The 504,923-nt window shown below is 38.7% G+C and overlaps 26 protein-coding genes, 7 non-coding genes and 3 pseudogenes across 55 annotated transcripts; 18 read left to right on the top strand and 18 right to left on the bottom strand.

Moving 5' to 3' along the window:
* Nucleotides 1–6,715: 6,715 nt before the first annotated feature.
* On the bottom strand, nt 6,716–11,069 carry LOC149026476 (uncharacterized). 4 transcript variants are annotated; one of them, XM_089146777.1, is made up of 8 exons: nt 10,557–11,069; nt 9,469–9,541; nt 9,264–9,341; nt 8,346–8,492; nt 8,079–8,222; nt 7,867–7,957; nt 7,599–7,741; nt 6,716–7,465 (listed from the first exon to the last, which is right to left on the bottom strand). In XM_089146777.1, the coding sequence occupies exons 1-7, from the start codon at nt 10,586–10,588 to the stop codon at nt 7,632–7,634; spliced, it is 675 nt and encodes a 224-aa protein (XP_089002903.1). In that variant the 5' UTR covers nt 10,589–11,069; the 3' UTR covers nt 6,716–7,465; nt 7,599–7,631. The 4 variants fall into 4 exon arrangements, with proteins under 4 accessions (XP_089002903.1, XP_089002901.1, XP_089002900.1 ...); XM_089146775.1 differs by having other exon boundaries at nt 6,729–7,465; nt 8,596–9,341; nt 9,469–9,554; nt 10,557–11,067; XM_089146774.1 differs by having other exon boundaries at nt 6,730–7,465; nt 8,596–9,341; nt 10,557–11,067.
* Nucleotides 11,070–19,283: 8,214 nt separating this feature from the next.
* On the top strand, nt 19,284–57,671 carry LOC149026475 (WAT1-related protein At5g40240-like; annotated as a pseudogene). The gene is made up of 7 exons (XR_016171845.1): nt 19,284–19,559; nt 19,678–19,740; nt 19,880–19,993; nt 43,185–43,408; nt 43,500–43,658; nt 54,497–54,648; nt 56,636–57,671. The product of XR_016171845.1 is annotated as a WAT1-related protein At5g40240-like (transcript).
* A 625-nt stretch (nt 57,672–58,296) lies between these two features.
* Nucleotides 58,297–86,227, top strand: LOC149026474 (2-carboxy-1,4-naphthoquinone phytyltransferase, chloroplastic-like). The gene is made up of 10 exons (XM_089146773.1): nt 58,297–58,756; nt 60,007–60,110; nt 82,208–82,279; nt 82,400–82,538; nt 84,361–84,467; nt 84,557–84,656; nt 84,752–84,790; nt 84,868–84,978; nt 85,134–85,199; nt 85,322–86,227. Exons 1-10 carry the CDS (start codon nt 58,454–58,456, stop codon nt 85,520–85,522), a joined length of 1,242 nt encoding a protein of 413 aa, XP_089002899.1. The 5' UTR covers nt 58,297–58,453; the 3' UTR covers nt 85,523–86,227.
* A 2,025-nt stretch (nt 86,228–88,252) lies between these two features.
* On the bottom strand, nt 88,253–89,823 carry LOC149026473 (chitinase-like protein 1). The gene is made up of 2 exons (XM_089146772.1): nt 89,302–89,823; nt 88,253–89,124 (listed from the first exon to the last, which is right to left on the bottom strand). The coding sequence occupies exons 1-2, from the start codon at nt 89,756–89,758 to the stop codon at nt 88,553–88,555; spliced, it is 1,029 nt and encodes a 342-aa protein (XP_089002898.1). The 5' UTR covers nt 89,759–89,823; the 3' UTR covers nt 88,253–88,552.
* Nucleotides 89,824–93,517: 3,694 nt separating this feature from the next.
* On the top strand, nt 93,518–97,219 carry LOC149026472 (putative Peroxidase 48). Of its 2 annotated transcripts, XM_089146770.1 has the most exons (4): nt 93,518–93,595; nt 93,758–93,949; nt 96,211–96,376; nt 96,475–97,219. In XM_089146770.1, exons 1-4 carry the CDS (start codon nt 93,518–93,520, stop codon nt 96,918–96,920), a joined length of 882 nt encoding a protein of 293 aa, XP_089002896.1. In that variant the 3' UTR covers nt 96,921–97,219. The 2 variants fall into 2 exon arrangements, with proteins under 2 accessions (XP_089002896.1, XP_089002897.1); XM_089146771.1 differs by lacking the exons at nt 93,518–93,595; nt 93,758–93,949 and adding an exon at nt 94,471–95,883 and having other exon boundaries at nt 96,475–97,215.
* A 16,255-nt stretch (nt 97,220–113,474) lies between these two features.
* On the top strand, nt 113,475–141,581 carry CPN60ALPHA2 (TCP-1/cpn60 chaperonin family protein). 2 transcript variants are annotated; one of them, XM_089146767.1, is made up of 9 exons: nt 113,475–113,582; nt 113,666–113,879; nt 123,172–123,293; nt 123,397–123,604; nt 123,722–123,867; nt 124,334–124,640; nt 124,916–125,166; nt 128,750–128,950; nt 140,562–141,581. In XM_089146767.1, the coding sequence occupies exons 1-9, from the start codon at nt 113,523–113,525 to the stop codon at nt 140,847–140,849; spliced, it is 1,797 nt and encodes a 598-aa protein (XP_089002893.1). In that variant the 5' UTR covers nt 113,475–113,522; the 3' UTR covers nt 140,850–141,581. The 2 variants fall into 2 exon arrangements, with proteins under 2 accessions (XP_089002893.1, XP_089002894.1); XM_089146768.1 differs by having other exon boundaries at nt 113,705–113,879; nt 140,562–141,574.
* Nucleotides 141,582–141,825: 244 nt separating this feature from the next.
* LOC149026470 (Tetratricopeptide repeat (TPR)-like superfamily protein) lies at nt 141,826–146,846 on the top strand. The gene is made up of 2 exons (XM_089146769.1): nt 141,826–143,766; nt 144,390–146,846. The coding sequence occupies exon 1, from the start codon at nt 141,947–141,949 to the stop codon at nt 143,462–143,464; it is 1,518 nt and encodes a 505-aa protein (XP_089002895.1). The 5' UTR covers nt 141,826–141,946; the 3' UTR covers nt 143,465–143,766; nt 144,390–146,846.
* A 1,074-nt stretch (nt 146,847–147,920) lies between these two features.
* Nucleotides 147,921–152,623, top strand: LOC149026469 (phosphoglycerate kinase, chloroplastic). 2 transcript variants are annotated; one of them, XM_089146766.1, is made up of 7 exons: nt 147,921–148,610; nt 149,277–149,354; nt 149,453–149,713; nt 149,950–150,267; nt 150,464–150,622; nt 150,855–151,065; nt 152,342–152,623. In XM_089146766.1, exons 1-6 carry the CDS (start codon nt 148,158–148,160, stop codon nt 151,062–151,064), a joined length of 1,479 nt encoding a protein of 492 aa, XP_089002892.1. In that variant the 5' UTR covers nt 147,921–148,157; the 3' UTR covers nt 151,065; nt 152,342–152,623. The 2 variants fall into 2 exon arrangements, with proteins under 2 accessions (XP_089002892.1, XP_089002891.1); XM_089146765.1 differs by lacking the exon at nt 152,342–152,623 and having other exon boundaries at nt 150,855–151,220.
* Nucleotides 152,624–164,614: 11,991 nt separating this feature from the next.
* Nucleotides 164,615–168,116, top strand: LOC149026468 (phosphoglycerate kinase, cytosolic). Of its 2 annotated transcripts, none has more exons than XM_089146763.1 (7): nt 164,615–164,722; nt 164,827–165,028; nt 165,700–165,777; nt 165,865–166,125; nt 166,551–166,868; nt 166,956–167,114; nt 167,605–168,116. In XM_089146763.1, exons 2-7 carry the CDS (start codon nt 164,834–164,836, stop codon nt 167,797–167,799), a joined length of 1,206 nt encoding a protein of 401 aa, XP_089002889.1. In that variant the 5' UTR covers nt 164,615–164,722; nt 164,827–164,833; the 3' UTR covers nt 167,800–168,116. The 2 variants fall into 2 exon arrangements, with proteins under 2 accessions (XP_089002889.1, XP_089002890.1); XM_089146764.1 differs by having other exon boundaries at nt 164,637–164,758; nt 167,605–168,114.
* A 3,997-nt stretch (nt 168,117–172,113) lies between these two features.
* Nucleotides 172,114–289,083, top strand: LOC149026466 (protein NAP1-like). 4 transcript variants are annotated; one of them, XM_089146759.1, is made up of 24 exons: nt 172,114–172,349; nt 172,789–173,189; nt 173,269–173,343; nt 183,888–183,968; nt 184,083–184,163; nt 184,239–184,321; nt 186,506–186,590; nt 189,248–189,373; nt 189,523–189,630; nt 207,525–207,569; nt 207,697–207,839; nt 237,783–237,915; nt 246,942–247,052; nt 247,201–247,279; nt 253,407–253,600; nt 273,405–273,550; nt 281,249–281,330; nt 281,471–281,581; nt 283,424–283,549; nt 283,626–283,765; nt 283,867–283,963; nt 284,943–285,934; nt 287,046–287,255; nt 287,672–289,079. In XM_089146759.1, the coding sequence occupies exons 2-24, from the start codon at nt 172,809–172,811 to the stop codon at nt 288,159–288,161; spliced, it is 4,119 nt and encodes a 1,372-aa protein (XP_089002885.1). In that variant the 5' UTR covers nt 172,114–172,349; nt 172,789–172,808; the 3' UTR covers nt 288,162–289,079. The 4 variants fall into 4 exon arrangements, with proteins under 4 accessions (XP_089002885.1, XP_089002884.1, XP_089002887.1 ...); XM_089146758.1 differs by having other exon boundaries at nt 172,114–172,362; XM_089146760.1 differs by lacking the exon at nt 172,114–172,349 and adding an exon at nt 172,376–172,508.
* Nucleotides 213,641–213,747, top strand: LOC149026467 (small nucleolar RNA R71). The gene has a single exon (XR_016171911.1). It is a non-coding gene; the product is annotated as a small nucleolar RNA R71 (small nucleolar RNA).
* A 3,014-nt stretch (nt 289,084–292,097) lies between the features above and the next one.
* Nucleotides 292,098–306,492, top strand: LOC149026465 (14 kDa zinc-binding protein-like). Of its 3 annotated transcripts, none has more exons than XM_089146754.1 (6): nt 292,103–292,372; nt 292,457–292,561; nt 304,202–304,288; nt 304,422–304,569; nt 305,716–305,833; nt 305,893–306,476. In XM_089146754.1, the coding sequence occupies exons 1-6, from the start codon at nt 292,305–292,307 to the stop codon at nt 305,988–305,990; spliced, it is 624 nt and encodes a 207-aa protein (XP_089002880.1). In that variant the 5' UTR covers nt 292,103–292,304; the 3' UTR covers nt 305,991–306,476. The 3 variants fall into 3 exon arrangements, with proteins under 3 accessions (XP_089002882.1, XP_089002880.1, XP_089002881.1); XM_089146755.1 differs by having other exon boundaries at nt 292,107–292,372; nt 305,915–306,470; XM_089146756.1 differs by lacking the exon at nt 304,202–304,288 and having other exon boundaries at nt 292,098–292,372; nt 305,893–306,492.
* Nucleotides 306,493–307,525: 1,033 nt separating this feature from the next.
* Nucleotides 307,526–310,072, bottom strand: LOC149026464 (L-type lectin-domain containing receptor kinase IX.1 pseudogene; annotated as a pseudogene).
* Nucleotides 310,073–311,661: 1,589 nt separating this feature from the next.
* Nucleotides 311,662–319,586, bottom strand: LOC149026463 (putative protein S-acyltransferase 19). The gene is made up of 9 exons (XM_089146753.1): nt 318,771–319,586; nt 316,898–317,011; nt 316,372–316,785; nt 314,567–314,635; nt 314,391–314,462; nt 314,176–314,304; nt 313,902–313,982; nt 313,608–313,808; nt 311,662–313,106 (listed from the first exon to the last, which is right to left on the bottom strand). Exons 1-9 carry the CDS (start codon nt 318,813–318,815, stop codon nt 312,000–312,002), a joined length of 2,232 nt encoding a protein of 743 aa, XP_089002879.1. The 5' UTR covers nt 318,816–319,586; the 3' UTR covers nt 311,662–311,999.
* A 3,017-nt stretch (nt 319,587–322,603) lies between these two features.
* LOC149026462 (uncharacterized) lies at nt 322,604–335,403 on the top strand. Its single transcript, XM_089143651.1, has 11 exons — nt 322,604–322,673; nt 322,788–322,840; nt 328,198–328,329; nt 328,405–328,487; nt 329,037–330,297; nt 330,559–330,677; nt 331,490–332,458; nt 332,921–333,284; nt 333,381–333,534; nt 334,422–334,521; nt 334,620–335,403. The coding sequence occupies exons 1-11, from the start codon at nt 322,604–322,606 to the stop codon at nt 334,735–334,737; spliced, it is 3,423 nt and encodes a 1,140-aa protein (XP_088999777.1). The 3' UTR covers nt 334,738–335,403.
* A 1,644-nt stretch (nt 335,404–337,047) lies between these two features.
* On the top strand, nt 337,048–338,247 carry LOC149026461 (thiosulfate/3-mercaptopyruvate sulfurtransferase 1, mitochondrial pseudogene; annotated as a pseudogene).
* A 5,075-nt stretch (nt 338,248–343,322) lies between these two features.
* On the bottom strand, nt 343,323–343,971 carry LOC149026460 (17.8 kDa class I heat shock protein-like). The gene has a single exon (XM_089146752.1). The coding sequence runs from the start codon at nt 343,961–343,963 to the stop codon at nt 343,421–343,423; it is 543 nt and encodes a 180-aa protein (XP_089002878.1). The 5' UTR covers nt 343,964–343,971; the 3' UTR covers nt 343,323–343,420.
* Nucleotides 343,972–349,299: 5,328 nt separating this feature from the next.
* On the top strand, nt 349,300–353,756 carry LOC149026459 (uncharacterized). The gene is made up of 5 exons (XM_089146751.1): nt 349,300–350,354; nt 350,507–350,564; nt 350,653–350,736; nt 350,869–351,004; nt 351,611–353,756. Exons 1-5 carry the CDS (start codon nt 349,493–349,495, stop codon nt 351,902–351,904), a joined length of 1,434 nt encoding a protein of 477 aa, XP_089002877.1. The 5' UTR covers nt 349,300–349,492; the 3' UTR covers nt 351,905–353,756.
* A 5,742-nt stretch (nt 353,757–359,498) lies between these two features.
* EMB2786 (COMPLEX 1 LYR-like protein) lies at nt 359,499–368,875 on the bottom strand. Of its 4 annotated transcripts, none has more exons than XM_089146748.1 (6): nt 368,727–368,875; nt 368,562–368,642; nt 361,005–361,070; nt 360,782–360,826; nt 360,086–360,183; nt 359,499–359,778 (listed from the first exon to the last, which is right to left on the bottom strand). In XM_089146748.1, exons 3-6 carry the CDS (start codon nt 361,056–361,058, stop codon nt 359,700–359,702), a joined length of 276 nt encoding a protein of 91 aa, XP_089002874.1. In that variant the 5' UTR covers nt 361,059–361,070; nt 368,562–368,642; nt 368,727–368,875; the 3' UTR covers nt 359,499–359,699. The 4 variants fall into 4 exon arrangements, with proteins under 4 accessions (XP_089002874.1, XP_089002873.1, XP_089002876.1 ...); XM_089146747.1 differs by having other exon boundaries at nt 361,005–361,091; nt 368,727–368,874; XM_089146750.1 differs by adding an exon at nt 363,664–363,727 and having other exon boundaries at nt 368,562–368,812.
* Nucleotides 368,876–375,758: 6,883 nt separating this feature from the next.
* LOC149026457 (galactan beta-1,4-galactosyltransferase GALS3-like) lies at nt 375,759–378,641 on the top strand. Of its 2 annotated transcripts, XM_089146746.1 has the most exons (3): nt 375,759–376,597; nt 376,629–377,586; nt 377,731–378,641. In XM_089146746.1, exons 1-3 carry the CDS (start codon nt 376,366–376,368, stop codon nt 378,074–378,076), a joined length of 1,536 nt encoding a protein of 511 aa, XP_089002872.1. In that variant the 5' UTR covers nt 375,759–376,365; the 3' UTR covers nt 378,077–378,641. The 2 variants fall into 2 exon arrangements, with proteins under 2 accessions (XP_089002872.1, XP_089002871.1); XM_089146745.1 differs by having other exon boundaries at nt 375,761–377,586.
* Nucleotides 378,642–381,385: 2,744 nt separating this feature from the next.
* On the bottom strand, nt 381,386–386,861 carry CYCA1;1 (Cyclin A1;1). The gene is made up of 11 exons (XM_089146744.1): nt 386,241–386,861; nt 384,885–385,272; nt 384,629–384,765; nt 383,911–384,003; nt 383,698–383,831; nt 383,532–383,607; nt 383,350–383,426; nt 383,226–383,259; nt 382,888–383,037; nt 382,078–382,212; nt 381,386–381,966 (listed from the first exon to the last, which is right to left on the bottom strand). The coding sequence occupies exons 1-11, from the start codon at nt 386,445–386,447 to the stop codon at nt 381,895–381,897; spliced, it is 1,503 nt and encodes a 500-aa protein (XP_089002870.1). The 5' UTR covers nt 386,448–386,861; the 3' UTR covers nt 381,386–381,894.
* A 652-nt stretch (nt 386,862–387,513) lies between these two features.
* Nucleotides 387,514–393,563, bottom strand: AGC1.7 (AGC kinase 1.7). 2 transcript variants are annotated; one of them, XM_089146743.1, is made up of 3 exons: nt 393,079–393,563; nt 391,419–392,230; nt 387,514–388,742 (listed from the first exon to the last, which is right to left on the bottom strand). In XM_089146743.1, exons 2-3 carry the CDS (start codon nt 392,228–392,230, stop codon nt 387,899–387,901), a joined length of 1,656 nt encoding a protein of 551 aa, XP_089002869.1. In that variant the 5' UTR covers nt 393,079–393,563; the 3' UTR covers nt 387,514–387,898. The 2 variants fall into 2 exon arrangements, with proteins under 2 accessions (XP_089002869.1, XP_089002868.1); XM_089146742.1 differs by having other exon boundaries at nt 393,083–393,563.
* A 4,652-nt stretch (nt 393,564–398,215) lies between these two features.
* BAM3 (Leucine-rich receptor-like protein kinase family protein) lies at nt 398,216–403,205 on the top strand. 2 transcript variants are annotated; one of them, XM_089146741.1, is made up of 3 exons: nt 398,216–401,105; nt 401,923–401,989; nt 402,420–402,505. In XM_089146741.1, exons 1-2 carry the CDS (start codon nt 398,396–398,398, stop codon nt 401,946–401,948), a joined length of 2,736 nt encoding a protein of 911 aa, XP_089002867.1. In that variant the 5' UTR covers nt 398,216–398,395; the 3' UTR covers nt 401,949–401,989; nt 402,420–402,505. The 2 variants fall into 2 exon arrangements, with proteins under 2 accessions (XP_089002867.1, XP_089002866.1); XM_089146740.1 differs by lacking the exon at nt 401,923–401,989 and having other exon boundaries at nt 398,217–401,105; nt 402,420–403,205.
* A 556-nt stretch (nt 403,206–403,761) lies between these two features.
* On the top strand, nt 403,762–409,638 carry LOC149026453 (nitrobindin heme-binding domain protein). Its single transcript, XM_089146739.1, has 4 exons — nt 403,762–404,193; nt 404,300–404,440; nt 407,775–407,843; nt 408,892–409,638. The coding sequence occupies exons 1-4, from the start codon at nt 404,026–404,028 to the stop codon at nt 409,009–409,011; spliced, it is 498 nt and encodes a 165-aa protein (XP_089002865.1). The 5' UTR covers nt 403,762–404,025; the 3' UTR covers nt 409,012–409,638.
* A 1,351-nt stretch (nt 409,639–410,989) lies between these two features.
* On the top strand, nt 410,990–441,467 carry LOC149026452 (methionine aminopeptidase 2B-like). Of its 3 annotated transcripts, none has more exons than XM_089146735.1 (13): nt 410,990–411,209; nt 415,638–415,747; nt 417,091–417,112; nt 422,319–422,355; nt 422,458–422,565; nt 427,400–427,499; nt 428,610–428,755; nt 428,844–428,935; nt 429,073–429,167; nt 431,026–431,122; nt 435,813–435,956; nt 436,097–436,314; nt 440,852–441,467. In XM_089146735.1, the coding sequence occupies exons 2-13, from the start codon at nt 415,652–415,654 to the stop codon at nt 440,960–440,962; spliced, it is 1,266 nt and encodes a 421-aa protein (XP_089002861.1). In that variant the 5' UTR covers nt 410,990–411,209; nt 415,638–415,651; the 3' UTR covers nt 440,963–441,467. The 3 variants fall into 3 exon arrangements, with proteins under 3 accessions (XP_089002861.1, XP_089002862.1, XP_089002860.1); XM_089146736.1 differs by having other exon boundaries at nt 410,993–411,209; nt 417,091–417,133; nt 440,852–441,465; XM_089146734.1 differs by lacking the exon at nt 410,990–411,209 and adding an exon at nt 411,222–411,345 and having other exon boundaries at nt 417,091–417,133; nt 440,852–441,466.
* Nucleotides 441,468–441,876: 409 nt separating this feature from the next.
* Nucleotides 441,877–445,576, bottom strand: LOC149026448 (large ribosomal subunit protein eL43z-like). Its single transcript, XM_089146738.1, has 5 exons — nt 445,334–445,576; nt 444,470–444,509; nt 444,281–444,369; nt 443,202–443,284; nt 441,877–443,087 (listed from the first exon to the last, which is right to left on the bottom strand). Exons 1-5 carry the CDS (start codon nt 445,334–445,336, stop codon nt 443,024–443,026), a joined length of 279 nt encoding a protein of 92 aa, XP_089002864.1. The 5' UTR covers nt 445,337–445,576; the 3' UTR covers nt 441,877–443,023.
* Nucleotides 443,515–443,600, bottom strand: LOC149026451 (small nucleolar RNA snoR27). The gene has a single exon (XR_016171957.1). It is a non-coding gene; the product is annotated as a small nucleolar RNA snoR27 (small nucleolar RNA).
* LOC149026450 (small nucleolar RNA snoR26) lies at nt 443,632–443,720 on the bottom strand. The gene has a single exon (XR_016171958.1). It is a non-coding gene; the product is annotated as a small nucleolar RNA snoR26 (small nucleolar RNA).
* LOC149026449 (small nucleolar RNA snoR27) lies at nt 444,065–444,145 on the bottom strand. The gene has a single exon (XR_016171956.1). It is a non-coding gene; the product is annotated as a small nucleolar RNA snoR27 (small nucleolar RNA).
* A 159-nt stretch (nt 445,577–445,735) lies between the features above and the next one.
* On the bottom strand, nt 445,736–457,167 carry LOC149026444 (aspartic proteinase NANA, chloroplast-like). Its single transcript, XM_089143650.1, has 5 exons — nt 457,133–457,167; nt 456,207–456,218; nt 451,891–451,950; nt 446,718–447,348; nt 445,736–446,641 (listed from the first exon to the last, which is right to left on the bottom strand). The coding sequence occupies exons 1-5, from the start codon at nt 457,165–457,167 to the stop codon at nt 445,736–445,738; spliced, it is 1,644 nt and encodes a 547-aa protein (XP_088999776.1).
* Nucleotides 450,373–450,463, bottom strand: LOC149026447 (small nucleolar RNA snoR27). The gene has a single exon (XR_016171954.1). It is a non-coding gene; the product is annotated as a small nucleolar RNA snoR27 (small nucleolar RNA).
* Nucleotides 450,509–450,597, bottom strand: LOC149026446 (small nucleolar RNA snoR26). The gene has a single exon (XR_016171959.1). It is a non-coding gene; the product is annotated as a small nucleolar RNA snoR26 (small nucleolar RNA).
* LOC149026445 (small nucleolar RNA snoR27) lies at nt 450,958–451,046 on the bottom strand. Its single transcript, XR_016171955.1, has one exon. It is a non-coding gene; the product is annotated as a small nucleolar RNA snoR27 (small nucleolar RNA).
* A 1,756-nt stretch (nt 457,168–458,923) lies between the features above and the next one.
* Nucleotides 458,924–468,309, top strand: LOC149026443 (26S proteasome regulatory subunit S10B homolog B). Its single transcript, XM_089146733.1, has 11 exons — nt 458,924–459,065; nt 460,244–460,363; nt 461,837–461,956; nt 465,241–465,377; nt 465,520–465,681; nt 465,857–465,943; nt 466,055–466,141; nt 466,224–466,361; nt 467,027–467,218; nt 467,302–467,400; nt 467,967–468,309. The coding sequence occupies exons 2-11, from the start codon at nt 460,270–460,272 to the stop codon at nt 468,039–468,041; spliced, it is 1,191 nt and encodes a 396-aa protein (XP_089002859.1). The 5' UTR covers nt 458,924–459,065; nt 460,244–460,269; the 3' UTR covers nt 468,042–468,309.
* Nucleotides 468,310–470,687: 2,378 nt separating this feature from the next.
* PCAP1 (plasma-membrane associated cation-binding protein 1) lies at nt 470,688–472,676 on the bottom strand. The gene is made up of 5 exons (XM_089146732.1): nt 472,338–472,676; nt 472,037–472,190; nt 471,830–471,919; nt 471,640–471,724; nt 470,688–471,539 (listed from the first exon to the last, which is right to left on the bottom strand). Exons 2-5 carry the CDS (start codon nt 472,148–472,150, stop codon nt 471,076–471,078), a joined length of 753 nt encoding a protein of 250 aa, XP_089002858.1. The 5' UTR covers nt 472,151–472,190; nt 472,338–472,676; the 3' UTR covers nt 470,688–471,075.
* Nucleotides 472,677–474,498: 1,822 nt separating this feature from the next.
* On the bottom strand, nt 474,499–503,474 carry TTN1 (ARM repeat superfamily protein). Of its 2 annotated transcripts, XM_089146731.1 has the most exons (18): nt 503,052–503,474; nt 500,799–501,346; nt 497,149–497,251; nt 495,409–495,585; nt 493,749–493,940; nt 489,813–489,929; nt 489,534–489,638; nt 488,048–488,218; nt 487,702–487,917; nt 486,445–486,643; nt 485,329–485,534; nt 485,012–485,236; nt 484,356–484,919; nt 484,009–484,275; nt 479,809–479,853; nt 476,358–476,543; nt 475,395–475,721; nt 474,499–475,300 (listed from the first exon to the last, which is right to left on the bottom strand). In XM_089146731.1, exons 1-17 carry the CDS (start codon nt 503,253–503,255, stop codon nt 475,437–475,439), a joined length of 3,810 nt encoding a protein of 1,269 aa, XP_089002857.1. In that variant the 5' UTR covers nt 503,256–503,474; the 3' UTR covers nt 474,499–475,300; nt 475,395–475,436. The 2 variants fall into 2 exon arrangements, with proteins under 2 accessions (XP_089002857.1, XP_089002856.1); XM_089146730.1 differs by having other exon boundaries at nt 474,499–475,721.
* Nucleotides 503,475–504,923: the final 1,449 nt, after the last annotated feature.

Here is a 504,923-nt window from a genome sequence, read left to right as displayed (position 1 = left end):
CTTTTGGTATGAACAAACCCATGCCACTTTTATTATTAGTTCATTAAGATCCTAATGAAATCGCAACCAAACACTCAATAGAATTTGATATTAACAAAATCAAAGCAAGTAAATCTAATTAATAGAGATAAAGACAAGTAAATCTAAGAAGATGAGTGAAGGAGAAACGAAAAACTAAAATAGGGAATTATGGATAAGGTAAAGGTAAAATGTTTTCATTGTAAAATTACATTTATATCTCTTAATTTGGTACGGTACCAATTCGGTACAGTTTCGGTACATTATCACGGGGGAGCTTTGTCATCCGCAAGGATCGAACACGTAACCTCTCCACTGAGAATTATGGATCTTACCCTCTACCAACCCTGTATTGACCAAAAATGATTTTTTTGCTTATAAATGATTTTAACAACTTTAAACTACAAGCCATATATAGGACTTCGAATACGACATGGAAAGATAGTCAAGTCACTGACCTTAGTACGTGTCATTAAGTAATCAAATGCTCGTGAGTGTCCTTTTACCCCAATGGTGCCAGCTTCTTACGTAGAGGTAGTAAGTCCAAGAAAGCCATGGGTATGAACATTTGCCCTTACCACACCTACCCTCCTCCCCCTAGGCCTATGGGCTCTAGTCGCTATGACTAGTTGATGATGACAAAAAAATAAAAAAACTACATTATGTTCAAGCATCTTCTCAACTATCTTTGATGGTATATGCAAAGTTCGAAATATTGGTTGATGTCACCATGTCAGTGGCTGGCAACACCACCGGCACTACGACACCAGCCAATATTTCGGGCAACTCTTTGAAGGGGTTCGATGAAAAATCGACTCCTTGTCTCGAGGGGCATTTGGGGTCATTTTTGCCTAAATTATGACATTAGCCTAATTTAATTCCAATAAACACATTGGGAGTGTTATTTTGACTTAAAACACCACATAAACTAATGTTCTTAATCAACACATATTCAACTGTATGTTGGCGAAATCCTTCTTGATCGACAGAAACAATGTGATATCCGGCAGTAACGAAGCAAGATGTACTTATAGACGTCGAAGATCGGACCAAAATATGGTAAAAAATGCAAGAAATAAGACAGAGAGAGGCTCAGGAGAGTTTGGAGAGGAGAGAGAAATTTTAAAAAAATGAGTTCTATTTAATCGTTGACACTAGACCATATATTGTCAACGATCGAAAAATCGATCATCAACGACATATTGACAATATATTGTAGATATTTTGAAAAAATCCTGTCGCTGGGGAGAATTGTGTCACCCCCTAGTGACAAGGCGATATATAGCCCTATATCGCCAACACATTGTACAGAGGGTATATGTAACAGTACCATCAAAGAATTCCAAGAAACTACATTATGCTCGGCATCTTCCTGAAAACCCTGTGGGCATTACAAGTAAAGTATGTAACATACAAGACAAGTTCATAAGTGATCAAACAGAAATTTCTGAGAAACTCTTGTGGGGAAAACAGAAATACAAGAATGCAGATTTGGAGAACTTGATGTAGTAACAAAGCAAACCACGAACATAAGAGGTTGAGTCACACCTTGCATGTTGCCTTGAAGGTAATTGATGCACTTTATTGCCAAGAAGCCAAAAGTTACAACACAACAAACAAAATAAACTCAAAAGAGAAAAGAGATTTCATGAGAAAGTAAGTAATTAAGAATGCAATGTCTGTGTGTAAAATATGAATTACATTATACTAATACAAATTTATTTATTTTTCCAAAAGTAAAATTATATTAAGCTTTCCATGGAAAGATACCTGGAGGCTAAAAAGTTGTTGTTTAAGACAAAATGGGGTGGTATCTGCCACCAAAACCTATGCAAACAAAATTTAAGAGTTCCACGAGCTATAACATTCACTATGAAATCCTAACCTTAAAATCATATTGCAAGTTCGAGAACCCGAGGTGCGAGTAGAAGGCAGTAGTGGGCCATCCATATAGATACCCTTGGATTAGGACCAAAATCCATGAATGTGAATGTTGTACATGAAGGATCTGACACTTTGCTGAATTTTGGAAGAAAATCTGACACGAACCTGATGGACTGGGAAGGTAGATCAATAGCTCATGGAGGATGGAGTTGGAAGGTCCCTTAGCCTATATAAGAGCCCCTAAAATGGTGTATGAGCTTGTTTTAGTATCACAGACAAATTAGCCCAAGAGACCCGCCTTTGTGAAAAATTGAGGGGTGGAGGTTGATAGGAGGTAGGTGCCTAGGGCAACTCCCTTAGGTGACCACCACCTGGAGCCCATGAATGCCAAAGGGCAAATTTGGGTTTTTGGTTATAGACACTCTATTTAAAGGCGTTTTCAACCTAAATTGTTTATCCATCGAAGAACCCTAGCACGTGTCAGAGAGTTCGTGTTGGAGAAGAAGGAAGTTACATTTCCGTTACGATTCACGATTCAGATTCAGTTCTGAGAAATTGAAGGTAAGAATTCATCCCCAGCCTCCAACTTCTATTTTCTTCTTACGTTAGATGAAGGAGATGTCAAGTGATGAATTCAATCAAGGAAACCCCATTCTTGATTGGATCAAATGATATGAATGATTCTCCAATCATTCTAGTTGTTGAATTTCATCACGGGAAGATCTTAGAGAAAACATAAATCCTTGTTTTGTTAGATCTAAGTTGTTATTTTGATCCAGGGTTGTTAGAGATGTTGATGCATGTTTTCTCAAATGACCTGGAACTTGTTGAAAGCGAATGAGTAAAGATGATGCAATTCACAATGAGGTATTGTTTCCACACCCATGGAGATCGCAGTTTACTCGACCCCCTCATAGACCTCCACCCTGCTGCCTCTATTTTGATGTGTTTTAAGCCCAATTGATTGATGATGTTAATATAACTTAAATCATGTTAAATTTAGGGTATTTTGAGGTGTTCTAAATTGTTCTTTGCATTCCTTGAGAAGATTACTGTCATTGATCAAGTGAGGGATTCAACCCTATGTGAATATATATTTGAATCATGTTTTCCTAAGTTATATCCATGATGCCTATTTTATTGTTGTTAACATGTTCTTGTGAATAAATATATGAATTATGGATTACATGGAATCAAGTTACATATTGTTTATTGCCTTTGCTATTGAATCAAGTTAATGCTATGATGTTGGTTGTTGGGTTTGTTGGTGCAACTTAAAGGGGAGTGAATTGGTTACAACTAATAGATTGTCCCAATTTTTTCGATTTGATTGCAATTTCAAGACAAATTGAAAATTCAAACGAAATTAAACAATAATGAACAACCACAACACAAGAATTTATAGTGGTTCGACTTTACAAGTCTACGTACACTCCTCTCTTGACCTCAAGAGAGATTTCCACTAATGATTATCTTTCAATACAATGGGTAAATATCAAACCCTTTACAATCTTTGTTACGGAGCAAGAGTACTCTTCACAATCTTTGTTTATCCTAGGATAAATGCACCATCTTCAATCTTTGTTCATAGGCAAGAATACCCAAACAATCTTTGTTCACAGGCAAGAACACCCAAAATCAATTCTAATCTGCCGCATTGAAAAATTACAAGAGAATGATGTTACTTAACAAGAGGTGTGACACTTTACCACTTATGTGAGTGTGATTCAATGAAAGTGTATGCTCCATTGAAAAATGAATGCACCACCAACGCCTTCAATCACCTCAAGCTTCGCTTCCACAAGCTTGCTTAACACCTTGGTATGTTCTTCAAGGTTGATTGAGGATGAGAGGCAAAATACAATGATTTCTTGTAATTTGAGAGCTTGGGAGTTGTAGAGTGGTAATCACTCAATGGGCAATTTTACAGTTCTCAAATGGGGTGAATTTGGCTTATATAGATGGTTTTTAAGTGCCTTAGCCCAACCCCCAACGGATAATAAATGGGCAAATTTTAGCCCAGACAAACTGCTATCTAACTTAGACGGATGTCCGTCTCATTTGAAAAGTAGTTGTTAAAATTTTAGCCGTTGTGGGAGATGTTAAACCCTAGGTCAATATCCATGTTAAGCACAATGAACCCTGTTGGAAAATGCCATGTTAACATTACCACATCAGCCTCCATTAGTTTTGATGATAACAAACATAAATTAATAATGGCTATATTGAGTTGCATTTGTCTAGTTCAATATGAGAGCAAGTGGACCAAATCCAACTCAATGGCAAATGCCTAGGCCCAAGACCACACTTATAGCCTTGAGTCACTCATGGTAATGAGTTGAGCCATTCCAATTGTACTAACCCCTTGCCCCACAAAGTGAATAATCAATTCCCTATTGATGGAGAACCAACAAACTTGTCTCTTCTCCACTTATGAAATGAAAAATAAATCATCTTGACCCAACCTTCTCTACTAAGTGGAGAATCAATTCTCTCGCATTCACCTTTGGCCATGAATTGAAATGAATCCATTGAATTGCCTTAACCCCCATTCATGGCCAGGTCATGAAGATGCAATAAGAACTTTAGGTCAATGGTGACCTAAACTTGAATTTGAATTAATTATATCCAATAAACATGGCCAACTCTCATTCATGATCAAGGTTTTTATGACTCTTATATCAATTTCAATTAATATTCACAAGCATCTCTCTATCCATAATTAAAATCATGAAGAGCCGTCATGAAGAACCCAATTACTAACTTTTAAGTTGTAGATCCCACATAAACCAAACCAAATCAATCAAAATAATGTACTATCCAAAAAAAAACTAAATTAATAAAAATGAAACTTAATATAATAAAATTAGATTTTAATAAAGTAAATCTAAGAATGCCAAAGGAGAGAGTGGAAAAAGCAACCCGAATTTCAAAACAGGAAGTTTCTTGCTACACATAATCTATTATGGTCAATACTACAGATAGTAAGATTGCGCTGGTTTTATGAAGTCTTCAAGCGCATTGAGCCAACCTCCATTTACCAAAAAAAAAAACCCTCCATTTACCAAAGTCCAAACTACTCTAAATTATCTGATTTCCGAATTGGCCACCAAAGGAAACGAGCTGGTTTTCGATGACAGATTGACAGGAAACAATCAGGATTGATATTTCGTTGAAGAGTGAATTACATATATATTCCTTGAAATTAATTATATTACAAACACTTGCTTATGTCTAACATCATTAATATTAAAATAGAAAAAAAAATCAAATTTATCCTAACTAAATCTTGAGACAAATTTGAAAAGAAAAGAAAAAAAAAAACACATAAAAGTGGGTCATACTTGGTCTTCAGTTTCTCCTCTTATGTTTTTAATCTTTTCCCTTGGAAGTTGAAGCGAGTTTGAAGATAAAGGAGGACAATTTGGGATATGGTTGATATATAATTTAAAACATGATGCAATCTAACAGAATCTAGAGTAAATTGTCGTAATACTCTTATACACCAACAAAAACAAAAGGTTCTTAAACACTAACACCCAAAAACAAAAGGTTCTTAAACACTAACACCCACTTTTAAGTCTAAAAATAGACAGTTTCAGCTCTGTTAGATTCACTAATATTAAAGATAAACAGACCAATATACCCTTGAAAATAATAAGTCTTCAAAATTAAAGCGGACAAATTAGTTTACCCTGGATTCTTCCACTATCGTCCTACCTCCCGATCATAATAGCTATGTTGCCTTCTACATCCAAAGTTTGCAAGATCTCCTAAAGCACCGCGTTCAGACTTGGAACAATGGGAAATCATCATATTCACCCAAATCGCCAATCGCCTGCTCGATGTCTTTCATTTGAAATGAATCTAAAGCCAGGTTAAATCTCTTTTCTGCCAAGGGTGGCAATTGATCATCGATCAGAATATCCAGAGAAGGGAGTTCTTGATTCTGTTGTTGCTGTTTGATTTGGTGATAGACGTGTGGCACAGTAGGTTTGCTTCGACAGTCAACCATATTAATAGCAGCCTAATAGATATATCAAACACAGAAGATTGAGGCAAATAAGAAAATACTCTCCGTTTCTTTTGATTGAGAAATATAAACCACTAGAGGAGAGGAAGAAGAGACGTCTATCTTCTCAGTTCTTTTCATAACTGAAGCATTCTTGCTGTTCTTTCTCGAGACTCATACTCCGCAACTAAAACCTCATTGCAGCTTCTTCTACAGAAAGATACTCTAATAGCATTAGAAATCCCAGCCATTATTTACCAATGCCCCTGTCATACGCCTTTATACTTAGAGCTAGGTCTACTAATGGGGCCAAACAACAATTTCATGTACTATTAGTTGGATTTCCGCCCCCCCCCCCCCCCCAAAAAAAAAAGTAATAATAATAATATCAGTTGTATAAGGTAAATGTAGCAAGGCACAGACAGGGCCGAGGAACTTAACCATCCACTTTGGCATGCTTAGATTCCCAAAGCAGCATTACCCTAAATTGACTTGCATTCAAGGACAATTTACAATTTACAATGCAAGTCAATTTACAATAGCTTAACCAACCATTTCAGCAAGCTTAGATACCCAAAGCAGCATTTAGAGGCTATAAAATATCAACTGTTACCACCGCATAATATTGTGTTTGATGAGCTATCAACATCTGTAGCCTATACAACACAAAAGATTATATAACACCAAAAGGGTGCACTATCTTAGTTGGAAAAACCAGTAACAGGCAATTCGACAATCACCTGAACCAAAAAAAAAAAAAAAAAGACAATCACCTGAACCAAGTTTTTGCCTGCAAAACACATGAAAATTTGATCTTCGTGTCTGAACATCAATAGTAATAATGATCAACAAATACCTAAGAGCCAACACTCTACAGCATCTAATTTATGAAACAACAAGACCACAAAATATCCAAAATCATACTAGTATACTAGAGCATTCCAAAAACTTGGAGATCCAACTACAAGGAGACAAGCAATCTGATATGGCATTGCTCTAGTATCTTTGTTTGATTTTTGTGATTTTAAGATGGGGTACCAGAAAAATCTTGATTTGAATCATCATAATTCTACTGCTTGATGCATCTAATTTAAGAAACAGCAAGACCACAGAATATCCAAAATCATACTACATAATTCTACTGCGTCCTTTCATCAAGCGTTGACGATATGACAAAGTGACTAGTGCTTGCACGGATATATAGGAGGTTGAAAAATCACAAGTAAAACCATAGCTCTGTTAATTCTTAAATTCAACACTGAATTCAACTGCACAACCGAATAATACAGGCAGTTCAACGACAGCGAACTGTATAAGATCAAGCAAGTCTGAGACCCAGTCGAACAACTGAAAATATGACACACCCTCGACTCAACTCATTGACCAACTTGGAAGAAGCAAAACCAACAAACAATCAAGTTAAAACTGAGTTTAACTGACAACGAAGTTATCCTCTTTTTGTTCTCTGGTGAACCAACAAGGCAACCAGCTATGTGAAATGATTACTTCATTGGCACTTAGCCTCCCCCTTCTTTCTGAACTTTGTGTCACCTGAAAAGCCGTTACAAACTAATTGATTGGTAATGTTGTACCGCAAAATGGAGATACCCCAGTCTAAATTCAAGACACTCGGTAGATAACAATGTCCATAAATATCATGAAAGTACATGCTCATGTACATTACCAATTGAGTGTGTGCAGCCACAAGGACTAGCTTTTAGTTGTTCCCAGGGTGGCAAACTGTTACCGAGGAAGCTTGCAATGTGGCATGCGTTGCCAAGACCCCAACTCCCCGAGAATCAATCCCAAATTCATTTCTTAAGTCTCCTGCATAATTAAAGCATGGTGAAAGCATTCGACAAATATTTGAGCATTTGGAGCTACCACAGAAAAAATACAAAACATAAGCATATCAGCAATTTATTTGTATTTCACAGCAACTATTCTGATACCTTGGCGATGGCTTGTAGAAGTGCCCTGCATATTTGAGGGAGATTGGGTCGCATGCCGTTTCTGGGACTTGCTACGTTCTGGGTTAAGAGGCTGCAAGGAACACAGAAGAAAATTTGATCAGGATCATATATGATACAAAGAAGTTGGTACACATAAAACTTAAAAGAGTAGGTCAAAAAGTTGCTGATGGAAAGTACTCAATATCACAGACCATGGGACACGTCCTCAGGTTATGACCAAGAGCATCACAGTTCCCACACTTGTTGTGGTTTTCGACTTGGTCATACCATGCTTTGGGTTTTGAGGTGGCTTGTGTTATGGCCTTGCCAGACTTGTCACGTTGTGGGTTTGGAGGCTGCAACAAAAAAAAAAAAGGAAGAAGAAGAAGAAGGAATATTAGGATCATGTATGACACAATGTTTATGACACCCATACCAGGTAAGACAATACAGATGTAAAAGCACCCAAATCCACAAACCAAGGGACAAGTCCTCATGTTATGACCAAGTCCGTCACAGTTCCCACACTTGTTTCGGTTCTTCACTTGGTCATACCAGGCGTTGGGTGTTGAGTTGGCCGGCCATGTTGCAGGTTTCCAAGACTTCAAACGTTGTGGGTTTAGAGGCTGCAAAATATCCAAACAAAAAAATAATAAATTGGACTGTTCGGTTTTCAATGATATACACAAACATATGAACAAACATTATGAACTAGCCAAAACCACAGACCAAAGGACATGTCCTCAAGTTATGACCAAGTTCATCACAGTTTCGGCACTTATTGCGGTTCTTAGATGCATGTCGGTAATACCATGCTTTAGGTTTGGAGGAGGTTGGCCAGCCTTTTGTCTTTGCTGGATCAGAGAAGCTGGTATAATCAAAATTTATAAATCTAATACTCTCTTGCTGGCTATTTGGTCCACCTCCTTGATTTGCATCAAGGTCAGCATTGGACCTTACTTCAATACGAGAACATTTCTGAATGGCTTCTTTTAGGCAATCCACTGCAACATTGCATCTCTCTTTTGACTCTTTAGCAATATGAACGAGTATGCCAAAAGTACGCTGCAAGTACCATAGACTTGGAACAAGTTCATGATTATGCTCCTCAACAAACTTTGTGACAACCCAGCCACTAGGGCATTTTTTAATCTGCATGGCTGCTTTGCAGTCTATCCTTGTTGTATCCTGATAGTGGACCTCCTTATCTCGGTAACCCTTGTAATTATCATCTCTCATCCTCTTCTTATCACAAGTAAATACTCGATTAACGGCCTCCCCCTGGATGCCATCCTTACGAGCACGGTCCACTTGCAACTTCTTCACGCCAAAGCCTTTTGTCCTTGCATATGCATTATAAAATTTGTAAGCCTCATTCTCACTCTTGAATGACATACCAACAACAGGTACCTGGCTGGATCTCTCACTCGGTCCATTATCCGTACCATCAGAACCATCTTCAAATCCCGAAAGATCTGCATCAATAATAAGTTAATAACACATCTGGATGAACACACTTGCAATTTTTTGTCACATCCACCAGAAGAGTAGTCAGGAAATAAGACTAATTCTAATGAAGACAACTGCAACAGCAATGCTTACCCAACATGTCCATTCACATGGGGTAGAATCAAAAGTATCACAGATGAATTTGTCACCAGCACCTATGACAACCCTGCAATTGAAGTCTTGGCGTTGGTTAGCCAATTACAATTTTTAGTTGCAAGAACCAATAAAATCTTTGTTGGTACAAATCCTTACATATATATCCATCTTACAATTCAACTGGTCGTGAAAGTTATGTATATGCTTATCTATTTATAGAATTAAAATAGCCACTCACATGTATCGACTCCTAATATAACTGAGAAAGTAAATGGATAACATGAATTGCACTTCTTTGAAATATTGGTTATAAGCTCAGTAGTCTTGTGTTCTATTGCTTAAGATAAGGGTCATAGATTAAGCATTCTCGCCTTGAAGTGGCATTAATAGTTTCATAATCAACATTAACAAAAGGATCTTTGCTCGCCATATTGCATGGCAGAGCCATAACTAATACTTGAGCAACAAAAATCAGCACCCAGACTGTTCTGACAAAGACCGACATCAGGAATATGCTGAGCCCAATACCAACAACGAAGAGGGGTTTTGAAGAGGGGAAGATACCGTCTGGAAGGAAACAAAAAATATGACCAAACTTTAGATATGGAGACATGTGCCCCGGGGGAATCCAGGACTCGGAGCTCCGAGCTTTTGGGTAAACAAAAAACACCCAAATCAGTGTCATACACAAAATCACAAACTATTAAGCTCCCCGATGGGGGTGGGGGTGTGGAAATCATGTCAACACAAAGTGGCATAAAAACATTACACTACGACAGTCATAATCATGCACAAATTCCTCAGAAGAAGAACAAGAGCGAAAAAAACACAATCCTCCTCAATTTAAGTTCTACTATTCTAAAACAATGTTTTTCTAGCTAGTAAACAAAGCACAATGGAATAAGAAAGAAGATAATAAACTTAGGCTGCAAAAAATTTTAAAAAAGAAAAAAAAAATTTGGTCGCAGAAATGCACAAAGATGGCACTCCCTACGCCATTTTGAGAGAGGTAAGATTTAGTGCATAAACCTTAGTGAACTAGAAAAAAGAATCCAGGGAAGAGAGGTTGAAACGAGGGCTATCACCTATTAAGCTTCCTATCTCGACTTATGATCATGGACCACTGCTACAGCTCCTATCAACAATGTAAGCACTTTGAATAAACTCTGTACTTGTACATTCACTTCACATAACAGCTTCAGACAGAGAAAGCTGGAGAGACCAAAAGAAACAGGCAAAGAGATGAGGCAAATGGTCGCCGGCCGGAGAAGGGTTAGGGCTAGGAGTCGGCGACGGAGAAATGGGTTTCACTGTCGCGATCAGAGAAGAAAGGAAGTGAAGAAAGCGCAGATGAGACTATACTCCCCACTGGCATCGTAAGATTCTAAAAGCCATTACTTTATTGGTGGTCGTAAAGAATAAAGAATTAAATTAGCAACGGTAAGGATTGCATGAGCTTGACAACGGACGGCTGATACCTCTCCGTGCCGGTAAGGTTTCCGGGATTTATGCTACCTTTTTAACACTTTAAAAATAAACGGAATGCGATGGGGAAGTAGTGTTTCTTTTTCCCCTGAAGAGGAAAATAGGAGATGAGAAAGTAGTTTCGGAAGAAGACAATCGGAGGGCGTGAGTAGGGCGGGGGTCGGGGACGGTGTGACGTACCACATACGGATGTTCCGGTTGGTTATCCAATTAATCGTAAAAATAAAAAATAAAAAAAGGTTGATTATCCGATGAGTTTGTGTCCTTTCTTCTCTGGGTTTCCGTGGTGCCCAAATTGGGCTGACCCTATATTGAGATTGAGATGGCTCTACCGAAAAATAAAATATTAATGGCCCTAAAACGAGGTATGAAAGAATTGAAATGGTGATAATCTTTTATCTGAAGGCTTTAAGACCTGACGGGTTTCAGGTTCAGCATTCATATACGTCTTCCCCTTCTTAGCGCCTATTGACTCCTATTCATTCCATTCCATGTTGCCTTTTTTAATACTGGAAATGCTTTTTTAATACTGAAAATTAAACGTAACCGCTCGATCATTTACAATGATTGGTTACTTTTTTTTTTTGGTACTGGTGCTTGAAAATGTAATGCCATCCGCAAGGTCGAACCCAAGACCCCTCCACTGAGAAGCATGGATCTTTACCACTCAACCAACCTTGCATTGGAAACCATCATTACTTTTACTTATTAGTAATATTGGGAGCACCCTCCAAGAAGAAAATGATTAAAGTGATGTTTACCTAGTTTGATTATTCCATTCCACTCTTAATAGGATATTCCTGGTAAATGTATAAAATAATATGAAATTATAGATTGTTTTTTGTTTTTTGATTAGGATTTCAAAGTTCGTCTAATTCAAGATTAGGTCCGGTTCAGGTCTAGAACCAACCTAAGAAATATTTGCTTTAACCCAACCATATTGCAGCCTGGTATATGTTATGTTATCCTTTTGCTCAAAACCCTTATATGTCATGGTATTGTTGGAGGATCTATTCCATATTAAAATATTCCGCTCAATCTTGGATTTTTTTTCCCCTTTTCGGTTGTCTTGCAGTCGTGCTACCGTCAAGATTACGTCATGTCCATAAATAGATCCAACGATTATATTGTTATACTTTGATTCGTGGCAAATATTCATTAAACAAAAGTGTCATATTTCTCTTTTACAATGATTTCTCATATAGTTATTTGAAATTGCATAGTTTGATTGTTCTCTAGGATAAAATTGACCATTAATTTTTTTGATAAAATTTTAATTTTAATTAGTCCATATTGTCATACTTCTCAAAATCATACTATTATATTATATAAAAGTACGCACTTCGATTCATGGCAAATTTTTCATTGAACAAAATTGTCATATTTTTCTTTTATAATGACTTCTTATACAATTTTTTGGAATTACGTATTATGATTGTTCCTTAGGATAAAATTGTCCTTTTAAGTGTCTAATAAATTTTTAACTAGTCTGCATTGTCCTACTTTGCAATGATAACGTCTTATAAAAAAAAAATTAGGAATAGGTATTCAAAATTTTTCAAGGATAGAAATATCCATAAAATTTGACATGATCTTCGCCTATCCACCACGGCAAAGCATGAAGGCCATGGATTGCACAAGGATTGGTGTTGTTTCTTGGGTGTTTTTACCAACGGCCCTAACAACCTAAGCGCCTCTCACCCCAAAATCCCGTATAAATCAGGCATTCCATCCAAATCTGGTGGTAGGTCGTTACTTTCTCCTCAGAGCAGCAAAAATGATAATGGCTAGGAGCATAGACTTGAAGATCTAAAGCTCTTTTATCCGAGAGAGAGAGAGAGAGAGAGAGAGAGAGAGGGCGGTGGTGATTGCCAGCAAGGTAAGGGAAGAAGATCTTCCTTCACCCATATAGCGTTGGGTTTAGAGGGCAATTTTACAGATGGACATTTAGATCTTTACGCAAAAAGAGGGGTAATTTCATCTTTTTCGATCTTCACTTGACAGTCAAAAGGTTTAATCATCAAGAGGGATAACATCTGATTTTACAAGAGGGACATGCTTGATATTTTGCTTTATAACATGGGGGGCATTGTGATATTAATTGCGCACATAAAGGGTAGTCAAGAATTCAGCTCCACTTAAGAGCCCTTCTGAAAATGACTTTTCATTTTTTTTTTTTCTTTTTCAAGTGGAGTCTATAGCATTGAACAATTCTGCTTTTTAACATGTACATGCTTTGGGGGAATCATCTCTTTACATTGCAATTTTTGTTTGGGGAAAGAGGGACTTTTGCTAGGGTTTTTTCCACGTGAAAGCATCCTTGGTCAAGTCGTAATGTGGTTTCCAATTATAAGTTTAAAAAATCAAAGCTACTAGGATATATAAATTAGAAAATTGCTATTTACAATTAGATACCGTTTTGTTTGTTAGATTTGAAGTGGGGTGAGAAAAAAAATTAGAAAAAAGTTTGAAAAAAAATATACTTTTCCATTAAATTCTAATGTGTGATTTGTTTGGTTTACTGGGGTGAAAAAGTTGGCGAACAAAGTTTCTTAATTTAAGAAAACTTATCTGTTAAAGTGACATTCTAACTTTTTCAACCCATTTCTTATTAAAATCCTATAAATAAGTGAAATTATGTAAAAAAATGTGAGAAACAACAAAGTGAGGCCCACTTTTAAAATTTTTATTATATTTTTGTTCCTCCACCCCATTATGTATAGGGATCACATGTTTATTTTTTTCACCCCACTTTTACAAACAAATAGTACCTTTGACATGGTTGACTGATCAACTTTTGCTTTTCTTGGGTAATTCACGCCATCTTGCTCATTGTGATGAAAATGATTATTATTATTATTATTATTATTATTATTTTGGTAAAAGGTGAAAATGGTCATCGCATAAACTATATTGTGTATGTTATGGGTAGATGTGTGAGCATGGATCCTAATCTCAAATGACTATAGAAGATAGTCTGAACTCTGATGGGTACCAACGTGCCAACTCTTGAGCTTGTCATGTAGTCCTAACACTTTTTTTTTGAGTTTTTTTATGGCGCCCCTTAAGTGGGTCTGAAATTAGTGATTATCCCTTTACGTGATATAAATTACAGGGTGCCTTTTTGCTTAAATTTAAATATTCCAAGTTGTCCCATTTAACAGTAAAGCCTTTCGACTTTTAAGTGATGGTTGTAAAATATCTAATATATCCCTAATACTGTGTACGAAAGTACCCCTCAATTAATTTTCTTTCATTTTGCTTCTTGATGGGTGACATCATCTTCCTTCATCTCGCCAAAAACCCCACCACTACCCTTCCCCTGCCGTTGACCACTGCCCCCCCCCCCCTCTAAAACTGTTGCTCTCAAATCTTTGTTTTCTAAACAGGGTAATGAGTGTTAGTTTATTGAATTTGTCTCATTGTTATACTCTATCTATTATCTAGCTTGAAAAAATTGTGCATGTCTGTGGTTTTGGGAACTCATTCATTGATTTTGATTGCAGGTGAATAATGACTAAATAAGAGATGGCTTTGGTCACTGGGCAAGTGCATAGAGGGGTTTTTGGTTGCTATTTCGTATTTCGTCAGGGAGAGTTCCAGTTAGTGGTTTGATGAACAGTTAGGGGTGTCAACGGTGCGGTTTCGTGTTGGACCTATCGCTTTCGAGCTGAAAAATACCTAGCCAAATACAGCCCATTAGCAAAATAACAGTTTCGGGCTGGTTTCGGTTTGGTGCGGTGCGGTTTGGGTTCGGGCTAACTAACGGTTTGGGCTAATAGTTTAGATTCGGGTTGACTAACGGTTTATGGTGTGTAAGAAAAAAAAGCATGAAGAAACAATTAAGCATCCTACAACAAAAACGAAAATTATATGGAAAGCAAAGTTGCTATTGGTCAATTTCCATTTAAAAAAAAACCCACCAATTCTATAGAAATCAATAACCTATATATTAAGTAATAAAATGACTATTCGATCTTTGAATTCATGCTTAATTTTTTTAATTGTCTATACCAACTAACTAATGGTAATATAATGATTCAAATATCATTTAATGTAAAATTACAAAACGGGTTATAACGGGTTGCGGTTCAGTTTCGGGTTTGTGTGGGCTCCACAACCCTCAGCCCAATTACAGCCCATTAAGGTTCGGTTCGGGCTATAACGGACCAGTGCGGTTCGGTTTTAACGGTTTGGGCTATAAATTGACACCCCTAGGAACGTTTAATGGGAAATTGGAAAAGTAAGCTTTGAATCTGCTAATCTGTTGGTTGAGAATTTCAGATTGAGGGCTCCGATTGTTGTAACTGGCAGAGAAAAAATGAGAACCAACAAAAGAAACGAAAATCCCAACCAATTTAAGGTTCTGCAGATGACATCAGAAACCTAACTAGACTAAGCTTTTTCTCAGTTTGATTCCAAATTCAACTTGCAAAGCTCAAGTTTACCGATGAGCTCCCTCCTAAAAAGTATTATTTCTTTAGCCAGAAAAGCAAAATTTCAAGGTTTGACGACTAATTAACGTAGAAAAAACGACAATAAGTAGTGAGATTCATGGAATTGAAAGCCAAATTTTTGAGACAAATATTAAGAAACAACTTCAATGAGAGAAATGGTTGAATGCTTTCATATGAGAGAACTTAAAATGTATAGGCAGCATACATCCCATATTGTTAGGTAACTATGAACAATAAAAAAAGATATAAAACATGAAAATACAATACATGTAAATGATTTAATAAAGAAACCAATCAAGCCAAATTAGGATATTGATGAAATGGAAGGATGAGATGGTATGGAAAGAATTCAAATGAGAGGAATGATGAATGGAAAGATTCAAATGAGAGGAGGAAATGATATAGAAATAATTCAAATGAGAAGAGCAAATAATATGGAAATAATTCAGATGAGAGGAGGAAAGAATTTTAAATTAGAGACAATTAAAGAAATGATGAAAAATCATCCTTATCACGCCTAGTACTCCCCCTAAGTTGGAGAGTGAATGTCAATAACTCCCAACTTGCCTCTATGATTGAGAAATAAATATTTTTCAAGTGCCTTGGTGAAAATGTCAGCAACTTGAACAACACTAGTGGTGGAGGTGGGTTGAATAAGACAATGTCAAACCTAATCGTGAACCACATTACAATCAATCTCGATGTGTTTACTGCACTCGTGAAAGACTGGATTTGCAGCAATATGTAAAGCAGCCTGATTGTCACAAAAATAAAGGTATTGGTCGAGGGACCATGACACAAAGATCTTTGAGCAATATAACTAACCACATGAGTTCACAAGTAGTGACAGCCATAGTACTATATTCAGCCTCAGCAGATGAGCGGGACACAGTAGCTTGTTTTTCAGATTTCCAAGATAAATGGTTGAAACCAATGAATACACAATATCCAGTGGTAGATTTTCGAGTCATAGGGCAACTTGCCCAATTTGAGTCACAATAAGCACTAAGAGATAACTCACTATCAGCAGATAAAATAATCCCTTGTTATGGAGTGCCATGGAGATAATGTAGTAAACGATTAGCAACATCCATATGAGGTTTACGAGGCTCATGCATGAATTGACTAAGAACATTCATAGTGTGATCAATATCTAGAAGAGTAATTGTGAGATAAATAAGTTGGCTCAATAACCGACGATATGGTGTTGGATCAGGCAAGGGACCATTAGAAGTAGTTAACTTGAGGTGTTGTTCCATTAGAATTTGAGTCGGATTAGCACATGTGAAACCAAAATTAGTTAAGATGTCCAATGTGTATTTTCGTTGATTGACGAAAATACCTTTCTTGGAACGTGTCACTTCAAGACCAATGAAATATGTAAGCAAACCAAGATCTTTAATTTGGAAACGTTGCTGAATAAGTGATTTTAAGTTGGAAATCACAGTTGTGTCAAACACACTGATATGAGGAAAATTGCACCGAACCCGTGGACAAGGTTCATAACCCTCAGCCAGGTTGGACCGTAACCAGGGACCCACCAGGCCCTAATTTAATGATCATAAAGGCGCCGCATTTTGGTTAGCTATCCGGTAAGATCTCCCGAACGTTGCAGTAGATGAAGCTAACTTGTAGGAAGCAACTACCGGTAAAACAACGAGGGAATCATGCCACGATTGATAACTACTAGCGGTCTCGAATATCTAAGAGGAAACCAACAATCGGACGGCCACTAACAGAGATCGAAACTTCACTCAACGGTCGAGAATCGGAGGTAAAATCTATATAAATGAGTGATCCACTCACTCCAGAGGTATGTGAATCGTTTTCAATTTACGCATTCATTATTTAGCTCTGCAACTTATCAGAGCTCTGGTGATTAGTTCAGGAATTGACTTAAGCTTCGGAGGTGGCCTCCCGACCCCCACGGTCGGGCCACATCTAACTCTCTTTTGCAGGCAATCATTGAGGAATCGAAGGCTTGACAATTTCTTGGACGCATCACACACCAATTAAAATTTCATAAACATAAACAATTACAAAGGTAGATGAAGACTCTGTAAGTAGAGAAAATAGAGAGTAATTTGCCTTAGATTGTGTATATCCAATATCAATAAGGGCACCAGAAAGCTTGGAAAACCAATTATAAGATGATTGTTTAAGCCCATATAATGATTTGTGCAAGCGACAGACCAATTTCTCCCCCATATTAAGAAACAACTTCAATGGGAAAAATGGTTGAATGATTTCATATGAGATGACTTAAAATATATAGGCATCATACATCCCATGTTGTTAGGTAACTATGAACAATAAAATAAAGATATAAAAGATAGAGATACAATACATGGAAAAATTTGTTTGGAAATACAATACATGAAAATGATTTAATAGATAAACCAATCAAGCTAGAGTAGGATACTGATGAAATGGAAGGATGAGATGGTATGTAAAGAATTCAAATGAGAGGAATGATGAATGATAATAATTCAAACGAGAGGAGGAAATGATATGTAAAGAATTCAAATGAGAAGAGCGAATAATATGGAAAGAATTCAAATGAGAGGATGAAAGAATTTTAAATTAGAGACAATTAGGGAAATGATGAAAAATCATCCTTATCATGCCTAATAACAAACAATGAATGAGCTCATGCTACTTGAATTTCGATCAGTGTTGGTTATCTTATCTTAAAATTAAAAGAAAATAAAGCACATAAATCACCGAATCCTAGATCTCAAACGAAATGTGAAAATTAATCAGGATCACTGCTAGTTTGACTAATGATTTCTATAGGTTGGATTAACTGAACGATTTCATCTTCACACTTTATTTTCCCCGTTAACCACGGTGTTGTTGTTCTGGGAATATTCAGAGCTTCCATGCCCATCTCTAAATCTCTACTCCTACTATTACTATTGATCTTAGAGAGAGAGTGAGAGAGAGAGGGAAGGGCAGTGGTGGAATTTTCAGCCAGATGAAAGAAGATGATGGGTGAAGCTAATGAGCAAAATGAAGTAAAATTGATTGAGGGGTATTTTTGTCCTTACACAGTACTGGTAGTATATTCATGGTACAACCTTTCGCGAATTTCGACCGTTTCGGTGAAAGACTAACCAAAATTCGAACTTTAATCATTTTTGAAAATAATTATAATTAGGAAGACTTGAAAAATTTTATGGAAACAATTTAAATTTAAAAATTTAAGAAAATTGGGTCTTTAACCGCTTTACTAACCCACCATTATATATTTTACAACCCAAACTTAATGACCAAAGATTTGATTGTTAATGGGGTAACTTAAAATATTTGAATTCACATAAGGTGCGCTGTATAATTTATCCTACTTAAGAGGACAATGTCTGATTATCTTTCATTTGGCCTCGCCTGAGGCGCTCATTTGGTTTTGCTAGTGATTGGTCTTGAATTCTTAGAAAATTTTCAGGTTCTACCATTTGTAATCGTATTGTAAGCTTGTGTTTTGTGCCATTGTTCATCATCTTTGGTGGAAGCGTAATCTTCGTAGATAGACTTCCAAATTCCGCTCAAAAAATATTATTTGGAATGCTATCTTCTTAGATGTTCATTTAAGTCTTGTAACTTTTTGCATACCTTTAATTAATGTTGTCCTAAGGATAGACTTATTGTTGTCTCCTGAGGTCTCATCTATTATTTTTTGTCTTTGGGACCTAATGTGTTCTATTATGTCCTCATCTTATAGGTGGCTTTGTTCCCCTTGTGGTGATTTAAAATTTTTATTCATTAAAAAAAAAAAAAAAAAATACGCAATGCAAGAAACTTCTTTTTTTTACCCTTCTTTTGGTAATGTCATGCGTCCTACTTCATCTTCACATACGTGAATGATTTGAATCTCCATAGTCCCGAAAAAAAAAAAGAAGAGAAAAAATCTCAATGAAATCTCCAGAAGTGCCAATTGTCCTGACGAGAGAGAAAGATGAGGGTGAGCTCTCCTTTATGGAACGTACTGGTATTTGCGGCGATGGTGATGGCGGAGTGTGCCAAGATAGGTTTAACCACACTTAGCAAAGCAGCCATGTCTAGGGGGATGAACAATTTCATTTTCATCATGTAATCCTATGCTTTTGTTGCCCTCGGCCTCCTCCCCTTTTCGGCCTTCTTCCACAGGTCAACTCTCTTTTACTCACGCACTCCTTATGGATGGAAGCCCAATTTGGGCAAAAATTTTCGTGTTTTTCCTATTGCGAATTTTAACGTCTCCTTTTGTTCGTCTTCTCATTTGCAGGGCAACTCATCGTCCAATAACCTTTTCCCTTCTCTGTAAAATGTTCCTTCTTGGCCTAATTGGGTACCTTAAGACATGCTTGCACGATTAACTCTATTTACTTATTTTTGGTGTATGCCTAATGGGTTTTTTCTGTTCGAACAGGTAATTGAAACAAAGCCATTAACACCTGAACGAATCTCTTTGCTTTTATCTTTTGCAGTTATTTGGTGCAAATTTTCGCATATACTGGCATTAATTACAGTTCTCCTACTCTTTCCGCGGCTATCAGCAACCTTACACCTGCTTTTACCTTCATACTTGCCGTCGTTTTCAGGTTCTGCATTTCTGCTTCGATAGGGATCATGGCTTTCCGTATCTGTCTATAAAGGACTCGTGGCAACTAGGTTTTTTTGTCTGGAAGATTTTGATTCTGCATATCGGTCTTCCTTTGTGTGTATAAGATATTGAAAAAATCATCTAAATATTGAAAATATTTTCCTTTATTTAGTATCTATACTAGGGGTAAAATTCATCTGATGATGTTGGTTTTCTGTAAAAATTTGCTTCGGCAGAAGTTTCTTTGCTTTTATATTGGGTGGCTGTCTTGTGATCATCTCAACGAAGTAATATACTTTATCTAGAAGTGATCATTCAGCTCATTACAAAATGAATGCTTCTACAATTGGCATGGTCGGTGTGATTCATCATATTGTCTATATTGACTTACTCCCTAATTTAGCTTTGCTCCTAATTGTTGTAGGGAGTTTAAGTATGTTAGAAAACAAGCATTAAATAATCAAAACAGCAGCTGAACTTGAACAAAGAAAAGAAAGAAGAAGAAGAAGAAAAGAGAGATGAAGAACTAGTAGAAGAGGCTCGTGATTCTTGCTTAAGAGTCTAGAATCACAAAGCACTTTTATTTATATCTTCTAATGAATCTAATACAACTTGAGAGACAAGTAATTGTCCTCTAGAAAAAGGAAACAAAACATTACAGCTTTAGTAACTTCCTAACTCCTAAAATAGAAAGTTCTGAAAATAGAAACTACCACCAAAATAGAAACTATGTTTTCTAAAAACTCCCAAAACTTATGTAGCAAGACTCCCACATTAGAAATAGAAAATATAATAAAAAAAATAGCATAATACTGTTCACATGAACAGTAAAATTCTCAAATTTACGTATACTTCAACACTCCCCCTCAAACTGGAGTGTACACAAAGAAAACTTCAGCTTGCACAATAAGAATAAACTTGAAAAGTAGCACCAATCTTGAATCGTGTAGCAATGGCAGATGTCGATAAACACTGAGAAAACTTCACCCAGGAGATAATCAACACCAACTTAAAAAAAAACTTTAATTCTTCATTGCAATAGAACCATCCAATATTGAGAACAATCGACAATGTTGAAGACGAACAAAGTCCATAAGTATAGCAGGATTAAAGACACTATCCATATAGTGCTAGTAGTAGGGAGAAATATCCACACTAAATCTTCAAAATTGTAACTCCAAAGTCCATATAAATGCTTCACAAGAATGCAAGTAGTAGGTAGGCAAAAAACATTATCCACGTAATGCCGGTAGCAGGGAGAAATATCCACACTAAATCTTCAAAATTGCAACTCCAATGTCCATATAAATGCTTCACAAGAATGCAAGTAACAGGTAAAGTATGGGTAGGTAAAAGACAATATTGATTACTGTGGACCAAGTTGGTAACGTAGTATGGGATACTACGAACCAAGTAGGTAGGTAAAAGACAGTGTGAGTTACTGTGACCAAGTAGGTAAGGTAAAGGACAGTATGGGTTATTGCGGACCAAGTAGGTAAGGTAGAAAACAGTATGGGTTACTGCGGACCAAGTAGGTAAGGTAAAAGACAGTATGGGTTACTGCGGACCAAGTAGGTAAGGTAGTATGGGTTACTACGGACCAAGTAGTTAGGTAAAGGACAATATAGGTAAAGACATGTAATGATATCGTTGTAGAATGCCATAAGTTGAGGACAAAGATCTTCACAAATAATATCCATCAGCACATCTTGAGTAGATATAGAATACGGTACCATTCTCCCCCTCACGTGTAGCATTACACGTGGACAATTAATGATGACCAGTGACAAGCATCTTAAAGTATGAACACAAAAGAAACCCAAGAAGGAAAAGTAGCAGCCATAGAGTAGTGTATTATTCACCAATAAAGTTGATCAAGCAGCAGAAAATCGTCTCACATGACAAAGTCTTGTGCACCAAGGGGGAAAAAAAAATTCTGGACCACCGCTAACCCTTAGGCAAGAGCAAATTAGATTAGGAAAAAAAATATACTGAACCAGCTTGGAATCTCAAAATTGCAGTAGTCGCTGCAGCAATCCACTCAAAAGAAGTGCAATAACAGTAGTTGCAGTAGCAAATAATATCAGATCTCGGACAATAGCAACAAACTTCTGCTAGATTTGAAACTCTAACAGATCTTGATATGAAGGAAAAGTAGTCCTCTAGGTCTTTGTAGAAGTTTTAGATAAAAAGAAGGCTAAACTTGATTCTGAAATAAACAACGGAAGCAGTAGTAAAGCAAGAAGGTAGTAGTAGAATTTTTCAGAAGAGAGAAATTCAATGAAACAAGGGTACTAGTTTACGACTTGCAACTAAACTTATAGCACAAACAATGGAAGACACTACTTAGGTCTTGCAATCCGAATTATGGGCATATCTTTGCAAGAATCAAGAGGAATCCCAAGACATCAGTATAGTGCAGATTGAACTTTAGATTTGCACACAAAAAAGGGTAGTAGCAGCCTCAGTTGAATCAAATAGGTAGACATATCCCCAGAAAGCTTAGGGCCTTTTTGTAGTATTAATACATAGATACTTGGTGCTTCAAAAGTTAAAGGAGGACAGCCATGCACAATTACTGCAGCGAAGGTTGGGCTGCCCTAGATATGAAAAAGGAAGAAAAAAACTGGGCAGCCAAGAGAGAGAAAACGGTCCCTAAGTTGATTAAACTTGCTCTGATGCCATGTTAGAGAACAAGCATTAAATAATCAAAACAGCAGCTGAACTTGAACAAAGAAAAGAGAGAAGAAGAAGAAGAGAAGAGAGATGAAGAACTAGTAGAAGAGGCTCGTGATTCTTGCTTAAGAGTCTAGAATCACAGAGCACTTTTATTTATAGCTTCTAATGAATCTAATACAACTTGAGAGACAAGTAATTGTCCTCTAGAAAAAGGAAACAAAATATTACAGCTTTAATAACTTCCTAACTCCTAAAATAGAAAGTTCTGAAAATAGAAACTACCACCAAAATAGAAACTATGCTTTCTAAAAACTCCCAAAACTTATGTAGCAAGACTCCCACATTAGAAATAGAAAATATAATAAAAACAATAGCATAATACTGTTCATGTGAACAGTAAAACTCCCAAATTTACGTATACTTCAACAAAGTAAGAAGGGTAGTTTTGTCTGTTAGGAGATTTATTATCTTAGTCCCACATTAAGTATTCTTTTACTCTCTCTTTCATTCTATTATTATAAATAAAGGCCTGCAGTGTCACACACACTGACCTAGGGCTCCACCATCCCAGAGATTTATTATTTTAGTCCCACATTGAGTATTCTTTTACTCTCTCTTTCATTCTATTATTATAACTAAAGGCCTGTAGTGTCACACACACACTGACCTATGGCACCACCATCCCATCGGAAGTCATGACAGCTATCAACAATCACCATCATAGGCCTCAAAGAGACCAGAACAACCTCCGCTACCACCATTCACCTTTGCAATTCCCAACAGATCTTAATCCTCCATATTCTTCATCCCCTAACCTTGCAAAATATCCCAGATAGAAACACCAATAATTGTTTTTACCTCCAGCGATAGGTCCTAGAAGAGCTGTTGTAATTTTTTGACTTTTATAGGACCATCGATTTCCTCTCCTGAAAATCACCTGCGATCATTCTTAGGAGTGTCTTGTGGCCTCTGCAACTCTCTTAGGATGATTGGAATCCCTCATTAAACCCAATTCTTATTCAATTGTCCTCTTTTCCCTTTTTTTCCTTTGTTGTAATGACTAGAAGAACTTGAATCATATAATAGTCCATCTAGTTTCTATCGCCTTGCCTATTTAGACCTTGTGGATGTTCCTAGAGCCATCAATGTCGCTTGTTTCTAGGTTCATTGCAAATAGCCTTCCATGATCAGATCCCCCCCCTTCTTAAGATTTTTTTAACTAGTAAAAATTATTTGCTTCATCCTTAAGTAATCCCTTGTTTCTGCGATGGTTGATCCCCCTACACCTAATTCTTTTGGTATGTCTAAGGATATTCCCATTTCCTTTATTCCTTGGGAGTGAGTTTTCTCTGCTTCAGATGACTACTGTGAAACTTAATGGGATCAATTATCTTTGATGGTCATGTTCTGTTTCTATGCTGTTGGTGTTTGTGGTCTTACTGGCCATCTAGATGAGACTTTTGCCAAACCTTTTGCCCTTGGTCTGCAATATATAAAGTGGTATACAGATGAATGTTTGGTTATGGGATTTCTTTTTAAAAGCGGCGTATTCCCTTTGGCTATATAATCGTGCAGTTTCTGGAAATTTAAAACCCGATTTCCTCCATAAATTCTCCGATCCAAATGGCATTCTATTAAACCAAGCATATTGAGAGCTAAGTTTTTCTTCTTGATGTTGCCATTCTTTGGAAAGTTGCTTAAGACACATATTCCATAGTAGGTAATGATGCACAATATTTTGAAATCAGAGGGAAGGTTCATCCAGCTGCAACAGAAGGAACTCACTCTATAACAGTATTACAACACACTCAGAGGGTACTATTAGACGATAGACTTTTATGGAAAATTTACCCCAACCAATGCTGTGGACGCTATTGCATATCAGAAGTGGGAAGACAAGCTTTGAGTTTATCATTTTCTGGTAGGCTTAAACATAAAGTATGATCAGATTTGGGCTCACTTTCTTTCCCGGGAGCCTTTTCCCTCTCTAGAGCAAGCCTAGATCCATAAATGGATAGCTGAAATCCGCCTCCGAATTCGCATTCATATTCGTTTAAGGGTATTCGTATCCGAAATTTTTTTTACCGGAAAATATTCGTATCTATCCGCTAAGCAACCGGATTCGGATTCGGATAATTGCTTATCGGATTGGATAATATCCGGATAAAAATTTATCCGGATGGAGTAAAGTATTTAACATTTTTTTCTTTAAAAATAAATGATAATCAGATTCGGATACCGATAATCGGATTTGGATAGCGGTATTCGGTAATCGGAAATTAGAAATGTATAATAAAAAATATAAAAAAGTGACAATTATCAATCAATAATCGGATAGTTTATCGGATTGGACTATTATCGGATATCTGATAAAGTTTCGGATTCGAATTCGGATGCCTTCTCTAAATTTTTTCCGGATTCGGATTTGGATTCGGATAGCGGATTTGCTAATTGGATTCGGATTCGGATACTGGTGTATCCGCGCCGAATAAGATCCGTTTTACAGTCTAAGCAAGCCTATACTGTGAAATCCAGCCCTAACCTTAGCTTGGACACCCAGTCTGCTTTGGATGAAGAAGTGACTTGAATGGTGTTTGACCTTGAAGGTGGACCTTCAGTTCAGTGTGGATAGCTTTAAAAGGTCCTAGGAAGTTAGGTCAGACCTTTCCTTAAGTTGGTTGAAGGCCTAAGAGTCGGATTTGACCATGGAGATCCAAAATTCAGCAAGTTGACAAAGGGAGACCCTTTGGTCGATCCCATCGACCAAGCAGCATCGACCAAAGCAACTCCGAAAACAGAATTTGTTATTTTTGGAAGTTTTGGATTTTGGATCCTCTATATATTGCAACCTCGTTCTAAACCTAATTGTTTGGCCTCTAAACTACTGGAGAACGTGGGAAGAACCCTAAAGCCTCCTCCTCAAGCCAAGGAAGATCCCCAAACATTCGACCAAGTTTCTACTTTGATTTCTCTCATTCAAGGTTAGTAATCTATCTCCTATTGTTGTAATCTCTTCTCTCTACTGTTGTTTCTTATTGTTTTGATTATAAAGAAGCTATTACACTATTGTAATGACCCAACTCTGATCTCCTTTGTCTTAGAGTGAATCCCCATCCACTCTATGCTTTCCTTGAAGCCATATGGTGATTCTCGTTGATTTTGATTTAGTTTTGATAGCATGATCTATTCTTACTGTAGTTTTCTATTCTAATCAGTGTTAGACTTATTTCTCATTATTTTTCTATGAGTGATCTACTGTCTTCTACCTTTTTGAATGAATCCCCATTCATTTTATCCTTTCTGTTCCATGGTTTTAGTATAATAGGGGTTTTGTTAGAATTCTATTCTATTGATCTTATTAGATGTTTAAACCTTCATAGATAATCTTAGTATGTTGTTGTGGGACTCCCCTTCGAATTTCGGAGTAATTGGACTTCAAACGAAGAAGTTATGACCAATTTAGTGTATTTTGTCCGTACTGTATCTGCTTGGTTGATGCTTTGGTCAATCCCATCAACCGAGGACCATCGACCAAAGGGTTGCTGATAGCAGATTCCCCCTTGTTTTGTCTCTGGTTTCGACTCGATATTTTGGAATTACTTCTTATGGCCTATACATGTTTTCTTAAGCTTGTTTAGGTGATTTTGGAATTGTTCTCTGATCTCTTACTTGAAGATTATAATTTTGGAATACGAGGTGAGTATTCCACTCACAGTTTGCATATTTACGTACCTTGTTATGATATGATTTGAATGCATGAGTTAGCTACTGTTGTTTTACTTTCTTAGCATTATATTACTTCTGTAATTGCAGTAGCATGTTCATATTGAGATTTATATATTAGAATTGAGGGTTTAATGTTGTGAATATGATTTGGACTATGATGTGAATGTGATATGTATGGAACTATGATATGATGTGAATGCCTAGGTTGTAGTTGTGGAATGAGGGAATGCCCTTTTAACATTTCTGTCTTTGGACACCAGTGGAAGTGGTATGAGACACTTTCCTATGGTGCCCTTTGTCACTTTCCTTGACTACTAGTTGACATACCTAGATTGGTCTAAAAGTGTTTGGCTAGGAAACCTTTGTCATATTTGACCCCATTGGAAGGGGAATTAAGACCGAGTGACCCGTGGCAGCAATGGGGATTTATAGGCGCTCAAGACCGGTAACCAACCCGTGAGAGGACATGAATCACATTGGGGGCCATTCATTAGTAGGGTTGCAGTAGTAGACTTGAGCTCATGGGCGCTTAAGATTGGTAGCCAACCCATGAGAGGACATGAGAGTTTCCCGTTTACTATTTGTGGATGACCAATAGGGTTAAGAGTCTACGTAGCCGGGAAGGAGACGGTGATTCTAGAGGGAAAGGTACCGGAAAGGATCGCAAGAAGCGAGGAATGGATGTATCTAACACTAAGTAGATATGACTCAGTAGATGACTTGCATTGGGCTAAGATTAACCCTGTACACGCACCAATACTCAGGCTAAATGGTGATGTGAGAGAGTGGTGACCTAAACCCCAGCCAAGGGATGTCCGGGAAGGTTTTAGGACCCAATTACCAAACGGAGAACCAAAGATGCTGGGAAGGTTGAGGGAGAATGATTTGAGACCCACCCAGAGGAGTATGGTGCTATGACTTAAAGTGTGTTTGCCAATAGAGACCAGCATACATATATAGAGTTAGAAGCATACTTGCATTTATTGTTTTATATCATTGCATTTATGTTTGCCTTGGAATGTGTGTGAAGATGTTTATGGTGATTGGATACTTGCTAAGTTCTTGTTGAGCTTACCCTTTGGGGGATTTGTTTTTAGATGACTTTGCAGGTTCGGAAGAGAACCGGTGCTACGGTATGGAGGACCCTTCCTCATATGGTGCAGCTCTGAAAGTCTTTGGAGAAGGTTATGACCAGTGGGGTAGCCAGCTCACAGGTTTGGACTGCTCTGATGGTTCCTATTGAAGGCAGATGGCATTGTCTTGTCCGCCTAGGGGATCGTGAGCTAGATGCTGACCTGAAGCTACAAGAGCACAACCCTAAGGTAAAGAAGACGAAGATCGAAGAAGAAGAAGAGCCGATGGAAGATGTTGATTAGTTGACTTCCTTTTCTTCTAGACTTTTACTTTTATTTGTAATAGCTTAGACCTTGTTTTAGATTTCGATCTACCTTCCGTATTGTTGTGGGGTATATTTCCGCTATACTCTACAGTTTCTTTTGATTGGTATCTTGTTATTTCCGCACTCTGATATTCTTTTGTGATCCTTCTGAGATCCTTTCTTGATTTTTATTATAAAATTACTTGAATACAATGATTTGTTCTTGCTTTTGATTATATTATTGTGCTAAGTGGATATGATTGTTCCTAAACTTGATTTTTGGGGTTGTGGATCACACACTTGGGTATTCTGGATAGGGTACCGGCTAGGTGGATGTGACATATACAATGAATGATATAGAAGATAGTTGGCAGATAGCTATAGTGCATACACAGACTCCTGAGAGGTCAGCTTTAGTTGCTGAAATTGGCAATAACAAGGCTGGTTCTGGTGATTCTTGGCCACCAGTGAAGTGTGAATATTCTGGGAAGGAATGCCATACAAAGGAGAAGCGTTGGAAGTTGTATGGACGTCCAACAAATTCCCGTAAAGGAGGTAAAAGTGGTAATAGGGGCAGCAATCAAGCATCTACCAATTAGGCTATGTCAAACATCGAGAGTACTCCGACATCTCTTTCCTCAGACGAGATCCAAAATCTCTTTCGTCAGTTGATGACCAAGCTTAATGTATCCTTTCAAGACTGACTACTAGTGCAAGTGTAGCCTTTGCCGTTACTTCCACTACTAACTCTCAGCATTTCTTAGGTATTTTTGGTTGTCACAGTGTAACTTTTTTAACTCTCTTGGATAATTGACTTTGGGGTATTGAACTGCATGACATACTCATCTATATTCCTTTTGGTCAGGATGTTAGAATAGGTGATGGACTCATCAATCTTTGGAAAGGGTTCAATTATCTGTTCCCCTAGACTTACCCTTTCCTCTGTTTTGCACGTACCAAAATTTTTAGCTAACCTTTTGTCTATTAGTAGCCTTACCCGTGATATAAGCTGTAAAATAATATTCTTTCCCACTTATTGTGTTTTTCAAGATTTGGAAATGAGGCGTATGATTGGCAGTGGTTGACAGAAGCGGGGGCTTTACTTATTGGACAGATCCCCATAAGTTTTTTCTACGGCCTTTATGTCATCCTCTCCTACACCTCGTCTTTATTACAATAGCATAATCGTCTTGGCCACATTCCTTTATTAGTTTTGTTTAGATTATTTCTAGACTTAGTTAAAAGATGTAAGTTGAATGACTTTCGTTGTGATGCTTGCATTTTGGCCAAGCAAACTAGAAATGTTTATCAAATTTTTGGTAATCGTAGTAAAGTTCCTTTTCTATTATTGTTGCTTGTATCTCAAGATATTACGTAAATATACGTATCGCAATCAAGTAATAAATGATAAGTAAAGTATCGATCCCACGGAGAATTATATCATTAACTTTCAATATAAAAGTAAAATTGATTTAAATGAAATTAACAAGGTTAATTGGTGATTGACTAACTAAATAACCAAATGACAGGTAAAGAAAACTAAGGAATTAAAATGTAGATTAAGCAATGGAAGAAACTTAGTGAGTGACAAGTGTGTTGGGAATCAAGTTTCCCTTCCCCTGAATTTTATAATGCAAATACTAAAGCAATACTACAACCCCCAAGATAATTCAAGAACTTGGAATGAATGGCAATATGGAATTTTCCAATACACATAAGCTAGCATCCTAAATCAACATCTGCATATTCCTATGAAGAATTGAATTAAGAATGCAATTTAAACCCAATCCAATCAATGGTAATGTGAGGTAATTGGGTATTCCTACCCAACCTACTAATTAACACAACCTAATTAAAGATGATGCTAACTCACACAATTCAACAAACACCTAGACTTCATTAATTTTCCAATTAATGAAATCATAACATTCATTCAAGAAAAATCATTCAAGAACTGAAATTAGTCAATATAACATGCTGAATTCATTAACAATAAAGTGGATTGCAATAAAACTAAAGAACACATGATTAGTTACATATCAAAATCCAGGTTTAGGTACTACTATCATCCCAACACAGCTAAGATTTAGCCCATAACAGAATTCAAATGCATAAAACCAAGTATAGTTGATATGAGACTAGAAAGTAAGAAGATAGAGTTATAAAAACAAGAATAAACTAAGGCTTCAATGCTTCCACATGAGCTCCAGCTTTCTTCTCCATCAAATCAGCAACTCCAGCAGCTCCTTGCTTCCACAAGAGCTCCAGCATTCGTTCTCTACCTCCTTCCTCTCAGCCGAGTCTCCCTTCCCCCTTGGTCGAATCTCTCTCCTTCTTCTCCTTGCCTCTTTTCTCTTTCTTCCATAAATGTCTTCAATCATTAGGTTAGATTCTGGCCATAGGATTAGAACTTTCCTCCTGAGATCAAGGGCTGAAAACCATCATGTATTTACAAGAATTTAGTCCACTTAAGTTAGCCCTTTTTGGTCAATTCCATTTGAATTGGATCTGAGAATATTCTGCTCCGTTGTTGTAGCAATGCAGCAACAACTCTACAACAAAGTTAGAGGACATGTTCTTCTATTATGAATCTTCACCTACATGTTCAAGAGAAAGAGAAACAGTCAAATTCATCCATAAAAAGAAGGAAAATTCATGCAATGGTGACAAAAATGAACTAAACAAAATGCAACATGTTAAGACTAAATAAGACAGCACCTAATGAATACTATCACTAAAACAAAGACAAAATACTCCTAAATCAAGCCATCTCAAGTATAAAAGTTATAAATCTTAACTCTATTTCATAGAGTTATCAATTATTCATTCTGATGTATGGGTTCTTCTTAGATTGTGTTTATTTTTGGTCATCGTTGGTTTGTTTTTTTTATTGATTGTTGCATTAGTACATTGATATATCTTCTTCACATAAAAAGTGATGTGTTTTCCTGCTTTTAGAATTTTCATAATATGATTAAGGCCTAGTTTGGGTTTATTGTGAAAATTCTTCAGACCAATAATGGCTTTGAATACTTGGGTGGGCCTTTTTCCTTTTATCTTGTTGCTCATAGGATTATCTATGAAACTAGTTGTGTGGATACTCCTCCTTAAAATGGGGTGGATGAGCGCAAAGATATACATCTCCTTGAGCTGGCATGGTCCCTGATGTTCCCATGCATTTGCCTCCCCGATTTTGGGGTGATGCAATTCAAACCACCACTTATCTGATTAACAGGATGCCTTCTTGATTCTTAGATCAACGTTGTCCTCTTGAGGTTCTTTTAGGGACAACCAACTTTACAGTTCCTCTAGAGGTGTTTGGGTGGGTTGCTTTTGTTCGCAATCATCATAGTCGTGGTAACCTAGATCCTTGTGGGTTACGGTATATATTTTGGATTATCCTCCTACACAAAAGGGGTATAAATATTATCATCTTAGATCTCGTAGGTTTCTTGTATCTATAGATTTTTTTTTTTGGATGAATAAATAATTTAATTAACAAAAGAGGAACAAACAAAGACGGTCTTTAAGAGGAAGACTGGAAAGAAGAGTTAAGGCCCTAGGAGACAACATTAGCCTGTTCCTTGGGGTATCATCAATCAAGGGGTGGGGAGAAGCTACAAGTCTAGAAGAAACATATAAATAGATGGCATTCCAAATCATATCTTTAAAGCGGGATTTGGAAGTCCATCTTCGAAGATTACGCTCCCACCATAGATGATGGATAGCGGCGTAGAACATGGTGTTTTTCAAGAACAAGTTCCTTTTTTCCCCCTACTCTTTTTCAAGGGGAGAGTGTTAGTAAAGAAGCTTTGGTGTTTCTTGAGATTCATCCTGAGGTTCTTACTATTAAGTCTCCTTTGCAGATTCTCCTTTGGAGGATGGAGTGACCAGACAAGAACAACTAGTGGATGATGTGCAGGAGGAGACTAAACTTCTGAAGACTTACCAAAGGAAGCAGAAATTACCCCCTTCCAAACCACGCTAGTTGGAAGCACTGGCTCCTAAACCTGAAGAAGCCATTCCCTTGGTGAATCTGGCTCCGGTGTTTTTTGAGATTCCTCTTGAGGTTCCTACTGTTGAGTTTGGCAGATTCTACTTTGGAAGATGGAGCGGCCGGACAGGAACAATAGATGGATAATGTATAGGGGGAGACTAAACCTTTGAAGACCTACTAAAGGAAGCAGGAATTATTCCCTTCTGAACTATGCCAATTGAAAGCACCAACTCCTAGTCCTAAAGAAGTCGTTCATGTTGGTGAGTTTGTCTTTGACCTAGATCTACGTATTGTTTTTAGAAAATTACGTTTTTGCACTAAAACCCTATTTTTAATCATGTTTCATATCAGTCCCTATGCCTAGAATTTCAAAGCTTTATTTCCTATTTGTCTTCCACTTTTATCATTGACTCATGGTAGGAGATGGTGTCTCACTCAAATTGGAAGAAGGCTATGGATGAGGAAGTGTAAGCCCTGGAAAAAAACAAAATGTGGGAATTGGCGTCTTTGTGCAACTGGGTGTTTGTAATAAAGCATAAAGAAAATGGATCCATTGAGATATATAAGGCAAGAGTGGTAGCCAAAGGCTTCACTCAGACTTATGGCCTCGACTATTAGGAGACATTTGCTCCTGTTGCCAATATGAATACAGTTTGGGCTGTTCTTTTATGTGTTGTGAATCAAGGGTAGAATCTTCAACAATTGGATGTTAAGAATGCTTTTTTGAATGAAGAGCTTCTGGAAGAAGTATATATGGATGTGCCCCCAAGTTATTATAATCCCGGAACTCATGGGAAAGTGTGCAAATTAAGGAGAGCCTTGTATGGACTAAAGCAGTCCCCTAGGGCTTGGTTTGGAAGATTTCATAAGGTTATGGTCTCCTATGGCTACAAGTATAGTAATATAGACCCATACCTTATTTGTTAAACGGGGTGGTTCTCATATTATAGTACTTCTGGTGGAAGTGGATGATATAGTTATCAAAGGAAGTAGTGATGAAGAAATTACAACCTTGAAGACCTTATTGGGGACAGAGTTTGAGATACAAGACATGGGCAAGCTTAGATACTTTCTTGGGCTAGAACTAGCATACTTAGCTAATGGTGTTTCTCTATCTCAGAGAAAGTACACTTTGAACATACTAGAAGAGGTTGGGATGTTAGGGTGTAGACTTGCCAGACCCCAGTGGAGCCCTATCAACACTCGAAGGTAAAGGAAGGAGAATCGGTTGATAATACCAGTTGTCAAAAGCTTATTGGGAAGTTGATTTATCTGTCACACACTAGGCCATATATTACTTTTGTAGTCAATCTTGTTGGTCACATGCATGATCCTTACTCTTCACATCTTGATGCAATGTGTTGCATCTTGAGATACTTAAAGGCATCTCCTGGAAAAGGCATTTTAATTTCTTTTCATGGGCATCTTATAGTTGAAGTATATACAGATGCAGATTGGGCATGAACTGCATGATGTTTAGATGATAGGAGATGTACGTCTTTTTATTGTGCTTATGTGGTGTCACATCCCCCCCGGCTGGTATCGGATCCACCTAAATACCTGTGAGAGTGATCCACAATCACAAGATCAAGTGTACATAATCAATGAGCAAAGAATATTATAAAGGAATCTTAAGGAATCTCAAACTGGACGTAAAGTCAAAATGAAACTGATTACATCTTCTGTTTGTTTTTAATTAAATAATAAACAATAAAATCAAAAGTCTCGGTGTCTCTAAAGGTAACGCTCTTCCTAAGCGAAGGGCTGAGTGTCGTATAAACATTCCAAACATGCACACAAGTCACTGTGTAGATCGATATCCTTGTAATCTGATAACTTGTTAGAATCTATAGGTGTCTCATACTCCTATATCGTTGAGTCATCGTAACCTGCAACACAATCTGAAACAATATATCCATAAGGGGTGAGTTCCACAGAACTCAACGAGATCATTAACATATGTCCACATCAAGGAAATTTTTTTGGCCGAAACATGAAGTTCGACCTGAAAAAGGCCGCAATTTCCAAGTTTCGACCGAAATTTTGGTCGGATTTTTTGAATTTTTTTTTCTTTTGAAAATTTGAACTTCAATTTCAGGCTTCATATGTGTTGGAGTCTATTAGGAGTCCAACTCTATTAGAGTTTGTATTCATGTAGTTTTCTATTTTATTGTTACCCAAGTAAGGGTATTTATGTAATAGTATAATTTCCACTTTATTTTGAGACATTGATAACATCAAGCCATTCTACCACAATCGGCTTTTTCAACATGCCATTAGAGTCTAAGTTTGATTAGGAAAAAGGAAAAAAAAAAAAAAAAAAACGAAGACCTACATCCTTCTTCCTGATTTTTTTCAAACCCATCGCAAACCATCGCAATTCTCTGATTTTGTTTCAATCCCATCGCAGTTCTTCATACCAATCACAATTTTCTGATTCTTTCCACAAAACCCATCGCAAACCCTGCACTATCGTTCTGCAATTCCGCCCGAAATCTGCTGCTGCACTATCGTTCTTCAGTTCCGGCTGAAATCGGCTGCTGCTACTGCCGCTGCTTCCTGCGCCATCGAGAGAAAAAAATAGGAAGAGAAAGCAGAAGAAAAGCCGCTGCTACCGCTGCTGCTACCGCTGCTGCTACCGCTGCTGCTACCACCGCTGCTTCCTGTGCCTTAACTCTTAACACAGTGAGTAAGTTTAACTCTGGTTTTTCTCTCAATTTCTGGTGTTTAAGTCTCCCTCAATTGCGAAGTCCTTGCGATCGCAATTCTGTAGAGTTCCATAGCCTTGGGGCCTTTTCTATGGATCAAACTTTACCATAGACCAGAAAAACATAATAACGATGATTTAGGGGTTTAGTTTGTACATTTGAATTCTTTCAAGGACCTACTAGTAAATTAACATAATTTTATGGACGTATGCATAATTTCATATTTTAAGGGACCTATTTGCAAATTTTCATAATTCTAGGGGCTTATGTGTAATTTTGCATATTTTAGGGACCTTATTTTCATTTCGTAGTTTTTAGGGACTTATTTGTAATTTCCCAGTTTTTAGGGGCTTATTTGTAATTTCCCGTAGTTGAAAAAAAGAGGGAAAGAAAAGAAAGAAAAGAAAAGAAATGAAGAAGAAGAGAAAGAAAGGAAAGAAGAAAGAGAAGAAGGAGAAAAAATGGTATTCTTTATAAGCATTTTTTGAATTCCTATTTTTTGGGTGGTTTGGCTATTGCATTCTGCGACATTTCAGTTATTTTGAAGGGGTGAAGACTGAAGAACTGCAGACAATTTTTTCAAAATGGCAACCATCGATGGTACTACTCCTCCCACTAGATCCGAACATAACCCCACTCTTCATCATCTTTCAGTAAGATTTGATGGCACAAATTATTTGATCTAGTCTCGATTTGCTTACCTGACTATTGCCGGAAGAAGATTAGTTGGACACATTACGGGCACTACTATCAAACTTACTACCACGGTGTTTCACAAGGATAAATGAATATCAAATGATTCTCTTATTATGTCATTTTTTTTGAATTCCATGCATTCAAATATTGCCCGGGGATACCTATTACTTGATACTGCAGCCCAAATCTGGAATGCTACTACTGAAACATATGAACAGTTGGGGAATGATGCACAGGTTTATGAGCTACGAAAGAAGCTTCATGAGACTCCCCAAAAGGAATTGACTGTGGCCCAATATTATGCCGAGTTGCGATCTCTCTGGCAAGAGTTGGATCATTATGGGGATTATCACCCCACTAATCCAGATGATGTGACTACTTATAGGAAGCACGTTGATAAGATTTGGGTATATGACTTCTTGGCAAGTTTGAATGTAGAGTATGATTAGATCATAGTGCAAGTATTAAGTCGTTCTCTCTTTCCTACACTTGAACAGTGTTATGCCCTTGTTCAGTGCGAGGAAAGCCGTCGGTTAGCTATGCTTCATGCTCCTATTGTGGAGAAATCAGCCTTACAGTCTGTTAGCATTAAATCTGCTTCGGCTAAGGAGAATGTCAAGTGTGAGCACTATCACAAACCATATCATACTAAGGCCAATTGTTGGAAGCTCCATGGGAAGCCTGTTGATTTGAGCAAAAAAGAGCACAAAGAAGGGGCAAACCAAAAGCTAATATTTCTGAGACAGTTTCCACAACATCCTCTGCAGACATTAGTTTTTCACAAGAGTTAGCTACTCTACGACGTATACTGCAGTCTTTTACTGCCGGTATAGCCTCTACTAGTGCTTCCACCACTACCCATACCAACTCCTATCTTGCTACTTAAGGTAAAACTTTTGTAGGCTACCATGTTTATTCAGTTTCTACTCTATGGATCATTGATACAGGAGCCACAGATCATATGACTGGTTCCTCTTTTTTTCACATTATGCTTCGACTTCGGAAAAGAGAAAGTTCGAATTGCTGATGGCTCCTATTCTTCCATTGCTGGAAAAGGGACCATTCAACATTCTCCATCACTTTCTTTGTCTAAAGTTTTACACGTTCCCTCTTTCTCTACTAACTTGCTCTCTATCAGTAGTCTTACACATGACTTGAATTGTAAAGTGACTTTTTTCCCATCTTACTGTGTCTTCTAGGATTTGGTAACGGAGAAGGAGATTGGACGTGGGAAACTAGACAGTGGACTTTATCTGTTGGAGCCAATTGGAGGATCTACTTTTTCTCTGATTGCATCTCCTAATCAGGTCCATTCGGTAATATTAGACCTTCAGCAGTGGCACTGTAGGCTAGGTCACCCTTCTCTAGGAACTCTTAAGAAAGTATCCCCCGATTTAGTTTATTCTTGTAAAAATGATGAATTTTTTTGTGAAGCCTGCATTTTTGTGAAGTAGACTCGTTCTACTTATTTACCTTCTCTTCACAATAAAAAATCTATTCCTTTTGAACTAATTCATACTAATGTGTGGGGCTCTTGTCGACGTTTGTCTATTACTAGCCATAGGTAATTTGTTTATTGAGTGTCACACTCGTTCTACTTGGATTTATCTTTTAAAACAAAAAAATGAGGTTTTTCGATGTTTTCGTGATTTTGATAATATGATTAAAACTCAGTTCAATGCCACTATAAAGTTCCTTCATAGCAACAATGGCACAGGGTATATTGATGGTGAATTTCAGAGATATCTCTCTGACTTTGGCATAATACACCAGACCAGTTATGTTGATACAGCTGCCCAAAATGGGGTTGCTGAACGAAAGAATCGGCATCTTTTAGAGATAGTCTGTTCACTTATGATTGCTATGAATGTCCCTAACCAATACTGGAGTGATGCTATACTCATTGCCTTTTACCTTATGAATAGGATGCCCAATAGGATACTTGATTTTAAGTGTTCTAATGAGCTTCTATAGGGAACCACTTCTTTTGTCATTCCCCTAAAGGTTTTTGGGTGTGTATGTTATGCTAGAATCATAGTCCATCAAAGTAAGTTGGCTCCCCGCGGCCTACGCTGCATATTTCTCGGTTATTTTGCTACTTAGAAAGGGTATAAATGTTATCATCCTCTTTCTAGGAAAACCATTGTCTCCATAGATGTAATTTTTAATGAGTCTTGCGCTTGCTATACACCTCTCTAGGGGGAGAGACCTAGAGGAGAGGTGCTTTTTCCAACTTTAGACCTCTCTATCACACCACCACAACACAACTTAGGAGTTCAAGAAGTGTTTCTTGACTAGGGGGAAACTTCAACCAATTTACCTGAGGACTCTAATTCTCCCCCTCTGTTTTTTGAACCATGTGAAGAATCTGGTCAGGGGGAAACCACACTCCTGTGAGACACTATTGAGGTCTTTTAAAATATGATTGACCAGAATAAGGAGGTGCAGACTTATTAAAGGAAGAATTACAACCGGCTAAAGAAGGTGGAGAAAGTTTACATGTTACCACTTCAGTCTTTTGCTCTAGAATCTGATTCTGCTGTTCCCCTTGAGGCATCTTCTTCTGATCTTCCTATTGTTGTCAGAAAATGAGTCAAATCCTATACTCAGCATCCCATAGCTAAATACGTTTCTTATGACTCTTTGTCTAACTCTTACCGTGCTTTTATATCCTCTCTATCTGTTCCTAAAAGTTGGCAGGAAGCCTATGCTAATAAGAAATGGAAGGCAACTATGGTAGAGGAAATGCACGCAATGAAGAAAAATGATACTTGGGAGTTGGCTACACTTCCTCCAGGAAAAAAACCCGTGTGCTGCAAATGGGTGTTTGTGGTTAAACAAAATATGGATGGATCGGTCAATAGGTTGAAGGCTAAACTAGTTGCAAAGGGGTTTACTCAGACCTATGTGATTGATTATCAGGAGACTTTTGCCCCTGTTGCAAAACTGAACACTGTCAGAGTTCTGTTGTCTATAGTTGTGAACAAAGATTAGAACTTACACCAACTAGACGTAAAGAATGCCTTCTTACATGGGGAGTTAGAGGAAGAAGTCTATATGGAAATCCCACATGGTTTCTCTGATGACAACACTGCATGGAAAGTATGTTAGTTGAAGAGGTCAATTTAAGGGTTAAAACAATCTTCTAGATGCTGGTTTGGACGCCTCCTAAAGGCAATGACTTCTATTGGGTACAAGCAAAGCAATGCTGATCATACACTATTTGTCAAGAAGTCAGGTACTAACATCACACTTCTCATTGTTTATGTAGACGATATTGTCATCACAGGGAATGATGGTGAAGAAATTCAAAGTTTAAAGGACTTTCTTGGCTGAGAGTTAGAGATTAAAGATCTAGGGAAGTTACAGTACTTCTTAGGGATTGAGGTGCCTCGATCAAAGAAGGGTATATTCCTATCCCAAAGAAAGTATGTTCTAGATTTATTATCAAAAGTGGGAATGTTGGGGTGTAAAGCAGTTGATACCCTTTTTGAAGCTGGAGCTAAACTTAAGGAAAAAGAGGGAGAACCAGTGGGCAAAGGAAGATACCAAAGGCTGGTAGGGAAGCTTATTTACTTGTCCCACACTAGACCAAGCATCACTTATGCTGTGGGGTTAGTAAGCCAATTCATACATGATCCATATTTAGCTCATATGAAGGTTGTTACCAAAATTTTGCAATATTTGAAGGGAACTCTTGGAAAAGGAATACTTTTGTCATCCAGTGATAATCTAAGAATAGAAACATTTGGGGTGGATCTCCTGAGAGGAAGTCAATTCAGGTTACTGTACCTTTGTTGGAGGTAATCTAGTTATTTGGAGAAGTAAAAAACAGAATGTGATAGCTTTATCCAGTATTGAAGCTGAATATAGAACAATGGTTTGTAGAGTTTGTGAGTTACTATGGTTGAAAGGCTTGCTAGAAGATATTGGAGTCTAAGTTCCAAACCCTATGATGTTATATTGTGACAACAAGGCTGTCATTAATATTGCCAATAATCCTATACAACATGATCGAACTAAGCACATTGAAATTGACAGGTTTCTTGTCAAAGGAAAGCTGGAACAAGGGCTCATCTGCATGCCTTTTGTGAGGTCTAGAGACCAAGTGGCAGATATTTTCACTAAGGGTTTAAAAGAAGGAGATTTCTTTCCTATTGTAGGCAAGTTGGGCATGACTAACATCTATGCCTCAACTTAAGAGGGAGTATTGGAGTCTACTAGGAGTCCACTTGAGGGGGAGTGTTGGAGTCTACTAGGAGTCCAACTTTATTAGAGTTTGTATTCATGTAATTTTCTATTTTATTGTTACCCAATTAAGGGTATTTATGTAATAGTGTTATTTTCATTTTATTATAAATAAAGGGCTTGAGATCACATTGATAACATCAACTCATTCTACCACAATCGGATTTTTCAACAATATGGACTCAAAATGATTTGGATTCTTGCATACTACCTATTTCAAACATAATAAACATTATGGAACTACTATTTTACCAAAAAAACATTGAAAAGGTAACATTCAAGTATATAGTATATATGAGAAGAAGTGAGAACGTTACCAATTACAAGTCAACTTTATTCCATGTCTCCATCTTCCTTTTGCACCCCATACAAATGACAATACAAGTCCAATGATGTTTGCCCTATATAGTTGTCGACGTAGTCGGCAACTGCAGCTTTGTACGTGGCCTCATCCACATGCCTAAGATTTCCTGATGGTGGAAGTTGTGAATCTCCAGATAAGGAACTTGCTTAATGCATATGGAAAGGTTGATGGTGGCTGTGGTATAGAGTGTAAGATCTGTTCACAAATTAAGGAACACCCTGGTTGTCAGCATAAGGTCCATACTAACAATAAGGTTCAAGTGGGTGACTCCGATAGGTGACAATGGGAGGGACACCATAAGCTCCATAACCATAAGGCTCCAGTGGTGGCTGACCCCGAGTCTGATAGCCAGGAGGGACACCATGAGGTCCATAACCATAAGCTCCATAAGTCGACCCCACAGTCTCTCACCATGACCATTAGTATGAGAACTGGCGCGTGTTAAGGAAATACTTAGCTCAATGCATAAGTCATATACTTCAATGCATTACTTAAGGTCTAGATACCTTTCCTCATGCATCTCACACTCTTGGTCCAATATCCTTCCAAGATTAGGAATGTCAATTCCTCACTAGATGGCTACCTGTTGTTGGATATGCATCTGTAACCCTATTAGTCATCTACATGTAATAGGGCGTGGGAATTATGAATCGAAGAAGGGGCAAATCTGAATATGGTGCAGAAAAACCCAAATCGATATGAATGGAAGATGTCTCTGCAACTTCTTTTTCAAGGGAAGAAGAGATATGAAGTCACTTGACTGAAAGGAAAGGGAACTACCACAACATTATGCCCTAAAATAGAACTACACTATGCCCTTCCAAATGACTATAGTCTACTACATGAGCCAAAAAGAGTGTAGTAGACTCCATTTGCCTGTCGCTCTCGTGTCCCCTCATATAGTCTCACAAGTCTTGGGCGCCTATGAGCCCTACACCTACCATATGCAACCCTACCAATGAATAGCCCCGACGGTACGACTGTGTCCCCTCACGGAGTCTCACCGGTCTTGGGTGCCTTCCAATCCAATATTGCTGCCATGGGTCACTTGGCTTTAATCTCCATGCTGATAGTGTCGTAATATGTTAGGGTGTATTCCTAACCAAATGCAACTAGACATCCTACATATGCAGTAAAGTCTATATGACCATTCTAAGGTTCCGAGGGCAATGGTTAGTGCCACAACCCAGGTCAATATCCATGTTAACAACAAACAATCCAGTACCTAATTATGCATTTTCATGATTCTGTAAAAAAGGAAATAAATAATAAACATATTATGATTCCATATAATCCAAAATCTACCCATTCGTATATGCTCAAGAGAAATATGTTCACAACAATAAAATAGGCATCAAAGAGATAATTTAAGAAATCATGATTCAATTGCGTTACACGTGAGGTTGAATCCCTCACCTGATCAGTGACAGTAACCTTCTTAAAGAATGTAAGGAACAATTTAAAACACCTTAAATTACCCTAAACATTTTTAAGTTAGAGTAACTTTGGAGTCAAATGGGCTTCAGAATAGACTAAAAACATAGGTAGCAAGGTGGAGGTCTATGAGGGGGTCGAATGTCAGGCAACCTCCTCGGGGGGCCACGATTGAGTCAGTGGGGGTGGGGGTCGATTGAGTCAGTGAGGGTGGGGGTCGATTGAGGGGGTCTCCCGCTAGGCGACCTCCACAGGCGTGCAAATTGCACCTCGCTGCGAACTGCGTCGTCTTTGCTTCTTTGCTTCTGACGAGTTCCAGGTCATTTAAGGGTCCTAAAACCTTCCCAAAAACATGCCTAAACATCCCTAACAACTTTAAATCAAAATACCAACCTAGATCTAACGTAACAAAGATCTACGTTTTCTTTGAGATCTTCCGGTGGTGAAATTCAACAACTAGAATGATTGGAGAATCATTCATGTGGCTTGATCCAATAAAGAATAGGGTTTCCTTGATCGAATTCATCAGTTGATAATGATGTCCTTCATCCAAAGTAAGAAGAAAATAGAGATTGGAGGTTGGGAATGAATTCTTACCTTCAATTTCTCAGAACTGGATCCAAACCGCAAGTCGTAACGGAAACGCAACTTCCTTCCTTCTCCAACATGAACTCTTTGACATGTGCTAGGGCTCTTTGACGGCTAAGCAATAGAATAATACGTTTTAGGGTGAAAACGCCTTTAAATAGGGTGTTTAGAAGCCAAAAACTTAATTTTACTTCTTCACCATTTGCGGGCTCTAGGGGGTTGTTGCCCAAGGTGGTCGCCTAAGGGGTCGCCCCGGGCACCTACCGGCTATTGACCTCCACCCCCCCTGCCCCCCCAAATTTTTTTTCTTTCATGGAGGTGGGATCTCTTGGGCCAGTTTGTCCACGATACTAACACAAGCTTATACACCATTTAGGGGTTCTTACCTGGGTTAGGGGACCTTCCAACTCCAACTTTCGTGAACTATTAATCCATCTTCCTAGTCCATTCGGGTTTGTGTCAGATCTTCTTCTAAAATTCAGCAAAGTGTTGAATCTTTCATCTACACCATCCACATCAATGGATTCCGGTCCTAATCTAGTGGTTTCTATAGATGGCCCACAACTGCCTTCTACTAGCACTTTGGGTTCTCGAACTTGCAATTATGGTTTTCAGGTTAGGATCCTGGGGGATTTTACATGTGGGGGGTAACTTGGTGTCAAGGAAGAGCAAGAAACAGGCTGTAGTTGCTTGATCTAGTGCTGAAGTGGAATTTAGAGCTTTGGCTCAAGGCATTTGTGAGGTACTTTGGTTGAAAGGCCTTCTTTAGGAACTTGGGGCAGATCTAGAAGAACATATAAGGTTGTTTTCTGACAGCAAGCCAGCCGTTAGTATAGCCCAAAATCCAGTTCAGCATGACAAAACCAAACAAGTAGAGATTGACAGACATTTTATGAAGAAGATGGCTGAGTCTGGGCTGGTTTAGATTTCTTTTGTCACATCTGATAATCAGCAGGCTGATGTGTTCACAAAGAGTTTGAGTGTCAAGTTATTCAATAACATTATTAGCAAGTTGGGTATGATAGACAAGGATGCACCAACTTGAGGGGGAGTGTTGTAAGTCAAGAGTTTAAGTAAGAAGGGGTAGTTTTGTCTGTTAGGAGTTCTATTCTTTTAGTCTCACATTGGGTATTCTTGTACTCTCTTTCATTCTATTATTATAAATAAAAGCCTGAAGTGTCACACTGACATATGCAAGGATTAATTCAACATTCCAACACTAATAAAGTATATTTCTTGTGTTTATGATTTCTTCTCTGAGTTTGAGGTTCTTTCCTCTCATCTTTCTCTGTGTGTTTATGTTTGTAGCACTACATGGATGAGTTCATAGCTGAGTGGCTATCTGTGTTAAATCCAGTCATTTATTTGTAGGATGGAGAAGTTGGATTTGAAAAGCTCAAGCAGTCAAGCTAAATCAATTGGAACTATTATATCAATCTCAGGGGCATTTGTTGTGACTCTCTATAGAGGCCCGCCAGTCATGATGAATCCATTATCTCCTAGTCCATCGGATCAGCTTCATCTCTCTTCGGGTTGTTGGGGGTATTTTCTTTGCTGGTGATTGTCTGTTGTCTGCAATATGGTATACCTTCCAGGTACGGTCCCACTGAGGACCTCCTTGAAACTACTTAACATTAACAAATGAAACAAACTACAATAACTAACATGTTTGTGATATATTTTTAGGCAGCTATTGTTAAGGAGTATCCAGAAGAACTGACCCTCATCTTTCTTTATTCCTTCTTTGGCACCTTGCATTCTGCAATAGGATCTCTGGTTGCTGTACGACACCGAAGTGCGTGGAGATTAAAGCCTGATTTGGCACTGCTTACTAGTATCTACTCAGTAACTATTTAACAAATTCATAACAACTTCTGATTTTGAAGCACAATATAATTATTTTAGAGGCCATAGGATCCTCAAATGTTGATCAAGACTGTGCATCTCAATTGTTATCCATACAACAGCTGACTCATTTAGTTATGTTGTGAGAGGACTCTCAAGGAGAGTCCTAATTGAAATAGGACTCCCCTCCCCTTATGACTTTGTCTTTTTTATTTCTTATTGCTTTCATTTGTTTCATCATCTATTAAATCTAGTCTAAGATTTGTAAATCTATAAATACCCTATTAGGGTGACTGAATGAGATCATATTCGGAGTTCAATTTCCTCTCAATTTACCACAAGGTATGAGTCCTAGGGCTCGAAATTTGTTCTCTCCTCTATTGTTGAGCAAAAACAATGAATGGAGCTTCCCAAATCTCAATTGTGGCAAGGGATTTCACTCCAATTCGTAGCTGACTTGTTCCTGCTCCCATCGCTTGCCATTCATGGAGATTCCTGCTCCCACCGCAAGCCATTCATTGCAAGATTCTCTCCATTAAAGAATCTCCATTGCGAGGTCTAAAACCAGGTTAGCTGCCCTTTGTTTTGGAACCAAACCTAGCTGTAGTTATTTTTTTATGTTTCGAGGGCAATAGAGTGGTTGATGTTAAGTCGGTTGTTGTCCTTCACTCTACCCCTTATCACCTTAAAAAAAGGAACCTATCTCAGACCTGCGCAGAACCTGATCTCTATTATACCTGAAGTCTTGCCCCTCCCTTTGGCAATCTTCCCCTTTCGAGACCTAATCTTGCTGCAGAGCTGAAGTTTTATTTTTGCTGTACCATAGCGGTTATTATTCCATTACAATTTGTTTCAGGTTGTATTCTGAATTGAAGTTTGTAGACAGTTCAAAGTTGTAATGTTTTTCCCTTCCTGCACTTGGTTACCTACCTTAAATTAATTGTAATTCTACCCTAACTGTTATCCGAATAGCTTAGTGGGCTTTGATAGCCTAATTGTTACCTAAATAGCTCAGTAGGGCTTGTGACCCTTAAGTTGGGAAGAAGATGACTACATCAGAATCAATTAGTCACAGGACCTATATCTACTGCAACAAAAATCCCTGATAAGACTGATTACAAGCCCTATGGTTCTCCACTTAGAATCCTGGATGGTTCAAATAATTTATGTGGTCAAGGTCTACTTACAATACTATCATTAACTGAGGACTGCTAGGACATTTCACTGGAACTACTTCAAAACCAAAAAATCCTTGTATCAGCACAAAAATCGATGGCTTGCACATGATTCTTTGGTAATAGCATTCTTAATTAGATCCATGAAACCAGAGTTACACCGAACCTTCTTTTTATTGGTCCCTGTTGCTAGTATTTGGACTGCTGCACAGAAGACTTTTGGTAAAGTTGAAAATTGGGCCAGGTGTATGAGCTTTGTAAACAAGTTCATAAGACCAAACAGAAGAATATGACAATCTCTTAGTACTATAACACCCTTATTGCACAATGGCAGAGGATTAGTCAATAATCATTACAACACATTCTAGCCAAATAATGTGGATGGTATTGCAGCCTAATGCAAGCAATTTGATGAGACCTGAGGGTATGATTTCTCAGCTGGACATAGTTTGAACATGACTGATCTGAACCGCAATTCGAGGGTTTGTCTTCAGGATTGATTCAAGTGAAGCAGCAGTAAATCTAGGGCTTTAATACCCTGCGGTTGTAGGATTTTGGCTGAATATGGTGGTTCTAGGGTTGGGAATTGAGTAAGGCTAGGTTCAATTATGGTTTGGAGCTAGGGTTGATTGAATTTCAACCCTGAACCTTGCTGTAATTTTAAATTCAAAACTGAAGCTTCAGATTTTAGGGTTTTGGAATTAACGGTTTTTAAGAACTAGTGTTTCTTGGGGGTAGCGAGGGCTAAGTTTGAGGTCTAAGGTAAGAAGGGGGGGGTGTTGGGGAAGATGATTCTAAAAGGAAATAGGGTTTTGGTGAGGGCTTTGAAAAATATGGTTGAAAGAGGGTCAGGGCTTCTAGGGTTTGGTGAAGAGAGGAAAAGAAGAAGAAGACAGAAAAGAGGGGGGAAAGTGGGCTGTAACAAGGGAGAAGGGCTGGTGAATGGGAGGGGATTGAGGGAGTTCTTTTTTTTTTTTTTGGGGGGGGGGGGGGAGGCATGGGGATGCTGCTGCAGGGATTGAGAAGGGGGTAGGGAGGTATGTGATAGGAGTGGGGGTTGGGTGTTGCAGCAGGCAAGGGGGAAGGGAAAAGGACGGGCTGTGAATGGGATGGAATTAAAGAATGGGGGTATGGGCTGGGGGTTTAATTATACTTACTTGCAGGGGAGAATGGAGGTTGAAGAACTTGTAAACTTGTAGAAATTTAAAATACTGCAGCAGCCACAAATTGCCCCCTCTTAAGTAAAACCATGGTCCAACTTGGCACCTTAAATTCTCAAATTTTCATTCATCAAATCTGTCATCTTTACAAGCTAGGGGCTATATATATAGCTTTACATGAATATACTCATACTAGGATTCAACATTAGATGATGATTCCATTTGGCCCCGCTCTCATCGTTTATTTGGGTTTGATCGTGATTGCTCTTGGGTTTTGAGTAACTTTTCAGGTACCTTTATTTGTGACCTGATCGGTAGATTTGTTTTTTGTGCCATGATCCACCATCTGTGGTGGGAGCGTAATCTCAGGGTTGGTCGTCCAAATCCCATTCTATTGACTTGATTTGGAATGCTATCCACTTTGATGTTTCTGCTAGGATTACCTCTATTCCCCATCCCCCGGTTGTTGATTCCCCAAGGAACATGCTCATTGTTGTCTCTTGTCAACTCCCAATTCCATCCCTCTCTCTGATCCTCCCTTTTGGATCCTTCTTGTATTTTAGTGTTTCGTTTAATTTGATTATTTATTCATCCAAAAAATACACTAGATGATGATTCAAACTAGTACTCTTATAGGACTTAGGACTCATATCCTAAGTAGGATTTTGACTTAGCTCATCCTAAGATGAATCAAATTACAAAAAATGAATGGGACAACTAAGGGAATCCCTCTTTAATTGAGACCCTATTTGGCTTCAGATCTCAGTTGAGATCCATTTCCCACCTTAGATGAATCACATGCTTTTTTTCATACTTAAGACTGTTGTCGTGTTGCAATGTGTCCTTCTTTTGCACCTAATAGGTCAGCATGTCAGATTCAAACTGGAAATAGTAAAGAGGCACTGAAAGAAGTTAGCAATTGTGAACATCATGGTAAACCATGTCACAGAAAAGAAAAAGTTTTAAAATCTGCATCAGAAGCTTGTAGATGTTGAAGTGAAAAGAAAAGCTGGTCGTGGAAAGAACAATGGAAAGACTCGGGCCAATCGAAGCTGAGGCTGACTCCACATCTTCCACTGAAGCTGACATGTTGTTTGTTACTACAAGCTGCCCCTTTTACCCCTACATCTACATCTACCTCTGCTACATGCCCAAGTTTTCAGGGTTCGAACCCAGTTCATGTTTTCACAGAGCCGAGAGTGAATCCTTTCTTTCCCCCTGGTTTTAAAGCACACTTTACCGTTAGTTGTGTCAAATTCCTAGCCGTAATGGTTCGAAATCCCTATATGATGCATGAATTTGACATGGTAATCATCAAGTCCACTCAGGTATTTTTCACCTACTCTTTTGTATTTCGACGATATCTATCTCCTGGATTATAGACTCTAGGGTTATTGATTGCATGACTGATTCATCCACTCAATTCCATCAGTACACCCTTTTGTCAGGACGAGACACAGTCCATGGGACAAACAGATCCCTCGCCCACCTCTGGGAAAGGCACCATTAGCTGCCCTTCCACCTTAACCTTGTCTTCTGTTTTGCATATTCCCTCGTTTCTACTCTCCTATCTATTAGTAGTCTTACTAAAGATTTAAGACTACAAAGTTACTTTTTTCCCCCCTTCTTATTGTGTTGTATAGGATCTGGTGACAGAGAGAATGATTGGACATGGTAAGGTGCAGAATGGCCTCTACTTGCTCAACAATTTGGCTCCCCTACTGCTGTAACTTCTTCACCAACACCACAGATTCACTCTGTCTCCTCAGATATATGCCTTCTCCATTAGAGGCTTGGCCATCCTCCAGTTAAAACCTATTGTCCCTTTTTCCAAATTTAGTTAAACATTGCTATAATATGCTGAAGAAACACACTTATATTTATTCCCAATCTGATAAGAAAAGTCATCATCCCTTTGATTTAGTTCACTTTGATATGTATGGGGTCTTTACGCATTGTAACTCTATTTCTGATCACTATTGGTTTGTAACCTTCATTGACTGTCATACTCATGTCATTTGGGTGTATTTAATGCGATAAAAGAGTGAAGTCTTTCAATGCTTTCAAGTATTCCACAAGATGATACAGACTTAGTTCAACGGCAAGGTCATAGCACTTTGCACTGACAATCGCAGAGAATATGAAATTGGTAGAATGGCTTATTGATCAATGATCTCAAGCCCTCTATTTATAATTAAGTGGAAAGTATACTATTATAAGGAATATAATTTTATATGAATACAAACTCTAATTTAACTCCTATACAAACTTTTATTAGGCTCCTAATAGAATCCAACACTCCCCCTCAAGTTGAGGCATAGATATTAGTCATGCCCAACTTGCCTACAATAGGAAAGAAATCTTTTTCTTTCAAACCCTTAGTGAAAACATCTGCTACTTGGTCTCCAGATCTTACAAAAGGCATGCAGATAAGCCCTTGTTCCAAATTTCCTTTGACAAAAAACCTGTCAATTTCAATGTGCTTAGTTCGATCATGTTGCACCGAATTATTAGCAATACTAATAGCAGCCTTGTTGTCACCATATAACATCATAGGGTTTGGAACTTGTACTCCAATATCTTGCAGCAAGCCTTTCAACCATAGTAGCTCACAAACTCCACGAACCATAGCTCTATATTCAACTTCAGTACTAGATTAAGCTACCACATTTTGTTTCTTACTTCTCCAAGTAACTAGATTACCTCCAATAAAGGTACAGTAACCTGAAGTTGACTTCCTGTCTGGAGATCCAGCTCAATCTGCATCAGTGTATGCTTCTACTTTTAGATTATCTGTGGGTGACAAAAGTATTCCTTTTCCAGGAGTTCCCTTCAAATACTGTAGTATTCTGATAGCAGCCTTCATATGAGCTAAATATGGATCATGCATGAATTGACTCACTATACCTACAGCATAAGCGATGTCTGGCCTGGTGTGGGACAAGTAAATAAGCTTCCCTACCAGCCTTTGGTATCTTCGTTTGTCCACTGGTTCTCTCTCTTTTTCTTTAAGTTTAGCTCCAGCTTCAATAGGGGTATCAACTACTTTACACCCCAACATTCCCACTTCTGATAATAGATCTAGGACATACTTTCTTTGGGATAGGAATATACATTTATTTGATCGAGCCACCTCAATCCCTAAGAAATACTGTAACTTCCCAAGATCTTTAATTTCAAACTCTCTGCCAAGAAAGTCCTTCAACTTTTGAATTTCTTCACCATCATTCCCTGTGATGACAATATCGTCTACATAGACAATGAGAAGTGTGATGTTAGTACTTGACTTCTTGACAAATAGTGTATGATCAGTATTGCTTTGCTTGTACCCAATAAAAGTCATTGCCTTCAGGAGGCGTCCAAACCTGCATCTAGGAGACTGTTTTAACCCATAAAGTGACCTCTTCAATCGACAAACTTTCCCTGCAGTATTGTTATCGGAGAAACCATATGGGATTTCCATATAGACCTCTTCTGCTAACTCCCCATGTAAGAAGGCATTCTTTAGTCTAGTTGGTGCAAGTTCCAGTGTTTGTTCACAGCTACAGACAACAGATCTGACAGTATTTAGTTTTGCAACAGGGGCAAAAGTCTCCTGATAATCAATCCCATAGGTCTGGGTAAACCCCTTTGCAACTAGTCTAGCTTTCAACTTGTTGACTGATCCATCCATATTTTGTTTAACCACAAATACCCATTTGCGGCCCACTGGTTTTTTTTCCTGGAGGAAGTGTAACCAAGCTCCCAAGTGTCATTTTTCTTCATTGCCTGCATTTCCTCTACCATAGCTTCCTTCCATCTCTTATCAGCATAGGCTTTTTGCCAACTTTTAGGAACAGATATAGATGATAGAGAGGATATAAAAGCACGGTAGGAGTCAGGCAAAGAGTTATAAGAAACATATTTAGCTATGGGATGTTGAGTACAAGATCTGACACCTTTTCTAACAGCAATAGGAAGATCAGAAGAAGATACCTCAGTAGAATTTGATTCTGGAGCAGGAGACTGAAGTGGTAACGTATCACCTTTCTCCACCTGCTTTAGCCGGTTGTATTTCTTCCTCTGATAAGTCTGCACCTCTTTATTCTGGTCAATCTGGTTTTGAAAGACCCCAACAGTGTGTCTCACAGGAGTGGTCTTCCCTTGGCTAGGTTCTTCACATGGTTCAGAAATCGAAGGGGGAGGATTAGAGTCCTCAGTATACTGGCCGAAGTCTCCCCCTGGTCAGGAAACTCTTCTGGGACTCTTAAGTTGTGTTGGTGTGTGAAAGGAAGATCTAGAGTCGGAAAGAACACCTTTCCTCTAGGACTCTCCCCCTGGAGAGGTGTATAGTAAGGGCAAAACTCATGAAAAAGTACATCCATGGATACAATGGTTTTCCTGGAGGGAGGATGATAACATTTGTACCCTTTCTGAGTAGCAGAATACTCCAAAAATTTGCAGCGTAGGCCGCGGGGAGCCAACTTACCTTGGTGGGCTATGATTCTGGCATAACACACGCATCCAAAAACCTTTGGGGAAATAACAAAAGAAGAGGCTCCCTGAAGAATCTCATTAGGACCTTTAAAACCAAGTATCCTACTGGGCATCCTATTCAAGGTAAGAATCAGTGAGTATAGCATCACTCCAGTACTGGTCAGGTACATTCATGGCAATCATAATAGAACGGGCTATCTCTAAGAGATGCCGATTCTTCCTTTCGGCCACCCCATTTTGGGCAGCCGTATCAACGTAACTGATCTGATGTATTATGCCAGAGTCGGAGAGATATCTTTGAAATTCACCATCAATATACTCTGTGCCATTGTCACTGCGAAGGATCTTCACAGTGGCATTGAACTGAGTTTTAATCATATTATGAAAATCATGAAAACATTGGAAAACTTCAGTTTTTTGTTTTAAAAGATAAATCCATGTAGAACGAGAGTGATAATCAATAAAAGTAACAAAGTACCTATGGCCAGTGATAGACACACGTCGGTAGGGACCCCACAATCAGTATGAATTAACATAAAAGGAATAGTTTTTCTATTATGAAGAGAAGGTAAATAAGTAGAACGAGTCTGCTTCGCAAAAATGCAGGCTTCACAAAAAAAATCATCCTCATTACAAGAAGGAACTAAATCAGGAAATATTTTCTTAAGAGTTCTTAGAGGGGGGGTGACCTAGCCTACGGTGCCACTGATGAAGGTTTGATATTACCGAATGGACTTGATTAGCAGATGTAGTTAGAGTAGAAGTAGATCCTTCAATCGGCTCGAGCAAATAAAGTCCATTGTCTAGTTTACCACGTCCAATCTCCTTCCCCGTTACCAGATCCAGAAAGACACATTAAGATGGGAAAAATGTCACTTTACAATTCAAGTCATGTGTAAGACTGCTGATAGAGAGCAAGTTAGTAGAGAAAGAGGGAACATGTAAAAACTTTAGACAAAGAATGGGATGGAGAATGTTGAATGGTCCCTTTTCCAGCAATGGAAGAATAGGAGCCATCAGTAATTTGAACTTTATCCTTTCCAGAAGTTGGAAAATATTGTAAGAAAAAAGAGGATAAACCTGTCATATGATCTGTGGCTCCTGGATCAATAATCCAAGGAGTAGAAACTGAAGAAACCTGGAAGCTTGTAAAAGTTTTACCTGAAGTAACAAGGTAGGAGTTGGTTTGATTAGTAGAGGAAGCAGTGGTAGAGGCTGTACCGGCAGTAGAAGATTGCAGAATACGTCGCAGAGTAGCTAACTCCTCCTGTGAGAGACCAACATCTGCAGAGGGTGTTGTGGAAATTGTCTCAGAAATATGAGCTTTCGATTTTCCTGTTTTTTGTGCCTTTTTTGCTCAAAATTAGCAGGCTTCCCATGGAGTTTCCAACAATTGGCCTTGGTATGATATGGTTTATGACAGTGCTTACACTTGACAATCTCCTTAGCCGGATCAGATTTAGTGTGAACAGATTGTAAGGCTGATTTTTCCACAATAGGAGTATGAAGCATGGCTAATTGACGACTTTCCTCACATTGAACAAGAGCATAAGACTGTTCTAGTGTAGGAAAGGGAGAACGACTTAAGACTTGCACTCTAATCTGATCGTACTCCACGTTCAAACCTGCCAAGAAGTCATATACCCGAATCTTATCAATGTGCTTCTTATACGTTGCCACATCATCTGGATTAGTGGGGTGATAATCCCCATAATGATCCAACTTTTGCCAAAGAGATCGCAACTCAGCATAATAGTGGGCCACAGTCAGTTCCTTTTGGGTAGTCTCATGAAGCTTCTTTCGTACCTCATAAACCTGTGCATCATTCTTCAACTGTCCATATGTTTCAGTAGTAGCCTTCCATATTTGGGCTGCAGTATCAAGTAATACGTAACCCCGGGTAATATTTGGATGCATGGAATTCAAAAGGAATGACATAATAAGAGAGTCATTTGATATCCATTTATCTTGTAAAGCACCTGCGGTAGTAGGTTTGATAGTGGTGCCAGTAATGTATCCAACTAGTCCTCTTCCAGCAATAGTTAGGTAAGCAGATCGAGACCAGATCAAATAATTTGTGCCATCAAATCTTACCGAAAGAGGATGAAGAGTGGGATAATGTTCGGATCCAGTGGGAGTAGTAGTACCATCAGTGGTTGCCATGTTGACAGAATTGTCTGCAGTTCTTCAGTCTTCACCCCTTCAAAGTAATTGAAATGTTGCAGAATGCAATAGTCAAACAAAAAAAAAATTATAAATACCCCTATCCTTTTTTTCCCTTTTTGTAATGACAATTATGTCCTTGAAAAATCTGAATTTGCAAATAAATCTCAGAACTTATACAAATTTACATATAAGTCCCTGCAATGCAAATTTACCAAAATAACCCTCAAACATCTATTTTGTTTGGGCTAATCGAAGTGATTCAGATGAAGAATCGATCCTCAATCGTAGGCTTAAGAAGAACAACCCCAATCGAAGAACCTCAATCGCAGAATCCCAATCGAAGAACCTCAATCGCAGGCTTCAGATGAAGAACCAGGCTTCAGAATCGCAGGCTTCAGGTGAAGAATAAGAGAAATCAGAGAAATCAGGGAAAAAAAGTTGCAGGAGCAGCGGTAGTGCAGGCTTCTTCTTCTCTTCTTCTTTCCCTTTTTTCTGTTCTTGGTGTTGTCGATTTGAATGCAGCGGTACTGAATATCAGCCAGAGAGGGCGATGAGTTTCGATGGTTACTTGATTGGTTTGAAGAACTGCTAGACAAAAACGATGGGTTTCGATCCTTTTCTACGACAGAGATTGGTTTGAAGAATCGATTGGTTTGAAGAACTGCTAGAAAAAAAACGATGGGTTTTGATCATTTTCTACGACAGAGACAGCAAGAGAGGTGAGGAGGTAAGTTCGACACTCTTCTCTTTTTTTCTTAATTCCCTAATCGAGATTAGGCTCTGATGCCATGTTGAGAAATATGAAATTAGAAGAATGGATTATTGATCAATGATCTCAAGCCCTCTATTTATAATTAAGTGGAAAGTATACTATTACAAGGAATAGAATTTTATATGAATACAAAAATTTAACTCCTATACAAACTCTTATTAGACTCCTAATAGAATCCAACAGGGGCATACTTTTCACGCATGCTTATAAGATCATGGTATTCTCCATCAGGCTGGTTGTGTTGATACCCCGGCTTAGAATGGCTTAGTGGAAAGAAAAAAATCGGCATCTGTTGGAAGTTGCTTGTGCTTTGATGTTTGCACATAATGTTCCATCGCAGTATTGGAGATATGCTATTCTGACAGCTGTGTATCTGATCAACTGTATGCCCTCTTGCATTCTTGATTTCCAATCTCTTGTAGCTTTACTACTTAGAACCTTTATGTAGAACCTACCTATTTTGTTCTGGTCTTCACCGCTGCCTGTCTTATCAGCTGTATGCCCTCTTGCATTCTTGATTTCCAATCCCTTATTTTGACCAAGTTGAGTATATGTGATATCTATGCCCCAACTTGAGGGGGGAGTGTTGTGAGAGGACTCTCAAAATAGCACTAATACAAGTCTTGAGGAGAGTCCTAATTGAAATAGGACTCCCCTCTCCTTATGATTTTAGGTCTTTTTTATTTTTCACTCCTTTCCTTATCTGTTAGTGCTCCTATTCCCTCTCTAAGTTAGTTCTGGTCTATGATTTGTAAATCTATAAATACCCTAGTAGGGTGAATAAATCAAATCATCTTTGGAATGTAATTTCTTCAGAGTTTACCACAAGTTGGTACTAGGCTGAGTTGTTGTTGTTGTTGTTGCAATGTGATGGATCTGATGGTCAGAAATAGAAATCATTTTTCCTTTTCTCTGAAGATCTGAAGATTTGGTGGATGCAGTGTGTTAGTCCTATTCTGGATAGTGTTTGGATTCAATTTCGAATATGACCATTTCACATTGAACTTTCCTTTGGGTCCGTAACTTTTTCTAATGTGCATCCCATGTGGATTCCTTAACTTGACCTACACAACATGTGCTTCACTGCAGGCAATTTTTGGGTTTGGATTTTGTGTTGGTACTATAACATGGGCCTTGCATCAGAAGGGCCCTCTTTATGTTGCCATGTTCAGGCCTTTGGGGATTGTCATTGCAGTTGCCATGGGGGTCCTTTTCCTTGGGGACACCTTCCATCTGGGAAGGTATTTATTTCTCTACTTCCTCTTTTTATGCTGCATTTATTTCACTTTAAAATATTTCCAGAAAATTCATTTATAAAATTTAGTTTCATTTGGCATTTTTTTGGTTGCACTTGCCCAAGAAGCACATTTGGAAATCAACTTTTGGTGGAATGGGTGGGGAATAAATCCAGCTAAATAGGGTTGGAGGAGTCCATGAATTCCAAAAAGTACCAATGAGCAAGATACCTTCACTATTTCAGGGAAAAAGTATCCAAATTTGGAAATAGATTTTATTTTCCAACATTTTATGTGATTGTATTTCAGTAAAATATTTTTCCAATTCCCAGTCTTTATACATTTTTGTATTGGTTCTCAGAAAATCTCATCAAATGTTCTACAGAAAAAGAAATTCAGCCTCAGTGAAATTTTATTGGTTTGATAGGAAACCATGACATCATCTTTGCCTTTTCTGTTTTGGCCTTCAATCGGGTAGGAAAGTAACTTGTTGATCCATACTTTGGGAAAAAATGTCACAAAGAATGTCAATGAATGGACAACTTCTCTGAAGGACTGCAATCTGGCCTCACTGCATATACTGGTGGTTTAGGTCAAACCTGCTCGGTGGACAAAGGGATGATGTTTAATCCAGTTCATGCCTCCTTCGATGTTTTCATAAGATGCATTTACGAGCATCTGTTTCAACCACAACTTCTTCTGGACCAAACGCTTCGGTAATCATATGCCTTCATTCCTTTGTTCCTTACATGTGATAAAATTCCTATCTGGTCTTGAATGGTAATAACAAAACTTTCTGTCTTTTGGTGATTGACAACCCCATTTAGCCTAATCATTTATTAGCTTATCACTCTGCCTTTGTATACGTAGTTTGAGCCACTGAGAAGAGAGTGCCAACAGTTAGGGCCTTTCAGACATCTGTTATGGGTTGGATATTTGATCTTGTCACTGAATACAGCTTCTTTACATTCCTCTGTATGTTCCATACTAACATTATGACCTCCTGCTTTAGCTGAATATCCGACAAGATCTGTGATTTACGACCTTCTATATGTGCCAAACTGGGAAAGCACTTCTCTTCATCTGATGTTGTGTCATTTATTGATAAGATCTTCTATGTAGCACTTGTAACAAGAAGAAAGGACCTTTATACAGGCCGCATGACAGCAAAACAAAGAAAGATTTTACTGCCTTTTAAGAGTTATCAGATGTAGACACTGTTCACCCTGCCTTAAAAGTGCCATTTTCAACCACTTCGTGAGCTGAAAGAGATTTTGCTACCTTTTATGAGTTATCAGATTTAGATACTGTCCACCCTTTGATAAAGTGCCATTTTCAACGAGTCCATGAGCTGATCTGAGCTGCTTTGAAAATAAACAGAAAAAGAAAACATTTCTATTTTGTGGGTGGGACTGGCTTTTCATATTAGGTATGTGTATCTCCAAAGACCCTTCATTTGGTTGGAGTCAAACCACTTCATTATGAACTGTCCTCAGCTAATTTTGCTAATCCCCGTTCATGGTCCCAAACCTGTTCCAAAGAATGCTTTATATAGTTGATTGTGTGAATGACAGAGTAGAAAGTTGGAAAGAGAAAAAAAAATGGAACAGATATTTTATTTTCTCCTAGAGTACAAGGCTCTGTTTTCACTTTCAATTAGGGCTTTGTTGTCTGTACTGCCTCATGGTTGGAGGAAAGTTGAGATCTTTTGTTTCAGTACTCGGCAACAGAATGAATGTAAAAGAAGCTCTGAGCAAAATCATCAAAATAATGAAGTGCTGCATTCACTCTGTTCGTTTGCTAGTCTTTTTATGGGACACACTGGGTTGGTCTGCCCTTTCATATCAGTTTTGAGTTGGTACTCTGACATAAATGTTTTATTTCAATTTGAAGGTTTTCAATCTCTCACTCTCTCTGCCCCTCAGCCCCCATCTCCCTTTTAGTATGAGGGAAAATAATAATTAAAAGTTCACTACTATTATTTTTTTGGCAGCATGGTTGGCTCAATTACCATCACTGTTGGATTTTATGCTGTGATATGGGGAAAGTCCCAAGAAGAGAAATTGGATAAAGGTATCGGGTTTACAAGCTTGGAGTCTGCAGCTGAAAGGGACCCTCTTTTGCAAGGCAATTGAGACACAACTTGGAATAAGTGTGATAGTTGAAAGGGGAAAAAAGAATGTAAGTTAGTCAAAGAATGCATGGATCTTTCTGTAACCAAGAATTGAAATATATAGTTGCATTTAAGCTGTCTAGCTCAGTTTGGTAACATGGAAGACATAACTGCATCATGGTTGATTGCATGATTGGAATGTTGGTAAATATGAGCATACATTCACAATCTTGCGCAGCCTGGTAAAATGAAGAATTAAGTATTCCATACTGGACGCAACTCGTCATTCTGGTTGGATGATGATTAGAGATCTGACAGTAGGGAAGTTGTTCTAAACGAGAATCACTTGCTTTTTTCACTTTCTAGTGTGATTTAAAACAATTAAAGAGGCACTTGTACGATCATGGCCTTGTGATAATTGATGATCAAACTCATGTTTGTGTGGTCTTGCAATTCCTAGCATTTCCAACTTTACAAAGCTTCAGAGCTAATGTGATTTTGGATGGGGCAGAGAAGTCCTCGTCTTAGCTTTGGTTGATGAAGAAACAAAGGTTTACAAAGTAGATAATCATTTGGGATCTCTATTCGATCCTGTTGCTGCGATGTTCATATTTTGCAAAGTCCAGCTTCCCCAGTAGTGTTGGTGAGCTCAAATTAAGGTGACTTAGCCTGGGCACTGTGCCAGGTAAGGATCCTCTGGACAAAGACCGCCAATAGATTGACGATGGAGCTGCTAATCTGCTATGCAACTTCACTCTTGTCCCTCTCTCTATACCTGAAAGTTGAGACTCTACCCTTCAGTCTTCACTCTATTTAAATTGGAATATTGGATGGGGATTCTTGTTTTGGATCTTTGGCCTTTGCGTTTCATGTATTCTATTTATCTGGGTCTGGGACTCCGGGTGGGGGACAGGGCACTTTCCTCTGATACTGCCTCACAAGTGATAGACATAAGATATAGTTGCAGGCTTGCAGCACATCCAGATCCCTCCTACGACGTAAGACACTTTAACCAACCGTTTCAAATTCTCTCTCTCTTGTTCTTTTCGTTTCTTCTTTATTTAGTACTATTATTATTTTTATCTATTTTCTGCCTTCCTTTCTCCCTTACACCCAACTTCTATTCTCTTAAGCCAGATGGTGAATTTGGATTTTCCTTTACCAAAAAAAAAAAAAAAAAGAATTTGGATTTTCTGCTCTCACTGCTCTCTTTTATCCAACTTTATTGTCTCACAAGTCCGTCACAACTCATTAGACATAAGTGGGTCCATCCATTATTTACCCAAAAAACAAAAAGTGGGTCCATCCATTATGGTGGGTAGTGAAAGTGTGAAACAATTTACCAAAAAAAAAAAAAAAAAAAAGTGTGAAACAATAGAAGAGTGCAGTGGATCTGGACTAATTTAATAATGTTTTTGACCCAGTCAACGTGCCACGTCAAAATTTACATTTACAATTTCTTCATACAAAGAAAACGACAAACCCAAAAGGGGCGGGAGAGGGGAAGAGGGGAAGAGGGAGAGACACAACTGCTAAGTGATTTTGGGATTTTGGATGGAGTGCAGTGCAGTGGATAACGTTTCCGCCATCTGTGATATAAACGGGCACCGCTGATTGGCTACATTTCTCATTTGCGGCTCCACACAGCTTGTGTTGGGGATAAATTCATTTTCCGCCGCTTCTAGAGTTGGAGATGATATGGTCGTGGTTTCCACTTCTTCCTTCCCTCTGGCGACCCTGTTTCTGCTTTCCTATCCCAACGCCGTCAGACCCAACTTACAGTTCCATTACTCTTTACAAACGCCATCTGATAGAAGAAGAGTTAAAGGAAGGTGGACCACCGTAAGCAAACGCGATTACCCAAGGTGGGCAACTTCCACCGACCACGTAGAACAGCTATCCGACGCTACTCCTGAAGAACAAGAGAACGTTTCAAGGGCAACTTTGATATGGAGAGCTATCAAGTTTCCTATTTACTCTGTTGCTTTTGTTCCCCTCACTGTAACTTCTATACTTTATTATTTTGTTTTGTCTTCTTCTTTTTCAGCCCTCTCAGGATTCTACTTGACAGTACTACTGGTCTTGTTGTTTCCCTTTGTGAAACTGAATACATTTTTTGATCTTGTCTTTTGTATCTCCTATTCTTACCAATTAGCAAGCTTGTCAACCGATTAATTTCCTGTTTTGATTGGATATATCTGGTATATCTGCTGTGTAGTGGACACAGTTTTGACTTTTGAGCTCAGTAGCTACGAGTCTTTCTTGTGTTAATTTGTTCCTTTTCTGTTGATGGGATCATTTTGAAGCTCTGAATCCAAAGAATTGATTTCATGGCGCCTGAGGATTTTTCTAATCCAAAACCACACCATTCAAATATCAAAAGTATCCCTTTATACTGAAATATGGAATTTGATTCTCTCATCCGAAAGAACTTTATGTAATGGAACAAATTAAGGCATAACTGAGCTCATTAGTGTAGTTTCAAGTTTTTAGGGACTAGGAAACGAGAAAACCTCTATCTCTCTCTTCACGGCCACCCACCTCCAACCTTTTACGCAGACACCATAATGGATTAAGAAGACTTTCTATTCTGCGGAGACCTGGGATACATTTTTGGGGAAGTAAATGATCAAACTGAGTGTATAAAAATATGTGGGAGGAGTTTGTGACTGTTCACTTTCTTATAATGTTTTTTTAATTCTTATACATGAACTGAAACTAGTGAATATAATTTGAATCTTCATTATCTTGGTTGCTGTAATTCCACCTTTATGGGTTAATGGAGTTTTTGTATGATTTAGGTCGATTTATTTTGGTCTTCACCAAGCTCCCCCCCCCCCCCCCCCCCAAAAAAAAAAAAAAAAAAAAAAAAAAAAAAAGAAAAAGAAAAAGAAAGAACTTTTTTCTCTTTTTATAACAGCATCATTATGGCTGATCCTTGCTTCTTCTTGATTGCTACTTATGCTTTCTATGTACATCATCAGGTTACTGTTGGTCTTTACTTTTTAACTTTGAAGATACTCTATTTCTTAGTTCCGTCACTAAGGGATATTATAGTCAGGTTTTAAACTGGGTATTCTCATTAAAAGAACCCACAATTGTGAAGTAGATTTCTCGGATCAGAAATCTATAAGCACTCTGTATTCACCGCTCCCAAATGTTATGCTTCTCTTGTTATTAGCTAAGGAACCACCTTTTTCAGTTACTGCACATGGAGTGACTTTATTGACTTCTTTACTTTCTGGTGACAGGTGGGTACTGCAGCTGCATATTTGCAAGCAGGTCATGTTTCTGCCAGACGCTATGTTGTACTCCTGTTTTCATCCGTTCTTATCATCACTTGGCTCAACTTGAGGTCAGATGTGATGCTATACTTTAGGATGTGAATTAAATGCAGTAGGTATTGTATCAAGCTGACGGTGTACATAAAATGAGAATTGTGTATGCTTGGTACCAGACACAGTTATCAAGAAACGTAAGGTGCAAGGTTCAACTGAGTTTTGAGGCTGGTTTCGACCATCCTCAAAACCGAGATGGTTACCAAAATTTCAGTCGAAACTTGGGAATTTTCCTAGGTATTTTGCGGCACCATGTTTCGGAGATTTTTACAAGGTTTTTTTGTCGATTTCTTGGATATTACCTATTTAAAGCATAAAAAACACAATGAAACATGCATTTTGCTAAAAAAAGCCTAGGAAAAGTTATTAGTCAAGTGTTAATATACATTAAAGGTTTCAAGATTTACAAACTTTGTAAAATTGAACAAATAGTACTGCGTACATTAGATGTTTGATACAAAATGACAATTACAATAACGAAAAAGAAACTCCTAGGCTTCAGTTCCAAGTTGAGTGCATGGGTGGATCCATCGCTTAAGATGCGTAGTACTCTGGATACTGGACAAAACCAGGCCATCTCATGGTATGCCTATTCTTTTCCAAGAACTTTGTCACTACCCTTCCATAGGTGGCCTCATCAACATAAGCTATTTATCCCAGACTATGCAATGTGTCATCAAGCCATGGACTATAACTTGATAATGATAACTAAATTGGCATAATTGGGAATGATGTTCCTGATGAATATAAAAAAAAATAAGGACTATAGCCATGGTGCAAACAACAAACAAGGTGAAGGAAGGCAAAGGAGTGGTATTTTTGAGTGAAAAAGAGGTTGAAGGAGGCAAAAGGGCAAAATTGGGGGAAATCCTTGAAATTTCAACCAGCTTCATCGAACTTGACTGAGATTTGGGACTTTTAAGCAAGGTTTCGTGGTTGAAATTTTGACCATCTAGGTCGAAACCAGGGAAAAAATAAAAATAAAAAAATCTCCCCTTGGTTTCATTGCAACTAGGCAAAAAACCAATTTTGGTGGTTTCAACCGAAATTTGGACTATGGTAAGGTGTGAACAGAAATACAGCTTTCAGAAGTATAAAAACTGATATCACTATATGTTTGTAATTAACTAGCTGAAGTACGGAAAATTCCCAATTATGCATTTAAAATCCATATTGGACTCCACTGCCCTTGATAGGAAACTGTTAATTCATAACTTTAGATTTTTTGGGAATACTCTATATAGAAATGTTCTGGAAACAGTGGAAAGGCTGGATACACTTTTCCTCCCCATGCCCAACAGTGGTGGGGCACTTGCGCACTAGGTTTTTTCCTCCCCCCAACCCAAAAAAAAAAAAAAACTCTGTAGAGAAATGTCTTGATTTAGTAATGATGATGGGTAGATTCTAATCATGAGGGTAAGGACTGAAGAGTGCAATTTTCCAGAAAAAACTTCGTTAGTTAGTTGCCCTGAGGTTTATCATTAAAGGTTTCATGGCTTTTCTTTTCTTTTTTTGTGGATTTAGGAAAAATATTTGAGGGGGTGAGGGCAGGCTCAAGAAACATCCTTAACATGGATTTATGGCTGATTAGGGCACAAAAAAGCTAAGATTTTAGCCATTTTTCTTAGGGTATGTTTGGCTTTGAGGAAATTATGGAAATGGGAAACCTGGATAGGAAAAAAGGTAGAAATGATGGTTTTTATGGATATCAAGTGGATTCAAGATTTGAGATTGTTGGATTAGTGGGTAACTAGGAAACAGAAAATTAGGAGTGACGTAGTGAACTAATTAGAGCTAATTAGAGTAGTTTCAATACATAACAGGTTTCAGGAAAGTTGTTCTAAGTGGTATGGAGATGTACAATGGAAGCCTTGGAATGGTCGAGTACAGAAGGTTTATTTGATTCAGCTTGAAGTAGTTGGAAAGACCAAGAGGATAGGCCTAAAATGATCCCATGTTCAGTGGTGAGGAAAATCATGCATAGCTTAGGAGTAGTAAAAAGTATAGCTCTAACTCTAAGCATAGTTGATTGGGGGGGGGGGGGGGGAAGATCCATGTAACAAACAATATTTAGTCAGGATCAAATGGCTCCATTCCTTCTTTAGTCAGCTTGGGGATTCCAATTCTGCTTTTTTCCACCGTTCCCTCAAAGCCAGAAACAATCTGAACTCCATTCCTGCTCTCCTCTCTAGGAATGGCTCTTGGATCCTTGATCCTCCGGGAATCAAAGCTGAGATTGTTTCCTTCTTCTCTGATCTTCTCTCTCCCCCCCTTTCTCTCTTCCGCCGCGCCCCCCATTCCCCCCTGATTTAATCAATAGATTTGTGAACCCTCAATCCCTCCCCTCTCTCACTTCCATTCCTTCCCATGACGAGATCATTCAGGCCATTCGCTCCCACAAGCCAAATTGTTCTCCAGGCCCTGATGGTTTTAGTATGGGCTTCTTCTCTGGTGCTTGGGATATCATTGAGCATGATCTTATTAGAGCTATCCGTAGCTTCTTTCTCAATCCTTCCCAGCTCTCATCAATCAACCAAACTTTTCTCTGTCTTATTCCCAAAAAGGCTGGTGCATCCTCCCTTTCCGATTTTCGCCCCATATCCCTATGCAACCTCCTCTACAAGTTCATCTCCAAAATTCTAGCGAATCGGCTCAAAAAGATTATGCCTAACCTGGTTAGTGCAAACCAATTTGCTTTCATCTCAGGTTGCGTTATTGCGGATAATATTCTCCTTTGTGCAGAGATTGTTAGGGGATTTGAGAGATCTTCTCATTCCCCTACAGCTCTCCTCAAAGTTGATCTCCACAAGGCTTTCAATTCCATCCGCTAGGATTTCATTAGTGATGTTCTTTCTGCCATGAGATTCCCTCCTTCATTTATCCATTGGATCGAAGTCTGCATCTCCACCCTTCTTTTCCGTTATTACCAATGGATCGCCGGCGGGATTCTTTCCCTCTAGGGTTGGCATTCGCCAAGGTTGCCCTCTCTCCCCCTACCTTTTCTCCTTGGCTTTGGAAGTTCTTTCTCGGCTCCTCCAAGCTAAGACGGATCAGCTCCTGATTTCTCCCATTCCCAAATGTAAATCCCTCAACCTCACCGATCTCGCCTTTGCTGATGATCTTATGATCTTCTCCAAAGCTAATCATGCCTCCACTTCCTCCATCCTCTCTGCCCTCTCCTTCTTTGGATCCATCTCCGGCCTCAAGGTCAATCTTGACAAATCTTCCCTTTTCCTTTCTGGAGTGTCTGAGCCCCTTCGATCCAATCTTCTAAATCTTTCGGGGTTCAAGTCTGGCTCCTTCCCCGTTGTCTATCTCGGTCTTCCCTTATCCCAGGTAGACTCTCTCGCCATCACTGCCCCTATGTTGGATCATATCCGTAAGAGTCTCCAACTCTGGAAAAGTCGACTCCTTTCTTTCGCCGGTAGGGTTGAACTCATTCGATCTGTTCTCCAATCCTCCTACCTTTATTGGAGTGGCATTTTCCTGATCCCCAAGGCCATCTCGTCTGCTGTGGAATCTCTCTTCTGTGCCTTTCTTTGGAAGGGCCAGGAATCCAAACATTTCCTTCGCCCCGTCAGTTGGTCCAATGTTTGCCAGCCCAAATCTGAAGGGGGCTTAGGAATTCGTCGGATCCAAGAAGTTAATTCCGATGCTCTTCTCAAGCTCATTTGGAAAATAGTCACTAAGCACGACTCTATCTGGGTCAATTGGGTGCACTCCTATCTTCTCAAATCTAACTCGTTCTGGTCTGTCTCTATTCCCTCTAATCCTTTATGGACCTGAAGGAAGCTTCTTCTCTGTCCCAAAGCTCTCCCTGCCATTTCCACCCATATCTCTACTGGTTCCACTACTTCTTTTTGGCTAGATCCGTGGCATCCGATGGGAATCCTCATCTCGCTATTCCCTCCCCGCACTGTCTATGAAACCCGCATACCCAAATCAACCCTTCTCTCGGAGTTTATCTCTAGAGGTTCCTGGGTCCCATCCCCTCACCATAGTCTCACGCTTGTCTGGAACTCCCTCCCCCCCATTTTCCCCAATCTCCATGATATTGTTATTTGGAACCCCTCCATTACCAAATCATTCACTACCTCCTCTGCTTGGAACCTTATCCGCCTGGCCTCACCATCTCCCCCTTGGCCCCCTCTGGTTTGGTTTAAAGATCACATTCCTCGACACTCCCTTACCCTCTGGAGAGCCCTAAACACTGCCCTTCCTACCTAGTCCTTCCTCTCCCGCCACATTCCCGTGAGCCAAAATTGTATCCTGTGCTTGAATGGTACTGAGGACATTGAGCATTTGTTCTTCTTTTTCCCTCTATCTAGTGCTCTTTGGAGAAAAGCCCTTAGCTACATTTGGCCCCGGTCCCGCCGCTCATTTGGGTTTGTCCGTGACTGGTCTTGGATTTTGAGTAAATTTTCAGGTACCTCTATTTGTGATCGGATTGGCAAGCTTGTATTTGGGGCAACAGTCCACCATTTGTGGTGGGAGCGAAATCTCAGGCGCTGGACCTCCAAATCCCGCTCTATAGACTCGATTTGGAATGCTATTTATTTTGAGGTTTCTTCTAGGATCTCATTCGCTCCCCATCCCTCAGTTGTTGATTCCCCAAGGAACAGGCTCATTGTTGTAGCCTGGGGTCTCAACTCCCAACTCCATTCTCCTGTTTGATCCTGTTTTTTGGATCCTTTGTTGTTTGCTTTTTCGTCTTTAATTGATTATTTATTCATCCAAAAAAAACTAATAAGGCTGAGGTGATCCTAAACATATAGGGTTGTTGAATGGTTTGAGAAATCCTGACTTATGTCAGAGTGACATAGCCAGCTTTAATTTATAATAATAATATGACATACAAAAGGGAGAGATTCCCAATGTGTGATTATTACAGAAAATATCCCAGAGACGATTCTACCCTTATGAATATAACTGTATTACAACACTCCCCCTCAAGTTGGTGCATACATGTTTATCATGCCCAACTTGCTAGTAATATTACTAAAAGCTTTAGTACTCAATACTTATTGTAACCACATCAGCCCTCTGGTTGTCAAATGACACAAAGGAAATATGAATCAATCCATACTTAAGCTTCTCCTTGATGAAGTGTCTATTAATCTCCACATGCTTGGTTTATCATGCTGAATTAGATTATGAGCTATACTGATTGATGACTTGTTGTCCAAATGCAATTGTATAGATGTCTCAGAATCTGGTCCAAGGTCTTGAAGTAGTCCTTTTAGCCATAACGCCTCACAAATTCCTTGTGCCATTGCTCTAACTTTGCTTCAGCAGTGGACCTAGCAAGTAGCAACCATTGCTTGTTTTTTTACCCCTCCAAGTCACTAGGTTTCCTCCCGCATAAGTGCGATACCCAGTGGTAGATCTTCTATCATTTGGACATTTTGCCTAATTTGCATTTGTACATGCCTCATCTTCATGTGCCCATGAAGGGAAATCATTATTCCTTTTATTGGAGTAGCTTTCATGTACCTCAAGATTTGGTAGACAACATCTAGGTGTGAAGAATGGGGATCATGTATTATTGGCTCACCAGACAAACTACAAAGGTGATATCTGGTCTAGTGTGAGACAAGCAAATCAATCTCAACTGACTTTTGATAGCTGGTCTTGTGCACTGGTTCTCCTTCTTTAGCCTTTAAGTGCAAATTGGGCTCAATGGGAGTCTCAGCTGGTTTGCACCCTAACATTCCAGTCTCTGTCGACAAGTCCAGAGTGTACTTCCTTTGAGAGAGAGGGAATACCACTAATCGAGTTGCCAATTCAAGACCTAGGAAATGTCTAAGTTTTCCCATATCTTTGTGTTGAAGAATGCGCAAAAGCACCACGGCATCAGCCTTGGTGCGCAAGCTTATCATTTGGATATTTCCTTTTTGGATATGTTGCATTACCTTTTATTTTTGGTGTAGGAACCTTCGTGAACAAGGTTTAGGAGTTTTAGAAAGCATACTTTCTAGTTTTCTGTTAGTTACTAGTTTTAGGACTTTCCTTTTCTATAGTTTCTATTTTGGACAGATCTTAGTAGTTAGAATACTAGAAATTTCGTTCCATAGATTGTAGTTTTTATTTCATTTTTTTGAAGAACATGTTTCTTGTCTCTTAAGTTGTAGTTTCAGCATTGAAAGTTATAAATAGAGGAAGCTTGCAATTCTACTTCTCCTTGCTAGAATTGCAGGCCTTTAATGTGATTCTTCTCTCATCTTCTCTTTTGTTGTTCTTCTTCTTCATCCGGCACTGATTTGATTCTTTACAGCTTATTTTCTAACATGGCATCAAAGCTTTATTAAATGAAAAATAGTACAGTTCCTCCTGTTGATATTGGCGACTTTCCTGTAATGGAGATTGAGGCCAGTCCTATAGAAGTTCCCTCTTCATCCTCTCAACCGGCAGATTCTTCTAGTGGAGATCCTACACCTATTTCAGATGACTTACACATTGCCTTGAGAAAAGGTACTCATACTTGCACTTACATTCTAATATTGTTTATCCTATTTCTAATTATGTATTTGTATCATCTATCTCCCAACTTTCGTTGTCTTGCCCTTTCTCTATTTGCCACTTGTATTCCAACCCATTATAATAATGAGGCCCTTAAAAACCCTAGCTTGAAAGTTGCTATGGATGTGGAAATGGATGCTTTACGGTCTCATCATATATAGTCTTTGGTAGACTTGCCCCTGGAAAAAATGTGTTTCATTGCCCGTGGGTTATATTATTATCATTTTGATGTTATGGTTGAACAACTCAAGGTTCGCTTGGTGGCTAAGGGCTACGCACAAACGTATGGTGTGGACTACTTTGAGACTTTTTCTCTAGTACTAGACTTAATTATGTCCGTGTGTTGATGTCTTTCGCTTTTAATTATGATTGACCTCTCTTTCAGCTTAACATAAGAATGCCTTATTGTATGGTGACCTGAATGAAGGAGTTTTATGGAGCAATCTCCAGGGTATGTTGGTTAGGGGGAGGATAGTACTCGTGTTTGTAGGCTTCATAAAGCCATTTATGGGCTCAAACAGTATCCATGGGCTTGGTTTGAGAAATTAGCAAAGACAATGGAATTTTATGGATTTTTCCAATGTTATTTTGATGTTATTCTGATCACTCTATTTTTGTTAGACGATAAGATGGTGGTGTTGTCATTATGACAATTTATGTTGATGACATTGTTCTTTCAGACAGTGACATTGGGGCTAGGAATACAGTTAAGGCACAGTTACAGAAGTACCTCCAGACCAAAGAGTTGGGTAATTTACAGTATATCCTGGGAATTAAGGTAGTTCGCAGTAAATGAGGAGTTAGTTTATCAAAAAGAAAGTATGTGTTGGATCTTTTGACAGAAAATGATATACTTGCATCTAAACCTACTGACATTCTTACAGATCCTCAGTTAAAGTTAGGACTAGATGATGACGACTTCTTGGATGGTCCATTGTTACAGGAGTCTTATTGGGAAGCTTATTTATCTCCATTGTTACTCGTCCGATATTTTTTATTCGGTTGGTGTGTTGAGTCAATTTATAAAGTCTCCCAGGACGGCCCATTGGGATGCAACAATGAGAATACTTCGGTATATCAAGAGTGCGTCTGGGAAAGGGCTCATCTGCAACCAAATCGGAGTATGGATTTGGTCGCCTTTTCAGATGTAGATTGGGCAAGATCTTTAGCTGATCGCTGATCTACTACTGGTTATTGTACATTTCTTGGTGGAAATTTTGTGATTTAGAGGGGGTAAGAAATAGTCCATTATTGCTTGATCTAGTGCTGAAGTAGAATATAGAGCCATGACCCACACAACTGCCAAGTTACTGTGGCTTCGCTCCTTGTTGGAGGAAATGGGATTTCCAATTTCGCCCCTATGAGGATGTTCTGTGATAATCAAGTTGCTACTTATATGGCTAGTAAGCCAATGTTCTATGAAAGGACGAAGTATATAGAGGTAGATTATCATCAAGAATAAACTGATCAGGACTCCCTTTGTAGGTTCTGCTGATCAGCTAGCTGACTTATATACTAAAGCCCTATTCAGACCTGGTTTTTAGTCTATTTGTTGCAAGCTGGGCATAAGAGACTTGTATTCTCTAACTTGAGAAGGGGTGTTAAAGCATGCGTAGAAGAACCAAGGCTGCTGCCTTGGTGTGCAAGCTTACCATTGTGGATATTTCCTTTTTGGATATGTTTGATTACTTTCTATTTTTGGTGTAGGAACCTTGATGAACAAGGTTTGGGAGTTTTAGAAAGCATACTTTCTAATTTTTTTTAGCTACTAATTTCAGAACTTTCATTTTCTATAGTTTCTATTTTGGATAGATCTTAGGAGTTAGAATACTACAAATTTCTGTCCACAGATTGTATTTTTTTAATTTCTTTCTTTTGGAGGACTAGTTTCTTGTCTCTCAAGTTGTAGTTTCAGCATTGAAAACTATAAATAAAGGAAGCCTATGATTCTAGTTCTCCTTGGTAGAAGTACAAGCCTTTGCCATGATTCCTCTCTCATCATCTTCTTCTTCTTCCAGCATTGATTTGATTCTTTAAAGCTTATTTTCTAACTCCTTGATTTCAAATTTGGCTCCCAAAAAAGTCTTTAGGGCCAAAATTTCTTCTTTACTATTCCTTGTGATAGCAATATCATCTATGTACACCAATAGTACAATTGTGTGAGAGTCATTCTTCTTGATGAACAAAGTATGATCAACATTACTTTGTTTATAGCCAATAGACACCATGGCTGTATGGAACCTCCCAAACCTGGTCCTCGGGGATTGCTTCAACCCATACAAGGCTCTCTTCCACTAGCACACTTTTTCATGAGTTTCAATAGAGGTGTACCCTAGAAGTACATCCATGTATACCACTTCTTGAATTCCTTCGTAAAGGAGTGCATTTTTTGCATCAAGTTCTTGGGGACCCATCCTAGATTTACTGCATATAAGAGTAGCATGACTGCACATGAGAGCACAACATGTACTGTATTCATCTTTGCAATTGGATTGAAGGACTCTTGATAGTCAACCCTATAAGTTTGAGTGAACCCCTTGGCTACCAATCTTGTTTTATATCTCTCCCCACTTCGATTTGCTCTGTGCTTAATGACAAAACACCCACTTGCATCCAATGGTTCTGTTCCCTGTAGGTAAGTTCACTAGATCCTACATCTTGTTTCTTTTCCAAAGCTTTTATTTCTTCATCCATTTCTTCCTTTCAATTCGAGTGAGTCATTGCTTTCTGCCATGTGTTAGGAATAGAAGCAGAGGACAAAGAAGAAACAAAGTTCTAAAAGTCTGGGGATAGGGAATGATATGAAACAAAATTAGAAATTGGGTGCTTGGTGCATGCTTGTGGCTGTTTTCGCAATGCAATTAGTAAGTCTAAGGAAGGGTCAGAAACAGGGTCAAGATTTAACTTACTAGGAGTAGTCTCTTCAAGATTAGGAGGTGGAGGCTTCAAATTGGTTAGTCACATTAGGGGGACCTTGTTTTGCTGATTTTCTTTGATAAGTATTCAGAGGTGATTGCAGGGTAATTGTGCTTCCCGTGCACATCACTTCCTGGTCCATCATCAGTTGTTCCTGTCCGGTAACTCCATCTTCCGAGTGAGGATCTTCGACAAGAATATCAGCGGGAATGTCCATTGGAGGGACAAGATCGGAACCTCTTCACTAACACTCTCCCCCTAAAGAGGTGCAAGAAAAATAAGGAATTTGTTCTTGGAATACAATGTTTGGAAATAAACATTTGGCGAGAGGGAGGATGATAACATTTATAGTCTTTTTGGGTAGAAGAATAACCAAGAAATATGCACCGTAACCTAAACTTACTATAAAAATGATGATTTCGGCCAAGGCAACACATCCAAATACTTTAGGTGGAATAGTAGAAGTTGTTGTACTAATACAACTTCAAGGGGATAGCAGTGTTGTAAAACCTAGGATGGCTTCATAGAAGAAAATTCGATCGAAATTTCGGTCGAAATGTCTGCATTTTTAAAAAACGAAACGAAATTCCAATTATTTCGAAAAAGTGTCAAATTTCAACAGAAATTTCGGAGATTTCGACCATTTCGACCGAAATTCCGACCAAAATTTCGACATTTCAGCATTCCAACTTGTTTTTCCTTAGTTTTTGTTGATTTCTATCCCATTTTCACCTTATTTTCACTACTCCTTTGCCTTCAAACACCACTTTTGCTCATTTTTTTGCCTCCAAACACCTCCTAAGCCACAACAACTACAAAAGAAACTCCAGCAACAATAAAATGTGAAGCATGAGCCACACCCAACAGTTCCAAACTTCCCCTTTTTTTATTTTTGTTTTGTTCATCCCTTAAATGATCTTGTATTGCCTTGAAATTAATATATGTTTAGCCTAGGACTATAATCTATGGTTGTGTTTTGTTAAACTTATCTTTTTATTATTTGCTACCATTTTTTCATTTTTTTATTTTAATAATTATTTTCTAAAATTATGTATTTTTATTTTATGTATATATGATATATAGGCTTCAGCTTAATATATTTGAGACACCATCACTTGATCTAGTTGGTCATTTTATTTTGTTGATTTGTTGTATATGTAACCATTCTACCAAACAATTAATGTATGTTGTTGATTCTATGCATGTATGCAATACAATTTGCACTTGTTGGAACTAGTCATTTGTTAGTATACTTGAATGATAAATTTTCAATGGTTTTTTTTTTACAAAATACTAGTTCCATTGTGTTTATTATGCTTGAAATAAGTAATATACAAGAATCCAAATCATTTTGAGTCCATATGAGGCCCGAAATTGAAGATCCAATTTTCAGAAAAAGTGTCCAGTTTCGATCGAAGTTTCGACCGAAACGTCGAAATTTCGGCCTTTTGCAAGGTTGAAATTCCTGTTTCGGTGGAATTTTCTTCCTTGCTTCCTATTAATGAGATAGGCTGCAGTAAGAATGACATCACCCAAAAATGATGTGGAACGTGCATGATGAACATTAGGATCCTGCATTTTGAGGTGGGGTGTCAACACAACTAGTCTCTTGAATAATCCCATGATTGACCAAATAAGGTGGAAATTCCCAACTCATATATTTAGTCCCATTATCAGTATGAAGTATTTTCACAATGGCCTTAAACGGAGTACTAACCATTTTATGAAATATTTTAAAACAAGAAAAAACATCACTTTTCTTGGTGAAGCAAATAAACTCATGTGGTTCTAGTGCAACAATCGAAGAAAGTGACAAACCAACGATAACAATAAGACTAAGAAGTAGAAACAATACGAGGAGGACCCCAAGCATCTGAATGAATAATAGAAAATGGAATATTTATACGGTTATTAGAAATAGGGTAAACATGTCTAGTTTGCTTTGTCAAAATGCAAGCATCAGAATGAAAATCGTTTAAATTACAATACTTAATCAAATTGGGATAAAGTTTAACTAAAGTAGGTAAGGGAATGTAGCTTAAACAACTTTGTTGCTGGAATAAAGTAAATAAAATAGGAGAATTGGATCTGGAGACAGTAATCAATGCTGGTGGAGAACTGTCTAGCGTAAAGAGCCCCCTTGCCGTTTACCACTCCCAATTGTATGCCTTGTTTCCAAGTCCTAAATACACAATAAAAGGGATAAAAAGTTATTTTGCAGTTCAAATCTTGAGTTATACTACTAATGGATAAGAGATTAATAAAAGTATTAGGAATATGCAGAACTGAAGATTAACTATAAAGAAGGTGAACAAATGATTAAACCCCTCCCAAAGACAGGGGAAAGAGAGCTGTTTGCAAATTAAAATAACCGTAAGCGCACAGTATCGTGTAGCTAACGGGTCGATCTCAGGGAGATATGCCACCTAGAATTCAACTTCTTAATAGTAATGCGAGAGTGGAATGATTCAATTTTTGTTAACTAATTACTTAAACTAAACCAACGATCCTAATCCATACATCTAATGCAATCGAATTGAAACAAAAAAATAAACCAAACATAACTAATGCATAAATAAAAGACAGGAAAAATAATGTGAGCAATAAAAATAAAAGGGAATTGATCTGAGTGTCAGCTCTGGATCGAGGGAAGGGGAATATAATAATAATGACTTTGACCGTGGACCCTTTGCCGTAGCTTACAGTCCACCGATCGGGGGAAAGGATATTAAAGAAAAAGAAATTGTAGAAAGGAAATAACAGAATGTAAATAACAAAGCAATAAACAAAGCAATAATAGCAAAAGGGAAAGCTTAACCAAAGAGAGGCACGACTGTAGGCATCTTTGATCAAGGACCCAGGGGGAAGGGAGAACAGTAAGTAAATGCTGAAATTTAAATCCTAAATTAAGAATATGGAGGGGTAGTTAGAAGCGGGAATGGAGGGGGGAGAGAAGACTATTGAAGAATCTTACTTACTTGCATCTTCCAAATAAAACTTGAATAAACGATTCGAATCTCAACCAACCCTAACAACCAGATCTAGAATAAACTAGATCTGCAATTGCTAGACCCAGAGAGAAAGCGAATCCTCTTGAAACTTGAACTTGAATTTGAACTTGAAATTGCATTGATGAAACTAAAGGAATTACACTTGCATAAAGTTAAAATTACACAACTTCAATATTCCTAAACATTCAATCTAAAAAAAAAATAGAACCCACAAATTAATCAAAGAACTAGAGCAAACTAAAGAGAATAGAAAGTGCAAGACTAAAGTAAAACTAAAGAGAAAATCAAGTGTCCACTAGACCTAAGAGGGAGGTAATATTTATAGAAGAATGAGAATAATTTACAAACAAGGAAAAATAATAATAATAATAATAATAATAATAATAACTGGAGAAATTAAATAAATAAATAAAAACTTGATTTTGAAGTTCACGTGGAGACAAAGTGGAAGAAAGAAAGAAAAGTGGAAAGAAGGAAAGAGAAAGAAAATAAAATAAAAAATATTTTGTTAACAAAAATATAGGTGGGTTGGTTATATTAAGGAAATAAGAAAGTAAATAAAATAGAAAGTGGGGGAGAGAGAGAAAAAAACTAATTAGAGAAATAAATAAAATCTAACAAAATAAAATATTTTAAAAAAATAGAAAATCCTAGTCTTTGACTACTTGTGGGCCCCATACAATTCTCAATTACAATAAAGAAAAAATAAAATAAAAATCCTAATCTAATTTTACAAGATATTCTGGAGTTGGCCCATAATTGCATCTCTAGCCCATCATGCTCCAAATTAGGCCCACTTTCGCACTTGAGAATTTGAACGGACCTCTTGACATGTAAAAATCGCATGTTTAATACCCAAAACTCCAGATATTCGCTTAAGTCCTAAAAATTCATAAAATCTGCAAAAACAACATAAAACCCAAGGTAGCTCCACTCATTTTTTGTAAAATGCATGCTTTATGCCCTAAGGTTTCACACATAAATGTGCTCATCAGATTCCCCCGCACTTAAACTAAGCTTGTCTTCAAGCAAGAATAAAGAAAAATACAAATGCAGGTAAGAAACTAATGCAACAAAATAAACCCTAACTCACTTTCGTAGGAATCACGGTTACACTTAGCATGTGCAACAAGCCTTTAAACCATTAGGTTACCCCTAGAGGACGAGTTTTGTCTCGTGGATGTTTGCAAAGAATATACATCCAAAATTCCAATTTAGCTCAAAATAAAATATTGCAAATTTCTACTCTTAACAATTGGTAAGTACTTATACAGAATCAATAGCTATGACAACTTTCCTCACCATTGATTTAAGATCCCCCACAATTGAACTTTATTACCCCATATTGATTCTTGAGACTAAGCATATATTTCAATCAAAGACTCACCTTATATCTTTCAAGTACACCTCTCCTTTAAGCAAAACCACTAATAGAGTAAGAGGACCAAAGACTAAGGTTTTGAAGTATTTTTGACCAAACATTTCTACCAAGGCATTGATGACACTTGCATTTATTTCTCTTTTCTTTTTTTCTTCTTTCTTCTTTCTTTTGAGTAGTGAACTCTACTTTACTCCACTACGGTTGGCTTGAATAACATGGTGGAGCAAACACCATAAACCCAAGTTACTTTGTAGCTTTGCTTTGCATATGCCCACATAGACAGTGATACGAGAGTTCTTTTCAATAATATCATTCTTAAGAGTTTCGATCAAGTCACCTCGATTCCTGAGTCGGAGTGCCCTGTCTAGTTCAGACAAAGAAACAAAGACCCAAAAAACCCATAGATGGTCCAACGCCTCAAGTTAAGGGCCTCTTATTTTTCTAAGGAAATTCTCATCTCAACATACATACAAGTTACCTTCCTCTCAACAGGGTTTTTATGTGTTCACGATGGGTACCAAAATCATTCTCATTTCACACATCATAGCAATTGAAATAGTATGTACACTAACTAAAAGTCAAAGTTAAAATTCACAAAGAAGCCAAAGGTATTCCCCCCACACTTAAGTAATGCAAAGTCCTCAATGCATGCATGAAAAGATAAACAAGGAAGACAAATGAGGGGTATACCTTTCAGTCAAGATGTACTTGATCATATGAAGCTTTAGTCTTATCTTCAATATCAATGTATGATGGGGAAGACACTCCAAATAAGAAAAACCATGAATAGAAAAGTCATCCTTAAAGACTTTAAAAAAAACCTTCACAATGTCAAAGAAAATACTCATCATACGTTGAGGTTTTCTAAAATATTTGGCATCCTTCATAAGATGAATATGAGCTTGTACAATGGAAGAGCTTACACATTTGATATTAGTCATAGACCAATCCAATGCTTCTTTATTATCATTCAACAGTGTGATAAACTCTTCTGTTTTGTTAGAAGTTAAATCAGAGACAATAATGACAGGAAGAGAATTATCTTGTCCTAAGAAAGCAAACTGCGAATTAGAAAGCAACTCTTTCAATTCTAGCTTGGGAGGTTCAATTATTGAGGGTTTAGGAATGGAGATGGAGATGGATAGGGGTTTAATAGGCTCCAAAGGTATGTGAAAACTTGAGACTTCAGAAAAGAAGGTTTCACTATCATCATCCAACATATTCAAACATTCTTGAAATTCATGATCAAAATCAATCTCAAAGTTGGTAATCAAATCATTAGGAAAATCCAAAGACTCCTCAAGCATATTGATTTCTTCCTCAAATTGTGGTTGTTTTCCTATCCTGAACATATTAAACTCCACAGTTCGATTTCCAAAAGACAACCGTAAGAGGCCATTTCGACAATTGATTAATGCATTACTAGTAGCCAAAAATGGTCTTCCTAGAATTATTGGGATTTCATCTTTGATTGAAAAAGGTTTAGTATCTAACACAATGAAATCAACTGGAAAAATAAATTCTCCTACCTTCAATAAAACATCTTCAACCATCCCTTTAGGAATCTTAATTGACCTATCCGCCAACTGAAGAGTAGTTTTAGTTGCTTTCAATTCTCCCAATCCTAGTTGCTTATAAACATGGTAAGGCAAAAGATTCACACTTGCACCAAGATCAAGTAAAGCATGTTCAATGTGTGTATTGCCTATGACACAAGCTATGGTGGGGCTCCTTGGATCCTTATACTTGGCTGCTACAGGTTGAGTAATTATGGAACTGATGTTACTTGCCAAGAATGCCTTTTTGGGAACTCTAGTGATTCTTTTATGAGTGCATAGATCTTTCAACACTTTTGCATAGGTGGGGATTTGGGATATGGCATCTAAAAGAGGGATATTCACTTCTACCTTTTTGAAGACATCAAAAATTTTCTCCATAGTTGCAGTCTTCTTCTTATTAACTAGACGGCTGGGAAAAGGGGCCTTAGGAACATAAGGACTCTCAGTTGAAATTTGCTCTTTTCTCATTGTTTCAGCTAATGGTTCAACAAACTTAGGTACTGCTACAGTAGTTGACTCATCTTCAACTTCTTTGGGTTTCTCAGACAAACCCTCTTTAGGAGATACTTGAGCATTCTCCACATCACAGTGGTCACTAATCTTGCTCTTTTCATTAATATGTGACTCACCTGTTAAATACCCTTTCCCACTTCGCAATGCAGACACAGAATTTATTGAAGCTAAAGAAGAAGGGGAGGATTCAACTTGGTTGACTTGATTTGGTAAATTTGATGGTCTTTGTTGAATTTGAATCCTAGAATTTAACTCAGGTTGGCTAGGCATTTTACCCTTTTCTCACTCAGACAAAGCACTTGCAAGAGTGGAAATTTGTCTTTCCATATTATGCATATAAGTCATGAAGGTGCTAGAAAGTACTTTCATATTCTTCTTTAAGGTAGAGAGACGATAAAACTCTGGATTATTACCTCTGTTGAAACCAAGTGTTGATTGATTTTGTGCAGTGAGAGGCATATGAGGCACAACAGGTGGATTGACAGGCCTAGCTAAATTGGCATTTTGAAAATTTGGACCTTGAGGGAACTGGACATTTTGATTATGAAAAAAAATGTGCACTTTGTTTTTGAGGAGCACCAAATTGATTTTGTGTGGAATAATTGCTTAATCCATTTTGGTTTTGCCCTTGAGACCATGAAAAGTTAGGATGGCTCTTCCACCCAGGATTGTACGTGTTACTGTACGGGTTTGGGAACATCGCACTGACATTTTCATGTTGGCCTCCAGAATAGATAGGGCATTCCTCAATTACATGTGTAGGAGACTGACACCATGCACATATAGCAACGGATTTGTCAACAAAAAGTGATTGATTTGGTTGTGGTGGTGCAGCTTTTACTACCAAAGTCTCTAGCTTTTTCAAAAGACTATCTATTTGTGCATCCTTATGAACTTGGCTATCAACAAAATATCCTCTACTAGTCCTTTCAGATTCTTGAGTTGACTCCCATTCTCTAGTTCTATCTGCTAGGTCTAAAAGAAATTCCCAAGCTTTGGAATCATCAGTGAACAATGTAAATCCTGTGGGGCACATAGATTCCAAAAGTTGCTTAGTTTGATAATCAATACCCTCATAAATTATTTGGCATAAATGCCACAATTCTAAACCATGGTGGGCATTCTTGGAGGAGGCTTTGGAACCTCTCCAGTACCTTAGCAAAAGACTCATTGGGTTTTTGACGAAATTGAAGAAAGTCATTTCTTATCTTATTCGTCTTTGAGAAAGGAAAGAATTTCTTCAAGAATAGGACAGTGAATTGTTCCCATGTGGTAATGCTATCCAAAGGTAGGCTATAAAGCCACTTTTTTGCTTGGTCCTTTAATGCAAAGGTAATAAATCGTAGTCTTACGGCATCATCAGTGAGTTGTTGTACTTGTATAAGAACACAAACCTCCTCAAACTCCCTAAGAAACAAATATGCATCTTGATCAGGCAACCCATGAAATTGGGGTAACATAGACAAATAATTAGGTTTAAGTTCAAAGTTGTTACCCCTTACGTCAGGTAAACGTATACATGAGGGTTGTGCAAATCAAGTTGGGTAAAATCTATCCCTAAGACTCTTAGGTGGAGGTATGTCGCCCATGGTCAAGGTAGATACTCGAACAAGTCGATTGGTGGAATCACGAGTCCAAACACACATGCACTAACCTCCTAATGCAATTAAAGGCTCTTACGGAAGATGAGCCTTTTTTTTTTAATACAAAGCCGTAAGGTTGCCGTATAGCTGAGCGCTGTATAGGTTTGACAGCAAGGGAATCCGTATAGTCTTCGGAGCCACCTACAATCGAATCCTGGGGATTCTGCAGTAGAGTGGGGACTACTATACGTTTTTGTTTATACTCAAGTTAAGAGTAATATATTTGAAATTTTATTTTATTTTTAATTATTTTTATTTTTTAAAACACTTCGATTTACCTAAGAATGAGAAAAATAAGATGAACAAATATCTCCCCGGCAACGGCGCCAAAAACTTGTTTGCAAAATAAAATAATCGCAAGCGCATAGTATCGTGTAGCTAACGGGTCGATCGCAGGGAGATATGCCACCTAGAATTCAACTTCTTAATAGTAATGCGAGAGTGGAATGATTCAATTTTTGTTAACTAATTACTTAAACTAAACCAACGATCCTAATCCATACATCTAATGCAATCGAATGGAAACGAAAAAATAAACCAAACATAACTAATGCATAAATAAAAGACAGGAAAAATAATGTGAATAATAAAAATAAAAGGGAATTGATCTGAGTGTCAGCTCTGGATCGAGGGAAGGGGATTATAATAATAATGACTTTGACCGTGGACCCTTTTCCGTAGCTTACAGTCCACCAATCGGGGGAAAGGATATTAAAGAAAAAGAAATTGCAGAAAGGAAATAACAGAATGTAAATAACAAAGCAATAAACAAAACAATAATAGCAAAAGGGAAACCTTAACCAAAGAGAGGCACGACTGTAGGCATCTTTGATCAAGGACCCAAGGGTAAGGGAGAACAGTAAGTAAATGCTGAAATTTAAATCCTAAATTAAGAATATGGAGGGGTAGATAGAAGCGGGAATGGAGGGGGGAGAGAAGACTATTAAAGAATCTTACTTACTTGCATCTTCCAAATAAAACTTGAATAAACAATTCGAATCTCAACCAACCCTAACAACCAGATCTAGAATAAACTAGATATGCAATTGCTAGACCCAGAGAGAAAGCGAATCCTCTTGAAACTTGAACTTGAATTTGAACTTGAAATTGCATTGATAAAACTAAAGGAATTACACTTGCATAAAGTTAAAATTACACAACTTCAATATTCCTAAACATTCAATCTAAAAAAAAAACTAGAACCCACAAATTAATCAAAGAACTAGAGCAAACTAAAGAGAATAGAAAGTGCAAGACTAAAGTAAAACTAAAGAGAACATCAAGTGTCCACTAGACCTAAGAGGGAGGTAATATTTATAGAAGAATGAGAATAATTTACAAACAAGGAAAGAAAAAACAAATAAAGAAGGAGCAAAAATTCGTTAGAAAGAAAGAGAGAAAGAAAGAGAGAGAGAGAGAGAGAGAGAGAGAGAGAGAGAGAGAGAGAATAAGTGGAGAAATAAAATAAATAAATAAAAACTTGATTTTGAAGTTCACGTGGAGACAAAGTGGAAGAAAGAAAGAAAAGTGGAAGAAGGAAAGAGAAAGAAAATAAAATAAAAAATATTTTGTTAACAAAAATATAGGTGGGTTGGTTATATTAAGGAAATAAGAAAGTAAATAAAATAGAAAGTGGGGGAGAGAGAGAAAAAAACTAATTAGAGAAATAAATAAAATCTAACAAAATAAAATATTTTAAAAAAATAGAAAATCCTAGTCTTTGACTACTTGTGGGCCCCATACAATTCTCAATTACAATAAAGAAAAAATAAAATAAAAATCCTAATCTAATTTTACAAGATATTCTGGAGTTGGCCCATAATTGCATCTCTAGCCCATCATGCTCCAAATTAGGCCCACTTTCGCACTTGAGAATTTGAACGGACCTCTTGACATGTAAAAATTGCATGTTTAATACCCAAAACTCCAGATATTCGCTTAAGTCCTAAAAATTCATAAAATCTGCAAAAACAACATAAAACCCAAGGTAGCTCCACTCATTTTTTGTAAAATGCATGCTTTATGCCCTAAGATTTCACACATAAATGTGCTCATCAAGAGCCATTGTCAATACGAACATTATAGTTAAGGGAAACAAAAGAATGGGAGTGAAACAAAGTAGAAGAATTAGTTATATAATTGGTTGCCTTGGAGTTAATTATCCATGAGGAATTACTCGAGGACGCACTGTGACAGCCGAAGGTACTTGAGGTGGGATGAGACCTCAGAGGAGGGAACCATGGCAAAAGGCAGCACTGGCACTGGAGGTTAGCGTGGAAGATGATTCTTCGAGTCTGTCTGCCAACTGGTGAAGATGCTGGAGCTCATCTGAGGTGAGAGGTGTTGGAATCATTAGGATCTTCTAGATTGGCTTGATTTGCAGGTGCTTGAGGATTTTTGCTTAGGTTAGAGTTCTGTCCCCCTCCATGGGAAGTAGCTACTTTACCATGTAACTTGCAGCGTTTTTCTTTTGTATGACACTCACAGCCATTGTAGTCACACTTAACTGGAGAATAAGAATAATCACCAATATGTGTGAGAGCCTCCTGTACCAGCAACTAAAGCATATCTCTCTGGAATCTGACAGTGGATCATTGCTATTCGGTGGTTGTCTTCAGTGTCAACCATGGCATAGGCTTGCTCCATAGATTAAAATGTTCCCGTGAGAGGATGTGAGCTTGTATCTGATCATACTTAATATTAAATCCTGCCAAAAAAATCATAGACGCAGTTAATCCTCCCACTTTTGATAGGCAGCAACATCAGTAGCGCAGGTTGGAGTGAAGCGACCGTAGAAGTCAAGTGTCTGATAATCCCCACATAGTGTATTGTAGTACTGGGCAAGAGTAAGCTCCTGCTAAAACTTGAATTTTTAGTTGGATTTCAAAACAATGAGCTTCATTCCCAACTTTAGAATAAGTCTCCTCGACAACTTTCCATATGGTGGCAGCACTGGGAAGGAGGAGATAAATTTTGGTACTGGGTTCAGTGGAATTGAGTAAGAAACCCATAGCCAAGCACTCATCGATTTCCCACTTGTGTTGTGTTGTATCTGGATTGGAGGGTTTCGTAGAGGTATTGTGAAGATGACTTGTAAGGCCACGAGCACCCACTGCAAGAGCAACTGATTGAGACCATTAGAGACCGTAGGGGTGGGGTGAAGCGATTCCCTAGGATCCTTCTAAAGGGTGGAAGGGTGTCCGATGATGGAAGTCGTAGGGCCTAGTGGCCTCATGGTGATGATGCGATGGCCATAGGGCCTTGCGACAATGGTGGCAGTGGTTTGAGGCCACTGTATGGGGTGGGCGATGGGTTTGGACGGGGGGGGGGGAGAGAGGTGTGGCAGAAATTCTAGGGTTTTTCTAGAGATTTCTTAGATCCGTGGGTCAGATCTGTGGCTTTGATACCATGTTGAATGGTCTGAAAAATCTTGACTTATATTAGAGTGACATGGCCAGCCTTAATTTGTAATAATAATATAACATACCAAAAAGAGAGATTCCCGGTGTAGGTTATTATAGAAAATATCCTAGAGACAATTCTATCCTTAATTCCTTATGAATATTAACCTTATTACAACAAGGATTGACTCTCATAACTAGAAAGTCAAGCCATAGCAATTAAGCCCTTAAAATGGAGCTTTAGAAGAAACTGGCTGCTATTGTACGTTCTTTTCCCAGCAATTACTTTTCTTAGGTACTTTGTGATACTGAAAAATTTTCATCCTAGGTGTGTTAACCTATTTGACATTGTGATTGACCTTAACCATGGAATGAGGTTTATTAAAGACACATTAATTTTTGTATATCTTTGCACACATTATATCATGGTTACTTGACTTACTTCCCCTTGTTTTATTTTATTATTTTTTTTGGGGGGGGGGGGGGGGAGTGGTGTTTGGGGGAAATATAGCAGGGTACAGATCTCTCACAGTCTTCTAGGAGTGGTGATAACTATTTTTCTGTAGGTTTTTTGGATATTTGTCTTAATTTTCTGGCTATTCGGTTGGTAAATGGATTGGTTTATGGGGCTGGTTTGCAACTGAGTTGCAGCTTTTGAGAAAGGCTTCTTTCCTCTTGATGCTTTTTATGGTGAAAAGTTGAAGACCTAACTAACTCAACCCATAGATCATCGAAATGCATTTTGTCAAAACTCAATAGATACGTTTTTGTTTGGCCAAAAAAAGTAAAAATAAAAATAGATATGTTTGTAGCCTTGGGCACACCATGATTATTATTTTCTTGTCATTTGTTCTTTTCTTTTGGGTGGTGGAACAGTGGGGGAGGGGATATTCGGCAGTCTACAGATCTGATTTCTACCAGGATGTCGTCATAGCGGCATGTTTCTTAGGCATTGTTGGACAATCATATTAATATTTTTACTTCCTCACATTGAGATGAGGTGATAAATCAATGGTTTGGGGATGGCAAGATGTTCAGGAATCCAGTATTCTGATCTTCAACTTTAAGTTGCTTATTTTCAGTAATTGCTAACCAATGTCAGAAGTGTTATTAACTATAATTCCATCAGAGACATTTTTTTTGGAAAGTCCTGACTCTGATTCATGGGCAGCAATGATGTTTATGACTTTGACACTGGGGCAGATAAGAACAAGAAAGAATCTGTTGTGAACATGGTCGGCAGGTAAATTTTTCACACATCTTGTTCTCATTTCATATCTCTTTAGACTTAAATGCTATCTTTTTATTTTGGTAGCGAGAAATGATATCCAACTAATGATTTTTTGTCATGGCATTTCAAAAGTCGTACAAGGATACTGGTCACTGCTTATGCATTACTTTTCTTTGGCTTCATGGGACTTGTTTGTGCATCTGCTGAAGCTGGAAATGTCGAATCCATATTACTGTTGGCTTGTGCTATTATTTGTGGCTACATTTATCAGGTGGTGACTGAATTTTTATGTTTTGATTTTTCTTTGAAGTTATTCTTGAAACTGAAAGTAATGAAACATTGCATCTCCAATGTGGCTATTATGGTTCTTTTAATATCAGAAAAACTTGAGTATTAGAGCCAAAAAAGGCCTCCCAATGACATGCTGGTGGAATTGCCACCTATGGGGGTTCTTGCTCATTAGCTTTGGCTTTTCAACTTTATATGATGTGAACACAAAGGCCCCCCTAGCTGTAATCCTAAGTGGACCCCCCAGGATGGATCTAGGAATCCTCCATAAGCTGGCTAAAACTTTTATAAGAGGTATTTTGGCCAATTTAGCCCTCAATTTACCTCTAAATTTGATTTAGGATTTATTTGAAAAATTCACTAAGTTAGTTTGAGTTTGGTTAGGATTTGTTTGAGTATTTTATTTAAAAGTAAAGTGGCTTTGAATAGACAAGATTCCTTATATTATCTGTTAGAAGTTTTGGATAAAAGTCTAGTTCTATATGTATTGGGACTCTATCAATAAGGAGATCCTAGTTTGAGTCAGGGTCTTTATTTTCAAGCTATAAATAGCTTTTTCATGTTAGTTATTTTGAGATTTGATGAATTGAAGATTTGAATATTTAATTGCCTAAATGGTTGACAGGGTTTCTAAGGGGGGACCTTGCGGTTGTCATTGTGAGAGCTTCTAAATTAATCCCAGCATTCAAGCAAGCCAGCATTCAAATTCTAAAGCTTCAATCAATTAGTCCAGTAACCTTCTTCAAATTCCCAGCAACCACGAAGTCATGGCCCCTCCCCCACCCATTCCCCTTTCCTGCGCTACCCTAGAAGACCTTCCCCCTTCCACCGTAGCCTTCCCTCCCCCTCCCCCTCTTGGTTGACCTAGAAAACCCTCCCCATCCCATCGCAAATCACCCCTGCCCTTCCCCGTTATTTTCCTGCAACTTCAGCCCCATTTACAAGCCATCATGATCATTCTCCTTTACCCGTCTTCCTCATGTCAGTATATCCCAGTCACGTTAGGAAATCCCAAATCCCAGCCCTAAATCCCTCCTTTATCCCAGCACTAGAATCGCAGGAACCTTTAGGCCCCATCCCTACTCTTAGTTTCTTCAAAAAGCCCTATTTACTGGAGTTCAGAATTTCCTGCACTTCATCTTCTTTATGTGATTTGCAGAATATTGATAAATTTCAGAAAACCCTAATGCTTAAATCTTAGTCTCTCCTTCTCTGAAACAACTTCTGACTTGTAGATCAACCATATACTCAAGTCTGATCTGCAGGCAGCAAGCTTAGCCCCTCTCCCAACCTTAGCCAAAACCCTAATTGCCCTAAAATTCAAATTTCAAATCTGAATTTTGACATCCAATAGAATTCAGATCTGAATTAATGTCCCAACAGGCTTGAATTGTTTTTAAAACCCTAACAAACCCCTCTACCTGTTGCTGGAATTTCCCTGGCAGCCACAAGTCTAGGGAAATTACAGCTTTACTCTTTACCTTAGATCTATGGTCACATCATTATATCTTCATTATTGAGTGAAGGGGGTGGAAAGCGCTGGGTAGTAAAATTAACGTTAACGTTAACTGAGTAAACTTGATCGTTGATCGAACCTCTTAATATTGAAAACTTGCCCTTATTCTATGAAAGCCAAAGAAGAGCTTTTACGGAATTTGTTTCTTTTTGTTTTGTGTACCCATTGTTTGGGATTATCCTGCTTCTAGATGGTGCAAATTCAGTCAGCAAATGTTTCCACTCTAGTCCATTTAATTCTCAGAATTACCAGATGGAGATTCACAATTTGCTGAAACTGCTTTCTGCAGTGCCCACCATTTCGGTTGAGTTACCAGGGATTGGGAGAGCCCTTGTGCTTTTCAGCCTTTGGTCCGTTTGCAACTTCTGCTTTCTACTTGATGCAGAGTAGGAGAAGGTTAGTTGGGCCTTTTAGTTCACTGCATACACTTAAGTTTGAATCACATGTTTCCTGAAATATCTAGGTCTTTTTTATTTTTTTGTTAGTGAGATGCGCATTCTTCCCCTAACTGGCACAGTTCTATCTGCATCTCTCCTTGTTGGATTCACCACATCTTTGATCCTTTTCTGCAGTCATTTTCACCAGGTGGGTCTATTTATATCTCTTTTCTATTTATCATCTGGATTTTGTATCAATTTTTCAATGTAGGGCTTCAGCTGATACAATTATTTTGGACTCAGGTTGCTGGAGATTTATCTGTGGGAAAGATGTCTCCTTTGGTAATAAAACATGATGATGCCTGTCAAACTTTTAGACAAATAAGCCATTTGACTTATTTTAAGTTTTGTGATTGCAGGTTAGGATTGGCAACAGAACAGGTTCGAGGGTGGTGAAAGTTGCAATTGGAACTCTCTATTTGCTGCTCTTTGTGCTCTGTCTGAGCAAAGCCCTTCCTTTGGCATGCCTCGTAAGTTGGTGGTTAATGTAGTCACTTGGGACTCTACATTCTGATTTAACATAGGCAGAATCTGATGTTTTTTCTGGACCCAAATTCTGTTGTTGGTCTTCATATGTTTTCCCACATTCTGTTACTCTCTAATTGAATGACATTTTATTCTCCAGTTTCTCTGTGCGCTCACCCTTCCCATTGGGAAACTTCTTGTTCACTTTGTCGAAGAGAACTACAATGTGTGTAACAAAAAACTCCAGCCACGTCCCTAATCCATCTTTTTCTCTTTCAGTTGCATCTCTTCAACATGCTGTTATTAACTTATGGTTTGGGATTTCTTTGTCCACCTTAATATATACAGGATAACGCCAAGATCTTCATGGCCAAATATTATTGTGTTAGACTGCATGCTTTATTTGGAGTTGCATTGGCTGCTGGGTTGGTGGGTGCTAGAACTGTGACTGACAGATATGTGCAAAAGTCAATTGTTTCCTTGACATTGTCCTGCAACTTGGTCTTCAAAGCGGGAATCTGTGATGGACCTGATTTCTTAGGGTCATAAATGTCGAGGATGAGAAGGATCAGTGTCGTACTTATTCAAAGATCCATTTATTGAATGAGTGTTGGACAATATACTGATAGAAGATGGGAGAGAGGAGTGATTTGCTGCTACATCCTCTTGTGAAGTAACCTGGTGCCCTCAGATAATCCTTTGGAAGCCGGATTATGATTAGTACTGTTTTTGGAGCATCTACATAGGGAAGCCTCTGTTGTGTTTTATGACCACTCAATTTATTGTAAAATGACTTCAATTATAATCAATATGCAATGGTTGGAGTGCTGGGGACACGAACTCTCTTTTTTTCTTGGTTATTTTTTTATCTGAAATCTATATTGAAGACATTTCCTTTCCAATCCATCAATAAGTTTTGTGGGGGCTTTTTGGTTGAAGTAACTAATTCATCTGGCGGGACATCTCTACTTGGATCCTTTTGAAGCCTTGATTGCATGTCTTTTAGGTATACAGTCATCTCAGGTCTTGTAGTTGAGTATGCAACTTTATTACCCTTATATCATGCATACAGGTTTAATATTATACTCCATCAATTGAGGTGTGTATAATTTTAAGATTTTGGTCATGATTTCAGATTAGCCAGATGGCTACATTTTTAACCTTTGAACTCTGTCCTGAAGCTTTACGACATCAAGATGAAATTGATTCTAGATGGCTGTCAAACTCGTGTAACGGTAATGTTAGTTTGCTGATCTTTAACAAGTTCATCAACAATAGGGTATTCTGCAGATTCCATTTTCCGTTCATGCTTTTGTTAACGTATTACAAACTTGTCTAAATGAAAATTTCAAGACTTGTGTTCCTAAATGAAGCGTTGCATGTCTGCACCCTCGGTTCCACCTTGTCTATTTGTCAAAGGATCTTCCTATCTGCAACTGCGAGGAACTGAAATCTGTAAGTATGCATTTGGTAACGTTTCTTTTCTGAGAAATCAGTTCTTATGCAAAACCGTTTTTTAATGTTTCTGTGCTAAAAGACCGTTCTTTACTTGAAAATGGGTGTTCGATAAATCCGTTCTGAAAATATTTTTAAAACACTAGATAGAATATATTAGTGTTCTTTTTTATATATATTTTTTTGGGTTGAAAAATAAGTTGGTGTTTGATAAACTTGTTCTAAGGCATCAATTTGAACCAATTTTATCACTTCCGTTCTTTGGTAAAAACATATTTTTTATGTTCTGTAAAAAGCGTTCTTTAGAACACTTTTCTGATTGGTCCGTTTTTAAAAAACAGAAGAACAAACAATTTTATCAAACGCCTCTAACCCGTTCTTCCGTTTCCAAAGAACAAAAAAATGCCAGAAACGTTTTTTAAAGAGTGTTATCAAACGAGCCCTAATATTCTAAAAAAAGCTGAAGTACGCTCAATTTTTATACACCCATTTTGGCTTGACAAAGGAAGGTTAGATTGATTTAGTCAGGGCTACTTGTTGTCCATAATCATCCAATCCCAGGCAATCTGCAGTGTTCCAGAGAAGCAACACTGCAGGTGTGAATCAAGCTCAACACCAAACTTCAACTTCAGCCATGGGGCATGGAAAAGTATTTGGAGGATGGAGGCTCTACCCGAGATTCCTTTATCTTGCGAGCTTGTTGAAATGCTATCGCAACGGGGGAGCATCTAAGGGCTAATTACCCATGCCAAGGGTGCGGATGGGAGGTTGAGACCATAGAACATATGTTACTTCATTGTCCGTCAAGATCAACTTGGTTTAGTTCCCCTTTAGCACTGCTCCCTAGATGGGAAGTCCTCAATATTGAGCTAATATACAGATGAAAGGAACTCAAACTGAATGATAAGTGGGATAATAAGGATTTCTAGGCCTTCCTTTGCCATGGCCGTTGGCATATATTTATATGGAGGTCGCCTAATAATTTTCTATTTGGGAACAGGAATTGGTCTCAAGGGGACATTCATGAGGTGGCTCATAGAGCTTGGTTAGACTTCAAATCAGCTCAGGAACAAAGAGGAACTCCAAGGCAATTGGGGACACATCAAGGACCTCTCCAAGTCTCGGAATGGATACGTACCTCCCCTAGTAGGGTCTTGGAAGTCACACTGTGATGCTTCTTGCAACCGGAATCAAGCAAGTGTGCTATTTGGGTGGTCTTAGGGATAAAACAGGAGAGATTTTGCTACCAAAGTTAATTCAGCCAAACTTCAATGTAATATTCAGCCTAACTGTAGTGTAACAGAAGCGAGCGAGGCAATTGCAGTCTGTCGTGCTCTTTTGGAGGGGTTGCCATTGGAAGGTACACATCTCATCATAGAATCGGATTGCCTTTGGGTGGTCTCTTGTATCACAAAGAGCAGCAAGGCTATCCCTATCTACTTGCAGCCAGGTATGGAGGCTTTCGTTGCTAGTAATTTTTCTTACATGGTTAGAGTTGTGGTTAACTCTCAGGCTTCCAGAGTTGGACAGTTGACATAGATTGGTATTTGTGATCGAATGCATACAGGAACAAGTCTTTTTAATTTCCTTATCCCCCTCCCACGCACCCTTTGAATTCACATCCTCTCTAATTCCTTTCCCTACAATTTCCTCTTAGAATTGTGCTATGTGGTTACCCAGTTCAAACTAAATTTTAATTTTATTTAAACCTACCCATAAATTTGAATTTTTTTAAACCTTAGTTTGAATTGGGTGACTGTTGAATTAATTAATGGCACATGGCACAATCCTAGGAGGAAATTGTAAGGATGTGGATCCAAAAAAAAAAGAAAAAAAGGACCAAGTCTTTTTAATTTCATTACCCAAAAAAAAGAAGAAAAAAAAAAAAACACAACCACCACCTCGTAGGCATTTTGTAGATAATGCTTTGGTCTCTTTTACACAAGAGGTTGCTAACAGAGGGCAACAATAGCTATAAACAAAGCAATGACATCACCAATTGGATACTTGCAAAGAAAAGCAAAAATACATTATATATACCGCAATTAATTCGATTATTAAGGAATGATGGATGGAGCTAGCCTGGAGGTGCTCAAATTGGAACCATATATCTGTATCTCATGTTTAGGATGAGGTAGTAGATGTAGACGAAGGATTGAAAGGCTCTTGCTCCTCACAAGTCAAGACATCATGGGGTCCTGCCTGCTCCCTGCCGACGCCCATCAGGTCTAGGTAATACAGATAATGAGAAACGATGTTGTTCATGGATTCATTTTCACGCTGACCGCATACCTGATCTCCGTAGAGAACATTCATTGTGGTTCCAAAGCCAGGAACTCGCTTTGCCAAGGTGTCATTCTTTGTAGGCTTCCAGTTGCCAACAAAGACATCGTGGGCGGAGGGCTGGTGCTTTTTTACAGGGTTCATCCATCTCCACATGGAAGCTTGGAAGGCAAGGGTGGCATTCTGTTCCAGGTACTCAGGATGGTTCAACAGATCAACCTTGAGGCCTTGTCCGATGGTTCCATAATTATAGTTCCAGTAGACAGGCAGGGCACCTCGACCGTAGTACTCGGCACCAGGCGAGCAGGGGTGAACGTAGTCAGTGGAATCACAGTATGAGTGGCTTGGGCTCATCTCATGGCTGTAGCAGAGTCCCCAGGCATATGGACCCCCAGTGGCAACACCATAACCACCTGATCATCAATATGTGCCAGCAAAAGACCACAGATCGAAGTCACACACAAAGAGAAGGAACAGAAAAGAAGAGGGAGGGGGGAGGGGGCGTGGAATGTTTGAGAATTCTCTTCTTTTTCTGAAAAAAGAAAAAGAAGAACCTTAGTGGCTTTTTTGAGTGCTAGAAATATACTTACAGGAAGTCTTACTGCCGACATGCCCGAGGAACGCAGCCACCTCCTTCATCTGCATCAGCTTGCCGCCGGTGGTGCCGAAGCCGTGTGGTTGGTAATCTGCCGATGCTGTAATGAAAGAATGGTAATCCCAGTAGCCAACAGCGTGAGCAACAGGGGAATTTCTTTTGGAGAAGAGATCCTCAAATTGGTAGGTCTGGAAAAAATCAGTTATGGTATGGTTACAGCAGTAGCTCGACCCTTTGCACTCCCATCCCTTGTCACACACCTTCTTCTTTTCCTTCTTTAATGCTGCATTTGCGCTTCCAGACATTGAAACTAACAGCAAGGCTGTGATGGCCATGATGGACACTACACATTTGGTTTCCATTGGATCTCCCCCAGATATTGAGATGATAATCGCGAGAGGACAGACGAATAGGAATGGGATGAGCTGTGTTGTTTGAAGGCAATGTGGCATAGAAGAAGTAACAGATATATGAAGCAAAGGCCAAAAGGTAGAGAGAGAGAGAGAGGTGGGTGGGAGAAAGCTAAGTAGTAACTTACTGCAACTGAAGACACAAACGTTTTCCGAAATGATGAATGATTAGAATGAGACCCCGGACCCTTCTTGCTTTGGATTGCAGTTTGGTTGGTGGAAAGATTTCTTCATTAATTAGAAATGTTTACTCCTCACGTCCTTGCGTTACCTACAAGATAAGGAGCCTCAATCCTGAGTTTCACCTCTCAATTATTATTATTATAAGGTAAATATCACTTACCTTCTCTCCTCTTTTGCTGGACAAATAGCACTTACACCCCCTCTTACTTTGGATAATATCACTTACCTCCCTTCTTATCTAGCAAATATATCAAACACCTTCATTTGGTTAACTTTCTCGATTAAATTTAACTTTTACCGTTAAATATTTTTCTAAAATCCCAAACTATCATTGGCTAAAATATTTTTTAGGTAAATATCACTTACCTCCCTTCTTAGCTGGACAAATAACATTTACACCCCCTTTTACTTGGATAATATCACTTATCTCCCCCTCTTATCTTAGCAAATATATCAAACACCTTCTTTCTGTTAACTTTCTTGATTAAATTTAACTTGTACAGTTAAATATTTTTTTAAAATCCCAAACTATCTTTGGCTAAAAATATTTTTTGGATAAATATCACTTACCTCCCTTCTTAGCTGAACAAATAACACTTACACTCCCTCTTACATAGATAATATCACTTACCTCCGCTCTTATCTAGCAAGTATATCAAACACCTCCCCTTTGTTAATTTTCTCGATTAAATTTAACTCTTACCGTTAATTTTTCTAAAATCCCAAATTACCTTGGCTAAAAATATTTAACATAGAGTTTGATATCAAGTAGTTCGTGTTTTTTTAGTTGTTTGATAAAAATAAAAAAAAAAAAAAAAAAAAAAAAAAAGAAAGAACAAATTGCACTGGCACCCCAAAATGGAGGCCTTAAAGCATTGACATTCCACTTTATGTTTAAAAAACACATAGACCCCAAAATTGAATTTTTATCGGATATATTTGTTCAATTTATCATTGAAAAGAATTAAATCACCGTTTATTTGCTTTCAATTCCAAAAGTATCCTTATAGAGTTTTGGTTTTCTACGATGCTCGGGATGAAGATTTTGAGCAAAGCTGGGGCCAAATGGCCAATGACAAACTAAAGATGAGGCTTTTCGCCAATTCACTCTCGGACTCGACGTTCGAATGGTATATTAATTGGTGCCCTCAAGGGGTCATGGTCTCAATCTCTAGGCACAAGTCTAGTGCCCTTATGGGAAACAAAAATAAAAACATTTAACATTTTTCCTCACCTTACTGTCATGCTTCCAGTCCTCCCATTCAAGTACCAAATACCAGGCTGACAGGCTCATGAAAGTTTTGCACAACACTACATTTTTCACGTTCCTCGTCTCCTCTAATCATAGCTTTTACCGTTACTATTTCATTCTATTCATATGAAGGTAACGCACTTGAAAATAAAATTGAGAAATACTTGTTTAAAATGAAAATAGACATGCCAATCCCACTTATACGAAAGTGTTTCATTACAAAAAGATTCAAATTTAACAATACATATTTATATCGAACATAAATACATGCCCATTTCCATTCATATGAAGATGGTTCACTAAAAACAAATCAAGTTCAACAATACTTGATTTGTATTATATATATACACATGCCAATCCCATTCCCATGAAAGGCATCTCACCAAAAATAAATTCAGCATTATTTGCTTATATTGTCATAGACGCATATTTTAACGCATCCAAAAGGTATTCTAAAGAAATCAAGCATGATTATTTGAGAAAAGAATTGCACCAATCAACTCACATAAATTTATAACCATAATCCCATATAATTTGTCATTCACTAAATGACAGAAAATATAAAAGCAAACATCCAACATGTTTTCAAAACATTTTCTATCATGGGATCTTGATTAATCAGACAATTCCTCTCACAATTTTCTTGTAACCAGGCCACTTATTTGAGAAAATAAAATTCAGCAAAGCGCACTTCCACTCCTTCGCTTAATCCTGTTCTTTTGTTCTCCTATTTCTTCAAAATCCAAGTTTAAAACTCATCTATTCAGCCTAGATTCTCAAAAAAGTCCAGCAACTCCACAAATCAGCTACTTTCAGTCAAATCGAAACAAAATCAGATCTACAACTCCTTCAAATCGGATTTCTTGCATGCAACTTCAGCTCCTTGTTCTCAGCTACAATAGCCCGTTGAAAGTCCAATTCTTCCCCATTCTTCCATCATTTTTTTTAAGTAAACAAAAAAGATGAGGAAACAACCCCATTTGTTTCATTTCTTCTTGGTTGATGGTATGAACCAAACCAAAAAGAACTTTAATTAAACCATGGACCACATTACTTAAACCAACTAAAAGTCCAACCATTCTAAGCCCATTACTATAAATGAAGTAGAAAGAAAGGCCATTAACCAGCCTATACTCTTTAACGTCATCCAAAATCATAGAACCAAAATAATGAAACCAGGAGACCTTTCTTTTCTCTCTCTCTCTCTCTCTCTCTGTATATATATTATATCATTTGCATATATTTCTTAGGTAAAATGACCAAACACTATCTTAGAAAAAATCATGCACAGTTTGCTTCATGTCTGCCACCTCTCTTCTTGGTCCTGACAGTTCTAAAGTATTAATAAATAAATTCATATACAATGTGGGGAATTACAAGGTATGTTGGGCATCGGGGAATTTGTAGGCATAATAGTTGGCATTGCAAAGAAGCCCAATGGTGTTCTAGTCCTTGGCTTATGCGGCTGTCATACTCTCTGGCTGAAAGACCAAATCCATTCCACCAAACAACGAGGTGATGTGGTTGGGGAGGAGTTTTTGGAGGTAAATTGTACAGATAAAGTTTGAAATATGAAGAAAAAACTTGTTAAATTAAAATATTAAACGTGAGTACCTTAAGCATGCATGGTTGAGTAACAAATTACACAATTACTAGTGTTATTTGGGTTTGCTGGTGAAGGGTAGTTCTATCATCTTAAGTTGAAGGCTGCAAAAGCAAAATAGAATCTTTTTCTTAATTTGCAGGTGAACAGTTGTTTGATCATCTTTAAGAGGCGAACCACAAATTAACTACTGATGACCGGCTGAGGCTTTGACTTGCCGACCTAATATGAAATGTCAACCTCAGTGCGTTTAGAGTTTTTAATAAACAGATATTATTCTATAACAAATTAAACACAAAACAGCAAACACTTTATATTGGAAATTTAATTCGCTTATGGGTTCCAATCCTAAATTTCCACTTCAGATGCAAGTAAATGATCGAGTCTCTGTTATTCTTGAAGTTTTTTCAGCTAATTTTTCTTGTGTTTGGGCTTAATTTTATCGTTCACACTATCTTCATGCATGGCTTCAACCCATGTAGCTAGCATATTTAAATATCGTGACACTTCATTTCTGATTTCCGCGTCGAAGCTCAAGAAGGATTGTCGACGTAATCACAATTCTGCGACATAAATGTGTTCGCAACTTCCCTTTCCGGATACAGAAATGTGGCATTTGAGCAAGACGTTTGCCTTTGCTGTGCTCATGGTTGCGGTGTTGTGTGTGAGCAAGACAACGGATCAACCACGGTCACTCCCCACACTTCGATACGGGTTCTATCGGGAGAAGTGTGAGCAAGCAGAGCACATCGTCCTTTCAACCATGAGACAACTCACTGCAGAAAACAGTGATACTCCAGCAGCATTTCTTCGTCTCGTCTTCCATGATTGCTTCATTCAGGTTCTAATTGTTCTTCGTTCTCTTCCACGTCCACGTGTTTGTTCCTTCTTATTAGCTAGACAATAAGAAATCCTATGCAAATTTAATTTTAATTTTAATTTTAATTTTAATTTTAATCGGCAAGAACGTGTATGCATGATACATGATGTATCTTTCTTACAGGGATGCGACGCTTCTATTCTTTTAAAAGACCATGCCACTGCAGGTCGTAGTGAGACAGAGGCTGGGCCGAATCTTACCCTCAAAGGCTTTGAAATGGTTGATATAATAAAGCGCAGACTTGAAAACGTATGTCCGGGAACTGTTTCTTGTGCGGATATTCTCGTTCTTGCTGCTAGGGATGGGATTACTCTTGTACGTTCTTCACTTCCTCCTCCTCCTCCTCCTCAATTAACTTGGTAATTCCTACCATGCCAATTGAACGGGAATGAATAAATCGTAACATGTAGTACCTAGTTTATGACATTTTATCAAACTCTAGAGGGAGAGATGGCAGAGGTTGAGATTTGAGAGAACATTACCAGCGGGTAGGGTTAACCCTGTTGTTGCCCATATATAGGTGTAATCATCATATCTTTCTCCCTCAACATCTGGTAGTCTCTGGACCAATCTTCCTTTTGTCAACTCCATGCAATACTACTTACAGTAGCCACAGATGTGGCCTGTTCAGTTGAGGATAAGTTCTGGTTCTGCTGGTGGGCTTTTCTTGCTGAATTCAGATCTACTCCACCTGGGTAGTAGGCCATTTCCCCATGCTCCCATCCTTCCAGTAGGGCTGACACAGGCCTCCCCCTGTACCACGGCAAGCCATGAGCGAGCGAGCGAGTGGTACCGTACCGGATTTTTATCAGCTCCAGCAGTACTGACTGACAAGTTAAAGTTTCCTCCTATCCTCCGTTAAATAATTGACATGTGTAATTTTAAAATCCAACGATCAGTAATTACGATCCACTCACCGACCTTAACCATGGTTTCTTTCTACTCGTCTCTCTCTTCCTTAAGTCACATTCCTGCCCACTGCCTAGTGCCCATCACCGCTGTTGTCCTCATCTCCTTCACAATTGAACACTGATTTTTATTGATATCTAAAACAGAGCTCATTAAAAATTCAAGCGAAAGAATTGAGCTAACCCGACTGAAATTTACAGTCTCTCAGACCTACATCCAACTTTTTTTAGTGGCCCAGTTTCTATGGCCTTAGTTAAAGCAGCCATACAACTAATTGTTTTCTCGTTTCTCCTTTTCAAATCCGATACTAAGCAAAACTTGAGCTGCAACGTATTGAAAGATGATGTTCATTAAAGATCTGATCAAAATTTCCCCTCAAATGGGCAATGGTAATGGGACTCATCTAATGTCTTCATTGTTTGGGGATTTTTTTTTATTCAAAGCAGAGAGAAAATTTTGAGAATAGAACGCTCGAAGTGGCATTTGCTGAAGAAGGATTCAATTAATGGATCTCTCTCTCTCTCTTCCTTTTCTTCCTTTGATGCTTCCAGATCAAGCTGAAGGCACAACTGTCCAGCTTGCCCTCTGTCCCTTCTTAACTCTTTCTTCAAAACCTTTTTCTTCATCTAGACTGGGCATGGAGGAAAAGGTCAGTGACGACTGATTGGGGCTGGATTTCTCTCAGGCCTAACCTAACTGGAGAATGATTTTTAAAAAATAGGGCGGAAATAGCTGGACGATTACAGTTTTTGCTTGATTTGGAAGCATCAAAGGAAGAAAACCAAGAGACATCGAGAGGAGGTTTTAGAAAAAGATAATAACGAGAAAAGGAGTTGCAGATTTCTCATTCCTCCTTTTCTTCTTCTTTCTCCCATCCATAAATGGATGGATTTGCAGATTTTATTTTCAAGAATGCTTCAGGTCATGAGTTTGTTAAATATTAGATGGATTTGCAGATTTTATTTTCAAGAATGCTTCAGGTCATGAGTTTGTTAAATATTAGCAACTATCAATGCCGGAGTCCAAGACGGAGAAAGCACAAGAAGATACTCAAATGAAAACAATGGCGACAAAGAGAGAGAGAGAGAGAGGAAGGAGAAGACTAACATTAGTTAGGAGATGTGAGTCGGATTAAACCATAGTTAAGCATTGGGGATGGATAACCGTAGGATTGCTATATGACAGATGTTCATCATCCAATGGCAAACATGAGGAAACTGGAGCGTCTCCAAACTGGAGCTGATAAAAATCCCACCCGGCGGGTGGGTGATGAAGATCTGAACTTCCTTGTGATTTTCTGCAGATTGCAGATGTTGACACTTGGTTGGCAGCTCAGTTGGGTGAGAGTTTTTCCATTTCTTGCAAGCTTTCATGGTGCTTAGGAGCTCTCACATTTACAAATCTCTTTTAATTTGATTGGCTCTGATCAGCTTATGATTTTTGCTTCATGATTGGTTTCATCTTCTCCTAGGCCCCTAATTATCTTGTAGTCCTTTTAGTTGAAGAATCGATATCCATATATTCTTTCTTTTTAAGTATTTCAATCTTTCTTATATATATTGTTTGATAGTTTTCTAACTTTTCTCTTAACGGTACTTTGTGGGTTGATTGTTCTGCTTCCGTCTTTCTTGTTTACATATCTGTACCCAATGAACCTGAAACAACAGATGGGTGGCCCTTTTTATCCTCTTCTTACTGGAAGAAGAGACAGTACCGAGTCCTTCTATGCAGATTCCTTTCAAGATATTCCATCACCTGAAGATAGGATTGGCAAAATATTGGGAACATTCAAGAGAAAGGGATTTAGCGAAAGAGAGACTGTTACACTTCTAGGTAATTTCCATCCTCAATCTCATAGCATTGTTAAACTAAGGTATCTTAGAGTTTATGGACAATAGTTTCTGACTAACCTAATTAAATTTGCTGTTAAGGTGCTCACAATATTGGAAGCATCAACTGCTTCGTCATTCAGCATCGTGTTGCAAACTTCACAGGAACAGGAAAGCCAGATGATACATTAGATGCTGATTTTCTCAATCACTTGACCTCCCAGTGCACCAACAAACAGCATGACAGCTACCCGTTGAATAATAGAAAAACAATCTCCAACCAACAACTCTCATCATCCATCACAATGGGGAGCATATTTGACCTTCATTATTACCAGGATTTGCTAAGAGATAGAGGACTTCTTTATTCTGACCAAGAGTTGATGAGAGACCCAGCAGCAGCTGATGTTGTGAGGACCTATGCGTCTGGTGATGGGACAGATTTCCGGATTGATTTTATGCAGGTGATGACCAAATTGTCAAACCTGGGTGTCCTCACCGGTTCCCAAGGTCAAATCCGGAGCAACTGCTCTATGGTTGTCAAATAGTTGACAGAATAATTAGCAAGCATATGTAGCATAGACTGTTGATCTGAGTTGCAATTCAATGTATTTTTTTGTACATCCATTTCTTCATTAATTCCTTTCGATAAGATGGTGCATTTGCCAGAAAACTCTTTTGGTCTTGTTGCTCCAGAAGTCTCTTGGGATTAAATTTGTTTTAATTTTGTTGTTGTTCTTTTGTTTTTGAACAAATAAATGAATTCATTAACCAACGGAGAGAAAGGGGAACGGGAAAGAATACAAATGTAAACCAAGGAAAAGAAAATGGAGCTCAACAACTGCAAATTGGACTTGCAGGAAAGCTAAAAGTGCAACACTATCACAGCATTAAGCCAGAATGGACACCCCCCCCCCCCAACCCCACCCCAAAAAAATAAAATAAAAGAAGGCCAGTAGGCCAAGATAGACCACAACACACTATCCTTTCTGTCAAAGGAGGCCTTCATTGCAACAATTGCAGCACGGATCAATGTAGCATCACAGAGGGCATCAGGGTTGCAGCATTGCAGGATATACTGAAGTTGCAGCAACAGCAGGGACGAGTGGACGACAATGCGAATCAGTGACAGAGCAGCTGAATCCTGAGCAGGCGACGCAGCAAGCAGAGGCCATACCCAACAAATGGCGGGGAGTAGGTTTCCTTATTAGTGTAAAGATCCTTCTCCTTGCAGACCAAAAGATGGAGGGAGGTGCCAATCTTGCTTCAGATGAGATGGTCACAGTAGACAAGAGTAGCAGGAAAAATGCTGCAGGTAGGTCCTGATCTGAAGAGGAACCACAAGGGGAAGGAAGAGAACCAGAGGTGGTGGGAAGAGAAAGAGAGGAGGAAGAAGAAATCAAGAGAATGAGAGCAAGAAGGAAAGAGAATGATAAGGAGCTTCTTTTGTAGCTATACCTATTGTTACCCGATTAGTATTGGTCAATACTAGAACTGGGTCACATAAATTAACTGGTGCATTGCTATAAGCAATGGTGTTCTTAAATGACACACAACTAATCATTCCTTGCACAATTGTTATACACTTCACTCTCACCATCGAGGTGTTTTATATAATCTCCGTTTTGCACCTCCAGGCAAACGTTTTCCCTGCAGGGGTAAGCATAGTGCAAGCACCTCCAGTTCAAGATTTCCCACAATGAACCAGTGGATTTTAAGTATTATCAAAGAAACTGAATATGAATGTCTGATTAGATGTCTTGATCATATGGAAGAAATTAGAGTTAGTGCTGGAAATCAATAAATGAATAGACCAAGAGCAAGCTGTTAAGACACCAACATCGAGGGGAATAATATCAAGAGGTATATTATAAAGGGATAAAGAGACTATAAGATATCAAACCCAAATGACCATGTCAGGGGTAAGGACAAGTGGCAATTTCATGTTGGCACCTTTTAGAGGGTTTGGCTTAGGTGGAAAGTAGAGGTTATGATTTTGGTTATATTATAGGGAAGGTCTGGGGTTGGAGGGGAGGCAAGAAGTGAGTAAAAGGAGTGAGCCAAGCTTGTAGGGGAGAGGAAGACTCACAGGTTTGCGGTATAAGAGTACAGGGTATTCAAATCTTGGGGTGGGGAGTGTGCCGGAGCTATTTGTAATCACTGGATTAAGTGCAGCAGTTCATTGCAGTTGCTCAATCAGTGTAGTCTGTTGATTTAATTTGAAGATTCCAAGCGTTGTCTATGCTATTCGGTTGTGCTGCATGCGTGTTTTTAAGCTAAAGTTGCATGTTTGAATGATGAAGAGGAGATTGGTTCTTATCAACCGGTACCAGAGCATGTTGATCCAGGGAATGGCCAGCAGTCGAAGGGAGTCTAGGGTTGAAGACCTTGAATCACTGGTGCAAAAATTGCAGCATCAGGGGTCGGCGATGGGATCCAAACTTGAATCCCTAACACAACGTATGCAGGAGGAAGAAAAGAAGAACCAAGAGTTTACTTGATGAAGGGGAAAATACAGGAGGTTGAATTGCAGGTTCTTGAAGTTACGGTGGAGGGAGTAATGGCTTTGCCTCAAGCCCAGAGGGAACACAATATTCCAAGGCTCTTCGCTGGATCTGTAGGAGTGACTGGAGGATGATGTGAGTTCTATCCTCGACATTTGGAGATGCCGGAATTCACAGAGAAGACAACATCCAGGATTTGAACTTGTTGAGTAACGGGGACTAGGTTGAAGGAGGTTACAGTTCAAAGGTTCTTCTCGTCACCAAAGAAGACGCCTTCGGAGGTGGTGATAGTTTACGAAGAATCACACAGCCTCCAATTACAGTGGGGTTTGGGACGCTTGCGGCGACGGTCGACGTTGGGGATGAATGAAGGCGAAGTGGGATGTCTAGTATGCCTTTGGTAATGGTCTTTCTTAAGAATGGCATTCTAATCAAAGAATGATGGTCTGAGCACAGTTTGACCACTTGAAAAAACCTATACTTAGAACATTTGAGAAAGACTGGAACAAATCGGCATTTGGTAACTTTTGTTCTTAAGAAAGTTTTTTTATGAAAAAAATGCCATTGATACATATTTGAATTTAACCACAATTAATATGGAGACAAAAACCTACAATTTAATCAACACAATCCCCTGCAACGAATTCAACCCCAATCCTACATTAATCTGTAACCTTTCCGATGGTCAGATGTGCAAAATATACAAAGCTGTGGTTCTTGTCCAAAAGAAGCCATTATTAAATTTCCAGAACTTAACAGAAGCAATAGTAAACAAATACATAAGCTGAAATTTCCCAAACTCACCTACCCAGTGGGAAAACTTGAAATTTGTCTAGAAATTTAACTCAAATGCCTTGGTTTGGAATAGGGCAAACAAAAGACGTCTAAGATCTGCAAATTTGTAGTTTAACAGATGGGATCCCGGAAACCAACATTAAATAATATTTTTAAGAACCAAAAACTTTAGATTGGATAGTCTGAGCATGAAATCAACCATCAATGAGTGAAAACTAGATAAATTCTACTAAAAAGCTAATGAGGTTTAATAAGGGCTTAGGTCTCTCTACCTGTGCAGTTTGACGATGATGTACCCCACCCTACTAAGGGGTGAGTGAGAGAGATTTGCTAGAGCAGAGAGCCACTAACATCCTCGGTCCTCAGAACCTCCAGCTCGAAGCTGCAATAAAAGACAGAAATTTACCTCAACAGGGGTACTCGGGAAGAAAACTTGAATTACGTGCGGGTCGGGAGAAGGAGATGATGTGAACTAGGATCTAAGGTTTGATTTATTGAGAAAAAGCCCTAGATCCAGGTCCACCCCCATGACTCTTCAATATAATCAGTAATCTATGAGGGTTTAGAAAACCCTATGGTTCAAGGGAACAGGTTGGTTATGGGGTTTGGTTGAAGGGAATAGGTTGGTTATGGGGTCAGGAAAGGGGTAGGGTTAGGTTCAGCTAGGGTTTTGAATTCCAACATAACTCTTCTGCTGTAATTATTTTCAGATTGGGTTTTGGGAATTAGTAAGACCCTAGGGTTTCTAGCATTTGGATTGGAGCTACAGCTAGATTGAGTGTTATAGGAGTGATAGGGATGCCAATCCTAAAAGGGTACAAGGTTTGGTTGATGGTTAAGGAATTTTAGGGTTTAGGTTTCCTAATGAAAAGGATAAGTTGCAGAAAATTCTAGGGTTTAGAGGGGAAGGGAGAGGCTGAAACCTAGGGTTGAAGGTAAGGGATGGGGAGGGGTGTCTAAATCCAAGGGGAAGTCTAGGTCAAGGGACTAGGGCTATCTTAGTTTTAGAATGCTGCAACAATTCTGGTTTTGAATTTCCGGAAATTCCAGAAGTTGCTACAAGCTTTAGAAGGAAAAGAAGAAGGAAAGAGAGGGCGAAGGGCTGGGTATTTATCCTAGGGCAGGGGAGTGGAGGGAATTAGAAAACTAGGGCTGGGGGTGGGGTTAAAGGGCTGCCGGAGGGTTTGGGAAGAGGAAGGGGTGGTCTGCAATGGGAGTCGTGGCTGTGATGGTAGAATTAGCATTAGGGGGATGGGGTAGGACCTGCGGATGAGAGAGGAAGAAGCGAAAAACGTAGGCTAGGGGCTGGAGGTGTCTTTTACTTAATTGGAGATGGAAGAATTATTTGATCAAAGGGGGGGGGGGGGTGGAGAAGAAAACTGGAGTTTCAAAATTTCTGCAAAATCCTTCATCAATGGCTGCCGCAAGTTCCCTCCATGGGAACCCACGACTTCTAACCTTGTTCCTTCAATGTCAATCTATTTTATTAAACATAAACTCTAAAGATTACATTATGGTGAGGCTTATTTATAGCTTTTGAAAGTAACTCGCACCAATACTCTAATTTGATAAACAATTCAACTGAAACTCCTATTTGACTAAGGACTCTTGCTTACAGAAGGATTCTTTCATATCTCATTGTAGAAGAGTAAAAATTGTAATCTACGAGTGGACATGGAATCTTTGCAAGAACAAAACTAGAGGATTCCTTTATAACGTAGGAATCCTAACCTAACAAGGACTCTTCAAAAATTCAACCAATAATGACTCAAACTCTAAAATAAAAGCAGATCTAAGGTCCACCAAACATATTGGACCCAACTAAACCCTAAGGGAACTAAACAAAAAAACAACAAAATTATACCCATGTTGATATTAGAGGGGTGTAGGGTGAGATCTAGAAGCCGAGCCATTGAAAAGTCTAAGGAACTAAACTGGTCTCAACCCATTTCGTCCACTCAAGGGCTAGCCAAACACTTTATTAACCTGGGCCCAACTAATACAAATTGACCTAGATCCAATTGGGGAACCAATACGACCCATGTACTCAACCCCATAACGGTTCAGTTGAATTGACGCCCAAATAGTCTATTGTCTTCAACCTCCCAAACTCAAGCAAGGATTATTGCAGCGATGGAAGCCCCTACTAGATTGGTGAACAGGGGGCCATCTGGAGCTGTTGGTGGTGGCGAGTGTCGGGTTATGAAGAACCCACCGAATAGAACAATTAGCAAATAAGATAAAAGAATAACACAATAATAACAACTAAGAGAAAAGAAAGACACAATAATATATGGGCAAGAGAGAAAACTCCACTATAAATAAAGAAATATCCAAGAGAGAAGATATTTGGGATGATTAAAGAAGAAGGAAGAGGCATTCTTTTATAGCCTCTTCCTCTCCACATATTCCCACATCAGTCGATGTGGGACTAATATTACAACATGGAGATTAGATTGAGAACCAATCAATCTCCACACCAGTCTCTATCTTGCCACCACCATGCTGTCTATGTCTCTATCAAGCCATACAAGGATCTGCACCAAATGAACTTGTCAGTATTGATTGCTTTTGTCAATGCATCTGCTAGGTTCTCTTTCGTGTGGATTTTCTGCATATCCACCCTTCCGTCTTCCACCACTTCACGAACAAAATGATATTGTACTTCTATGTGTTTTGTCCTGGAATGAAAAGCTGGATTCCTTGCAATGTGCAAGGCACTCGATCGTCACAATACAAGAGAATCTTCTCGTGTTTGTGCCCAAGTTCTTCCATGAATCTTCTTATCCAGATTGCTTCTTTACAAGCTTGTGTAGCTGCCATATACTCAACACGTTGTAGACAAGTGCTACAACCGTCTCGTAGTTTAGATACCCACTCACAGCCTCTCTTCCGCAATTGTAAACACATAGCCGTAGTGGATTTCCTTTTATCAAGATCCCCCGCAAAATCGGAATCAATATATCCTCCGACAGGTAAATTCAGATCCTCCATAACATAGAGCAGCATCCAAGGTTCCTTTAATGTATCTTAGGATCCTCTTCACTATAATCCAATGCTCTTGTCCTGGATTCGCCATATGCCGACTAATCACTCCCACCGCATGTGCAATGTCCGGTCTTGTACATATCATAGCGAACATCGGACTTCCCACCGTTGATGCATACGGTACTCGAGACATCTCCATCCTCTCTCGCTTCATTGCTAGGACACATACTTGAAGATAACTTGAAATTAACGAGGAAGAGGAGTAGAAATTGGCTTACGGTCTTGCATATTGAAGCGGCGCAAGACTTTCCTTAAGTAACTCTTCCGAGATAGCCAAATCTTCCTGTTATTTTCGTCTCGGTGAATTTGCATCCCTAGAATCTTGTTTGCGGGTCCCGGATCCTTCATTTCAAATTCCCTAGCCAATCGAGCCTTTAATTCTACGATCCGATCTTTGTTGGGGCCTCGACACCAACATATCATCGACATACAACAATAAAATGATGAAATCATCATTACCAAACCTCTTGTAATACGCACAAGGGTCTCAAGCAAGTCGTTGTATCCAAGGCTCAATATGAAGGAATCAAATCTCTTATACCAACATCTTGGCGCCTGTTTTAAGCCGTATAAAGATTTGTTCAACTCCGCAAACCAAGTTCCCCTTTTCTCGGTTCTTCAAAAACTTCTCGGTTGGAGCATATAGATTTCTTCTTCAAGATCTCCATGAAGAAATGCGCTTTTACATCTAATCGCTCAAGATGTAGATCAAACGTAGCACAAAGTGCCGTAACTATCCGGACAGTAGTAAGTCGAACCATCGGAGAAAAGATTTTCGTGAAATCAACACCTTCTTTTTCGGAGCATATCCTTTGATCACCATTCTTGCACGATACCGCTCTACTTGATCATCACCTGTTTCGTTTGATCTTGTAAACCCATTTGTTACCAATGGGCTTCCTTCCGTGCGGTAAAGGTACAAGCTCCCACGTCTTATTCTTATGAAGAGCTTCTAGTTCTTCCCGCATAGCCGCCATCCAAAGTGATGCTTCCGAGCTATCAATCGCTTCTCTCCGAATGTTGATGGCTCACCATCTTCTCGTTAGAAGACAATATGCAATGTTGCTCTCCATAATATAATCGATCGCCAAAGTTGGTGTATGTCTTTCACGAGGTGACCGTCGAACTTCTACGGTTGTAGACTCAATCGGTACTTGTTCCTCATTTTCTCGATTCTCGCTCCGGAAGAATTTTCTACCCTCGGAAGAATTTTCTGGATTGGACTTCTCTTCCTCCTGAACTGTTGTACTCTCCGGAATTTCTATTGAAATGCTACTCACATCTTCCTTTTGCAGCTTATCTTCTCGCAAAAATGACATCTCTCGCCGATGACGACCTTGTGGGCAAGTGGGATCCCACAATCGATACCCCTTGACTCCATCGAGCATTTCCCAAGAATCGCATTTTCTGGATTTTGGATCCAACTTCGAAATTTCTTGGGGATGATACATCACGTACACAGGACTCCCAAATGTGTGCAGGCGTGAATAATCAACTGGCTTGCCAGTCCACATCTCCATCGGTGTCTTCAAATCAATCGATCTTGTTGGTGATCGATTAATCACATAGCAGGCAGTATTTACGGCTTCTGCCCAAAAGGACTTAGCCATACTTGCAGTTCTCAACATGGCTCTCGTTCTTTCGAGTAGAGTTCTATTCAACCGCTCTGCTACTCCATTCGTTGAGGAGTGTAAGCCACCGTGAGTTGTCTCTTGATGCCTTCTTGATTACAAAACTCAAAGAAGTCATCCCCGTATATTCACCGCCATTGTCCGTCCTGAGGCACTTGATTTTCTTCTCAATTTCTCGTTCAACTTGCGCTTTGAATGTTTTGAAAACTGAAAACACATCTGACTTCTTCTTGATAGGAAACACCCAACATCTTCTAGAATAATCATCAATGAAAGATACATAGTACCTTGCTCCTCCCAGAGATGTAACCGGTGCTTGCCATACATCAGAGTGAACTAATTCCAGAACACTTTTACTCCTGGAATCAGATGCATTGAACTTCAATCTATGCTGCTTGCTTGTAACACAGTGCTCACAAAAGGGTAATGAAACCTTTGTGAGACCCGGGAGTAATTTCTGTTCTGCGAGAACCTTCAACCCTTGCTCTGACATGTGGGCCAATTTTCGATGCCACACTTTTGTCATCTCTTCAGCATGCCGGTTGATGCAACCGATGCTTCGCCTCCGGACATGTTTCTCCCATTACTTCGTACAAATTTGCAGCACCCCTTTCAGCTTTCATTACAACTAGCGCTCCTTTGACGATCCTCATCATTCCATTTTGGATGCGTGTCTTGCACCCAATTTCATCTAATTGCCCCAAAGACAATAGATTCTTCTTTAAGCCCTTCACATGCCGCACATTTTGAATAGTGCGTACCATACCATCGTACATCTTCAACTTGATGGTGCCAACTCCAACAATCTCCAAGGCATGATCATTTCCCATGTACACAGACGCACGGTAGAGATAGGTTCATAAGTTTGAAACCAATCTCTGCGAGAGGTCATGTGCCATGTTGCTCCCGAATCCAAGATCCAAGCATCACTATGTTCCAATCTATCCTTGGTCGCCATTGCTGATTTCTTTGTAAAGAATCTCTCCTTCAAAGAACGCACCCTTGAGATGTTTCTACCTTATCTACAATTTGATGAGGTGAAGTGATTTTGGCTTCATACAATTTGATGAGGTGATCCCAAACCTCCTTTGCAGTTTTCTTCTCTTCTATGTCCCCTAAAATATCATCTGATAATGCTATATGCAAATCAGAAAGAGCAATCGCATCTATTCTGTTCCACTTTTCGTTGTCTGTGAACTCCGCCGGCCGAACACCGATGGCTTCCAGTGCTTATCTTTTATCAATAATGCCTTCATCTTCATTTTCCATAATGAGAATTTCGTGCCGTCAAACTTGCCGATGTCGATTTTTGCTGCCATTGCTTCTATCACGAATCGTTGTTGGTCTGCAGAATAACTCCCACTATTTCACGTGAAACTTGTCTTCTTAGGTTATCTCCACCGGTATATGGTTGAACCAAAATGCACCAGGAAAATTTCCGAGGAAAGACCGGAGGGACACAAGCGGTCCGCTTAAAAACCAGACTCCTTAGACAAAATTTTCCTAGACATGCACTTAATCACCCAATACACCTTTCTAGGATACCCGAAAAGAACCACGTGAAATTGCGACTTCTGCAGCACCTCCGTAGGATGAAAAACAATATCTTACTTATTTTTCTGATGTGAAGGATCCACCTAAGTGGCAATCACAGAGCATACTATAAGTAGATACTCACACCCTAAACCAAACAAACAAACCCCCCAAGGAATTTTCCTTTTCTGATGTGGAAGCTCAGACTATGCTGCAACCACAGAACATACTTCAGAAAAACCTCGCTCTGATACCACTGTCGGGTTATGAAGAACCCACCGAATAGAACAATCAGCAAATAAGAGAAAAGAATAACACAATAATAACAACTAAGAGAAAAGAAAGACACAATAATATATGGGCAAGAGAGAAAACTCCACTATAAATAAAGAAATATCCAAGAGAGAAGATATTTGGGATGATTAGAGAAGAAGGAAGAGGCATTCTTTTATAGCCTCTTCCTCTCCACATATTCCCACATCAGTCGATGTGGGACTAATAAAAGGGGGGGGGGATTACAACAAAGGGGGGGGGGGGGGGGGCGGCGAGGGGGGAGGGGGGGATCTGCAGCAATGCTGCATTTTGCGGTTGAGGATGACCTCGAAGGAATAATTTGGGATGGTGAAATCCCCAAGGACTCTGTTCACTAGAAAGTTTTGAAAACTCTTCTCGATGCCAGGACTTGGGCGGAGTTCGTCTGAGAAGTTTCTTTCTTTTCACTCGCATCGAGGTCGGTTTAAGCTTCCCTATCGTGAAATCTTTGGTGCTTTGTGAAAAGGACGAGAAATCAAGCTCTCAGTATGCCGAAGATGAAATTCTGCCATTGATCCATTTTGTATTCAACATAGATGGTCAGGTCCCCAACGAAAAGGATGCATCTGATGCAACATTGACTACAACATCATCTTGGCCAAGCGATGTTCATGCAGCTCCTCCAAAAGGTTCTGTTGTTAGGCTCTCCAAAATGATTGAAGCCATCAAGGCCATTTTCGAAAATTCTCACTATTTTGGTGCACAGTAGCTGATGAATTGAGAAGACGTTGGTCCGAACGATAGTCAATTCCTGGGATATATCAAATGCTTTTTCTCACTCAGGTTCTATTAGCTACAATGTTTCTATCTCCTGTCATCCCTTATTTCGGGTAGTGTTATCAAGACTGATTACGGGTACCTTCAAAGTATCTCAATTTGTTGAATTCTTAACTATCATTAACTTAGTTAGGGTGCTTGGCTTAGAAATAAGCTTTGTTGTGGAGCTACTAGTTGGCAGTAGAGACTAGGCGATTAATCTGAGTTCAAACAGGGGAAGTAGTGCAGCCCTCCCATATGTTTCTGTCCCTGCTTGTTTGCCACTTCATATGATGCTTGGGCTGGCAGCAGCACCACTAAAATCTGCTACTTTCAAATTCAATTTATGGTTATGGAGCTCAGGTATACAAGAGACAAACTGCAACAATCAATGAAGGGGGAGGAAAACAATTCAATTGCGGAGACACATCAAGAGGAACCTGCAGGGGCTATTTTTCAGGTCCCAAACGTTGTAAGGTGGGATCTTAAGGCAGCTACAGTTGTTATTGTTGAGAGAATGGTCAATGGTACAGGAAAGTTCAATTTCACCTAGAAGGCAAAGTGAAACTGAAGGGGGGGGGGAAGTGTCGTTAAGACACCAAAATTGAGCTGAATATTATTCAGAGATACATTACAAAGGGATAAAGGGACTGTAGGGTATCAAACCCAAATGACCACGTAGGGGATAGACAAGTGGTAGGGGTTCATTGCCAAGCAGCCACATTTCATGCTGGCATCCTTTTAGATCTCAGTCAAGATGTATGATTTTTTTGGGGTCAACTTGGTGGCCCATCTCGGTAGGTTTTAGGGTCTCAGTTGGGCTTAAACTTGGCATTTAGCCTATTTAAGGCCTTTTGAACACACTGGTGGCCTTGGGTTTGTGAGAAAACAACCTTAAGTATGACTTATAAATCTACCCATAGTGTGAAACCAAAATGTTGTAGGATTAGGGAATGCAAGTTTATACAACATGCAATATAGAACCTTTAAGGCATATAAATGAAAAGCAAGTGTATCAAATATATCAAATAACTTAAATGTCATCAAAATTCCATCCATATGAGTATCACAATCTTGACTTTCGAGAATACAATAATAAAATTATACAACCGTTAGAAGTTCTATATAAGTCAGTACCTCATAAGTTTATAAGCAAGCAAAGAATGATTGATCTTCCTTTGATGTTGTAGATGTGCTAAGAGTAGTTGCAAGTGAAAATCCAGTTGAAATTCGCAAAAAATCCTGCAAAAATTGAGAGTTCCAACAAGATATGCTGAGATCTGGGGTGAGATATAGCGAGATCTGGCAAGATCTCGAGCGAGATGTCCCATTTCACAGTACTCAATCTCATTTCGGTTTATGAAAAAACCGAGATATCTCATGAGATCTCCCATCATGAGTAAGCTCACAGGGGAGAGGAAGACTCTTCGATTTGGGGCATAAAGTATAGGATATTCGAGTATTGGGGTAGGATGTTGTATGTGCCGGAGCTATTTGTAATCACTGGATTAAGTGCAGCAGCTGATGTAAACTAGATCCAGGACACCTAATGAGGGCTCCAAGGGCTTACCAGTATCCTACGGCCCTACCAGCAATCCAGGCAAATCCATCCTAGTATAGAGGGTATTTTGGTAATTTTGCACTTTTCAGCTGAGTCAACTAACGGTTTCATTAGGTCCATTATGTTTTGGGACTTTAGATCTACTTTAATTTTGAAATTGAGTCCTTATTTTGGAAGTTATTAAAGCATCCTAATGAAACTTTCTAGACTAAGTTATGAAGGCTCCTTATGTGAGCCAAAGTAGGAGTTTAAATTAGAATCAAATTGCAAGTTAGAATCCAAGCTGGTTTCTTAAGTTGAGTCCAATTGTGTTTCCTTTTTAGAGGCTATAAATAAGTCTTCATACTCAGTAATCAGGAAGTTGAATTGATGAATAAAATTATGATTTGAGTGTTGGAGGTAACCCAAGGAAGTCGTGGGTCCTTTGAGGAGTCTGCAGCTATTTCAGAGAGTGATCTTGTACAGATTTATGAAATTACGACAACCTTCTTTATGTCCAGATTCTATCCTCAAGTACGTGCAAGCCATCCCCAAACCCATCTTAGCCCTTTGCATCCTCTTCACTACCACCCACAGCCTTCTCCCATCCCTCTAAACCCTAGTTTTAGAACCTTAGCCCTCCCCCTCCATCATGTTTACATCCAGCCCCTCCACAACCCTTGGCAGCTTCAGTACCCCTCCCCTTGATAATTAGTTAACCCCCTACCCTTCCCCATGATGTATCCAGCCCCAGCCAGCCCCAAAGAGGGCCCAAGCCCACTCGTGAGCTAGGTCCCAATTAAGAGGGGTCAAATCCATCCAAGGGGTAGATTGGTTATTTCCTACTCCTAGATCGAGTATTAATAGTGACCAAGTCCAGTATAATTAGTTAAGTCAATTTTACTTCCTAAATTAGAGTCTTAATGGTTGAGTAATTGTGGTATTTGTTTGTTTCCTTTTTGGTTTGAAATTCCAGATTGGCAAGAGTCTTGTTGGGTTGTTTTAAATTAGGAAAGAGTTATTTCCCTAAAGGAGTCTTATCTTGAATTTGTTATTTCCTTTTAAGGAGTCTTATCTTGAGTTGTTTTCAATTAGGAAAGAGTTGTTTCCTTTAAAGAAACTTATTTGAAGTGTGTTTCAAATTAGGAAAGAGTAGTTGAATCTAGTTGCGTATTGAGTGGCCATAAATAGCCTTGTCCTCTATGTATTTTGGCAGTCTTGAATATGGAATAAAGTTGAGTTTTGAGAATTGAGAAGTCGTGGGATAATTCTAAGGGACACCCTGCGGCTGGGGTATTGACAACTATTCTTCAACCTTCAAAGCTTCATTCACTGATTCAAACATTCAACACAGAATTTTCAGCAAGTCTGCAATCTCAAGTAAGTAAGAGACCACATCCCTAACCTAATCTTCTCATAGCTCTGTCCACAGCCTTCCCATCCCTTCCCCCTCATTTTCAGACCTTGTAAACACCCAAGCCCCATCGCAAATCATTCCTGCCCCTCCCCCTCACTTTCCCTGCACCCTAGACCTTCTCCTTAGTGTCCACAAGCTTCCTCTTCATCTTCTTCTTCCCAAGCCTCCCAGTCCTAACCTGAGTAGGAATTCCTAATTCCCAGCCCTAAACCCCACACTTCCACCATTACTGGAATCGCAGAAATCCCTAGTCTTCATTCCTAACTTCAGTTTCCCCAAAGCAGCTTTTTTTTCTGAGTTTGAAATTTTCTGCACTTCATCCTCTTCGTTGAGAAGTTGCAGAAATTTTGAAATTTCCATAAAATTCTGAAACTTCCCAATTCCCATCCTTCTCTACTTAGTTCAGTTGCAGACTACAGAAAACCAACAACAGCACCCTAAGGCCACAGAACCAGCAGCCCCAGTCCTAATTTCAACCCTAGCCGAAACCCTAAGTTTATGCTAAAACCCTAATTAGTTGTTGTAACCCCATTGCAGGTCCTGGAAACAAACCCTAGACCTGGGTTTGCATCACGGCAACCCGGAACTACCATCCCAGTCCCCACCTTCTATTTTCCCTCCTTTTCCCCCAATACAGCTTGCGGCGACCTCTGGAATTTCTAGAACTTAAAGCCAGAAGTGCAGCAAGTATTTTAGACCTTGGATTATCGTATTCCCTTGACCTAAACCCCTCCCATTTAGGAATTAGACACCATTCACAGTCCCCTCCCTCCAACCTAAAGTTCAGCCCCTTCCCTTCCCCCTAAGCCCTAGACAGTCCAGCAATTCATCATCTTCATTAGAAAACCCTAAACGCTAGAAACTTCAAAAACCTAAAACTACTAAACCAATCAACCAAATCTTAAACCCCTTGAGGATTAGCATACCCATCCTTCCTAGAACACTTGACCTAACCCAACCCTGGAAACCCTAGAATCGCAAAATCCCAATTCTCAAAACCCTAGCCGAACCTAATCCTAGACTTTTTGAAACCCAAGAACCCTGTAACCAACCCATTCCCTTCAACCATAAAGTATTCTAAACCCTAGAAGACTGCTGGTCCTATTAAAAAGGATCCTGGAGTGAGCCTATATCTAGGGCATTACATCATTCAAAGAACCCCAGGTCTTGGTTCACATCAGTAGTTCACAGTAATTGCTCCGTCAATGTAATCAACTGATTTAATTTGAAGATTCCATTACAGCTTCCATCCAAACCTTGTGTATGCTATTTGATTGTGCTGTGTATGTGTTTTTAAGCTGATTTTGCAGGTGTAGATCAAGGAAAAGGAGGTCGGGTCTTATCACTAACAGTTTCACAAACATACAAAATTGCAAATAAGCATGGAGCCCTTTTATGAGAACCAAAAAGCTTTTATGGGAAAAGACAAATAGGTTACCTTGAACTGAATTCAGTCAGTAAAAGTAATAACATCTATATGTAGCTTATAACGAATATAAAGGATGTAGTCATGCACAAGAGTTCAAATTTGAGTTTGAACTCTAACGTGATCACTAAGACCTAGGTTGAACGAGTCTCAAAGGAAGACCCTGACTAACTCAGTCTTTATCCATTCTTCCTGTGTACTTAAAGCTGTAAATAGTAATCTAGTATAACTCAGACTCTTGCAGGTGACCCCATCCTTTCCAAGGATGGAAAAAATAAATACAAGAAGAATTTGAAGATATAGACTTGTTTAGTAGGGCATAGTTGAATTATTGTTCAATTTTGATATTTCAGGTGGGTTAACTTGGAGGGATGACTTGATTCATTTTTTTTCGAGAAACTTTCCAGAAGAAGCAAGAAACATATCTATGACATACATCACCGCAAATAAGACAATCACCTACTCACACTCTTCACTTCCTCTCTATTGCTGGCTGTTTCCACATTCTGAGCCTCATATTCAACCAGAAAGAAGGGAAAGAAAGCTAGCATTAGAATTTTTTTTGTTTCTTACCTGGATTCCAAGTCAAATTGCACTCTGAATGTGTTCAAAGGATAATTCTAAAACAATTCACCTAATGGAAATTTTAGGGTGTCAAAAGCATACACAACATGGATTGAAATGGTGATATAAAGCCGGATGTCATCAAGTATCTGAAAATGATTACCACTTCCAACACAAAAGTATAAGGCAGTCCAACAAAAAGCTATTTAAGTGCTATAGAGTGAAGAATTTTGGCAAATATCACAGAAATAAAATAATTAAATAGTTGATTCATGACCCTAGAAGTAACAAAGTTTGGAAAGTAAATAAATTAATGATTTGGTCACCCTAAAGCTAATTTACAAAGTACATATCAGTTCATGTTTCCTCCAACCAACCATTTCAGGGCACTCTTCTTCTCAAGGGGCTGCATTTGGCAGTTCAGATGATCTATGGCTTCAATGGGGGTCCTTGATTTTTCCACTTGGGAATCCACACAGTGGTGTAATCTGTTTCTTGTCTACATTTGCTAGATGACGTCTTTTAACTATGGGGTTGGCTATATGATGTCTTTTGACTTCCCTCCATGCCATAACAACTTGTAAACTTTCGGTAACTTGTCCTATATTAAGCATAAAGGACCCCATTAGGGAATACAAATCGAACAGAAGCTCCAGCAGTTAAGATAAGCCAGTTAAGAGATTAGGAATTCTGTAAGGCAATTAAAATCCTTGCATACAAAATCATATAACAACCTGCAGTCTTCACCTTACTACTGTCAGAAACAAGGAAACTTCATCATTATCTTGCATACATTTGACTGCTGGTTTATCGCTTCCTCAATACTCCTGAGAACCCCACTAAGACTGCAGCCCCTTTTTAGGACTTTCACAGCAGCACGATGAACTATTAACCAAAGATAAATTGTTTGTTTTCTTCGCTGTTATCCTTAAATTTTTTTTTTCAAACAGTTCATGTCCTACCATGCTATCGCTATCAACACTCGAATTCCCACCCAATGTATCTGAATTTAAACAATTAATACGAAGTGGCGGCGTTGAAAAATATAAGTACCTAATTCCTGTCATTAAGAAACACATAAGCACTTCCCACAAGCCTCATGTCGCCGGTATTCAAGCACGTATCCAAAATAAAAGCACGGCGTAGGAGAAGCAGCGGATTGAATTGGGAGACCCTCCAGAGATTTCAAGAATATAAGAGCTCAGCCAACGTCCTCCTTTATCGCGTCTTCAAATTCCTTCCATCTCCTCTCAAAGCTCTAGGCTTGAGGTTTCTCCCGAAAATCGCTTTCTCGTCAACGAACTAGTCGAGAGCAAAGGAAAAAGAGATGTTCTTGGTTGAAACAGAAAATGAAAGAGCGCCAAGTTCGTGGGCCATGTTTATTTTCTCCCTCGCCACTCACAACGGCACCAAACCAAGGAAAATATTAAAATGACAAATTGGTTGGACCGTATGATCAAACGACCCGAGCGGTGATCCGCAACCTTGAACGGTTCTGATCAAAGGATAAAGATAAACGTGCGACTTAAAATTGCAGACTCCTTAAGAATTAGGCTCTGCCTGCTTCACACCCTCTTTTCTTCCGGTTCAAGTATTTTTTACTCGAACAAGGCAGCGACTGAAAATGTCTCTCACATTTTCTTCTTTCTCGTGTTTCTTCCCTCTAGGAGCTTCTTTCGTTACTGTAAGTTAAACTCTTCAGTCTCTTTCCATGGAGATCTTCTTGTTTTTATCCTGTGACAAATCAATGACATTTTCTTACTTCAGAGTTCAGAGTATGCTTTCAAACCATGTTTGCTGCTGCAGAAACTTAGTGGAACGGAAAGGGTCAACTGGTTTTCGAGAAATACTCAAATAGGAAGGACATTTTCTATAAGAGCTGGACCAAAGAGGATATCTGTTGGTAGAGATTGCAGAGAGGCTTTGCTAGTTGGGGTGAATAAGCTAGCTGATGCTGTTTCGGTTACGCTGGGACCGAAAGGTATGCCGCTTCTCTTTCTCTGTGGATGTAGTGTTCTAGGTAAAGCTTGTGAATTCTTCAGTCATCTGAATGGAATTTGATTAGCAGGAAGATAAATTTACCTCCAATCTAGGGTTCATTTGTGTACAATAGCAATTATATTGAGGATTCAAGGCCAGCTTACCCATCATCAATCAACAAAACAACATAACTGCTTTTGTTTTTATTATTTTTTGGTTAGATCCCCCCTGAAGGGGTGGGGGTGGGGTTTTGTATTGTAAACATTTATGGCTTCTCTGGTTATTAGTTAGACTAGTAAAGCGTTTGCGGCCATGCTGATAGAGTATCGGATACTCTTGCTTTTCTGCCTCAAGTGAATGTTTGGTAAGATGTGAGATTCCTTCATATTCCTTGAAGGGTCATAAAAAAAATGGAGTCATAGATAAGCCTACAACCTATAGAATGTAGTCCATCGTATTGGAAGGTAGACTGGAAAATGGCCACGTTCAGTGCTCCAAAAGCTTGAATTATCTAAACCCTTTGAGGACATTACCAGAGGTTATTATACATGTACCTGTCACTGATTTTATTCAAAGGAAAGTGAAAACATTTTGTAACAAGAATGCAATGCAACAAGAAGTCTTTTATGTAGGGAATCTAGTAATGTGCCCAGAGTGGTGAATTTTAGATATCTGACTTTCTCATTCCCAATTTTAAAATATTTTTAAGAGCGGAGTCTTTTAGATGTTATGAAAGTTTGTTTTATGTGGTTTGCCTTTTCCACTTCACAAAAATGGTGGGTGTAGGCTTTTGGGTATTCTGTGAATATTGGATTAAACCCAATAAAAACTTAGAAATCATACATGTCTGGCTGAATTACATGTGAACTTGATAAAGCTATCCGGGGGCTAAATTTCTTCAGTATTAAGGAATGACCATGTTTTATATGACCCTAATAGAAGCTGGGGCTTGTAAGTGTACTATATTGCTTGACGATATCAATTTAAACTAAAAAGCTAGAAGCCTAGAAGTGATCCAAATCTAATTTAAACATGATGAAAAAGGGTGACATAGACACTCTTCTTCTTCTTCTCCAACATAATAGGTGACTTGGCATGGATTTGATAGAATCAGTGGCAGTCTGGGCCCAAATTGAGTTTCTACTTCTCAGTGATATTGGGTTAAAACCCATCCAAATTGGCTGGGCATTTAAGAAGAAACCTACACATGATTTTTCCCCTCTTAAACCTTCAAGCAATTAGTGAAATGTTTGAACAGAAAACCTTTTCCTTTGAGAAACGTCATTATTTATATGAAAACCTTGGATTGAAGTACTGAATCTAACACGGTGTCCAACTGTTCTCATAGCTTTCCAACCAAACTTTCAAACATTGCTTAAATCTGATTCATATTGAAGGATCCATGTCCAGTCATACTTTATTTGGTATGCAACGATTCAGTTAAAATAGGTCTGTTAGAAAGTATTTTTTAGGCTTTAAAATAAGGAGTTCTCATGCACCCCCTTGAAAAACAAGCCCCCCATGAGGCATCCCCTTAAAAAATCACACCTTAAATTTAGGTCCTCAAAACTGATGCTGTTAAACATCTTTTAGGGGTCATCATGAAATGGCCATTTAACCCTTACTCTTACTAGTAAAGGTTAGTAATCAGATGACATTGCTACCCTTACAATCATCTTCTTCCTTCATTCGTTCCAGCTTGTGAAACCCTAGAAATTCCTTTTGGCTCAGACAGTGCTCCGTCTTCCTCTTCCATCCGGCCATATTACAGCTGTCAAAGATGGATATGAGAATTAGGGGAGAAATCGGTCAGATAATTTTGTGAACCTTTACATGGATGATGAACTTTGCTTCATTTATGAAACTACGACAACTAAAACGGCTTTGGAGTGATAAAGTTTATTCAAATCACATGCAACTCCTAGAAACAGATTTGCCATAGATAATCAACTTTGCTTCATTAAACTAAAACAGCTTCAGCAGCCTTGGAGAGGGAAGCAAATTCATATCTTGTTGTGTGACCATGGTGGGAGACCTCGGTGAGATCTCGCGAGATATCTCGCTTTTTCAAATAAGAGAGATGAGATGGAAATCAAGAGCAAAGAGCAAAGAGTTGGGATATCTCTCTTGAGATCTCGCCATATCTCGCTGGAACTCTCAATTATTGCCCTTTTTTTGTGAATTTCTGTTGGATTTTCACTTGCAACTACTCTTAGCACGTCTACAACATCAAAGGAAGATTAATCATTCTCTGCTTGTCTTATGAACTTATGATTTAATGACTTATATAGAACTTTTAATGGTTATATAATTTTATTATTCTATTCTTGAAAATTGAGATTTTGATACTCATATGAATGAAATTTTGATGACATTTAGGTTATTTGATGCATTCGATACACTTTCTTTTCATTTATATGTCTTAAAGGTTCTATATTATATGTTGTATAACCTTGCATTCCCTAATCCTACTATATTTCGGTTTTACACTATGGGTAGACTTAGAAATCATACTTGGGGTTGTTTTCTGACAAATGCAAGACCAAAAATGTGTTCAAAAGGCCTTAATAGGCTAATACCGAGTTTCAACCCAATTGGGACCCAAAAACCCACCGAGTTGATGCCAAAAATCTCATATCTCGACTGAGGTCTAGCTGAGATGGTCGAGATCTCAATTTTTTAAGGTGGCGAGCGAGATCTTCTACCATGCTTGTGTAGAGGACACCTTCTGTCTAAACCACATAAGTGGCATCAGTCGCAGTCTTAGGGGTTCGCACTTGGAGATCCCCTTTTCAATCTTGGCACAAGACTAGGTATCTTCCATAGGCAGCTAATATTGGTCTAGTCTTTATCTTTTCATTTTTCAGTCTCGCTTCAAGCCTTCCCATTTGGGTACAACAAATATGAGGTTTTATAGAAGTTGTGCTTTTTAGCACTATAACATTTTTAGCTTTTTCCCCCTTTTACGTTCATTTCCATTCCTATACTATTTTGACCCTTTCTATTCTGCTATTACTCAGCCTTGTTCAAAGTTCAGCACAATTGACACAATGACAAATACAAGTTCCACATTTAGATAAAGAAAAATCTATAAATTTTAAATTCAGTAAGTATAGGTTTTGGGCATTGTTTTCTTCTTCTTTTTTCCAATCTAACAATGCCAGAATATAAACAACAGTTCCATTTAGATATTCTAATCACTGAACAGCAGATTATTTAGTCTCATGCCATTTTCTTTTCGGTTCAAGGAACATGATACATCTTAACTATTTGCACAACAAAAGAAAATAGGATATCATATTCCACCTATTTATTGAATTGTAGCACTCATATGCATCAATTATGGGTCAGACTATATCACTTGCCTGTTTTTGTTCCGACTTCCGGGCACATCTTTTTTTATCCAAAAGCAAGCAAACCCCCACACTTTCTCTTATTTAAGCTCTCAACGTACAAAACATTTAGTCCTATTTATAAGGCCCAATTTGTTAATGTAGATTGGTTCTGTTATAATAGTATTAGTCTGGTCTATTCCTTTGTTTATTATTATTTCTTGTTTCCCAAGTAAGGGCATTCTTGTAATATTTTATTTTTCATAACATTATAAATAAAGGGCTTGCGTATTACATTGATTCCACAAGCCATTCTACAACAATCGATTTTCTCAACATGATATTAGAGCTAAAAGTCGATTAGGGAAGAAAAGAAAAGAGAGAGAAATAAGAAAATCAAAGAAAACACCATCACTGCAATAGAACCCTCTGCCACTGCAACTCTTGTCTCTCCTTCACCATTGCCTAAAGCACCATCGCTTACAACTTTCCACTAAACTATAACCATCTTCCGCCTGCAACTAGACCCATCGCCTGCAACTTTCCAAAAAACCATAACTAGAACCATCGTTCGCCTTTAACCAATTCTTCATCACCTGCAACCAATCGCCTCCGCCACCTAAAACCTGAAGAAACCATCGCCATCGCCTTCTTTGTTTTTCCTCTCAAAAGAAACCATCACTGCAACCAAAGAAAAGGAATAAAAATCTTGTTCCACGATCGACACTTCTGCCATCATCTTCTTCCACTTCCACCATCATCTTCTTCATCGAACCTCAAAACTATGTATTGCTCCTTTTCTGAATCAACCATATAAAACCCTCGTAACAGCCATTGAACCCGTCAACCCAACTAGATCTACTCCGAAACGCATTGAACCCGAAACCATGCATCCTATTGAGATAATTCATAAATAAATAAATAAATAAATAAAAAGAACAACAAATTGATGTTGTTCCTTATCCTATGAATCCCTAGATTTATTTGTGTGGTTAGGCTTTTCAATTTTGCAATGTTTCAGTTGTTTTGAAAGGGAGAAGACTGAAGAACAACTAGAAGTTTTTTGAAAATATCACAACCACCGATGGTACTACTCCTCCCGCTAGCTTCGAACATTACCCTACTCTTCCTCCTTCAATACGGTTTGATGGGACAAATTATTTGGTTTGGTCTCCTTTATACCTGACTATTATTGGAAGAGGCCTTGTTGGACGTATTACGGGCACTACAGGCAAGCCTACGACTGCAAGCACTTCTCAGGATAAATGGATTTCAAATGACTCTCGCATCATGTCGTTCCGTCTAAATTCCATGCATTCAAGCCTTACCTGTGGATATTTGTTGCTTGACACTGCTGCCTAGATCTAGAAGGCTATTGTAGAGACATATGGGCAATTGGGTAATGATGCACAAGTCTATTTGCTCCAAAAGAAACTTCATACGACTACTTAGAAGGAGTTGATTGTGGCTCTCAATAATATGTTGAATTGCGATCTCTCTGGCAAGAGTTAGATCATTATGGGGATTATCACCCCAAGGATCTTGAATCCTTGATGAAGTGGTTGTCTATAAGAAGCATGTTGACAAGATTAGGTCTGTGATTTCCTAGCTGGTTATACTATGGAATATGATCAAATTAGGGTGTAAGTGACGAGTTGTTCTCCCGTTCCTACACTGGAATAATTCTATGCTCTTGTTCAGTGTTAGAAAAGTCATCGTCTTGCACTCTTGCAATACTTCATTCTCCTATTGTGGAGAAATTTGTTCTTCAATCTGTGTGCACCAAATCTTACTAGGCTAAAGAGGTTGTTAAGTGTGAGCACTGCCACAAGCCTTATCATACCAAAGCTAATTGTTGGAAGCGTCATGAGAAGCCTGTTGATTTTGAAGAAAAAGGGGCTCAACAAAGGGGCAAACCAAAGGCCAACCTTTCAGAGACTGTTCCTCCAACACCTACTACAAGCATTGGCCTCTCCCAGGAGGAATTAGCTTACTCTGCGATGTATTATATAGTCTTCTACTGCTGGTGCAACCTCTATTGCTGCTGGTCCTTCCAATATCCATACCAATTCCTATCTTGCTACATTAAGTAAACCTTTTACGAACTTCCATGTTTCATATTTATGCTCGATGGATCATTGACATTGGGGCTATTGATCATATAACAGGTTCTTCCTTTTTTTTCTTGCATTATTTCCCTACCTCAGAAGGATAAAGTTCGTATTGCTAATTGCTCTTATTCTTGCATTGCTGGAAAAGGGTCCATTTAGCATTCAACTTCTCTTACTTTGTCCTAAGTTTTGCATGTTCCATCCTTCTCCACTAACTTGCTTTCCATCAATAGTCTTGCAAATGACTTGAATTGCAACGTGACATCTTTTCCTTCATATTGTGTTTTCTAGAATCTGGTAATGAGGAAGGAAATTGGACGTGGTAAGCTGGATAATGGACTATATTATGACTGCCAAAAGCGGGTGGAGGATCTACTTCTATTATGACTGCTTCTCCTCATCGGGTTCATTCGATTTTGTTTGACATTCACCAGTGGCACTAGGTCAACCCCCCGGAACTCTTAAAAAGGTTATTCCAGATTTGGTTTCTTCTTGTAATAAGGGTGAATTTTTATGAGGCTTGCATTATTGCTAAGCAGACTTGTTCTACCTATTTACATTCCATTTATACTAGAAAATATGTTCCTTTTGTGTTAATTCATAATGATGTGTGTGCGCCTTGGCCACGTGTGTCTGTTACTAGCCATAGATACTTCATTACTTATATTGAATGTCATTCTCGTTCCACTTGAATTTATCTTTTAAAATAGAAAAATGAAGTTTTTTATGTTTTCGAGATCTTCATAATGTGATTAAAACTCAATTCAATGGTAATGAAGATCCTTCGCAGTGACAATAGCACTGAGTATATTGATGGTGAGTTTCAGAGATACTTGTCTAACTTTAGCATAATACACCAGACCAGTTGTAATGATATTGCTGCCTAGAATGGGGTCACTGAGAGAAAGAACATGTGTCTATTAGAGATAGTTCATTCTATTATGATTGCCATAAATGTCCCATACCAATACTGGAGTTATGCTTTCCTCGCTGCCTCTTTCCTTATGAACAAGATGCCTAGTAGGATACTTGGGTTTAAGTGCTCTAATGAAATTCTTCTAGGAGATTCTTCGTTTATTATTCCCCCAAAGGTCTTTGGTTGTATGTGTTGTGCTAGGAATATAACCCAAATGAGTAAGCTGGCACCTCAAGGTCTATGTTGCATTTTTCTGGGGTACTCTACTACTCAAAAGGGGTACAAATGTTATCATCCTCCTTCCTGGAGGACCATAATGTTTATGGATGTAATTTTTAATGAATCTTGTCCCTATTATACACCTCGCTAGGGGGAGGGTCCTTGAGGAGGGGTGTTCTTTCCAACTCTGGACCCTCCTATCACATATGTAAACTCTCAACCACCATCACAACATGACTTAGAAGGTTTGGAAGAGATTTTTGTCAAGGGGGAGACATTGGTCAGCATACCGGAGGCCTCTAGTTCCTCCCCTCTTCTGCCTGAACCTTGGAGAACCCTAATCAGGGGGAAACTACTCCTATAAGAAACACTATTGAGGTCTTCCAAAACAAAATTGACCAAAATAAGGAGGTGTAGACTTTTCAGAGGAAGGTTCCCATTCGGCAAAAGCAGGTAAACAAAATTAACATATTACCACTATGGTCTCTTGCTCCAAATCCAGATCCTACTACAACACCTGACGTATCCTCTTCTGATCTCCCTATTGCTATTAGAATAGGAGTTGGATCTTGTATTCAACATCCCATAGCTAAGTATGTTTCTTATGATTATTTGTCTGACTCTTACCGTGTCTTTATATCATCTTTTTCATCTGTCTTTGTCCTAAAAGTTGGTAGGAAGCCTATGCTAATAAAAAGTAGAAGGCAACAATAGTAGAGGAAATGCAAGCAATGGAAAAAAATAATACTTGGGAGCTAGTTACTCTTCCTCCAAGGAAAAAACCAGTGGGTTGTAAGTGGGAGTTTGTGGCCAAACAGAATATGGATGGTTCAGTCAATGGGTTGAAGGCTAGACTTGTTGCACAGGGGTTTAACCAGACATATGGGATTGACTATCAAGAGACCTTTGCCCCTGTTGCTAAACACAAAACTGTTAGAGTTCTTTTGTCTGTAGCTGTGAACAAAGATTGGAACCTTCGTCAAGGATGTGAAGAATGCCTTTTTACATGGAGAATTGGAGGAGGAAGTCTACATGGAAATTCCACATGTTTCTTTGACAACAGTACAACAGGGAAAGTGTGTTGGTTGAATAGCTCTATTTATGAGCTGAAGCAATCTCTTAGGTGCTAGTTTGGATGTCTCCAGAAGGCAGTAACATCTATTGGCTACTTGCAAAGCAATGTAAAATCTTCTTAGGATAGTTTCCTTTTTAGTAGATTTGGGAGATTCTATGTGATATGTGATTTTCCTTTTTGCTGTAACTCAGTTTAGTAACTTTTTTAAACTGATTTTACATTATAAATAAAGTACAAGGGGAGAGCCAAAGCACATACATACAAGATGTCTCCCTCTTCTCTCCGTTTTTGAGAACCATTTGAATTGCTACTTGATTCAAATGGTTCTCAAAAACATTAATGGTTATCCAATTACAATTCCAATTCACTTCGTTTCTTTACCTCAAAAAAGAAAAAGTTTTCCTTCTTCTTTTTTCTTTCTTTTTTTTTAATATTCCTCTTTTACTCCTTTTGTCTTCTATACTTCTTTTTCTTTCTGAATTTCCTTCTAGTCCCTAAGCTGATTATACATGCTAAAATTCTTGCAGTTGAAATTTTCAGCTACAACCGAAAATCTATTTTGGGGTTTGCTCGTTTACAGTCGGTGTGTAAATAACCTTTGGCATGAATAAGGTGCTTCAACCAGTTTTGGTTCCAAACTCCCAGGTTTTGCCAAGTTTTGATGGGAATAAGTGTATATATATGGCATGGTTTATCAGATTGGGACTACCGATATATGGTTGATTTCTATTGAAACCACATACTAGTCGGCAACATATATCAGTTTCCTCAGTTTTTGGCAAAACTGAGATTTATAATCATGCCACTTTTGCCTTACGGAAAGTTGTTGTTGCTATTCTGACCATATGACCTGTTTGGGTTAGCCACTTCTTAAATTTCATAGTGAAATTTAATTAAATACCCCCCCCCCAATTTATTCCCCCAAAAAAAAAAAAACCCTCCAAAAATTTATCCCACGCATGCCTACAATACTCCAATTCTTGTGCACTTGGATTTTCATAGCTCTATTTCACTATGCAGCAAACTTCGGTAAGGCTGAGACTTGACATGTAAACGGGAATGTAGATGAACACTGTGTTCACCATCTGCCATGTGGCAGCTGTTAGCATTTTAAGTGGGCATGGTGGGATAAGGTTCCTACCATGGGAATGTAGGAACATGGGTCCCCATAAATTCAAACAACATTGTTGTACATACATCATTCTTTTAAACTGTGTTTGGTTGTAGTTTTAGCTTTATGTAGCTTCCATTGCACTCTAGCTTACTGTACTCACTGGATTACTTGTTGGATTTTTGTCTTGTTATTTACTTGATGTTGTTCTAAATGGTTCTGATTATAATTTCTCATGCCACCTTATACTTTTACTTGCACAACATTGTAATACTTGTGGCAAATAGGTAGGTTTCTGTTTTTAGGTGTAAGGGGTCAAGATTTGTCTGATTGGAATTTTTAGCTTTTAGACATGGGTCTTTAAATGAAGTTTTGGCAAAGAACGGTACTTGTTTATTTTTTCCAAGGTAAATGGATTCTACATTATCTGTTCTTTTAGCATGCTGCTGTATCTGGATTCACTAGTACTCTCTGAGCGCCACTTCCAGAAATAACTAATTTGGTTTGCCATGTATGATGTAACTGTCAGGACGGAATGTTGTTCTAGATGAGCCTGGATCTGTAAAAGTAGTTAATGATGGAGTAACAGTTGCTCAGAGTATTGAGCTTCTGGATGCAATTGAGAATATAGGAGCAATTCTTATTCGTGAGGTTATGTGTGTCTACCTTGCAGTTAGTTTCCATGTTTTCTGTGTCTATACTCTTTCCATTGTACATAAAATAATGTTTTACGTATAAATTGACATAATTACAGGTTGCACAAAAGACAAATGATACAGCAGGCGATGGTACTACAACTGCAATCATTTTGGCTCGAGCAATGATTATGTCTGGTGCATTGGCTGTTGCTGCTGGGGCTAGTCCTGTTTCTCTGAAGAAAGGAATTGATAAAACTGTAAAGGAACTGGTCAAGGTCCTGAAGACCAAATGCATCCCTATAAAGGGAAGGGAAGATATCAAAGGTTATGCTTATCCTTATATAGTATCCCCCCACCCTTTTCCATTTTTTCCCCTCCTTTCCTGATTGGCATCTTTTAGGTTGAAGAAAGTATTGATTGTCATTTTTTCCTTTTTCTCAGCTGTGGCCTCAATTTCTTCTGGAAATGATGACTTCATTGGGAACTTAATTGCTGATGTTATAGACAAGATTGGCCCTGATGGAGTAATATCCATTGAATCCTCTTCAACTTGTGAAACTACTGTTGTTGTTGAAGAAGGAATGAAAGTAAGTGTATGTAAAACTTTATCGACGTTATAACTGAAAAAGATTTCCAAGAAACGGTTGATAAACATTTTATGGGTGCTGGTGGGGACATACAGACATACAGTGTTGTGTGACTCTTTTTTCTTTCTTTTTTTCTTTTTTTCCACCTCTTCAGCTAGAGCATTTCTAGTGAGCTGATAGTCCATTGAATAATTTTTCAATCATCGATTCTGTTTTCTGGTTAACATCCGAAGGAATCTATAGCTTGATTTTTCAGTATCCATCGCCGCATTGATGTTCTGTTTTTGAGACACATTAATTTGTCGGTTTCACTTAAATGTATGTACTTCATATAAAATCGTGTTGTTTGTAGACCATCCTTGTCATACCTGTGGGTCTGCTGGCAATGATTCACAGTAGCCAATGTGTGGGTTCTCTTTTTCTCCCTTGCCTCTTCAAATTTGTTTATGCCATCCTTGCTTTACAGATTGACAAGGGTTACATGTCTCCCGACTTCATCTCAGACAAGGATAAATCAATTCTTGAGTTTGAGAATGCTAAAGTTCTGGTAACTGACCAAAAGATTTCAAGAGTCGAGGAGATAATTCCTTTACTGGAGAAGACAATTCAGCTCAGTGTTCCACTGTTAATTATCACCGAAGATATCTCAATGGATGTTTTAAAAACGCTGATCATGAACAAGTTGCAAGGTACAATCAATGTTGCTGCTGTTAAATGTCCAGGATTTGGAGAAGGAAAGAAAGCTCTTCTGCTAGATATTGCTGTTATTACTGGTAAATTCTACATGATTCCATCATTCTAGTTGGCAAGATAACTAGGATTTTGTTTTTATTTTGCTTAGGAATCCAATGAGATTTACTGATTCCTATTGCCATCATCATCGAACTGAGTCAATTTTTGTCAAACATATCTTATGGTCCTATCAATTTTGCATGTGAGAAAATGTGGAATGGATGCTACCCCATGTATGTATATATCGTAGGATATGTTTGAACAACTTCGCTACTAAATCAATAAAATCATGCTTGTTTTCTGCACTAACAAACAGGGGCTGACTTTCTTGATGGAGACTTGGGCTTGACTCTTGAATCAGCAACATCTGATCAGCTTGGTGTTGCACAAAAGATAACTATTACAAGTAGTTCAACAACTATAGTTGCTCACGCTAGTACTAAAGCTGAAATTCAGGCACGAATCTCGCAGATAAAGAAGGATCGTGCTAACACCGATAGTGGATACCTGTCAAGGAAGCTCTCTGAAAGAATTGCAAAACTCTCCGGTGGAGTGGCTGTAATCAAGGTCTGAAATTCTTCTTCAACATTAAAATTTTTCTCTGGTTGCAAGTGTTGTCAAGGAAATTAAGCTCAATAATTTAGCTGCAGTGGATACACCTTATGCAGCCATCCTGAGGTTGCTTGTAACTACATTAGAACTGTTATCAGATGCAATCGGTTCAAACCACATAAGAACTGTTTCTGATGCAATCAGATGAAACCTGGAAGAAAAAAGTTGTCTAAAAAGTGACAAATCTGCCGTGTCGGTTCTTTTAGAGGACGTAAACCACCTAGTTTTCACTTGTCCTCCATTCCCTTTGGGGAAAGCCGCTTCCATTTGGTCCCTCTCTAGATGGCCTTCTGGATTTGATTGGGAGTGGTTGTCAGTTCTGAGATCCTTTTCTGGCTCTACTATTTGTGACCATGTGGTAGGTTTTTGAAGCTACTGTCCATATCCTCTGCTGGAAATGTAACTTTAGGAGGTGGACTTCCAACTCTAGGTCTTTGGACTCGATTTGGAAAGTCATCTGCTTTGATGAAGAAGGAAAAAAACCTCCTGCTCTCTCCCCTCTTTGTACATTCTTCCCCGTCTACTTTTGGGCTTTTTGATAATGAAATTTATTGATCATAGAAGTGGTGAGGGACATGTGTACTAAAGATCTTGGACCAAGTATGACTTTAGATAGAGCCTATTGGAAGGCAAGGATCCATATAGAGAGACTATTTAGCTGAGATTCTGCTAATGGGTTGAGTTGTGCCCTCGTTTCACTTACGTTTTTTTTCCCCATCTTTTATCCTTCTATTTATTTCCACTTTTGAGTTTGCATGTTTTGTTTCTTCCCCATCCCTATTTTCCAAATCCCTTTTTCATTCTTCTAATTTTGCTTTACCATTGCTTTTTTGGATCCATTAAGAATAAGAAAGCTAGTTTTAAGACATGGCAAAGGACTAGGGATGTAGAGATCTACAAATGTATAAGTTGTCTAGAAATGAAGCTAAGGAAATTGTAGGGAATGCCAGAGAGAAGAAGTATGAAGATTTATATAATAAGCTAGGCACGAAGGAAGAGGGGAAAATCTATTTAATAAGATAGCTAAAACAAGAGACAGGAAGAGTAGAGATCCAAAGCATGTTAGATGTATTAAAAGTGAAGATAGTAAAGGACTAGTACATGATGAGGACGTTAAGAAGAGATGGGAAATCTATTTCTTTAGTCTACTAACATACCTCAGATATATGTGATCCCGATGATTGCACCATTGGCCATGGCACCAATTCTCAAACATATATACGGACAATTTCAATGTCTAAAGTAAAAGAAAGCTCTAAAGAGGATGAAAGTAGGCAAAGCACAAGGTCCCAATGAAACAAAGCTCTAGAGCCTATGGGCTGGCTTGTTAATAAGATTTGAGTACAAGGAAAATGCCAAAAGAATGGAAGAGAAGAATCATGGTTCCAATTTACAAAAATAAAGGAGATATTCAAAGTTGTAATAACTATAGAGGCATCAATTGATGAGTCATGCTGTGAAATTATGGGAGAGTAATTGAAAGTTGTTTGAGACAAGTAACCACAATTATAGAGAACCAATTTAGCATTATGCCGGGAAGATCTACAATGGAAGTTATTTAACTTATTAGGAGACTTATTGAAAGGTACAGAGTATAGGAAAGATCTTTGTATGGTCTTATAGAATACCTAGAGGATTAATTTGGCAAGTACTAGAGAAAATAAATGTTGCAAGCAATTATGTGGACATAGTTAAGGATATGTATGATGGTTCAGTGACAAGTGTAAGAATGGTTGGGGGGGACAAGGTAGTGAATTCCGCATAACAGTTGGGCTACATAAAGGATTAGCTTTATGCCCATATCTATTTGCACTTATAATGAATGAATTAACCAAAGACACTCAAGACGAGGTTCCTTGATGCATACTCTTTTTTTTTTTTTTTTTTTTTCTCTTTTTTGACCAGTATTGTGTTGATAGGTGAGACACAACCAAGGGTTAATACCAAGTTAGAATCATAGAGAGCAACTTTGGAATCAAAATGCTTGAAACTAAGTAGAACGAAAACAGGATATTAATTTTGCAACTTTCATCATGATCAGGCGGATGATGAGGTAATGAAACTTGATGACGAGGAGATTCCTCAAAGCGATTGTTTTAGGTACCTTGGTTCAATCATAAATAAAAAAAGTGATATAGAAGATGATGTTTCTCAAAGAATTGAAGGGTGGATGGAGAGGTTCATCTGGGGTTTTGTTTGGTTGACTTATTCCTTTTAAAGCACTAGGAAAATTTTGTAGGACTGCTATTCGACCAATTGTGATTTATGATGTGAAGTGTTGGGCTGTTAAAAAGCATATAAAGAAACTTAGTGTAGCAGAAATGAGGATGTTCAGATGGATGAGTGGCAAAACTAGAAAGGATAAGATAAGAAATGATCATATTAGAACTGGTTTGGGAGTAGCTCAGATAAGTGATAAACTACGATAAGTTGTTTGAAGTGCCTTGTACGGGGAAGTGATATAATCTATATTGAACGAACTGGAAGAGCTAGGGGCAAACCTAAGATAACCTTAAGAGAAGTGGTGAGAAAGGAAATGCATAGCTTAGGCCTTGTATCTAGCGTGGTCTCAAACAAATCTGATTGGAAGGCAAGAATCCATGTAGCCAACCTCGTTTAGTTGGGACAAGACTTATTGTTGTTGTTGTTGTTGCTATGTTTGACTTTGGATACGTGTAGCTGATCCCATTAATTTGGGATAAGGCTGAGTTTATTGTTGAAATTGTTAAAGTGAGCAAATTATATTACCAAAAGAGTAAGAAGAGAACTACTTATTCATGTTTAAGTAGTAAACTTAGAAGTGTTTATACAAGATCTTCAAAGTATCGGTCGAATTTTTTGTAGATGACAGAGTTAATAAACATGGTCAAAGAAGATCAAATTTTAAAAAGTAAATCAAATTACGATAAAATTTTAGTTTCAGTATTGTTTTATGCTTAAAAATAAGGTTTCCGTTGTCTCCACAAAAAAAGCTGGAAAAGGAATATATGGTATTTTGCTAATTGCTTTTTCTTTTTTCTTCTTTTTTCTTTTTTTCCTTTTTTTTTGGGGGGGGGGGGGGTTGTAAAAATGAAAAAAAATGATGAAAGTGTGAAAAAAACTTTACATGTTGTAAAATGTTCACATCTAAAACATCATCTGCAGGAGAATATTTTCTAGAGGGAATTTTGGGAAAAAGGGTCTAAACCATACAGTGTTTTCTATGCTGTCACATGGTTTTATTAATTGTTTTTTCTCCTGCAAAAAAAAATGCATAAAAAAACCTAATGTAAGAGGAACAAGAACTTCTGTTGGTGCAGAGAACCCCTTTTTCTTGGATTTTATGTTCCATTGTCTGCTCTTCTCCTAATCCACAGATAAAGGAAAGATGTATTTACTCATTTGAACTGTTTTTTGCCTCATTAAATATAAGGATGTAACTGTTTCATTCTATATTGTCAATGTTACACCCTTGCGATGATGAAAAAATCACCTACCAAACTCCTTTGTTCTCCTTGAGATATTGATGTTGATTCTAAAGAAATATGTGTGGAGTCAGGTGGGAGCACATACTGATACTGAACTTGAAGATCGGAAGTTAAGAATTGAGGATGCAAAGAATGCCACATTTGCAGCCATGGATGAAGGTATAGCACCTGGAGGTGGAGCAACATACATACATCTCTCAAAGCAAATTTGTGTCATAAAAGATTTGATTGAAGATCAAGAAGAGAAGATGGGTGCTGACATTGTCGCAAAGGTATCTCCAGTTCTATCGCTTTGTTCTTGAAATATATGTCGTATAGCCTTTTTCTTTCTTTTTTTTTTTCCTTTTTTGGTTTTTTATTACTTTTTTCAGGCATGAGGAACTAGTGGGAACAGATTTGTAGGTCTTTTATCTAAGAAAGAAGCAAATATATGGATTAAATCATTAGTCAAACTAGGAACCTTGGAGGCATGGACCCTAGGAAATTTCCTTCTTTTTTTTTTTTAGGGTTTAGGGTTTAGGGGAAGTGGAAAAATGGTCAGAGGATACTTGGTTAAAAGAAAAAGGGTGAACTTCAGGGACACTCCAATATATATAAGTGAAAAGCAGACACATCCCACAAGTATGTAAAATTGGCAAACGTCCCCTTTTTTGTTAGAACCGTTAAGTTTTAATTTGGAAGGATGTTTCTATCCTTTTTATCTGCATAAGTGAAAAGCAGACACGTCCCACAAGTATGTAAAATTGACAAACGTCCCCTTTTTTTTAGAACCATTAAGTTTAAATTTGAAAGGATGTTTCTATCCTTTTTATCTGCATTATTTTACGTATTCCCTTTTCCAAGTCACATTCAAGTAGCAAAAAAAAAAGGTCTCAATCATTTTAGGGGTTATGAAGGGTACCTTTTTTACATTGCTAATGGAGTTGTAAGGAACTGATGTCTTAGAGAGACAAAGGAGGGGATGTGAAAAGATCTCATGAACACCTTCGCTTTTAGGGCTTGTAAAAACCTAAAATCTGGCATCTCAATTAGCAACTTCCAGAGCTTTTGTCCATTCCATATGAATTTCGTTTCTACACAGAGATTTACGAAGAGGAGAAAGAACAGGAGGGAGCACCATACCTTTTAGGGCTTGAAGAAACCAACATCTGAATGGTAGTAGGCAGTTTCAAATCTTGAAATATTTTAGAAAACCCATCAATACTATTGAGAAAGTCGATTGTGGTAGAATGGCTTATTGATCAATGTGATCTCAAACCCTCTATTTATAATTAAGTGAAAAGTACACTATTACATAAATACCCTTACTTGGGTAGCAAGAAATTTGCATGAATAAAAACTCTAATAGAATTGGACTCCTAGTAGAACTCAACCAACACTCCCCCTCAAGTTGAGGCATAGATATTAGTCATGCCCAACTTACCTACAATAAGAAGGAAATCTCCTTCTTTCAAACCCTTAGTGAAAACATCTGCCACTTAGTCTCCGGACCTCACAAAAGGCATGCAAATAAGCCTTTGTTCCTACTTTCCTTTGACAAAAACCTATCAATATCAATGTGCTTAGTTCGATCATGTTGTACAAGATTATTAGCAATACTAATAGCAACCTTGTTGTCACAATATAGCATCATAGGGTTTGGAACTTGGACTCCAATATCTTGTAGCAAGCCTTTCAACCATAGTAGCTCACAAACTCCACGAACCATAGCTCTATATTCAGCTTCAGTACTGGATAAAGCTACCACATTCTATTTCTTACTTCTCCAAGTAACTAGATTACCTCCAACAAAGATACAGTAAACTGAAATTGACTTTCTGTCTGGAGATCCTGCCCAGTCCGCATTAGTGTATGCTTCTACTCTTAGATTATCTGACAAAAGTATTCCTTTTCGAGGAGTTCCCTTCAAATATTGTAGTATTCAGTAACAGCCTTCATATGAGATGAATATGGATTATGCATGAATTGGCTCACTATCCCCACTGCATAGGCGATGTCTGGCCTGGTGTGGGACAAGTAAATAAGCTTCCCTACTAACCTTTGGTATCTTCCTTTGTCCACTGATTCTCCCTCTTTTTCTTTAAGTTTAGCTCCAGCTTCAATAGGGGTATCAACTGCTTTACACCCCAACATTCCCACTTCTGGTAATAAGTCTAGGACATACTTTCTTTGGGATAGGAATATACTCTTCTTTGATCGAGCCACCTCAATCCCTAAGAAGTATTGTAACTTCCCTAGATCTTTAATCTCAAACTCTCTACCAAAAAAAGTTCTTCAACCTTTAAATTTCTTCACCATCATTCCCTGTGATGACAATATCGTCCACATAAACAATGAGAAATGTGATGTTAGTAACTAACTTCTTGACAAATAGTGTATGATCAGCATTGTTTTGCTTGTACCCAATAGAAGTCATTGCCTTCAGCATCTAGGAGACTATTTTAACCCATAAATTGATCTCTTCAACCGATAAACTTTTCCTACAGTATTGTCATCAGAGAAACCATGTGGGATTTCCATATAGACTTCTTCCGCTAACTCCCCATGTAAGAAGACATTCTTTACGTCTAGTTGGTTCAGATTCTAGTCTTTGTTCACAGCTACAGACAATAGGACTCTAACAGTGTTCAGTTTCTCAACAGGGGCAAAAGTCTCCTAATAATCAATCACATAGGTCTTCGTAAACCCCTTTGCAACTAGTCTTGCCTTAAACCAATTGACCGATCCATCCATATTTTGTTTAATCACAAACACCCATTTGCAGCCCACTGGTTTTTTTCCTAGAAGAAGTGTAACAAGCTCCCAAGTATCATTTTTCTTCATTGCCTGCATTTCCTCTACTATAGCTACCTTCCATCTCTTATTAACATAGGCTTCCTGCCAACTTTTAGGAACAGATATAGATGATAGAGAGGATATAAAAGCACGGTAAGAGTCAGATAAAGAGTCATATACGACATATTTAGCTATGGAATACTGAGTACAAGATCTAACTCCTTTTCTCACAGCAATAGGAAGATCAGAAAAGATAACTCAAGGGGAACAGTAGAATTTGATTCTGGAGTAGGCGACTGAAATGGTAACGTGTCACCTTTCTCCACCTGCTTTAGCCGGTTGTAATTCTTCCTCTGATAAGTCTGCACCTCCTTATTCTGGTCAATCTGGTTTTGAAAGACCTCAACAGTGTATTTCACAGCTCCCCCAGGCTAGGTTCTTCACATGGTTCAGAACGAAGGGGGAGGATTATAGTCCTCAGGTATACTGGCTGAAGTCTCCCCCTGGTTAAGAAACTCTTCTTGAACTCTTAAGTTGTGTTGGTGTGTGATAGGAAGATCTAGAGTTAGAAAGAACACCTCTCCTCTAGGACTCTCCCCTTGAAGAGGTATATAGTAAGAGGCAAGACTCATTAAAAATTACATCCATGGATACAATGGTTTTCCTGGAAGGAGGATGATAACATTTGTACCCTTTCTGAGTGGCTGAATACCCCAAAAATATGCAGCGTAGGCCGCGAGGAGCCAGCTTACTCTGGTGGGCTGTGATTCTTGCATAACACACACATCAAAAAATCTTTGGGGGAATAATAAAAAAAGAGGCTCCCTAAAGAACCCCATTAGGACATTTAAAACCAAGTATCCTACTGGGCATCCTATTCATAAGGTAAGAAGCAGTGAGTATAGCATCACTCCAGGTATTGGTCGGTACATTCATAGCAATCATAATTGAACTGGCTATCTCTAAAATATGCCGATTCTTCCTTTCGGCAACCCCATTTTATGCAACCATATCAACACAACTGGTCTTGTGTATTATGTTAGAGTCAGAGATATCTCTGAAATTCACCATCAATATACTTTGTGCCATTATCACTGCGAAGGATCTTCACAGTGGTATTGAACTGAGTTTTAATCATATTATGAAAATTACGAAAACATAGGAAAACCTCTTTTTGCTTGTTTTAAAAGATAAATCCATGTAGAACGAGAGTACAATCAATAAAAGTAACAAAGTACTTATGGCCAGTAATAGACACACGGCGGCAAGGGCCCCACACATCAGTATGAATTAGCCAAAAGGAATAGATTTTCTATTATGAAGGGAAGGTAAATAAGTTGAATGAGTTTGCTTCGCAAAAATGCAGGCTTCACAAAAAAAATCATCCTCGTTACAAGAAGAAACCAAATCAAGAAATATTTTCTTAAGAGTTCCTAGAGGGGGGTGACCTAGCCTACAATGCCACTGATGAAGGTCTGATATTCCGAATGGACCTGATTAGAAGATGTAGTCAGAGTAGAAGTAGATCCTCCAATCGGCTCGAGCAAATAAAGTCCATTGTCTAGTTTACCACGTCCAGTCTCCTTCCCCGTGACTAGATCCTGGAAGACACAATAAGATGGGAAAAAAGTCACTTTACAATTCAAGTCATGTGTAAGATTACTGATAGAGAGCAAGTTAGTAGAGAAAAAGGGAACATGTAAAACTGTAGACAAAGAAAATGATGGAAAATGTTGAATGGTCCCTTTTCCAGCAATGGAAGAATAGGAGCCATCAACAATTCGAACTTTATCCTTTCCAGAAGTTGGAGAATATTGTAAGAAAAAGGAGGATAAACTTGTCATATGATCTGTGGCTCCTGTATCAATGATCTAAGGAGTAGAAACTGAAGAAACTTGGAAGCCTGTAAAAGTTTTACCTAAAGTAGCAAGGTAGGAGTTGGTATGGGTAGTAGAGGAAGCAGTGGTAGAGGTTGTACCGGCAGTAGAAAACTGCAAAATACGTCACAAAGTAGCTAACTCCTAATGTGAAAAACCAATGTTTGTAGAGGGTTTTGTGGAAATTGTCTCAGAAATATAAGCTTTCAGTTTTCCTCTTCTTTGTGTTCTTTTTTGCTCAAAATCAGCAGGCTTCCCACGGAGCTTCCAACAATTGGTCTTAGTATGATATGGTTTGTAACAGTGCTTACACTTGACAATCTCCTGATTCTCCTTATCTGAATCAGATTTAGTGCTAATAGAGTGTAAGGCCGATTTCTCCACAATAGGAGCATGAAGCATGGTTAATTGACGGCTTTCCTCACACGGAACAAGGGCATAAGACTGTTCTAATGTAGGAAAGGGAAAACGACTTAATACTTGCACTCTGATCTGATCATACTTCACATTCAAACCTGCCAAGAAGTCATATACCCGAATCTTATCAACGTGCTTCCTATAAGTAGCCACATCATCTGGATTAGTGGGGTGATAATCCCCATAATGATCCAACTCTTGCCAAAGAGATCGCAACTCAGCATAATATTGGGCCACAGTCAATTCCTTTTGGGTAGTCTCATGAAGCTTCTTTTGTAGCTCATAAACCTATGCATCATTCCCTAACTGTCTATATGTTTCAGTAGTAGCCTTCCAAATTTGGGTTGCAGTATCAAGCAATAGGTATCCATGGGCAATATTTGGATTCATGAAATTCAAAAGGAATGACATAATAAGAGAGTCATGAGATCCATTTATCATGTGAAACGCCTGTGTTAGTAGGTTTGATAGTGGTGCCCATAATGTGTCCAGCAAGTCCTCTTCCGACAATAGTCAAGTAAGCAGATCGAGACGAAATCAAATAATTTGTTCCATCAAATCTTACCGAAAGAGGATGAAGAGTGGGGTAATGTTTGGAGCCAGTGGGAGCAATAGTACCATCGGTAGTTGCCATGTTGAAAAGATTGTTTGTAGTTCTTCAGTCTTCACCCTTTCAAAAATAATTGCCACAATTCAAAAGGTGCATATAAGGAACACCATGTATCTCTCTTCTTTTCTTTTTTTCTTTTCTTTTTTGGGAAATTACAAATAAGTCCCTAGAAAAGCTGAAATTACAAATAGGTCCTTGAAATTATGCAAATTTACAATTAGATCCTGGGAAAATGCAAATTTACAAAGACACCCCTGAAATATCAGTATTGTTTTTCTTTCTATTTTTGGGTTAATAGAACCATAGGTAAAGGGGAAAAAAGTTAAAGATGGTTGGACTTAATTCTAGGGTCAAAAGAAGAGATTCAGACACAAGGATTCAGACCGAGACAAAGACGAAAAAAGACAGAGGTAGGCGGTGGTGGAGACTTACTGTTTGAGATAGAAACCATGCGATTCAGACAAAAGAACCATACGATTTGTTTGAGAAGACAGCAGGAACCATGTGTTTGTAATCTGCGATTGTAACTGTGATTCTAATCTGTGATTCTTGTCGCAATAAGCAGCAGCAGCAGGAACCATGTGATTCTGTTCTTGTCACGATAAGCAGCAGGAATCGCCGTCATTAGTCTGCGATTCTGTTCTTGTCACAAGAAGCAGCAGGAAGCAGCGGCGGTAGCAGCGGGAAGGAGCGGCGGTGATGGTTCTTCTTCTCTTCTTCTTTCTTTTCCCCCCCCCTATTTTTTTTTCCTTTCCCCCCTTCTTCTTTTCTTCCCCCCTTCCTCTTGTTTTAATAAATTTTTTTATTTTTGTTTTTTTTTTATAATCAAATCCCCCCCTTTTTTTTTTTTTATTATAAAAAAAAAAAAAAAACACCAACAACAACAATAAGCCTTGTCCCAACTAAATGGGGTCGGCTACATGGATTCTTGCCCTCCAATCATTTCTGTTCGAGGCCATGCTAGATACAAGGCCTAAGCTATACATATCCTTTCTCACCACTTCTCCTAAGGTTATCTTAGGTCTACCCCTAGCTCTTCTAGTTCCTTCAATATGGATTATATCACTTCTCCGTACAGGAGCATTTATAGGTCTCCGTTGAACGTGGCCGTGCCACCTCAAACGACTTTCTCTAAGCTTATCACTTATGGGAGCAACTCCTAGACCAACTCTAATATGATCGTTTCTTATCTTATCCATCCTAGTTTTGCCACTCATCCATCTTAGCATCCTCATTTCTGCTACACTGAGTTTATCTATATGATTCTTTTTAACAGCCCAACACTCTGCACCATACATCATAGCTGGTCGAACAACGGTCCTATAAAATTTTCCTTTAAGCTTTAATGGAATACGCCGATCACATAAAACCCCGGACGCACCTCTCCACTTCATCCACCCTATTTTAATTCTTTGGGAAACCTCATCTTTTAAATCACCTCTTTTACTTATGATTGAACCTAGGTACCTAAAACAATCACTCTGAGGAATCTCTTTATCGTCAAGTATCACCACCTCATCATCTGCCCGATCATGACTAAAGTTACAAACTAAATATTCTGTCTTCGATCTACTAAGTTTAAAGCCTTTTGATTCCAAAGCTAATCTCCATGATTCTAATTTGGTATTAATCCCCACTTGGGTCTCATCAATCAACACAATATCATCCGCAAAAAGCATACACCGGGGGACCTCATCTTGAATGTCTTTGGTTAATTCATCCATTACCAGTGCAAATAGATATGGGCTTAAAGTTGACCCTTGATGTAGCCCAACTGTTATCGGGAATTCATTACTTTGTCCCCCCACTGTTCTAACACTAGTCACCGAACCATCATACATATCCTTAACTATATCTATATATTTACTTGCAACACTTCTTTTCTCTAGTACTTGCCAAATTAACGCTCTAGGGACTCTATCATAAGCTTTTTCTAGGTCAATAAATACCATATGAAGATCTTTCCTACATTCTCTATACCTTTCCATAAGTCTCCTAATTAAGTAAATAGCCTCCGTTGTAGATCTTCCCGGCATAAACCCAAATTGGTTCTCCGTAATCGTAGTTAAGTATCTCAAACGGGTTTCAATTATTCTCTCCCATAATTTCATCGTATGGCTCATCAATTTAATGCCTCTATAGTTATTACAACTTTGAATATCTCCTTTATTTTTGTAAATTGGAACCACAACACTTCTCCTCCAATCATCGGCATTTTCCCGTGCTCATAATCTTATTAAACAACTTAGTCAACCAAACTAGTCCATGGGTTCCTAAGCTCTTCCATACTTCAATTGGGATTCCATCAGGACCTTGTGTCTTGCCGAGTTTCATCCTCCTTAAAGCTTCTTTTACTTCGGACATCGAAATTCTACGTATATAAGTTCGGACATTGGTGCCTTGGTGAAAAGTGTAATCGTCCGAAACATAAGTGCTTGAAGAATGCTCATTTAGTAAACTAGAGAAATAGGTTTCCCATCTTTTCTTAATATCCTCCTCACAAACTAAAACTTTACCATCTCCATTTTTAATACATCTAACATGGTCAAGATCTCTACTCTTCCTATCCCTCATCTTAGCTATCTTATAAATAGATTTTTCCCCTTCCTTTGTGCCCAACTTATTGTATAACTCCTCATACTTCCTTTCCTTTGCTTTTCCCGCAATTTTCTTAGCTTCGTTTCTATCCAACCTATACCTTTGAAGATCCTCAACATCCTTAGTTCTTTGCCATGTCTTAAAACTAGCTTTTTTATTCCTAATGGCAGCTTGAACCTCACTATCCCACCACCACGTCTCTCTATAAGAATGGATCTTTCCTTTTGATTCACCTAGAACATCTTTAGCCACCTTCTTAATACACATAGCCATCTCATTCCACATTGCATTGGTATCCCCTTTAAAATCCCATTTTCCTTGTTTGACTACTTCATTAACGAAGGATTTAGAGTACTCTCCTTTCAAATTCCACCATCTTATCCTGGGATAGTTTACCTTGGACCTTTTATGTGTTCTTGGGACTAAGCACATATCCAAGACCACAAGTCTATGTTGTGCAGTTAAGCTTTCCCCCGGTATCACCTTGCAATCCTTGCACAACAATCTATCAGTCCTTCTAGTTAGGAAGAAATCTATTTGGCTTCTATGCTGTCCACTTTTGAAAGTAATTAAATGTTCATCTCTCTTTTTGAAGTAAGTATTTATAATAGATAGATCAAAAGCAATAGCAAAATCCAAAATTGAAATCCCCTCCTCATTCCTTTCTCCAAAACCATATCCTCCATGAACACTCTCATATCCCCTTTGATCTTTTCCAATATGTCCATTTAAATCACCTCCTATGATAATCTTTTCTCCTTGACGAATTCCTTGCATTAATCCATCCATATTTTCCCAAAATTCTAGCTTTAGACTTTCATCTAATCCTACTTGAGGTGCATATGCACAAATTATATTTATGAACTCTTTCTCCATTACAAGCTTGATAGCAATAATCCTATCACCCACTCTTTTAACATCCACCACATCATTTTTTAAATCTTTATCCACTATTATACCCACTCCATTTTTATTTGTTTTATCCCCAGTATACCAAAGTTTAAAGTCATCCAACTCTTTGGCTTTTTTACCCCTCCATCTAGTCTCTTGGATGCAAGCTACATTAATCCTTCTTCTCCTCATAACATCTATCAATTCTAAGCTCTTACCAGTTAAAGATCCTATGTTCCAAGATGCCAATCTAATCCTACGCTTATGGACTAGCTTCTTTACCCACACTCGTCCACGGCGCGGGAACCCTTGCCTACTTATCACCGCATCCGGGCGCCGATGCGACGCGTCGCTTACAGGGGACGCCCTAGCTAACCCTTGCCCACTTATCACTACACCCGGGCCATAGTGTAGCGCGTCGCTTCTTTTGTCGGGGAACGCCCTAGCATAGCTTTTATCATATAAGGTCAAATCCATGAAAAAAAGGTTTGGCTAGATTTTTTCCGGTGCCGGCTGCCGACCTGACGCACCAACCCTCCTCCTTTACCCGGGCTTGGGACCGGCAGCAAAACACGGGGGGGGAAAAAAAAAAAAAAAAAAACCCAAAAAAAAACGGGGCCCCGGAAAAACCAACCCAAAAAAAAGAAGGGGGGGGGAAACCAAAAACCAAAAAAAACCCAAAAGAGAAGGAGGAGAAAAAAGAAAAGGAGGGGGAAGAGGAACACGCAAAACACAAAAAAAACCCAAAAAAAAAAAAGAAAAAAGGGGGAGGGTGGAAGTGATGATCTTGATGCTAAAGCATTGTCTAATTTCAAGGAGAAAATATATTCATCCATGAATGTTTCTTTACTAAGGTTAGGAAGGTAAACTCACATAAGAATAAGGATAATTTTGGAATAACGATTATCCAATCATGACTTAACGGAAAATGCTAATGGAGTGTACTATTGTACAATTTTATGTGACATTTTGGGTTGTCTATGTCAACTTGATATACTTTTGGGGTGTCCATGCTTTTTGTCATATATCTTGGGGTATCTCTGAAATTTACCCACAAGGAAGAAGGAAGAAGGGAAGAAAAAAGAAAAAAAAAAGAGAGGGAGGAGGGCTATATGTCGATCAAGCCTTTAGAAGACAGCTGTTAGAGTGCAAAGGAGAGAAACATCAAGACCCAAGATACGGCAATATCTGTTCCTTGGGGCCCATTGAAGCTTGGAGCCAGCACTAGGTGAGATGGCTTTCCAACTCAAGTCAATAGAGTGAGAATTGCAGGTCTTTCTATGGACCATTCAGCTTCATCCATATTCCAGCTATGAGATATGACTGCCCCAAACACAAGCATACTGGCTGTATTGCACATCCAACCACCCAGAAAAAAGCCAGTCCCTGGCAAAAAGAGGCTTTTTTTCCTGAAAGAGAAGGAAATATTCATCTATCCTGGTTATCCCAAGAAGTTGAGTAAAACTAATGTTGTAATCCAGGGTTCCAAACCTCCACACAGAGAACCCTGGACAAAATTCGATTCAAATTGTGAACAGGCTCTCAGCGAGGGAGAAAGCTCTTGTCTGTCATTGAAGGTGATAGCTCCTATGGCTCCCCGGACCACCTCTGATAGGGGAAAAGAATCCAGTTGCTTATTCAACCCTATCTCATCTTGAAGCTCCGTACTCTAGAGCCTTTTTAAAGGCGGCTATGCTACTAGCGCGCTATTTGATACAGATGCATATGGATTTGTAAATGATTTGTCAAATGACAGCAACAACTTTTATTTTTCCCCCTCAATATATGTTCACTGCATGAGTCTCCACTGGATGCATCGTTTAAAATCAGGGATTTTGGGATTGAACCTGTCTCCTAGCCATGTGCGACTTCACTGCTCCAAGAATCAATTGTATTGTGTCTACCCTCAATACCTTGTAGAGAGGGAGATTTAAGTGTTGGAGTTGGAAAGCATATGAGAGAAGAACTACAATCATCAAAAGCTTGATGTAATAGATTTTGCTTTTCTGAAGCATCACAGTGCATGTATATCTACCCAGTCTCCCACACATTGAAACCTGCCGAATTGAGCTGATGGTTTGAATATTGGTATCACTTTAAATGTAGGAGGTTCCTCAATACAGAAACATCTGACCCATCTCTTGAGCATGTTATAACCACCTATTGTTGCGTTTTGGCACTTTTCTTGTATATTGTTATGCTATAGATAGTAATATCTTGCTTCAAGAAAGATCTTTAGAAGGGGTTTAAAGTTCTTCAGGGAAGGCATATCATATGACCGCAGAGACAAAGATATGGTAGGATTGCGTAAGGACTACTGCATGTCCTACTATCGAACAAGCCTAGAAAAGATTGTTCTTTTCTGTTTACCACTTTTTATTTTGTTATAGTTTATATTTCTCCCTTTGTGGATTATATTTTGCGAAGCCTTCCAAGAACTGCTCTGAGCCAGTGTAGATAGGTATTCCCCCCTCCCGGCCCCCACTTGTCCTATTGAAGCGTGAAGCGTTTTGAAAGAAATGTACTTCTGTTTTTTCTTTTTCCTTATTTTCTTCTTTGTTTTAGGGTTTCAAATTTCTAGTTGGGGCATTGGTCCTCCATCCTCCCTCCCAATATTTTGTTGTACTCAAGTTATTGCACTCATCTAACCAATATTTATTGAAGATAGCTTGTTTTGAATCCCGTCTTATTATTCTTGTAAATGATAATTCTCAGGCACTTCTTGTCCCAGCATCTACAATTGCTAGAAATTCTGGAGTTGAAGGATCAGTGGTTGTAGAGAATCTTCAAGCTTCTAACTGGAACATAGGGTACAATGCAATGACTGACAGATATGAAAATCTTCTTGATGCGGGTGTGGTTGATCCATGTCGAGTTTTAAGATGTGCCCTTCAAAATGCAGCGTCAGTTGCAGGGAGGGTCCTTCTGACCCAAGCTGTATTGGTTGAGAAAACAAGAACGCCTAAGCCACCTGTTCCTCATGTCCCTGGAATAACTCCATAGCAACGTAAGTTGATGGAAACGGTGAGGAAGTAGCTGATATGCTACTAGTTCCCATGGTACCATGTCTTCAGATTTGGCGACCCAAGTTGGTGGCTGTTAGGTAGCTCAGGAAGAGGATTGGCTACTTGTGTCTTGAGATGGGGAACTAGAAGCAAGGCATAGCCTACACTGGAGGGAGTTCAGCTCTATTCTGGTTACATTGGACCTGATTCTGGAAAGCTGATGTATGCGAACTGCTACTTTTGGTGAAAGGGTACTTAGCAGTCCTGGACTCGTGTTTAATGCAAAAAATGGCATAGTATGTTCACGAGACTGACCACTGTGGAGTCTGGGAAGGGGCAGATATGTTCAGTCTTATGCTTATCCCTCTCCAACCTGCTTTTGGAGGAGGGCTGTTTCCCAATTCAAACCGGCAAGTTACCATGGTTGCGATGGAGCGATGCATTTAATCTCTTTTTTTTTTTGGAGAATATTTAGTATTACTTTATTCAAGTTGTTTAATAATTGAAACCGTGGACTCTCTTTTCTCCCTTCTGCAAAACTTGATAAGTTCCCTCCCAATAGAAGGAATGAAGGAATGAATAAGCATAACCAAGAAGTAAAAGCTGCTTCCTGCTGAAGCACTGCAGTGTGTTTCAGTCACCCGATTCATACAGAAACATAATCCATCTTGTATTCTTGCTTCAAAATGAACAGGGCAGTTCCATGTTGCATCTGAACTTTTTCTTCTTCCTCTCTTGTTACTGGTACATCCTTGACCAATAATTGTAATCATAATTATTTTTATTTTTATTATGGTTACCAAAAAAAAAAAAAAATTTTATTATATTAGCAAGTGAGAGGCTTATAGCTAATGGATTATATGAACCAACTCACTCACCCATAGAATGAAAAAAATCAATAAATATGAAAGAAAGAAAAAAAAAAAAAAAAAAAACTAACAAAGGAGAAGCTGAATGCTCTAATATCCATCTTACCGAAAAATGAACGCTCTAATATCCATAGGTGGAGAGAGTATTCAATTAAAATGAATACCTCTGATTTAAAACCATCAAAGTCTGAACCGTGAAAACGCGACAAAACAGACTGAAAGTTCAATGAAACAGCTGTTCTTCCCATGTCAGTTTCTCTCGTCTACTCACTCGTTATTCCTCCCAATGAACTTGTTTCAACATTTCTTGCGTTGGGCATCCGTTACCAAGATGACCAAACCTGTTTGTACTTCCTGTCATCTCAATCGCAACCTTACTGGTGGCACATGTATTCAACCTCAAGTCAATGTTCAATCTTCAGCACACCGTATGGTACAGAATTCTAATCTAGACCCACTCGAAGTTGTTGCGAACCAATTGCAAAAGTGCCCTAATTTGCAGCTACTGAATCAAATACATGCCAAAATCATCCGAATTCACTTGTTAGAATTGAACCCCCACCCATTTCATTGGAACAACATCATGAGATGTTATGTTAGGCTCGAAATCCATTACATGGCCCTCCGGGTTTTCATTGCCATGTCACGAGCGGGTATCTGCCCTGATTCTTATACGATTCCTATTGCCTTGAAGGCTGCCTGCAATGCTTTCGCCGTCGACACCGGTCGTCAGCTTCATTCGGTTGCTATTGTTCATGGGCTTGAGTTGAACGAGTTCTGCGAGAGTGGTTTGATCAGTTTATATTGCAAAGCTGGGGATCTTATGCATGCACAAAGAGTATTCGAACAAAATCCTGAGAGGAAGTTAGGTTCTTGGAATGCCATTATTGGCGGTCTTGCTCAAGGTGGTCATGCTAGGGAAGCCATAGATAAGTTCATGGAGTTAATGAACTGTGGGGTTCGTCCAGATGATGTGACCATGGTAAGCGTGACATCTGCCTGCGGAAGTATAGGGGACTTGTACTTGGCTCTTCAGCTACATAAATGTGTTCTCCAAGCTAAAACCATTGGGAAACCTGAAATTCTGATGCTGAATTCACTAATTGATGTGTATGGAAAATGTGGCCGAATGGACCTTGCTTACAAGGTCTTTGCAGGCATGGCACAACGTAATGTATCTACCTGGACATCTATGATAATGGGTTATGCAATGCATGGTCATGCCTATGATGCGCTGGAGTGCTTCAATTACATGAGAGAAGCAGGGGTGATTCCTAACCATGTGACATTTGTTGGGGTCCTGAGTGCCTGTGTGCATGGTGGAATGGTAGAAAATGGGAGACATTACTTTGATATGATGAGAACATTTGGCCTCATGCCCATGCTGCAACATTATGGGTGCATGGTGGATCTACTTGGACGTGCAGGATTTCTTGAAGAGGCTAGGAAGATGGTGGAAGAGATGCCTATAAGGGCTAACTCTGTCATCTGGGGAGCTTTAATGGGAGCTTGTGAGAAACATCGAAATGTAGAGATGGCAGAGTGGGTAGCCAGACATCTAGTGGAACTAGAGCCCTGGAATGATGGGGTTTATGTGGTTTTATCCAACATCTATGCTAGTGCTGGTATGTGGGAAGATGTACGGAGGGTCAGAGGGGTGATGAAGAAGAGGAAGGTTGCAAAAATTCCTGGTTATAGCTTAGCAAACAATTTGATCCAACATGGGTTTACAGAGGGCATATAATTGGTTTAGCTTTTATGCATTTTCTTCATTAGTTGAAGTCAGGTATAGCCTAACCACCAATCCATATCTACCCAAAATGGGTTTTACAGAGAAGAGACGACACAAAGCTAATAAATCCTTTCTGCACATCCTTGATGAGTTGAAGTGATCAATCTTCTACTTCATTAAATGAGTCTCTTAAAAAGAGTTCCTTGGATTTTCCCCAAAATGCATCTCAGATTTTTCTCATCATCTTGGGAGAGCTAAACCCTATGAAGTTTCTATTGCATCGTTCTAAACTCCGTTACAACATTGTTGATCAGGTATATTCTGACCTCACCAATTCTTTCATTGTAGTAATTTATCCTTTATGCTTGAAGTTAAGGGTGTTTTTTTTTTTTTTTTTTTTTTTTTTTTTGCCCCAAAAGGTGGAAAAGCAAATGTTTCCTGTAAAACATGATTTTCCCCTAATTGTTTTGATGTCAAATACACAAAATAACACTAGAAATTATAGCATAAATTGTTCATTATATCACCATCTGTAGGGAAAACTTTGGAACTAAACAAACAGGGCCTAATGGAACTTTGGGAAATGTATGTCTGAACCAAATAGCATATTCTAAGTCCCCCTCGCATGAGGCGTTTCATTAATTTTTTTCCCTCAAAAAATGAATAAAAAACCAAAATTTTCTGTTGCTTCACTGTGCTCTTCTCCTTGGACTTTATATTATCATTTATATTTCTATTGGCTGATCTTCTCCCAGTCCTTGGATTTATGAAAGATGCATTAGTCATTTGAATTGTTTTTTCACCAAATTATTTGTATTTGTTGAGATTATAAGTGTGTCATTTTATGACACCCTAGAAAAGATTAAAAGAATCATCCTCCCAACTCCATTATTCTTTTGAGTTATCGATGTTGATTTTAAAGAAATGTGTGATTTAGGTCAGAGCACATACTGGCAGCACCTCCTGGTAGAGCAACCTATATAAATCATAAAAGATTTGATTGAAGATTCAGAGGAGAAGATTCATGTAAATTGTTTCCAAGGTACCTTTTGTTCTTTTGCTTTCTGAATGGGAAATAGTTCATTGATGTTGGCTTTTTTCATTGGTTCTTTAGTTGTTTTCAGGCATAACAGTATACTGGGAACAGATTAGGGGTGTCTTAACTTCTATATGCCCCATTTGAAAAAGATGAAAACATATGGGTTCAATCAGTAGTCTAGCCAGGGTCCTTCAACTCTGGGAAATATCCTGGTTATTTGATACAGATGGGCATGAATTCGTTGCAGGTTTATGTTTTACATGGGATCCTCACTGGATATGTTGTAAAAGCAGGGACTTCTGAACTAATCCTATCAACAAGCCATATTGTCTGATTTCCCAGTTCCTAAAATCAACTGTATAGTGAAGAATTCTGAATACCTTGTACAGAGGGAGATTTAAGGATTGGAGTTGGAAAGCATGAGAGATGAGCTACAATCCTCAATAACTAGACATATAGAAAACAAACTTGGTTTTTCTGAAGCATCATACTCATGTATATCAACTACCCACCATCCCATATTTTGTCTAATGGTTAATTATTCAGTCTGGGTCATTTTGAGTGTAGGAGATGGCCCAATTTGAAACATCCAACCCATTTTTGAATGTGTTGTTGCCTGTTGTTCCCTTTTACCATTTTTCTGCATGTGGAGCTATGCTATAGACAGTGTCTCTTGTTTCAGTAAAAATCTTCCAACAGGGTTTAGAGTCAGTGTAAGGGACGCATACCATATGACCACATAGACAAGGGCTTGGAAGTATTGCTTTAAGGGGCTTCTGCATATCCTAGGCAGCAGACAAGCCACTGGAAAATTGTTCTTCTTTTCCTGTTTATTACTTCTAGTTTTGTTTCTATTTCCTCCAACTGTAGATTATATTTTCTGAAGCCTTTCAAAGAACTGCATAGAAGCTACTGTAAATAGGTTCCACCCTCACCCCCAACCCAGACCACCCTCTTCTCCCACCACCGTTTGTTTCTATTGATGAGTGAAGCTTCCTGAAATATTTGTGCTTACTTTTGGACGGTCAAAATTTTTCATTAGCAAACAAACTAAGAAAAAGGAGGGAGGGGGTTGGTGAGCGAGCTTACAACCTCAAACTGATTACCCTAGGAATGCCAGCAAAGGAGAAGAGGAAGTGCCCCAACCAGCAAAGCACCCAAAAAGGAAATCCTGGCCCATAACAAGGCTACCAGATCCAAACAGACGAGAATGCCCTACCCTAGGTGAATCCAAGGTGCCTGACGGAGGGCATGACCTCTGATTGCCTTCCTTAGGGGGAAAATCTTGTCATTCCTTTCGAGTAGTAGACTGTGTAGGGCTGCTTTTCTGGATAAAGAGGGGTGGTAATTCTTCTTTGTTCTTTGTCTTGGGTTTCAAATTTCTTGTGGTAGCATTGGTCCTCCCTCTGTAAAATTTTCATTTTACTAAATAATTGTACCTAGTCAATGTATACTATATTTTTTTTTTCGTAAACAGTCAATGTATACTATAGAAAGTTTGTTAAAGGCCGCATCTCATTATGGGAGCTGAAATCTTTGTATGTGATAGAGAATTCTTCAGGCTTCTGTCTGGAACATTGGGTACAGTGCAATGACAGTCAAATGGAAAGACTTCTTGCTTTGGGCTTCATTGATCGATGTCAAGTTTTAATGGTTAGCACTTAGCAGGCTCCCTCTCGAAATTGCTGCCTACAGTCCTACAGAACTTGAAGGAGATCAGTTGTCTCTTCTGGGTAGAAACTAGAAAGTGGCATCTAAGTCACCAGTTCTGGACTTGCATGATCTGGGAAGGGGTGGATATACGTGCAGCCTTACCCCAGCAATCATTTCCTGATTCGGACCAGTGACCATCAGCAGTAATGGGGCAGCGCAGATTCAATTTGCGTCAATTATAATTATCGAACTCAAGAGGCTTTATTTTCTTAATTAATTCAGCAACCATGAGAAAATAACTTATAACAGAAGCAATGAGAAAGCTAGTCAAATAGTATAAAAGTTCCTTTGAGGATGTAATCATGGTGCGCGTAAGCTAGTCAAATAGTATAAAAGTTTCCTTGAGGATGTAATCATGATGATCTTCATATTCATAAAATAAAAAAAATAAAAAAAAAAAACCCTGCATTTAAAAGACATACAAAAAAACATCTTAAACTTAGGATGAAAGGATAATTTCCAAAAAAAATTACACCATCCTTTGAGGTTACTAGATGTTGATGTATCTCTTGTTTGTGATAGATTTCTCCTTTTCAATTTGACAGAAAAATTTCCATTACTAGAAATAAGAGACATCCAGACATCAATAGTACCACTCTTCTTGTATGCGTTCTTCAGTAAACAGTACTAGCAGTAGCATTGAGCTTTTCCCTTTTCTTTATTTTTCTTTCTTTTCTTTCTTTTCTTTCTTTTTTTTTTTTCTTTTTTTTTTTTTTTTTGAGGGGGGGGACAGGTATTAATAATGTAAGGCAAAGTTTCACCTATAGTCCAAGCCCCTCTTTAGAAGGAACCGTCCATTGGAATTTGTATTAATGTTGTTATTGGGGAAGACTTGCCCTTTGTATGAGTACCAATGTTTCTCTTGCCTGTGTTGGTCATAACATTGATGATCTAGACTCATAAAACCCCAAATCAGGCATCCTCCATTGTAAGTACAAATCTCTTCCCAACTTCGTAAAGAAGGTGGTGGTGAAGCTTATGTGGAAGGAAGGGAACGGATTCTTGATGGATGGTTATCAACCGATTACTAAAAAGGTGGAGTCTAATGATGGGTTTGGGCTCGACTTTAGTGTTGTGCAATTAATGCACAGTGCGTATGGTCGAGAGATTTCGATCATTCACCATAAATGTTGCACATTAATGATGCAATACCTTAGCAAAATCTGAGGATATGATTCCTGAGTGGTAAGCAACGTAGAGGTCTTTTTTATTTTGGCCAAAAAAAAAAACAACATAGAGGTCATAGCCTCTCTCGCATGGATAGTTCTCGATGGGCACGGGTTCAACCTTCATAAAAGCTTATCATACACACAAGCCGCTAAATCAAAATTTCCACCGACGGTAGGTCTTCCTAAGCTGACAAAATTTAAAAGCACAGGTATGATGCTGGTGATCCTTCCTTGGCTATGAAATTTTACAGAATGAATCCATATATGGAGGTTTCTACCCAAAAAAAAAAGAGTCCATATATGGAGGTCAATATGAGTCAATCACTTGACTTGCTATAGTACGGCAAATCCTTTACCTCTAATACACATTCAATTTCAATGAGGTCCCATTTGAATAGGGAATTTCATTTTAACGGAAGAGAGAGAAAGGAGTTTTCAAGCATGGATAATATCGAAAATTTGGACCTCTTCTAAACGATAAGAGAATACTCCTCCATCTATGAATCCAATCAATGCTCTTCCTCCACACAAATGACAAACCAATCCAACCTTCTCTCTCCACCCCTGCGTCACTGGCACTCTCTCTCACACTCCCTCTCAAGGAAAAACAAGGGCATAAGCCGCATAACGCCCTAACCCACTAGAGAAGAGGGTGAGTCGGAAGAAACAGAACCGCGGTATTCTTTTACGCGCTGCTGGTCCGTCAGTCTCTGAAAATTCTCCACTCGTTTACGCGCTGCTGGTCCTTCCTTCCGCAGTTCCGTCTGATCTCTAACGAGTAACGATGGCTTCTGCAACATCATCACCCACCTCGCTCTCTCTTCTCTCCTCTTCGACCTCCTCCTCCTCCACCTCTCGCACCCGCTCATCACTCCAAGTTGCAGCATCTCTGTCCTCTCCTTGCCTTCAGAGTCTTTGCCTCCGAGCCCCCCTTCGCAGACTCGGATTCTCTGGTTCCGCTGTTGAGCCTCTACTTACCCTCCACGTTGCAGCCAAAATACGAGCTGTCTCAACCAACGGGAAGGGCCTTAGAAGTGTTGTCTCGATGGCGAAGAAAAGCGTTGCAGATCTCACTGCTGCCGATTTGAAAGGGAAGAAGGTTTTTGTGAGGGCTGACTTGAATGTCCCTTTGGATGATAACCAGAACATTACCGACGATACCAGGATTCGGGCTGCTGTCCCGACAATTAAGTATTTAATTGCAAATGGGGCTAAGGTCATTCTTTCCAGTCATCTGGTGAGCAGCTCTTTGTTTCTTGTCATTCTATATTTGATGTTCGACCTTCATTCTCCTTGTCTGATTTGGTTTCTGACTATGTCTTTTTGGCTGTTACCTTCACTAATTTCTCTGAATTGGGTTTTTTTGTCGAATACTATTTTTGATTTTTAGTTCGTCTATGTTACTTGTAGCCGCTGCTTCTTCTTTCTTTTTTTTTTTGGTCAAGAGCCGCTGCTTCTTCTACTTTACATGTACTGGGTTCGCGATAATATTTTTCTACATTTAAGTGGGTCTATTAATTCTACCATTTTTCCTTTTTCATTCTTTTCTGTTGAGCTTCTGCTCTGATCCAACTTCGTATGTTCTTTCTTCGGATACTGCGTTTGGCCTTGTGGTTTTCAAAGTGTCTCAGTCTTTTTTTTTAGAGAATATAAATTGAAACTATATGTTGTAATTTAACCGTTGTGGCTGCAACCAGATTACCAAATTTGCGTATCTCATCTCTGTTTTCCTCTTTCTCCGCTAATTTTAAGAGAACTGGATAAGTTGGAGCTAAGAATCAAAGTTAGGAATTTGTAACGTTTAGATGCTGACGAGTTTGACCTTTTAACCTTGTCTTGGTACACAGGTTTATTTATGTCACTGCTGTGTCTAATTTCTTGATTGTTTTCTCTTGAATATCAGGGGAGACCAAAGGGTGTAACCCCGAAATTCAGCTTGAGTCCTATTGTGCCTAGGCTTTCTGAGCTCCTTGGTATCAAAGTATGATTGATTCTCCTCTTTAAGTGTCTGAATTTTATTGTGTGTGGAATCTGAGATATGGTGCTTCTACCTTCACTTTTTGTATGGAAACTGAACAGGTTGAGAAGGCTGATGATTGTATTGGTCCAGAGGTTGAGAAGATAGTGGCTACACTTCCTGAAGGTAGCGTTCTACTTCTTGAGAACGTGAGGTTTTACAAGGAGGAGGAGAAAAATGAGCCAGAATTTGCAAAGAAGCTTGCATCACTTGCAGACCTCTATGTGAATGATGCATTCGGGACTGCTCATAGAGCTCATGCATCAACTGAGGGAGTTACCAAATTCTTAAAGCCTTCTGTTGCTGGCTTTCTCTTGCAGAAGGTGAGGATTTGGGTGTTTTTCAATTGAAATTTCACACAGTTACAATGTAGTTCCTGAATTGAGATTGGAGGATGGATAAGTTAACTTCCCTTCCTGTGCCACATATATCATGTAGTCAGGTTGTTCGGACCTGCCATTCAAGGGGTTCAGGAATAGAACTATTAGCATTATGATCACTTCATGATTATTCTTGCAAATTTGATATTCCTAAACAGTTTATCTCATTCCTGTTTTAGGAACTTGACTACCTTGTTGGAGCAGTTTCAAACCCAAAAAGACCCTTTGCTGCCATTGTTGGAGGTTCGAAGGTCTCATCAAAAATTGGGGTGATTGAATCACTACTAGATAAGTGTGATATTCTCCTTCTTGGGGGAGGAATGATCTTTACTTTCTACAAGGCACAAGGTCTTTCTGTGGGAGCATCTCTTGTGGAGGAAGACAAGCTAGACCTTGCAACGTCACTTCTCCAGAAGGCCAAGTCAAAGGGGGTTTCTCTATTGTTACCAAGTGACGTAGTTATTGCGGACAAGTTTGCTCCTGATGCAAATAGCAAGGTTTGCTCCTCAATCCCCCAGAAATGTGATGCAGCTTTGTGTGAACGAAGTGTATAGTTGACTCTTAAACAGTGTGGTGTGAAACCAGATCAATTAATATTTGATACAGGGAAACCTATCCCAAGTATCTAACTAATTAAAATATATCCTACTAGGTCCTCGGGGCAAGTAACTGAGCTCTTATTGAATTGTGCAGGTTGTTCCAGCATCTGGGATTCCTGATGGTTGGATGGGATTGGATATTGGACCTGATTCAGTCAAGACATTCAATGAAGCCTTAGATACCACCAAGACCATTATCTGGAACGGACCTATGGGAGTGTTTGAGTTTGACAAGTTTGCAGTTGGAACAGTGGTATGCAACAATTGCTCTTTTAATTTCGTTGATGGGAACCATATGCATGTAAAATGTTTCTATTTGTACATTGATTTGCAATATGTTGCTATTTGAATATAGATTTGCAATTTCATTTCAATAGTGAATACTCTTATAAGATCCCCCCCCCCCCCACCTTCCTCAAACCTCCACAGCACGTTGTTTCTGTAATTGATAAATGAATGGATTGATATGGCACTTCTGGTCACAGGCAGTTGCAAAGAAACTGGCAGAGCTTAGTGGAAAGGGAGTGACTACAATCATAGGAGGTGGAGATTCTGTTGCAGCAGTTGAGAAAGTGGGAGTTGCAAATGTTATGAGCCACATCTCCACAGGTGGTGGGGCTAGTTTGGAATTGCTGGAAGGAAAAGAGCTTCCTGGAGTTCTTGCTCTTGATGAAGCCACACCTGTTGCTGTCTGAGGCAAGTCTTAGTTATTGTTTCTCCATTGACATGTTTTTTGCTTTGATTTGCACCTGTGTATGACAGAAGTGGGATGTCATTGGAACATATGAGCTAATGTTGTAGATTGTTTGCCATTGCTTTTAATAAAAGGTCTCTCTGAGCTTTTGTTTTTCCATGTTGATTCTTTCAGTCTTACCACTAAAATTCAACCTCTTATTTCTTTCCCTTCTTACTAAATATCATGATTCTGTGGTTTCAAGTGATACCCGTGTATCTGAATAGGAGTTGAACTTTGTGCTTCCAAGTTGAAATGATCAGTTTTATAGTAGAACACACCATTTGTTATCAGAGTAGGACTTTAGATCGATGTTTCATAATAGTTTGCTGGATGGAAATTTATTTATTTTAGTCTGCTTAAGCCTCTGGATGCATGCGGTTGCCATCCAATACATGCACTATTAGAAGAAATCTCATATAGTCATATTTCTCTGTTTTGATTGACAAAGTATGCCCCAGCACGCTGATGAATCCATTCCACAGCATCAACTATTTGTTCAAATTCTGAGTTCTGCAGGTTGCTGCATATAAGGTTTCAGATTGTTGTATGTCTTGTATACCATCATGAACTGAAAATTTTCATGAGACCTTGGAACCGTTGCAATTTATTAGTTATCTATATGGCTAATGTTTATATTCCTAAAAAGTTTTACATACTTCTCTTTTTAGCTTGGATGGGCTCCATGGTTGATATTGTTACTTGCCCTGGTACTAGAAAAAAGAATGTCAAATTAATATCTTTGATCCATAAGAGACATTCTTGTTGTAATTTTAAATTGTTTTTAAAAAAAGTAAGATTCAAATATTTTGTGTATCACAAGGAAGTGTTAGAGATGAGGATTTTTTTTTTCTTCAGTTGGGATGGTTTTTTTCCTTTTTCGGTTGGGATGGTTAAAGGTGATGTCATTCCCTAATAGACCTTTGTGGGTTTTGGAAGACTTGTTTGAATAGCTAACAAACAAGCCTTGAGGGAAAAGACATGGTTTGGGACGTATTTTTCAAAGATATCCGTATGTAGGTGTTGTCTCTTCCTCTTCTATATAAAGAAAGGAGTTGGTTCCTAATTGCTCTAACAACAATTTTAGTTATACCGATCTTAGTCTCTTGGTTCTCTATCGAATCGTTTGTTTAGTTGATGAATTTTTGAGTACTATCTTCTGACATTCTTTGCAAGTAGATTTTTGTTTTGGGTAAACTTTGCAGTAGATTCATTTGTAGTGCATGTCATTCGGACTAGGGAGTTATTTTATCTTGGAGGCGAGGACACCATGGTCAACCCAGTCTGTACAATAAGGCAGCGTTCAAATACCTTAAGGAGAATATGTTTTCATATGATTCAACTCAAGTACGTGTTTATTTCAGAGGATGCATAGTAGTATTGCCAATCTCTTTTCCAATTTCTTCAAGAATATGTGTTGCAATGATCAGATAAGTTTTATTTTACTAATTATGTAGTCTTATACTTGCGGCCCATATATTATTTCCAACAATCTTAAGGTATTTGAAGTATGGTATAAGATGCGAATTTGAATTTGCATTGACCAATGCAACGTGTTTGGGTTCCATGACGCTGAATTAGATTAACAATCAGTGATTGCTGCAATAAGGAAAATACAATTACTATAAAGAGTAGGTCATCTTTTTGTATGAACATACATGATTTTTAAAATTCCCGCTCTGAGCATGCTCTGCTATTCCGCCATGAGCATGTCAAACCTGCTATGGTTCTCTAAACCTCCTTTCAACCCTCCCATGGGTGAAGTTCTCACCATGTCTTTCTTAGAAAGCTCTTCCATTAACCTGCAAGAACTAGTTCCTTTCTCCAACAATGGGAACCAGAACGTGAACCCCCCTCCGTTCCCCTACCCCATCTGTTCCTGATTCCCTATAGGAAGGTAGTGGAAATGATACTTCAGATGACGACTTTGAACTTGAGGTGGCAGATGTTCGAGTAAACAAGCTTTGGGAAAATACTCTGGTGGGACTGGTCATGGAAGGCTGGAAGTTCCATAGACAGGCAGTCTCAGTAGGATTAATCTCAGCGTGGAACCCATGCCATAAAGTGGAGGTTGCGTTGGTTGAGGAACGGAGATACTATTTCCATTTTCAACATAAAATGGATAGGGATAATGTCTTGGAGGATGGTCCTTGGTCATTACAGGTAACCTGCTTATTCTTCAACCCTGGAACAGTAGGCATGCATGGGACTTCTCTTCTTGTGATTTCTATGTGCAACTGCATCAAATACCAACAGAGCTGCTAGTTCCAACCATTGTACTCAAGCTGGTGAAGAAATGGTAACCCGAGCTAGGTTTTGATGATTGAAGGGTGGCAGTTTGGGAGCAGAATAAGCTATGCCAGGGCTAGAGTTAAGCTGAATTTGTGGAAAGCACTGAGGGTTGTGATTAATATCCAGGGCCAACTGGGTGAGCAGGATAAGGTGGTTGTGAATTACGAGAAGTTACCTTTATTTTGTTGTTTCTGTGGTTTACTAGGGCATGAAGACAAGATATGTAGCACTCACTTTGAGGAGTAGACAAAGCATCATCATGCACACAGCTACAGTGAAGTGAGCAAGTGTGTTAATTGACCATCTCCCAAATGTCGTCCGGAAATTAGAAGCTCTCCTCCAGATGAGAGGCTCTTGAGGAATGCAATGGTGATATTTGAGGAAATAGCTATGGTTGAGCCATCGGAAGTGTCAAAAGCAGGTAGTTATAGGCTGGAAGCTGTTGCCCCAGAAGTTTGGAAGAAGAATGGACCGTTGAAAGGGGATAAACTCCTGTCAAATATTCAGGTGGTAACGGCTCTGAGTGTCAGATTTCTCAGAAGGCAAAAGGTAACGTCAAAAACCAAACATCATCTAAGGAGGATCCCTTATGCAGCTAATTCCTCGTCTCACATGCAAGAGGTTTCCATTTCTAATACTTTGGCGGTTCAGACTTCTGAGAACCTACAAAGGACTGATACATGGCCCTAGACCTCATTTAATACGCCTCCCACTTTATCTGCCATGTATAATTGCCCATCAAATCCCATGCAACCAACTACCTCTCCACTACTCCGAAGTCCGAATACCACCTCCCTTGAACCTGTAACCAAGGAACGATATTTCGTTCGTTTCGCTCGCCACTCGGCGAACCGAGCGAAATATCGCCGAGATCTCGGCGAGAAGCTTGTTCAGTTCGTTCGGTGACCGCTGCTGCTGCTCCACCTCTTCCTCCCAGACCCTTTAGCCTCAAGTCTTCGTTGCCAGGTAGCAGAACATCGGAGTCGTTGCAAGGGAGCAGAAGATCTGCCGGAACAAGGCAGTCTTCTTCTCGTCCTTCTGTTTGAAAATAGCAGCGGCTACTCAGATCAGTCTCTTTCTCTTTCTCTCTTTCTCTCTTTCTCTCTTTCTTCTTCTTCTTCTTCTCCGGCAAAAATAGCAGCGACTGCTACCCACCTCAGACTCAAACAGCAGATCGGTCTCTTTCTCTTTTTCTCTTTCTTCTTCTTCTTCTTCTCCGGCTTAAATAGCAGCGGCTGGTACCCACCTCAGACTCAAAGAGCAGTAGAAAAAAAGAAAAAAAAAGGTTTTGAAGTTTGGCCGGTAAATCGTCAATTTTCCGGCGAAATAATGAAATATCGGTTTCGACCTCATATTTATTTCGCCCTTTGGCGAAACCAGCGAATTTCGGCGATATTTCGTCAAAAAAAAGTTCTATGCCTATAACCATTGATGTATCTGCAGGTCCTGCACACATGACAACAAATTTACCCTCCCCTATGCAAGAATTCCTAAGGATGCAACCTGATCACTTGAATGAGTGCTCTCCCTCCTTCAGCACATGGCTGCCTTCTGATAGTCATTCTGTTGAAAGACGCACGCTTGACTCCTCCACAAGAGAGAAAGTACCTCTGCAATAATCAACAAGAGAGTCTTCAAAAGACTCCCAGCCAAGGTTAAGCAAACGAGTCGGGATCATCTCCCCGTTTGTGCTCCCCGACAGCTTCCCAACCAACCACAAAAACACAATAGGGCCCACAGGTGACAATTTTCACCTGTGGGCCCCCATTGTTTTTGTGGTCGGGAAGCCGTCGAGTGCTCCCCCAACGGAGAGATGATCCCGACTGACTCTAAGCAAACCACTTCCCTTCCTATAGAAAACCAAAAGGCACCTACAGACCTAAATCACTTGATCACTTAAACTAATCATCAAATATCACCATCTGTAGATATTTCTACGATCCTGCTCCAGCCTACACACCCTTGAATCATGTGGACAACATCCCTTTGAATAATTGATCCCCATTACCTGTCAACCAATCCATTGGCCCCATCTTAACCTAGTTGTCCACTTGCACCGTTTTTGTTCCTAGCCTACCTGGACTTGGACCTGAAACAACCATCTTTCCCTGTGAATCATCTAGAGAGGGTTGTTTTACTATAGGGCAGCGTGGCAAAAATAAACCTCGAACCAGGAATGCCTTACATATTTCAAAGCCACTAAGGAAAGCTCCCAAGGCAAGGAAGACAATGTTGGGAAAGAAAGGGGTAGATCAGCAAGTGGTTTTGGAGGATTTGGCAAATAATTTTTTATCATCTGGACTTGTGGAGACTAGGGTTTATCAATCCCACAGGGAATCGTGAGAATGTTTAGCTAGAATTGTCGGGTTTGGGTTTGGAGAAGTCCATGTGCAATTTGTGCTCTAGAAAACTTCTCTAGGGTGGAGAAACCATATATATTATATTCTTGATTGAAACTAAAAGCTAGTCAACAAGAATGGAAGATGAGAAGAAGGCTGAATTTTGATAATGCATTTACAGTGGATGCATTAGGGACTGCAGTCGGGTTATCACTTCTGTGGAGAGGATCAGTTCAGACACAAATTCTAAAATACAGCAACGGAATTATTGATTCTCTTGTATCCTTCCCCCAAGGTTCCTTTAATCTATCATGCATTTATGGTGATCTAGTAAGGGGTCAGAGGCAATGTGTGTGGAATCAGTTGATAGATATTGGTGAAAATAGATCTTCCCCTTCGCTCTGTGTTGGTGACTAAAATTCCTACCTTGGATGGCACAAAAAGGAAGGAGTGTGAAACTAGGAGAGAGAGAGATGTTAAGCAGTTTAGAGACATGTTATTCATATGCAGTTCTATGCAGTTCGATGGAGTTAGAGAAGAAAGGTGCTCAATTCACGTGGTACAATCGCAAATCTAGTACTACAAACATTAGAATTAAACTATTTAGTATTGTTGCTACTCTAGAGTGGAGAACTTTGTTTGAGAATATCTTGGTGACGATATAACCTGCGGTGTGTTCAGACCATATTCCAGTTATGGTAGATACACATGGAAAAGTTCCAAGTGGAAGGCGGCACCCATTTAGATTTGAAGTTGTGTGGTTGAGATACCTGGACTGCCCGAAAGTAATTGAAAATTCGTGGAAGTTGCCTAGTGATTGGTTGGAATCGCAAAACCTTCATCCTATTGATCAAAAAGTTGTGACAGTAAGGAGGCTTTAAAGTTGTGGAATAAAAATGTTTTTGGAAGAATCCAAGACAATATCCATAAGTTAAAAAGAAATGAACTGGAGTAACAGAATAAAGATTTGACCTATGTGGTTGAAGAGGAGAAGCAGCTGCTGTCCCAACTCTCGAGTGCAATGGATCAGAGTGGGGACAAGAATCCAAAATTTTTTCATGCAACCACTCTCAACCGAAGACTCCACAATAGAATTTGGAAGATTAAAGGGGGAAATGGTACTTGGATTTCTGATGAATTTCGGTTGAGGGACACTCTAGTTAGTCATTTTAAAGGGTCTCACTTCACAAGGCACATGTGAGGCAAAAATTCAGCAAGCACTCCAACCTGTAATTGAGTGAATGATGAAGTGAATGAGCTTCTTTGTATGACAACCACAGTGGATGAAATTAATCCATAGAGCACTTAAGGATATGGGCCCATTAAAATATCTGGGATTGGAAGGGTTTCCTCCAATTTTCTTTCAAAAGTTGTGGGAGGTTACAAAAGATGATATCACTAGGTTGGTGATACAATTTTTTGAGAAAAGGGTAGTTCCTAAGGAGCTTAATCGGACTTACGTTTGCTTGATTCCAAAGGTCGAGGTGCCAAAGCTATCGGAACAATTCAGGCTGTTCCTATCAGCCTTTGTAGCATGTCTATGAAGATCATTTCAAAAGTGTTGGCGGAGAAATTGAAATGTCATTTACAACGTATTATTTGTCTCAAACAATCAACTTTTGTTTTGGATCATTTAATATCTTATAATATTTTTATTGCTCATGAGCTATTTCATATATACGGCATCAAAAGAAAAGCAAAAAGAAATTGGTGGGTTTGAAACTTGATATGAAAAGGCATATGACCGGCTTAAGTGGGACTTCACTGAGGCTAGACTTCGCAAGCTAGGGTTTTGTGTGAAGTGGGTAGGCCTTGCGATGAGTTTGATTAAGTCAGTCTCCTATACCTTGTTGGTATACGGGATTGAGGGGAAGTAAATGGAAGGATTGGTTTGGAAGTTTGGAAAATTGGTGAGGGTCAAAAGGTGGACATCTGGGGTTCCAAGTGGGTTGGTAGCATGGTATTGCCTTTCGGCAAAATTCGTCAAATATTGCACGGTTCGGTGAAAAGTGAAATAAAAATGTCAGCGAAAACGATACATGATAAATATTGCCCGAAATCGGTGATTTTCCGGCAAAAGGGTGAAATCTGAGATCACTCTCATGTTCGCCGGAGATATTTGCCGCGGCATTCGCACTTGGATGCACCATTGATGCTGTTGTGGGATCACTCTCTATTCGCCGGAGATGTCAAGGATGCTTCTCAAATGGAGGTAAGAAGGAACAAAAGGAAACCCTCCCTTCGGCGACCCCAGCTAACTTCGCAGAAGGGATGGAAGATGAGAAAGGGGAACAGATATGGACAACGATGGTGGGAATCAATTAGAGCCAGAGGTTCTGCAAGTATTGGAGGCTTGCAGCTTTAGAAGAAGAAGAAGAAGAAGTAGTGAAGAACAACATTTGGCTAACGTTTCAATCTCTAGGCTAAAAAGATTGACAATTGTTTAGAGTGGGCCCAAGGATTTATGACTAATTGGACGACTTGACTTCCCATTTTCATCAATTAAAATTAATAAGGTTTAAGTCCCTCCCAAAATTGTTAATGTTTTTGTGGAAGGCATGTGCGCAAGGAGTTGCATCTGGAGAGAATTTAAAGAAGAGGAATATGCCAATCTATCCCAGCTGCAGGAGGTGTGGAGTAGTGATTGAAACAGTGTACCATGCCTTCTTTGAATGCCAGTTCTCCAAGGCTTAGCTAGCTGCGTGGTTTAGGAGTAATCCGTCATTCCTCCTTGTCCTTGATCAAGGGGATGGGGATCAACCAAAACTTGCTCGCATCTTGGAACTTTGGAAGCAGATGGAGTTTAGCTCTAAACAAATTCAGAATGGTGTGCTCTCCGTATTTGCCTTCCATCTATTGGTCGCTCTGGTTGGCAAGTAATGGGGTTTGTTTCAAAGGGGTTAGTAGCTAGGTCTCCATATGCATGTTTATTTAAAGTAAAATGTGGATTAGTTGTTGAAGACATCAGAATTCTTCAGTGGATTCTTTTGTTTCTTGTTCTTTTGGTTGTATTTCTAGAGTTGTGAATGTTGTTGCTGTCCTTGCGGATACTCTAGCGAGGAGAGCCTTGTCCCTTGGCAAGTAATAAATGTTGGCCTACTTCCACTCATTGGCTCGTGCACTTGTGCAACCAAGATGCCTTGTGTTCTTCTTGCCTTTCCGTTGAATGACATTGCTTTCTACCCCAAAAAATATATAATTATTATATCTAATGCATATCGTGCTACTGGTGTGCCCTCCTTGAGTGCACTTCTTCTTTTTTATTGATTACTCAGAGCTTTGGGTATTTTTCATTATTATTTTTTATTGATTACTCAGAGTATGTTTTTCCATCAATGACTGGACATGAAAAAAAATTATAATCATAATTATTTACTACAATGATAAAATGCTTTTTACAAACACTTTAGAAAACAATTATCGGGCTTTGCATTTTGATTGGTTATACGCAATTGTAATTTAGATGTTTTCCTGTGGGGATGTAAACGGATTGAATTTGGCTTGAATATGGTAATATCCAAATCCAAATCCGAATCCGATTATTAAATACATTATATGAATTCGAATCCAATGTTCTTTGGATGTGTAAATTTGTAACTAAAGTTGAATTTGTTTAGTTAACCGGATTTTGGATAATATCTTATCCGAATTTAAAGTAATCGGATGGATAAAATATTCAAAAATAGTTCGAATATCCAACATATTGGTAGTTTAATGTAATTAGTTATTATTAATGAATGTTAATGAGGGGATAACAATGTATTCCCCAAAATTGAACTTTAGTCAAATATGGATATAAAATACGAATAGATATTTGTTGAATATCTAATCGAATTGGAATATCGAACTTAAAATTGGCATATCCAAATTCGAATCCGAATATTAATATTAATCAGATCATCCAAGTTAGAATTCAAATTCGAAAAAATCTAACTCGGATGCTCTTAAATGAATACGAATACAAATCGAATTCGAATTTTCGCCTATCTGTTAACATCCATATTTTCCTATTCTCCTTAGAAAGACATGGAAAATAGTAAACCTTTATCACCATGTATATTGTATACATTGAACAATTAAACAGTTTTTTTTTTTTTTCTTTTCTTTTCTTTTCTTTTTTTGTAAAACAGTTGCCAGTTGGTGTCTACAAAAAGTAAAAAATTTAATCAGTAACATTTCCATGGATATAGAAAACACAATAATAAATATTTTTTATTTTTTTTTTATTTTTTTCCCTTATATTAGGCTCTTTGGGACTAAATTTCTAAAGGCAACCAAAAAAACATATGCAAGGAAAGAGGTGGAGACTGCCACATACATGATTTAGAGAAAACTTCAAAGCTCACTTAGCACGAAAATCAGCATAATATTCGAAGACCTGTTAATAAAGCAGATCTGAATGAAATCAAAAGCAGCAGCAAGACAAGTTTTAACATCATCAGATACTGCAACTAGCCCGATCAAGACTATTGGACTGTCCATTAAGGGGGTGAAACTGCAGATTGACAATCTGATATAATCCTAACCTTATATAGACCAAGCTGAATAGGCCCATAAGATTGCATCTCATATGGCTTCCATCTCTAACATGGCCGCTGACTTGAGTTTTTGCTGCAAACAACTGTTCTCCCGAGTCCCATAGTATACAACTCCGAGCCCCATTAAGAGAAGCCAAACTCCAGACTTATATATCAATCTCTACTACTAACTGAGATTACTAAGACATGGATTTGATTATGGAAGGGAAAATGCCCTTGAATAAAAAGTCATTCATATTCCCCCTCAAAATCTAGTACAAGGAACTCCAAATGGAGTGAACCAACTCTATATTAGAAGAAATTTTTAAGCTGATTCTCAACAAATTCCATCCGATCCAACAAAAACAAACTTGTGAAATCTGCAACATTACATTTATACTCAAAGGGGATCAGATGCATGTTCATAAAAGAGAAAAGTACAATAGATTCATCTTGAAATAGGCAAACTAAACACAAAGATGTTGGGGATCGATCCATTCCTATCAAACAATTGCTTCCTCATAGGAATAATGCCTCGTGCTACCTTCTAAATAAAGGTCCGGATCTTTGGGGAAACTTCCAAATTTTGGATCAATGGGATTGCAAAGAAGAAGCCTGTGAAGAGCTACTAGCTTAAGAAATATTTACCAAGGGAAAATATGCTGATTTAACACTAATTACGCCATTTTTTTTGTACATTGCCACACCCATTTATCATGGGAAGATTAAGAGAGGATGGGGAGTGAAGTAAGACATCTCCCTACATCTCCCTAGCCGAGAGGAAAGAGCCTAATAAGTTCAGAAGTTCCTGTGGGCCAAATATAAGCTCATGAACGATAGTAAGTACCTTCTAAAGATGAGAAAATGTAACCATTAGAATTTTTAATTACCAAAAGCTTTTTTTTTTTCTTTTTTTTTTTCTTTTTTGGGTAAAGACCAAAAGCAACTTAACCATTCAAGAAATTTCATGGACCATACTCAACACATTTTAGGCGATTGTTTATATTTGAACCAACCCAGCATACAAAAACAACAACAACTTTAGGCTAGAGTGTCTATCATCAACTACAACAAAGGAAAAAATAACATAAAGAATCAACATCCATACGAAGCATAACAACTAGTACAAATATGCAACGAAAATATAATTAATTTGTTATAAAATGGAGAAATTTATTCAAGACAATATGAGTTAAAACTTTTCTATTGAGTTATGTGCATTACATAATTATAGTAGAAGTAACATCTTCTCTAATATGGAAATATCAAAGTTCACAAAGAAATCCAATATATGATTCTCGCACATAATAAGATGATCTTGATATGGAATGATAGATTGTTAAGATCTTTAGTTAATATGGGAATGCAGATTACAAAGATTCATATGGCTAAGACCTTCATTTATAAATTACATATTTTTGTATGATCTCTTTGGGGGTGATGGACATCCACAATCCATTTTATTTATAACATAACTAATTATTCTAATCAAAATCTACACAAATATTAAAATATTTGACAAGCAAAGATTTACTTATCTCTCTAAATGCCATTATGCAACGAAAATATAATAATAATTATTTTAATCAAAATGTATGCAAATATTAAAATATGTGTGCAAATATTAAAATATTCGACAAGCAAAGATTTACTCACCTCTCTTAATGTGTGCAGGGGTACTTAATTAACATCTCAAATGTGTAGCATAAAGTGTGAGACTATTTTGGGATGAGAAAATATGACACATTAGTACAAGAATATTAGATTCTAGGAATGTTATTGAGGCTTTGATATAGGGAATCACCATCGGCATAGATCAAGTTCGCGCTCATGCAATGCAATTAATAGAATTTAGTGTAATGAAGAAGAAATCGTTGATCTACTATAAAGATCGGAAAGCACAACTTGGCATCTAAAATTAATCCCCTTTCGGTAGATGCAACTATAAGTACTTGTTGTGGAGGGTAGTCAACCGAAGAGCCCCCTCAGGATAATGGAGAGCCCTTCGAGGAGAACCACTTACACCCCCTCAGGTTAATGGAGAGCCCTTTGGGGAGAATCACTTACACTCCCTCAGAGTAATGGAGAGCCCCTCGGGAAGAACCACTTAATGGAGAGCCGTTCGAGGAGAACCACTTACACCCCCTCGGGTAATAGAGAACCCTTGTGGAAGAATCACTTACACCCCCCCCCCCTCAAAGTAATGGAGAGCCCCTTAGGAAGAATCACCTGCATCCCCTCAGGAAGTTGAAGGAACCCCCTCCTCGGGTGAAAGCATGGAGAACCATCCCCTCAGGAAATGTATAGAAAACCCCCCTCAGGAAACATGCAAAGTACTCCCTAGAGAATCCCTTGAGAATCACTCGGGATACGCTCAGGCAATGAGAGAATGCATAATACTAAGTCTGAAGAAGAACGTTAAAGATGACTAAGTTAAAAGGGTCAATTAGAGATAACCACCCATTATGCCCACTCCGAAACATGGGGAAGTGGATGATGGAGTAAAGGCTCCATTCGTTCCACTAAGAAAATAAACGTGCTTCCTAAGGCTCTCCCCACTCTTCAATTAGTGGGGGAAACGGATGAAGGGGCCACCCCTAGGTAACCATTATATAAACTCCATCATAAGATGGAGAAGGTATGAGACTCTACTCACCATCATTCTCTACACTTTGAGAACCCTCTTAGAGCCTTATATTGTTGCCTAGACTAACTTGGACGTCAACACAAAGTCATGCCACTCTAATTTTCTTTGTGAACCTACTCAAATCACTTTAGAGAAGCTCTTAAGAGGTCATCCAACTACTCGGCTGACGTGAAGAAGGTTTAGACGCTACAATACTAAAGACATTACCTTATGATGTTTTAAATCCCTCACTATGAAACAATGGATTTTAAATCTAGCTCTAACCATAGCCCGATAGGGTATTAGTATGACTACGTATGATATTAGATGTAAGTGCACTCTATAATGCAATATAAGCTTACTGTCTTTCATATGAAAAAAATTAAGATAAGAAATCATTATCGTAGAAGAGAGAAGTCCATTTAAATCTTAAATCCAAAAATAATGATAAAAAATTCAATTAGCTCCTGGCAGCTAAGGGTGCCAATTTGTACCGCATACCATTCACCAAAATTGAAACAAAGCTGTTCATATTGTACGGTATCGATATGATATGGTTATATTTTTTAATAAATGGTATGGTAATGGGATGTACACAATGATATAGATAAATCTTATTGCACCGATATCGTATCAAAATGTCAAAATAATTTTGTGCCAAATAAATATGATGTGATAATGGTATGACATATTTGTGCCATTTGATATTTGGTACAATAATAATATAAGACTAATTTATTTAATATCATAACAAATACCGATTTTGTACTGAATTGACACCCTTACCACCAACATATGTAGGTTCTTGTAGATTGTCTATAAAATGGCAATTGTCTTTAGTATGATATGGTCATGCAACTACCACTCCTTCCCATCATACCCTACCTCAGGAAAAGCTTTTGAATATTAATTTCTAACACTATGTGGGTGCACTTCTAGCACATTGGGAGGAGCCTCTTTTAAGAGGCCTAAAGTCCTAAGAAGTCAGTGGTTCAATCCTCCACTACTTCCACATCTCCCCCTAGCCCCCCCCCCCCCCCCAAGTCCCATCCCATCCCATCCCCTCCCCTCCCCAAAGGGCCTGTGAGCCTCCAATCATGACTGAGTGGTATCCACTACCAAAAATATCCCATTCCATCCCCAAAAAAAATTACTTTCTCACAAAACAAAAACTCAATTTAAAGACAATCAATCATAATACAAGATGGAATTTAAAAGGTTTTTAATTTAAGGATTGTTTCTAGAGAATTATCTGATGGAGCATAAAGAATGAGCTTTCATTCTCGATGTTTTATAGGATGGGTAGGTTTTCTACAATGTGGAATGACTTTCAAATTTTTAATGAAAATTGACTGATAGAAATTTTGCTTTGCATAGTTGCATAGAACTTTTGCTTTCCTTGTAGGATGCTCAACTTCTTTTTCTTGCATACCATCAACCGTTAGTCAACCTGAGTCTAAACTATTAGCTTAACTCGTTCATCAGTTCGAACTCAAACTACACCAAACCATAATCAGTCTAAAACCGTTATTTTGCTGACGGGCTTGCTTGAACTGGTGTTTCTCAGCTGAAACCACACCGTTGACACCCTTAATCGGTCCTCCCCCCAATGAATAGTGGAACTGGATTCTGGATTCTAACAAAGGTATATTCGTATTTTTTCTTGAGAAGGAAAAACTCAAAAAAAGTATTTGCGAAATTTCTAACTACGCAATACGCGTATCCTAGCATCGGAGCATCGGCATTCGCCCTTCTCTTTATTTGTAGTGTCATCTGTTGACTGCCATTCCCTGTCAGCGGTTCGCACGTTTCACTCTGGGGAAGCTATCAAAAAAAATTCCCGGCCGTACCTCGTCTTCTCTCGTTTACATATTTCTGAATTGTGAGTTTTAGCCTCTCTTCAATGGTATATCTTCTTCTGTTTTGATCCAATAATCATCTGTTTTTCAGATTTCCAATGGCGTCCAAGAAGAGTGTGGGTTCTCTCAAGGAGGCCGATTTGAAGGGAAAGAAGGTCTTCGTTAGGGTGGATCTGAATGTCCCTTTGGATGATAACTTGAATATAACCGATGATACTAGGGTTAGGGCTGCTGTTCCCACGATCAAGTACTTGATGGGTAATGGAGCCAAGGTTATCCTTTCAAGCCATCTGGTAAGCAAGCTCGTTATTTATTTATTCTTGTTTTCGATTTGTTTGAGTTCATATATTTTAGGGATCTATTTCTGGACTTGTGCTTATTTTTGTGTCTATTGGCTGCCATGCATCAAGTCTGGATGTGATCAAATCGGTTACTAATCATACATTTGCAATATCTTGGTTTGTTCATGTTTGATGTTCTTTTGGTTGAGGCTAGTTATGTTTGATAGTTTTGATATTTGCCTGTGATTCACAGAATAGATCAATTCAAAATGAAGATTTTTACTCCTTCTGCCTTCTATTGGAGTCTTGAAGACTATAGTCTGAAATATTTCATCTTGATTCCTCTTTATGTGATCGTTTGATATTTAATTGCTTTTTTGTTTCCTTTCAACTTTTTACAGAACTCTTTTCTGTTTAGCTTTGTGACGAGAGTTTTGAAAGAAGGGTTGTGGATCAGCATATATTTCTGCCCATGTTATGGTTATATAACTTTTATAGTGCCTGGTTAGTTTCATCGTATTTTTTTATTATTCTCTGCTGCTCTTGACAAGCCTGATTGATCGACCAATATCTGGGATGCAAGTTTCTGTTGGTAAATTCTGTGGGCTTTGGACATGCTCATTCTGAACTAGTTTTCTGCTGTACTTGGAGCCTGAGTAACTTATCTGAATGATGGTTTTCAGGGACGTCCCAAGGGTGTCACGCCAAAATACAGCTTGAAGCCTCTCGTTCCTAGACTCTCTGAGCTCTTGGGTGTCAAGGTTTGATTCAGTTTCACTTTTGCTATCTTCCATATTCTGTATGAGACAAGTTTCCATTTTCTTACTTGTTCCACTTCTTCTGGTTAGGTGGAGATGGCTAGTGACTGTATTGGTGAGGAAGTTGAGAAGATGGTCGCTACCATCCCAGATAGTGGTGTTCTTCTCCTGGAGAATGTTAGGTTTTACAAGGAGGAAGAGAAGAATGATCCTGAGTTTGCAAAGAAGCTTGCCTCTCTTGCAGACCTCTATGTGAATGATGCATTTGGCACTGCTCACAGAGCCCATGCTTCTACGGAGGGAGTTGCTAAGTACTTGAAGCCTGCTGTTGCTGGATTCCTTATGCAGAAGGTATGGTGATATACTTTTGCCGGTGCTTCCAATCATCTTTCTCCAAGGATGACTCAATTTAAGTAATTCTGAGTTTTATGTATGTGCACATGTATTATCTGTGTATGCACATTATCGGGGTTAGGGATTGTAACTCTTGATTTATAACAGGTGGTTATCACCTTTCATGTGTTTACATAATTACATGTCCCTATTCTCTTCGCTATGGGTCACCTCTTTCCCCAGAAATGTTGCTTGGAAAGTAGTCTAGGCTTCATCATGTTGGTCCAGCGGGCTGGGCTGTGTCCAGTGTTCAATGAATTGGCTATCTGCTTTTGCAGCTTCAATAGAAAATGATATTCTTCATATGCTAAACTGATGTGGTTGCTGATGCATAGCTTTCTGTGATTGTTCATAAAAATGATATTCTGATCTGTGGATTTTAGGAACTTGATTATCTTGTTGGAGCTGTTGCCAATCCCAAGAGGCCGTTTGCTGCTATTGTAGGTGGCTCAAAAGTATCATCCAAGATTGGGGTAATTGAGTCATTGTTTGAGAAGGTTAACATCCTGGTGCTGGGTGGAGGAATGATCTTCACATTCTACAAAGCCCAAGGATACTCTGTTGGATCCTCCCTCGTGGAGGAAGACAAGCTTGATCTTGCAACATCACTTCTTGAGAAGGCCAAGTCCAAAGGTGTATCTGTTTTGCTACCCACTGATGTGGTTGTTGCGGACAAGTTTGCTGCAGATGCTAATAGCAAGGTTTGTTACTTCACTGGTAACGTCTGTTCAAGGTTTTCATGCTTAAGAGGATATAGGATCCTAATATATTGTTAAATGTTCTTGCAGATTGTACCGGCAACTGGCATTCCTGATGGTTGGATGGGTTTGGACATTGGACCTGATTCCATTAAGTCATTTAGTGAGGCTTTGGATACTACCCAAACGGTCATCTGGAACGGACCAATGGGGGTGTTTGAATTTGAGAAGTTTGCAACTGGAACAGAGGTATGTGATGGCAACTTACATGTGGAATGAGATTTTACATAATCTTTTTTATGGTTTACGTGTAAGTTCTTTCTCACTTACCTTCTAATATTTTGGCTTATTCAAGGTTTAAAAAAGCAATTGCACCATTTGAGGAAGTCTATCATAAATAAATTTTTTTACTGAGAAAAAATACTAATGAGGATATTTGTGTATCCCGAATGACTAAAGTACACTAATGTTTGCCTAGATGACAGACAGAGATGTTTACAAAACTCCAAAAATCATCAGTATAAATGAAAATTCTTGGTAAGACATATCCTAACGATCATCCCAGGATATGTTTCAAAGTGTTTCATGAATGTCTACTTAACAATGTTCTGGGTCAGACCCCATTTATTACTACATGGATATGTGGTGCAAACCTGCTTGTACCTTAAGACTCACTCATGGTAAATCCTGTAATTTGTGTGTGGCCTACACCAGTTAACACCTATCCTTCTCTTGCCAGACAATTGCTAAGAAGCTAGCAGAGCTCAGTGGAAAGGAAGTGACAACAATCATTGGAGGTGGTGATTCAGTTGCTGCTGTAGAGCAAGCAGGACTTGCTGACAAGATGAGCCACATCTCGACTGGAGGAGGTGCCAGCTTGGAGCTGCTTGAGGGAAAGCCCCTTCCTGGAGTTCTTGCACTTGATGATGCCTGAGACAATTACTGTGGTGGGAGTTTTCTTCTTGAGTTCGTCCCTTCTGGTGATGTGATTTTCCGATCATTTTGTTCAAAATGTTTTAATAGGATCAAAATAGAACTGATGATGTAGAGGCTGCGGGTAGAGTTTGAATAAGATGATCTTTTTAGGCTTGAATTATGTAGTGGCCTGAGGACTGAACTTCTATTGAACCATTTTCAATTTCTCTTTGTTCTTGTGTTTGGACAGATGAGATGAAAGAACAGAGTTGCTGTGAATTTTCATATTAAATGAATTTATTCTTGGTCTTGATTTCTTTTGTTAATTTGAATTAGAAGGTTTTTACTCATTTTATACCTGTTTGCTTTGAAGGCCCAGGATAATGTAAGGATTATAAACTCAGGATTGGATATTGAGGATAAAAAGTGATCTCTAAACTTTGAATCGGCCACTTCAGCCTGAAACATGACCATTTGTGGCTCATTCGAATGATCTGAGTTATTTTTGGGAAAATTATGATTAGCTGCTTTTTGGTTTTTCCTTACAAAAATAGCCCCTTAATGTTTCATTTTACAAACTTAGTCAAATGAGTTTACAATTACAAAACTAGCCAAATTATTGAATTTTTATATTTTTGGACATTTTTTACCCCTAAAATTGATCACATCGAGCGAAAAATCATTATTTTGTTCAAAAGTGTAAAGTCATTATTTTTTCATACCCTTTGGACATTTCACCCCGATGCAAGTATGGTCAATTTTAGTGGTAAAATGTTCAAAGAGGTGAAAAAACACTATTTTGACTACTTTTGTAAATACAAATTCAGTTTTAGTTAGTTTTGTAAAACGAAACATTGAGTGACTATTTTTGTAAAGAAAAACTTAAAAGTCATAATTTTTCCTTTTTATTTTTTCTTTGAAATCAAAATGATGTCCTCTGGATGATAAATTTGCAAGCAAGTCCAATGCAATTGTAAAACTGATATAAAATGTGTGGTTTTGACCAGAGGTTCCTTTCGTTTGAGTTGAAACTATTTTTTGAAAAATATATTTCTAGATAAGTGCCTTTTTGGCATCTATTTTCATTTTCATTTTTGGTATTTTTTGTTATTTTAAAGTTTTCGACATCTATTCTCATTTTTTATTTTATTTGAAATTATAGAAAAATCTTTGAAGTCCAGAATAGTTGCTCTCTGATTTCCACAACTCTTTCTCAGTTTTCACAATGGAGATTTTTTCAAATCGATTCGTCATCTTATAGAGTCGTCTTATCCCCTAGCTGGCTGGTCAAAATTTTGCAAATCAAAGAACATGTCTTCGAGTGATGGCAAATCGTGCATTCTTAGCAAATCCAGACCGGTTGTGCAAACGGACACCCCAAAACTCAAAATGATGGTGATGGAGCTATCGTTACAAGAAGAGCATTAGATCGTTTGGTTTTTTCCTCCCTTCTGTGTATCCTTTGATTCATGAATTGTTTACTTTAGTTTTTTGGTTTTAGTTTGATAGTTTTCTGATTCTATAGACATAAATTGTTAGTACTGTTTCAATGGGTTTCTGGTTTTCAGTATGGAGTTGAGGCGGTTAGATCGACTCCTTATGTTGGATGAGTATGTAGTTACTGTGCTGGAATCTCTTCAATTTTTTGAAAATATTTGTTTTTGTGGAGTTTTTGAGGTTTGACAAACTGAAACTATGGTGGTTTGTGATTGCATGAAGTTTTCTCATCAACTATTAACGGGCCAGTTTGCGTACACATAGACTACATCCTTAAGTTAGACTTAATAGAATTAATAATGCCATTACAATGGTCTAACCCTCAACCTTTTTATTGAGAAATATGAAACTTATCACTCTACCAACCCTGCTTTGGTCATAATAAATTATTGTGTTCAAAATATACTATCATGTTTCATCCATTCCTTTTATTTGTTCTTACACGTGTACTCCACCAAAAATAAATAAATAAAAACATAAAAAGTGGTAAAATGATGTTGGCTTATTGTCAAAGACAAGTATGTCTAACATTAGTGTGTGTGTGTGTGTTTTTTTTTGTCCAAGCAAAATCTTTGTTTTTTTTTTGTACAAAGGGGCTTTATTAAGCCGGGGATGGGGATATTAAAATCCTTGTTGAAACGCCTTACTATGTTGCTCTTGAGGTTATTTTCAGGAGGGATAACGGTGATAAAGTGGATATTGGGGTGCGATGTTATTATGCAAATTTAAAATATAAGAAACCTCTAAATGTAAAAATAACAAGTTATAAGTGTAAGTATACCTCAGTATTTTTATTGGGGTCGTCGGATCAAAGTTTATATGTGCGATGCTAATTTGATGGCCAATTGTATGATTGTAAAAATAAAATTTTAGAATTTTTTATGTGTGAGTCCCTTTAGTGGACCATAACCTAATGTTGGGTCTCCTTAATGCAATATATTACGTGTGGGTACCAAACAAACTAACATTATTAGTCACTGTTAAGTAGATTAAATTTCAAACTTGAATAGATCAAAGTGCCCTTAAGATTATCTAATACATTATGTTAACATATGATTCTAAAAATAGATAATTAGTCATTAAGTGTTAATATATATATAAATAAATAAATAAATAAATAAAAATATATATATATATATTATATATATATATATATATATATATATATATATATATATATATATATTTATTTATTTATATATTCACAACAAGAAAAAAATATAATAATATAATGTGTTAAATAACCCGAGGGTCATTTTGGTCCCTCCACATTTGAAATTTGAAAATACTTAAGGGTGACTAACAATGTTAATTTGAGTAGAGCCCATATTTAATATATTACACTAAGACTCTAAGAGTACCTAACATTAGTTTATTATTTAATGGCGTGTTTGGTTACTTGAGTTTGGAGATTTCAAAAACCTATAAATTTCAAATTTATGGAGTCATGATTCATAAAATTAATTGTTTGGTTAGCCTATATATTTTTGAATTAAATCTGTAGATTCATTATGAAAAAAACATATATAGAGTTATTGTTCAAATGTTTAGCACTTTTATAGTTGGGGTGGAATTTATGGAATTCACCTCATACCCATTAATCTACAAATTCATGTTTTTAGTGTAAAAAGATAAATCCTTAGATTTCATGAATCCAGATTCACACAACCAAACGGGTATAAATTTTTCATCTGAGAATCCAAAGATTTCAAATATCTAGATTTATATAACCAAACAGGCCCTTAAAGGAATCTACACATAATAAATTCAAAATTTTATACATGAGCCCCATCCGTTCCCATTGGAAACTCAGTGTACCCCTCTCAAAATTGAAGTCTTACAAAGCCCCCTCCATATTTGACACCGTTAGGTTTTCGCTGATTTTAACTTTAAATTGACAATTTTACCCTCATTTGAATAAAGTTATATTAAAATTCTAAATTTTTTTTTTATACGAGCCCTCTCCATTTCAATTGGAAACACACAATACCTCCCAAAAATAAAAATTTTATAAAGGCTCTGTCCACATTTCACACTATCTATTTTCTTTTAACCGTGAAATGATTTTACTTTTTCATCCACACTTAATAAATTCATATCAAATCATAAATAATACTTTTAATATTCATTTTAGAATCCTAAAAAATATTTTGATGTCACCATAATACTCTAAATACCATAATACCCTAAATTATATGATCGAAAAATTTCTCAAATTAAAAAAAAAAAAATCTTGCATGATCATTTTATCACTCTATGGCTAATGTGATTATATAAACAAATTAATTTGACTTTAATTAGTTTACTGTGTACCTTCACTAGTGGTGGGAAGGTGCCTTATAAGGTTTTGATTTTGGAGGGGGTGCGAAATGTTTCCAATAAAAATGAAGGGGGTTCATGTAAAAAATTTATTAAAAATATATTTAGGATTTCAAATAAATTTATATAAAGTGAGGGTAAAATTGTAAAGAAAATTTGAAAAAAAATAAACTTGATGGTGTTAAAGGTGGAGGAAGGATTTGTAAGGTTTCAATTTTGAAGGGTGTGTGCTGAATTTTCAATTGAAATGAAGGGAGGTCATATAAAAAAACTCAATATATAAAGGGTCTGTAGTTATAAAGTGTTCCTTTTAAATGCAACATGTGAGAACAAATGTAAAACATAATCTTTTGTTGTGTTAAAAGTATTATGAGTCAAATCCGTGTCACGGTTTCAAATGAAAATTATAAAAATAAAAATAAAAAATCCTGCAGACGAATAAAAAATAGATGTTTGTGAAATTGCGTATTTATACCAATGTGCACATTTTAGACGGATCATGTTAGAATATGCACAGAGGAAAAAGAAATCAAAAGAAAATCAATGCCTCTTCAGCACTAAAAAATTTCTGTCGTAATGGTGATGGAAACCGAGTCCAGCTAATTTAACTAAACCAAACCCACTCTTGTCTCTTCCTCGTTGTTTTCTTCCCACTGTCTTTACACCCGAACTGCCTTTTATTTGTTTCACCGATCTCTGGTATTTTAATGACGACGAAGCTTTTCATTTGATGGGTTGAACAGCACCGTTCTGGTACTCTCTCTGTGTATGTGGTTTGGTGTCTCCATTTCTACTTTTTTTGTTTGTTTGTTGTTGTTGTTGTTGTTGTTTCACCGATTTCTGGCATTTTAATGACGACGAAGCTTTTCATTTGATGGTTTGAAGTCGAGCCACTTACTGTTCTGCTACTGTGTGTGTGGTTTGGTGTCTCCGTTTATGCCTTTGTTCTTTCGTTCACTAGTTTGATTCTTCGCTCCATAGGAGTACCATTTTTCTTTTCTCTTGAGTTTACAATCAATGATTCTGGAATTAATTCGTGTTCGACAAAAAGGAAATTAAAATCTTACAGATTACTTGATGTTGTTTTTCTCTTTGAACGAGTAGGAGAGTTTTCGGAATGACATTGTAGGGACTGTCTTTTATTTCTTCGCGGTCTTCTAAACTATTAACCTAGTTACATTTACATTTGCAGAAACTTTGAAGGGATCACTCATGGCAAAGTCGAGACAACATTTTTCAGCTCAAGATGGGTCGCCTAGTTCGAGGGAGCGGGATGACCTTTATGATGAATACTTTAATTCCGAAATGCCGTCTACAAGCTGGAAGTCTGCTGGTTCTGATTGTCAACCACAGAACTCCCCAGCTGCTTACAAGGGTTTGAACATGCAATGGGTGTTACAGCTCACTGACGTCGCTGAAGGTTTACTGGCGAAGATGTATAGATTGAACCAAATTTTGGATTATCCAGATTCAGTATCGCATATGTTTTCAGATGCATTTTGGAAGGCTGGTGTGTTCCCAAATTACCCCAGAATCTGCGTGCTGGTTTCGAAGAAATTCCCTGACCATCCTAATAAATTACTAGAAGAGCGAGTACGCATAACTCCGCCATTTCTGGTTGATGGTTTATTGGAGTGAAAACGGTTGTTAACTTAGGAAAATATTCCTGCAGGTTGATAAGATTGCTCTGGATGCTTTGCATGATAATGCTGAAGTGTATTTACAAAATTTGGAACCGTGGGTACTGGTAATTCAATTTTCCCCTCGTCAAGTTCTATTGCTTGCGTACTTTGGTTACTGGTGCGTGAATATCTATGATATACGTAATTAAGTATAACGGGACCTCCCTATATATGGAGAAACGTATCATGTGTCCATCTTGATCAGTTGAAGATTAATTTTTGACTGTTGTTTGCCAAGTGTTTTTTAATTGTGTAGGAGACTTTACCAAATGTTGATTGAATTGGTAATAGCAAACTATCCCCAACTTCTGTTGAAAATAGTAGTACGTGCTCTTATAGCCTTATTATAGAAAAAATTCTATTGCAATATGGTTTTTCCAGAAGATGCACCACAATGGTGGGAATCCAGTGTCCAAATACTGTATTCCACTTATGCTTTGTCTCTGGTATTTAGTAACTTCTAAAGGCATCTATATAAACTCCATTGCCTACTGATTATTCATGCCTTCTCATAAACGCCATTCAGCGACTTGCTGGTTATGTCTATATGGACGTACTATTCTTCTTTGCTTCAAACATGTAGTCTTATGAACTTTATTTAACTTATGCATGGGGGAATGAACAAAGACTTCAAAGGAGCAGGATGGATGTCATGATTCTAAAGTACAAAATTTGTATTGGAAAAGAAATAGGAAAGGTGGTAATTGATGATGGGAAAGTGCAGACTTGAAGCTTAGTGGAGAAAAAATTATGGAGGAAGTTAAAGAAGTAAGCTAGGGTGATCAAGCACATATGGTATTATCGATGGCAGAAAAGGAATTCACAAGCTGGTCATCTCTTTGGTGGCCCGCTTATGTGGATGTAATGCAACAAATCAAGAAGTATCATCATGCAAAGAGATTCTAGTATTTATTAGAAAATAAAGCTTTCTGGTGTTTCCAAATGCAATGAACAGTCAACCTAGAAGGCATGTGGATATGGATAAACTGCATAAAATGCGTGCATCAGTCCCATATAATTGTAGTCTGAATTGGCTGTAACTTTACGATATAAGCCTGTACAAAGGTGTAGCATCATGGTGCCAGTCCATGCCGATCCTTTGCTTGCTTAATTTGTATGTGGTGTGTTGAAAATGCTTTCAAGAATGATATAAAATTTCAGCAACTAGATCTGAGAAACAAATTTACTTGTAGGATGAAGTAGCACATTATTTATGGAGCTAGAAAATCTGCATTAAGGCAGCAGTAGTGATGAAGAAAAAACCCAAGGAATTTTTCTTGTTCTTAAACAAACAGGAATAAGCCCTCTAGTCTATGTTTTTTGGAGTCTCCAGGTCCTACATCCTTTTTATACTTGCACTGTTTTAAAATAAGTTACAGACTACATGACTAAAATGAAAAACTTGGATCAAGAGCAAAGTAGCCAACCATAGTATATAAAACTCCATTTTGTAGCACATAGAATAGCCACAAGTATTAGGAAATCAAAAGAAGGGGAAAAGATCTACACAGTGTCTATGTACAGATTCCTTCCCATGCTCTCTTTCAAAAAGGGAGCCCCCCACAGATGTACTGTATTTTATTTAATGTTTATCTGTTTTGAGAATAACAGGGCTTAGGCATTGTGATTCCCTAAATATTTTGCACACACTTAATACTAGTAAAACTTCTGCAATATTTCACTATATCTGATTAGGGAACAATGTTTTCTTGAGCAAAGCCTTCTAGAATTAGAACCTTATGAGAAACTACAATAAGATCTTCTGATTATGGCCATATCAATCAATATCATCTCCAAGGCAAAGAGAAAACCAGCAACATCTTGTCAAAAGGACTTAAGGGGAGAAATCACCTGTGCAGGGAGAGAGAGCCAACTGGACAGGAGAACATAGGGTCTTGCATGGAGAAGGTATGCACAGGCAGTCAGAGCCATCAAGCTTTGGCAGGATCAACAGTGTGCGTATTCAAGCACACTTCAGTGCAAACCAGAAGGAATGGAGCTGTTGGATGTTGTTCAGTGCTGCTATAACTTGACAATTAAAAAGCCCTGCATCGAACTTTAGCCCTTCAAGTTGGCCACTGGGTGACAACCTCTGCTGATCTACACCATTGACAGGAGGGGGCTCGCCCATCAGTTTACTTTTCCAGGAGGTGGCAGGAGTGCAATAACCTACCCCAAACCTACTTAGATGAAGCATGTTAAGGAAGTGATGATCCTTGCATATATGAGAAAATCTACTTCATATAACTTTAACTAAGGTTTCAACTCATGCAGGACAATGGTTGCTGCGAACCACAAAAGAAAGAAAAGCTGAAAGAACCTTCAGAACCCTGGAGAGGAAAGGACAAACCTTAATTCTGTTCTTATACCATGTAATTGATCAGGATCCGAAACCAGTACATGCTAATGTAGAAGAGAGGAGAACCCTCAAGGGATTAAACAGATTCATGATTTGGTCAAATTCCAATCATGAGCCCAACCCAATGTAGATTATAACATTCAAGAATATGAAGAAAAAGTAAGGACAGAAATTAAGAAATACAAAATGACCAGTTCGACTGATGTGAACATGGTGACCCCCTGGCCGAAACTCTAAGTGGGGTCCACTACATGGGTCCAAGAAGTCCCCTTGAGCTGGCCAAACCCCCTAGGAGGCGTATTTAGGGCATTTGCAGCCCTCTATTATTGTTGGAATTATTTCAAGATTTATTACTAGAGTTCTATTTGGGTTTTACTTAGTTTGAGTTGGTTAAGTTGTGGACAAGATAAGACTCTTTAACAAAGAGGGTTCCTATCTTTTAGGGGGATACTTATCTTTTAGGAGTTTTTTTTTGATTAGAGTTTGTTTTGAGTTAGTTATTGAGTCCTTGGTTATTTTAAACTTTAGCACGTGTGCCATTAAAGTTTTAATTAAAAGAGAATTCAAGCATATGCTTATTAGAGTTTGAGATAAAGTTTTATTTTCAGCATGTGTCTTTTTTTCAGACTCCAGTTCAAAAGTCCAGATCATGTGGCGGGATTGTTGTCTGTTAAGGAATCCCACTTAGTATTAGAGTCCTTTAATAGGCTATAAATAAGCCTGTTGTTCTTTGTAAGTCTGATTATTGAATAAAATTGTTGAGTTGAGGATCATGGTTTTCTAGTTGGGGGGCCATGGTTGAGAATTAAGAGTGTTCAAGGATCAGCATCTCCAGCATTATTTACTGCAATCTCAAGGCATTCAAAGGCATCTTCTTCAGGTCCAGCAAGCATTCAAGTAAGTACAAATGTACAATAACTCCAGCTCATTCCCCTCTCTTCCCTACCCATTGTCAGCCCTAGGATACACCTCCAGCCCCATTCGCAGCACCATTTCCCTCGTTCCCCAGCATTCACAGCCCCCTACCCTTTCCCCAGGGCCACGCAAGGCTCCTCTACCCTCTTCCCTGTTCTGCGCAAGAACCCCATCCCATTCCCCTGCTGCAGCAGCTTGCAGCAAGCATCCCTGCCCCCCATGATAGCCCCAGCCCCTCTCCCACCCCCTGCGAGTCTTCTAAAAGCCCTCCCCCACCCCTGTGATTCTTGTATGACCCTCCTTCCCCCTTTCTGACTTGTGGTAACCTGAAAGAGCAGAAAAAAACAGAGAAGCAGAGGGGGGAAAAAAAAAGAGGAAAAGAAAGAAAGAAAGAAAGGGAAAGGAAAAGGAAAAAAATTCAAGAAGTTGCCAAAGATCTTCAGTTCCTAGAATTACTTTCCTTTCAAAGTTTTCCTAATTTTCCCTTTCAACCCGTATCCATCTTTTCCACAATCCAACCATTGTTTAGCTTTCTTTGTACCAATCTTAGGCATTCCATAATGTTTTTACCTTATTTGCTGGAAGATTCTGGGTAAATCCTAAATTTAAGGTAATCTTCTTAAATTTAGGGTGATCATCTCAAGAAACCCTAACCATTGAATTGGACTTACAGCATTGAGCCAACACGCATGTGCTTTAACATTTTGTCATTTGTTAGCTCCAAGGAACAAATTTCGGTCGAAATGGGAATTTCAACCATGCAAAAGGCCAAAATTCCCATGTTTCGGTCAAAATTTCGACCGAAATTGGACACTTTTTTCTGCACACTTGTAACCTCAATTTCGGGCCTCATATGGGCTCAAATTGATTTGGATTCTTGCATACTACCTATTTCAAGCGTAATAAACACTATAGAACTACTAGTTTACTAAAAAAACCATTGAAAATGTAACATCCAAGTATACACTACATATGAGAAGAAGCGAGAATCTTAGTAACTTAGTATGTTACTAATTACAAGTCTATTCTATTCAATGTCTCCCTCTTCCGTTTGCACCCCATGTAAATGACAATACAAGTCCCATGATGTTCGCCCCATATAGTTCTCGACGTAGTTAGCAATTGCAGCTCTGTACGTGGCCTCCTCCACATGCATAAGATTTCTTAACGGTGGAAGATTTGCTCAACAAATCAAGGAGCACCCTGGCTGTCAGCAGAAGGATCAGATTCATACTGACAATAAGGTCCCAGAGGCTAACTCCGATAGGTGACAGTGGGAGGGACACCATAAGTTCCATAAGCTGCTCCATAACCATAAGGCTCCACTAGTGGCTGATTGGCCTGACCCTGAATCTGATAGCCAGGAGGACACCATATGGTCCATAACAATAAGTCGACCCAGTAAAACCATTACTCTTCACAACAGTATCATATGAGGACTCTATAGGCCTATGCCATCCGGATCCTCTGGAGGTGGAGTCTCTAGAATCATCAATGCTCATCGATCTCATAAATCCCACTAAGCTCTTGGCATCAGCTAGATGGTAGGACCCATATGATGGCGTGTCCTCTGTGCTATAGCCGTGCTGTCTCCCCTTCCCCTTCCCCTTCCCCTTCCTTAAATATGTAGAGGAAACATTTTGGCATTGAGATGCAGTTCCAGTATAGTCTGAATCTTGTGTCGCGTGGGTGAACTGACTCTCGCCTGTGAATCTCTGTGGTCGTCCTCCCCACCCTTGATTCTCACGTATTGCTGGTAGTGGTCTGTCCTTAGGATCAGCTGAATCCTGATCACGAGGTCCAACACCCTCCATCATCACCGCCATCGACATCATCACCACCATCGTCGTCATTGCTGGAGGCCTGAGTCACCTTATCCTTTGTGTCGAACCAGACAAGCAAATCCTCACTCTGGGTGGATGCACTAGGGTGTGGCACGAAGGGACGTGCGGGCGCTGCATGTGCACTCCCCTCTTGGGCCATGAAGTCCGCCACATCAGCCCCCATCTCCTCTGCAATCTGTCTACTGGGACAACCTCCCTCCTCATCCAGCAATGGCTCTCCACTGTCCCTGATTCAGTCAATTACTGGGTTATCGTCTTCATCCATCTCAAATATATCAGCCAACTCGATATTTTTACTCTCTCTGTCCATCCCCTGTCTAATATGATCCTCTCAGAGTCTTATATTATAGTGTATGTAGACAAGGTCCTCTAGACGCTTCACACCTAATCGGTTGCGCCTCTTCGAGTGAATGAGGTTGAAGGTGCTCCAGTTTCACTCACAACCTAGTGGCAGAACATGTTTGGCAGAACACTTTGCTTGCAATCACACTCAAGTGGGGTGAGTCACGTTCAAATTGCAACCACCACTCAGCTGCAACAAACATAGACTCCAAGTCATTTTAATACTTAAATAACTAAATTAAAGATAAAATATAATAATTAAATATATAGTGAAATAAATGAATGAACTTAACCCCAGGGGCGGATTCCCGTCCCGATACGGCCACAAAATACTGAACCTCCTAGTGGCATCCCTAAATGCCTTTATCTAATATATAAAGAGAAAAAACAATAATAAATGATACTAGGTTAATGACTTAGTATAAAACTATGAATTGTGAATATCAAATGATTCAAATCACTATCTCACCTCCATAAGGATGATTGCTTGTTTAGATGGATCCGGTTCCAACTTCTCCATTACAGTTTGGACGGCATCCATCAAATCTTGCCTCATCCCAAGATTGTCCTTGTAATAGTACTTAGGATTTAAATAGTATGTTGTGTAAGAAAAAGTATGTCATAAAAGGGAATGGTTAATGCTTAATAGTGTGATAACATAATGAAAATTAAATTAAATACTAGACTTAACAACTCACCAAGCCTTATGTAGTGGATGCTACAACATAGATTGCCATCTAAGTTCGATGATTTTGAGGACTCTTTTGTTGCCGTGTGGGTGGACCTGAGCAACTTGCTGCTTCATCCTCTCTACTGCAGCAAATATGTGTGGTAGAGTAGGTTTTCTCTGCTGATCTATTATCCTCAACAAATGCACCACAGACTCAAGCATCTTTACCACTATCCTCACATTATGCTAGAAAGTCTCATCGAGTACGGTCAACTGTGCTCTCCTTCCTCCCATGGATGAAGAACCCTCCCAGCTAAACCACTCCTCTAATGCAAACATGCTCCTAAGGCCAATCTTCCTACTCTCAAAGCTCTGCAGTGCTATCCAATTAGTAGCAAATCTGGTTATGCTTGGCCTCACTAACTCACCCTGACACTTGTCCCTCATCATCCTTAATGCATATGTGTGGTTATAGATGAAGGTGCTAACTTGTCGGGCTTGCTCCACGGTCTTTTTCACAAGCTTGACCTTTTTTATGTCCTTCAACTTTAAGTCAATGTAGTGAGCAGCACATGGAGTCCAAAAGAGCTTATATCTGTCCATCCATCAAGGCATCAATACAAAGTTATAAAGTGTACATGTAATGTAAATATATGTATTTAAAAATAAAAATTAATACTATATGTTTAGATACCTGGATTTTTCCTGCATCTTCAACCCAACTTTCTTGTAGTTGGAGCCATTATCAGGCACAATTTGGACCACATTTTCCACTCCAACCTCCTTCACCACTTGCTTTAATAATTTATAATTATATTTTGCATCCTTCTTATCACCGGATGCATCTACTGACTTGAGGAACACTGTCCTCCCATCACAATTCAACATGAAATTGATGATGGACTGTCTAGTGGGACCAGTCCAACCTTCAGCCATCGTAGTCACTCCATAATGAGCCCACATGGGCTTTAATCCCTTAATATACTCATTTAAGTCCTCTTTTATGCTTAGGTAAATAGACATTATATATCTTATATGGAGTGGGGCCCTGTACACCACTCCCAGCTTTTCCTATCTCCTCAATCATATCTCTATAGTAGGGCCCCTGGGTTGTATGTGTTGGAATACTATGGTAATAAGCCCATTTGGAGAAAGCCATCCCCACTTTTTCCTTCACACTCCCCCATAAGTGCTTCAACTTTCTCGGTTTATGCTCAGGCCTAGCAAATAGGGCCGGATCATTGCGAAGAATCTCAAGATCCGGATCTGTAGGATGTGCTGATGAAGCTTGACCCCTTGTAGGGGCCCGTGGGATAGGAACGTCCTGCCTCACACTCTGAGTCCTCCTCATAGGGACTTGGGAGCCGCTTGTGCCTCCCATACCCTACGGCTCTCTAGAGGACCCACAACCCAGACCCCTCTGTTGTCTCCTCATGTCATCAACCCTCTGTTGCTCCCTACTCATCATCATCGCCCTCCTGATCTGATCGGCCTTTGGATCAAGGTCACATCCATACTCTCCTGGCTCATCTAGACCATAATCCTTGGGATATGGAAGGTCATCTAAGCATGCATTCTCGAACTCCTCCCTCTGTGTTCTCTTATCTTTCCTCTTTTGCTTTCCCACACTAACATATGAGGCCATTGCCCTCTTGACCTCTACGGGCACCTTTGGGCACCCTACTACATCCTTGTTTCCACCAGCTAGATGCACCTTCAGTCTAGTGGCTCCACCTCTTCCTATTTGTTCTTTGCAATAATTACACTCGCTCTTCCTTCTATCAGTTGTCAGTGGCCTCCCGTGTTGCCAAACTATGTCTGACATCTTTGAAAGAGAGTGCCTGATACAAGAAATATACACTAAGTATCTTGAAAAGCTCCACAATATGCTCAAAAAATGACATATATGCTTCTAATAATAACCTCCTATTAAATATAAAAAAATAAAAATAACTATATAAGTATTTTATTAATATATAAATAAGAAATAATTTAAAAATATTTAAAGTACACACTAACTATCTTAAAAATATCCACAACATGCTCCAAAAATTGCATACATGCTTCCACTAATACTCTCCTATTTTTAAATTTAAAACAGAAATTAATTAGTTTTTTTAATATTTAATTAAAATTTTTAATTATTTAAATATATATTAACAACAACTACAATAAGCCTTGTCCCAACTAAATGGGGTCGGCTACATGGATTCTTGCCCTCCAATCAGTTCTGTTCGAGGCCATGCTAGATACAAAGCCTAAGCTATACATATCCTTTCTCACCACTTCTCCTAAGGTTATCTTAGGTCTACCCCTAGCTCTTTTAGTTCCTTCAATATGGATTATATCATTTCTTCGTACATGGGCATTTATAGATCTCCGTTGAACGTGGCCGTGCCACCTCAAACGACTTTCTCGAAGCTTATCACTTATGGGAGCAACTCCTAAACCAACTCTAATATGATTTCTTATCTTATCCATCTTAGTTTTGCCACTCATCCATCTTAGCATCCTCATTTCTGCTACACTGAGTTTATTTATATGATTCTTTTTAACAGCCCAACACTCTGCACCGTACATCATAGCTGGTCGAACAACGGTCCTATAAAATTTTCCTTTAAGCTTTAATGGAATACGCCGATCACATAAGACCCCAGACGCACCTCTCCACTTCATCCACCTTATTTTAATTCTTTGGGAAACCTCATCCTCTAAATTATTAACAGAAAAAAAAAACAATTCAACACCATCACAACAATATGGTGTCTCAACTCTCACATACATTAATTTAAAGCTCATACATATACTATACATATACATTTTTAGCAATATACATAATTTACTAAATAATTTTTAATAAAAGAAAAATAAAAAATAGTAGGAAGAATAAAAAATTAATTTTGACACTACAAATTCACAGATCAATACTCTAAAGTAAACATACTTAAATTTGGAAGCAATCTAAGATGATTTAAGGCACAAACAGAACAAAAAATTAAAAAATGAGGAAGTTGGTTACTCACCTTGCAAGATTTGAGAAAATGCACAAATGGAGGAGCAAATCTAGTGTTTGAATGAAATGGAGTTGTAGACATTAGGTGAAAAGAGGGATGAAAGCAAGAGAAATCACAAAAAAATCAAACTAGGGTCGAAATGTCTGAGGTGATATAGCTCTATGGTCGAAAATGACGATAAGTCGAAAACTGGGTTGAAAATGGACAGTTTATAACTTAAGATTGTGTCGTTTCGGCTCGATATGGTATCGGGCCGAAATATCGTATCGTATATCGGTCGATACGATATGATACAAGACACTTTTCGTGCCTGTACATGTATTTCGTTTTGATTTCAAATTTTGCAGACATTTCGGTCAATATTTCGACCATATCGATCGAATTTGGTTCCATGGTTAGCTCAAGCAGAACATGTGACTGTGTCCAATAACTGCTACTTCATGAGAATTTGGGTGTTCTCTTGTTGCATTTTGAGATGGTCTAATGGACAATTTTATGAGACTTCAGGCTGATATTCACATTCCAAACATATGAATCGTGGTTCATTGGTTGTCTAAAGAATAAAGATTACATGTAGAGTCTATTTGCAACATTTTTTTAACTAGATATTGTAGTTTTGTGCTTATGGTTATATTAATTTGTTTTTCTGCATCTGTCCTTCAATTAGGATCAGTTATTTTTTACTTGTAGTTTCTCCTTGCTCAATCTCATTTCGTTGAATGGATGTTAATCTAAGATCAAAGTTGTCAAGAACTCAAGATGTCCTGGTTACTGGGCATCCAGCATCCAGGCATATAGGGCACCTTGTTTGCCGATGCACACGTGTCGGTCACCTTGGTCGATGGGATGTTGCAGATGAAGAAGAAGAAGTTCGGTTGCAGCGGTGATGGTTCTTCTTCTCTTCTTTTTTTTCTTCTTTTTGGTCTTTGAGGTTTGCAACAGAAAAGATAGTGCAGCGGTAGTAACTGAAGAACGATGGTGACCCAATTGTGATGGTTTGCAATTTTGAAAGAGAGAAAAAAATAAAGAGAAGAAAAAAATCCTAATCAAATTTAGGCTCTGATGCCATGTTGAAAGAAACGATTGTGGTGAATGGCTTATGGATCAATGATCTCAAGCCCTCTATTTATAGTTAAGTGGAAAGTACACTATTACAAGGAATAGAATTTTACATGAATACAAACTCTAATTTAACTCCTATACAAACTCTAATTGAACTTCTAATAGAATCCAACAAGGTCCCTTCAATGCCTTGGGCCTTCTAGATGCAGTGACAACTATGTATGAATTGATATCATGTTTTTAAACATCTTTCTTATGCAAACTGATGCCTGATTTGTGTACCACAACATGCATATACGAGGAAGCTTTCATGTATTGATATTGGTTAGTATTTCATGTGGAAGTTGAAGAGGTGCTTCAATTATCTATGAATTCTAGTTTTTGTTTTTTGGTTATGTGTCAGCTCCTCCTTGATTTGATGGCATTTCGAGAACAGTCTTTGCGGCTTATATTGGATCTAAGTAGTACAGTTATTACGCTAGCGGTGAGTTGTTGGATTGTTCTTTCCTATCGTGCCAAATGTTTGTATTGTGGATTGAAATACTATTACTTAAATTCGTCACCTCATCATTTGTAAATTGGAGCTGATATTTTGCAGCCTCATCAAAATTCGCTGATTTTGCATGCATTTATGGATCTCTTCTGTGCATTTGTTCGTGTTAACCTCTTTTCTGGGAAGGCAAGTTTACTTTACTTCTCTTCTTCTTGGGTATGTATATATATGATAGTTTGACATTTCAACGATTTCGTGAAGATTCCCAGGAAAATGATGGTGCAAATGTACAACCTTTTGCATGCTTTGTTAAGAAATGGCCGAGACTGTGAATTTTATCATCGGTATGAATCTGTTCTTTTTTTTTCCCCCTTTATCTTATCTCTTTTATATTACTTTCCTAGTTAAATTAGTCAGGTATTTTTGATTCTAGGAATAACTGCTTTTCCTCTCTCCCTGATGATACGTGATAGTATTCAACCTTGTCAATGCTTTGCTGATATAGCATAAATTGTTCACTTCAACCATGGTTGAGGATATATTTATTGGGGCTTAGAATACATGAGAGAAACTAATCTTGATCAATTTTGGTGGTATATGCAATAAATCTGCTTCTGAGCTTGCATGAATCTCGTCAAAACTGTAAATAACTTGCGTAAAAAAAAATGAACCAAATTGCTTATCCAAAATTGACAATCATATAATTCAAACTAGAGAAGAACCTATAAAATTATGATGTGAGGTTTGGTTTTGCCTAGTTTTTGTTTGCTTGATTCAGATTTTTCATTCTCAATTGTGGTGGACCAAAGATATAGGTGGGTATATCACCTGAGATGGTTGGGAATGCCTTTTATAGTATCAGGATATTGGAGATTGGTAGATGTCCATCAAGTATTATTTAGACGTCAGCTTCCAGATCCATTTAATGAGAGGCACATATAATGATCTCTTATCTAACTGCAGATCCTTTTGTGCGATGAATAATGAACAGGGATGTTATTGATGTAAGATCCTGGAATGCCTGGAAGCCTTTACCAGTCAATGGGAAGCTGTTGAAGAGTATGAGTATGGTATATGTAGTTTCTGCAGATACTGTCACTGTGAGCAGTACATCTTTCCCTATTCTTTTAACACCCTTTCTTCAAACTGGTGGAGGCTTGGAAGAAGAAAAATGAGAATTGGCCTTGGGAGTTTTCCACTTATTGTTGGATCTCCTCTTCCATTTAATATATATATGATGACTAAAATGACACACTAGGGAAATAAGAAGCAAACAAACAAACAACCTAAACTACCATTGACTAGAACGAAAACATTAAACCATGTACCCGATGAGTTATATATACCAACTTATCTTTTAGTGGCTTTTGATAGCCACACTTTTAAAGCTGCCCAACAAACACCCCCACCCCCACCCCCAACAACATACCCAAAAAAAAAAAAAAAAAAAAAAAAAAGAGGAAGAAAAAGAAGAAGAAATCAACTCAGTTCTTTTCTTCCTAGGAATTTAAATATCGTCACATCATTCTGGCAGGTTGCCCTTACCTGCCTAGCTCACCTTGACCTCGACGTGGCCTGGCTGAATTTTTCAACCCCAAGGGTGGGTTAAGGTTGAAATTTTCAGACCCAGGGTTAGGGTTTGGCTGGACAAGGAGATGAGGCCTTGAGCCCCATCCAACCCAACCCGGCCCTATGTTAGGTAATGCTTTACAGTTTACCGTTTACATTTTGCAAGTTTTGTTTAGTATCCTATTAAATTTTAAGATTAAGCTATGTTTTCTAACTGAAAGAAAGTCTAATGCTCAACTGAGTGTGAAATAAACCAACCTGTCATCCCATGATTCTCAGTTTTCTTAACGCATATGTAAATGGGTAAAAGCTGGCTGATCAGGGTCAATCAGGGCCAACCTGGCTCAGTCCAGCCCATCAGTGTCAATCGCACTGGGCTGGGCTGGGTTAAGCATGACAGGGTTGTGCCTGAGCCTGAGTACAGCAAAGGAGACTCAAGATTGGGATAAAACCTGGTGCTGTTTCATTTCGTCGTTCACTTACCAACACAAACAGCTTCTTAGTAATGGGGTGATCCAGGTGGGTCCACACTCCACCTGCTCAAGAGTTGATTGGGCCGATTGATGCGCAGATTCCAATTGGTGCCTCAAATGTTAGGAGATCTTGGTGGCTTTTGTGTACTTCTTGCCTTTTGGATTGTGCTTAAGGTTTATAGATTTTGGTTTTGACTGGGGTTTTGTCGATGATCAATATCGAAATATACTATTGAAATGTCCAAAATTACACTGAAATGGCAATGATATTTGCCACCAAAATTACTGAATTGGTCAAAATGGTGGTATTACACCACCAAAATTGCATTAAACTGTTAACCATTTTGGTGAAAAAATTTCAAATATCAAAGACCCCATCATTTAGCATGTCAATTTGCTGTTCGAATTTGAACTATGAGTGTTGCCATTATCCTTCGTTGTCATCATTATTTTCATTTACTGTTTAACTGATTCTGTGAATGGCAGGTTAGTTCAGTTTATAGACTCTTATGATCCGCCATTGAAAGGGTTGCAAGAGGACCTTAGTTTTGTCAGCCCCCATATTGGAGAGGTATTTGTCTTGTCCTTAGGTTGCTGATTCTATCGGGATAGCATAAACTGTTTCATCATGATATGTTCAGCCATTGAATTGCTACTTGTGTATATCTGGTCTGTTATTATCCCACCCACTTTGATTTTCTTATTTGGAGCCTTTGAAGTGGTTGTAGTTTTGCCATGCATAGGTCCTCTACCTTTTACAGCATTTTCGTACCTTATGATGAGTAAATCTGGAATGATTTTTCTAAACTGAAGGTCTAGGAGTATGCCTAGGGCAGTCCCAACTGCAGCCATGTGGAAGGATACTGTGGCAATTTCACCATATCAATATCTAGGATATGGTCTGGATTGGGTGTATGCCACAGAATCAGATTTAACCACATACTCTACCATGTATTGGTATGTACACTTGAATTTTCAGTGATCTATTTCTTTTTCAAATTTTGAGTTTTTTACGTGTAACTCACTTAAGTTGGGGTGAAACTCTTGTCGCCTCACTTAAAGTGGGTTATATACTTATATTACATGTAACTCAATCCAATATTACATGTAGGATAGACTAACAGTCTTAGTCTTGAAATGGAATTACCAAAATACCCTCCTAATTTTCAATTTTCTAAACTACCCTTGTGTCTCATCCCATACCCAACCCTTAGGTGGGTGAAGGGATTTTATCTTCTTCGTGCACCTTAAAAATAAGCCCATTTAAGCCCCCTTTTTTTTCTATTTTTGGGGCTTTTGGCCCTCTTTTAGTGTGAAATTTCAGCACTCGGCCTCCCCCCTATTGGAAATTTATAAGGATAATTACAGTGGGTAGAAATGTCATTATGGCCCCCATTATTGACCCCAATATATTTGAAACCCCCTCCCCCCGTGGTTCATCCTTATTTGAGACTTCCCCTCCCCCAATTCCCACCCAAACTTTTCCTCATTAGTCGTCATATCCTTACAAATCCCAATTGCATGCTTTGCTGGAATGGTTCGGAGGACATTGACCACCTCTTCTTCACTTGTCCCTTCGCTTGCTCCCTTTGGTCTAAAGCTACCGCCTCCATATGGCCTCACTCAAGACATTCACATGGTTTGGCCTGTGATTGGTCTTGGATTTTGAGAACCTATGCAGGGTCTTCCATCTGCGATCGAGTTGGTAAGCTAGTCTTTTGTGCCACCATCCACCATTTGTGGTGGGAGTGGAACGACTTCCAAATTACACTTGCTTGACTCAATTTGGAAAGCCATCTGCTTTGATATCTCTTCCAGGCTACAATCATTGCCCCATCCCCCTGTTGTTGATACCCTAAGGAATAGGTTTATTGTTGTTACTTGGGGTCTCTCGTCTCCCCTCCAGCCTTCTTCTTGAAGTCTGGTTGGCCCTTTGTACTTTCTTCTTTGTTTTATATAATTATTTATTCACCAAAAAAAAAAATGAGTACCACAAACTAAATAAGCAAAAAGAAATTTGTGTCGAGAATCGTCTCCACTTAATAACTACATACCATACTTATACTAATATTCCGCTATTTTTAAGTATAAAACAAAAAATAATCTGTATTTCTATTAATTTTAAATAATTACAAGTATTTAATAATTGTCAAGTAATTTGAATTAATAATTAACTACAGAAAAATAAATTTGACACCATCACAGCGTAGATCGAGGGATGGTGTCTCACATATATTAGACTCAATATCATCTATCATGTATAGATACTAATTCTTTTCAAGATACAATATATGGAAGTTAATTTTTTAAAACCAGAAATTAATGAACTACTAGCTCTGCTAAAAAAAAAAAACAAAGAAGAGAACTTAACAACATACATTCTTAGATCATGCTCCTGAACTTTTTAGCATTCTTTTAATTTGAAAAGAAACGAACATGTTTTGATGCATCAATTGTCAAAAAATATACAATTTGGGATAAGACATACCTAACTTCAATGTGTGTTTAATCCCCAACAGTCCAACAAAGTAGATGTTTGTTGACAAAGGAGACTAGGGATTTGAGGGAGAATTAAGGAGTTGAAGCCGAAAAGTTGGATCTTCGGTCAAAATGGTTGAAGTTTACCAGTTTGAAACTGAGACGAGATCTGTGAAATGTACAGATCCATCGAAATTGGGTATTTCGGTCCATCCCAGTCAAAACATGCGAGACAGACCGAGATGGACCAGGATTTGGTACTTTATTTTCCTGTCAGTCCATCTTGTCTCAGTTTGCTAGGAAACCAAAATTTTGGCAAGATTTCAACCATGTTCGTCAGTGTTTCTAGTTTCATTCTTACAATGTTATTTAAGATGTACTAATTTGAAACCACAAATAACAAGAGAAGAAGATGATAAATGAAAGAGAGAGGTGAAGCCTTGGGAGTTTCGACGTTCCATTGAAACTCTCATACCTTTAAATTTATATATAAACATAACTGGGTCACTACTAGAAATAAAAGACAACCAATTATAAAACCTACAGGCACCAAATTCATTTTGTTTTGATTAACAGAAACAATTGGTTTATTGTATGGTCTCATTATGTGTGACTGTTTATCAGGAAAATTTTCTTGGCAGAAGCACAATATTCAGTTGCACCAGTTATTTAGATAGATAAATCGTGGCTTTGTACTTTTGTAACATTTGCAATCTACGTTATGGTTGTTTCGTCTTTATACTTTTCCAGGTTTTGGAGGCTGTGGGTCCTGTTATTTTTTTATCTACTGATACAAAGAAGCTGAGAAATGAGGGATTTTTAAGTCCATTTCATCCTCGATATCCGGACATACTTACGAATTCTGCTCACCCAATGGTATCTCTTATCTTTTCTCTTTGAGTTCCAAAAAAAATTATTTTCATTTGCTCAAACAACTGCCATCCCTTTTCCATTAAATTTTAACCTTTTCCAAGTGCGCATGTTGTTGTACTCAAAACCATTTTTTGCTCTTATGTTTGCTGCAGAGAGCTCAAGATCTAGCAAATGCTAATTCTTATCGGGAATGGGTTCTCCTTGGATATCTTGTTTGTCCTGATGAATTGCTTCGTATCAATAGCATTGACATTGCTTTGGTATTATCCTTTTATTTTTTTATTTTTAAATTTGACTCGTCAATTGAAAATAACATCATAATGAAGCTGAATCCAGCATTTTATGTAGCACTACATGTCATGAGAAATCCTTTAAAATTATTGGTGAGCTAAAATAGATCCCATGGATTCCAATGATCTGATCTGCTAATGAATATTCTAAAATGTTCCAATTGTAAATAAGAGAATCAGACGTGCGTGTGTGTGTATAGTTGCATGTTAAACTGCATGTTTTAATGGGTATCCAATATGAATAACTGAAATGAGTTCCTAATAATAGGTGGATGGATCATATGGGACCTTGTAATAAGGTGTGTTTGCTTGTTTCACTCTGTTTATGCCCCTGTAATGAATTACTTTGACTTGTAATATGGTTACTTCGTTTAAGAAAGACAAATTCTATTGGGAAGTTGAGCAGGGAGATAGGAGAGGGGAATAGAGTATGGGAGGGAATGGGGTTTATGCTTAATTGTTTATTCACTGCTGGAGCTGTGAAATTGATAAAGAAAATCACCTTTCTTACTTCTAAGGAGCCGCAGGGTCTCCTCAAGCTTGGAAACCTTGAAGCACTTCCATGCAAGTCATGGCTGCAACTATCATTCAGAAATTATTATTAATCAATCAGCTGATTGAGTTACAAGCCTAGATCTGTATTTATAATCTACTACAAGTGAATTCTACTTGGACTCAACAAACATAAGAGTCCCAAAAGTAACAACTAAAGGACTGCTACCTAGACTTGGCAAACTTGAAGAGTCCCCAACTAACAACTAAGGGACTTCTAGTTGGATTGAAACTCTTTTATAAGTTTATAACTTGACCAATAAGACTCCAACTAACAAAACAAAAACAAATATGGACTCTCCAAAATATTCTAGACTTGGCAAGCTGACTGGGACTCTAACTAGGGGGAGGAAATCAGGAAAGACCAAATTACCCCTGGTATTATTCAGCCACCCTGGATAATGCTGCAAGATGGCTGCTGTCCTAGGCTTTCTTTTGAGCCTTCCTGGAATGCCCCTGGCTGGTTACCTCAGCTCTCTGAAATCATTCATTACTGATGAATGGGTGAATGTCATATATTTCTCATACAAGTCTGGGTCCATCCTCTTGAAGTCATCAGCACGTATCCAAGTACTTTCACTTCTAGGCTTGCCGTTTCAGTTTACAAGGAAATTATGGTAACCAGGTTCCTTTCGAGTGGTCTTATGCATGTCATCCAATATTTCTTCAATGGAGTCTTTTCAGGGGGCGTAAGTTGCGGTCGAATGCAGTTCATCTGAATGGTGCCCTGGGATATGGATACAGGTCGGCTACATTGAAGGTGTTGTTGATGCCCGTGTGGTGGTAGCTCCAATAAGTAGGTGTTAGGACTACTTAGCTTGAGAACTTATAGGGTCCCATCTCTTTGGAGTGAAGCTTGGCATTGACACCTGGCTGGAGTTGCTCTTGATGCACTTTGACCATGATCATGTCTCCTGGACTGAATTCAATTGGTCACTATGCTTGTTGGTGTTGGCCTCGTAGATCTTTTTGTTGAGGGCTATCGTCCTCACAATCTATATGGAGTATGGACTTCCGTGATATGCCTAAAAAATTCATCAGCCTTAATGCTGACTCTGGCTTTTGCTGGCAATGAGCTAGGTCAATGTGTTTCAGGGGTTGGATGCCAAGTAAGGCCTCAAAGGAAGTCCTTCCTGTGGTCCTGTTTACAGTACTGTTTTATGTGAACTCTGCTAAGTCGAGTAAGGTTGGCCAGGTCTTCTCATGATCCTGTACTAGGCTCCACAATAGGTTTCCCGGTGATCTGTTGACTACTTCCATTTGCCCATCTGTCTGTGGATGAAAGTCTGATTGGAATAGCAATTTGGTGTTGGTAAGTAGCCAAAGAGTCTTCTAGAAGTAGCTAATGAATTTGACATACCGATCTGATATTATAGTGCTTGGTAGTCCATGAGTCTGTACAATTTCCTTGAAGAAAATCCTAGCAATATGTTTAACATCATATGTTTTCTGACGGGATAAAATGGGCCATCTTAGTGAATCAACTATAAACTACCGCAAAAATAGAATCAGATTTTGTCTGGGGAAGGGGAAGTCCTAGAACAAAATTGATACTTAAATCTTTCCAGGGCAGTGGTACCTATCCATTACTTGTGCTGTGGTTTTATTTACTCCGATGTGTCCTCCTAGGCCTCCTTCATGTAGTTCTCTGATGATGTGCTGTCGTAGAGAAGAATTTGGAATACATACTTGGGTTCTGTTAGGAAAGGGCAATTTGGGAAAGGACAGATCCATCGAGAGTTAGTGCCTTGCGCTAACTCTTGATAGGAAAAAGAGGCGGTAATTAAGTGTTTTATACCAATCGAAATTGGTTGATGCTTTCCTATATAGAATAGACTTGTAAATTAGCCTATATATAGTGAAGTTATTTTGAGGAGTGCTTACAAGTTCTATACGAGCCTCCACAACAAAGTCGCTACTTTCATCTTCTCCTCTCTCTCATTATTCACCTTATTCTTTCTCAAACTAACATGGTATCAGAGCTGTAGGTCCTCTTATTCCTTTCGATTCTAAGAGTTAGTAGCACAAACAGTAGATTCTATAGAAGGAAAGAAAGTGTACCTGGTGTGAGAGTCGTTTCCAAAAATTAAAGGGGATGCAGCACCTTACGCTGCACTTGTTGGTGTTGTTTGTTTGAAGATTGATGCAGCTCCATACGCTGCTACTATTTGGGTGTCTCTGTTAAAGATTGATGTAGATTGAGCTTTCTTTTCAAGGAGAGAGCTGTCCGATGACCTCTTCTCAAGATCGTTGCCTAGATTGATGCTTGATTTGTGCCGGAATTTGCCATTCTCAGGTCCGATAAATCTCCGATTGATGAAGAAAATTTCTTTGCTGCGATTTGGGGCTGAGAAGAGTGACTGTTGTTGTCTTCCTCACGATCTGTTTAGGACTGAGAGAATCTTGTTTTTGGGCTGGTATCAGTTTTGAAACTGGTTTTGAGTTGGTTTGCTGGTTTTGAGTTGGTTCGGTTTGCTCTATTGGTTCAAGTGGTTCAATATCTGGTGGTTCGTTTCTGGAATTAATTCTGATTCTGGAATTATTCTGGAATTAATTCTGATTCTGGGATTATTCTGTTTCTGATTTCTGGTTTCTGGTTTCTGATTTCTGATTTCTGGGATTAATCAGATTCTGATTTCTGAAACTAATCTGGATCTGATTTCTGAGATTAATCTGATTTGGTTTTAATTGTGTTTGGATATGGGAGAAACTTCAAGTAAAAATACCATGACTGAAATTATTTCTTCATCCTCTCATCGGTTAACTGAGAAGAAATTGGAGGGTGTATCAAATTTCCACCAGTGGAGGGCTATAGTTAGAATTGTTCTTACTAGACGGGGACAGATAGATCATTTGACTAAGACTGTACCTAAAGAGGATGATACTTGGGCAATTGTTGATGCTCGAATACTTGGGCAGATGTTTAATTCCTTGGCCGATAATATTATAGATTTGGTTACTCACTTACAAACTGTGAAGGAATTATGGGAGTATTTGAATGTGTTGTATTCTAGTCAGAATAATTTGGCTAGAATCTATGAATTGTCCCAGGAATTTTATCGAGTAGATAGGAAAGGTAGACATATTACCCAATATTTTGTAGATTTTAAACAGAATTTATGAAGAACTAAACTCTCTTCTACCTATCTCCTCTGATGTCAAAACTATACAAAATCAAAGAGAGCAAATTAGCTGTTATGGGTTTCTTGGGAGGTCTTGGAAAGGAGTTTGAGGCAGTTAGAGCACAGATTCTTGGTAGTGATCATGTACCCACGTTAGTTGACACATTTTCAAGAGTTCTTCGTGTTGCAAGGGAGAGTACCGATAACTCTACAGAAAATTCAGCTTTGGCAACAATTTCCCGAGGCACTTCTGGAGGATAGGCCCTTGGTAGACAGAATATAGGACGAACTCGAGGAAATAATACTGGAAAATATCCAGGGTCACACAACTCTATTGACAGTACAGGACAAGTTAAGACTTGTCATCATTGTGGTCGTTCAGGACATATTCAACGATATTGTTGGAAGCTTCATGGGAAACCCCCACACATGGCGAATGCAATCATCACATCTGAATCAACGTCTACAACTACTAAAGTTCATCCTGAGGGTAAGACTGTACAGATGACTGAGGAAGATTATATTCGTTTCACTCGGTTTCAGGCCACTCAACCACAATCTGCCACTGCCACCCTCGTTCAGACAGGTAATGCTACTGCTTGCCTTTCAACCACATCTCGCCCATGGATCATTGATTCAGGAGCTTTTGATCATATGATCGGGGCTATAGGTTTATTTTCCTCTTTTGTTCCATCATCCTCTTTGGTTACACTTGCTGATGGCTCTCATATCAATGTTAAACGAGTGAGTACAGTTCAACTCACTCCATCCATTGCCCTACCCTCAGTTCTTTACGTACCTAATTTGCCTTTTAATTTATTATATGTTCATAAATTTACTTCCACTAATAACTGTTTGGTGAAACTCTTTCCTAGATATTGTTTATTTCAGGATCTTACGATGAAGAAGATGTTTGGTAGAGGCCGTATGTCTCGGGGGTTGTATCCATTCGAGGAGATATCCTCTCCTGCTTTTTCTAATATTTCCATCCCCCATCAAATACATTGTCGGTTGGGGCATCCCTCTTTGGAAAACCTAAAATTGGTAGATAAAAGTTTTCATTCTCTTTCTAAGTTGGACTGTGAGTCTTGTCAATTTGGAAAACTTCATCGTGTGAGTTTTCCCCCTAGTATAAATAACAGATCAAACCACCCTTTTTCTTTAGTTCATTTTGATGTGTGGGGACCCTGTCTTGTTACTTCTACTTCAGGTTACAGATACTTTATTACATTTGTGGATGACTTTTCAAAAGTCACTTGGCTTTATTTAATGAAAAATCGTTCAGAATTATTTGATATATTTTGCAATTTTGTTATTGAAATTCGTACTTTTCATAGTGATAATGTCAAAGAATATTTCTCTGATCCTTTTTGTAAATTTATGGCTTCTAATGGGATTCTTCACCAATCCTCCTGTGTCGATACTCCTCAACAAAATGGGGTTGCAGAAAGAAAAAATAGACACTTATTGGAGGTCACCCGTTCTCTTTTATTTGAGATGAAGGTTCCTAAATCTTTTTTGACTGATGTAGTTTCAACTGCTTGTTATCTTATTAACAGGATGCCTTCGTCTATCCTAAAAGGCGGCATTCCTCATTCTCTCTTATTTCCTTCATCTCCCTTATTTACCTTGCCTCCCCGTGTATTTGGTTGTGTATGTTACATTTGTAATCATCGCCCAGGGATCTCTAAACTTGATCCTCGTGCACTAAAGTGTATGTTTGTGGGGTACTCTCGCACTCAAAAGGGATATCGTTGTTATTCTTCCAACTTACGAAGAAATTTTGTTACTGCAGATGTGTCATTTTTTGAGTCCACTCATTTTTCTACTGAATCTCATAGTTTAACTGACCTAAATGATGATCTATGTATTCTTCAAAGTGTGTTTCCACAAGGTACAGTTCCTTCACCTCCACCTCTGCTAGACATCACCAAAGTGTACACACGCCGTCCGAAACCACCGGCTCCCCCCTCTGCACCTACGGTCTCTACCTCTGTGCCGACTTTGTCTACCGATCCTGTAGATGTCCCTGCCAAATCTTACCTTGATATTCCCGTTGCTCTTCGGAAAGGTATTCGTTCTTGTGTTCAGTATCCCATCTCTAACTTTATTTCATATTCTACTTTATCACCTGGGTTCTCTTCTGCTTTATCTACTATAGAGACTTATCCTATTCCTAAGAATGTTCTTGAAGCCTTGTCTAATCCTGGGTGGGCCAGTGCAATGAACGAAGAATTACAAGCCTTAGAAAACAATCAGACTTGCGATCTTGTGCCTTTACCTTCGGGAAAGACAACTATTGGTTGTAGGTGGATATTCACTGTGAAAGTTAATCCTGATGGTTCTTTAGCTCCCCTGAAAGCTCGTCTCGTTGCAAAGGGCTATGCTCAAGTTTATGGTGTAGATTATGTTGATATTTTTTTGCCTGTTGCCAAGCTTACTTCCATCCGCATTTTAATCTCTCTTGCCGCTACCTACCAGTGGCCCTTGTTTTAGTTGGATGTGAAGAATGCCTTCCTTCATGGAGATCTGCATGAGGAAGTGTATATGGAGCAAGTGAGCAGCCACCTGGGTTTGTTGCTCAGGGGGAGAAGAATAAGGTTTGTCGCCTTCGCAAATCATTATATGGTCTCAAGCAGTCACCTCGAGCATGGTTTGGACGATTCACTATTGTTGTAATAGAATTTGGGATGACTCGTTGTGAAAGTGATCACTCTGTATTCTTTAAAAACTTTGATGCAGGCAAAATCTTTCTTGTAGTTTATGTTGATGATATTGTCATTACAGGAGATGACACTTCAGGAATTGATAGGTTAAAAACCTATTTACAAGAGAAATTTCAGACCAAAGACTTGGGCAAGTTAAAGTATTTTCTAGGAGTTGAAGTTGCCCAATCAACAAAGGGCATCTTCTTATCTCAACGGAAGTATGTACTGGATTTGCTTTCTGAAACAAGAATGTTGGGATCAAAACCCATAGACACTCCCATGGATTGTAACTTTAAGTTATTGCCAGAAGATGGAACCATTCTTGATGATCCAGAGAAGTACGGAAGGCTTGTTGGGAAGCTGAATTATCTGACTGTGACTAGACCTGACATTGCCTTTCCTGGCAGTGTTGTGAGTCAATTTTTGTCTGCCCCACGAACATCACACTGGGATGCAATTATATGAATTCTGAGGTATCTTAAGAAAGCGCCAGGACGCGGACTTCTTTACACTAATCATGGACATAGAAATGTTGAAGGATTCTCTGATGCTGATTGGGCTGGATCACCTATTGATAGAAGATCGACTACATGCTACTGCACATTCGTTGGAGGAAATCTTGTCTCATGGAAGAGTAAGAAACAAACTGTGGTAGCAAGATCAAGCGCATAATTTGAGTATTGTGCTATGGCACAGGTAACATGCGAGATGGTATGGATAAAACAATTACTCCAGGAATTAGGAATTATTGATGACACACTAATGAAGTTATGGTGTGATAATCAAGATGCGGTTCATATAGCATCAAATCCTGTTTTTCATGAACGTGCTAAGCATATTGAAGTTGATTGCCAATTTGTTCGTGAGAAGTTACTACAAGGCATAATATCCCCCAAGCATGGGAGGACTGGAGAACAACTCGCGGATTTGTTCGCCAAAGCTCTAGCGAATACAAGGGTTACTGTTAGGACCCTAGGGATGAGGCCTTGTGGAATGAGGGTTAGTTAGGGTTATTTGAGATAATAAATAGAGGGAAAGAGGGAAGAGAGGGAAAAGGGAAAATTTTGGAGAGTCTTGTGGGCACTTGTAGGCTGAGGGAACACCGTAAGGTGTGGGGGGTGACTGGCACCATAGAAACCAGTGTTATCTTGTTATTTCTTGCATTCTTATATGAATTTTTGGGAAATATTATTAGGGTTTCACAATTGGCATCGAGCGAACGATCTAAGGAGTTGATGGCACCGCCTCGTTTTCGTGAAGGAGGAGTTCGGAGATGGATTTTAGTGGTTTTCTCTTCGTTGGGAGAACCGGGACGAGGAAGAGCAAGTGGTTGGGGGTAGCGATTCAACATCTGGAAGGAGAGGCACTTGAGTGGATCTATCACAAGAATTGGATCGCATTTTCTTGGACGGGATTCAAAGAAGCTCTGAGATGTGAGTTTAGCGACTGGAGACAACCGACATAAAATTTGGAGATAGACAACAACTAGGTTGAGAAGTATCAAATGAAGGATGAAGTACTGCCGGCTACGGAAGTCACGCATCACCAAATGTGGAGCAAAAAGATGAAGATAGGATTGAGTGAAGATACCTACCGGACCGAGTGAAGGAGCAATATTCGTTATAAAATCGAGATGCGGTGAAGTGAAGAAGCATGAAGGAGGCCAGGTACAATCGACGGGCAAGTTACAGGAGGCCAAAAATTCTATTCGCAGGAAAGGAAGAAGACGGTGGAGTTTTAGGGTTTTTGAGGTTGGTTCGGCTCAACCCAAACCGGTCAATCGGTTTGGTTCAAACATTAAGGGCCAAGGAGCTTCTAATTCGGGCCCAATCGGTATGCTAGAATCGATTTAGAGCCCAAGAGATCCAAGTTCAAAGATTGGGCCATACGTTTTTCTAAGAAACCCCTTGGGCCCACCCATTCCATTAATCCCCGACCCATCGTATTTCATTAACTCAATATCCAACCCATATTTGTTAACCCATGATTTTAAGTGTTCATGTCTAGCCCATTTAATAGAATTATTTTGGGCCCATTAGGCTTCATAACCCAAAACCTAATCCCTACAATCAAACCAACGATCAGCCCATTACTCTTCACCCATGGGTTTAAGTATTTGGACCTTACTCCTTTTCATCATCACTCATGGGCCTGGCCCATTTCGTATATCCAAAATCCAAGCCTTTTCAGCATTACTTTAAACCCAAATAACTCAAACGGGTCAAAACCCAAACCCAAACCAAGCCTGAACCAAGAACTTGCCAGAAAATGGTCCAACCGAACCAACAAGTTGGGGAACCATCGTCTTCAACCTCTGATCTTTAGAATAGAAAGGGAGGCGGCAAGGTTGGGGCTGCAGCTACTGAGGAAAATCCACCGTCTTCCAACAGCTGCACGCAAGCTCCTTGAGATGCAGCGGTGCGATGAGGATTAATTTCGTTGCAGGCAAAAAAAAAAAAAAAAAATGCTCCAAGTCTGATTTTGAGCAGTGGGTGTGTTATTCAGCCTGGGAGGACGATATTGAATTACTACGGTTATGCGGCACCATCATACGACTGAACTTCAACAATTCCATCACCTTAGGGACAAGGTGATTTTCGAAGGGTCGGTAGTGTTAGGACCCTAGGGTTGAGGCCTTGTGGTATGGCTAGTAATCGACAGGGACCCAACACATAAGTATGAATTAGCGTAAAAGGAATAGTTTTTCTATTATGAAGAGAAGGTAAATAAGTAGAATGAGTCTGCTTCGCAAAAATGCAGGCTTCACAAAAAAAATCATCCTCATTACAAGAAGAAACTAAATTAGCAAATATTTTCTTAAAAGTTCCTAGAGGGGGGTGACCTAGCCTACGGTGCCACTGATGAAGGTTTGATATTACCGAATGGACTTGATTAGAAGATGTAGTCAGGGCAGAAGTAGATCCTTCAATCGGCTCGAGCAAATAAAGTCCATTGTCTAATTTACCACGTCCAATCTCCTTCCCTGTGACCAGATCTTGGAAGACACAGTAAGATGGGAAAAATGTCACTTTACAATTCAAGTCATGTGTAAGACTACTAATAGAGAGCAAGTTATTAGAGAAAGAGGGAACATGTAAAACTTTAGACAAAGAAAGTGATGGAGAATGGTGAATGGTCCCTTTTCTAGCAATGAAAGAATAGGAGCCATCAACAAGAAACCAGTGGAGAATATGTAAGAAAAAGGAGGAAAAGAGAGGGGAAAGAAAGGAGAAAGAAGAAACGGAAGCGAAAGACAAAGTAGAAGTGGAAGGGGAGTAGAGGAAGGGAGAGGGAGGAGAAGGGGAAAGGAGTGGAAGAAAGAAAGAGAGGGGGGGAAGGCGAAAAGAGCGGTGGCTTGCAAAAAGAGTAGGAGCCAACAAGCCGGATGAATGGTGGAGGAAGAAACCAGCAAAGATTAGTGTAGAGTGAGGCGATCAAAAGGAGAGAAGAGGAAGAAGGAAGAAAAGAAAGAGTAAGTGTAGGAAAGGGAGAAGAAAAGAGAGAGAAAGAAGAAAAGAAACCCAAACTACAAGGCAAAGAGCAACAGGATAGTGGGATAACCGAAACAAGAGGGAAGGAAAAGGAAGAGTGGAAAGAAGCGGGCAAAAGGCACAAAGAAGAGAGTAGCCAGATTGGGCGAAAGAATAGGACAGGGAAATTGGATCAGAAGTTGAAGGAATGACATAATAAGAGAGCATCGAGATAATTATCGAAAAGGGAGTAGGTTGGATAGTGGGTGAAGTGAAAAGCTCTTGGAATAGTCAAGAAGGACGAGAAAAAAAAGAAAACTACAAAATGGATGAAGAGTGGAAAAGGGGAGGTGGGAGAAAAAAGGGGAGTGAAAAATGCGAGAGGACCAAGAAAGGAGAAGAAAGCAAACGAAAAAAAAGGGGAAAGAAAAGGATAAAGGAGAGCACACGGTGACAAAGGGAGAGAGGGCAGGGCGAAGAGGCAGAGAGGGGGAAGTTGAAGTGTGTTGCCTGGCTTGAACCAGGGAGGAACGAAGAACAGAGAAAAAAAACGAGAGAATAAAAAAGGGAAGGAGGGAGGAACGAAGAACAGAAAAAGGAGAGAAAAGAAAAAAAAAAGGAGCTGATGGGGGATGGGTTTGGATGGGTGAAAGGAACTGAAGAACAGAAAAAAAAAAAAGAAAAAAGAAAAAAGAAAAGGGAATGAGAAAAAGAAGAATAAAAGGAATGGTTTTTTTGAAAAAATTCAGGGAAACGATGGGTTTGAAAAAATAGAAGGAGAGAGAGATTTGCAGTTCTGTCCAAGAACAGGGATGCATGTTGGTAGAATGGCTATGATCTCAAGCCATTTATAATTAAGTGGAAAGTACATTATTACAAGGAATTGAATTACAGAATACAAACTCTAATGAACTCCTAGTAGAATCCAAAAAAGGCTTAAAAGAATGGTGAAGAAAAGTTTAGATGGGTAAGTCCGCTCCAAAGGACCAGAGTTTTGTTGCTTTCTCCTAAAAAGAATAAAAGTTTGGATGGAAGTCCTCAAAGGACCAGAGTTTTCAGGCTCTCCAAAAAGGAGATAAAGTCGACAGAGCATGGGAGAACAACACGTTGGGAGTCAGAGAAAGGTAACCGAGTCCTGGGAGAGGAGGGAAAATGGACCATACTATGGGAAAAGAGGACCGAGTTTTTCTGGATCGCTCTACCGTCTGATGAGATGATAAACAAGAAGATCACCAACAAGAAGGGACCTTAGGTTTAGGAATAACCTTGTAGTCCCCACACGACGTGCCAAGTGTTCTTCTGGTTCTACTGTATGTAATATATCTTCAAAACACAGGAAAATCCGAAAATTTTTGCGACCGTAAACCCCATCAAAGTGTAGGACAGGTCAGGCCAAAGGGAAGCCCCAAAAGCCCCCAGGTTTGATGGTGTCTCCACCATCTCTAGGTCTGATTCTAATCTGGTGGTACCCACTTTTGAGGTCTACTTTGGAAAAGATGTTGGATCCTGTAAGCAAGTCCAACAAAAAGAAGGGATAGAAACTATTATGTGATTTGTGATGCTCTGTCCAAAAGGCAGAACGCTTAGGGGTCAACAGCTGGTATGGCACATGGGGAGGTCAGTGGAAGCAGTAGATCTTCCACCTGTCTCTGTAACTCTTCATGCTCTGTTGGACTCATCCAGTATGCTGGCAAGTAGGGAAGAGGTGCTCCTGGTGGTAGGTCTGTGGCTGCTGAATGTTTCTCAGTGAGGGTAGCCCACCAGGAAGGTCTGCTTGTACTAGATCTGAATACCTCTGAAGAAGTTCTTGGATTGGTGGGGTTCTTCTAGTTGGAGAGACACTTCTTTTGGAACTAGGGCCATGATAATGTTGTTCTCTTTCTGGACTTAAACCCTTTGTGGTACAACAAAAGGGGTGGAAGTGATTTATCCTGAGGGCCTTTTTTATTTAATTTCTCCTGGTAGGTTCAAGGGCAAGAGTACTATTTTTTGACCGTTGTGTATGAACCTAACAGGGCAAGAGTACAATTTTTTGACCGTTGTGTATGAACTTACATGTAGTTTCCGTACCCATGGTTGCAACATCATTAACATACAACTAGGGTCTCCCTAAGATGATATCAGACAATCCCATGGGTACTACATCAGATTTCCTCAAAGTAGGCATGGAGACTGATGGGAACTAGACACTTCTAACCTATCACTGTTGAGAAGGGAAACTCTATAGGATTGGGAGTGCTTCTTAGTCTTAAGGTCGGCCCTTTTTACAAATCCCTCAGACACTACGTTGACACTACTCCCGCTATCAACTATTAGTTTAGCTGTATGTTTGCCTGATTTGAGTCGGGTGTAGGATGTGTAGCTTCTTCTCCAGTATTCTTCCTCTGTTTCAGCCTCCAAAATTTTTTCCATTACATTCACTGAAAAGTTAGTTCAAAATATGCATCTTCTGCAGGGGGTTCAAATCCTTCTCTGTAGTTGCCTGTGATTTCCTCCAAGGTGCTGATTACCGCTGTATTGTCCTTAGCTCTGATACCATTAATGTGACCTAGGAATACTTTGCCAACCTTCAGGATATTCATTTAGGTTTCAGCAATAGTTTAGGCCTCTTAGGATTCTGCAATTAGGGTTTTGGGTGGATTTACAACAAGGCAGCTGCTGAATAAGGGCTTTAGAGGTCTGTGGCAAGGGGAGATAGACCCTGCAGTTGAGTAACCCGGACTTGGGGATGATGTAGGGTTGCTGGGAGCTATGAAGTTCTGCTAAGGCTTTTTTTGAAGTGGTTTTAATTCTGTTTTTGCTGTTTAAATTGCAGAATTGAACCCCAGGGTTTTAGGGTTTGTAATTTCAGGTGAGGATTAAAACTAGGGTTTAGGTCTATAAGATATCAGGACGCTTAGCTTACACACATGAGAAGGATATTGAGGATCAACATAGCCTGGAGGTTGACTCATATAAACTTCCTCAGTAAGAGCCCCATGGAGGAAAGCATTATTTACATCAAGTTGACGAACAACCCATTGTGAAGAAACAGCCAAGGATAGAATGATACGAATCGTGGTAGACTTTACCACCGGACTAAAAGTTTCTTCATAATCAAGCCCATATTCTTGAGTATACCCTTTTGCCACAAGGCAGGCCTTATAACGCTCAATAGTCCCATCAGATTTGCGTTTGATACGAAACAACCACTTACAGCCAATAATATGCCGATCAGGAGGAGGCGTAGTAAGTTCCTTAGTGTTATTAGATAAAAGGGCATTAAATTCGGCATCCATGGCGTGGCGCCAAACAACATTTTTACTAGCTTGACCGAAACAAGAGGGCTCAAGATCAGTAGGGCCAAGAACTTGTAATGCCAAAGGTAAGGGGTATCTAGTGGCAAAATTGCTTTTAGGTAGCTTAGGCACCCGAGTGCCATCAAGGGAACGGGTGACCATCTGATGGAGACGGGAACAAGTGGAGTCGGGTACAATAGAATTGGAGTGCAAATGAGTATCATCCAAAGCAGCCAATGGAGCATGACAAGTGGCTGTAGGAGATAAAGAGGCACTAGTCACAACCATGGGTTGAGGCAAAATAGTGGATGTAGACACCGGAGTGGGCTCAGGAAAACAAGAAACATGCCCATTTGGGTCCAAAGGAGCAGGTGGGCTAGCAGAATGAGTAGAAAAATCAAAATTATTTTCTAGTGATCTAACATGATTTGAAGGCCCAACAGAGGAAATATTCACATGAATTAAAATGGGCCCAACATTTTCTGAAGGAGTTTCAGATTGTAAGGGAGTAATATAAGCCTGAAATGGGAAGACCGACTCATTGAACACAACATGCCGAGACACAACAGTCTTGCCAGTGAGCAAATCAAGACAATTATAACCATGGTGCCACAGACTATAGCCAGTAAAAACACATGGAACCGATCGATAATCTAGCTTGTGAAGATTAAATGGTCGTAAGAAAGGATAGCAACAACATCCAAAAGTTCTCAAAAACCGGTAATCTGGAACCCGTCCAAACAAGCGATAGTATGGATGTGAAAATTTAGAGCAGCCAACGGTAATCGATTCATAACAAACATAGCAGTAGAAAAAGCATTAGTCCAATATTTCAAAGGCATATGTGCCTGGGAAAGCATAGCACAACCCATTTCTACCATTTGACGATGACGTCGTTCAACACGACCATTCTGTTCAGAAGTTTTGGGGCATGTGAAGCGATGGAGAATGCCATTTTCCTGAAGAAATTTGGAAAAACCACCACAAAATTCACCACCATCATCGGTTTGAAGACACTTAATCTTCACAGAAAGCTGATTCTCAGCCATAGTTTTAAAAAGCTGAAAAACCTTAAAAACATCTGATCGTTAAGCAACAGTATAGAGCCAGGTGAAACGTGTGAAATCATGAACGAACGAGACGTAATATCTATGACCCTCAGTAGAAGTCTTAAAAGCTGGACCCCAAACATCAGAGAAAACAAGTTGCAGGGGTGCAGAAGTGCGTGTTGTGTAGGCATCAAAAGGAATTTTATGAGCCTTAGCTCTTATACAATGTCCACATATAGTCCCTGTTTTGAATTTACAGAGGGTAATCCAAATGTAAACAAAACACGACTAACAGTACCAAAATTTATGTGCCCAAAACGAGAATGCCACACTTCAGATGTAACTCGAACAACAGAGTAGGTAGTAACAAAGGGAAATCCAGTAGGCATCGGCGGCATTTTATAGACACCATCTTCAAGAACTCTGGTAGGAAGGACCTGGCCCGAGGATCGATCCTTGACATAAAAATATCGATCATGAAATTCTAACAAAACATTGTTATCATGAGTGAACTTACTAACTGATAACAGATTAGAAGAGGCATGTGGAACATGAAGAATATTTTTCAACTGAAACTGTGAACCAGCAAAATTAACAATGGAATGTCCAGTCTGGGAGATCAACAAACCTGATCCATCACCAATTGTTACTGTTTTCGAACCAAGGTACTCTGCTGGAGAACTAATGGCAGCAGGATTGAAGGTTATGTGATGTGAAGCACCAGAATCGGAGATCCAAGTACGATTAGATCCGAAATTTGTTCCAGCAAACTGAGCCTGAGGATGTTTAGAGAAGGCATCATTCCTCTGATGGCAGAATTTAGGAGAATGTCCCTGATGATTGCAAATGTTACAAAAGAGGATTGAGTGACTTGTGACCACCACGACCACCTGAGCGACCACCATAACTCCGTGAACCACCACGGTAACCATAGGTAGAACGACCCCGAGAAGGACGAACAGAAGATGAAGGACCTCTAGAGGTTGCAAATTGTGAGGAAAGAGAAGAGATGCCAGTTGTGCTGAGATGTTAGTAATATCTTGAAACACAGATTGTGCACGAATTTCCTCACATAATAGCAAGCCATGAAGGTCAACAAAACGAATCGGAGTATCCCGTGTTGTCATAGGGGTGATAAAGGCTTGATAATCTGTTCCTAATCCGACAAGAACAAACAACACCAAATCGGCATCTGAGATTGGAGAAGCGGCAAGAGCGAGAGCATCACCAATACGTTTCACTCGCAGAAGATATTCTTGCATAGACTCATTTCCTTTTCGACTGGAGCTGCATCCGGAGTTGCATGATTCGAGCTTGAGAAGGAGAGGCATAGGTAGTAGAGAGAGAATTCTTGACTTCTGCAGAGGTCTCCAGGCCAACCACCTCTGAATGAACTGACTCAGTGAGAGAGGAAAGGATCCAACTCATAAGAAGCTGATCTTGCTTCTGCTAGATGAAGGACGCAGGATTTGGTACGGGATTACTTGAATCCGAATCAAGAAATGGTGAAGGACGCGGAAGCGAGGCATCGATCAAAGCAAGAAGACCGGAGGGCCGAAGCAAAGGCATAAATTGACTACGCCAAACCAGATAGTTTGTAGATGAAAGCTTCACCGACAGATAGTGATGAGCATTTGAAAAAGATAGAGAAAGAGTTCAGTTCAGCAAGATGAACAGCAGAGGTTGAAGTCTCCGAAGCCTTTGATGCATAAAGAAAGCTGAGTATCTCACCGAAAAACTACTATAAAAGAAAACTGAGAACAGTGACTACAAGAAGCTTCAAGAACTTCAAGAAGCTTCATGAAAGGTGTTTCAAGAAAGATCGTTTGAGAAAAAGTGGTTTTGAGAAAAAGGTGTTTTCAAGAGATAAAGGTATGCACGGATGTCAAGAAAGCACTTGAAGACAAAAGAACACACATGTGAGGACTGCACCTAGCTGGTACCATATAAGATATCAGGAAATGTGAAATCAAAACTTGTGATCTCATAAATGAGATCATACCTTTATATAGACACAAGGGATGAAAATACATCAATAATAAATCTTATCCTAGTCTTTATTCTCTAACAAGGTCTTATGGTTGGGGTCCGAATTAAGCTCGAAGGCTTGGGAGAGGGTTGCAATGGTACTTCTAAATGGAGAAATGGTTTGGTTGATGGAATAGGGAATAATGGATTTCTAGGGTTTGGAGAAAAATTTCCAGGTGCCAAAAGCTTCAAGGAGAGAAGAGGATGGGAGGGAATAGGGTTTTTGTTTACTTGTTTATTCACTGCTGGATCTGAGATTTGATGAAGAAACTGCCTTTTTAATTTCTAAGGTGATGCAGGGTTTTCTCAAGCTTGGAAACTCTGAAGCACTTCCGCACAAGTCATGGCTTGAAATTTTATTAATCAATCAACTTATTTGAGTTGCAAGCCTAGATCTGTATTTATAATCTACTACAAGTGAATTCTACTTGTACTGCTACTTAGACTGGACAAACTTCAAGAGTCCCCATCTAACAACTAAGGAACTTCTACTTGGATTGAAACTCTATTATAACTTGACTAATAAGACTCCAACCAACAAAACAAAAACAAATATGATCTCCAAAACATTCTAGATTTCACAAGCTTACTAGACTCAAACTAGGAAGGGTTGGGATGGGCCGTCCAAATTACCCCTGGTATCATTTGGCACCCCGCTGAGTAATGTGGCAAGATGGCTGCTGTCCTAGGCTCTCTATCAAGCCTTCCTGGAATGCCCCCCTCTCTCAAAAACAAGCATGCACACACACAATACCATCATCACCACCTTTCAAGTATGTGCATCTCCCCCCCCCCCCCCTTTCCCTAGAACAGATGAGTCTCTTGGTTTCCTTCCTCAAAAGGAGTTTTTAGCACTTCCTCTGCTTGGGATATTGTTAGACACTCTGTCCCTCAATCCGTTTGTCCAATATCTTGTGGATTGAAGGTGTTACTGTTTGAAGATCCCCTATGGTTAGCCTGAATAATCAATTTGTCCTTCTTAACTGGCGTATCCTTGTTTCCCTCTACTGTACCCTTGTTGGAATGGTATAGAAGATTCCAAATACCTCCTATACCTTGACCTTGTTGGCCCCATAATATGGAGCACTTTTGCAAGGGAATTCGATTTGTGATATTGCAGATCTGTTTGCTTCTGCTATTTCTCACAACTGGACGGAGCCAAATCTGTGAGATGGACCTGTCTCATTTTCCCTGTTTTTGGGCTACTGTTATAAGTTATTAATGATTTTATTCACAACCCCCCCCCCCCAGAAAAAAAAAAAAAAAAAAAAGGAGAAAGAAAAGAATTTCTTGATTACTCTGTTGGGTAGAATGTGGTTGTATCCTCTCTCCTGCAACTCTAAACCCTTCTCAAATTTCTTCCCTTCCTATCTGGCCCCCCACCATGAAGTGGGGAGACAATGGGAGAAATTGAGGTATTGTTTTGTTTCTTGTTCATATGTGATCAAATCTATCTAATCTATTGTCTAGATGTTCAATAGCAGGAGAGGCTTTTAATTTGGGTAGCGTCTCCTAGAAGTATTAGTGTTTCACTCTTCTGTTGTGCCTGTTTCTTGGTCTTTTACTGAAGAATATTTGAGAATTATGTTTCCCTTTCTTAATACCTTTGAGATCATTCAAGAGTTAGCTTTTTCCTTGTGATGTCTCTTGTTTTCAGGTTGCACTGAAAGAAAACTTAATTCTAACATTGTTCAGAGATGAGGTGGAGTTCTCTTTAATTTCCTGCTAAATAGTATTATAATTATCGGTTTTTTGAAAAAAAAGAAGAAGAAATTATGGTTGTCCTATTTTGCTTTTTGGCTGGCTGATCAGTAATCTTAACTATGCAGTGTGTGCTATTGCATGAAGACTATCAGAGGTATGTTCTGCCACGTGTACTAGAATCAAAGCAAATAGCTAAATCTGGACGTGCAAAGCAGAAAGAAGCTGATCTGGAGTATAATGTTGCAAAGCAGGCTAAGAAAATGCTTAGGTATGACCATTTAACTTTTATATCATTAGAAATAGATTCTTTAGTTGCTTGAGCAAACTGTGAGAGGAAAAAGAGATTTTTTCCTGTCTGGAGTATAGTGTTGCAAAGTAGGTTGAAAAAATGCTAAGGTATGACCTTTGAACTTCTACATCGCTAGGAATTAATTCTTTTAGTAGTTCCTAAGCAGAACTATGGGAGAAGTGATAAATTCTTGTCATAATTTTGGCTTGAAAAATAGTTTATTTCACTACTTTGTTAGCCAAAATTAGATATTACCTTTTCTGTGTGTGTATATATACACAAAATTATTGTTGAAGAATGCGCAAAAAGGCACTATGCCGTGGAGTGCAATTTTCTAATAGAGGGTCTTTCCTCTTTTAGATTATGTGCATTACTTTCTAATTTTGGTGTAGGAGTCTTGGTGAACAAGGTTTGGGATTTTGGAGTCTACTTTCTATTTTTCTGTTAGTTACTAATTCTAGAACTTTCCTTTTCTGTAGTTTCTATTTTGGACGAATCTGAGGAGTTAGAATGCCAATATTTTTTGTCCACAGATTGTAATTTCTTATTACATTTTTGGAGGACAAGTTACGTGTCTCAAGTTATACAGTTAAAGCTATAAATAAAGGCTGCTTGCGATTCTAGTGCCTCTTGCTAGAATCACAGACTTGTGTGGTTTCTCTCAATTTTTCTTCTCTCTTCTTCTCTTTTCTTCTTCTTTTTTCTTCTTCTTAGTTCTTCTTGTTGCTGCACTGTTTTGGCTCATTAAGGTTTATTTTCTGACATGGCATCAGAGCTTTATTGACTCAAAACAGTGTAGTACCTTTCCTTCTTCTGAAGTTCACATCTGTATTCAATTTTCCTTCGTGCATAACCGCCTAATACTGTACCTAATGTATAGTTAGATCATGTAATTATATGAACTGATCTATTCTACCTATTATCCTACTTTTAAAGGTCTTAGAACATAGATCATATTCTGTTTTTCTACCTCTTTAGTCAGTTTCTAATTCTGCACTTTGCAGAAAATTTTCTTTCTCCATTTGGCTACAGTATGCAGAATTTTTTGTTGTTTTTTTCTTCTTCTAGTTCTTGAATATTGGTTCGAACTTCTACTCTATTGATTGTGATATTTACTACAAGTTATAATGTCTTCAATTACTGGTGATTTGACTACAAGTACTGCTGGATCCAAAGGATCACAAGTTGATCTTGTGAATGTCCAGATTACCTCCATCAAACTCAAAGGTGTTTCTTATTATTTGCTTTGGTCACAAGCCAATCGTGTTTGCATACTTGTAATAGGTAAACTTAAATTCATTTAGTCTGAACCTCCAGTTGAGACTGATAAATCCTATCCTAGTTTGACTCAAGATGATGCAATCATAAAAAATTGGATGTGGAATAGCATGAAACCTAATATTGTAGTTAATGTTATGTTTCACAAGACTGCCAAGGGAATATGAATAATTTGCAAGAAACCTATTCCCAGGCTAAAAATATGACTTGGATTTATGGAATCTATGAAGAGTTATTTCAATTTTAGCAAATTGACGAGTCTCTGTAGGATTATTACAACTCTTTTAAAGGCATGATGGAGGAATTGAATTTTTTTCAACCTCTCACTGTAGACATAGAGAAACTTAAGGCACAACAAAATGAATTTTTTGTATATAAGTTTCTTGTTGGATTGAACCTTGGACTGAACCTATGAAATGACATCTTCTTGCTGGAAAACATGCCCCCAACATTAGTGAAGCATATGCTAGACTTCAACGAATTGCCTTGCTTGAAGGTGACCTTCTGGAAGTAGCTCTAAAGGAGAGAGTACTACATTTATTACATCTTGTGGAAGAGGATTTGGTCATGGTTTAGGTGGAGTTAATCGACCTCCTAGATACTGTGGTGTTCAGCAGTTTGATAAGGCATCTAGGCTTTGTACTCTCTGTGGTAAATGTTAGTTGAGTACTATTAGGAGTACAACTTTATTAGAGTTTTTATTCATGTAATTTTCTATTTTCTTGTTACCCAAGTAAGGGTATTTATGTAATAGTGTTCTTTCCACTTTATTATAAATAGAGGGCTTGAGATCACATTGATTAAATAAGCCATTCTACCAACATTGTGTTTCTCAACATGGCATTAGATCCTAAGTTCGATTAGGGGAAGAAAAAAAAAAAAAAGAAGAGAGATCGTTGATGAAGACCTACCTCCTTGTTCTAATTTTTTTTCAAACCCATCGCAAACCATCGCAATTCTCTGATTTTTTTCAAACCCATTGAAATTCTTCAAACCAATCGTAATTTTCTGATTCTTTCCAAAAAACCCATCGCAAACCTTGCACTATCGTTCTTTAGTTTTGCTTGCAATCTGCCGCTGCACTATTGTTCTTCAGTTCTGATAAACATGCATTTATCATTATTTATTTGATTTAATTTCCCATACTTAGTTAACTAAAAGAGAGCTAATTGATTATTTTTGTGTGTTTTTCAGGAAAAAGGTGATTTTGGTTATTAGAGATAATATGGAGTAAAGTTTGCAAATATATTAGATGTTGGTGGATTTTAAATCATGGCATTCAATCTTGCTACCCAAGAAATCATGAAAAGTGAGATCTTAGCCAAATTGGAAACAGGTGGAGGTCTAAGGAACAAAATTGGTAATAAATCTGAAAATCGGGTAAACAGACCTACCTTCAGTATTTTGGGCATATCTCTCTTGTATGAGTTCGGATTGCAGTGATTCAAGATGCTATGGAACGATATTGAAATTATCTACAACTTTCTAGGTTTGAGTTTTTCCAAAATCCAAACGAATAAAGGTCGAATCGACGGGTAAAGAGGGAGGGTTCATTATGTGTGGGAGACATAAAAGAGAAGCCAACCACGGAGAAGAGAAGAAGACGGTGAACACTGATCTTGGCTCTCAACTCTCTCATTGCTTAAGAAGAAGACCACATCTCTTCTCTCTCTCTCTCTCTATGTTTCATCTTTATTTGTCTTATGAACTTTTTGATAATGAGTAGCTAGTTCCTTTTCTTTGGGATGTAGATGACACATAGAGGGGGATCCACATCCCTTTTTTTTCTTCTTCACATTATACTTCAATTCACTTCACATTTAAATAGTCTAAAATCGGTCTCAACTTGTCACCATAAGCAAAAGGCAATACAAGACAACTAGATGGTCAGACCTTTCGGACTACCTGGAGTTCCTATTTTCTGATTCAACCTTAAGTCTCAAAATGTAAAACCCATTACTATTCTCTTAAAAGGGTGCTCATCACATCAGAAGGAATTTCTAAAACCCTTAAATTCTCATTTTGTATCTAAGCAAGGAATTAAAACATTTATCTTACCAAAGCCAGAAAAAATTGGGCACTTTTTATCTTTGTGACAATGCTTTACCAACTATTAACAATTCTTACTCGAGTTGACACCCCCCCACAGTTAATTTATGCATTGACCTCAGTGCATGCAAGATATAAACAAAATGATAGAAGCAAATAGAGGAAAGAGTGTACCCGATGTTTGAAATTGTGATAGAGCACGCAATAGTAAAACCTAACAACAAACAAAGAAAAGAAAAGAAAAAGAACAAGAAATAATGTCTAAACAAATGGGTTGCCTCCCATAAAGCTCTAAGTTCAGAGTCTTCAACCAGACTCAGTGAGATGCAGCCAATGGAGGTGGAGGCCCAAATCTAAATGTGAATGGCGATTGCTCCAAAGAAGTGGAAGAGTCCATCAATATGTTGACTTCCTCAATATTTAGGTCAGATTCCCCCAATGGCAAGTAATACTGCATGGGATCATCAATAAACATGTTTGGAGTATAATCAGCCACTACCTCATCAATAAAGTTAATCGCAAAGCACTCTTCATCCCTATTTGGGTTTAAGGATGCATTGAAGATGTTGACTCTAAGTTTCTTATTGCCAAATGATATGTCCATGACACCTGATCTACAATTGATGCAAGCATCGGCAATGGTTAAAAAGGGCCGTCGAAGAATGACTGGTGGTAACTTATTGGTAGTTGTATTGTCCATATCTAGGATAAAAAAATCAATAGGAAAATATAGATCCTTAACCTTTACTAAAACGTTTTCAAGTAGCCCACGGGCGGGAGGGGGGGGGGGGGGGGCCCCCCCCCCCCTTTTTTTTTTTTTTCCCCCCCCCCCCCCCCCCTTTTCTTTTCCTTTCTCCCCTCCCCCCCCCCCCCCCCCCCCCCCCCCACCCCCCCCCCCCCCCCCCCCCCCCCCCCCCCCCCCCCCCCCCCCCCCCCCCCTTGTTTGATTGATTGTTCTTCTCTTTTTTATTTGTTTTTTCATGTTTCTTTCTTTTTTTTTTTTCAATTGTAGAATCACATCAGTGGATTTCAAATCTCCTAGACCAAACCTATCATAAACTAAACCAGGTAAAATATTCACACTGGCTCCCAAATCAAGCAAAACTTTGCTTATGGATAGATCTCCAATGACATATGAAATTAAAGGTGTACCTGGATCTTTTAAGTGTAGGGGGCAGTTGGTTGGAAATTACCGAGCTGACTTGAACAATTAGGTGCACATTTTTAGACGTTTGAGTCTTCAACTTACGCTTTTAGGTGCATAAATCTTTTAGAAACTTAGCATAAGCTGGGACTTGCTTGATAGCATCTAATAGTGGGAGATTGATACAAACTTGTTGGAATAAATCAATCATCTCTTGCATCTTAGCATTCTTTTTAGAATTTGGAATTGAGGACTCAAGAGCTTCAGGGAAGGGGGCTTTGGGAGTGTAAGACTTCGGAGTAGGACCCTCTACAATCGGAATATGCAACCCCTTACGAGGAAATTGATGGGGAATACTCACAGGTGGTGTCTCTTTACTAGGCTTGTGTGCATCATCCCCAGTTTTATGGGTCAAATCAACCTCTTCTCAACTCTTAAGATCAATGGGCAATGGCTTAGGAGTAGGCAAAGGTGCATAATATTCCTTCCCATTACATGTCACAACAGAGACTGCTTGGACTTGTTCTTTCCTAGACCCAATTTGATGATTAGGGTTAGCTATTGGTTGACTAGGTAACTGGCCAACCTCCCTCCTATTGATGGCATCAGCTAGTTGACCAAGTTGGGTTTCCAATTTGTTAATGGACTGAGAATGGGAATGCAACAATTAAGTGTTTTGCTCTAGTCCACTAAGCGCCTTTAGTACCTTACCCTCAAATGATGAATTATGTGAGGGTTGTGGAGATGATGGTTGCTCATTCCTGTAGGCATTTTGTTGCATATTAAATGGAGGTGCCTATAAGGTATTTGATTGGAGGGATTCGGCATTGAGTTTCGCCATGAAAAATTGGGGTGGGTTCTCCATCCTGGGTTGTAGGCATTGGAATATGAATCATTGCCTAATTTAGAGACTCCTATAGCAATCACTGACATGATGGGATAGGCTAGAACATAAAGCACATGCTTCAATCTGATTAGGTGGAGAGGAACTTGTAGGAAGTGGAGATGTGGTTTGTTGTCCTAATGACAAGAGATAATCCAATTTCTTAGATAGCAAGTCAACCTTAGCACTCATCTCAACGGTAGGATTGATCTCATATAGAACGCTCCTCTTTGGTTGCCCAATGGATGGAATCTCAGTCTTAGTTGCTGAAGCATGGTGTTGGGAGTTTCACTAAGGGTCTCAAAAAGTTCCCATGCCTCATTCTCATTCTTGTGCATGAAAGTCTCACCATAAGAAGAATCAACCATTTGCTTATGTCGGTCTCTAAGGCCATCATAAAAGCATTGAACCAATTGCCATTTAGTAATAGCATGGTGGGGGCACTTTCTAAGTAATTCTTTTAGTCTTTCCTAGGCCTCATGAAATTGTTCTTCTTCTTGTTGGTAGAAACTGGTTATCGCTCTCCTAATGCTATTGGTACGGCCTATGGGGAAGAACTTTTTAAGGAATTTCTGTTGCATTTCTGCCCAAGTAAAAATTTTAACATTGTCCAAAAAATGAAGCCAATGCTTAGCTTTATCTTTAAGGGAGAATGGGAAAAGAAGTAACCTTAAAGCATCAACTGAGAGGTTTTGAATTTTAACTGTGGAGGACACCTCTAAAAACTCATCTAAGTGCTTATAAGGCTCTTCATTGGCAAGTCCATAAAAAGATGGTAGCATTTGAATCACACTAGATTTGATCTCATATTAAGCCGCCTCTATGTCAGGCAACTTAATAAAAGAAATTGGAGTATATGTTGTAGGAATGAAATGCTCACTCAAGGGCCTCATTGGAGGCTCATAGTTTGCCATGGTTCTTTGCCTTCTAAGGTTGGCCAAGGTCTCTTCTAACTTTAAGTCAAGTGGGGTCAACTCAGGGTTTAGGGATCGACGACCATGCATACACATAAAAAAAAAGCTAAATAAGTAAAATTAAAAGAAAATAACTACAGCAAAAGAGAGAGTTTAGGATGTACCTGAAGCGCAATCCACGTGATCTTTCAAACAAAAATTACACATATGGGATCGAAGGGATGGGGATTTTAAAAAAGTTAACCTAAACAACCCAATCTAATGCAAATATTACAATTAAAATGTCCTAAACACAATTATATCTAAGAAATAAAAGATAACAACCTAAACTAATTATCTAATCACTACTCTTGTAGTTACCTACAAAACAAAAGAAAAAGAGATTAGTCAAATAAGCAAAGAAAAAATAAAAAATAAAAAACACTAAAATTACTCAAAAAATTATGCCTAATTGACAAAAATAATCCTAGCAACCGTGCTTTGGCTCCCCAGCAACGGTGCCAAAATTTAATCATGTCACTAACCAATAAAAAATAAAATCCTATCCTAATCTAGCTAGCAGAAAGTACGGGGTCGAAATATGGGGAACTAAAAGGCTAAGTTACTGAGATTGAATTCAACAAAAGTAAATTTAAACTAAAACTATTAATTAATGCAAAAACTTTGACTATGAATGCGTGAAGATCTTTGGGATTTCGAATCCCCAATGCTTTTCCCTAATCGATATAACTCTACACTTCAAACAAATTAAGGATGGTCTTCCTAGATATGCCCTATCTTTGCAAGACTATCGTCCTTCACCGAAGCTTGGCCCACTTAGTTTGCTTAGCTATAGAACATCTTTGGCCAAACTCAAACACAATCAACTAGAAGATATATAACAATCAAATTAATAAAATAAGCATGGTTCATCTACATCCCAAAGAAAAGGAACTAGCTACTCATTAAGACAAATAAAGATGAGAGTGAGAGAGAGAGAGAGAGAGAGAGAGAGAGAGAGAGAGAGAGAGAGAGAGAGAGAGAGAGAGAGAGTTGATAGCCAAGATCAGTGTTCGCCGTCTTCTTCTCTTCTCTGTGGTTGGCTTTTCTTTTATGTCTCCCGCACACAATGAATCCCCCCTCTTTACCCATCGATTCGACCTTTATTCGTTTGGATTTTGGAAAAACTCAAAACTAGAAAGTTGTAGATAATCTCAATATCGTTCCATAGCATCTTGAATCACTGCAATCCGAGATCATACGAGAGAGATATGCCCAAAATAATGAAGGTAGGTCTGTTTACCCGATTTTCAGATTTATTTCCAATTTTGTTCCTTAGACCTCCACTTGTTTCCAATTTGGCTAAGATCTCACTTTTCATGATTTCTTGGGTAGCAAGATTGAATGCCATGATTTAAAATCCACCAATATATAATATATTTGCCAACTTTACTCCATATTATCTCTAATAACCAAAATCACATTTTTCTTGAAAAACACATAAAAATAATCAATTAGCTCTCTTTTAATTAACCAAGTATGGGAAATTAAATCAAATAAATAATGATAAATGCATGCTTATCAAGTTTTGACTGCAATCTGCCGCTACACTATCGTTCTTTAGTTCCGCCTCAGGATGATTAGGGAAGAACAAGAACAAGAACAACAAAAAAGAAAAAGGAAAGCTTCTTAAGTGAGTTATCCTTTGTTTTTTTTCTCGTTCTTCGTCTGAAATGAGAAGCTTCTTTAGTGCATACTCTTTACCCTTTAATCAAACCATATTTTTTTCCTCCTCCTTGCGATTCGATTAGCAAACAAACAAACATTATGTTTGAAGGGTTTAATTTGTAAATTTACATTCTTTCAGGGACTTATTGGCAAATTTGCATTTTTTGGGGACTGTATGTAAATTTACATATTCTCAGGGACCTATATGTAAATTTGCATATTTTCAAGGACTTTATTTGTAAATTTGCATATTTTTAGGGACTTATGTGTAAACGTGCATATTTTTAGGAATCTATTTGCAAATTCAAATTTTCTAGGGGCTTATTTGTAATTTTCCATAGTTTCAAAAGGAAAAAAAGAAAAAAGAAAAAGAAAGATAGAACATGGTATTTTTTATAAGCATTTTTTGATTCCTATCATGTGTTTGGGTGGTTTGGCTTTTACATTTTGTGACATTTCAGTTTCTTTAAAAGGGTGAAGATCGAAGAACTGCAAACATTTTTTCCAACATGGCAACTACCAATGCTACTACTGCTCCCATTGGATCCGACCCCCACTCTTCATCCTCTTTCGGTAAGATTTGATGGAACGTGGTCTTGATCTGCTTACCTTACTATTGCCGGAAGAGGACTAGTTGGACACATTACGGGCACCACTATCCAACCTACTACCACAGGTGTTTCACAGAATAAATGGATTTCCAATGACTCTCTTATTATGTCATTCCTTTTGAATTCCATGCATCCAAATCTTGCTTGGGGATACCTATTAATTGCTACTGTAGCCCAAATTTGGAAGGCTACTACTGAAACATATGGATAGTTGGGGAATGATGCACAAATTTATGAGCTACGAAATAAGCTTTATGAGCCTACCCAAAAGATACTGACTGCAGCCCAATATTATGCTGAGTTGCAATCTCTTTGGTAGGAGTTGGATCATTATGAGGATTATCACCCCACTAATCTAGATGATGTGACTACTTATAGGAAGCACGTTGATATGGTTCGTGGAATTTGTGAGCTACTATGGTTGAAAGGCTTGCTAGAAGATATTGGAGTCTAAGTTCCAAACCCTATGATGTTATATTGTGACAACGAGGTTGCCATTAGTATTGCCAATAATCTTGTACAACATGATCGAACTAAGCACATTGAAATTGACAGGTTTTTTGTCAAAGGAAAGCTAGAACAAGGGCTCATCTGCATGCCTTTTCTGAGGTCTAGAGACTAAGTGGTAGATATTTTCACTAAGGGTTTGAAAGAAGGAGATTTCCTTCCTTTTGTAGGCAAGTTGGGCATGACTAACATCTATGCCTCAACTTGAGGGGGACTGTTAGTTGAGTACTGTTAGAAGTACAACTTTATTAGAGTTTTTATTCATGTAATTTTCTATTTTCTTGTTACCCAAGTAAGGGTATTAATGTACTAGTGTTCTTTCAACTTTATTATAAATAGAGGGCTTGAGATCCCATTGATCAAATAAGCCATTCTACCAACATTGTGTTTCTCAACAGTAAAATTGGGCATGTGGTAAAAGCTTGTTGGGCCAAACATGGAATACTAGAATGGGCCACAGAACTTGCCAATCATGTCGTATCTGATGGTAGTACTGATATAGTAGCAAACAAGGATAATGGTTTTGGATCTTCTTCTGGGGACTTGTCTAAGACTCTTCAAGATGATGTAAGCTAAATCCTTCGCCGTCTATAGACTATTGAGACAACTGTTTCCACATCCACTAGTACTTCTGCTGCCACTCTCTCTCATGCAGGTAACACAACCCTTCACACCTCTACATCCATCGCTTGGACCATTGATTTAGGGGCTTTTTCCTATAGGACTGGTAAGTCACCACTTTTTAGTTTTTTTTTCTAAATCTACTCCTAATAATTTTGTTGTTATAGCTAATGGTACTTCCACACCTATTATAGGCTTTGGAAGAGTTTCCCCCACACCTTCCCTTACTTTGTCTTCCGTACTTCATGTCGCTAATTTTCCTTTTAATTTGTTACCTGTTAGCAGTTAACTAAAGCTTTGAATTGCTCCTTAATTTTTACTCCTAATTTTTGTGGTTTCCAAGACCTTCACACGAGGAAGATGATTGGTGGAGGGTGTGAAAGGAACGGCCTCTACTATCTGGACTATACTGCGCCTATTGCGGCTCTTTTTGATGATGTGTATATGCCCTCGAGTGGCACTGTCATTTATGACATCTTTCCTTAGCTAGATTAAAAGTTTGTTTCCTTTTTTGCAATCTGTGTCTAGGTTAAATTATGAAGCGTGCAAGTTGGGAAGCATCACTGTGCCATCTATCCTTCCCATTCTGTCCCTTGTAGTGAATCTTTGTTTTCTTTAGTTCATTAAGATATTTAGGGTCCTTGTAGAGTTAGTAATAGGCATGTGTTTAGGTATTTTGTTACTTTGTATTTTTCACAACTTACGTTGTTATATCTTTTAAAGACCAGACTGCATTCTTGCCTATATTTTAAAATTTTATTCATGGAATAAAGACTCAATTTTCCCTTCTTGTTAAAGATTTTTGGATCCGATAATGCCTTGGAATATGTACAAAATGAGATATGAAATTTTTATGACTCTTGGAATGATTCATCAAACTAGTAGTTCATTTATTAAAAATGGAGTGGTTGAATGCAAGAATCGCCACCTCTTGGAGGTTGCAAGTGTTCTATTAATTCAGATGAATGTTCCTAAAAGTTAACTGCTGATCATTTAATTAAGTGAATGCCTATGACTTTATTTTCTGACAAATCTCCGTTTTCTGTTGTTTTTCTGAATAGTGAACATTTTTTAGTTCCACCCAAAATTTTTGGTTGTGTTTGTTTTATTCACATAGCATGTACTGTGCATAAACTTTCTCCTAGATATATTAAATGTATTTTCCTTGTGTAATGTCATACTCAGATAGGTTTTCGGTGTTATGACCATGTTCATCGGAAACTTTGTAAGTGTTGATGTGACCTTTTTTGAGGACACCCCATATTACACTATTTCATCTCTATCTAATGAAACCCATGTTTTGAATGATGCTCCTCCCATTCCCTATCTTGTTCCTTCGACCGGCAATTGCAGTGTTCCTCTATAGGTTTATTAGCAGCGATGTAAGTTAGCGGAGCGTATTGTGGATAGTATAGTTCCTTTTGTTGATGCTGGCAGCTCTCCCTTAATGGAGGTTGACGCTAGTCTTACGGAAGTTCCCTCTTCACCCTCTTTGCCAGTGAATTCTTCTAGTGGAGATCCTATTTCTACTTTAGATGACGTGCCAATTGCTTTGAGAAAAGGTACCCGTACTTGCACTTTACGTTCTAACATTGTTTATCTTGTTTCTCATTGTGTTTGTTTCACATTTACCTCCCAAATTTCGTTGTCTTGCCCTTTCTCTATTTGCTATTTATATTCCAAACTATCATAATAGGCCCTTAAAAACCCTGGCTAGAAAGCTATCATGGATGTGGAAATGGAAGTTTTACAATCTCGTTATACATGGTCTTTGGTAGACTTGCCTCCTGGAAAAGATGTGGTCCGTTGTTGGTGGTTGTATACTGTTGAATATCATTCTGATGGTATGGTTGAACGACTCAAGGCTCGCTTGGTAGCTAAGGGCTATACACAAACATATGGTGTCCACTATTTTGAGACTTCCTCTCTTGTGGCTAGACTTAATTCTTTTCAGGTGTTGCTTTCTTTAGCTATTAATTATGATTGGCCTTTGTAATGCCTTCTTGTATGGTGACCTCAATTAAGATGTTTATATGGAGCAACCTCCAGGTTATGTTACTCAGGTGGAGAACACTACTTGCGTTTGTAGGCTTCATAAAGCTATCTATGGGCTCAAACAATCTCCATGGGCTTGGTTTGAGAAATTTAGCAAGACTGTGGAGTCCTTTGGCTTTTTTCAATGTTATTTTGGTCACTCTATATTTGTATGAAGACAGGATGGTGGTGTTGCCATTATGTTGATGATATTGTTCTTTTAGGCAATGACATTGGGGCTATCAATATAGTCAAGGCATACTTATAGAAGTGTTTGCAGACCAAAGACTTGGGTGATCTACAATATTTCTTGGGAATTGAGGTAGTTCATAGTAAACAAGGAGTTAGTTTGTCACAAAGAAAGTATGTATATCTTTTGATAGATACTTGTATACTTGCATCTAAACCTATTGATATTCCCATCGACCATTAGTTTAAATTAAGAGTGGATGATGGTGACTTGCTAGAGGATGTCCATCGTTACAGGAGTCTTATTGGAAAACTTATTTATCTCACGGTTACTCGCCGATATTTCGTTTTCTGTTGGTGTGTTAAGCCAATTTATGGAGTCTCTTAGAAAGGCCTATTGAGATGTTGCAATGAGAGTACTTCGATATCTCAAGAGTACGCCTAGTAAGGGACTGATTTATCGGTCAAATCAGAGTAAGGATTTGGTGGCTTTTTCTGATGTTGATTGGAGGGTTTGCAGCTAATCGCTGGTCTACAATGGGTTATTGTACTTTTTCTTGGTGGAAATCTTGTAACTTAGAGGAGTAAGAAGCAGTCTCCAGTTGCTCAATTTAGTGCTGAAGCAGATTATAGAGCCATGGCTCACACGGCTACCGAGTTGATGTGGCTTCATTCCTTGTTGGGGTAAATGGGATTGCCTATTGCTGTGCCTATGAAAATGTTTTGTGATAATTAGGCTGCTACCTATATTGCCAGTAAACCAGTGTTCGTGATGACAAAGCATATAGAGGTTGACTGTCACTTTGTTCGTGATGCAGTCAAAAAGAAAATTACTGAGACTCCCTTTGTGAGTTCAACTGGCCAGCTAGTGGATTTGTTCACTAAAGCTCTGTTCAAACCAAGTTTTCAGACTATTTGTTGCAAGCTGAGCATGGGAGACTTGTATGCTCTAGCTTGAGGGGGAGTGTTGAAGAATGCACAGAAATACACTATGCCTTGGTGCGTGAGTTTCTAAAAGAGGGTCTTTCCTCTTTTAGGTATGTGCATCACTTTCTAATTTTGGTGTAGGAGTTTTGGTGAACAAGGTTTGGGATTTTTGGAAGTCTTACTTTCTATTTTTCTGTTAGTTACTAATTCTAGAACTTTCCTTTTCTGTAGTTTCTATTTTGGACAGTTTTGGAGTTAGAATGCTAGTATTTTCTATCCACATATTTTAATTTCTTATTTCCTTTTTGGAGGACAAGTTACTCGTCTCTCATGTTTTAAAGTTAAAGCTATAAATAAAGGCTGCCTGTGATTCTAGTGCCTCTTGCTAGAATCACAGACTTGTGTGGTTTCTCTCAGTTCTTCTCTCTTCTTCTCTTTTCTTCTTCTTTTTTCTTCTTCTCAGTTCTTGTCGCTGCACTGTTTTGGCTTATTAAAGTTTATTTTCTGACAATTATCTGACTAATTACAATGCTTCCACAAATAGATATGTTTGCTCAAAAAGGAAGACTGGAGCCCTTGGGTAATGGATCCATATGAAGGCCTTTAGCACCCATGTGATGTCTCTCATTTCATATATGTTAGAGTAAGTTCCATTAATATGTTCTAGGCCAACTAAAAGGGATTGGCTTCTTGGATCATTGCCCTCCAGTTAACTTAGTTGAAGTCATCATTCTTGATACAAGGCCTAGATTGTGTCTTTCCTCACCACTTATCCTAAGGTATTTTAGATTTGCCCCTTGGTTCTTTTAGTTCCTTCATTCTAAATTAAATCATTCCTCCATTTTGGAGCACATAAAGGCCTCCATTTAGGTCATGCCACCTCAAATGACTTAATCGTAGCTTATCATATATCCAAGATAGTCACAAACTGACTCTAATATGATCATTCCTTACTTTGTGTTCCTAGTTTTGCTAGCCATCTCAAGATTCTCAACATCCTCATCTCCTCTACATTGGGTTTATCTACAAACTGCTTCTTAACTACCCAACCTTCTACACCATATATCATGATTCATGAGCTATCGTGTTGACTCTAAATTTTCCTTTTAAAGTTTAATATGTCGATCACAATTCATGAACATCCTTCATATTTTAGTTTTGTGTGAAACATCACCTTCTTTAGTTACGATTGAGCTCAAGTACCTAAAATAATCACAATGGGGAATCTTTATGGTCAATTTTCACCACCTTATGATCCATACTAGTTTAACTAAACTTCGACACTGTCTACTTATCTTAAAGCCGTTGATTCCAAGGTTGATCTCCGATTCTCCAGAACTCCAACTTGGTGTTAATTCCTACTTTTTGTCTCATCCGACAAAACAATATCATTAGCAAAAAGCATACATGAAGTGATACAATCAGGATTGGAAATCATAGGGCAGCCCATAATTTGGTCCCACATCAGCCCACAAGACATGCAGCACCAAGGGCTGGCTGAACCACTTGAAGGGTATTTTGGTCATTTTACCACCCCCTTGAGGCCAAGGTGGTCTAATTAGTTTCCCCATGCTGTTTAGGATTTAGAATCTATTGTTATTTTCTCAATTGAATTAGTAGTTAGAGTTCTGATGTAATCAGGTGTCCAATTAGGACTTTTATTCCCAATTTGATTCCTTGTTTAAGTGGGAAGTTCACTTGCTTAAGCCTCTTGTCAGGAGCTCTAAGTAGAACTCTTCTTCTAGTTGCTAAGTAGAATTTTAGTCTTAGAAGGAATTCTATTTCAAATCGAATTCCTAATTGAGTCCTAATTAGTCTTCTATTAGTTTATGGAGTCCTATTTTAAGTTGTCTTCGTGTAAGGCTATAAATAAGCCATCTCAGTTGTAAGTTGTAACAAGGCTGATTCAATGAAATTGAATAAAAGTTGAGTTTTGGAGACAAGAAGTGTTGTGGAATCCAAAGAGGACCCCCACGATTGCCTTTCAATTCTGCGATTTTCACTTTAGTTCTATTCTTCTACAAGCCTGCGGCAACCCTAGGAGCTTCATCAAACCTGCAAGTATACTCAATAGTCTGCTACTTCCTTCAAGTAAGTGTCACCCAGCTGCTTCCCCTGGCTACCTTCCCTAATCCTTGTGCAAAACACCCCTACACTCCGTTTTCTGGCACAACAGTACTCCTCCCCTCCATTAAACCCCTATTTCCTACTCCCTTTCACCCTCTCAGACCACCAGTAGGATCGCATGCCCTCCCCTAGTCTCATCCTACTTCTATCTTCATCAGTAAACCGTCATTCTATTAGTTTAAAATCTTCTGCAATTCCTCTTCTTCCTTTAGAAATCCTGAACCCTAATTCATTCAAACCCTATGTCTGCCTAACCTTTTACCCGAAGACTAAGCCTTTTTAGAATTATTACATCCCACTTCTGCTCTAACTTCAACTTCAATCCCAACCCTAACCCTAGAAACCCTAGAATTGTAGGACTTGAAATTCCTATCTTGGCTTGGAGAATAAAATTCTGCAATTAGAATATTGTTAAAACAGGATAATTTCTTTAATTCCAGGCCTAAGCTTAACCTGACTGAACCATAAAACCCCTTCCTAGTTAGCCCCAGACTTTCCTAATCATAGCCCTATAGTTTGGAACTCGATTCAGCCTAACCACAGGGTGTTCAAATCTATTATTAGCTGCTGTCCACCGAGTTTTCACCCTAAAACAGCGAGGTAATGAAGTCTAGATTGTCTGCTGGTTCTTAGAAAAGATCCTACTATGGCGCTGCATACCAGGTTTACATCATGAAGGAGCCTCATCTTGAATGTTTCTTGTTTCATCATTGTTGAGAAAGTTGATTGTGGTATAGTGGCTTATTGATCAATGTGATCTCAAGCCCTCTATTTATAGTAAAGTGGAAACAACACTATTACATAAATACCCTTATTTGGTTAACAAGAAATAGAAATTTACATGAACACAAACTCTAATTGAACTCCTAGTAGAATCCAACACTCCCTCTCAAGTTGAGGCATAAATATTAGTCATGCCCAACTTGCCCAAAATAGGAAGGAAATCTCTTTCTTTCAAACCCTTGGTGAAAACATCTGCCACTTGGTCTCTAGACCTCACAAAAGGCATGTAGATAAGCCCTTGTTCCAGCTTTCTTTTGACAAAAAACTTGTCAATTTCAATGTGTTTAGTTTGATGATGTTGTACCGGATTATTAGCAATACTAATAGCAGCCTTGTTGTCACAGTATAACATCATAGGGTTTGGAACTTGAACTCCAATATCTTGTAGCAAGCCTTTCAACCATAGTAGCTCACAAACTCCACGAACCATAGTTGTATATTCAGCTTTGGTACTGGATAAAACTACCACATCCTGTTTCTTACTTCTCCAAGTAACTAGATTACCTCCAACAAAGGTACAATAACCTGAAATTGATTTCCTGTTTAGAGATCCAGCCTAGTCTACATCGGTGTATGCTTCTACTCTTAGATTATCAGTGGGTGACAAAAGTATTCATTTTCCAGGAGTTCCCTTCAAATACTGTAGTATTCTGGTAAACAACCTTCATATGAGCTAAATATGGATCATGCATGAATTGGCTCACTATCCTCATAGCATAAACGATGTCCGGCTTGGTGTGGGACAAGTAAATAAACTTTCTTACCAGCCTTTGGTATCTTCCTTTGTCCACTGGTTCTCCCTTTTTTTCTTTAAGTTTACCTCCAGCTTCATTAGGGGTATCAATTGCTTTACACCCCAACATTCCCACTTTTGATAATAAACTAGGACATACTTTCTTTGGGATAGGAATATACCTTTCTTTGATCGAGCCACCTCAATCCCTAAGAAATACTGTAATTTCCCTAGATCTTTAATCTTAAACTCTTTGCCAAAAAAGTCCTTCAACTTTTGAATTTCTTCACCATCATTCCTTGTGATGACAATATCGTCTACATAGACAATGAGAAGTGTGATTTAGTACCTGACTTCTTGACAAATAGTGTATGATCAACATTGCTTTGCTTGTACCCAATAGAAGTCATTGCCTTCAGGAGGCGTCCAACTAGCATCTAGGAGATTTTTTTAACCCATAAATTTACCTCTTCAACCGACAAACTTTCCCTGCAGTATTGTCATCAGAGAAACCATGTGGGATTTCCATATAGACTTCTTCTGCTAACTCCTCATGTAAGAAGGCATTCTTTATGTCTAGTTGGTGCAAGTTCTAGTCTTTGTTCACAGCTATAGACAGCGGAACTCTGACAGTGTTTAGTTTTGCAATAGGGGCAAAAGTCTCTTGATAATCAATCCCATGGGTCTTGGTAAACCCCTTTGCAACTAGTCCAACCTTCAACTTGTTAACTGATCCATCCATATTTTGTTTAACCACAAACACCCATTTGTAGCCCACTGGTTTTTTTCCTGGAGGAAATGTAACCAACTCTCAAGTATCATTTTTCTTCATTGCTTGCATTTCCTCTACCATAATTGCCTTCCATCTCTTATTAGCATAGGCTTCCTGCCAACTTTTAGGAACATATATAGAGGATAAAGAGGATATAAAAGCACGGTAAGAGTCAGACAAAGAGTCATGAGAGACTTATTTAACTATGGGATGCTGAGTACAAGCAAGGTTTAAAGTATCCCACGATACCATGCGATACTAGCCGATACGTATCCATATTTGACCCAACCGATACGATACATCTCGATACGTCTCTCCATTGAATTACACTAAAATACATTAGCTAGAGCGATACAATACTCGATATAGGACGATACGTCTCTTAAAATCACATAACCGATACGATACTCGATACCGATACTTTAAACCTTGAGTACAAGATCCTGACTCTTTTTCTCACAGCAATATGAAGATCAAAAGAAGATACCTCAAGGGGAACAATAGAATCTGATTCTGGAGCAGGAGACTGAAGTGCTAATGTGTCACCTTTTCCACCTGCCTTAGTTGGTTGTAATTCTTCATTTGATAAGTCTGCACCTCCTTATTTTGGTCATTCTGGTTTTGAAAGACCCCAACAGTGTGCCTCATAGGAGTGGTCTCTCCTTGGCTAGGTTCTTCACATGGTTCAGAAAACGGAGGGGGGAGGATTAGAGTCCTCAGGTATATTGGCCGAAGTCTCCCCCTTGTCTGGAAACTCTTCTTGAACTCTTAAGTTGTGATGGTGTGTGATAGGAAGATCTAGAGTTGAAAAGAACACCTCTCCTCTAGGACTCTCCCCCTGGAGAGGTGTATAGTAAGGGCAAGACTCATTAAAAATTACATCCATGGATACAATGGTTTTCTTGGAAGGAGGATGATAACATTTGTACCATTTTTGAGTAGCAGAATACCCAAAAAATATGCAGCGTAGGGTGCGGGGAGCCAGCTTACTCCGTCGGGCTGTAATTCTGGCATAACACACATCCAAAAATCTTTGGGAGAATAATAAAAAAAGAGGCTCCCTGGAGAATCTCATTAGGACATTTAAAACCAAGTATCCTATTGGGCATTCTATTCATAATGTAAGAAGCAGTGAGCATAGCATCACTCCAGTATTGGTCAGGTACATTCATAGCAATCATAATTGATCGGGCTATCTCTAAAAGATGTCGATTCTTCCTTTCGGCAACCCCATTTTGGACAACCGTATCAACACAACTGGTTTGGTGTATTATGCTAGAGTCAGATAGATATCTCTGAAATTCACCACCAATATACTCTGTGCCATTGTCACTGCGAAGATCAACTGAGTTTTAATCATATTATGAAAATCACGAAAAATCAAAAAACCTCATTTTTTTTGTTTTAAAAGATAAATCCATGTAGAATGAGAGTGACAATCAGTAAAAGCAACAAAGTACCTATGACCAGTAATAGACACACGTCGGCAGGGGCCCCACACATCAGTATGAATTAGCACAAAAGGAATATATTTTCTATTATGAAGAGAAGGTAAATAAGTAGAACGAGTCTGCTTCGCAAAAATGTAGGCTTCATAAAAAAAATCATCATCGTTACAAGAAGAAACCCAATCAGGAAATGCTTTTTTAAGAGTTCCTGGAGGGGGGTGACCTAGCCTACGGTGCCACTGATGAAGGTCTGATATTACCGAATGGACCTGATTAGAAGATGTAGTAAGAGCAGAAGTAGATCCTTCAATCGGTTCAATCAAATAAAGTCCTTTGTCTAGTTTACCACGTCCAATCTCCTTCCCTGTGACTAGATCTTGGAAGACATAGTAAGATGGGAAAAAAAAATCACTTTACAATTTAAGTCATGTGTAAGACTACTGATAGAGAGCAAGTTAGTAGCGAAAGATGGAACATGTAAAACTTTAGACATAGAAAGTGATGGAGAATGGTGAATGGTCCATTTTTTAGCAATGGAAGAATAGGAGCCATCAACAATTCGAACTTTATCCTTTCCAAAAGTTGGAGAATATTGTTAGAAAAAGGAGGATAAACCTATCATATGATCTGTGGCTCCTGTATCAATGATCCAAGGAGTAGAAACTGAAGAAACTTGGAAGCCTGTAAAAGTTTTATTTGAAGTAGCAAGGTGGGAGTTGGTATGGGTAATAGAGGAAGAAGTGGTAGAGGTGTGTCTTGCCAGTAGAAGCTTGCAGAATACGTCGTCGAGTAGCTAACTCCTCCTGTGAAAAACCAATGTCTATAGAGGGTGTTGTGGAAACTATCTTAGATATATGAGCTTTCGGTTTTCCTCTTTTTTGTGCTCTTTTTTGCTCAAAATCAGCAGGCTTCCCATGGACCTTTCAACAATTGGCCTCGGTATGATATGGTTTGTGACAGTGTTCACACTTGACAATCTCCTTAACTGAATCAGATTTGGTGCTAATAGACTGTAAAGCTGATTTCTCCACAGTAGGAGCATGAAGCATGGTTAGTCGATGGCTTTCCTCACACTGAACAAGGGCATAAGACTGTTATAGTGTAAAAAAAGGATAACGACTTAATACTTGCAGTCTTATCTGATCATACTCTACATTCAAACTTGCCTAGAAGTCATATACCCGAATCTTATCAATGTGCTTCCTGTAAGTAGTCACATCATCTAGATTAGTGGGGTGATAATCCCCATAATGATCCAACTTTTGCCAAAGAGATCACAACTCAGCATAATATTGGGCCACAGTCAGTTCCTTTTGCGTAGTCTTATGAAGCTTCTTTTGTAGTTCATAAACCTGTGCATCATTTCCCAACTATCCATATATTTTAGTAATAGCCTTCCAAATTTGGGCTTCAGTATCAAGTAATAGGTATCCACGGGCAATATTTGGATTCATGTAATTAAAAAAAATGACATAATAAGAGAGTCATTTGAGATCCATTTATCCTGTGAAACGCCTGTGGTAGTAGGTTTGATAGTGGTGCCTGTAATGTGTTCAACAAGTCCTCTTCCGGCAATAATCAGGTAAGCAGATCGGGACCAAATCAAATAATTTGTTCTAGCAAATCTTACCGAAAGAGGATGAAAAGTGGGGTAATATTCGGAGCCAATGGGAGCAATAGTACCATCGTTAGTTGCCATGTTGAAAAGATTGTTTGCAGTTCTTCAGTTTTCACCCTTTCAAAAATAACTGAAACATCGCAGAATGCACTAGGCAGACTATGATTCAAATGGTGCATATAAGGAACACCATGTATCTCTTCTTCTTCCCCTTTTTTTGGAAATTACAAATAAGTCCCTAGAAAAGCTAAAATTACAAAAGGTCCTTGAAATTATGTAAATTTACACATAGGTCCTTGAAACTATTTGAATTTACAAATAATTCCCTACAACTATGCAAATTTACAACCAAGTCCCAGAAATTATGCAAATTTGCAATTAGGTCCTGGGGAAATGCAAATTTACCAAAGACACCCCTGAAATATCCGTATTGTTTTTCTTTCTGTTTTTGGGTTAATAGAACCGTAGGTAGAGGAAAGAAACTTAAAGATGGTTGGACTTAATTCTAGGGTCGAAAGAAGAGATTTAGACACACGGATTCAGACCGAGACGAAGATGAAAAAAGACAGAGGTAGGCGGTGGTGGAGACTTACTGTTTGAGATAGAAACCATGCGATTCAGACGAAAGAACCATACGATTTGTTTGAGAAGACAGCAGGAACCATGTGTTTGTAATTTGCGATTGTAACTGCGATTCTTGTCGCAAGAAGCAGCAGCAGCAGGAACCATGCGATTTGTTTGTTATTCTTGTGGCAAGAAGCAGCAGCAGCAGTTATTCTTGTCGCGAGAAGCAGCAGGAAGCGTGGTTCTTCTCTTCTTCCTTTATTTTTTCTGGTCTTTGAGGTGGAACTGAAACGTTAGTGCAGCAGCAGGAACTGAAGATCAATTTTCGTGTTTTTTTTCTTTTTCTTTTTCTTTTTCTGGTCTTCAAGGCGGAACTGAAACGATAGTGCAGCGGCAGGAACTGAAGAACGATAGTAAACCCAATTGCAATGGTTTGCGATGGGTTTGAAAAGGGGGGAAAAATTCAGAAGAAGGTCCTGTCGGAACTGAAGAACGATGGTAAACCCAATTGCGATGGGTTTGAAAAACAATTAAGAAGAATATCCTAATTGAACTTAGTCTTTGATACCATGTTGAGAAAGTCGATTGTGGTAGAATGGCTTATTGATCAATGTGATCTCAAGCCCTCTATTTATAATAAAGTGGAAACAATGCTATTACATAAATACCCTTACTTGGGTAACAAGAAATAGAAATTTACATGAACACAAACTCTAATTTAACTCCTAGTAGAATCCAACAATCATCCATGTTAAATGCAAACTATTGTCAGGGGTATTTTAGGGAGAAAAATCCCTCTCAGGTTATTTGAAAGAGAAAAGCCCCTCTTGGGTTTTCGCTAGTGTAAGCCTCGAGAGAGAGATTTTACCTCTCTTTTTCTCTTTTGCCTTTGTGGTTGAATCCTACTTCGGTTCAACCTATTCTATTCTATTTGATGCTGATTAGTTTCTTCTCAGATGTAACTTTATAAAGACCCCTATTGGGTTGTGAGCAAAGCATTACATGGTTTGGAAGGTTCCATAAGGCTTTGGTTTTCGTAGGATACAGACAGGTAATGCCGACCATACCCTCTTCATTAAAAGGTCAGGTGCCAAGATAACCATCTTAATTGTCTATATTGATGGTATAGTGGTTACGGGCAGTGATAGTGGTGACAATACAATAAATTTCTGAGTCCTGACTTTGAAATAAATGATCTAGGGAAACTACGATACTTTCTTGGGATGAAGTTACTTGTTCTGCTAAGGGTATATTTCTGTCTTAAAGGAAGTATGTCCTAAACTTACTATCTGAAATGGTTACTAGGTTATCATCCATGCGATACCCCTTTGGAAGCTACCATTTGAGAATGAGAACCTGTTGATAAGGGTCATTATCAGAGACTTTTGGGGAAATTTATTTAGCTATCCCACACACGAGCAGTTATTGCTACTGCACTTCTATTGTCAGTCAATTAATGCGTGATCCACTCTCCACTCATGCAGCTATTGTTCTTTGTGTTCTTTATTACTTGAAGCGGCCGTGGTAAAGGAGTCCTGTTATCCCGGAATGATCATCTTTGTATTGAGGACTACCACAGATGCTGACTAGCGAGGCTCACATGACTGAAAGCTCACCTGAGGGTACTGTACTTTTATTGTGGAAACTAGTCACTTGGCATAGCAAGAAGCTGGATGTGGTTTTAAGATCTAATGCAGAAGCAGAGTTTCAAGCTATGTCTTAAGGGATATGTGAGTTGTTATTGCTGCATAGCCTAGTTGATGACCTAGGTGTCCCAATTCCTCTTCCTATGATGCTGTATTATGAGTTATGACATCAAAGCAGCTATAAGCATTTCCCATAATCTGGTACAACATGCTAGGACAAAAGATGTGGGAGATTGATTGGCACTTCATTAAGGAAAAGTTGGAAAATGAGGTAATTTGTATGCCCTTTGTGAAGTCTGGAGACCAACTGGCTGATGTCCTTACTAACGGATCACCTAAATGTATATTTCATCCTATTCTGGCCAAGTTTGGCATTTTTTATATGTATGCACCAACTTGAAGGGGAGGGTTGTCAAGGGGTATTTTAGGGAGAAAAACCCTCTTGGGATTGCTCTAACTAGCTCAAACATTGTTAGTTTTTGTGCTTGAACAACATAATGACAATAATTCAAGCATTGTCGGTCAAAAAACAGATTTGATGTAAAAGGCCCAGCTCCGGCGATGTCTCCTTCCCTGCCTCCGGTGTCCCTCTCTCCCTCCCTTCCGCCTATCTCTTCCCCCTCATTCGAAGACCCTTTACCACCTGCTAAGCCTTGGAACTCATTTTTCTTAAAACCTTCTCTCCCTATTGACAATCTAAACTTCTCCTTCCTTCCCCCTTCCACCACCAATCAGACCCCTCTTGCTCACTGCCCTTCCTCCTCCACTGCATCTGGTGTCTCCCGCTGGAAATCGGCCATTATTGGCCAATTTCTTGGTCCTGTTCCCCCTTTCAACATCCTCAAAGCTTCCCTTGCCAAAGAATGGATGGCTTTGGGCCTCATGGATACTATCCTGTTAGATTCTGGTATTTTCCTTTTCAAATTTTCTTCCATTGACTGTCAAGACCGTGCTTTGGTTGGCTCTCCTTGGTCTGTAGGAAAATCTCAACTTTTTGTGAAACCTTGGTCTCCTTCCTCACCTCTCCGCAGGGTCGACTTCAACTCTCTTCCCTTGTGGATCGATCTTCCTGGTTTTGCCACTTGAATTCTAGAGCTGTGATTGCCTTAGTAGAATCGGCTCTGCAATTGGAACTCCCCTGCGCACTGATGTCAAGACCCTCAAGATGGAGAAGCTCTCGTATGCCAGATTATGTGTGGATTTCCTTGCTGCTAAGCCTCTCCTTGCCTCGGTCTCCATCTCTGATGATAATGGCTTGCTTTATGATCAAGTTATTGTTTATGATTGGATTCCCTTACGTTGTGATAAGAGCCTCTCTTTCGGTCACGATGATGCTTTCTGCTGCTCATCTAGCCTATCTCGGAAGAAAGACCTTGCTGTTCAAGAAGCCGCTGCAGTTCATGTTCATGAGGAGATGCCTCCCATAGATCCTCTGAGAACCATCGGCATTTTGGAAAAGATCTTTACTCCGGTTATTTCGAACCATCCTCTTGCCGTTGAAGACGCCGGAAATAATGCTGATCCAAACCCCTTCATAGTCAAAACTTATCGGAGACTCAGAAGAGGAACCAAGAAAGCCTCCGCCGGGGTCCGCGCTGCTCCCAAGGCTATGAAAAGTTCTGCTACAACCTGCAATACCCAGATCCCTGCAAATCTGCTTCTCACGTCAGGGCCTGCTGCTGCTGCCGCTACTGCTGAAGCCTCTCCTAGCTTCTGCACCTCGAAGACAGTTCCCATGGTTTCGAAAGTCAAGCTCCGACCTGGTCGATCAACGACTGGTATGTCCAGTCCTGGAAATGTTTCTCATCCTCCCTCCTTTCACGAAAATGGCTTCCTGTCAAGCACCGCCTCTACCCAGAAATTTGGTAACCCTATTTTATCTCCTACTATCCCCTGTTAGACCAACGGCCCAACCTTTCTAGTTCATCGCTATCCAAAGCCACCACTTCAAATACTTCTAACCCGAAAAAGCCCAATACCCTTTTCCATAAATCCAAACCTCGTTCCGGCCCATCTCGAGGCCCATCTTCTCCCAATTCCCCTTTGCCTCCCATTTTACTTGGGCCTCCCCTCTTGACTTTGCCTGGCCCATCAAAAGCCCCCAATGTTATTATCCCTAAGCCCATTTTACCCTTATAACCCACCACCACATCCATCTTACTTACCAAAACAAGCACCTCCCAACAGCCCACCACCGCCATCTCTCCTCTTAACCGACTACCCACCACCATCAAAAGACAGCCCAAAGTTCGACCATCCCCTGGCCCCTCTTTGCCTACCCACCCCGTAGCCTCTAAACCATACCATTTACTCACCCCTTTGAATAGCTTTGTCAACCCTGAGCCTTCATCTCCAAATTCCAATTCCTCCATTGACCCGGACCTCTTTGAAACCCCATCTCCCCTCAGCTCCCCCTTGTGTGAGTTTCCAGCCTTCAACTCCTTTTCTTTGATTGCCACTGACTCCCCTTTGTGCTCTTCCCCCAATAACAACTTTGATGCCCCCTCCCCTTTTAATCCCTATGTCTGAGTTCTTTATCTGGAATGTTAGGGGTCTCAATACCCTGGCTAAGCAAGCTGAGGTTAAAAATACAATTAAGACCTCAAAAGTCTCTTTGTGTGCCCTTCTCGAAACCCATGTCCAAGTGGACAATGCTCATCGGATTGCTCAATCTATAGCCCCTTCTTGGTCTCTCATCTCCTACTACCCCGAGTCTCTTAATGGTCGCATCTGGATCCTTTGGGACTCCGCCCTTTTCCAAATCTCTCTTCGTAGATCATCCCCTCAATTCATACATCTCAGCATCCTCTCAAATAACTTGCCCCCTTTTCTCCTCACCATCGTTTATGGTTTTAATCAAGTTGCTGAGCACTCTCCCCTTTGGGAGGATATCCGCTCTATCTCCTCCTCCTCTCCGGACCTCCCATGGGGCATCGGTGGGGATTTCAACATCATCCGCTTTTCTTATGAGCTCATTGGAGGCTCCTCCCTGGATCCTGCCGCGATGGGAGACTTTAATGCCTGCTTAGATGATTCTGGTATTTCTGACCTTCGATGGTCCGGTCACCCCCGTACTTGGCATAATTGTCGTTCCGGTCCCGCCAAAATTGCCTTGAAGCTTGATTGTTTACTTTGTAATGCCTCTTGGTTCTCTTCTTTCCCCGCCTTTAATGCCTACTTCTCCAATCCCAATCTCTCTGACCATTCCCCCTATTTTGTCCAACTCACTCCCCCCTGCTCGTTTGGCCCCAAGCCCTTCAAATTCTTCGACATGTGGACCTCGAGTCCTTCTTTGCTTCCCATTGTCATGGAAGCATGTTCAAAGCTTGTCCATTGCTTCTCCTTCCCCTCATTGCCTTCGCTTGCAGGCTTCGCAACACTTAGGAAGCCCTCCGCTTTTGGAACTCTTCCACCTTTGGTAATATTTCCTCTAACCTCTCCTGTCGCTCTAATCTCCTTCGGGTCCAATCTCTTCTTCAAGATGATCCCTTCAATCCCTCTCTTGCTGAAAATGAAAAGACCCTCTCCTCTGAGCTCTCTTCCCTCCTTGCCCACGAGGAAAGCTTTCTCCGCCAGAAAGCTAGAATCAAATGGCTTGAGCTTGGGGACTCAAGTTTTGCATATTTTCATCGGTCCCTGAAAGCTCGAAATAATCTCAATTCCTTACCCTCCTCATCACTAGTAACTGCTCCCGGATCTTCGATCCTGCTAGTATCAAGGAGGAGATTGTCTCCTACTTTTCAAATCTCCTGTCTCCCCCTCCATCTCTTCCCGCCCCCCCTCTCCCCCCTAATCTCGTCAACAAATTCATTGATCCTTCCATCATCCCCTCTCTTTATGCTATCCCTTCCTTTGAGGAGATTCTTCTTGGCATCCGGTCCCATAAGTCCAATAAAGCTCCTGGGCCTGACGGATTTAGTATGGGTTTCTTTCTTGCCTCTTGGGATTTCATTGAGAATGACCTTGTTCAAGCCATTCACAGCTTTTTCTTTAACCCTTCTCAGCTCTCCTCCATCAATCAAATTTTTCTTTGCCTCATTCCCAAGAAGCAAGGAGCCTCCTCCCTTTCCGACTTCCGCCCTATCTCCCTTTGTAACCTCATCTACAAATTCATCTCTAAGGTCCTAGCGAATAGGCTAAAAAAGACTCTCCCCTCCCTTTTTAGCTCGAATCAGTCTGCTTTTATCTCGAGGCGTAGTATTGCAGACAACATCCTCCTCTGTGCGGAAATTGTCCGTGGCTTTGAAAGATCCGCTCACTCTTCGGCTGCTCTTTTGAAGGTTGATCTTCTTAAAGCCTTTGATTCTATTCGTTGGGACTTCATTAGTGATGTTCTTTCTTCCATGGGCTTCCCTCCTCCCTTCATTCACTGGATTGAAATTTGTATCTCTTCGCCCGGTTCTCCATCATCACCAATGGCTCGCCTGCTGGATTCTTCTCGTCCCGCGTTGGCATTCGCCAAGGCTGCCCCCTCTCCCCTTACCTCTTCTCCTTAGCTTTAGAAGTCCTCTCCCATATCCTTCAATCCAAAACTGACCAACTCCTCATCTCTCCCATCCCCAAGTGTAAGTCCCTCAATCTTACCCATCTCGCCTTTGTTGATGATCTTATGATCTTTTAGCGGAGCATCAATCCATCTCTTCCATTCTCTCTGCCCTCTCTGGCCTCTGTGTCAACCTTGATAAATCCACTCTCTTCATCTTTAGAGTCTCTGATCAGCTTCGCTCCTCTCTCCTTCTGCTCTCGGGTTTTAAGCCTGGCTCCTTCCCCATCGTCTACCTTGGCCTCCCTCTCATCCCTGTTAGGCTCACTTGCCACCACTGCCTCCCAATGATTGATCATATCCGGAAGAAGCTCCAACTTTGAAAGGGTAACCTTCTGTCCTTTGCCGGTAGAGTAGTTCTCATTCGCTCTATGCTCTAATCCTCCTATCTCTACTGGTGTGGGATCTTCTCCATTCCCAAGTCTACCATCCATTATATGGAATCCTTATTCTGCACCTTCCTTTGGAAAGGGAGGGAGGCCTCCCGTTTCATCCATCCTGTTTGTTGGTCGACAATTTGCCGCCCAACCTCTGAGGGAGGCCTTGGCATCCGTAGGATCTCTGATGTCAACCTCGCCTGCCTTCTCAAACTCATTTGGAAAATTGCCTCTAAGCAAGATTCCATTTTGGTTAATTGGGTTCATTCTCACCTCCTTCACTTTGACTCCTTCTGGACTTCTCCCATTCCCTCCAATCCTTCTTGGGTCTGGAGGAAGCTCCTCTCCCTTGTCCCCTCGTTCTCACTGCTATTTCTACCATTATCTCCTCTAGCTCTTCCACCTCCTTTTGGCTCGACCCGTGGCATCTGATGGGCATTCTCTACACACTCTTTGGTCCCCGAATTGTGTATGACTCCCGAATTCCCAAAGACACCCCACTGTCTGCTTTCATCACTGATGGCTCCTGGAACCCCACTCCCCTCCCCCTTCTCACACAGGTTTGGGATTCTCTTCCCCCTCTCACTAGCTCTGTTGACGATCTCACTGTTTGGCTCCCTTCCCCCTCCAAAAACTTTTCCACCTCCTCTGCCTGGAACCACTTTCGTGCCCAAAACCCTAAACCCCCCTGGGTTCCCTTGGTCTGGTTCAAAGGTTCCATCCCTCGCCACTCCCTTACCCTTTGGAGAGCTCTCAACCAAGCTCTTCCCACCCAATCTTTCCTCATTAGCCGCTATAACCCAGTCAATCCCAACTGCATCCTTTGCTGGAACGACTTGGAAAACCCCGAACACCTCTTCTTCTCTTGCCCTTTCTCCAGATCTATTTGGAGAAAAAACCCTTGCTTCCATTTGGCCTCGTTCGAGGCGCTCCTATGGGTTTGCGCGTGATTGGTCTTGGATGGTGAGAAACTTTTCAGGCTCTTCCATTTGTGATCGAATCGGTAAGATTGTTTTATGTGCGTCTATTCACCACATTTGGTGGGAGCGCAATCTCAGAAGATGGACGTCCAAATCTCGCTCTATTGACTTGATTTGGAATGCCATCTATTTTGATGTTTCCTCTAGACTGTTAGCTTCCCCTCATCCCTCTGTTGATGATTCCCCAAGGAACAGGCTCATTGTTGTCTCCTGGGGTCTCAGCTCTTCTTTTTGGTCTTCCTCTTAAAGACCTTGTTTCTTTGTTTTCGCTCTTTTAATATAGTTATTTATTCATCCAAAAAAAAAAAAAAACTAGCTCAAACTTTGAGAGGGATATTTTCCCTCTCTTTTTTCTTTCTTCTTGGTGGTTGTTCAACCTCTTCTGTTCTAATTCGATTATGATTAGTTTCTCCTCAGATATAAATATGTAACTCTATAAAACCCCCCTACTAGGCTGTGAAAAAAGCATTACATTTTCTAAGAACTCTTTTCTTAAGAACCAAGACAAACAAATATTGGCTTAAAGCCATCTATTTTGATGTTTCTACTAGACTTGTAGCTACTCCCCATCCCCTGATTAATGATACCCCAAGGAACAAGCTTATTGTTGTCTCCTGGGGCCTTAACCTTTCTTTCCGGTCTTCTGCTTAAAGACCTTTCTTGTTTGTTCCGTTCTCTTTAATATATTATTTATTCATCCAAAAAAAAAAAAAATGGCTTAAAGCCGATTCTTGGTGTAACCCAACTGTAAATGGGAATTCACTACTTTGACCCTTATAGTTCCTACACTAGTCACCGCATGAATCCTAATGTTGTATCTTATCAATTATACTTTTGATTTAGAAATTTAGAATGCATAGCATGAACTTATAGAAAATGAAGTCCAAAAGGAGTTCCAACATAAGTGATAATATCAATATTCTATGTTTATAAATAATAATGCATAACTAGAAATATGAAAAGTTTAATAGAACTCCAAACAAGTGATAATGAAGCATAATTATGCAATATTCGAAAATCCTTGGTTCACATAGGCAGGAAAGAGCTCACTAGTGCACAAGCTCCTGCAATTGCACGGTCTGGGATGGCCAAATGTACACAGCCTTACCCCCTGCTTCACAGGAATGACTGTGTCCAAGTTTTGAACCCTCAGTCAAGAGTTGCAAAGTTGCAACTTTACTTTTGCACCAAGACTTGCCTACTCTGGGAGGAATTCGTTGTCCTCCAAAGATGGCAAAGTGTGGATGTGGAGTTGTTCTATTGTTTTGATGAAGTATCCAAGCCAAAAAATTTCATATAAAGTTGAGTAGTTCATGTATTGGGACAAATCAGTGACTGTCAAAAGCAAAAGCAGAAGACGTGACAGATCGGGATAAAAGGCAGAATAGTTTTTTTTTTTATTTAATGCCTTATCTACAACTTAGTGATTGGCTATATTATATACTGATGAGTAGTTGAAAATTGCAGTGAGGTGCATGAACAAGCATTAATGTCTTGTGATGCTATACATCAAGAGAGGAGAATACTATTGAAGCAAGAAATTGAAAGAATACTTCTATTTTTCACCGATCAGCCAAGTTTATTGGCTCCCAACATTCAGGTATTCCTTAGTCGCCAAAAAAGTGTTCTGTCTAAATTGCGGGCTTCCTCAAAAGTGCTTTGTGATACCTGTCAGTTCATTTGAATCTTTGAATGATAGACGTGAAAAATCTAATCTTGTTTTTATGGTATGTAAGGTGCAGCAGCAGTAAACTTTGCAATTCTAGGCATCTCTCAAGCCTGTATGATCTATTTTTCTTTCTTTTTGAGATACGAAAGCTTGACTTGGGCATGAAATAATGGATTTTTCTTGTGACAAAGTTGACTGCAGACTTATTTTTCTATCTTGACCTTTGAAATTTCCTAAAGAGGGGGGTGGGGGGGTGGTGAGGGGGGAAGAGGGTTATAAGGGCTTAAAATGCGTCCTGTTGTTTCGTGTCCTTTTCCACATTGGGCATGTTGGTCAAGCCATTATCTGATTATATCCTTGAGAAAATGAAAGAAATTTTCTCTTGGGTTGTGCATGAAACTGAGAATCCAAACAGTATTGTTTTTAACAACAATAAGAGTTCCAGAATCTGGTTATGTGTTGGGAGGTCTTTCATATGCTGACCTGAAGTCGGTCATACTTTTATATATTTACTTTAATTGATGTAAAATCTAAAATGGTTTGAACTTTTTGTTGGATACTTTGTGATCTTTTGTGATCTTTTTGGAGGATGTAATGCTTTGGGGTTTACGGTGTAATAGAGATTTAAAAAAAGAAAAGAAAAGAAAATCTTGGATTCAGAACTCAAACATGAATCATCAAAGCAGAAGCTACAAAGAACATTTTGAAAATAGATGAAAAAAGGAAAAGAAACAAAAAACTAGAGATATAAAATCAAAATATATGAAGGAAACCAGAGATTAAATCTAGGAAATGAAGAAATAAAGAAAGAAACATCAGTTATTGATACAGCCGTTTCATTCAATGGATTAACTGCAGTCCCTTCTTCTTGATCCTGTATCGATCTGTATCCATTTTGGATACTCAAATAGGGTTGGCTTGGGCATAAGCTCAACTTCTTTGCCCGTTCACAAGTCTCCTTTAGTCTTAGAGAAGAAAAGACGATTATTTGTCCCTAGTTTTTAATGATTTAAATTAAATAATTTAAAGTCCCTTATCCAAATTGTAAGAGGGAGTGAGGTATTGGATAAATCATGGAAAAGACATAATGTATTAACTTTATTCAATCATAAATGCATCCATTAGCATGATTAACAGATTATTTTTGGGGGAATCAGAAAGCAAACTACAGGCCATAAGGTAGGTCAGGTAGCATGAAGGTCGGTGGGCCCCTAATTCTGCAGTAGGTAGAATTTGAGCTTCTTCTTTTTGCCATATTTGAGCCTCAACAATTTTCACCACATTTCAAATTGAAATGGAGAAAAATGTTGGGACACAAATAATTAGAAAAGTTTGAACCATTGAAGTTAAGTAGCAGCTGAGTTATACAAGTACAAAGTAAGCCATATAATATCAAGTAGGGCTCAAATTATCAATATTGACGTGTGACTTATTCATGAGTCCTTTTCCTATTCTGGTCCATATTTACCCAATTGGCATGCCATCAGGGGCGGACCGGTAGAGGGGGCGAGGGAGGCCATGCCCCCCCCTCGGATTTTCAGAAAATAGTACTAATTCCTTTATTTTTTATAGTTTTTATACAAATTTCCTTAATTTTTCCGGTTTTTTGTCTACCCACATGTGAAATGTCACTATTTGCCCCCCCCCCAAATATTGAGAACTGTTAGAAAAGGGCAATTTAGGAAGGGATTGATCCATCGAGAGTTAGTACTTTGCGCTAACTCTCGATAGGAAAGAGTGTTAGGAATTAAGAGTTTTATACCAATTGAAATAGGTTTATGCTTTCCTATATAGAATAGACTTGTAAATTAGCCTATAAATAAAAAAGTTACTTTGAGGAGTGCTCATAAGAAAGATGAGCCTCCACAACTAAATCGTGGCTTCCATCCTCTCCTCTCCCTCATTCCTCACCTTATTCTTTCTCAAAATAACATGGTATCAGGGCTGTAGGTCCTCTTATTCCTTTCGATTCTATAAAAAGGAAAGAAACTGTACCTGGAGAAGAAGCAATTGAGAAGCACAATCGTTTCTGGTTTTTTTTTATTCAGTTTTGAATCTGTTTGGTGTGGCTGCTATCGGTTCTGCTTCATAGGAGAAGAAGCAATCGATTGTGAAGAAGCAGCAATCGTTTCTGGTTTTTTTTTTTTTTTTGATTCAGTTTTGAATCTGGCTGGTGTGGCTGCTATCGGTTCTGCTGCATAGGAGAAGAAGCAATCGATGGTGTTGAGACTTCGAGACTTCGAGAAAGAGTGAGAGAGATCGATCGTGGTTCCTTTCAGTTCTGCTTCTTAGGAGAAGACCTACGATCCACTTTCAGGTTTGGTCTTGAGTTTCGGTGGTTTTAAGGAGAGATCGATCGTTGAAAGACCTGAGATAAGTTTTCTGCTTTGGTTTGGTTTTAAGTTGGACCAAGTTGGTTTATTTATGTTTATAAGATTAATCTGAATCTGGGATTAATCTGGGAATAATTTTGATTTTGATTTCTGATTTCTGATTTCTGGGATTTGATTTTAAAATTGTTTGATATGGGAGAAACTTCAAGTAAAAATACTATGACTGAAATTATTTCTTCATCCTCTCATTGGTTAACTAAGAAGAAATTGGAGGGTGGATCAAATTTCCACCAATGGAGGGCTATAGTTAAAATTGTTCTTACTGGACGGGGACAGATAGATCATTTGACTAAGACTGTACCCATAGATGATGATACTTGGGCAATTGTTGATGCACGAATACTTGGGCAGATGTTTAATTCCTTGGCCGATAATATTATAGATTTGGTGACTCACTTACAAACTGTGAAGGAATTATGGGAGTATTTGAATGTGTTGTATTATGGTCAAAATAATCTGGCTAGAATCTACGAATTGTCCCAGGAATTTTATCGAGTAGATAGAAAAGGTAGAGATATTACCCAATATTTTGCAGATTTTAAAAGAATGTATGAAGAACTTAACTCTATTCTGCCTATCTCCTCTGATGTCAAAACTATGCAAAATCAAAGAGAGCAATTAGTTGTTATGGGTTTCTTGGGAGGTCTTGGAAAGGAGTTTGAGGCAGTTAGAGCACAGATTCTTGGTAGTGATCATGTACACACGTTAGCTGACACATTTTCAAGAGTTCTTCGTGTTGTAAGGGAGAGTACCAATAATTCTACAGAAAATTCAGCTTTCGCAACAGTTTCTCGAGGCACTTATGGTGGACAGAATATAGGACGAACTCGAGGAAATAATACTGGAAAATATCCAGGGTCACACAACTCTACTAACAGTCCAGGACAAGTTAAGACTTGTCATCATTGTGGTCGTCCAGGACATATTCAACGATACTGTTGGAAGCTTCATGGAAAGCCCCCACACATGGCGAATGCAATTATCACTTCTGAATTAGCGTCTACAACTACTAAAGTTCATCCTGAGGGTAAGACTGTAAAGATGACTGAGGAAGATTATATTCGTTTCACTCAATTTCAGGCCACTCAACCACAATCAGCTACTGCCACCCTTGTTCAAACAAGTAATGCTACTGCTTGCCTTTCAACCACATCTCGCCCATGGATTATTGATTCAGGAGCTTTTGATCATATTACCGGGGCTACAGGTATATTTTCCTCTTTTGTTCCATCATCCTCTTTGGTTACACTTGCTGATGGCTCTCATATCAATGTTAAAGGAGTGGGTACAATTCGACTCACTCCATCCATTACCCTACCCTCAGTTCTTTACGTACCTAATTTGCCATTTAACCTATTATGTGTTCATAAATTTACTTCTACTAATAACTGTTTGGTGAAATTCTTTCCTGGATATTGTTTATTTCAGGATCTTACGACGAAGAAGATGCTTGGTAGAGGCCGTATGTCTGGGGGGTTGTATCTATTCGAGGAGATATCCTCTACTGCTTGTTCTAGTATTTCCATCCCCCATCAAATACATTGTCGGTTGGGGCATCCCTCTCTGGAAACCCTAAAATTGGTAGATAAAAGTTTTCATTCTCTTTCAAAGTTGGATTGTGAGTCTTGTAAATTTGGAAAACTTCATCGTGTGAGTTTTCCTCCTCGTATAAACACTAGATCAGACCACCCTTTCTCTCTAGTTCATTCTGATGTGTGGGGACCTTGTCCTATTAGTTCTACTTCAGGTTACAGATACTTTGTTACATTTGTGGATGATTTTTCGAGAGTCACTTGGTTTTATTTAATGAAAAATCATTCAGAATTATTTGACATATTTTGCAATTTTGTTATTGAAATTCGTACTCAATTTGGTGTTCCTATTCGTACTTTTCGTAGTGATAATGCCAAAGAATATTTCTCTGATCCGTTTTGTAAATTTATGGCTTCTAATGGGATTCTTCACCAATCCTCCTGTGTCGATACTCCTCAACAAAATGGGGTTGCAGAAAGAAAAAATAGACACTTATTGGAGGTCACCCGTTCTGTCTTATTTGAGATGAAGGTTCTTAAATCCTTTTGGGCTGATGCAGTTTCAACTGCTTGTTATCTTATTAACAGGATGCCTTCATCTGTCTTAAAAGGTGGCATTCCTCATTCTCTCTTATTTCCTTCATCTCCCTTATTTACTTTGCCTCCTCGCGTATTTGGTTGTGTGTGTTACATTCGTAATCATCGCCCAGGGATTTCTAAACTTGATCCTCGTGCACTTAAGTGTATTTTTATGGGGTACTCTTGCACTCAAAAGGGATATCGTTGTTATTCTTCTGACTTACGAAGATATTTTGTTACTGCAGATGTGTCATTTTTTGAGTCAACTCCTTTTTCCACTGAATCCCATAGTTTAACTGACCTAAATGATGATCTATGTATTTTTCAAAGTGTTTCTCCACAGGGTACAGTTCCTTCCCCTCTACGCTAGACATCACCAAAGTGTACATGCGCCGGCAAAAACCATCAGCTCCCCCCTCTGCACCTACGGTCTCTACCTCTGTGCCGACTTCGTCTGTTGATCCTGCGGACGTTCCTGCCAAATCTGACCTTGATATTCCCATTGCTCTTCGGAAGGGTACTCGTTCTTGTGTTCAGTATCCCATCTCTAACTTTATTTCATATTCTAATTTATCACCTGGGTTCTCTCTTTGCTTTATCTACTAGCGAGAATTATCCTATTCCTAAGAATGTTCTTGAAGCCTTGTCTAATCCTAAGTGGGTCAGTGCAATGAACGAAGAATTACAAGCCTTAGAAGACAATCAAACTTGAGATATTGTGCCTTTACCCTCAGGAAGATAGCTATTGGTTCTAGGTGGATATTCACGGTGAAAGTTAATCTTGATGGTTCGTTAGCTCGCCTGAAAGCTCGTCTCGTTGCCAAGGGCTATGCCCAAGTTTATGGCATAGATTATGCTGATACTTTTTCACCTGTTGCCAAGCTTACTTCCATCCGTATTTTAATCTCTTTTGCCGCTACATACAAGTGGCCTTTGTTTCAGTTGGATGTGAAGAATGCCTTCCTTCATGGAGATCTACATGAAGAAGTGTATATGGAGCAACCACCTGGGTTTGTTGCTCAGGGGGAGAAGAATAAGGTTTGTCGCCTCCACAAATCATTATATGGTCTTAAGCAGTCACCTCGAGCATGGTTTGGACGATTCACTACTGTTGTAATAGAATTTGGGATGACTCGTTGTGAAAGTGATTACTCTGTATTCTTTAAAAACTCTGATGCAGGCAAGATCTTTCTTGTAGTTTATGTTGATGATATTATCATTACAGGAGATGACACTTCAAGAATTGATAGGTTAAAGACCTACTTACAAGAGAAATTTCAGACCTAAGACTTGGGCAAGTTAAAGTATTTTCTAGGAGTTGAAGTTGCCCAATCAACAAAGGGCATCTTCTTATCTCAACGAAAGTATGTATTGGATTTGCTTTCTGAAACAAGAATGTTGGGATCAAAACCCATAGACACTCCCAATGGAATGTAACTTAAAGTTAATGCCAGAAGATGGAACCATTCTTGATGGTCCAGAGGAGTACAGAAGGCTTGTTGGGAAGCTGAATTATCTGACTGTGACTAGACCTGACATTGCCTTTCCTGTCAGTGTTGTGAGTTAATTTTTGTTCTCCCCACGAACATCACACTGGGATGTAGTTATATGAATTCTGAGGTATCTTAAGAAAGCACCAGGACACGGGCTTCTTTACACTAATCATGGACATAGAAATGTAGAAGGATTCTCTGATGCTGATTGGGCTGGATCACCTATTGATAGAAGATCGACTACAGGGCTACGCTCATTCATTGGAGGAAATCTTGTATCATGGAAGAGTAAGAAATAAACTGTGGTAACAAGATCAAGCGCAGAATCTGAGTATCGTGCTATGGCACAGGTAACATGCGAGATGGTATGGATAAAACAATTACTCCAGGAATTAGGAATTGTTAGAAAACAAGCATTAAATACTCAAAACAGCAGCTGAACTTGAACAAAGAAAAGAGATAAGAAGAAGAAGAGAAGAGAGATGAAGAACTAGTAGAAAAGACCTGTGATTCTTGCTTAAGCGTCTAGAACCACAAAACCCTTTTATTTATAGCTTCTAATGAATCTAATACAACTGGAGAGACAAGTAATTGTCCTCTAGAAAAATGAAACAAAAAATTACAACTTTAGTAACTTCCTAGCTCCTAAAATAGAAAATTCTGAAAATAGAAACTACCACCAAAATAGAAACTATGCTTTCTAAAAACTCCCAAACTTTTGTAGCAAGACTCCTACATTAGAAATAGAAAGTACGGTAGCATCACTAGCATTATACTGTTCACATGAACATTACAAACAGATTTTACTGTTCACGTGAACAGTAAATATCTCAAAGTGTGTATACTTCAACAGGAATTATTGATGACACACCAATGAAGTTATGGTGTGATAATCAAGTTGCGGTTCATATAGCATCAAATCCAATCTTTCATGAACGTACCAAGCATATTGAAGTAGATTGCCACTTTGTTCGTGAGAAGTTACTGCAAGGCATAATATCCCCCAAGCATGTGAGGACTGGAAAACAACTTGCAGAATTGTTCACCAAAGCTCTAGGGAATACAAGGGTTACCTATATTTGTAACAAGCTGGGCATGAGTAATATATATGCTCCAGCTTGAGGGGGAGTGTTAGAAAAGGGCAATTTAGGAAGGGATTGATCCATCGAGAATTAGTACTTTGCGCTAACTCTCGATAGGAAAGAGTGTTAGGAATTAAGAGTTTTATACCAATTGAAATAGGTTTATGCTTTCCTATATAGAATAGACTTGTAAATTAGCCTATAAATAGAAAAGTTACTTTGAGGAGTGCTCATAAGAAAGATGAGCCTCCACAACTAAATCGTGGCTTCCACCCTCTCCTCTCCCTCATTCCTCACCTTATTCTTTCTCAAAATAACAAAAACAATTTTCAAAGGTAAAATAATAGGTATAAACATCATTCCTAATTAAAAACTAACTCCTCAATCCCTATTTATTCTCTCCTCTCTTCTCTCTCATCTTTTTCTTCCTATTTATTCTCTTCTCTTTCTATAAACGTGAGCTAAGGAAAATTTTGAAAAAAAAATCTTGTTAGGTATTCAAAATTTCATTCCTAATTAAAAACTAACTCCTCAATCCCTATTTATTCTCTCCTCTCTTCTCTCTCATCTTTTCTTTCTAATTATTCTCTTCTCTTTCTATAAACGTGGGTTAAGGAGATTTTCGAAAAAAAAAATCTTATTAGGTATTCAAAATTTCATTCCTAACTAAAAACTAACTCCTCAATCCCTATTTATTCTCCTATCTCCTCTCTCCTTCCTTTCTTCCTATTTATTCTCTTCCCTTTCTATAAGCGTGGATTAAGAAAATTTGGAAAAAAAATATACTACACAATTAGGTACTCTTTCTCTCTCTCAATTTATTTATCGTTTCTCTTTTTCTCTTTTTTTTTTGTTATTCTTTTTATTTGATTTATATTCTATGTTTCTTTATTTCTTCTGCAATTTTTGTTATGTGATTTTGTATTCTGATTTGTGAATAAAATATCTATAGTTAGTAAGGTAACTACCATTGGTTTGCATCTCTTACCCTAAAAAAAATTTGGTTTACATCTCCTACCAAAATAAAATTTTGGCTTGCATCTAACTTTTTAGGGTTGAAGTCATGTGTGTGTATATATGTATACATATTTTTTTGTATTGTTGTTTTAATTTACCTATATTTTGTGGGGGGGAAAATATCATTATCAATAATTTGTCTTTTTTTTCAAATATGTGTGGGGCCCACAAAATATATGTGGGTTATTCCCTAATATAATAAAATAATTTAGAGGTGGAATCTTCAATAGGTCTTATAAGGGCCACACAATATGTGTAGCAAAAAAGCATTAGTGCTTCCCCAACGGGAAGGTTATCTGGCTTTCATTCTTCGCCCGCCCCCCACCCCAGTATTGAATCCTTGGTCCACCCCTGCATGACATATTGTATGAACGTAACCAACTAAGCTACCTACTTCCATTTTGTATTTTTTACCATTTTTCGTTTGATACTTTTCCCTCGTCAAACCAGGTAACAACTTTAATCTGAGATAGTTCTGGATAGTTTTTATGGAAAAGAAAAAGAAAAAGAGTTAAGCTGGAATAAAATTCAAAACAACACGAAAAGTTTTCCAAAATATTGGTGAACTGCTGGTTGATCTACAATCTGGATTATTAGAGCTTTTGATCTATCCTAGAGTAGACTTGCTTATGTGGTTTGATATACTACCGCATTGTGCATTAACTTCCTGTACTCATCTTTCCCCACTGGTTACAGTTGTGGAGTGTGGAGTATCAGTTTTCTATTAACGGATACAGTATCTATATTTTCCACAGATTTGGAAGTGAAGCTTCGGATTCCCATGAAGTTATTAGAGCAATTCTTAACAATGTTTTCCTGCCATATTCATATGTGGGTTGTTTTTCTTTCTGAATTATACAGATGGTATTTTCTGCATTGGCCTTAGCTCAATCTGAGGTTATTTGGTACTTTCAACATGTTGGAGTTGGATCACCTAAATCTAAATCTGCCAGGATGTTACCAGTTGAGATAGTAAGTCATGTTCCTTTCTATGTGTCAGTTACTTATGAAACCGCATAGTTTTCTTGAGACTTTTAACACACCTTTTTTTTGAGAATGCTTTCTGTGTCAAGCAGCTTGGCAACTGCTTGAACTTAACAAAGTCTGGTTTTCATTGCAGGATCCGAATGATCCTACAATAGGTTTTTTGTTGGATGGGATTGACCGTCTTTGCTGTTTGGTGCGCAAGTACATCTCAGGTTAGTTGGGTTTAACAATATATTATCATCATTATGGAATAGGATGTCCTTTACATGGCTTGTGAAGGATAATGATTAGTATTGAACCATGTGGAGGGTTCACTGTGATCAAACTGACTGTTGGTTGGACACTCGGACTGTCCTACGCTCCTTTGGTGTTGGGTCAACTGCAGGTCAAGTTTGGAGTCCCATATACGGTGTAATGCCCTACACATACTGCACTTTCAGTCCTGTATTTTTAGGGGTGTAAGTTGAATTAACAAAGTTCAATCTTCAACTAAATTATTGAGCTTAAGGGAAATGGGATAGGACTGCCTAATCAATTTTTGTGTCAGCATGTCGTCAAATAGAAAAATATCTGGTTGTTTTTTATGCGGTGTCTAAGAAACCTTATGTTTGTACTTTATTGTTGTTATAATTATTAGTAGTTTATATTGTTATTGTTATTACCTAAGATAACTGTAAGAGAAGTAGTGAGAAATGCAATGCATAGGTTAGGCCTTGTATCTAGTATGGCCTCAAATAGAGGTGATTGGAAAGCAATGATCAATGTAGCCGATCCCATTTAGTTGGAAAAGGATTGTTGTTGTCAGCAAACTTACAAAAAAATTCATGTGCTGTCTAAAATTACTATTGCCCCCCTCATACCTAATGGTTTTAATTCTTAGGTTTTAATGTAAATATCCATTATACCCTTTATTCTAATAACTAAAATTCCAAATTTCGAATCCTTTAAATTGAAAAAACTTCAAATATAACAACCCTTGTGGTTTCAATAGATGGGTGAGGACCTACCATTCACCCATCTTCTTCAGTTTCCATAACAAAAGAAACATCCCCATAACAACTCTAGGATTCTAAAGCTAATGTCTGCAGGAAGAGTTTGGTGGAAGAGAGGTAGAAAGAGGTGGAAGTGGACTGTGGTTGATGTGGGGTGTGTGTTTATTCCGAAAAGCAGGGAAAGTAAACCAGAATAGTTGTTTGCTTTTTGTTTTTTGTTTGTTGTTTTGTTCAGTATATAAGTATGTATGCAAAACACACATGGAGGCTACAACTAACCACTTCATCTTGAGTTTTGGTCAACATCATGAGTTACAACTAAAGCTACTGTCAAAAGTCCAACTTAAGGGCCCCAGTGGGCAAAAGCGATAGGACAAAGAAAGGGAATACTGAATTGAAATGTTTAGACAACGAAAGATTTATATTTATTGGAAAACGAATCAGACAATGTTCAGGAAAAATCTTCCAGCTCTAAATTCTACTTGCAGTCAAGAGAGTCTCAAGCAGATCTTTGGGAGTCTATTGAATCCATGGAACTGTTACCATTGCACTGCACATAACAAAAAACCAGTTCATCCATCTTCAGAGATCCAATCATAGGTCTTCCAAGGGACTGAACGCATAGAAATCATCAACCATGAGGCGATCACCATTTGATATAGAAACTGTGATTCCACAGAGCAGCTCATCTGAATGGGAGACCTGAAGATATGATGAGATAGAGGTGTCTACTTGGAGTAGCTAAAGGGAGAGCGAGTGGCTTTGGCTTCTGTTTTTGCAATTTTGACTGCTGCACTGCAGACAGTGGTACAAAACTCCATTTCCTTTGATTGAAACATCCGAAATTTCAATGAAACATGGTATAGGTCTGTTCCATGTTTTGATACCTTGTTTCGGTGTTTTTTTTGGCCTGGTTTCTATGTACAGCTTAATTTGGGGCCATCAAGCACAATGAAAGTGTTATTTTTACCTAAAACCTAACTCAAAGTGGTGTTCTTGATCATGCCTAGTTGTATGCAAGTGAAATTGGAAGTCTAGAAACAATAAATGCGTGAATTACAATGAATGAATGAATAAGATATCATACAAAAGTATGACTGCTGTTGATGGCCTTACTGAGGATTGATTACATTCTCCTGTTGCCCAAATCAATGGTGTTCCTTGATGTACAATTGATCCCCTGGAAAAAATCACATTTTTCGACCCAGATTTTGTAGCGGTTAGTTCATTTGCCTTTTCTCCGGTGCCTGCAAATCCTCTGGCGATCGTAAACACGTACGGTCGAAGAAAAAGCAAGCCAAAAAATCTGCTGCCGGTGATTTGTGACTCTTCTCCGGAGGTTCAGATCCGTACCTGCTACAAAAGTCTGAACTCTACAGACCCGTAGCCTTGCCGAAGACTACCTCTGCAACTCAAAGACTAGTCGATACTCCGCCTGCTTCCATCTCCGAAGGCCTGCTGCACACTGCTCTAGCTTCGCCTGAACCTTCTGAAACAGGAGCAGTACCTCTAAACCTTGACGATCACGTTACCGATAGCCTATCGATGCCATCCTCCGCAAATCCTGCCTTGGTTCACGCTGAAACCACCCTACAAATTACCGCTGGTTCTCTCATGTATCCTAAAGATAAAGCTCCCCTCTCTCATCCCCTTTGTTTGCCAACCCTTAAATCCAATTTGATCTCTGCGATGGCGGCCCACCGCAAACCCTGGCCCAAGCCAATTTCCCTTGGCCTTTCTTCCATTTTAGGCCCTTTCGGGTACTTACCCCAAGCCCTACCAGTTTGGCCTATGACTCTCTTCAAAACTTGGGCCCCTAACTAATCCTCTCACGAGGCCTCTTCTTACACTTTAGAAACCCAGCCCACAGCCCAAACCCTACTCAAACTTCCCAACTCCATTAGCCCTATTTTCCATGCTTTATCCCACCATTACACCCACCCAACCCAACCCAACAACCTCTCTCTATTATCCATGAGTACCCGTATCACTCTCTCCCCTGAATTCTCTCCCTTTGCCCATCCCCCTTAAGCCGCTAACCATTCCAGATCCTATTTCCCCTTCCTCTAGCTCAACCATTGACCCTGACCTTTTTGAAACCCCTTCCCCTCTCAGCTCCCCTTTGTGTGAGTCTCCCTAATCCAACCCCCTCTACCCTCTCCCTAGCAGCAATATGGATGCCCCCTTACTTTAGTCTAAATGTCGGACTTTGTTATTTGGAATGTTAGGGGGCTCAATTCCCCTTCTCGTCTAGCCTATCATCCCCTTACCCTTTAGAGGGCCCTTAATCTTGCCCTCCTCTCCCGATCCTACCTTAGCGACCGCTATATCCCTGTAATCCCAAGTTTTTCCATTAGTTGGAATGGTTCGGAGGCCCTTGACCCACCTCTTCTTTTTTTGCCCTTTTCCCATATCTATCTAGGAAAAAGCCCTATCTTTCATTTGGCCCCGCTCGTGATGCTCCTTCGGGTTTGCTAGTGATTGGCCTTGGATTCTAAGAAAATTTTCAGGTTCTACCATTTGTGATCGGGTTGGTAAGCTCGTGTTTTGTGCCACTGTCCATCATCTTTGGTGGAAGCACAATCTTCGTAGATGGACTTCCAAATCCCGCTCCAAAGATATGATTTGGAAATGTTATCTTCTTTGTTGTCTCTTTAAGGCTTGTAACTTCTTCCCTCCCCTTTATTGATGATACCCCAAGGATCAAGCTTATTGTTGTCTCCTGGGGCCTCATCTCTTCTCTCCGGTCTCCCTCTTAAAGGCCGCTTTGTTTCCCCTTTAGTAATTTATATATTTATTCATCCAAAAGAAAAAGAAGAAGATATATCATACAAGATATTAGTGTTTTGGCTACATTGGCTGCAACGTTGTTGTAGAGCATAAATTTGTTGATTGCCAACCTAGCTTCCTCCTCCCTACTACCTTCTTTACCTCTAGCAAACATATATGGAATGCTTCTTTGATAGGTGTTTTGATGCTTGAAGAGGGAGGGGTCTTGGTCAAATGTGGCATCATAATGTCTAGTCTTCCTCCTCCTTTCGGTCCTCTCACTTCCATGAAAACTATGTCTAGGTGGCATGGATGTCCTTGACCTCAAACCACCTACTCCTCTTATCTGTTCATATTGCCTCACATTCTCAAAATGTAAGGATTGTCTGCTAGCTTCCATTGTAGCCTTCATCTGTCTCCACTCGGCCTGTCACTCAATACCCATAACCCTCCTCCTCTCTTCATCGTCGTTTGACTCCTCATCAACATCAACAAAAGGTCTAGCCAGCATGGTATCCTCAAATTCCCTTTGCTTTTGTGCCATCTCCTCCTTTCTTCGTCTCCCTCCCTTTAAAGTTGTTGCAATTGCTTTTTGCACTTCATAAGGAACCTTGGGACACTTGAAAACGCCTTTATAGCCACCAGCCAAATGTTGCTTAATCTAGTTAAACCACCAGAATTCAAGGTCTTGAGGCAATACTTGCATCAGGATTTTTCTTGTCGGCAGTCAGTGGATCCCCATGTTGCCAAGCAATGTCCTGAGTCCCACTGTCAGTGCCACCACTCCCACTAGTTGTCATTTAAGATACAAGTCTACAACACTGAAATACATACATGAATGTTCCCAAATATTCATTAGAAAAATTTTTAGATAAATAAAAACATGTAAAAACAATTTATACACAACAAAACACACACTTTGTTCTAAGATAACATATATACAATGCTTATTTTAAAAATAAACTATATAATATGAGCATATTTAAAAAATATATATTATTTTTTATAATTATTTTATGTAAAAACAATTTATAAAACAACAAAACACACACTTTGTTCTAAGATAACATATATATAATGCTCAAACAGACATGTTTGTATTTTTAAAATAAACTACATAATATGAGCATCATTTAAAAAAAATTTAATAAAATATTATTTTTCATAATTATTTTATTTAATTATTTAAAAATAGAAATAAATACAACAAGCATGATGATCAAAATATGAATACACGGGATTGTAGCCCTCTCAATGAAGTTTAACTTAAGTGATAATCACATTCATATCATAAGTATTTTTTTATATTTTTTAATTTTAATTTTTTAGATAATATATTTTTCAAATACGAAAATTCAAAAGATAAATTAATAACAGAAAATTAAACTTGTTTCTATGAAAGTTTAGATCAACAACACACCCATTGTAGAACATTCTATTTGAAAAAATTCAAATTTGGGGGAAAATTTTACCTTTGTTGAAGATCTAGTTGAAATAGGCTTGAATGATGATAATCTATTGTTGTAGATGTGTTAATGATGTTTAGAAGTTGAATCCCCAACAAATTCTGGCAAAAAACTCAACTTTCCGGCCAATTTTGCATTTTGCAGCGAGAGAGAGGCTTGAGAGAGGCGAGATATGCCTCTCTTGAGCGAGACAGGGGGTTTTAAAACCCCCTAAACAGATGGTTGGACCACCTTTGGCGAGATCTCCCATCTCTCCCCTCTCGACTCTCATCTCGTCTCGCTATCTTCAGATAGCGAGCGGAGGTCTCGTGAGATCTCCCACCATGGTCAGCAGTTAACAAATGTATGTTATCGGGGGGGGGGGTAATAGTGAACCTATGCAAACTACAGGGTCGATTAGTAACTTGCGTAAGTGGTGGAACTGTGGGAGTCAAGCAGTAGTTCTACAGAAGTTCAGGTAGGTTACAGTAATTTACCCTTATTATAATCATTATTCTGTTTGTCATTGTCGTTATTGTTACTAATTTCATTTCATTGCCGCCTGCTGTGAAACTAGAATAAAAGATTGTGCAACGTGCACTGCCATAACTTGCTACTTGGCCTGTGGTCAATGGTTTGGGGGCCTTCATTGGATAGGCTCATCTAAGAGATAAAATGCTTGAATAAATGATCATGGCCATGAATCTTTTTTTGACTTGAAAAGTTTTTTGGGCTATTGGGACACCTTTCTCTGTGCCACCTACTAACCTTCTTGGTAATTAGTTTGTCATGACATTGATCCATAGTATGAAATTGACATGTATTTTCAGTAGGCATAATTGATGACAGATTCTCACACATTGATTTTCAACCATATTGTTTTTGACTTGCAGATCTACCAGTATTTGTTTATGTACTGAAGCTTAATAGCATTTGTGAATTTGGTTTTGATAGAATTGTTATCACTTATGATGTATTCCTGTTATGAACGGTTAAGGTCCCATCCCAAAGATTACTGCCTAGTTTGATGCAGATTTGCCTTGTGATCTAGTGACGCTAGCGTAATTTTTTCATTGTGAGAATAGCAGCTTTTCCTCTTGTGCTCTGGTAGTGACTAACTTTCTTTTCTGCAGCAATTAGAGGCTATGCTTTATCCTACTTGTCATCCTGTGCTGGTAGAATCCGATTTTTACTGGGTACTCCAGGCATGGTGGCTCTTCACCTTGACACTACACTAAAAGGGCTTTTTCTGCAGATTGTTCATCATCTTGAGAACATACCAAAACCACAGGGAGAAAATATTTCTGTCAATACATGCGATCTCTCTGTAAGAATTCTGTTCTGCTTTTTTCTGTTACAAGCGATACAACTACTAATATTCCTAAGAGCAATGCTTTTGAACTGCATGCTTCATGACAGCATTTATGTCTATAGATATTATGTGTCACTATATTGTCTTGTAGCCTAAGTTGAAGTGCATGATTTTATCTAGCATTGGGGGGGGGGGGGGGAAGGATATGGATAAAAAGAAGGAAAGTTTTCTGTGCTACACTTTCCTGCTTGGTCTACTTAGGAAGGCATTCCTAGCCACAATTTCTGCTATGTGGTGGTTTAGGACTTAAGGTGGGGCCAAAAGGATCACAGTTCATATTTCAATTTCTGCTGAAGAAGAATTATGCACACTGAGATAAAGCTCTAAAGATATCTATAGTTGAAAATACTTTGTTACAGTGGCTTGTTGGTGATTTGAGAGCAAGTCGTGGTTTCTTGGTGCACAAGTTATCTCAGAAATAGAAAATTCTGTTTTGGAAGAAAAGTAGTTACAGATTTAGAAAGTATTGTGTGCTTTGTAGAATTAGAAAGTTACTAATTCTCTAATAGCATTAGTTTATATTTTCTTTTCTTTTTGAGAGTATTGTTGGTGGCTTCGCCAGTGTTTTGCTGCTGGTCCCAAGCCCGGGTAAAAGAGGAGGGTTGGTGCGTCAGGTCGGCAGCCGGCACCGAAAAAAATCTAGCCAAATCTTTTTCATGGATTCGACCTTATATGACAAAAGCTATGCTAGGGAGTTCCCCGACAAAAGAAGTGACTCGCTACACTATGGCCCGTGTGTAGTGATAAGTGGGCAAGGGTTAGATAGGGCGTCCCCTATAAGCGACTCGTCGCATCGGCGCCCGGATGCGATGATAAATAGGCAAGGGTTCCCGCCCCGTGGACGAGTGCGGGTAAAGAAGCTAGTCCAAAAACGTAGGATTAGATTTGCATCTTGGAACATAGGTTCTTTAATTGGTAAGAGCTTAGAATTGATAGATGTTCTAAGGAAAAGAAGGATTAATGTAGCTTGCATTCAAGAGATTAGATGGAAGGGTAAAAAAGCCAAAGAGTTGGATGACTTTAAAATTTGGTATACTAGGGATAAAACAAATAAAATTGGAGTTGGTATAATAGTGGATAAGGATTTAAAAAATGATTTGGTGGATGTTAAAAGAGTGGGTGATAGAATTATTGCTATCAAGCTTGTAATGGAGAAAGAATTCATAAATATAATTTATGCATATGCACCTCAGGTAGGATTGGATGAAAGTCTAAAGCTAGAATTTTGGGGAAATATGGATGGATTAATGCAAGGTATTCGTCAAGGAGAAAAGATTATCATAGGAGGTGATCTAAATGGACATATTGGAAAAGATCCAAGAGGCTATGAGAGTGTACATGGAGGATATGATTTTGGAGAGAGGAATAAGGGATTTCAATTTTAGATTTTTCTATTATTTTTTATCTATCTATTATAAACATTTACTTCAATAAGATAGATGAGCATTTAATTACCTTCAAAAGTGGACAAAGCCAAATAGATTTTTGCCTAACTAGAAGGATTGATAGATTGTTATCCAAGAATTGCAAGGTGATACCGGGAGAAAGCTTAACTGCACAACATAGACTTGTGGTTTTGGATATGTGCTTAACCTCAAAAACACATAAAAGGTCCAAGGTTAACTATCCCAGGATAAGATGGTGGAACTTGAAAGGAGAGTGCTCGAAATCCTTCATTAATGAATTAGTCAAACAAGGAAAGTGGGATTTTAAGGGGAATACCAATGCGATGTGGAATGAGATGGCTATGTGTATCGAGAAGGTGGCTAAAGATGTCCTAGGTGAATCGAAAGGAAAGCTCCATTCTTATAGAGAGACTTGGTGGTGTGATAGTTAGGTTCAAGCTACCATTAGGAATAAGAAAGCTAGTTTTAAGACATGGCAAAGAACTAAGGATGCTGAGGATCTTCAATGGTATGGGTTGGATAGAAATGAAGCGAAGAAAATTGCGGGAAAAACAAGGGAAAAGAAGAATGAAGAATTATACAATAAGTTGGGCACGAAGGAAGGGGAAAAATCTATTTATAAGATAGCTAAGATGAGGGATAGGAAGAGTAGAGATCTTGACCATGTTAGATGTATTAAAAATGGAGATGGTAAAGTATTAGTATGTGATGAGGACATTAAGAAAGTATGGGAAATCTATTTCTCTAGTCTACTAAATGAGTATACTTAAAGCACTTATGATTCAAAAGATTACACCTCTCACCAAGGCACCAATTTTCAAACTTATATACGTAGAATTTCGATGTCCAAAGTAAAAGAACCATTAAGGAGGATGAAACTCAGCAAAACACAAGGTCCTAATGAAATCCCAATAGAAGTATGGAAGTGTTTGGGAACCCATGGACTAGTTTGGTTGACTAAGTTGTTTAATAAGATAATGAGCACAGGAAAAATGCCAGATGAATGGAGGAGAAGCGTCATGGTTCCAATTTACAAAATAAAGGAAATATTCAAAGCTGTAATAACTATAAGGGCATTAAATTGATGAGCCATACTATGAAATTATGGGAGAGAATAATTGAAACCCGTTTGAGACACTTAAGTTCAATTACGGAGAACCAATTTGGGTTTATGCCGGGAAGATCTACAACGGAGGCTATTTACCTAATTAGGAGACTTATGAAAATGTATAAAGAATGTAGGAAAGACCTTCATATGGTATTTATTGACCTAGAAAAAGCTTATGATAGAGTCCCTAGAGCGTTAATTTGGCAAGTACTAGAGAAAAGAAGTATTGCAAGTAAATATGTAGTTATAGTTAAGGACATGTATGATGGTTTAGTGACAAGTGTAAGAACAATAGGGGGACAAAGTAATGAATTCCAATTACAGTTGAGCTACATCAAGGATCAACTTTAAGCCCATATCTATTTGCACTTGTAATTGATGAATTAACCAAAGACATTCAAAATGAGGTCCCCTGGTGTATGCTTTTTGTTGATGATATTGTGTTGATTGATGAGACTTTAGTGGGGATTAATACCAAATTAGAATCATGGAGAGTAGCTTTGAAATCAAAAGGCTTTAAACTAAATAGATCGAAGACAGAATATCTAGTTTGTAACTTTAATCATGATCGGACAGACGATGAGGTGGTGATACTTGACGATAAAGAGATTCCTCAGAGTGATTGTTTTAGGTACCTAGGTTCAAACATAAGTAAAAGAGGTGATTTAGAGGATGAGGTTTCCCAAAGAATTAGGGTGGATGAAGTGGAGAGGTGTGTCCGGGGTCTTGTGTGATCAGCATATTCCATTAAAGCTTAAAGAAAAATTGTATAGGACCGTTGTTTGACCAGCTATAATGTACGGTGCAGAGTGTTGGGCTATTAAAAAGAATCATATAGATAAACTCAATGTAGTAGAAATGAGGATGCTAAAATGGATGAGTGGCAAAATTAGGATGGATAAGATAAGAAATGATTATATTAAAGTTGGTTTGGGAGTTGCTCCCATAAGTGATAAGTTTCGTGAAAGTCGTTTGAGGTGGCACGACCACATTCAATGGAGACCTATAAATGCCCCTGTACGGAAAAGTGATATAATCCAGATTGAAGGAACTAGAAGAGCTAGGGGTAGATCTAAGATAACCTTAAGAGAAGTGGTGAGAAAAGATATGTATAGTTTAGGTCTTGTATCTAGCATGGCCTCGAACAAAGCTAATTGGAAGGCAAGAATCCATGTAGCCGACCCCATTTAGTTGGGACAAGGCTTGTTGTTGTTGTTGTTGTTGTTGTTGTTGTTGTTGTTGTTGTTGTTTTGAGAGTTGTTTCTAGAAACTTAGAGAGGCAGTATTTTATTTTTGAAATGTACTCAAATTAGTAACTGATTAGAGCTGTAATTCTCATCTATAAATAAAGCTCTTGGCTCTTGGGATAGAGACGCAGACAATTGAAGTAGTCTCTACCCGTTGCATTTTCTCTTCTTTTCTCCTCATTCTCTTCTCTTTTCTTCTCTAATTTTCTGGTTTTACTTTCTCACCTATGACTACACCTTAATAGGAGATTATGATTTATTTTGTGGCATCAGAGCCTACCTACTGAGGTCGTGCTTAATTCACCTTCCATCTCTTGGTGTTCTTTTTGTGGTTCGTGTGTGGCAGCAGCTGCCTTACGCTGCAACCGTGTGATCTTACAAGAATGAAAATCTAAGAAGATAATTACATCTTCTATGCTTGTAGTTGTTCGTACTATCAGTAGTTAGAGCGTAAGCTTTCGTCATGGCTAATCCTTTAAAGATTCTGAGCAAGAAAGGTATGCTCTTCCAAATTACAAGTAAGTTGAAAGGAACCCAAAAAAAAATTCTTTGGGCGAAGGTGATGTATGCATTTATTCATGCCCAAGGAAAATCAAAGTACTTAAAGGAAGACTGTCCCGAAGTTGATTCCCCACTGTTTCTGCACATGAAACATGGACTCGTGAAGATGCTATAGTCAAGATATAGATTTAGAATAGCTTTGATTCTCCTACTGCAAATAACATTATGTTTTATGACACATCTAAGCAGATATGGGAGGATTTGCGGGATTACTTTGGTCAAGAAATAAAATATTTTGCGAGTTTATGATCTATATGCTCGGATGTTCAATTACTCTTAGAATGATTGTTCGTTGATGGAATATCATAGTAGATTTAAAGGACTAGTTGAAGAATTGCAACAACATCAGCCTCTTACTGCTAATTTGGAACTTTAAAGATACAACGGGCTGAATTCTATGTTTCCAAATTCTTGGCCGGTTTGGATCAAGAATTTTTTATAGGTAAAAGTCAAATTTTAACATCTGAAACTATACGAGTGATGCTCTCTACAGGTTGTTACGTAAAGTACACAAGACAGCAATGAGAATTCATTAATGGTTGCAGGCCGTGGTCATGGCTCTTATCCCTTAAGGGGAGGAGGCATTGGTCGAGGTGAGGAAGGGGAGGAGGTCAAACTCCCCCTCCAGATTTATCCAGGGAAAATCGAGTGTGCTCTTGTTGTGGCAAGGAAAATCATACAGAAGAAAATTGTTCGAACAAACATGGTTGGTTAGAGTGGGCAGAAAACTATGTTAATATAACATCCAAGGTTCAATGTGTCGGCGATATATTGCCATGTTGTTGGGGGGCGACACGACTCCCCCTGGTGAAACAACTTATTCCAAAAATCGCCCAAAAGTCGATTTTTCGGTGATATATCGCCAAATTCACCATATTTAACAGAATTTCATTTGGTTTTCCACCGATTTTTCATTCGATTTTTGCCAAAGTGACGTAGGACCTCTACAGGCTCCAGGGGCGTTGCCCCCACACCCTTGCCAAGGCAGCCTCCTCAAACGCCTATGTCCATCGACAACAAAATGTGAAGCATGAGCCATACTCAACATAATTGTGTAATGAATTGTAGACTTTAATACTTTTCTTCACTAGTTATGTATTTTTGTTCACTTTGCATGTTTACATTAGTTTATATGAGTTTTCCAAACTTCCCGTTTTGCCCGCATATAGCCGGGCATGTGCCAATCAAAAACTTTAGATCAAATGATGTTTTAGGCCAAAATAATGCTCCTAGTGTGTTTATTAGGCTACACAACAAAATTCAAGCCAAAACGACTCTAAATACCCTCTAAAACTAGGGGTAGAATTTTCATTGACACCCTGCCAATAGTCAGCGAAATGTCGCCGTGTCGCTGGTGTTGACAACCAACAACACACGACTTTTCGCCGACATGTCGAACCTTGATAACATCATCTACTGGAAGGAATACCAATGAGAACACATTTATATTCTCTCCGGTGGCATCCAAGTTCCTTATCTGCTAGTGTTGACCTCAATCAAGTGCTAAAGCGCCTACAACAATTATAGCCGAGTCAAAAACACATCCACCATCGATCTTTCCCAAACAGGTATGTTGTAGCATGGACCAAATTCAATCGATATGGTCGAAATATTGATAGAAATGTCTGCAAAATCTGAAATCAAAACGAAATACATGTACAGGCACGAAAAAGTGTCTTGATTTTTTGGCCCGATACCATATCGAGCCGAAACGACACAATCTTAAGTTATAAAATGTCCATTTTCGACCCAGTTTTCGACTTACCATCATTTTCGACCATACCGAGCAATATCGCCTCAGACATTTCGACCCTATTTTGATTTTTTTTGTGATCTCTCTTGCTTTCATCCCTCTTTTCACTACAACTCCATTTCATTCAAACACTAGATTTGCTCCTCTATTTGTGCATTTTCTTAAATCTTGCAAGGTTAGTAACCAATTTCCTCATTTTTTTATTTTTGTTTTGTTTGTTCCTTAAATCATCTTAGATTGCTTCCAAATTTAAGTATGTTTACTTTAGAGTGTTGATCTATGAATTTGTAGTGTCAAAATTAATTTTTTATTCTTCCTACTATTTTTTAATTTTTCTGTTATTAAAAATTATTTAGTGAATTATGTATATTGCTAAAAATGTATATGTATAGTACATGTATGAGCTTCAAATTAATGTATGTGAGAGTTGAGACACCATATTGCTGTGATGGTGTTGAATTAATTTTTTTCTTTGTTAATTATGTAATTTTACTACATTTAATATATATTTAAATAATTAAAAAAATTTAAATATTAAAAAAGCTAATTAATTTCTGTTTTAAATTTAAAAATAGGAGAGTATTAGTGGAAGCATGTATGCAATTTTGGAGCATGTTGTGGATATTTTTAAGATAGTGTGTGTATTTTATATATTTTTAAATTATTTATATATTTAAAAATAGGAGATTATTATTAGAAGAATGTATGTCATTTTTGGAGCATATTGTGGAGCTTTTCAAGATACTTAGTGTGTATTTCTTGTATCAGGCACTCTCTTTCAAAGATGTCAGATATAGCTTGGCAACACGGGAGGCCACTGACAGCTGATAGAAGGAAGAGCAAGTGTAATTACTGCAAGAAACAAATAGGAGGAGGTGGGGCCACTAGACTGAAGGTGCATCTAGCTGGTGGAAACAGGGATGTAGTAGGGTGCCCGTTGAGGTCAAGAGGGCAATGGCCTCATATATTAGTGGGGGAAAGCAAAAGAGGAAAGATAAGAGAACACAGAGGGAGGAGTTCGAGGATGCATGCTTAGATGACCTTCTAGATCCCGAGGATTATGGTCTAGATGAGCCAGGAGAGTATGGATGTGACCCTGATCCAAAGCCCGATCAGATCAGGAGGGCGATGATGATGAGTAGGGAGCAACAGAGGGATTTGGGTTGTGTGCGCTCTAGAGAGCCAATAGGTATGGGAGGCACAGACGGCTCCCAAGTCCCTATGAAGAGGACTCAGAGTGTGAGGCAGGAGGTTCCTATCCCACGGGCTCCCACAAGGGGTCGAGCTTCGTCAACACATCCTATAGATCCGGATTTTGAGATTCTTCGCAATGATCCGGCCCTATTTGCAAGGCCTTAGCATAAGCAAAGAAAGTTGAAGCACTTATGGGGGAGTGTGAAGGAAAAAGTGGGGATGGCTTTCTCCAAATGGGCTTATTACCATAGGATTCCAAGTACATACAACCCGGGGCCCTACTATAGAGATATGATTGAGGAGATAGGCAAGGCTGCGAGTGGTGTGCAGGGCCCCACTCCATATGAGATATATAATGTCTATTTGTTTAAGCATAAAGAGAACTTAAATGAGTATATTAAGGGATTAAAGCCCATGTGGGCTCATTATGGAGTGATTGTGATGGCTAATGGTTGGACTGGTCCCACTAGACAGTCCATCATCAATTTCATGTTGAATTGTGATGGGAGGACAATGTTCCTCAAGTCAGTAGATGCATCCGGTGATAAGAAGGATGCAAAATATATTTATAAATTATTAAAGCAAGTGGTGAAGGAGGTTGGAGTGGAAAATGTGGTCCAAATTGTGCCTGATAATGGCTCCAACTACAAGAAAGTTGGGTTGAAGATGCAAGAAAATCCAGGTATCTAAACATATAGTATTAATTTTTATTTTTAAATACATATATTTACATTACATGTACACTTTATAACTTTGTATTGATGCCTTGATGGATGGACAGATATAAGCTCTTTTGGACTCCATGTGCTACTCACTACATTGACTTAAAGTTGAAGGACATAAAAAAGGTCAAGCTTGTGAAAAAGACCGTGGAGCAAGCTCGACAAGTTAGCACCTTCATCTATAACCACACATATGCATTAAGGATGATGAGGGACAAGTGTCAAGGTGAGTTAGTGAGGCCAAGCATAACCAGATTTGCTACTAATTGGATAGCACTGCAGAGCTTTGAGAGTGGGAAGATTGGCCTTAGGAGCATGTTTGCATTAGAGGAGTGGTTTAGCTGGGAGGGTTCTTCATCCATGGGAGGAAGGAGAGCACAGTTGACCATACTCGATGAGACTTTCTAGCATAATGTGAGGATAGTGGTAAAGATGCTTGAGCATGTGGTGCATTTGTTGAGGATAATAGATCAGCAGAGAAAACCTACTCTACCACACATATTTGCTGCAGTAGAGAGGATGAAGCAGCAAGTTGCTCAGGTCCACCCACACGGCAACAAAAGAGTCCTCAAAATCATCGAACTTAGATGGCAGTCTATGTTGCAACATCCACTGCATAAGGCTGGTGGTTGTTAAGTCTAGTATTTAATTTAATTTTCATTATGTTATCATGCTATTAAGCATTAAGTATTCCCTTTTATGACATACTTTTTCTTACACAGCATACTATTTAAATCCCAAGTACCATTACAAGGACAATCTTAGGATGAGGCAAGATTTGATGGATGTTGTCCAAACTGTAGTGGAGAAGTTGGAACCGGATCCATCTAAACAAGCAATCATCCTTATGGAGGTGAGATAGTGATTTAAATCATTTGATATTCACAATTCATAGTTTTATACTAAGTCATTAACCTAGTCACTAGTTATTGTTTTTGTTCTTTATAAAGGCATTTAGGGATGCCACTAGGAGCTTCGGTCGTTCCCTGGCCATATCGGGACGGGAATCCGCCCCTGGTGGTAAGTTCATTCATTTATTTCATTATATATTTAATTAGTATATTTTATCTTTAATTTAGTTATTTAAGTATTAAAATGACTTGGAGTCTATGTTTGTTGCAACTGAGTGGTGGTTGCAATTTGGACGTGACTCACCTCACTTGAGTGTGATTGCAAGCAAAGTGCTCTCCTAGACATGTTATGCCACTGGTTGTGAGCGAAACTGGAGCACCTTCAGCGTCATTCACTCAAAGAGGCACAACCGATTGGGTGTGCAGCATCTAAAGGACCTTGTCTACATGCACTATAATATTAGACTGAGAGAGGATCATATTAGACAGCGGATGGACGGAGAGAGTAACAATATCGAGTTGGCCGACATATCTGAGATGGATGATGACGATAACCTAGTAGTTGACTGGATCAGGGATAGTGGAGAGCCATTGCTGGATGAGGAGGGAGGTCGTCCCAGTAGACAGATTGTAGAGGAGATGGGGACTGATGTGGAGGACTTCATGGCCTAGGAGGGAGTGCACATGCAGCGCCCGCCCGTCCCTTCTTGCCACACCCTAGTGCATCCACCCAGAGTGAGGATTTGATTGTCTGGTCCCACACTAAGGATGAGGTGACTCAGGCCTTCGGCGATGACGACGATCAGAGATGCTAGATTGGGAGAAGGAAGCATGGGAGGAAGGGAACGAGGAGAGCCAAGAGGCATTCACAAGAAAACGATCAAGTTTAGAGGCAATCTGGGAAGAACCAACTTGACAATTATGCTAGGTGAGGGGAAGACCAGACCAGCGAAGGTCCGAGATGCCAAAGTCTTCAATGCAGTCATTGAAGTTTTCCATCGCAACCAGGTCAGGCGAGGAACTACCAACACACTCATGAGAGAACCTGATAATGTTGAAGTCCCCACCCACCCCCAGGGCAAATTAGAGCAGGAAGAGGAGATAGCTCGAATGTCCTCCCGAGGGGGGATCCGGTTAGAGGGACTATTGAACCCATAGATGATGGAGAGGAGAAACGGGGTGGATAGATTGGGCTGAACATTGAGATGCATTAGTTGGGGGGAGGATCTAAGGAGGAAATCTGGAATCTAATGGGGTCCCAAAGAATCCAGATGCGACCTTTGGATAAGGGAGAATAGTTCGAGAGGAAGGACCAAGTGGGGGCTATATTCTGGGCAATCCGATGGGAATTATCTAAATGGACATGGGTTTCGAGGATGGCACAGAACGAGACTTTAGCATTCTTGATTGTATTCTTAACCTCAGCTTGTTTAGCAAGGGAGTTGAGACCCCCGACATTTCAAATAACAAAATTAGACATAGGGAACAAAGGGGGTGGGGGCATCAATATAGTAGTTGGGGGAGGTGCAAGGGGGAGAGATGGCAAGGGGGTTCAAGGGAAATGAAGGGGATTGCTCGCACAAGGGGGGGGGGAGATGGGAGATGGGGCTTTAAAAATGTTTGGATCGATAGAGGAGCTAGGAGAAGGAGATAAAGCATCAGTGGGATTTCTGGGGTTCAAGGATGAGGAGAGGAGTTGAGATTCGGGAGTGGGGAGGATAGAGGATGAAGGGTTCTGGGCTTTGGGGGCATTGGGCCGAGGGAGGAGGTGTAACGAGCGGCAATTTGAGGGAGGGAGTGGGAGATGGGCTTCTAGCGATGGGAAGCATCGGTGGTATTAAGATGAGTAGGGGAAGTGGGCTTCTGGGGGTGGATACTAGTTTTGGATTTAATATGGGCAGAGGATTTGGGCTTAGCGAGCTTGGGAGGACATGGGCTGGGGCTAGACCCGAGGGAGTTGCGTCTAGACAGGTTAAAGGGGATAATGGGCTTGGGTTTGGGCCGACGGGCTAACGATAGACAGGATAAATTAATGGGCGATCGTATTAAGGTGGCAGGGGGTAAATAAGGGAATTCCAATGAGGGGGTATGGGATAAAGGGGCTATTTTGGTTGAGCAGCAGGTCAAAGGAGAAAAGGTAGTCAGAGGCGGTGATTTTGGGGTACTGATTACCTTCATAGAGACTATGTCCAGCTTTCTGTTTGTGTCGGGAACGGAAAGGATGCAGAGCTCCTTTCCAGGCAATTGCTTTTCAGGCAATCGAACATGGGTCTGCAGCAACGGAATCAGCAAACCAATCGGGGAAAAAGCTGCAGCGGAGGTAGCTTCCTGAGAAACAAGGACTTGACCAATGCTGAGCAATTTGCAGGAGATTGCAATAGCAACAGTAGCAGAGGTATGGATGAGAGGAGCCTTGGGAGCAGAAAAGGCCGACGATGACAATCTTAGTCGTCTTCTTCTTCGCTGGTAGTAATCTTCGGGGAACAATGCAAGGCTTTGAACTCTTTCTTGGCACCAACAAGGGTAGTAGCAGACAAGCGCTTGTCAACGGTGGTTTTTTCCAGAATATCAATCATCTTTAGAGGGGCTTGAGGAGGCATGACCATCTTCTTGACCGTGGAGCTTGCTTTGAGAGGCAGGAAACCAGAAGAATTTCGAACATCTGAGACATGCTTATGAGATGTAAAGGTGACAGAGGACGACCCAAAAGAAGAGCAGGTGGCATCAACGTGACCGAAAGAGGAGCAAAGGCCGCATCGTAGGGGCACCCAATCATAAACAATGGTTGGTTCATACATCAATCCATGGTCACCAGTGATAGAAACAGTCGCTAGGAAGGGCTTGGCAACGGCATACGAAAGCCTATCCATCAAGAGAGTTTTGGCGTCAGTGCGCAAGGGCTTTCCCACATCAGAGCCAATGCGGCTAAGACAATCAGTATTCCAATGTTCCAGAGGCAAACTAGGGAGGTTAATCCACAGGGGAAGGGAGTTGAAGTCGACCTTGCAGAGGGGAGATGAAGGGGTCCAAGGCTTGATGAAGATCTGAGATTTTCCAACAAGCAAAGGGGAGCCCTCCAATGCACGAGCAAGACAGTCAAGGGACGAGAAATTGAAGAGATAGATGCCATAATCAATCAGATAAGTATTCATAAGACCTAAAGATTTCCATTGTTTAGCAAAGGAGGCCTTAACGACGTTGAGGGGGAATAGGACCTAAGAATTGGCCAATGATGGCAGATTTTCAACGGTTAATACCAGGAGCAGTGGAGGAGGTAGGGCAATGAGCGAGAGGGGATAGGTTGTTCATGGTAGGAGGATGAACGAAAGGTTGAGATTTTCAGCTGGGGGGATTTGCTTTGAGAACAGGGAGTTCCAAGGTTTGGGAGTAGGAGGTGGGGGGCCAGAAGTGGGCCAGGATGGGAGGAGGGGGCCGGCGCTGGAGAAGACAAGGGCTGTTATTCTCACGTCTTAACCAAACTTTTTCATTATTAGACTCAGGTAATTTGTAGCCAAATACATATGGGTTCAAACCATTATATTAATTGGTACTTCACAGTTATTGCTGATGCGAAGTTCTCCACGAATGGCCTCAGCACTCGCATTATAGTTACAAGGTATTGCCATTCTCATTGTGTCCATGTTTTGCAGTTAGTCTTGTTAACTAGTATAAGCATGATCCCTGCTCCTCAGACATGGATGCAATATATTGTATCTTGAGGCATTTGAAGGCCACTACAGGGAAAGGAATCTTGATTTCAGCTCATGGACACTTGAAGATTGAGGCATATACGGATTCAAATTGCGCATGATGTCCATATGATAGGAGGCTACCTCTGGGCATTGCATGCATGTGGGAGGTAACTTGGTGACTTGGAGAAGCAAGAAACAAGCTATAGTTGTGAGGTCTAGTGCCAAGTTTGAGTTTAGGGCGATTGCTCGGGCATTTGTGAGGTACTATGGCTGAGAGGGCTGCTTCAAGAGATTAGGTTAGATTCAAAGGTTCTTATACAGTTGTACTCATATGGTAAGTCAACAATCAACATCGCTCACAATCCAGTACAGGATGATAGGACCAAGCATGTGGAGATTGATAGATATTTCATCGAAGAGAAAACTAAGGCTGGGTTAATCCGTATCAGTATTGTTACTTCAAACAATCAACAGGCTAATGTGCTTACAAAGAGCCTAAGCACCAAGGTGTTCAACAATATTGTCGGCAAGTTGGGCATGATAAATATATATATGCTCAAACTTGAGGGGAAGTGTTGTAAGACAAAATCAATTAAGGAAATCTGCGTGATTTGGTTGGGTAGATTTGCTTTATGTACTTTCCTTTTTATTCTTTCCATATTGAGGGTAGATTTACTAGGATCTTTAGGTTCTCTTATAATCTTATATTTTTCTTGTAAGATTCCCACATTGGGAAAATTTTATTTGTTCTATATTTGGTTAGTTTTAAGTATAAATAAAGCTCATGCTATGTCCCTTAGACACAAGTCAAGATTCTTTCATTTTATATTTGGAAACAAAAAAATTTCCTTCTTGGTTTTCCTGTCTCTAAATGAGGAATTGCTTTGTTAGGCCACTTTAATGGGAGTAGACTTCCTTTTGGTACAGTAAAGATATCCTTGAATAAGCATTGGAGTACTCAAGGGACCATAGAAACTTCTTAGGCCATGGAGTTTTCGTATTCGAATTTCTCAAGAAGATGAGTAATGAAAGCCCTTTAGGTCAGCCTTTGGCAAGTGAATAGAATTCTTATTTTCCTCCACCAATGGAACAAATATCTACAAATCAACAAGGCAAGGGCGAAGCCAAGATTCAACAAGGGACCCAAGGGGGGCATGGCCCTTTGGAAGCTCTGTCCACATCGACAACGCCACAAAGCTAATATACAAAAGGGAAAATTTCCTTGATGTAGTATATTTAAAAAAGATTTACTTGATAAAGTTGTTTAAGAAAGTTTTACCTGGATTTTTTCATAATGACTTTCCTTTGGCTAAACCAATTTCGCAATATCTTTGTTATACATTATATCTTAATTGTTATGGGAATAAAAAAACTAAACATTCGGAATAATCTATAGGCAGAGATGTGAAGAGAAGGCGTGCTGCCCAACCTAATAAAGGGGGCAAGCACTTGGTTGGACTAAAAGCTGCCTTGAATCTGTTAGGGTCTTTTTGTTTTTAGAGTATATTATTAAGAACATTCTAAAATTTACAATAATATTTTTTAAATGTAATTTGAATTTTGATAGCAACTTTTGCTATCAATAATCTTTTATTTTTCTTTTAAGGAATAAATTATCAAAAAATAAAAGGATTGGTAACGAAATTGAGTAAATTATTAAAAATATATTGAAATACAGCATGAGGACTAAAATTGTAGGAGTGGATTCATTAGAATTTAAAACCTTTAAAAAAAAATCATAAATTCTGGTTACCGAAATTTAAGACTAAATAATTGAGATTTAAAAAAAACTTTAAACGAATATTTAGGTAGTTAAGATTGAAATCTAAATCTAATTGCCTAAACCTAAATCAGAATCACTAGTGAGATTAAAAAAGAACCCAATAGATAACAAAAATCTGAATTTCTTATTAAAACACACTAAAGAAATACTTAAAAGTAAAAGTAGTGGGGGCTGAACTGTGAGAAGAAATAACTTGAACAAAAATTCCACACTACAAAACACCCAACCCCCCCCAAAAAAAAAAAAAAAAGAAGGAAAGAAATGAAAAGAAAAGAAAGGAAAAGCAAGCATACTAATCATGGTAATTAGTTAACCTACAAATTACAGATATTCCCATTCACAATATAAAAATCAAAATAAAAAGCATGCAAACAAAAGTTGAGAAAAAGAGTCAGAAAATATGATGAGGACATCAGTGGACATTTCTGAGTTAACCAGCAATGCCGGCGTAGAGATCATTCCACGACAGCATATATGTGGATGGATGATGAGTTTGGAGGCTATTAGATTGCTATGGTCCTATAGTTCGATGAGGAGCACTTTTTTATTTTATTTTGTTGAGTTTTAGTGGGTTGGGTGTTGGTTTGCTATTAATTTTTTTTTATTGTTATGTTTGAGTCCTTGTGGGCTAGGCCTAAAGTATTTTTAGCCCAATTTTTTATTACTTTGGGTTTGAGATAGAATTTGCTATTTTATTTGGGGTTATTTTGGGAATTCAGCATGTAGGGTTGGGAGGGATTAGTTTCTATTATTTAAAGCTTGTATGAGAATTGATTGGTAGCATGAATGAATGGGAAAAAAAAGAAAAAAAAAAAGGATTTCTCTCTCTTGCGCTAATCTCCTTTGGCATGAATTTCTTCCTTTCTCAGGTAAGTCTTCTTCTCTTCTCCTCCTACCTTCTCTCTTGTGTGAATCAGGCTCCTCTCCTTTTCTTTTCTTCTCTGTTCAGCATATTTGCTTTCTTCTCTCTTCTTTCTTTCTATCGTCTCTTTCAATTCTTCTCTCAGTTCTTTTTTTGTTTTACTTTTTCCTCCTCTTTCCCTGCTATTCTGTCCCCTTTTTTTATTTCTCTGTCGTATCCTTTCTTTACTTCTTCCTTTCTTTTCTTTTTTCTTCTTCTCTATTCTCACTTCTTGCACAGCAGCCTTGCTGTATTTCTCTTTTCTAACCCTATTGTCCATTCTTGTGTTTCATCATTGCCCAGAAATTCTTTGTTTGTATTATTTCTGTTCCTTGGTATTTTCTAACCCCTGTTTTGCAGCCAGAACCATTAGGTAACTTTATTGAGTCTCTCCTTAAATATCTCTTGTTTTATATTTCTTCCTTCTGCAGTAGTTTCTCTAAAACAAAACTTCCAAGGTTTCCTTAGCTGAGTTTATTGTTAGAAATCTGATATTGTCTAGGACAGCACTATTTTTCTTTAGGTTTCTTGATACTCTTGCATTCAACTTAGGGTTACGGTGCTAAGATCCCCATCCCCTTGTTTCCCTATTGATTCTTGTTTAGTTGTGTTCATTAGTTAGGACTTATTGTTTATTCCTCTGCTTTAACTTTCTTTATATGCATGCTTAATCAGATTTCAGGTGCTGCAAGTTCTTTTTTGATGTCTCCCTCTAAGAGTCTAGTAGCTCACTTGTAGGTCCCCCTAGTTTCTAGGGTTTCTCCTGCATCAAAATACCTATGATTGAGCATGGAGAAGATTTTGGAATAAGATGAGAATTGATCTCGCCTAAGGAAGCTGCTAGCGTTTGGCTTTTCCCTAACCCACATGTGTGGAAAGAGGAAAGAAGAAATAGGGAGAAATTTTAGGGATTCATGAGTTAGTTTCTAATTGGGTTTTAATTAGTCTTCAAAGTGATTTCTATGGGTTATTTTTCTCCTAAATAGGGTTTTAATGGCCCATACACCCAATTTTTTTGGGGGGGGGGGGGGGTTGGGGAAGTAATGATATTTCACACATGAAAAGAGGAAAAAATAAAGTGATCAAGGGAAATTATTAGAAAGTGGGCCTCTTGGAAGCTCTACCGATGCAGCCAGATGGATCTGCACTCCATCCCACTTTGGATCACACTTCTAGGCCTTCCTCTCCATTGCTAGTATGAAAAGGGGTTTAGTATTGTTGGGTCCTTAATCAGCTACCCCCATACTGTAGTAAGAGAATTGAAATGATTTCTCTCGTGCAGATTTGTGTTCAAGTCTGTCACCATTTGTAGATGTAAAAGGCTTATCCTTTCAACTAAAGGTGCATCTTGAAGTTTGAACGTCTCCCTCCCTAGTGTCTTATATGCTATGCTCTTGGCCATGGTTTAAGATCTCACTCGCGCGAGATCTCGCCCCTTCCAAATACCAAGATCTCGATGGAGTTGGTGAGATCTCGAACAAGATATGGTCTTTTTTTTTTTTTTTTGGCCAACTCAATGGTCCAACTCGGTGGGTTTTAGGGTCCAAGTTGGGCTCAAACTTGGTAGTTACCTTGATTTAGGCCTTTTGAACACACATGTGGCCTTGGATTTGTGAGAAAACAACCCTAACTATGAGTTCTATGTCAACCCTGAGTGTGACACAGAAATGTTGCAGGATTGGAGAATGCAAGGTTATACAACATGTAATATAGAACTTTTAAGGCTTATAAATGAAAAGTAAGTGTATCAAATACATTAAATGACTTAAATGTCATTGAAATTCCATCCAAATGAGTGTCACAGTTTTGAATCTCGATAATAGAATAATAAAATTATATAACCATTAGAAGTTCTATATAAATCATAACTCATAAGTTCATAAGACAATCCTAGAATGATTGATCTTCCTTTTCTGTTGTAAATGTGCTAAGAGTAGTTGTAAGTGAAAATCCAGCTGAAATCCGCAAAAAATGGGGCAAAAATTGAGAGTTCTAGTGAGATTTGGGGCGAGATATGGCGAGATGTGGGAATCTTGACCTTTATCTCGTCTCGCCACTCATCTTGTCTCACCTTCTTAAAAAAAGCAAGATATCTCACGAGACCTTGCCCCTTCCTACTATCGTGCACAAAATCAGCCTCTTGTGGAAAGTCGTAGCATCCCAATCTCCCTATCTTTGCCTTTCATCCTTGGAACCTCGGGTTCCTTAAGTGCTAGTCGCGATCAAAGAAAAATTAGGCATCACAAGCATTGTTGCAAGGCGATTCTACCTTTGGGTGATCTCTGAAGCCACGACGTTGATCTTCCCTCTAGACCACTACTACCACAAGTCCAAACGGCTTCAAAGTTCTTCGAACCTTTGGTCCCATGGTACAAGATCTCACTCTCCAGCGAGATCTCGCCACCTTGAAAAATCGAGATCTCGACCATCTCGGTCGAGATATGTAATTTTTTGGCATCAACTAGGTGGCCCATCTCGGTGGGTTTTAGGGTCTCAATTGGGCTAAAACTTGGTATTTAGCCTATTTAAGGCCTTTTGAACACATTGGTGGCCTTGGATTTGTTAGAAATTAAGTAGAATGTTTGGCAGAATGGCTTATTGATCTATGATCTCAAGCCCTCTATTTATAATTAAGTGGAAAGTAAACTATTACAAGGAATAGAATTTTACATGAATGCAAACTCTAATTTAACTCCTATACAAACTCTTATTAGACTCCTAATGGAATCCAACAGTATGATTTCTAAGCCTACCCATAGTGAAAAACCAAAATGTTGTAGGATTAGCCGATTAGGGAATGCAAGGTTATATAACATGTAATATAGAATCTTTAAAGCATATAAATGAAAAGCAAGTATATTAAATGCATCAAATAACCTAAATGTCTTTAAAATTCCATCCATATGAGTATCACAATCTCAATTTTCAAGAATAGAATAATAAAATTATACAACCATTAGAAGTTCTATATAAGTCATTAAATCATAAGTTCATAAGACAAGTAGAAAATGATTGATTTTCCTTCGATGTTGTAGATGTGCTAAGAGTAGTTGCAAGTGAAAATCCTGCCAAAATCCGCAAAAAAATTGGCAAAAATTGAGAGTGTCAACAAGATATGGCGAGATTTAGGGCAAGATATAACGAGATCTCGAACGAGATATTCCAACTCTCTGCTCTCGATCTCCATCTCGGCTTGCTTTTTTGAAAAATTGAGATATCTTGCGAGATCTCCCACCATGTTTTGTCCCCAAATGATGGAGATGCCAGCATTGATCTCCCCTACGCAACGTTGGCAACCCATCTTGTCAGCATCCTTCCACCTACTGGTTGGTTGTCTTGTCAACCCCACTGCTGTCCATCCCTGCTATCCTCCTATTACCTCTACAATTTCTGCTTCGGATTATAATCCCCAATATAGAAAGTAAATTTCTCTTGTTTGTGCCCTCCCCACTTTCCTACCCTTTATCCTATTCATCATTAGTGGGGCCAACAGCTCTTTTCTTTACTTAGTCCCCTCCTTGGGCTCACCCTTTCCTGCCCCCTCATCCACCTGGTCCTAATCTTTTGGCTTCTGCCGCATGTCCCCCTGGATTCTGTCACCCTCCCTTTTTACCCAACTCTTATGGGCCTAGCGCCTTTCACAAGCCACTCCTTCCCACCCTCCCAGATCCAACCCAGATTTTATTCCTTTCCCCTCCCACATCCCCCATCTCTTCTCCCTTCCTTGATAAGTTCTCCTCCTCTCTGTTCAACTACTCATCTGACAAGGAGAAACCTCTGCCCCTAATTAGGGATTTTGATGCAAGTGTATTGTGGGAGTAATAATTTGTGTCTTAAGACCACATAGCTATGGTCCATTTAGTAATAAGAGACAGACGGTAATTACAAGGAGATCCTCTGAACAATACGAAATTATGATTATACACAAAAGTACCCTCAAAGCTCACATTACAGCATTCTTTCCTCAAGTTTGTGGATAGATGTGGTGCACACTCTTCCTCATTTCTCAAGTTAGTGCTTAGGTGTCCACAATTTAATGCTATATTTCTATCTCGACACACAATGGGCACTCCTCTTTCTGAACAGAAGTAGGGAGGTAGGAATCATCAAATGACTAGTTGAGTAGGATCAGAGGTCAGTTTGGATAATTTATATGTACCATGTGAAGAGAGGGTTTCCCCACAGAAGCTGCTGGTCCAGTCTTCATATACTTAAGGCTCCCAAACTTTGTCCTGAAGCAACTAGTTGTGTCAAATTTGTCCTGAAATGATTTCTAACAAACCCTGAGAAATTTTCTTTTCCTGGAAAGGGAACTGCTCAAAAGGTCTTATCACTATCATGATCCTCATCGTCAGCATCATTGCTTTTTGAGTCACAACATCCAATACCTTGGGGCATACTAAAAGTAGTACCTAAAAGGGCTTGCCATGCATTGTTGCTACTTTTTGCTGCTTGTTATAAAATTTTCAATTCTAGTGATGCTACCTTTTCAGGTAGTTCTTATATTTCCCTTCCTTGACAAACTATGATTTGTGTTCTAGGATTTTCGGAAGGCTTGGTTGTCAATATTAGTGGTCGTCACATCTTCTCGGTCATCGATAAACATTAGACATTTGGAGAAAGCTACCATTTCCACTGGGAAAGAAGGATTGTTATCAGAAGTAAATGCTGCTTTCAATTGGTCCAGGTGCTCCCTTTTCATTGATTTACTGTTTATCACAGACTAATTTTGTTGCCTTATTTGTTACAAATTTGGACTGGAGAAGGTTCTGTTATTCATTATATTCAGGGTTTCAAATTGGTATAATATGCTTTAGATGAATGAAATTTTGTCATTGACTCTATCAATTGCTGGGAAACAAAGCATGGAACTGAATTTTAGGGTTTTGAAAAGTTAAAATCTTAAAATCCATCAACTCTCTAAGTGGGAAACATTGCTTCCTTTCTCAAACAACTGAGGTTGTCAAGATACTAAGGTTCTTCATAACTGATTGAGGATGCAAAAAGGTTTGGAGTTCCAAATTGATTAATTTAACCATTACTGATAATAACACAAATTAAAAGGCAATTGGGTTGGTGTTTGCCTCACCAGCTCCACTCCTCCCCCCCCCCCCTGGGATGCACGGTGGGTGGTGGCATCTCAGGTTTTGGTAATGATGTTGTTATTCACCGACAAAAATTTTGAAGTAAAATTCAACAGGGATTAAAAAAACTCTGTTCATCTTTACTTCATAGGTATGGCAGATGAAGACCTGATGGACCGTCCAAAATAATCTTTTTCAGAAAAATGTTTAGCCTGTGTTGACATCTTGCTTAACCTAATCTCTACACACGCTTGTGAACGGCAATTCACACTCCAACACAGCACAAGAAAGCACACAAAAGAAGAATAGATATTAGAATAAAGGATTATGTTTGTCTCATTCAATTTCAGCAACATACAACCGAGTGACAGCATCAACAATCCCCTGCTATTCCCTTTTATCTTCTACCCGAGAGCTTGGCTCTCCTACTGCAAGCATAGATGCCCCTTTACTCATTAATTGCCTGTCCTCTCTTCTCTATATATATCGTAATCCTAGCTAACTGTTGCTTTCCACGTAGGCTATAATTTCTGTATTTCTCCAGCAAGTGTGTGGTTGCTCCCCAATGACCTCTTGCCAGTTGTCCCTGCCTTTTTAGTTGATTCTGTCCCCCACATGTTTAGTTGAGGATGATTCCCTGTGGTGCCTGCCTTTCTTGCGTGTGTACACCTCAGACATGAGGTGCTTATCAGCCTGTCAGCACTAGCTACTTGAATATTTCAGGAAATATAACAATACTAAAATGTAGTTATTTTTCGTGTCTATCTATTACTCTTTTATAGTTGTATGTATTTTGTTGCTGGGAAACTACTGACAGCAGATTCATCCATCATCTTTTTATATTGTTTTAACAGTAAAGAAACATTACGATTAAAAAATAATCAGAATTATATGCTGATGGTGTTTAAGCTCCATGAAGGCCACAAAACATAAAATATGACAAGAAAAGAATTTGGCGAACCATACACAAGGATTTACTGTGTTGCTTCTTGACATTACTAGTCAAGTTCTAGGTGGTTGGTGGGAAACCTAGTTGTTGTTGTTGTTCTTCTTCTTCTTCTTCTTCATCTTCTTCTTCTTCTTCTTCTTTGTATGTTCATTCTAATTTTCCTTCTTCCATTGAAGATTAGAATCTTGTTGTAAGTCTTTCAGATACCTGTTTCTTCTTCATTTTGCTTTCTCGAGTACTATTCTGTCCACTAACTGTTATTTTAGCAGCTTCTTAATTTTGAGCAGATCCTTGGCTGTAGTAGACACCAAAGACAGTCCCATGAATCCTACTAATTGGAGGTTGTTACAAACTGCCTTCTAGAAGACCTGCGGCAGCACCTTATTGACTTGGGTTTTTATCCTGTCCTGCTAATTTGTATTTTTACACACTATTTTGTTGCATCAGTAACCAATTACATCCCTCACTTCTATCCCACACTCTCCATTTTATTTTGCTTTGACTTGTCAATCCTTCACTACATGTGCTGTTTTTTGCTGTCTCTGACCTTGAGTTTCTCCGTTTTAGCCACCTTCTATTTTCACAACTCATTGATATCTTGATGTCTTCCAATCTAATTGTCGAATCACATCTATTTTTGGCAACCCTTCCATACATCTTAAAGGCCTTGTGATCAGCGTTGCATTGAGACCCGATCATGTTGGATTCTACTAAGAGTTCAATTAGAGTTTGTGTTCATGTAAATTTCTAATTCTTGTTACCCATGTAAGGGTATTTATGTAATAGTGTTCTCTCTACTTTATTATAAATAGAGGGCTTGAGATCACACTGATCACAATAAGCCATTCTACAACATAATGTTTTCTCAACATGGCACCACAGCCTAAGTTCGATTAGGGAAGAGAGACCTACCTTCTTCTTCTGATTTTTTTTAAACCCGTCGCAAAACCATCGCAATTCTTCATTCTACCGTTTTTTTTCTGGCTGTTCATCAGTTCAGTCTCGGTAGACGAGAAGAAGAAATTTGATTCAGTTCTCGGTTCGAATAGGGTATTCGGTTCGCCACTACCACTGCTCCTGCAATCACTGCTTCTGCTGCCGCTGCTTCTGCATCTGCAACTTCCACTGCCGCTGCTCCGCTGATCCTGAACCTACCGGAGCTTCTGCAACTTCCGCTGAAAGAGACTCCTGAAGACCAGCTGTTTCAGGAACCTACATTGAAGGGTGACGACTAAAGAACTGCAGCCAATTTTTTCAACATGGCACCGATGGTACTACTGCTCCCACTAGCTCCAAACATTACCCTATTCTTCATCCTCTTTCGATACGATTTGATGAAACAAATTATTTGATCTGGTCTCGATCTGCTTATCTGACTATTGTCGGAAGAGGACTTGTTGGACACATTACAAACACCACTATCAAACCTACTACCACAAGTGTTTCACAGGATAAATGGATCTTGAATGACTCTCTTATTATGTCATTCCTTTTGAGTTCCATGAGTCCAAATATTGCCCGTGGATACCTATTACTTGATACTGAAGGGCGGGCCTGGCGCAATGGTGGAGTCTCTCCATTGTGTGCTAGAGGTCGCGGGTTCGAATCAACCTCTCTACAAAGCAGGGGTAAGGCTGCCTAGAAAGTCCCTTCCCCAAACCTCACAGTGTAGGAGCTTCGGCACTGGATATGCCCTTTTTTATACCTATTACTTGATATTGCAGCCCAAATTTGGATGGCTACTACTGAAACATATGGACAGTTGGGGAATGATGCACAGGTTTATAAGCTACGAAAGAAGCTTCATGAGACTACCCAAAAGGAACTGAGTGTGGCCTAATATTATGCAGAGTTGCGATCTCTTTGGCAGGAGTTGGATCATTATGGGGATTATCACCCCACTAATCCAGATGATGTGACTACTTATAAGAAGCACGTTGATACGATTCGGGTATATGACTTCTTAGTAGGTTTGAATGTGAAGTATGATCAAATCAGAGTGCAAGTATTAAGTCGTTCTCCCTTTCCTACACTCAAACAGTCTTATTCCCTTGTTCATTGTGAGGAAAGCCATCGATTAGCCATGCTTCATACTCCTATTGTGGAAAAATCAGCCATACAGTCTGTTAGCACTAAAATTGATTTAGTAAAGGAGATTGTCAAGTGTGAGCACTGTCACAAACCATATCATACCAAGGCAAATTGTTGGAAGCTCCATGGAAAGCCTGTTGATTTTGAGCAAAAAAGAGTACAAAAAAGGGAAAATCGAAAGCTAATCTTTCTGAGACAGTTTCCACAACACCCTCTGCAGACATTGGTTTTTCACAGGAGGAGTTAGCTACTCTACGACGTATTCTGCAGTCTTCTACTGCCAGTACAACCTCTAATACTGCTTCCTCCACTTCACATACCAACTCCTAACTTGCTACATTAAGCAAAACTTTTCCAGGCTACCATGTTTCTTCAGTTTCTGCTCCCTGGATCATTGATACAGGAGCCACCGATCATATGACAGGTTCATACACTTTTTTCTTATATTATGCTCCAACTTCCGTTAAAGATAAAGTTCGTATTGCTAATGACTCTTATTCTTCCATTGCTGGAAAAGGGACCATTCAGCATTCTCCATCACTTTATCTGTCTAAAGTTTTACACGTTCCCTCTTTCTCTATTAACTTGCTCTCTATCTGTAGTCTTATACATGCCTTGAATTGTAAAGTGACTTTTTTCCCATTTTATTGTGTCTTCCAGGATCTGGTAACGGGGAAGGAGATTGGACGTGGTAAACTAGACAATGGACTTTATCTGTTGGAGCCAATTAAAGGATCTACTTCTACTTACTGCATCTTCTAATCAGGTTTATTTAGTAATGTCAGACCTTCAGCAGTGGCACCGTAGGCTAGGTCACCTCCCTTTAAGAACTCTTAAAAAAGCATTTCCTGATTGGGTTTCTTCTTATAACGATGATGATTTTTTTTGTGAAGCCTGCATTTTTGCGAAGCTGACTCGTTCTACTTATTTACCTTCTTTTCATAATAGAAAATATATTCCTTTTGTGCTAATTCATACTGATGTGTGGGGCCCTTGCCGACGTGTGTCTATTACTGGTCATAGGTACTTTGTTGCTTTTACTGATTGTCACTCTCATTCTATATGGATTTATCTTTTAAAACAATAAAATAAGGTTTTTCAAATTTTTTTTTGTGATTTTTCATAATATGATTAAGACTCAGATCAATGCCACTGTGAAGATCCTTCGCAGTGACAATGGCACAGAGTATATTAATGGTGAATTTCAGCGATATCTTTCTGATTCTGGCGTAATACACCAGACCTGTTGTGTTGATACCGCTGCTCAAAATGGGGTTGCTGAAAGGAAGAATCGGTATCTTTTAGAGATAGCCCATTCACTTATGATTGCTATGAATGTCTCTAACCAATACTGAGGTGATGCTAGACTCACTGCATCCTACCTTATGAATAGGATGCCCAGTAGGATACTTAGTTTTAAATGTCCTAATGAGCTTCTTCAGGGGACCTCTTCTTTTATTATTCCCCCAAAGGTTTTTGGATGTGTCTGTTATGCCAGAATCATAGCCCATCAAAGTAAGCTGGCTCCCCGTGGCATACGCTGCATTTTTCTAAGATATTCTGCTACTCGAAAAGGGTACAAATGCTATCATCCTCTTTCCAGGAAAACCATTGTCTCCATGGATGTCATTTTTAATGAATCTTGCCCTTAATATACACCTCTCCAGGGGGAGAATCCTAGAGGAGAGGTGTTATTTCCGACTCTAGACCTTTCTATCACACCACCACAACACAACTTAGGAGTTCAAGAAGTGTTTCTTGACCAGGGGGAGACTTAAACCAGTATACCTGAGGACTCTAATTCCCCCCCCCTCCATTTTTGAACCATGTGAAGAACCTAGTCACGAGGAGACCACTCCTGTGAGGCACACTATTGAGGTATTTCAAAACAAGATTGACCAGAATAAGGAGGTGCAGACTTATTAGAGGAAGAATTACAACCGGCTAAAGCAAATGGAGAAAGGTGATACGTTACCACGTCAATCTCTTGCTTCAGAATCAGATTCTACTGTTCCCATTGAGGTATCTTCTTCTGATATTCCTATTGCTGTTAGAAAAGGAGTCAGATCTTGTACTCAGCATCCCATAGCTAAATATGTCTCTTATGAATCTTTGTCTGACTCTTACCGTGCTTTTATATCCTCTCTATCATTTATATCTGTTCCTAAAAGTTGGCAGGAAGCCTATGCTAATAAGAGATGGAAGGCAACTATAGTAGAGGAAATGCAAGCAATGAAGAAAAATGATACTTGGGAGCTGATTATACTTCCTTTAGGGAAAAAAACCAGTAGGTTGCAAATGGGTGTTTGTGGTTAAACAAAATATGGATGGATCAGTCAACAAGTTGAAGGCTAGACTAGTTGCAAAGGGATTTACCCAAACCTATGGGATTGATTATCAAGAGACTTTTGCCCCTATTGCGAAACTGAACACTGTCAGAGTCCTGTTGTCTATAGCTGTGAACAAAGGTTGGAACTTGCACCAACTAGACGTAAAGAATGCCTTCTTACATGGGGAGTGGGAGGAAGAAGTTTATATGGAAATCCCACATGGTTTCTCCAATGACAATACTACAGGGAAAGTTTATCGGTTGAAGAGGTCAATTTATAGGTTAAAACAGTCTCCTAAATGTTGGTTTGGACGTCTCCTGAAGGCAATGACTTCTATTGGGTACAAGCAAAGCAATGCTGATCATACACTATTTGTCAAGAAGTTTATTACTAACATCACACTTCTCATTGTTTATGTAGACAATATTGTCATCACAGGAAATGATGGTGAAGAAATTCAAAGGTTGAAGGACTTTCTTGGGAAAGAGTTTGAGATTAAAGATCTAGGGAAATTACAGTATTTCTTAGGGATTGAGATGGCTCGATCAAAGAAAGGTATATACCTATCCCAAAGAAAGTATGTCCTAGATTTATTATCAGGAGTGGGAATGTTGGGGTGTAAAGCAGTTGATACCCTATTGAAGCTGGAGCTAAACTTAAAGAAAAAGAGGGAGAACCAATGGACAAAGGAAGATACCCAAAGGCTAGTAGGGAAGTTTATTTACTTGTCCCACACCAAGCCAAACATCGTTTATGCTATGAGGATAGTGAGCCAATTCATGCATGATCCATATTTAGCTCATATGAATGCTGTTTATCAGAATACTATAGTATTTGAAGGGAACACCTGGAAAAGGAATACTTTTGTCACCAATGATTATCTAAGAGTATAAGCATACACTGATGCAAACTGGGCTGGATCCCCAGATAGGAAGTCAATTTCAGGTTACTGTACCTTTGTTGGAGGTAATCTAGTTACTTGGAGAAGTAAAAAACAGAATGTGGTAGCTTTATCTAGTAGCGAAGCTGAATATAGAGCCATGGTTTATGGAGTTTGTGAGCTGCTATGTTTGAAAGGCTTGCTGCAAGATATTGGAGTCCAAGTTCTAAACCCTATGATGTTATATTGTGACAACAAGGCTGTTATTAGTATTGCTAATAATCCGGTACAACATGATCGAACTAAGTACATTGAAATTGACAAGTGTTTTGTCAAAGGAAAGCTGGAACAAGGGCTTATCTGCATGCCTTTTGTGAGGTCTGGAGACCAAGTGGCAGATGTTTTCACTTAGGGTTTGAAAGAAAAAGATTTCCTTCCTATTGTAGGCTAGTTGGGCATGATTAATATCTATGCCTCAACTTGAGGGGGAGTGTTGGATTCTACTAGGACTTCAATTAGAGTTTGTGTTCATGTAAATTTCTAATTCTTGTTACCCAAGTAAGGGTATTTATGTAATAGTGTTCTTTCCACTTTATTATAAATAGAGGGCTTGAGATCACACTGATCACAATAAGCCATTCTACAACATAGTGTTTTTTCAACAGATCTCCCTAAACTAGGAGTTGGTTTGTTGTTAATGGTTATTAGTTGACTGCCATTCTAGATCTTTTTGCGCTACTGCTTCCCCGCCATGGGTAATTTGATAGCCATTACATGTTTATGTGGCAATTTGTCCACAAATTCGCACTCCAACTAATTTTCCAGGTGGCAGAAAGGTGGCCCAAGGCACCAACTAGAGAAACTTAACCATTTTCTCTTTATTCTAGGCTTTGAAAAATTCTATGGTTTATTGTCCGTAACATCCAGTGCATGCATTCAGAAGCACCTATCAAAATATTTAATGAGCAATTAAGTAAATATTATATGAATTGACCAGCTCCATTTAGTTTGGATATGGCTATGATGATGATAAGGAGATGTGATATTGTAGATGTGTCGATGAACTTGAGTCTCAGCTGTCAAAACATGGAAGTCTTAAAAAGCTGTACTTCTATCACCACCATCTTACAACAGTAAGTATTTCCTTTCTGGTTTCTTTGGGGTTTTAAGTCCCATTACTCCCACTTATTTTTTTCCACATTCGATTACATTTTCAATTTTCTCTATGACAATGTAGTTTATTTGTTATCTGATGGTAAAAGTGTGGAATCAGGTGTTCAGGAATACCATGTTTGGTCCGGAAGGGCGCCCACAACATTGCTGTGCATGGCTTGGAGTTGCTAGTAGTTTTCCAGAATGTGCCTCTGCAGTAGTTCCAGAAGAGGTACTAGAAGTGTATATATTTTAATGTTTGGTTGTCTTACCATTAAGCTCCATAAGAGTATAACAAAATCTAGTCCATTTACCACTTACTTTTGACCATAGTTAGAAATTTCGGTTCAAGGGCGAGATGGCCGAAACACCAAAATTTTGGCACAAATTTAGTATGGTAGATTTTGATGAGTTTTTGATTAGATGTTGCTTTGAGCTTGCCGGTGTCTATGACTTCTTCTTGTGTTCAAGACCGATGCTGCCTTTTGTATCTGTTCCCATTTGAGGGGGAGTTTTAGGGCCACAGGATCATGTCATGTGGAGGAGAGAGAGACAGAGAAAGAGAGGGTTAGGGTGATTAGGGATTATAAATAAGGGGGAATTGAGAGGAGAGGGAATGGAATGTATATGTGAGTGGTTTTTGGGCAGCCTATGGCTAAGGGGCAGCATTTAAAACTAGATTATTTTGTTAATTTCTTGGCTTCGATATTAAATTCCTATTTGATTAGAGGGTTCTTATTAACTGGTATCAAAGCAGTCACAATCGCAGGGAGGCAACACGGCACTGTCTTCTTTTTCCGGTGAAAGAGAAGTGCTGAATGGCTATTGGAGGCCTTATTTATTTGCTGGAAGCACCACATCAAGGATGACCAACTGTTCAGAGTAGCTCTCCAATGCTTGGAAGGAGATGCGTAGATTGGGTCCACAGGAGCTGTTGGCCAAAGTTGGATTGGGCGAGCTTCATGGAGGCCTTAAAAATTGATTTCAGTGTTAAGGCCCCAGGATCATGCCATGTGGAAGAGAGAGAGAGAGAGAGAGAGAGAGAGAGAGAGAGAGAGAGAGAGGAGAGAGAGAGAGGTTTAGGGTGATTAGGGATTATAAATAATGGGGATTTGAGAGGAGAGGGTATGGAATGTATATGTGAGTGGTTTTTGGGCAGCAATGAATGCTGTGGGGGTGACTGGCACCATTAAAACCAGATTATCTTGTTAATTTCTTAGTTTGATATCAAATTTCCTCTTTGATTTGAGGGTTCTTATCAAGGGGGGAGTGTTAAACTTAATGCATAGTCCCCCTGTTGTGGTTTGTGTTATTGCTTTATGCCTTTAGATAATTTCCTAGTCAAAGCCAGTTTCCTATTTAGTCTTCAGAGTTAGTTAATTAAGACTTATGTTCCTTTTTATTTTGTGTTTTGACTTAAAATAAATAGACTTTATCTGTTAAGTTGACTTGGTATGGTGATATGTTCCAGCACACAGCCCTTTTCTCCCATTGTTCTCTGTTCTTTTCCCATAACTTTTGTGAATCTCTCTCTCTCTCTCTCTCTCAGGCAATAGTTAAATGCTAACTTACATGGTCTGGGATTGTTTAGTAGGTGTGTCTTTTCTTGAGAACTTGAAAATTAATATTTAGCATGCCAGTGTAATAGAAGATGGATGAACATTACTTAAGAAGCAAAAAGTTACATGGATCATCACTAGAAGGAATGCCCTTCTTGGATAGGTCTCCAACCTGCCTTGGGGGGGGGGGGGGGGGGGGTTCTAGAAGACTGTTTATTATGTACTGCCATTTGCTCTAATACAAAAAATTAGATGGATCATTGCCCATCAAGGGAGGTCTCAGAATATTTTTATGCTAGTTGTCAGGGCTCTTATGCTCATTTCTGTAGGCATATACATCAAACAATATTACAAAATGATTATTTTCTGTGTGTGTTTGAAAATTTAACACCCTTTCTCCTAATTGACTTGCGATTGTATTCATGACAAGAATAATTCATGAGAAAGTTCTTCCTGATGATAGAAATCTTCAATATATAATGGAATTACAGTTATCCTGTTATGTGTCAGTGCAGTTAACCAAATTTGGCCGAGATGCAGTTCTATATGTTGAATCTCTGATTGAGTCCATCATGGGTGGATTGGAAGGACTAATCAATATTCTCGATTCTGAAGGAGGTTTTGGCTGTCTTGAGATTCAGGTCATTAACTTTCAGTTTATGCAGGGGCTAATTCAACATAATTAAGTTCTAACGACTAATTATATGCACATCTCAGCTTCTTCCAGAGCAAGCAGCAATTTTCATGAATTATGCAACAAAAGCCTCAAACCCTAGCATGAAATATCCAAAAAGCATCTCCGGTTTGCCATTGCCTGGCCATGAGAGCTTCCCCGAATGCAATGGTTCTATCAAAATGTAAGCATGAAGAGTGAACTAAAACTAGATTCTTTTGCAAAAAAAATTCAATGGTTAGAAGACAAAAAACTGATTGATGTACTGGTTTGAATGACTTACAGGCTGGAGGCTGCAATGCAGAGGTTGACAAATCTATGCTCAGTATTGAATGATATGGAACCCATATGTGTGCAAAACCATGTCTTTGTTTTAAGGGAGGTGGGAAGTTTCTCTCTTTTATTTTTTCTTCTCCTTTTGATACTTCCAGCTGGGTTTGTAGTATAGTTTTAATTTTAACCTGCTTCGTAGTATATTTTCAATTTTAACCTGCTTCGTAGTATATTTTCAACTTTAATCCTGCTTTCATCAAAATTGGAACTATTTACCACATTAGGCTGTGTCTGTAGATACATGAAATGACTTAAACTGGTATACTAACATCTGTAGAGATTATTCACCCAAAAATATTTGTGCGGAAGATATGTGCACGTTTACATTTTCCTAGTCTCCTTCCAATGTAATCTCTCCATTCATGCATTACAGATAGAGATTATTCACCCAAAAAATATTTGTGCGGAAGATATGTGCACGTTTACATTTTCCTAATCTCCTTTCAATGTAATCTCTCCATTCATGCATTACAGAATTTCAGCGTGAGTTGACTGTTCTGACAAGCAAAACTTTCTCCTGTGAGGGACTTGTCTGGTGTATTTATGGCTTAGAGATCCTTATAATCAGCTGTAAAGCAGATCTTAGAGAGTTTTAGAGGACCTGGATATGGTAGATTCCAATTTGTTAAACTTCACATCTCAAATAGCATATAATGGCTGAAGCACACGATGCTGATTTATATTTGAAAGTATTTCAGTAATATTATTTTTTGCATCAACGAAAGCAAATAAAAGTCCACTAGTGTCACTTCTAGTTCTATCAGTGTTATGACATTATATCATTTTGGATCCAGTCCTTTTCAAGCCAAAACCAAAAGAAAAGAAAATTTTGCATGTAAATTCAATTACAAATAAATAAATAAAAAAGAGAATTCTACTTGGAAATTTTCCTTGATAGTTTTTACTGAATGTAACAGAGCCTTTTGAATCTGGTTCCAATGTATCATTGTTTTGTACCTTTACTTTTGGATAAGCCTGCCTCCACTTGTTCATACTTCAAGCATAACATGCAGCTTGTTACTCTGCAGTACATGAGAGAATGCATGCTAGGAAACTTCAGGAGGAGACTTCTGGCTGTCTTAAAAACTGATAATGATCTTCAGCGGCCATCCATTCTGGAGTCACTGATCTGCAGACATATGAGTATAGTTCATTTAGCAGAGCATCACATTAGCATGGACCTGACCCAGGGCATCCGTGAAGTCTTACTCACTGAGGCCTTCTCTGGACCAGTTTCATCCCTTCAATTGTTTGCAAAACCGGCAGACCAAAGCACTGGAACTGCTGTTGAAGCCATCTGCAACTGGTATATTGAAAACATTGTGAAGGATGTGTCAGGTGGAGGGATTTTGTTTGCACCAATGCATAATTGTTTCAAAAGCACACGGCCTGTTGGTGGATATTTTGCTGACTCGGTTGCCGATTTAAGGGAGTTGAAATCCTTTATTCGCATTTTTGGTGGCTATGGAGTAGACAGACTGGACAGAATGACGAAGGAACACACAGCTGCACTCCTAAATTGTATTGACACATCATTGCGCTTGAACCGTGAGACACTTGAGGTATTTGCTGGAAGCATGCATTCTGATGACCTGGTAGAAAGAGAGGTATATTTGAAGCAGATAGTGGACATAGATACAGTGATTATATTCTGCATTCAGGCTGGCCAAGCTCTAGCTTTTAATCAGCTTTTGGCAGTGGCTGCAGCTTCTGTGTTGGATGATGGTGCACCTCTAATATTTAATTTGCTAGCTGATGTTGCTAAGCATTTACCTGGTGAGATTCCTGACAGGAAAGAAATTAAGAGGTTGAGAGAGGTGACAAATAATGTTGGTGTGGTTCAAGATCATGATTCAGAATGGGTGAGGTCAATTCTGGGAGAGTTAGGTGGTGCCAATGACAGTTCGTGGAGTCTACTGCCATATTTCTTTGCTGCGTTCATGACATCCAGTGTCTGGAACACAACTGCTTTCAATGTTGGCATTGGGGGCTTCAACAACAATATCCACTGCTTGGCTAGGTGGGCATTATTTTATGGTTACATAATTCTATTAAAGAATGGGTGAGCCTTAATCCAATTGTTTAGTTGTACTAAGGGGTTCGAAACATGGAAGTAGCCTTTTCACAAAGGTTATTTTTTCCTCCTTTTTTTTTTTTCGGGGGGGGGGGGGGGGAGTTGTAATGGGAGAGAATCCGTACATTCCCCTTTCCTAGATGTCCTTTTTTTTTCATTTTAAATCTATTAGGGCCTGTTTGGTTACTTGAGTCTGGAAATTTCAAAAATCTAGAGATTTCAAATCTATGGAGTCATGCTCCATAAAATTAACTGTTTGGTTAGCCTGAATCTTTGGAATGAAATCTATAAACTTATCCTAAAAAAACATTTATGGAGTCATGGTCCAAATATTTAACGCTTTTATAGTAGGTAGGCATGAAATCCAGGGATTTCACCTCATACCCATAAATCTACAGATTCACATTTTTAGTGTAAAAAGGTGAATCTCTAGATTTCATGAATCTAGGGATTCACACAACCAAACGGGTATAAATCTCCCATTTGTGAATCCAGAGATTTCAAATCTCTGGATTCATGTAATCAAACAGGCCCTTATAAGTAACCAAGTGTGAATACAACAATTCTCGATCAAAAGGTAAAAAGCAAAACATGAATTTCCTATTTGGGAACAGTGGCATATGGAACCCTTCAAGTTATGGTAATTTAGTTTCATATCGGATTTGAGCAACAATATCAGCTGACTGATGATCTCAGCTGTAGAACTATCTTCAAGATCATTTATTGGATAATCTATGTATATATTGATATACCAGTGATTGTTGTGCAGAGCAATTCAATGACATCCAATGGATGACATGTCCAAATTTTGGCCCAAACAACAAGATGGATGATTATAACTATCTGATGTGCTGCTCTACTGGCTTAGCCATGTCATTATTGGATGCTCTGAGCAGAACTGAGTCGGAGATAGTTATAATTATCTCACTGGAAAAATATTCACAAACCTTGTGGTTACATACTAAACAAGACTTTTACTACGAGATTTTGATTTCTCTTGTAATGCTTCATTTGCTCAAAGCACCTTACTCATTCAGGCTAAATGTTGTTCTTGCAGGTGCATCAGTGCTGTGATTGCAGGCAGTGAGTTTGTTAGGATGGAAAGGGAACAACAGAAGCAATCCCTCTCTAATGAGCATGTTGCTGAGGTTATGGAGCCTGAAATCCATAGCCATTTCTCTGTTGAGGCAAATATAAAGTCTATGATGCAACTTTTCATTAAATGTGCTTCAGAAATTATACTAAATTCTTGGAGTGAGGGTAACAGGTACTTCTCCTCTTGGTTTAGTAGTAGCTGCAGTTGTTTATCCTTGGAAGGATTGCTTGATTAGTCTTACACGTCTATTATCCTTATGTGTTCATCTCTCGGTACAAAAATCATGATTTCCACAGCCATACTGGCTGAGTCTTGCTTAAAGAGTTACCAAGTTAATGCTGGTCGCATGTGTAATTTTTCTGTTTATTCATGATGGATTATACATGATGTAGCACCCGAGAAATTCTTCCTCCTTTTCTTTCATTGGGGGGGAAAAACTCCAGTGGCATCAGTGTATTCTCTCTCTGTGGCCGCCTGGTTGGTTAGGAGTAGGAGATTTTCCTCGCATTGGCATATTGTGGAACCCTGTTTCTTTACGTTATATTTAATTACTAGTGTCTTAACCTGATTTAATCTTTCTCGAACAGGTCCCATCTAATAGCAAAGCTGATCTTCCTAGACCAGCTTTGTGATTTGTCCCCTCATCTTCCGAGAAGCACTCTTGAGCTCCATGTTCCTTTTGCCATTTGCCGTTCTCTATATAGTCAGTACTATTCCAGTTCTCCTCCATCCATCTCGCTTGCGTCGCCAAGTCCATCGCCTCGACAATCACCTGCCTTATCTGTTCTCCATGCATCTCCAACATTCATGCAGAACCGTGGTGATTCGACACGTCAAGCAAGCACTTATGATTCAGGTTATGTAAAGATGACAGCTGCCCGTGGACAGGAGGATGTCGCAAGCCTTCGTAACCCTGACAACAACAGGCTGAGGAACATTCGTCGTTCTGGACCCTTGGAATACAGTACAACGGGAAGAGGGAAGTTTGTTGATGGCTCAACTTCGGCTACCACAACAGGGCCAAGTCTATTGCCCAGGTTTGCTGTATCAAGGTCTGGTCCATTATTATACAAGTAGAAAATGATCAAATTTGACAAGGTTCTAGATTATTATTGTCTTCTGATTGATGAGGAGGTATTCAGCGATTCGGTTACTTTTTAGAGTATAAACAAATATAAATTAGGAGTACCTAAAATCATATGATGATGTATTATCATCCTTCCTTCTCGCTAGTCTTACTACTTGGTTCTTTCTTTCCTTAATAATAAAGAACAGGGTTTAGTCGGAAGATTTGTCAAGAAAATGGAAGACAGGTCCTGAAATTATATTTTTGAGCTTCCATGTATACTACCGGTCTAGTTGAAAACTACTTATGTGAATGCTTTGACACTACGTACGAATGGGTGGTTCTTGACCACATGCGTTGGCTTGGAAATCACCATGAAAAAGTACTGCAAGATTGGCTGCCTGCTGAGGAAATTTCTCTGGTGGCGAAGCATTGAAGTGAAAATGGTTGTGCAAGTGTTTGCTTCAACTCGGTACAAGTTAAACCAGCACCCAGAATCTCATGGTGATCGGTGCTAACTCCTCCACCATTGAAAGCACTGGACCAGGCACACTAAATTGCTAAAAGAGATTTAATATCTCATAGCTTATTATTATTACCTCTGCCCATTTGTTTGGCATGTGTTTGCCATGAGGTCCTTCACTGTTTGGTCAAGCACTTTGGTACGCATCACATGATATGGGAGGGGCACATTCAGTATAGTGAAAGATTAAACAACTCAAATGACTTGGAAGCTTTGTTTTTTGGGATGAAACCAAACGCCAATTGACCTACTGGAAATTCAGGGCAACCAATTATTGGAGATTTAGTGCAACACCGACAGAAACAAGCGTGGCCATTGGTGCCAATATCGGTTTTGATAAATAAGAGTAACAGACACTAAAGAAGCCTTATTTTGTAATTTCAAGTCACCCACGTTCAAACTTCAAAGGCTGTTTTCGTAATTTTGGCAAGTATAACGGCTACTAGTAGAGAAGAAAAATCATTTGTTGTGCACAATAGCACACTTTTATACCAAATAGAAGGCTAAGATTAAAAGTTTAATTTTAAAATCCTTATTGTATTTGCTTTGTTTTCTCAGCCAACCATTTGGTACAGGAGTGCAAAAGGAATGTGCACAATCAAGGATGTTTTCCCGCTACTAATATGGGTACTGACTGCTAGCCATGTATGCTGTGAAAACACTGTAATTGTAGTCAAGTAATACTATTCTCTACTTTTTCACTAAAAAAAACAAAAATTGCAGTTATTATATATATACTATATATTAACACAATGTATTAAATAACTGAGAGCATTTTTTTAGTCATTCTATGTTTGAAATTTAAATATACTTAATGGCAACTAATGGTGTTAATCAATGTATCTAAATAACATTTAGAGATCGAGCATTTGTAGTCATTCTATGTTTGAAATTTAAATGTCACTAATTTTAAATAGGATATGAGGTATTATTTGGGATTTTGTCTATTTCTTTACTTTTAATAAAATAAAATAATACTTAAAAAAGAACAAAAAAAAAAAAAAAAAAAAAAAAAAAAAAAAAAAAAAAAAAAAAAAAAAAAAAAAAAAAAAAAAAAAAAAAAAAAAAAAGGCAGAACTAATGGTAGTTAATCTTTTTTCAAAATAAATGAAGTTTAGTGAGGGTGAGAAATCCAAATTAATACAAAATAAAGAAAAGTAAGGTGGGAAAATCGATTACACAACAAAATAGATGAAGTTAAAGAAACCAATATTTCCCATCATAATTCAAAATAATTGAAGTTTAGGGTAAAATTGACATTTAATCTGGTTTTATAAATGGGGTACATCGTTGATTCTTAATTTTAACGAGGGCAAATTAGACATTACAAAAATTCAAACTTAAAACATAAAAAAAAAAAAATTTAAAAAAATTTTAAGAATAAGGAAACTAGGGGGTATATCTTAATAATTTTATTTTTATTAATGTAATAAAATAATATTTGGGTCACCTCTGAACCTAGACATAACTTAAGCCCTTGGAGGAAGGGGAAAAAAGGGGGGAGAGAGAGACATAACGTAGGCCATAAAAAAGACCCAATCAGATTTTAACCTTTCATTAAAAGGACTCTTATAGTGAAAAATCATCCTCAAACTTAGTACAAAGAGAGTGATTAAGAAAAGGAATCAACCATTGGGAAAATAGAATTTTTCTAGGACTTCGGTGCACATGGATGGATCTGAGTGAATCAAATTCTATGAAATCAAGAGTTATTTGCATGGCAACCCTTTAGCAAGGTCGAAATTCGTGATTGTCCCCTTAAGGGCAATATATTCTACAACACTCCCTCTTCATAAAGGTGAAAATTTTCAAGTTGTCCCCCTTAATAATAACCATTTTGACTATTAAGTTATGGTTGTAAAATGATGATTATAATGCGTAAGGATCAAAATATCCCTCGTCAATTCTTTTTTCACTTCTTTCCATTTACTCTTTTTCCTCCCCCTCGGGCAAACCCTAGAAGAGTACGTAAAAATCAGATTCCCTCCAATATATTTTTTTGTAGTTAGAAGGACATGAAGTAGAAGAAGAGAACTTGAAGGGTTCATTGTCCGTTTGGAAGCTGATACTTGGAACATACTCAACCAGACAGCGAACCCACTTACATAGAGGCACAAGTGAAAAGATAAAATAAAAACCCATCTCATCTATAGCATTACTTCTCAAAAGAAAGGTAACAACATGAAAAATGGATATTCGCATCAAGTTAGTCACTCAGTAGAAGAAGTAGAGAAAACTAGGAGATCTGGGGCGGCAAGGCGGGTACCCAAAATTCCATTCTCCACAAATCTAAAGGCTAATTCGAAGATGAACATAAAGTCTTGCTCGCTGCACTGTCTTTATGAATCGAACCAGATCATATCTGTCTTCAAAATTGTACTGAAATCCCAACAGCCCATTGCATTAAGCATGAACAATGTAAGATAAGAAGAAGAAAAAGAAAGAAAAGAAAAAGAAGAAGAAGAAGCAAGCAAGCAATGAGAGATTAGGGTTAAGTAACCGTGAAGAATCACAGCTTAGGTGTCACCTTGATCTGCCAAAATTGCTTCCTCCGCTGCTGTTGTTCTGGTCCGATAGCAACAAAGAAAACAGGTCCACTCGATTCTTGCGGCAGCGAAACCGATTTGACCCATCAAGACGCTAGTAGTCTCTTCTCTTCCAGCTTTCTCTCAGTCACTTATACAAGCTTGCTGATGTTCCTCCCATTTTTCTAATTTTGTTGACTCTTTGTATTAATGGATTTTCTTCCTTTTCTTTCTTGTTTGCTTCCTCCGAACTCCCTGGATTTGCAAATTGAGAGAGAGAGAAAAGTGGGGTTTGGTGTAACTGTGACGGTGGTGGGTGTGGTTGCAAATTGCAATCTCGCGTTAATAGGCACCAAATTTCTTTACACGATTTTTCGTTCGCCGGAGTTGGAGGCGGAGGAGAAACAGTAAATAGAAAGGGAGTGAAAAAAGAATTATCGAAGGGTATTTTAGTCCTTACACATTAACAAATCTTTAATAATCATTTTATAACCCTAACTTCAGGGTTAAAATGCTTCACCACCAATGGCGCCGGTAACTTGAAAGTTTTCACGAGTAAAATTAAAAATTTTCATTTTAAGCAAAGGGGGTGTCATAGAATATATCGCTCTTTAAGGGGCCAATTACGAATTTAGACCCATGTAAGAGACGCCATCCAAAAAAATTTGAAATCAAACACTTTAAAACATGTCAATGCAAGGTTGGTAAAGTAGTAAGATCCATACTTCTTAATGGATAAGTCATGGGTTCAAGATGAGAAAGCTCCTTCTGAGAATATAATCAAAGCGTGTTCAAGTCGACTTAGATGAACCTCAGAAAAAAATAATAAAAAAAATAAAATAAAATAAAAATTTGTAAATAAAAAACACTCGAAACATGTCTTAATTTTCTTCGATGCACAAGGAGCGCAAGCTAGACAAGTTAGGATTCATTTGCTCGTTCGATAAAGGCTATTGTAGTCAATTTATAGGCTCCTCCAGCGCCAATGCCATCACGATGAAACCACCATAGCCGCAAGGCCCGCAAAGCTTCTACTGTTTTGGGCACCTCTTCAATGGTTGTAGACTGAAAATGATGGAGGTTCACAGTTAGGGCTTCCAGAAATCATGAGTTCATTTCCACTTGTTGCTTCGAGTAGAGCCATGTCTGCCGCAAGTTCCTTCTGTCTTCTGCGGTGATCTGTCAATTTCCCTCTCTGGTTTGCTGAATTTCCTTGTTTTTCTCAATGGCTTCTTCTGATTTCTGTTTATTCTTCCAGGAATTCCCTGACACTGCGAGCTTTCCAGAATGCCAAAATCTCATCTGTGTTTTCCAGCAATCTCGCCCGCCAAACTCTTGTTGTTCTTCCTCTTCTCCCCCGAAGGTATTCCATATTCAATTGTCTCTTTTTTTCAGTTTTTTATTTTGGATTTGTAAAATATATGATTGTAGTCAAAGTGTCCTCCTAGTTCAGGAGTTTCACCCTATTTGGGTTCTTTTTTCTAGAATTATAAAGATATGGTTATGGACACATTTATCTGAAGTATATATGTTGTGAGCCCAATTTTTGGGAACCTAGAGCAGAGGAATTTTAGAGGGGTGGGGAGTAGAACTCAGAAGATTGGGGATCTGGGAAGGAGAAGAAGCGCAGAGAATAAAGAGACTTAGAAGTTGGGGAAGAATATTCTTCATTCCCTTCAACTGCCTTACTCTATTACATTTATAGTCCAGGTTTCCCACCCTATTTTCATGACTGTTCTACCCTTAATACGCCCAAATAGGACATTCACTTGACATGACATTCTACCAATTATTCCCTTACAATTTAACCCTCCTTATTTCCGGTACCTATAGACTCGATTCAGATGCCACTCCCACTAATTCACGATAACAAAAACTTCCTGGAACATTGCTGATAAATCATTCCAACAACTCGTCAAGGCTTCAAACATGCAAGTCACAATCTGGACCACTGCCTCGGAAGTTACATGACTGCCAAGAGCGAATTTGGCCATAAGAAACACTATCATTACCAGGGCCGACTGCAGAAGTGGCTAAGCATCATGTGAGTGCTTCCCTCGCCCATTACGCCTTCCATACGCCCAATACCCACTGGAGCAGTCCCTTAAGATGGGCTCAAGAAATTTTCCTCTCTCTTGAGTTCCCACTTGTTGCTTCTCCATCCTCGATTCTCTAATCTTTTCGCTTTCCTGATAACTTGGGAGCCATATCAGAGTTCCATAACTGCCCAGCAGCCTTCCATGGTCCTTGCCATAATATATTGAATGTTCAAGCTTTGCTGCAATCTCTGCACCAATTACAAACTCACTGCCCCAACAAAGTTCTGCTTTCTCTAAAAATGGATAAATGTGCATGCATAGCTCTCCATCTAAAATGTGCTGCAAGTCTTGATCTTCATTGAAAACTTTTTCAGATACTTTGGAAACTTTCAAATCATTCAATTCTGAAACAATCAAGGCTGAAACTTTGCATACATCTGCAAGTGCCTTGATTAAAAGGTGACTTGAGGAAGGATTAACCTGAACATTGGTTGCATGTCTCTCATGCCTCTCCTTTATCACAGCCTTCAATTGGTGAGATGCTTCCACTACAATCTGCATGGCCCATGTACTTCCACGACCTTCTCCTACAAAAATATGTTGGACATAAACTCCACCCACTCCATGAAGTGCCTCTAAACAGAATGTAAATGTTGGAGACGTAAATAACTTCTGGGTTGACTCAAAATCAAAAAGCGACTCCATCAATCTAACACAAGCATTGGTTGAATATGAAAACTCGATGTCAATAGTAGAATGACCCCCCATCTGATAGAGATTCTTTGTAAGCTGCAACGAACTCCATTGCTAACAAATAACACAGTTCCAGATTTACCTGGCATTCCTGCAGGGCTTTTAAATCATTCGACCCTCAAGAGAGTGAATGAAAAACCTTGGGAATTCAACAATATCCTACAATGGCCTACTCACAATTTTCCTCAAGGAACTACATTTGGGTAGGAAAACCTCCGAATTGTATCTTAGCAACCTCGGAAGATCAACAGCCATCACACCAAGTAAATGACGAGGAATTCCCGATGTAAGAAGACCGCACTCTTTGAAAATACATGTTGTGCTAAGCATATAAGTACCCAAGAAGACTGCACTCAAGAAATTCAAAAGATCTCCAACATTTGGAGTAGAGCTATTGGACTCTAGCATTGTGAATTCCACGGTAGTCAAAAGAGCCCCAAGCCAGGTACGTAGAGGCACTAAACCAAAAAATTGTCCTTCATCCCAAACATCAATCTGTCATAGTGCGATGTTCCTCCCAAATTTACCTCCATTCGCAATCTCATCATTAAGCGCATCTAGGAAATAAAGATTTGAAGACACAAGAGACGTGGGCACATGGGGTTGGAATTCATCTTCAATTGGAAACTTCTCATACCACTCTAGCTTGTTGGCAACCATGAGTAAATCCAGCGACCTTGACAACAAGGCATTCCACCTCTTCCATATGTAATCAATCATTAGGGACACCCATTTATCCTTGAATGCAAGACAATTCTCCCTTACAACCACCTTCTCACCTACCAATATGTTCATCCTCTTTGAACTGAGCTCTTGAAGGATCCCCTTGACCTCATCTAAAGTAATTGACGAGACTACATAAGATAGAACGAGCATGTTCTGATTAGTCCATCTCCACCAATTTGAGACCCATCAAGTAAACGCTCATTGTGCTCACATAGAGTGACGAGAGCATCCGCTATCATGTATTCTACTAGGTCAATAACTAACGTCAAGCCAAACTCAAACCCAAGCTGTTGGATAACCTGCTTGTACACCGTAGGAGTTTCGTTGCTAGAGAAAAGGTGCCGCCACACTGTCACAAGGGTTAAGGTCTCCATATGTGCCATCACTCGCGGCTCTGTTTAGATCGGCTGAAATTCCTTGCTCAAAACGATGGAGGAAGAAGAAGATAGTCCTGTATTTCCAAAAATGCCCCTGTTGATGAGATGTAGTGAATGGATCATTTATTATTTGGGCCCATTTACCTGTTTTAGTGAACCAAACCAATTCTGCCGAGCAGCCCAAGTTCATTTGTCCAGTCACCAATCAGTTCAAGCAGGTCTTCTTCTTCTCTTGCACCTCATCTTCGATGAAAACCCTAAGGTTCTCTTCAACCGCCGCCATGCCTAAATCCATCCCCGCTATAACAAATGACGGAAATAGATTGTGGATGAGCAAGGTGCCAAACCCCATCGCCTCCGCTGCATCTTACAATGAGGCCACCGTCTGTCTCTCCTTGTTGTGATACCATATTTCAGCCAAGGAGGTTTCGCTGCTGCCCGCAGTTGGTGCAGTGTGTCGCCATGTCAAATCGGTGCCTTTGTTGTCGTTTGCACGAGAACCAACACCCGATTGAAATTTTAGTTTGGGACGTACCTTGGTAAACACTTCATTCAAACTCTTTGACTTCAATCTTATGATAGTGAAATCTCTCCGAGGATTGCTAGCTTCCACGGGATCAAATTTTTCCGCACTTCCTTTACTCTGAATATGTAGAGCATTTTTCAGGCCTATCAGATGTGATTTATTCTCTTCCGTCACGGCTTCCATCATCACTACATCGTATTTCACACCTTCGATTGGGGTTGCCTTTCTGTTCTCAAGCTACACTATTTGAACCACTATTGTAAAACTGCTCGAATCCCCTTGTACCCCCCTTTGAAACAAGGTCGATATCCTGGGATTGTTCCTTGAGTTGCTCCACCGCCACTGCCAATGTATTTACCTCCACGGCTCTTCCCTGTAAAGTTGTTTGTATGCCAGTGGACTGTGATTGATGGTGTTGATTGGTTGAAGATGGCTCTATTGAGGATAATGGCATGAGAGATGAACTTGGCGGAAGGTACTGATCGAGTCGCTTGTTCATTGATGAGAGATGTGCATGGATCTCTGCCAGGAAAGCCCTCTGCTCCACCATTGCTACTTGGAAGGAATTAAGTTCCATTTCGCTGTTCTCGGAATGCGGCAGGTTGGACCAATGTTGTGAACCCAATTTTTGGGAACCTAGAGCAGAGGAATTTTAAAGGGGTTAGGAGTAGAACTCAGAAGATTGGGGATTTGGGAAGGAGAAGAAGCACAGAGAATAAATAGACTTAGAAGTTTGGGGAATAATATTCTTCATTCCCCTCAACTACCTTACTTTATTACATTTATAGTCCAAGTTTCCCACCCTATTTTCATGACTGTTCTACCCTTAATATGCCCAAACAGGACCTACACTTCACATGACATTTTACCAATTATTCCCTTACAATTTAACCCTCCTTATTTCCCATACCTATAGACTAGGTTCGTAACAATATATCAATAATGCAACTGAACATGTGGGATGGCCTTTTTCTATTATTGACTAGAGTCTTGGGGGGTTTCGTCTCTATATTCTGCTTGAGTTAAAATTGTGCATTTTAAATACTCATGTTATTTATGTTCCTCTGTCTTGTAGATAAGAAGTTTCGCCCTCCTCCAGTACAATGAGATAACGGAATTTTGAAGATTGCATGTTTATTTTGAAACCCATTTGGGACAAAATTTTGTAAAATCTGCAATATTTTTATGAAACGTTAATTAAACAAATAAGGATCAAGATCCACATTTTCTGAGTTAATCTACTTACTCTAGCCACCACCCCACTTGTGAGTGTTATATGTTATCTTTCTTTGCTTTTCAAAGATACCAATATCGTCAAAAGACTTTACTACTGCAAGTATTCAGGAATAATAGGCAAAAGAAAACCCATGATTATCTCATAGCTTCCTTGCATTTACCATGTTACAATTTCTTGGCTTCATGCTGCATTATATAGTTTGGTCTATGTATTAAAGCTTGATCCATCAATGTTATTGCTTACATTGATTCTTGATCTAATCTTGTTGAGAAAACTGATTGTGGTAGAATGGCTTGATCTATCAGTGTGATCCCAAGCCCCCTATTTATAATAAAGTAGAAAGAACACTTTTACATAAACTCTTTTACTTGGTTAACAAAAAATAGAAAATTACATAAACTAAAACTCGTAGAATTGAACTCCTAATAGAACTCAACCAACACTTCCCCTCAAGTTGAGGCATAGATGTTAGTCATGCTCAATTTGCCTACAATAAGTAGGAAATCTCTTTCCTTTAAATCCTTAGTGAAAATATCTGCCACTTGGTCTTCAGATATCACAAAAGGCATGCAGATCAACCCTTGTTCCAGCTTTCCTTTCACAAAAAAAAAAATCTGTTAATTTCATTGTGCTTGGTTCAATCATGTTGCACAGGATTATTGGCAATGGCCACCTTGTTGTCATAATACAACATCATAGGGTTTGCAACTTGATTTCCAATATCTTCTAGTAGACCTTTCAACTATAGCAGCTCAAAAACTCCACTAACCATAGCTCTATATTCAACTTTTGTACTGGATAAAGCTATCACATTCTGTTTCTTACTCCTCCAAGTAACTATGTTACCTCCACAAAGGTACAGTAACCTGAAATTGACTTCCTGTCAAGAGACTCAGCCTAGTCTGTATCCGTGTAAGCTTCTACCCTTAGATTATTAGTGGGTGACAAAAGTATTCATTTTCCAAGAGTCCGATCTAAATATTGTAGTATTCTGGCAACAGCCTTCGTATGAGTTCAATGCGGATTATGCATGAACTGGCTTACTATTCCTATGACATAAGCAATGTTTGGCTTGGTGTGGGACAAGTAAATAAGTTTCCCTGCTAGCCTTTGATATCTTCTTTTGTCTATTGATTCTCCCTCTTTCTCCTTAAGTTTAGTTCCAGCCTCAATAGAGGTGTTAACTACTTTACGCCCCAACATTGCCACTTCTAATGATAAATATAAAACATACTTTCTTTGGGATAGATATATATATATATATATATATATATATATATATATATATATATATATATATATATATATATATATATCTTTCTTTGATCGAGCCACCTTAATTCCTAAGAAGTACTGTAACTTTCCTAGATCTTTAATCTCAAATTATTTGCTAAGAAAGTCCTTCAATCTTTGTATTTTTTCACCATTATTCCATGTGATGATAATTTTTTCACATAAACAATAAGTGTGATATTGGTACTTGACTTCTTAACAAACAGTGTATGATCAACATTGCTTTATTTATACCTAATAGAGGTCATTGCCTTTTGACGACATCCAAACCAACATCTAGGAGATCGTTTCAAGTTTCAACCCATAAATTGACCTTTTCGACCAATAAACTTTCCCTACAGTATTGTCATCCAAAAATCTATGTGGGTTCTTCATATAAACTTCCTCCTCCAACTCTCCATGCAAGAAGGCATTCTTTACATCTAGTTGGTACAGATTCCAGTCTTTGTTCACGCCAACAGATAGCAAAACTCTGACAATGTTCAATTTTGCAATAGGAGCAAAAGTCCCTTGATAATCAATTTCATAAGTCTAGGTAAACCCCTTTGCAACTAATTTAGCCTTTAACCTGGTTATCGATCCATCTATATTTCGTTTACCACAAACACCCATTTACAACTTACGAGTTTTTTTCTTGAAGGAAGTGTAACCAGCTTCCAAGTATCTTTTTCTTTATTACCTACATTTCCTTTACCATAGTTGCCTTCCATTTGTTATCAACATAGGCAACCTACCAAAATTTTTGAACAAAACAAATGATACAGAAGATATAAAAGCACGATAAGAGTCAGACAAATAGTCATTAGAAATATATAGCTATGGATGCTGAGTACAAAATCTAACTCTTTTCTAACAACAATGGGAAGATCAAAAGAAGATACCTCAAAGGGAATAATAGAATTTGATTTTTGAGCAAGAGATTAAAGTGATAACATGTCATATTTTTTCACCTGCTTTGGCCGATTGTAATTCTTCCTCTGATAAGTCTATACTTCCTTATTCTTGTCAATCTTATTTTGAAAAACTTCAGTAGTGTGCCTCACAGGAGTGATCTTCCCCTGACTAAGTTCTTCACATAGTTTAGAAAACGGAGGGGGAGAATTAGAGTCCTCCGGTATACTAACCGAAGTCTCCCCATGGTCAGGAAACTCTTCTTGAACTCCTAAGCTTTGTTGTGGTGGTGTTTGGGAGTATATGTGTGTGATAGGAAAGTCTAGAGTTGGAAAGAACACCTCTCCTCTAGGATTCTCCCCCCTGGAGAGGTATATCGTAAGGGCAAGACTTATTAAAAGTTACATCCATAGACACAATGGTTTTCCTGGAAGAAGAATGATAGCATTTGCACCTTTCTGAGTAGCAGAATAGCCCAAAAATATGCAGGGCAGACCGCGGGGAGCCGCTTACTTTAATAAGCTGTGATTCTGGCATAACACATCTAAAAACCTTTAGGAGAAAAACATAAGAAGAAGTTCCCGAGAGAATCTCATTTAGACATTTAAAATAAAGTATCCTATTGGGCATCCTATTTATAAGGTTAGAGACAATAAGTATAGCATCACTCCAGTATTGGTCAGGGACATTCATAGCAATCATAATAGAACGGGCTATCTCTAGTAGATGTTTGTTCTTTGGCAACCCTATTTTGGGCAGCTGTATTAACACAACTAGTCTGGTGTATTATGCTATAGTCAGAGAGTTATGTCCAAAATTCACCATCAATATACTTCGTGCCATTATCACGACGAAGGATCTTCATAGTGGCTTGAACTGAGTTTTAATCATATTATAAAAATCACGAAAACATTGAAAAACCACATTTTTGTGTTTTAAAAAATAAATTCATCTAAAACGAGAATGACAATCAATAAAAGTAACAAAGTATCTATGGTCAATAATAATTACACATCGGCAGGGCCCCACACATTAGTATGAATTAAAACAAAAGGAATAGATTTTCTATTATGAAGAGAAGGTAAATAAGTAGAACGAGTCTGTTTCGCAAAAATGTGGGCTTCACAAAAAAATCGTTCTTATTATATTAAGAGACTAAATCAAGAAATACTTTCTCAAAAGTTCCTAGAGGGGGGTGACCTAGCCTATGATGCCACTGATGGAGGTCTAATATTACCGAATGGACTTGATGAGAAGATATAGCCAAAGAAGAAGTAGATCCTCCAATCTGCTCCAACAAATAAAGTCCATTTGGTTTACCACATCCAATCTCCTTCCCCATTACTAGATCTTGGAAGACACAATAAGATGGAAAATATGTCACTTTACAATTCGTCATGTGTAAGACTATTGATAGAGAGCAAGTTAGTAGAGAAGGAGGGAACATGTAAAACTTTAGCCAAAGAAAATGATGGAGAATGTTGAATGGTCCCTTTTCCAGCAATGGAATAATAAGAGCCATCAGCAATTCAAACCTTATCTTTTTCGGAAGTTGGAGAATAATTTAAGAAAAAAGATGATGAACTTGTCATATAATTTGTGGCTCTTGTATCAATGATCTAAGAAATAGAAACTAAAGAAACATGGAAACCTGTAAAAGTTTTACCTGGAATAGTAAGGTAGGAGTTGGTATGGGTAGTGGAGGAAGTAGTAGTAAAGGTTGTACCGGCAGTAGAAGATTGCAGAATACGTCAAAGAATAGTTAACTCCTCCTGTGAAGAACCAACGTCTACAAAGGGTGATGTGGAAATTGTCTCAGAAAGATTAGCCTTCACTTTTTCCCTTCTTTGTGCCCTTTTCTGTTCAAAATCAGCAGGTTTCCCTAGGAGTTTTCAACTGTTGCCCTTGGTATGATATTCTTTGTGACAATGCTCACACTTGACAATCTTCTTAATCGAATCAGATTTAATGCTAACAGTCTACAAATCTGATTTCTCCACAATAAGAACATGAAACATGGCTAATTGACGGCTTTTCTCACACTGAACAAGGGCATCAGACTGTTCTAGTGTAGGAAAAGGAGAACAACTCAATACTTGTACTCTGATCTGATCATACTCCACATTTAAACGGGCCAAGAATTCATATACTCAAATCTTATCACCATGCTTCCTATAAGTAACCACATCATCTGGATTGGTGGGGTGATAATCCCCATAAGATCCAACTCCTGCCAAAGAGATTGCAACTCAGTATAATATTGGACCACATTCAGTTCCTTTTGGCTAGTCTCATGAAGCTTCTTCCGTAGCTCATAAACTTGTGCATCATTCCCTAACTGTCCGTATGTTTCAGTAGTAGCATTCCAAATTTGGGCAGCAGTATCAAGTAATAGGTATCTACAAGCAATATTTAGATCAATGGAATTCAGAAGTAACAACATAATAAGACAACATAATAAAAGAGTCATTCAAGATCCATTTATCCTGTGAAACACCTATGATGGTAGGTTTGATAGTGTTGCCCATAATGTGTCCAACAAGTCCTCTTCCAGCAATAGTTAGGTATGCAAATCGAGACTAGATCAAATAATTTGTTCCATCAAATCTTTCCAAAAGTGAAGGAAGTGTAGGATAACGTTCACAGCCCTTGGGAGCAGTAGTACCATTAATGGTTGTCATGGTTCAAAAAAAAATTGTTGTTCTTCAGTCTTTTCACCCTTTTGAAATAATAGAATCGTCACAAAATTGAATACCCTAACCACCAAAAGAAATTTAGGGATTCATAGGATAAGGTCACTCTCTCTCTCTCTTTTTTTTTTTTTTTGGGGGGGGGGGGGGGAGGGAACTAGTTCAAGGGAAAATAGAAATCGGCTATTGTAAAGGGAAAATCAACCCTGGTTCAATGGTTGGGTTCAATTGGTTAGGTGGTTCAGTGGTTGGGTTGAATGGGTTCAATTGGTTAAGTGGGTTAGTGGTTGGGTTAATTGGTTTAACGCTTTGGTAAATATAGGTTGGTTTGATGGGGTTTCTAAAACAGGGAGGAAGACGATATCGCAGGGTCTGGCGATACCAGGAGGTACTTATGGCTGCTGGAAAGGTGATAGGTGCATTGGCGATGGTGATGGTGGTGCAGCCATGGTGGTTGCAGTGACAGTGGTGAAGCGACAGTGTAGCAGTGGCGGTAATGGGAAGAAGACGATATCGCATGGGTTTGGCGATACCAAGAGGTGTCTCAATGGCTGTTGGAAAGGTGATGGGTGCAGTGGCAATGGTGATGGTGGTGCAGTGACGATGTAGTAGTGGTGTGGGTAGCAGGCGGCAATGGAGGTTGCAGTGTGAGAATTGATCTTTCCTACCCTTTTTTTTTCTTTTGTATTTCCTAATCGACTTTTGGATCTGATACCATGTTGAGAGAGTCAATTGTGGTAGAATGGCTTGAATAGATCAGTGTGATCTCAAGCCCTGTATTTATAATAAAGTGGAAAGAGCACATAAATACTCTTACTTGGGTAACAAGAAATAGAGAAATATACGAACCAAAAACCTAACAGAACTGAACTCTTAGTAGAACTCAACCAACATAAAATAATCTAAATCATTTTGATATCCGTAAGCATTTTCATTTTCCTCCTAGGATCGTTCCGTAGTATACCAAGTCACATGGTACAAGAGGCAGAGAAAGCCAAGATCCTCCACTTCTTTAGTGGGATGTTCCTTCATTCCTGACTTACAAAATGGGGGATCTGATAAATCTTTCCTTTTGGATAGAAAGAAGTCTCGGAGGATCAAGTGACAAATCTTGCCTGTTGGATGGAAAGGGGAGTCTTAGATGCTCAGGAGACAAATCTTTCCTATTTTATGAAAAGAAGTCTCAGAGGTTCAAGAGCATGGAACGAAAGTTCGCTCGGTTCGCCGGGTTCACTACCGGGCGAACTGGCGAAATCTCGGCGAGATTTCGCCGATATTTACCTGAATTATATAATAATATGTTATAAAATAACATGATTGATGAGTGATGGCTCGCATGCATTTAAAGTTTTAAAGTTCAAAAAATTAATAAACTAATAAATATCCCTGTTATTCTGCAAAAGCGTCAGTAGTTTCAGCCTCATGTTTATCTTTAATATTTTTTATTTCATTTTTTTAATAACTCCATTATTCTCCATCAACCACGTGTGCGTGCGGATCAAATTCACAACTTATAATCTCACAAAAATCAGAATTCAATCTTCATCACTTCGTCTTCCTCAGTCCTCGTCTTCTCCGTCCGGCGACTCACTTCGTCTTCCTCAGTCCTCCTCGTCTTCCTCACTTCTCCATCTTCTCCGTCCGGCGACTCACTTCGTCTTCCTCAGTCCTCGTCTTCCTCACTTCTCCTTCCGGCGACTCAGCAATCACTTCGTCTTCCTCAGTCCTCGTCTTCCTCACTTCTCCGTCCGGCAACTCAGCAGTTACAATCAGGGTGCAGCAGACTCTTTCTAATGGCTGGCTTTGCTGAAATCTGTTTTCTTTTTTAACCAAAATCACATAGCAATACCAAAAGACAGAGGCAATACCAGAAGACAGAGGCGATGCTTCAATTGATCGAGGAAGACGCGGACTCCTTTGCACAACGAGCGATCGGAGTTGATATCCATGGTTGAAGATTTCTACCTTGCCCACTGTTCCTTGGCTGAGCGGTTTGATCTTCTAAAATTAGGCAATGGAAACCGACTGTTGGGTTCTCCTCTTCACCGGTTACAGATTTGGAGAAATATCGCCGACGTTCGGCGAGATATCGCTAGTTCGGCGAGATATCGCTAGTTCGGCAAGAAAAGGCGAGATATCGCCGAGAATTCCGCAAATCTCGATTCGCTCCCTTGTTTCGTTTCGCCCCCTGGCGAAACTGGCGAATTTCGCCGATATTGGCGAAATTCACCGGAATTTCTTTCCATGCTCAAGAGACCTCTGATTCAGCTTCGTCTGTTAATAATGCTGAAGCATTATAGAATATGGAAGTGTGTTGGATGCACACAACTGCAAAGAAAATTACAAGGGGTGCTTCGAGAATAGGATGACCTGGATGTAAATCAGGCTATTGAGCCCACTTCGGGTATTTCAGCTCCTCACTTCAATTTAAAGTTTCCATTGACACCTTATTTACTTGTCCTTTGTTTCAGATCCTTGTGCCATATAAGAGCTACTAATGATGAAGAGGTTTCAGCTAGAGCAGCTGCAGCCAGTGCTGACAGTGGAGCTCCAACCATGTACCATTCCTAGTAACTTCACATGGTGGTTTGAATATCAGTAGTTGTCATGCAATTTGAGCTGCCAGCTTCAGACCTTAAATATGGAAAAGCAATGTAAGATGGATTGAAGTTGTTTTTCTTTTCCTTTCAGATTTGACAAGATCATAGCCAAGGAGATCCCTTCAACAATTATTTATGAAGATGAGAAAGTCTTAGCATTTAAGGATATCAACCCGCAAGCTCCTGTTCATGTTTTAGTTATTCCGAAGTGTAGAGATGGATTGACACAGCTCAGCAAGGTATTTGTTTTCATTCTTGTTCATATCATTTGCCTTGTGGTAACTCCAAAGAATTTAACTCTCATTTTCTTGAGTTGCAACTTGTTCGCGTGTGATTATAAACTATTTCTCTCTTGCTTGTAAGGCTGTCCATAGCATGCCGGACTCATAGAGACTCCCTAGTAGTTGTTGCTTAAAGTGGACATTAAAGATTAAAAGGAAATTCAAATCATGTCTTTAATTACTGTATTGACATTTTGCCTAATCTGGTAAAGCAATCACTAATTTGGGTCTGTTTTGATAGTGAGGCATCCTGGATATGTACTAGTACCTCTAGATTACAGGACAATGTTTCCATAATCATCATCTTCGGTTTATGTTCTTCGAACTTTCTGGAGAAGATTTCTTTCAAATTGATCTTACAAGTATATTCTTTCTTGAAGACTTGTGTAGTACACTTCTAAAAGCCCATTGACAAGACCCTTTCACAACTTTCCAGCAGGCACTAGGAACACCAATTTTTGAACCCCTGATTAAGTTTAAGAACCCGAGCTTCCACCGATTATTCTACAACCAAGGTTTTTGACAGTAGCGTGAGGATAGACACCTAGCATATATACATGTGTAGATGGACACAATCTTTTCTTTTCTTTCTTTTTTATGGGGGTAGAACAGATGGACACAATCTTTGCTACTATCTTCAAGAACCATGTAATCAAGAGTCCATTTGCCTGGATAACTAATATTGTTGAAGGACAAAATCCATTCTCATTCTATTGGAACCGCCTAGCAGGCATGTAATTAAGTGCTATTGGAGGAGGAGAAAAGCATGCTCATTCTTATGGAACCACATAGTAGGTATATGCTTCCCTCATGTTTTTTTACCGCACAATGAGAGTAGGGGTCCATCTTTGAGTACCGATAAGATGAATCAGAAGTGGGATTTCTCGTGGGTCTCATGTGAGCCTCACCATTATTGTGTTATGGAGGAAGATGAGGAGAGCACTTACTTCTCCCCTTATAAAGGGGTGAACAAGAATCCTGTTTTGTACATGTCTATTAAATATATGTACGTTCTTTTAACCTAGGAACTTTTTCGCTTTTAAAGTTAAGCGAGTGTACTGGAGATTGATAATTTAATTATAAATTTTCCTGTTATGGTGATAGGCTGTACCACGTCACAGTGAAATATTGGGTAATCTCATGTATGCTGCGAAGATAGTAGCAGAGAAAGAAGGCATCCTCAATGGATTTCGCGTTGTTATCAACGACGGTCCCAGTGCCTGTAAGCTCCTTTCGCATAATCTTTAGACCAATGTTTTCGTGAATGCTCGTAACTTGTAGTTCTCTGTCTTCCCAATACCAGGTCAATCTGTTTATCATCTGCACTTGCATGTGTTAGGAGGGAGACAAATGAAATGGCCACCCGGTTGAAAAACTGAGGACGCCCTAAGAGTTGTGTTTCTCCCGATTTCCTCTTTTCCAGAAGTTCTCTTTTGATAATCACAGGTATACGAGTGAATCAAGGACCCTGGAAAATTACTCTCTAATAATTTGCTCTTTTTTTTTTTTTTGAATTGTGAGGTTAATACTAACAATGGAAATAGAAAGTTTATTCTGGGTCCTGAACATGATGATTTTATTGGGTGCATAAAATGTATTACTGTTTCTTTTTAAATTCCTAGAGCACTCACAGGATGTGATTTAAGTTGAATCAAGGTTTTTTGGCTAGTGATTTGCATTTGACCCTTTAAAGAAAAAGAAAGAAGAAAGACGATGAATGATAAATTGAACTTTGCTAACTTATTCGATGATGTACGGTTTCACTAGTTGTTTTTCTTGATTAAAGAAGCTTCCACAGAACGTAGTGGTAGAGGGTCAATCTGTACTTTACCATACTCAGAGCTCAGCCCCCATTGTTAGGACATCAACAACAAGAATTGTTGCCCTAGAAACATGCCTAATCAAAACAGAATTAGACCTAGCCAAATAAAATCTCAGATCTTATACCACGCTTAGTACATCCAGAGCGGGAGGAGTTCCACTAGCTGGGGTGCACCCCCCGTATGTGCAATTAGATAGATTGGTTTAGTCCTTTCCGGTCTACTATCATTTTCATTTTCATTTTCATTTTCATTTTCGGGGGCTAAGTTAGTGAACCACCAGTTCATGAGTGTGGGGAATTGAAAACAGCAAAAATTAGAGTTGTTAACATTTCTGGTAATAGAAAGTGGTGGCATCATAAGTTAATCCACTTTGCCGTCTGGTTTGAACAAAAGACAAAAGAGAAAGAGAAGAGCACTCCGGTTCATTTGAGTCCCTCCGTACGAGAGAGAGAGAGAGATGGTGCGGAAGCGGAACCTTACTTACAGAGGCAACTTGTCGCCATACTTCATTTACGGCTCCATTAGGACACTCGTACTCGACAAATATTGCTTCACCTGACCTGAAACAATTAGTACAATTAGTACAAATTGACAAAAACCTAGATATATATATATATATCAGGTGACCGTGCTGGCTATTCAGGCAAGAATACAACCTTCATTTTCAAATTGATTCAATAGCTGATACTTTCCTTTCTTCATCAGAAAGAATCATATTCTTCTTAATTCAGCTTAGACAATATCTGCGACTTGAAATTAATTCTCATGAAAGCCAGTGATTCTACATGAAATACCATTTTAGAAAATGTACCATCCACTATCCGGAGTGTTTAGCTGGAGTATATGGATTCTGTTCATTCCACCTATTTATAGCTGTTGAGATCATAGACGTTCAAAACTTCTCCATCTACCTCAGGCCGCTCCACTTTGAGATTTCCCTTTTTATCTATTCCTTGGCTTTATTCTAGAGAGAGTGGTGGGGGGGGGGCTGAACAATGGCAATATCATACTACTATTACTATTATCCCTAGAATACTCCCAAATTTTCATTAGAATGATATAATAGACTAATTTATCTATTAATAATGATTATTAATTGAATTGATTTTTCTTAATTATATTACTCAAAAGAATGTCCAAGACTACTAAAACACGAGCTCCAAAATTCTGGTTACATCAATTAATAGGTATTTGCAGTATAACTTTACTAGTTCTTGATTGAACTTTGAAGTTTGAACTGAGAAACAAAAACTCATCACTCAACAAACACCATACATACATAATACATGTAAAGAGAAAAGAAAAACAATTAAATAGCTTTGGGAGACGCGTCTGGGAAGTTGAGGAGACAGATGAGGAATCTGATATCAGGTTCTACCCATCTCAAAATCTGTAAGCCCAATGGTTTCACAGTGTGAAGTGGAACTCTTATTGAATGGAGGCCCTGATAGTGATAGAGGAGGAACAGAAACAGCATAGGTGCTGACAGGCATAGTGGGAGGAAGATGAGGCAATGGTGCTTCGAATTTAAGGACCTGCATGGCTTGCCTGATAGAAGGGCGAAATTTGAAATCAGGGTGAGCACACCATAGCCCAACAGTCAACAAACACTCCATCTGTTGCTCATTGAAATCCATATTCAATTTCCCGTCAGCTGCTTTAAGAAGCTTTCCATTTCCGTAGAGGTTCCAGACCCACTCCAACAATACCATTTTACCTTCTTCTGCTTTAGAATCAATGCACTTTCTGCCACAAGCGATCTCCAGGGCCACAATTCCAAAGCTATATACATCGGATTCCTTGGAAGCCTTCCAAGTAGTAGCAGTTTCAGGAGCCATGTAACCCAAAGTCCCTGCCAATATAGTCATTCTTGATGTTTTCTCATGATCGATTAGCCTCGCTAGTCCGAAATCTCCAAGTTTAGCATTGAAATTGGAATCTAACATGATGTTACTAGGTTTGATATCCCTGTGAACCACACACTGGTCCCATTCTTCGTGTAAATAGAGCAACGCAGAGGCTAAGCCTAGAACTATTTTGTTCCTCGCCTCCCATGTCAACAAAGTTTTTGCCCTGAAGAGATGTGAATCAAGGCTCCCATTGGGCATGAATTCATAAACAAGGAGCAGCTCTTCTTTGTGATGGCACCAACCCACAAGCTGCACCAGGTTCCTATGCCTCAGTCGACTAATGATTTTAACCTCGGACCTGAATTCCTTCACACCTTGTTTGGATTTCTTGGAGACCTTCTTAACAGCGACATCCTTGTTCTGATCAGCCAAGAAACCTCTGTAAACAGCTCCAAATCCCCCCTCTCCAAGCTTCCCTTCCTCTGCAAAATTATTAGTCGAACGAACCAATTCACCATAAGCAAAACTTTTAGGCCCTGACGTCTTCTCGAAATCATTGTCGATGGGTGCATCGAGGGTGACGCTGCCGTCTTTTCTCCTTCCGCCGCCGCTGTTCCTGTTCTTACTGTTCCTACTGTTCCTGTTCTTCCAGACAATGAAGGAAAAGATTACAAGCAAAGCAGTTCCACCCCCAGAAGAGGCTGCTACCATCAATCTCCTCTTCCAGACATCGCTTTCTTTGATATCCAGGGTTGAATTGAATTCCCAGTCGAGAACACTATAGGAAATGGCGTTAGATCCGGAGGATGATGCACCGAACCCTACTTTAACCAAATCTGGTAAATAATTCCCAAGATTGATGATATAAAAGAGAGTAGAATTTCCACGGAATACCGGATTCTCGGCGTAAGTAAAGAAAATACTCAAATTGTGAGTGGTAGAGTTGTAAGTAATCCAGACATTAGCTCTTCTTCTCGCACCGTTAACACTAGTGTTATCAAATGCAACACAAACCTCGTCTCTGTAAGTGCTGTTATTATTATTGCTGCCGTTCACGGTGGGCTGACTGCTTGGATTTACGGCATTGAACTCGATTGCAAAAATCTGATCCTCCGCATTGCTGGAGGCGGAGGTGGAGTTACGGTTGTTGACAGAAACAGAAGCAGAAGCAGAACCGAGATAGGTTGTTGCGTTTGTGGGAAGAGTGGAATCCTTGGGGGCAAGAAAGAAAGCAAGCACGGAGGAGGAGGAGCTGCTGCTGCTGCTGGTATTGAAGGAGAAATGGGTACGGAAGTCTGTGAGGTTTCGCGTTGCTTTGTCCCGGAGACGCACTGGCTTCGTATACGAAGCTCGGCCCGTTCGGCTTTTCCCCGCTGGATAGCCGATCACTTGGATGGCTCCTCCTGCTGAGATGGATGCATCGCCTTCCAGGCGAATTTCGCTCGGAGAGAAAGTTGAAAAATTGAAAGATAGGGAAATTGCAAAAGGGGGAAGAATTACAATCACAATCACAATTACAAGGAGAAAACCGGAGAAGAGAAGAGGATGGTTGTGGTTCCTTGAGTTGCAGAGAGCCATCATCATTGATTGGGTTTGGTTAAATTGTGTTGGAAGTCCAAATTGGGGATTGTTTACTTGTTTACTTACTTGAACGGGAAGAGAGAGAGAGAGAGAGAGAGAGAGAGAGAGGAGTGGATCGACTATTGAGGACGATTCGATTCAGATGAAGTTGTCTTGTGGTTGTGAATTGTGATTGCCACACTTTCTACAGTTCTATTTGCCTTGGTAGGAATAGGATTGGATGGATGAATCTGTAGAGTGAAGACCTTGACTTTGACTTTTCTCCCATGTCCTATTGCTCTCAGTCAATGAAACTTTTGTTGGGAAAAGCTAAATGCTGAGCTGTTAACTGCTGAAATTGAGATTAATAAATATCATACCGTTGGGACCATCACCATGGACCTTGGAGGGTTCTGGGCCTTGTGGGCCTTGTGGGTGGGAGGATGAATTCGAAGCAGTGCAGAACTCTGCGTTGTCACTTAATGGACACGTCATACGTCATTAGGGTGATTACTCAATCGGCCGGTTAAGTTCAACCCGGCCCCCGGGCTTTCACCTTACTAAATTCATAAGAAAAAGAAAAGAAAAAAAAATTACCTTGAATCCTCGATAATTTTTTCTGTAACAAAAAAAAAAAAAAAAAAAAAAAAAAAGAGTATATCATCCATCGATGGATTGGATTTCATAGTTTGATGGAGTTCCTAAACCTAAACCTAAACGGCTAAACCTATCCCTTCTCTTTATTGCCAAATTCTTTCTTCTTCAATTATTTGTTTAGTTGCCATTCATGGTCGGTCAGACTACTTTATTTCAGGAAAGTGTATGTATTCCACCGAGTCATTGAATCTGTATCCTTCCGTACTCAAGTTTTGTGCTTGGGACTTTCTGGACTTTTCCGGCTGCCGGCTGCATTGACTAGAAGAGAAGACATCCCTTGAATAGTTGAATGTGTCTCATGTAACTCTTACCAAAGGAATAGAATACTTTTTACCCAAAAAAAGAGAAAAAACAAAACAAAACAAACAAACAAACCAACAAAATGAATAGTTGACCGTCATGTAACAATTGATGGCATACATACATGTGCTCAATCCAAGTTGAAATCCTCTATTTCGACCATTAAACCATTATATTCTTCTCAACATTTCTTCATCACAAAACTATTTGTAATTCATTTTATCAATGTTCAAAAGATACAAGCTTTACCTAAATATGTGACAAAAAAATGTAAAAGAAACTTCTACCCAAAAAATATAGAAGAAGCACAATCCTCTATCAGGAAAGATCATCCACAATTGACTTGACTGAATTCATGATCGAAGCCCTGGAGTTCATGTCTGAGATGCATGTCACCTGAGAGAACATGGGAATGGTACTGCGGCTTGGCTTGCGGGCCTTTAAAATTATATATACCCAAAAATCCAAACCCATATTTCAAATGGGATTGAACTTTAACATATTTCGTCCATCTCCTACGGAACCATTGCTCAAATGATCCACACAAACAATCTGAGAACCGGACCGGGTGAAAACTAGTACTTAGAACTTAGAAGTTAGAACAACTGCTACAAATAGCCAAGTACAACAACCACCATTATAGTTAAACCTTATCCCAACTCAAAACAGTCAGCTACATGTATCCAAAAGCCACATCAAAAAAAAAAGAGTACCAACAGAGTATCTTCTTTGTAGTGGACTAGAACCTCTCTTCTTTGTCATTTGTGTTAAAAAATGATACAACTGACTGCCAAATCTAAAAGCTCCTTCCCCCCCCACTCAAGAACAACACCCCCCCCCCCCCCCACTTTTTCCCCCAAGAAGGGCGGGCAAATACCCACCACACATCCAAAAAGAACCCTTCCAAGTTGATTGCCACATCAATATAATTTTGCGCAGAGTTTACCAACAGTTGCACCTGAGAATCATAGATCCATTACGGAGGAGACCCAGAGTCACCACACTCAGGCTGCTTCCTAGCACAGCAGCAGTTCACACTTCAAAGTTTTTCACGTTAAATACTGTTCATGTACAAAGTTATCTGTAGGTGGTATTGATACCTTCCCCATCTTCTCCAAAACTGGATGGACAATCAACCAACATTAGTTGACACTCTTCCTCTGCTAATGAACAAATACCAGAAGCTTCACGGCCCAAACTAACCCAATTCTGATGATGGATTCCTTCCTAAAACTGTTGGAATGAACACCGGTAACTGATTTGAAGCCATGCCCCTTCCACCTCTAGCTTCACGGGGCCAATTGCTTAGCGTTCTCTCTTGTTCTAGTCTCAAGCTAGGGTTGGCTCCAGTTCTTGCACCATCCTTAACTGGAACACTCAAAAGAGGACCACCAAAGAAAATAGACTCTCCTGTGTACATCAGTTTCTCCGACTGCTGCACAGGGGCGTTCGCTGTAGCAGTTGATTCTGTGGTTGGACCAGTAGGTCTTCTACCATAATTGTTTTTTTCTGCACGAGTATTTGCAGCTCCAACTTGCACTGAAGATCTAGTTCGGGACTCATGGGCAGATTCACCAGTCCTTGCTGACACAGGGATTGAAACATACCTACCAGCGTCTTGGTCCCACACAACAGATGTTCTTTTACAATCTCTAAGGAGAGAAGCAGGTGGAGCCTGTAACAACGTGGGATCGGCACCACTACTCCTTTGCATGATCTTGTCATCAAACAATGAGGAATTAGGATGAAAAACTGAGTTGCCGAGACTGTGATTGAGAAAAGATGCTCTAGTAGCAGCGGAAGGCCGCTCTTGAGCAAAGCGGGATACTGAAGTTGTGGGATTAAACGAACCCGAAGGGCGCTCTTGTGGGAGGGGACTAAGGGTGACTGACTCATGGATATGGCTTGGGCTGCTGAAGCTGCTCACACTTTGCGTCCCAGTTTCATATTCATCCCTGCTACCATGACTTTGTGCATATGAATTCTTCAAAGGAGATAGTTTTACGTCATTCTTGGTGTCTTTGTTTAGTCCCACATCAGTGCTCATACTACTTCTGCCACTAATATTTCCACTGGAGCTGATATCAGTGTCAGGCAAACGGTGGTTTTCAACTGGCCGGAGAACAGAAGAAGATGCCCTAGCTTTTGCTGCCACTCTCATTGCTTCATTTGAATCTAATTTTGCAAGCTTCCAAGCACTAATCCTGACAGGCCTCTTTGACTTCCCTTTTTCTGCAAACTCGGCAGCGTCTGGGTCAATAGTTGACGGAACCATTCCAGGTTCTAAGTGAGGTATAATTTCATCCTGGTGTGACCAATTTGAATTAAAGAAAAAAAAAAAGTAAACCAAAAAGGAGAAAGAAAAAACAACAATAAAGCTACCTAACTAGAAACAACCAGAAGAACAAAAAAAAGAAAATGCATTTAGTACCAGGATAAGTAAACATAAACAGTGAAAACAGATCATAGCACATACAAGTGAGTTATAAGCAAAAGCCCCATGGCAGCTTAGATCCTACAATCAGATTTTATTTCTCTCTTTCCTTTCTTCTAGTCCTATTTTTAATATGATATCTTTAGACCTCAACCCTCAACATCAAATAGATGTACATATTTTCTGAAGATGATAATGAACTAGTCATGTGAATTTATTATGTAAAAACCTTCAACGTTCAAAGCCACCAAATGAAGGAACTGGACAGTGGACAGCATTTCATGAATGAGATTATAGACGATTTCTAAGTCTCATGGAAAACAAGTGTAGCTCATTGCCAAAAGTAAAAGGCTATTGTGAATATTTTTCTACCTGATAATCAACAAATACCCTTGGAGGTGTACACCATGCACCCTTGTATTGCAGACCCAAAGAACTCCCACCACTTAAGCCAGTTGTAGCAGACCCCGTTGGAGAATAAACAATATTTGGCATTTCCTCATCTACAGATGCCCCTGCAGGTGCCTCACTCATGGCCCTCATTGCCACAACGTACTCATAAGTAGTAATACCCTGATGTGAACAAAGAAAACAAAACAATTTTTAAGGCATTGACTGTTGTGATGATTGAAATATTTGATTAAAACCAACTGGAAACAAAATTACCTTTCTGATAAGAATCATGTGGAAGAAGAAAAGTTCACCCAGAGGAAGGCAAGCCAGAAAAGAAACTACCGAACATACAGCCTACACATGAGGAATTTAAAATAGACAGCCTACACATGAGGAATTTAAAATAATGTATGAGATATCCTGGACAAGGCTCACTAAAGATCTGCCAAGCCAGTGTACTCCACATTAAATACCATGACATAGACATGGTATACCACTAGATATAGCGGTACTAGGTATTACTCAGGAATCATCAAAACGAACATACCACAACCACTGCAAAAGGGGCACGAGAGAAACCATTGCCAAGCCTCTCAATAATTTGGTTCTCCATGTTCCTTTTATCCACGAAGCAACGAACAAAGACAGCAATACCAATTCCAGCTTCAATTAAAAGCTAAGAAAAAGAAGAAGGGAAGCTGACCGTTAACCAAAGACCTAAAAGTCAGTGTTGGCCAAAAATAATGGTGTTTTTATGCATACCCAAATGAGACTTGTAGCCATGAGACATATAAAAGTAACATAATTTTTTCTTCCCACGCAATTGTTAAGCCACTGCCCAAAAAGAATATGCATGGTTAATTTTGAACACAAATATTTATCCTCAACTTTGCTTAGAAACGACTACACATTTGTCGGTTCAAATCACAGCCCAGTACCCGACAGTGGTGATCAAATCCATCAACACATTTATCACAACTTCTACAGTGCTTACTGAACTTCCGCACCTGCAATATAAAGAAGAACATATAAATGACAAATGGAACAAGAACCATCTAAGGCTTTTATTGCACAACTAATACATTTATCAGAAAATGAATGTTACAAGCAAGACCCCACACACATGCGCGAACGAGCACACAACACAAAGCAACAAGCGATGACACCAATAGCTGAAAGAAAGGGGGGGGGAAAGTGTATTTTTGTCCAACTGTAGAAAGTGTAAAATTGTATTTTTGTCCAACTGTAGACAGTATAAATTTAGTATCATAAACACACTCCCCACATCACAAGAAAGAGAAGTAAAAATTAAAAGTAGAAAGTGGTTCAACAGGCTCCTTCGTCACTCCTTCCCTCCCATATATTTAAGGAAAACTTTCTTAGATCTACTAGATAAGAAAATGAATCACAAAACAAACAAGTAGGATTGACTTGGTCTAAACCTAACTTGTGGTCAACCTTCTTCTTTTGTACCTATTACTTTAATTTGGTAGATCTCAGATATTAAATTAAAGTAGATCTAAGATATTGTCCCAATACTATTCTGTTGACTTATGTTTCATTCACAATGCGTGCAGAGCAGCATACTGAAAATAGAGGCATTATTAGATTTGGACTACAGAGTCATTATAATCTTCTTTTTTATTCTAATAATACAGTTATCCACAACAACATACAGGGTAAGAGCAAATATTGTCTTTTATTTATCTAATATTCTCCAGAAAACTTGATGCAGGGGATGCAATATGAAAAGTAGACTTAGATGAAGAATAAATGGAGTAGGAGATTTTCTCTGGGTACATAAGAGAATTATTGCATGATAGATTGATAAGGAACATCTGAAGTCCATCATAAACTCAAAGTCAGTTCACATTTCTACTTAAAGCGTATGATATAGTTTTTTTACACACACACTTTACTTCCAAGAAACCAAGCTATTAAAAACTATTACGGGAACTCCATAATCCTGAAAACCACTGTAAATATTTCATTTTTATTTGTTTATCATTATTTTTTTAATGACACTGCACAAACGGGTGTTCATTTAGAAGTGGAACCAAATTGGCCACTTAAAAACAGATCCAACCCAAGCTGAAAAAAAAGAGCTTTGTTTTGGCTTTGGATTTTTTTCAAATTCCCTTCAGTTCAGGGTTCAGTTTTAGACCAAAAAACCATCATTTTGCACCAAACTGAATTGAAAGAAGTGTAACCCCATAAACCAAGACAAACTTAAACCATACTAAACCTAACAGTATTCCATCTATGTTGAGTTGTGTGAAATTACTACAGGTTCCTTTGTTGAGTTGTGTAAAAAGGCTTGAGAGGTACCAGAATTGATGTGATGGAACAATATCTTCTTTATGGGGTCATAAGTCCCTTCCAAACTTTGTTTGTGCAAGTTATTTCCCTTGAACTGAATCACAGTGACTGTATATGAACTTAGTAAAACCTTCAGTTTCAGTTTGTCTATGGTGTACTTGACCAATCTGAGAAAATGGAATTGAACTAGTTCCCTTAGTTGTACTAATAAGATTCAAAATGTTAGACGGCTTTTTCTTCACCTAAATGTTCTTCCAACTGGAACTATTCAATGATCAACAGCCAATATTTGGAAGCATGGAATAACAAGAATGGATGAAAAGTTGGCCCAATGTTACAATCTGATGATCGTTGAGATAGAAGTCAGATAGCCACTGTTATCAAACTCAATTATGTCAAGAAGAAAATAATCATAAAAGACTACCTCAGCATTGCACAACGTGCAGAATAAAGCATCTTCTCCAGTGGCATGCAACTCACTGGATCCTCCACGTTTTGAGCAATCTTCATGGACAAATATTGCACAGAGAAGATCTCTAATGCTGAAGCAATCTGATGATCTTCTACCTGCAAGGCCTCCTGGAATCTCCATCAACTCAGATTCTCTAACTGAACCTTTCTTACTGCAATCAGCTGCTATGGAGCTTCTAGAAGCTGATGATGGAGAAGAATGCACTGCAGTACCAACTTCATCAAAATTAACAGGTGCGTTCCCACCTGATAACCCCGGATTTATATTGAGCTGATTTGTTAACTCCCCGTTAAATTTTGACATAATGCCAGGATCAGCAGGATTAATCGCTGTACTGCGGACATAAAGAATGAAAACAAGGAGTGCCTGCAGCACAAATAATTTTTTTAGGGGGTTGTAGAGTGGGACAGGGACATCAAGCAATGAAAAAGAAGTAACAGCATACATGAAAAAAATCAGCAATGGATAAATTACATACCGCAGGAGTGTAAGTGGCAATTGCAACATATTCCCAGACATGGCCACCAAGGAATGGTGCAAAGAAGGCATAGAATGCAACAACTAACAAGAAAAACACTGTAATTGCAACAACCTGTCCAAGGAAAGAACACGGGCAACGATGCATGAGTCCCTAAGCACCCAGAAAGAAGAAGGGGAATGAAAATGAAAATGTGGACCAAAAAATATTTCAATCTCAGAGTCTCATAGAAATCCAAGTTCAAAAGAATAAGGTAATTTAAATCACAAACAACAACAGGGCATGTTGAGAACTTGTATATTCGAATTAATGACCAGCCGAATATAACTCAATCTTAAACGATAATTGATAAATAAAATAGGATGAAGAAAATGTACTCAGGAAAAGGGAATGTCCTACTCTGACCTACAGTTTCTCAATATCCCATTTCTGAACCACTTTAACTCATTCTCAAAGAAGATGGGTTACTAAACAAACTACATTACAGGTTATTAGCTTAAGATAGCATTGCTATCCAATCCAAAACCCAAATTAATATCTGTGAACATAGCAAAACAAGGCCAAAAAGTAGAACCCACAAACAGTTTGTTTGCTAATCTTCTGGAGATAAAGATCAACAGAGATTAAATCAGGAAAATTATGGTAGATGCATCTTCTGTCCCAAAGTTTTTGAAAGCATAAGAAGCAGCAATAGAAATTGGACGAGTAAATTAAGCATTTGAAAACCAAGTTGAAATGATGGATATCACTGCTTGAGTTGGGGCATATACTCATAACAGAAACTCTAGTGGTAGGTGACGGTAAGCTTCCTCCAAATCAGAGGAGCACGAAGTGGTCGTCACTCTCAAAACAATAATAATGCTCACAAGAAAATTGCTTCTTTTTTCCACCCTACTAAGTTATCAGATTAACTAGAAGAGAAACAGGAGATAAGGTTATATAACCAATCTATGGCCTGGCTATCCTGTCTCTCAAAGTAAAAGCAATGCCTTCAAACCTGTTGAAAATCCAAGAGTCCCGAATCATAGAAACAAATCTAGTTCTGTAATCTTGCAGTAAAGAAAATCTCATATTCAGTGAATTTATAGCAGAAAGCAATTTAATTTAACTCAAGAGGAGAAGGTTGAAGTCCAAAAACTAGAAATGATTGTAGATATGAGAATGGCTGATGGGACGTTAACCTTAAATTTACAATTACAAGCAAAATTAGTTGACCTGATGATAGAAAATTGTCAAGACAAAAATGAAACTAACGCAGCAATCGTAGGAGATTCCAAGCCCTTTCTCCCTCCTTCCTCAAATGCAATGAAAAACGGAGTCAGTAATCTAAGAAACTAACTTACAATAAACAAACTACCGAACTAACACCTAGAGAAAATCCTCAAGGAGAATACAGAAGTTAGCTCACCAAAATAAGTTAAGCAACAAGTAATCCCGCACCCAAGGAAAACATAATAGTAGTAATAAAAAGAGTGATTCCATAATACACAGAGAAATGCCAGACATAAACCCAACAAGATACCTTTAGATACTAGCAAATCAAAGTGATTGATAAGAATTTACCAACTAAGAGAGTTGAAAACTAAAAATGGGAATGACATTTAGTTGAATTCATACAACAATCACAAAACTCATAAAAGAAACCATCTATTAAAGCTTCTCGAAGGTACTTCAATGGTTTTCATTCCGGTAAAATAAAGGCCTCAGTTCTTTACTAAAAAAAGATAAAGGCCTCAGTTATAGTTAAAAGGCCACAAAATTGAAGGAATCATGAGAACAAACCTGGAAAGTTCTAGTTAAAAGGCCACATAATTGCAGTCAAATCAAACAGTCAACTGAGTCAAGCAAACAAACTTCTCCAAAAAGAACAAACCTGGAAAGTGTGAGCAGGAAGTTGCCAACCATGTCGCCTCACCATAACTGCTGAAATGTTTCCACAGCCAACCTAAGGACTGGCCGATCCACTCTAGATCACAAGTGGCAACACCGCGAATGGGGGGGGGGGGGAAAGAAAAAAAACCCTAAAAGGTTGAAGAGAAACGGACACCAAACTTCCCTACCTCTCTTTCTGAATAGCTTTAGAATCCTGAACTCCAGTGTAAGTCAGTGAGCAGGAAAAAGGGACCAAATAAAAACAAAGAGTAGCAACAACGAGAAGAAAGACCTTTTCTTTGTGGAAGATCTCCCAAATCGATAATGAGAGAGAGAGAGAGAGAGAGTCGGAAGATGAGAAACTCAACAAGACAGAGCAGTAGAGCACAAAACAGTTGACGTTTTGGGTATCTGGGTCTTTTTTGGTAACTGGGTTGCTGAAAAGGAAGATAGAAATTTAATTGAAGGTCATACGAGCCCAAAAATAAAAGCCAGAGAGCATTGGTGGGGAGTGGTAACCCACCGAAAATGTGAAAGTTTTCTTTTGCATTTCCTATCCTTGCTAGGAATTATGTTTTGATCTGTCCACGAGAGAGAGAGAGAGAGAGAGAGAGACATGGACGATGTTGGCCCTTTCTGGTGCACTACCGCTACTTCTACTTGTTATTCTTCTCAAGGTACCAGCTTTGATGCCAAACCAGAACAACAGTTGACTACTTTGAAATGCTCTCAGTCCAATCCGTGGGGATGGGGATCTCCCAGGCCAGAACTCAGAAGATATGTGGGTAGTCGAGTCACCTCAGGCTCATCAGATCAGTCCAAAAGGAAAGGAAAGGAAAGGAAAGGAAATGAAATGAAAGGACGATGTTTATGTTATGTTATGTTAGCCGCTCACCTCAAGTCACCCCACACCCCCACCACCACCACCACCCTGCCATTTAAGCCTGGATGTATTAAAATAAAATGTAAGGAAAAGCTAACATAGCCAAATGTAATTAATCATAGCCCTTACCAAAAAAATAATAATAATAATCATAGCTAAGCTAAGCTAAGCTAAGCCGGTATCTGCCCTCAGAATTCAGGTGTCCATTTGGCCCTAAAAACAAAGAGGGAATTCAGATGTCCAGTCCCAGCTTGTACCTAGCTTGTACCTTACCTGTAGAATAATTAACCTCTTGATGAGTGACGCGTTACATTCTAGAAAGGAGACATTGCATGCAGGAATTTTTGGCCTATTTTGGGCCACCTGAGCATGCTTTAATGTATAATCCCGTTTTCTTAAAAGAAAATTTGGATTCCTATCCTAGAAGGCTAGAACTATAGCATAAAATAGAAAAATTTGTCATCACCCCCCAAAATTTTCTTGGATTTACTCAAACACCCCTATAAAGGCTTCTGTGGCTCGGCTTATGATTCACCCCCAATAAAGTGGGATGAGCTTTACCACCTCTCCTCCTGAGGGGAGGAGCTTTATATAATAATATAGTGGGGTTTCGCCCCTACCTCCAAGGGAATTCTTACTCTGAGCTCCAACATTGAAATGTTAGTCTTTTGCTGACTAAGTCACCTCTCATGATTACTTTTAAATAAAAATTAGATTTAAAATGAATGTCAAATGCATCAAAAGAATGAGAAATATCAAAAATAAAGAATGATAATTGATACTGAAAATTCCCTAAAATATCCTCACCTATCTTAACCCCCTTCATGTAGCCAGATGACAGGATTGTCCTTCACCCATCTTCTTCCTAAATATATAAATAAAATTCAACAGTGCTCACCTTGAGCAACCCTCTCTATCTCTTCCTTTATCTCCTTATTTTGTTTCTCCTTCATTACAACAATTAACATTTCATTTATGATTCCCTAGATGACCTAGGAAAGCATAAAAAAAAAAGGGGGAGGGGCAAATAAATGAAAAGACTGGGTACTCAGAAGAGGGAAGAGATGAAATTCGACCTCATTCAAACCAAAAGACATAAAAATTTACAGGACATTACACAAAAATATTTGATTTACCTTTTATAAGTCGCGTTGCATAATCAAAGATCAGCCTAATGCATTACAGTTATATTGGTGCAGCTTCTAACTAAACCTCCCCTTGTGCCGAAGACAATGAGTTCTGCAAAAAAGGTTAGACGCGGGCCGGCTAGAATACCAGGCAACCGCCTCCAATGGCTAAGTCAGACAATGAACAAAGGGGTATATAATTCTTCTTATACTGTAAGTGTTACCTTTTATGTATTTGGTAAGTTTACCCGACGGAGGCTGCTATTTCTCCTGGGATTATGCCTCCATGTCATTGATCACGCTTGATCAGTGATTGAGTTGACCTTCATAATCGAAAACGGTTGCCATATTGGTCCAGTGTACGTTATGCCTTGATCACGCTGGGCGGTTCTTGTCCCGACTGTATGGTATGCGGAGCCCTAGCCAGGTCTGACCCGACCAGGTAGAAAACTTCCGTATCACAACCAAACCTTTGTCAAAATCCTGCAAGATCTTGATCATTTTAGAGGGATAAATCAAACAGTATTAGGCATGACAAAGATGATTTTTCATCTTTATCTCTAACTGTCCATAATTTAAATTAATTTCATATGACCTCCTCTTCCATTTCATCACTCTCCTGATTTGGCTTGATTGGTTTCTCTTTGAAAAATTTCCATTTGTCGTATTTATGTATAAATCTTTCCGTATATTGTATTTACATATTTTGTAGCTTTCTTTTATTGTTATTTGTTCTCCTAACAACATAGATTGTATCCTATCTATTTAATCGAAAATTCTCTTATATGAAATTCATTCAATTGAAATTTCATCTTAATATGGTATCATCCTAACAAACAATTCTTAATCTTCGCCATCATCTGTTCATTGTCTTTCACCATGATTACTATAACAAACCATTTTCTCTTTGTTGGAATCTAGTATTTTTCCTCCCTTGGCAAATGCTACAGGTAAAGCATCTTCATTATAGTTATTTATTCAGATGCTAGTAGTCATATGGTTTCTGATCCGTTTTATTTTATCCCAGTAGTCTTATTTCTGACACCCAATTTTTTTTGTTTTCCAAATGGTGATTTTGCTCATATTACCCATATTAGGACCCACTTTACCCTTTATGAATGGGGTAATTTTCATTTGGACCCCCTGAGGTTTGGTCTATATCATTTTTAATCCAAAAAATTCGAGACTTTGCATATGTCTCCCATGTACTATAGAAAAAATCAATTTAAGGACAAATTATCACTTATATGACCAATTTGTCCTTCATCCTTTTTTTTTTACATTTTAAGGGTTAAAGTTTATTAATTTGCAAAAAGAGACCCTCATTCCCAAATCCCCATTTCTTTCTTCTTCTTCTTCAATGGTTCCATTTGATTCTAAATCTCTATTTTTCAAACCCAACTTGAGGATGGTTCTGAACTACGCCATGTGGTATTCATCTTCAACTCAACCCAAAATGTTGGTGATTTGATTTTTTTTTTTTCTTCCTTTCTTGACCTACATTAGCTCCCATCTTCAAACCCTAATTGGGAGAAGAAAGAAGCTCAAGAGTTGTTCATAGCTGGAATACAATTCCAAGTCTACCTTCTGTAGGTTATGTGCTCCATCAACGGCAACCTTTACATAAGTACAGCTTTTCAATACGTTCTTGATGAACGATCTTAGCCATCCAACCACCTGTGTCCTGAGAAAGTGCTATGAATTTAACATCAATGTCACAGGATTCTGAATTTTAGTTCAGACTAAAACACTCAAGAATTCTAAATTTCAAAATTTTATGAGTGATTAGTTTCCGGTTGATCTTCTGGAGCTTCCGAGGTTTAGATGAACCGTGAACGCTCTTTGTTCTTTGACAATATAAGAAACCCAAGTTACCCAGCATTAGAGCTCCAAGGTCGAAATTCGAGGTTTCTAAACCAGATCTAGGAACAGAGAATTGGCAACTAGAATTTGAGTGAGTCACCGAGTTACATTAAACTGGTTTTAATGCTCGTTTTCTCTTTTCCAGCGAGGGAGGAGTGGTGGTTACTGGCCGTGGGAGGGATGGTGAATCGAGATTTGGTAAAAATTAAAACTTAAAATTTCTTGTAAATTTAAAAAACTTAAGTGAGACTTGGTTAAAATTAAAACAAAAATTTTCCTTTAAGCCATGGGCAAAATGGTTATTTTATTTGAAAATTAACAGGAAAAACAATAATAAGTAAATTATAAATTTCTCCAAATTGCCAATGTAAACTGTGGAAAAGGAGTAATTGTTGTCACTTTAGTGGGCTGACAATAATTTTGACCAAACTTAAATGGACAACAATAAAGAAAACTCTACATATTACTTAAGAGAACAAATTATATTTACACACCTTATTTTCTAAACAATTACATTTACACTTTTGGAAATCATTCTATTACAAATGTCCCCCTACACTTGACATTGTTAGTTTCAACCAGAAAAAAGAAGAACGAAAAAAAAAAAAACCCTTAGTCGTAGTATAACTTTAAAATATGAAAAACACATATAAAAGTCCATCAATTTTTAGTGTGAATCGACTTTGTTTAAGGAGACCTTTTAGGAAATTGCATAGAGAAATATTTGTTGGCAAAACGACATGATTATAACAATTAATGAATATAATAAAAAAAATATATGTTTCCACTTTTTAAGGATTTGAAATAAAGAAGGATAATATTGAAAATTTTAAAAATATAACATTATTCAATAAGGATATCTGATATGGTTATTGTTAATTCAAAACATAAAAGTGTAAACATAATAAAATAAATTAGTGAGGATATAAACTATAATTGTCTTAAAAATAAGGGGTGTAAATATAATTTGTTCTATTTATTTAAAAAAAATGACCAAAATAAGTCAAATTATTTAAAAGTACTATTTTTTGGACAATACCATATTATTTGGAAATACAATCATATTGTTTGTGTCCGTTGAACTTTAGATATGAAGGACTTACTATAAAGTTACTGGATTGGTTCTAATTCGAACTTGTAACCAATGAAGAAATTAAAATCTTTGTCTTTCGGCTATTGATATGCATGACCCATCAAGGTCAACCTTAAGCCTCAAGGCCTCAAGCATCATTGCACTATCGTCTGCCAACTGCCCAAGCCCATGACGGAGAACTATTCTCCTTTCTTCATTTTTTTTTTCATTTTTTAAAATAAAATAATAAAAATGACTGCTTTCATGCCTTTATGTTTTTTTTTTAAATAATATTCTACAAAATTTTATTTTAATACATTTATTTAAATTATTGTCCAAAATACACTTCTTATGAAGGCATTAATTAATTACCCTCTCCAAGAAGAAAAAAAAATTAATAAAAAAAGGTTATATTTTCATAACTTAAATTGTAGTAATATAATTAAGGGTAAATATCACTTACCTCCCATCTTAGTTGGACAAATAGCACTTACACCCCCTCTTAGTTGGATAATATCACTTACCTTCCATCTTACCTGGTAAATATATCAAACACCTCCCTTCTGTTAATTTTCTCAGTTTAATTTAACTTTTACCATTAAATATTTTTCTAAAACTCCAAATTACCCTTGGTTAAAAATATATATTTTTATTTTAATCACCATAATAGTTAAAATACTAAATCACCCTCAATTAAAATAATTGTTAAAAACCAAAACACCATAGTTAAAATCCAAATTATCTTTAATTATTAAAAGCCCAACATACCCTTAAAAAAAAAAAAAATTGATCAAACAATTAAAAAAACCCAAAATAGTAGTACGTGTTTAATTTTATCAACATACCCTTGTTTTTTTTTTAATTGCATTTTTTATTTACTTAGATAGTAATACGTGTTTTTTTAATTGTTTGATAAATTTTTCTAAAAAAAACAAGGTATGTTGGACTTTTAGTAATTAAAGATAATTTAGGTTTTAACTATGGTGTTTTGATTTTAATAATTATTTTAATTGAGGGTAATTTAGTAGTTTAACTTAGGGTGATTACGATAATTTAGGGTTTTAAAACAAATATTTTTAGCCAAGGGTATATTGGGGTTTTATAAAAATATTTAACGGTAAAAGTTAAATTTAACCAAAAAAGTTAAAAGAGGGGAGGTGTTTGATACATTTGCTAGGTAAGTGATATTATCAGACTAATAGGGGGTGTAAGTGCTATTTGTCCAGCTAAGAGGAGAGGTAAGTGATATTTACCCTATAATTAATTAACAAAATATAAAGAAAGAGAGAGTAGGTGTGTGTACATTGTGAAGCATGCAGGTAAGGGTCTTAGAGGCTATGCCTCTTTATGCTGCACAACCTTGATTAAGAACTTGATCTTATAAAAAATTTAAAAAAAAAGTTTAAAAGAAGGATTTAACCATGTAGTAATTAATGATATATCATTCTCAGACAAGGTAATTAGTGGTGGATGTAGAATTCACAAGAGGTGTTTTTGAATAAGAATTAATAAAATAAACAACAAATGAAGTGATTAAGAAAAAACTAAAATGATAAAAAGTTCAAACAACAATTATTTTTAGTATTAATTCTCTCAATTGATCATTGATTCGAAGACAAAAACTTTAATTTCAAGTAGATTGATTATGGTCATTGAGAATCAGTCATCTAACAACCAATATTTCATACATTTTTTAATAATTTTCATATTCATTATTTGAGTTATTTCATTATTCAGCAAACATAATTTTCGAATCAGTCATATGAGTTATACATATTAATTGAATTAAATATTAAAGACCCAATCCCTATTCAATAGATCCAAAAAAGTTTTGTTTAATTTGAACTATGATATACATTCTCATAATAAACCTCTAGGGGGGACATGAATCGAGATTAAACACAAACAGAAATACGGGGAAAATCTAGATTCAGATTATAGATCATCTTTTACACAAAAACGGAATCGAGATTTATGGGTAGGGGTGAACGAGATTTCAAAAAATAACTTGCCATCACCACGCGATCAAATAGTTTTTAGGATGAATCCATAGATTTCATTTCACAACCAAACACTAATTAAATTAGACTCATAATAAACTCCCTAAGACATTGATTATCTATTTGATGATACTAATTTTTCACTTATATTATAAAAAACAATAAATAAATATTTTAATTGATTAGTTATTGAATTAATCATCAAACAATAGGTGTATTGTCTAAATACTAGTCCAATGACATAATGAATATGAAAAATATATAAATACCAGAGAATTAAATAAGTGAATTAATTATTCAGAGCCTCACATAAATCAAATTTCTATAAATCTTTATCGAAAACCAAAATTAGAACTGTGATTTCCTCTTATTGTGGTGTGTAATACATTATAAAAAAGAATGCCTCAATTCTTATAGAGGTTTTTTTTAGAGTTTATATATTTTTCAATTTTGTTATTTATGTTGTTATTTTTAGTAATGCAATTTTTCCAATTCAGTTGTTTTATTTATTTCTCATTGTTTATTCAGTTTCCATTATTCCTCATTGCCTCTAGTTATTTACATTATCCTTTTCGCCAATGTGGCTGTTTCTAATTTTGTTGCTTTCCACTTCACATTTTTCCTCGGATGTTTGATCATAAGAGGAAATGAAATATTTGGCTATTGAATGGAGATATTTTAGGAAAATGCTTCAAATTTGAATTTAATCAATCCTCCAGTTTTGAGCATGGTTCTTTGATATGGTTGAGCTTGTTTTTTATATAAAAATGTGGTGTTGCGGCTTTGAACTGTTATTTTCCTCGACTTTATATCTAAACACTCCAATATGTCTCTATAGCACAAAAATAATAAATAATAAATAATAACAATTATAAATAAACAAACAATTAATCTCATTAAAATAGAAATGAATTAATATAATATTATACAATTAAACAACTTGTAAAATTCTCCGATTTAAGGCTTAAGTACAATGTGCATCAAGTCTGGTAGTATTTACTCTTCCTTGTTACCATTGATTGATGCAACAAACGAAACCAAATGAAATGCTGGTCCAAACTCCAATGGGAAGGTCTTGGGTTTGCACCCATCCAACAACACTTATATTAGTGATATTCTATTTCTACCCCAGTATAAATATAAAAATTGCAGGTTATAAAAAAAGAAAAGAAAAGAGAAGAAAGAAAGAAAGAAAGAAAGTAGAGAAGAGAGAAAGAAAATAGATAAAGATTGTAACCGTCTCAAATAAATTCATTCTGCTGGATTAGCCTAGCCTAGCCAATCCAATCCAACTCAAGACTCAAGTACTCAAGTACTCAAGTACTCAAGTGTTGTTGTTGCCTTTTGGAATGTAGAGAAGAGATACCCAAACTGGGAGATGCATCATTATTCCACCGATACATTCAATTTCATATGTTTATTACTTTATTTTGTCAAATGGATTGATTCTGATCTAATGGCTACAGTACAGAAACTAGAAGGTGGTGGGTCGAAAAACATCTTTAGTCAAAAAGGGGGACCAGGTGCATTTAATATTTATTATTATTATTAATAACTAAAATCTTTTTGATAACAATTAATGATTAATTAGACAAATTAAGGGGCATAACCAACCCTCTACCATTATGGTTAAATAATTTAAACTCGTATTTCAAAACATACCCTTAGTAGTATAGAAGGACTCGATCACAAGGGACTATCATGTACATAAAGCCAAATTGAGGTTTCAATATATTCGTATCATATCATATATCATATGGATTGGCCTTCGATAGGTTAAAAAAAGAAAAGAAAAGAAAAGAAAATTACAAGGGTTCTAATTTGGTTACAAAATAGTCATTCTCATGAAACATAAATCTCATCTACATTGGTGTTTGGTGTTTTTCTTCTGCCAACAAATTATTTTGTCGTATTAACTAACTTACACTGTCCATATAAGAGTAGAGTAGAGTAGGGAGTAGAGTAGGGACTAGCTAGGGACCATATGAACAAGGGCGATTTAGAAGTAGAACCTTTGACAATTTTTAAAGGGGAGTTGAGTACCCACCATTCCATTCCATTCCATTCAAAATGACGTTTGATATTTGACATTTGACTAGTAGAGTTTATTTTTTTTATTTTTTTTTTTTTGGTAACAAAGGCGGGGATGTGAACCCACAATCTCTTTTTTTTTTTTTTTTTTGGTAACAAAGGCGGGGATGTGAACCCACAATCTCTCTAGTCTCTACTGAGAGAGAGGTGAGATTCTTAACCATTCTACTAACCCTCCGTTTGGATGATGGAGAATTATTAGATGATCAGCTAAACAACATGGTTGCTTTGATTCTCCGGGCTAAAACTAAAAGCCTTCCTTTCAAAATCACAGATCAACGCTGTTCTAAGCGATTCCAGCTTCGAATCGGCCGATCCTGGAAAACAACGACCAACGGGGGGTCCTACTTTGCCCGGAACTTAATTTTGGTGGGTCTTGACCTAACGGCTAGAATCCAACGTCTCTCTCTGTCTCCCCCCTTTTCTTTCGTTCTCTCCCTCTCACAGTCTCACCAAACCCAGAAGAAATTCATCTTCAGCTTTCGTCCCATCTACGGGGTGGTGGTAAAGTAGTAATTGGCAAGGTTTCTTTCTTTCTTTCTTTCTTTCTTTCTTTCTTTCTTAATCATAATAAATAACAATAACAATAAAATCTTCAGTTTTTTTGTGAGGTCGCCGTGCCTAAAAACGGCTTCTGCATTTGCAACCACAATCCAAAAGTGGCATCTCCCAACGTCAAGAGGTAAGGTAAGCGTGTTTTTCTTCTTCTTTCCTTAATTTTAGCTCTCCTTCCCTGTTCGTTTTGATTTATTATCACCTCTCTTCTGTTCAATTTGCTTGGTTGGTGGAATGCCAAATTAGGCAAAGTGGGCATTAGTCAATGATCAGAACCAGCGGTTTTACGTTTTCGGTTCCTGAATTACCTCCATTGATTTTGCTCCCCCCCCTCGTTCCTTTATTTGTTAATCGTTTCCTCCATATATTCTTTGGTTTTTTTCGCACAATTCCCTTATTTTGTATTGAGAGAAACAAGAGCACATATGGAAGTTAATAGTCTTCCTCCGTCTCAACCGTCCTTGCTTTTTTGGCTTGGAATGGATTCCTTCTCACTGGATTTCTCTCTTCCAGGCAAGGTTGAATCCAAGAGAAGAAGAATAAATAAGGCGACTGCTTGATTCGAAAGAACCCCAAAAAAAAAAACACAAAAAAAAAAAAAAAAAAAAAAACAAAAAGAAAACATGGCGTCTTCTCAAGTCCAAGTGGCTTCCGCTCATTTCGGCTGTGTTCTCAGGGATCACAATTGGCGTCACGTAGACAAAGAAAGAGAAAGCAGCAGCAGCAACAACAACAACAATGTTCGAGCCCAGCAGCAGCAGCAGAAGCTGTCTTCCTTGGAGAAGAATCTCAAGGTCTTAGTCAGGGATCACCTCCATTCCCACATTGCCCTCTCTGGCTCCAGAGGTTCCGTCTCTGCTTCGGATGAGAACAACTCTGGAAACCAGGTCGACAATCGGGAGAAGAAGGATCATAGTTTTACGTCTCAGAAAAGCACAAGGCGAAGGGATGATGATGAAGAAGAAGAAGAAGAAGAAGCACAGGTTGAGGTTGAGGATGATGAGTCTGCTGCACCCCTGGCGAGGAAGCAATCACGGGTAATTGATCGGTGGGCCACCCGTCAAGCACGGCAGATCAACACCACCTTGGAGAGGCAGACACATGAGCGAGAGCTCATGGCCCTCTCCAATTCTCACCCTGTTTCTACCGTGGCATCGACGTTCCTGGCAGATAGTCCCCGAACCACCACAGATAGCCCTTGTGCTCCATCCGAGAGCTCCGTTGATCTTCCGAATCTGCACGCTTCTTCCCTCGTTCGAAAGTGGAGAGATTTCGAGGCAGAATCCAAGCTCACATCAGGAAACAACGGCAGTTTGAGTTTCAATTCGGATTCAACTATTATTAGCAGCGGTGATAGGCTCAATTCTGGTTCTGGAACCAGCAATATTGATAATGCCTCCTCCATTGAGGAGGACCCATCACCACGCTCTGAGGTTTGCGATTCCGGAGACGAAATATTTGAGACTCCTCCGGCTCAACAAGACTCATTTGCAGACTGGGATTCCGAACAGAACACTCTTTCCACTCCAAGGGAGAGGGAAAATCGATCCCAGGTGCAAGTGCAGGTGCAGGTGCAGGTGCAGCGAGTTTCAGATGTTGGAGAAAGCGAGAGACTCAGAGTGGTAGATATCATTAGAAGACTGACCTTGGGGAAACCAATAAAAATAAAAACACGCACTTCCTCAATGAACTCTTCTTCAATGGATGAAACTGAAGACCGGGAGCTGCCCACCGTGATTGACCCTGAACCCGAACAACAAAGAGAACAGAGGAGAACCGGCTTCGTGAAGAATGCTGCTGGCAAGAGCCCCAGTCTCAGAGGGAGGCAAGCGATGATGAACTTGCTGAAGCAAATAGAACGTCAAAGGCAGTGGGAGCTCAATCAACTGGCGGAACGCAGGGCTGTATCTCGATTCCCACAACGGGGACGCATCCAGGTGAGAGCAGAGATCCTTTCCTTTCCTTTCCCTTGATCGTTCATTCGCATTTTATGCCATTATTCATTATTGTGTGTCAGTCTTGTCAATATATTTTTGGAGATTTCCTTCCCTTTCGATCTGACAGACCGATTCTGTAATATATTTCTTTCCCGGGTTGTTCATTCACAATCACTCTGTAAATAATTTTTTCGATCGGGAAAAGATATGCTTCCGCTTATACAAAATAATTAACAGCTGTATCCCTCTCTCCTTATTCAGTCGATGCTTAAGCTCAGATTCCTACAACGGCTAGCTGCATCTCAACACCAACAGCGTACACCTTCAGCGGCATCTGAACTGGGTAGCTTACAGCCAGCAACTAGCATCTTCGCACTAAGGTACAACTACAACCTTTCCCCTGGTAATGCCTTTGAATCATTCATTCATATGCACATTGCTTCTTATTTCGCTCATGTGGTTTAGTTTCTCTTGCATCGTCATCTTCATCATCATTGTTTTAAAAAGTAATAACTTCTTGGAAGGATATTGAATGAATGATTCATGAATGTGCTGCCAGAAATGAATGAATTTATTGGGTTATCACTTGAGGATTTGGAAAATCTCCATACATTTCTGGGTTCATCAGCCTGGTGCTTGGACAATTGTTATGGTTATGTTCCGCTTTTGGTTCTCCCATTCAAGCTTTTTTTTTGGTCGTGTTGCATTTATCTGTTTGAAAAACTGAAATAGAATGGGAAAAATAATAGCCTGTTAGCTGAAATTGTCATTATATCTGCATGAAGCAGAATGAGTGCAGAAAACTTTGAGTACTAATATTACAATTTAGGTGGCTTTACTCATAGAAAATATACATAGAATATTGTTGTGGCTTTGCTCATAGATAATATACATAAAATAATGCTTTACTCATTGGGAATATACATAGAATATGGTTTTAATACGTTTCTACGTGTCGTAGTACGTAGGACATCTACATCAAGAATATGGGCTTGATAAGTGCCAAAGTATTATAATGGACGTTTCTTCTATTAATTCTTCCCACCAAATGCCATATAAAGTTGAGTCGTCCTTGTACATTCAGTTCTGGGTCATCTGCATAGCTTGTACATGAACTCTCTTTTACATATTCTGGGAGAGAGTTAATTTGTACCATTAAGAACTAAATGCAAAGGATCTTGACCAAAAACAGGCAGAAATTCAGTGCCAACAAATATGCTGGAGACGTCCATAGTGAAGAATCTAGAGATAGCTCCAATTCTCACACACAGCTACCCAATGACAGCAAAGATTCAGAATATTCTGGTGCTTCCAATCAGCTTGCAAATGAAGAAGTTCATCAGCAGATGGGTACAACTGAGCAAGAAAGCACACTCCCAGTACACCATTCAATACCTTCAGCTGGTGAAGCTCTGCAAGAAGAAGATCATAGTTCAGATCATGCATGGCAAGGAAGAATCTTATTGGGTAGCAATCTTGTCCAGGAATTAAGTATCAACACAGAAACAACCTCACGTGACCTCGAAGGGAGTGGGGCAACAGAAAAACCAGAGACTGATTCCCAACAGCTTGCTCGATCTACTAATGGAACCTGGATGGATGACCTTTCACATCCACAAAGAAATTGGAGAGGTTCAGTGCAATCATGGTGCGAAGATTTGCTTTCACATAATTCAGAAAATGGGGAAATTAATGTAGTGATGGATGAACTCGAAGCCGGCATGCAGGAGCTTGCAGGAGGTGTTGGTTCTCACTCACAAGATTGGAGACATTCAAGGCAAGAATGGTACGAGGATGCGCCTGAAAATAAATCTGAAGATGGGGAGAGGAATTTTGTTGTGGTTGACCAACAATCTGATACATGGCAGCTTGAAGGATCCACTGAGGGAACCTGGTTGGATAATAGAGCTTACCCACAAACATATTGGAGCGAGCAATCATGGTACCAGAATGTGCTTGAAACTAATTCAGAAAATGGAGAAATGAATGTAACAGATGAACAGGATCCAGATTCGGGGCATCCAGTTGGATCCATCAATGGAAACTGGCAACGCAATGTTTCTCGCCCAACTAGAGATTTGAGACGTTCCAGGCAGGAACGGTACCAAGAAATGCTCGAGAACCGTTCAGAAAATGGGGAAATTCAAGAGCTTCTTCAGAGGTATTGATATCTGGTATTGATTGTGTAATGTATTTTCTATTCATTTGATAATTCCTAAAGGTAAGCTCAAATATCTAAAACTTGTATCTATCATGTGGCAAATTTTGTTGATAGTGTCAAAGGTTAAATCTAGCATTCTGCACTACACCCACCAACTAGGCTTGAAAAAACTGGTACAAGATTGGAATTGCCTTCAAAGAGTTCACTGCTACAACCATATGAAGTCTTTACAACTTGCTTGTCTTTCATATTCTTTTAGACCTTGGTGGTTCTTCTCTGCTATCTGTGACTTGGCTACTGTTTAAATCATTAGTATTGGATCCAATTCACTATTTAATGATTATATATAGATGCTTTTGAAATTCATAAACTCAATTTTCAAATTAGAATTCACATTCATTTTAATAGAAATCTTCGTGGCCAATCTTTTAATGCTCATGCATCTTGCCTTTAACTATGCAGAAGAAGTGTATCAAATTTCCTTGCCAGTGACTTTAGAGAGACAATGGACCAAATGATAAAGTCTTATTTACAAAGACAAAATCACCGGCCAGAAAGTATAGGAGGAGAAGAGAATCACTTTGAGAGTCCACATCTGGGAGCAAGTGATTCTTCTAATCATTTTGCATCTACATCATTTAACCTCCCTTTGTCTACTTCATACAACCTCCCTTTACCATCTCAGCTCAGAGCACAGGCCTGGTATCAAGATCTTGAAGTCATGGAAAACTCTGATCAAGTTCCATCAAGTCAATCTACATCAGTACAGCCATTCCCATCTCGCTGCCAAGACAATCCACAGTCAGCCATAATTCATCCTTCGGTTGTGAGTTTCCTTCGTTAACCTATTAATGGCCTCGTTATGAAAGTCCTCATGTTATTATAGATAGGTGATACAACATTTTGTGACCAATGGATACAGGAAATTGATCTCATATCTGATTTGAGAACGCATATACTACAGCTTCATAATGAAATATTTGAACTGCGGAGATCAGTGGTAAGCTGCCTGGACATGCAGAACAACTTACAGCACTCCATCAAGAAGGAGGTCACTGCTGCTGTTTATAATTCAGGTGAGCTGAAGATGAGATGTTGTATGCTTCATCTCTCAATCTAAAACTGTAAGGTTTTTAATATAATTTCATTTACAAGAAATTTTCTTCAGAACCCTCTTGGCCTATGACTTCAGATCGATTTTCATATTTCAGTCTTCAGTTATTGGTTGTCGTCATGTATGATGCATATGTTGATGTCAACAACCTTGATTCTAGGCCTCACCTCCATTTCTGTCATGGAATGAAATGAAGAATTACATGATCACACACCTAATGGACACATACAACTCAAAAGAAGTGTGTTTGTGCTCCCTTAGCTCTTCCCCATCCCCCAACTGAATTCATGGATCCTATTTCTCCTATCTTGTTCATTCGAAGCCATAAAAGATTCCAGTCCTAAGTTGTCATGTCTTTCCTTACCATTTTCTTCCATGGTTATTCTTGGCCTATCTCTAGGTCCTTTGATCACTCGAATTTAGATAGATCACTTCTCTGAACTACATTCAAAGGCCTCTATTGCACATGCTCGTCACCTTTCGTAGCAGTTCCTTTTAACTTCTCCTCATGAATATGGCCAAAATTCCATGTTGCTCTAATATCCTCATTTCAGCCTCATGAAGTTTATTAAAATGTCTTTTATTTACTACCCCACATTCATTCGGCCCTTTACATCATTACTGGTTGTGTTACTGTTCCACAAATTTTCTGTTTGGGTTTCAAAGTGACAAGTTGATCAAACAACAACACTCTGGATGCACTCCTTTGTTTCAGCTTGTGCTCCCTTAAACAAATGCGATTTACGTATACATTATAGGTTGAACATGTTCTACCTCTATTATCAAGTCAATTTGATTTGTTATCTCATGAACTATATCATAGTAAGACCTATACTTTTGCAATTGCAGTTCATGGAGGAGAGGCAATAGAATTGTTCAACTGGGTACCAATAAGAAAGGGCAAGTGTTGTATCTGCTATGAAATGCAGGTTGACTCACTTTTGTACAGGTGCTTAAGAACCCCTTTTCCCCTTGAGAAGTTACTAAGTTAATAGATTTCTGGCTTTTCCTATTTTAACTGATTCCCACCCGCAAAATCTTGTTCAGATGCGGGCACATGTGTACCTGTTTCAACTGTGCCCATGAGTTGCAGTGGAGCAGTGGGAGATGTCCAATATGCCGAGCTCCAATACTGGATGTCGTGAGGGCATACTCGAATGCCTAGATTGGTGGAGAAAGTGGTCCATGGTCTGGAGGACCATCTATTTTTGACAGAGATCCATTTAACTTGATCCGAGTTAGACAGTGGATGATGATATGTTTAAGTGAGCAGTTTAACACATCAAAACATGTGTAATTCTGGCTAATGTTATTTATCTTCTGTACAGTGCGGAATATTGTATTTGCAACAATGGACTTCTTTAGTTCTCCCTCCAGAAGCAAATACAAATTCTGTTTGTGGAGTCTGAGAATAAATGAAACTGCGTCCATTGTTGAGTTTGAGAAGATCAAATGCCAGCAATTTCTCTCACTCTCTCTCTCTCTCTCTCTCCCCCCACCCCCCCCCCCCTCTTTTTCTTTCTTCCTTTCCTATCATGTAATGACAAGAAATTATGGCTGGTGTCTGAAAATTTCCAGAAAAATTTTAGTCTCATCATTTTTGTCATGTTCAAGACCACTATGGAGTTATGAAAAACAGAGTTTTCATTTAATAAAGGAACAGACTCTTACAAACACAAAAACAAGATTAGCTGACATAAGACGAGATGGAATTTAACAATTGATTATAAACAGAAGCTATAAGCATGCAGACTCTCTGAGCCATATCCCTCTAGATTTCTCGAAGAGGTCACCTGCTGCAAAGGTTCTGAATAAATTGGCTTACATCCTATGCTAGGGAAATTTGAGGTCACCTGTACTTCAAAAGGAGCAAATAACTTGTACGTTTCAATGCTTAGAGGTTTTGGCCTTTGTGGATGACATGCATGCCTATCATTCTTCACATTTTTAACCTATGAGCCCAATGGAATGGGCATTTGATCTACTACTACCTTCATCTTTAGTTGTATGAGATTGAGATTAGATTATATGTATCATGGATCTGAACCCTTTTCAGGTACATTGACAGAATTGGATGTCAAGACTTGACCACTGGTAGGGCCCACATCGTCTCAGTTTAAATTGTATGCAAAGCGGTGAGTGCTGAAGTTAGGGAGTTGCAGCCTTGCTTGAGCTGATTTTGTACTTGGCCACTTCAATCACTTTGGATATTCAAATTCTTTTGTTGGGTAGTGATAAAAGCATTGGATAGATTCTGATGGTTGTGTTTCTTGTTTGACAATATGATCAGTTGCCACATTTTCAAATTGGCAAGCCGACATAGGAACCAGTTTTTCCACAAGGTGCAATTTCTTATTTCTGTGCCTTCAATTGGCAGTTTCCTCAATGTAGCAGAAATCTATCTTTTCTTTAAATTTTTCCAAAGAAATATTTTCCACTGTTATGTAGTGCAATTGAAATTCTCATATGATCATGGCTGGCCAGTGTAGAATTCACACCTGTCTGTCTATTGGAGGAAGTTGGGGAGCCTTGGACTGGGTGGGCACTGGGCAGGCAGAGAGTTGAAGAGGGATTCAGATACAATGTTCCACGGTAATTAACTTGTTGGAAACCCATAAAATAGAAATCTGCAAATGATTGGAATGCCACCACCACTACCAGTAATATCTTTCTTGATACAGACAAATTAAGAATTGTCGGAAATTAATTGCAGTAGAAAAACAATAGCAATATGTACACTTGGTTTGGGACTTTGGGCTGGGGCTAACCGCTAACCTAACTTTAAAATGTTAGCTTGGGCTGGGAGCCTGGGACGCATTCGGCCATTCCTCCCTTCCTTAATTTGCTAGGCAAAGAGAAAGTTGTGTTTGTGCATACTATACCTCTATACCTCCCGAAATCGCGTTGGTGTTTCAGCCATGGACTCTCCTGGCTTGGTCGGATGAGACATAGCACACACGTTGCCCTTCATACTGGGATTTGGTGGTGGGAGAACGGTAAATCGGGGGAAAGAAGAGGAGGAAGAAGGGAGGCCTAACCGAGTAAGTGATCTCTACCCCTCGATCCAAATTCAATTAAACTCTTTCTTTCCCGTCTCTCCATTGTTTGAAAAACTCCATTCTTCTACTGAGACAAATGATAGTAAACAAATATATTTCTTCGTATTTATGCGAATTCCGAGCGAATTTTCAGATGTGCTTCTGTAAATAAATATATTTCTTCGTATTTATGCGCAAACCCGGTTCAAATTTCTACTGAAAACGATCAAAACTAGCAACTCGATACCGAATTTCAATCAAAAGTTGATCTTTTGAAGAACGGGCTTTGCCCAGATAAATTAATTCGTGCTTTGGACTCTACAAACAATTTGAACGCGGCGGGGCGGTCAAGATTTTCAAATGGGGCTTCTTGTCAGAAACGCTTCCACCACACTTGGATAATTCTGAAGTTGGGTATGGTGGGAAATATTCAGGAAATGGATTTCTTTTGCACTGAAATGATAAAGGCGAGTCTGTCATCTGCAGAAAAAGCTTTGGTTCCGGTGATTGATTCATTTGTTAGAAATCAAAGGCTGGCAGAAGCTTCAAGGTTTTCCGAGGTGATGAAGTTGGATAACTATGCCCCTTCAATCATTACCCATAATGTTATGGTAGGTTCTCTTGTGAAGGACAGGAGTGATTTTCAGTCTGTTTTGTTCTTTTATAAGGAGATGGTTAAAGCTGGGGTCGTTCCCAGTACTTATACATTAAATCATTTGTTGGAGGCACCGTTCCAAGCCGATAGAATTACCTCTGCCAAGAGCAATTCAGAAGAATAAGCATGAAAGGCTGTAGTCCTAATAGCTGCAATTGGCATAAATCAATTTGCTCGATTCTGTGTACAGAATTACCAGTTTTTATGAGGTTTTAGTTTAAAAGTTGGGCCAGATTAATTAGAACTGGTGGAGAAATGGAAGATGATACTTGTAAATGCTAATGAAACTAGATGACAATTAGTTTGTTTGGATGTTTACGATGCCTTTAGTGACCAACGAAAATGATATGATTAACTAGTAGTCAGCAGCATCTAGATGGATTGTCTATTGATTTGAGTGATCTTGTAGTGGGTGATAATGCACCTCTATACACTATCGCTGAGAACTTGTGTCAATATGACTAGGGGGTGATCTTGTTTTTATTCAATGATGTTTTGTTTGTATTAGAAGAAATCATCATCTAATAGATACTCTTCCCTTTTCTTAAAATAATTTGGATCAGCTGCCCCATATGTTGCCGTTAGAGAAAGCTTTTAGTGCTGCTGTATCTGCTCTTGGGAAAGAGAACAAAGATGGGGAGGTTGCTTGTGATGGAAAGGGAATTTTCAGTGTGGCTTGTGTTTGGTGGTGAGTTGTTGCTTGGTGCTTGAAATCCAATGTCGTTGAATTGCATGCAATCATGTACCACTTTCCTTGCTAAAGTAGCGATGCCTAATTTTTCATTTTCTTTTTCTGCATTGGTAAAGGATGTTCAGAGTATCTGGGCATGACAGAGTCTGTGTGTGGGATGGGGGCTTGCCACAATGGCATGCTTCAGGTTTTGATGTTGAATCCAGCATATCTGGAGATGCAATTTTGAAGGTTAATGCTGCTAGTGAAGTGACAGAAAATTTGGGACAAGCCGTTAATTTACCCATCTAGACATGAAGTTATACTCTTGCTTTGTGTGTGACATAGTTTGTCCTATGCAATTACATTATTTGCTTTTACGTCTCGTATGCTACTTTATCATTCTTTTGGTGTACTTGTCACTTATCTGCCAATAGTGAACACTATAGTTGTTCCAGGTAACAAATTCTATATCTCAGATGTTGAATTTACTGGATTCAAGGCCCTCTTTTTAAGTTGCTTCCTCGATTCTCCCAATCCTCGGGAATTCTTCTCCTCTTTTTTTTTTATTTGTTGTCCTCTCTCTTTTTGGGTGGGGTGGGGGGGGTGGGAGTAGGTAATAAGATGGCATAAAATAATGAGGAGCTAAAATTGGCTTTTAGGAAGATCTCATATCAATAGCTGTCCATTTTGTTATCTTACATTGGAATGTTTGAATTGTCATGTGATGCTGAACATGTTCAATAGTTGTTTACCTTGCTTACATTAAATTATTCAAAGACTTAAATGTGCAATTCCGGGACTGCATTCTGCTGGTGATGAAATTGACTGTGGTCAACTGAAAAACAAAAAAAAGGTTACTGCTGTAACCAACTGGTTTCTTTAACACATCCTAGATTTCGTTGGTGACAAATTTCCTTTCTCAGACAGAACCTTCAAATGTGCTTTGGTATTTATACCTAGTAATTTCATCTCAGATGGATTTTGATTCTTGAAATTCGACCACTTGGTTTTAGCTAGCTTACTTCAAAATTGCAAGATAGAAAATCCCCAACAACTAAGAACTTCTCTGTTTGTCCTATTTGCTTTCATTTTTTTTTACTTAATAGCATTCTCCTTTCTGCAGGTTGCCCCAATTACATTTAAGACAAAGTTTCAGAGACATCTTATATTGGAATGTTTGAATTGTCATGTGATGCTGAATATTTTCAATAGTTGGTCACCTTGCTTACATTAAACCATTCAAAGACTTAAATGTGCAATTCTGGACTGCATTCTGCTGGTGTTGAAATTGACTGTGGTCAACTGAAAAACAAAAGAAAGGTTACTTCTCTAACCAACTGGTTTCCTTAACACATCCTAGATTTTGTTGGTGACAAATTTCCTTTTCTCAGACAGAACCTTTAAATGTGCTTCGGTATTTATAGCTAGTAATTTCATCTCGGATGGATTTCGATTCTTGAAATTCGACCACTTGGTTTTAGCTAGCTTACTTCAAAATTGCAAGATAAAAAATCCCCAACAACCTAGAACTTCTCTGTTTGTCCTATTTGCTTTCATTTTTTTTTTTACTTAATAGCATTCTCCTTTCTGCAGGTTGCCCCAATTACATTTAAGACAAAGTTTCAGAGACATCTTGTCTGGACACTTAAACAGGTCTGGTTTTCATCTAGACTAACTGTTTACTGTTGGGAAACAATATATATATATATATATATATATATATATATATATATATATATATATATATATATATATATATTATATATATATATATTTTGGATGAATAAAGAAGTCATTAACCAAAAGAGGGGGGGGGGGGAATACAAATTGCACCAAGGGCCCAGCCCAACCAAAAGGAAGAAAATAACAAGGATTGAAAAACTGCAACCAGCCCAAAACAAACAAAATCAGAAAATAATAGGTACCCAAAGCAATCTCTGATGAGAAGTCCCCATGCACTTTGGGTACTTCTAATAATAAGGAGATCTGGCCTACCTGTAGATTAACATAACATGCACTTTGGTTTAAGGTGCAAATTGTGAGTGATATATCGAGAAAACATGGAGTTCTGACTTAGGTCTCCTCCAGAAATATTCTAGACCTCAAAGAAGTTGAAATACAATGGTTGTTCACATGTCAAAGTGTGTATTTCATTGTCGAGTTTCTAGGGTTTTCTTTGATCTTTTTCCTTTGTTGTTATATCTTTTTTTACTCTTTCCCTCTTCCATTCTTAATCTAATCTATCAGAGTTTCTCTTTTTAATGTATTATTTTTTTTTGGGGGTGGGGGGAGGTGTTAGGGGGGGGGGGGGCTGTGAAGCAGTGTTGTAAAAGGGTCTATTAAAGTTACTGATATAGAAAAGGTGCAAGTCATGATGCAAACTTGATGAAGATATTTGAGGTTTCAGTCTGTCTGTTGATATAAATACTATAGTTTTATTTGTTTTTTGGCCAAGTACTATAGTTTTATTTGAAATGGCATACCTGATAACTATTTGATCTGTCAGGGTATTTTTATTGATTTTATGCGGTTCAGAGTGCTTTTCACGTCAATCCTTTGAATCACACTTTTTTATTGTATTACACCAAGTGTTGAGATGTCAAGAAACATTATATAGATAAACTCAACGTAACAGAAATTAAGATGTCAAGATAGATGAATGACAAAACTAGTAAAGATAAATTAAGGTATGATCATATTAGAATCAGCTTGAGAGTATCTCTAGTAAATGATAAGTTGAGAAAGTCCTTTGAGGTGGCATGACCATGTTCGACAAAGGCCTTTAAATGCTCCTCCTATATGGAGGAATGATTTAATTCAAGTTGAAGGAACTAAAAGAGCTGAGGGCAGACCTATAATAATATTAGAAGTTGTGAGGAAATACATGCATGGCTTAGGCCTTATACCTGTATGAGAGGTATTGACTGTTGTCTTGACTATGCATTTGGAGTTGGTGGGAAACAGATTTTAATAAACAGAAGGCACTAAACAATTTTAAGAATTTAACTTGATTCAGTAAATACTTGAACTCTTGAAGACAGGATCGCAGAAAGAAATATAAAAAAGGGAGATATATTTAAAATGTGGAATGTGTAGCCATGTTTTAAGCACCCCTAAGTTGGGTCTTTCTTGAGCATCAACCACGTGGAGCTGCGTTGTCAAAGGTCAGTTTAGCCAGGATAAAGATAAAAGTATCCTTTTGAATTGGATTTATTAGGTCTCTCTTTTCCCTCATTCCTTCTTCCTCTTGGTGCATATGATATCCTGTTCTATTGCATCTGTGGTATTTCATTTCCAATATGAGATCTTCTATCTTTGATTTTGTAGAATGGATTGTATCGTACCTCATATATGGAATAGAAAACGCCAGCTAATGTTGTTGAGGAGAATGGTGCAATTACTGGTCAAAACATTTTCCAAACATTGGTCTAAGTTGAGTGGGTCAAATGAAAACCTATTGAGAGTCTTGTTCTTGTGGCCACATCTTTATCTTGCAATTTGTTTTACATTGTCGTATAGTTATTTAAAAATCTTGAAAATGTGCAAAGTTATTTGCTCTCTTACTAGAACGTTGGGGATCATCAGCCGCTGCCCTACATGATGTTGTGCTCTCTATTACTCCTGGATTGCATGAATTTTCAAACTTTGAACGGTTGAATGTTATTGTAAACACTATTCTTCAACAGTTAAGAGTATTAAAACATTTTTTATTGTAGCTCGCAGGCCATCAGTTATACGGCAGTACTTAGAATTTTATCAGGTCCATTTTTTACAAAGAAATAGACCATCCATTTTCCTTTAGATAAATGACACATGTCCATCAATCACATCCAAAGGTTGAAGTAAAATTTAGAAGATAGAATTATTTTATTTTTATTTTATTTTAATCTAAACCTTTGGATGGGACTGATGAACACTTTTCCTTCATCCAGAGGGAAATGGACCTGATAAAATTCCGAGGCCTCAGAGCTTTTTTGGAAAGTGTGCAATTGGAATTGTGTTTCAGGCGTGGGCATTGTACTGGGGGAGCAGCTGTAGTCATCTTTCAGTTTCGTATCTGATTTCATGCTACTTTCTATTTTCTCTGCAGGTAGGGAAAAATGCCTGGAGACTCATTTCTTGATTTCATGCTAGTCCCTATTCTCTCTTTTCTTTGCAGGTAGGGAAAAATGCCTGGAGACTCATTTCTTTCACAGCTGATATTTACCATGGATCACCTAAATGTGAATTCTCTGGATGCTGCTTTTATCTAAGTCAAATTAGTAATTCTACCACCAGTGGAAACAAGCTTTTTACTCAGCCTGGTCAATGAATGTTTCCCCAATATTCTGTAACGCAATTGCAATGTGAACCGAGGGAGGATGCCATTTATCTTATCTATAATGGAACTCTAGACGTACGCCTGGTAGATCTCCCTCCATTTACTTGTACTGGTTTTTCTCCCTGCTGTTAACTGATGGATGATCTCTTCTGAATCTTTTCGCCATGTACCCGCTGGAGTTTGGCACAGAGGAACACCTGAATGAAGCCGCAAAATATCCTGGTACGTATGTTCTTTTCTTAAGCTGCATTTGTTTGCAAAGGTGGGGTGGAAAAAAAAAACATGTGAGTCCCATGTGTAGTGGGGTGAGGGAGAAGGAAAGGAAAGAAAAGGAAAGGGTTTTGTGAAAAAGTGATAAGGTGGGTCCCACTTTTTACTTTTCCCAACTTTCCCACGAAGTTCCACCAAATATGTGAGGTTTTAAAATGACATGGGGTGGGAAACTTGGGCTGCCACATCAGCAGACAAGTTTCCTTGAATCAAAGAAACTTGTCTCCCACTTTTCCACCCCAAACAACCAAATAATCTACCATTTTGGGATTTAAAGGAAAAGTGAGAAATCTACACTTTTTTCTAGAATTTTCCCACCTCACTTTTATTCCAGCAAACAAACCCAGCCTTAGTGATAATGATAGTATCTACCATGTCTACCAGCAATGGTGTTGAGAGGCATGATTCCGATCTCTCTGTGGCTCTGAACAAGCAACGCGGACATGCATGATCTTAAGAGTGTGTCTGTCTTTACTCTCGAGAATGAATTACGTTTTAAACTCAGGAACAAGTGCATATTCAAAGCAACTATTGATCAACTGAATATCTAGTCTTCTGAATGCCTTTTTGTTCCTGTGAAATTGTTCTTCTTCCTCCCATTCCTACATGTATTTTTCTTTTCCCCCCAAAAAAGTAGTACTGTTCTATGGAGGGTGCAAATTAAATTAGCAGTAGTACTCCATCGAAATTAGAAATTATTAAAAATAAATAATGGATTTCAACACATTTTACTATATAAAACGATTAAGCTGCAGACTGGAAAGGAAACCGAAACGGCGAAACCCAACAAATATATGATATATATATATATATATATATATACCAGAAACAAATTAACCGAATTGAAATCCCAAACTATATTATCAATTTATAGGTAATTTCAGAATTTAGTTAAGCTTTGCAACAGACGAAACGACCGAGGCCTTTGGGATTGGGAGTACGTTTGTGTTCATCACCACCATCATCATCATCACCACTGATTTTGATTTCCACGGCTTTGTGTTTTTCTGGTATCTTCTTGACCCTGTCATCTTTGGCCACCGTCACCGTTAGCACTCCGTTCTCCAACTCAGCTTTTATCTCGTCGTTGGTGTTTGCGTTCTCCGGTAGACGGAATTGCCGGATAAACTTGCCAGTTGTCCTCTCCTTGCAGTGCCACGTCGCCGCTGCATCGTCTACGTCGTCGCTCCTTTCTCCTGTGATCTGAAGAACATTCCCATTCCCATTCCCTTGATGAAGTTGCAGTCTGACGTCGCTCTTGCTGAGGCCTGGAAGATCCACATGGAAGACATGGCAATCTCTTGTTTCCTTCCAATCGATCTCTACGTTTGTGGAAACGCCGAAGAAGTCAGAATTGTCGGAGAAGAAAGTCTGGAATGGGTGATATATGCTGTTGAACCGCTGGTCGAAGAGCAACGGAAAGATTGATGCCATTGTTGGATGGATGGGTTCGTTCGGATACAGTTACCACTTACCACGATAGAGAATTTCGACTGTGACTGTGAGTGAATCAATGTTGTCACCACTAATCCCGGGTTGTTATCTATTTATATATAGATCGATCAATCAAAGAAAGAAAGAAAGGAAGAAAGAAAGAAAGAAAGAAAGAAAGAATAGGAGGCAGAATTCTACCTTTTTCTTGAAGATTCTGGAATACAGCTGGTCTATTACTGTTACTGTTAGCTGTTGAAAAATCTTAAAACAAAGTGGAAGCTTCTCGATGGATTGGAAAGGGAAGTAACTCATAGATGCCGGATTAGCACTTGATAATAAGCGGTCATCTGAATTCTTCGATGCAGAGGCCAGGGGGAGAATATTAGACTTGACATTCTGGAAGGCTCAGGTAGGAAGTACAAGTGTTGAAGAGAAGTTACAGTCAAAGCATTGATTAGTATAATTGAGGAGAGAGAGAGAGAGATCCAGCAGCACCACATACCAGCCATGGTAGTATAGGAGTTGCAGTCAAAGCATTAATTAGTATAATTTAGAGAGAGATCAGATCAGTAAGTTCACCCGCTTTGTTTGCATTCGATGCTTCCTGCCCTGCTTCTTCTCTTTCCGAAGCCCCCCGGCGTGGTCCCATGATTCATCCGCTCCGCATTTCCGGTTTTCGGACGGGTAGGAAAGGGCCAAAGAGAGAGAGAGAGAGAGAGAGAGAGAGAGATTCAGCAGCAGCACAATACCCAACCATGGTCTCAAACAGTAGTACATGAGAGAATGATTCACCCACCTCATAGAGTCATAGGCTCATAATCTCAATGGTCATCGGAATATGTTATATATATGTATATGGTGGTGGTTTATATATATCGTCAGCAGAGCTTGAGTAGTTAAGTGGTGGATATTGGGGGGATTCTATTTCTGCTTGTTTGTTAAATTATATATATATATATATATATATAGTTGAAATTTCATTATACGCTGCCCAGCTTTGATTCTGACCAAAAGAAGCAGATGAACGCTGCTGCATATTTGGCGGATTTGAATGGGCTGGAGTGGAATGTATTATACATACATCCCATCTGAAACTCTGAAAGTTGATTGGGTCTAATAGGCTAGGGGGTAAGGTGTGTGTGAGGGCTTTTCTTTTCTTTTATTTTCTTATAATTAGGAATAATATAATATGATAGTCTTAATTACGCCTCGTCGTACACACATATCTGCTTTTGGAACCAATGGGGGGGGCCTGAATGAAATCAAACTTGGTCGTAATTAAGGATGGATGGATAGCCTGGAAATTATAACCCAGACCAGACCGGACCAGACCAGACCAGTGGGTTTATCCCAGAAGAGAAGAGACGCTGAGCTGAGCTGAGCTGAGCTGAGCTGAGACGGGGTTCTCTAGCCACATGGTACGATGGATGAGGTGGCCACCTTATGAAGAGTTTTAAAATGAATACGTACAAAATTAAGTTGGAATTCTTATTCCTGCAGTATGAATCAATCAATCAATCAATGTACGTGTACGTACGTACGTTTTTTCTTAAGATATGGGCGGGCCATATGGCCAAGGGCCCAAGAAAACACGAGGATCCTAGCTAGCTAGCTAATTCCAATTCCGTGTTCCATCTACTGTGTATATGACTATATCATCATCATCATCATCATTGAATATAGTTAACAACCTTTAACAGCAGAAACTACCTATCCTTTTATTTTCCTTATAAATTTATTATTAATTAATTATTACGCCAAAGTACCAAACCGCTCTTCTCTTAATTACCACCCACTTGCTTTTCTTGTCTTCTTCCTTACTTTGAAACTAACCTTGAACTTCTTGATGATGATGATGAAGAAAAAGAAGATCAAGATCAAGAGGAGGTGGAGGATCTGCTATTTGGGTTTAGAATGGCCCAATTTATTATTTATTATTTATTATATATATGATTTATGATTATGTACTCGATCGTGGTTCCAAGAACGAATAGAACAAAATAATATTATATTATATTATATGGGTCATGTCTAATCGTAATATTTGTGGTTTGGAATGAAGGAAGGAAGGTGCAAATTAAAATTCTCAGGCCGGCCTAGCAGACTAGCAGTAACCGGGGGGGGGGCCATCTCTTAGAAGAATTCTTCTTCTTCTTCTTCTTCTTCTTCTTCTTCTTCTTCTTCTTCTTCTTCTTCTTCAAGGGAGGGACTAGCTAGGGAGTGAGGGACAAGGAATCAACCCAATCAAGGATGGATGGTTCAGTCCAGAGGCCAGAGTCTAGAGTCCAGACCCGGTTTTGGGCTTGTCGGCCCACTGACAGACAGAAAGTATTGCCCGTTATATAAATTTTGATTTGCCAGACACAGACACACACACACCGTCAGTCAGTCTCATAGCCAAATCAACTAACACGTTCTGGGAAGTCCCCTGGAAAAGAAGTGGAAATTAAAAAATATATATAGATTCCAATCCAAACGTGAGTTTGTCTACAAATTGCATTTACATCTTCTTTCTTCTTTCTTCTTTCTTATCTTATTATTAATTAATAAAGCATTTGATAGACGACGACAAGTTTGGGACAAAACACGTGGGTTTGCGCTTGTCATGGAAATTAGTGGGAAGCTAGCTACTTTCCTCCATCTAGGTAGCTATCTCCTGAAACTTATTCCAAAATCCATTATAAGTAAGTAAGTCAACTAACTAACCGTCTTACTAATTAATCAAGATAAGATAATCAAAATCCCCCCTCCCCACCTCCCCATTACTTCAAATTTGAAATGTTTGTTACTGTATTATTGGAAACCAAATGACAAAGGAAAGTGAGAGTGAGAGTGACAGTGAGACATTTGTCTTGTGAGATAAATGGGGGCCACACGATCCTCTAGCTCTATTCCTCTCTTCCTTGTAGAACAGTAGAAGAGAAGAGAAAAGAGATTTGTTGAGTAGCATAGTAGCATAGCATCAGAGAGCCAGCCAGCCCGCCCGCCCCACAGGCCACAGGAGTTGAGCTTGAGCTGTTTAGGTAGGACCGTAGGAGTAGGAGGGAGCCAGCTGGAGGGAGGGATATGACATATATGATTTTCCGTTGCGTCAAAATCCCATAAAAATTTAATTTTTAATTTATAGTTGGTTCTTGGCTTCTTGGTTGGCCACCAAGCAAAGAATCAAACATTACACCACCACCATCACCTGTACTGTGCTCCCCCTTTGTTGTTGTTGTTGACTTGTTGGATTATATTGCTTCGCTAGGTACGTGCTGTGCTTCGTTGGGAAGGGAATTGCTTGGTGCAGAGAGCAGCATGCATGTGCTACAATTCTGTGGGGTCTTAATTTGATTTGATACCGTTGCAAGCTAGCTAGCATGTGATCGATCGATCGATCGATCGATCATCCCTCATCCCTCATCCCTCATCCCTCATCCCTCATCCGTGGCAGGCAGCAACTACCCTAAACCCTACCAAAGTAAATTGCATTGCACAGGTTACTAAAGCGGTTAAAGGCTCAACTTCCCTAGGGGAGGTCTTGGGTTCGCACCTGTTCGGCGGCATTAATTATATATATATAAAATCTCCCTTGAGGAAGTAATCATGGTGCGCGTAAGCTGGCCCGGATGAACCTCATCCAAAAAAAAAAAAAAAAAAAAAAATTGCATTGCAGCTAGCTAGCTGCCTTGCAGACTTATTGCAGTTGCAGCCTTGCAGGGAATGGAATAGGAATATATAGAATATATTGCATAATGCTGAGGATCGATGGAGTGAGGCATCGGGCGGGCATCGGGCATTTCATCGATCGATCCATCTCAGAAGAAGTACTAGAACCTACCGGGCGGGCGCGGCCAGTAAGAAGGCACACGAAATGAATGGATGGATGGATCCAAGTTAATTATTCAAACTGGACATGCAACATATATGATTGCTTGCCACCCAAACCCAATTAAGGTTCTCGTCCCACTCTGATATCTTTCTTATCTTTCTTATCTTTCTTATAAATAAAGAAGCTGCTGCTAGTGCTAGTGCTTGTGCTTGTGCTTGTGCTAGCTAGCTGATTCTGAGGTGAGTTGAGTACAGACTAGAGATTTTCATGCTACATACATATCGAATTGCTTATATACAAATATATATATTTGGAATAGACTCGTGGATATGGATTCCTAGCTCCTCAAGTCTTGCAGAATTTTCAAAGAATCATCATCGCCTCTTCTCTTCTCTTCTCTTTAACATGGATCCGCCCCCTTTACTGATCTAGATGATGACACGACACGCCTGCACCTATTAAATATTAATAGTGGTCGATCTTGGTTGATTAACGTTAGACCCAATTAAATTAACGTACGCCTCCACGCCTCCACGCCTCCACCACTCCACACCCACATCCACACGTAGACGGACGGACGGACCTGATCATTAACTGAAAAACTTTTAATTACTCCATCTCCAAATTTAAATCCACCTGCAGATATATTATTATATATCATTTATCAATTTATTTGATGATTTTCAACCCTAAACTTCCTCATTAAGAATTAATTAAGATATATACCTTATTACTCAATCGGCCGGCCATGACAGGCTATCAGTATCATCCATCTATTTATTCAAGCTAGGAGACTCCCTAGCTTCCCAGAAGGCAGAAGGATTGGATTACCTTGTATCATTCCTTATCAGAATCCGGCCACCACTCCAACTTGGGATCAGCTTTAATTAGTGGTTAGTGGTTAGTGGTTACCAATACGGCAATACCTAGTGCATGCACTAGCTAGCTTAGTATTCCATGAAATGAATCATCATGATACACCAACACACCCAGCCCAGCCGGGTACGGTACGGTGCGGTACTCCCCCGCTTCCTTCCGGTTGAGGGTATCGGTATATGTATCGGAATCGATTAAGTGATGAAAGCACCTAGCTAGCTAGCTAGCCAGTTGCACTGTTCCAAATCTGTACATGGGCATGTATTGAATGTAGTGAATATTAATCCATCCCTCCCAATTAGCTAACTAATTAATTAATTAAGAACTAATTAATTAATTTAAAGCTTCCAATAACTAATGAATCAACAATGAAAAAGAAACAATGGTGAAGTGGAAGGGAAGGGAAGGGAAGGGAAGGGAAGGGAAGCTAGGAAGAAAAGCATGGAATAAAAGCATGTCATTCGTCACCCTCGTGGCCTCTCGTTGGCAAAAGTAAGTGATGCCTGTTGGAAGAAGAAAAGAAAAAGAAAGCTTAGTTGTATGGCAGACCCCAACCTCTCCATGTTCTCCCTTACCCTACCTGTCCCCACCCCACCCCACCCCCCCCCCCCCCTAATTTTCTTTTATAAACCTCTCCTTCCCTTGTTCATCATCCTGATCATCTATCGATCTCCATTGCCAAATTGCCATTTGCCATTAGCAGTTAGTTTTCTCGTCTTCCTCTTCCTCTTCCTCCTCCTCCTGCTGCTGCTTCCTCCTATCCTCAACACATACATACACATAGTACATCGATCTATATATCTATCGATATTAATTCCACCATTAGTTGCTGCCAATTGATGATCACATCGATCTCTCAGAGTAGGCAATTCATTAATTCAATGTGTAGCTCCAAGCAGGCCAAGGCATGCCCTGCGCCCCATCATGTCAACCCCGTCGTCGATGGCCGTCCGGTCCTCCAGCCAACTAGTAACCACCGAGTTCCATGCACCTTGGAACGCCGTAATAATAATTATTCCCTCAATACCAAACTCTCCCCAAAGTCATCTCCTCATCCACCACCGCCACCCCTGCTGCCACCTCCGGTGACGACGGCTCATCTGATCACCAACCCTCCTCCTACTGGTACCCCTAGAACCAATTATTATAAGACTTCACCATCCCCTCCCATCTCTCCCAGACCCCCAACAGCAGCAGTACATGTACAACTGCTAGTGCACAAGAGATCAGGGAATAATAATAACGATGATCCCAATAATGCCGGCCTCAACTACTCCAGCCTAATTGATCACAAGGCAGCTGCTGCCGTATCCACACCTCCCACTGCACCCAAACCCGCCAGCTTAGAGAGGTCCAAGTCAAAGACCAAATTCTCGGTTGGTAGTGGTACTGGTACCACCAATGCTGCTACTACTGGTGCACTGGACGTTGTTCATCCTCTTCCTATTGATCACCACTACTATGATAATTATCCTTCTTATTTGCTCATCGACTCTCCCGGAAGCATAGCTGCCGCCAGGAGGGAACAGATGACACTACAACAAGCCCAGAGAAAGATGAGAATTGCCCATTATGGAAGATCCAAGTCGGCCAAGTTTGTGGGCAAGGTTGGAAACTTCGATTCTTCTCCAAATACTATCAATGATAACACAACAGGTCGAGATCAGCTAAAGAGATGTAGCTTTATAACACCCACTTCAGGTATGTATATATACATATATATATATCACTTCTGCTATACTTGTTAATTCGCACAATTAATGGAAATGCGACGTAGTGAATTGGCAGATTTTCCATTTTCTCAGATAATTTAGATTGAACTGAACATTTATCATGTCTTTGCTGTTGAGCAGACCCTCTTTATGTTGCTTACCATGATGAGGAATGGGGAGTTCCTGTCCATGATGACAAGTGAGAGCTCCTGTCTGTCTTTGTGTGTGTGTGTGTGTGCGCGTGCGTGGGCATGCATGGGTGCTAATTAGTTGTGAGTTGTGTACAGGTTGCTGTTTGAGCTACTAGTATTAAGTGGAGCACAAGTTGGAACAGATTGGACTTCAATCTTGAAGAAACGCCAAGATTTCAGGTAGGTTTTCCTTCAGAGACAGGAATCGGTTTCTGTTATTTCTGTCACTTGGCAATTGTGATTGTGTGTTGTGCACTTGTGCGGAAGATAAGATATCGGAGGGATTCATGTTTGAGGTTATTGTGTTTGCAGGGAAGCTTTTGCAGGGTTTGAAGCAGAGATTGTCGCCAATTTCACTGAAAGACAAATGACATCCATCACAACGGATTACTCTATTGATTTAACCCGAGTACGAGGAGTTGTTGATAATGCTAACCGCATTCTGGAGGTAATTAAACACTTATAATAATCTTCTTTTTCCTCCTCCCTCCCTTTCTTCTTTCTTCTTTCTTCCTTCTACTATTCTTTCTCGAGCAAATGAACTATGAAACTCGTTCATTTATCTTTTAGATTTTCTAAGTTAGGAACCTTTCATTCTTCTTTTTCTTTGTGTTTTTTTTATTTTTGGGTGGGTACGGGGAACCTTTCAGCTTCATGTTCATCTTCTGCGGTTCATGTGAGGGGTTGTGGCCGCCTCAGGGTGTGGAGAAATCTATTCTTTTCTTTTCTTTTCTTTTCCCCCTCTAGGCTCTAGGGTCTAGGCTCTACCGATTCTTTTCTTTTATTAGGGTACCAAGGAAGTAAGTCACATGCTGTCCAATCTAATCATTTGGACCCAATATGGCCCCCCAATTGAGGGTTGTTGCGTCACTTCACGTTTCACAAGCAACCCCCACACACATACATGATGGATGATGATGATGATGACCAGATGACTTAGATATATATATGTATATATATGGGACCCATCCCAACAGAGTTGGGGCTGGAACGACTGTCCATGTGTTGGTGTTGCTAATAATGAAGGATCTTTTTCTTTTGTGACATTTCACAGGTAAGAAGGCTCTTTGGGTCGTTCGATACGTATATCTGGGGATTCGTGAACCACAAGCCCATAGCTACCCAATACAAATCATGCCTTAAGATCCCCGTGAAGACATCGAAATCAGAGAGCATCAGCAAAGACATGGTGAAGAGGGGTTTCAGGTCTGTTGGGCCCACCGTGGTCCACTCGTTCATGGAAGCCGCAGGTCTCACCAATGATCACTTGATTACATGTCCACGTCACCTGCAATGCACAGCATTAGCCACATCCAAACCTCTCACCGTAACCCCTGCTGCTCTATAGGATCAAACCGCCTAACTCAATGATATAACCCACAGGAAGCCCATTAATTACGGCCCTTTAAAGCCATAATAATCAGTGCTAAACCTAAACCAAACTGCAATTTTTATTTTTTATTTTTTTTATTTTTTTTTGGTGCGTGTCTGTTTTTGGGTGCGGATTTTCTAACTATATTGACATTAATATGAATGCCAGTTGTATAGTATTAAAGGAGATAGAAGAAGGAGGAGAAAGGATTAGAAGGAAAAAAGAATTGGTGAGTTGTGAACTGTAATTTGAGAGTTTTTGTGAATGCTGTATTGCTGTGAGAGAGAGTGAAGAAGAAGAAGAAGAAGAAGGAGAAAAGAAGAAGAAAAAGTACCAAAAGTAAAAAAAGTATGAAAAAGATGGAGTGGAGAATATGTAGTGGTGGGAGAAGAGAAACAGAGAGCATGTGCATGTGGGAGGCATGGCATGTGTTGGGTGTCAGAGAGGCTTTCATTCATCCTGAATTCATTCCATGTGAGCTGTGACTCACTGTGACGCTGTCAGGCTGTGACCACTGACCACCACCAAATTCATTATTCCTTACCTCTTTGACAGGCTGCGTCCTCTCTTTTTCTCTCTCCCTCTCTCTCTCTCTCTGAACTGTGAAGGGTATGAAGAAAGAATGATATCCCTTATACTTATACAGAGAGGCGACCAAAGTAGGACCATTCAAAGCATGTTTCCTGGCCATTCTCCTCTTGATTTCCTTTTTCTTATTATCAAGGCCAAGTGTGGCCCTCGTGTTTTCCCTCTACTGTATCTTGATTTCCTAACATCTGTAACTTATTACTTTCCAGGGGAGGAGATACTAATAACACTTCTTCCCCTAGCTGTCTGTTTCATGGATTTGCTGTGTGCTGAGTGTTTCTTTCTTTTTTGTTTTTCCCTTTTTTTTCCTTGGAGTGTTTGCTTGTAAATTTGGAGTGTGGCTTCTGTACTGTTTGCTCACCTGATATGTACTTTTTAGTGTTGTAAAACAGATAAAGATAGGAATCCTGCCCCAAGTGCACATGATCCCTTTCACATTCTGTTTTGCATTCAGCTTTTCTTTTTTGATATTTAATTAATTATGCTGATCGATCCCTTCCATTCTGCACACCATGCTAGTTATTGCTAGCGTCTCTTCATAAAAAATAGGAGGCAAAACCAATAAAGGTTTCTTTTTCGATTCATCCCTGGAATTGAATACCTCATTCAAGAATTTTTTTGATCCAATCCGTAGGAATCAATAGAAAAGGCAAATCCCTTATGATACACTAAATCTGGCTCGGTTATTGATAGAGTGAATAGATCTGTCATTTCTTGAAATCTTTCTTCTGATTCAAAATCGTAGTGTAACGTATATCCCTTGGGGCTAAACAATATGCTAGTGTAAATTAAAGAAATAAACACAGAAAAGTTTTAATGTGGAAAAACTCGCAAGGAAAAAAATCACAGGACCGTTATTGAAGTTTATCCAAAACTTCCACTATCATTAAATGATAATAACAATGGGTACAAAATCAATATATCATCTCTAGATAACACTAGAGGAACTCAAAATCACAAGCACATCATCAAATAAATGGAATCACAGAGAGAATCGAGAAAAGTCACCAAAGAGGCTTCCCGAGAACTATGGTAAAATGATATTCTGACCGTTGGATATGAAGAGCTAGGTGCCACGACCATTCCCTTCAAATCTCACTTCATTCCGGTAACGTATCACCGTCGGATTCGTCGAAGAAACTAGAAAAAATCTCCCTCTTTCTTTTCTTTTCCCCTCCAGCTCTCTCTCCCTCTTTTTCACGTTTTTCTCTCTCTCCTCTTTTGCAGCTTTTTCTTCTTCTCTTTTTTCTCATCTTTCTTATGCGGCAACCATATATATATAGGAGAGTGAGGGGGCAATAGGGTTTCTTTTGAAACCCTATTGCTTCACTTAAAGCTGGGCCCCACATGGCTTTAATGGGCCATGGGCCAGACCCAACAAATCTCCCCCCTCCGTGCCCATGAGGGAGGAAACCACAACTTGACTCCTTACTAGGAATCCATGTGCGCAAGCTCCTTGCACACCTCAAACTTCTCTCGAGTAACAATCTTTGTTAACATATCAGAGGCATTCTTATCAATGTGAATTTTCACAATCTTCAACAACTCATCTTCCATTACATCATGCAACCAATGATATCTCACATCAATGTGCTTTGTGCGAGAGTGATATGTAGAGTTCTTGCTCAAGTCAATAGCACTCTGACTATCACTGTATAGCACATACTTGTCTTGCTTCAAACCCAATTCTTGGAGAAATCTTTTCAACCACAACATTTATTTCCCTGGTTTTGCAGCAACGATGTATTCAGCCTCAGTTGTAGACAAAGCCACACATTTCTGTAGTTTGGACTGCCAAGAGACAGCTCCCCCTGCAAAAGTAAACAAATACCCAAAAGTTGACTTCTACAATCAAGGTCACCCGCCATGTCAGAATCAGTATACCCTTCCAAGACTGGATCTGAACCTCCAAAACATAAACACAATTTGGAACTTCCTCTTAAATATCTGAAGATCCATTTCACAGTTTCCGAATGATCTCTCCCTGGATTATCAAGAAACCTGCTCACAACACTAACTGCCTGTGCAATGTCTGGTCTAGTGCAAACATACATAAGACTACCAATTGCAGAAGACTAAGGAATACCTGGCATGCTTCTCTTTCTTGACTGGTAGATGAACATGACTGCTTACTCAGTTTAAAGTGACTGGCAAGAGGAGTGCTTACAGGCTTAACACCCTACATGTTGAACCTTTTAAACATCCGTTCAACATATTTTTCTTGTAACAACCATAGCTTCCTAGCCTTCCTGTCACGAACAATCTGCATGCCCAATATTTGTCTAGCTTGCCCTAAGTTCTTCATATCAAAGGACTTGAACAACTGTTCTTTCAACTTCTTAATCATATTTGCATCTTGCCCAATGATCAACATATCATCAACATAAAGGAGAAGAATAGTGAAATTACCATCTAGAAATTTTCTGAAGTATACACAATGATCTGCTTGAGTCCTCTTATACCCAATAGCCACCATAAGTGAGTCAAACTTCTTGTACTACTGCCTTGTTGCCTGCTTTAGTCCATAAAGACTCCTCTTTAACTTGCATACCAAGTGCTCCTTCCATTTGACTTCAAACCCTTCTGGTTGCATCATATAAATTTCTTCATTTAAGTCACCATGAAGAAATGCAGTTTTCACATTTAACTGCTCAAGCTCAAGATCCATGCTAGCTACTAAACCCAAAATGACTCGAATGGATGTCAATTTTACTACTGGAGATAAAATCTCATCAAAGTCAATGCCCTTCTTCTGTCCGAACCTTTTCACCACCAAACGAGCCTTGTGCTTCATTAGCTTCTCAGATGCATCTCTCTTTATCTTGTATACCCATTTGTTCCTCAATGCTTTTCTGCCTTTAGGAAGTGTTACCAACTCATAAGTATGGTTTTTATGCAAGGAACTCATCTCTTCTTGCATAGCTTTCATCCAACTAATTTTATCACTATGGATCACTGTTTCCTGAAAGCTTTCGGGCTCCCCCTCATCAGTAAGATGAATATACTCACAACTAGGATACTTTTGTGTTGGTCTATGCTCTCTTGTGGACTGCTTCACTTGAGATTCTACAACCTCTTCTTGTGGGGGTTGCTCCCCCTGCTCAATATCCTCATGATCCATAGAATCATCTATCACAATCTCTGGATCATTAAGATCAACCTGTTCTTCATGAGCAGGTTCTCCTCCTAGAACGGATGTGGGATCAAACATAACATTCTCAACATGAGTAGGCTTCTCAGACTTCTCAAAGTGTGTAATATTTTCAGCTTCACGAAATATTACATCTCTACTTCTGAAAACCTTCTTTTCTGGATCCCATAATCTGTATCCAAACTCTTCATTTCCATATCCCAAGAATATGCAAGGAACCGCCTTTCATCAAGCTTTGATCTTTGCTCATTTGGTATATGTGCAAATGTCTTGCAACCAAACACCTTCAGATGAGAGTAGGAGGCATCATTCCCTCTCCATACCCTTTCTGTAATATCAGACTCTAAAGGAGCTGATAGAGACCTGTTCATCAGATAACAAGCAGTGTTGGCTGCTTCTCTCCAAAATGCTTTTAGCAACATAGTCATTTTCAACATGCATCTTACTTTCTCGACAATGGTCCGGTTGTATCTCTTTGCTACCCCATTGTGTTGAGGGGTTCCAGGAATTGTTTTCTCATGTCTGATGCCATACTTAGAACAATAGCTCTTGAACTCTTTTGATGTGTACTCTCCTCCATTATCACTGCGGAGACACTTCAAAGATTTTTCTGTTTCTTTTTCAGCCATGACATGAAACTGCTGAAAATAATTGAGTGCTTGGTCTTTGGATTTCAACAAAAACAACCACACCTTTCGTGATGCATCATCAATGAAAGTAATAAAACATCTATTACCTCCTGACGATGGAACCTCAAATGGACCACAAATATCAGAATGTACCAATTCTAATAAATTTGACTTCCTACCATAATGCTTTTGAAATGAAATTCTATGTTGTTTGCCAAATAAACAATAATCACAAGGATTCAAAAACATACATTTGGCAAGAAGAATCAATGACTTCTTTGCCAGAACTTGCAGCCCTTTGTCACTCATGTGACCCAGTCTCCTATGCCATAGATCAGGTAAGGAATCATCATGTATTGCATTTAATCCACCTTCACATATTTTCACTATTGTCTTGTACAAAGAGCAACAGACATCTCCTCTAGCAACCATCAATGACCCTTTGGTGAGCTTCCATTTTTCATTACTGAGGGTACTTTCAAATCCTTTTCTATCCAAGGCAATCCCCGAGATCAAATTGAGACGCAAATCAGGAATATGACGTACATCTTCCAAAGTGAGTGTGTAGCCCATGTTTGTCACTATACATATATCACCAATACCCACAATATTGCAACCACTAGTGTTCTCCATCTTCACAGTTCCAAAGTCTCCTGCTTTGTATTTAGTGAAGGACTCCCTAATAGGAGTAGCATGATAAGAAGCTCCTGTATCAATAATCCACTCAACCTTGGTGATCGACACATGCAAACATTGGTCATCACCAAAAGGAAGAAGAACTAAAGCATCATCAGATGCTATAGAGGCGGTGTTATTATCATCATCTTTCTTCTGACTGTTCTCTTCACTTTGCTCTCTTTTCCAAATTCTGCAATTTCTTTTCATATGCCCTTCTTTGCCACAATGATAACACTTGAATTTTTCTCTAGATTTTGATCTATCTTTTGATTTACCACGACTCCTGGCTTTATCACGACCTTTGTTGAACTTGTCTTTGCTCCTTCCCCTGTTCTCTGTGACAAGTGCTTGTGCATCATTTGAACCCATGGACTTTCTTCTTGTCTCTTCATTCAACAATGCACTGATAACGATGCTCAATGATAGTTTACCCTCTGGAGCAGAATTGCTAATTTATACAACCAAAGTCTCTCAAGAATCTGGTAAGGAACTCAATAATAATAAAGCTTGCAACTCATCTTCAAGCTTCAACCTCATTGTGTTTAACTGATTCATTATGCTTTGATATTCATTCAAATGTTCAATATCTGAAGCATTTTCCTTCAACTTCATGTTAACAAGCTTTCTCATCAGAAAAGCTTTATTCCCAGCTATTTTCCTTTCATAGAAATTCGTTAACTTTTTCCAAAGTTCTTCCGTCGATGTCTCATTCGCAACATGATGGAAAACACTAATGTCCAACCACTATCGGATCTTGGCAATAGTTTTCTTGTTTAATTTGGTCCACTCAGCTTTAGATATCTCTGATGGTCGATTAATATTACCTTCAATAAATTCATATAAATCTCTACAAAATAATAGATCTTCTGTTATAGGCTTCCAAATCAACCAATTTGATCCATTAAGCTTAATCATAGCACTTGAGGTACTTTCTATTTTAATTTACACAGCTATCAACCAAGCTATGATACTACTTATTAGGCGTCATCTTGAGCCAACTAATTGCAGTAGTGGATCTGCAATAACAAAGTCAAATCAGTCCGATTTCAAGGTGGCATAATTCGTTAGACAAGACAGCTACTGATTTTATAAAATCTATCTTCAACTTAAAAGAGTAATTCACAATCCTACCCCCAAAAAACAAAAAAATTCATAAATCATAATGGAACGATGACGTAGGAAAACTTAAAAACAGATATGAAGTAAAGCAACGACTGAATCGAAAGGGTAAAACAAAAACACACCAGTCTTTTCAACGATCACTGTCAGTTTCCCAACCTCCCTTCAAGATTCAGGGAATATGATGTACATAATATCAATCAATCATAATGATATGGTGTGCGATCAAGTCCAATTGCCCTCACACTTATCTCTTCGAATCCGCTCCAGGAGTCCGGATCTATGATCCTCTCGGGGATCACTTCTTCTTCAGGGACCCAACGCTCCACGAGTCCGGATCTATGATCCTCTCGGGGGATCACTTTTAATACAGTAACCCACGGGTGGATGACTGGAGGTTTTTTTTTTTTTTTTAAATATTTTTCAGCTGTATGGTCCACTGATTTTGTGGTGGTAAAACCATCAAAAAACACAGAATGCTCCCCGACTGCGGGAATGATGATCCAGATTCCCGCTCCACATGAGATTGATTATGAATATTCATGCCCATGGTATTTCATTTCAAGAAATCTAATTTTCTGTGCGTCCAGATGTCATCCATCCAGCGATTGGATGGACTCAATGCACCAAGACCTGGACGCAAGGATCTGGATCCTTACTGGCCTGCCTGCCCCCAGTCAGTCTCAGATTCATACCACATCGGAGCAGAGCATGGGACAAATAATACAACAACAAAAAATTAAATTATAAAAATCCGATATTTTATTTTATCACTACCTTGTGGGCAGTTGTGGGCCTTGTGGTGCTTGTGGAGCAGAACCATCCATCACGGACCCCAAATGCCATTGACCAGACCTTCTACCTTCTCCTTTTTAGTCTTTACTTTTTTTTTTTCTTTTTATTGCTCATCCATACCCAACCGAAACACATAATACTGTGTAGAAGACTCTCTGCTCGTGCACTCCTTTCTCTTATTTTCTAAAACATCCCCCATCTTCAGAAAAGCTGTGTTTCATACAGTTTCGAGTCGTCCATCCACAATCCACATCATCTTTTGAGTGTTCCAAAACCTTGAAGCGTGATTCATAAGAAAGTGCCTAGATTATTAAAAGAAACAGTACAGCAACATAACCACCCCCTCGTAGACCACAAGAAGAGAAGGGCTACCTGTTGTGAATCCCTGAGAATAAACCCTTCCAGGAAATTCTTGAGAGTTAAAAGGGATATTACAAAACTAAACATCAGGCAACCCTAAAAAACATAACATGAAATAAAAGTGCGGTTAGACAGATGGGCCAAGGTTTCCCAACTGGTATAGTGAACATTTCTGATAATATGCTCGACGCCCAGTCCAAACCTGCTACACTTAAAAAAGCAAACATTCTAGTTTCACATTCCCTCACCATTTCATGTTGCTGTTTTGATAGTTCTCAACTCATGTGAACTTGAATCTCCGTCCAAATTCATCAACACTTGTAATAAAACAGCAAAGCTACAACGGGACCAAACCAAAGCACACACCATTATTTTCCTCCCACCTTTCGTGGTGGTGTCAGGATAACCAAATGAAACACAAACACAAGACAACGAGTCGTTTAGAAGAATACTAAGAGCTCTTGCTGAATTTGCGACCACTCATCTTCTCTGATTCATAAAGAATGTGATTTATAAGTCCTCTTGCAGCACTGTAGTCAAAGAAGCAAATATTGTTAGGTTCCAATGTCCAGTCATTAACCCAACTAGAAAGAGAAAGAGAGAGAAAGAGAAAAGCACAACCATCTCAAGGGAGATGAAAAATCAGACAACAATCCTATCAAGAGCACAGGATTTTTTTTCATTTCCAATTCTTTCTCACTCTAGCTTTCTACACCCTACATTTGAAGCTTAACAGTTTTGACTTGATTCAATGCAACAGTGCAGGGTTTAGCAAACTCCCATGCTCTCAACCTAAAAAGCATAAAAAGGATCACAGCAAGTTCCAACTAAACTCACTCATCCTTCAATTTCTGAATTTTTTCTGGATCTCTCTCATGCATATGCTTTCTGAACTGCTGCCTTACCATATCAACAACAAGCTCTGTGTTATGTTGCTGCATAAATAGAACATAAAACCAATAAGATAATTAAAATATCCAAAATAAATAAAAAGAAAATCGTAAGTTCCAGCTTAATCTTGCTCTAACTAAAGAAAACAATAATGGAGGTCTTCTTATTATACAAGCAGGGAAAATCCATAAACCAAGCACTTCCAATGCATGGCCAAGTCCTCTCACAACATGAAAGAAACAGTTGAAAAGGGGGGGGGGTCCCAACAAATACAGCAGATCCATTGAGCAGGAAGAAGCGAAAGCACAGAAACGGATACTGCAAATCCAGAGTGTATGCTTAATTTTTCAGTAAACCAATAGGCAGGCCTTCAAGGTCAAGATCATCTGGATGCCAATACTTATCTAAAGCAGGGAAGAAGAAATAACGGAAGTCTTAAATTTGAATGTCTAAATCCTGTGTCTTGCAAAAACTGCAAGACAAAATTAAGGTGTGTCATGCATGTGTAAACATAAGAGAGTGGCCCAAATCTTCTGAAAATGAATGGAGTTTTTTTATCTAAGAAGAAATAACCAATCTAACTAAGAGAAATTCAATTAAAATTTTAAAAGGAAGGCATACAAACACAGTTGAAATGCATACCCGGTGACCAATGAAGCGAGCTCTTCTGAGGCATTCACGGTAGAGCTACAAGAATAACATAGTTCCAGATTTTTAACAAAATTATGGCAGAAGCAAGTTAGTTGAAAAGTTAAAGAGCGAGGATATTGTAATTATGGCACACTTGTCAATAAATGCAAAAGTTAGAAAATGGTTAGATGATGGGGGGAAAGGGGGGGGGGAGAGAGAGAGAGATTATACCAACCCGTATCACGTTGTTAGCAAGCTCAGGAGGCAAAGCAGTTTGTAGGGAAGGCATGTTCTCTTTTTCCTGTCAGATGTTCTCTGAATTCTGTATGACAGCAATTAAGGTAAAGCAATTTACAAATGGTAAAATATATAGCTAGAATTAGCTCAAAATAATTTAACAGTCACCAAAGAGGTTTAGGAATTAACAAAAGCCAACTCTGTAACTCTGGCAATACCTTAGGTTGAGAATTAAAATTCCCATCTCAACTAAAGAGTGACCACAGCAGGACATAAATCCACCAAACATATAACAACAGATTAGGATTAGAGTTCCACATTTCCAATGACCAAAATCATTCTTGTACTTCCTTTAAATTGTTTTTTTCCCTTTCTCTGAATGGAGGAGACGAGTACAAAGAAGAAGGTTATACAAATGCAGAATAAAACATACATGTTTCAAACAGGATACAAGAACTCGGTTTCATCAGAGACCATCAGATTTGTAAAAATGCAGTTTACATGTGCTTCAAACAGGATAAGAAGAACTTGGTCTCATGAGAGACCAACCACGGTCGCAAAAATACAGTTGCTTTGCCTCTATAGAAGAATTACTGTCCAGGGAGGCATTAGAAGAAAAAAATATATGAAGTCTACATCTTGATAAAACATCAGCAGAAATCCCTACTGCTTTGATCGTTTCCATTACAGAGAACAGAATTTTCGCACTAGTGACTACAGTAAGCTTGTACAACAATGACCAATTGCTTTGAGGTGTATGGTTATCAGTCAGAAAAGGGGCCCAGCTTGTTCCATGTTTCTAAAAGAAAAGCAGCTAGGAGCTACACAAACACAAACAAAGCATGCAAGGATGATGATCCAGAAGATTCCTGTCTTTCCTGAGCCATCAATGAAGAAATTTGATGCGTCACAAACTCAATAAGAAAAGGAAGATGAAAACTAAGTAGGTAAGTCATTACAAGAGTCAGCTAAGATATCCTCAAGAGCAGTAATGAGGTGACTTAATATAATCTTGGGAAATATGGCCTTCAAACATGACTAAGCATGGAAATATCTAGCTTCTAAGAGTTAATTTGATGACATGACTTAATGACTGTTGTTTACAAGTTCAATGATAAAGCTTTGAGATAGAATAAATGAAAAATAGTACATCTGATGATTTTAACATTATAAATAAAAAACTGAAATCTAAAAAATCTCTCCCAAATTCCACAACCATGAAATTTTTGCTATATAATGGATAAGTTTATGTACCTGGCCAGGTCCTAACCTTCCTCAATTTTAACCATTTGGGTTTCCCCATAGACTGATTATCTCTCCCTAATATGATTGACTCATAGTTTTGTCTTAGATTTCAGCCAAACAATGCATAGGTTTTACGATTTGGATTGGACCTGCTAATTTCTGGTACAAGCCATGTGAAAGACGGAGATGCTTTTGGTAGCCAGTAAGTAAACCAAATTGTTGTAAATTCAAGTGATTACTAACGTATGGACTGTAAAGTTTCTCTTTCATCCATTAACTAATATCAGAAAGACATGAGCACGTATTACAGCTAGTGAAGGAGTTACACAACCAAGGAGATTATACTAAGAAAATCAAAGAAAACTCGAAATTTTAATTCCAGAAACCCTCAATCTTTGGTTAGCCAACAGAATGAAAACAATTCCTCAATCAACAAGAATACGAACTCTGGTAGAGTAGGTACTCATGGATCATACCAAATAGTAAGCTGAGAAGAACAAGTTAACCCTAAAACATTCTAGTTTCATTACAAACCTTATAATTTAACAATTTCTTCACTCTGAAGCCATGAACAATAGCAACCTAAAATCATCCATTAGATTCTGAGATTTATTTATCTGAACTTCCATTAACTGCTCTGCTTCTCACAATCCTACCACCAAGAGAGCCCAACTGGAGAAGATAGAGACAATATGAACTGCTGCAACTGAGACAGAGAAGATGGACTGGTTCACCAGAGATGGGGAAGATGAGGAAGAGGAGTCGCCTTGCAAGGACAGAAGCTAGGGTTCGAACTTGGAAGCTTGAGTTAGTGATGAACAGAAATTACATTCGTCATCATGTCTTTTGTATTTTCACAAAAGATACCCTTATTAAAAGTCTCAAAAGCATTTAATTCGCATTTAACTCTAGTGTAATACAGGCATATACAGAAGGCATCCTTTTACTGTTTATATACAGAAAAATGTGCCAGAAAATGTTTTCAATAAAACGCTTGGAAAGGCATATTGAACATAAATTACCGACTAGGTACAATTGAGATTCTAAACCAGCTTTAATTCCAGGAAGGTTAAGCTTGTGAAGGTGCTCCAATGGCCAAAATCCCCATATGGATGGGCAAGTGAACTGTGACAAGTCCCAAGAGGGGGAGGGACATGGTCAAATCATGCAGGGCGTCCCCTTTTTGGGATTGCAGGGAGAATGAATGACATTGACATTGTGAATGTCGAGTTGTTCTGGGCCATCTTAGTTTGGGCGTGTAACACTAAGAAATTCATCTCACACACATTCAGATTCATTGTGATTTGGAGACATTTTATCCACACAGTGAATGGAAGTTATCGAATAACTTGGTATATACTGGACGTAGTGAATGAAATCAGGGACTAGGCCAAGCAATTTAGAAAATGCACCTTTGTCCACAATGTCCAAGAACTTAAATCGAGTGCTGATTTCTTAGTTGGATGCCTGCATGACCTATCAAATGGCATAAAATATTATAGATTGTAATCCAGCTATTCACTTCTTCATTAAAAAGCTACTTTTCTCCACAAAAAGAAAAAATCCACTCTAAAGTTGGATTGGCATTTCAAAATATGAAATACAGATATCCTTAGCAAGCCCAAGTTTGAGGCTGCCCACAAGCCACTCAAAATTTCAAGGCCATAGTTGAGCTTGGAGCCTGTGGGCTGAGTAAAGGTTAGGATCTTGAAGCCCAAGATCAGTTGAGCCCTGTCCAACATGTCAAACCTAGGGTAAGCTTGGACTGGCTGAGATAATTCATCCCAACACTGAGCTGGTCTAGCTTCCTTTGTTAATAACTAACAACTGGGCTACCGTCAAACCACCCCTTGGTAGCTTTAGATGAACAATCATGGACCCATTCGACAATCCACCTACAATTTCTGCTTCTAGAAACACTAGAAACAATTTTATAGGCATTGACAAAACTTATTTCTAGAAGCATTTTCAGAATTATTAGGCGTTTGATAAAATCTGTTTCTTGAAACAGATCTGTAAGTTGTAACCAAATTTATGAAAATGGTCATTATAAACTTTAAATCAGTATCTGTCATGCCATAAATGTCCATTACATTTTGATAATTACTAATGTAGTTCAACTATAATAATTTGTTCCAATTCACCTTACAGTTAAAAGACTTCTACATCATTTTCAATTAGATTTGCTTTTGGATCACCTTATAAAAGTTTGTTCTAGCTCACTACTTAGCTTTTAAATCTTGATGTAATCGAACCATCATGCCATGGATAATTTACAGGAGCTTTTCCATTGAGCTAAGGACTCACCTAAAAAACACACAAGTTGGGTCCATGGTGGGAGATCTCACGAGATATCTCGTTTTTTCACATAGGCGAGACGAGATGGAAGTCGAGAGCAGAGAGTTGGGATATCTCACTCGAGATTTCGCCATATCTCGCCCTAGATCTTGCTAGAACTCTCAATTTTTGCCTTTTTTTGTGGATTTAGGTTGGATTTTCACTTGCAAGTTGCAACTACTCTTAGCACATCAACAACATCGAAGGAAGATCACTCATTCTCTGCTTGTCTTATGAACTTATGATTTTATGACTTATATAGAACTTCTAATGGTTGTATAATTTTATTATTCTATTCTTGAAAATTTAAATTGTGATACTCATATGGATGGAATTTTGATAACATTTATGTTACTTGATGCATTTGATACACTTGTTTTTATATGTCTTAAAGGTTCTATACTACATGTTGTATAACCTTGCAATCCCTAATCCTACAACATTTCGACTTCACAATATGGGTAGACTTAGAAATCGCACATAGGGTTGTTTTCTGACAAATACAAGGCCACCAATGTGTTCAAAAGCCTTAAATAAGCTAAATATCAAGTTTCAACCCAATTGGGACCCTAAAATTTACTGAGATTGGCCACCAAGTTGATACAAAAAAAAAATTTATATCTCAACCGAGATCTCGCTGAGATGGTCGAGATCTTGGTTTTTCAAGGTAGCGAGATCTCGCTCGAGAGCGAGATCTTCTACTATGGTTAGGTCTTTAAATTGAGCGAAGTTTTCTACCATGGGTAGGTCTCAAAATTTAAAAAATGAATGCCTTTATTGCCGTGTTCTGTTATAAACCAGGGTCCAGTATTTCTGATCTGATATATCCATTAGGAAGCTTAATAGTAATTCAGAAATGTAGGGTTTCAAAAATGTACCATTAACTGAAGTGATGCAGTAAATGCTAGGCATGAAGTGATGCTAAAGCAGAATGCCTAGGTCATGTAACGCTATATCTCCTATTAAATCGTATCAATTGCTTCTACTCTCAAATTCTATTCCAAAAGCAATTTCAAAAATCATCTTTTCTTTTTCTTTTTCTTGTTTTTTTTGGTTTTTTTTTTTTTTTTTTTTTTGGGGGGGGGGGGGGGGGGGGGGTTGTAGAAATTCCACAAATCATCTAATCACAACAACAAACTCTGTTGCTGGAGCCAAACACATGACATGGTTTGGGAAAACAGTGGCTTTTTGGGAACCCCATTAGAATAGCCTTGTCCTGGCAAAACCATATCAAAAAGCAAAAGGCATGAGGCTCTTTGCTTCTATAGGTAAGACACACCTTTCATTTGATCATTCATAGTGTTTGCCCTCATAGGTAACCCAAGGATGCTGCCAAAACATACCGTGATCCATTCACTCAAGAACTATCAATCCGTGAACAGAAAGATATGGTTTCTCTGACTCAGTTAAGGGGTTTCATTTACTTATTTGGTGGTCACGGATCCTTAGCTCCTAAAACATTTCACCTAAGAATATCCTCCCCTTATCAAATTAGCCGGAGAAAGTGTCTCTCTAAGAGAAGGAATTAAAAAGAAGAAAAAAAACACCCATCACCCAGTAAAGCATTAGATTTTTCTGTCAATCACAGATTTCGCCTCTGTCCTGTATTCCCTCAAGGAAGTACGCATATGGTAGTGGACTCCATGACTCATCATAATAATTGAAAGCATACCAGTAAAACTTTCATTTCACAGCCCAAATTCTAACAGACAGTAATTATCAGATAAGGGTCCTCATTTTCAACACCTGTGTTTATTGAAAAATTTAATGAACAAAACTCCAAGTATTGTCACATCACCAACAATGTGTGAAACAGTCTGTATCTAAATAGGCTTAAACAACGTGCAAATTACAAGTCAAATCCAATGGTTTAAGAGAAAATAGGGAAAAGAAATTAGCAAATAAATAGAAAAAAATGAAGCCAAAAATGCTGCAACAGCATTCAGAAGTAGCTAAAAAAAACCCTGAACGATAGTTGGAACCAGGAGCGCTGACTTGTTAGGTAAATCAGCAACAGTCCATCCAAAGAAATATGGCCCATACAACCATAAGGAGGTGATGACAATCCAGTAATCAACCTGATTTTTCAAAGGGACACTTGGCGGAAGAAAACAACCAAAGACACAACCGTATTTAGTTGGCAAAGAAACTTGGAAGAGATGATATATGACAAAAGAAGAAAGCAAGAAAGAGAGGGTAACTTCTTTCATTTAAAACAAAAGTTGGCTTAATTGTAAGCAAAAAGCAGACTATATTTCCCCTCACACAGGAATGGTACCCGCCCAACTAATAGAGGGGCTTGCACTCACATCAGCCCCTCACCTTAGGCTTCAAATCAATGCCATTGCTGACCTTCCCATGGACATCTTACACCAAACGAAGAACCAACCAATAAATCAGTAACTGTTTCCCATAACCAAGGGTTGATTTATAACTCTCATCTCAGTTGGTGTTCCAAACTCAAGCTCCAAAATATAGGTGTCTCTTAGAGTGATGAATATACCCAAAGCATTTAGGGAGACAACATGAGAGATGTGAGAGATTTGATCCAAATCAGGGCTGATTTCAGTACCACAACAAGCTACATGTAGATAAATCCAAAACTCAAAGAAGACAAGAGAGGCAAAAAGTAGATGACAATGGAAGGCAAGATATAAAGAAAACAAAAAGGAAGAGGGGGAAGAAAAAGAACCTACAACAATGGAGAAGAAAGATGAAAGGAAGATAATCACAGTTAAAAAGGGAGGAAGACGAAGAAGAATAGGAGAATGAATAAAATAATGACAGCGAAAGAGGAAGCAGAACTGACCTTGAAAAAGAAGAATAGAGGAAGAAAGAAACGGTCAACATAATACAGTTGGGTGATTTGACATACTTTGAGGAGGGAAAACTTCATAGGTTTTACATACGCAGTTTATATCAATTACTCTTGATTTTGAAAATCAGGACAGATATGGATAAATCAGAGAGTAGAACCTGTTGTTTCATGGGATGCTTACCTTTGCGTCACTTTCATAGTTTCTGCAAAGGAGGTATGAAGCCAATACACCAATAGTTTATTGGATGAATTTCATTTTTTTTAAGTCCCTTGTTGTTTAGGATATTTGTTTCTCTAGTTACAGAGGATTTGATTTACTTCAGCAAATGGTTTTAGTGAATTTGATCTTGTATCTATTTTATACAGGAGCAAGTGAATCGTCAACATTGAATTTGTCGATTACAATTTGGACATGTACAAATGGTACCAATGCAACATTAAATTCACATATTTGGATTTACCACAACCAGGTATCGATTGTAATCAAGTTTTTCTTTGATTTTATCTCTTGTGTTTCATATTCTCCCATGATTAGAATAAAGCATTGGAAAGCAGTAGTTGGTAACTCTTCGGTGTACCCATGACCAGGAAATTTCTTATCAGTGAGCTGACAATGGGCTACTACCGGAGACAAATTGACACTCCATCTACCTATTGTTCTACGGACAGAAGCCATAAAAGGTAGCCTTGATAGCACACACAGGAGCATATTTTTCTCTTTGTGAGACAATTTGACAACCACATTGTGTGCATTTCAGATGATTGGCCTGAGCACGCTTCTATTCAAGCAATCTTTACGGGGCCCTACCTTCTGGCATGCCTGACTAGTGGAGACTGGAACATTAAAACAGGAACAGCAAGCTCTCCCCCTGAGACTGGATAACAACAGTCCCAGGAAAAAAAGAAAGGAACAGAGGAAGCAAGGAACGGTCAACAGTGACCCCACCAGGGTTGATCATACACAAGACAAAAATCTTCAACGGCAAACAATAAACAAGCAGGAAAACGTCTTTCATTAATCAAAATTCATGTTTAGTGTTTGTGCAATGAAACGAAAAGCAGCAGATTACCAAAAATCCATTATCTGTAGCAAGCCAGAAATTCATGACAAGGATAAAGACACATAACTTAGAGGATGCATGTTTGAAGTCTTACCTCTGGTGAAGTGAAAAACGATCAAAACACACAATATCTCGCCTCAAGTTGCAATGATGGAATGGGCGGATGAGATTTAGACTTCGAAAAGGAATTGTAAAAATGAGATTAACGATTCTTGGGTGAGACCGAATGAGCAGAACAATACGAGAGACAGAGAGAAACCTGGAGGTGGAAGACGACCACAGCTTTGAGTTGCAGAGAAGTAGTTCGAGTCCCTCTTCTAGCGCGAGAAGCCACGAGATGGGTGGTTAGGGCATTTTTATCGGGCACACTTTTGACCCAATTTGTTTCTAGTACAGAAAAACATGTTAAGCTTGAAATGTTTCATAAAATTTGTTTTTCAAGTGAGCTTATAAATAAAAAACGAATTGAATTTTTGTTTCTGGTATTGAAAAACAGGATTCTAATCCTCTGCGGCCATCAGGACGTCATTAGTCCTTCTTGCCTGTTTCAATAAAATTCTCTTACCAAAAAAAAATCTTTCTGCGGCCATCAAAGTAGCATGGTCGCTCCAGATGGCCGCCATGTGTCATTTAAAATATCAGAACCGTTGAAAGTTTATGGAGTTTTCTTGATTTTCCCATTAAACCGATTACAAAGAATGCGGTTCAAATAGATGAACCGATAAATCAAACCAAACCGGATTATTAATTATAAAAATATAAATTTAAAAAAAAAAAAAAAAAAAAAAAACTCAAAACCATCCTGCATCGTCTTCTGTGTTCCGTGAAATCCATGTTTTCCTCCCTTTCTCTCTCTCTCTCAACATGCTTCCTTTCTTTCTCTCTCAACATGAATTCATCATCTTCTATCTTTTATCTGGTCTCAGATAGAGATGATCGGAAAATCGACACTCATCACCATGCATGAACCCATTTAAGCATTCGGTTTTGGCGATAGAACCCAACACAGAGAGAGAGAGGTAGAGAAAATAATGGGTAGGATCAAAGGCACTGGCATTCTGTTACTGCTGTAAGGTATGTAAACCATTTCCTTCTTTTTCACCTCTCTCTCTGTAATTGGAATAGAACAGTTCTTGTTAATTTCTGCAAATTAGTCTGATGCAAGTGAGGTGAAGATAGGAAAGATACAAAAAGATGAATTGGTGGAAAGGCAATTGAAGATGGGAGACATTTATATAATCCCAGCTGGTTCTACCTTCTACATGTTGAACACTGGGGAAGGGCAGAGACTTCACATCATTTGCGGCATTGATACATCAGAGAGCATTGGACGAGGTCCTTTGGAGGTGCCACCATGCCCTACTGATCTGAAAATCCTTCTTTTATCTTCATAGCTACTGATATGAAAATCCTTCTTTCATCTTCATAGCAATCGATTTTAACTTCTTTCTCACATATTTCCTGTTGCAGTCGTTTTTCATCGTTGGAGGAACTTATCCCCTGCCTCTGCTACCTGGTTTTGATCGCAGAATCCTGAGGACTGCATTGAATGTAAACTTTCTTAGACACCGAACAAAGAAGACGACCCAGATTGGTTTTGAGTTTTCTTTTTTTTTTTCTTAATTAATGACGGTTCATCTATCTGAATCGAATGCTTTTAACCGAGGAAAACTCCAGAAACCTTCAACGGTTCAAATATTTTAAATGACACATGGCGGACATCTGGAGCGGTTGCTGGATGACGGCAGAGGATTAGAACCCTGAAAAAACAAGTCTGAGATATTTTGTAAAAATGAGCCTAGATATTTTTGCTCAGTTTGACTGTTTGGCCCGTTCCTCTCCGTGGATTTTTTACCTACAGGTTGTTTCTTTCATAGTTTTTTTTATGAAGCAGTTTTATTACTAAAAATAAAATGGGATGAAATTCGATTTTTTTCTCTTTTAAGTGGAGAATATTACAGCCTTAAAATGTAATACTTTGCTGAAAATCAAATATTTCTTCATTTTTCTGTTAAGTTTGAATTTTTATTTCTGGTACGGAAAAACGAGTCTGAAATATTTTGTAAAAGTTGTTTTTTAAGTGGGATTTTATATAATAAAAACGAACTGGTTTTTTTCAAAAAAAAAACTTCGTGAGAGAGTTATCAAATGCCTCCTATTGTACAGAGCATTGTTATCGCCCCGCCACCAATGGAAGTCCAGCATCGAAAATAATAACTCGCTTAGGGTGAGCTATATATCCTGCCAATTTATTTGAGATTTGAATCGAGTGTTCAGCGCAAAGAAAACTACAGAGTGGTCTCCGACCAGAGGCTATAGTCAAAAGGACATGATGTCTATAAACGTCTGGCTAACCAAAAGATTCTATAGTAGTAGAGTGGTAGCAAGCAAAAGCTAAATTTTAAAATTAGATATATGAGTAACTCAAAGTACAAAATGTAGAAACTATCATGCTACAAAGTTTATTCTTCAAATAAACATGAACCGCCCTAATAGGGAAGTTTGGATGATTTTCTTGTAAGGTAAAAGGTATGCGCTCTCCTGACGTTTTTACTAAACGATAAGAATAGAGCTTACCTTTGAGTACTAACAATGAATCAGAGACCCCCAATGTATTTGAAATAAGCTCCACTCTAATCGTGTGGTGGATAAAAGTTAAGAAAGCACATACATCTCTCTTGATGAAAAGGTGACCTAGGCTCCCAATAGGCCACCACCAAACATTACACCAAAAGCATTAAAGAACCTTGACCCACTCATCCACCCCCCCCCCCCCCCCCCCCACCCGAAAACAACCTTGTCCCCCCTAATTGTGCATAATGCACAATAAGAATGCTATCTATACAAAATAATGTAAAGAGGAAAAACCGTTATTCCACTTACCGTATGGTTTGGCAATTCCAATCAAACCACTAGGAGATGTTGAGGCGAAAATGAGTTCAATGGATTAAGTCACCGGAGACGGGGAGGATGAATAACAAATATTGTTTTCACAAGGATTAAGGGCTAGGATGTATGTTGTTTGGAAAAGAATAAAAGCAAATGAAGAAGAGATGAATGTTGTAAGATGAGGCTTCGGTAGGATAGCTACAATCAACTTCCAAAGAACAAGGTCACCATGAATGGAGGAGATAAAGAAAAGAAGAATCTTAGCCACTAAGATTCAAGAAGCCATGAAAGGTGATGAGTTCTATTGCAAGACAGGGGATTCAACAGATTTCTTATACATAGAATGCCAAAAAACTCTGAATACCATTCTCTAAAATTGTTTCATTTAACACCAATGCCTTTTAAGTTATGAAAAATTTCAACGTCACCCCTGCCCTTTGAATTATCCTTGGTATTAGTGAGACCTTTACGGCTTTACCGTTACTCAATTTGTTTTTTGTTTTTTCTTTTGAAACGTCATTTCTATGGTAATTTTTATAATATATAAGTTCCACGAGAATATTACATATGTCATTAGCAATAGTCGGATCGATAACCTTTTCAATAAAAGGTATTGATTTGGTCATTACCAATCAAGCAACCGTTGATGATGAAAATGTTATTTCCTTCAAAGGCAAAAGCTAGAAGATTTTGGTTACAAAGCTCCAAAATCTATGGAGTGAAAGTCCATCATGCCTGGCAAGGACAGGGGCACAGGGCTAAGGGCTAAGGCCTAAGGGGTGAGCAATCGCATTCTGTCCATAGGTATAAATGAAAAAGAAAAAGAATCAATGAGCCACGCGTTTGCTAACGCCCTGGAGGATAGAAGAAAATTTGGATGGGCCTTGGGCTTGTACATCTACCAAGAGGTCCACCAAATTTAAACTATCCACCTGCATCACCACGTTCTGGACATGGGCCTCCTTATCTGATTAATAAAATTCTATAATGTTTACTAACTCGTCAGAGAACTTTTTTTTATTTTTATTTTCCCACAAAGACTGAACCACTCTTTAGTCAACAAGAACTCAACTTCAGTGTTGTACAATTAATTAATGCGCAGATAGTTACAAATGCTGCACAACACCAAGCAATTTCAATTAAAAAAATCAGTGTTGTTGAAAAATCATAAGCAGCGAGTGAGATCCCCATCCCACTTGGCACTTGGTGGTTATAGAGTTATATACTAAGAAGAATAGTGAATGAGCATGTGCCGAGGCCCCGGGGGAGGTGTCTTTCTTTGTCCACGCCATGTGCGGGCGGTAATCTGGTTCCTGTGTTTTGAGCTTTCCTGGGAACTTTTGGGACATAAACAGGGGCGGTGCACTCCAGCTTCTTCTAATTCTAATTCTCTTATGGTTTGTGAATTTATTATATTTACAGGCTGCCCTTACAGGGTCGTGAAACACTGAAACCTGTTAGGGTCTAAGCATCATTAATGTATCATGAATTAATAAATGAATATTCTCTATGTATGTATTAATTTGTTGTTTACTTCAAAAGAGGAAGAAAAGAAGAAGAAAAAAACAAAAACATTCTGAGACAGTAACACCGAATTTCCTCTAAATAACATGACTGATGAATGATGATGGGTATAAATTTATTTTAGTTTATTTTGTTCCTAATTTTTTATTTTTTATTTTACGGTGGTAGCATTTTAAATCTATCAAATAATAATAATAATTATTATTATTATTATTATTTATTATGAATGGATGAAAATTGAAAACAAACTGGAGAAATAGGAAAGGAAAGATATGCCCTTTTTTTTTTTTTGTTGAAACATTTTATTAACTTAAACGAGAAACAACAGCAAGCTGAGGAACAGGTCCTCAGCCACTGAGTGGATAACGGCCAATCCAACGGATTCTCACATGTCAGGTTCTCCTGTGCCAAGGAATGGGCTACAGTGTTAGCCTCCCTTGAAACAAAATGAAACTCACATGAAATGGGGGCACTAGCCAACCTACGAATATCAACAACTACATTCATCAGCCTAGGGGGGATAGGCAGAGCTGGATGTAGAAGCAAATTGATCACAGTCAGACAGTTTGATTCAATGGTGATATGAAGCCAACCTTCCCCAATAGCAGTCCATAAGCTCTGCTTGATACCCAGTGCCTCGCCAGCATCAGCTTCTCCAAAAAGCATAGGAATCGATCTTGCTATTAGAAGATCACCGCGCCAGTCCCTTACAACAAATCCAATTCCACTAGCTTTTTTATCCTTTCTCAGTGCTGCATTAGAGTTTATTTTGAGTATTCCTATTCCATGTAGACTCCAGGCTAGAAACTCACCTTGATTACTCTAAAGATGAGACTGATTTCTCATATATTGACCATGAACCAAGCTGAAATGATTTACTGGTGTGTTGTTGATACTATTCTGCTCCTCGATGAACTCTACTGCAGCCTTTGAAGCCAGCTGAATCACTTCTTGAGGAAGCCATTTGTTGGTGGCAAACAAAAGCATGTTTCGAGCTCTCCATAAATACCAACTTATAAAACCGATTTGAGCTTCCAGGAACTTATAGTTATTTTTGTCTTCTGTTTTATACTTGCTCCAGTCTGCTATCCACATAGCTATGGAATAATCTATTTGACCATTGAATCTCAGACCTAGGTTCGAACCCATCCATACTGCTCTTGCAAAAGTGCAGTGAAAGAAAATATGCTTGGTAGATTCTAACTCCCCACACCTAGCACACTTTTCTTCCACATTCATACCCCTGAGGAGACATGCAATTTATACTTGTTGATAGAGCTTGATATGCCTCTCTCCATAGTCCATACTCCATACCATGCCTCGGACTAGAATATTCCAAGACTTATTGGGCATTATTAGTTGAATTCTGTCTCTTCGGAAGAGGAGAGAGTCAAAAATGAAAACACGTCGGAGCTAGAGCCTAGAGATGTAAACGACGAGGACCTTCCTTGATCTTCCCCTTCCTTCCTTCCTTCCTTCAGGGGTAGGCTGTTGAGCCTTGAGGTTGAGGAGGCTAGCTAGCTAGCTTCCACAAATCAAATCAATGGGGATCACCAATCACCATTTACCAGCCGTGGTCGTGGACCCCACTTGCCCAAATTTCGCCATTGGTAGACTCACCCTCGCTGCCTCCTCGCAGTCGCAGACATAATGTGAATCCGCGGTGTTACAGGTAAGAAAACCAGCGTCGGACCGAAAGCCCGAAAGATGAGATGAGACCATGAGAGTGAGAGTGTCTACTACTAGAATCTCCAACTTATTCATTTTCATACATATTAATTCGTACCCCAAAAAAAAAATAATAATAATAATAAAATAAATCATTTTCATATGGGAATTTGGGATGCGTGTGTTTGTGTTTCTCTACAGCGGCACGCCACGCGGAGGGAAGCTAGGAAGGATGGATATGTTATGTTTCCTTCGTCTCGTCTCGTCGTCTCTCCTCTCCTCCTCTTATGTCATCAGTCCAATTTTCATTCCCTTTTCATTTTCCTACCCAGGAGGCCAGGACTAGATTAGATTCAGGAAAAGAAAATCCAATTTCCCTTTATTGGTAAAAACAAATAATGCAATGATGAAATCCAACCTGGATTCTCGTTCCATGCATGATGCATCCACTATTGATCTCCTCTAAAGTCCAACCATAGATTAGATCATACGGATTTACATTAATTATTATGAGTTAACAAAATTGGGGATGGCTGACCGTGGAGAAATAATAATGATCGAATGGCAGTGGGCTCCTCCTATATAGTCCAACTAACTAACCTATTTACTTACTTACTATGTTATTTATGTTGGATGTGCTTTTAATTAATTACGTACATTTTATTTACCCGTATGAGCTATGAAGCCTATGATATGATTTTAAGAAGAAGAAGAATTGACAAAACAAAACAAACCGCGTTTAATTTGTCATGTATTTATGTATGTGCGATTAACGATTGATTATACTAGTTATCACCGTCGTCTCGATCTGACAGATTCGTGGTGGTCTGAAAGCAAAATTCTATTGGAGGAACAAAAGAATAAGTAATTATTAAGCACAAGCTACAGACAGACAGACAGACAGACAGAGAGACACAAGATGCAGGAAGATGCAAGTATGCAACAACGCAACCATATATTCCGGAATGAGGGAGGGAGGCCCTACTGGAGGGAGGGAGGGAGGGAAATTGGAGGGGGAAGCCCCCTTGGCCCCTTCCCTTTCGATCTCTTTATGGTTTTTTACTGCGATTTTTTTAATCTACTGGCGGGCCTCTACCGGCCCAGCTACTCCCTCCCGGTGGGGGACAATTAAGACCCAACTTAAGAGCAGATTAATTCATTATTAAACAAACAAAAAGAAACTCGATTACAGCCTGCCCAACCCAACGTCGTCATGGTCCTCAATCATGGATTATATGATATGATGGTCTCAGGACTCAGGACTCAGGCTCAGCACATGGAGAGACGTTGTTACCTGACCAATCACTACCTGACAGCCAGGCTCAGGCTACTGCTACTACTACTACTACGACAACACCTAGCCTACCTAAGCTAACTACTCTCAGGCTCCTCTCTCTCTCTACCTTCCTGTTCGGCTGTTCCTTCCCCTTCGATCTCGATCTCGATCTCTACTCTTTGTCGCTTTTCATTCATTCTTTCTTTCTTGTTCTTAACCGATCGAGGCCCAGCTAGCGACTCTGCTCCAGATCCCCCCTCCCCCCTCCGAGAACGGATCCGACAGTCTCTTCACGATTACTTTCCTCAAATCAAATCCCGATCAATCTCCTTTTCTTTTCATAGAAAACACGAATCAGAGCGAGGCCGCCCCCAACCGAACCCCAACTCTTTCAACTCGATCTCCAAGTACTAAAACTCAGACAACAAACAAAGGCTGATCGATTAATAGATAGATTCTGTTCTGTTGTTTCCTTTGGTCTTTGCTCTTCTGGATTCATTCACTCTAGCTGCTGCTGCTGCTGCTGCAGCTTAATTTCTACATGTCAATGGCGAATGAGAAGGAGAAAGACAATAAGGAAAAGAGCATGTTTGTCGGTACTGTTGTATGGAACTGCGCCACCGAGTTCAAACTCATGCTCACTACTCTTCTCTTCCTTTCTTCTCTGGCCGTCCTTCTTCAGTTTATCCCTTCTCGTTTCTCCTCCCTCTCTGCATCTGATCTACGTTTCTGTCTCTCCAGACTTTCCGCTCTCCCCCCCTCACCACCTTCCTTCTTCGTCTTTTGCTACCACCATTAATAATACTAATACTACTTCATCTGCGTCTGTTCCTCTTCCACAGCCACAGCAGCCACTAAAACAAGATCAGGTCGTCGACGGAGGAATCATCAAGCGAGCTTTCAACCCGTACGGAGCTGCTGCTTACTCCTTCATCCACATGGCTACTTACAGAGGGGGCCTCAACACCTTCGCCGTCATCGCCCTCGCATCCAAGCCCCTACATGTCTACGGCAAACCTCGATACGAGTGCCGATGGCTTCCCGATCAGGATCGACCCGAAAACAAAGCCATTTCCACAACCGGTTACAAGATCCTTCCCGATTGGGGCTACGGTCGCGTCTATACCGTCGTCGTCGTCAACTGCACCTTCGCCGAGCCCGTGGGCGCCGACGGCTCCGGCGGACGTCTGATCCTGCTTGCTTCCACCAATGGTGGCGGAGATCGAGACATCAATGAGACCGAAGAAATCGAAGCGCTAAGAGAAGCTCCCGGCAGCTTCAACAGCTCCATGTTCACATCTCCGCCTGCTTACGATTATCTCTATTGCGGGTCGTCTCTGTATGGTAATCTGAGCCCACAGAGGATGAGGGAGTGGATGGCCTACCATGTGAGGCTGTTCGGACCTAGGTCCCATTTCGTCATTCACGACGCCGGAGGGGTTCATCCGGGGGTTTTGGAGGTTCTGAAGCCATGGATGGAAAAAGGGTATGTGACATTGCAGGATATCAGAGAGCAGGAGAGGTTTGATGGCTACTATCACAATCAATTTCTGATTGTGAACGATTGCCTACATCGATACAAGTTCATGGCCAAGTGGATGTTTTTCTTTGACGTGGACGAGTTTCTCTATATGCCCCCTAAAACCACCATTAAGTCGGTTCTGGACTCGCTTTCCGACTACACACAGTTCACCATCGAACAGATGCCCATGTCAAATAAGCTTTGTCTTACTGCCGATTATGGAAACACCCTCCTCAGCAGGTACCTAGCTACCACCCCTACCTAATGAAGCTTTGTCGTTGTTGTTACTGAGTTCATATATATATATATATATATATATATGACAAATGTCAGACAACCCTTCCCTAATATTAATATGCTAGCTATATATATTGCTTATTGCAGGAAATGGGGATTCGAGAAGCTAGTGTACAGGGATGTGAAGAGAGGAGTGAGGAGAGATAGGAAATACGCAATACAACCACGCAATGTCTATGCGACGGGGGTGCACATGTCGCAGAATGTGGCTGGAAAAACACAGCACAAAACGGATCAACGCATCAAATACTTCCACTATCATGGCACCATTGCCGAGCGCCGTGAGCCATGCCGACGGTTCGTCAATGCCACGGACCTCACATTCGAGGGCACTCCCTATGTCCTTGATGACACCATGAGACGAGTTGCTGCGTCTGTCAAGAGGTTTGAGCTCAAGACCATCGGAACTACATTACAAAGGACTCACCAGTAGCAGTAGCAGCAGCATCTGCCATTTGCCATTCGCCATTCATGAATCCAGAGCTCCGCCCAGACTTTATTGGTTAGATGAGCATTTGCATTTTGTTTGTTTAATTTTAATTTTCTTGGGAAAAATTCATCTCATTTTGGAAGGGGGGAGGAAGGGGTTCTTTCTTGTATGTACGGTAACAGTGTTGATTGATGCACATATTGAAAAAGGGTGGTACGTAGTGTTGTATTGTAGAGAAATTGGAGGTGACACTAAAAAGTAAAAAAATTCTTTTGATCCATAGAAACAATAAAATAAAATAAAATAAATAGAATAATGGATCTGCCATTGGTTCTATTATATTCTTTAATTAGTGTATAAATTTATTAGCCATTGATGCATCATCCGATTGCAATTTTACTTTCTTCTTGAATTGTTGTTAAACCGTAATTTTATTGCAAAATGTGTAGACTTTATTGTTCAATTACAAAGACTTAAGAAGCCGCCAATTTAGAGGGTCTAGATGGTTTACTTGCAAAAGATATGATCGACTCCTTTTGGACTTGAGTAATAAGGAAAACACAGTTGAAATACAGAGAGAGAGAGAATATGTCAAAAATTCAGCTGTCTAATTAAAGATTTCCGAGATTACAATTTAATTAGTTGGGACTGAAATTAAACAGCGGGGTTAGTGGGATTTTTATTTGCGGCAGCAACTGCCTGCTGCTGCCGACGGCTATGATTTGGCCACGTTATCAACTTTTAAATGAAGGGTTGAGATTTAAGGAACGAGGGTTTCTGTGTGAATGTTAGTTTTTCTTTTTTACATTTTAAGTTCTTAAACTTTATTAATTTACAACTTAAAGTCCTTCATCTAGCCGATGCCCAAAACCCTCTCTCTCATTTTCTTCTCACACCGACGCTGCTATCCCAAAGTTGGAGTATGGGACAGGATCTCACCTCAAATAAATGATCCAAGAAAAAATGTGATAGAGATCCAGCAGAAAGTAAAAGCAGACATTGCCTTTTACTAAGTCATACCTGCAGCAAGTAAGAATTCTTTTAGTCATACCTGCAGCAAGTAAGAATGCAAAAAGAAGACAAAAATTCAGAAGTGATTCATGAAAAAAAGCTACAAAATCACATTTAGCTCCAAAAATACAATTCGAGTATGATGTAGCTGCACTGCCTTGTAATAAGCTAGATAGTTCCACAAGCTCCTATATCCCTCACCCTAAATATCTCAAAGCGCCGGTTGATCCTATCAACTTCAATGAAGCAAGGCATCCCGTAATATTCAAATGCACTAACCCATAATCGAAGTGATGAGAATAGATTAGAAATACACACAGTTTTTACTTTTAAAAGCAAGGAATTTAGGTTAACTAACATATGGGCAAATGGGCAAACGCCGTCGACTGGCTAAAAACCAAGATACCAAGTATGATCGAAAAGCCCCAATTTAGGTGTTTCCAAATTTTAGACAAGAAAAGGGAAGTTAGAAACTTCTTATTTCTACACAAACAGAAGAAGACAGTATAAGTATAACTCAACCCAGAAACAGAGTCGAGAATTCCTTTTTGGAATAGCAGCAGAGAGGGTTTTGGGCATCAGGTAGATGAAGGACTTGAGGTTGTAAATTAATAAAGTTTAAGAACTTAAAATGTAGAAGAAAAAAATCAACATTTACACATAAACCCTTGTTTATTAAATCTCAACCCTTCATTTAAAAGTTGATGACGTGGCCAAATCATGGCCGTCGGCAGCAGCAGGCTGCTGCTGCCGCAAATAAAAATCCGGGGTTGGTGCCTTATTTGAACTGTTCATGTTGGATGAAACAAACCTGCAGTACATGTCTTTTTTCTTGCCTCGGTGCAAAGAGGTGGATTTGGTACTTCAAGCTTGGTTATTGCAGCATGGCTTGTCACCAAAACTAATCGATCATCCTATCCTCTCTCCTTCAGTAAGCCATCAAGTGAAGTAAATGAATGACACAGAAAACCAAAAAGTACATAAAATTATCTTTACAGGCTTTACTTTGCTTAACGGTCAAATAAACACAAATGAATAAATAAAATGAAACAATTAAAGGAGCTTTTTACCCCTCAAAAAAGAATCAAACAAAAAATTGCGGAGCATAATTTGGTGGAAGAACATGGGATTCCTTCACTTTCAAACCGACTTTTCTTTATCTCTAGGTTAGCAAAGTTATGGCCCATGGCCCCATGGTCTACCGAATTAAGAAGATAAAGACTCATGCGGCTGCAAGGATAGATTCCAACCCCTCCTTTCAAGAAAGAAGAATAACAAGTTTCCCAACCCTGCAAGCGGGAAGCAGCACATCCCACACCTTTCCTATTCATTTCTCAGACCCATCACCACCCACCACCCCCTCTCTCTCTCCCTCTCCGTGTAACACTCATCATGCTAATTTGACGACATGCATCGTTTTCCTAGTATAATAATTAAAAGGATGGCTATGGGATAATTTTCTTTTATTTCTTTATTTATTTTAGGGGGCGGGGTGAAGTAAGGGATAAAGAGTTAGGCCTTAAAGGTTCTTTTTGGTATCAACTCTCATTATTTGTTATGCTTATTTAAAAGAAATAGTACAAGAATTCATTATTGATCAAGAATGAAAAATAGTTTGGTTAATTTTGTCAAAAATAAGTTTGGTGTCAAAATAAAAAATTGTTAGAAAATGATAGTGAACAAGTGAGAAAAGAGGAAAAAAGTATGACTTTTATAGTTTAAAAAAATGTGTATTGAATATTTTACCCCATCTTAACTCTAAAATTTTCAGTAAACTTGTACATAATGAAGAGAATAAAATTCTCAACATAATCCATAAATAGACAAAAAGTCTATTATAGATTTTGGAGATTATTCTATTATTTTAAATAAAATTAAAATTGATAATAAATACTAAATAATTTAAAATAATGTAAAATTCTCATAATTGAGAATGATAATTAATACCAAAAAGAGCCTAAGAGAATTAAAGGGGAGGACAGTGAGGGCCCTCAGTTCTTAAAAAAAAAAAAAAAACATCATTGAATACTCTTCAAATCAAATATAATAATAACAAAAAAATAAAAATAAATGAAAACATAGCGTCAAGAAAACCATTTCTGAAGTATCTGGTCCATTCTGGTATGGAATCACAATTACAGCAAGGATTATGGTTTAAACAACAAAACTTATAAGTACAAGGACAAGGATTAGGAAAGAAAAAGGGTTAGGATCAGAGACATTTTCTTAGTTTATGAACTTTTAACATAAACTTTTCTTATTACAAATTCACTTTCAAGTCAAACAAGCTCTCTCTCTCTCTCTCTCTCTCTCTCTCTCTCTCTCTCTCCTTTCTTTTTCCTAAGTGCAAGAGAAGACAACTACAACAGAATGAACAGAAAACATCAGCAAGAGTTAGGCTTTTTTTTGGTTGCCAGAAAGATCAAGTACAACAGAATGATCTACAACTTCTAAGAGACATGAAAAAAGAAAATCTCTTAACAACTACAATCTCATCAAAAAGAAAAAACAGGACACATCAAATGAAACTCCAAAGGCTAAAACAATTAGAAGAAACTAAATTGCCGATCACCACATTGCAGAGTTTTCCAATCTAAAGATGACTCTCCAACAGAGAATTGGATTCGATCTCATGATTGTGCAAGCTGCTGAAGCTTATAAGCACCGGATATGGTTGCATGGATGTGCCAAGTTCAAAGTTCAGCGACAGCAACAGAACTCAGAACTGACCTCGTGAAGCTTTCATGTTCGCTACTCATACGAAAAGTCATGAAGGCACTAGGCTGGACGCATGAATGTCGAAATTTGTGCTAGTTGCCCAAGTCATGGAAGTACTCTGCAGGTATTGAAGGTGGGCAGTACTTCTTGGCCACGGACTTATACTGATAAGAAAAAAATTAGCAGGATTAGATGTTTGAAATTCCAATAAAGCAGGTGTCAGACCAGGCAATAGACAAACTTTAAATACTTTGGAGATAGAGAGATTCAATTACCTTAGGCTGACTGTACTTCTCCCTAATTGACAGTAAAGTGGTACTGTGACTATTGCAGGCAAGATGATGTAGTTCCTTGACACAGTCACGCAGTTCAGAAGGTTTGTACAATGTATAATGCCCAAGAGTAGCATTCTGCAACATTAAGTTCAGAATAAAACTGTCAGAATTTAACAATCACAAACTGTAGCTTGATCTTCCATATTGGAATTGTCCCTTCATAGTCACTATTAAACCCATCTGACCACTTTATTGACAACAACAATTCTCTTTTGAAGATGCCATCCATATAACAAAATCCAAACATCAAGGGAGGGGGGAAACTCAGTTAGCACAGACCAACATCTCATAATTAAAAGGTCATGGATTCAAATCTCCCTACAGCCTAGCTATCAAAAAAACAAAAACAAAACCCATCTGGCATAAAAATTGTAGATCGATAGAGGAGCTTGGGACCTATCTGTGCACCAGTAGCTGTCAGAGAAGGTGTTCCGTCCCATAACAGGTACAAGTCTTCCCTTTGCCCCCACCTCCCGTAAATTACTATATGATAAGATTATTTTATGTAGATATGGCATCCTATGTAACCCAATGAATTGCACAGATGCTTGGATGCCTTAGGTGTTCAAGGCGCCCTTCTAGATAAGTGTAACCAAATGTGCCGAGGCATTGCTTAGCTCATGCCTTGACAAATAATTCTAAGATTAGGCTGGAAGAGAAAGGAGGTGGCAATTGGGATAGTCATTGGGAAAAGCCCTGAACTTCAACCATATTTTATGCCCTTTATTGGCAATTACTGCAATTACATACCCATGGTCCCTTTGATGGCTGGAGAATAAAGTTAGCCAAGAAAATTGAAGAAGCAGCTATCAACGATGGGGCATAACAGAGCATTCCATATTCCAGGAGTGACAACTCTGCGAGGTAGTTAGCCTGGCATTCCAATTGCAACGATGGAACCTGTGTGGATAAAAAAGCACATAGAAAGCCTAATGGTCAATGGGCATGTAAACTTCATCAAAATTAGTAACAAGGATAGAAATACAAATCACAATGTCAGACATGGCACTGGATCTTAAAATTTAGAAGAAAAGAAGTTCAGTACCATTGTAACATGGATTAAAGGGCTATCAGTTTAAGAAACACACCTGACTGGCTCCTTGAGCAGCACGAACAAATCGTCTGTAAAAGGTCAAAAATTAACATCTTTTCTATTGTATGAAAAAGAATCCGTCCCCACACCCCCCCCAAAAAAAAAAGAAGGTTCCTTACCTTAGAAAACATTTAGTCGTCGGTGCTGTCATTTCAAACTTCAAGTAATTTAGAACAGCAGTTTCCATTTGTAAGACCTGGGGACCAAAAACAAACTTTTAGATATCACTCAATATTCTTCCTAGAAAATTAAACTACAAAAATCAGTTAAACAGCACACAGAGATGAAATATGACATGCACCTCCTCCTTGAAGTATGTATTATCGGTAATGTAACAGAACTCTTCTACCTGGGGCGCACAAATCTCCTCATATTTACTGAATTGATAACCACCATAGTTTTTAGTATCCACCGAAAATCACAGAAGAATAAATAAACATCAGAGGGTAACAGGATTTAGATCTTACGCAGCTATCATCATGCTGGCAACACCAAGCAACTGTAACCTTTGCCGATTCATGACATTACCCGAAAGATAACGATCAATGTAATTAACTGTCAAGTATAGTGTATCAGGTACGAGTCTGTATTCTTCAGCAACCTACAGGGAAGAGAAAACTTGTTGACCTTTCCAAAAAATATAACAAAAGCAATATTCTTTCAAAGCGTAAAATAGTTACCTCCACAAGCCAATCAATCAGTATTGCACGCATGCTGGCATTGATATCCTTCTGAACTTCCTCCATGAAGTTTGTGGAAGGCCTTTTCTTCTTCTGTTGCACCCCACGAAGGGATAAATCATGTGAAAAATAATTGAGACAAAGAAAGAACATTCTGAACTAGAAATGATTTTTTTTTTGAATTGGTACCTTGTGCTCTTGATACGAAACAAGTTTATGTTTCATATTCTTCCAATTATTTTGGATGCGCAGGTATTTTTAAATGTCAGGGAGAATGCCTGACTACAGACATGACTAGACATGACAATCCATGTCTCCCCGTAAAAGTTCCAGTTAGCTGGGGTTCCATGTTTCTGAAAATGTATGATTTTCTTGAATTTCTCAAATATAAATGACAAAAAACAGAGATTCTTGAGGAGAGGGATTACTGTTTTGACAATTTTTATGAATGAAACCATCAAAGGTAGTGGACAATATATTGTTCACGTAATGTTCCCTCCAGCACGAAATTTTGAAGATACTCTCGATCCATTAGAAGGGTAAAAAAAATTCTATCAATAATTTCGATAAATTATAAAGTGTAGGTGACATGAAAAGTTGAACAAAATAGGAAACAGTAGGACTGGCATGTATGATGAACTAAATAAATCCTTGGTAAAGAGAACAAGTAATATAGCAAGAAGAAAGAGGGATAAACAGGAAAGAAAACAAGTAGCACCTCAGATGCACGCAAGTGTCTATAAATGTCACAGGCAATGGTAGCGCATAGTTGTGGATCTCTGTAATTGCCATCAACATTCACTACTTTCTCTGTTAAGTCTATCCCCGTAAGTATATCTTTCTTCCAGGTATTCCCTAAAAGCATATAAAGAATAATAAAAAAGCAGAGAGTTAGTATGCCGAGTACCAAAGTTTGACAGATTATATAATTAGAAAACCATACCAGAAAGTTACTAATTCTTTAAAATTCAGACCTGTTTCTACTTCCACATGATCTGAAATGTAAAGGTTGTTACATGTTCTTCTCTCTATAGAAGCAACTGCTGAAACATCAGCAGTGTCTAGGTATTCAATGTCGGGACTCTTCAATGAGTCGCACGTAGACATTGTTTCATCCATAGAGACTGAACACCCATCTGATCGGCTTGGAGAAATGTATATACTGGAAGGGACCACAGGTGCCACAGGTACCACAGTGCTGGATACAGGTGCATCACTTCTTTGACCAGAAACATCGGTGCAGGGAAGGATTGTTGACTTCATACCAGAGGATTCTGGCACAGAACTTCGAGTGAGAGGTGCAGTTTTTACATGGGAAGAAGATACCTTCTTTGCCTTGGTAGTTTTTGTTGCAGATGACACCTTTTCAAAATTGAAAACAGAGTCAACAGAAAACATTTGAGGGAAATGTAGAAAAGGTGTCCTTCAAACCAGTGGTGCAAGGAGACATTACAACTAAATGCACCCCATGACCCCATTAATTAAAAATGTGAATATCAGAGTCTTCATTCAGATCAAGCAAAAGCAAAACCATATAAGTAATTCTTTTAAATAGAGATAATAGGATTAAAGTGTTGGTTCCAACAGCCAGTTAACAGCAAGATCACCAGGTGTTCAAATTATCTGGGTTGAAAATTATACCACTAGATTCTTCTGAGGAGATTATATACTTGTCAGGAATGAACATCTGTTGAATATCACAAGTGAATAATTTCATACCAAATTGCCTTGCACTTTCATTTATTAGAAAATTAAACTAGACTTTATTACTGCCACATTATGGAGTATAGAGGAAACATCACACTATTTAAGAAAATGTCAGCATTAAAATGGCATCCGAAGAAGACTGATGACAATGCAGTGACGGATCTAAAGTTTTCGTTCTACTGGATTTGATTTCTCTACACTGGTAGTTGTTTATTTTCAGGTACGGAATTGACTCTTTTAATTAAGTGTCTCCCATTATTCTGCAACAAAATGAAGAGTTACGTTTAATAAAAGTGGAGTCATGAAATAGGAGAAACACACAAGTAAATCATCCAGTTGAAAGCGGTAAGTGAAATTTACAATTCAAAATGATCAACAGGGGATTTTTCCCGTAAACTCCACCAAAACGCATACCTAGAATCATATAAACCATGACGGACATGAAAGACCCAATTGTAACCCTAGTGACCGAAGATAATTGAAAGCGAAAAACCAGAGTCCCCATAAAACAGGAAAAGAGTAAGAGGGTTTGTTTTAAAGCCCATCACGGTTAAGAGAGGAACATCAAAACGAACTACATGCATGAGTCGAGTAAATTTGGGAAAGTTGAGAGGCACACGCACCTGAGTTGCTGCCGCTATCCCAGAGGTTCGTACAGCAGCCCGGGACACATTATTTTGATTGGTCAAGTTGGTAAGAGCGGGCCGTTTCTTGGCCTGTAGAATCTGAGCTGCGGAGATCTTGATGGCGTTTTCCGATGAGGCAGGCCTCTTGGCAGCAGCGGACGAGGAAGGCATGGAAATCGAAGAACGGCGATTTCGTGTTGACATGATTAGAGAAAATAACAGCAGAGCGAGCAACAGACAAGATAGATCCTCGTATGCAAAAACCCTTGGCTAAAATCTCAAGTATACGGAAATGTAGGAAACCCAACTGAAGATCCTTAGTCTGGCTCAGAATCACAGAGGAATAAGACGAGTGACGAGTGACGAGTGAAAATCTATAGAAAAGAGGAAGGTTTGGATTCAAAAAGCGTCGCTGTATTGTGGAAATGGGTTCCCGAACGAATTCAATGGAGATCTCTGAAGAAGTAGAAAGGAAAACTCGAAATCAAACGAAACAACGAAGGAAGACGACGTAGGACTCTCCTACATACTTCCACGGGGAATACGTGAAGGAGCGGAGGATACTATTATTTAAGCGTGCTTTCTTGTTATAATTTTTGAAATTGCGAAATCCTCACCGTCAATTCATCTGTGTCCGTCTTCTCTTCTCTTCTCTTCTCGTTTAAATTTTGAATTCAAAAAACCAACCTAGAACCGAGACCGTGGTTCTTCTTACGTGTAGTCAGTCCTACGTCATTGTTAAAACCCGGAACCGGTTCGGCACGGCACGGCACGGCTGACCGATTCTTATCTGGGTTGGACCTGCCTGGATGGAATCCGCCTAATTAAAAGTTAAAACATGTCTTAAACCTAATTTCTTATTAGAGACGTAGCATAAACTATAATACATGAGGGGAAAAAGAAAAAAAGGAAAGAAAAAAGAAAGAAAAAAAAAAAAAAACCCTCTTTTTATTGGTATTACATTTGGATTGAGATTTGGGACTGACAAAACAGGTTTGAACCTGGAATGTGTAACATTTCTGGTGGGCATAAATAACCACCATGTATGATGTAACTGCCAAAGTACATAGGTTATTGATTGTCTAGGAGATACGCGAATACTTTAAACTATAAGACCTCCACCAGTTTCAGAATTGAATTTGCCCATTGAAAGTGGCCCCCGCCCAACCTCTGATGAAATGACATCACTTTAATCCTCCAAATTCTGAGGCCAGTCACAACTCACAAGATAGAAACGACCAACCATTTAGGCTTTTTCTTTTACCCTAATTATTAAAAACAATACATTAATCGTTTCCACACTTAAAAAAAATCTTTCAACTACCATACATCAATTATGGAAATCATAAGACACTGGATCCGCATCTGGTTGTAAATTATAATAATCATCTGTTCCATGCTCAAACTGCAACAATGTTTATTCCTTCTAACTTTAGCAAAGAATCAGGATCCTCATCCCATAATTTCTCACTCTCTACTCACCTCCACTTCCCCTACCCTCCCCCAAAAGAAAAATGAAACAGTTGTACAATAAACCCCATGAAAATGTCAACAGACACACCTTACTTCCTAGGAGATTTACAAGATGGCATCCCTCCAAAGATGTGTATGATCATCATCATCTTCATCATCACCAAACAAGCACCCTCTTTATCCTAGAAATATTCAAAATCAAGGTAAGTATCATTAGAACTGGTCTCATTTACTCCACCTTCGTTTTCTGCTACCTTCTTTCCTATGTGGGCAGTCTCTTTACTGGCAAATTGTCCAAAATCCACAGGCTCAGGTATGTGGGGTGGCATGCTGCTCCTCACCAGAGCCCAGTTCACCCCTTCAAAGAATGGATGTTGTTTGATCTCTGTTGCACCCCTTTTGTAAGCAATTCTCCTGTGTGGGTCCTTCACCAGGAGCCCACGGATAAGATCCCGTGCGACAAGGCTCACAGCTGGTACCTCTGGGAACCTCAGTGGCTGGTCCACTACATTAAACAGCGTGGCACGATTGCCCGACCCCTTGAAAGGCGTTGTCCCATGTAACAGCTCGTACAGGAAAATGCCAAATGTCCACCAATCAACTGCGCTCCCATGGCCCTCACCGCGAATGATCTCTGGGGCCAGGTATTCATGTGTCCCAACAAATGACATTGAGCGTGCATTTGTAGGTTCTGCCATCAGCTCTGGGAGGGATCCACCAGCGAATAGACCAAAATCTGATTTAGATTTACGACTTTTCTTAGGTAGTATGCGCGGGAAAAATGATGATGGCTGGATACACCCATGCACTGCGAGTTCATCATTGAGGATAGCACCATTGCCTACATGGGTAGATGATGATTTTACAAGAGTTGGGTTAACAGAACAGCGGAGTGATAGGTCAAAGTCAGAGAGCATGATATGCCCCTCCTCTCTCACTAGCACATTTTCTGGCTTCAGGTCCCTGTAGACTATTCCAAGCATGTGCAAATACTCAAGCGCCATGAGTATTTCTGATGCATAAAACCTGCCAGAAACAATATATAAACGGAAAAAAATAACTAAGAATGAAACTTTTTTTTTTTTTGAGAAGGATCTCATTGTGGTAATGAATTAAATGCAAGCAAGGAGAAAAAGAAGAACATGTTCAAATAAGCTCAGGTTCAAAATTTTGGTTCAAACTATAAAAGAAACCAGTGTAGCAATTAGTAAATCACATGAAAGAGAACTGTGAGCAAGTATTTAGAATGTCTAGAAACTTCATCTCCAAATTCAATGGCAACAAGGAACTCAACACCATGATCCTCTGCTGTACTGCAGATTATAACTCTCAAATATTAAATTAAAACCCCTCAAAAGGATTCCAGATATTTCTAAACCCAAGACTCAGCAAAAGGGTCACTGAGCAATTACTTTAGGTTCTATCATTGCGACAGTTCTTCTAGGGCATGCGTGTTTCTTGAAGAGACCGTTCAGTCAACAAAGAATCCATGATGGTACATGGGAGAAGTATTAGATCTGAAGGTAAGGATCTACAATGGTAACTATAACATTATCCTAGGAACTCTGGTTGTTCTTGCCAGACTCTGCACTGGGAATATGAATGCTAAATAACATGTTATCGGCTCCATCTAGTGAGTCACATAGACATAGTTAACTTCATCCAGTCAGATGTACGAACAGTGTGAGATATTTGTATAACTATCATTATCCAGAGGAAAGCATGTAAGAATTGAAGTGAGTTGGGTAATAAGGTAATCGATCGTCCTGAAAGGGTTGAGTTGTCAGTTGAAATAGAACAGTAGGCCTCCTCTCATCCCCCCACCCCCAGTAAAAACTGGAGTATTCAATTACTAATATTTTATGATGACTCTCCCCTGGATAAGAGCACGAGTAAGATGAGTGTAATTCCAGTCCAGTACAGGCTCAGAGGACCTAGAATGTCATAAAAACAAAATCCATTACTCATAAAGCCATAAATAGAAGTTGCATGTAGAGTCCGCAAATGAAATCTTTCGACAACAAGCACCTCAAACCTTCCCCTAGTTTGGACATGACAATGGAAATTTTATAACTTGATAAATATTAAATGTGTCGAAGACCCACAAAATCACTAGTGAAATTCTCTCTAAGGTTAGAGAGGACTAGACATAGACTCAATTGAGTTGAACCATTACAAATCTTGTGTATTGACTTGTCTTACACTTATATCTCTGGATTTAATTTGGCTTAACCTTTTTTTCAGAAAAGAAGACAATTTCCATTTCAACCAATCCACCAAACAGGGGCTCAACATCCTTCAAGTCCAAACACTATAATAACACATGTCCTGGAATAAGAATTAATGGTAAAAAGTAAAAAGGTGCGACCAACAAAGAGAACATGTAAATAAATAACTAGATAACCAACAAAAGTATAAAGAAAAGCAACAGCACAAAGAAAATAAATTCCCAAACCCAAAACTCGAAGCAATGTATGGACATAACTGAGAAGGCATGTGGCTTTAAGTCAACTCCTACCAGTTTAGACAACGAATCCTGCGATACAAAGAAAGTTAATACACAGTTCAAGAACCCCCTATTGAATTGGTTTTAATAAGTATCCTCTGAATCCCTGTTTGTTCTGAATCTGTCTATTATACATGGTGGATACCGTGGATTGTTGGGAAATAGCAGCTAGTCCCCAATTGAGTTAACTTGGTTTAAAATTGAAATGTGTCTAACTCAATTATGTGAAAAGACATTTTTTTGGATGAATGAAAACATTCATTAACTAAAAGGGAAAGAAAAGAGGGAGGGGGAGATACGAGAAACAAAAGCAAAGACCCGCAAGGCCGAACAGCTCAAATCAAGCAACACAACGAACTAATAAAAACAAAAAACTAAAAGCCAAAGGCAGAGACAACACATGAAAGACCTAGTGTTTTCAGTTTTTCTTCTTCCTCTTTGAAGAATGGAGCTCCACAACAAAATCTTTAGCAAGATTGCGACGACCTCTAATACACTGGCTACTTCTCCTACGATCCCGGAGAGGTGGGGATGGGGTTTCAGAAGAGGAAGATTCCTCAAGCACTGCCCAAGGGAGGGTCAGGCCCCAAGAATGGGATAGAAGAAAGGAGGGGAGAAGGATGAGATGGGCCAAGGGAGGGAGCTGGGACAAGGATGATATGTGAAAAGTCCTTATTTTAATCTTTAAAAAAAATCCCTATTCATTCTTAAACTCTTTTTACACATGGAAGGGTTTGAAAAACACTATTGGCTTATGAATTCCTATAAATAAGACTACCAAGCATTCCTTCATCAGAACCCCAAGCAATGAAAATCTCAAAATATGCAGATGTTCAGGTTTCCAATTTTTCGTCGCATGACTTTGTTTAAATTAGATGCATAGTTATTTCTTCACTTATGATATTTCTCTAGAAAATTTCTTCCCATTTTTTCTGTTGCATGGAGGATCTTCATGAATCCTACCATTCACAATTTGAAAATACCAGGCTTAGTTCTCAAGAACTTAATTGATTTTACAGTTTCATACAGTATGAACAAGATAATTCATAGGTTATACTAATTGTTGAAATTCATAATTCCAAGCACAAAAACATGCAACATACCAACCAGATAAGGACTCCCAAATCAATCTCAACTAAGATATGGCAATGGCAAATGAAAAACGAAAGTTAAACATACTAAGAAAATGAACTAACCGTGCAGCTTGCTCACTGAAATACTTATTGGGCTGCTTCTGTCGAAGAGAATGAAGATTACCCCCACTGCAGAATTCCATGACCAAACAATAGAATTTGTCAGTCTCAAAGGAAGAGTAAAGAGTAGGCAAGAAGGGGTGATCAAGAAGACCAAGAATCTCCTTCTCTGTCTGTGCTCGGAGTAGTTTGTTTCTACTAGCAAGCGATGCCTTGTCCATAACTTTCATCGCGAAGTATGTGTTGGTTCCCCTGAGTTCAACAAGATACACACTCCCAATGTCACCATAACCAAGGCGCTTGAGGAGCCTAAAATGACTGAGACCAAGAGGAGCATCTCTAGCAGTAGCTAATTGAATGGCCTCCCATCGACCATCACCACCCGTGTGTGGTTTGAGGGGTCCACTGTCTAAGCTGTCACTACGGGTGCTATTGCCACTCACGCGGCCAACGTTGGTGAAGGAATTACTTCTCTTTGCATCACTTGTCTTTGTAGTTGCTATCATTGGTCCTGCTGTTGGTGTTCCTGCAGTAGTAAACACAGCTGTCGCTTTGTTTGTTTCTGAATTTGCAAGCATTGTTGTACATGGCACTGGTGGTGAGCTGCTAATGGAATCAAAGCTAGTATTGTCATTTGAATCCATTTTTCTTGTTTCACGTGGAGGATTACTGTTAGAATCAATGCCACTTTTCGCAAGTTGATCCCAATTTTCATACTCCAACAGTGGGTTACTAGTTGAATTAATATAATTTCCAGCCATTGCATCCTTTTTTCCGTATTCATATGGTGCCTCTTCTGGTTGAATGTTGCTCATCTGCATTAAAAATGTCAAAACATCTTTTACTGTTTTTTGATATTGAACAACAAACAAGCACGGAGTCATACTGAAAATTGGCTTCCAAGGGGGGTTGTTTGCTAAGAAAAATACAGCAGAGTGGATTTTGCATCAACCTTCTACAAGATCACATTACAGTGATACAGGGTCTTCCTTTTTCCAAACTTTCACATGCAACTTAATTATGGCAATTATAATGATTGTTTCAGCAAGAAAAAATAAATAAATAAATAAAAACAAGCAAAACCATTAATGAAGATTAGATGTCAAATGATATGTGCTGATGATAGGTTTTGATGTCATCAGTGGAACATAAAGAACCCCCTAAGTAAATATTTGTGGTCAAATATATGTGAAAGGCTCAGAGGTGCTGATTTTGAAACTACACTCGCCAAAAAAAATTGATTTTTCAGGAACTTAAAAAATGTATCAGACAGAGATACATGGACATTTGCATCCCATGAAATTGTTCTTAGATGGAATGCTAATGGCAGAAAAATGGTTGGTGGTGAAATTTCCATTTGCCCATCTCATTCTTTATACAAAAACCACCTCAGCATAAAGCTGGACCATTCAATCAGTAGGTGTTGCTAATTCTCATCTGTTATCTCAGACCATGGGGATAAAAATTCATCAATTGATTGTCATTAGTGTCAATATCTAACTTATTCACGTCCAGATGATATAGGCTTGGACATTAAAGAAGACATTAGATTCATTGATGGATAATTAAACTATTGAACGCCAAGCAAATGTCAAAGCAATTATTGTCGAAGCATTCGAAACAGCTACGGACACAGCGAGGAGATGAAGAGGAATGTACGTACTCACCTCTTCCAGATTATCCCCTCTCGAATTCATCAAGAAAGCTCAACTGTTCACTCGCTCTTGGCACAGATAATTGGAGAAACTCAGACCCAGAAAGATAAATTTGCAAACAGGGAAGATGAGAAGTAAAATCCAACATGAATTTTGACAATGACTAGGTTGTCTGAAGAACCCATCCTCATCAGAGGCCTCCAATGGATTTCCCGTTTGGCGAATTGTCTAGATTTCGAATGGTCCGGAGAAAATCCGGTTGGGAGACAGGGAAGAGAAGAAGAAGAAATAAGAAAATCCATAAATAAACAAAAAAAAAATCGAAATTTAATTAAAATGGTAGAGAGAAAGAGAGGCCAGGGCAGAGAAGACGTGGTGAAGAAAGGGGAGAAGAGGGGAAAGGGTCTCCACTCTCCAAATTGAAAAAACGAACTAAACGGCGCGTAATCCTCAGAAGTAGTGGTTAGAACTCTGCCTTCTTCTCCCTTGTCTTCTCCCTTGTCTGTACTGGTGTGCCCTTCGCGCTGTAAATCGTTAATTTTGTTTCAATTTGAAGGGTTCAGATTCAGATATTATTTGATTGGCCGCTCTGGGTTAATTTCTGAATCTGTATTGGTTCGGATGAGCCGGGTCTGCTTATGTTCTTTTAATCCAGATTTTAGACTAGATTGCAATTTAAGGAATAATTTGCTTCGAAAACAGTCATATTGCATTTGGTAACTGAGGTTGGTTTTTCTCTACCACGGTTGACCCATGAGGCCATGACCCATCAACTGAAATGCAGATGATTTACTTTCATGATACGATTTAATCTGGGTCGGAACTCGGAACCAATTTGAGTTACTAACAGCAATAAATCATTTTTAATGAAGAAATATAGTGTCTGAACCAACCGTGGGTGGACCGGAACAGACTACCCATTACCGAAATAGCACATTGAGTTGTGAGTATATTTAGATTTGAAGATTCCCACGACGTTGATTTTTTTGTGTTGTTTGGTTTAATTGACCTTCTCTTTACCAAAAACAGAGAAAAAAAACCAGAGAAAAACATAAAAGGGGACCAAAACTGATTGTGGGTGCTGAAAGAGTGCTTCTCACGTTGAAGTTGAAGTTGAAGTTGAAGCGGCGCCTATGTTTTATTATGTGAGCCTGACTTAGACTCACAATGGGCTGGAAAGGGCTGAGTTACTGGGCGGCCCAATAAAAAGAATGGGCACTACAGCCCTAGAACCAAGATGTATGTTGTCTGCAGCAGCATCTTAGTCCTCTTTTGTAATTAATTAATCTTACAGTTTTTTCCTGTATGGCACCCCTTGAGTGGGTCTCAAATTAGTGATGATCTCCTTTAAGTGTTATAAATGACAAGCGCTCCCCTTGTTTAAAGTCAAATATTCCAAGTTACCCCATCTTAACGATCAATCATTTTAACTATTAAGTTTAGATTGTAAAATATCCAATATACCATTGGCACTGTGTAGAGACGAAATTACCCTTTAGTTGATTTTCCTTCTCCTCTATTTGCCTCTATCTTCACAAAGGAGTTTCTTCCAAACAAAAGTTCGACCCTCCTCCTCCTCCTCCTTTGACTCCAACACACTCTTCCGTCGTCGACGAAATCAGGTATAATAATGGTTATTTGGTGTTGAGGGTTGGTTAGAGAAGGAGAAAATGCCCAAAAACACCTCATTAGCATCTCCACTACAAATTCTGCATGTTCGACTTTTTCTCTTGAAAAAAAATAAAAGATGCATGTCACCCACAAATACTTTTTGACAATGTAAGATGTGCATGGCTTTGCAAATCAAATCCGATGATGATATCCATATCTTGAGGTGACTAATTCACCTGCCAATTAAATTGCAAATAATAAATCTTAGAAGATTACCTGTGAAAATTGTTCACTATCGATCAAAGGTTGTTCAGTTGGTAAAGTGACCAATGCCTCTTAGAGAAGTTAGGGTTCGATCGTCCCTCCCTGATGATACAAGTAATGGTCCCCGAACCCCTATTCCAAGCGATATCAGTCGGCCCCTATTCGAAGGAAGTCCATATATATAATTAAACAGTAGTTCATTTGAGTCATCACCATCGAAATATATTTAAAAACCAATCAATCTTATATAGAAGCGATTATCATGTACAATATCCTATATATATATGCATTAGATAACATATTTTAATGGCAATTTAAGCACTATCTATAATTACTTGGATCACTTTTTAAACTGATGCATGATTCGATCAAAGATACAGAGAGAGAGAGAGAGAGACGCGAGTCACATCATCTGATACAAATGCTGAAACTTGAGAATCCATTGCAGAGATCCGATTACGCCCACATCTTCCAAAACACTTTTGTCAACTTGCTAAGATCAGCAACGCAAACCTCAGGCATCCCATTGGCAGATTAATTGGCTTCTTCTTCCATGTAAAGGAATATAACAATTAACAACAGCGGCTTTTCCCTTGTCCCTCTCTCTCTCTCTCTCTCTCTCGATGTCTCGCAGCAGATAGAGTTTCTGATGAGTACGTTCTCTGCTCCACGGATCGAGTACAGACATGTACATGCAGTGATGGTCGTAACTCGTAAGGGTCGGACGAGTAGTACTCAGATATAGTAAACTTGTAGGTACTGGATGTAGAATATCAAGACAACAAATTAAACATTAGCTTTTCTATTTCTATTTCTATTTCTATTATTTTTATCTGTAAAAGTTATCATTTAATAGCGAAAGCTCCAATAGTACTACTACTGTTAAATGTTAATGCTCATCGATCGATCAAACACTGTATGTGGGTTCAGAAGTTTGACAAATTTTCAGTCTGAGATGCAAAACTTGTCTCGGTACTTTGCTCATTCCTTCTGTTTGGCATTTTTGAATTGTGACGACCATAATATATACATACATAATTAATGCCATTGACGTACAACCTCACACCACCGACCGCCACCGGTTCAAAGAAAAAGCCAATGGCACAGTAAAGATATGCAGACGTATTATCATCACCATCATAATGTCAAGCTAGCTAGCTGCAGGGGATGGAAACAGCTTAGATTTCCTACATGGGCTAAGAAGAAGAAGAAGAAGAAGAAGAAGAAGAAGAAGAAGAATGAAACTGTTTAAAGATGAATGGATACTACTTGATGGCAGCAGATAGCTAGCCCAGGCCAGGCCAGCAGTTAAAGATATTCCTACCTTGGGTCTCTACGGCCGGAAATCCCTTCCAATGTCTATTTTCTTCTTTAAAGGTTCTGGGGACGCGTAGGACCCATCTTTCTATGCCTTTAAACAACAACTCAATACCAAAAGCAGCTACACTTACTGTTTATTCCCAAACAAAACTAACTACCCTCGCACTCAACGTCTCTTTTTCTCATTCATTCAAAAAAATAAAAGACTTGATGCTCATCTCTTCTTTACACACACAGACACAAGAGAAAGAAAGAGAGAGAGAGAGTAAAGTGGTGGATAGCACAAACATGCTTTAAAATAAACCAATCAATATATATAGCTTTCCGTTTCTTTTTTTGTGTAGTGTTAAAGTAAAGAGACTAGCTGCTCCTCGAATATTACTTATTTCTATCCAAAGCAACATAAAGTGAGGATGTGATCCAAAAAAGCATTTACTTATTAAAGATGAAAACGGGAAGAGTTGGGATATCGACCTTGACCCAGTCCAATTCAAGTTTTGCAGAGAGAGAGAGAGAGAGATGTGTCATGCATGCATGCATGCATGCATTGTGTGTTGATGAAGATCGATCATTGGATCAGGTACTATATATGATATATCGATCGATCTGATGCTATACTGGGTCTTAATTTCTTTGGGAGAATTCATTAAGTTCAAAATCCTGAATCTTTTTTAAATTAATATTAATTGAGACAGTATAGAAAAGAATTCCAAACTTAATACGTAATTAACATGCATATATGTATCTTTTATTAAGTTGCCTGCTGGCACTTGGACTCTAAACCTAAATACAACAAATATATTAATGGCAGCACAAATTAACCATCAAGGATGGTATGATTGGAAACCTTTAATTTCCCTGGCCTAATCAAATAAAATCTTGCATTCAGCAGCACTTGTGTCTGTTTTGATGCAAGTAAGTAATGGTCCCTTTCACATATGAACTAGCTAGCTATAGCTGCTCTTTATTTATGTCAATCAAAACATTTTTTTTTTTTTTTTGGCAAGGTCAATCAAAACATTTACAAGCAATATCTATCTGTGGGGACAACAATTGACGCTGCTACCACCACCACCGCTGTTGAAGAAAAATAAAGTCAACGGGCCAGTGCATATATGTGGATAAGTGGATTAATCTCAAATTAAGAAACTTAATTACTAAAATGGATATGCACTACTACTGGTATATATATGCACATATTATATATAATATGTGCTCGTGGATTTTAATATATATTTCACCAAGTAATTAATACATAATAGGTCTTCACTGGGGTTCATCTCATCTCATCTCATCTCTCTTACACCACTGCATCTATTAAGCAACTTTTCTACTTGTCAAATTAATAATGGAATTCCATGTAAAGCCTCTTATTCAAGGCTTCAATTCCACGCATGGCTTTGCTTTTTCGCAACTGAATAAGAGCTCTGTTTGACAGAGTCATCAGGAATATTAATGTTGTCTATATAAACATGCATGTACATGAGGGAAGAAACTTCTTGAATCTTTCGTCACCTTTTGGAATTGATAATTGATATATCATATATAAAACTAGCTAATCACTTTGTTAAAGCTAGCAATTAATGTACTTAATTAATGATTTATATTACTAAGCTAATTAACTTCATTTTTTTTTCTTTCTTCTCCTAAACTTATCTAGCTAGCTATGTGGTTGACATTGGGTTACCACTGGGATTTCCCAAGTTATTTAAGTTTCAGATTCATTGAGAAATCATAGTCATGAAGAATTAAACTAGATGGGGGCCGGGGGTATATATGTAATTTACACCATAAAACAACTGTTTACTAAGCTTGCTTTGATCAACTCCTGGTGGCACCTCAACTTTATACAAAGAGTGCTTTTACTTTTCCTTTTGAAAGTAAAGATGAATACATAAAATGACAGGAACCCAAAAAATTAAAAAAAAAAAAATAAAGGAACGAAAAGGAAGTAGAACAACAAAGAACAAGTGGGAAGCTAGGAGAAGTACTGCAAAGAATTTAACTGGGAGAATCCCATATTAACAGCTAGCTAGCATAGCAGCCCATGACTCTTTAAGTTCCATATGATCTCTGTGTCTAGAGCTGCTCACATGAACTCCTAGAAATGCCTACTGCCTTGCTTCGACCATGACCAATTGTTGGGTTTTGTTGAGTCACAAAACTTTCATGGCCGTTCCTCTACTCCTGAGGTTTGTGCTCCTCTCTTGGTTCTATCTCTATCTCTTTCTCTCTTGCTTCTGTTCTGCCTCCGCACTTAACTTGTCTCTTCATAGGCAAGCTTCAATCTTGGTTTCACTTAAACAATCTTTCGATGCTTCCACTTCTCTAACTGACTGGAATGAAACGAACTACATGTACCTTTGTTCATGGACTGGTGTCCAATGCGACACCAAAGACAGTTTAGTAGTTTCACTTGATGTATCAAATTCTAATCTGTCAGGTGTCATCTCCCCTGTATTCACTGAGCTTCGAAGCCTATTGAACCTTTCAGTTGCAGGAAATAGTTTCTCTGGCACGTTTCCACCCGAAATTTATAAGTTGGCAGGACTTAGATTCCTCAACATATCCAACAATCAGTTCAATGGAAGTTTGAACTGGAATTTTTCTAGCTTGAAGGAGCTGGAAGTGTTTGATGCCTACAACAACAACTTCTTCGGATCTCTTCCTCTGGGTGTTGTGGAGCTTCCCAAACTTAAGCACTTGGATCTTGGCGGGAATTACTTCTCTGGGGATATCCCTGTGAGCTATGGAAATTTTGAGGAGCTCACTTATCTTTCACTTGCAGGGAACAACTTAGGCGGTTTTATACCAGGTCAGCTTGGAAACCTCACTACTCTCGAGCGGCTCTATTTGGGTTACTACAACGACTTTCAAGGTGGAATCCCACCTGAGCTTGGTAAGCTTGTAAATCTGGTTCATCTAGACCTTTCGAGCTGTGGCTTGGATGGTTCGATCCCTCCTGAATTGGGCAATGCCAACAAGCTGGACACTCTCTTCTTACAAACGAATCAGCTCACTGGTTCAATTCCACCAGAATTTGGCAACATGAGTAGCTTGAAATTTCTTGATCTTTCGAACAATCGACTCAAAGGTGAGATCCCAGTTGAGTTTCTACAGCTGAGGGAGCTTACTTTGTTGCATCTATTCATCAATAAGCTCCATGGGCAGATTCCACATCTCATTGCAGAGCTACCAAAGTTGCAAGTACTGAAGCTCTGGCAGAACAACTTTACAGGGACCATTCCTCCAGAGCTTGGACAGAATGGAAGACTGATGGAGCTTGATCTTTCCTCTAACAAGCTCACTGGTTCAGTCCCTAGCTCTCTCTGCTACGGAGGCCAGCTGAAAATCTTGATTTTGCTCAACAATTTTCTGTTTGGGCCTCTACCCCATGAGCTTGGAGAGTGTGTGACACTCTCTAGAGTTCGCCTGGGCCAGAATTATTTGAGTGGTGCCATTCCAGATGGGTTTCTTTACTTGCCAGAGCTATCACTTGTGGAGATGCAGAACAACTATCTGTCTGGAAGGTTTCAAGACGACCCGAGCAAGTTGCCTTCAAAGCTTGGCCAATTGAATCTCGAAAACAATCACCTCTCCGGGTCACTACCAAAATCCATCGGAAACTTCTCGAGTCTGCAGATTCTTTCACTCGGTGGAAATCATTTCACAGGGGACATCCCATCTGAATTGGGCCAGTTGAAGCATTTACTGAAGCTAGATGTGAGTATAAACAATCTCTCCGGCAGAATCCCCTCTGGGATTGGTAACTGTCTGTCACTGACTTATTTAGATTTGAGCCAGAACCAATTGTCAGGACCAATTCCAGTTGAGATTACTCAAGTTCACATACTCAATTATCTCAATGTCTCCTGGAACCACCTAAACCAGAGCCTTCCAAAGGAAATCGGAGCAATGAAGAGCCTGACCTCGGCAGACTTCTCACACAATGATTTCTCTGGTTGGATTCCTGCAACAGGACAGTTTGCGTTCTTTAACTCCACTTCCTTTATAGGAAATCCTCAGCTCTGTGGATCCACCTTGAAGGACGACGACACATGCAACTATGCAAATAGTTTACCATTTGATCAGTCTAACCATGATGATCAGCACAACAACAACAACAACAACAAATCTCAAGTCCCAAGCAAATTCAAACTTATTGTTGCAGTGGGCCTAATGGCCTGTTCGTTGGTTTTCGTGGCCTCGGCAATCATCATCAAGGCCCGATCAGTAAGGAGGAGGAATTCTTCCAAGTCATGGAAGCTGACAGCATTCCAGAAGCTGGAATTTGGCATTGAAGATATTCTAGAATGCTTGAAGGATGACAACATTATAGGGAGAGGAGGAGCTGGCATTGTCTATAGCGGAATAATGCCAAATGGAGAACAAGTAGCAGTTAAAAAACTAATGGGGATAAGCAATAAGGAGTCATCCCATGACAATGGGTTCACAGCAGAGATAAAGACCCTGGGGAAGATAAGACATCGGAATATCGTGCGGCTTCTGGCATTCTGTTCGAATAAGGAAACCAATTTGCTTGTGTACGAGTACATGCCGAATGGAAGCTTGGGAGAAGTAGTACATGGGAAGAGAGGAGGGTATCTTAAGTGGAATACTAGACTGAAAATTGCCATGGAAGCTGGCAAAGGTTTATGTTACTTACACCATGACTGCTCTCCACTGATAGTTCACAGGGATGTGAAATCAAATAACATCTTGCTTGATGCTGAATTCGAAGCCCACGTAGCAGATTTTGGTCTGGCCAAATTCTTGCAGGATACTGGGGCTTCAGAATGTATGTCAGCGATAGCCGGTTCCTATGGCTACATTGCACCAGGTACATGCATCTTCCTCTATATCTATATTGTGCATGCAATCTATTTATGACCAGCTGCTACAAGCATTTTATTTTATTTTCTTCTTCAGATCACATTAATTCATTCGAACAATGTACAATGGGGTTTCCCGTTTCCCGCTTCCCGCTTCCTTCTTGATTGATATATATATATATATATATATATATATATATATATATATATATATATATATATATATATATAATATATATATATATAGGGCTAGCTTAATGTTAATCAGGATCAGGGCTTCTTTCATATTGTTTACTGACATATAATTTGATAACAGCAACATATGATATAATATTGGGAAACCGGCCAGCCAGGTCTATATATGGCCTCCCCGGAATAGAGGCTGGTGATCAGATCAGGAATTGGTATGTGTGTCATTTAATTAGGATCAGACCTCTGCATCCTCAAAACTTTTTGAGTCCTTTAATGAGGTTAATTGCATGCATCATTAATTCTCTCTCTCAAATCTGATACTGGGTGCTGGGAGCCTTAGTTGTCGATTTAGAATTCAGTGCTGGTCTCCTTTTTGGGTGTGAAACCGAAAAAAGAGAGAAAATTTCAGTAAAAAATAGGAACATTGCATTGCATGTATCGCATGTATCGGAAGGAAGCCTGAAGCCTGAAGCCTGCAGGACGGAGCAAAGTAGCTAGTTTTAGCAGTAGAGTCATGTGTGGAGTCTCCGGCTCCGGCTCCGGCTCCGGCTCCAAATAGAACAAAGCCTGCTGCTGCTGCTGCCGAGGCTCGGCTCTCTTTGATTTGCTCTTTTTCTTTCTTGTTGCTGCCAGACCACACAAGACTCTCAGTGGACTGAGCTTTGCTTGTCTTGGAAACCACGAACCTCATGTATAACAGGTAGCTTTTTGACCGACATCCACAATTCTAACTTCAAATTTTGAGTAGAAAAAGTAAAAAGAGGTCGGCTAGGCTAGGCTAGGCCAGGCCCTAGGGGACAACAGATGATGTAGATTCCAAATCAGTTCCCTTGAGAACAGTGATTGGGATTTAGTTAGGCTTTAGTTTTGCTCTATGCCTAAGAAAGAGGACTGACTACCCGTTTAATTGCCTAGAAAAAAGTGATTCGTCAATTCCGAACACCATGGTCCATGCCCACGGCCCACCCACCATTGAATGGCAGGGAAAAGACCACTCTGCCCATCTAGCTAATTAGTCGATTGATTACTTGTTAATTCATTGGAAGAAAATGCTAGTTTAAAGTTTTGGTTTCTACGTACTAAACCTTTTGTCCTGTCTGGCCCTGATTCTCTGGTTAACTACTTGACAGAGTACGCATACACACTAAAGGTCGACGAGAAGAGTGACGTGTACAGCTACGGGGTAGTGCTGTTGGAGCTGATAACAGGTCGACGGCCAGTTGGTGATTTCGGAGAAGAAGGATTAGACATCGTTCAGTGGGTGAGGATAAAAACTAATTCAAACAAAGAAGAGGTAGCCAAGATCTTAGATCAGAGGCTAAGCAATGTTCCCCTAGACGAAGCCATGCAAGTATTTTTTGTGGCAATGTTGTGCGTGCAGGAGTATAGTGTGGAAAGGCCTACCATGAGAGAAGTGGTTCAGATGCTGGCACAAGCCAAGCAACCAAACACATTTCAACCACACTTACCTACTATATATTAAGGGCACAAAGCTGTATCCTGTAATGTATTATTTATTTAATACCATAGTCTCTGGTCTGTGTGGGTTGGCCCTTTGAGGGTGTTCTGGTCTTTTGTGCTAAAAATTGCCACGGGACAACAAGGGTGTAATTTTCTATTTTTAGGTTTACTGGATAAATTCTAGTGGACAGAATGATCCAATGATATGAGTCATGAGTGGGTTCTAGTTTGTAGTCTGCCATTACTGTTTTCACAGTGTACCTTCTCTCCTGATCCTGCTATTGACGTGACCATTTGAAAATGAAAAAAAAAAAAAAAGAGCTCCAGGCTCCAGCTTCATCACTCATCAGCGCTGTTGGAATCAACATGCAAGTGACGAATCCCTTTTTGGGAGGCTGGGAGTGGATTTGGTTTTGGCTCTTTTAGTAAGGCAAGTGTGGTCCCTTTTTTCTTTTTTTTTTTTTTTTACCCAAAAATTATTGAATTTTTTTTGCTCCACTTCAACTCTTGTTCCTTTCCTTTAGTGAAAATATATCATAAATTGTTTACCAAAAATAAAAAAAAAAAAAAAATAGATAAATATATCATAAATTGAACTTAATTTTCTTCTCTTTTCTCTTTTCTTCCATCAGTCGGTGTGGGCCGTAAATTGGTGGTGATCGGTCGATGGAAAGAATTTGATGATGAGGAGAGGGCATTTCTATTCAGGGGTATTTGTGTCTTCTTAAAAAATATGATAATTTACAATCAATATTTAACTGTCATTTTTAATAATATTTAAATATAATTTTTAAATGTAGGGTTTGACTGATAAATTAAATACCTCAAAGGTGATCTTAATTTTAAAGAATACCTGGGGAGTTGATGTTAGAAATTTTCAAATCCAAAAAGCCATAGTAGTATTTTTGTCATAAAACTTATTAAATTGACGATTTCGTTAACCAAGTGTCTGAGAGACTGAGAGTGCCCTTATCTGATTATTTATCGCAACCAAGAGGAAGCCAAATATAAAACCAAAAAAAGCAAAAAACAAAAACAAAAAATTAGAATCAAAAAGTGAATTTAACCAAAGCTCAGGCAACCGAGTTTTAAAATATTGATTCTCCTCCCGCCGGCCGCCAGTAGAATTCAGCGATTATATTCAACGGTCCATCCAAAGACTGAGTCTCAAACCCTCAGGAAACTCAAAGATCCAGAATGGGAATGAAAACTTGAAACTTGAAAGGAGAGAAACGCTTGCTTCTATCTCAGAGACACGCGGAGCTGGAGAGGGAGATGGAGAGTAGTAATGCCGTAGGAGGTGCAGCAGTACCACCTGTGCATCCAGTGATTGCGCCACTGTCATTCTTGCTGGGGAGATGGAAGGGAGAGGGCCAAGGGGGCTTCCCCACCATCGATTCTTTCAACTATGGTGAAGAACTCTGTTTCTCCCACACTGGAAAGGTACTTCTAAAATCCCACTTTTCAAATTCTGGATCATTTGACTTTGAGACAACAGAAGAACCCGAATTGCATTTAATACTATTCCGTATGCTGTTGGCGTGAGAAGCCGGTTATAGGGTATACACAGAAGACCTGGAAATTGCCCTCTGGAGAGCCGATGCACGCAGAGAGTGGTTACTGGCGTCCGAAACCTAACGGATCCATTGAAGTTGTAATTGCTCAAAGCACCGGTATCGTCGAAGTTCAGGTACTTCGATTCATTTTCGTCACCTCGATATCAAAAAATTTTAACTTGTAAATAATCGGATCATTGGTATTCCCAAAAGGACCGAGTATATAGCTATAGTTGCCTTTACGCACGCTTTTTTCAAATACGTACGTCTTTCTTCTGATTAGCAACATCTATTGGATATGGAAAGTGGAAACAAACCTGTGGAAGGAACCTATTTCATTGATTTAGATTCTTTTGGGAACTGTAACTTGTATATATATCGCCCCAGTCCCCGGGAGATTTGAATTCTTGACCTTTTACTTATAAGGTGTTGGTCTTTGCCCAAGTGAACCAACCCCTTGGGGTTTCTTTAGTCTAATTGCCTTAATGAACAACATGGACCCTATAGAGGTCAGGGCATGTAGCCGCCCATAAAGTTGGGATAATGTAATGGTTGTTGTAATTAACATACAGGCCTTGACCGTGTAATGTAACTTAGTTCTGGAACTTCCTGTCAAGAAGCCATTGACAACGTTAAGAAGGATGGCGACCTCTCTACCCATATTAATAGTGGAGATTGTGCCACATTTTTTTTGTTATCTCATTATCTACTTTGAGGATTATGTGATTAAGGCATAGGCATGGTTAAGATCAGCTTAAAACAGAAAGAGATGAGAAGAAACAAGGAGTGATTGTAACTGAAAAGTACAATTTAGGTTTCAGTTCGAGAACTATGAACAAAATGACTAGTTGGACATTGAGCATTGTGCAGTACCAAACACGAGATAGATCTTCCAAAGAACAAGGCTTTTTTCGAATAAGCCAATTCATTTGGGACCCTGCAGATCCATTCTTTTTTCAGAACTCACGTATTTAGAGAAAAAGATTTGGACTAATTGATTTAGCGGAGATAACTAGAGGTATATGTACAATTTCTGTGATAAAACATATATAATTGGTTAGCAGTAAAATCTTAAGGAAAACTATATATTCAGTTCTGTTCTGAAAGCAGTCCATCTTCTATAGACAATAGGAGTCACCTACCAGTGTAAACCTTTCCTTAGCCTAATTCAATTTAGAAAGAAATTGCAGTCCTTGGTTGCTGAAGGAGTAATGTAGCTCGAAATATGTAGGTTTATGACTTGAATCAGTAAAAATATAGAACATGAAGGGGGTTAAAAATTAGGATTAGAATCACGTATGGGAGCAAATAAAATAGAATGAAATTTATAACATGGATACAATATAATCATCAGATTTTGGATTTTGGTGCTTCGGCATGCTAGACGACTAGTCACTTTGGACATCTAGTCACCTAGTTGAAGCCCTTGGAACCCTTGGAACCATGTCTCTAAGAGAATTTCATCTAGTAATTTTTCTTGTCATGTTCAGGGAAGTTCTCTTTAAAGAAAAAGACAGATGCATTGTCATTGAATAGAGAAAACTAGCATTGAAATATTTGAAGTTAAGTGCTAGGTTTCAGGTCATCTACAGTGAAGTGCTTTAGGATATATCAAGGGGTGAAAACTTCTGGCAAATTGTGCCAGGTTTGAATATATTCTTGATTGATAGGGTATGTGTGGAATGTAACGTTGAGATGATAGGAGGCTAGGGTCTGTGGGAAAGAGAACTGCAAAATATGTACAAGATATTAAAAGAAATAATTGATCAGAAGTATCACTTTCTAGATTAGATCTAATAGCCTTTAATATGATATAAAGTTCAAGAAAGTTTCGAATCTCCATAATGTTTGAGAAAATCCTTAGACACTGCAGATCAATGAGGGATGGGGGGGAGACCGGAAAGGTGTTGACTTTTGAACATATCTGAAAGATGGAAGATCTCTGGTTTAGTCGTTTGTCAAATCTAGTAGCCCATTTTAATATATGGCCGAACGTGCATATTTGCTTCTCCCTTGTTGCTTAAGGAACCAAAATTCTTAAAATGACAATTGACCCTTTAAAACAATCTTCGAAGCATTGTCTTACACATGGTGAAATTTGGAATAATCCTGAAAATTAACCCATGACAAAGTCATGAGGTGTCCAACATTTATACAAATTTTGAATGCTACCCAAAATGTGGCAGATAGAGCTTAAACTTTTGTGTATGTTTCTTCCATGTCTAGTTGTCAAACTTTCAGTTAAATCTGAGATCAGCAAATATCAAAATAGTGCTAACCATTGAAGAAGCTTCAGTAAGCATCCTACACAAGGTGAGGCATGTTGTTGTGATGCTACTTTGTATTTGACACGTTGCCAATCAGACGTTTCTTTATCTATCCAGGATTCACGACAATCATATAATCCCTAAACATGGCAGAAATAGCTTAGGGATCCAGAGTGCATTCCGGCACTAATAGTGTCAGTTCCCCCACTAGTTCTTAAGAAAAAAAATTTGAAAAAAAGAAAGAGCAAAACACTATTGATGAATTCAGGTAGTCAAATTAATTAGTGGTGAATTAAATTGACAGACAAACATTAAAGGAAAAGGCTGACATGAATTTGGACTGTGATGATTCATCAGCGAACCTTAAATTAATTTATTACCTTTAGTATACTCCCCAGTTCCTTATAACACTGCACAATTAAGTTGAAAAGGGACTTAAATACTTGGTAGTGTAGCATTGGTAGGTAGAGTCTATAAAGCAACTTCTGTTAGATTTTCTATAGACGTATTTTAATTGCTTTTATGTGATGAAATTACAGAGAGACAGGAGGGGAAAATTTTATTGGCATGCCCCTTCTCCTTCCATGCTTAGAAGGCCTTCTCTTGGCGTGCCCCTTCTCCTATGTTTGGAAAGGGCTTCTCACTAAGTGTTGGCTTCAGAGGAGAAGGAATTCGCCCTTTGATAGATAATGGAATTGGGTGGATATGTTCGTGCGCCTGTAATTACAGTTATGACAGAACAGATAAGCATGCCTTTGGTCCATCAGTTACCAGTCATCTACTTATAGTGTAACCAGAAGATGAACCTCCAATCCAGATCGTTTCAACAGATTTGGGACATTTTTGCCTTTGTCAGAAGCAAATTTTCTGTGCTCTACTCCTGGGAAATAGGCTTATAGTTGATTCCTGTGGTCTCCCCTTAATCTGTATCTGCCCCATGCCCTCCAAGCTGAGGGCAAGACTTAGCTTCGTGTGGGTTTCTTCATTTTCACCATCTTCTTGGAGAGTCCTGTATTTTACTCTCTTTTAGTAATGTATTTTTATTCACCCGAAGAAAGTAGGACCGTCAGTTCATAAAATGTACTGCTTTCTCTTTAAAATTATAATAAATGGTCAGTACATTTTGCATGAATTGTAAAACCTGACGGAATCAATGATTGAGCCCTTGTCATAATCAGTCTGTGTTGTTTCTCTTTTGCAGAAAGGCACATATGATGCTGAAAATAAAATTGTGAAGCTCCAAAGTGAACTTGTGGGTAATGCATCAAAGGTAATTTACATTTGGCATTGGATGTACGGGGCATGCTTTGTTCTCATTGCTTTAGTAATGCTTTGGGTGCCTCATATCAGCAGGTTGATGGTACTTAATTTATATGTAGTAAAAGGTTCATGTGGTATGTTGATTTATTGCAGCATCATAAACCCAAGTGTCAATGGTCCATGCATGCCAATTAGTTAGGTGAATTTGCTGCATGTTGTTTGGTTTGTCTTGACTTTCTGGTGTTGGTTCTCCAATGCAGTGCATTATTTCAATGCTTGCAATGTTAATACGTGCAATTCATGTTAGGTAGTAAATTAATAAGCCTTGGAGCTGCTTTACGTCCTCCTCCTTCTTATTCCTCAAGTACCTGTCCCTAACTTCCACATCGTTATGGGCAGTTTCAATGTACCATACCTCTCCAATTCATTCTGTTGCTACTTGATAGTGCCTCAATCATAGTTGATTGTTACTCAATTTTTAGCAATTCCTGTCTTGGGGGTGATTATTAATGCCGTTGCTGATTCTTTTGCATTTTGTTCGTCTTCCAAGAATTGGGAGATTCTTTGTAAAAGTCTGTGTTTGGTTTCTTCACCTGGAAGATAAATTGAGGGAACAATGGGAGGTGTGAGTTGCAAAAGGGAAGAGTTTGACCGGTTGAGTCGATAGTTATTATATTCCTTGCTCCAAAACAGTACTAATAGCTTACCTTCTCTTCTTCCCCCCCCCCCCCAAAAAAAAAAAAAAATTCAAACCATTATTTAATGCTCTAGAAAGGCTGTTGTCGTCTTCATGGCAGAGGTAGATTCTCTTGGTGAATAGACCTCATAGTGTTTGTTAATCGGTGGAACCCTTGTGATGGTAAGTTTGAACTTCTTGTTGTATAATAATAATAGTAGCCTCACAATTACTCTCATCAATAATTCTTATAAAGCTAATTGTTGCTGCCTATTTGTCAGTGCATATGGACTATAAATCAATTAATGTTAATATGAATCAGTAGTGATTGGTGAATACTGAGACTGACCGTCCTCCTTTTTCTCTGTTTTTTTCCGGGCAGGTGAGAGATATCACTCGAGTTTTTGAGGTGGCTGAGAATAAATTATCTTATGTAGTTCAGATGGCTACCAATTTGAATGACCTTCAGCCGCATCTGAAAGCCCTGCTGAAGAAAATCTGATACGAGATATATCCAAAGTGGAAAATGGCAACTTGATTCAGCAGTAATAATAAACCCCAAAATAAGGGCTTCTCAGGACTTTAATTTTTGCCCTGGTAGATATTTTCTGTACTATGAAAATCCTTGTAGTTGATTATGTGATGAAAATTATCATAAAATAAATCAGTGTCTATATTTGGGACATTATGTAATGGGACATACCACATACATAATGTTAATAGTGGGGCAGTGCTGCCCTTGTTGCCCCCAGACCCCCACCCAGGCACCCACCCATGCTTCTGATCTTCCTTTGAACCTTATGGTCCGGAAGTTGTGGAAGAATAACTTGGGTGAGAATGAAGACAATGAACATACACTGAGCAAGCTCGATAACCAGTTTTTTATGGTCAGCAGTACACAGCTTGAACTCAAAGATCAGACTGATTCGATGTAGTCGGTATGAATAAGCTGATCAACTCCTAACTGCTCTTATTATATACAATCCTTTTCCTTTTTATGTTTTCTTATACCTGGGGATGCTAACATGTTGGTAAAATCCTAGTTTGACTTGCACAGTTAACACGGCGGTTTGGTTGAATTTTACTGCCTCTCACGCATCTATGAAAAAGATCAATGGTGGATATTCAAAATATGAATTCCTAATAAAGGCTAACAGGCTACATTTTAGGGTTTTCAAAAAGGTGGTAAATGAGATTAGAAAATTCACTCATACGTGTTTGCAGGCAAATCCATTCAGGAAAATATCCAAGCTGAATCTGACAATGACAAAATGAAGAACAATCTTTTCCGTCAATACAGGGTTGGTAGAGTGATAAGATCCATATTTCTAAGTGGAGATGTCATGGATTCGATTCTTGCGGACGACAAGTATCCCTTGAGAATGTAATCAAGGTGCGCGCAAGCTGAACCGGATGAACCTCAGATACCCAAACAAGAAAAAAAAAAAAAAAAAATAACAATCCTTCCCAACCTTAGAAAGCCAAAACGTGTATAAATGGTAAAATTGACAATATACCGTCAATTTTTTGTAAATGTCGTTTCATAAGGGTTTTTTGGTTTGATGAGTGACCCCACCCTTCAATAGTACATAACCTCATATTTTAAAACCCTAAAAACTAAAATTCTCTTACCCAGATGACTGATGATTGGTTGATATGTTATGAGTAATGTATTAATTGTCTTATTATTAGTTATTACTTAGTATACTATCACGCATAATGGTGGATGTGTACATATAATGTCTTATATTTTGTAGAATATTAAGGTCATGAAAAACTATTATGAATGTCGACCTACCGGTAAAACTCATTATGGGAGAGTGTTTATGTATATATTTCAATACAAGTTTTAGAACCTACCAAAAGTCATTTTACATAACGACATGTCAAATGTATTTTTAGTACGACCTCCTTTACTAAAAATGAATTTCTGCATTGATTTTTTTAGAATATATAAAAAATAGAGAATTAAAACCATGCCAAAGAGAGCTTAAATAGAGACGGGACATGATAGTTATAGAAATCCAAATACTGTAATGTCGCTTGCTCTTATTATTATAATCATTGTTGGAATGTCCCTATAATTGATTTTCCTAGATACCACTGGGTTGGGTTGGGTAGGTGGGTTACTGTTACCGATTCGATTTTGGATCCATTTACATATTGGTATGGTGGTGGGCCAGTGGGGCTTGCAAGACAAGGCAGGTCCATACATATCTGAATTTTGTTTTGCCCATGCAGTTTCCCAATTTTCTCAACGCATGCATCTATAAATACATACGTATAAAAAGAAGCCACTGATTCTAAATTCCGAAAAGCCACACAATTTTTGTTGTTTTGGGTAAAATAAAGCCATACAGAGGAATAGGATACGTACCTTTTGTATTGTTTGAAAAAGTAAATTTAGTTATCGATGCGTATCAATTCACATTTGTACGATACACATTAATATATATCGATACGTAACGAACTAGCTTCTAAACAGGGGAGAGCAAGCTGCAAGCATCGATACACTTCGATACGTTACGATTCAGCTTCAAAAGAAAAGGGAGGGGGTGGTCAAGGGAACAAGGGTTTCTTGGCAGAGACGGAACCATCTCTGCCGATCTCTCTCAAGTCTCAACCTCTATCGCTACGAGTTACAGAGTCGTGGCCTCCTCGTCCTCTTCAGCTGGTGTTGCGGTGACTTCTCCTACAGTAGTAAGTAGTAGCCTCCTCCTCCTGTTCTTATTCTTCGCTCGGCTCCCTCTGCAACCCCTAGTCGCCCTGTTAGGCTGCGACAGTTATATTCAGCGTTCAGAAGCCTATTTCAGGGTTTCATTCTAGAGATATTCAGGTGAAACTTGAAATCGCACTCATATATCTATGCATTATTAGTGATAATAATTGAGTCTTGTCACTCTGGTTGTAATGTTTTGTTGTCCATTTGGTGGGTTGCGGTCTCAAATGTGATTAGGAATTAGGATGCCATGGCTTCCATGGTAAGTAATACGGTTAGGTGGTTAGGTATTGGTCCACTTCTTTTTTATTATACAGGGGCAAGTTCTTGTCTCTAAGCATTTGTGCAGGCTTTAATATTACTTACAGGAATCTGTGGGATCAACCCGAATCCCTGCTTTTAATGTTTATCTATTTTTGAGTCTTATTGTGATTCTTTTTCCCGGTTTCAGTCCATCAATTGGTATAGTAAATTTCCCGGTTTTTGAAAACCAATAGCAAGGGATATTTGATTGTAATACACCAGTAAAGAAGCCAACTTCGGGCTAAAAGCCTAAAACCAATCGGACCATTAGTTGAAAGGTTTATCTTTATCCATGTATAGGGTGGTGTGGAGAATACAAAGGATCATATTTGGTGGGCACTAGTTACTGTTGTTGATTACCTGGGAAATGTTTCCACAAAACTTGAATTTACGCTTTCAAAGAGTAATGTGGTTCCAGAGGCAGAACTTTGGATTGATTGTTTAAAGGGTCATACAGTCAACTGAAAAATTATCATTTAGACACTACATGTTACAAAAGGGGGGAAGAATCTAGAAGATGGCTAATTAGTTCAGAAGCTCCATTACTGTTTTGAATAAAAAATAAAAAAATGAACTAAAAAGAAAGCTTAAGCGTTCGCTATTACAATCTTGGTTGCCTTTACTTGTCAACTTGAATGAATGTGTTTTGTTTAGAGTAAGATCTTTCATAAGTGTCATGTCTTCTTGGTGGTTATGAATCACACATGTTTAAGTATTAGTTGCATGATAGAATGATATTTATTAGCTATATCTATTGCTTTATGTTTAAATTAGACCATTTTCTTGCATATTTGATCATTTACATTAAATTCTACACCCATTGGTATGTATCTACAGTAAGAAAATCACCTGACTGATATATTCCCGATACACGATAGTTCAAACTTGTTTATATAGAGTTTGGATCCACCTCCGACATGGGTTGAAAATTTGCCAATCCACACATCTGGTTGTGTGACATGTGTCCGTTCAAAATCAAAATCCTCCTTTTTTTGGTAATCAGTCAAACAATCAAACCATTTGAAACTTACTTTCATTTTCTTTTCTCAAATTTATTGTTTCCTATTTTTTCCCAACGTTATCAAAACGCCAAAGATGACTCTTCCTCTATCTACACTCTCTTTCTTCTTTACATTCATCCCTTTCTCTATCTTTTATATATATACACTACTATTTCGAAAATATTAAAAAAGCATATTATTATTATATTATTATTTTTTGTAATTTAGTTTTTTTGGTAGAAAAAGAAGTAAGGAATAAAGAGATGTTTTTATAGGCCTACGGTTGATCTTAAAATCTAAACCCTCCCTCTTTCTTAATGAAGTGTTGAATTGGAAGAGTTCAGATGTCAGGGTTTATTTGATAAAAATGATGGAAATGAGAGATAGCAATTAATTTTCCAATTTCGAGAGATCAAGACCTAATCATCCAAATAGTTTGATTCCTTCATAGACAGTTTTATAAGGTTTTCTTTCTATGTTGCAATTTCTAAACGATAAAAATCACATATTTGTAAGAGTTGCTGCAAGTGGGGGACATTGAAGACAAAGAAGTGGAGAAAAGAGAGGTGGAAGGGAGAGGGAAAGAACCAAAGTGGAGATAGAGGTAGCAAATTTTGGTGGATTAATTGGAATTCTTTTAAATATTAAAAATATTAAAAACTAGTTTTTTTTTTTTTTTTTTTGGGGGGGGGGGGGGATGTTGGATTCTATTTTAGATTAACTTCATTTTGGTAATTAGAGGTGGTTAATTTTGTTTTAGATTAATTACCAAAAAAATGCGGATTATGTTTTAGATTGGACACATGTAACACAATGAGATGTGTAGATTAGAAAATTTTCCAACCCATGTAGGTGGAGGATCTGGACTTGTATATATATAACCCAAGGAGAGTGAACTCTGAACAAGAGGTATTGCTCTATGTCAACTGAACCAATCCTTTGGTGGTTGATCCAGCTCCTGATTCTGAAACCAAAACTTGAAGCATTGAAGGAGATTCCTAATTCTTAACCAAAACTTAAGGCATTGAAGGAGGACATGGACATGTGTAGGTTGGGCAATGCAAGGTCTAGTCCTTCTCAACTCAAGCCCTTCCTTCCCTGTGGCTAAGGTTACCTTCCTTTTCGCCCCATCCCCTGTATTTGTTTTCACCTGTCTTGTGACGTTGGAAAGATAAAGGGAAGCCGATCTCTCTCCCCTTATTGACCACTCATATAGTCATATCTCCTTGGCTCTCCCTGCATAAGGTATAATGAAAGCCCAATTTTGTGCAGTTATAACACCAAGGTGCTCTCTCCCCCTCACCTCTTCCTCTTCATTTTGATGTGCCATTCCTGATAATAAGAGCTTCGAGTCGCTGTCTGTTATTTTTAATTGTCACTGTTAAAGTTTGGCAGCATTGTTTGATCCTTTGGCATATCTAAAGCTTTAATCTGTGATCTTGGTTTTGGAAGGGACATAATAATGTTTGTCCAGTGTAATATTTATGATGGCATGCAAAGACTAGAAAACAGTGCAAAGATCAAGATAAACTCAGACTAATTATTATAAAGAAACTAAAACTTGCAGTGCATCAAGGTATATTTTGATGTTGAGCTTTGAGACTCCAATAACTTGCTGTTATGGATAGTTGTAACTGGGTTGATACAGAAATTGAATGGAGTAGGACCACAAGTGAGGAGTTTTCATTTGTATAGACATGAAAACCCATTTCCTGTTTTGGAAAAAGTATATGCATGAAACCGCAAGGCTGGAGGATGCTCTCAACCTCTAGGACTATCGTTACTTTGTTTAAGCATTGATTAGCTTATCAATGAAAAGGGAAAAACTTTCCAAGTAATGAAAAGAACACCAAATGTTGGTCTTAGTTTTTTCTTCCTCTTTTCACTTGGGAGTTTTAAGGCAAAAAAAGAGAGGAGGGAATTCAAGAAACAGGTTAAAGGCAAATGATGATAAAGATAATTGAAACAATCTTCATCTGAAGTGGAGTATCAATGTGTGTAAGATTACTTACTTGATGTGATATTGTTCAGCATCTGGAAGGAAATGAGCAGGTGCATCACTAAAGAAAAGTGAGGAAGCATTTTGCATTTATTCAAGCTCATATTATTCTATTAGTTTGTGAGACCCTAGGATATTTCAGGTCAGAAATTGGATGTTGGGGAAAATTCGAGGAAGTCAATGCTATCTTGATTGCTATTTTATAATGTAATATTTTTTATTTTTCCTTGCATGTAGTCCTTTTCTTCTAAGATGTTTGTGATGCACTGCTCTATGTATAATTTTGAAATTCTTAATTATGTCGCCAATCAGAGAAATTAAGAACTCCTCTTCAATGTTATTTCTTCTGATTGTCATGGCAGGGGTACGTGAACTCTCTCTTTCTTTCCATAGTATGTGTATTTTCCTTCCGTTCATGTAGTTTCTATGAGTTTTTATTGGGTTGTGGTTGGCTTTAACTGAAATTACTGGAATGTTGTTTCATTGTTTTTGTTTTATAGTGACTGAAATCATGATTGTTATCAAAATTTAAATCTTAGCTGTATATGGGACTTGTTATAGGACTGATTGACATACAATACTCGTCAATATAAAAAAATGTTCGCACATTAAGAATCTTTGCAGCCATAAGCATCATATCATGTTTGTACTTGTTTTTAGATGTCTATCAGGGGTTACAATTGTCATCTCAACACAAGAAAATGAAAATCTCTATTGCTACTTTTGTTCTTTCCCCATGCCTTTGTTTCTTCTCCTCCTTCCTCATTCACTTGGAGACCATTTGGTTTGAAGAAGTTGAAGTGGGGTGGGAAAAAGCAAAGTTTTCCACAAATTCTATATTCTGGGTTTGTTTGTTTAGATGGGTGGGATAATGGGGACAGTATTCTCCATGACTTAAGGATTTTGTATGCTTATGTGTCAGAGCACTTTTCCCACTCCATCTCTTTAAAAAATCCTATACTTTTAGGTGGGACTTTGTGGCCAAGTGAGGGGAATGAAAAACAAATGTTACTTTATTCATCATGGGACCCACATTGTCAACCTTTCGAAGGAACCTTTCCTTTCCTTTCCTGTTTCTCGCTGATTTTTGTTTTAAATTAATGCAGGAAGCAACAAAATCATGGGAAGTGATGCTGAAGTACACGACAAGCTTCCATCAGACTTGGAAAAATTGCAACTAGAGCAACATCAGGATGCCCCAGAGAGCAGTAGTACAGTATGTATTTATATAAGTAGTGTGGCAAGTGTATTCCTCCATGCTGCTTTTTGTCCCCCCCCCCTTTTTCCTTCTCTCTCTTCTTTCTATTATCGTTGAGAAACACTCTTGTTTGTCTAATGACCTCTCTATGAGGATTTTGGGGAGTATGTGAAGCCAGACTAAGAGAGGTAAAGTAATGGACGATTGTATCAGAACTGAAATGAGAGTTGCATCTCAATTCAGGACAAGCTCCTTGAGAGCTGCTTGATGTGGTATGGGTATGTCCAATAGAGACCTATGGATGCACTAGTGAAGGAATTAAAAGAGGTAGATGCATGCGTAAAATGACTGCTGGAGGAGAATTAAAAAGGATATGCATATGGTGGGGGCTTGATCTTATTGTGACTGGGAAAGAAGTTGTTGGGAGGACAAAGACCTGTGTTGCTGACCCTTTGTAGGGGATATCTCTAGGATGCTTCTCGGTCTGCTGCTTTGACATTTTCTCCTTATTAACCTTGTTTACATTCTTCTACTCCTTTGTACTTCTATTATTTATCATTGTCTATTTGTCTCAGCCTCTTTCATATTCATGTAGCTGACCTCGTTTAGTTGGGATAAGGTAATGGTGGTGGTGGTTGTTGTTGATACATCCATGGAATCTCCTTCTCTGGTTAGCAATATGAAAGTCCAAGAGTAGTATGGGCCCATAAACTAGGGAAATTCTTAGCAGCAGGGTTTTGGATTAATATGTAGAAGTGGATTCATATCTTATTCAGATGTAAGAACCTAAGTTAGTCAAAATCTTGAATCTCAAGCAAAATAGTCATAGTTGTCATGGCAAGCAGGTGATCCACTTTTTGATGCAACAACCGAAGCCTTACCCAACTAAATGAGGTTTGCTACATGGATCCTTCAATAAAAAGATGAATTGAAAAACGGAAAGTGAAAAATGGAAACAAAGCTGAAAGATAATAGTAATAGGAGAGAGGATAACTCAAGACATCATATGATATAGCCTCAATCTTATGAGGGGCAGTTCTTACAAAATTTTCAAGATAATCAAATGTGCTAATAGGTTGGTTTTAGGGGGAAGGGGAAGGTTAAGTTGGGGCTTTGTGGTTAAAAATCATTCTCTTAAATGATATTTGGGGGTATCAAGGATACTTAGCCCATCCTTGATACGGGGTTAAATTCCTTGGGATGGGAAACTGGGGTCTATAAGTTTCAGAAACTATGGTTTTCCTGCAGTGTGTTTTACGTGTCATGACTGATACAATGAAACTATGTAATGTTGTAGAACTTTCTAATTTTGAAGCCTATAAATTGCAATGTGGAAGCTAATCCAGTCACCTTCATTGCAGAAAGATGAAGACGATGAAAAAGGTGATAATTCAGATCTAACAGGTTGATTTTCTAGCCTGCAATCTTTAGGCGTGTGATAATGTTGTATGTTTGTATGATTGATTGTCTATCATTGATTTTTACTGCTTGCTAGTCATTTTACTATTTTACTTAACATTTTGCCTGGTAGAATAAAGTCTTATTGCTTGTTGCTGGGGTATTTTAGTGTCCGTTTCTTCTTGTTCCAGGGATGCTGTGGCTTTTTATCCATGCTTATTCTTTTGTAACAAATTGATTTGGTTCTTTCTGAAAAAATGTTGGTGAGTCAATTCATGGCATTATGTCTATGAAGTTTAAGCTGTTGAGGGTCTAAGGGCCTGTTTGGTTACTTGAGTCTGAAGATTTCAAAAATCTAGAGATTTCAAATTTATCGATTTCAAATCTATGGAGTCATGGTTCATAAAATTAACTGTTTGGTTAGCCTGAATCTTTGGAATGAAATCTATAGATTCATCCTAAAAAAACATTTATGGAGTCATGGTTCAAATGTTTAACATTTTTATAGTAGAGATGAAATCTCTGGATTTCACCTTATACCCATAAATCCACAAATTTATGTTTTTAGTGTAAAAAGGTGAATCTTTAGATTTCATGAATCCAGAGATTCACACAACCAAACGGGTATAAATCTCCCATTTGTGAATCCAGAGATTTCAAATCTCTGGATTCATATAACCAAACAGGCCCTAAGACAGGCATTAGAGAGTCAGTGTTTCAGGTGGTTCAAGATTTTTTAAGTTCCCCTCGGGATCAGTTTTCCCACAGAGTCAACACAAACTGAGAGATTGGATACTCGATCCTGATGGATTTTTTATATTCCCAACTCTTTGTGGTGTCTTTCATTTGGCTTGTCCTATTGTTCTGTCGTCAAAGCTGCTAGCCTGCTACTCAGATATTGCATCATCATTGTTATAAATTCATCATGGATGAGTTCCTCTGTTTTGTTCTGTCTTGTCAAAGACAGGGATAGAGACAGGAGTGCCAAAGTGGTTCATGTACAGTACTGTGCTCGTCATGTTGACGTTATGGAGAGATTGAGGCAGATGCTTTACTTTTATTCCCCCCCCCCCCCCATTTCCATTCATGTACTTGGTTCCTTTCCTCATCATTCCAGTTTGCCTCATAGTTGATTGGTTGCCTAGTACTTCCATCAAAACATCCTCGTTTCAGTTACAGAAAGTTTGTTATATGTTGTTTCTTTATTGCCCGAAGTTCAGCTCCATACATCGTTGTGATTCAGTATCCTATAAATTTTTGTTTGAGTTTTGTTAAGATTTGCGCAAGTTTGGGTACAGCCGCAGACTAGATTGGATCGCTGCAATCTGGAGTTTTCTTTTCCATATGTTCTATTTTTCAGTTATTTCTATTTTTGTAGTTGTTTCTATTTTGGACAGAATATTCTGTCATAGTTGTTTCCATTTTTTTTTGAGGACAGAATTACTTGTCCCACAAGTTTGTAACTGAGGAATTGAAGAATATAAATAAAATGCTTGTATTCTGGGTAGTTAATCTAGAATCGCATGGTGCAGTTCTCCCCTGCTAGTTCTACTACTACTTCTTCTTCTTCTTCTTCCTTGCCTTCTTCTTCAATCTTGCATCTGGTTTCATTCTCAGTGTGTGATTTCTAACATAGTATCAGAACATTAATCTGAGGCCTGGGTTGCTATTCTATGCTGTCCCTGAGCCATAGGCTGCCTAACCATTTAAATAAAGCATTCCCTGCCCTCAGCATTCAATTCCCTACTATTTATTGCCCCTCAACTAACAATAACCCTCTCTCTCTCTCTCCTCCATATGGCGCCATCTCAGGATCCCCAGGGCCCCTCATTTAGCAACTTGGAAAAATCTCTAGGGTTGTCTTCATCTACAAGATATTCTGGCTTTAATGGTGCTCGTCACCCCCATGGCATTCAATGCTGCCCCTGAGCCTTAGGCTGCCTAACCATTTACTTAAAACATTCCCTGCCCTCAGCATTCAATTCCCCCTATTTATTACCCCTCAACTATCGCTAACCCTCTCTTTGTCCTCCACGTGGTGCCATCTTTGATCCCAGGGCCCTAACATTCTTCTTCTTCTTCCTTACTTTCTTCTTCAATCTGACATCTGGTTTGATTTTCAGTGTGTGATTTCTATCAAGTTCTTTAGGTATGTAATGTAATATCAATCACTTAGCAGTTAGCACTCTGAGTGCTCTTCTCCACTTCAAATACCCTATTATCTTTGTTTCATCACTCTAGCACTTTAGGTGCACTCCCTCTCTTTCCGCTGCCAAACATGATGTGAACCAGATTCAGAGCTGAAATTGGGCTGGGGTAGGTTGCCCATACCCTACGGTCCTATACTTCCAGCAAGGGTATTTTGGTAATTTTGTTATATTCTGGTTAAGTCCACTTAGCGTTTAGTTGGGTCCAGAATCTTTGTGGGACCCTAGAGTACTTCTATTTTTGGGTTTGAGTCATTGTTAAGTTAGGATTCCTAAGTTGTGACGGAGTCCCCTAATTTTGTTCTACTTCTTGCAAAGATTCCATATCTACTCTTAGATTTCAATTTGGATTCTTTTGGAGTGAGATATGAAAGAGTCTTTCTAGGAGTATGAGTCTTCGTTCAAGTAGGAGTTTAGTTTGATTTGTTTTTTAAATTGGAGTCCTGGCGTGAGTTTGTTCTAAAGGCTATGAGTAAGCCTCTTTATAATATAATATTCAGTTTATGATTAATGAAATTAATTGAGAATTGAAAGATCATAACTTAGTGTCATGGGTTCCCTCTAGGGAGAACTAGCGGCTACTATTTGAAGGAACAGTTCTGCAGAATTTTGTGAAATCTGAAAGCTCAAGCCATCTCCAAGTAAGCACAAGAGACCCCTACCGCTAGCATACCTTTCACTCCCTTCTTCCATCTGCAAACTTCCTCGTTCCCCCTAACCCTAATTCGGAAGTTGCAGCCCCCTCTGCCCATTGCAAATCATCCTTACCCTCTCTCAAACCCTGCTTCAGCTCCTATTCCGTTCATCCAACTCTTTACCCCTTAACTCCTACCTCCCAACCCTAGACAACTAATTCCAACCCCTCTTCTTCTTTTCTTCTCCTTCTTCTTCCTCTTTAAAAGCTTGTGGCACCTCTGGAAATTCCAGAATTTAAAAAACCAGAAATGGTAACCTAAACCCTAGGCTTCCCCTGCCAAAGACCTATTCTTAGTAGGATTTAGAATCCCCTTTCCATTCCCTACCTGTGATCCTATGTTTCAGCCCCTTCCTTCCCATCTGAACCCTCCCCTTCCTTCCCATCTGAACCCTAGAAAATTGTGAAATTCATTTTCTTCCTTAGAAACCCTTAAAACTTCAAAACCCTGAATCTCGTTAACCCCTCATCTAAACCTTAAGCCCTTTTAGGATTAGCATTCCTATCACCTATCAAACACTTGACCTCGCCCTACCCTCAATCCACCGAGAAACCCTAGATTCTCAAAAAACTCTAATTGCTGAAACCCTAGTCTTCGAATCCCATTCTGAAAATAAAACTATGGCAAAGGAACAATATTAGAATTCAATACCTTAGCCTCCAAACCCTAGCTGAATATAACCCTACCCCTTTCCCAACCCTAAAACCCCTTTAACCAGCATATTTATTGCTGATTCACTTGGAGAGGATCCTGAGGGTGGACCTAAATCTACAACTTTTCTTCAATCAATCAAACTCTAGATCCTGTTTCACATAAAAACTTCTAAGCAAAGGCATTTTCTAGGATATTCGAGCATTGAACATCATCCTGGAAATTTGTTTTCTTTTTTACATCCATGGTGACAAGGCGTCTGAGGGGGTGAAGAAAACCAAGGTACACCAAATGAGGTGCCTAGGCGACACGTGGACGCCTAGAACCACCAGAGGGCTTGGACAACTATGCTTATGTCAAGAATGTGTGCCTGGGTGCTTGACATCCCTTTCAAAAGGTATACTATGGCTAGGTGATATGGCAATTACACTAGATCTTCACAAAATTAATTTCTGTGTTTATACATCATAGAAAAAACTGGATCTGTCTGAGTGTCTATCATAGATCAGAAACACTTTTTCAAATCACAGTGGCAAAGTTAGGAAGTAATTAGTAAGGGATGACCATAGGAGCTCATTAGAGCTGGTCTAGGAGTAGCTTCGATACATGATAAACCGTGAGAAAGTCATTTGAGGTGGCATGATCATGTACAATAGAGGCATTTGGGTGCTCCAATACAGAGGTGTGATTTTATTCAGATTCAAGGAATTAAAAGAGTAGGGGTACACCAAGAATGACTTAGGGAGAAGGTGTAAGGAAGTCATAAATAGCTTAGCCGTTGGGTCAAGGATGACCCAAACAGTGCTGATGGAGGAAAAGGATTCTTTGGTAGCCGATCCCTTTAGTTATAAAGCCGAGTTATTGTTGTACCTCCATAACTTTGTCGCAATTGACATTGAATAAATGAGCTAGTATGATGTAGTGAAATAGTTGTACGGAGGTACAGAAATCTTGGTTAAATAGTTGCAAGCTCAACACATTCAACTTCTTCTTGGACTCTCATAATCTCATTAATAGATATGTACATGGAAGAGGGTGGACTGTCATCCCATGATTGAGTGCTTGGAGCTAGTTGGCCCTGCCAAGTGCGTTCTGTGAATGAAGTGGACATTTAACTTTTAGTTTCAAGTAGGTGTAAGTGTAATGACCACTAGGAATTGTGGGAGTTATGTATCCTTGGGCTTGTGGTTGACAAATAATGGAGTATCATTTCAGCAGATTAATAGTTTCTCCGCCTTCTTGTCCTCCACCCTTCAAAAAGGCTTTGATATTTTATCATGTGATGGTACTCAGCATTCAGCAAAAGAAAGAAACCAGAACGATTATCTAGTTTTATGATCATTTTAATTTTTTTACAAGGTTTATTTTCTTATTTACCCTATTGAGGCCCCTGGATTGCCAAAATTAATTAAGTTAATTAATAGGGTGGCTTTTTGCTATCTTTTGTTAGTGTCATCTCCCTATCCTCACCTTTCTTTCTTTTCCATCCCCCTCTATATCTTGTTTTTTGTATCTCTTCCCCAACCCCAACCTCCAGTTTCATTTGGTTGTGCTTGAATGTTTTGGATTTTATCCATGCTTAACCGCTGAAAAAATAAAAAAGTACATTATTTTGACAATTTTTTTTGCTTGCAACAGAAACTGCAAAGAAGAAAAAGAAGAAAAGCAAAAGCAAGTGAGTATCTTTTTTCTTGGTTTAGTTCTTATCATTGATGTGGTACCCCTTTTTTGTTCTTTCTTTTCCGCATGATAGATAATTTATCTTTGCCTTTTATAGGAAGAAGAAAGAACCTCGTGGGCAGACTGATCCCCCATCTATTCCTGTTATTGAACTCTTTCCATCTGGGGAATTCCCTGAAGGTGAAATCCAGCAGTATAAAGATGAGTAAGTATCCTCCCTTTTCTAAACCCTAACCCCCCCCCCCCACACCAAAAAAAAAAAAAAAAAAAAGAAAAAAAAAGAAGAAGAAGAAAGAAAGAAAAAACCCCTATGCCCACCCCTACCTCAAAGAGAGTAAGTACATATCCTTCCTTAATTATTTGGCAGCAACTAATAAATTTGTTCCTCTGATTGAGTGAGATGGGGAGGGTGTCAACTTTATCATGAAAGATAGGTTTATTTCTGGTTGCATTCTTTTGACAGTGTGTCTTTGCTTTATGGTACAGTTAGCTACAAATCCCTTAGACCCTTACTAATGTGCAAACGGGAACTGCTGGATGCATTCTTTTGACAGTGTGTCTTTGCTTTATGGTACAGTTAGCTACAAATCCCTTAGACCCTTACTAATGTGCAAACGGGAACTGATGTTCCCATTGCTTCACAAAGGTTTGATACAACAACCAAACTTCAAACATTTTACAGCTTATTATCAGTTAGTAGCTAATGTTTAATTGAACCCCCATCCATCTCCATCTCCATTCCTAAACCCTCAATAATTGAACCTCTCCAGCTAGAATTGAAAGAGTTGCTTTCTAATTTGCAGTTTGCTTTCTTAGGACAAGATAATTCTCTTCCTGTCATTGTTGTCTCTGATTTAACTTTTGACAAAGCAGAAGAGTTTATCACACTGTTGAATGATAATAGAGAAGCATTGAGTTGGTCTATGACTAATATCAAAGGTGTAAGCTCTTCTATTGTACAAGCTCATATTCATCTTATGAAGGATGCCAAATATTTTAGAAAACCTCAGCGTATGATGAGTATTTTCTTTGACATTGTGAAGGTTTTTTCTTAAAGTCTTTAGGGATGACTTTTCTATTCATGGTTTTTCTTATTTGGAATGTCTTCCCCATCATACATTGATATTGAAGATAAGACTCAAGCTTCACATGATCAAGTACATCTTGACTGAAAGGTATACCCCTCATTTGTCTTCCTTGTTTATCTTTTCATGCATGCATTGATGACATTGCATTATTTAAGTGTGGGGGGAATACCTTTGGCTTCTTTGTGAATTTTAACTTTGGCTTTTGGTTAGTGTACATACTATTTCAATTGCTATGATGTGTGAAATGAGAGTGATTTTGGTACCCATCATGAATACATAAAAACCCTTTTGAGAGGAAGGTAACTTGTATGTATGTTGAGATGAGAATTTCCAAAGAAAAATAATAGGCCCTTAACTTAAGGCATTGGACCATTATGGGTTTTGTGGATCCTTGTTTCTTTGGTTAGAGGTTGAGATCGATCTTTTGTATGGCGTGACAAAAGTTCAAAAAGAAGTGAAAAGAAAAGAAGAAAAAAAAGAGTAGAAAGTAAAAGTTGAATTTCTTGGAACTAGATAGGGCACTCCGACTTAGGAATCGAGGTGACTTGATCGAAACTCTTAGGAATGATATTATTGAAAAGAACTCTCATATCACTGTCTATGTGGGCATATGCAAAGCAAAGCTACAAAGTAACTTGGGTTTCTGGTGTTTGCTCCACCATGTCATTCAAGCCAACCGTAATGGAGTAAAGTAGAGTTCACTACTCAAAAGAAAGAAGAAGAAAAAGAAAAAAAGAGAGAAATAAATGCAAGTGTCATCAATGCCTTGGTAGCAATGTTTGGTCAAAAATACTTCAAAACCTTAGTCCTTGGTCCTGTTTCTCTATTAGTGGTTTTGCTTAAAGGAGAGGTGTACTTGAAAGATATAAGGTGAGTCTTTGATTGAGATATATGCTTAGTCTCAAGAATCGATATGGGGTAATAAAGTTTAAGTGTGGGGGATCTTAAATCAACGGTGAGGAAAATTGTCATAGCTGTTGATTCTGTATAAGTACTTACCAATTGTTAAAGTTGAAATTTGCAATGTTTTATTTTGAGCTGAATTGGAATTTTGGATGTATATTCTCTGCAAACATCCACGAGACAAAACTCGTCCTCTAGGGGTAACCTAGTGGTTTAAAGGCTTGTTGCACATGCTAAGTGTAACCGTGATTCCTACGAAAGTGAGTTGGGATTTTATGTTGTTGCATTAGTTTCTTTCATGCATTTGTATTTTTCTTTTATTCTTGCTTGAGGACAAGCTTAGTCTAAGTGTGGGGGAATCTGATGAGCACATTTATGTGTGAAATCTTAAGGCATAAAGCATGCATTTTATACACTTAGAGTGGAGTTACCTTGGGTTTTATGTTGTTTTTGCAGATTTTATGAATTTCTAGGACTTTAGCGAATATCTGGAGTTTTGGGTATTAAACATGCGATTTTACAAGTCAAGAGGTTCGTTCAAATTCTCAAGTGCGAAAGTGGGCCTGATTTGGAGCATGATGGGCTAGTGATGCAATTATGGGCCAACTCCAGAATATCTTGTAAAATTAGATTAGGATTTTTATTTTATTTTTCTTTATTGTAATTGAGAATTGTATGGGGCCCACAAGTAGTCAAAGACTAGGATTTTCTATTTTTTTTAGAATATTTATTTTATTAGATTTTATTTATTTCTCTAATTAGTTTTTCTCTCTCTCTCCCCACTTTCTATTTTATTTACTTTCTTATTCCCTTAATAACCAACCCACTTATATTTTTGTTAACAAAATATATATGTTATTTTATTTTATTTTCTTTCTCTTTCCTTCTTCCACTTTTCTTTCTTTCTTCCACTTTGTCTCCACGTGAATTTCACTATAATTATTTTTTATCTCCACTTCTCTCTCTCTCTCTCTCTTTATTTCTAACGAATTTTAGCTCTTTCTTTCTTATTTTTTTTCTTTCTTTCTTCTTCTTTTATTTTACTCCTTATTATTATGTATAATTATTTTATTTCTTTGTTTGTAAATTATTCTCCTTCTTCTATAAATATTATCTCCCTCTTAGGTCTAGGACACACTTGATTTTCTCTTTAGTTTACTTTAGTTTTACACTTTACTTTCTCTTTAGTTTTACTTTAGTCTTGCACTTTCTATTCTCTTCAAAGAACTAGAGCAAACTGAAGAGAATAGAAAGTGCAAGACTAAAGTAAAACTAAAGAGAAAGTAAAGTGTAAAACTAAAGTAAACTAAAGAGAAAATCAAGTGTGTCCTAGACCTAAAAGGAGATAATATTTATAGAAGAAGGAGAATAATTTACAAACAAAGAAATAAAATAATTATACATAATAATAAGGAGTAAAATAAAAGAAGAAGAAAGAAAGAAAAAAAATAAAGAAAGAAAGAGCTAAAATTCGTTAGAAATAAAGAGAGAGAGAGAGAGAGAAAGTGGAGATAAAAAATAATTATAGTGAAATTCACGTGGAGACAAAGTGGAAGAAAGAAAGAAAAGTGGAAGAAGGAAAGAGAAAGAAAATAAAATAAAATAACATATATATTTTGTTAACAAAAATATAAGTGGGTTGGTTATTAAGGGAATAAGAAAGTAAATAAAATAGAAAGTGGGGAGAGAGAGAGAAAAACTAATTAGAGAAATAAATAAAATCTAATAAAATAAATATTCTAAAAAAAATAGAAAATCCTAGTCTTTGACTACTTGTGGGCCCCATACAATTCTCAATTACAATAAAGAAAAATAAAATAAAAATCCTAATCTAATTTTACAAGATATTCTGGAGTTGGCCCATAATTGCATCTCTAGCCCATCAGGCCCACTTTCGCACTTGAGAATTTGAACGAACCTCTTGACGTGTAAAATCGCATGTTTAATACCCAAAACTCCAGATATTCGCTAAAGTCCTAGAAATTCATAAAATCTGCAAAAACAACATAAAACCCAAGGTAACTCCACTCTAAGTGTATAAAATGCATGCTTTATGCCTTAAGATTTCACACATAAATGTGCTCATCAGTATAGTTAGCTACAAATCCCTTAGACCCTTACTAATGTGCAAACGGGAACTGATGTTCCCATTGCTTCACAAAGGTTTGATACAACAACCAAACTTCAAACATTTTACAGCTTATTATCAGCTAGTAGCTAATGTTTAATTGTACCTGCAATCATAACATATGATGGCAGGGACACCTAACCCTTAATGCTTCAGTGAACTTCATCAGTTCATCCATTGCTAAAGATGCACAGCACTCCAAAGCATGTTTTAGTATTCTCCTCTTGACGAGAAGAGAAAGACCCACCACTCATTCTGAGTTTGAGCCTATTTGATATTCTTGATTAAGGGGAACTAGAATCTGGGACAACAAACTGTTCATTAGAACTTCCACCTTTCTCTGGGGCTTGGCTTCTTTTAATTCATTGTGAGTTTCTTCTTTCATATGTGCTGTTTTGCAGGTAAAAAGACCATCAGCAACGTTGTATGACAAATTGAAGTTCCATAGTTTCTCTGTTAGAACCTAGTTTATTATTTCTTGCATTGATGTAGAATATGCTTCCCTTGTTGAAAATATAGAAAGTGTTTATTTACAGCAAGTACATGTGTGTGTTCTGTTCTCTATGAGCATTCTCTGGATTCTCATTGTAAAATTTATGCTTCTCTTTGGTACTTGAAAGTATTTGATTGGAATATTATGGAAGGCTTACTTGCCGAATTTAATATTTGATTTATAAAATTATTTTGTTCAGTTTTATTAACTGTGTTGATAGACTAGAGAAAAGAAGTGTCTGGGAGTGCGGCCCCTTGTTTCCGGGGGGAGAGAGCGACAGTGAATGCTGTTGTAAGCTGCACTTCTGGAAAGAGATCTGCTTTGTCTCAACTTATGGTAGAGTAGTTCGGGCCATGTTTGACATTTCCGTTGTATTCATTCAATCTGATCTTTTGTCGTACTTGTTTTTTGACCTTGATGCTACTAGTAACCTATGGAGGACTACTTCTGAAGAAAAGAGGGAACTGGAGCGTCATGAGAAACCCATTTATAATGCAGTTCGCCAAGCAGCTGAAGTCCATCGACAGGTTTCATTTCTGTCTTTTAACAGTATACAACAACAAACCTTTTCCCAACTAAATGGGGTCGGCTACATGGATTCTTGCCCTCCAATCACTTATGTTTGAGGCCATGCTAGATACAAGGCTTAAGCTATGCATATCCTTTCTCACCACTTTTCTTAAGGTTTCTTGTCTTTTAACAATATGGTGTATTAATTTTTTAGGAACACTTTTGTGGACTTTTGACTTTTTACCACAACTGCAATTGCATGCTTCTTTTTCGTTTTTGGCCTAGTATCAATGCTTTGAGATTGTTTGTAGATATTAATTTATTCTGTCATATCAAAAGTTAAAAATATGTTGACCTAATATTGATTGAGAGATACTTTGACAATGACGTATTGGTAATGGAAGAAGTTGAATAATTATTTCCATTTTAACAGGATGGGAGTTGATATATATTTCATTAGTTGTGTTACCCACTGAGCCATTTGGTTGACACAAGGAGATGTTAATGGCAGTCTAGAAGACATCATCATCAGCCAATAGAGTAGTTGGGGGGGGGGGGGAGATCAATATCAGGAAAGACTTGTGGGAGTTTGAGATGCTCTATATACCATACTAGAGTTGATATTTAATTTCATTAGTTGTGGTACTCACTTTTCCAGAGTATATAAAGAGTCAAGAAGAGAATGAGTCCATATAGGACTATACAAGGCAAGTGAAGTCCACATGTACTGTAAAAAGAAAGTAAATAACAAAGGAATAATTTAGGATAAAATACAATATGACATATACAGAATCTCCTCAAATGAACTTGCTGTTCTGGATTAGATTGCATAGCAGATATTGGGATTTAGGCAGGAATCCGTACCATTTGTGGAGACTCATTGGCTATGCAAGAAGGGATTCTGATTCTGAATATCCTTAATAGCTGCAACCATCTTTTGGGATGCCCACTATTATCATCATTCTTGTGTCACTGTTCCATCTTAATGCCAACATCTTAATACTTGTCTTGGTTTTATATTTTTTAGTTTATTTAATTTTTTTTTTTGGGGGGGGGGGTCCTTCCCCTAGCAAGACAATCGATATATGTAAATGTGTATCTTTTAATTCCTGGTTATCCATGATTAGGTTCGAAAATATATGAAGGGAATCATCAAGCCAGGGATGTTAATGACTGACCTATGTGAAACTTTGGAGAACACAGTTCGAAAACTGATATCAGAGAATGGTCTGGAAGCAGGCATTGCTTTTCCTACTGGTTGTTCATTAAATTGGTATTTTCTTACACTTTGGCTTTGAGACCCATTGTTCTGTACATTCATCCCTATGACTTTGACATCTAAAGTCTTCTTAATTTACCAGGGTTGCTGCACATTGGACCCCTAATTCTGGGGATAAGACTGTGCTTCAGTATGATGATGTTATGAAGTTAGATTTTGGAACTCATATTGATGGTAGGATCTTGCTTGTTTTCATTTGGTTTCCTTCATCAGAATTATTTATCGTTTCCAGTATTTACAGAATTTTGACATGCAAGGGTCTGTTTAGTTTCCTATTCGGGAGTTGATTTGCTGTGGGTTTTCTTTTGTAGGACGCATAGTTGATTGTGCCTTTACGGTGGCATTCAATCCTATGTATGATCCACTACTTGAGGCCTCACGGGAAGCTACAAATACTGGAATCAAGGTAGTATTCTTCACCTCTGTGTTTACACATAAAAGAACACTAGTGTTTGCAAGCATGGTAAAATTTCGTGACCATTTCGGCAAGTATCGAAACAAAATAGGCCACGAAATGAAAAAGTTCAATATCTCGCCGAAATTTCGGTCATTTTGAAAATTTCAAGGGGTTATATCGGCCAGGGCTTATGGATATGGATATGGTGGAGCATATGGTCTTTCATCTGCTAATTCCAATAGCATGTCTACATATGGATATGTAGATGGATCACCTGCCCCTTCTCCCGTTCCCTTGGGGGAAAAGCCCTTGCCTCTATATGGCCCCACTCGAGGCAATCTTTTGGCATTATTCGAGATTGGTCTTGGATTTTGAGAAACTTTTCAGGCTCCATTTGTGACCAGATTGGTAAGCTAGTTTTTAGTGTCACTGTCCATCACCTGTGGTAGGAGCACAACCTTAGGAGATCGACTTCCCAATCCTGCTCTTAGACGTGATTTGGAATGCCATCTGTTTTGATGTTTCTTCTAGGGTGCTCTCTATCTCCCATCCTCCGGTTGTTGATACCCAGGGAGCAGACTCATTGTTGTCTCCTGGGGTCTTAGCTCTCCTTTCCAGCTTGCTGCTTAAAAGCCGGTCCCCCCCCCCCCCCGGGTTTCCCCTTGTACATTCTTTGCTGGTCATTTAATTTAGTTATTTGTTCATCTCAAAAAAGAAAAAGAAAAAAAGGGAAGCTAGTTATGTTGTTCCATGACTGGGTTATAGTCCATGGCCGTACGGCATTCCCTTGGGTAGGATCTCTATTAAGTGCCACCTATAGAAGGCTAGTGGCGAACCTGCTTATGTCCAGTATTCAAAGTACTCCATGATTCAGGGGATGGATCTAGCCCAACACATACTTGCATATTGAATTCTACTTGTTATATTTGTTGTTGCATTGTAATGAAAATCTTAGTGTTGTCTTGCATAATATCCATAATTACATTTGTGGAAATGCATGTGCCAATCAAGAACCACTTTGGTTAGGTTTTTAGGCAAAAATAACACATTCATTGTCTTTATTGGCTTCATAGTAGGCTGGACACCGAAACCAACCAAAAGAACACCAAAACCCTCCAAAATATTGAGTTGAGATATATGGTTTTTAAGAAGCTTCTGCATAATTCTAGTTTTTAACTGAGATATTTTAGTCAACTCTCACAGATCTTCCTAGAATTGAGAAAGTAATGGAGTTTTAATCCCATGGCTGGAATAGCTTCAACCAGCCTTGAACCACGGTTACCACGCTGAGAAGAACCAGGTTCAAAGCTGGCTTATGCTCCAGTAGGGTACTCAGGGTCTTAATAAATTACTGGGGTCATTTTTGTACATTTTCCCACTGTTGCCATTTGTCCTATTTGAGGTTTCATCACTTCAAGGAGAGCCTATGATGACTTACATCAAGGTTTTGGAACACGAGGTAGCAATGGAAGATTTTCTGTTTGTTTGGATGAATAAAAAATATATATTAAAAGAACAGCTCTGAAGGGAAATACAGGGAAAGGAAAAAATAAAAAAGGAGGGGGGAGTGGGGTGCAGCACCCTGTACTGGATGCCTACTGCAAGCATGCCCTGTACTAATGTGGTACAGTGGTAGTACAAATATTCTCTTAAGATGGATTTCACTGGCATGTATATTAAAAGCTAACAACCTACACTTTCCTAAAAACCATTGCTGTTATGGCATCATTTATGTCCCTAGTGATGTTACTCATTGCATCATAATGCTATTTTTAGTAGTGAATAAATAATTTTTGAAAACCTCTGCCAATGTATTAACGGTCAAATTTTTAGTTAATTGATCCTCTTATTTCGTTATATTTTTTAGGAATCAGGTATTGATGTTCGTCTTTGTGATGTTGGCGCTGCAATCCAAGAGGTCATGGAGTCGTATGAAGTTGAGATAAATGGAAAGGTGTTCCAAGGTCTGGCTTCTAGACTAATTTGAAATGAAATTCTCTTAGTTAATGTTTGTGGTTAATATTCTCTCTGTTTTAATTTCCTACTAGTTACCTTTTGTTGGATGAAGCACCATATTCCATTATGTATTGGCTTAACTCTGATGAGATAAACAATGGCATTCAAAAACCCCAAAAAAAATAAAAATAACAATAATAATTAGTTTAAATCGGTACCCGCATTTTGTTTGTTATAGTAAAATGAACACTTAACCACCTGTTTAGGTACTTTTAATGTGCCTATGGATTATCCACGACCCGCTTGTCAAATATGGTGGTCTAACTCAATGACGTTTCCTTGTTCATTTATGTGAGTGGGACAAGATGGAGTGAGCTAAACCAACGGTTTAATTCTTTGCCTAACCAACAGATCAGGTGAGTTGTCCATGGATTTCATTGCAAGCTTGCCTTATGGTGGAAGGAAGATGAACCCCTGAAATACAATAATTTCTTTATTTTCGTGTAATTTCATCATTTAATCTGTTTGCTTGCCTTTTTCCCCCCCTTTTTTGGGTTCTTTTGGGGGGGCGGGGGGGGGGGGGGGGGGGGGGGGGGGCCCCCTCCCCCCCCCCCCCCCCCCCCCCCCCCCCCCCCCCCCCCCCCCACCCCCCGGGGCCCCCCCCCCCCCCCCCATCCCCCCCCCCCCCCCCCCCCCCCCCCCCCCCCCCCCCCCCCCCCCCCCCCCCCCCCCCCCCCCCCCCCCCCTAGTTGGGGCGATGAGTCGATGAGGCGCCCTCCGAGGCGCTTGAGGCGGTCGAGGCGTTTTAGTGTACATCTCATACACTAATTCATTGTAAACATATCTTATATATAATAAAAAACTAATATTAACCATTTAGCCTACCTTAAGTCATCCAACATACTACAAACAACACATAGTAGGTCCTAAATAAATTTCAAGCATCATACTATCATTAACAAGAATTAAGATACGATAAAATGTAACTAAATACTAAATAGTAAACACAAAGATGCATGAACAAAACAAATAAACACTAGACAACATACCTTCATTAAATGTCACCAACACTAGCACCACCTACAACTCCATGGCTCCACTCACCATCACCTACAACCCACCTCTTCTACATTGTTGAGCTGTAGCCAAATATCCTCACAAGTAAAAGAAGAAAATGAAACAAAGCATATTATATCTAAATAGAAAGTTTTAAATATTTAAGCAAACAGTCCCACTTATATCTAAAATCTAAAATCCAAAGCCCAAATATACCAACACACCCATATCCAAAATTCCCAATAAAAATCCACAATTCATATCCAAAATTCCCAATAGAAAAGTATAAGTCAGCTAGTCATAATCATCATCAATTAAATTGGTAGCAAGTGGGAGATCTTCTCGAACTTGTTGTTGCTCCAAAGAGGTAGACCTCAAACCAAAATCATCTACAATGTTCTCATCATCATGCAAGTCTTCCTCTTCTTCCATGTCTCCATCAGACTCAGAGTCATGTTCCTCTTCCTCAACCACCCTCTCCAAAGACCTGCGGCCGCGACGTGAGTAACATATATTAACTCCACAGTCTCCACTAGATGTTGATCCACTTGGTTGACCTCTCCTCGGTCTATTTTGGCCCTCAAGTGATGAAGATGCCCCTATAGCTCTATCAACAGTGCTCCAAGTAAGATCACCCTCAGGATGGACTAAATCATCGGGCTGATTAACCATCCACTCACGCTCCGATCAAGCTCATCAAGGAGTAGTGGATCATAATTTCTAATCTTTAATCGCCTTTCATCGAACCTTTCGAAGACGGCGAGGAACAAAAGCTAGAATTCAACATGCAGATTCCCCGGGGAATCAATCATAAGCAATGAAAAGAATCCCAAGTCATTCTCAAATTTAAATTTAAAAGTGTTTAAATACTTGAAATAAACACAAACCAAAGGCCAACACAACGAGGAAGAAAACAAAGGAGTACTCAACGAAGCAAAAACAAACAGGACCCACCAGAACATAGTAAAAAAAAAAAAGATTAACATAATAGGTAGAGTTACAAACCAAAAAGATACCAAAAATAAAATAACAAGAAAAACACGAGGACAAGGAGGAAGCAAGGGAGAAAGGACCAGCCTGAGTATACGGGACAATATATCTGCAGTGCAGGCATATTCTTCCAACAACTTCATTGAAAGAAGTTTGGAGAGAAGTGATCAACCCAAACATCTACACATCTAAGTTGTAGAATTCCAGATTCAAGAAATAGGCGACCAATAGAGGCCCAGACCACATCAAGATTTGTATGACCAGCGGCTCCAAAATGCAGCCTGAGGCTAAAACACTAGAAGGGGCACGATCCACAATCCTAATACAATCATAAGAGGTGTGATGCAAACAACCCACACCAGCCAAAAGGTAGAAAAGTTGTCAGCACCCCGCGCTGGACAAATTGGAATTTGTCCATCTCAAAATGAATAAGTGCCAAATCATCCTGTGCAACAAGCTGCAATGTCAAGAATGAAGTGGCAAACAGTAGAGCCAAAGACTGATTTGGCAAGGCCTAAAATTGGGCCTATAAATGAAAGTGGTAATTCCGAATACACAAGCAAACCAATGTCCCAGCACAAATCAAGACAATGGGCGCACAAGGAGTCCAAAAACCAGTCCTCTCCAAAAAGCCCCCGCGCGTAATGAGGCAAACCACGAAGAATGGTCTCAACTAACTGCTATCCAATAACCGAAAGAGCATGGCATCGCACGCGAACCAAACAAGGAAGAAGTCCTACAATGACAAGAAAAGAGAGAGACGCACAAAGAGGTGAAACCCAATAAATCCATCCATGTTCTTTGCACCCAACAAAGGCAGACAGGAACGGGGCAACAAATATGTGCAAAGAAACACACCCAAAGCAGCAACGCATGAAGGAAGCAAGATAACAAAGAAGGGAAGCCGGGACATCATAAGATGGTGGAGAGAAGCCCCAAAAGCCGAGCAACATGAATCCAGGGAAGGGTATTAAGGGCAGCGAGGAATGGACGGAGAAAAAACAAGGTAAGAGCCACTAGAGGGCCTAGAGAGGGAATAGGATGTTCTCAAGAATGATAACAATCCAAACAAAAAGAACCAACAGACACTCGGCAATGCGCAGGCGGTGACACAACGTCCCAACCACCACAGATGTGCTAATAACCAAAGGAAAGAAGAAAAAGAAACAACCACCGGATGACGGCTTGAGGATCAAGGCCACCCCAAGGAAAGGACTAGAGCAGGAACAAGCAGGTATAAAAAAGTAAAACACAACAAAAAAGAAAAACAAAAATCACCAAAATAAAACAATAATAAAGTGAAAGAAGAAGAAATATGAGTACAACAACCACAAAAAAAACAGCATAAAAAAGAAAATTGAAACAAGCAAACAAGAAACAAAGTGGCAAAGATACACAAGACTTGAAAAAATATCAAAAATGCAAAGGGACATAAACAAGAGAAACCAAAAAACGAGCATGAAAAGAAAGACAAGGAACATAAAAACCAAACAAGGAAAACAAAAGAAAAGAGAAAGAACGATAAGAAAAAAAAAAGATAAAGAGATGAAAAGATGAACAAAAAAAGAAAGCAACAAATAAAAAAAAAAAGGAGAAAAAAGAAAAAGAAGAGAAAAAGGAACAAAAGAGAAAAAAGAAAAAAGAAAAAAAAAGAAAAAAAAAAAGGAGAGAAGAGAAGAAGAAAGGAGAAGGAAAAAAAAAAAAGAAAGAAAAAAAAGACGAAAGGAAAAAAAAAGAGATGAGAAAAGAAGGAAAAAAAAAAGAGGAAGAAAAAAGAAGAAGAAGGGGGAAAAAAAAAGGAGAAGGTGAAGGAGAAGAAGAAAGAAAGAAGGTGGAGTTGGATGAAAACAAAAGAGAGAGAACAGAAGAGGGGGGGACCAAGAGAAAAAGAGAAAAAAAGAGAGGGAGAGAAGAGGGAGGAAGATGGAGAGGAAGAGGAGAGGAAGGAGGGAGGGAAAAAGAGAGAGGGAGAGGGAGAAGAAAGCAAGAGAGGCAAAAAAAAAGAAAGAGTAATTAAAATGAGAAAAGAACACCAAAACAAACACCAGATTTGAAATCAAAAATACAAAAAAATAAATACAAAAATTAAAAGGCCGAAAACCAGAAGGGGGGGCGGGGCGGGGGGGGGGGGGGGGGGGGGGGGGGGGGGTGGGGGTGTGGGGGAAGAAAAAAATTTATGCACGAACTATTTGCTAGGAGGTTCACCTGAACACCAGACCTTGAATATGGAGAAGACTGCAGAGATGAGAAGGCATGATGCCTTTGTAATTTATTACTCATGTTTCCAGTACTTCATGGCTGATACCTTGTAAATGTTTCTTTGAGTTCCATGATATACTCGAAATGGAGTTGCCCTTTTATTTGATCCATTATTTAAGTCTTCCTGTTTTGGACATACAGATAACTGTTAACAGTTCTATTCCTCTTCTAGATTTTAACCATCCAGCCATTCTAGTGTTAAAACTTGCCTAGGTCTTTTGGTTAAATGCGGGAACCAACTTGATACAAGTCCTACAGTTGTCCAAACTTCAAACCCAGTTTCCTATTTCTAACTCTAGCCGGATGTAGATTTTATGCATGCTGTTCTCTCATCTACAAATTTTTTTTTTAATTGCGATTTGTTTTTAAGAATCATAGTGATTTTATTGACAGTTAGAAGTATCCGGAACTTGAATGGACATAGCATTGGCCGTTATCAGATCCATGCTGGAAAATCTGTTCCAATTGTAAAAGGAGGGGAGCAGACTAAGATGGAAGAGGGCGAATTTTTTGCTATAGAAACTTTTGCATCAACAGGTGAGAAGCTGCTGTTTTATGTGGTGTCAAGATTTATGATTATACTTTCACACACCCAAAAAGAAAAATGGTATAAATTACTTTTTGGGGATTATTGTGCTGGACTTTCATATTATGGCAATTGATGTGTGCCTGTGCAGGTAAAGGTTATGTAAGGGAAGATCTGGAGTGTAGCCATTACATGAAAGATTTTGATGCTGGGCACATACCACTGAGATTGCCCAGAGCAAAACAACTGCTTGCAACAATCAACAAACACTTCTCAACTTTGGCCTTCTGTAGACGTTACTTAGACCGTTTGGGGGAGACTAAATATCTAATGGCATTAAAAAACCTATGTGATTCTGGGATTGTTCAGGTATGTTACATCAAACTACAGGAAACCTGCTGTCGCATTTCCATGATTAAAGGTAATTTGCATGATATTGGAATAGGTGTAGCTGTACATGCTTATCTTATGCATAGTTAACCAATAATACAGGTAACTGAATGTGGAAAGCTGGAGCCACTTAAAGAAAGCTAAATAAAAACATTTGCTCGTCTTTTGAACTATTGAATTTTCGCAAATGTACACCCATTGTTCTCCTCTTCATTCCATGCTCATTTTTTGTCCCTTTGAAACTATGAAGGGACCAACCTCCATGTTACAGTTATGGCTAAGAAGATTATCTGCCTGATATCGCAGGATACAAATTCCAAGACGTTCAATCTTAATTGTCATGATATGAATAGTGTCTTTTGAGTTAAGCATTTTTTTTTTGCGGTGCATAGATGTCACCTCTAAAAATGTAGAAGCGTTTTTCAGTTGATCCAGAGTATGGACCTAGTCATTTACCTAGCAAAAGCTTACTTTTGGGGGAGCCTGTAGAGCCTGATGCTAGTTGAGGTAATGGTATTCTTGGTGCAATCTGGGGGTTCCAAAATTCCGATTCAGATTTTGCTTTAGGGATTGGGCCCACCTGACCAGCAAGAATCTTAAGTAATTGAAGGGAATGGCAAAACCTGTAGTCAACCAGAAATTTCAAGGATTCACTTGGTAAGTGGAAAACTTGTAAGGCTTCACAGAACCATGGGCCCCGATGAGATTCCAAGCGGTTTGGAAGAGGGAAAAATCTGACAGTGAAGCAGACCAAATCACTGTATCACTACACCAACCTGATGTAGGACCCTCGGCCATCCCAAGAAGACCCAAGGCCGGCCTAGGGAAGCAGCCGGAGCACCCTACAGCCCTGCCAGCAGCCTAGGAAATTTGAACCAACATGAAGGGTATTTTGGTCATTTTAGGCAGCCCCAGTCAGGCCCAATTAGGTCTAATTAGAAGTAGAATTTTTGTTGGAGTCCAACTATACTCTTATTTTGTAATTTCGGTCAGTCTATGACTCTAGCTAGAGTTCTATTTAAAACAAAATTCCTTTAGTTGCTAGCCTTATTTTGTTAGGAGTCTAGTACTACTTTTATATTGTTGTTTGGGTCAGTCTAGGAGTAGTTATGATGGAGACTTATTTTAAATAGGATTCCTTCTTAAAATAAGAGTCCTTTTCTTTCTTGCTTTCAAAATTGAATCCTAGTAGGAGTTTTTCAATAAAGGCTATAAATACAGCCTATTGCTTGTAACCAAATCAGTTTTTGGAATGCATAAGAATTGGATTACTGCAGAGAGGATGGGCAATTCTGAGTTCTAGAGCTTCTGACTCAGGAGAAGCTTGCGGCAGACCAGTTACTGGCACCCTGGCATTCGATCTTCTTCCCTGAGCATTCAGTTGGTAAGTCAAGTCTCTCCCTCTCTCTTTCTCCCCATCATGATCCCTGAAAGTCCATCACCCCCATTCCACCTCCCTCCCCCCCTTTTTTTCTTCCCCAACCCTGAAACTACATATTTCTCAAACCTCTCCAGATCTCACCCCCTCCCCTCCTTTAACTCTGAATCCTAAACCTAGTCTTATCACCCACTTAAAACCCTAAAATATGAAATGCTTCTTCTTTGGCCCTAACTCTAATTTCTAGATCTCCCAATCCCCACCACAGAAATCCCTCCCCACTTAGGATCATCTTCTCCTTCCTTCCATATAGCACTCTACCCTAGCCCTAGCGCCCCCTCCCCACCCCCAAAAGAAACCCTAGAACTATGAACCTTAACTTCCCAAAATTTGCATTTCATTCACCCTAAACCTCTAAACCATAGCTGAACCTAGTATACTATCCTTACAAACCTAAAACCCCTGAACAGCCCTAAATCCCTAACCGCAGGGTTTTAGAAACCCTGACAACCTGCTGATTATCATTATTAGATCCTGGATTCTGGCCTTAGCCCAGTGAGTTTACGTCACAACCACACCATACCTCTCCCCTTTTGGGGGAAACACTTTATTGTGGTCCTGGGTGGATTTCATAGATATTAGACTTTTTTGGGTTTAATGTAATGGGGCTAAATTATAAGCCCATAAAATGGCAGTAATGCTATTACAAGGGATTACTAGTTAAATTGTGCTCGAGTTAGATTAGGATACTTTAAATTGATGGAACTCTATTTTGATTTTATTTATGTTGTTGGAGTCTTTTAGGCCTTCTTTGGTATCAATTCTCATTCTCAATTTTTTATATTTTTCATTATTTTAATGTGTTCGGCGTTTATTCTGCTACTTTTTTTTATTAAAAGAAAAGAGAGTCCAGAATCCATAATAGACTTTTGGTCTATTGTGGATTATGGTCCATAATTTTATTCTAATTGTTTTATACTAGTAATATCACATGTTTTTTAGAAAAACCTAAAAACAAGGTTCATTGCTTTCTCATCTTGCTTCCAAACCCCCCCCCCCCAAATGTTTCTCGCCGACTGTGCTCGCTGCTTTCTTGCTAGGGCCTCTCCTTTGTTCGATCTGTTAGGTATGCTTCGTGACACGGTGCAAAATCTTGCTTTGGTCCCTATATTCTTCTGTATGTATCGTTGTTTATTGCTCTCCAATCCCCACGGCCTCCCTTTCACTAATTTTGTTTCCACCTCTACATATAGTTGCCCTTGATTGATCGTTTCAGCCCTGTGCGACGCTTGATGGATCAAAGTATGCTCTTAATCTCGGCTTCTACGTCTCCTCTTCTCTGTTAATAACTGAGTTTGCAGGTCTGGAACTCTTCTGCTTGATGGGTTCTCAGAAACAGTCTCTTTTTTGTAAATCAAACTTCACTGTATTGTTTCCACTATTCTCTACTCCTGATTTAACTGTATTGTTTCCACTATTTTCTACTCCCAATTTAGAAAAGATGTCAGCATCCCAGAGGCGTGTTGAACCCACTCTTCAGTAAAATCATCTCTGCCACCCAAAATCCGACTCTCCCCAATTCTGTGCTTCTCATCCCGACAAGATTTAACTGACAACCCTGTTCGTCCTTTCTATCTCAGAGAACTGATGGTTTTTTGTAAATTGGAAATTAGAACGCATACCTAATATGCTTCCCTCATTTTCCTCCACCTCCGATTTATGGAATTCATCAGCTAATTTAGATTTCTGAAAACCTGCATCTGCTACGATATCACTGTTACCATTCGAATAGCATTCATCAAATATCAAAGCAGGAGAAAAAACCCACTTGGCACGAAGATCTTTGATGGAGTTGTGATCGATTTCATTGTCGAAAATTTCACTGTTGGATTCTCTAGGGTTTCCCCTGTACCAATCAGGCAACTGGACTTTGGTGTCGTGTTTTCTTGCATGGGGGGAATAGGAAGGAATGTGGCCTGATCTGTTGCACTGGAAGAATATTCCAAACTTTTTTTCATTTCATAATTTATTCTTGACAAAATTCACCAAACCATTTTTAATCTTTGACAAAAATGAATTTTCATTTTTTTTATATAGAAAATAATAAAGAATGAGAATTGATACTAAAAAGAGCCTTAAGAGTGATTAGGAGTTTTTTTTAGTCAAATTGAGCATTTTAGAAGGTCTATGTGTATGTGATGCATCCCCTATCAATTAGAGAGTATTTGATTAATAATATGACTTTTTGGTGCTCTTTGGCAGTACATATGGGATTGCTATCCCATTTTTTAGTTGTTCTTATCTCCTTTGTAATCTTCTAATCCATATTCTACTGCTTCTTTTAACCTTGTAAATTCTCTGACTCTAAATTCCTTTCTTCTGTCTAATATCGTACTCTCCTAATAACTTGAATCCCAAATTTAGATTTACACAAATCTAACTATCAAAACTGTCCCAAGCTTTAGAGTCTATTATATGGCCAAAGTTCAACACACACACCCCCCCCCCCCCCCCAAAAAAAAAAAAAAAAAAGGGTTGGGGGTCGGGGGGAAGATAACCAACTTGTAAGCTAATTTCTGTCAGTAGAGGATGAGAAAATCAGAAGTGCGGTGGTCCATTTGTTGATGGTTTGGGTGGCATGCACTGGATTTGAATATCTAAAGTAATTGGATTCTTGGCATCCCATGAGAAATTTGTATAATTGATGCTATCGTGCGTTCAGGATAAACTGACTTGATGTTGGCCCCTCACCTGTTGTTATCAAACCAACTTGTTAGCTAATTTCTGTCAGTAGAGGATGAGAAAATCAGAAGTGCGGTGGTCCATTTGTTGATGGTTTGGGTTGCATGCACTGGATTTGAATGAATATCTAAAGTAATTGGATTCTTGGCATCCCATGAGAAATTTGTATAATTGATGCTATCATGCGTTCAAGATAAACTGAGTTGGTGTTGGCGCCTCACCTGTTGTTATCCAAGTATGTTATGATGCATTCGATTAAAGATTATAATATATTTGTTCTCGTGTTAGAACTTTTGTTTCGTTTGACAAATGATCAATATCTCTGATACTGGCGTATTTTCCTTAATAAAATGCAATATTTATTTTATTTTATTTCTGACCTCACTTTCTTTGCAGCCGTACCCCCCTCTTTGCGACGTCAAGGGTAGCTATGTGTCACAGTTTGAGCATACCATCCTACTCCGACCGACCTGCAAAGAAGTAATATCAAGAGGTGATGACTATTGATTGATCCATCCATCGTCGTCTTGATTTGTTTCCTTCTGTTTTTACCCTCTGATGAGGTGGGAAGGGAAAGGATCAGAAGATAAAATCCCTCCACATTTTGACACAAATTGTTATTCTACTCGAACACCCTTATTGCTGTGAAGTGTGAACTTGTTGTCATGGTTGGACTCGTGCAAGCGAAGGGGTTTTGTTTGTCTTTGTTAATGGGTCTGTCCAGGGAGGGTCTAAAGTTTCGTGTTCAGGTGATTTTAAAAAACATATCAAATATTATATCATACTGGTCACTGCATTACAATCTTTCAAGGATATGCGTATCAAATATGATATCATGAGATGCTTTAAACCTTGGGTATGCCTATCTTTTATCATCAGATGACAAGACCAGGATTGAAGCGAGTATTATGCCCCTGTTGTTTTCAAGTCCTTGTTTTTCAGAACCGATTACTGTGACGTGATGCAATCCGGGGGAGTTATTTTTAAGTAGAGTTCCGTTCCATTTTCTAACAAGGAAATGGACAATTTTTTGTTTTTCTGACTTTGTGATTAAATTAAAAATATAAAAATATATGTTGCACATTCACATGATAAAAATCCATTTTCAAGTTGGAGTGAAAAGGAATCTAGTAGATAGATATGGATATCCGCCATACCATTCCCTTTCCCTCTTAGTAAGATTCTCTGTCTGTCTTATACCCGAGATTCTTTATCATCCAAGTCTAAACCGTCTCTATGTACTAGAAGATATCCTCTCCGCAGGCGCTAGAGTGCGCCACGATTCTTCAAAAATAGAGGAACGGTTGAGATTTAATAATTGGAATTCTGCATTTAAAAAGTCTTGAATAATTACAATTTGTCATCCCTCAGACTTCTTAAATTTACAAACTCAACCCAGATTCTCCGATCAAACGAAATCCTTGATGAAATGAAACCCTAAATTTCAAAGTCGTCTTTCCTCGCGGTGGTCTCTTTGGAATTTCTTTGAAGTCAGTCAACCATAGGTTTCAATTCTTCTTACCCGAATTCGCAGAAAAGCAAGAGATTAACTGAATCCTAAAAGTCTACAAAATGATGAACCGAATGACTGGTGAGAAAGGAATAAACCCAATCGCAAATAGAAAGAAGAAGAGATGAAATTGGTACTAGTAAATGCCAAAGACAGCTAACATTACCTCAATTTCTCTCTCCTTCTCCGTTACCAGAAGTCGTTTTTGACAGAGAGAATCGTCAATCGCTTCACCTTGCTTTCTCTTGTTCTACGTTCAACCTCTCACAGTTGTTGCATTTAACTCTTCCAACTTACTCTCTTCCCCTTCATCTTTGCCCGATAAACCTTATCCTTCCTGTTATGATATTCATTTCTCCAAAACGCATCAATTTTCAATGCTTTTCATCAATGATCCATCACTGTTTGAGAAAATCCAAGAAACTTTACTGAAAATTCGTAGCCGCATCCATTTTGAATCAAAACCCTATGTCAACTCATCTACTCTATCGAATCAACCAAGCCAAATTATTTTTAAACTTTCATTTCAGATTCAGCTCAGCAAACAAAAGGTTAAATGATGCACTCAAATGCTAAACATCTAACGCTTCAATTGTCATTTGACTTGAGCCGTCCCCTACGAACTTAAACGAGACAAATTGATTCTGAGTGGATCCGTGGTTCACACAGCAGAAACAGATCCGTTACTCCTTTCAACGAGAAGTGAAACAAAAGTAATAGACAAACTTCGAAAACAGAGAACAATTTGACCAATGGACGCATCTCGCGTCAATCCGTATCTTGCATAACTGGCTACGCGGCCCTAATCAACACAAGCTAACAGCAACAATACATCAGCAGCGATACATGCTGGTCCATGCAATGCAACCTGATCCTTCAAAAATGTGGTCGAAGTGGAAGTGGAACCGGCACCGAACCATCACATGGATTCAATAAAGTAATGATTGAATTTAATAGGATCTCAGGGCCGGTTGACAAAATGAACTCAGAAACTCAAAATCCCGGGCACCTTTGGCACAATGAATACTAAAACACATAACATAGACGACGCTGCTAATTTATCCCTCAGTCTGCTCCCTCAAACGACGGATGGTGCTCCTCACGGTCACTGCACTTGCCGTACTGGAAATGAGAAAACAATAACAGAGAGTTCATGCATTAGTCTTTTACCCGTAAAAAGAAAAATTAATTTGGACAAATACTGCTGGAAAAAATGAAATCCAAACAGGTACTTACTTGAGGGTATAAGCACCACCAGCCTTAACCTTACCGCAGTCCTTGCACCCCCAAATACCAACTGCTTTCCTCTTCACAGCATACTGGGTTGCCACAGAGAACACTCAAAAGAATGAATACAACCACCATATAACTTTTTACCGCCAACTAATTAGGGTTGTGGGAGAATCAACAAAATTACCATGAAAATTTGGCTTTGAACCCTAAAAACAGACCTCAAGTCAAAACTAAATGGATGCACAGATATAGTTCCTAATGCCAACAAATTAAAAAGAAGATAGTCGTCTGTTCACAAACCTAAGCGCTTAGGCTCCAAGGATCTCAGTAACTAACACTTTTCTTCAATCTACTTATGAAATTGCAGAGAGATAACGCAGTTTATGACATCATTGATCCAGAAAAAGAAAAAGAAAATTACAAAATAAAATAAGAGCATCTCAGAAAACATCCCCATAAGTTTCTTCACTAATAATCAAAGTGCAAGGATAACAAAGGTGTGTAATACATCATTGATGCTCTTCCTTGACAAATTTATGTAATGATGTCAGAAAATCATATGAGAAATAAATGACAATGAGCTCACAAATAGAGAGGACCAACCCATGAACCTTGAGAAAAATATGACAAGAAGAAGTATACACTTGAAAAAACATGTAGGTGGGACTGGGCTGCATTCAAGATGATGTTTGCAGGGTAAGGCTGGACCCCAAGTTGAACCCTGCCACTGTCTCTGACGCATTCAAAATTACCAAGAAACACCAAGATAAAAAAACTGAAGCCCAAACTACCATTGCCAATCCAGAAAATATAAAAAAAAAAAAAAGAATGAATGTCGCCTGTTCCCAAACCGAAGCAATTTTGCTCCAGGATCTCAGAAACTTACCATTATCATCAATTTAATTTCAGATAGATAACGCAGTCTATCACATCATCATTGATCCAGAAACATACCCAAAAAATGGAGAGGAAAAGTGAGGAGTCCCCATAAGCCTCTCCTCATAGGATGTGCATACAGACTTATGTACCAAATAGTCAGGGGAAAAAAAACTGAGCAACCGACCATAACAACAAGAGAATACCTTTCCACAGAACTCACAGAAGTACTTGCTGTGCTGGCTAACTTCCATTTTCTTAATTTGCTTCCTCAAACTAGCACCATACCTAGTGCCTGTCCCATGAGAAATCCAGAGGTCATAATTGCAAGGTAGACCGAAAAGCATACAGTATCAAGCAATACGAATCAATTACACATTGGAGCAAATAGTTACCATATTTGCCGACAATTCCAGCCTTCTTAGTTCTCTTTGTCTGCAGAGAAAAGAGAAGAAGAAATTACCAATCCACATTACAAATCACAGTTTGCAGTATTTCTTTTATTAGTAACGAAGAAATATTCTCATGGTAGTCCTCAAAGCCCCAGGCTTTCGCTCCCCCTCTGAACCCACAACCTGACAATTCAGGTGGTGATGGGATGAAGCCTTTCTTCCACTAGGTCATTTAGACTACCAGCCCAGTTGATCACAATCTGCAGGACTACTTATCTAGGTTCAATAGGCAGTACTTCACTTTCATATGACTTTGAGGGAAATCAACCACTAGACAACCCTAAGAGGATACAGTGATAACCGTAATCAAACACCTACAAGTTTTGTCAGTAAGTGGGAAATGGTGCTGTATCGCTCTCGAAACCCATTTTTTAAAAGGCAGATAACCCGAACCCTTAAATTCTAAGTTCTTGGAGCTTAGAGACTTGACTTCATTATATCAGAAGTAATTTTTGTGAGAATCGACCCAGTGTAACGATAATGGTTGAGATTCAAATATCTAGGGTTCATAAAGCGGCCTGTGTAATCAAAATCCTAAAGAATCAACTCAAGTGCCAAACCTAAAGCATTTCTTTGAACATGCGAACCCACATTTAAGTTAGCGTCAAAAAAAAAAAAAAGTATCGCATAGACCCCTAAGATATCATAAGATCTTAAGAGGAAGAAATGGGAAGCAGATTTTCACAAGTGACCAAATCTAAAATGGAAAAATCAGTAACAACCGTAAGCGGCCTGTGTAATCAGTAACACATCCAGGAAATTGAACAAAAAAAAGACAACAATTCAGAGAAGGAAAAGAATACGAACCATGGTCGCTCCTGCCTGCTTCGCTTGCAAATTGCAAATAGGAAAGCGCCTCTACCAAACGTAGGAAAAGCAAGAACTTCCAACTGCCCAAATAAATACACCTCAGAAGTTTAGAATGTGATACCTCAGCGTTTTCAATTGACGCCGTCACCCATAATCCCTAGTTAGGGTTTTTCAACCAAAAAAAGGATAACCCCTAACTCCTAGGGTTTCATTTAGGTCGGTTCAGCCGCGTTTCGCATCGGCGATAGACCAAACTAAAAGTAACCCATCAAGCCGATTTGTCAAACATTGGTTGATGAATGCATATGGTATATATATAATATAAATAATTAATAAATTAATAAATTAATAAAAAATGAATTATAAATCATTAGAAGAATAATTAATTAAAAAAATGAATTAAAACTTATGGTGGTGGCGAAGTATACAGGTGGACGGTGCAAATCCCACGAGTTTCCTAGAGGGATCAAACTCCCACATGTGACTCTGTTGCATTGTATTTCCTAAGATGTTATAAATGTCGTCGCCTGGATTTCCTTCTGACTTTAGAAATCCAATACAATTGATATTTTCAGTAAAGAATATAAAATAGTTCTTGGTGGGTGGCTTGAATACAACCCCAGACTTGAAGTGAATCTCCAACTTGGGCACCAGCGAGTCATCAACCTCTATTGCCTCACCGTTTCCGTTGGTGTTGTTAACCGTGAAACAGAATTCGAAGGGAGCGTTTGGGTCGACGACCTTGCGGAATTTGCGAAGCAGTGGTTTCGCAAGGGCTTCCATGATGGGACCGTATATCTCCGGAAGCCAGTAGGTTAAGCTGGTCCCAGAATCGAGCAGTATTCCGCCTGGTGCGTCTTGTTGAAATTCATTAGCGTGCGGGTCCAGGTATGGGTGGGTGGTCAAAACGTCCATGGGGATGTTCAACTTGACCCCATCCACGTAGATTGCCAGGGCGGAGAGCATGTAAGACTCGTCGATGACGTCCATGTGAATGTATTGCATGTTGGGAGGCATCTCTTCGTGCGGGCGGTCACCAAAGGTGAGGTAGTTGGTTTGACGCTTGTCGCTAAGCCGGTCCATGAGGCAGTAGGAGAACTTGCCCCCGTGGAAATCTTTCACCACGTTGGATTCCATTATGAGGGAGTGGATGTTGGCTCCTAGACCTAAGATGCCGTCCGCTTCAAACTTCTTGTTCGTCTCGTTCGTAATCCAGTCATTGCTGCAACCTATCAACATGTCATGGAGCTTCTTCTTATGGCCGTTGGCCAGGTTCACCGTCACAGATTCGTGGGCGAAGATGCCCTTTGAATATGAATGGTCGGCGTAGGAGTAGTTATAGATGCATGGGGACTTGGGCGTGGGACAATCCAACACTGACGTGAGTCTCTCCAGACCTTCTCGGCACAACATGGTGGAACAGGCCACGGGTCTGAAACTTCTCGAACGTTCCGGGTGGAACAACCTCTTTGGTACTGGCTCTCTTTTTGGAAATTTGACGCCACACTGTCCTTGTCCCCGTCCCCAGCCCCCATCCCATTCGACCTCCTACTCCTACTTCTCCTCCTCCTCCTCCTCCTGCTCGACGTGGTTTACATTTGATCTTACATTTCATCCAAGTCAGGGAGCTTCCCGTGTCCACCACCACAAGGAACAACTGTGCTGGTGTCCCAACTTTCAGAGACACAAAATAATTCCCTTGACCCGTATAAACCGCGGATCGAATCGGAAGTGAGAAGGAAGAGTTGTCTCCACCCAAAACACCGCCACCACCGTGACCGACACCCTCAACACCTTGGCGAGTACGACGAGGACGATGCTGCTGCTGCAGATGACCTTGACCCGCTGCTCCTGTTGATTCAGTCACCCTTCTCCTGCTCATCTTCGCTGCTGTTGCTGCTAAAGAGAGCCTGCGAGAGATCAACTTTATCCGCAACTTATCAGACTCAATGAGTTCATTGATCATCTCGGAACGATTTAACGTTCTCCCAGCAAGGATCCTTGGATCGTGTCTGTGAATCATCTCAAAGTGAGCTACATTACTATTGGATGATGATGATGATAATGATTCAGAAGAGAAACCGCCATTAAAGGAAATGCACAGGAACACCAAGAATGATAACAACATCGTAATTGTCCTTGTCCTCATGACGATCATCGTGGGTTATTATATAATTTGTTGCCTAACAATTAATTTACCCGCCCACAAGTCCACAACAACAAAGAGAAGTTTTAATTTTTTATCTTTATTAATGGACCTGGTTTGAGATTTGAGACTTGAGAACGGAATGTGAGAAAGGGTGTGGTGGAGGGAGGGAGACCAAGACTTAGATTTCTCAGCTGTTTACAGGAAAATCTGTGTCAACATCCCCAAGGGGCCGCTAGCTAGCCCTCCACTCTCCTTCCTGGTAATTTTTATTCCCTTTTATTCTCCCAAACCACAGTGAGTGAATTTGGATGGGGAAACCAAAACTATAAATGGACAAACGCAATTACATGTTACCACGCCTTTCTTTTTGCCTTGGAATCAGGAAAGACTCTGGTTACGAGTGTTTTCAGAAAGAACTAAAACAATAGTGGTTGAGAGATTATTAGGAAACAATTACTTTAAGGCACACATTTCCAACTGGCATTCACATCCTCTGTGATTCTTTTTTCTACAATTCTTTATAATTCCCTCCTAAGATTGTGCAATTCAAACTAAATTTAAATTTTATTTAAATCCACCCATAAATTTGATTTTTTTTTAAACTCTAGTTTGATTGGGTGATCGTTATATTAGTTAATGCCACATGGCAAAATCTTAGGAGGAAATTGTAGGGAAATGAATTACAAAGGATGTAAATTCCTCCAACTGTCCTACCTCTTAGCTACTCCTCACTTTTCACTGTTCATTTCTCACTTTTAATTACTTTTATCATCTCTCTGCTTACCTCGATACTTTTGTTTTTTTAATATGATATTTAATTAAGTTTGCCTTTTTTTTTTAATATGATATTTATTTAAGTTTGCCTAAATTCTTGACTATTCGCTTAAATTTAAAATACTTTTGAAATTTCAAAAAATATATACACATATGAAAATTTCATAAAAAAATATATATATATATATATATATATATATATATATATATATATATATAGAAACTAAAGTTCATCCAGGTCAGCTTGCGCACACCTTAATTACATCCTTAGGGAGGAGACGTTGTCTGCAAGGGTTGAACCCACGAGTATCCACTGAGAAGCATAGATTTCTACCACTCTACCAACTTGCATTGACAAAAAAAAAAAAAAAATTGTCCAGTGAAGGAAAATTCTACTCTACTGTTTTCTTCTTTGCGATAAACTAGCGATAAAGAGCAGTTGAACAGATCTATTTCTCGTTTCATCTATTTCTCGTTTCAACAAGAAGTCATACGTAGTAGGCAAACTTCGAATATAGAGAACAATTTGACCAATGGATGCATCTCGCGTCAATTTGTATGTTGCATTACTGACGCCATGGCCCTATTCAACACAAGCTAAGACACTATATGGTCAAAAAGACAGCGGATTTTTATTTGCGGCAGCAGCTGCCTGCTGCTAATGGCTAGGATTAAGCCACGTAAGGAAAAGGAAATCAGACGGTTGTAAACTCTAAATGCAATTTTTTATTTTTACATTTAAAAGTTTAAAGGTTTTTGAATTTACAATCACATCCTTGCTTCTTGCAAAGAAATCCCCAAATTCCCATTCATAGATCTAATCTCTAATAATGAACAAAAATGGAGAGACCAATATTTGTTTTCTGAAATGGTTTTAGAGCTTATCGGTTTTTTTTTTCCCTTTACGCGCAGATCTGTGAATGGGAATTTAGGGATTTCTTTGCAAGAATCAGGGATGTGATTTGTGAATTTGAAAACTTTAAACTTTTAAATGTAAAAATCAAATTTTGCATTTATTGTTTACAACCGTCTGATTTCCTCTGATTTCCTTTTGGTTATGTGGCTTAAACGTAGCCATTGGCAGCAGCTGGAAATAAAAATCCCTAGATGATCAAAAAACAGCAGCAACAATAAAAATCCCTAGATGGTAAAAAAGACAGCAGCAACAATACATGCTACATACCCTGTACATCCTTTGGAGTGATCCATGCAACCTGATCCTTCAAAAATGTGGTGGAACCATCACATGTATTCAATAAAGTAATGATCGGATTTAATAGGATCTCGGTGCCGGTGGACAAAATGAACTCAGAAGCTCAAAATCCCGGGCACCTTTGGCACAGGGAATACAAAAACACATAACAAAGACGATGATTTATCCCAACGTCTGCTCTCTCAAACGAGGGACGGTGCTCCTCACGATCACTGCACTGGCCGTACTGGAAATGAGGAAACAATAATTGAGAGTTCAGGAACTCATTAGTCTTTTACCCGTAAAAAGAGAAATTAATTTGGACAAATACTGCTGAAAAACAATGAAATCCGAACAGGTACAGTACTTTACTTACTTGAGGGTATAACCGTATAAGCACCACCAGCCTTAAAGGCCCTTAACCTTACCACAGTCCTTGCACTTTTTAATTTCCTCTTCACAGCATACTGGGTTGCCACAGAGAACACTCAAAAGAATGAATACAACAACCACCAGAAAATTGTAGAATCATCATCATCTACACCAAGTATCGCGAAATATACATTTGAAATTGGATTGGCTAATGGGGGGCGGGGGTCCCAACTCCCAACTCCCAACATTAATAGACGCAACTTCCCCGAAGATTATGTTATGCCTCGAAAAAGGACGAGAAAGAGAGATGGGGACAGTTGTAAGGTTAACATGAGATCGATTTAAAAATTTCTTATAAATTTTTACTGCCAATCCCAACTAATTAGGGTTGTGGGAGAATCAACAAAATTACTATGAAAAACTGGCTTTGAACCCTAAAAACAGACCTCACATAGTCAAAACTAAATGGATATGCACAGATATGGTTCCTAATGCCAACAAATTAAAAATAAGATAGTCGCCCGCTCCCAAACTTAAGCACTTAGGCTCCAAGGATCTCAGTAACTTATATACTCATCTTCAATCCACTTACAAAATTGCAGATAGATAACGCAGTATATGACAACATCATCGATCCGAAAACATACACATTTTTTATTTTGTTAGAAATTACAAAATAAAATAAGAGCATCTCAGAAACCATCCCCATAAGTTTCTTCACTAATAATCAAAGTGCAAGGATAACAAAGGTGTGTAATACATCATTGATGCTCTTCATGACAAATTTATGTAATGATGTCAGAAAATCATATGAGAAAAAAATGATAATGAGCTCACAAATAGAGAGGACCAACCCATGAACCTTGAGAAAAATATGACATCAACAAGATTACACTTGAGAAAAAGGTAGGTGGGACTGGGCTGCATTCAAAATGATGTTTGGAGAGTCAGGCTGGACCCCAAGTTGAACCCTGCCGCTGTCTCTGACGCATTCAAAATTACCACCCCCAAAGCAGACTTCAAAAACACCAAAAAAAAAAAAATGAAGCCCAAAATACCATTGCCAATCCAGAAAATATATATAAGAAAAAAAAGAATGACTGTCGCCTGTTCCCAAAGCCAAACAATTTTGCTCCTGGATCTCAGAAACTTACTATCATCTTCAATTTAATAATGAAATTGCAGACAGATAAAGCAGTCTATCACATTATCATTGATCCAGAAACATACCCAGACATAGAGAGGAAAAGTGACGAGTCTCAAAAACCATCCCCATAAGCCTCTCCCCTATGTGGATTACACACATATATTCAACAAGATGGAATAAGCCTTACGGTACCATCAGAACTAAAAAAAAAACTTGCTGTGCCATAGGTCCATAACATCAAGGAATACCTTTCTTAATTAACTTGCAGAAGTCACAAACTAGCACCATACCTAGTGCCTATCCCATGAGAAATCCAGAGGTCATAATTACAAGGTGGACCAAAAGCATACAATATCAAGCAAAAAGCAATACAAATCGATTACACATTGTTGGAGCGAATGGTTACCATATTTGCCGACAATTCCAGCTAGCCTTCTTAGTTCTCTTTGTTTGCAGAGAAAAGAGAAAGAAGAAATTACCTATACACATTACAAATGACAGTTTGCAAAGGCTCAGGCTTTCCTTTGAACCCACAACCTGACAATTACTCAGGTGGAAATGGGATGAAGTTAGCCTTTCTTCCACCAGGGCGGGTCATTAGACTACCAAGTACCAACCCGGTTGATCACAATCTGCAGGAGTGACTAGTTATTTAGGTTCAATAGGCTGTACTTCACTTTCATGGACTTTGCTTGGGTCCTGCGCAGGACCGTCAAGCCGTCCGTCAGAGCAGAATAATTTAGGTTCTGGGCTTGACAGTCATCCGCCCAAGGAATTTCGCACTTTCATACAACTTTGAGGGAAATCAACCACTAGACAACCCTAAGAAGAGACGGTTCTGTTATCGCACTCCAAAGTCCAAACCCATAAAAAGGGAGATAACTCCTGAACCCTTTAAATTCTAAGTTCTGGGAGCTTACAGACCAGAAGTATCTTTTTGTGAGAATCCACCCACTGTGACGATAATGATGGTCGATATTCAAATATCTATGGTTCATATCCGGAAAGCGGCCTGAGTAATCAAAATCCTAAAGAATCAACTTAAGTGCCAAACCAACAGAAATGCACTAGAAAGCATTTCTTTGAACATGTGAGCCCACATTTAAGTTAGTGTCAAAAGAAAAAGTATCGCATAGACCCCTAAGATATCATAAGATCTTAAGAGGAAGAAATGGGAAGCAGATTTTCACAAGTGACCAATCTAATGGAAAAAATCAGTAACAACCGTAAATGGGCTATTGCAAATTGCTAGTTAGGGTTTTTCAACTGAAAAAAGGTTTATAACCCCTACTAGGGTTTCATTTGGGTCGGTTCAGCGGTTTCCGTCGGCGATAGACCAAACTAAAACTAACCCATCAAGACGATTTGTCAACCCTTCACTTCTAAATTTTTTTTTTTAATATATTGAATGAATTAGGTTTTCTTTTTTCTCCTTTCTTAAGTCATTAGAGAATTTTTTAAATTTAATTTAATTTCATTTGGTTCAATAAAATATTTGCTACAAAATTCAATTGATAAATGAAAAAAAGTTGTTCTTATAAACAAAAAAGTTTACTTAATTGTGTAGTAAGCATATTAGATAGTTTTGTTAATGTTATTTTTCCCAACGACTTTGAAGTAGGAATGAAAGAAGGGGAAAAAGAAAAAAATGAAAGAGTGAAAGAGTGAACGAATGAATTAAAACTTATGGTGGTGCCGAAGTATACAAGAGGATGGTGCAAATCCTAAGAGTTTCCTAGAGGGATCAAACTCCCACATGTGATTCTGTTGCATTGTGTTTCCTAGGATGTTGTTATCGTCGCCTGACTGTCCGTCCGACTTTAGAAATCCAATACAATTGGTATTTTCAGTAAAGAATATAAAATAGTTCTTGGTGGGTGGCTTGAATACAGCCCCAGACTTGAAGTGAATCTCCAACTTGGGCACCAGCGAGTCGTCAACCTCTATTGCCTCACCGTTTCCGTTGGTGTTGTTAACCGCAAAACAGAATTCGAAGGGAGCTTTTGGGTCGACGACCTTGCGGAATCTGCGAAGCAGTGGTTTCGCAAGGGCTTCCATGATGGGACCGTATATCTCCGGAAGCCAATAGGTTAAGCTGGTCCCAGAATCGAGCAGTATTCCGCCTGATGCGTCTTGTTCTAATTTGTTGGTGTGCGGGTCCAGGTACGGATGGGTGGTCAAAACGTCCATGGGGATGTTCAACTTGACCCCATCCACGTAGATTGCGAGGGCGGGGAGCATGTAAGACTCGTCGATGATGTCCATGTGGATGTATTGCATGTTGGGAGGCATCTCTTCGCGCGGGCGGTGGCCAAAGGTGAGGTAGTTGGTTTGACGCTTGTCGCTAAGCCGGTCCATGAGGCAGTAGGAGAACTTGCCCCCGTGGAATTCTTTCATTACGTTGGATTCCATTATGAGGGAGTGGGTGTTGGCTCCCAGACCCAAGATGCCGTCCACGTCGCCCTCCTTGTCCGTGTCGTTCATAACCCATTCGTTGCTGCAACCTATCAACATGCCATGGAGCTTCTTCTTTTGGCCGTTGGCCAGGTTCACCGTCAAGGATTCATGGGCGAAGATGCCATTTGAATGTGTCCCGTCGGCGTAGGAGTACCCATAGACGCATGGGGACTTGGGCGTGGGACAACCCACCGTTGACATGAGTTTAGCCAGACCTTCTCGGCACAACATGGTGGAACAGGACACGGGTCTGAAACTACTCGAACGTTCCGGGTGGAACAACCTCTTTATTACTGGCCCGCCTTTTGGAAATTTGACGCCACACTGTCCCCGTCCCAGCCCCCATCCTGTTCGACCTCCTACTCTTACTCCTCCTCCTCCTCCTCCTCCTCCTCCTCCTCCTCGAGGTGGAATACATTTGATCTTACATCTCATCCAAGTCAGGGAGCTTCCCGTGTCAATCACCACAAGGAACAACTGTGCTGGTGTCCCAACTTTCAGAGACACCAAATAATTCCCTCGACCCGTAAAAGTCCCAGATCGAATCGGAAGTGAGAAGGAAGAGTTGTCCCCACCCAAAACACCACCACCACTGTGACCGACGCCATCAACACCTTGGCGAGTAGGACGAGGACGATGCTGCTGCTGCTGCTGCAGACGACCCTGACCCTGACCCGACGCTGCTGATTCAGTCGCCCTTCTCCTGCTCATCTTCGCCGCTGGTGATGCTAAGGAGAGCCTGTGGGAGATCAACTTTATCCGCAACTTATCAGACTCAATGAGTTCATTGATCATCTCGGAACGATTTAACGTTCTCCCAGCAAGGATCCTTGGATCGTGTCTGTGAATCATTTCAAAGTGAGCTACATTATTATTGGATGATGATAATGATTCAGATGAGAAACCGCCATTAAAGAAAATGCACAGGAACAACAAGAATGATAACAACGTCGTAATTGTCCTTGTCCTCATTATGATCATCGTGGGCTATTATATAATATGTTGTCTAACAACTTAATTTACCCCCCCAAGTCCACAACAACAAAGAGAAGTTTTTCTTTTATCTTTTATTTTAGATTTGAGATTTGAGAACGGAGTGTGAGAAAGGGTGTGGTGGAGGGAGGGAGACCAAGACTTAGATTTCTCGGCTGTTTACAGGAAAATCTATGTCAACATCCCCAAGGGGCCGCTAGCTAGCCCTCCACTCTCCTTCCTGGTAATTTTTATTCTCCTTTATTCTCCTTTATTCTCCCAAACCCACAGTGAGTGAATTTGGATGGGGGAAACCAAAACTATAAATAGACGAACGCAATAAAATGTTACCGTGCCTTTCTTTTTGCCTTAGAATCAGGAAAGACTTTGGTTACAATGTTTTCAGAACGAACTAAAAAACTAAAACAATAGTGGCTGAGAGATAATTATGAAACAATTACTTGTGGCACACATCTCTTACTCCCCAACCCTTCTTTTCTTTTTCTTTTTTTTCTTTTTTTTTGACATCTCTCCGATAGTTTATTTTTTACCTTTTTTTTTTTTTAATATGATATTTATTTAAGTTGTCCTAAATTCTTCTTTCTTTTTTTTTCTTTTCTTCTTCTTTTCTTTTTTTTTTATTCTTTTTTATTACAAAACGGGGTCAAAAGACCCAAAAAAACAAAACAAATCAAACTAGAGCACAACCCTTGAGACAATCCTCTCTAAGGATGTCTGTCATTTCTTGCGGGGATCATTGAAAAAGACCAGATCATCTCTTCCAATTAGCCGCCTCTTAGACAACCAATCAGCAGCCTTGTTATTTTGACGCCTCACATGACTAAATCTAACATGGCCTCGAAAAGCATATAGGTTTCGAATTTCAGCAACTAATATTCCCATCGATCCTTGCTCGTTAACTTATGGTTTCAGTAATCTTATGGCCTTCAGCGAGTCTGATTCTATTTGGAATGGCCATGCTCCCATATCCAACGCTACATTTACCCCTTCTTTGATTGCGTGCAATTCCGCCTCTACTACATGGCATAGAGGAATCTTGATAGCAAATCCTCCTCTGAACAGGCCTTCTTGATCCCCAAATCACCCCATCTAATTGAGCGTATCATTCACTTAAGTTTAAATTATATTAAACTGCTCATATTTTAAAATTTTCAAAATATCAAAGTTTAATATTTTGAGTCATTTTAGCGTACCAGTCGTATTTTTGTTACATTTGAAAAAACTATTTGAACTTTAGAAACAATGACTAATAGAATGGACTTATTTGTAGTTTTTAGCAATCTAGAGGGTCGAGATTTTTGTGGCAAAGGGTTCTAGTGGTTTCCAACTGTGATAGGCGGTTTCCAATGAAGTATAGGAAGAAGACAAGAAATTGCTTCGTCTACCTAAGAATTGGGTATGGGATGGTAATTTGATCATACATTACCCCTAAGGGTGTTATGGTCATTTCATTTTAAAAATTTAATGATTTATAATTGTAGATGACCTATTCTTTTGAAGTGGGTCACCTAAAATATTTGGTATTAAAGCGGGTGCATGAAGTTTTAGAAAAAAATATAATAATATCCTTAAATCATGGGTTAAAATTTAAGTGTTTTTTTTTTTAGCAAAAATTATGTTGGGTCTTCTTATTGAGGCTTAAATTATTGTTAGGTCTTTTTAATGCAAAAATTTACATATAAGATCCCAAATCAACTAACACTATTTGAAAGACATTAAGTTTGTTCATGAAATGACTAAAATACCCCTAGACCCACACCCCCGTGCCCCCCGCTCCAAAAAGAAAAAACAACTTAGCCTCTCCAGTTGAAATCACCCACCATCGACTCCATCCTATTGAAAATCATCCACCACAAAATATATTAAAAAAAAAAAAAAAAACACTGCCCCCAACTTTCCTTTGCATAAATCACTGTCAATTGGAGTCACCAAGTGTACAACAATGGTGACATGTCTAAAAATCAATATGGGTTGTAGAATCCAAAACATGTGAGCACCACTAGGTGCTAAGTTATCGAACGTTACATAACCCATACAAGCGTAGAGCATGTAGAGCAGAGTCATCACTGCATACTTCATCGTCTTTGCTTCCGGTGGTGGGGATTTGATTGTACCTTGAATTTCAATTAGAATAACTGAGTAAGAGAATGCAAAGACACAATGAAGGGCATCTCCATGGATGTTGGGTGCAAGTGGAGAATCATAGTAGGCAAATATTAATGTCTTATAGGGTGCATAGAATAGAAGGAGAACTGTCACGGCCTGAGTTTCTAGGACTAGGTGTGGCCTACATCAGCTTAACCCTAATAGGGGATGTGGCAGTTCATCAGAGTATTACCATAACAAAGAGGAAACATGAGTAGAAAGTAAACTACTGAAATACCCTAACTAATGACACCAATCCTATTAACAATATGTCCAAAGTGTTAAAGTGCTAGGTTAAATTGCAACTATATATCTTTGTATGTTCTTTAGAGTTGAATATATACATATATCACAGTATAAGATTAATATTCTACCGAACTAAACATGAAACCACAAAAAATAAACCATCAATTTTGTGTAAACCACGTTGCCTTTATTTTAAACATGGACAATTGTTAATGTTACAAGTAGTGAGGGCCAATAAGCAAGCAATATGGTGTATTAAACAAGCAACCCTTCCCATTTTTCTTTGTAGTATTTGCTTAAATTCAATTCTATTGCCATAACAGTGTTTTTTTCTTTTTTTCTTTTTCCCTTTTCATTTTATTTAGTTTGTTCTCTCTTAAGCCTTAAGACTCTACCTTCACCTATAAAGAGGACATCTTAATCTAAACCACACAAGTGGCAACCTCATTCTCAGTTTGGAAGGTTCCCACATTGGGTTCCCAATTTCAGTGTATAAGGCATGGTATCCCTCGTAAGTAGCTATCATCTAGACTTACTTTATGCCTTTTCAAATATATTGAGTCATAATTTATAAAATTAAATGTTTGGTTGTGGAATGAAATTTGTGGATTCATCCTAAAAAGTTTTTGATCGACGTGATTTTTGTGAATGTGCAAACGTATAGTTTTTTTTTTAAATCTTTGGATTTCACCTCTTACCCATAAATCTACAGATTCACGTTTTTAGTGTAAAAAGGTGAATCTCTAGATTTCATGAATCTAGAGATTTTTACAACCAAACGGGTATAATTCTCAGATTTATGTAACCAAACAGGCCCTAACTAAATTCCCCAACGCCTACATTTGGAGGATGAAGAGTGAAAAATTTAGAGAAACATTAAAAGAAAACTAAAATAGATTAGTGGGGTAAACATGGTTATGGGAGCTTTGTCTCCCAAAATCTACAAATTTGAAGGTGGTAGAGGAAATTGAAAAGAGGGTGAACCAAGCAGTGGGATTTCAAGAGTACTAATTGGAGGTAGAGGACTTATAATGGGTATTTTTTTAGCATGGTGATGGTGGGGCAGTGTTGGGGTGGTTTTTTGCAGGTTGAGGGTTGGCGTTGATTGTCCTTTTCTATTTTGGGTGGTTATTTAATGTGAAGGGCTGGGGTATGGGTATTTTAGTGATTTCATGAACAAATTTAACACATTTTAAACATTGTTAGTTGTAGTTGGTTTGAGATCCAGATGTAATTTTTCTTGCAATAAAAGGACCGAACAATAGTTTATGCCTACTAAGGAGACATGCATAAATATTTTTCTTTTTGGGAATTGAAGTTCGCCTAAGGCCTGGTATAAGCTTTTGTATACCTTAATTATATCCTCGGATAGCTTCTACATGTAATTTAATGTATGACACAAGAGCTTATAGGACCTTGGCTCAAACGCAATTTAAACTCTTAACCTCATAATATGAGACATTGTGTTTTTTTGCCAATCGGCCAACTCCTCAAGCTTAAAACTAAAATAATTATGTATTTTTGTAAAAACCAACCAATGGAATAATACCATAATTATGTATTATTAGAAGCATTAATCCCATTCGAGGTCATCAAATGCACCCTCTTTTGTCTTGGGTTAATTGTTACCGTAAATTTTTACAATTTTTTTCTTACCTTAATTAAAAATCGCATACGCTCATGCTGTATAATAAAAATAAAATGATATTATCGCTGAGGCATATTAATATCTCCATCCTCGGTTTAATAAAGCCCCTTTGTACAATTTTTTTATAATATAATTATAAATAAACAATTTCATACAGTGAGAATAAGGATATTATACAACGTTCTACCCAAAAAAAAGTATATCATCCAATATACCACCATCGAACAAAATTCAATCTACAATTTATCTACTAAAAAGTGTTACTAGGGTATTTATAATTATATGTCCATTTTATTTGGTGCCGCCGAATCAGTAAAGGTTATTTCTCTCGACCTGATTCACCGAAATACCGAATGCTACGAAATCTAGGAATGAATTGGACCCGATCCGATCCAGATCGGTTCGTAATCCAATAAACCTGACCCGACAACTGGAAAACCGAATTTCGAACAAGTATAGAACAAGTAAAAGCTTTCAGCGCAAGTAAGGATTTGAAGGCGATATAAGCAGAAAATAAAAGAAAAGGTATAGTAGTTGAAGACGACGACGACGAACAAGAAAGTTAAACATCAGAGTATCAGACAGTCCTGCAGACGCCTGAACCGGGTAAGAGTTTTCGTTTTCCCATTTTTCTTCTTCGCAATCCCTCTTCATCGACGTCTCATGTTCTTCACTCTTCGCTTGGAATCTCGTAGATTTAGGTTTGATACCCTAGTCCTGTTATGCCGATTTTCGGTTAGTCATTTGTCACTTTCATCTTATTATATTTTTTCGCGGAATGTGGGATCAATTTTAACTGTAAAGTCGCCATTGGACACTACTCAGTGAACATAATTAATCACTGTGATTCATTATCTTATGATTTGCATCACAATTTGGTTCTCCCAGCTATTATGCATTGGGGAAGAAAGTGCTTAGCTAGATAATTTGCCACATTTTTCAATTGGTCTGGGAAAGTCTTTAATAGTGTTGTCGCTTTTAGCTCGGTTTTCATTTTAAGTTGTGAGACCTCCATTGTTCGCTTCGAAAAGGATCCCGGGATTCTTGATGAAACCCGTCCAGAAATTTTTTTCCTACCAGTCCTAAAACTTGAAGTTCACTTTCCATGTTTTTTGTTTGGAGATATAGTACTGGAGTCTAAGAAACTAGAACACAGAGGGCTTCAGAGGGCCTTAGTACTGAAGTGTATCATAAAGGAAAATTATTACATACTGGCATATTCCACCGGTCTTTTTAACTAATCAGGAAGGTCACTGACTCTTCAGCAATGTTTTGTCAAGTATTGGGAGATTACGAAATTCCACAAGTTTCGTTTAGGTGATCGCTGCCCTACCTGTATGAGACTATCCTGTGTGATCTTGTAGGTTAATCCGTTTCTCTAGACTGTGTTGATATTCTAAAATTTATCACCCCTTGCAAAAGTAGTTGCTGATGTATCTCATTGTACATATTCAAAGATTTTGTGGTCGTCTCCAAACTAGTCTATCCATTTTGATTGCAGATGAAATATCTTGTGGCTGGATATACTAGTTTGCTTGAATCTTGGAAGTACAATTGTAATATTCAGGCTAGGATTTTCCTTTTCTTTAATGGTATATGTATATTTCATAATTCATACCCATAGCAGTGATTTAGATTGCATTGTTTTTTGAAAAACTCATGACATTAACTTTACAGTTCTTGATGCTGGCATTATGTAGTAAGTGTAAGGTTAAGATCTTGGTCCTTGATTTTTTGTGGTGCAACATATCATGGCTAAAAAATTTGGATGCAATTATGTCCAGAATTATCCTGACTGAAATCCCAAAAGATGGAAGGTGAAGATGCTCGTCGCAAGACTGCAGTCAACGACTACCGTAAGAAGCTCTTACAACATAAGGAACTTGAAGCCAGAGTTAGAGAAGGTCTGTACTAGACTGAAAGTAACAATTCTTTTAGGTTTGCTATGTTCGTGCTTTTCTTCTCTTTTATCTCTCTTTTCTATTAGAGATTGAGGTTGTTGTCTGTGGCTCTGTATTCAGTTTGAACTTTAGATTCCTGCGATCATGTATGTTTTTTTTGGATGAATAATTAATCAATTAAAGGAACCAAGGAACAAGAAAACAAATACAAGGGAGCCAGGAGCTCACATCAAGAAGAGGGGGTGAATTGGGAGTTAAGACCCCAGGTAACAACAATGAGCCTGTTCCTTGGGGAGTCAACTACCGAGGGGAGGGAGAGAGAGGAGATAGTATTTTGCACAAGAGATTTAAAGATAATATAGGAGTTTATTATTTATTTATTGGGATAATTATGTAATCAGATATTTAGTTTGGATAGGATGTTCAGGATCAGTTTTAGTTAGTTTTAAATTGATAAGATTTCTAGTAAGATTAGTTTTGGTTGGTTTTAAATTCCCAAGACTCATACTATAGTTGTTTGCTTATTGAAGTACGTCTTCTTTTTTATTTAAACACTTGTAATAAGCTTATTGAGGACAAAATAGAAAAGATGAATTAAAGCTTGACCTTTGTATTTTTGCAGCACCCCCCACCCCTTTTTTCTCTGCTTCTCTTCCTTTTATGAATGTTCTTCTCCCTCTTCCCCTGCTACATCTTTGATTCTTCTTAGGTTTTTTTTCTCGTCTTCTTCTCTATTCTGTCCTTCATTAGTTTCATATCATATTCTACTCTATGTTGCAAGCGTTTCTTTTGGTTCTCTGTATCTTCAATAAAATGTTTGTTTTTCCCCCCTATTAAATGGATGGTGAGTGAAATGTGTGCTTAAGTCAGGTTTGGTTTTGGTATAAATCAGTATGAATTTTGACAAGTTATATATGATTGCTGGTTAGTTTTTTATTTTTTATTTATTTAATTAATATTGAACATGTGTTTTGAAGTAACACTGTCCTTTTTTCAGACAGAAGTATAAAGAATAGGGAGTATATAAAAAGCAGGACAGTTGCCAAAAAATCACTTTGTATCAAAATCTTAGAGTGCTAGTGAGAAGATGCTGTATCTGTGGTTGAATTTTGTGACTGGTTTGGATCTACTATAACTGATTTCAGTCTGACAGTTATGAATTGATGTTTCTGTTTTCTATTCTTTTCTTTATTTGAAGATATGTGTGTATCTGTGCATGCATGTGTCACAAAACTCATCAATTGGTATCTCTTTAATCAACGACTCTTTTTCAGTGTTCTTATTCTCACTTGTGCCATTTTCTTCTCTATAATTTTGTGAGAGATGCTGAGTATTCTTTCTAGTTCGATTGTTAATATGTGCTTCCTTGTCCACAAACTCTGCTTTTCTAAAAATACTCAATATGTGCTTCCTTGTCCACATATTTTGCTTTTCTAAACATACTGACGGCGTTGCCCTGAAAATGTAACTGTGCAGTGAGAGAGAATCTAAGAACTGCAAAGAAGGAGTTTGCTAAAACTGAAGATGATCTAAAATCCCTTCAAAGTGTTGGACAGATAATAGGGGAAGTCCTGAGGCCCCTTGACAATGAGCGACGTAAGTTCTTGTTCACTTTAGTATTCTCCCAAGTCCCAAGCGAGTAACTTGAAAAAGTTTGCACTTCTTCTAACAATTTGTGGAACCTATGTCGATTTTATTGCATGACTTATGTGTCAATTTTATCATATGACTCATGTTTGCTTGTTCAAAATTTTACAGGGTCTACAACTACCTTCTATTTCTGTCCCCTTGATCAGTGCTTTTGATGTAGTGTTCTAGGGAGTAGAATATATGAATTGATCTCATCTGCAGATTTCAGGCCGTGTTTGTTTGTTTGTTGTTCTCTCTTTCTTTTTTTTTTTTTTTTTTTTGGGGGGGGGGTCATTTCCATTATTTGATATGCCATTACTGCTGTTATTAAAACACTGTTCCACTCTGGGCCTCAAGACTTAAACCTGAAGAATCTCAAGAATGATTTGTGGGCTTCTTTTGACCAAACTTATCTTGATCTTGGTACATCATTGAAAACAAATGGGAGGAAGCTTCAGGTAAACCGAGGAAAAGAATGAGATTTTTTCTTGAACTTTTCTCCATCAATCACAAGAACATCTCTGGTTTTTCCCTTTTGATGAGGGAATACTCAAAAATATAAGGTGTAAAAATATAATGATTTTATAGATTATCAATATTAGATCCGTTTTGGGTTTAATGGGAATCAAACATGATAGATAATTAAGTAGGTGCCTTGAAATATTATTGATGTAGATTCACTGCCTATTTGGGCTTTTAATTTTTTGGGGTAAGCCTGGGGTTTACTTGGTAATGGGCCTCCCCTGTGGGCCTAAAACATGTGTACCAAGGCGGTACATAGATTTAAGTTTATTTAATTAGTAACTTCTGTTTAGAAGTCATGTGACTCCCTGAAGGTCACATGATCTAATAGAATTAGCTGGTCCATTTGAAGTGAAGATCAAATAGGGTCTTTTACTCTGTTTTCAGTTTGTATATTCAGATAGTTAATTCCTAAGTCAGTTAGAACAAGCTAAGTCCTATTCTATTGGTTGGAGCACTCCTATTGTGAGGCTACTAAGCCATTTATTTCCATTTATTTTACCCACATGATGGGAAGAATAAAGAGGTCCACTTTATGTTATTTTTTTTCTTAGAAAATTGCTTCAGCGGTTTCTTCGGAGTTTCCCACAGGTTCAAAGTCCACGTGGGTCACCATAGGGTGCTAGGTGATTCAAAACCTGCTTCCTAGATCTGACTGTGGAATCAACAAGCCTTGGTCTGCCATTACATGCTGCTCCCTGGGTAAGACAGCTACATCCCCCCCCCCCCCTCTCTCTCTCTGTGTATATATACATTATATAAATATAGACACACACTCACATACTCCTTACCCTCTACGATATCCTAATTTATCTTCTCTTCTGCCCCCATTTGAATTCAACAAACCATGACCCAGTTGAACCTGCAAATCCACAGACCCAGCCATCAATTCAAGTCCTGAGTTAAATCCTTATATTTCTTCACAAGAACCACCAACCAATCCCTGTTACAGCCCATCAAACCAGTAAAACCGTAGTTTCCATTAAACCCTAACCTTTTCAATCCTAAACCTGCAACTGCTGATTCCTTAAGTTTTAACTATCCGAATTTGTTGTCCTTTTAAGGGAATATTCCCCCTTATGGCACTTATACTTGACCTATAGCCTGGCCTCAAACTCCCCCTAATTATTCCCATTACGTAGGAGCCCAGATAGGTTGTCAATCTGCATACTTATGTATCAGCATTGAAATATATTTTAGGCATTATAGAGTATACTATGAAGTGGAGAGGTGTGAATCTCTTCAAAGCTTAAAAGGAAAATTTTTATAGGACTTCATCAGAGGAGCTGTGAGGTATGGTTCAAAATGTTGGGCTGAAGAAGTGCTGGGATCCTAAACAACTAGGGGCAGGTGGCAGGCCTATACTAATCATAGAAGTGGAGGAGAATGATAATGCTTAACTTAGGCCATGTCTAACTTCTAAGTCAACCAATGATCCATGCAAAATTATCTTATGTAGTTTGACTGTGATATGATGCTGTTTCTTGTTTCACACTCCTTTTTGAGGCTTAGAGCAGAAATTTGCATTGTTACGAAGCGGTATGTTATTGTGGTCGATTCCTTGGAGTGAGTTCATGTTGTGTTATTTGAGGTTGTTTTATTTACTGTTGCCTCCCTATACTATAACTTAATTACTAACTGGACCTTGTTCTTTATGAAATTACTATTGTTCCCTCATTTCTAATGGTGTTAAGAGGCTTTTAAGTCAATTTTACCCTTCGATAAAATTACTGATACCCCCTTGTACTATAGCTACTTGCCACCTTTCCCCTAAACTTTTTAAATTACTAACACAACCTTAAAACTTTGTGTCTAATTAGTAATTACTGATGTCCTCCTACCAGTAAGCTCCATTAGTTAATTGATTTTGTGACATCTATGTATTTCTCCAAAACTCCAAAATGACCTAAGGCTTGTTATTATTGTTTACCTTTACGTTATCTCATTATAATCTGACTGTTTGAAATCCAAAATAACTAGAATACAAGGGCAAAATTAGTGTTCTATATGTTTTTTCTTTTCTTTGTCTAAACGGATGTAATTTAAATGAAGAGCAAAATGGACGTTGCACACCAAACAGTTTTTAAACATCATTAGAAGTGCCGGGGGGGGGGGAGGACAATAGTAATTTCATAAAGAGCAGATTAGATTAGTGATTAAGCTATAAGGGGGCATCAGTAATTATCCTTTCATAATAACAAAAGCTCAAGGTTATTTTGAGATTTTTAGAAAAATAGAAAGATGCCATGTCATCTGTTAACTAACGGAGCTTAATGGTTGGGGGTATTAGTAATTTTAGGTGAAGTCTATGATTGGATTAGTAATTACAAAAAGTACATGGGATAAGGTAGTAATTTGAGTTATAGTACAGGGGGTGTTAGTAATTATCCCTTTACATTATTATTTTCTTACCATCTCGTCTAGGATCCATGTGGCTGACCTCATTAAATTGGGATAGTGTTATAGTTGTTATTGTTGTTGTATACAATTAATGAGTCCTTTGTTCAATAGTATGCCTAGAATGCCTGGTTTCTATTCATGATGCTAGATAATATGTTCAACACCTATGCAATTGCCTCATTGTGGTTTGTCTCATCTGTTTGTCATCTAGACACCCTTAAATTGCTTGTAACACCTTGGCCAAGCCTTGTCAATGCTTTTACAACACCGGTATGAAAATTTGTGCTTCATGCAAACTTGACTGTATGATTATGTATCTGTCTTTCCAGTTATAGTTAAAGCAAGTAGTGGTCCAAGGTATGTTGTTGGGTGCCGCAGCAAGGTAGATAAGGAAAAGCTGACGGCTGGGACTAGAGTGGTTCTTGATATGACGACTCTAACAATCATGCGAGCCCTTCCACGCGAAGTAAGTGGTTTTTTTAATTGTTTGGAAATCACTGAAAATTGGAAATATTGGTTGATGCCATAGCTATCAACTTGTGGGTTATAATGTGCTTTTGCCCTCACTTCAAAGGGAAGTCTTTTCATTTTATGGGGCTTTCTGACAGGTTGATCCTGTTGTGTACAACATGCTTCATGAAGATCCTGGTAACATTAGCTACTCTGCTGTGGGTGGATTGTCTGATCAGATCCGGGAACTTAGGGAATCTATTGAGCTACCTCTTATGAATCCTGAGCTCTTCCTTCGAGTAGGGATAAAGCCACCAAAGGTGCCAATTTAATTCTTTTATTTGGACATACCTTTAGCATTCATTTACATCGTCTGCCCCCCCCCCCCCCCAAAAAAAAAAAAAAAAACGCCTTTACATTTTTAATATTAGTCTTTGTCTTGGACTAGTCAGAAAATTTTTTGATTGTTGATTGTGATCAATCCAATTCTATTAGGGTGTTCTTCTCTATGGACCTCCTGGAACAGGCAAGACACTGTTAGCTAGAGCAATTGCTAGCAATATAGATGCTAATTTCTTGAAGGTAGAAATTTCTAAACTCATCAAGAGTTCTTTGTGATTTTATTAAGAAGTCACTCATCTTGCTGGATGGTTTTAGATGTTGATTCTTTCAAACCATTTAATCTGTTCATAGGTTGTGTCAAGTGCTATAATTGATAAATACATAGGTGAAAGTGCAAGGTTGATACGGGAGATGTTTGGCTATGCACGTGATCACCAAGTAATAGCCCAAGCTCTGTTTACTACTTTACAGTGTACTGTTTATGTTCTATTCTTCTTTAACAACTTCTTTTCTGGTCTAGCCTTGCATCATTTTCATGGATGAAATTGATGCCATTGGTGGTCGTCGATTTAGTGAGGGAACTAGTGCAGATCGTGAGATACAGAGAACACTGATGGAGTTGCTCAATCAGCTTGATGGATTTGATCAACTTGGAAAGGTTTGCTCTATTTTCAAATATCAGTTTGACATGAGTCATAACATTTTGAGGACATGTTAGAATATGTACAACTTTCTGTATCCTTATATACCAGTTAATATGGATATATTTCTGGGTGTGGGGAGGGAGGATGGTTTAGGGAGAGAAACTAAATGAGAATTCTGACCAAAAATAGAAATTATATAGATGTGCCGAACCCTTTAACACTGACACAGAAGAGAAAAGGAGTCTCCAAACTACAAAATCTATGTGTAAATAAAACACGACCTGAAAACTGCTGTTACTGATTATTTGAACTAAACTGGACTCCTGCATCAGCCCCCTGATCCAGCAAAGTATGTGGCATTTGTCACCTGTCTGTTCACTGACTTCAATAAGGCATGACATATACGTATTTTTATTACCTGGATTGAGTTTCTTTGCAGCAACCAAAACTACTGACATGCAAAGCATAATAATTTCTCTTCCTCCATGGAACAGTAAGAACTGACAGGATAATTTGTTGGCACTTTTCTGAATTTTCTGCATATATATATATATATATATATATATATATATATATATATATATTTTAAATTTTTTTTCCTACTTGTTTTTGTTTATGTATTGACAACTATGAAAGAATACTTGATGATGGATAGTTCTGTTTCTGGAAACGGTAACAGGTTAAAATGATCATGGCAACTAACAGACCTGATGTACTGGATCCTGCACTTCTGCGTCCTGGTCGACTAGATAGAAAAATTGAGATCCCATTGCCCAATGAGCAATCGAGAATGGAGATCCTAAAAATACATGCTGCTGGAATTGCCAAGCATGGTGAAATAGACTATGAGGCAGTAGTAAAACTTGCAGAGGTAAGTAATGCTTATTTACTGAAACTTGGCCGTGAAGCATGGTTGTGTTTTGTTTGAAGAATTATATTTTGCATCTGTTCCAGGGGTTCAATGGTGCTGATCTTCGCAATGTCTGCACTGAAGCTGGAATGTCAGCAATCCGTGCTGAACGGGATTATGTTATCCATGAAGATTTCATGAAGGTACATCTCTTTGGAGGGAAGTGGGAAGTACTTGAGTGCATAACAGTCATCTAGTTAGTAGTTGTTTCCTTATTCCCTTATGCTGTTCTTGCTGATTGCTGTTACCTGAGATTCCCAGATTTGACTGTCCAATTGGTTTGTGATTCAGAGATTTTCTACTTGTTATTGTTCCAAAAAGGAAGCTGCTAGATCATAAGGCTATATGGTATTGTTGTGCTTGTGAACGGTCGTAATCTCTACTGTTGGAAAATGATAGGAAGTACATTTTTTATTTATATTCTGTTGGACATAGTGCATGTGTTTTTCCTTGCGCAATCACGTGAGCAGTTTGTTGCTCATTTGTACTTTTAGGGGTATGTTATGTTATTGGGAAGAGAGTGGATTTCTTCTCGTCGGGTTTATGTATTGTTTAGTTCCTGTCATTGCGGGATGCTTCTGTATTGGAGAAGTTGTCTGTATTTGTATTCCAGATTCAAAAAATCGCTCTGCACATTTGGTAGGGTGATTATTATCTGGTAACTGCTTTCTTTCCCATGAACTTAATTTCTCTCATCTTTTGTGTCCAGGCTGTCCGGAAACTTAATGAAGCCAAGAAGCTTGAGTCAAGCGCTCACTACAATGCGGACTTTGGAAAGGATTAAGTGTTGGATATGCTCTTAAATGCCAGGGATACTGGGGCAGTGCAATGTCATCCTTTCCAGCCTGTTAAGCCAGAAGATACCCTTTTGTTCAAATAGATGTTTTTTGCCAATGGTGACCATTAAAAAGTATTGATTCGCCCGAACAAGAGGGGAAAAAAAAAAGAAAAAAAAAGGGTTGATGGGCCCAAGGTTGTATTTTGTCACAAGTAAGTTTGGTCTTGCGTGTGTGTGTGTTTTTTTATATTTTTATTTACGGGTTTGCTAATTATTTCTATATCCAGAATTGGCAGAATTGGTGCGCTTGATTGACCAAACCTGGAGTGTGAGCCGCATCTTATGTTCAACATCCTACTAAACTGAAAATAAATAGATCCAATATGAATTCAGAGTCCCTTTTCTGTGCTTTTCTTTGGAAAGGCCAAGACTCTCTCCCATATTCGACCATTCCGTCGGTTGGTCCTTAGCTTGTCGCCCCAAATCTGAAGGCCGTCTTGGTTTTCATAGGATTTAAGAGTATGTCTGTGCTAGCTTTACTTAACCACGATTCTATCTTGGTCAACTAGTTTATTCCTATCTGCTCTACAATGATACCATTTGGACTGCTACTCCCTCCAAATCCCTATTAGGTTTGGACGAAGTGTTTCTCTTGCTGACCCATAGCGCTTCCTGCCATTTTCACCTGTATTGCTGATGGGGCAACTTCCTCTTTTTGGCTCAACCGTTGGCATTTTTTGGATATTGCTTTACAATCTCCTGGGGGTCTCGACAAGTCTCCCTCCGCCTCCAGAATCCCCAAAAAGGGCTTCTTCTCCGAATTCATTTCTGACCACTCTTAGATCTCCCTTCTACTGTCTCTACCAAGTGTCACTCAAGTCTAATCTAATACCTTCCTCCCACCACCCCTTCTCCCAGGGGATCCAATAAATTTCTCCCCCTCCCTCGAAGGCCACATCTTCCACCATGCTTTCTCTACCTGGAGAGCCTTTAACCTCTTTCTTCCTACCTAGACTTTCCTTATCCATTGACACCTAAATGTTAACTCAAATTGCTTCATGTATTGGAATGGCCTGGAAGATATAGATTACATCTTCTACTCTTGTCATCTCTTGTTCCTTATAGGAGAAAGCCATTGTCTCCATTTGGCCTTGCTCTAGACGCTTGTTTGGGTTTTCTAGGGATTGGGTTTGGTCCTTGAGACACTTTTTCGATAACTCTATTTGTGATATGGTTGGCAAATTGAGGTTTTGATCTCTTTTGTGGTGGGAACGGACTCTTAGGAGATAGACATCCAAATGTATATTTATATATTCAATTTGAAAAGCCATTTGCTTTGATGTCTCTACACCCCATTTGTGACACCTCAAGGAATAAAAACATTGTTGTCGCCTGCGGTCTAAATTCCTCTTTTTTTTAGTAACCTAGTAGGATGTGATCTCCCCTTCCTGCTCTCCCCCTCCCCAAACCCTCTCTCTTGTTTTTGGTATTCTCATATTTTCTGGTTGCCATTTCTTGTTGCTATGGAATTTCTGTTTACCCAACAACCACACCTGTAAAAAAAAATAAAAAGATCTTTCAGTGTCAAAATTTCCTTTTCTGTGGCGTTAATGCAAATTGTTTTTAGCTTTGAACTTCTCTGCCTCAATTGAGCATTGATGTGTGGACCATGACCTAACACAAACTCGCTAATATTATGTAAAGTGAATATATGTGCAATATGGAGGAATATAGGAATATAAGAAAATGTCTGTGAGTTGTAAGGATGTCGATCGTTTGGCACTGTTTGATTTGATTCTTAACCTTACCTACCTCACTCCTTCACCCACAACGTACTTTATTAATTCATTCATGTTTCAAGGGCCACTCTTACATCACGACCACATTTTTTCCTTTTAAAAATTTAATAATCAGAATATTGATGATGATAATGAGGAGAATTCTCCAAGTCGGATTGGGATCGTTTATGGCTTTATATTTGAAGGGGACCATCACTGAATGTGACAAGATAGACCCCTGAATGTATGACAATGAATCAAAATAAAGTTATATGTAGAATGTAAAATCTAACTGGGGTTTAGATGGGGAAAAAGCTACAGTAGTCCATTACTATTAATTAGAGATTAGAGAAAGAGCCCTTGAAAGCAACTCATCCAATTGATGGTTTTCTCCCCCTAAGAATAATAATAAATATATCGAGATGACCAAAATGAATGATTTGTGTTTCTGTCGGGGTTCTCTTTGGTCTTAGTTACGAGCCGACATTCGAATGACATTACAACAATAAATTATGTTTCCCTTCGATGCAAGGGGTGAAGCTTCGTCTTATAGTTAAATTATATGTAAAAAGCTATCTCTTAAGAATATAGTCAAGATACATGTAAATTAGACTGATCGACTACACCTCAGTTCCGAACAAAAAAAACCTTACTGTTTGCATCATATCATATAATGATGTTTTATTCTCTAATTTGGATCCTAAGTTTTTTAAAAAACAAATGTCACCTCTACAATATTATTTGAGTACATCAGATCAAAGATAAAGATATAATTCCAAATAATAGTACAAGTTACTTTTATAACTGTGAAAAAGGTTTCTCTTTGTTTCTACGATTTTTTTTTTTTTTGGTAAAAGATAAGAGGAAGCGAGGAGATGAATACAAATTGGCGAAAAGAAAGACAGGAAAAAAGACCATTCCTCTTAACAGAAGATAATATACAGAAACATACATGCACAAGCACAATAATAATACCACAAATTAATCTCCATGAAAACTGAAAAGCAAGATCATTACAGCTATATAATAAAAGATTACAAAAGTGATCGAAGAATAACAAATCATATTTAACATCATGAGGAGGAAAGGGGTTCAACCTTTAAAGAAGCAGTTTACTTAATTTACACAGGTGCAAGGAAATATTGGAGATGGACCACGAGAAAGAGAGAGAAGGAAATAAATTTTAAGTGATCTCCTTGATCATCTTCGTTCTTGAGCATCATGGGCTTACTACTAGCCTTATTATATGCGCGCATCTGCCATCAAGCCTTTGGTGGTTCGGGTTCTTCAACCTTTGGTGGTTTGGCTTCTTCAATATTTGTCGGTTCAGATTCAGATGAGACAGGAGGAGCAGGCTCTGTCGTGGACGTCGTTTCTGTTTTCTCAGCGGTACTCTTGGTCTGTTCGGTGGGAGCTGCAGCAGGTTCTGTAACTTGCACTCGCTTCTCTTTTTCTTCTTCTATAGTTATTTCCTTGTCCTTGACAATTGTCTCCTCCTCCTCCTTCGTCGTCATTATGGTTTCTGTTTCTGGATCTGTCTCCGTTGCTGCAGTCTCCGTTGTCGTAACCTCTCTTGTTGTCTCGGTTGGTTTCTCCTCCTCTGTGACTGTGACTGTGACTACCAAGCTCGACACCTTCTCCAACACAAACACCACTGGGCCTGACACCAGAACCGGCCCCCCAACGTTTGATGATGCTTCAGAAAGTTGCTTCGATCCCGGGAATTCTAAATTTATAAACATGCCGCAGGGACGGACACAGCGAATTAAAATTAATATTAACTCCAATTCCAAATTAATAGAAAAGGGATCCAAATTATAGCTTACCAATTTTCACCAATTCTTCGAGGAACGTTTGAACTGCTGTGGCGTTCTTCTTTACACCTGCTTCCGTACGTTCCTTGACCAAGGTCTGCGAAAAACAATTCGATCCAACCCAAAATTAATAAAATTCCACAAAAATGAATATAGTAGAAATGGGTTTGATTTGAATTTTTAAGGAGAAACAGAAGCTGACCTTAATCTCAGTGGGAGAAGCTTCATAAACTTGGATTACTTTAGGTTGTAGCTCTGTCTTCTTCTCTTCAAACTCCTTGTTGATCTCTTCCTGATTAACCCACACCACAAATAATAAGCAGACTTCCTAGTACTACTAGCCTACTACTACTGTAGCAAACAGCTTGAATCTAATATACGGATGAAGAAGAGAACCAAGTTGAATCACCTTAGAATCGTCGAAGGATTTGCATGCTTCAGCAGCAGCAGCTGCTTTCTTGCTCGTGTTTTTCTCGAAAACCTTCTTGATCTTTGGAAGAACCTTGGATTTCCAGTAACCCATATTGCTTTCTCCTTCCAAAAGCTCACCGAAAAGAAGAAATCTGCAGTAGCCAGAACACGACAACGGAAAAGTTTACAGCTAGCGATGAAGAAATTAAAAACATACGTTTCGTTACCCGTCATCAAGAGAAAACACATCATGGTACAAAAACAATCATAGCTAGTTGAACTCAAGAAAAATTCCATACCAAGAGATCGATTTGAAGAGCGAAAAGAATCTCTCCTCTCTCTCCTCTCTCCCTCTGTCTCTCTCTGTCTCTCTGAGTGTCTGTGTCTCTGTGATTCTCTATGAATTTTCCAGACACCTTGAAGAGCTTCTCTTCTTTATAGCTGTCCCTGTCCGTGTTGGTTAGTAACAAAGAGAAGCCAACGAAGCAGCAAGTGAGATATCTAAGGCGAAACGGCTGAAAAGAAACCAAGGTTTAGAAGGCGAGAGCGTGGCAGCAGAAGCATAAGGAGTCAAGGACCTCTAATTGGTAACCATTAACCAATGCTGTTCCTCGAAATTACCATAAACACCTTACCACCAATTCTGCCTGCTCCCAAGCTTAATTAAGTAATTAGGGTTAACCTATATATATATATATATATATATATATATATATATATATATATATATATATATATATAAGCCGGCCGTACGTTCGTTCTCCTTTATTTCTGATGAGTTTTGTAGTTCTACGCCAAACGCTATCTCTCTCTCTCTCTACACTCTACTGTGTAATATATAATATTGTTAATTGTTAAATAAATAAATGTTAAGAAAGTCAGTCAGTCGTCGTCTCTCTCTCAAGGGTAGTCTCGTCAGTTCGTCATTATTGAAGAGAAGAAGAGGAAGATGTGTTGTTGATGTGACAGCTGGCGATTTGCTTGGACAGAGGCCAGGCTGGCAACATCACGCGTGGGACCCCCGCGGAGTTGGATGGATGGCTGTCTCTCTGATCTGATCCTTAGATAGAGAGAGAGAGAGAGAGAGAGAGAGAGAAACTTCTGATCAGACTGATCTGTACAAAACCTTCCCTCTGCCGTTCAATTCTCAACTTCTCACGTGGCTTCGCTGGTTCGGTTCGAAAACCCGCCGTCAGATACTATATATATATATATATATATATAATTCATTCTGAAAATTGAAAATTTGAAATGCACTAATCCATGTTCCATGGTCGACGGAAATGCCCTTAAGGATGATTACTGCGCGTGTCATGTCGACGTAATGCACATGAATTGATGATCGTTGGTTGTTGGTGTTTGTCTTGGCCCGCAAAGCAACGCATGTGAGATGAGAATGACATGACATGCATGGCCTGGCATGCCAAATTGCGAATTGCCAAGCAGATGATGAACAAGACGAAGAGACGCACCGCAATTTTCGCCTTCTCATCAGCCCGCCGGCTAATCAGTTCTATTTTTTAACCACCCTTAATAAACCAGCCCGGTCTGGTTGGTTCTGACCGATTCAACAAGTAATTAATAAACCTTTTCTTTTTTATCTTTCTTCTTTCTTTCTCTTAAAAACGAGACTAAACACACACGGAAAACATTTCTAAGAAAGGCTATATATATTATATTTATAGCCAGCCTCTTCTTATATATATAGACTTTAAGAATTAAGAGTGTGCTTGTATTTTCCTCTCTGGTGCAGTGGTACGTCCCCTCAAGAGGCAAGAGACATCAAGAGGCATCAAGAGGCATCAAGAGCCATGGATGGACTAGACTAAACATGGCCTGCCACTGGTCAGGGAATTTCCTATCCGATCCTTATACACCATGACTTGGGGAAAAGTAAAACCCTATCCATCCGTCATCCCAATATTAATCAACCAAGTGGAAACGTCACATTCAAATTCAAACCTTGGTTTTCAAGAATCATCTATAACAACAATTAAGTATACGAAACTGTGTGTTTTTCAAGACTGATTGGAATAACTTGCACGAGTAGTTAACTTGATAGCTGTCCCTGGGTGGTCAAAAGTTATTCTCTAGGGGCTAGGCCCCAGCTAATTAATCTGATAATTAGGCCCACTGTACATGTTGCTTCCGTGGTTGGGTTAAGCTTAACTGCATCTTATCCACAATAATCTTCATTTCAAATAATATTAATAACAATAATAAAATATACCTTGACAAACACTATTTATTTTGTTTTGTTTTGTGGCGGTGTCACTGTCACTGACGAATATGGACTATTTCTTATTTCTCCATTTCAGAAAACAGCAAAAACAGGGTATAAGAGATTAAGAATCTAACGTATTGATTCCATCTTTAATCATGGATTATCTGGAAAACTGTATACGAAATGACTTGGACACGTTTTCCAATAATATACATTCATTGATAAGATGATGAAACTTTCTTTCTTTTTTCGGGTAGCAGATGATGAAATTATCAAAAGATCCTTGTACCTTAATCAGATAACGGGTTGCAGAACGATTCTCCCCAAAAAAATGAAAAAAAAAAAAAAGGCAGCAGTGAAAGAATTCTTCGAATCCTTTTTCCTTTTTGGGTAAAAGAAGTAAAAGATTGAAAACACCAGAGAACCCCATATCATACTGCAACTATCAACCAGGTTGTAAATTTTCCCATCAATTCAAACCAAACTCGCACGCATTTATTTATCTATCAAAACCAATTTGAAAATCAATTTAAGAAACCCGCCAAAGCAGCAGCATGTAGCGAATCCAGGGGTGAATAGACATCAATTATGTTTGTGTCTTCTTCCAAATTCCAACTTCCAACTAGGGGGTGAACGACAGGAATCTGGAATCTATATTTTGATGCAACTAGTAAAAAGGAAACAGCAACAATAGTCAAAAGAACATGTCAAGTAACATGTGAGAAAATTTCTACTGCTATCTCAGGATTCAGTTTATATTTATAGTCTATCCGCTCAGCTACGGACACAAAACAAAACCGATGAGTAGTCCCATTGTCAATTTACAGGACCCACATACATAATCAGAATGGTAACAAACTAAGGCGTCCGGCAGACTAAAGAAGAATGAGGAACAGATCAAACCATTTAAACTTTTACATGCTATTTCTCATTCTTGCAGAATTCATCTAATGAACTGGTACTAATTGATCTTAATCACTGAAGATATGGCAAATCGGATGATACCAAACTCATGATTTCCATTAAGAAAGGACAACCCTGGATAAGAAACTAAAAGATCACTTAAAACTTTGGCAATAGCAATGAAAGAACTTGTACTTAACAGGGAAATAAACAGAAAGGTTTTGATTACCACAGGAACTCCAGCAGAAATGGTACAGAAATATATCTGGTGTCAGAATCCAGATGAACCAACTAATGAAGAATATGATGCATTTTCATCAGATGCGGCTCTTTTGTAATCATCTTTGTTTGATTCTTCACTTCTAGTCATCACAACTCTAGTTTCCAAGCCAGCTATTTCATATAATTGTAATCTTTTGTACTTTGCATCCTCTATGTCACCATCCCAACAAGATTCAGAAAGGATGTCAAGTGCCTTCCCCATTTTGTCCTCAGCCACAAGATTACCACATTGCAAGAGCACGAGGTACACCTGATCAGCAGCAGCCTTCCGTATCTGGAAAACAACACAACAGCAAAAATACTATTAGTATCTATGAGAATTAGTGCAGAAGAACCACCATTTTCTATACTGGATTTGATGTTACAGAATACAACAATGTGAAGGTAGTATCTTGGTCGCAGATTTACCATTTCAGCTGAGACACATATACATATTGTATCTCTACAGTACCAATACAATAAGTGTGATACAGTACAAGAAAATGACATTAATAAATGCAACAAACCTCATCCTTCATGTATAACCAATTGAATACATTTGTCTCATCTTCCTACTTTGTTCTCCTTTCTATACATGACAAAATTTTAAATATACTTATTTGTTCTGTTCTATGTTCTACACATTTCTTTATGTATGTTGATCATTTCCACGCATCTCTAAGAGTATGCTGTGTCTCTCAAGTACAATGTGATATGTCTGTTGAAAGCACCCATCTGATATGATACCTAAAGTGGGATATCAATACTTTAAACCTTGATTATATGAATATATCTACTTAGCGACCTTGAAGATCTTTTTAGTAAAATCTGTTCTTTTTATATGGTAGAAAATAAAAGAGAAACAGTGCAAACCTACGTAATAAGAAAAAATCTGTTCTTTTAGTATGGTAGGGGTTGGAGCACCACAAACCTTTGGGTATCGATGGCCAAGAAAAATTAGAAGCTGACGGAAGGCTGGAGAGTTCACTGTGCCCATAAAAGCAGCTATATATCCAAGAATAGAAATTCCAGCATACAACTTGGAGAAGTCCTTTGATCCCTTCAACTCAATGGCAAGAGAATCCAAAACTCCATGAAAGAATTCAGCAGCATTAGCCTACAGCATGATTTAGAGAAATGTTATGACAGGCAATTATGCATATACTCACACTACAATAACTCAGCTTTTTCCAACTAAATGAGTTGGCTACATGGAACCTTTCGTAACAAAGTAGGTGAAACTGCAAGACCAAGGGGAATGAAAGCATATATAGTACATAGAGATGTTTACACTATTTCAAAATATATGCATCACTCTAAAACTCTTAAGGTAATTGGAGGACCACATAACTAGGCTGTTAACATTTTATTGGAAATTCCACTGTTCTGAATTTGTTGGGAACATAAGAAACTCAACTAAGGCTTCGAAGATGTGGACCTCTGCATTCTTCCTTCTGCTCCGATCATCTGCTCTCCGGTAGGAGACTTCACACTATGTCCTCCTCCACCAACCCCACAAACGCCTCACTGTCTTTTTCCACCACTCCTGCTCCTTCTCCACCATCGGCCTGGACCGTACTTTTCAAGCCCCCTGCTTCTCCTGACTGCAATCTCACCTTCATTCCCCCTTCATCTGATGCCCCCATTCCTTTGGTCAAATGCCCATCCTCTGCTACTGGTCCTGGAATTCTTCACTGGAAACAAGCTGTGCTTGGTCAATTCCTTGGCCCCTGCCCCCTATTGGTATCTTCAAAGCCTCGCTCGCCAAGCAATGGACTCGGTTAGTTCCTTGGACACCTTCGTCATCGATAATGGCATCTTGTTGTTCAAGTTTGCTTCTGCCTCTTGTAGAGTCAAAGCCATCGAAGGCTCTCCTTGGTTTGTTGGAAAATCCCCAATATTCATAAAACCCTGGAAGCCATCCATGCCACTCAGGAGAGATGATTTCCGTTCGCTTCCCCTGTGGATCAGTCTCCCTGGGTCTTTCGCTGGAGTTTTGGAATTGCAAATGCCTCAGTCGCATTAGCTCTGCGTTAGGCCATCCCCTCTGCTCTGATATGAAGACTTCCAAGCTTGAGCGCATGTCCTATGCCCGTATCTGTGTGGATGTGCCTGCATTCAAGCCTCTCCCTCCCTGCATCACCATAGTTGTTGATTCGGGTTCTCACCTCAATCAACTAATTGTGTATGATTGGGTTCCGTCAAGATGTTCTATCTGCCTCACTTTCGGTCACGATAGCTCTGAATGCTCCAATCGGAATGCTCCTTCTGCTGGGTCTCTGTTATCTACTCCTCAATTGCTGAAGGCCCATGTTCTTGTTGCTCAGAAAGCTGCTCCTGTCCAAGCTCTGACAACCTCGCTGCTCGCGGTGATGTCTCCGCCTCCGTTGATCGAGTTAACGACTCCTTCTCCGTAAAACATTCCTGGATCATTGATCGACAAGCTGAACCTCATCTCTATTGATGGCTGTCTCTGCCGTCACCGGAGGAGGATGCCGCCCCAGTTGTTCTCTCTAACCCTATTGATGGTCTCATTCCAGACAATACCTCTTCTGTTGCCGCTGCTCAGATCACCTCTTCTTCTGCTTCAGCTAGTGTGCTTTCCCTTGATAAGAGCTCCGAACCTACTGCCCCCCCCCTCCCTTACCCTCTACTTCCCAAATCACCGCCGGTACCGAACACTCTCCTTGCTCTCCCTCTGAAAGCTCGCCGACGGTAGTCTTCACCTACCGGAGGTGTCGATCCAAGAAATCGATGAGTATTTCCAAGCCCTCCCCGTACTCTATTCCCCTGGCTGCAAAATCCTCTGAGACTCTCTGCCACCTTCCTGTTGCTGCTTCACCTGCTACCTCTGTCGTTGCCTTGGGACCAGTCCTTTCCATTGACCCTGAAGGACCTTTTCCCTTCGTCGAGAACCTCCTTGAGCCGACGATTCTCTCCTCTGCTCTGCAATCTGATTCTTTCCTCTTCCATGTTTCCATTGCCCCTGAAATCTCTGAAACTCCCCTCTCGCCTGACGCTCAGCCTATTTCGATGAATGAAGTGAATTCTCCTTCTCTCACCCCTGATATCCCCCGCACTCCACCCACGATCACCTCTCCCTTCCCATTTTACCCCCCCTGAGCCCCTTAATGAACCCCTTGGCCCATGGGCCCGAGAATCCCAATCTCCGCCCTGATTTGCCCATGTGCTCCTTATTGGGCCCCTTACCCCTTGGGCCCTTGCCCTTCAATATAAACTCTACCCAAGACCCCGTCCCTAACGAGTTCGATGCGGATCCTTCTCTCCCCCCCCCCAAAGCGGATCGAACTGGATGTAGAAGAAGTAACCGCTCTGTTAAGGGGCACTACCCCTTTGGCGATGATTTCTTGGTCGACCTCAAGTCCACTAAGAAAAGGAAGAACAAGAAGAAAAGAAGTCGTAAAATAATCTCTTAGGCCTCTATTCGGCCCATCTTCTCTGGGCTTTCTCATGTTGCTTGGCTGGTGCTTTTAATCTTTGCTTTAATTTAACTTGCCTTGTTGTAAGCGCTTTTCCGTCTTTAATACAATTTCTTATTCATCCAAAAAACAACATTTTATTGGAAGTGGTCTGTTGAAGGATATAATTCCAAACCACTCACTCCACATGAGAACCCCCAAGCACCTTTTCTGGTTATCCAACAAACGTTATAGAATAACACTCAGTTTAAGCTTGAGGCCAGTACCAATATCCAATCCAATTAAGTCGAAGAACAAAATAGTAAGTTTCCAATGATGGCGTGCAATGTGTGAATCATTGTCTTGTCATTCTCATGCATACCTGTTAATCTTTGCATTATCATTCTTGCTTTGTTATTTTTTTGAGGCAGCATTTCCAAGAAAGGTCATTTCCATCTATCTCTTCATTTTTCAGCTTTACCTGCTACATTTCAGTTAGATCTCCCAATGCCCAAATCATGTAGCCTAGAGGTTGGAGAGGTACCACCAACCCAGAAGACAATGAGCATTTTTTTACAACGTTTTTTTTTTTAAAATCTATAGTTCCTAAAACTACCAAAAGTACTAGAAGGGAACAAAAACAGTGTGCCACCCAAGGTAAACATATTAAACCCCATGAAGAAAGTAATCCTAGCTGTCTTTGGAATGAACAATCCAAGTTTTCAAATGTTAATTTTTAAATGTCAAGCAAGTTTATCGGTATGAAATAAGGGTATAACTTACAAATTTCTATCCTTCTATGTAATTGGGCAGTTCTCTTATTTCATTTTCATACTTACTGGTGAATTGAGTTCAGTTGATTCACCAATGCAATCAACATAAGTGTGAGACCAAGCAAGCTGATTTCCAAGTTCTGAAAAACTCTAATATGTAAATTAACAATAAAAGACAAAATGAACTGACCTCCATCCGCAAGAAGATCTTGTTGCTGAAAAGAATCTCAATGGTCTGAAATAGAATAGATAATTATCACAAAGGAGAAGTTTCAAATATGAATACTAAATTAAGATTACATCACTCACCAAAAAAAAAAAAAGATGACATCATAAAAACAGAAAAAGTGATCTCTAACAAAAAAAGTGCATTACCTTGTATAACTGTTGCATCCATGTTACAACAGAAAGATAATGATGATCAAGTCAACACACACAAAGAAAGAAACAAAGTGCTGTACTTCTGGTGCTTTCTTCAGTAAAATTTTGAGAAATAAGACAGCACTTGATGCTTGGCAGGAACATGATGTTTTAAGTGGTTTTATCAATTCCTTCTGTTAAGATTTGCACAAGTTGGGATATAGCTGCAGACTAGATTGGATTGCTGCAATCTGGAGAGTTTTTTTTTCCTACTTTAGCTGAGGTTCTATTTTAGTTGCTTTCTATTTTTCTTATTACTTGGTTGACAAATAATCTCCTTACAATAGTTTTCTTTTTAGTAGATTTGGGAGATTCTATGCAATATATAATTTTCTTTTTGCTGTAACTCTGTTAAGGAAACTTTCTTAAACTAAGATTTGATTTTATATAACAAATAAAGTACCAGGAGAGACCCAAAACATATATGCGAGCTCTCTCCCTTCTTATTCTCTTCTTCAGTCTTCTTCTATTCTTCTTTCTAAACTTCCTTTCAGTCCATAGGTTGATGATAGGTACTGAAGTTGTAACGCAGTATCATACAGGATTTAACCAGTCTAGAGACTGCTTCTTCTCTCTCGACTGTTAGTTTTTTTTTCCTTTTTTTCTTATTTGGTGTGCAACCACCTATTCCTGTCCTATCTATATAATGTAAATCCTTCTTAATCAACATATGAAGGGATCTTTACCTATCTATTAATACTACCGAAGGCCTAGAGATCATGGAGGATTTCACATTTTTTGCAACTAATTCAGATCGTGGAACTCAGTCAACAGTTCTGCGCAAGTCCGAAGTTCTTGTTGATTCGATATGCTCTGTTTCAGACTTTGAATCGTGGAACTCTCAACCCACATTTCTGTGCAAGTCAGAGGATCTTTTTGTGAATTGATCTGTCTTGTTCTAGTTCTCTAAGCTGCTTATTAATCTTGAAAAGTATGGACTGTATATGGTTCGATTATTCAAATAATGTTGATAACCTTCTAGGCCTTCGGTTTCTGCCCTTCGAGGCTACTACTACCTTGTTTTTTGTGCAAATCTGAAATTCAATCTGCACTGTTATTCCTCTTGAGCCCAGTATTGGATTGCAAGACCTGAGTACTGTCCTCTATTGTCTATGCTATAAGTTCTGCTGCAAGTTATATACTCTACCCCTGTTTCTAAAAAATGTTTGTTTCGAAAAATTCTGCTGGTACCATATTGCTTCACTACTGCTTCCATTGTTTGTTTCGAATCAAGTTCAGCCTTTCCTTAATCTAATACTCCAACAAAGACCTGGATGACTAGTTTTTTTTTTTTTCAGTGTGTGATCTGTTATTTCAAATCTAGCAAAAATTTTGCTGCTGTTGTCCCAGGTACAACTGCTATGTTTCTATGTTCTTTGTTGTTCAAGTATGAACTAGACCTTCTAAACAAGTCATGAAGGATTGAAGATTTTAAAGTCTGATTATATGAAGAACATGTCTGTTGTTCCATGTACCTGAATACCTTGCCTACAGTTTTTTCTGGGCAGCAGTCTCCAGTTTTCTTGAAGACCAAGTTATCTACCACTCCACCAATTGATGTTGCTGTTTTTTCAGGAGATGGGCGTATGTATCTAAACGGAAACTTGATCCCAACCTGACTTATTTCATCGGCTGGATTTCTCAACAAACATCACCTTCTCTTTCTAGACCCTATATTCTAATTCCATTGCATCAACATGTCATCCATTCTACCCATCAGAATCACACCAAATTTTCAGCCAGTCATTACCTCCACTAGACTTCCATTAGGTCCAAGTTTTAGTCCCAATAGGTGGCGGGTTATTTTCTAGTTTGGGAACTACTACCATATCTTTTGATTGCACCACCGAATGTTGGAGAAGCCTTAGGCCGTGCTTTCTCTACAGCCAATCATCATTCACTTCAAATTTGAGCAAGTTCTACAATCTGGTTTTCAAACTCAGCCTGCAAATCCAATATCAGTTATATTTCATCCACGACCTCCTGCTGTTTTTTTAAAGCAAAATTTTCTACCCACCCTTGGTGCTGTTTCAGATTTAACACATCTAATGCTTCCTCATTGTTCATAACTATCTATGGTTGACTATACCTCTCCTCCTCTATATTTTACATACCTTCACATTAAATTCCATTTATACCATAAATCTTTGCCATTGGACTAATTATCATTAATCATCACCATGCATTTACCATATTACATCATTCACTACCATGACGGAGCACGGAAATTGTTTCTTGGGATCTAATTGCTTAGAGATTATTTATACAATGAAGTGGAGCATTGGACATTATTTCGTGGCATCTTACTATTTTGGTTGTTGTGCTACTTTTGGTCATTGTTTGTCAATGTGTAATGATACACATAACACATAAGGGGGAGATTGGAGACTTATTCTATAGATACTCAAGATTTGTTAAAGAATATTATTTGTGAAGATCTTTATCCTCTAAGATGGTATTCTATAGCAAAACCTACATATTTGGTCCGTAGTATAACCCATACTACCTTTTATCTACTTACTCGGTTCATAGTGACTCATACTACCTTTATTTACCTTCTTGGGCCGCAGTAAGCTGTATTGCCTTTTACCAACCTATTTGGTCCGCATTAATTCATATTGTCCTTTTACCTACCTATTTGGTTCGCATTAACCCATATTGCCTTTTATCTACCTACTTGGCCCGCAGTAACTCATACTGCCTTTTATCTACATTCTACCTACTTAGCCCACAATAACCCATATTGTCCTTGTCCTTACCTACTTGGTTTGTAGTAACCCATACTACCTTTTATCTACCTACTTGGTCCGCAGTAACACTAACTGTCTCTTACCTACTTATTTGGTATGCAGTAATTCATATTGCCTTTTACCTACCTACTTGCTCCAAAGTAACCCATACTACCTTTTACCTGCCGATTCTTTTATTTACTACTTGCCTACTTGAGAAGAGTTTATACACAACATTAGAGCTGAACTTTTTACCCACTTACGTGGACATTGGAGCTGCATATTTTCATTGTTGGATGGTTCATTGGCATGAAGATTAAGTTGTTGTTGATTATCTCCTAGTAAAGTTCTCTTAGTGTATTCGGCGTCTACTATTGCTACTTGTGTTAGACTGATGAATCTTTTAGTACATGTTCCTGATAGTCCCAGCTAGAGCCTTTGATAGCGGAGTGTTAAGATATGCATGATTTACCAATTCAATGGTAACCACCTTATGTGGAGTCCACCATAGATTGGATTAGATATTATTCTATTTACTCAGCTCCTTTTTATTAGATTAGGATATTACTTTCTACTTTCTGCACTTTCTATTTTTATTTAGCTTGATTGATTGACTAGCAAGCAATACTTAGGGAGATTTGTTTGCTTTCCTTTTTGTTACTTGGGTATCAAGCAAGTATCTTTTGGGATAGTAATACTTGAAGATCTTGTAACTACATTTAGAGATACTTTGAAGATCTCTCTAATCTAGAACCTTTTCAATAATAAATACACTATTAAGGAGGAGACCTACATCTGGCACAATGCTCCATTCCCTCCTCCATCTCTTCTTTTTCTCCACCACTTCTTCTCTCTTCCTTCAGCTCTCTATTATTCCTAGTTATGCGTATCGACCCGTGCAGTGTTGTAGCTAACTCGTTAAGTATCCCACCTGGGGAGTACGTTCGCAAGAATGAAACTCAAAGGAATTGACGGGGCGCACGCTAGACTGAGGTTGGGACTCACTTCACTCAAAGTACAACAAGACAGTCACAAAAGCACATTCCGGGCATAAAAGGAAAGCATCATAAATAAGAAACTACTGCTCATAACAATGTTCACGTGAACATTACAGTGAACTCCAGTCAATAACTTCTAACAAAAGTCAATTAAGAGAAGTATAACCAAAATATGTCAAAATCCCATTATACCCTTAAAGGTAACTAAGCAATATGCGAAGACCAATGATAGTGTCATTATACCTTCAGAGCAGGTACGATGACCCTGTCACGTCTTCTATAATGTTGAAGAACCCAAAGGAGGTCAGAAGCAAGCATATGGTCCTTGGTTCTTCCTTCACCTTTATAATTTTCAGTATCTTGAAGATATTCCAACAGTGCTGAGAGAGACGCCTTCCGCAAGGACTCTTGCAATCCCCCAACAGAGATCACTAACCCAGAAATCAAAAATTTGCTGTAGCAACTAAATTGAAGCAATTGTAGAAAACATGGGTACGAGAAATTGGGTACCTGCAGGAATGAGAACAAATGCATCTCTGTTGATGAACTAATCAAGCAATTCGGAAATGGTGAGTGTAACATATACTTACTCCCCAGTGAACATCCATGTCATTAGGAACAATTTGTTCTAACTTTTCCCTATAGGGTATGCAGGGGACAAGAACACCCTCATTGAATAAAATCCTTTGAAGCATTTTTCCAGCCTTCTCTCTTAATTTATCAATTTTTTCAACAGCTTGTTTTAGAAGGCCTCCAACTAAACTTGTTGCGAGACTTGCATCAAAAAGCAAATGACCATGATCACTTCCAGCAATTTCACTCCCCAGCAGAACGGTGTTCTCAACTCCTAGTACTTTTGTTGGGAAGCCCACAGATTCTCTCTCACAAAGGATATATGTACATTTTTCAAGACCATCCATGGCAGCCTCGCGAACCCACGAACCCACATCTCCTCTGTTATCTACACAATAATCCTCAAGGCCTTTGAATAAGGCCTGCATGACTTCATTCTTGATAAAAAGATACAGAGCCCTACAATCCTCTGGAGAAAGAGAAGCAGAAAGTTTCATTGTCTTGCTTAATGTTTCACAAACAGATACAAGTCCTCGGACAGCATTTACACGTGCTTCAGCATCTCTATCATCAGGGTTATCCTGCAAGAAGCAATTGCATAGAAATACATACATCTATAGAGTACATTGAAGAACGTAAGCTCAAAGTCCACTAGAAAGAGTAACTTGTATACCTCAACTGCACAAGAGCTACAAAGCCTCAATAGTACATCTCTCCATCTAGCAGCCAAGAACTTGAAAGGCAAGATACCTAGGGCCAGAGAAGATCCACGCCTTGCTGCAGCATTAGGATTAGATAGAAGTTCCAAGTACTTTGATGTGATACCATTAGCACTTCCATCATCAATCCGGACAAAATATGCGGGGAAAAAGTGTTTTAATGCTTCGACAGCAGCACTCTGTGTGTAGCAGGTACATTTTCGATCAGAATGCAGAGTCAAGAAGGAAAACGAACAAAATTAAGTAGTTTATAAATGAAAGGAGATACTACCTGTATCTGAGCATTGGGATGCCGTAAGTTTTCATTAAGAGTATCGAGCAAACTTCTCTTTGTCTTCTCTGGCAAGAACACACGACTCTGGGAGATACAACGGATGAACTGTGAAACAGCAGAACGCATGATTTCTCCACCCTTGCCACGATAAAGGCGAGCTTTCTCAATAGCAGGAACTATACCAGCAACAGCTTTCTGCTTATCTGAAGTACAGATTTACACAAGCTTCAGATATGGTGCCATGTACAGCCTGTGAAATCATTCTATGGACTAGGAGCTTACATAAGCCAAAAGAATTCCCTTGGTAACTGATAAGCCCCTTGTTATTCAGGTATACAAACGCACGGGTAAACAAGGGAAAGCAGCATCACTTACAGCAGGGACAAGACAGAACACAGTACCACTAGCATCGGAAGCAGGGGAGGGGACAGGTGGCAACTCTCAATTAGACAGTAACCACGAGTCTGCTGTAGCCAGAGCTGCAGAGCAGACTTTCCAGCTGGCAGAAGAAGATTGGATAGGAGAGTAAAAATTGGTTAGAGTTTGTTACGTGAGGAAGGGAGTATGAAAGGGGGAGAAGGGGGAGGAGAGGGGAGGAGAAAACAGAGGAGATGCAAGCAGAGCTTGCGAGGGAGAGGGAAACCTCTCAGGTAGAGTAGTGAGTCTGTGATGTTATCAGTTACAAATTTAGTTGTGTAATTTCTTATTCCAAGAACTGAATTATCAGTGAATAGAAATAGAGTTGTATCTATTCTCGTTGATGATCAGAATGTTTGCAATGAAATGAATATTATTCTGTTGCTATCTTCTTGTTTGAAGTCTGTAGATATCAATAGATGCTGTGTTTAATTTTGATTTGGGAGAGTTAAGATTGAGAACCAGGGGGTCCTATCAGTTACTAACACCAAACCAATTACAGCATTTTTTGAAGAACAGATTAAACAGAAGTGACACTAATTTGGATGCATGCATAATTGCATAGATATCAATAGATGCTGTGTTTATTACGGACAGGAAGGGTAAACTCAATTTATGACATCATCTAAGACCTGAGATAAAGGATTTTTACTAGAGCCACCAATAAACCATAGCAATACAAGGTAAAATACTAACCAGGGGAAAGCACATGATCACACTGATGGACAGCCAAAACAAGTTGCCCCACAGCAATAGTAGCTCCATGACGCATACACAGATCGGTTGAAAGACAACAAGGAATTAATCTCTCTAGCACGGTTGTGGCAAAATATTCTGGGTCATATTTTACAAGAACAGAAAGAGCCTCTGCAGCAAGTTCTCTCAAACTTCTATCCTACATTCAAGAATGTATAGATTAGATTTTCAACCTCTATCCTATATTCAAGAATGAAAAGATTTGATATTCATGAAAGTGCAACTCCACTTAATTCGTATATTCTGATATACATTTTTCTAATGAAAAAATTTCCACCAATTACATGGAAAAAGAATCATGTTAAAATCGGTAAGAGTTGACAAAGCAGCATGTTTAACAGAGAAAGTAAGAATATAGATACAACTGAAGAAAGAAAGCACTGAGGGATAACATATTTACTGACAAAAGACAGGTGAAGTCTTTGGATCCAATCAAGATGGAGAAAACAGATGCAATCAATGGATTAGTACACCTATGACGTAAAATCAGCAAGCCTGTCAGTAAATTTCCTTCAAATTATCCAAGGGGAAGAAAATACATGCATTCAAGCTCAGGAATCCTTAATCCTGCATAAGTGTGAGTTTCACAAGCTGTATCTCATCCTTCTTCCCTCCACACCCCCATGATTTTCCTTCCGTTAGCTGGTGAGTGATACTCAATCATACAACTTCATGATCACTAAGTACATCAACCTCAACTACAAAGTTAACCAAATCCCCTTAAACAGCAGTCACTAACCACTTTGAATGGTAAGTTTTCAAAAGATTAAATGTAGATATGTGAAACAGATGGCAATAATTATACGTTAGAAATCAAGCTAAAGGTTTATAAAGGTATCCAATTCAGGGACCATCTAATAGAGATACCCATAGGAAACCAGGTTAGAGGTTTCAGTTGCAGTTTTAGGCATGGATCGAGTTATTTGGCTTTGCAAATGGATAATTATTTGTATTGAAAGACAAGGACCGTGATTGGTATAGCTGATCATCTATGGCTGAAGAGGGAAGAGACCTAGATGATCTCCCTAAAATGCATTTCCCTTGTAGGAGCAGCAATATTAGATGTGGTTTCTACTACAGAAGCATATAATACTATTGTGAAGCTTAAAAGACAGACCAGTAAGTTCACATAGTCATTTTAAAAGAAACCTGTTTGGAAGAACAAAGGGAACAAACGGTTTCTGATTAGATTCATACCCAGTGACAGATCTTGTTGAACAGCAATTCTTCCACAAAAGGATAAAGGTACCCCTCAAACTGAGCAATGCAAGAAGCAACATTAAGATAGGAGTTTGCTCGTGAGGAAAGCGAAAAATAATCAGCCGCATTGACTATGTCAATTCCATGTGGATAATTCCCTTGCCTTCCAACATTTTCCTGAAATGCAGCTGCAGCCGCTCTTCGACAATTGACCTGAGAATCATATACATAAACTTCAATAATTTTCCTAAAGAAAGCAGAGAGTAACTGAAATAAAATCTGAAAATTCAGCACGCAACAAAAAAGAGGTGTGATAAAAAAGGGACATGAAAGAGTTGCCCACCTCACGGTCATAACAGGCCACAGTTAAAAGATGGGGAGCAAGCTGGACCAAAATTTCTTTCATGTCTGAGTGATAGTATGCACGGCCAAATGCCCAACATACGTAGGCAGCAGCGTCACGTACATGAGATCCAATACTATGTGGACCTCTACGAATATCATAATGTAGTGCCTGTTTTCATACAAACTGCCATTAGTATTTGTAGGGTCAAAAGCATTAACAATTGCAACAACTCAGCCTCCAACTCATAAAAAGAATGAAGTGTTTACTTATAAAGAAAATAAAAGGAAAAACATAAAAAGAATGAAACAAGGAAACTGAGAAATGGGAAATACTGGAGGATGATAGTAAAAGTTAGAGAATACCCCCCCCCCCCAAAAAAAAAAAAAACACTCAGCTACATGGATCAAAACATTAAACAATCTTAAAATGTTCGTTCACTTAACCTATCAAGTGTCAAAAATTCTGAAGTTTAGAAAAATATCTATGAAGAACTTAATTGGGAAAGAAAGGAAACCACAACTATTTATAGTTCAACCCCTTTCAAAGACTAAAATCTGATAGATGGGGACGCACAAGTGCAAGAGAACCCCTCCACATGCTTTAAACCAAAATGGAGACATCACAAAATAAGTCCAGAACATTCACTAGAAGAGAAAGAAAGCAGATGACCCCATTTAAAAGAATAGCACAACACATTAAAAAAGGAATATGTTGACTGAAAAAATACACCATCCATTTTTATAAAGGAAACAAAGTAGTAGATCTTTTAGCTCCCCATCATCATAGGAGAAAAGATGTACAATTCAGCAGGTCCCAGGAGGGATTAGTGAACCTTTGCATTCACAAGAGGCTGGTTAGGTAGCAGTACTTGATAATGAAAAAAGGAGCTTTGAACAAGCAAGTGAACAAATCTCAAAAGAATTATATTGAATAGCAAAAACAAATAAAAGACTACCTCTTTGATTTCAGGTCCCTTTCTGTTATTTCTTTGGTCAACATCTTATATTTCTTATAAATAAGTGATTCAATTGATGGGATTTGGTATGATACTTAATAAGATTGATAAGAACAATATTAAGATATTTCTTCTTAGAACATATTGTTCTGACGCTATAAGCAGATCCCAAGTCGAATTCTGTGAATGAAAGGAAGCCCTAGAAGATTTGGCTTATCTAAAGCACCACACACCCATCCAGACCTTTCCCAGTCATCAAGTCAGATATCCCCTTTTAGTATTCTTTTATTTCTCTGTCCAAGATTAAGTCCTAGGACACCATTCACCAATACCAAAGAGGGAGACTAGAGTCCTTGACTACACCCTTTTTCTTCTATTGATAATACGTTAACAAGTTTAGCAATAGATATTAGATAGATGGTGCTTTAACTTAGATCTCATCGTGCCAATGTCTGCACAAAAGACAAAGAACTTTGGCTTTGCCGATATCTCAGTAATTAACCTGAAGCTTGAAATAAAAAAGGTTACCTTTATAATAAATGGAACAACTTTAGGAAGACTACTAGGTACCAGCAAACCTCTGCGTGCCAATTCAGCTAATGCTAAGCAACCTCCATGCCACGACCCATCTCCCTATTAAAAAGTCATATGCTATATCAATAAAAGAGCATTTAATTGTGGTCATGAAAAATTAGAGATAACAAGAAAGACTGTTCCGAACTCCCCAGTTTTTTCATTTCTTTAGAGCAAGAAATTTAAAAAGACATGACATGAGAAGAAACAGTAATCAAGGAGGAGCTATTAAACCTCAACAGGGGAGAAAAGCTCCAAAATTGATGATAAGACTTCATCTGCAAGTGCAGATGTCAAACATGCAGTTACGCGACCTAAACCTTTTGCTGCAGACCAGCGAACAACAGTATCCTGCACTCAACAATCATGATGTCTTTGAATCAGGAACAAAAGCAAAAAATGAAGGGGAGGAATTTATCAGGCTGGAGTTTTTGTTGACAGTCACATCTTAGGATGATATCTTGGCCAAGTGCAGTTTAGAAGTTGCCTAGTATAGTTTACGTTCTGCTTTCCTAGTTGCTTGGTTGACAAGTTATCTCCCAAGGATAGTTTCCTATTTAGTAGATTTGGGAGATGTTATGTAATTTATGCATATTTACTTTTTCTTTTTGTTGTAATTTACTAATTTAGTTTAAGAAGTATTCCTACCTAAGAGTAATTTGTAATCTATAAATAAAGCATAATTGGGGAGAGCCTTAGGTATGCCAGCTCTCTCCCTATTTCTCCCTTTCTCCTCCTTCTATTCTTCATCTTCTTTCTGAATTTCCTTTCAGTCCCTAGGTTGATTACAAGTAATGAAATTCTAACATGCTATTAGGCATCTGTAATCAGCTTAGGGACTGCTTCTCTCTCGACTTTGATCAATTTTCTCTGTTTTTCCCTTTCTACCTGTTGCACAGCCACCTCTTGATGCATTAATAATATATCAGATCCTTCTCAAAATTCATGAAGTGATCAATGTACTTGCTATTAATAAACTGCAGAATCCAGAGATCGGTGAAGTCTTTTGGACACAGAAGTTGGATTCTTCTCAGGTTTCCCCTTTTTCCCCTATCTTTTTTATCCTTCTTTCTCCTTTATTGTGTTCCCCACTGAATTTTCTGCTCCGACAAATTCTATTGATGCCGTATTGCCTTCCTATTGTTTCTATCACTAGTTTCGAGTACAAGTGTTTCAGGGGGGGGGGGGAATCAAATGATACAATTACTCTGCTTGCCAGAATCGACTTCAATTGTGTTATTCAGTTATTCTTTTGGCAAATGGAATATATTGAGGATCATTAGTTCTACTGCCGTGTTTACGGGAATCGACATCAACTCTCTATTCTTCTAGTAAACAGGGGGGTTGCTTTGTGATTGTCAATACTGAGAACTGATTGTGAACAATAAGTGCTACTGCTGCATAGATTACTTGTTGTCCTATATCATTAACTAAATAGGACATTGTCTTACTGCTACTACAATATTGTTGCTGCTGGTTCAGTAATCTTCTCTAATTTAATTTAATGTTGTTTTGGATCTCTAGGACTACTACTAGTTATTGGCTCTTCCTCTTATACATTCATTATCTTGATATTGATTTTTATTTTATTTTTTTAATAACTGTAATGAACTGGAAGTTCTCACACCTAGATTCATCAAGTAATATGATTCCTTCAAGTACCCAAATAGTTCCTCAGGACAGACTTCGGGATACTAGTAATTGGTCACCATTGTTTGTCCACGTGTGATGCTACACACGAGGGGGAGATGAAGCCTTAGTCTATATCTCAGATCTTTTGAAGAGTACTACTTGTAGAGACTTTTATCCTAAGATGGTATTCTACAATACTAGCTACCTACTTGGTTCGCAGTAAATCATACTACTTTTTATCTACCTACTTGGCCTGCAGTAACCCTGTTGTCTTTTACCTACTTGGTCCACAGTAACCCACCTTGCCTTTTACCTACCTACTTGGTCCACAATAACCTATGCAATCCTTTACCTACCTACTTGATCCATAGTAATTTATATTTGACCTATAGAGACCTTTGGTTGAGGTTATATTTCCATGGTGGGAGATCTCATTTTTTTAAAGAAGCGAGACGAAATGGAGATCAAAAGCAGAGAGTTGGGATATCTCGCTCGAAATCTCTCCATATCTCTCTATATCTCGCTATATCTTGCCCTGAATCTTGTCATATCTCTCCATATCTTGCCCTGAATCTCGCCATATCTCGCTGGAACTCTCAATTTTCACTATTTTTTTGCGGATTCGGCTGGATTTTCATTTGCAACTACTCTTTGCACATCTACAACATCAAAGGAAGATCAATCATTCTCTACTTGTCTTATGAACTTATGATTTATTGACTTATATAGAACTTCTAATGGTTGTATAATTTTATTATTCTATTATTGAAAATTGATATTTTGATGCTCATATGGATGGAATTTTGATGACATTTAGGTTTTGATGCATTTGATACATTTGTTTTTCATTTATATGCTTTAAAGGTTCTATATTACATGTTGTATAACCTTGTATTCCCTAATTCTACAACATTTCGGTTTCACACTATGGGTAGACTTAGAAATCATATTTAGGGTAGTCTTTTAACAAATTCAAGGTCACCAATATGTTCAAAAGGCTTTAAATAGGCTACATACCAAGTTTCAACCCAATTGGGACCCTAAAACCCACCGAGATGGGCCACTGAGTTGACGCAAAAAAAATCGCATATCTCGACCGAGATGGTCAAGATCTCGATTTTTCAAGGTGGCAAGATCTCGCTTTCTACCATGCTAATATTTCTACTTTGGTTGCACAAAATTAATACCTACTACTTGCCTTTTTGCAAAGAGCACTTGTGCGGACATTGGAGCCGCATCTTTTACCTACTCATGTGGACAATGGAGCCGCACATTTTACCTTCTTTTGTGGAGATTCCTCCCTATTACTGGCATTATTTGGATAGTGTCCTCGATATTAATGTTGCAATTATAATTATGGATACAGTTCATCTTCGTTGCCTATTATTCTTATTGTTGGATGTTCATTCGACATGAAGATTGTTTACTTGTTTTGTTGTTGATTATCTCTCGGGTGAAGATCTTTCAATGTCTATCAGCGTCTGCTATTGCTCCTAGTGCTCGAGATTAATGAAGTTTTTTTAATATGTTCTTGCTATTCCAAGCTGGAGCCCTTGATTTGTATATTCCAGCTTGAACATCTTAGCAAAGCCAGGATGTCATGGATAATCTTGGCCATGTGCAGTTCAGAAGTTGCCTAGTATACTTTACTTTTTATTTTCCTTGTTCCTTGGTTGACAATTTGTCTCCTTCGGTCAGTTTCATCTGTAGTAAATTTGGGAGATCCTATGTAACCTATGCAAATTTACTTTTTCCTTTTGCTGCAATTTAGTTTAGGAAAACCTTCCATGAATAAAGCATAATAGGGGAGAGTCTTAGGTATGCAAGCTCTCTCCCTCCTCCCTTTTGCCTTCTCCTTCATCGATTCTTCTTTTTCTTTCTAAATTTTCTTTCAGTCCCTAAACTGATTACAGGTACTGAAATTCTAAGTTTCTATTGACTAATGGTTGAGCACTTCTACACACTTACTTTTAAGTGAGAAGGGAGAGACAAGAAAACAAAAAAGGGTATATCCACTGCACAGTGCTCCTGACACTGCGGGGTTTGGAGAGGATCATAAACCTACTGTTGAGCACTTAAACGACCAAATAGTTTTACTTTAAAGTAATCGGTAAGTGAGAAGGGAGAGAAAAGAAAACAAAAAAGGGTGTATCCACCGCACAATGTCCCCGACACTGCAGGATCTGGAGAGTATAAAATGTATGTAGCCTTACCCCTGCTTTTGCAGAGAGGCTGTTTCCAGACTGAACCCATGACCACTTGGTAACAACAGAGTTACCTATGGCATTGGACCATGACTGACTCTCAGAGAAAGGAAAAGCTCAAATATAACGAGAAAACCTCATAGTACTAAGTAATCCATCATGACAATCAACAGAATAAATACACAGCCAAGACAGTGCAGAAACATGATGGGCAACAAAAAATAAAGGCCCTGAGCACAAACATGTATGCAATGATCACCCCTAGCTGTATTGTTGGATCACTCAGGGAAAATATGATCATTCAGTGTAGGCTTAATGAATCTGTTCTACATACTGAATCTCTCAATCCTGACAGTAGCACCTCTATAATCTCCTCAACAATTTCTGGAATATCCATATCGTCATCTTGCATGCAACTTGCATTTTGATCTGAATTCCAGGAATTCACATTTGGACCATGACCACATCCATCACGTTTGTCAGTAACCATTTCTGAAATATTCTGTCCTAGTGAACTGTTTTTTCCCTGCATGAAAAGCAAATGTGCAACAGCTCAACAAGAGAATGACATCAGAAGCTATACTGGATTAGTACTATAACAATATCTAGCTGAAATCATTATATGCGTACTTTTGAAAAGCCTCTCAAAGAAGAAGAAGATGAAAAAAGAAGCACCTGACAGACTAATATAAACAAAAGGCCCTTGAAGATACAAAGAGGGGAGCCTGAAAAACCTTTTCTCAACCAAAACTACTGCAGACAGTCCACACATATGATCATCTATGATTTTCAGAAACAGTTTCAAATGTAAACACCCATAGGATAAAATGATTGAAATAGAATTAGGTTGTTACCCAAAAAAAAAAATATATATATATATATATATATAGAATTAGGTAATCAAACAGAGAAAGAATAAACATAATTAATAATTTAAGTTTAATCAGCAGGAGCTAAACAGACAATAGTTAAAAACATATTAAGTACAGAAAATTTGTGGAGTCCTCAAGTAGTTGACACATAGAACACCTACCCTCCCAAATGTTATGGGTGGTTAATTTAGGAACTGTCTTAGAGGTCTACTATGTAGTTATTTTAGGACATAACAGCATTTTTTTGTGTAATGTTATGAGGAACTTTGTACTCATTACTAGAAGGCAATGAATGAATAGATGAATGGAAGTATTGGGAACTTGTGAAAGTACTCATTTTTCTCTGAGTGACTCTATGCAATTTTTGGAGTGAATCCAAGAGGATCTTCTATTTCAAACCCCATAAAGCATCCTTGTTTGATTCCCCCCCCCCCCAAAAAAAAAATTCCACTGTCGTTTGTTCCATCAGGTTTCGCCCAAGCTCCAGTTCATTTCCCTAAGAGCATTCTATTTGTTCCTTCAACTACAGCAGACCGTACCCAATAAACCATATTTGTTTAGCCGGAAGAGGACTGATTGTGACGAGAGATGAAGTATCTCAGATTTCCCCCCATGACCCTCCTTTGCAAGATCTCTAAAACAAACCCATTTACCCTTCTTATCTAGACTTTATTACCGCTAAATTTCATACCAGTTCATGTCCCAGAACTACAATTCCAATTGTATTTCATTTTCAGCCACCAAATACCTTGAATATTCTTCTACCAACATGAAGGAGGCCTTTGGACACACTCTCTGGACTTTGGAATTAAGCAGTGATTCTATGCTTGTTTACATCTCTAACCCATAGGATAGCAAAGGTGGAAGTGGGTCTATCATATTTATCTTATTAAATTTTTCTTTGCATAGTTGGCATGAAATTCTACACATGACTTGTTTATTTCTTTATTTATGGCTATACTTGTCAAGAATTTTTGCATGTATACGGAGATATGTGAGTCAGCATAATTTTCTAGGTTTCCCAAACCTGTCCTACACCAATGAAGATACTATAAGAAGCATACAAGAGACAAGACATCTAACCATATTCAAATTAAGCCAAATAATGAAGGATTCACTGACCACATAGCACCATGATGGAGAACGATGAGGAAGACAAGTTAGACCAATCCGCTGAGTTAACTTTGCTAGAAACTTGCGAAGTAAAGGACTTCGAGTTGCAGGCTTGGATTTAATCAAGTTCGAGGTGTCATTCCAAACGATAGGAACCAGATCAACCAAATATTTTCGACCACCAACCTGTAAAAGAAACTAGTCAAGTTAAAAATAAATAAGATGATTAAAAAGGTGCTAGAGGTCTGAGTAATAAAAAGGTCTGAAGTCTCAAAATAGCAAAACTAGAAGAGGAGAGAAAAATAGCTACATGATTTGAAGGGCATACAGAAACAGCAGAAGTATACCATCGCTCTGGGATCTAGTCATTTTGGCCAATAGCTGAAGTGTATTAGGAAAGGAGGATGGTTTGATAAATAATTTTGGATTTCAAAGATAATAAAGGCAAGTTTATAACCTTGAAATGAGTTGTGCATGTTGTCTACACTCTAAAATCAACAGCTTCTGATTCCTAAAGTAGAGGTCTTTACCACAAGAATGATAAGATGGATTGACCAGAGGGAAACAAATTTTCACTTACTCTTTAAAGCTCAAAATACCAGGTTCAGCCCACATGTCCCTACCAGAAAGTTGTCCTACAAAACCTGCTACTTGTCCTCATCTAAAGTAGCAGCAGGGGTACTAGCGAAGGTGGTTGATTTTTTTATCCAGATCCTAGAGCTAGAAGAACCAGGAGAAGCACCAACTTAAATTTGATTATGAATAGCAAAAGCACCAGCTTCTGAAGCACCTAGTGTCTCTGTCCTGACCCCAGCCTTCTAGAAGGGGACGAAAAACCAACTGCTGCCAGCCAGTTTTGAGTTTCTACTAAACATAACTTCTAATTGCCTAACAAATGCTAAAAAGAAAGTAAAGCCATGTGCTACCAAAAAACCCTACCAAACGATACAAACATCTATCCGAAAAACTATGCCAACTTGGCCATACAAGCACATGAAAAGCTAAATGTGGCCAGCTACATATTATAATAGGTTTTTAGATTCAACGTTTATACCTCTTCTTGCCTTTTGAGAATTCAATTCCCATCACTAGGCTAATGTCTATTATCTAAATCCAGCTTCGAACATGGTTCAAAATCTCACCAAAATCTATGCTAAATTCACTAGTTTGAAATGCCCAAGACAAAACAGCAGAAGAAAAACAGAAGCAGCATAATTTCAGGTGAAATTTGGCTAGGTTTGCTGATTTCAGCCACAAATAAATGCACTGTTTCATCAAAATCTTCTTCATTTTGATCCTTTTGTTTAACAACTCGGTCACTGTCCCTCAAAATTGCTTGAAACTTTAGTCATTTTGGTCATTTCAGTCATCTGCCCTGAAATGTCCAACCGAAACTAATGCAAAGATGCACTGTATTGGTCAAGATTTCACTGATTTCGGTCATTTTGGTCTGACAAATACAAGAATTTGGACTATGGTTTTAAACACAGCAGCCAATGTTGAAAAAGGAGACGTAAGGTCCTTGTTCAGTTAAGAGGAGTTCATGAGTTTCATGACCCTGTCTTGTTATCATCAACCATGTCTTACAACATCAAATTTTGAAGTAAGAATTCATAATTCAGGTTCACATGATGATTCATAGAACCGCAGACTCTCAAGCCAGTATCTGTGCTCACATATTAATGAAGACCTGCAATGCACACTCCCAGAATCATAATATAGGAGTACAAATGTACAATTAAACATTACCTTGAAAATGGCTGCTAATGCTCCAACAACACCAAGTAATTGGAAATGGTCAACAGCTTCATCTGTGAAAGATGACAAAATTTCGTGTGTCCATTCAATGAAGCTGGAGAAATAAAAATGGCCATAGAGAAAAAAAAATGTAAGTTTGAGAGCAATGTAAACAAGTAACAGATTCAAGCATCAGAAAATCAAACACCTGAAAAGAAATGGCTAAGTTCACATTTAAGAAGGTTAACAATCTCTGTAAAGTCACCAGCTGCCATATGGCAAGAAATGGGAGATCAACGTGCATCCATATAAAGAGAAGTCACCGACTCACTGTTACGTGGGAGGATCAATGTTCGACCTTCCACTTGGCCAGATTGCTCAACAAAAATCTAAGTTGAGAAAGCTTAGAGACTGAGCTAGAGCACATCCATTTTTCAGCATAGACAGATTGGTCCCGAAGATTTTTCACAACATGACAAATCCAATTATAGAGGTCAATGGCATATGTATTTTGCATAATTAGCACAATCTTGCACAATATCTGTCTCTGCCACAGGATAGATGTCCGGTTGTCACAGAAGCATAGACAGATCGGTCAGAAGATTTTTTGCAAGAACATGCCACATCCAACAGTATAAAAAATCAACATTTTCACATTGATGCAGCATATATGGGGCTGTTCCTACTAGCTTAGCCCAGCCCCAGTTACATACTACAAGAGTTACCATCTCATGCCAAGCCCAAGCCCTGCCAACTGAAATTAGTGTTTGTCTCAGTTTACTTATAGAGGCACTATCTTTTTTCTTTTCTTTTCCCTTTTTTTCCTTTTTTTTTCTTTTGTTCATATTTCAGTTTATATTTAAATGAGTGGTGTGGTGGACATTAAACCACCACAGCTAGCGTATAGACATTTCGTTTCTTTAAGAGGGCTACTGCCTCCTCTTTGAGAACGATGGATGATGGGATAGAAAAAGAAGAGTTAAAATTTGAGCTTGGTAATTGCATGTGGCCATGTGCGCTATTCTCCTTCCCCACCCCCTCAATCTCGTCTGTTATGTATTGTTTGGTAGTTGGGATATACCCGACATTAGCATAGGGCTAACTATTGGATGTGCTGTCTGAACCATGAGTTGGTTTTCTTTCCAAGCTTGCGGCCTTCTCTTTTATTATCTTCTGCTTCTTCTCTTACAATGCTAACACTGGTTTACTGTGTTTGATACTTTGATATTGTTCGACGGTATCGAAGAAGGTTTAATTAGTGTTTGCCATCTTCTCTGCCATTGTTTTGTGCGGCTATTTAGGATTTTCTTGTGATGTGAAGCAACCTATTACTGCAATTTTATTATGAAGACCTAGTTTCTAGTAACCAAAAACTACCAGTTTCCTACTTTCCTCTATATTTACAAAATTCACGAAGGAATTCCCACAAAAGTGATTTTATAGAGTTATCTATCTACTTCCACAAGAACCAAACCACGTCCAGAAGGGAATAGCAAGCAAGGCATTGGTCTAAATCGAAGAAAATTACTATATTTTTTACTCCTATTACCTGCTTGGGGCCACTCACTTTGGTTTTAATCAGCTTTCCCCTAAACACCTTGAATGACCTGATCCTGTGGCGGTGAGGCTCGCACAGATCCAGGGGAATAGTCAGGCCAGAGGCTCGGATACTCTCATCAGCAAAAAAAGAGAAAAATATACATCAAGTTAATCAGTTTTCTATTCTGACCGTACCTGTTTCACGGGTTTTGTTGGCTGAATCAAGATACTTTTATATTCCTAAGCTGGCCGTTACTCTATTTGAGTTTTAGGGCATCATTGCCCCCCATGGAGAGCTTCTACCGTTCCAATTTGAAGTGATCCAGGCTTCAGTGTTGCTCAAGCATAGTTGAGATTTTATGACAGAACTGAATCTGACCATCAGATTCTGTTGAGAACTTATGACACTGCTAAAAGCATTTGTGATCATCTTTGATCTCGATTTGGTAACAATCCAAGGCCTAGATCGGCTGTTATTATCTATTCATCTATTACCCAATTTATATGGTTTCTCAAAGTTCAAATTGTCTTCTTTTCTTGCTGGTTTATGAATCCAAAACAGTCTAAGACTCTGAAATTCTGGGGTTTGTACCCCAATAATATTTTTTTTTCAAATGAATAAACACCAACCCTCCCCTGCCCCCACCCAAAAAAAAATGTTGAATATGTAATTTCCAGTCGGTAGTAGTTTGCTGGCCAGAGGTGATCTTACCTGTCACATCAATCTTTATTGGCTGTCTTATCCATCTTCTAGAACCTGAGTCTTATTAGTGAAGTAGCCAAAGTGCATGATGGCTAATTGCAAACTACTCTGGGCAATATAATATATATGCTATCACTTAGGGGAAAACACACCCTAATCAATCAGGATCTTCTCTCCAATCTTCTATCTCATTTTCTTCCTTGCTCTATGCAGGTGCTGACTGAGATTGTTTTGGTCTACAGTCACAGGACCAATACTAAACAAGTATTAGATCCAAGCTATGAGTCTATTTTCAGTTAAATAAACCCATTAATGCGACTCATCTACATCACAACATATTTTTTTTATCTGTCACCATGAGCCATTAAATCAAGGACACAAATGTTACTTATCAGTGCATTACAATGTGAATGGCATCCACCCTTTCCTTCCCCATTCTTCAACCACTTCTTCGTTTTGTAATGGCCTCTAAGGAGAAGGGGAAAAGGGATGCACAAGCAGACATTCTCAAACTAAACTCAAGCTTCAGTTAATCACTCTAATAATGGCTGGTGTACAAGCAAATATATAAAGGAAACAGCATGACTCCTGATAAGACTAGAAACTGAAATAACAATTTGCAACTCAGATTAAACTCAACTTTGTTCCATGCAGGAAACCCAAAACAAAATCTTACAATACTAAAATTACTGAAATGATTTGACTAATTAAGTCCAATCCTTGTTGTACCAGAGCCATTGGACAGGTTCTTCTTGGGGTTGGGCCTCCAAAGCATAGCATGCCGGTCTAACCTGCCAAGTGATTCAGCGCCATTTTGTGTGTGCACAGAGTTTACGAAGATTTGGGCCAGCTCCACTGGAGAGCATTCATAAACAAGCATTTTGCAACAATTCCTGTTGTCACATCCAAGTTCAATATGCACACAGTAACAGAGCGAACATAACAGATGCATATGAAATTCTTAATCTTTTTTAAGGTCACTAACATGATCTTATTAAGACAACTAACCTGTTTCCAACTCATGCCCAAATGAGCGTCATGTAAACCCCCGTAACAAGTTCGAATGCTCCACTAAACTTGAAGATACAGATCCAGTTACAACCAGCGCATAATGGGATGGACTAAGACCTAGCCCTGTTGCACCACTGGAGTCTTTATTCTCTACCATATATTTTCACAATTTGTGTTTTGTTTTGATTTTACTCACCTAAGCTCTCCCAATGATAAACTTAGTAAAAAGAAAAGTCTATCAAATAAAGCCTCTGACCATTAACAAAGGGATTACAAATTTCGTATTCCCAAGCACAAACACAAACAAGAGAATAATAAAATGGTACAGAGATATGAATGAGTAATGAGAATTTCATACGAGCATATGATATGCTTAATCACTGCAGGTATTTATGCATAGAAAGTGAACCTATTAAAGGCCTTTGGCATGTCCGGACGTGTCAAGAGCTTTGAGAGCAGCAGCCCAGCCATGGAACGCATAGGACCAGCATTTGAAAGGTAATCCTTAGCGAACCCTAATATCGTTAATACCAAAGGAGATGGCTCTGTCCCACCAATAAAGTTACTGTCTGCAATACTAGTATCGACAATGGAGATATCAAAAGGTACCAAAACAAGGATAGAAAGCCACAGAAGTATGATACATTTTGCCTCCATTTCTCCAGTACTTTCTTGTCGCAACGATGTTGTTGTTGTTTCGTGGTGGCACTTCTCTAAAAGAGAGACAGCAAGTTCTAAATCAGAAACTTGGTGTGGAAAGAACTTGATAACAGCCTTGTATCCACAAACTGTAACAAGAGAATAAATAATAATGCACATAGGCTTAATTATGTCAAGAATTTCATCAGAGATCACCCCCAACTCAATTGTTTTTAAGCGGACTATGGACATAAGTGGCGAAACAATGCTCTCCAAGTAAGGCTCTAGCAATTGACCCTGTTCTTGGTACTTCTCCAGCTGCATAATAAAGACAATAATGAATATTTCAGGACAGAATGATGCATTACTGAAGAAGATTATAATATAAGTAAACAAGACATCAGTAATTTGCCAGCAAGCTATGGTACTGGTACATCTCGACAATATCAAGTAACATTATTAAATAGAAAGAGCAACCATGTTTTCACTTTTAACTTAAAGCAGTAACCTGATAAACTAAGAAGCGCAGTTACAAGAAAAATGACAACTATAAACTTGTAAAACACTGTTATTCGGTTGCCATCCTCTTCCATGGATAAGTTCAACAAGGACAAATGCATCATTATTTTTCTTCCAATTTTCAGATTCGTCAAACAAAGAGAAGATCACACTCCAACCTGCTCCATTAAAATAAGAAAGTCTAAAGCCATAATTCCACCTAAATTTTCCTAACAAGTAAGAACTTTATCGCAAGACAGAGGGAGAACACCATAAAAGTAAAAGCCTTAGCATCTAAATTGAGCACTGGTTGCCTTTGATGCTGAACAAACACTGGTGTAGATGAGGAGCATAGGGCTTCATTGCTTTGTAGGACAACCTAACTTTTTTTCTCTCTCAAAATTACCAATAAATATATATATACACACACCTCCCCTGCTGTGAAATTTTTTGTTCCATACCCTTTTGATAAAATGGATAAAGAAATGAAGATAAGCAATTCACTGAGTCTGCTGCTGACCAATACCCACCCCCTTGTGTTGCCTTTTGAAGAGCAATCTATTTTATGGGATCAAATACCCACTCTAACCTGACTTACAGATAAAAGTTTCCCCTCATTCCTTAAACCGTATCTCATTTGTTTACAATAAATTAAAATCAATCCATGAACTCCATCCTGGGATGAAGCTTCCTGATAAGGGTTGGCCAAAACTTCAGCATAATTAGACTGAAAGACTGAGGTCATTAATTCATGATGCCTCTTCCTTCTTTCTTAAAAGGACAAGAAAGTATTTTCTAAGGAACAATCCATCGACCTCCGTAACAAATATGACTTCCATTGGTTCTCCTTCAACACATCCTGATACCTCGTAAGAGAAAATACTAAAATAATCAGGTAAAGGTGATTTTTCTCCCCTAAAAGTCTTTCACTGCTTCCAAATTCTTATTTCTCAAATTCCCCCTCCAAACTCCTTGCTGAACTAAGAGTTGTTTCAAAAACTCATCGTTTATTTCTCAAATTATTATCTCTCCGTAACATAAGCTCATCGATTTTTTCGTTACTTTTCCCTCTTTTTCCGTCTAAGTACTATATTTCAACAGAACCGCATTATTTCAAATCGGCCATCTCTTGAGGCTTGTTAAAACTGCAATAGTTTCTGAACCTATTTATTTTATTAACGTAGCAAAAGACACAGCTGAGGTCGTTTATGCACTATAGAGCATTGCCATCCTCAACTTTCACAAGTAGTATATACTAGAGAAAATCACATATTCTTCAACCAGGATTCAAAAAAGTGTTAGGGGCTGGGGAAACTGAAACTGATAACATTCACTTTGAAGCCCTATACCGTATAAAGTTTTTTATAATTGAAAACTGGGAAAGAAAGAAGCTGTATAAAGCTTTCGATAAATATTGTACGGCATTCTCTCCACAACCCCCAGAAGAAAAAAAATTATCACTAATTTTATTAGCTGTAGCTCTATAGTTTGTGATCCGAAACTAACAGAAGATAAGAGAGATTACAATGGAACGGATCTTGTTGACAGCGGAGGGATCAGAGACGCGTCCGTTAATGACAATGTCATCAAGGAGAGACTTGAGTCGATTCCATTCTAGTAGAAAATACCTCTGAAGCACACACTCTTTGGTGTCGTGCTCATCGTCTAACTCATTCGGCATCACCTCTGAAACATCCTTTGCTGGGGTCTCTTGTTCTTCAGCCCTCATTTGGTATGTCTAACGATTGAATTTCTCTGGCCTCCTGGTTTTGCTTGCCCGACCTGACTTTTGCGAAGAACGGGGAGGAAGAATGTCCCTCACTTTCTTCGCTTGAGGCTTGAAGAGTTGAAGGGTGTAAGGACCATGAAGTGGCTCGATGCTCAAATGTACAATTTGGGCTCTCTCTCTCTCTCTTTCTCTCTTTCTCTCTTTCTCTCTTTCTCTCTTTTTTTTGGTCTTCTTTTTTTTTTTTTTTTTTTTTTTTTTTTTTTTTTTTTGGCACTCTCTCTCTAGGCACAGCCACCCGTATTCTCTATTGGTTCGGTTTGCCGGTCAACTCAGCCACGCTGAGCAATCGAAGGATCTACCTCCTCCATGGAGTGGGCTGGTGAGTGGTGAGGACATTGTGCGAAACGGCAAATTTGACAGACTAACAGACAACAGTCGAGTCTAGCTCGTCTCCCCGCGACAGCTTTATAGCTACAAATATATGGTATCTACGACTACAAGTGACAAATAATTAAATAAATAAATAGAACCCATCGCCAGTATCTTGTAGTCCCCTGTAGTTTGTGGTCGATAAGCGATAGGGAGCACTCTCCTCGTCTAGGAGAGGATCCAAACTCCTAACTCCTAACTGTGCGAAATGTTTTGGAACACAAGCCCTAAATCCAAGGAGAGGAGCAAGGTCAAATCGTCGTACAAGCAATAGACGTAGCACTCCGAGCAAAAGCATCAGCTACAATGTTGATGCCTCTTGGAATACAAAAAAATAACAGGTTAACAGCAAATTTCCCAATTTTTGAATATTTGAAATCAATACTTCAAGATCGGATGGGATCGGCTTCTCAATATCTATCATGTATTTTACTACGAATTGCAATTACTTTCCACCAGCATGAAGAATTTAGTTTCTAATCGCCATTGTCTCTCCAAATTTCAACAAATGGGAAGGATAATGGGTCAAAACCACTACTGTTGGGTTGCTGGAATAATTTCGTATGATGAAACTAATGCTACCTTCTTTGATTGGGCATTAAAAGATGCATCAGTGTTTAATTTGAAGGATCCTAATGGCGGAGGCTCCCAGTGCCTTTCTTCCTGTGGTGTTAATCGAATTGTCGAGAATGTTAATTTCTAATCAAAGTGAAAACCAAATGCGAAATCAAAACCTTAGCAAACAAATATCACACCAAACGTGTGTCTTAGAGCCTAGAGGAAGCTGCAAGTAGAAGGTTTATAATAATGTAACTTTTTTTGTATGTATTTTCTGCTATATTAATGCTTTTATAAAATTGCCCAGTTATATGAAAAGGTCACACCCGGCTCTCATAGATCTCCTTATAAAAAAAAAATCACCCCAATCCCCTAGGGTTGCTTTAGTCCAACATCTCATTGTATAAGCTTAATTGTTTATCAAAGATAGAAATTATATAAGGTGAAGAGTTTGAATTTTCTTCTACATGTACAAAGTAGTTATCCCCATATAATATGAGGGATATCCCAAGACAATAAATGAAAAGTGTAGACACTCAAAAAATAGTCCGAATTGGCAACTGACTCCATTAGTTGGTTAGTGAAAAAAGACAAATATACCCTTAGTTGCATTGCTATTTATCCTATAGTATAAAAAAAAATGACAAACGTGGAGAGGATAAGGAATACATGGAGGAACAA

This window comes from Hakea prostrata, chromosome 2 (genome assembly GCF_041222555.1).
Source record: "Hakea prostrata isolate BN-2017 chromosome 2, UWA_Hpros_2, whole genome shotgun sequence".
Classification (NCBI taxonomy): domain Eukaryota; kingdom Viridiplantae; phylum Streptophyta; class Magnoliopsida; order Proteales; family Proteaceae; genus Hakea; species Hakea prostrata.
Note: the sequence above shows the minus strand (reverse complement) of the source record. Positions and strands in the feature narration are given on the sequence as shown.

Excerpts from the sequence above, each read along its gene's own strand:
- LOC149026444 (XM_089143650.1), bottom strand. The coding sequence starts at position 457,167 with ATGAAAAGGGAAAAAGAAAAAAAGAAAAAAACACT. Across the intron at positions 447,349-451,890 it reads CAAAAAGATACTTCTGGTCT|ACACGATCCAAGGATCCTTG; the intron begins GTAAGCTCCCAG and ends GATGATTCACAG. Across the intron at positions 446,642-446,717 it reads GAAGGTCTGGAGAGACTCAC|GGCATCTTCGCCCACGAATC; the intron begins GTCAGTGTTGGA and ends TCATATTCAAAG.
- LOC149026473 (XM_089146772.1), bottom strand. The coding sequence starts at position 89,758 with ATGCCACATTGCCTTCAAACAACACAGCTCATCCCATTCCTATTCGTC. Across the intron at positions 89,125-89,301 it reads TGTCGGCAGTAAGACTTCCT|GTGGTTATGGTGTTGCCACT; the intron begins GTAAGTATATTT and ends ATTGATGATCAG.
- AGC1.7 (XM_089146742.1), bottom strand. The coding sequence starts at position 393,112 with ATGAATTCGAGAGGGGATAATCTGGAAGAG. Across the intron at positions 392,231-393,082 it reads GAGGGGATAATCTGGAAGAG|ATGAGCAACATTCAACCAGA; the intron begins GTGAGTACGTAC and ends TTTTTAATGCAG. Across the intron at positions 388,743-391,418 it reads TTCAGTGAGCAAGCTGCACG|GTTTTATGCATCAGAAATAC; the intron begins GTTAGTTCATTT and ends TGTTTCTGGCAG.
- LOC149026468 (XM_089146763.1), top strand. The coding sequence starts at position 164,834 with ATGGCGTCCAAGAAGAGTGTGGGTTCTCTCAAGGAGGCCGATTTGAAG. Across the intron at positions 165,778-165,864 it reads CTGAGCTCTTGGGTGTCAAG|GTGGAGATGGCTAGTGACTG; the intron begins GTTTGATTCAGT and ends TCTTCTGGTTAG. Across the intron at positions 166,126-166,550 it reads CTGGATTCCTTATGCAGAAG|GAACTTGATTATCTTGTTGG; the intron begins GTATGGTGATAT and ends TGTGGATTTTAG.
- LOC149026460 (XM_089146752.1), bottom strand. The coding sequence starts at position 343,963 with ATGGCATCAATCTTTCCGTTGCTCTTCGACCAGCGGTTCAACAGCATA.
- LOC149026448 (XM_089146738.1), bottom strand. Across the intron at positions 444,370-444,469 it reads TGGAATTGTCGGCAAATATG|GCACTAGGTATGGTGCTAGT; the intron begins GTAACTATTTGC and ends CTCATGGGACAG. Across the intron at positions 443,088-443,201 it reads GGTGGTGCTTATACCCTCAA|TACGGCAAGTGCAGTGACCG; the intron begins GTAAGTACCTGT and ends TCTCATTTCCAG.
- LOC149026476 (XM_089146775.1), bottom strand. Across the intron at positions 8,493-8,595 it reads ACTTGAGGACATGTCCTTTG|CCTCTAAACCCACAACGTTT; the intron begins GTCTGTGGTTTT and ends GATATTTTGCAG. Across the intron at positions 8,223-8,345 it reads ACATGAGGACTTGTCCCTTG|CCTCCAAACCCACAACGTGA; the intron begins GTTTGTGGATTT and ends TTTTTGTTGCAG.
- PCAP1 (XM_089146732.1), bottom strand. The coding sequence starts at position 472,150 with ATGGGTTACTGGAAATCCAAGGTTCTTCCAAAGATCAAGAAGGTTTTC. Across the intron at positions 471,920-472,036 it reads AATCCTTCGACGATTCTAAG|GAAGAGATCAACAAGGAGTT; the intron begins GTGATTCAACTT and ends TGGGTTAATCAG. Across the intron at positions 471,540-471,639 it reads CGAAGAATTGGTGAAAATTG|AATTCCCGGGATCGAAGCAA; the intron begins GTAAGCTATAAT and ends TTATAAATTTAG.
- TTN1 (XM_089146730.1), bottom strand. The coding sequence starts at position 503,255 with ATGAGGGCTGAAGAACAAGAGACCCCAGCAAAGGATGTTTCAGAGGTG. Across the intron at positions 497,252-500,798 it reads ATGCCAAAGGCCTTTAATAG|CTTCATTGAATGGACACACG; the intron begins GTTCACTTTCTA and ends TTATTTCTCCAG. Across the intron at positions 484,276-484,355 it reads ACATGGATGTTCACTGGGGA|GTACCCAATTTCTCGTACCC; the intron begins GTAAGTATATGT and ends TCATTCCTGCAG.
- LOC149026463 (XM_089146753.1), bottom strand. The coding sequence starts at position 318,815 with ATGGTGAGGCGACATGGTTGGCAACTTCCTGCTCACACTTTCCAG. Across the intron at positions 314,636-316,371 it reads GCACGTTGTGCAATGCTGAG|GTGCGGAAGTTCAGTAAGCA; the intron begins GTAGTCTTTTAT and ends TTTATATTGCAG. Across the intron at positions 313,983-314,175 it reads CCCCTTTTGCAGTGGTTGTG|GCTGTATGTTCGGTAGTTTC; the intron begins GTATGTTCGTTT and ends CCTCATGTGTAG.
- BAM3 (XM_089146740.1), top strand. The coding sequence starts at position 398,396 with ATGACCAATTGTTGGGTTTTGTTGAGTCACAAAACTTTCATGGCCGTT. Across the intron at positions 401,106-402,419 it reads CTATGGCTACATTGCACCAG|AGTACGCATACACACTAAAG; the intron begins GTACATGCATCT and ends ACTACTTGACAG.
- EMB2786 (XM_089146748.1), bottom strand. The coding sequence starts at position 361,058 with ATGCCTTCCCTACAAACTGCTTTGCCTCCTGAGCTTGCTAACAACGTG. Across the intron at positions 360,827-361,004 it reads TTGCTAACAACGTGATACGG|CTCTACCGTGAATGCCTCAG; the intron begins GTTGGTATAATC and ends TTATTCTTGTAG. Across the intron at positions 359,779-360,085 it reads ATTCAGAAATTGAAGGATGA|TGCTGCAAGAGGACTTATAA; the intron begins GTGAGTTTAGTT and ends CTTTGACTACAG.
- LOC149026453 (XM_089146739.1), top strand. The coding sequence starts at position 404,026 with ATGGAGAGTAGTAATGCCGTAGGAGGTGCAGCAGTACCACCTGTGCAT. Across the intron at positions 404,194-404,299 it reads GTTTCTCCCACACTGGAAAG|CCGGTTATAGGGTATACACA; the intron begins GTACTTCTAAAA and ends TGGCGTGAGAAG. Across the intron at positions 404,441-407,774 it reads CCGGTATCGTCGAAGTTCAG|AAAGGCACATATGATGCTGA; the intron begins GTACTTCGATTC and ends TCTCTTTTGCAG.
- LOC149026452 (XM_089146734.1), top strand. The coding sequence starts at position 415,652 with ATGGGAAGTGATGCTGAAGTACACGACAAGCTTCCATCAGACTTGGAA. Across the intron at positions 415,748-417,090 it reads CCCCAGAGAGCAGTAGTACA|AAAGATGAAGACGATGAAAA; the intron begins GTATGTATTTAT and ends CCTTCATTGCAG. Across the intron at positions 417,134-422,318 it reads TGATAATTCAGATCTAACAG|AAACTGCAAAGAAGAAAAAG; the intron begins GTTGATTTTCTA and ends TGCTTGCAACAG.
- LOC149026457 (XM_089146745.1), top strand. The coding sequence starts at position 376,379 with ATGAGAAGGAGAAAGACAATAAGGAAAAGAGCATGTTTGTCGGTACTG. Across the intron at positions 377,587-377,730 it reads GGAAACACCCTCCTCAGCAG|GAAATGGGGATTCGAGAAGC; the intron begins GTACCTAGCTAC and ends TGCTTATTGCAG.
- CPN60ALPHA2 (XM_089146767.1), top strand. The coding sequence starts at position 113,523 with ATGTCTCTCACATTTTCTTCTTTCTCGTGTTTCTTCCCTCTAGGAGCT. Across the intron at positions 124,641-124,915 it reads AGATATTGCTGTTATTACTG|GGGCTGACTTTCTTGATGGA; the intron begins GTAAATTCTACA and ends ACTAACAAACAG. Across the intron at positions 128,951-140,561 it reads GTGCTGACATTGTCGCAAAG|GCACTTCTTGTCCCAGCATC; the intron begins GTATCTCCAGTT and ends GATAATTCTCAG.
- LOC149026470 (XM_089146769.1), top strand. The coding sequence starts at position 141,947 with ATGAAACAGCTGTTCTTCCCATGTCAGTTTCTCTCGTCTACTCACTCG.
- LOC149026462 (XM_089143651.1), top strand. The coding sequence starts at position 322,604 with ATGAACCGTGAACGCTCTTTGTTCTTTGACAATATAAGAAACCCAAGT. Across the intron at positions 322,674-322,787 it reads CCCAGCATTAGAGCTCCAAG|CGAGGGAGGAGTGGTGGTTA; the intron begins GTCGAAATTCGA and ends TCTCTTTTCCAG. Across the intron at positions 328,330-328,404 it reads GTAAAGTAGTAATTGGCAAG|TTTTTTTGTGAGGTCGCCGT; the intron begins GTTTCTTTCTTT and ends TAAAATCTTCAG.
- LOC149026474 (XM_089146773.1), top strand. The coding sequence starts at position 58,454 with ATGGTCGTGGTTTCCACTTCTTCCTTCCCTCTGGCGACCCTGTTTCTG. Across the intron at positions 60,111-82,207 it reads ATCACTTGGCTCAACTTGAG|CAATGATGTTTATGACTTTG; the intron begins GTCAGATGTGAT and ends ATTCATGGGCAG. Across the intron at positions 84,468-84,556 it reads TTGATGCAGAGTAGGAGAAG|TGAGATGCGCATTCTTCCCC; the intron begins GTTAGTTGGGCC and ends TTTTTTTGTTAG.
- LOC149026465 (XM_089146754.1), top strand. The coding sequence starts at position 292,305 with ATGAGTTCATTTCCACTTGTTGCTTCGAGTAGAGCCATGTCTGCCGCA. Across the intron at positions 292,562-304,201 it reads CTTCCTCTTCTCCCCCGAAG|ATCCTTGTGCCATATAAGAG; the intron begins GTATTCCATATT and ends CCTTTGTTTCAG. Across the intron at positions 305,834-305,892 it reads CAACGACGGTCCCAGTGCCT|TTCTCTGTCTTCCCAATACC; the intron begins GTAAGCTCCTTT and ends CGTAACTTGTAG.
- LOC149026443 (XM_089146733.1), top strand. The coding sequence starts at position 460,270 with ATGGAAGGTGAAGATGCTCGTCGCAAGACTGCAGTCAACGACTACCGT. Across the intron at positions 460,364-461,836 it reads TGAAGCCAGAGTTAGAGAAG|TGAGAGAGAATCTAAGAACT; the intron begins GTCTGTACTAGA and ends GTAACTGTGCAG. Across the intron at positions 461,957-465,240 it reads GCCCCTTGACAATGAGCGAC|TTATAGTTAAAGCAAGTAGT; the intron begins GTAAGTTCTTGT and ends CTGTCTTTCCAG.
- LOC149026459 (XM_089146751.1), top strand. The coding sequence starts at position 349,493 with ATGATCACATCGATCTCTCAGAGTAGGCAATTCATTAATTCAATGTGT. Across the intron at positions 350,565-350,652 it reads GTTCCTGTCCATGATGACAA|GTTGCTGTTTGAGCTACTAG; the intron begins GTGAGAGCTCCT and ends AGTTGTGTACAG. Across the intron at positions 351,005-351,610 it reads ATGCTAACCGCATTCTGGAG|GTAAGAAGGCTCTTTGGGTC; the intron begins GTAATTAAACAC and ends GACATTTCACAG.
- LOC149026472 (XM_089146770.1), top strand. The coding sequence starts at position 93,518 with ATGAGACAACTCACTGCAGAAAACAGTGATACTCCAGCAGCATTTCTT. Across the intron at positions 93,950-96,210 it reads CTAGGGATGGGATTACTCTT|ATGGGTGGCCCTTTTTATCC; the intron begins GTACGTTCTTCA and ends CTGAAACAACAG. Across the intron at positions 96,377-96,474 it reads AGAGACTGTTACACTTCTAG|GTGCTCACAATATTGGAAGC; the intron begins GTAATTTCCATC and ends TTTGCTGTTAAG.
- LOC149026469 (XM_089146766.1), top strand. The coding sequence starts at position 148,158 with ATGGCTTCTGCAACATCATCACCCACCTCGCTCTCTCTTCTCTCCTCT. Across the intron at positions 149,714-149,949 it reads CTGGCTTTCTCTTGCAGAAG|GAACTTGACTACCTTGTTGG; the intron begins GTGAGGATTTGG and ends TTCCTGTTTTAG. Across the intron at positions 150,623-150,854 it reads AGTTTGCAGTTGGAACAGTG|GCAGTTGCAAAGAAACTGGC; the intron begins GTATGCAACAAT and ends TTCTGGTCACAG.
- LOC149026466 (XM_089146759.1), top strand. The coding sequence starts at position 172,809 with ATGGCAAAGTCGAGACAACATTTTTCAGCTCAAGATGGGTCGCCTAGT. Across the intron at positions 207,840-237,782 it reads CAGGCTAAGAAAATGCTTAG|TGAGGTGCATGAACAAGCAT; the intron begins GTATGACCATTT and ends TGAAAATTGCAG. Across the intron at positions 273,551-281,248 it reads GCTGCTTTCAATTGGTCCAG|ATGTGTCGATGAACTTGAGT; the intron begins GTGCTCCCTTTT and ends GTGATATTGTAG.